Source organism: Lepisosteus platostomus, chromosome 3 (genome assembly GCF_059453375.1).
Source record: "Lepisosteus platostomus isolate fLepPlt1 chromosome 3, fLepPlt1.hap1, whole genome shotgun sequence".
Taxonomy (NCBI): domain Eukaryota; kingdom Metazoa; phylum Chordata; class Actinopteri; order Semionotiformes; family Lepisosteidae; genus Lepisosteus; species Lepisosteus platostomus.
Genome location: NC_142613.1, coordinates 74982458 through 75437395, shown reverse-complemented (window position 1 = coordinate 75437395; position 454938 = coordinate 74982458). Strand labels below are relative to the sequence as shown.

Here is a 454938-nt window from a genome sequence, read left to right as displayed (position 1 = left end):
AATGTTTTGAAAAAGACTGGGCTTTGGTCCTGTCCCTGATTGTTTTATACATCCAGTCATTTTGTGAATCTGAGTTTCTTAATGCAACAAGAATACTGTAAAAAGGCATAAGCAAATTCGAGCTCTTTGTTCGTTATCTGGCCGTTTTTGAATGTTTCTTCACTCTTTGTTACTTTGTCTTGTTACAATTTTCAAAACTAAACGAGTTGCTTAGATATAGAATGCTTTTGAAATCAAAAGGCTGCTGTGCAGAAATAGTAATTTCACTTAACTTTCCACATAAAATGTACAGTTTCTTTGTGTAGGGCTATTAAAGGTATTCTTCTGATATCTTATAGATTAATGCACTATGTCTCATCGATTATGACACCCATCAATTCTTTAACATGGGTGTAAGTTAAGGTAATTTGTGGTTAAAGGTTACCCAATGAACAAAGCCACTCAAAAGTTTTTCAAAGAGTTTTTTTCTTCCTTCTTGTATATCAGAAATTAACTTAACAATGTTTGATGTTTGAGTGAAGCTAATAGCATACTTGATCTCTGCGTGCTGAAATAAAAGTTTTCCAATAGAAAACTGTCAAATAAATTGAGCAAGCACAATGCAAGATTCAAGTTCGTTTCTCTAAAAAAAAATCAATTTGAAGACTTTATACATCCCCAAGGAGGAATATAAGAAGCTGAAGTCCATCCATCCCTTTTCTAACCCCTTCTTCCAGTTCAGGGGCACAGGGCAGCCTCTCCTGGCAAGCAATGGGAGCAAGACAGGATACACCCTGGACGGGACGCCAGTCCATCACAGGGCAGACACACAGAGACGCACACACCCTGGACGGGATGCCAGTCCATCACAGGGCAGACACACAGACAGACACTCTGGAAGGGATGCCAGTCCATCACAGGGCAGACACACAGACAGACACACCCTGGACGGGATGCCAGTCCATCACAGGGCAGACACACAGACAGACACACCCTGGACGGGACGCCAGTCCATCACAGGGCAGACACACAGACAGACACACTCTGGAAGGGATGCCAGTCCATCACAGGGCAGACACACAGACAGACACACTCTGGAAGGGATGCCAGTCCATCACAGGGCAGACACACAGACAGACACACCCTGGAAGGGATGCCAGTCCATCACAGGGCAGACACAAAGATACACACAGAGACACACAGACACACACACCCTGGATGGGATGCCAGTCCATCACAGGGGACACACAGACACACATTCACACACCCTGGACAGGACGCCAGTCCATTACAGGCCAGACGCACAGAGACACAGACAGACACACACAGACACTAAGAAGCCAGTTAGCACTGTTAGTTTGTACTGTGGGAGGAAACCCATGCAAATATGTGGAGAACATACAAACTCCACACAGATAGTACCCTACAAATTGAACCCGGTAGAGAAAGTACGATACATGACAAATAAGGACAGTGGAGGTGTGGAATTAAAAAATGACCGTGCCTGTTGCCTTTCGAGCCCTGGTCATGGTTTCTATAACCAATACAATAAAACTTCTACTCTGAAATAGCTGTACAAGTAAAGTCAGGGAAAATGGTTTGCTTAATGTCAGGTTCTGAGGTTCTGATGGGTTTACCTCTCACATTCTAGGGCAAAACATCAACAGGACATAAACTGCCCCCAATGTTTCCTATGGGTAATGGGAAACGTAGTGCCATTGTGTGAACAGCAGTGCTGCTCCCTTCCTATTGTGAATTCAGCTGTGCGCTTTTTTCTAAGAAAGATTTTTTCGGGGTATACAAAAAGGTGAAGGCTTTTTTTAGAGCGTGTGTGGGCGCAGGCAGAGTGTTCTCTGGGGAAAACAGCGTGGGCTCGCACTACTGACTTGATTATGAAGGAGGCTGTCTGCGGTAAGAAAAGCCTCACTTTTCGGTTACAAAAAGGATCAACACCTACAGATCTAACCGCTTGACAGTGTTTAAACAATGTGATGCAAAGACACGAGATGTGTGCTGGGGCCGGAGCAGCCTGAGGAAGCTTACCGCAATGAGTAGCTCACATTTAAGATATCCAACAAACAGGTCACAAGGAAGTAAATCCGATTGCCGGTTTCTGAGTTCAGGTTTTTGGTGATAAGCATAACAGCAATGAAATGCTTCAAAGTTTGGAGTTTGGACTATGTAACAGATTATTGAGGGAATTAAGAAATGCAAAACAAACTCAATTTAACACAAGAATTGCTATGAATTCTTAATCCTAACGATGCATCTTCTAATGATGCATCATAATCCTTAATCTTAAAAAAGCGTTTCTTAATATTAATTAAGAATGTCAAAACCTGAAGTTGATTCCTAAAATAAGCCTCTCAGCAGAGAAGTAAAATTGTTTATCAGGAAACAAGCTTCCACTCCAGGTCAGCTTCCGTAGATTTCACATGGCAGTTAAAACACCAGGAAAAACATGCCTTGGGTATGTTTTTTCATCTTGGACTTTGCTATCTGGGGTTCCCCTACACGCAGATTAACTCAATGGGCAGCACCGGTGAGACTAACAAGTTCGATTCTGGATCACACAAATCTTTATCTTCCTCTTCATAGGCACGTCAAACACCTGGTCAAAGCAGAGAATCTGGCTGAGCATGAAACAGGATGATCTTGGAATCTTTGTGTGTTCTTTGCATCTAAAAGGTGAAAAGCCCTGTCAGAAGCGCTAATTGATGCAGTGATCTCTCAGTTCTCAGTCTCCTTTGTATTCCGGTTGAGTTGCAGTGGTGTGGCAGCTGAAGTAGTAATTGAGTGTCTGATGTCAGTGGGTATAATTGCAATGAATGTCGATAATATGTAACATGAAGCAGAATCTGCTCTTTGCCATCACAATTCCATCCATGCATCTGTTTTCTAACCTCTTTATTCAATTCAAGGTCGGGGGTGAGCCCAGACAAGTAATGGGTGCAAAGCAAGATACACCCTGGACAGGACACCAGTCCATCGCAGGGCACACACAGACATTCAGGCCGAATTGCCCAGAAGTTAATTTAATTTCCAGTATGTCTTTGAGCTGTGGGAGAAACCCAGAGTTCCCAGCACAAACCCACACAAACACAGGGAGAACATGCAAACTCCACGCACACAGCACCCTAGGAATTGAACCCAGGGCCCCAGAGCAGTGAGGTAGCAGTGCTAACCACTGTCCCACCATACTCACTTCATTTTACTGTAATGAAATATTACCCACTTATATTCGATATTGTTTCAAAAATCCAATAAAATGCCAAATCAAGTGCCTTCTTGCAATTAACCTTTAACACAGACACTAATTGATAGAGCAGGTTTAAGAACAGAACATTTTATTTGAAGGTTCCTTCATTGGACGGCAGACTCGCTTTTCCACTCCACCCAGATTTTCCTCTGTTTTGGTATTCAATGACAATTCTAGATGGTTCCTTTGTGGTAAGTTGAACGAAGAGCTTGCAATGCAATGCAGGAAGCAAAAGGTTTCACAGACGTCAATCTGCCAGGTTGAAAGCTGTGTGGTTTGCTGTTAGCTCAATGTTTTTTTGCTTTTTTATCACATAACCTATTCAAATCAGAGGTTATAGTTTATTTTTATCTGGGGGGGGGGGGGGTTTAGTAGGTCTGGAACGCTTCTCCCTCCTGTCTGCGATGCACGAGCTCTGCACCACTTCGCTGATAGCAATCTGGTGCAAACTTCTGTGTGTTCAAGATGTATTCCCCATTACAATCAAAAAAGGGATGAAGAAGATGTTTTATTTCAGGAACACCTTAAACACCTTTATCCCTTACCGGGTCGGGGGGGCAGCCAGAGCCTATCCCAACAAGTAAGAAAGGTGGGATACATCCCGGATAGGATGCCAGTCCATCCCAGGACAGACACAGACATGCTCACATCTAGGGCCAATTTTCCCAATTCGTCAGTTAACCCTCCAGGATGTCTCTGGACTGCGGGAGGAAACCCCCGTGAACACAGTGGGAACATGCAGACTCCACACAGGCAGCACCCCCAGGTCAAGAATTGAACCTGGGGCCCCAGCACTGTGTGCCACCCAAATCGTCTTCGTGGTTTGTCTGAATAATGTTTAATTTTGCTAACTGTCAAAAGTACGTCAGTCTAAATCACATATTTGTGTGATTTTGGTGCCGACTGAGTTCAAAATTCAATTGAAACAAATAAAAAGAAGCTTTGTGGGCCTTTTTGGTTATAAACACAAGAGCCATTGAGTCCGAAAGAGAGTTCTGATTTAAGCACCATAAGCCTAAATGTGATAAAAATCATTGACCTGGGTATTCAAAGAATGTCCACTGCTCCAGTATGAATCCAAAGCTGCTATTTAAAATAAACCAGAAACCAGAAGATTTGGAGCATTGTTTCTTTTAATGCAAATATTCTAGTAGTGATTCACCACGCTATTGTACAGTTGTTGCTTCTAGAAGGAAACCAATTATTTTTTAATCCCTCATTAACTCTGCCTACATACAAAACCAGATCTTAAACCTCTTTTATTATATAATTGTTCACTTCCCTTCTTACAATGTCCGAACATTATTATGGAGTAACTTTGCTCTTTGAGTTTGGAGTGTCAATCAACTTTGCAATGTAACACTCTTGACTGACTGGTCTACAGTTTCTTCACAGTAGGACTGGAAAGGATGTATCATGATTAGAGTAAAAGTGATTATCAGGCAGAGTGCTTACACACCTAACATTATTTTAGAAGTGGATAGTCATACCTAACTGACTAGAATTCTTTGCAGACCAATTGATAATACTAAAACAAAGACACACAAAAAATAATTCAACAATTAAAAGATGCTGGTACCCAAAATGTCATATGTACTTTCATTCAGAAGTGGTTTACAAAAAGGAACAACTGTATTTAAGGGTGTATAGCCATGGATTGGGCACATGTAGGTATTGCTGCACCTCAGGGATCAATTCTTGTCCCATTGATCAATATCTGTGATTTTGTATCTGACATAGCTGTCTAATTCAGTTTTCAAGAGATAAAAATCAAACACAGAAATTCATTTCAGACAGAAAACAAGAAATATTTCTGTACACAGAGTGTCGAGTGCATCAGAAATCGACTCCCTACATATGAGGTTAAGACCGAAACTCTGGGCTGTCTCAAGGAATTTTAGATTAATTTAGCTACTAATCTGCCAAATGAACAACATGGGCTTCTTGTTTGCAATCTTCCTTGTTCTTATAAGATGTTCACAGCAGTATTACAGGTTTCATAATTAAATACTGATATGTATTGATACACCTATAGATGATTATAAAGTGTCTCGAAGAGATCAGCTACAGTGAGTAACAACTGGCAGTGTAAACATTTCGAGAATCACAGCAGAGGGGATGTTTGTTGAGATGCAGGGGGTCTGGATTTAGTGATCAAAGCAATTGTAAAGTTCACCTTGGTTTAGTTAAGTTCTGGGTAAATGATAAAGTGTCAATCAACAGTCCAGAAAGTCATCATATAAGATCAGATCAAGTCCGAGAAAGAGAACAGGGGGAAGGATAGACAACAAGAGAGAAGAGACCGCAGGAGAGAGGTCTTTGTTTGAAAGCATCCGAAAAAGACCTGATTGGAGCTAAGTATTTGAATCTTGCTAAGAGAGCTTTCAATTCTGTCGTTTTTAGGGAACGTGGGCGTCGTGAGTCGAGAATACCTCGGTTAAAAACAGCCTTTCCTGCCTGGGGGTGCACTTTCAGCCCAGGGAGATCCCACTTGTTTTGTGTCATCCGGGTTTACAGAGGGAGAGATTTAGCTGCAGATTGTGATCTATTCAGTTTAGAAAGCAGCTGATTTCTGATCCTGGCCTATGAAGGCATCGAGAAGTAGATACTTGGTAAGAGTCTGGGGTTTTCTGGGTGGACAGAACACCAGGCCTCTGGGACCCCTTGTCTGTACATGCTGTATACATGCAGAAACCTTTGTGTGGTATGTTTAGATTGTGTGCAGTGTTTGCATTGTCACCGTTAATAAATACCTGTTCAACCAAGTATGCCTGAATTATTACTTTTTTCACCAAAAAACTTTGCCAGAGAATAAAGAATTCATGTGCCTCTAATTATACCGACAGTTTGGGTACAGTTCTGGAGAAATCACTGAAAAGCAGGGGGTTATGATGATTTATTTTAGTTATGGACCAAGCCGCTCAGTCAGTTCCTGTTTTCACCATTGTCTTAACCCTCCCCCCTTGTCACAATATCCCACACCATCCCTACAGTTGTGGAGGTCCGGGTTTGTGATTTTAAATCCCACTCTTCCTGCTTCCAATCGGATGAGCACATTGGGCAATCAGGCTCATCTATTGCGCCGTGCCGTGATTGCTCTGCTCCGGTCCCTGACGTGCAGGAACCGTAGTGAAAGGCAAGCCGAGCTCCAAGCGCAGGGCCTCGCTGGGACACGGAGGAAGACACCTGCGGCTCAGGGGGCGAATCGATCAGGCGGAGAAGAGAGAATTCCCCGCCGACTGAGCGCTCCTGCAGCGATGAAATAAGGAAGAGAACCTGAGCATGAGCTCGGCGTCGGAGCGCTGAACAGGCAGGGAGTTCACCTTAAACAAGGAGCTCAGTTGGATGATCGGGGTGCGCCTGATTAATAACTTAACGAAGGCCGGGAGCAAATCTGCCCGGGGCTTACGCGGGGGGCCCGGGTCCCCGCGCGAACGCGTTGGTTGTCGGGGGCAACACCGGGACCCGAGCCGCTCCGAGCCCGGGTGTAACCGTGACAACGCGGCGAGAACGACACGTGACAGGGGAGCAAGCAACAGGTCTGTTCCCTGGTCTGAGAAAGCAAGCACAGCGTTTTTAACAGTAGGCACAGTACAGTAGGTCTCTCTCGATTTGCAGCTTCTTAAGAACGAGGAGAGGAGAGGCTTCAACGTGTCCAATTAAGACAATCATAAGTTCAGCCAGGTATTGAGTTGCTCAGGCGGAAGGAGAGCCATGAACCTTCGAGCCCACCTGGACTGCAGCTGTGCCCCCTGACATACCAGCTTTGCCACGAGTGCTTCAGTGTTTCTGTCATGTGCAGTGTCGACTGCCTTGATTATTTAAATTTCCTTCAGCCAAGTAGCGTCAGAGGTCAGGGCTGTTGAAGGGCTGCCCGACTATCACCACACTTCGAAAACAAATACACAGGCGCCTTTACTGCAAAACTCTGGAAACGCAGGCACATTACATCAGAGAGAGAGAGAGAGTAACGCTGAATATTTGCATAATGCTCTTCACCGAAGGGCCCCTAAACTCTCTACAGAAGGAAGGAGCCTCATTCATCCAGCACTGCAGTGCGGGACTCCCTTTGGTACGACTGCAGCCATTGTGCACCACAGCAGATCGGAGGGAGACCAGCTGCTGCCTGACGTGAGGAAAAGAGAGTGCACCACCTTAAGATTCTGTGCTTTTCCATATGGAGCGACATCGGACTTTCACATAGCCCTCACCAAGTCCTAAGAGCAGTTAAATCCAATTTCATGTCATCACACGGATGTTGTAGAATTGTACGGGATCCTATCCAATCGGATTAAGGTAGCACATTAGGAATGCCGGCCTTTACGCCCCTCCACTTAATGGCAATGGGAACTGTGTGTCACGACTATAGTCCCCCCTCCTTAAGGGTGCTCCAGCCCTTTCACTAAAGACTTCATTCTCTGCACCTGTTTCCCATTCCCAGCCCACCTTAAAAGCCAGGCGCTGACGCTCTTCCGGGCTCTGCATCTGATTTCCATATCGTGCGAGTCCGGGACCAGGAAGCGCCTGGTTCCGTTAAGGTTTTAACCTCCGTTCCCGTTCCTGTTCCCCGTCCGCCGGTTCCGACCCGGCCTTCGTGGTTTTTAATTCCGAGTTCTGATGGATCTCCTGGTTTTGGACTTACCTTCGTGTTTTGGATACTCTATGGATTACTCTTTGGGATTGTTCGCCTCGGCCACACCTCCCCCGTGCACCAGCGCACCTTGGACACGCCCCCTGTCTTCAGCCCTGTTTTCCTGCATGACGTTTCCCCAGTGTTCCCCCACTCCGTCGGATTGTGTCGTCCGCATAGGGTCCGGAAAGAACTGTTCGTTACACTGTGGTCCAGGGGGAAGACGGCTCCACCCACTTAATGGCAATGGGAACTGTGGTCCAGGGGGAAGACGGCTCCACCCACACCACTCGCAGTGCACACCTGGCTTCGCACAGACATCTCGCAGCCCAGCAGCGGCCAGACCCTGCGCAGCTTCTGAGAGCACAGGGCAGGTGGCCATGCTGCTGTCCCGGGAGTCTGTTTTACTCAGTTTGGTAAATGAATCAGATCCACATGGATCAGTTTGCTTCCTCGTCCTGTGGCGTTCTGTGAATGATCCTCCCATGCATGCCCAGAGACACCAATTCTTGCGTGTGAAAAGTGCACACTGAAGGGAAATGTCTTTCTGGATATGAAAAACAGGATGTTTATTTCAAACACTGTCTCGTGAAAATAGCTGCCATGCTATATATGGCTGTCTGACAAACATGCACATTTGAATCATTGCTGTCCATCTGTTCGTGATGTAGCTGTTTTTTCATTCAGATATGCATGACTACAAGCACTCTTTCATACCTTCAAAACTTGATAGACCGGTTCTGAGCACGAGAAAGCTCATTCATGCTACTCTCTTGCAAAAGACCAGTGGAACTCTATAACTTGTGAATTTGTGGGAGTATTGCAAGGTGATTATCAGTAGCAAAAACCACAATTTGCATATTCCAGCAGTATCGTGCTCGTTTTGGGTTTTCTGGAGATAAAACAATGACAGCAATTTGGAACATGAAAAGAAGTTGCCAGTAAGACATTCAGCATCACTCTTGGCTGATGATATCACTGAGCTAGATTGGTCTGAAGCCTGCAGAAATCAGTTTGCTTTAAAATACAGGAAAATATGAATGGAAAAGGAGTCAGGAGAGCTACTCCCATTACGATGGTGCTTTCAAATACACTGAAAGAACGCGTTGTTACATTTTGTGTTTATCGTGTTTTGTATTGTGTTATATTCACTTTCATTGGCTATTATTTGTCATGCTAGCTTAGTACATAATGAAACAGTGGCCCCTGAGAACACGTTCGACATTTGGATGGAATAAAGCAATACAGAGACGTACAGCTGCTTGGTTTTATTGTTTCCTCAGCTGAGCCACTTCCTCCATAAACCTCAAATCAATCACTACTGTATAAGAACAATAACAACAAAAACAGAACCAACAGGATAACATGGTAAACAAAATAATAATCAGAGGGACGCTGACTATTACAAAAATGATATATTTTTATTATGTGTTTAAGGTATACTGCATGTGTTGCTCCTTTAAAGTTAAGTAGCATCTGGCACTGGGGCAAATTCCCATAAACTTTTGTTGACATAGCAATAAAGTATTGAATCTTGAATTGTAATATTTTAAAAAATCAATCTTATCCAGAGACAGAATTTCTCTACCTTGGACTTAAACCACTAAAAGCACAACGACCATGCATGAAGGCTGTGTTATTGTGTTGTGTTATTGTGCGACTGCAGCCACTGAAGCCCCCAGGCCTGTTGAAACCGAACAAGGTGATTGGATGTGGGCTCTGCATTGAGCTTTGAGGTCTTTTGTAAAGGCTTGTTAACAGGAAAACCTGTCGGATCTTCAAAAGCTTAAATTTTTCATAATTTCTTTAGATTTTTGAGAGCGCAACAGCTTTCTAATAAATAAGGGATCTACAGTATGTAGTTTGAAAACCGTCTCCCTATACTTGTGGGGCTCTGTGCGCCATTTCAAAAGTGAGGACAAATCTCAGGACAATTTTTTTTTATTTATTTTTATAAAATAAACTTTATTCCGAAAAAAAAACACATCTCAAAAGGAAAACATCTCACACAATAAAACTCCACAAGTTAAAACAACGGCGGAACGGCGGTGATTGTCCGTTATCAATCCTTGCAAGGGTGGGCGGATTTGCGCTATTATGAGAGTCCCTCCAAACCCTACCGCTTGCTGTAAACCATTAATCCCTGTACAGGGTCCATAGGCCTTTCCAGCGCTCCTTTGCCGTGGGGAAACCCCATTTAGCAACGTCGCGCTTCATCCTCCTCCTGAGGTCCGCCAGGATCCTCTCTTCCAGCTCCCTCGCTCCCCACTTGTTGTTGTGCCGGATGAGATTGTTCCTTGCGTCCCACAGGCCTCAGGACAATTGCCTTACTTCCTGGCCTTGTCCCCACTAATTCTGCCTCTCAGGATCCCCACCACCCCTCATATTGGCGGAGGCTCTGTGGCTAAGGATCTGCACCTGTGGCTGGAAGGCTGCTGGTTCAAATCCCGCGGCTGGCAGAGGAATCCTACTCCTTTGGGCCCCTGAGCAAGGCCCTTCACCCCAACTGCTCCAGGGGCACTGTATAAATGGCTGACCCTGCGCTCTGACCCCCAGCTTCTCTCCCTGTCTGTGTGTCTCATGGAGAGCAGGCTGGGGTATGCAAAAAGACAAATTCCTAATACAAGAAATTGTATGTGGCTAATAAAGTGATCTGATCTGATCTTGTTTTTATGGGTAGGCTGTCCATCCCTCAGCCAAGCTTGTCAATGACCAAACAGACCAAATATCTCAGATTGATCTGTCACTGAAATTGTCAACACTCTAAGTAATTATCGTTATTATTATGTGTTTGGACGGCAGATACCCTCAACCAAGGTGGCTTGCAGGCACCGACAGTCAATGCAGTGGACTTTTTTAAATCAACAGTGAAACACGAACCAAAGGGCGTTTATGGAAACTAAGGGGAAGTGCCTGTAAATCTTAGCAAGGGAGGCACTTCTTTACACAAAGGGGTGCGAGGGTCTGCAACAAGATGGCAAACCATGTTGCCGATGCCGATACTCTGGCTTCTTTGATGAAGATGAGATTGTTGTATTAATTAGCAATTGAATAACAGAATCGGGTGGATTGGCTAAATGCAGTAATGAGACGTGCATGTAAGAACGAGACAAGGTTGCTGAAACCCCTAGGTTGGTCTGTGTTCTCGTTTATTTTAAATCTAGGACATCATTAGATCTGCATGACAGTCTTATTATATGAACATGACCTGATTAATTATCAGGTTGTTGCTGACCTGTTGCTGGAAATTTAAAAAAAAGTATTGCCATTGTTGTGACAGAATTGGAAATTGAAAATCAGTTCCAGAAAAGGTTTAGGGCCCTGGGGCTCTTGTCTTTCTTGGAATATTCTGTTGCTCGCAATGAGTAATGCTGTTTCCAGGCCTAAAAGATACTACGGCCGAACATGAAAGAGCCTGCTATTTAGCAATAGAAATGACTGTTCCGTTGTTGATGCTGTCTTTGAATGTGCTGATCACCATTTCGTCATCTTCGCTGTAACTGCAGCAAAAAAGCTGACGATTGGGAATTCAGTTCAAAAGGCTTCATTCATCCCCAGGGGAGCAACATAAGAGCAAAAGTCTAGAGGAGGGAACCAGACCGTCTCTTCCTGTGATCTCAGCAGGTAGCGCAGGTGGTCAGGTGAGGCTCGTCCCAGGAGAATCCGAGGTGCAGAGTTGTCAGACGCCGGGCCCTTCCTGTTGGTTCTGCTCCACAGGACCATGGACTGATTGCGGTTTCTCCCGCTCTGCTTGTCAGTGAGAGTTCAGCACTTCACATTTCGGGCGGCATCGAAAGAACAGCAGGAAGAGAGCCCTGGCACCTGCTTCACCACCCATCTCCCATCTCCCAGCCTTTATTCAGTCGCCACACAGCTGCTGCTGGGGCAAGCCCTTTAGAAGCGGGTCAGGACCCTCAGGGCAGCACTGTCGTGCTGTCCTGTGCCACTGACGGCAGGCCAGCATGTGCTAATATACACAGTAACCTGTGGGAAAGTTTTACGTAATGCACAGAAGGTAGATAAGATCATTAATTCTAACATTAAAAAAACGTGCAAACTAAAAGCTTACTAAATGTTTTCAAAGCCCTTGTCATGCCCGTGACTCTTCTGACAAGTCTGCCGCGCAGCACAATAACATTTTACCCGCCCCTCTTCATCCCAGACGGTTCCCTTCCACGTAGTGGTAGCTGAACCGGTTCTTGGACTAGGTCTGGATCACTGTGGGTTTGCTAGGACCCTCTTTTGATACATACTGTAACAAGTATTCCTGCCCAGAGCTCACAAACCACAAGAACACGGTGAGGGTTACAAACGATTTGGAATTTCCCCAGTTTCTAATAACTGGTAGAAATTACTAAGTGGCATAGTATGACTAATCTCTTCAGGAATCATGGGATTCTATACCATCTGGACCTGGTGACTGATTTGTTTAAGTTTTTTTGTACAATACCTCAGTTTATGCTATTTCCATGTTTTCAGCGCTCACTTCTGGACGTCATCTTCACAATCCGTTGTGGTCGTATTTGTGACATCGTTGTCAGTAAAGTTGGCAATGAACGAGTGAATTCCTTTTCATCACGCTCTTTTTTGCTGTCTTCTACTTGTTCCAATTTCTTTTTTCAAAGCCGATTCTGTTTCCTGTATTTTACTTGGTAACACTTCCTCACAGAGACGCCAAAACATAACTGGACTATATTTCTTAATTCTTTATTCTTTTTTAAATCACCTGGCTTTTACTTATGTATGTGTTACATAAGAAATAATTTAATTTAATGTAAAAGCCAGATGTATATTTACCCTTTTTATGCCTCGGCCTGGCCATTCCTAACAGTTTTCAGGGGTTCTTGAATTCTTTCTTCTTTCTTCTCTATTTTTCTTTGGCAGAATCTACTGCCTCCTTGAAATTCCTGTGTTATATTCCAGTTTCTGTCCCACAATTTTCTCTTCCCAGATTTGCCCTGTGTTTCTGAGTGTCTCTGCCCCCACAGAGGTGGAATCGGTGTAGGGCCGCAGAGATGGTGTCACGACTATAGTCCCCCCTCCTTAAGGGTGCTCCAGCCCTTTCACTAAAGACTTCATTCCATGCACCTGCGCCCTATTCCCTGCCCACCTTATAAGCCAGGCGCTGACGCTCTTCCGGGCTCTGCATCTGATTTCCATATCGTGCGAGTCCGGGACCAGGAAGCGCCTGGTCCCGTTAAGGTTTTAACCCCCCTGTTCCTGTTCCTTGTCCCTGTCTGCCGGTTCCGACCCGGCCTTCGTGGTTTTTAATTCCTTCGTCGGATGGATCTCCTGGTTTTGGACTTACCCTTGCGTTTTGGATACTCTATGGATTACTCTTGGATCGTTCGCCTCGGCCACACCTCCCCCGTGCACCAGCGCACCTTGGACACGCCCCCTGTCTTCTGCCCCGTTTTCCTGCATGACATTTCCCCAATGTTTCCCCACTCCGTCGGACTGTGTCGTCCGCATAGGGTCCGGAAAGAACTGTTCGTTACAGATGGCTCCCCTCGGACAGGTTCTCCAATCTCATGGAACTGGTGGGAGTATCGTCAGGGGGGGTCATGGGGTTCTCGGTCACGTCTCAGACTGAGGTCCTTCTTGCCCAGTTGCTCAGTTTGGGAGGATGGACTGCCCTTGCAGGAGTCTGGGTGATTCCAAATTCATCCAATTTCCTAATATAGGACCCTACTGTGATCCTGGGAACTTCCATCACCCTAGATATGTTTTTGTAGCCCTCCTCAGATCTGTGCCTCCTCACAATTCTATCACAGAGTCGTACGGGCAGCTCCTTGGTCTACATTGGAAGGTTTCTGCTCTGACACACGCTGTCTACTGAGGGACCTTATACAGACAGGTGTGTTTCTTCAGAAATCATGGCCACCATTTGACCTGACCACAGGGCCAGTCCATTCAGGTTTTAGTGTGGTCTGACAAGGAAATAAGACGTACCTGGGCTCAATTTGGAGTGTCATAGAAAACAGGGTGAATACTTCAACTACAAAAAATCGAATCAAAGTATTTCAGTGTTTTCTTTTAAATGACATGAGAAAAATGTCCGGATTTTGACATTATAGAGTCATTTTTGTGACAAAATATCCCTTATAAATATATTTTTATTTGAGTTTACAATTTAACAAATGAAGAAAAAATCTAACGGGGGTGAATTAAAATGACATTCAGTATGTTCTCAGTCTCTGACTTTCACTTCAACTCTCACATTTGTTTTCCCTGCTTATCTCTTCATCAGTTGTCTGGTCTCTCCACTACGTAAATGATCCTATCTGTTTTTTGGTGTGCTTCGTTGTTTGTAATATTTAGTTTCCATAGGATTTCCTTAGTTTTTGTAAATGTATAACATTCCCATACGTATTCAAACTTTCTAGTGCTCTGTATGTTCAATCTTTCTACCAGTCCTTTGTCATTGTTTTGTTGTGAGAGTACCTCAATTTCTACCCGCCTGGGTTTTAACTGGTGACATATCTACTGTGATTTCACTTTAACTTACTGCCTCCTGACTGTGAAAAGGCGCTTCTGAAAATAAAAGTTGCTGAAGTCAGAGTAACCCTGGCTCTGAAACCGGCAGGGACGCCGTGTGGCATGTGAGCAGGTCAGGATGAAAGACCAGCTCCCCCGACAGACAGCGTCTGGCAGCCACTAACATTCAAGCATGGATAAAACTGAGAAGTCCCTAAAAGAAGGGGTCAGGAAAATCAAAGACAGGAGGTTTGTTATTAAAAGCACATAATGCACAATGTTATCAACAGAAGATTGCATTGTTATGAACAGGACAATGCATCAGGCATTAAGTCATAATAGACTTCATGTATTAAATGCTTTGCATATGAATATCACGGCAGACCTAGAGAAGGAAAGCTAGTGTTAACTATCCTAGAAAGCTATCGCAGCATTACTGAGATAGTCAACTGAGAGCCTCACCAAACCTGCCCTTTTCTGAAGGGCCGAAAAGCCTCCACGTCCTCGTAAGAGAGTCAAATACTGGCAACAGAATCGGCCTCATTCATTGGGAATTTGGGATCTGTTCACAAATCTGATTTGAATCTGAATCCAGTTACATCATTCCATTCAAACGCTACACACGGAGTCATTTTTAAAATAACCTTTCATAAGTTTTCACCACTTTTCACATAATTTTTATTAAAAAAACAATACAAGGATAATTATTGTCAATATCTACATGCTAATTAAAAAATGCATAATATTTGTAAGCATTTCAGTGGCCTTCTACTGAGCAGCTGTCTGTTCTCAGTCTAACCCTGCGCCCTGTGCTCCTGTGACAGGCACCAGATTGTGGCAGATCTCTCCCTCTCCAGGACTCTGCACTGTATCACTCATGACATCACATACTGTACCATCACACTCACTCACACAAGTTAATAAGGCTGATTTCTTGAAAATCAGTAATGGTGCCATCCTTCTAAAAAAAACCTAAAAAACTGTGAGAATGTTTCTTATATTTGTGGCCAGATATATTTATATGAGTAACTCCTCCCACTGCATTCATAAATGGCTTGTGTTTAACTCATTAAAGTTGTTGAATTTATTAAGATAGACCCTGTGGATTAAAAATGCACAATGGTCAGCTTTCTCATATCATACTTAATAGATTCCAAAATTATTGTAGACACTGTCTCCACGTTCTCTGGAACATCTGGAATACCTGATTTACTGGAAACTGAAGCTGACTCCATTGCTTGTTTGTAATAGGTGCTTTAATAGAACCAGCATTGGCTATTTTTATTTGGTTCATATTGATGTGCGCTAGTTATACAAATATTTATAACGACATAGTCATTGAATGTTCTGCACTGCTCAGGCAATACAGGCCAATAACCTGGGTCAAACAATGTTGGCACACAGATGGCACACTTACTGAGTGAACTGACTATATGTACAGACCTATGCAGGTTGTGGAGCTCCATCTCAGTAAGACTAAGGGCCAATGTTTATAGAAATGTTGGCCATCAGATCTTTTAAGCTTAACCCACTTGTCTAGGTAGCCACCTGGCCACAGGAGGAGAATGAGGTTTCTCATGCAGAGTGAGCAGTTGATCCAGCGGTAGCTGCAAATTCAGAGACCGGATTAGAGGAGGCACGCAGATAGACAAGTCCAGGGAAGGAGACAGTATCCATAAAGTATTCATAGCTTTTCAGGAAGTGACATCATGGAGTACTGGACAAAATCATGGCCCTTGGTTTGAGCTGCCATCAACAAGCGCAAAGTGGTCCACACTGGTCATAGGAACATACACAGTCCATATCATACGGGCGCTTCTGAACTGCAGGATGGTCCATACTGAAGGGGGGACTGGCTGTTTATAGAGATTCTTCTGTGTCTTCATGAAGACAATGTGGGAAAGCAGAATGCTTGGGCACACAGCAAAAAGTGTCCGATTGAGATCCAGGGAGGCTGTGTTTAAATTCTAGTGCTAGTTCTAAAGGGCTAGTACTACCTCATCTAGACGATGTGGTTCAGGTTTGGTCACCGTACCACAGAAGAGTTAGAAAGTCTTAGAAAGAGTTAAAAGATGGACAACAAAAATAATTCCTGGTCTCAGGAGACTGTTGATCATGGACATGTTGAGGGAGCTAAATGTCTTCAGTCCACAACAGAGAACACGAAGGGGAGATTTGATCCTACAAATCTACGCTCCCAGATACTGTAACATATAACGGATCCGTGCTGTGGTTCATCCTTCCCCTGTGGGCGCTTTGACAGGAACAAAAAGCCGGAAGACTTCAGATGCTATAGATTGTATGAACACCCAAGTTTCTCGGTTTTTATATTATATTATATTATTACTGTTGGGAGTTTTTTAAATCCACATAACGGATGAAATTAATGTATCTTTTATTTATTTATGGTGAGGTAAAAATGTGTCTACACAATATTTATTTTTCCTTTAGCTGTGCAGTGTCACGAATAATTATGATTAGGCTTCTTCGGACAAAAAGGTGAATTTACCCGAGTCCTGAGCCAGTTCGGCAGATCGAGGGTAACATACTTCGTCTTGTCATACGCGTTCATCTCTATTTATTCTATATGGAAAAGGCGTTTGATCAAAAATCATTTTGCCTTCCAAAACCACGATTTTTGTAAAACTAAATTGAACATCTAATACACTCTATATTTCCAGCAAACAAATGCGTGGGATGGTGCATGCGAAATTGTCAATTGTAGCGGAAACTTTGCAGAACTCCGCTAATCATGCAACAGCTGAAAAGCTTGTCTGCGAAAAGGTTTCTCTATACATTTCATTTCCGTGGAGGTCATTAAGGAACTTTTTGAATGTGTTTTTTTGTTTAATTTAAAAAAAAATGTTACCAACAGGGCATATCTATATTTGTATCCGATTGTATCTGTAGCGCTAAATATCACGCCGCCGTTTGGAAAACGTGGAGGCGGGTCTCCCTTGTCTGCGCGCTGAGGCGGAGGTGCTCTGGTGGTTTTCTTGTCTATGGTAAGTGAGCGTGCGTGGGGAGGGGGGTTGCCAATTTAAGTGATTGTTTTTGGAAACTTGCAGTTATGGTTTGGGATCCCCCCTCACGCAAAACAATTGCTTCTTTTGTTCTTGGAATGTAGGAGGCGACGGAGCCGGGAAACCCTTACGCAAGGGCGTGCGCGGCGCTGGAGAAGGACGCTTTTACACAAGCGCCTTTGAAATAAACACATCGCTGATTTCCAATAAACCACTGCCTTATGTAGAAGTCCTACCTACCGTGCATCTGCAAATCATCATTTGTTTTTTTTTTTAAATATGCTCTCAGTGTCTACTATAATGTTTCTGAGGAAGTGAAAGTAAAGAAATGAATAATTCGCCTTTTGGTTTACATTTATATTCGTTTTTGGTTTACATTTATATTCTCATCAGCTGCTGGTGGAGGTTTACCGTAAAGGTACCCCTTGATTCGGAAACCAAATCAACCTGATCAGGTCAGGACAGGAACGTTCAGAAGCACGCCAGGCGAGAGCAGCGATCCCCTCGTTTTCTAGTACTGGCTGTGATCTGGATAGTAACAGCTGCAAAGGAACTAACTGATATGTCTGGTTTTCCAAGAATGAATGTTGTTACTTTATGCCAGTGATCATGTGTCTAAAGAGGTTAGTAATTTTTCATGGTGCCCCAGCTAACATAAGGAAAACAGTGATGACAAAGATACAGCAAAAATGACAAATAAACAGTCATAATATCATAAGGTGATCAAATTCACCAGACATGAGCTGCGATTTACACATGTGGATTGTCAATCAATCAATCAATAAATCAAAGCCCCAGGACTATAAAATAAGTGCAATACCACAGACTAAGGTTGGTGATGTCATTTACACAATTCGTAAGTGCTGTTGCCTCAGGGAAAGATCTACAAAAAGTATCAACCGCCGTTTGCCAATTCTACATATGCTCCAGAATAACAAGGTCAAATGGGTCTATGTTCATGTACATGATGTCTCATATGGTTGTTAGCTGAACAAGATCTAACTTTCTACAGCTGTGCCAAATTCAGACTACAGTCTGTAAGTGCAGAGAGACACAAACACTCACTCACTCCGGAACTAGAAGCCAGTTAACCTGCTAGGATGTCTTTGGCCTTTGAGAGGAGACCAGAGTGCCTAAAGGAAACCCACACTGACATGGGCAGAACCTACAAGCTCAACAGAGGATTGAACCTAAAAAATTGAAAAGGACTGACAAAACATTTGCCGCCACTTCTGTGAACCAGCGATGGAACTGTAGGGTTTGTGTGATGGTGGTTAACACTTTGCTGGTACGAAACGGAACTGGATGGAGACAGATATTCATTTTGAAGATTCCCTGGGTGGAGTGGTGGCACTGTGGCTAAGGATCCGTGCCTGTGGCTGGAAGGTTGCTGGTTCAAATCCTGTGGCCGGCAGAGGAATCCTACTCCGTTGGGCCCCTGAGCAAGGCCCTTAACCCCAGCTGCTCCAGGGGTGCTGTATAAATGGCTGACCCTGCACCCTGATCCCAAGCTTCTCTCCTGGTCTATGTGTCTCATGGAGCGCAAGCTGGGGTAGGCAAAAAGACAAATTCCTAATGCAAGAAATTGTATATGGCCAATGAAGTGATCTTATCTTATATTTTTTCTTGGCAGTGTATTCCAGGACAGCTGCACTTACAATTCCGTATTCCCTCTTCCTCACTTCCCGATCTCCGCCCTTAACCCATCGGAAAGCACAGAGTCACAGTACTGTAAACCTAGCCACCAATTGAACCAAAGAGCTCCACAAGAGCTCAAAACCACTTCAAACCGCTCCACTGAACAAAACACTAACGGGACCCAAGCTTACAGCAATACCAGCCAGTGTGCCTCCATGCCTCCAGATTCAGTTACTGGAAGTGTAATACAGATGTGGTCTTCACAGCCAGTGCCTTTGAACATACTGTGCACTCACTGTCACAGCTTTCTTTTCTAGCTAATCTAACCAAAGTCCACTATCCTGGAGCTCTGCTTCCATCTTCCCTACCAAAACCTTTCTCTGATTTTTTTTTTTAAAACAATCTGGTGTTTGCAAGTTATAATTGCAATGATGCAAACGTGCGTTACTGTGTCCTAGCAAGGTCTTTGGTTGTGTAGTTGTTTGGGGATTTTGAGGGTACTGGATTTTTTAATGGATTTTATTTTGTTGCGTATCTTTGCATATTTCCTGAGAACTTCCTTCTTCCTTCAGATGGCGAATAGTTGCTTTATTCAGGACTCTTTCTGTTTTGCAGGTGAAGGAAATTTCCTTTATTTCTTTTTCAGACTGCACTTGATTTCCTTGTGAGTATTTATACTGTGGTCACTTCCTTATTCAAGACTAACTGGGCCACATTTACATACAACACTTCTCAAACTGTGCCTGAAAGAAAATAATTTCATTTTTTAAATAGACGTTAATGTTTAACTACCATCAGGTATGTGCTATGCTTACTCTGTATTAATTAAAACTACAAGTTATTCGAAATATTTAACATTTCATGTTAACAATATTATGACCTGAGTTTCAGCACTTGTTAAAAATGCATCGCCTTTTTATTTTTAAGGAGCCATTAACTGATCCGGTGTTCAAACTGCCTGATCAGTAGGCTTTTCTGAAAGGAATAAATCACACTCAGTTCAGGTGACAGTTTCAGTTGAGATGTGACTGGGGAGCCCTTTCTGTCTCTAACATCATTGTGGAGGCTTGTTCCTGAATCTGTGAGGAGTTTTCTTGTTGATATATTTTCTCTAATGTACAGCTCCTTCCTAATTCAGCATTGCACATTCTACATCTTCTTGCTAGATTGTGCTTAGGGTTTGTGCGTGTATCATGTAGCTGATGTTTCAGTGGATGAGGGGTTGGGGTATCAATGTCCAAGATGTAATGAAAGACAAATCAATCCAAGCAGGATACACACCACAGGGCAGAGAGAGACACAAACACTCTCACACTCACATCAAGGCCCGGACACCGATTAACCCACTAGTATGTCTTTGCACTTCAAGAGGATACCAGAGCACCCAGAGGAAGCTGGGATCTAGCAGGTAGATGTAGAACAGGGGTGCCCAACCAGTCGATCGCAAGAATGTTTGGCAAAAAATAAATGGGCTATTTGACGATTTACTTTTTTCGATCGCCTAAAGATTCATTCAGATCTGTTTATGTAATGTCATACATTTAACTGCCCTTGTGTGTGTTTGACCCTTGTCGAACGGGTTGGAAAAGTCTCTTCCCTGATTGCTGGCTGACACTGGAAAAAAGGCTACAGGAGCTCCGTAAATGAAGTGTGTTGTGTGCGCTACCCAAGAATGGTCTCTTGGTTATTGCAGCACAAACCCCACATTCGCTACATTGCATAGTGGAGTGAAACAGACTGGCCATGACAAATTCACCAACAGTTTGATAAGTTTGCCTATTTCATCCATCATCCCAGAGTACCTTTAAAGTAAAGTTTACTCATCTGCATTATTTTTATTATCCTGTTCTGTTGTTGGGTGGCATGGTGGCTTAGTGGTCAGTATTGTAGCCTTTCAGCAATGAGGCCGTGGCTTGAATTCTGGATTTGGGGTGCTGTCTGTGTGGAGTTTGCATGTTCTGCCGGCGTTCATGTGGGTTTCCTACAGGTGCTCTGGGGTCCACAGTCCAAAGACATGCTGGTGGGTTAATTGGCTTCTGGGAAAATTGGCCCTGGTGTGCGTGTGTGTCTGCCCTGTGATGGACTGGTGTCCCATCCAGAGTGTACCCTCCCTTGTGTCTGTTACTTGCTGGGATAGGCTCTGGCTCCGCTGTGACCTTGAATTGGGTAAAGGTGATAGAAAAATGCATGGATCAAATAATGTCTTTTGTTCTTGTACCTTGTGTTCATTATGTCTTACATCTTCGTTATTGTTGTTGTGTATCCACAGTGATTTTCACGGCTGTGGTAGTTGCCTGCTGTTTAGCCATTCAGTGCTGTGGTGCGGACCCTGACTCATCTCTCTTTCTAATGAATCCTACCTGTCCATCAGGGTAAGCCATGGGCAGAGCTCAGAGTATTTGATCTGGTAGGCGGTTTTTGTTAGGACCCAATCATAAATTGAATCTATACTTGTAGGAGTACTCTTCCGAAACCTAAATTTTCTTAAAGGCCCTTATAGCTTTAGTTTTGGGCTCCTTTGCATTGTTTGTCTTCTCTTACTTTTGTGAATATGTCCTTAAATAAACGACCGCTCGTTTTGCACTTTATTCTGGTTTCCTGTGCAGTTACTGTTTGATTTCTGAGACTGCTCCTCCGCTTACAGCAAGAAGTGTTAGTCACACAGTCTGTCAGAGCTGAGCAGGACAGAGCTGGTAACTGGATAAACACCCTCACCCCTTCTGAAAAGTCAAATAGGATCTTTCACAGCCGCATAGCTGGGGACGAGGTGTAGCCTCTGACTTGAAGGATAGCTGGGTCCCAGATAATCCAATACTGGAGCATTAGATTGAGAATTCACCCACTCTTCTCCCACCACCATGTACTGTAGAGTAGCTACCTGGTTTTCCTTGGACATCTCCCAGCCCAGTACTGACCAGGCCCAGACATGCTCAGCTTCCGAGCAAACCAGGTAGCAAGGCAGTAATGCTACTGTCTGTACTATACTGCAAACCTTTTGACTTACATGTCAAGAAGCTCACTCCCCATAATTTTCTATCCTTTATTTCATTCTGTTGATGCATGTTTTTGCACATCTGATGTTGTTTTGCACACTGCCTGTTGTCTCTGTCTTTCTTTTATTATACAATTGTATTGTTGTTTTTTTTGTACTACGTATCGTCTGAGAGCCAGCTAAATAGCATTTCGTTATACCATATACCTGTATATGAGTATAATGACAATAAACTTGAATTTTAACTTGAATCCAGCGTATCAAAGACCAACCACTCATTCTATACAGTACAAACTGCATCCTTATTATATCCTTATTGGATACATGACTTTCCTTACTGAAAGTCACAAATGCAACAGTAAGCAAAGCTAAGCAGGTTAGATCAGCTAGCCTTCATATAGCCTGTACCTCAATGGTTCAGCACAAGCCACGTGCTAGCATTTTGCAATTCATGAAAGCACGAAGTAAAGAAGTCATTTTGTCTCTTTCATAGGATAGAAGTTTAAGGAAGGAAATGGTTAGTTTAATTTGAGTAATTAAGTAACATTATCACTGAGGCAAAACATCCCCTTAGGTAAAAGCCCCATTAAAATAAAACATATTCAATACTGTACTGTTCCTTCGAAAATTTCACAAAAGATGTTACTTTTTACTTTTACTTTCCTTACTGTTACTGTCAGATACAATTATGCTCAAGGACTGCTCTGCACTAATCCTCTGGAAACTCTGATACAGAAAATATGCCACAAAACTGAAATAATTAATATTCTGTATAAATTAACAGGTAAACCTTATGTAGTTAATACTGGAGCTTAATTGACATGTTAGCATTACAATATAACTTAATTGATTTTTTACATACATTTTTCATTGAAGCATGAAATGTGTTTTGAATCTGTTTATTTTTGTAATATCTCAGTTCTTTCACAACCAGACTGCCAGCTGTCTTATATTAATTACTGCTTGGGCCTCATTTCCACACAATCCTCCATAGCAACAGGTAACGCTGATGACGATTTCTTACATCTGATTTGAAGTAGAGAACATTGGGGGAAGAAAAAGTCAGGCGATATATTGATGGATGATACAGTAGATGTGTGGAATCTGAGTTTCCGTCCCAACTTAATAGGCTTACCATGGGCTTCATTAGACCAGTTTATCTCTTCAGGTGCGGCTGTTTTATAGAGACATGGAAGACCTGCAGAGGCCCAGGCCCTCCAGAACCACAGCTGAACTACTGTATTGCAATTCTGATCAAGTACGAAACCTTTCAGGAAATCCTCAGTGTTTCAAGTCACAGGTTCATTTCTTCTAGTTTGGGAGCACCTGTAATACACCTTTTTTTTTTGTCTCAGAGCCCTGTAGTTACAGGGTGTCAAACCTGTTACCTTAAATGCTTCATCCAGAACATGCCAGAAGGAAGAATAGAGAAAAGTCCATCATCGCCCTGGGAATGCTCTTCTTTCTGACAGAAGATTCAGGAGCAAAAAAGCCGGGACCTCTCAGTTCAAATAAAGCTTCTTTCCCATAGCCACAAGATTCCTAAACTCCACCTCTTAAATCCTCCCTTGCTGATGTGTGCCCTCGCTGCTCCACCCTGCAGCACCTGGGCGCGAACCCGGGTCTCCGGCATAACTTAACAGGGAGCCAGCCGAGCGAGCTAAAGGAGACCTCCCCCAGCCCAGGCGGCGGAGGTCCCTGCTACGCGCAGGGAGGGCGATGACGTCACCGTGCCCAGACGAGCTCCGCTACACTGACACCCCTCCGTTTTTGTACAGACCTCAAAATACTGCCACCACTTCAATTGTATATCTGAATGCTGCTTAAATCTATAGCTGCCACCCTGTTCCGGTCTCCAGGAATTGTGAGGTCATTTTTCTTTGACATCGTTGTGTCACTGCGTGTGAGGCAACACCCAAGTAAGCGCTTCGTCGTACACACTGTATGACAAGAGACTTGTACCTGACCTGACTGGAAAAGGGGGTGACATCATCTCGGAATATCCAGCTTGCCCCGGAACCAGGTGAATGACTGTGCTCTGCAGGACACACACGGCCCTTTCTTGCAGCTTTAGGTGTGAAATGTGTTGCTGTGTGAACTGTAAGCCTGGTGGATTCCAGGAAACCCCACCTGATGCAGGTAAGGTTTCTGAATGCCTGTGCTTGTAAAGCAGGCCAGAGGCAACCTGTTGTACTTCAACTCTGCTCATGGGCCGTGTTGCAAGGTGACAAGGTTTCTATTTGAAGCAGTAATGCAACGTGAGACGTGAAGATACTTGAGAAAGGATCTTTTTTTAAAAAAAAGAAAGAAAAGACCACTAGAAACTACAGAGTTGCAGCCTGTATGTTTTACATTTTGTGATTAAGATCAATTAATGAATCTATGATGATTCCAGGAGATGTAGTTAGTGGGTTTTTTTTCTGACTAATCCAAATATTGCCACAAGCATTTTGGTTGATTCAGAATATGTTTGAGCCTGTAGCTGAATGTTTATGGTGTGGAACTTCCGCCAGCATGAAGAAAATATTTTGTGATCCCTAGCTCTTCAGATGGGCTCATCACTTTTACCTTATCACTCAGCACCTCCCAGCTGCTCGTGTGTAACAGTCCAGGAAGTCAGTGCTGCCCAGAGTGTCACAGGAGGCCAGGCAGACTAGTAATAGCAGGGATTTAAGGAAGTGAAATTAACTACAATATGCACTGCTTGCTTCCTCAATTCCATGGCCTGAATAAATACTGTGCTGACTTCCTTATGTGACTAGGTGAAAAAAGAGCTGAAGTGTTCACAGCAAACAAAGAGGACAAGGCACCCAGCTGAGCAAGTTGCGCTTCCAGGATTTTCTACACTGTAAGTAAAAATACATTCATTTAGTAAACTCTTTTGCCAAGAAGAAGAATCAAATTCACCTACATTTCTGTTCTAATGTATTTCATTCTTGGTGTGAACTCAGAATGAAGGGAATTGAAGCTGTTTTTGAGAGACTGTGTGCTTTCAGTCCCTCTCTCGTTATTTTTTTGCTCAAGCTTATGAGTCGTGAAACATTTGTCTGCAACTTTTTGAAGTAGTTCTGAACCTATCAGCACAAATCAGTAGTGCCAGTGATAGTCTGTGACGACGTCAGGTGTGGGAGTACTCGCTGTGTATTTTCATCTGCTGGGGGAGATATTCCTCCTCCGTTAACAGGAGCCTGATAATAATGCAGAAGTAGAAAGATCTTTCAGACAAAGAGGGATTTAAAAAAATTACCTTAACCAAAAGCCTTGGTTACAGACACAGGATGTGGTGCAAAATTGTGAAGGATTTTCAATTCGATTACATACTTAAAACAATTTGATGAGCGCGCAGTGTTTATCAGGCTAACGAAAAGGAGAAGAGCTATGCAAAACTGGTTTTGTTCCATGTTTGTGCTGTAAAATGTCTGCATGGTTTTGTTTTAGTTTAAAATACTGTATATAGAGTTTTGTTAGTCACAGCATCAATATCGTATGTGCTTTACGTCTTTAAAAAAGGTTGCATTATTTTAGTAGTGTGTTCTATATGGAACTCTTGCATTTTTTCTCATTCCACAGGGGCTGTGTGTGTTAAACATACTTTTGAATGCCCACAGACTACTGGCTTCTACTTTATTTGGTGGTAAGACAAGTAATGTGTAGAATGCAGCACTCAGCTGCTTCAATTACTTGAAGCAGCTACATAACTCAATATGGTAAACAGGCTCTGTTGCTTTGAAAGAGAATCATATTTTGAAATGATGAAAGATTCATCCAACTTGGAAGATATTTAAAATTAGAACAGTCGGCCTGTCACGGACACAGTTGTTTGAGAAACTGGAAGGTTTCAAAAACATTCCAGAGTTACTGCATGGTTCCATCATGCCTCTTACTGAAATTAAGTCCTACCCTGAGACCACTTTGTGCTTATGTCTTGCTGCTATAAGTGTTTTTAAATACAGTGCCTTGCAGAAGTACTCAGGCCTTTGTATATTTTTAACATTTGGTTGTTTCAAATCGTGCTGTCATGACACATTGATGTAGCTATTCATATTTGTTATATACACTGCCACATGTTCAAAGGAAAAACAAAAGAAGTCATGATAGCACAGGTCTTCCAGACCCTTTGCTGTGGCAAACCTATATTAATTTGGATGCACAAAAATACCTAAACAAGCCTCATGATTAGTTGGGTGGTCCCTGCCTGTGTGCAATAATAATGAATAGCTGATTTCTGATTAAAACCACCTGTTTCTGTGAGATTCCTTGGGTTATGTAGTGAATTTCAAACAAGGACTCAAGCACACAGACTAAGGAGCTTTCAAAGCAGGCCAGGGATAAAGTCATCGAAACGCAGATCAAGAGCAGGGTATCGCTAACTCTGTGAGCACAGTCTACTCGATCATCAAGAAAGAGATGGTGTGTCGTACCATCCAGACACTGCCTAGACGAGGCTGTCCCTCCACACCGAGCAGCCAGGCGAGGAGGGGACGGGTGAGGGGGGCCACAGCGAGGCCAACGACTCTGGAAGAGCTACAGAGTTCAACGGCAGAGACAGGAGTAAGTGTGCATCCATCAGCAGTACCCCGGTCCTCAAAGCTGGCACGTATGGCAGGCAGTGAAAACCCATTTCCATGGTAGCAAGGAGTTCACAACAAAGCACCTGAGTGATTCCGCACAGATGTGGAAAAAGGTGTTGTGGACCAACTGTGAGACCAGACTGGAACGTTTTCTTGTCGCAAGGAAAGTCGTTCCACATGTTCTCCTCGTCAACGCTGTCCCTTCCAGTCCAGCGAGGTGGTGGCAGGGAGATGCGTCTCCTCAACGGGTACTGGAAACCTTGCTGGGACTGAAGGGACAAGGGACAGAGAACAGTACAGGCAAGTAGTGGAGGAAAATCTGTTTCAGTTGGCTCAAAACTTAAAACTCGTGTTTGCAGCGGGATAATGATCCGAAGCACAAGGTCAGAGCTACACTGTAGTGGCTTAAGGATAAGAAAGTGACTGTCCATGAGTGGCCCAGTCAAAGCCCTGAGTTGAATCCTTTTGGCAATCTGTGGAAAGATTAGGTAGGTAGGTGGAGAGACAAGACTTACCCAAGAAGACTTGTGTAATGTTTCATTTTTGTTAAGGGTGATTCTACCAGCTAAGGAGTTCATGGGTCTGAATACTTGTGCAATGAACATTCTTTCTTGTTTTCCTTAAGTTTTTTGCTGACTTTTACTGTGACATACAGTATCTTACCCCTAGAACTCTATAAGTTTGAACATTTAGGCTTGAATAAAACTTCAAGTTTAAAAAAATGTGTGCGCACGATTTTGTAATTTTACAAAATAAGAGACCAAAGACAAGGCCTGAAAAGTTTTGCAAGTCACTGTATGAATGATCAAATTTTTATTGCATTTCCTGTACTTCTTTCTTCAAATTCCATATATTGCTATGGATATGAAATATATACTGAGCATAAAAAGAAGACATCATTCATGTACCTGGCAGACGATGATAACAGGATATAGACAAGTACAGGGTGTCGCATGCAGGTACTACAAACACGAACTATAGATTCAAAAATGGGAAACAATGCTTTAGAAAGGGCTACACTTAAAAAAAGATGTCGGTGTTTATGCTGATACATTCGAACCTCTAGACAATGTGGGGAAGCAAAAAACAAATGGCAAAATATTTGGATTTGCACTGAAAGGTGTAGAGATCGAAGGGTGTTGTTAAAATCTCAAGCGTTTAGAGTACTGTGTCGAGTTTGATCGTCACTTTACAATGAAAGAAATTGCTGCTTTGGAAACAGTCCAGAGAAGAAGCCCAGTACATTCCCAGGCTTAAAGAAATGTCCTTGAACTGGGCTTTGGTCTTGAACAGAGAGCGCCACGAGGAGACCTGAAACAGGAGGAGACCTGAACATCCTCAAGGGCCCTGACAAAGACAATCCAGTGGACTTCTTCAGCATAGACAGTTTAACGCAGGGGAACAGAAAGGGCACATGGAAGAACGTCTTTACACATATTATAAAACAGGCTATACAGTATATAAAGTCGAAGCTGATGCCCTGCGCTCTTTCAGGAACTGGATGGATGACATGTCTGATCAATTTGCTACTAACTACCAAATGGGCCAGATGTTAGGTCATGACTAGATAACCAGAAGGCTGAGGACTTTCACCCGGCTTGCTCCTGTAAAATGCCTTGATGTATAAAAGGGTACAAATGTAATTTATTAGGATCTGGGCCTGTGGCTGGAAGGTTGCCGGTTCGTATCCTGCAGCCAACAGAGGAATCCTATTCCGTTGGTCCCCTGAGCAAGGCCTTTCACCCCAACTGCTCCAGGGGCGCCGTATGAACAACTGACCCTGCGCTCTGACCCCAAGTTGGGGTATGCGAAAAGACAAATTCCTAATACAAGAAATTAGATAAGGCCAATAAAGTGATCTCTCTAATACTGGACAGACATATTAGCCAGATGTGTTAATAAGAATAATTATTGTATATCCAGACTCCACAGTTGTCACAGTTCTTTAGTGTAGAAATTTAAGTTGTCACATATCAATAGTTTGAACAATGAAAAAACAGTTAAAGTTAAAAATTTGTTCTTTTTAACTTTTTTTAATCAAGGACAATGACCCAAAAACACCTCCTTTTGGGAAGAGCATGTCACACACATGCTATATATATATAAATTCATGTTAAAAGATTTTTGTTGGCATTTCTAAATATTGCAGAATGTTTCTGAATGTAAATTATGTCAGGGGGTGCTTATATACATCTTTCTGGGAAAAATATCATCCTTTCCCCGAGCCTGTCCAGTAGCCATTCTGAGCAGGAGAAGAAGTCACACTGTAAAAACAACATCTCTCGAAGTGCAGTAAAAACAGGGGTCCCCAATTCTAGCTGCTGAGGTCAGGCCAGCGTAGCTACAGGCTTTCAATCCTGTTGGGCTTTTAAAAACCTGAATGGGCTTGTTACTTGGGAAACTGGAAAAAAAATATTCTCCAGCTTCAAATTTACATGACCTTTTATCATTCTGAAATAATGGCCCGCATCCTGTTATTGTGTCACAGGTTAAGCTAGAGAAAGTTTGAAGGTGATTTGAATCCTTTTAAAGTGATGCCTCTTTTCCCCTCGTGACCTGCTGCTGAGGAGATCACTCTTAGGGGCTTTTCAGAGACATGACGTGAGAGTGATGCTGCAGCTGCAGAGCAAGAAGATTCTATCAAAGCTGCAAACCACAATTAAAGTGGCTAAAAACCCCTCTGACTTGATCTTCGACTTCCTGTGTTTACAGCGTGTGTCAGAGAATGCTTCGCTGCCTGCTCGCCCGTCGGTTGTCAGTTTTTCCAGAGCTGGGCCTGTTGCTGTGGAAACTCTGAAACCAGATGCAATAAAAAGGGCAGGAGGGAGGGTTCCCCGGCGGCAGACACCAGAGAGGAGCCCCGAGACCAAGAGAGCATGGACAGACACCAGAGGACCATCGAGCGCTTCCTCAAGCTGGGGTACTCCCGCAGGGACATCGTGCGGGTTCTGGAGAGCCTGCACTGGGACGCCCTGACGAATGACATCTTGGAGGAGCTGCTGAAGACCGGCAGCAGCGCCCAGCCAGCCGGTGCGCCGCCCAGGAGCCCCAGCCCGCAGCTCGTACCCCGGGGCTGCAGCCCCGCAGAGCTGGCGGAGGAGGAGCTCCCAGAGCCCGGCAGCGGCCTGAGACCAGTAGTCATCGATGGCAGCAACGTAGCCATGAGGTGAGTCTCTGTCACGGGCCAGGCCCCCCGGGGGCTGCTCTGGCAGACTAGAGCAGCCCTGCCTGGCAGAGGTTGCCACACAGGATCTGCTGGTTTACATCTCGAACGTAGGTTTTTTTTGTGTTGTGTAACTGAATTTGTTTATGCTAAAACTTTCCCACTATACCCCGGAGGTCTGGACGCAGGGAGTCAAACACAGAGACCTCTTCAGGTGGTGTGCTTGACAGGGAAGAAGACTGGAGTAGGACAGATACAACAGCTTTCTGTGTTCGCGTGATCAACTGCTTGAAACGCACTCAGGGGCTCTACAATAGTCCTTTGTGGATACTGGATCATTAAGGGTATTTTAGAAGCAGCAGTGTAGAGTTTTGTTCCCGATCTGCCTGCCGCTTGGGCCGAGGTGTCTTTTACAGCGCAATAGAAAAGCACAAGCGGAGGTCTGGGTGCCGGGGGTGCATGCTCGCTGAAGCGCAAGAAAGTCAAAGCTGCGGATTTTCTTAAATGCAAATAAAATAAAATAAAGTAAAATCTGAAGTCTTACAGTATGTCAGCTACAGCCTGGCACAGGAAAGTAGCCTGTTTTTTCAACAAAAACAAAACATATGAATGCAGCCTTGCTTCCTGGTGACCTGTTTTCATATAATAGCTCTGATTTGTTCAGATTTCACACTTCTGTTTCCCAGAGTGGTATCCACCAGGGTGACAGTGGGTATGTGCCTCCTTGTACGTCAGCTACTTCAGAGTGTTCTACCTGGTTCAGCTCCCCAGGTTAGGTGAGCACACAGGCACGGCTGCGATTTTTTAAGGCTAGGGGCTCAGAGTGGAGAAGATCCCCGTGTTTTTTGTAAGAGCTGCTGCCGCAAAGTCAAGGGCTCCAGCCACAGAGTGTCCCCACCGCAGGGCACAAGCCTTACAGCTCTGACCGCCTCAAATGAGCCTCAGATGCCAAGTCGATAAGTGCAGTACTAAGACGAAACCACGTGGAGTGGTGGAGGTGCCATCTGACTGTTGTTTCATTCGATTCTCTAGATTCATTCAGATTCATTTAGCTGAACAGCTTTAAAAGGCAAAGATCTAAAGTTTCGCTCGTTCTAAATGTCGCCCTCCACCATGTGAATAATTGTGCCTGGAAATGCTCCATGCAGAAACGGAACTGTGACTGTTGCAGATTTACACTGAAGCATTTGATAGTTTGAGAGTATGTCTGCATGTGGGAACAGTAATATAGCACATGAGCAGAGTGACATGAAGTATCTTCAGCTGTCACCAGCGTTAACACTGGGTCGGTTAACACTGTGTTGGTCTGAAGCTTGAAAGTTGATTTCCGTGTAAAAATTGACAGAAAACACGTCTGAAGGGAACATATTTAGATGCTGTAATTATCTGATCATGAAGAAGTTATGGGGAAAGAGGCAGTGGCAGTCTGTTTTAGTGCTGAATTCTTAAACCTTGCTCTGTCTATGAAAACGGAGGACGGCACAGTTCTCGACAAGACAAGTAAGAAGGACTTTCAAATGCCAAACCTGACACAAAATGTTCATGCAAAAGCGAAACCCGCATGCTCCCGGCTTCAGATAATTGCCACCTTTTAGAAGAAATTCATGATTGTTTTGTACAAGAGGGCTTGTGAGAGTAGATCTCAATCATGTGGTCGAAAAACATCTGAACTGCCGAGAAGCACAAAGTGGTGCAGATCAAAATAACTTCTGCAAGCTGGAAGACCAAAAGGGGCGCGATGGAACATTCAAATAGCTGATGTCATTGAAACCGAGAGAGTGACGTTTTTGATCAGCACAGGTCTTACAGTAACGTGGTCGATTTATTTAAATAGTTGTTCTGTTTCAGACGTATTCTGAACAACACTGCACAATGCATCATGGACAGCATAAGCCAGAGCCTAAGTGGTCACTAGTGTTGATTAACGCCGTTGGTTTGAATATTTCAACTGCCATTTGAAGCTTAAATGATATATTTTATCCTCCATACTAGTTGTGTACTAACTATTCATCTTAAATTATATATTTTAGCCTCCTTACTAGTTGTGTACTAATTATTCATCTTAAATTATATATTTTAGCCTCCTTACTAGTTGTGTACTAAGTATTCATCTGATTTCTACCATTTTTGTTCATAATGAGCGATAATGTATTGCCTCACATTTTGACAAGCATTAAAACAGGATGATATTAGATACACTAATTACTATAATAAGCATCAAAATAGCATATAAATGGTATGGATGTAACATATTAAGTTTATATGATGCAATGCAACAGATGTCTTGTCCGTTTTGCACATGGTGGGGTATTAAACGTGCTGTATGTTTTTAAAGAATTTTAGACACAGAGGCCTTATAATGTAACGTCCTGTTAAATTCGCCACTAATCCTTTGCTGCCATTATTTTAATTTTCCTTTGTGTCACAAAAAAAATAAAACAGTGAAGCAATTATTCTTTTTTGCTACATGCAAAATAACATGAGACTTCCTGTTCAGGGCTCAGTGAGAAGAAGGGAAATTACCTTCCTCGGGTTACCAGCTGTAGGCAAATGAGCTCCAGAACTCGTGTGTGAGATATCTTGAAAAGAAGCTGGTGTAAACGTGTGGTTCTAGTGTCAAAGGAGAAGCAGGAACTTTAGCCGGCCAGGAAGTACAGAACGTGCAGTGCTCATGGTGTGTGTTCGTACAGCAGGCTGGGCCTCTGCACTTGCTTTCCCAGTAGCAGACTGGCTCAGTGCCTCTTGTGAAATGCTGTGTGAATTAAGTCAGTGGTTTACTGTCTCAAAACTGTAACTTAAGCGTTGGAGGAGATGCAGCATTCTTTCTGCATGAAGGTGCCCTTAAACGCATCACAGTCGCACCTGTAAACCGACTGTCCACAGTAGGAGCTCTGACCTGCTGGTGTTGTTGCAGCCATGGCGACAAGCAAGTGTTCTCCTGTCGCGGGATCCAGCTGGCTGTGCAGTGGTTCTGGGACAGGGGCCATCATGACATCACGGTGTTTGTGCCCTTGTGGAGGAAGGAGCAGCCCAAGCCGGAAGCTCCCATTACACGTAAGTAGAGTCCACAGATGTCTGGGGCGACGGCTCTGTCTTTTCACTGCTTCAAAGCCTACGTTTCAAATCTAAAAACTTCCAAGAGCTAAAGGAAACGTGGCAGCTCGTGTGTCAGGCAGGCTGCATGATGTGGTTTGCAGTTTCTTTTTTTTTTTGTGAAGCTTCAAAAGTGAGAACTACTGTATGCCATAAATGAGTTAGAAGTAGACGCGGACTGTACTGCTTTGTTTGAGACTGCCTTTTTTCTCATTTCATTAAGCACAGGGCTACAAGATGAATGATATGAACAGAAGTACAGCATTTCAAGCAGGCCCAGCTCTGCTCCTGGAGAGCCCCGATTCAGCAGGTTTTGTAGGTCACCCTTACATCACCCCTTTCTCATGAGCTGGAATTTGTGATGAATGACGTCGTTGGTTTGTTAAATTCAGTAGCTAGAGAAAAGGTGGGACCAAGATGTACTGGTCAGCCCTCAGCGACCCGTAAATAAACAGAATGGTTAGTTCATTCATCAGCACCCTGCAGGCGTTCCAGCACTTTAGAAACAGGTGACCTGGAAGACTCAACAGAGGATGCTGTCGCCACGGCCTTTTGTTGATTACAGCTCAGCATTCAATACCATAGTGCCCTCAAAGCTTGTCATCAAGCTCCAGGACCTGGAACTGAACACCTCCCTCTGTAATTGGATCCTGGACTTCTTGACAGAACGTCCACAGGTGGTGAGGGTGGGCACCAACATATCCTCTACTGACACTAAACACTGGAGCCCCCCAAGGCTGTGTGCTTAGCCCTGTCCTCTACTGCTTATTTACACATGATTGTGTCGCCAGGCATAACTCAAACTCCATCATTAAGTTTGCGGATGATACAACTGTCATTGGCCTGATCACAGATGATGAAGAGCCTGCGTACAGGGAGGAGGTTGAAACCCTGGCAGCATGGTGCCAGAAGAACAACCTCTCTCTGAACATCAGTAAGATTAAGGAGATGATTATGGATTATACAAAACACTAGGGAGGAGATCACACACCTATCCACATCAATGGGACTGCAGTGGAGAGGGTCAGCAGTTTTAAGTTCCTGGGAGTTAACATCTCAGAGGACTTAACCTGGACCCACCACACCAACACCGTGGTCAGACCAGCACGGCAGCGCCTTTTCTTTCTCGGTAGGCTAAAGAGGTTTGGCATGCCATCACATATCCAGGCCAACTTCTACAGGTGCACCATTGAGAGCATCCTGACTGGCTGCATCACTGCCTGGTATGGGAACTGCTCCGCCCGGGATCGCAAAGTACTGCAGAGGGTGGTGAAGTCAGCGCAGCTCATTACCGGCTGTGAGCTACCAAACATCCAGGATATCTACTCCACTAGATGTCTGAAGAAGGCCAGGTCCATTCCCAGTCATCCCAGTCACAAACTGTTTTCCCTCCTACCGTCTGGTAAACGGTATCCACGCATTCAGTCAAAGTCCAACAGACTACGGAACAGCTTCTACCTCCAGGCAATAAGACTGCTAAACAGCCATGCTGTAGTCACCTTCAGCAACAACCCTAAGGGCCATTGTTAAATGGTCAGGTTACATGGACATACAGTTTTCATTGTATTTGGCATGCTGCACTATTTGGACCTAATGTATTGCAGACACCCTGGACACATAGTAGTTCTATTTATATTGAGTTGTATTTTATTTTATTCAATTGTTATTGCACTATTATGTAACTTTTAACTTTGTGATTTTTATTTTTATCTCCCCCCCGGTGAGCTCACAGAAAAGACATTTCATTGCCAGCAATTACTGCCGCACGTTGAACTGTTGTGCGTTTGATAAATCAACTTTGAATTGATTTGATAATGTGAAGGAGGCTCTCCAGGTTCAGAGGAGGAAACACCCGTTCTGAAGAAAATGTAGGGAGTGCCAAAAGCTTAAAAAAGTTTAACTACCAAGGGGAAGAATTGTCTTCAGAGCAAATATACGTACCTCATGAGACATGTTATGTACAAAACATTCAGTAATACTGACAAAATAATTCACGAGCTTCTAACTCAAAAGGCAAACCATCTCAATGCATTAAGCAGTCAAATGCTCTCGTCTCTGTGTGTGTGTCAAATCTTCCACCGTCCGGACGGCAGACAAGCTAGCGGTGAGTGTGGCTGTATGTGAAGCCTGTGCCATGTGTGCTTTCAGACCAGCACGTCCTCCACGAGCTGGAGAGGAGGAAAATCCTGGTGTACACCCCCTCCCGCTGCGTCAACGGGAAGAGAGTGGTGTGCTACGACGACCGCTTCATCGTCAAGCTGGCCTACAAGTCTGACGGGATCATCGTGTCCAACGACAACTACCGGGACCTGCAGCTGGAGAAACCGCACTGGAAGAAGTTCATAGAGGAGCGGCTCCTCATGTACACCTTCGCAAACGACACGTAGGTTTGTGGGAAACGCCGTCTGTGCGGGTCGTGGGTTTGTTCTGTGGATCATATCTAGGCGTCTTTCTACTACGTCTTCAAATGTCTATGCTACGGCAGGGAGGTACAGTCCATTAAAAAACCTAATCAAGCTTTCCTGGGAGGACTTGCGTGCCCTACAACACTCACGTCCCAAATTAAGGACTGAGACAATGCTCAGAAACACAATACGTGGTCACACGAACTCGGCGGCGCGGTGGTGCAGTGGTGAGCACTTCTACCTCGCAGCCCTGGGTTCAATTCCTGTGTTGAGTTTGTACGTTCTTCCCATGTTCATGGGGGTTTCCAGTTTCCTCCCACTGTCCAAAATTAAAGTAGTAGCTTAATTTTAAATATGGCACATAAAAACAGACGCATGGATACCATCCAGAGTTTCAACATCCCTGCGTGCTGCCATGAGGACTTAGACCCCCCCCCTGACATATTCTGATTATTCCGAGGTTATGTTACGATTCGGGAATATATGGGATAAGCAGGGCCAAGCCCAGGAAAGGCCCTCAGAGGCTCTTGCGACTATTTAGAACCATTTCAAGCAGTCGCTGGCACACAGAGATTCAAAATGAAAATGAAAGATGGAAGAAGGCGAGCTAAGCTGAGTGCTCACATCTCTGCACGATGTCCGTCTGCTGCAGGTTTATGCCACCAGATGATCCCCTGGGAAGAAACGGACCAACAATCGAAAACTTCCTTAGAAAAACACCTCAAGTGCCTGAGCACAGATGGCAGCACTGCCCCTACGGTAAGAATCTCTGCGGGCGGCGTTTCTCCTCCTTCCCTCGTTCACTGAAGTTACATCAATCCGGAGTTGGACAGAGGGTGTCTGGAACGAACATACGTTAACACGACCTCTTGTTTACAGATGTTTAGTCTATGGCTAAAAAAAAAACATTACTCCTGACTCAACATCCTTAAGATTTACTTTTCACTTGGATTAACAATACTCGAGAAGTATTGTAGCGCTCCGGGTTCACATGGGTATGCGTCCTCGCCGCTGCCGCCTCAGGTTGGCCCCCCACCACTGGGGACTCGAACCCAGGCCTCCGGCGTCACTCAACAGGGGCCCAGCCAGTTGAGCTAAAGGGAAATCTCCCCTCAACCCAGCAGCTGCGGACCCTGCTCTTCACAGGGAACGTCACCGCGCTGGTAAGCCGGCTCGCACAACCTGCAATGTCGGCCGTACACGACACAATACGTTCAGTCAATACAATTCAGCTTAACCCGCTTGGCCGAGGGCTGACCTCCTGGCCAGAGGACGAGGAGGCTGGGACTCCCTGCAGTGTGAGGGCTGACCCAGGGGCAGCTGCAGAGGGGGAGGAGGCAGGAAGAGAAAGGTCAAGAGAAGAGGGTCGAGTATGCCTGCTGTTTTAGGTGAGGAAATGACGTCAGGAGTGATTATGAATTACTGACAGCAGAGTCTGACTGAACTTGGCTGTTGTCGTCCCTCCTGAACCTTCACAAGAAACTCTGGCTAAGCTTTTCTGCTTTTCCGCATTGTTGCTCCGACCTGAACCGCCTGTGTATCTGTCTTTCAGGAAAGAAGTGCACGTACGGGATCAAGTGTAAGTTCTATCACCCAGAGAGGTCGAACCAGTCTCACTTGTCAGTCGCAGACGAACTTCGTGCAAAGACTAGATCCACGTCTCCCAAAGCTTTCCCGGACGCAAGGCAGCTTCCGAACAACGCGGCGACGTCCTCGAGTCGGGGGGCTCTGCCCGTTGCCCCAAACCCACCAGCGTTTTACGAACAGAGTCCCCAGACGGCCGTGTGCGATGGCCTTCAGCCCGCGGTGGCCTCGAGGCAGGACAGTGCTCGCAGTAGGCTGTCACCCAGCCGCCAGTTAGAAAGCTCCAGTCCCAGGCACAGCCCCTCCTCCCCATGGGATCCCCCAACTTTCCCGCGCCCCGCGAGCGCCGGAGGGCTCGATTCTCTGGAGGCCAGGATCTCGAACATGTACGTTCAGGGGAGGCCGTGCTGGAGCGGGAGCCCTCCCCCTCGGAGCAGCAGCCCGGGCAGGCCCTTACCTTCCCACAGCCACAACCACAGCATGAACTGCGCTCGCGCCTGCAGGGCCGGCCTCGGCAGCTCGCGCCCCAGCTGCTGCTTCTGGCACGGAAACGCGCCGCAGAGCAGGGCGCCCGGCCCCTCGCAGGCGTCAGGTGGCTCCGCTCAGAGCCCCAGCTTCTATGTTAGCCCCGGTCGAGGTGCCAGGACCGAAATCCCACGTGGACCCAAGCCTTGCGAGGTCGTACTGCCTCACGGCGACCCCACTCCTTACCAGGAACAAGAGCTGGAGCAGTACCACTACCCCGGCGTGCCACCCAAGTGCTCTGCTCTCCCGAGCTTCAGCTGGGGGGGGGGTCAGTTCGGGCTGCTGGTGGGCGGCCAGGCCTCTGAGCCGCTGCTGAGTGAGCAGAAGAGGACTGTGAGGAAACAGCTGTGCGCCCTCTTCCCTCAGGCCGCGGTGGACCAGGTGATGTGTTTGCACCCGAACGTCTTGGACACATCCAGTCTCATTTCAATCATCCATAAATTTCGAAGCAGCCACTATTGCTTCTAGGTGCCGCGTATTATAGTGGTAATGGAAGGAGGAGCATGTTAAACCAGTTTGCGTCCTGTTGTATTATTTTTATTATTAGGCAAACTGTAACCACTAAGTTTCTAAGTGCAAAGCACACTTCCTCCGAGAATCATATTACATTATTACACATTAAAGTGTACCTTGTAACTAAGTGCTGAAGAGAAGATCTCATATGCAGGCTGTTTGATATAAGTGATCCTGAAAGAGACATAATCTCTTTCTATAGGCTACGAGAACACCAACATTTAAATTTAAATTCATTCATTTAAATTCAGCATTAGGTGATTGGATTGTAAAACCTAAAGCAACAGATGTTGTTTTTACCCTGTAACCTCACAGTGAGGTGCTTAATACTGAGTAACTGAGAAACATGCTTGGACAGCAAGTGTGAACAAAACTGTCAAAGCTGCTTTTTATAACTTCTCTCATTTAAAGGAAAAGATACATTCAAAAGTCTTTCCTTTTTTACTGACTTGATATTACTGGAATTAACACGTTCTAATCAGAGCAACATACAGAAATTTCTGCTGTGAAAAGCTAATCAGGAGTAATGTTCAGAAAATTGAAAAATAAAAGGTTTTCTGCCGAATTCTATGCATCAACGCATGATTGATACATCTTGCTTCAGCTTGGATCCAAACCCTGTTAATGTCTGTTCACAATGTATAACAGGACTTCATAATGAAGGGGGGGTATGGTGGTTTCATTGGTTTCATTCATAAATACGTTTAAACATTTTATGTTTATAGATCGAGGTACAATACTTGATTACATAAGTGAATGTAGCAATTAAAAGTATTTGGGTGAATTGTACTAAATGCATGTGTAATGGTTGATGTAATGAATGTTTTTATGCATTATTAAACAAGCGCACTTTATATATAAAGTTACAAAATAAGGGACAGCTATAGAATTGCCTTTAACAGAATGTTTAATATCTCCTCATTCCTGCTCTTCTAAATGAAGAAATCAGTAGAGGCCATTGTCGTATGAGGTTTCCAAATGTGAAAGGCATGGATCCAAAGATAATTATGTGCCTTATTAAAGCGTATATAATCAAACTGTTTTTTGTCTTTACAATGTTAAATTCAGTCTGCTCCTTTTGGTGTTGCATCAGATACACTTTGAGGCAGCACGGACAGGCTTTGTGGTCTGTTCTAGTGCTGGACGTTTCTTCATTAAACGTGCATACGGTAGCTTTACAAATCGGTATCATCGCAGATGATGGCATCTGGACAACAGAATTACTCTGCTTGACTGGATTCAGAGTCTGCCTGAAGTCTTCAGTCCCTGCTCATCTGATTCTAGGGTTTTTAGACTACAGTGCATCATGTAGCACCTCAGATGATATTTTTCATATATAAAAACCTGAGCTTCACTTCATCCTGCACCCAAGCTCTTATTACTTTTTGATTCTGGTTTCATCCCACATCCCATCTGCATGTACAGTAGCTGTGCAGTATATCTGAACCCAAAGTGCTATGTTTCCAATAGTAAATACACACTACCAGCCAGGGATGCAGTTTCTCCATTATGGAGCTCAATACTGGAACAGCCAACAACAAACTAAATGGCAATTTCTTATACGTAGGCACATTAGAACACAACTTGGAGCATCAACCTACAGTTCCAACTGTGGGACTCAAGATTATATCCCTCCTAAAGCAGTAATCCAAGGGTTCCCAAGCTCTGTCCTGCAGGCCCACACACCTGCTGGTGTTCATTCCAGCTGAGCTTAATTACCCAATTGAAGCCTTAAGTGTATTAATAAGCTGCTTGATTGCAACATTTCGCAAGACCTTGTCTCAACTCAAGAGTTTGGGATTTGATTTTAATTAGAAAAAACAATAGTTTAAAAGGCTACCTGCTTCTCAAAATCTGAAAACCGCTAACACGATTGATTTAAACTACGTGACCAAGTCAATGACGAACCCGACGAGTTGTCTGATTGACAACTCGGCTGGAACAAAGCCCGACAGATCTGTGGGTCAACAGGAACACGAGTGGGGGGACCCCTGCGGTAATGAGTAACGCACCACAGCACACAACTTCAGACACACATGCAACTCTTGTGGCAACAGAACGAGTGGAAAAGGACGAGTGAGGAAGGACTTCTTTTAGTACCTTCATCTGTTTCAGTTCGAGTCCGCTTACATACAAAAGACCTGAAACGGGTTTTTCTGATGATCTTCGTATAGGAATTTGAATCTGCCACTGGGATTTCTTTAGTCAAGCACACATTACATTCATCTGGCCCTTTAGCACCTTGTGATGCAAACTGGAGTAATCTACAAGGCTGAAGTTTGACAAGACTTACCAAAAAAAAAAATAACAACGAAAATGAAGCAGCAGCATAATTGGGATTCTGCCAATTCGGTCTTTGGAAATGAAAGGGAGGGTGCACTTCTCTATTAAAAGGTGTTGCGAGATAAATAGGATGACATTTAAATACTTTTCAAACCTCCCTTTCATGTCCAAGGACCAAATTCGCAAAACTCTAATTATGCTTCTCGAGAATCTCTTACCAAGATGTGCCTTTAGTGCCCTCTGCTGTGAAAAGCTATGAACTGGACAAATTGTCCTCTTCTCAGGAGGAAGTGCTCTATGAACGCTGCCAACGGCCCCTCTGTAAAAACAGCACAATGACCGAGACCCTACCAAGGAAAAAAAGCACGAGGCAAAATTTCAGAATAGATTTTTTTTAATTTTTACAAATAACTTATCTGTTACAAAGACAGTTTTCCCAGCTAAAATCAAAAAACAACTTTAGATATCCAAATTAGGTTTTTATTAATAAAACATTAACAGACTCAATCTTCACACAGAACTGCAGATGAAGCTGAAAATTGGGTTGCTGTTTTTAAAAAAAAGTCTGATGTAAGTGCTTCAGAGATTAACTTCAGCCTTTTCCTACCAAAATTATCTCCATGATTTACACATTAAGCTTTTAGCGAAGACTTCACTGTTTTTGCATAATTTATAAAACAACCATTCTAACAGAAACGTGTGCCACAATACCGCACACTGCAGGACAAACTTTACAAATCTTTAAAAAAAATCCAAAGATAAAGGTCATGTCAACGCAAGTCGTCAAAACATAAGAGGACATTATCTGAAGGATTTTAAACTGGATTTGGAAAATGGTGATTGTCATCACTGCTGCTTAAGGCAACTTTACTGATAGAAATGAGGTTAAGAATATCTGGAAATTTAAAAGGGGGATTTTTTTAAATGAAAGTTTGCAAATAAGAACTTGTAATTCTCACTGCATTGATCCAGTCAGTTGTTGGAAGTCCTTAGCAAGGTAGCTTTTGGGTAAGACATGTCAACTGCCTTGAAATCCCCATCCCTCATTCCCATCTTGCATATCCTTTTAGCCTTGCCTGAATAGGCACTTTTATACAAGGTTTGACGTTTGCGTTAAAACTCTCGAGTCTCATTTTTAAACCCCCCAGACATATACAACTACATTCCAGCTGTTAGATTACGTGGTTGTTTTCATCCAAGAGATTCGGTCCGACATGAATGAAATCTCCAAAGCCCACAAAACCCTCGATCTCCATATGACATCTTAGCTGCATCTGCAGATCATCCGTGGAACATCAACATTTACAGGAGCAATGAACAGACTGAGCAGAGAAAGCTAAACTGTGCATAGTTTCATATTATTGCTCTTTTATTTAAGGCTTCACTTCTCACAGATACCAAGTAAAAAGCTTAAAGGGGCAACGTGCTTATTTGCTTTAAAGAAAAAAGTTAATCAAGTCTATTACGTTATACTTACAGGAAAGACAAGGAAATCAGCGTGAAGAAAGTCATTTAAAGCAGATTCTAAAACTATGTACAGTAAGAGAAACTAAGGGGGGGGTATTTTTATTACTGTGTACTGTACAAACAAAGCATGCAGTTTCACTTCCACTGTGTTTCACTGTGGCTTGTACAGATGCAGAGTGGAAAGGCAATCAAGGAAGGGGACACAGGGCAAGTAACGGAGCCAGTAACACTGCATGTTTCTTCCCAGTATCCTTGAAAACGGCAACCGATCACATGGTCCAAAGTAGTTTTCCCCCCTGCAGGTGTGGCGACAGCGCATACTTCCTCCCCGAGCCACCGAGAAACGTCCCCAGCGTGGCAGGCGGGAGAGGCAAAGTGCTCTCTGGCACCCCACCGGGTTGACCCCTACACGGAAGGGGGGCACTGATAATACTGCGCACGGAAGAAAGAGGCCCCTCGCGAAAACTTTAGGAAATTTACCTTTTTTTTAAAAAAAAAAAACAACGGACAGGTTTCCCCAAGTGCCGGCGACCCAAAGGTGAGGTATCATCAGCTATGTTGGCTTTTAAGTACGTAACCTGTAAACACTATCCAGTCAAGCCTTCGGTGGACAGCATTCTACTCAAAAGGCATTAACGATTAAGAGAAAAATAACCCTGTCCTTGTCCTCCTCTCGCCGGAGAAGCCCCCTCCTCTCCGTGTCTCTGCGCGTCGGTCTGCCAAGGCGCCGGCCCCGGGCGGTTCAGAAGCGCCTGGGGAACTCGCACTGCTCGCAGCGGAGGAGGGCCGGGTGGTTGAGGAAGGTGCAGGCGGTGCAGTTCCACTGAGCGCCCTCGTCCTCCTCCGCGTCGGCGACCGCCTTCGGGGTCTTGGCCAGGGAGCGCGGGTCTGGGGAGGGAGAGGGCACAGAAGCAGCACAAAGCGGGGTCACCCGGGGGCACTTCGTGACATGTTTGTCAAAGCGTCCGCTTCTAGCCTTCAGCCCAATCCAGGAAACAGCTGCCTGCCAAAGTCTGGTTATGAAAGGCTTTTTCAATTTAACCCACACGCAAAGAGTTTTAAGTTCAGACAGCTATTGTCGAGAGGGTGTTTCGCTTTTTTTCCTCTTAAAGCAAGACTCAACATTTAAAATGTCGACGGAGAGCTTCCATCATTTTCTCCAGTCGATCTGATCAAGTTCTGGATATTACATACTTGCTAGGATGCTCGTACACTGGACAGTGCTTATATTAATACCTTACACAAGTTCATACATAAAACCGAGTTTTCTTCTATCTGGAATAGGCTTTTTTGAATCAGTCATGCATTTCTCTACTCCTGCCGACAAAGGGGGACAGTGTGGTGCTTTCGTTTGATTGTCTGCTGCAATACAAGAGCCTTCAGGCTGAAGAACCACAAATGTCTCTACCTACTGTGGTTACCATATGTGGCGATAAATTGGCTGAGAGAAAAAAGAACGAGATGCTGAGACGACTGAGCTTCCCACCCTCCCAGGGTCTTCTGGGCTACAGCTGCAAAGACTCCAATGTGGTGTGGTAACAATACAATAAGCATTCAAACAACTGGTATGGGAAGCAAAGGCTGTATCATTATAAGACGTTTCTCAAAACGAAATCTTGTTTCAGTATCGCAGTGTCCTTTTAGATCATTCCCAGTGTCCACTGCCGGGCTCTTTTAGGACTCGATCCTGACTCAGTTTCGCTCTTACTGCAATGCATGACATGAATGCCATGTTCAGGGACTGAGGATGAATTAAATTCACCCAAAATGGCAGTGGATCCTAACCACAAAAACAATCACCTGGAATGTGAATAATTCACATTTACGATTACAAAACGTGGTCTAATTTATTTTACCCATGTTTCTGAAATACACACACGCTGGAAAATGAAGTAAAGCCCATGACCCAAAGATATAATTTGGAATACGTATACACATTTACCTTTATTAGTCTTAAAGGTTGATGTATTTCAAAAGAATATGCCAGGAAACCAAAAATATTTACTCAGGTGACCATTAGTTCCTAGGCTGCAAGACTAAAGCTCGGTGCTGGAGGCAAGTTTTAAAGCTCAAGAAGTGAGTCAGCGTGCACAGATGTAAACAAAGTAATTCAATAAAATACAGGGCACAAAAAAGTACTGATTTGAGTAACCAAGTTAATTTAAGAAGTGCCAGGGTTTTTTATGCCATTTGACAGTGATTAAAAACATTGACACCAGGCTTCTCTATAGCATGTCCTTATATTGTCACTGATGTCAATTCTGTAAACATGCCTTACCCAAGTGATGGAGCATGAGAGACCAAGTATAAAGCTATACAATTTTATCTTTAGATATATACAAATTTGTATAAAGATGAAGAAAATTAAAACCTACAGGTATGCTAAGAAAAGGTTTTCTTGATTCTCAGCAATATTACTACTTTTAGATATGGATATTCACACAATCTTATTTTCCATTTTTTATAACACCCATCACTGAACAAGATAAATGCTGTGAAATACTTTCAGAAACTTCGAGACAGGTAAGAAACTGGCTCCAAATTTTTTCAACATGTATTTTCTCCCGAATAATCATATACCTTTGGAAAAAGTTCACATCATCATCCTGTGCAGAAGAGGATACAGATTATAAATATAATTTAAGAAATTTAAGAAAAACATCCAAGAGTTCAACTTACCAACATTTGAAGTACCTTTGGGTTTGGGTGGAACTGGACCTAGGAATCCAATGTTGTCATAAAAGTTATGAATAGCACTTGGATTGAAGTGTGGTCCTGTAACAATGTAAAACAGGTTTCAAATCGTTTTCTTCACACCACTAGAACTTAAGTCCTCTATATTTTTTTAAAAAAAACACAGATTACAGATAAATGTGGCATTAGCATCAATCATCTGAGATTAAAATTAGTAAAACGTGCAGGATTAGCGCTAACTAGGATGTGTGAAACCAGTGTTTAAAAATAATGATGGAACAGAAAGATATACAGAGGGACATGCTTGAACAGGCACAATGCAGTAAAAAAAAATCTAGTAAAATCTGATCAAACAGAAAGGCAAAGCGATAACTTCACAGACACTAAAACGAGAATTTCACACTTCTTCCAGCGCCCAGAATGAACAGAAATGATTCCTACTATTGCTCTTAACGCACGTCAAGTGTCGTGTGCGCCACTGTTGGGTATTCCTGTGGGCCACTTGGCCAGGACACACAATGAAGTGTGCGCATGTGAAGTGCTGCCAACAGGACCATAAATCCCTTGCTACCAACCAACAGGATACAATTCAGGAAGCAACTGCTAGTTAACATTACAATAGAAGTACCTACAATACACAGAACTCTCATTTCAAACACTCACTATTCGAAATCATAAATGTTTAAAACGTACTTCTGTTTCCAACTAAACATGCTTGTTGAGGATCTTACTAATAGCCGAACATTAATTTCCATTTAACTCATCGTTACACAAAGAACTGAGGAAAAGAGAGCAAATACCGTTATTTCATAGAAGTTTAAAAAAAAACTAACCTCTTGTTTGAAGGAGATCAATTTCTTTGGTTAAGCAGTCTATATCAATTTGCAGCACCCTGTTCCTGCATCTTAACTGCTGCATTTCCTCAAGCTTAAAAGACAAAAAAAACAAAGTTAACCCCATTGCATAACAAAACACCATTCCATCTTTTACATTTTTCATACTTCAAAAACAGCATTTTTTAGGGATAAATGCTCAAATTGAGGTGATATAAGTACTGGAGTCTGTATTGGGATCATGACTCTATATGATTTATATCCATGATCCACATTGGATTAGATCTAACTAGTCAAGTTCACAAACAATAACCAAACTACGTGGTGCAGCAAAACTAAGGCCTGGAGAAATCTGGGCAGACGTCGTGTAGGAAGTGCAGGGCTTTGGGTAAATAAGATGGAAAACGCCAAGGCTGAAGAGGCTACGCAAGCAAATAACCCAACCCCTTCCTCGTGCGGGGAAGCATTAAAAGGGCAAAAAATGGGTGGAGACATTTACATTGTTAAAGTGCACAATTTTTAAATCAAGAATGTCATGTTACAAATGCACAAAAAAATGTCCAATATCTCCTTTAGAATACTGAGTATAATTATGGTCCGCAAAATATGGAAAAAGCAAGCCAGCCATGTTATTAAGCTGGTGCCCTGCGTCTTTTAGAAATGTCCCAAAGAGATCCTCGGATCCATTCGTTGCTATAAAAAATGTTCTAGATGGGCCAAATCCCCCCCCCCCCACCCACTTATTTGTAAATGTTCTTACATCATTAAATTCTTTTTAAAACCTTTAGATGCATGTTTTTTTCTCCACACAGCACATGGCTGGAGTGTACTGAACACACACCTTGTGTTCATGAAAATCCAGATTTTCACAGCTCGTCTCCCGCCTTTAACCACTGGCAAGTATTGCCCAAGTACGAAACGCTGCGGCACCCATGAACAGAAACACATACTGAGGCTTCGCACTTGAGCTGCTGGAAAGACGACTCCAGACAGAAGAACACAGCAGACCGAGGCCATCTGCGTACATGCTGTTTCAGAGGCTGGCGGACCGCGGTGATGCAGCAGAAAAATCTTTTGCGAGCGTCTTCCCACCCAACATCTGAACGTTCCTCATGAAACGACGCCGAGCGCGACACTTCCGCGGTCTCCCGACGGCGCAGATCTCTCCCGCCACACGTGCGGCGTGCCCAATCCCGGGCCTCCGGCGCCTGGGACTTACCGAGGGGACCTGACAGACGGAGTTGGATCTCTGCAGGCGCCGCCGGGTGAGGTCGTTCTCCATCTCGTTGACCTCCGCTTTTAGCGTCTCCAGCTGCTTCTTCTTCAGCTCCAGCTCGTGCCACAGCCGCTCCCTCCGGGCCTTCTGGTGTATCAACAGAGCTGCAGGGCAGGGCAGGGCAGGGGAAACGGTGAACGGAGGGGCTCACCCGTCCGCGACAAGAGAGGACTCCACCTGGCCTCCGAAGGGCTGCCGTTTAACAGTTCACACTTCTGCTCTTAACCTGATGCTACGTTTTTTTTTTTTTACACAGTTTCACCTCAGCACTCCGACAAGTGTTACTTAATAACTGGAGTGAAATCAACCCTAATCTTGCTTGACATGTGGGACTCTTACTTTACTGAGTGAGAACACCATGATCACTTTTGAGTTCCAAAACGGTTTAAAATGTACACGGCAGTTTATAATCGGAGTGCAAATGATAAGCAAATGCAATAGAAGTCAACTTATAATCCATGTATACACAGCAAATTATTGTTACTGCACTTAGAGGGTTACATGAATACAGCGCTCTATATCCAAGGGTTAAGGTTAGAAATTCCCACACGTGTTCCACCCAATGTCTAAAGGAACAGGCAACTTCATCTTTAAAACTAAATTTCACAATCCTTGTTTCAAAAATTATTAAAGCAAATGTTCAAATTATTCAAACACCTTAAGGTTAATTAACATTTTAATGTTTTGCATATACTGTGTATACAGAAATAAGTAACTCTCTCAGAATGAGTGTTCTTACAAAAACAAACTTTTCACTACTTTTGGAGTCTGTTTCTCCCATGAGGAAAGTAAAGCTACAGTCACAGCATATGAGTCAATATGCTATGAGTCAATGCACTTCACTTTCAACTGTAACCTTAACAGCCCCTTATAAAATAAATAAGGCCTACATTACTACACAGCCTGTGTGTTAATAATACATCTTTCAGCAATGACAGTCTTTCAAGCACAAGATCATTAAACTGGCTATTCATGAGGTGCACAAAGGTAGAACTAGTTTATCAAAGGATTATAGGTGTTTGAACTTTTCACACTGACAACTTAAGAGCTATTCAAGGAGATTTTAAGACACCGTATGAACAAAAGCACTTGCATAAGATTTGGATTTTTCCCCTGATTTCTGGTAGGTAACAACAGAAATACCCTTCTATGATGAAACAGAGACACATGCTATCCTTAGTAATGAGCTCCTCCAGGCTGCAGACAAACATTGGAAATTAAAGGGGAAAAAAAACCCGAGCTTGTAAATCTTTCCAGCTTTCTTTCTGGAGAGCTCTGCAGCTAGAGGGATTAACAGTGCTCTCCGCATGGAAGTGGAAACAACACGAAGCAGTTGTGCAGAAAGCAGCAACAAGCCCATTTCAGAGATAAGGGGACCATCTGGAAGGATTCAGTTTTGGATTTCCAACCTGCAGTGATTGGAAACGCCGCTGGCTCTCGTTGCAACGTGGGGCACTAGAATCAAGCTTCTTCCGAACATAAACGAAGGCTCGCAGAACGCCGAGCAACATGACTCGGCAGTGAGTGACTCCCTGTGCGAGCAGACATGGAAAGAGTGGGAGCTGGCATCGGAGCCCAACCACACAGCAGTCACCGCAGCAGGGACGAGACGGGGAGCTTGAATCACAAGTTATCCAGTCGAAACTCCAAAAAAGGAAGTGCTGTGCTCCTGCTCTTTTGACTCAGGCAACTGAGGAGAGGTCTGGTATCTTGTACGTTAATACATCGGTTTACCTCTCCGACATCACAGCACGTCCATGTACTTTATTAGTGGCGACTTGCAAACCACATTTCTAGCTGTAAACTTCGTGGATTATACTGGGAGATGCCAAGAAGCTGGTTTCTGAGGTGGGGGCCACCTGGTGGTGACCAGTGGGTGGCCTGTTAAGAGATTCTGAGCAATTAATATTCATCTTGTTTGCATTATTTAGAACAAAGCAAGGGGAACCTGACCAAGTGGCCTGTTTAGTTGAACCTAAAAATACAGCTTAAGCCTGTCTAAATCAAAGTTAACTCAACAAAATATAAAAGTACAAATTAAGGCACCTTCATGTAGACAGATGTGAAAGAAAACTGCTTTAAAACAACTGAATCTGTCAATGGGTGCTTCAGCTTAAATCAAGATGCAGAACTTACCAAAAGCCAAGCATGACGGAGACAAAACCCCAGATGCAAAAGACAGAAAACTGCAGAGGTAAAACTTCACAAACCGTTGAAAAGCCTGCAGCTCTGACAGAGCGAGCTACTGTAGTACTCCAGCTTGCCTTACAGACGGGTATAGGGATGATGTTTATTACCTACTGTGGGCCCACATTTCTTGATGTACTACTTGGATGTTTTTCCTCCTCAAACAGCTAAGGAAGACACTGACCCCGCATTTAAAATTCAAGTGAATTTGAAATATTCATGTTTTTCTTTAAGAGTTTTTAGAGCAAAAAGAAAAGAGAATAAAATGCTCTCGCTATTGCTGATATTGAAGTTCCCACATGAAATATCCCTGCAAGTGTATGATGATACCCGCAATCCGAAGCTCATTTTATCCATGATGCCACCGAACCGTTTTTACGACGGCCCTCATTAGAATGCCTGCAAAAAAAGCGCACTTCCATCTACATCACTGCGAACCGCCCATTACTTTCCTTACCCAGCTAAAACACGCAGAGCGCTTCCACCATCACTGCGAACCGCCCATTACTTTCCTTACCCAGCTAAAACACGCAGAGCGCTTCCACCATCACTGCGAACCGCCCATTACTTTCCTTACCCAGCTAAAACACGCAGAGCGCTTCCACCATCACTGCGAACCGCCCATTACTTTCCTTACCCGGCTAAAACAGGCAGAGCGCTTCCACCATCACTGCGAACCGCCCATTACTTTCCTTACCCAGCTAAAACACGCAGAGCGCTTCCACCATCACTGCGAACCGCCCATTACTTTCCTTACCCAGCTAAAACACGCAGAGCGCTTCCACCATCACTGCGAACCGCCCATTACTTTCCTTACCCGGCTAAAACACGCAGAGCGCTTCCACCATCACTGCGAACCGCCCATTACTTTCCTTACCCAGCTAAAACACGCAGAGCGCTTCCACCATCACTGCGAACCGCCCATTACTTTCCTTACCCAGCTAAAACACGCAGAGCGCTTCCACCATCACTGCGAACCGCCCATTACTTTCCTTACCCGGCTAAAACACGCAGAGCGCTTCCACCATCACTGCGAACCGCCCATTACTTTCCTTACCCGGCTAAAACACGCAGAGCGCTTCCACCGTCTTCATCTGATCGACCGGCGACTAATAAAGCTCAAGGCTGGTTTAGCACAAACACTAAATGCGCTTATTAAGTGCAAAGTGCGGCCCCCGCTCCCCCCACCCCAGCCCCGTGAGGCACGATGCCCCCAGACGTTGAGACCGGCGGACCGGCGGCTCCCACCTTGCGTGTAGGCTGCGTCATCCGAGCCCATGCTGAGCCGCCGGACCTCGCTGGGCCTGTCCCGGTGCGCGGACAGCGGGTCCGAGAGGTGGTGGGCCTCCGGCTCGGCGAAGTGATCCGACGGCAGGCTGAGGAGGTTGGTGGGCTCGAAGGTGGGAGACACGACCCCCGGGGAAACGGCCGGCGGCTTGTTGGGGGAGACGGTGATTTTGAAGGTGTACTTGGTGTTGGGCTGGGTGACCACCACGCGGGGGGAGGTGGCTGTGGCACAGCCGCCCACCGAGGCCCGGGACTTGGGGGGGTGGTGGTGGATGTAAGCGGGGCCCATGCTCACCTGGCCCGTCAAGGTCCTTGGCCCCGTGGGGCCCTGCAGCGGGGGGTTGGCTGAGATGTAGAGGGTGGGCGGGTTGCGGCCGCCGGGGTCGTCCCCCGCCGCGTTGGCCGAAATGTAGAACTTGGGCTGGGAGCGGGAGCCGGAGCAAGCCATCACGGCCTCGTCGGGGCCCGCCGTGGAGGCGGGCGGCGGGCTGGCGGCGATGTACACGGTGGGCTGGCTGCGACTCAGGGAGGGGCCGCAGATGGACAAGGGGGCCGTGACCGACGAGGAACCAGAGGCCGCCGAGCAAGAGGAAGGGGAGGGGGCGGCGGGGGAGGCCCGGGGCCCACAGCCCGCCCCCGGCCCCCCACCGGAGCGCAGCACGGCCGTGGTGGTGGTCGAGTTGCTCCGCTGGGGCGATTCAAGTTTGATCTCGATCTGGTTCTTGCGCGGCCCAGTGGAGATGTTCTGTATGTTGTACTGGCTGAAGGACGAAGGGCCCGGAGCGCAGGAAGAGGACGCGTTCGAGGAAGCGGAGGAGGAGGAGGAGGGCAGGCCTCCAGGGGGAGCCTGGAAGAAGGACGGTGCTTGAGGAGTCGTGGGTGAGCTGATGGGCATGTAGACGTGAGACGTCTGGTGGGCCTGCGACTGGTGCGGTGAGGTATGTGAGGAGCTGTACTGCGACGGGACAGTCCATGTGCCAGATAGCTGTGAAGGGTGGGAGATCTGGTAGACCTGTTGCTGCTGAGAACTGGGGCCATGCGGAGGCCAGCCTGCCTGCTGCTGCTGCGACTGGCGGCTTGTACCAGACTGAGTAACGTAAGGCCTAATATAGATAGAGTTACCCTGTGGGCTGTTCAGGCCAGGCTGCGGCCCGCCATGTATGTGCAAAGAGGTGGGAGTGTTCCGGCCAGTCTGAATATTGGGGGCCAGCGTCACGGTGATGGGGTTAAATCGGGGTGCCTGCTGAGAGCCCATGGAGTGTCCTTTGCCGCCCAGCTGGTACAGTCCGAGGTGCTGAGGCGGCTGCGGGTTCCGGGTCGTGTCCATGACGCCAAAGACGCTTAGGCCGGAGGGCACCTGCACGGGGGCCGACTGGGGCTCCTGCTGGAAAAACTCGCTGTTGGGCTGTCCTGCCTGAAGGGGCCCGTCGCTGAGGCTGTGGGCCAGAGTTCTGCTGCCATTCATTCTCGCCCCGTCCCGCAGCAAGGGCTGATGCGCATTCTGAGACGGCAGCCCCAGGTTCAGCTGTGTCATGTGATTGCGAAGTCCCGCGAGGCTGGAGTCGTCCGAGAAGTGCAGATTCCCCTCGCCGTACAGGTACGCCGTGCTCACCTGGGACAGGAACTCGCAACAGGCATCCAAATTGTTGTTGTTCTAGGGGAGGAGAGGAAATACGGCACACGTGTGAGAATCTTTGCCCTCAGCTTCCAATGGCATTAAAAAAAAAAAACTCACTGCAACTATGAGACTAGCACAACGGTGACAAAGCGCTCGCTCACCTGCAGTATACACTGGGACACGACACCCTCGGGTACTTCAGGGAACTTCTGGCGCAGGTCATGCAAAACCTGGATGTCAATCTGCTGGCTTGCCTGGGCCATTCGTGTATTGCCAGGTCAGGACCGATCGCTCTTTTCAGCGGTGTGAGGCCTCAGTGACGGCAGCACTCCTCCCAGCGCTCGGGCATCTTCTGTAAAACACAGCGCGAGTCAGGTCAAGGCCTGCTGCACAAACTTCCCCAGGTCCTGAAAAGCGAGGGGGGGCCCCCGATTTATGCCACAAATAATGCAAACAAGAAAAAAAAAAGGTCGTTTTAATTGCTTTCAAAGAAATGTTCACCTACAAAGCAATGAAAGGAACAATTTATCTCATCTAAATATCAACACCCTTCCTTCCGGTCTGCCACGGAGATGAGAAATCGGAGCTCACTCGGGGTCCATCGCCTCCATCCACAGGCGAGAAGTACAGTGCAGTCCGTAAGCATCGGGACAGTGACACAGTTTGTGTTGTTTTGGCTCTGTACTCCAGCACGTTGGATTTGCAATGAAACGAGGACTCTGAGGGTAAAGTGCAGAATGTCAGCTATAATTCGAGGGGATTTACGTCTATATTGGATGAACCATAAAGGAATCTGCCCTTTTTGTATATAGTCCCCCCATTTCAGGGGACCAAAAGTAAGTATAGGGGAGTACAGAGCCAAAACAAGAAAAATTGTGCCACTGTCCAAATGCTTATGGACTGCACTGTACATGTGCTTCTGGATGTTTACGACCAAGTTCGCAAAGTCAGTGTGGAATTTTAAAAATAGGTCTGTTACACATATAGGCGACCAAATTCAAAATGTACTCAACCTCTTTACCTCTTCACCTGATAAAGAAAGGATCATATTCTAAATGAAGCCACATCCACAGGGACACTCACTTCCACAAACCTAATTGAAAGATAAAGATCTTTTTATGGCTTCTGACTCACACACAGTACTTATAATTCACTTAATGTAATTAATATTGTTTAAAACTCTGGTATGCACATTATCTAACAATCTCAGTCTTTGAACTAGCTGGAAACAGTTTGCTCGGTACGATGTACACAGACAGTTAAGTTGGAGGCCTCTTTCCCGACTCAACCTCTTTATAGACTACTAGCATCAACAGTTCAGACTGGTCTCAACTTTATTCTCAAGTTTCAACAACATTTAATGTTTCATTCTAGTATTGCAAACACAACACAGTTAAGATGGTTGCAGTGTCAGTTTCACCATTTTTCTTTCTCACAGATCTGTTTCCTCGCTACACTGACCTTCAAAGGTCCTAAATATCTTTTTCTATTTTACAACTGTCCTTTTTTCAGGAAAGATAATTTATAGGAATGAAAAGTTTATTTTATGCAGATAATCCAAAGAGAAAAGTATTCACTTATCCTTTTCAGAAATCATGTTAAGCAATATTCAAAACCATGCCTATACATATATTAAGGTATTTTCCCATACTGAATAGAAAGGACATTCACACTACAGGACGGTTTTGGCCAAGGCACAGACTGATGATGCACTATCCCTGACAAACTTTATCAATTTCATTTGATAATAATATTGGATAATTCTCCGATGGTAAAGCAGAATTCGAATTTGATCAGACTTTCAACAAATTACAGTAGTTAATAACCTACAGCTACTTATAACATGACTGTACGATAATGTCAGTAAGCTGACATACTCCTCTACCTGTGAATGAGCCAAAGGAAACTGACTACCGGTTATTAAATCTTGGTAACGAAATACATTCATTGATGTCATTTTTTTTCTGTGACATTTCAAAATAAGCACAAACTTGTGAACTTTGTGAAAGTACTGTAATTCCACGTCTCAAACTCGCATTTGAGTTCCCACAAATCATGACGTGATGCAGCGTTCCTGCTCACTAGTCACTGGAATGACTAATGTAACGTCAGAATGAACAAGGACACGTTGTGCAGCAGACACTTCACGGCAGAAATGTTCCAACATGATCTGCATGTGGAGTCAAGTAGCATTTGCTGGCAAAGCCGTCTCGAAACCGAAAGCACTATTTCTCCGGGATTGAGAGAGATGTGTTCTCAAGCACGCTTGTTCACAAGGCAACAAGGCTTCAACACGTCAGGGGAAGCTTTGTGCAGCCATGTCCTGAACCGCTGAACTTGGAGCTGTGCATACCTGGAAACGTGACCCATTCCGTCACGTTAATAGGAGGTTTACACGTTACTGTGGACATTTTACTTTCACCGTGGTTTGACATGCACTCGACAATGCTCATTCCTTCTACTCCCAGAATATAAAAAATAGCGTTGCAGTTCCCCTGTAAACAAGATGTGAAGAACCGAGAAGCAGAACCGGACGGAGCCTCGCGAGGGCCAGCCAGGTGCCGGGCTGCACAGCAGGGAACCCGGCACAGTTCAAGAGGAGCCGCGACGCCACACGGCGCGGCCTGAGTGTCCACAGGGAGGACTCTCGCATGGGGGAGAGGACACAGATGACGTGCGGAGCGAATCTGGCAGGCCGCGGGGGCACAGCCAACAAGGGCAAAATCAAGGGGCCCTTCATCTCGTTTTGTTTCAGTCAATCACAGCTGGGAAGAGTCTCGGAAGTTTGTAAACATTTCGAGGGAACACATAAAACCCCCGTTATAATATTTCAAAAGTTCAAAAAGCAGAGAGCGATTATACAAATGGTAACGTGTGGACTGTCAGTTCCGCCCTGGTGAAGTTAAGGTATGGGTATATCAAGCACATGTGGAACTCCTTACTCAGTAACCCACTAAAACTTTGCACTGTATTTTGAGTGCAGCACTAAGTGGGGGGCAAACATGAAGTCATGTGGCAAAGTACAAATCCAGCTGTAAATTAATTTTTTAATTATCTTAAAAAAACAACTACTGCAACTGTGTACATCCCAAGTGTTTTTTGCTGACCTTTCATTCTGTCTAATCCTTTGGAAAAGGATAACTTTGTTCTCTTGGCACAAATAAAGACTGTAAACTACACAAGTTTTAGAAAGAAATGGTTTCACACTATCACCAGATGCATGCTATTCAAAACTTCCCTACAGAAAATACCAACAAAAACTTTAGTGCTATAAAACAAATTAATCAGTCTATGATAAAAAAAACTGCCCTAACTCAACATGCCACTCTCATCTTTAAGCCACAGTTCAAATGAGCATGCCTTCCTAGGCTCAACGAGGAATTCACTTCTGAATCAGCAGAAAGTCTTGTTATACAACTACAAAATGGCAAAAAAAAATGCGTTTCTGTGGTGTAGCCTACTTTCCTCCAGCTTTGGTTCACAGGACAACAGGCTGAAAAGCTCTATGGCTGTTTTTTAGTTTTTCCCTGGGGCTTTGTACAATGCACCAGTGTTACTATAACACACACACCTGATAGTCTCTATATGTCATGCAATTAATCAAATGAGTCTCACTGGAAAAAAAAAAAAGAAAACATTATAAATGAGAGCTCGATGCTGGACAGAAGACTTTTCAAACACGCAAGAGTTTCTTATTTTAACCCCCACTATTTTAAAGCTTCCTTCAGAGGAAGTCAAAAATAGAACACAACCTTCTGTCCAAGTTTACATTCTGGGTATAAACTTATCCATTCAGACATGGCAGAGTGATCCCTTTTTTCTGCTAAACATCTCAAACAGCTGTGTTTAAGACCCCAGATCTGTACGAGTAGGGGGACTGAGTTCTAGATATATGGTGTATGGTTACACTTATGACAAGAAAGTCACATTTTACTGTGGAGTCAGCTTTCTATTTTTTTGACAGTGTAAAGGTTGATCACTTATTAGTGATCAATAAGAGTGTAGATCTGTTATTTATCAGATACAGAAGCTGGGCTATAAGCACACCGCAAGTGCAACAGAACGCAGCAGAAAGATCTGTTCATGTGCAGTACCTGCAGTCTAATTTTCCCCAAGAGCAAAGACAGAAGCAGCTAATTTCATGTATGTACTGTATGAAGAAATGAACAGAACACTCATTCCTAAAAAAAACGGTTCAGCTATTTTCACAATGGAGTGCCAATCCTTAGTCTTCAAACTTCAAAAAGGTTTGACACAAATGCTAATGACTATGTAATGGTCTTCCTAATTGTATTTTAAAAAAAAAACATTAAAACAAAATGAAAACAAGAGGAAAGGCTTGGTAATATTGGTACTGCTTGTCAGCATCCTGCAGATCAGTATTCCAAACATCGTTTACTGTACAGAACCATTTTGAACGCTCCTATGTGTAACAAGATCATTTACCTCAAGAAAAATGCAGTATGTATATTTTTTTATATTTCATGCTTGAAGTTCACAATTACAATTTGCCACAATTACAACCAGCACTAATAACTATGATGCCCTTCCCACGGATATCCCTGTGGGAAATCTCAAAGTGCTATTGTCTAAAAGCAGATCATCATATCATTCAGGCAGAGCACTAACTCACTGTGAGCTTGAATATATGCAGATGATCATTATTTTAATAAAGACGAGGCTTTGCACTCGGAGACACTCAGAGACAGGGGCCAGACCTCACATTCCAAAGACACTGCAAGTACTCCTTTTGAAGTTCATCAAAAATAACCTTCAGCAGGAGAAATCTTACAGTGCTCAGCCCACTCTCCTCGGACAGATTAGAAGAGCTCACAAACCTCCTCAAAAAAACAAAATAAACACAAAAAAAGATACAGTAAGTAAAGAACCCACTGCAGTAAATTTATTTCCATAACAGAAGTGCTGACCCGCAACTCAAACTGCTATTGTCTAAAAGCAAATCAACACATCCAGGCAGAGACTAAACTCGCTGCAAGCTTGAATATACACTGGTGATCGTTATTTTAACACCCGAAGACAGCAATCTGAAAGCAGGTCTTCACTTGTGCCATCTTTCTTCTGAAGAGCTCACGAGGGGTCTGAAATCTGTTTCTGACATCTCTGGGTACAGCGGTTCGAAAATGCACAGGTTGTTTAGCAGGACTCTTGAGGGCAGCCTATCGAAGATGTGACAATACGTCAGTGCCTGTGAGATACTACGGAAATAAAAGAGCCTTGTTGAGTTAAATCCCACCCATCTAAAACCCTAGCTAGCCAGGTCAACCAAGTCCTTTGCGTCCGATACGTCTTCCTCTCGGACCCATAACAGCCTTTGACAAGCTGCAAAGTAATATCTGCAGCAAAGCGACGGACTTCCACATTTTTATCAAAATCTTTATCAAAATCTTGCTGTGCCGCATTAGGCAGAGGACAATAACAGGAATGTCGTATACTTCTGCTAACCGCCTTGTAGTCTGAAGACATTTAAACAAATAAAGGAACTAATTATTGGCAGGAGAAACCCTCAGGGCTGCTGGCGTTTTCCCCAGATATCCAGCAGGGCCTCACACACCACACTGAAGTTCAGAACTGCTCAGCCATGCTTCAACACCACAAACAGCTACTGGGTGAAAACTAAGACGACGTATTTTATCCTGGAAAAAAAAATCCTCCAAGAATATTTGCTTGATCCTTTTATTTGTCAATGAACTTTTCTGTCCTCCTTCACCTGGTCCTACAGATGGCCAGTTCAGACCACCATTACTGTACTGCAGGAGTGGTCTACCCCAGATTAGAGTCCTCTCGGAAAAGTTCAGCTACTCAGGCTCTAAAAATCAACTAATTTCTGTCACAAAGTAGAAATTTGGAAAACGTTAGACAGTTTAACAAACGCAAAGGGACAGTTTTTAACACAGAATCACAATAAAGCCCTCTCCAGGCTGTCACTGACAGAGCGCAGTTACTGAAATGCCAGAGGCAGTCTCAAGACTGAGAAGTGACTAACAGTAATCACTCTGTGAATCAGGTTTACCGACCGTCAATTTCTCCTCCCCATAAAAAGACCATTCAAAAACGCACACACCAACGGCATCTTCAGCATTATTTACACCCTTCAAACATCACGCTGGCACAGACCCAATTTCATTGGAACAATATTAATTGAAAAATGGCAATTGTTAAGATGCTTCAGAGGTACACATTCACATTGTGCTGAACAGCTGAACATACAGTGGCATGCAGATTTATTCATACCCCCGCCCAGGAAAGCATCATATACAGATTGGCTCAACAACCACAGGTTTGCCACCCATAAAACTTGTTCACATACCCAACCCTGTGGAACGTTTACTCAGACACGATCCTGCCCGCCAACGTATCTATAAAGCCTGTGGCTCCTGCACCAGTTCGTGGCTCTATGCAGTCTCGTGTGTCACCACCAAGCTAGACAATCAGATGCTCATTTCGCAAATTAGTTCAGGTGGGGAGCTGCGTCAGCAGGCGACGTCTGCAAAGGAGCAAGTAAAGGTTTATTCCCCGCTGGAAAGGGAAGAGAGAAAACACGTCTCGGCTGTGGAGCCTTCTTCGGGGATGAGAAACAGAGGAGAGTCCTCTCTTGGTGTGGGCATGTGAGGACTGTGCTCCTCACAGCGCTACCTGTTCAAGTCTTTTTTTTTTACCATTTGTGATGCGAGTTATTCACAACCATGGCCTCCCAGCACAAGACGAATGAGAAATGAGATGAGCTTGAACAGGAAAGGGTTAAACAGGCATCCATACGGACAATAAGCAGAGGTGTCAATCAGGGCCCGTGGTGCAAGCAGGCAGCTACGAATGAAAAAGTGTCAAGAGTCCTCAGGAGTGACATGTCAAACAAGCAGGAAAAACATTCAATATCTGAATCGAATCCCAGTGTTGGAAAAAAAGTGATGTAAGGTTCATTCATCATTCAGGAGAAATCCAGACACCTCAAACTGAGGCGAAGGGAGTGATTTGATATGTTAAACTATATTATTATTATTAATTGCTTATACTTACATAGCGCTTTTCTGGACACTACACTCAAAGGTCTTTACAGGTAATGAGGATCCCTTCCACCACCACCAGTGTGCAGCCCCACCTGGATGATGTGACAGCAGCCATAGTGCGCCAGAACGCTCACCACACACCAGCTCTCAGTGGGGAGGAGAGCTGAGTGATGAGATGGGGATTATTAGGAGGCCATGATTGGTAAGGGCCAATGGGACATTTGGCCAGGACGCTAGTGTAACACCGCTACTCTTTTTCGAGAAATGCCCTGGGATTTTTGGGACCTCTGTTTTACATCTCATCCGAAGGACAGCGCCTTTTTACAGTATAGTGTCCCTGTCACTATACTGGGGCATTAGGACCCACACAGACCGCAGGGTGAGCGCCCCCTACTGGCCCCACTAACACCTCTTCCAGCAGCAACCTTAGTCTTTCCCAGGAGGTCTCCCATCCAGCTACTGACCAGGCTCACACCTGCTGAGCTCCAGTGGGCTGCTAGTTGTGAGTTGCAGGGTGATATGGCTGCTGGCAAGAATGTATGTCACTATATTTGTAATTTTTAGGGGAGACGTATGCAAACACATATTAGGCACTGATGAGTACAGGCTGTGGGAACCCAACCCCCTGTTTTTAACATACTCAAACTGTTACCAACTGCGGCTGTGCGTACTGCAGGGTTTTTCACTAACCCTAATGGCTGGGAGGGAGAGGTACGTGTCTATAAAGATTAATGCACTGGATAGAGAGTCTGGATGACTTTCACACCTCTAAGGTTTCCTTTAAACAAATGCTAACAAAAATCTGGATTCGAATGCACAATGAATTCAGTGGAAGTGAAACAGAAGCCTCTAGAACTATATACAGGCCAGTGAAGGTCTTTACTATTGCCCCAGGGTATAAAATGCTGAAGACACATAGTATGGCTGAGTATCATGTCTAAGGTCAGAGATCTCTTTGATGACTGTAGGCGAATGGTCACCCACCACTACAAGCTGAAGGAGGACTATAAAAGAACTCACAGAAAAACAATTATCCAATTTCCACTGTAGCTTTCTGTACTTCTCTGGAGCTAGGAAACAAATGGTTTGGGAAAGAGCTGGAAAACCCGAAGGAGACATCCAAGACATCTCCCAACACATACTGGCATCTCCAGGGTACAAACGTTGAAAACCACCATTCACAGTCACCTGCAATAATGGGGCATTCATGTCCAGGTCAAGTCAATACAAGATTAGAACACGCATCAGGAGCTGCTAACCAGAACAGTATTACAACGCTGAAATCCATCACATTTTCAGTTACTCCTTTGTCCTTAGAGAGGGGTGTCAAATACCGCCTATGGGCCAGGCCCAGTCTGCCAAGTCCATTTGTTCACCCAGGGGCAGATGTGCTCAGAGCTATCAGCCTGGATTCCATCTGCGGCGATGATTTCGCTAGCCCACACATGAAGCAGGCACGCTTGATAATGTCACTGTAACAGCCTCACAGACAAGAGCTGCCTGTGGCTCTCAACCGCGATCTTATCATGGGTGGCTCAAGTGCGACAGGGGCATGTTTTAATTAAAAAAAGGGGGGGAGGGAAAAAAAATAACTCATTAAGAAACCTGTACACACCGTCCATGTAAACTACACAGTTTTGGGCAAGATCGGGGACTTAAACACCATTGAACTTACTGACCCGTATACCTAGTGGGATGTAAAATACACAGCACAATACATTTCTGAACACAGTAATAAGAGCTTTGCAATTCTGCTATTAAAGAAACAAAATAAAATAATGAGGTGGGGTTCAAGAAAAGTGGCACAACTTATTTTTTCACGGAAGCGAAAGGAAAGAAACTTGCTTGATTTTGTACAACAGGCAGCTGCTGCCAAAGGGCAACTGCAATAGTTGTGGAAGTGTCTACCTATAAAACAGCATTCTGCATTTTTGTTTTGTCAGACTGCATACCTTTTACCTTGTCTTTCGAAAGAAGGAAACAACCTTTTTTAAAACACTAGAACTGATAATTAGTGCAAAATGCTTTGCACTTATCACAAGTGCTGAATTTTTAGCATTTTGAGAGTCCCTGATAGCTCCTTATTCTGATCACGATCCCCAGTACTTTAACACGCATTTCAGTCCCACCGTTTACTACTGATACATTTATAAAGTCGTCTCTCTTTTTGAAGGTAACTCATTCCTTAAAAACTTTTCATAATGCAAAACTTTGCATAACAAATTAAATTAATAAATTGAGCATTCTTATAGCAAGGGGTGGGTAAATATATTCACAAAAATAAATGTGGAAGTTTTTGCATAAGTTGTCCCACACATATGGGACGTATGATTAAAAATAATCACTACTGAGATTAAATAATCATGAAGCATAATACTGAATAAAATTTCTTGGAGGATAATGAGCACATTTGGCATGTAGTGAAGATGCAATGATTGCTCTCCATTTTAAAGGAAGATATGATGTTGTAAAATAAACACTAAATAAGCAACACTACATAATGATTGTGTCCAATATCTCAACAGGTTATGGTATGTAGGGTCCCCCCGAAGCACATTAAATTAAATCTGGACAACTTATCCAGAAACAAGGTCCGACACCTTGCAGTCTTAGAGGGTCAACGTGACCCTAATCCATCACACAGACACACATATAAGGGAACAATTTAACTTTTAGACTGTGATGGAAAAAAATATTTTTAAAATAATTAAAACACCTGGAAAGCACAATACTTGAGTTTATGGTAAGGCTTTATACAACTCAGTTTTAAAATAAAGGAATACAAATCTTTGATCTTTTTCTCATGCCCACCTTGATGTGCCACACAACTCCACATCTGTTCTCATTAAGCTGGGAGTGTGTCTTGAAGTGCAGGCCAGCTACTTAGCAGTGGTTTGATTTATCTATTCCGTAGTGCGGTTCTGTTTTTGGTCTGTAAGAACCGATAAGAACACTGAAAACAGGAGAGTATAAAAAAGTTTTAACTACTTGATCGATACCGATTACTACATGCTGTAGCTTGTTTGCAAACATCCCAAGACAATTTTAGTTATTTTTCGGTGTACACAGATGACAAAGATCAAGTTTAAAGAACCATTCTGTTAAACAAAGCTGAAAGAAGTTCGTGACGCTTTTCATCACATTGAAACAAAAATGAATGCCATGAGGATTCCTAAAAGACACTGGAACACTCCACACATTCTCCTGTTCCATAAGCCTTATGCACACATACTTATTTAGATAAAGCAGAACTGTGTTCTTGCTGAAGAATAAAAAAATAAGCATTAGCAGGCCACATCTTGCTTCCTGGTTCAATTGAGGTCTTAGTTATTCAGCTTTTAATAATGTAAAAATAACTCTTCCCTCAAAACACAGTCAATGACTAAACACAATGTATTAAAAATTGGGTATTTAAGGGTTACTGCCAAAGGTTATGCCAAAACGGTTCCAAGGTATTACAAAAAAAAAATCAAGGAAGTTTTCATAATACCACACTCGCTTACCTTCAATCCAAGTAGCAAATTACTTAATGGTCTATTAGGGATTTTGTTCCAGCTCAATCTAGAATGGCACTGCTTTCTGAAAAGAAAAAAAAATCCCTTGGAAACAATCTTTTCCGGCCAGTCCAGGGCTCTATTTAAACGAGCCTTCGGCAGATCGAGACACTGGCCCCCATGAGCCTCAGACTCCAGCTGCAATACTGCAGAGATCTACACTTCCTATTCGTGGTAAAATAAAACAAAAACAGTACTTTCTTGAGGTGGACTGGAAGAGCAGAGGGCATAAAGCATGAAAAACAGCCTCAAGAAAAACAGCTTCTAAGCTAAATCTACATAAACGTTAACCGTGCAAAGCTTCACATTTCATGAAGCAGGCGAGATCAAACCTGCAAAGGGACTGCAAGCCTAACAGCTTTTGCTGGAGACCTAGTTTTGGGTTGCCCTCTTAGCTGAGGGGGCTGGGGGGACAGGAAATCAAAAATTCTTCACTGCTAACCGTGAAGCTGGCTGCTGATTAGAAGCAGGCAGGCACAAACTCCTGGAGACAGCCCGCCCCTCGAAGGGCACTCCGCAACACAAGGAGGTGTGACTTCCACAGACACGGCTCTGTGCGCTTTCAGAGCGGAAAGAAACCACCTTGTCCATCTGACAGCGTCATGTGGCTTTCCAGATCCCCGGCCGAATTTGAAGAACACACGTTTTTTGTGAGTTTCCCACATCTGTTTGTCTAGTCACTCCCAGCCGCTGCGAGAAAGGGGAAGGGCAGAGGGGTGAAGCTCGAAGAGCTGCTGAGCCAGGCTCTTCCTGCTCCTCCCCCCCTTCACCGGAGCAGGATTTCTGTGGGCGACAAAATGCTGAGTTCACCTTATCAGCCTCTTCGAAATGCGAGCGCCGCCGCATTCCTTCTGCAAAGATGACTGCGAGGTCTTCGAGGGAATACACACACGTCAGCCACTACCGACACCGCCCCGACTGCAAGAGCCCGTCAACATAACCGGGGGGACTGCGGCAGAAACCACTGCTGCTAGTACACGGCTTTCTTGCAGTCTTCCGTGTTTGAAAAAGACGGACTCTCGCACCCTGTCCTTCCGTTTGTAAAAGAAGAAAACGAGTGGAGGAGTGGCCAGGGCACGGGGCTTGTAACTGGTGGTCCGAGGACATCGATCCTACTCGGGCACTGCCACTGTATCCATGAGCATGCTACTGCACCCAGTAAATCGCCCAGTTATATAACTGGATAAAATCTAGGATGTCTTGGATGAAACCATAAGCAAACTGGCTGCTAATACAGTTCAGTTTATTTATCATATGCATGAGTGCAATGAAATGCTTCTACTGCATATAAAAATGAAATATCTTTCATGATTTCCATTGGTGGACAGGGGAGAAGGCTGAAATGTTACTGTGCTTGCTGTGGACATAAGACCATCACAAGCCACATCCCACGGCGAGATCCCCTGATTAAGGACATGGAGGTCAAGGGTTCACCCTACAGCTGTAAATGACTCAGTCTGAGAGGAGGATCCAAACAGAAACAGTGACTTGAGCCATCAGAGGAAAGGTTAGCCTCCCGGCCACAGTCCTCACAACGGGCCAATTCATCCGCAGCAGCAGCAGCATTCCTGAGAAAGTGCTTTCTCCACTGTGCTGTATGACAACTGTGACTACTTCACTGTATGACCAAGCAATCCTTCCACTCTTTGAAAAGTTTGAAAAAATACTGGGGCGGAGCGGTGGCTCTGTGGCTCAGGATCTGCGCCTGTGGCTGGAAGGTTACCGGTTCAAATCCCGCAGCCGGGCCCCTGAGCAAGGCCCTTCACCCCAGCTGCTCCAGGGGCGCTGTACGATGGCTGACCCTGTGCTCTGATCCCCAGCTTCTCTCCCTGTCTGTGTGTCTCATGGAGAGCCAGCTGGGGTATGTGAAAAGTTCCAAATGCAAGAAATTGTATAAGGCTAATAAAGTGATCTTATCTAAAAGTCACTTTCATCGACGTGTTGAAAAAAAGTACCTCCTGAGAGCGCTAGAAGTTCGACAAAAACAATGAAGGAAGGAACTATGAACATCAATATTCCACACACAGCAAAAATGTCATCACTTTTCAGGGCTTGAATTTCAACTGGTGCTCAGGAGGAGTTCACCCCTACTCGTTTGGATGTTCTGTGCAAAAGCAGCCTTGATTACTCCATAGTACTTTATTTACATAAATTATTTTATTTAAATAAAAAAATACACTTAAGAAAAACAACCTGCTCAAAACCATCCTTGTATATCATAATATCATACCTGGCAAGTTTGCTTGGGTAATCAAGCTTCAGAAGAGTAGTAACCTAGAGCCTGCTGGCATTTTCATTCCCAGTTTTGCTGGACAGCCAGCCAACTTCACTCCAGGCTGAATCGACAGGAAACAGACACTGTCTTCCTCCAGCCTGTCCTGCAGGAGACCGGGGATCGATTCCACGACAGCGAGATGCTATGTTTTTCTTAAATTACGTCCCAGGGGATGAATAAAGCAGGAACATCCACCCAATCTGGAGTAGTGTCATTGTGGAGTAGTGTAATTGTGGAGTAGTGTCACTCCAGTCTGGAGTAGTGTAATTGTGGAGTAGTGTCACTCCAGTCGAGAGTAGTGTAATTGTGGAGTAGTGTCGCTCCCGTCTGGAGTAGTGTAATTGTGGAGTAGTGTCACTCCAGTCTGGAGTAGTGTAATTGTGGAGTAGTGTCACTCCAGTCGAGAGTAGTGTAATTGTGGAGTAGTGTCGCTCCCGTCTGGAGTAGTGTAATTGTGGAGTAGTGTCGCTCCCGTCTGGAGTAGTGTAATTGTGGAGTAGTGTCACTCCAGTCTGGAGTAGTGTAATTGTGGAGTAGTGTCGCTCCCGTCTGGAGTAGTGTAATTGTGGAGTAGTGTCGCTCCCGTCTGGAGTAGTGTAATTGTGGAGTAGTGTCGCTCCCGTCTGGAGTAGTGTAATTGTGGAGTAGTGTCACTCCAGTCGGGAGTAGTGTAATTGTGGAGTAGTGTCACTCCAGTCGGGAGTAGTGTAATTGTGGAGTAGTGTCACTCCCGTCGGGAGTAGTGTAATTGTGGAGTAGTGTCACTCCCGTCGGGAGTAGTGTAATTGTGGAGTAGTGTCGCTCCCGTCTGGAGTAGTGTAATTGTGGAGTAGTGTCACTCCAGTCGGGAGTAGTGTAATTGTGGAGTAGTGTCACTCCTGTCGGGAGTAGTGTAATTGTGGAGTACTGTCGCTCCCGTCTGGAGTAGTGTCATTGTGGAGTAGTGTAATTGTGGAGTAGTGTCACTCCCGTCGGGAGTAGTGTAATTGTGGAGTAGTGTCACTCCCGTCGGGAGTAGTGTAATTGTGGAGTAGTGTCGCTCCCGTCTGGAGTAGTGTAATTGTGGAGTAGTGTCACTCCAGTCGGGAGTAGTGTAATTGTGGAGTAGTGTCACTCCTGTCGGGAGTAGTGTAATTGTGGAGTACTGTCGCTCCCGTCTGGAGTAGTGTCATTGTGGAGTAGTGTAATTGTGGAGTAGTGTCACTCCAGTCGGGAGTAGTGTAATTGTGGAGTAGTGTCACTCCTGTCGGGAGTAGTGTAATTGTGGAGTACTGTCGCTCCCGTCTGGAGTAGTGTAATTGTGTTTCTCACATCAGCTCCCACATACAAACCCCCTGACCGCGCGGTGGAGAATGAGGCCGACTCCTCTGAGCTGTGCACCTTGGAACCACTTGTCTGCTCACACATGGTGGGATACACAGCCCTGTAACAGACGTCCTGCACCAGCTGGAGGACAGGTGCATCCATCACCAAGCTCCTAGGAGGTGGCAGAGAGACCTGATGGCTTCGTCATCAATTAAAAGTCTCTTCAGGTCTGTATGCCTGTAATGGGTCATGAACCCTCTTGCGAAATGCAGTCCTTCACAGACTGCTTGTGTTCACATCTGAGTCAAAGCTTCCTTTAGAACTCATTAGAACTCCTGTGTGAACTAAGATGGCTGCCCGCCCATCATTATCACTGGGAAATAGCTTCAGACTTGATCCATACCAGTGCAGTTAGATTTAGTGACGGGTTATAGTACCAGCACCGGTGGGGCACCAACACACTGCTGCGATTGAATCATCTGGATCTCTTTGAGCCACAGCGCTACCGCGACCAGTGGTACCACTGTGGAGATCCCACTGGACATCTGGACCGATCTGTGCAGTTGGAGTAAAAAAGGTAACAAAAATGTTTCACTTGACATTATTTAGGGTTTTTCTTTTTGCTTAATAAAAAAAGCCACACAACTGATAAAGAAAAAGCTAAAGCACCAGATAAATTCAGACAAAAACAAAGCAACGTCAAATTTGTTTTTGGAAGTTAAATGTCTGCAACATTATTTCCTTCATTAATGAATACATGACTGAAAACATTTCCATTGATTTCGGATGTGCTGGGGGCTATGTAATGCTATTGCAAGAAACTATTTGTACACTAGCGCAGAAGGGTCTGGGAGTAATACAAGGCAGTGCAGGAAGAAAAACATCCCTGCAAATGGTTTTTGAACAAACAACAGAGCACCAGTGTGGACATCAAAATGTTAAAAACAGCAGCCAGACCCTTGTAGTACAATCATTTAGCAAAATCACAAACAATACACAAGATCCAGCAACCAGTGACACGTCACATGAACTGCATCACAAAAGGAACCACAACAAAAACCATGACAGGCAGAAGTCAAAGAACTGGACCTGAGGCTTGGTCTCTTGCTGCAGCCCAATGGACAAACATTCTTCCTTTTCTCTCTTCCCCAGGTTGACATCACAACTCAATCTCGCACACAACACTGCCTTTCCCTCTCACGTGCACACGCCCGAGCAAGAAATACACTCGCGCTTGAGCTCGACGGGCTTTAGCAGCACCACACAAGCGCTTTCCAAAATCAAACTGCAAAACGGTGAACCCCAGGTGCACCTGTCCAGGTGCTCTACAAAATCTAACTCCGGGTACACAGCAGCAAGTGTGACTCCAGAAAAAAGCACTGTAATGGCACAACACTTCACGTCAAAATGTCCAAAACTACTGAGATGTTCTACTGCGCAGTGGTTCTGAGCTCCAATATTAAATTGCAACTTTTAACTCTTTAATATAAAAACAGCAAAAGCTTAAGTATCTGGTCTTTTACCAACAGGAATGCTTTACCGACTGGAATTTTCTCCATAACACTATACTAAACCGTCCTTTACTACACAAGGACAATTTCTGGATCTCCCTGTCTTGCATCCTCCACCAAGACTCACACAAGGAGAACACATCCCACATAAGCTCACATCACAATTTATCATACTTGGCACGTGTGCTTAAAACGTACATTCACAATCACAACTGTCACTATTACAGTACCGTAAAGCAAACTTACAATAGTTACAAAATGACAGTAGAGTAGGGTTTCAACAGTTGCAAGGGCTTGGTGCAGAGTCATGAAAAGCCAGACTCCTATAAAGCTCAGTGCACCCCTATGAAGCTGTGCAACATGCTACAGTATCACGTTATGTATGATCAGAAGACACAAGTAACCCTCCCTGATATGATAATAAAATGACCGATACATTGGCTTAAAGGCCATTAAAGTAGCGAACAACAGTAATCACAATCTTACAGCAAACAGCAAACCTGCAGTGTCTGTTACAGCATAAACACAAGACCACGCCGTGTGTGGGTGCTGGGTAGTGACAGGCTCACTCACTGGGCTCATCTCATCATCCTGGCCTGTTGTGCAACTAATCTGAAACAACCTTCCGCTGGGTTTCCTCTTGCTCTGCTCTTCTTCCGTACCAGACCCAATCGCACATAAGCACGTCCCTGAACGTTAAATTTGCAGATGGCGACAGCCTACTGTATACAGTAATTAAAGCAAAGAGCATTGCAAAAACGTATACAACTGAATTTCACATACCTTAATGTAATACCATACATTCCTAGGGTTGGTTGGCTTTTCACATCGCTAGAATGATTTTCAGCCATGACTTTAAGGGTAACGCAAGAAACACACAGGGGAACTTACTCTTGACACACACAGAAGAGAGCCCATGATGCACAGAGGACGAGACTGAGGCCACACGCAACTCTTACATGAAGTGGGATTTACTGAAGTCAGGGAGTACCCACGTGATGACGCACTGAGACATACTTACCTCTTGCTTAGCCAGCCTATGTGACTATCCCACATCCCTCATGCCTCATGAAGGCCAGAGAGTAAATCCTTTACTGTATTAGGTGAAGATAAATGATAAACTATGTTTTAAAAGGCACCTTTCACTTGAATGAAACAGAAAGACCACACTGATGTAAAACGTGTTCAAAACTCACCACACACAGAGCGGTGCAAGCAAGAGGACACAAGCAGAGCACAGGAGATCCCTCGATGACCACTGACAGCCTAAAATGGAAATGACTGATCTTTTCCACGTGTAAATTCAATAGATATTTCAGAATCAAAGGTAGCACGAAGAAAACCGGTGCGTAAATATTTCTTCTAATTTTCGTGAAGCATCACAAATTAAAAAATCTAATACAATAATACTATTCTTCAGAATGATATCTGGTGGGACATCATCATTTTCAGCACTCTCATCACTGATAAAGATCAAGAGCTTCAGTCAAGACAGTATGGTACACCCAGTAATCCGATGAACAAAAGGATACATGTGGTAATGCAGCAGGCAGATACCCTGAAGTGGGAAGCCCACACCTATGAATACATCACGACACACGCATCTGACATCAATCAAGGTCACTGCCCCCGTCAGTCTAAAACCTCCACCCGTGTACGCGAGAGAGCTCCGCGGGCGAAACGCTGGGTCTCCTTACGGCTTGGGAGCAAGCCTGTACACTGCAGCCCTCTCTCCGTCTCCCACTGCCCGAGACCCCACCAAGGCGTTAGGCCTGTACGCTGAAACCACAAACTGCACTTAAAATAGAAACTCCAACAAGAAAAACATTAACCTAAACCACTAATCGTCGTGTGTTATTTCTGCCAAGAACTTGATGCTTACATTAAAAAAAAAAAAACTTCTGAAAAGAAAGCTATATTACTGATCGCCTTGAAAGGAAATACCACAAAATGCTTCTCTCGTGCTGGAAATGTGTCTTGCCAATCGACTAGACTTTGTGTTCAACAGTCTGAATGGCGCAATTTATTTAAAGTGCTTTCAACCAACGACACATTAATTTAAAGTGCAATATACCATCGCTTTTGCGAAGGATCAGTCTTTAAGGGCAGATTAAAACCTGTACGAGTTAGGCTGCCTAAGAACCATATTGACATTCATCACTATGATCTCCGTGCATAACCCGAGACAACACTGCAGCATATTTAAACAGAATAAAACAACGTCCTCAAGGTGAAAACTTATAGTAAACAAGACTGTTAAAAATTGCATGTGCTGGAGAACAGCTCAGTGGGGAGCCAGACTAGCTAAGCAGAGAGGATATAAAATTCAGCATGAGGGCATTCTACATCTGGGAACTTAACATCATGTCGGCTGGGTCTCCTGTGTGTGCAGCCGATACCACATGCGTGACATCAGGAGGCACCACGAAGGAAAGACAGTCACGTCAGCGCCCTCCAGGGAGCATTCGAGTCCCACGGACGCGCAGCAAGGCCCTTCTCGATACGTGCCCTGGGAAACCAGTACAGCAGGGGGCTCGCCACCTCCTGACAGGGTGGAAAGGGTCTCGACAAATTCTTTCATATAACATCCATCCACCAACAGAATTCTGCTCGTTCCGGTGAGAGATCATTCTCTCAAGATATGAGGAAAAGGTAAGATTATTAACTAGCCTTCATAAAAAAATAATTGTTGCATTTAAAATAAGGTCACAAAATTAATAATTCCGAAACACTAGCTCATACAGAGTAACAGATTTTATTTAAACATTCGCCAAAATGAATACATTTTCTGTAAAAACCGAAGACGTCTTGTCAAACAGTAATAAGATTTTGAAGAATTGTAAAGCAGACTGCCTCAAAACGTTAAGAAAACACCGGCTTATTATGATTGCTATCGATACGAAGTCAATCTTCAATCAGTTTCTGTGTGTTATACAGCCCATCACAACATACTGCCACAGAACGCTTAAGGATGTTCAACAGCTGCTTTCCACACAGGTACAACAGACCTCTGAGCACAAAGCGTCACAAAGGGAAAATTAAACTCAGGGGGTCCAAGCTCCTACATCTACATCCCATGGAGATTATTCTAAATTAAAAAAAGTAATAAATCTGAAATAAGAATTTTTTCATTTTAAAACGATCAGCCTTGTGGATAGGCTAAATGGGGTTTTCACATGAATTTCCTACTCTGGAGACTGGGCCTGAAAACAACCACTCATTTGTAATGGATCTTGGTAAATCTCCAGTCGCAGTGTTGCTTTAATCAGACCGAGATCTATTTATACAAATTACAGGCATCTTGGAAAAGGACAACTCTAGAAAAAATAAAACAATCAAAAAAATCGAAGAGTTCAGTAAAGCCAGCTTGCAGACCACTTCATAAAGCTAATAGCAGACCACAATGATCGTAATCCAACGTCACTGAGTCACCTCTTCTTTTAGGATCAGATGCGGTTCTGATCAGTGAGGAATGCAGCTTCTCTCTTCACTCTGAGTTAACCAGGACCAGGAGAAAACTCGGTCAACTCGTCTTCAGGCAGCGGGGTGAGGAAGACGACGGGAAGGGGAGGAGAACGGCCACGCCGCGTCGCGCCACGCTTGGAGCTGCGATCAGTGCAAGAGGCCACAGGGACGGCCATGTCACCTCATCCCCCACCCTCACTGCTGCGAGGGCCAGAGCCCGTACAGGCGGGGCCACGCTGCAGTCCGACGACGCCTACGCCTCACATCGAGAGACTTCCTGTAACAATTCCATTGTGCCGGTTACATATGACAATAAAGTTCAAGTTCAAGCCCGCCACCCATTTAGCCAAGCGTCTCCTGACGAAGGACCGGGCCAGAGCTCTGCTCCACCTCACCGCGGCTGTCTGACGCAGCGAACAGCTCTGCGGGACCTGCGGGAAACAGCGGCTGGCCAGCCCAGTCCTGGGAGGCAACACCCCAGCAGGTCGTATAGGCTCATTCCTCCACACTCGAAACAGTCGCCGCAGCAGACCGATGACTGAAGGGAGTTCTGAACAACCCGCTGCACTGCAGCTTTTCAAGACCAAGAAGCAGAAGCTCAGTTGCGATGACGCGTGTGATTTCTGCTGTACAGGCACTTTTGCAGAGCGCTGCTGGCGTCTAGAGGCACGCTGTGAGACAGTGCATGTCCCGGACTGGAACGTGCTCCTGTAATCCTGGGATACTTCTCTGTCTGGCAACCATCTTGGCTCAGACACCACGATGGCTGTCTGCTACCAAACAAATGTGAATAACACACCTGGGCAGTAAGGACTTTAAAAGGTCACAGAACAAAGAGATTCATGAAGAAGAAGGAAGGTCTCTCTTAAAAAGGAAGGGCATAATTCAAAAATGATCATTTATTATTTCCTTCATTGAACTCCAGATTCATAATGGTTATATTTGGAAAGATTGTAAGGCAAAACTCACTTTCTTAATGAAAATCCACACAGATACATCTGAAAAGAAAGCGCTGTGGAGTTCAAGACTGCATAACGATACACTGAGTCTACCTGTTCACCTGGAGTAAACTGCTGTTCTTTCAACAAAAAAATCATGAAGGCGCTAAAATGTCCAAGCCCTCCTGGCAACAGAGGTCTTGGATTTTAAAATCGGTGTATTGCAACCTCAGGATGACATGCCAGAGCGCCAGACACGGAGGTCAGGCTGCTCTGTCAGATCTCCACGCAGTGCTGTCTCCAGAGCAGCACAGAGACCGACCGGGGGCGGGAGAGACCCTGATTACCAGACCAGTAACTGGCGTCCACTTCCAACGCTTTTCAACAGCGCCGAGTCCAAAAACGCTTTCTCAGAGAAGGGGCTTTTTTTTTTTAATTTGTAACACAGAAAGCTTTAAAATGCCGAGGCTGTGGGAGGTGCAGTTGTGAGTTCAAGTCCTCTCGCAGGAGTCTGGCTGGGAGCAAAGCTTTCAGCTGCTCTGACTGGCGCGCCTTATCTGGGTCTCTGGAGGACAGCCATGCTCGCCCTAGCGCTGTTAAAACAGCCGCCACACGTCTGTAACCCACTTCTCAGCTCTGTTCCATCCAGCAAACTGAATCGGGGACAGAGCTCACGCTAAACAGCACATGGGTACCGGGCCACTTCCATGCTGATAAAGAACACATCTGCAGGAACAGGCGAAAAACTAACAAAAAAGGGCAGCCTGTTCTTTCACCCGATGAAAATCTCTGAAGATGAGGGATGGGAACAGCACGGCGCCTCAAAGCTTTCCACCGATTCGCACTAAAAAATGTTTTTTTTTTTCCCCAATGTAATGTAAAAGGTCTGCCCGGGAGAACAAGAAACGAGTAACGCGGAACGCCACACTGGAATACAACGCGTTCTTAACCCAGATTTTGCTAAAATCAAACTATTCTAATAGACCACAAATTATGCCATCTGTGGTGCAAGTTTGTGAAACAGTGACTTGACTCATTAATTTTTCTTGCTTTGTACATAATGAGAATATTATCGCTAAGCAAGTGTTACAAATGTAAAAAAAAAGTTACATTATATGCAGAGAAACCCGTCTAAGCACAACCAAGGAAAATTTAACACTACAACACGGCAACATCCACATAGATCATTTGCTAATGAGCGTAATTCAAGTACATTAAAGCGAGGTACTTTACACCTGCCTCTTTAAAAAGAATCCCTCGTCTGAGGAAATACTTCCAAGCCTAAACGGAGAAAGGAATATACGATCCAGTTTCTGCATGAAAACATGACCGGGGACTTCCCAGCCTTGAAACTGGATTACAAAGGGGAAAGTGGAAGCATCCAGGTGACATTATATCCTGGGTCAAACACTGTAAACCTGGTAAAGATCGGTTTTGAATTCTGTCCCCGAGATGTCTGCATGGCATGTAACCCCTGACCGCACTGGAAGCACGTCATATTTTCACTGAAAGTCACCGCTGGTACTGCACACCCACCCGGTTAGGAACAGGATCTTTCACTCCTCCTGTCACTCACAGCCACGCCGCCCACAGGGCACAGAGAGGAGCAGAAAGGACACCCACTGAGCTGCACAGAGCATCCCGATCTCGGAGGCAGAGCACAGCCTGGGAAACGGCAGCGAGCCGCCCAGTGACACCACGCAGGCTCAGACCACAGGGGAAACCCAGAGAAAACCAGGGGCCTTCAAGAAACGCCACTGCGAACTTTGAACCTGAACTTAATTGCCATATGTAACCGGTACATGTACTGATACAATGGAATTCTTACAGAAAGTCTCTCGACTGTAAAACAAGTGTAAAAACACAAAGTGCAGACAGTGCATCAAGACAATAGACAAACAAACAGCAGACAATGTACAAGTAAACAAGTAAACAGTTTGAATGCAAGCAATGCAGACGTGCAAACAATGACTGGAGATGTGCAATAAATAAATAAGAAATCATAATGAGGTAGATGGTGTAGGTGTGGTCCGAGGGGCATGGCCAAATGTGTTTCCCAATCTCACTGCTTGTGGGTAGACGCTATTGAGGAATCTGGTGGTCAGTGTCCGTATGCTCTTGTATCTCTTGCCTGAGGGCAGTGGGGTGAAGAGCTCATGCCCGGGGTGGTGACTGTCCTCTGTGATGGACAGAATTCTACCACGGCAGGGGTCCTCATAGAGCTGTTTAATCTCGGTGAGACCACAGCCGATGATCTTCTGGGCCATATTGACCATTCCCTGCAGTGCCTCTCTCTCAAGAAGAGTGTTGCTGTACCACACGGTGATCCCGTTGGTGAGGACGCTCACGATGGTGCAGCGGTAGAAGTTCACCAACACATGTATTGGCTTTATACTTCGTGTAATGAAGTAAAAAAAGGCAAGTGCCATCTATCCTACTACAAAAGGCACCAGGCATCCACATACACAATATTTTGGGTTTGTACTCTTCATAAATTAAATTTCTGACTCCGCAAGCACATGCTAATGTTTCAGTATTCCACACGCTAATCACATGGATGCACGCTGCTCTTTAAAAAGAACCGACTTCAACACTTAAGGAGTCTTCCAGGATGTTATAAATTCAATAAAAATAAACCAAAACTCTAGACTTCATAATTACTGTGAAAGTTCCTGTCATTTAACCAAGATGAAGAAAAACATTTCACGACATGAAGACTGATTGGGAGGGAATAAACTGGAGGGTGAATTTACAACATTTTTGAGACAGTTGGTTATAACATTTTCCAATCTGTCAGGGTTTTTCAAACCCACAGAACTTGACTGGTGTTCAGCCCAGAAACTAATTCCTACAGTACATGACACATAACAAAGCTTCAATTTATCTGTTGGCTCCAGTTCAATGGAAATAACGCCAGTAAAACTAAATGCAGGTCCGAGGGTGAACAATTTTCATATTACTGTGCTGTTTTGCAAGGACAAAACAGTTACTGTGCGATGGCAATTAAATATCAATGAACTAATCTTCACTTAAGCAGTGTAATCGCCCCTATATAACAGAAAACATTGAGAAAAGCCACATGGAAGTGTGAGAGCAAAACTATAAAACAAACGCGAAACCAAAGGTAGACTTAAGGCTCCAAAAGCCCAAAAAAAGTTTTTTCCCTCCCTAATTTCCAGCAGCCATATCACCCTGCAACTCACAACTGGCAACCCACTGAAGCTAAGCAGGTGTGAGCCTGGTCAGTACCTGGATGGGAGACCTCCTGGGAAAAACTAAGGTTGCTGCTGGAAGAGGTGTTAGTGGGGCCAGCGGGGGGCGCTCACCCTGCGGTCCATGTGGGTCCTAATGCCCCAGTATAGTGATGGGGACACTATACTGTAAGCAGGCGCCGTCCTTCGGATGAGACGTAAAACCGAGGTCCTGACTCTCTGTGGTCATTAAAAATCCCAGGGCGCTTCTCGAAAAGAGTAGGGGTGTAACCCCGGTGTCCTGGCCAAATTTCCAATTGGCCCTTACTAATCATGGCCTCCTAATAATCCCCCTCTATGAATTGGCTACATTACTCTGCTCTCCTCCCCACTGATAGCTGATGTGTGGTGAGCGTTCTGGCGCACTATGGCTGCCGTCGCATCATCCAGGTGGATGCTGCACATTGGTGGTGGTGGAGGGGAGTCCCCATTACCTGTAAAGCGCTTTGAGTGGAGTGTCCAGAAAAGCGCTATATAAGTGTAAGCAATTATTATTATTATTAATTAATTTACAGGTTTTCTCCCCCAACTTTTCTGGCTCCTGAAGCACTACACCAGCTTGCATTGTACTGCAAGCAACACCATATTCTTTTCCACAGCTAAATGAATATTTAACAGTGCAAAGCTGTTCGAGTCTCAAGCTAGAATTGTTTTCAAATGTTAAGGTGTGAAACCTGAGCGACTGTAAGCGAGCTGAACCTTCGCTGGCCAGCTGCAGGCAGGAGGACCACATGTAGGGCAAGCCCTGCCACCCCACAAGGGCAGCATCTGGACAAAGGTCTTCTGGTGGCCAGAGATCCTGCCACCTAGAGACACCCTGGGTGTCTGCAGGCGTTCTTATTTCAGCTGTCACGAAGCTGACGTTCAGGGTGTTATAAAGAAATGGAAATCCACAAGTGACCAAAACTAAAGATCCCCGTTCTATCATACCAGGCTGGTCATATTGGACACACACAACTTTAACTCAAGATGATGGTGATGCTTGGTGGATGCCACAGACCTCAAACTCGTTGTAAAAGCACAACAGAGAGATACGGATATCTCGCCCCTAATGCGCTGTCAGCAATTAAAATACCAGAGCTGACACTTTAAACTTATAGAAACAACTGGTCATCTTTACAAGAGAACATCGCATCTCTAATAAAGGAAATGCCTGATGGTCAGAGCGTTCTGGCTTATCCATTATTTGAAGAATGACTGGACAGAAGTGGGAGTTTCTTCAGCTGCAAGAAACTATTCCAAGACCCCAGTGTAGTATCGACTATGCGGTTTGTCCATTCCACAGGGACATCAGCAAATGTGAGTGCTAGCTCTGTACTGCAGAGTGGCCCACAGACATCCACTAATACACAAGAATGAGGAACAACTGCAGCAATTTCCCTAGTTCTAGACTCAGATGGGTGAGGAAGTGATAGGTCTCCTCCATACTAAGCAATCAGATCATTTCAGATCATTCATGTCTTTGGGGTGAACCAAAACAAATTCAGTATCACCTGCTTCTGCATCAACGAGGACACTTTGTCTGTGCTTCTGTGGCTTACAGGAGAAATTGTCTCATACTTTTCTACTGGTTAACACACAGGAACAGTGGCCTATGTTTAAGGTCCACCACAAAGTAAGAATTAGCAGAACAGCTAACAGTAAATAACCTGTTTCGGGACCAGGCCTATCCATTTTTAACAGCACATTCAATTTTCCAGATGAGTAACCCAACAGATTTCCGAATATTTTAAATTCCCTTTAATTTTAATTAGCATTGTTAAACACATTTTATGGAAGCTATAATGCACTTTAAATGTATGTCATGAATCTAGCCCCTCCACAACTGTTCTGCTTGTAGAATGTTAAGCTGATCTCAGCGACACATTGCCAAATTGTCACCTTTTAACACACTGACATTTTTCTTAGAAAGTCATCCTCATCTTTCACAGTAAGAATATACACATTCATACAAGGAAATTCTCTATACAGCTGCTACAGATATTCCCAACTGCAAGGCCACTGAAAACTCTTCAATGGTAATCAAGCTTGTCAAATTACAATTACAACATATAACAAAGTGGTAGTCGTGTTGCAGCAATACATGTTCCCCAATATAAATACTGAACATATGAGTCACTAATTCATAACTTTTGCAACACTATCATTATACAAAGCTTTTCGATAGAACAGCGCAGAGGAACCAGATTCATAAAGACCCATATGCTTTCAAAGCAGGCCTACTTGTTATTCAGAAGATCTGTTAACACAAACCTAGCAAGAGGTTTGAGTTCCAGCATTCAAAGCTGCTTTTTGGGTACTTGAAGCTTATACTTAAAGAGTGAATGAAACGAGCCGATTCCTGCCTGCTCTACGCAGAGAGCGCTTGCTGCTACTGTAAGAGCTCTGTACCAACTGGAATCCAGCAAAGGACTCGTCAGGGCAAACCGGGCCGATCTGAACACAACTGTTCAAAGATCAGAACTGGATGGGAGACTGTGACAACTCTGTACAGTAGCAAAACTGGGCAGGACCCCCCACTGCGCAGCAGACTGGCACTGACAGGTGGACAGGAGAAAGTGTGACCGACTGCCAAACTACCCTCACTCCGAACAAAGGGCTACCACACAGCGCCCATTCCGAAGGCGCCGCACTTGTGGCGCTCCGCTTTCTGGCGGAAGTTAATTTTCCGAAGCGCCGTTCATTTCATTCAGGGCGACTCCGAGACCCTGAAAGCGCCGCTTGGAGAGACTGCCGCAGTGAGGCCCCTCTCCATCTGCCCGCTCCGAAGGCAAGGCAAGGTTTCCACGGATCGGCGGCACGGAAACCGACACGGGGCCAGGAGTCCTCAAGAAGAACTCGGCGTTTCTCTTCCTCAATAGTGAAGTTACGGAAATGCAAGAAAAAACACCCCACCAGATGGCCGCCGAAACACTCTGAACAGTTTGAGGGCACAGCGGCCTTGCGATCTGTAGTCAAAGCGAACGTACTGTAGGTGAATGTACTACTGAGGTATGCAGAAAAAACAAATGAGAAAGTCAGCTAAAAATTATAGGTCTGGAACCATACACATCTGTTTGGTCAGGTAGTGGACAAAACAAATGGCAACACCTGCGCACACGAGGGACACGGTACACTGAAAGCGAGGGCCCGTTATGCATAAATTAAGCAAACATCCCAGCATGCTTGGGGACTAGCACGCCTGCAAGAAGAGACCTCAGTGCCTGTCAAACAGGGGCGACTGTTGGGGTGCTTAGCAGGAGCAGGAACATCCTAGATGTTACATGAGCAATATGCCTAAGGTGACGTCGGCACGAATCTTGGAGGGAAAGACACAGAAGCTCACACTCTAGGATCGTTATTACCCTGCATTCATTCAAACTGCAAGGCAAACCAGGTGACCAACAGCAGATCAGCTAACTGTCTACTTCAATCCGCTGAGAACTCCACAGAGCAGGGTATCTTAGGCGTGCTGAGGTCCCAGCCTGAGGCGGGCTGAGGCCCTTTCAGAGCTTTGCCGGGTGAGTCCTACCGAGTCCAGTAGTGCAAAGAACACAAGGAGCAGTATAAGTGCAGAGCAGTGTAAAAATGTGATACGAGCTGATAAATCATCCTTCCCCACCGCTCTCAACAAGCAGATGGATGCACCTGTAATGCCATCTTAAAGAACTGTACAGCCCTGAGTGCTTAATCCACAAGTGAAGTGGTCTGGAGGTCCCGTAATGGTGTGGGGCACATTCTCCCAGCAAGGTCTGGGTGCACTTATCCCCTCAGAAGGCAAAGTCAATGCTCAAGGCTACAAGGTGCTACTGAGGGATCAGCGTCACCCCCAACGTGCAGCATTGCTATCCTCCCAGGAGGGGCAGGGTCTTCCAGGAAGATAACCCCCCCCCCCCCCCCCCATTCGCAGATTATGTGTGGTTGCCCAAGGGCTGGGAATGTTTTGAAACGAGATCCAAGTCAACGATTTCGACCGCCAACAGCCAGATGGGAGCCGACTGACTTTCTCGTGGAAGAATCGCAGACCCCAGCAGACTCTTCCACGGTACCTACAGACAGGGGTCGGCATCCGGTGGCACGACTCAAGAGATTTCGCATGGCACACAAAAAGCAGCCAAAAAAAAGAGTTCAGATCAATAGAATTTGGAATTTGAGTTTTTTTATGGGAACTGATCTGCTGCTTACTTGATACTGAACCGGACAGAGGCTGTAAATCCCTCTGTCCCGTCCGGAAGAGGATCACGTCACGGCCGCAGACCGGACAGACCAGAGCTAGACTGGTCGGGTCTGCCGTGACGTAAACTGGTATACTGGCAGCCTCTGAGTAATATTCTGTAAAACACCCTACACATGTGTGTGTAAGCGTTATATGTACAGCCAAAATGCTTTCAGCTGAATGGCTGGTATTGCTGCAAGTTAACCCTTTCGGGGGAAAAAAAAAACATCGGAGCCAAAGACAGCTCAACTGCTTCAAAATGAAAGGAAGGAGAAGTCTGGTTTTGTGCCACAAGGAGAAAGGATGACCTGCACATCGTGTTTCGGAACTATCGGGTTTAGTCTTGTGTTTTGAGACGTTTTAACACAAAACAAAAATCGTCTTCACAGATAGATACTGCTGACGGAGCCGAACATATAAAAAAAGACGGCCTATGGAACTGTACAGAAAAGACAGAAAAGTTCCAGCAAGGCAAGTTACCCAGCGGCATGATGTTCTGCACAAAGAAACGCCATTAACAGACGGTGATTTTTTTTTTTAACAACAGCTTTTTATAATGTGCCGAGGATATGTTTGAGGACCTTGCCAACAAAAGTGATATTCTGGCTAAAATTAGATACTCTTTCAGCGGCGGACAAAGGACATTGCTGGCGACGTACCGTAAAGCCAGGTAAAAGATTAAAACTGGTTAATTAAGGGAGCGCTTGTGATCTACTGGGCTATTAAATACATTGTCAGAATCTCTTTAGACTGTAGTTATGTGAAATGATTAACCCTTGGTATCGGCTAATAGCACACACGTGACACTTGTCACGATCCTCAAATTTAACAGCGGAAGAAGAGTATGAATGTCATGGAAACTATTAATTTTTAAGGATCACTTACTGACGTCAGACAGCTGCCAATTCTCCAGACCCGTCTCTGGAAGGATAAAACAGTTTATCCTCCGAGGTTCGTCCAATTTGCTAAAATTGTCCGGGTCCGGATGGAGTTTCAGCAGCCGTTCGCGTTCAGGTTTGTGATCCCGGACGAGCCCCCAAACTGTCATGGAAATATAACTATCAAGGAAGCCACAAGAGAGAGTTCTCACCTGAGTAAGGTCTTTATTTCAATATTGCAATATTGGGAGTCTCTGGTTGCACTTTGCGAAGTGGCAGCAGGGCTCCCAATATTGCAATATTGAAATAAAGACCTTACTCAGGTGAGAACTCTCTCTTGTGGCTTCCTTGATAGTTATATTTCCATGACAATGAAACAGGCTGCCGACCCCGTTACAGACTGTACCGGCGCCATGTGGTGACCCTGCCTTTACACTGGAGTTTCTCATTTTCTACTACCTGCATATCTCGTTATATAAACATGTGCTACTTCTGCTTTTGAATACTATCGAATGTGCAAGCGATGGAATGGTGCTGTTCAACACTTCTGCGTGTACAAAACTAAAACCTGACCTGCTGTCTTCGTTTGGGCTCAGAACGCTTCCCTGATGGTGCAGACTTCCAAAAGTTCATAAAGTGTCATTTAAATTGACCACAGCCAGTTAAGGAATAGAAACGAGATAGGACAAGACTGCCCAGCTGCCAAAGGTACAGCCACTCCAAACCACAACAAACAAAAGCATTGACAAGAGGCCAGTTGTGTACTTTTCTGTTCGCCGCACGCATCCAGAAATGTCTGGCAAGACGGACGAGAGAAAGATGCTCATGAAAATGTTTCAGCATTTCAGGGAGAACAGAAAGGATCTGTGTGCAAACCTCACAAAAGTTCACGGGGAACTGCTGTCCCAGTGTCTCAGGCTGGTTATTAAATCTCGCTAACAAAAATAAAGTGACAGCACTGCAAAATTTCACAAAAGGGCATTTTGCAAAAAAAGCACAAAATTGTGAACTCTGTGAAAGTACTGGAGAGTCACCATGTTGTCACGAATCTCTGGTCTCACCACGGGCAAGAGAGTTCGCGCGCAAACTGCGATGTGAAGCGGCCCTTCCTGCTCACTAGTCACTGCAATGACCGATGTAATGCAATGTAAGAGCAAATAAGTAGAGGTCGGGCAGCAGACATTTTCCAGCGTGCACTCGGAGTTAAAAAGTTACTTTTGTTGGCAAAACCATCTTAAAATCGAAGGCAAGATTTTTATTGGATTAAAAAGATGCATTCACAAGCCTGCTTGCTTACAATGTCAAGGGGCCACTACATGTGACCAGACGTTTTGAGCCTCATTCTGAGCTACTGAATATGCTGGTGCATACACCTGGACATTTAAACTATTTTGTGATGGACATTTATTTTTACAGATTGCAGTGTACATTTTTTCTTTCATTGTGGTTCGAAACGCACTCATCGCCAATTCTAAAATAGTGCTGCAGTTCCCCTTCAAACAAAAAATATCAGTGAATGAAAAATCTGTCACAAACACTGCAATCTGCAAAACAATTAACCAGACCAACATACTACATCTACTATGTGGTTTTGGAGTGATCCACAGAAACAAGACATTTACCTTTCTAAACTGTTTATACACAAATGAAAAATAAAATAATCGTGCTGATGTTAACATTTTATGGCAAATGCCCCATTTGGTTTTTATAGTGAACACAGATATGAAGCGAAGTTTTTGAGATTTGCTTTTATCAGAAAAAGATCTCATACAGTTAAAAGCTTTGCGGTTATAAATTCATACACTACTTTCCAAGCTGTAATTACTTCAGGTTAAAATCTAATTTTCCAGCCTAAAACCCTGGAGTTAAATCCAAAAGAAAATTGAACTGAGGTTGAAACTAAGACTGAAAGCTTAGTCACCAGAAAAGAGCACGGGCAATTTGAAATGCACGCTACAGAAAGCCGTGAAAACAGGGGGCTACAGCTTTTTAGAGTAACAACACCTTGGACATGCTTTTCCACTAATTAAGGACAGCATACCACTGTCCGCGTGTTGACTATATGCCCTCCAAGGTATGGTAAAGGGTAACGCCACAATTTCATAAATTCAGAAATATCATGAAAAAAATGGCACAGTTCAGTTCTTCGGTTTCCACTTTCCATTTGTTTCCACTGCTTAGCATTCTTTTTCGAGGTCTGGACCACAGCCCATGTCAATAGCGCTGAAGTAAATAGTGCATCGTGACTTACTCCACATATAACAAACAGAAGCGCGCTGAAGCCTGTGTGCCCAGTTTCAGAAAAATGAGCCGTGTGGAAGAGCTTGTGTTGGTAGGAAAAGAAACAAAACGGAGTTATTAACCACAACCAGGTGCAACTGTTCTCAAAGCCATAATCTGTGCAAAGTTACATGGGTTAACGATGCTCACGGGAGTCTCGTGTGGGTTTCCACTGCCTATAGGTGAACATCTTCCTCTCCGGCGTTTGGTTGAGTCAATACTTACAGTTCTACTTTCATTCTCAGCTTGTCTCTATATTTCCTATGACCTGTGCAAACCCACATTCTTGAGCTAACCCCTGAAAGACTTTAACTTGAGAATCAACCTGTGGTTTTTAACAGATCAGCTGCTGAGCAAGAGCGAGGTCCTGCTCAACTTGAAAGTTAATCTGATGTCTTCTAATTCTCTGCAACGTGAAACGCAGTTGTATAATTTCAGAACTTCATTTATAATACATGCGACTTGCCCACCTAATAGAAAGGCTACTGCTGTCAAGTAAGAGAATGCTGGTATGTCTGATAAGCTCTAAACCTCCAGTAATGAAGAATGAGAAGAAAAGTAACTAAACATTTAAACAGTAACTCTGGCTCTTCCCCACAGAAGAAACCTGACCATGTTTACACATTCTTTTGTTTTCAGGTTTTTCAAAACTCTCATTTTATGATCACTGCTGGTTTATTTCGAATTTTGTTCAAAGAAGAATTGGAGCCTGCTACTCCAAGTAGTTCTTCTTTAATGCTTAAAAGTATCCTCCCGCAATTAACTGTGCTTTTACCCTTAAAAACATAAACAATTGGAAATGGCTGTGCATAAACAATTCCAGAAGCATAGATTGCGACATGAGGAACTGTTCTAAACCTATTAGTGGAAAAACTGAAACTAGCTTAATCAAACGTATTTGATTTTTTTATGTCATCCTTCCCAAAGCAATACGCATCAAAGCCTGTAAACACTTTGATAACGCTCATATCCTTGCTCAGTGACGAAAACAGGCCTGCCGAGACTGATCTGGCCCCAGAATGATCCTGTTTGAGCTGTGGAAGAAAAGGGGATCGCATATCATTCCAACACGTGTACAGACTGTGAAGCTTAATACAGACAGTAACTAAAAGGCTATTCCAAAAATTTGTGGAAGCAAAAAGCATTATATGTAGGAATCTGCCAGAGTCCCCAATGAGTCACAATTTACAGTATGTGCACAGTAGCACACAGCTGTGTGTACAAACACAATCCCTCCACAAAGATTTTGCCACCCAAGGACGAGTCTGAAGTTTATCAACAAAATTAATGACCATTCATCTTTTTTAGATTAAAAGAAAGTCCTCAAAAATATGTTTAATGTTACTGCAGGAGCAGAAAGAGATAACTACTAAAAGCTGACTCAGATGGGCTGGGCAAGCCTAATTTATGCAGGCATTCAAGATCATCTGTGAAGAAAGACAACACAGTATTACCACCTTTGCAGTGCCATAATGATATGTAATCATCTTTTTTAGGACTATGCAAACAAAAGCATCTGAACAATAAAGTCAGCTAAAATTGTCCATGTAAAAATACAATATATACTGATGGAAAGTGAGAATGAGAATGAGTTATAGCTTATGTACTTTGATAAAAAGTTGTCAATTTGTTTTAAGCCCCCTAACCAGCAATACAGCTTGTGCAGTGAGACATTGCAACTTGCCAATCACACGAGAGCTCGTTAGGTGCACTTTTACCCAACAAGGTCCAGGTGGAACAAAACACACTTGGTCAGTTTTCTGTGCATTCCATAATGCCACGAAAGTCACCAGAAGCAAGGGAGAGGGCCATTGGCATGCTGCAGGCAGGCCTGTCATGTGCCAGCGCTGCCAGACACTATGGAGTGAGCCGCTCCACTGTGTCCTGACTGCAGAGAAGGTTTCAGCAGACTGGCAGGACAGATGACCGTCCAAGATCCAGTGGCCCTCCAGTGACCACACCAGAGCAGGACCGACACATCAGACTGTCCATCTGAGAGATCGTTTCAGATCTGCCACCCGTACTGCAGCTGAACCTGCCAGCAGACACAATGCCTGCCTCAGTGACAGGACAGTGAGGCTCCATGCTGCTGGCCTCAGAGCAAGGCGACCTGTCAGAGGCCCTCTGCTCACACCTCCTAGACGTCACACCAGACTGGCTTGAGCCAGACAGAGGCTGCAATGGACTCGTCAGCAGTGGCATCAGGTCCTCTTCACAGATGAGTCACTCTTCAGCCTGTTCCATGCAGATGGGAGGGCCAGAGTGTGGAGGAGGAGATGTGTTTCTCTTTTTTCCCCATCAGTATATATATACAGATTTCTTCTGAATGTATTTTTCCTTTAGATAACTGTCACCTTCTATCAATGGGTTCTCTGGGAGCCGAGATCACAACATTTGTGATAAACAGGTCACAAAACCTACCCATGCCCGTAGCTTTTATACACAAGGGAAAGGTTTGGTTTAGACTGCCAAGCCTCTTGAAACAACAATGAAGTCCATCCACTGCATCCCAACGGTGCTGCCCGACGAGATCATCGTTCATACATCTGCTTCTGCCTGGGTTCATCCAAAGACACTCAAGATTCGTCGGCCACTACAAAACTCCAATTTTAAATGGCCGGAACCCAGTCTAGGTTTAAAATTAATAGTAATACAAAGATAGCAGCTGTACTTTCAAAATTACACGGCACCAGCAGCAGATCGGTGGAGTTTGCCATTGCTGATGTGAAAGGGCCGCCATATCAACCAATAAGTGACCAATTGCTGAAAATTAACCTTGAAGTCAAACAAAGCTCATCAGGCATAATCAATTAAAACAAACCCAAACTCAAGAACTATGTAGAAGAACTGAATGCCAATACTGAAACAAAGTCACTCACCTGGCAAACAGCCAACAGCTCAAACGGTTCAAAACCCCAGGGGGTGGGGAAACTGGCACACCTGCACCCCCATCTCCGCCGAGAGACTTTTATATACTGCAAGGTGTGCAGCGACACAGCTCAGAAGGTCCCCCGCACTCGGAAAATGTCAAGAAACCTTTTTTTTTCCCCTTCAGAGAACAGAAACAGTGAATACCACTGCTTAAAAGTTTCATTGCTCATTTTTACATTATATTATATACCAAAATTGACATCAAACAATATTGTAGCTTTATAAACAAGACTTCTACCCCCATAATTATTACAGCTCACAGACCCTGTGAACTCGCAACAACCATAAAAAGCCTAAACAATGTTTAAGGTCTTTCTTCTTTCTTCCAACGTTTTCCATAGGTATCTGAAAGTGGAGTCCCACGGTACCCACACAAAGCAAGATTAAAATGACAATGAAAGAAATGTCTAAAAATGCAAAACTACTGAAACTAGTATTTGTATTTAAAGGGTGAACACCGATATTATTAATAGTTTTAAGTCAATTTAACATAGGTGGGCAAACCTAATCTTACTAATCAATCCAAAGATGTCTATTACCACTGGGCTGTTACTGCCCAGGAGATGGAATCGAAGCTTCATCGATGGCGCACTCCAGCTGTCAATCTGACGCTTCTGCCAGCAGGAGACCCACTCTACTGCAGCTGGTTCCTGTAGGGTCAGGGCCCGCCAAAGACTGCCTACTGAACACGTGCATAGGGAAGCCAGCGCAGAAGGGACCGGGATAAAAACTCCGCTCCGCAGTGAGATCCGACCTGCGTCAGCCTTCAAATCCCTGTTGGCCCTCGAGAGATTACAAGAGGGGCGGATCTGGACTTTGGCAAACTGGGAAAGACAAGTGACAGGGAAAGAATGAAGGGACGTAAAAAAAATACACCACTCCTTCTACCGACTCATAGAAGTGTATTACTAGAGCAGGTAGACATCCCCACTCCTATGCCTTGAGCTTCTTTACTGTGCTACTCTGATGCTAGACAGCTCCCTCATACCTCCCACTGTGCCTGGACTGGTCTTGTTACTTACAAGTGACTTCTCTTGTAATTCCTTTCAAGCTGAAGAATGTGCAGCTAATGTGTTAGGTCCTGTACTATAAATTCAATTTAAGACATTCCTCTAAGCCTCAACAGACGTGCTGTCCTTTACAGCGGGAGGGAAAAAAAAAAGTTAAAAAGGATGTCTGCTTCCTGTGAAACCTGCATGCATGCTGTTTCTCGCGATCCAATTGTCAAATACAGAAAAGGCGCACAAAGTCTGAAAAACAAACTGTGCTGGTGTCTTTGAAGACCTTTGCTTCCCCCTGGCCTCTTCAATTATCCCTTGGCTATTCCACAAGCCACGCTGTTTTGAATTAATTTCAACGACACAGGCAGGGGGGCCCAACAAAGATCCTATTCTGTTTTCCTTAAATTGATAGCTTTGCTAGTATCATATTTTACAGCTGGAGCAAAAATTAAAAACCACTGCGTTTTAAGGGCTGCAAGTTTTTTTAATCCACTTTTCTGTTTCAGTGGTTCTCGAGTGGATGCTTGAAAAACATGATTTTAATTTTGATGGCTAGTGACGTATTCTTCCTTCAAATCACTATGCCACCGTTATCAAACAACCGGAAAAGACCACTAGAGATGGTATAACCACCTGCGTCTGTAATTCCCAGGAAACTAACTAAAAGTTGTCATAAATAGGAGAAATGATCATTTTTTTTGTTAAACACCTTGACTGCTTGATGACCCAACACATCAGCTGGCTCTAAAAATGAAAAAGCATCCTGAACCTCCTCTCTCGCTCCTCTCCTGTCAGTTTCTCGCACTTCCAGAGCTCATTCATTCTTCACAGGAATCAGAACGCCTCACAGCATGACTGAGGTTCACTAACTTACTCTGAACTGATGCTCTTCACCTGGAGAGCTGCAATTTATTGCACTTATTCAAGCTCAAGCTCATGTTTATCTGTCATTTCAGCCATACACAAGTACACAGTGGAACGAAATATCATTCCTCCTGGTCCACGGTGCAAAGACAAACAGGACAGACAGGATACACATAGTGCTAAGTGCAAATTACAAGGCAAATACATAATCCAATATACACAACACACTGGGGGGATTTAAACCCTGTCTCTGATATTGGGGTGGGTGTTGAGGAGCCTGACAGCCTGCGGGAAGAAGCTATTACAGTGTCTGGTGGAGCTGGCCCGTACACTGCGATATCTTCTCCCACATGGTAGGAGGGCAAAGAGTTTAAAATGGTAAACAGATTGTACTGGTTGGCATATCCTTTCAGCTTTTACTATTTTATTTTGTTTGCACAGCAAAGCACCCTTTCCAGTATTTGGCAGGTAAATTATTTATTTTACTTCTCGCACCTGCATAATTCAACATTCCTTATACATAAACCTTAATATTTCACATTTTAATTTTAAAAGCCGGTGCAAGTCACAAAATGTCCCAGGAATAACGAGGCCACAAAGTCACAGTAGTTTTAAAGTCCACAAACTCTTAACTCCTAATATCATTAATTTTTGTCCTATCACATGCATAGCCAACCTCCCTTGATGATATTTAGGTGAGATATGAGGATGTCCAAGGAAGAAACCTGTAATACGGAGCAATACGACGCCTGAAACCATGCATCCAAGATTTATCAACAAAATATTACAGGATCGGGCCACAGGATGTCCCAGCTACTAATCCTCAGAGTCAAGCTCTAGACCAGTCGAGCAGGACACTAACCATTGCCTACCTTTGTTGGGGCTTTTCATAAACCAAGCAAAACAGTTTTACAAGTGGATGTGGTGTGTGTGTGTATAGATATAAATGCATACCATACATATTGGACAGGGGTAACAACATAAAAATGACCGTAAGCACAGGCCAAAACACGCCATGACATTTAAAAAAAAACTTTAGACAGTTCGACCTAAGTCCCTCTCACCCAGCTTACCTATAAAGGGAAAAGGGAAGTGCAGATTGCAAATACCTTTCAAAGCAAGAAGCTGGTTCAATGCACCCCAATTTCCCAAAATCTCAGTAACGAAATTGATTAATTAACCGATTGTATCGCAAAATGTTACAAATTCGTGAACTTTTGTGAAAGTGTACTCGTCATGTTGTTGCAAAGTGCTGGTCTCGCCACCGGCGCGAGTTCACATGAATTGCTACGTGACGCAGCCCTTCCTGCTCACTAGTCACCGTAAAGTAACACGCTGAACGAGCGAATAAGTACAGGTTGTGCAGCAGACATTTCCCCGCAGAAATGTTCCAACATGATCCGCATGCAAAGTAGTAAGTAGTATTTGTCGGCAAAACCGGCTCAAAGCCGAGAGCAGTATTTCTATCGGATTAAAAGAGATGTATTCACAAGCCTGCTTGTTTACAATGCTACAGGGCTGCTTCACCTCACCAGAAGTTTGGTTACCTCTTTCTGAATCGCAGAATATGATGCTGCACACACCTGCAAATTTGGTCTATTTTGCAATGTAAATTGGAGATATGACATGTTACTGTGTACATTTTACCTTCATTGTGGTTTGAAATACACTCAGTGCCTATTCTTTACTAACCCTGAAATAGAAAACTAGCATTGCTGTTCCTCTTTAGGTCCCACACCATATCAACAAGTAAACAACACTATGATACAGTACAAGACTGTCACCGCATCCTTTAAGTGGCACCACCATTAGGATCGATATCCCCCATAAAGCAAACTTCTAAACCACCAGAAAAAAAAGCATTATAATTGTGATTAAAGCTACTCATTTCTGTGGGACTCTTGCAAATTTTTCACCTCCGTGTTCTTTAATTCCAGGCTGTGAAACAGAACATTTCAACACGTAAAACTAGTTAAATGTCATTTGGACATTCTTACACCCTTCCACAAACGCAGAAATAAAACAAAGACCAACCTGAAGGACTTACAAAAGACTGGCAAAGGAGGAATTTCAGAATACACACAAAAAATAATTATTCCAATCTTCATCACTGTGTAGATTTAGCACAAAAAATAAAAGATACTTTCTGTGCTTCAGCCAGACGCGCAGCTCGTCTCCTCATTATCATCGCGCTACCTTTCAGACCAGCACGTTTCAGACAGACACTTCGGTTTCATGCTTCGGAAAAGGAATGCACTAGCAGCACTGGGTTTTGCCTAAAACGGGTTTAGCAACTTTAGCAGTATGTTGTGCAATGTTGCCTAGCCACAAAGACATCGGCAGGGCTCAAAACTGTTCAAAACAAAACAGAGGATTTTCGGTTTAAATCCCACCCTGTAATCAGGAAAAAAACAAGTGTTTAATTTTGGAAAAATTGGGATCTTAAGCAGGCTTCTGAGCTTTAATAATTCAACTTTCACTGCACTCTCATCCTCTACTCTCTTCAGTCCTGCCTTGCACCAGAAACATCTTAATTCCACAACTCCCTGTTGATACAGCAGCCTTAACAGAGCATATTATTATGTTGCTGTGCAATGCATTTTGGAGTTTCCAAATAAACCAAGTAACAATGGTCTATTTTGCCAAATAAGCCATTTTGTTTACTGTTTGTCATTGAACTCAAGCTCAGCATTGCCTGACTTTGATCCTTCCTGTCCTTTGATGCCTAGAAGCTCATTTTGAGTTTTTTCAGATTGGACTGTTGCAGAATTTGTGGCAGAAACTCAGCTAATCCAATGTGAACCAAATCGAGGTCCCCCTTAACATATTACTCATAGTACAACTAGTTGCTAAAGTTGCTAAAGATTCAGAATATTAAAAAATAGGTTAAAACCGACTGCTGAAACTCTGACAAGTAGACACTACAAGGATTGAATTAAAACTGAGAACTGGAGACACTTTCCATGCGCTGGAACCATGTTGAACCAGTTACCGTGATTTCCTTCGAAGAACAGCTGAAGGAGATTCTCGGGTGCTATCTATGTGGAGTTTGGATGTTCTCCCTGGGTTTGCGTGGGTTTCCCCTCTGGGTGCTGCAAAGTCCTCCCGCAGTCCAAAGACATACTGGTAGGAAAAATGGCTTCTGGAAGAACTGGCCCCAATGGGAGTTTGTGTGTCTGTGTGCCTTGTGATGGACTGGCATCCTTGCTGGGATAGGCTCCCCTGCAACCCTATACTGGATAAATCCTCCTTATACTCTTGGAAGTATCCTCCTTATACTCTTGGCCCCTTGCTCTCTTTATAACCTGGTTAACACCTATTCCTCATCAAAGTACCTTCAGTACACTGACTCTAGATGTGTGAGAGACCCAGAAACACAGTGACATACTATGAGAAATAGTGCCTTCTTCAACTGTGAATCTAAGCTGTGAAACACTTCATGCATACACCCAATATGGATCTTAGTCTATTTAAAAAATCACACATCCTCATTTTCCGCTGCTTATGGTCGTGGGATTTGTAAATTTGCTCAAGTGTTCAACAATACATAAGGGTGATTTGGATGAAATGGGTTCACCATTTAAGCATCCGTTTTGAGGTCTATACTCCCATCTTAAGTCCAAAGCAGACATCTTTCGGAGCTCCGCGTCGCACATGCTGGTGGGAAGTCCAACATGGATTAAAAACCACTCTATAGAAAGAAATTATTCTCATGCAACATGTAGCACTACACACCGCTACAGGGCGGAGCGGTGGCTCTGTGGCTCAGGAGCTGCGCCTGTGGCTGGAAGGCTGTCGGTTTGAATCCCGCAGCCGGCAGAGGAATCCTACTGTTGGGCCCCTGAGCAAGGCCCTTAACCCCAGCTGCTCCAGGGGTGCCGTATAAATGTCTGACCCTGCGCTCTGACCCCCAGCTTCTCTCTCTGTCTGTGTGTCTCCTGGAGAGCAAGCTGGGGTACGCGCAAAGACAAATTCCTAATACAAGGAGTTGTAGATGGCCAAGAAATTCAGTGGCTCTGTGGCTAAGGAGCCAACCAGAGATCACAAGTGGAACCAATAGGAGCCCACGCCCAGCCAGACACAAACCTCCGCTCAGGACACTGTACAGGCGGCAGCACGGAGCTCGCTTGGGTCACTCCCACCCAATACCAAGGCATTCATTCTGTAGCGAGCACCAGATTCCCTGAACAATCTTGCCCACGCCCTCAAAAAACCAAGACTTAGCGCCTCATGTGTGCTCTCACTAAAGAACTGAAGGCACAAATGCATATTTAAAAAAATCTAAATATAACTTTTTTTCTGCCTATAATCTTACCAATAAGGGATCTTCAGAAGCCTATCCTGTGCATCAATCTATTCATATAACTGTCTGCCCAAGGATTATAAACTGAATGTTAAACGTGCACATTTGTTGCATATATGCGTGGATTCTTGGCTTTAAGGAATAAAATAAACCCAAAATTGACAACTGCCTGGCATCACTGGTCCCTGTACTGCACCCCACCTAACAACACCTTGACAACCAGGAAATGCTATCAGGCATGAAAAGAGTAAAGAACATCAGGTCACTTATAGACTTATCGGACACAATACAAGTAAATAAAATAGAGAAAGACAGCTTATCAAACTTACTGCATCAATATTCAATAGTTGGATAAAGAAGGGAAAAAAATATTTTCTATCCTATAAGACTAAAGCTGTAAAATTTCACTCGTACAGTCGTCATGAAAACACCTCTTCTGGACAGAAGCTTGGACGACATCTAAAGATATCAGGGTGTAAAGAGATTTCAGTGACTCCACTCTTCCCATGAGCTCATTGTCGTTTCTTATCATTATTTACAGCATCCCTGTAAAAGTTCTTATTGTAATTTCGTAAGACCACGCTATTCATACAGAACATTATATCAATAAAGATACAGTATCAAAATGCCCTTACTTCGAACCATCAGTGGGTTTGTAATGATTAACGAGCCGCTGCTACCTTCAATAAACCTGACATTACCACAATGCCTTGGGTCAACAATATGTACAGTCGAAAACCGCTTAACAGATGTCGGCATCGGTGCACTTCTGAGACGTGACAGAAGTGCAGGGCCCCTCCCGGGATGACCCCATGTACCGCCAACAGGACAGACGGATCAGGGGTCTCGAGGTATCGCCTTCAGACAGCAGCTTCAACAGGCAGAACACTGCCCGGCGCCTCAGTACTCCTCCTTCTGCAAACAGTCAGCAACAGGTTACACGAGCACAGCAGATGCAACTGACTGACTCTGTGGCTGGCGTTTGCACCCCCAGTGCGATGTTATAGGGACCAATGCTACATTCCTTGTAGACTTAATTATATCCTGCAAAGGAACAAGTAACTGGTTTATTCCCTGCTGAAAAGAGAAGAGAGAAAACACGTTTCCTCTGGGAAGCCTTCTTCAGGTGTGAGCTATAAAAAAAAAAAAAGGCTCACACCTGAAGAAGGCTTCACAGCCGAAACGTTGCTTTCTCTCTTCTCTTTTCAGCAGGGAATAAACCTGTAACTTGTTCCTTTGCAGCCTACGCATGCTGACGCAGCTACCCATCTGAATTAATTCTATCCTTGTCTATCTTATACCTCAAAACATGTTGTTCGATGCAGTTTCATTTTTCAGACAGCATATATTATGCAATAAAAAATACATATACTTTGAAATTCCTAACAGCTATAAAGGTTATCAGGGACCCTACACAATCAGCCATATAAATTCAAAAAATAGTTGAGCTTTTCAGGACAGAGAAAAGAGAAAATGTCTTTAGCAGTTTCTCTGGGAAGGATGCACTGCTTTTCACCCTTTTCCTCCAAAAAGGCAGATCCATTTCTGAAACAGGCTGGAGGATTTAACTCACTGAAGACAGACATTTGATGGTTCTCTCTGTGAACACATCTAATGGAAAAAAAGTCACGCCTAATGACACACTTCCAACCAGACATTTAAAAACCTCTATTTGAAAGGAAGTGATAGCTGGAGGTGAAAGAAAATGTAGATTCACCCCCCTTCTTCAAGAAAACAAATACTAAGGCCAACTTCTCAGAAAATATCACAATTTCATACTTGTTCATCTTGATGCCCCCTTGTCTTTCTGTCTACGACATGACATACGTTTTAAGTGAGATCCATTTTTAAGTGGACTCCGGCGGGTCGCTCACAGAACAGATTAATCATCTTGCTGCTGGCACAGGCACGACTACCTCAAGGTTAGGAAACGCAGGTTTTTGTTTTGATCAGCCATTTCACATCCCTACGTAAACTCACACCACTGACGGGGCAGGAACACGCACTGCGCGCTCACCGGGACAGCGGGAGAGCAACGGAGCCACGATCTGAAAGCTGACGAAAGTCGCTTGATTTCTGGGAACTAAGAAAGCCTTCAATAATGCCCCTCAGAGAAGAGCAAGAGCGGTTAGCCAAGACGACCGAGCGTGCGCGTGCTGCCCCGGACGTGCTGCCCTTCCGAAGTGTAATCATGACCGCAAGTCAGGACAGGCGCAGGCTGCCAGCGACTGGACCCGGGATTCACTTCCCACACGTCCGGCACCCACTGAGCACAGACTGGACACCGCCGGCCCAATACGTCCCAACAGACACAGCACACCGGCCAGTCCCACTGCGGACGCCAGCGCGGCTGCCCAGCGGTCACACCGTCGTTCAGCAGACGGCCCCCTGCCACGGACGTCACATCGGGAATTCGAAAGACAACACCCAAAACACCAGGAAGGCATGGATATAAAGGACATACCCACTGTGCTGGTTTGGATTCTTTGGTTTCCCAACACGTTCTGCACCAGGTGCCCCCGCTCTGAAACCAAAGGTGCACTTCACAGATAATTATTGGTTGGGAGAGCGGGGGAGGGGGCTGAAAACTCCCTGGGAATGAGATAACAGCGATAAGTCGTGCAACAGCCTCTGCTAGAAACTGCTGAGAAAGCTCAAAACCTGTTTAGACTTAGGTCTGCCACGGCCTCTAAATCACATATTGTCAGATACAGCACACTCACAAACGGCCTCAAGCCCACTGTGCTGGGGCGGCAGGAATAAAATCCTCCCTGCTCGGGCTTCGGGCTGCGATCCCCCGGTTCCCGAGACCCCCGAAGTACCTCTAGGATCAGGGCGTTCCACAATGATAAGCCTGAGAAAAACACAGGCGTAGCAGCGTTTTGAAACTGAAGCCGAACCAGGGGGTCAGAATACGCCTTCCCGTTCAGCAAACGGCCAGCACACTCATCGAGCACTGTCACTAGGCACAGGGAAGTGCGATGATAACACTAACGGCTCGCTAACCACAGGCGGTGAAGACGCAATCTTGCGCCGAGGTGGCCTATATCTGCAGAGCGACACGAGCCGGGCTTGTAAATACTGAGCCTGCGGCAGGATGGGTTTCAACAGAACTGGACCTCGAGAGGAAAAGGCAAGCCAGTCAGTCAGGTTACTGTGCTCAGACAGTGTTGCCAGAACCCAAACGCAGACCTGCAAAATATACAAGTTCCTGAAATGAAATAGTTCCACACTTAACTTCCAGACGGCATTTTTTGTGATGTGACAAAACAAGGGTTGCACAGGTGAAACAGGGGGTGGAGGGGGGGGGTATCTGATCATTAAATGTCTACTGATCAAGCACGGAGGCTTAGCTGAAGTGAACGAGGCCGCTCTCAAATGGTCATGCAGACAAGACGGAAAGAAAAGCTGACCCAGAGGTGCAAGAGTTAACCGTGCTGCTGATGAGGCAGAGACAAGCCGTGCCACAGGGCCGTTGCCAGTAAAGGGAAGAGAGGGGTTGCATTTGCTAAATATTCGTGCAACCCAGATTCACCGCTAGGTACAGTCCACGGGATGTCCCACACCGCCCCGGTCTCCTCGTTACGAGGCCTGCACTCCTCCGAGGGATGCGCACAGTCACAGGCTCGTTTCCCATTTCACTAACAACGCAGTCAAACACACCCCTGAAACCTCAACTATGCCTGACAGGACTGCTCAGCGCCAATAACGTGTGGCACCACAGAAACACCGTTCAGAAAACGAAAAGGCTGGGTTTTTTTTTTCCTTCTTCTTCGCTCGCTCCCAGCTCTGTCTCCCTTCTCTCTCTCTTTCTAGCTGGTGGTTTCCCCCCGGCAGCAACATGCGTGAAGCTCGCAAGCAAAAGGGAACCAGAGGGATATCTAAAAAAAAAAAGTGTGCGGCTCCGAGCCTGGTCGCCGCTGGCGGAGAGCAGGCAAGTCGGCTCCGGACTTTCCATTTTCACGGAAAGTGCAGGCAAAGCCCCGGGGTTGCTTTCAAGCTCCCGGGAGGCTTTTCTAGCGTGTGTACGAACCAAAAAAAAATGCATAACTAGTCACTTTCAAACCTTACACGCCATGAACACCCCCCCAAAAAAAACTAACTTTCTATAACAAACCGACCGCTTGACAGCAGCGTCAAGTCAATCTTGCAGTAGCGTAACCCAATCCACCGCGGCATTCCTAGGAATACTTAAAAGAGGGTGGGAAAAAAAAGAAAAGGGAATAAAAGCCGCCTGGAAGGTCTTAAAAAGTTTGGGTTTTCTTTTTTTTTTCCGCTCCCTCTTTTTGAGGTTTTGGACGGACCTCCGCGGCCAACGCCGAGCTCGCCAGTCAGTCAGCCAGTCAGGCGGACGGGACGGGACCGGACGGGACCGGACGGGCAGAAAATAAAACTCAGCAGCGAAGCAAAGCCAGGCTGACCGATCCCCCCCTCCCTCACTCCCTCCCAGCACACGGACACGCCAGGCCCCAGGCTCTCTCACCGTCTCCGCGGGCCACCTTCGCCACCCGAGACCCCGCCGCCGAGTCTCCGCAGGCCGGGGTGCTGTCAGACAAGCGGGGAGGAGAGAGCAGCACCCTGGCCTTGGGCTTGGAGGGTAGGAGGGAGCGGGGACACACCACGCCGCAGCCCCCCCCGCCGATCACCGTCTCGGGCGACTCGTCCCCCCCACGGCTCCTCTTCTCCTTTCCCCCCTCCTCCTCCTTCTCCTCCTTCTTCTTCTTCTTCTTCTTCCTCCTAACTTCCCTTTTTCACGACCCCCCCCCCGGGCTCCTCTCTCTTTTTTTTCTCTCCCCCCTTTCTCTCTTCCAACAACCGATACGAATCAAAATATTGTCACTCAATATGGCGGCCGCGTTAGCCAGCCCCTATCGCGAGATTGCGCTTTTTTTCCCCCTTCGTTCTCCCTGTGTGTGTGTGTCTGTCTCTCTCTCTCCCTCCTTCCTCACTTTTTTCCTCCGTCTCTGTTTAAGGTCCGAGGAGGGGGAGAGTATATCCAGGTTCGGGGTTGAGGAGGACAGAGGCGGGGGGGATAAAAAAAGGGGGGTTTGTTGTTGTTGCTCAAGTGGAAACTACTAGACACGTGGGAGGGAAACAGGTGGGAGGATTTTTTCCCTGTGTGTGTGTGTATTGATTTCTGGCCGGATCCTCGGCTTCAGACGGGGATGCAGCATCTCGGAAAAGTTTCTCAGGCTGACGTATCGCGATTGTCGGGGACAACAGCAGCGCCGCGGAGAGCGGTTTTGGTGCCTTTCCCGGCGTGTGCATTGCCTTCCACGTTGAATCCGTCTGAAAAGAAACGCGTCGATTTTCGTGTCCTGCCGACACAATCATTTTTCCCCCTTCATTTTAAAAGAAGAAAATCTGCTCTTTGGCTGTCTCATGCCCCCCCCCCCCATTTTAAAGACACGTACACGTTAAGTTGGAAAACCCATTAAGGACTCTTCACCTTTCAGGTTATGATCAATTTTTTAAATTCTCACGATAGCAAAAACTGAAATGGAGTACACGGATTGAGCACGTTGAAAACTGGTTCAATAAACATCCATTCAAATTAAAGAACAGTTCTTGTACAGTACAGATTGTCTTTGCCTTTACTTGTCGTTTTTTAAGTATGGAAAAATAAGTTCGTTCAAATCAAAATGTTACAGTCCGTCTTGCATACATTACCAACACTTGACAAAAACTGGACTTGCTGTGATTCTAGATAGTAAAGCTACAAACGCGGTACTTAGAAAAACAAAAAAAAGGAACACATCAGAAATCCAGTTGCCTTACAATTCTGTTTCCATGTCTACTCAAAACTGTGTACCAGTCGACCCCAAAATGGGTAGAAAATGTTGCACTTGAGACCCATTGCGTGTTCTCGTAATACATTGTGGTTTTAGCGTATGAAGTACAAGAAAAGAAATTAACTGCCCACCACACACACACCACATCCTCCTGCAACCATCCCCAGTGCACCCCTGCCTGAAAGAGGAGTTTGTGCCGGTCGGCCACTTGGGCAGAGCTGTGATACCTACAGGCGGTGCAAGCGTGCATGCCCACAGCTCAGCCAAAGCCATGCGAATCAACGCATGAGGCAGTTGTTCGCCTTGCAGACCTGCTTTGGGGGTCTTTGCCGTACAATGAGCTCAGGAAATGAATCACAGTCGAGTTCTGGTCTGCATTTGTGAGGACATTTGTCTGACATTTTTATCCAGAGCAACTTAAAGTTGTGACCTTTGCTACAAGGGTGTGTATTAATAAAGCAATGCGAGTGAAGTACTTCACTTCAGGGCTCAACTGAAGCTCAGCAGGTGTGAGCCTGGTCAGTACCGTGATGGGAGACCTCCTGGGAAAGTGAAGGTTGCTGCTGGAAGAGGTGTTGGTGGAGCCAGCAGGGGGCTCTCACCCTGTGGTCTGTGTGGGTCCTAATGCCCCAGTATAGTGACGGGGACACTATACTGAAAAAAGGTGCCGTCCTTCGGATGAGACGTAAAACCAAGGTCCTGACTGTGGTCATTAAAAATCCCAGGGCCTTTCACGAAAAGAGTAGGGGTGTAAGCCCAGTGTCCTGGCCCAATTTCCCATTGGCCCTTACCAATCATGGCCTCCTAATATTCCCCATCTCTGAACTGGCTTCATCACTCTGCTCTCCTCCCCACTGAGAGCTGGTGTGTGGGGAGCGTTCTGGCGCACTATGGCTGCTGTCGCATCATCCAGGTGGGGCTGATGGTGGTGGAGGGGATCCCCATTACCTGTAAAGCGCTTTGAGTGGAGTGGCCAGAAAAGCGCTATGTAAGTGTAAGCAATTATTATTACTAACTGTAGGGCTCCACCCAAGACTGAACCCACAAACCCCCTGCCAGGAATAAGGGAGTTCTAACTTAATTCTCGCCACTGTATCTGACACATTCAGAACTCAAGAAAGTTCATGCTATTTTCAGCTTGATGGTGCAGCAGTAGTCTACCGAGATGTGTTTAGTACTTGTACAGTTTACCTACAACGTATTGAGAGTGACAGCATGAAGGGAGAAGGCCATACTGCGCATACTGCGCAATCTTTTCTTGAAGATGAAAGTGAAAAGTACCCTTCACAGATACAAAATTCACGTTCTGTGTAAAACAGCTACGAACACCCAATGCATTGCATATATTATAATCATATAATCCAGTATGTTTTATATGGTCTGTCCTTTTCCTCTTGAAAAGTAACTGGACAAAATATCTATTTTTACTTGATGGTTCCACGTCCCTGCAATATCTGTATATGTTACAATGCTGTGTAAGTATTGTTGCTAGAACCTAAATGATTTGAATACTTTGGAATCTGACTTATCTCGAAAAGACAAATGGCAAAACCTCTGTTTCTATAACTTTGGTGTTTGCATCTTGGTTTATACCAGCAGTTGATTTCTATTTGCCTTTGCAAAGGTAAGTTACTTTTTAAACTCTAGATACTAGGGTGTTGGTCTGCAACACTAACCTGTTCTAACATGTTGAGCAATTAGCAGAAAGAACAGCTGGAGAAGAAAAAAAACAATGTAGTTTCCTTGTAGATTTACTATTTGCATTTGATTAAAAAAACAGGAACATCTGACAATATTCCAAAACAAGGACAGACAAATGCAAGTGACTAAAATGTATTTAAAAAGGCTAAAACAATTAAACAAAACGTTTAAATATGTTTCTGTGTATTCCACATTGCTTTACTCAGTGTCTCAGCCCAGTGAGTGAATGATGGCTGTGAACTGTTTCTGTGATATTTGGAAATTAGTCATCATCTGAAATAACCCTCCTTTAATTGCAGGGTAGACACACTCACACCAGAGCCGATTTTCCCAGGAGTCAATTAACCTACATAAACAGTTTGTTTTTGGACTGTAGGAGGAACCCACACAGGCATGAGGGGAACATGCAGACTCCATGCAGATAGAATCCCTGGAATTGAACCCTGGGCCCAGCACAATGAGATAGCAATGCTCATCACTGCACCAACATTCAGTCTACGTTTTATTTAACATGATTATATTTTTAATTATTACAGTATCTAGTTACATCACACATGGTATAAACCATTATGGCGTAATAAAACAACTATTTTACCTGCCTCACATATTTGGCACTAGTGTTCATTTTATATGGTTTTTCTTTGTGTTTAATACAAAGGGCATAATAACAGCAGTTTTATTTACAGAGACGTGTGATGAGGAAAGAAAAGTGGTCACATTGGAGTTATTTCATATTATTCAAAAGAACAGAAGACATTATTTTAACTAGAATTATAACCTTTACCTTTTTATTAAACAAGACATAGTGGCTTTTTAGTTTTCATCAACTGACCTTCAGGTGTGACTTCTTGGCCTTTAGACATTTTTTTCATTCAGTCTTATATAATATATTGAGTTTATGAAGGACAGCACTTAAGAACAGAAGGGCGAGCTTGAGGTAAGAAAGAGAAAAGGTAAGAGTCCAGATTAAGTCGGTTGAGCGTTTACGAGTGAAGAAGCATATTTACATTGTACAAGTCCCTTTTCTGTGTATGATTCAAACTCCGTCTTTACAAAGCAAGATAAATACCTGCTCTGCTCTCTGCTCCCAAACATTGTTTTGTTTGTTCTGAATAACATTAATGAGAATCTGCTTCTGTAATTCTTTCTGAGCAAATCACTTCATTTTACATTCTGTACGGTCTAAGCCTTATGAGGCGTGTGCATGATTCAGAATATGCTGTCGCTATAACTTGGACTTCAGCGTGCCAACCGAGAGTTAGCCCATGCAGCTGTGAGCACATGCAGGCTGCCACTGTTGGAGTCATCACATTGATCTTCTGTAATGAGAAGACGCTGCGTGTTGAGTTCCTGTGAATCACTTACTCATTCGTTTGTCATAACTCAATGGCAAATGACCTTTAGACTTCACCACAGCCCCGACTGTGGATATACCACTCTGATAAATATCCACACCACCGAGGCGACCACTGAGACGCACAATCAGTGCTTTTTTCTTTAATTTTGGAACATCCCACCATGCTTTTCAAGGATAATTGAACAGGTGATGATAATAAATATCTTCATTGATAATGAATAGTCATTATATACAGTATTTTGTAAGCATTCCAAGCATCCTATAGAATACAGTTACTTTCTGTGAGTTCAGTGGTTTTTCACACAGTGTTAAAAACTGAAGTTTGGAGTCTCAGCCACTGGTTTCCAGCTTGTGGTCCGAGGACCCCTGGTGATCGGCAAAGCTACTACAGGGGCCCTGCGGAAAAGAAAATCAATCTGCACTTAAGGCTCTATCTGTACCTGCCATCTTCTCTCCGAAGGGAGGGAAACACCACAAGCCTTCTCACTAAGGGGGTTTCTCAATATACACTGCCCTGCAAAAGTACTCCCCTCTTTCCAAAGACATCCCATTTTATTGAATTTACAAATTATATCTGTGCGTTTTTTAAAGTGAATGTTACTTAATCAGAACTTAAAAGCTTTTACATATCTTCACGCAAATTTACCACAATCCCTTGCGAATAAATTGATTGAGGTGATGATTAAGAATCACACATCATTTAAAATATGTGCATTACAAATATTGATCATTTCTTGGTCGTTGTGTTCGATTTCCATGTGTGTTGGAGAATAACCAACAGCCGCTACCAAATGGGGGTGTGTGAAATGTTTGGGAATTTCAAAGGAGTTTTTCAGGATTTTCAGTTACAGTGCTATAACTTGTATGCACAACAGATAAAAATTGCAAAAGCTACAGAAGCAAAGTATGGTCTAAATTCGCACTCTACTGCACAAAATCAGAAAATACACTGTATGTTTCAATGATTTTGGATGCTCCATAAGATTTATGGAAATTTTCTATGAATTCTAAGCAGGGAAACAAATTCTAGCTTATACTTTTAAGGTGGATGAACGTAGAAATAATGTATTTTATTCCTAAACTGTGTTAAGTCCATTGTTCATACCAAGAAATATCATGTATACAACTCATATATCACCCTGCAACTCACAACTGGCAACCCACTGGAGCCCAGCAGGTGTGAGCCTGGTCAGTACCTGGATGGGAGACCTCCTGGGAAAAACTAAGGCTGCTGCTGGAAGAGGTGTTAGTGGGGCCAGCAGGGGGCGCTCACCCTGCGGTCTGTGTGGGTCCTAATGCCCCAGTATAGAGACGGGGACACTATACTGTAAAAGGCGCCGTCCTTCAGATGAGACATAAAACCGAGGTCCTGACATGGTCATTAAAAATCCCAGGGTGTTTCTCAAAAAGAATAGGGGTCTCACTCCAGAATCCTGGCCAAATTTCCTTCTGACCTTTATCAATCATGACCTCCTAATACTCCCCATCTCTGAATTGGCTTCATTAATCTGCTCTCCTCCCCACTGAGAGCTGGTGTGTGGGGAGCGTACTGGTGCATCATCCAGGTGGGGCTGCACACTGGTCGGGGTGGAGGGGATCCCCATGATCTGTAAAGAGCTTTGAGTGGAGTGTCCTGAAAAGCGCTATATGAGAGCAAGGAAGTATTAATTATTATTATTATTATTATTCACAGGATGTCCGCCTCAGGCAAGTCCCTCTGACTCATTTCAGAGCTGTGGGTACACACCCATGGAGAGAGGAGTGGGAGGAGGTTAAAGTTTCTTGTAAGTACTTGTTGCCACCTAGGACTGAGGCATCGGTAGTAAATCATTTTTATTGTCTCTCCTCACAACGCATGAACCTGCTGTAATGTACGCGCCAAAATAATTGTGCACCAAAACTAATTGCATAACCTGCGAGTCGACAGTAGATAGCAGACAGAACTGTAGCCCTTCTAGTAATTGTGTTGTGTGCCTGTGATAATTGGGAAAGAGGTATGAATCATCTGTACATCTCTTTGAAGTGTAATGATACAGTTCACACAGTTCGTTGTGACACAGAGTAATATGCAGATGCCTTTTTAAACCAGCTTTTACAGCTGGCAGCCCAATGAAGCTCAGCAGGTGTGAGCCTGGTCAGTACCTGGAGGGGAGACTCCTGGGAAAGCTGAGGCTGCTGCTGGAAGAGGTGTTAGTGGGATCAGTAGGGGGCGCTCACCCTGTGGTCTGTGTGGGTCCTAATGCTGCAGTATAGTGACAAGGACACTATACTGTAAACAGGCGCCGTCCTTCAGATGACACGTAAAACCGAGGTCCTGACTCTCTGTGATCATTAAAACTCCCAGTGCATTTCTCGAAAAGATTTCACCCTGGTGTTTTGGCCAAATTTCCCCCTGGCCTTTACCAATCATGGGCTCCTAATAATCCCCATGTCTGAACTGGCTTCATCACTCTGTTCTCCCCACTCAGAGCTGGTGTGTGGGAGGGGTACTGGAGCACACTGGTTGCTGTCACATCATCCAGGTGGGGCTGCACACTGGTGGTGGTGGAGGGGATCCCCATTACCTGTATAGTGTTTTTAGTGGAGAAAAGCGCTATATAAGTGTATGGATTATTATTATTATTAGCTTTTCCATAACATTTCTATTTCTTAAATAACTTTTTAAAAATAGTAAATTTCTGAAGAGCTATTTTCCATTTTTATATTCAATGTGAGCGAATAGATGACAGTGATGTATCAAATTGCCAATTTGTTTAATCTTTGAGTGAGGTTATGTTCATGTTTAACAAGTATTGACAGCTACCATGAATTCAGCAAGTCATATCTTGTAACATAATTCTGGAAAGTTATTTTTAGCTGCTGATTCTGGAAACCTTAATGGTTCTACTTTGCTAGATATTAGTAATATTATCAGTAATGGGATTACTAATTACTACTGCTGTAGGTGAGAAAGCACAATGCTATTGCCCTATGTGGTATTTATAACCCACAAAATTCAAGTTTCAAATCCAGAACCCTAACCACTGCTCCACTAATACTACACTACTGTACTGATCCACTCTTACTGCTGCGCCAGTGACAAAGAGGGTTTGTTTTGTCACTTGGGTAAAATCCTCAATGTTCTACATTAATGCAGTTCACAAACGGTCAGATGGTTAAGCGATCACTATTTCATAAGACTCATATAGGGTGCACACGCAGGTGTACCTCTTAGCTGTATCATCACGAGGTTTTCAACTGGGCATAGCATGTCTCATAATACGTCCAAGTGGTAAAAGACGTAAACCAGTTCTGAACACACAAGAAGGAAGAAACCTGTCCACTTCTTCAATGTGAAAACCAGAGTGGCTATGGAGTCTGTTCAAGTAAGACTTTTACTAAAATCTGCGGTGTCCCGTTTGCTTAACAAGCCAGAGATGTTTAGAAGATATTCCAGTGAGCGTTTTCCTACTGGAGCACCTCTGACCAGCATGCGGCACGGTGTCGCCTCCTGTTCTGCCACTCCAGGCTCGCCGTGGATCACTGCGGCTCTAAAGCTCAGCCCTTCTTACGCTTGGACCATGTAGTGATTTTACAGGCCGTGGAAAATATTGCTGCGTCCCCTGTATAAAACAATCGATACAAATCATGAACACGTGATTTAAGATTTGCGCTCAGATACACATGGGATTAAGATTCGAGCTTAGATACAAAAAGAAAGCCTCGTCGTTCCTTACAGTTTCATCCTTTTCGGCTTTTACAGGGAGCAAGCCCGCTGTTACGCAACTGGTACTGGTGGAACAGAAAAAGGTGATGTTATTTCACAGGACGGCCCACACAAGCTCAACATGTCCAGCTCCTAGCGCCAGTCTATAGAAGAACCTGCAGCTTAGAAAGTGCAAAATGGGAGTAGTATTTTAACAGCTGGCCAGATCAATAAGACATACCGACTAACCCTCACAAAATTCGAAATTAGCACGTTCCTAGTGAGTCGTTGATTACAGATCCTGACGACGAGATTAGGAACTGGCTGACTTTCTGCAGTCGATGAGGAAGGGCCTGCCAATCAATTCCTTCTTCCTAATATTTTAAAAATTAACGTAAAAGCTAAGGCTCTCTGCCTTAGAAAGGCGCTAAAGACATTTATGCAATGTGGTCTTATACTCTATGTGTTGACTGGAGCTGTGTGCCCTGCATTTGAGGCAAAGATGTAGAACTGTGAGGTAGTGTTTGCAGCTGTGTGTCCTTTTCTAAGGTTGTGCCAGTGAAGGCAGCAGAGCTTCTAAACCTGCGGATCCAGCTGGCACACAGCTGCAGGCAGGGGATACTCTACTGCTTGTTTCTGTGAATGAAAGGCACCCCTGCGTTCCTCACACAGACATCTCGCCAGAGCTTCCAAAGTCGTATGGAAAAAATAAAAGTTTCAAAAAATGTAAGATAAGACGAGGCACTTGGCCAGTGAGAGACATTTGTCTTGATTATGAATCATTAATGGCTGAGACTTTCTTCAGCATACACAAATGCACAAAAAATACAAATTATGGCATTAAGAAAGCAGAAGGTTTAACAATATTTACTTTGTTTAAAATACTCAATATATCAAGGTCCAACGGTTTAAGAAACCTCCCCACATGTGCTGTTTTCTAATAAAAAACAAACTAAGCAGTTACCGTGTAGTAACTGGTGTAAGTAAGCTTTCATTCGTGTACTAGAACAGACATCAGACTTAGGTTCTAGCATATCCTCAAAGTCATTAAATCATAGTCCTACAGTATCAATGTTAGCAGGAAGCGGATCAGATTGAACCTTAATTAACATCACGCATAGCATTCCACAGAAAACAGTCCAGTTTGCTGAAAGCTAGGATGGATTCGTTTCCAAAAACCAAACAAGCTTGATTCTTGTTTTCAGCCTTTCTGATGGGGGAAAAAGAAAGAGCTCCGTTGCTCAGCGTAAGCGGCCTATAAGCCTGTTTGGGCATCTGGCTTGCAGAAGCGGCGCGGTGGCTCTCGTAGACAGAGGAATGGAAAAAGAGGGAAGCCGCAGGGAAAGGGAATCTTCTTCAGCAGGATCGCTCCTCCAAGTCCCAAGAGACTGGCCCTGCCACACACAATGGTGCAGCTGAAACGGAACCTCCCACTGCCAAGAAGTGGATGTTGAAGCTTCCTGGAATTACAGACATTTCAAGCGGCAGTTGTGTATATTGCACAGCGCTGACCACAAATGACTACACGGGCGGAGCAAGACATTGATCCTCAGACCACAGGTTCAGCACTCAGTGCATTCATTTCCCATGAAGCAAGGTTCTGTTGAGAAATCGGTAGGGGATGAATATTTACTCTCACCAGAAAAGGAAATCCGAGTGGCAGCTGAACAGAACTTCATCCCCCAGCCCCACAAACCATCTGCACGTTCAGTTTGTCAGAGCCTTTTCTGCAACACACTAACAGTCCTAACGGATCTGTGCGCTTTGACAGAAAACAGGCCCAGACCTACCCATGATCAACAGCCCATAATAACATGATGTAAACAGTACAAATGTTATCTTACACAATGATATTTCAACAGAGTTCAAGAGTGTTGCCTAACATTTACTATATAATGTTGAAAATATAATTCGTTATATGATCTCGTAACCTAATTTTTAAAGTAAAATCAGGTTTATGAACGCATCCATTAATGATGTCGCAACATTAGCTGATGAATTTCTTACATCATCATTCTTCTTTTCTTAATATTAAAAGCACCCAAGAGTCTTATGATAGTTCGGAGATTGAGAGTCGAAAATGTGATAGAATATATTTAAGGTTTCTCTTTTAGAGAATTTAAGGTTTCTCTTTTATCCAGGTTTATCCAACAGAATTAGGAAGGTACATTCTCAGTCAGGCTCCTTCACCAGGAGAGAGTCCTAATTCTTTCTGAATCTCTGTCCATGTACTCAGAAGGCAGCAGTGTCCACGCGGCCATTGTTAGGGTCCTGGACTAGTGACTGGAAGGTTGTGGGTTCAAATTCCAGGTGAGACACTGCTGTTGTACCCTTGAGCCAGGTACTCCACCTGAATTACTCCACTGAAATACCCTGCAGTATACCCTACCGTCAATGAAAGATTCAGCCAGGGAACTCGTAGACAAATGTTCAGTGCGGCTCCCTCTTGACACCGCCCGAGTGTGTACAGTGAAGAGTGAACGAGCTCTATAACTCATTCAGGGCACGAGGCTCTGAGGCAGCGTGGAGCTGTGGTGGCATCTGTGTCAATCCATTCTGCTGAGCTCTCCAACGTTCACATTTAACTCAGTGACGGGCTAGCACAGAAGTCCTTTTTATCATTTATTTTATGTGGATAAGTAAAATGAATGAGGATAGTGCTTCTTTTTCTTATTAGCCTGCTTTCCATGAGTTGCAAGGGACATACAGTACACAAATGTCTGGATTCCTGTGTTTGTGGACATGTTGACTCTCAAACTGTTTTTAATTTCAGTTACCAAACGTCAGGCAGATGAAATTCCACACAGTGTGAACACAGAACTCGAATATACTTTTAACTATTTAATGAAGACATTTTGTAAGATTGTGACCCTTCATGTACACACATGACCTGACAAATACAATCCTGACATCACTGTCTCTGCCTGGACAGACACAGAAACTGTTCTGGCAAAAATACTAAAAAGGCCACAGAGATACCTCAGCTGTGTCAAAGTGTCTCAACTCAGATATTTCTTGTCTTGTCTTTTGTGTAGTAATACTGTTTCCTAAAAAAAATATAGAAGGGCTGATATAGTAACAATGCTGAGAATCCTAACTGCTTAGGGCAAAGCTGAACAAATTCAGAACTTAATAATATGTCAACAAAACATGGGGACATGCAGTTTCATGTGCAGGTGGGAAGGGGAATCTTCCCAGTGTGGCGATCGCAGAGGAAGCGTTTCGCACGAGGAGCAGTTTACCTGAACTGAGCAATTAATCAGCTCGAGCTTTTACAGCATGTGTGATTGACAGGCAGGTTGACCATCAAGATCACAGGAGTTGACCATCCATCCATCATCCATGCCATATTTCATCCCATAGTCACTCTCCTCCCAAATTCAGTGCTCCGTGGTTTACATGGCTGTCTTGCAGTGCTGGGGCCCTGGGTTCAGCTCCAGCCCTGGGCTGCTGTCTGTGTGGAGTGTGTATGTTCTCCCTGTGTTCGCATGGGTTTCCTCCAGCTGCTCCAGTCTCCCCCTACAGCCCATGCTGGGAGGTTGATTGGCGTGTGGGGAAACTGGCTCTGGTGTGTGTGCTCCGTGATGGACTGGTGTCTCCTGCCTTGGGCCTGTTGCCTGCTGGGATAGACTCTAGCGCCCCCATGTCCCTGAACTGGAAAAAGCTGTGAGAAGATAGATGGGATTTCTCCCAACACACAAGCTGCTTGTTCTCTTACAAAGAAATCAATGTGGACATATCCATGCAGCATTTGTGCTTCAATTGGGCTCCGCAGGAATGATCAAAGCAAATTCTTAAGCTGTTTTGCAATGGAGAGCTTAGCCGAAGATGTCTCCTTCAAGGTTGGAGATTTAATACACACCGTATTGAACACTACTGCATGGGAACCCCTTTCACATTCACTAATTCAAGCCTGACCAAAGTTTGTTTAAATCTTTAAAATGCATTTTAACAGCCATCTTACATTCATCATGGCTTCGTGTGCTTGTTTGCAAACCATTATCAGTAATAATGGGATTTTGGGGGACAAAAGAATTAAATGCCTTACAAATTAAACTGGTAGAAAACAACCAAAAATGCAGCATGTTATTTTATTTCAGTTAAAGCTGCAAACAGTGAGGGAATTATCAAATAAAACAACCACAAAACATCACATCTGAAGCAAAAGAAATTTTATTACAATAGAGAATATAAAATAAATATACATGACTTTTTTCTCATTTAACAGTCATTTTTACAGTGAAATTAAGACAACTTTGCTAAAAGCAGCTGTACTAGTATTTTTTATTTTTCCTGCACTGTGCTATTCTCATATTGCCTTAGTTGAAAAAGCTATGGAATCACAGCAGATATTCTAAATAAGGTCCGAGTATAGACACACACAGAAAACAGATGTAAGGAAACAGGCACCCAGATCTGGAAAGAAAAGCCTTTTTTACACCTTTACCCAAATTTCTTTGCTTTATTTGCATTAAGTAGGCCATTTTGAGTCTTTGGGGGGGTGAAAGTTGATATGGATTTTTATTCTGAAGTGCTCTGGGGGTTAACACTTGGTGAAACCCAGACTTTGCGCAGGAAAGGCTTCTGCTTCTGAGACACAACTGAGGATTGGTCTTGTGTCTGGTTGACAGCATAGCCAGTTTCTTTCCTACATTCAAATTCAACATAAACACTGAAAGAAACTGAGACAACTAAGAAACAGAGCACAGGGCTGCCTAATGGCAGCAGACACTGTATTGTATCATGAGACAACGTGTATTCCTTCCAAACTTGGGCATCTATTTACTTATGTCCAGTCTCTGTGAATGTATTGGCATATATATACACATAACTGAATGAGTGACTTAAGTGCTGAAAGGTTTGGACTGAAAAAGACAAGCACATGCAACACACATTAACAAGGGGCAATGTGAACAGGTGCAGTTTTAGAAGTGCACTATTGTTTATATATACTATATAAAAAAACTCTCATACATGATTGTTAAAATGGACATTCTCTGTCCTTATTTCTTTTGTCATTTTTTAGTGTCTAAACAAGACATTAAAAAACAAAAACAAACAAAACATATTAAATAGTATTAATTTACCACTAAATAGTTCGGCAATAACAGTGCATTAAGGACAATTACCATAGCAAATACATTTTTCTATTCCATGATAATGAAGAACTCTTAAAATGTGGTCTTATGTACAATATTTCAAATTCATTTAAATGATGATAGTTAATATTCCTTAGAACAGAAAAGCATTTCATTCACTAAACCGTCTTTCCACAATATTCTGTTTAATGAGACAGAAATTCATTTAAGAGCACTCTATCTAGCGACCGTCACATTTTGCTGCAAATAAATCAAATTCGGCAAAGACACAAGCTGGGGAAATGGACAAACCTCTTCAAGAAGGCAAAACTGAGGTTAGAACTGGACTGTGACGCCGAGGTTAATACCCAGACTCCAAAAGGCACTGTCCACGTACTGAAGTGCATCACTTCAGTAAAAAAAAAAGAAAAACTGAAGAAGCCAGAACAAAACCGCTGAAGAGCTCCCTACCGACAACAGCTGTTTAAGAATAACACACGTGCACAGAAAATAACACTGCTGCACAGGAGGCATTACTACCCTAAAGCATTTAAACATCATCCCAAACAGAAGCACACCCTCCTCTTCATCATGTGTTTTCCTTTCACTCCAGTCAGAATCCAATCAGACCAGTTGCTGTAACTGGTTTCCAAAGCCTACAGTATGTATACCCCAGGCTCCATTCTGCTATTTGCTATATACAGTACTCCCTTCTGCAGAAGTGCGTCGTCACTGTAAGAGTAGCACGCCAGAATGCAGGGTGTTTCCCGTCACACATCAGTGGAAACGTAGGAACCTCCACTTACTTTTACAGTACAGCACAGGTCTTGTTTTGAATCCCGAAATTCAAAGGCCTCCGGTCGGGACCTTTCTAATTCAGTCTGGGATCCTCACTTGTGTTATGATACGGACGGGAGATTCTGACAAAAAGGCAAAGCAACCTCTGGAAAAGACAGTACTGATTCCGAAACTGCACTGCTGGAGACCAAAGCCAAAAACGGAAAGTAAAACATAAGATTTTCAAGGAGTAGCGGGAATCTAAAACAGTACTGACTAATTCTGCAAGTGAAATGACGATGATATTTCCAATCTGTTTCGGGTAGATATACATTTGCATAGGAACAACAGACTCGCATTAATGCCCTGCCATTGAAACAGAGGATGAGTACAGTTGCAACACACTTCTGAAAAATCAACACAATATCATGAGCTTTAGTATGGTATCTACTGCTTTAGAGTAGTACATTATGTGGCTACCACTAAGGTTTTCAGGAAACACCTTAACACTGTGTCAAAAAGGGTCATTTATACATCTTCCTTTAAGAAAAAAGCTGCTGCTGCTATGTGTTACATTGCATACCACAATTCTTGAAGTCTGTATATCACAACGGTCATACTCAGCAATTTTTGGGGGACTAAAACAAAAATTAAAACAGTTCCGTAAAAAAAACCCCCAACATGTAACCAATTTTTGTAAAAAAACAGATATACAAAAAGGCTGGATCAGTCCTAAGAAATGTGTTTAAAAAAGGAGCAGTGCCTTTTACACATCTGACTTTCACCTCATGGCACCCAGCAAGGAGGGCTGCCAAGTTCTGGGTTACAACAGCTCTTTTATCTGTCAGTCTATGGTGATTCACAGAAGGGAGAAAACTGGGAGAAAGGCAGTCGTTTCATCAGACGTCATGAAAATTGTTTTCAGGTGGTTCATGTTGTCAACGAACGGTCAACAACAAGGCTCCTGACTGTGGAGTTCCTGCAAAAATCCAAGTTTGTATTGCTACTTGACCATGACAAGGTCAGAAACTGTTTCCATGTACGAACGCTACAGACTCTCCAATGTCTGAGCAGCAGTGGCAGTACTGATAGTGTGTACAACTACGCCTTACCAGTAAGCTCCCTGATGCTGACAAGACAGGACTACATGATTTTTTTGGATCCTCACACAGTTATGTGGGTAAAAGAACAGAAGGGAAAAGAGATCAAAGGGACGACTGGTATCTGCTGCTTAAAAAAACACTCCGGGTCACTTTTCTTGGTGACACCACCACTCCAGGAGGTTTCACGAGATCTTAACGAGGTGTGGGAAAGGATCTCAATTCCCTCTCTGACCATTAGAGGGCGATGTGGCATCGCCTTATACCGGCCTCTGAGATTCAGACCCCATTCTTGGCAACTGGTGTTTCGGTGAGCATCATTATCCGCATCTTCACATTAGTCTCTGTTGGAGGCCAGCAATGTAGCTCCGGTCTCTTATTTTCACAGGACAGATACCACCAAAGTGAGTAACAACAACAACAACAATAATAAAACATTGTCTGGCATGCCGCTCAATGAAATACTCTGTGCTCCATCCATCTGGTGTGTGTAGGGCCACGCTATCTGGGTCTTCACCCAAGTGTTTTAGAATATCCCACTCTCTCTCTCTGTCCCTGAACCTTTCACAGGCCATGCTGACAACACCACTGCCAAACGGTACTTTTACAAAATTAATCAACATGAGGTAATGGTCTCGACAACAGACGCAACCAGCTTCCCCCGTTTCCTAATTCCCACTGCAAAGGGCTGCTGTTTCCACAAAATCCTAAATCATAACTCCAAGAATACCATCATGGGGCAGCTGAGCAACACAGCCTGACAGCTCTTAGTGTAAAAAAAGAAAAAGAGAGAGAGAACAGCCCATCAGTGACTGCTCTTTACAAAAATGTTCTTCACAAGAAGAAAAAAGAAAACAAGTGCTGCAAGATATAAAAACAATGCTTCATAAAAATCCCAAGTAAAAAATAAAAAGTCTCCTAGGTGAGTGCAGTGATAGGCTGAGGATCCTGAGGGTCACTCCCCCGTCTCAATGAATTCAGGGACCGAAATGTGCCATCTCTCTTCTAGCGCTGGTCTGGAAAGGACCCCTGTGTCGAGCTGTGTGGATGTCCAGGAAGCAGAGAGGAATCCCACCTGTAGCGGAACGGGAGCATCTTCTGCTTTATTGCCAAGCACGATCGTGCGACAGCAGTCTTCTCTGTTCACTCTCCTCAGAAGGCAGGAGGGAGGGGAGGATTCTGTCAGCATATCCAGTAGTGCACATTTGTATAAATACAGGCTGCCTGGCTCCATATTAAAAAAAACCCAAAACATTATGAGCATAAATGTATACATACTGTATATTTCGATATTCCCTGCAAGGACATGCAGGCTGCTCAGCTGCTGCTCCTCCTAAGCGAGCTAGGTTTTAAAAAGCTGACTGCAGCCGCAGCTGCTGAAGAAAGGTTTGTTCCTGTTCAGGACATCAAGATCCGAGATCAGAGTCTGTGGGGGGGGGCGTGGGGGGGATAAGGGCATTCTCCCGCGCGCTCATCCCCCCGGTCCTGTATATAAAAATATTTACAAAACAAGAGAGCTCGAAAGTAAACTTAAAACTCTACGGAGCAGCAAACAAAACGGGGCTCTTGTTAAAACACATAGAAAAGGTGCTGTATAGAAATTAACAGGTCTGCAATTCCTCTTCGAGAAGAACTGTTGTACTGTAAGCACTATGGTTCAACCCCAGCATCGTCTGTATGGCAGGGTTTAGACAGACAAGTCTATTTAATAGTATCAAAAAAAAGTCCTTGTTTTTTTTTCTTAGTTTGTTTGTACTGTAAAAAAAAAAGGCAAGGTAACATTGGGAACAAAATGAAACAATTCCTGGTGCTCTTCGTCACCAGAGGCCTAGAATAAACGGTCAGTCTTTTTGGTTCCTTTTTTTGTTTCCATTCTGCTTCTCTTCGTGGAAGCGCCTCAGTACCGGTGAGACTGGTGAGGGTACTGGGAGCTCTGCTGAGACGAGGAGGAGTATCCCATAGTGCCCTGCGACTGAGCAGAACCCTGGACGTTGCTTTGGTAACCCAGTCGTGAGCTGGAGTGCTGCAGGGAGAAGGAAGAAAGATCAACAGCAGCAGTGGGTAGCTCACCTTGCCACAAGTCCCTTACTGTATGTTAGCTGTCATCCCAAGCTCGAATTGTAAAGTTTAGTCATCTAAAGTTTCCGATTAACTGAGTTACAGCAGCTTTCATGCAAAGTGATTTTTAAAAAGCAAGACTTTCTTTTAAGAAGCAGGCAGTGGGTCAAATGACGTGAAAATTGCTGGCCAATCAATTTCTAAACATGAAAAACAATCTGGACTGAAAAACAGAAAAAGGAAACACATCTGCTGCACATGTGCACTTAGCGTGATGAGAAAAAGAGACAGGAAGCAAGTCATTCAATAAAAAAATAAAATATGTGTAGAAATGGCTTCAAGCCTCTTAATTCCATGCCGGTGAGCGACAGAGTGAAGAAATGGGAGTGTAACACAGGTGTCAGGGGCTGTGTTGATTTAAGTTTATATAGAACGGTCAGTGTCTCCCTAAGTGTCGACATTATTCTTCTTGTCCTTGGAGCTTCACATTGAAGGTCCTTGCGCAGATGATCGTTAATTACCACACGGCTCAGAGGGAGTGTGAGTCACATGACTCGAGAACAGGTTACGAATGCACAATAAATTGTGAGCCACTTGATGGCAATATTCTCTTCCAAATCCCTGCGATGTCATCACATGTAACACTGTGAGATCATTCATTATTATTATTGTCGTTGTTGAAAGCCCGGTGTTGACAAAGAAATCTCATCGTGGGATTGAAAAACGCTGGGCTGGAAGAACACATATGGGAATTCTACACACATGACCACACAGCGGACATTTTCAGAAGCTCCAGCGGTACCTGGTGTTCGGGACTGTTACAGATCAAGCTCCCCTCTGATTGACCTCAGTGAGAGTCAGTCCATCCCAAGGGAGAGCCAAGTAAAAGTCAAGCAGAGAAGGCATCGTCTGAAGACAAAAGCCTACAAGTGCGGGGCTACAATGCAGAGAGCTGGCGGGTCCGTACAGCCCTGTGCGGGCTCGCACACTGCGTGGATATTTATACCTCTGCTGAGCGGTGACTTGGATTGCCACAGCTGTCCATTTGCAGGCTCAGTCCTTTCTAAATATAGAGCTGTGTGCTGCAAGGTGACACATCTCAACCTCCTGAACGCTTTCTAAGCAGGTTCAGAAGAGATTAATCGTACTCTGGGAAATCCTGTCTAGGTGCTCCCCTGGTGATCGTGTCGTGCGTAATCTCCTCTGTTCTGTTAGGGCGAGTCTGTCAGGGCCAGAACACAGTGACAAAACTGACACTCTGCTCTGCAGCGCTGACCCCTGAGTACCACAGAGTGATATAATACTGTCACTGCTGTCTGTGTTTCCACAGGACACAATGAACACAGTCGGGTGCTTTATACACTACTGAAGAGGGAGACAAACTTCCATTTTCTTTATGCGCACCCCAGTCAATGCATTACTGTCACTACTGCAGGAACTACTGTTCTGTAGGAACCACCGAAATCGCACTTAACATATCTCCAGTGGAGGAAAAGCACAGTCTGCAGACCCCAGAGAGCTCTCGCAGGGCTATGAGCAGAGCCGTAGAAATATGTTCGACGCCCTTGAGACACAGGTGGAGCTCTGTAGTGAAAACACCTGAAAGATGACACTGCCTGTAGACAAGTACAAGGTATTGCATTAAGGAAGCAAAAACAAAGAGCAAGAATGAAAGGGGAAAGACGCGAGGGCTTCTGTTGACTGTGCACGGCGCTGGGCACCACGAGACAGAAAGGATTTGTCTGCTCTGGAATCCGGCCAGGCAAGAGCAAATAGGCACCTTCCAGCGCTCAAAGGAATGTCCTACACCGACAGGCTACAAGACTTAAATTGTTACAGCTTTGAACACAAACCAGAGAAGGAGAAGTGCATTGAAAAACACAGGACAGGAGGCACTAAGGTTTACAAAAAGTGGGATTCTGGAATAAGCTACCCAGCTACATATGTGACATTTCTTGCTAGAACACAGAATGGCCACATCTCATTTGCGAACAATGTTTCTTGTGTTTGTGCTGTTCCTAATCCAGAGGTTAAATCTTTTTTTGTTAAGACGCTTAAGTCGTGAACTCAATAAAAGAAACAGCCACAGTGGCTGTTGGCGAAATCTACAAAAAATAGCAGATTGTTTAGGACACAGCAGTTCCTCATGAGAGAAGGCGGTGTTGAAGACACAGTGATCTGGAATGTTCTCCAACAACAAATGCTTTGCTTTCATTTAAACAAACAGGACTTGAAAATTAACTAAAATAAAGTCAATGTGTCTTTAAGAACTCTTTTCCTCCTGGATTGTACTTCTCCTGTTACGAACAGAAAATGTAAATGTATACAAAGTACTTTTAGGGACAGTATGTACAAAACCAAACATATTGGCAATTCCAACTTATTAAATACACATTTACAATGTCAGGAGAAAACATTATTTGAACAACCTATATGTTTGTGACAGAAAAGATTACATTAAAGAAAATGGTTGGTTTGTCTTTGAGCAATTATTCCCGAGACGACTTTGCAAATTACATTCTTTTGAAATGCAATTCTTGGATTACGGCAAACATTCATTACATTAGAACATTAGAAAGTATATATCTCAATGAACAGCTGTTTAACAAAGCCCTTTTGTGGAAGGGAGAGAAAGCTTCAGGCAAAACGGGAATATTCTGAACTGTAGTGAAAGAGTCAGCTACTTTCCAAATTCAAAAGTCAGGTGATGAACCACTACTGAATAACTTGTTTAAACAGTACAGTACTCAATAGACGATGTTTTAAAAGTTTACATAAAAAAATGAAATCTACAAAGAAATGTTTTCCATTAGATGGAACTGTACAATGTTTAATGCATCATTAAGTAGAGCGAAAATAAATCCAACACATACAGTAAAGAACAGGACATTCCTGTTTCTGACTCGCTCGCATGACTTCAATGTAAAGACTGATATAGAGTTTTTGAAGAACTACAATCAACTGACAGGGCTGATGTGGAACATCACTGTTTATCTCTCACCAGGCGTAACAAACCCCCCCAAGGCAGGGTGACAGAAGTGAGCACTGTCACCAGACAGCGATAGGAATACTGGAAAAGAGGAACATGTAACAGGTCAACAGAGAACATGCAAAACAGCTGATCAAATGCCTCGCAGTTGTTTTAAGAGGTAGGATATGTGACAGCACTTCTAATCTCAACCTTCGTATTGTGTTCCATAAAGAAAATATATTCCTGTTGATACTGCCACTAATCCATTTGTCAACGAGCATTAATGCCCAAGAGGACGACGAATGTTTCTGAGCTGAAAGCCCTAGTTAATACTGAAATATTATTTCAGAACCTCAAAGAAGCAATACTTGGGGAGGATGTGATTTTCTCAGATGTGATAAACAAAATATTAGCATTAAGCAGATTGTGCCAAATCAGTAGTAGTTTTCTGACACTGGCCTACATTGACTAGTCTGCACAGAGCACACCTCATACTAGTGCCAAAAACCCTTTCTCCTCGCGCTGAGGGAGGTCTCATACTTCACCGGGACAAAATAACACAACTCCAGCCTGAACGACCGCATAGCAATCTGCTAAACTGAGTGGAATGCTGAATGGCCTCTTTTGCATATAATAATGTGCTTTAAAATCACGATTGAGCGGAAATACCACATTTGCGGTATCGAGCTTAAGAACACGCATTACACCATTTTCTAAACTGTATGACAGAACAGAAACAGAAAATCTGAGAAAAAAAGTTTTGAACAAATAAATTGAACGGAAGGTAATTACATTTCCAGTTTTAAAGCGTTCTTTTCTTAGTATTATTGTCATCGAACTGCTGAAAGAAGTTGGTACATAAGAACGTTTTGCAAACAAGAGGAGGCCAGGGATCTAATCTAGACATTTCTGGAAAGCAGTCAGGGTCTGGTAGTGCAGGACACTCCCTTAAGCCCCAGCACTGACCTTTCGGCACGTCTCTGGACTGACTTCAGAGCAGCAGCATCTCTTTTATAGTGTGGTGACTAAAACTGTACACAATGTGCTAAATCAGGCCTGACTAGTGCATCATACAGTTCTAACACAACATTATTCTATGCTTTTAACTAATTATCCTAGTATTTTGTTTGCCTTTTGCTGCTGGAACATGTCTACATTGGACCTAAATGTCTTTGAATTTCATTTGCCGCTTCCAAAAGTAGGAACTAATCTTCCTAATTGTCACCATCTGCAAAAGTGGGTAGTTTCCCAGCTAAACCACAGTCTAGATCATCGACACAGATTTAAAAAAGCAGTGGTCCTAGTACAGATCCCTTTGGTACCCCACTAATTCCATCACCCCAATATTGGCAGGGAAACATTAGGTGTCAAAAGAAAGAGACCTCGCTGTGATCTATATGATCACTTGTCCCGTGACAAACCCTATAATGGTCCAATCAAAGGGCACGTTAAAGAATTTCTGCGCACAGCAGCTCCATTAGGAGTCGGAATTGGACGTATCGCTCAGCCCCTCATATCAGTCAAGTGCAGCACACGACTGACACTGAAGAAGTCCACATCTCGAGGAGAGGGCCAAAGACCGCCTTGAGAAATAAGGAGAGAGAGCCATTCTGGGTTGCCTATTTCAACCCATTAAAACCGGATTCAATGACCACGGAATTAGTGTCGACACCTAACGAGCTGATTGATGTGAAAGGTGAAAAGCTGTGAGAACCAATTCTAAGAGGATATTTTATATCTGAGCATGAGTGTGTGCATTGGTGGTGTTTGCATACGTGTTGGTCTTGGTATATGAATCTCGAATGTAGTGTATATGATCAAGCGGGTCTGTTTATTCACCTAACAGCCCTTCTAATTTAAAACAAAGCCTAGGTCTCCTTTCGTGGGGAAGGTGGGTGGCTGGGCAGCCTTCCTATAGTCCAGTGGATCTCCAGGAAGCCCAACGTGTGTGAGCCGAGGGAGGCTGTCGTGCAGAACCGCTGACAGCAAGTGTATTAAGGAGTACGGAGCGGACGTCCAGCTGTCTCCGGGCTGCACCTCTGGGAGTTATGGGTGTGCATTCTGTCTTCTCTTTCCTTATGGATCTAGTTGCTGCAGTTTTGCAGGTTCTCCTGGCAGCTACAGTACACCTCTACTTCACTGGCTCCATTCTCTACCCCTCTGCTCCTACTTCGCTTACTACCACCATCCACGGTCTCCTCTGTGTTTTGGAATTGGGTTTTATGTTGTGTATTCTTTTTATTTATTGTTGTTGTTGTCGTTCTGTAAAGCGCTTTGAGAAGCCGCCCTTAAAGGCGCTATATAAAATAGAGTTTGTTATTATTACACACTAAGGAGAGGCCTGGGGATCTCACCTGGTACTCGGACTGCATGACGCCCGCGCCGGAGCTCACCCCAGACGGCCCGAGCCGCGGCTTCTTGTTGGGGGGTCCCTGGTCCTGGCTGTGCTGCAGCCCGCCGCCCCCGGCGCCCCCCCCGCCGGCCCCCGCCGTGCCGTTGGTCTGGGCGCCGCTCTGCTGTGAGGGGGCCTGCTGCTGCGGCACTGCCTGCTGCTGCTGGGGCTGAGGCTGGGCCTGAGGCTGGGGGCCCGTCTGCTGCTGCTGCTGCTGGTTCTGCACACAACACAGCCCTGTCACACTGCAGCCTGGACACACCACACAGCCCTGTCACACTGCAGCCTGAACACACCACACAGCCCCGTCACACTGCAGCCTGGACACACCACACAGCCCCGTCACACTGCAGCCTGGACACACAACACAGCCCCGTCACACTGCAGCCTGGACACACAACACAGCCCTGTCACACTGCAGCCTGAACACACCACACAGCCCCGTCACACTGCAGCCTGGACACACAACACAGCCCTGTCACACTGCAGCCTGAACACACCACACAGCCCCGTCACACTGCAGCCTGGACACACAACACAGCCCCGTCACACTGCAGCCTGGACACACAACACAGCCCCGTCACACTGCAGCCTGGACACACCACACAGCCCTGTCACACTGCAGCCTGGACACACCACACAGCCCTGTCACACTGCAGCCTGGACACACAACACAGCCCTGTCACACTGCAGCCTGGACACACCACACAGCCCTGTCACACTGCAGCCTGGACACACAACACAGCCCCGTCACACTGCAGCCTGGACACACAACACAGCCCCGTCACACTGCAGCCTGGACACACCACACAGCCCCGTCACACTGCAGCCTGGACACACAACACAGCCCCGTCACACTGCAGCCTGGACACACAACACAGCCCCGTCACACTGCAGCCTGGACACACCACACAGCCCTGTCACACTGCAGCCTGGACACACAACACAGCCCTGTCACACTGCAGCCTGGACACACCACACAGCCCTGTCACACTGCAGCCTGAACAACAACACAGCCCCGTCACACTGCAGCCTGGACACACAACACAGCCCCGTCACACTGCAGCCTGGACACACAACACAGCCCCGTCACACTGCAGCCTGGACACACAACACAGCCCCGTCACACTGCAGCCTGGACACACCACACAGCCCCGTCACACTGCAGCCTGGACACACCACACAGCCCCGTCACACTGCAGCCTGAACACACCACACAGCCCCGTCACACTGCAGCCTGGACACACAACACAGCCCCGTCACACTGCAGCCTGGACACACAACACAGCCCCGTCACACTGCAGCCTGAACACACCACACAGCCCCGTCACACTGCAGCCTGAACACACCACACAGCCCTGTCACACTGCAGCCTGAACACACCACACAGCCCCGTCACACTGCAGCCTGAACACACCACACAGCCCCGTCACACTGCAGCCTGAACACACCACACAGCCCCGTCACACTGCAGCCTGAACACACCACACAGCCCCGTCACACTGCAGCCTGAACAACAACACAGCCCCGTCACACTGCAGCCTGGACACACAACACAGCCCCGTCACACTGCAGCCTGAACACACCACACAGCCCCGTCACACTGCAGCCTGAACACACCACACAGCCCCGTCACACTGCAGCCTGGACACACAACACAGCCCCGTCACACTGCAGCCTGAACAACAACACAGCCCCGTCACACTGCAGCCTGGACACACCACACAGCCCCGTCACACTGCAGCCTGGACACACAACACAGCCCTGTCACACTGCAGCCTGAACACACCACACAGCCCCGTCACACTGCAGCCTGAACACACCACACAGCCCCGTCACACTGCAGCCTGGACACACAACACAGCCCCGTCACACTGCAGCCTGAACAACAACACAGCCCCGTCACACTGCAGCCTGGACACACCACACAGCCCCGTCACACTGCAGCCTGGACACACCACACAGCCCCGTCACACTGCAGCCTGGACACACAACACAGCCCCGTCACACTGCAGCCTGGACACACAACACAGCCCCGTCACACTGCAGCCTGGACACACCACACAGCCCCGTCACACTGCAGCCTGAACACACAACACAGCCCCGTCACACTGCAGCCTGAACACACCACACAGCCCCGTCACACTGCAGCCTGGACACACCACACAGCCCCGTCACACTGCAGCCTGGACACACCACACAGCCCCGTCACACTGCAGCCTGAACACACCACACAGCCCCGTCACACTGCAGCCTGGACACACAACACAGCCCCGTCACACTGCAGCCTGGACACACAACACAGCCCCGTCACACTGCAGCCTGGACACACCACACAGCCCCGTCACACTGCAGCCTGGACACACCACACAGCCCTGTCACACTGCAGCCTGGACACACAACACAGCCCCGTCACACTGCAGCCTGGACACACAACACAGCCCCGTCACACTGCAGCCTGGACACACCACACAGCCCTGTCACACTGCAGCCTGGACACACCACACAGCCCCGTCACACTGCAGCCTGGACACACAACACAGCCCCGTCACACTGCAGCCTGGACACACAACACAGCCCCGTCACACTGCAGCCTGGACACACAACACAGCCCCGTCACACTGCAGCCTGGACACACCACACAGCCCTGTCACACTGCAGCCTGGACACACAACACAGCCCTGTCACACTGCAGCCTGGACACACCACACAGCCCTGTCACACTGCAGCCTGAACAACAACACAGCCCCGTCACACTGCAGCCTGGACACACAACACAGCCCCGTCACACTGCAGCCTGGACACACAACACAGCCCCGTCACACTGCAGCCTGGACACACAACACAGCCCCGTCACACTGCAGCCTGGACACACCACACAGCCCCGTCACACTGCAGCCTGGACACACCACACAGCCCCGTCACACTGCAGCCTGAACACACCACACAGCCCCGTCACACTGCAGCCTGGACACACAACACAGCCCCGTCACACTGCAGCCTGGACACACAACACAGCCCCGTCACACTGCAGCCTGAACACACCACACAGCCCCGTCACACTGCAGCCTGAACACACCACACAGCCCTGTCACACTGCAGCCTGAACACACCACACAGCCCCGTCACACTGCAGCCTGAACACACCACACAGCCCCGTCACACTGCAGCCTGAACACACCACACAGCCCCATCACACTGCAGCCTGAACACACCACACAGCCCCGTCACACTGCAGCCTGAACAACAACACAGCCCCGTCACACTGCAGCCTGGACACACAACACAGCCCCGTCACACTGCAGCCTGAACACACCACACAGCCCCGTCACACTGCAGCCTGAACACACCACACAGCCCCGTCACACTGCAGCCTGGACACACCACACAGCCCTGTCACACTGCAGCCTGAACAACAACACAGCCCCGTCACACTGCAGCCTGGACACACCACACAGCCCCGTCACACTGCAGCCTGGACACACAACACAGCCCCGTCACACTGCAGCCTGAACACACCACACAGCCCCGTCACACTGCAGCCTGGACACACCACACAGCCCCGTCACACTGCAGCCTGAACACACCACACAGCCCTGTCACACTGCAGCCTGGACACACCACACAGCCCCGTCACACTGCAGCCTGAACACACCACACAGCCCTGTCACACTGCAGCCTGGACACACAACACAGCCCCGTCACACTGCAGCCTGAACACACCACACAGCCCCGTCACACTGCAGCCTGAACAACAACACAGCCCCGTCACACTGCAGCCTGGACACACAACACAGCCCCGTCACACTGCAGCCTGGACACACAACACAGCCCCGTCACACTGCAGCCTGAACACACAACACAGCCCCGTCACACTGCAGCCTGGACACACAACACAGCCCCGTCACACTGCAGCCTGGACACACCACACAGCCCCGTCACACTGCAGCCTGGACACACAACACAGCCCTGTCACACTGCAGCCTGGACACACCACACAGCCCCGTCACACTGCAGCCTGGACACACAACACAGCCCCGTCACACTGCAGCCTGGACACACAACACAGCCCCGTCACACTGCAGCCTGGACACACAACACAGCCCCGTCACACTGCAGCCTGGACACACAACACAGCCCCGTCACACTGCAGCCTGGACACACCACACAGCCCCGTCACACTGCAGCCTGGACACACAACACAGCCCCGTCACACTGCAGCCTGGACACACCACACAGCCCCGTCACACTGCAGCCTGGACACACAACACAGCCCTGTCACACTGCAGCCTGGACACACAACACAGCCCTGTCACACTGCAGCCTGAACACACCACACAGCCCTGTCACACTGCAGCCTGAACACACAACACAGCCCCGTCACACTGCAGCCTGGACACACAACACAGCCCTGTCACACTGCACCACACAGCCCCGTCACACTGCAGCCTGAACACACCACACAGCCCCGGACACACAACACAGCCCCGTCACACTGCAGCCTGGACACACAACACAGCCCCGTCACACTGCAGCCTGGACACACAACACAGCCCCGTCACACTGCAGCCTGGACACACAACACAGCCCCGTCACACTGCAGCCTGGACACACAACACAGCCCCGTCACACTGCAGCCTGGACACACAACACAGCCCCGTCACACTGCAGCCTGAACACACCACACAGCCCTGTCACACTGCAGCCTGAACACACCACACAGCCCCGTCACACTGCAGCCTGAACACACAACACAGCCCCGTCACACTGCAGCCTGGACACACAACACAGCCCTGTCACACTGCACCACACAGCCACGTCACACTGCAGCCTGAACACACCACACAGCCCCGTCACACTGCAGCCTGGACACACAACACAGCCCCGTCACACTGCAGCCTGGACACACAACACAGCCCCGTCACACTGCAGCCTGGACACACAACACAGCCCCGTCACACTGCAGCCAGGACACACAACACAGCCCCGTCACACTGCAGCCTGAACACACCACACAGCCCCGGACACACAACACAGCCCCGTCACACTGCAGCCTGGACACACAACACAGCCCCGTCACACTGCAGCCTGGACACACAACACAGCCCCGTCACACTGCAGCCTGGACACACCACACAGCCCTGTCACACTGCAGCCTGAACAACAACACAGCCCTGTCGCACTGCAGCCTGAACACACAACACAGCCCCGTCACAATGCAGCCTGGACACACAACACAGCCCTGTCACACTGCAGCCTGGACACACAACACAGCCCTGTCACACTGCAGCCTGAACACACAACACAGCCCCGTCACACTGCAGCCTGGACACACAACACAGCCCCGTCACACTGCAGCCTGAACAACAACACAGCCCCGTCACACTGCAGCCTGGACACACCACACAGCCCCGTCACACTGCAGCCTGGACACACAACACAGCCCCGTCACACTGCAGCCTGGACACACAACACAGCCCCGTCACACTGCAGCCTGGACACACAACACAGCCCTGTCACACTGCAGCCTGGACACACCACACAGCCCTGTCACACTGCAGCCTGGACACACCACACAGCCCTGTCACACTGCAGCCTGGACACACCACACAGCCCTGTCACACTGCAGCCTGGACACACAACACAGCCCCGTCACACTGCAGCCTGAACAACAACACAGCCCCGTCACACTGCAGCCTGAACACACAACACAGCCCCGTCACACTGCAGCCTGGACACACCACACAGCTCCGTCACACTGCAGCCTGGACACACCACACAGCCCCGTCACACTGCAGCCTGAACACACAACACAGCCCCGTCACACTGCAGCCTGGACACACCACACAGCCCTGTCACACTGCAGCCTGGACACACCACACAGCCCCGTCACACTGCAGCCTGGACACACCACACAGCCCTGTCACACTGCAGCCTGGACACACAACACAGCCCCGTCACACTGCAGCCTGAACACACCACACAGCCCCGTCACACTGCAGCCTGGACACACAACACAGCCCCGTCACACTGCAGCCTGAACACACAACACAGCCCTGTCACACTGCAGCCTGGACACACCACACAGCCCTGTCACACTGCAGCCTGGACACACAACACAGCCCCGTCACACTGCAGCCTGGACACACCACACAGCCCTGTCACACTGCAGCCTGGACACACAACACAGCCCCGTCACACTGCAGCCTGGACACACCACACAGCCCCGTCACACTGCAGCCTGAACACGTAACACAGCCCCGTCACACTGCAGCCTGGACACACAACACAGCCGGGCCATACAACACAGCCACTGTTACACTACAGCCTGGATGCGCAACACAGCCACTGGTACACTACAGACCTGGACCCACAACACAACCTCTGGTACACTACAGACCTGGAGAAACACACCCTGCCCTGCTGCTTCTGCACACAACACACCGCCTGTTACACTACAGCCTGGACACACAGCGTTGTCTGTGTGTTAAAGACATTTCATTCACAGACTAAAATGCCTCTTTTACGAGGGGCACATACCTCTTTGGGAGTATAAAAATTGTTTAAATTAAACACAAACACTTTGTTAAAGGGGAACTGGAGTCCCATTTTCCTAAATCTCGGTAACAAAATAAATTAATTGACGTCATAGAAACATTTTATAAATTTTGAATTAAGCACAAGATCGTGAAACTTTGTGAAAGTACTGCAAGTCGCCATGTCACAAACCCCTGGTCTCACCTCGGGCAAGAGCAAGAGTTTCCCCGAATTGCAATGTTAGGCAGCCCTTCCTGCTCACTAGTCACCATAATGACTGATGTAACCTGATGTACAATCAAACAAGTACAGGTTGTGCAGCAGACATTTCACAGCAGAAATGTTCCAATGTGACCTGCATGCAGAGTTAACAAGTAGTATGTTTCAGCAAAACCATCTTAATGTCAAAAGCAATCTTTTTATTGGATTAAAGGAGATGTATTCATACAGTAAGCCCACTTGTTTACAATGTATGAAGGCCTCTTCACATCACTGGAGTTTTTCTGCCTCGTTCTGAGTTACAGAACATGGCGCTGCACAAACCTGGAATACAGATCACATACAGTATCTATTTTGTGATCTAAATTGGAGATTTAACTTTCATTGTGGTTTGAAATGTGCTCATCAATGCCGATTCTAAACCTGGAATATAAAAATAGCATTGCAGTTCCCTTTTAAAATCTGAATTTTCTAGAAGGCAGGCAGATCAACACAAAATTACCAAAAACACTCCCTTAATGCAAGTCGCAAAATAACTAACTTATCCTTTAAACAAGTCATCGCTGTCTCAAAGCAAGAACAGGACAATTGAATAAGGTTGAAAACTAATGATGTACTATTAATGTCTTGCTGTTTGTTCTAGTAATTTCACCTGGTTCGCAAAACAGAATTTCTCTTTAATGTGTTAATTTGCTCCAGCTCTAATATTCTAACTGTTGCTTTTGTACAACTTTCCTTTTCTACATCTACCTCTCCAGACAGCGGCAGTGTTTCTGTGGGCCACGAGCAAGAACTCTTTTCTGCGGCTCCCAGAAAACCCTGCCGCTCTTCTTCCTGGAGCGCTGCTGAAATGCGAGAGTGACGCTCGGACCAGGTGAGGAACAGAGCCAGCCTCTCGCCCCCGGTGCAGACCTGTTGCCCTGCCCTGGAGTGGCCTGAGGCCCTCGTGCCCTGCTCTACCTGTGATTAAGATGTTCAAAAAAGCAGACACCTCGCTTCATGGCTCCAGGGCGGACAGTGCCTATCTCTTGCCCATCTTAGCTATGAAAGGCATTCAAAAGGTTTGCGTGTTTGCGTGTTTGCGTGTGAACAGCGACAACATAACATCTGCACTGCGCTTTTTGTCGGTGTAATCATCCCTCATGGGAACGCACTCAGCCAGCTACTTCCTGCAAATGAAAATCTCCCACTGACTGCATTCGCCCGGCCACTGCTCCGACTTCTTGTCAGAGGGCAGACTTCAAGGAACCTTCTTCTCAGAAGCGTTTGTCAAATAATACAGGCTTCACATGCCAGGACACATTCTGTAATAGTATCTCATTTAGGTCAGGGCTGCTGGGCGATTATTCAACGGTTCAAACCCACGCAGTGCAGCCCGGGCCTGGTGCACTGTAATGCAGAAGCACAACTCCATGAACTTGTGCATTGTCGCATGCTCACATTGTATCCCCCTCTCTTGAGTTTTACTCAGCCAGGTCAGCAAATCAGCATAATGCTGAAGACCGAATGCATTGATTTTTGTGGCCCTTGTCTACATCTGTACCTGAATTCGGAATTGTTAAGCTTTTGGTTTCCAGTCATGATTGAAGTCCCTCACTCATTGCATCACAGCGATTAGTTTCCTGCATTCCTCCACTTTCTCCTGTATTACATCTTCCCTGCATACACAACTGACCACAGTGTGTTTCTCAATCTCTGATTAGTCTGTTTTCCAAAGACCTTGCTATGAACAGAGCTGGATTAGTTTACTGCAAATGGTGATTCGAACATGAATATAAGCAGAAAATTTATAGATTTTTTAAACTGTATAACTGCATAAAAGCCACCATCTGAGTGGCAACCATTTTGGATGCTCCTTCAGGGCAGTAGGTTCAGCAAGATGGCAGATACTGTCTAAACCTCATCACCCAGAAAACAGTTTTTGTGACAATTATATGCCACACCAGAGGGAAGAAGGAACTCACCAACTGGCATATGGACATTGCATTGTAATCTTTTTGTTAAAAAATGTTGATGCTGGGAAGCAGTTTAGGCATGCAGCTCTTGACAGACCAGGGACCGCAGCAGAAGAAAAAGAGAGTGCAGATTGTGTGTCTGGTTTGGCTTGTGTTTTGACTGTAAGTGCTTTCTGTGTATCTGCTGCCCTTGACCTGCCTGTTTAAAAAGGACTCGCTGCCACACCACGCCCCTGGAGGCATCCCGAGGGGAGCTGCAACAGAAAGCCTTGAACGTCTTGGTGGTGACAAGACCAATGGCCACCAGTCAGATGGTTCTTCTGTCTGATAAACCATTATTTTTAGCATCACCTTTCAACAGTAAAACGTAATACCAGCCAAACTGCTTTGTTCAATAAGACCCAAGTCCGTTTGTGTTACTGTGATTTTCCAGTACCTATTGTCTTTTGCTTACAACTTTTTTTTCTGACATTCACCAAGGCTCTCTGCTGTGCACCTAAGAAGTCACAGAACACAACCATTGCAGTACAGCAGCACATCAGATCAGATACCGGTACTTTCCCTACAGCGATCTTACAATACTGACAGTTCACGTCCAGATATTGGATACAAAAACTTGCATTCAGCTCAGTGAAATAACACTTCACAGGATAAAAGCTGTTTAAATATATCATAGAGGCAAGAGGGCAAAACAACTCAGGATTAACAGGTCACACACATTGACAATATTAAAAAACATACTTCTTCCATATAGCATCTTTTGGAACACAGCAGGTGAGAAGGCAAGAGTGTGTGACAATGCAAAATATATTAATACTCCAGTTATTCTGAAATTTTAATCAGTAAATATTTATAAAGGCAGCACATAAAACTCCCAAAGAGCACACTACCCCAAGCAGGTGGGCTGTATTACCCTTGTTTTATGAACACAATCTTAATAATGTGCATTTCTGTTTTTACCTTATCAGCTTTTTCTTCGGGTTCGTCTTCAGTAAGAAATTCTCTTTTAGGGTATGGTATTTGACATCCAGCAAAAACACTGAAAGCGAAATAATGCAAAACTTTTATATAAAGCAATCGATTGAGCTCACTGGACACATTAACGTCAATCAGTCTTTTATCCAGGCTTTGATACCTGTCCAGCTGACTTCATTACTTGCCCACACCATCAGTGAGGACTTATTTTGCCAAGAAAAGTGACCCTGAAACCACCAGAGTGAAGGAAATTACAGAAGTGATTGAAGGTAATTACATAAAATATTATAATAACTTCTGAATGCATTTGATTTTTTTCCAGACTCCCCAGTTTTATGGCAAGACACATTTTGTATTTAGTATTTAGTGAGGAATATATATTAATGCTGTTGTCATAGAGAAATGCTACGTTTAGGAGTTTGTTATCACTTAGATGTGTCCAAAGCATTTGTTTTGCATTATAAATAGGACAATGCCTTAAGATAGCAATGCAGCAAAGTTTCACAAACTGCCAGTGTCCCAGCATTTGTCTTTTGTAAATTTCCCAATAAGACAGCACTAGAAACAGAAAACATTAGATGTCTAATAAGCAACTGAAGCTCCTGGCTTGTGTATAAATTAACACATATTTCAAAAACACAGAAAAAACAAAAACAAAGTGAGAAACATTTTAAGAAATGTTTCCAGCACATGATTATTAAACACCTCACATTAGGTGAATACGATCTCTAATGTAATTATAAGTGACACAAATAAAAATAGGAAGGAACAAACTGGTTAAGTAGGAAATCTTTCAGTTTTCACAATATTTCACAGTTCTGCATTTTAGGTAGTTTGGCTCTTTAAAGAAATGAGGAGCCCTTTAATCTTCTGTACTTTTTAACAAAGAAGCAGAAGGCCAAAAACAAGATAAAATCCTAGGACTGGCGTCAGAGACTTTGTTGGTTTTCTGTTAGCAGTAGATTATCCAGGACATTGGTAAAAACACAAATGCAGGACGGATGATATATCTTTTCTTCAAAGGTTGCAAAGCGTTCAAGCTCAAAAATGCCTGTGAGTACCTTTTAAATTAGCAACTAGATGCTGAAGAATCCATCTGATAATTAATACTGGACTTGCATGCCACTGATTGTGAGAGTTTCCATTCTTTCCCGGTCCACAGAAGTCGTGGACAGATAACATGCATCGCAGAGCAAGATAACACGCCCTCTCATCTAATCATGGTGTGCGAACAACCAGAAAGCAAATCAAGAAAAGGCCAGACAGCCCGTGTCTGATCACATCTATCTCATTTACAATATTTGTGTGTAAATATTACAAATATAATGCTCTTGAAATGGCAATATGCATGCTGATAAGCGAGTGAAAATCCGAACCCGAACCCTCCAGGTGGGATTTAGCTGCACAGAATACAGCTGTGGGAAGGAGAAGTGAGGTGCTGTACATACTCAGATGTAGGCAAGGGATCCTCGAGGAAATAAGGATCCTGCAGAGCCTGCTCTGAAGTGATCCTTTTCGTTGGATCCATAGTAAGGAGTTTCTGCAGCTGAAATAACAAATCATTGAAAATTAACATAAAGAAAACAGCTTCAGGCAATTCCAGGTTTCGTCCTAATTCATCCAGGACCTACACAGAAACCACATTTGAAAGGCAGAACTTAACGCCTAAAGGTGCACATTATGTGGCAGCACGGTTGCGTGACAGTCTCTGCTGTTGCCTCATAGCTCTGCGAACCTGGGTTCGATTACGGATACGGGCACCTTGTGTGTGGAGTTTGCATGTCGCTCCCCAGACAGATTCGCTGCTTTCCTCCCACCTCTCAAAGCCGTGCATGTGTCTCTAAAGCGTGTGTGCGTGTTCTGCGACGGCCTGGCATTCTGGCCAGGCTGAAGACGCTGCCTTGTGCTCCAAGCGCCCAGGACAAGCTCTGGGCTGCTGCCATATGTCCCAAAAGTAGCCTTCCACACTTTGCCCTTGTTCTGGACAGAACTGGCTAGTTATGCCTTACTTATATAGTTCCAGCGCCACAGGGCACAGAAATCAAAGCTTTTAGAGTGTATACTTCGGTACAGAGGTGTTTCCTTCTTCTGAAAAGCAGCAGCAAAGCCTTTTGAGGTTATTCAAGAGATACTTACCAGCAAGAAGACCTTGCTGTCGGGTTTCACTTTATGTTTTTCCATGTATTTGATAAGGCTGCTGTTTGCATACCTGAAAAAAGTCAAGATTAAAAAAGATCAAAAGAGGCAACAAAAAGGAGATATGAATTTCAAATGAATTTGAACTACCACTATGAAATGAAGAGTAAGCCGAACCAAACTGCCTACGCGAAGCAGAGGTCAAAGGGAGGCGCATCACTGAAAAATGCTGGATGCGAGACGTGCTGTATTTCTTTGACCCTACTCACGTTGTTCTCCTGAAGTCTTTCTGAAGTGTGGGGTATTCTGGCATTTTTCTAATATCTTCCCAATCTTTATCTATGGACGAAAAAAAGACAAACTAATACATTATATTTCAGTAAGAAGCGCCTTCTGAAACATAGTACACATGTAGAAATTAACCATATCCTTACAATTTTTATTTTTTGCTTAGCAAGTAACCTTACAAAGGTAGAAGAAATGCAATACAAATCAGTACAATAACTTCAAGCAGGCAGCTGCATCAGCATGCGTAGGCTGCAAAGGAACAAATAAAGGCTTATTCTCTGCTGGAAAGAGAAAACAGAAAACACAACGTTTTGTCTGTGGAGCCTTCTTCGGTTTACACCTTGAGTGTTATTTTCACTCGTGACCTGGAATGTTTCCTAACGCCTTCCTTACAGTGGTTACATGAGCTGAGGGGAGTAGACACTGCAAACACGACCTGAGAGAGGCAACACCGGCACCGTGAAAACGAACAGAAATCAGAGGTCATGTGTTCTGCCACGCGGTGCGTGTGTGTGTCCACCCTGCAGCACCGACCTGTACGGCGCTTTGAGTGGACTGGCGAGAAGAGAGCCGTGAAAAAAGTGTGCGGAATTATGATTGACTCTTCTCATTATTATTTTTACAACTAGTAATAACAACCACTGTCACCAGTTCTCAAATCTCTGTTAACGAGATTCCAGGTAAGGCCATGCGGCACATCTCTATTAAAAAATGAGGAATTAAACTCACACTTTAGTCAATAAAAATGGACTAACATCCGAGAATTTTCAGATTCTGAATGTTCGCCCCCTCTGCTGTGGGAGATCACCAAGGATGATTTAAGAGGTGCTACCATCCCATATTCAGCACCCGAAAAGCAACAACACACACCCTGAAAATATTAGAACTGTTTGCCCGGTCTCCCTCCATTGCCAATCACAAAAATAACTTTCAGGCAAGATCAGAACTTAATAACAGAATAACTGAGTGGGCGGGAGTTATGCTAACAACACGGAGACGAAGGACGTTTGAATTTGGCGATGAGATGGGACGATTACTTGCAAGTCCGTTAAAAACAAATCTGCTTCGCTTGTCATTAAGGGGATTTAGCAGGAAATCTGACACCAGATCCATAATAAATTGACGATATCACAGTGTGCACTGCTTCCCCTCCAGACATGTGGCAGGGTGATGCTCTGTGGTTAGAGTGGGCGACCCTGGAACTCGTTTCCCCAGTAACCCCAGTGTGTGTCCCCTCCCTGCAGCTCTGAGGAGGTCAGCCTGCGCTTTTGTTCTCAGGTGTCTGGGACCCCTGTAAACAGACAGGGGCATTAAAGCTCAGTCTCTCCACTAATTCTCTCAGGTCTTGAAAAATAACCTCGCGTTACAGTGTTTTCAAATCACTCTGCGCTGATTTGCACAAACCTGGACCTGAAACCAAACACGACAACACAAACTTTCTTCTTACCAACACAGTACTACCTAACCAAGCCAAATCTCAAGCATAAGACTGAGGTGGTTTTCAACGGTGAAAGAGTTACATTACCAGTGTTCACTAAGTAAAATGGGAAATAAAAAGGAACTGATGGCTACCAGGTAGAGGTAGAATTCTTTAAAGTATTTCTGGACAGGTACATCCCCAACATTGTTAAAACTGGCAGAACATGTCATTGCTTCTATGAATCTTCCTCATTCATAAAACTCTGCACTCATGTCAGTAACACTAAAACAAATTTAGATCCTTCACTTTGCTCCAGTTCCCACCTCTTATCTCTCCTTAATGTAAATATAAAGATAAGCAGCGGGAGACTCAGTTATTCCACTACTAGCTTATCCAGATCAAGGCAGCTTTGTGAGAGGCAGACACTGACCCAGAAACACTGGGCGCCTAGAATTCAGTTTGATTCATGTGCTGAAGAATACCAACACTCTCACAGGAGTGGTACACCACCTGTATGTGTCTCTGAGCATAAAGCAGCCAGCCTTCCACAGTCAGCTTCAGAGTCGCAAAGCTCTGGCATCCCAAAACCCGTAACCCTCTCCCTCCACCCTAAAGCCACACTCAACCATTCACAACCTTTGCCATTTAACCTTTACACTCAGCCTTACTGCTGATCCTGTCGGGCCAGGGACGCTAACCAGAATCCAAACCAGTGTCCCTGACACAACAGCAGTTAGGCCTGCTGTTCCCTGACCAGTGTGCTCCGTTGCCGATGGGAGAGGGCAAGACCAGAGCCTCCAGCCCTTGGAGTTAACCCACGCTCAGAGAGTTAATCCTCCCCTCCCAGTTTTCCCTTCGTTAACCACATGGAGCAAACCCGCTTCCCGGGTGGTGACTTGGGAGATATTCAAGGTATTCAAGCCAACCGTGCTTCTCCCTTCAACCACCTAACCTATCTAGCCATGTTTCAAACTAACCCTTCTGCCCTCACAACACAGGGCCAGCTGTTCAATCTCCTAACTGGGCGCACTAACCAGAGATTGATGTTACCAAGCGACTGCACTCCTCACCTCTCTCCAAAACCATCAAAAACCCTTACAACTCCAAAACTTCATCTTATTCCCGGAATACGATGTCCAACAAACAAATCAATCAATCAACTAATCAATCAATCAGGTACTGAGAGCCGAGCTGTTAATCTCCTAGCCGGGAGCTTTAGCCAGAGACCGCTGTTGCTGGTTGACTGCTTCTCTCTGTAGATCTCACAATTTCTCTATTTAACAAGACGGCACAGTGCTGTGCTTCTCCCACATGCAAATTTGGGCACTTAACCTGCATGTATCAGTCTCTTTAAAACCTTCAAAAACAACCATCAGATGTCAAAATGATTCTCCTAAAGCCCCAGCCTACCAAACCCCACAGTAACAGCAGTGCCCTAACAGTTCCAGGTCCCCATTTTAAGACCGATTACTGGCGATCTGCCCCGGTGGGTATACTCTCCTCTGTCACAGTGGTCCGAAAGAATTTTCACAATTAAACTTGTTTTTTTCTTCTGTGGCTGTCCTGAAAAGAAATGGCTTTATATCGCTTGACAAAAACCTCAAAATTATTTTATCTTTTATTAGAAAAATACAAATAACCCAGAATAAAAACAACAACTGTTCAACAGAGTAAAACCAGAGGGGGGACTTTCAGCACCAAAGCTCCTCAATTACTGTCTTTAAACCACCTGAAGTTAAACTACCTTTTGAGATGGAACCGAACCACCCAGAGCAGTGGCAAACCCATATTGGTTAGACAGAGAACACAGTTTGTATCTCACTTGACAAAACATAGCTATTTTAAAAACCCATGTGTACCAAGCGATTTAAAAAGCAGATGGGAAGCAATTAAACTCATCACGAGTAACTTATCAATGTGTTTGAGGTCTCCCATACGGCACAACCCAGACTTGACGGGAGACCCTCTGTGTTCAAAGCACGGTTACAAAGGGACATACTGTACGGTGCACTGAGGCAACGTGTTTCTCATCTGAAACATCGAAGGACCCGCAGGCCAGTGTGAGGCAGTGAGAGGAAGCTCCCTGTCAATTGGACAAGACTGCCTGCGGAATGGGGCAGCACTCAATTGACTGACCCATCAGCCCTCAGGGAGTGAAATTCCACGTGAAGGAAGTGCCACATGTCAGGATAGGCCCTGCCTGGAATTAGCTACTCCTCTGGGCTAATTAAGAGCCTAATATGAATCGCCACGAGGAAAACAGTGTCAGTCTGCGTCTGGGCTCCGGCCTGGAAGAAGGGAGAGTGAGAAATCCAGAGGGATGGGGGCGGGCGGAGCGGTGGCTCTGTGGCTGGAAGGCTGCCGGTTCGTGTCCCGCGGCCGGCAGAGGAATCCTACTCCGTTGGGCCCCTGAGCAAGGCCCTTCACCCCAGCTGCTCCAGGGGCGCCGTATAAATGTCTGACCCTGCGCTCTGACCCCCAGCTTCTCTCCCCCTGTCTGTGTGTCTCAGGGAGAGCAAGCTGGGGTCTGTGAAAAGACAAATTCCTAATACAAGAAATTGTAAAGGGTTAATAAAGTGATCTTATTAGTCACGGACTGGATTGGCTTGCAGGTGAATGAGGGATGCTTGAGAAAATACTGCTTAGGCTTTACCAAGGGACAGGCAGGGCTGCAGGGTCACTCAGTTGCCAGGCTCAGTGGGGCACCTGGAGGAGTGGGGTGTCTCTCGGCCAGGTGGCAAGCATAACTTCCCCCCAGATGGCACCGGCTGAGCCCCGGGGGGCAGGTGGGGGGGTCCCTGACTGCGAGAGCTGGAAAACAACAACCCGGGCTGCCGTTGTGTCCGAGATGCAGGTGCTGTTTGTTCCAGTTGGAACTGGAACAGCCTGGAAGGTGAGAGCTGGGAAAAAAGACCTGCGCTGAAGCGATTTGAGTGAACACAGCGATTTGGGTGAAAAGGAGTTACGTTAAGCTAATACTCTAGTGCCTGGTTGTGTTACAACAATACAGACTGACGAGGAGGTGAAAAGGACCGTGCTGTCTCCCCTTAGTGCGGAAAGAGCTCGGATCCCGGAAATGGGCTTAAAGATCAAGATGGACCATTTAAAACTTGAAAAAAAAAAGCTGACATGCTCGCAGTGCTGAGATTACTCCTGAGAACTGCTGCACACACATGATGAAGCTGTTGGAATGTGCTGATGAATGCTTGGAGGACATCCATACTTCAGAAGGACCCTCCAGAGGAATTCACTCATTCACAGAGAGAGGTGCCTCTGTCATGTCAAACAATGCTAACTAGAGGCGACAGTGTGTTTCCTGACATTTCCTAGGAGCTGAGAGTGTAAAAGGGGCCTCTCCCTTCGGGGGTCTGAAATCACCCTGGGATTCTGGGAGAAGTGCTTCAACAAGAGCAGTGATTCAGGAGAAGTTTTGTAATGAACTTGATGGCAGCAGACAGCCGAAAGATCCCTCTGTAATTCCCACAGATGGATTTATCTCCTTCGTGAAAAACTGTCACAACCGCAGCGTCCTTGAAGTCACACAGGATCACCTCCTCATTCCAGATCTATGATGAGGCCATGGAGATATAGCAGAAATTCCTGTACGCAGTGGCTTTTCAGCATTTGCATGACGGCTTTCATCACCCAGTTAATTGTTGTTCGGGTTCCGATTAGAGACAAGCTTAGACATTGTGGAACTGAAGGAACTGAATAAAACACTCGACAAAGGATCTGTGACTGAACAGATCTTCCCTGGGTTTTGACTGCTTTCCTTGATCAGGCCTCCACCTTCCTTAGGCCAGAAACGTACGGGTCTTTGGGCTCTCCTAAAGAGTTTTTAGTAGAAGACTGTAAGGAGGTTGAATTTCTTTTGACACTGTCCACTTAACACTTGACATCTGAGCCGTCTTTTTCAATTGCCATTAAAGTTGCATATAGTAGAAAAGATGCATACCTATGTTACATAATTTTATGAATATTCTAAGACTGGAAATATTATGAAAGTCATCTTCAGGTCTCAGATTACTTACCTGTCAAGACATTTTCATCAACAAGGCTGTGTAAATTAGTTGTATAAACTTTGACAAGGAGCTCCCTCATGACCAATATATCAGTGTTGTGAGATGAAGGTGTATTGACACACAAACACGACACAGAATCGAAGTGAGGTAAACACAGGATGTTTGTAAAGCTAAGAACCTGTAGGAATGCAGGTCACGTGTGAAAAACATGAAAGTCTTACTTCTTTAGAAGCTGATATGTAAATGTATTGTGTCTACCTGCAGGAAAGCCCATTACACTGAATATCCTGTCCAGCTGATCGTGGTGAAAGGGGTTGCTGGTCTTGATGTCCTCCTGACGACAGTGAAAGATCGGCTCCGATGTTAGAAGCTCGGCGAAGATGCAACCGATGGCCCAAATGTCTAGAAAAAGGGAAAGTGTTAAAAACAAATGTTCATCAAAGCAATTCGATAAAAGAATCAAAAGAGGCAATATATGTATAATTCTGAAGGGTACAAAAAAAGATTTGAGCGAAACTTATGAACCAAAATCTCTTCTGCATTTATACAGAACGGTGGGCAGCAGTGTGGTGCTGTGGTTTGGGCTCCAGACTCTTGATGAGGAACACAAGCTCAAATCCCAGGTGAGGACACTGTTGCTACAGCAGTGAGCAACATACTACTGTCTAGGCCGATCCAGTAAATACAGCTGTATAAATGGGCACCTGCATGTGTATGCAAATCACTCTAAATAAGAGCGGTAGTCAATATGAATATTATTAATAAAAACTATTCTATTAAGTACTTCATTATTTTTAAAGAATATGGCATTTGACTATTGTTCCAGGGCTCATATAATAAAAAAAGAATTTCAAGAGGTGTACAATTCGGAATTTTAATTATTGTATGTGACCAGGATGAATATCATTATGTTGACTCCACATTGTGGATTAAAATATGATATTTTTTAACAGGTTACAACAGAAATTAGATTTGGAAAAGCAAGCCCAGCAGGGTGGCCGACAAATGTGTTTTCTCCAGTGTGATAATTAAGAGATATACTCCACAGCTTCATCTGACTAGTCTTTCAACATAGGTGACATAAGATGAGTCAAAGTGTCCGATGACTTGCACAGCAAGCACTGATGAAAACAAGCCAACGAAAACTAAGAGACCAAGCCAATCATGACATTAGGGCTGTGGACCATAAGGCATCGTACTGAGACCTTGTTCCAGTGAGAGTAAGCACTGGAGCAAGTATCATTTTTCCTCAAAACAAAATACAAAATTAATAACAAAACCGCCTTCAGAAATAATTCTGTTAAGCACTAAAATGCTTATCTTTTCATATGGCATAATAAAAGCACAATTACATAGCATTAATTTGTTGTATAATTTGCACCTTGCAATGCCTTATGCACTTTAACTCAAAAAACCCATGTTTAAATTGAGAAGTAGTTTGTTTAAACACCTGAAACATTTGAGATGCATAACATATTTGTTAGCTGATGTCAGACTTGGTAGCCAGACAAAAATGTAGAAATGTGTTTCTGCAGTTTTTATTTTATAGGTTTTGATCATAGTTACAATGCTTATGGCTATGCGCCTTTGATCAGCTAATTTCAGGTCTGACTTGCTTTTCTTGTTTTTTATATTTTGGGAAATCCATAGCTAAAAGCTACTGAAGATGAATTGCTACCAGAATCCTGATTAAACAAAATGCTTAGTTCTGTGGTTATGTGTCTATACAGTATGTGTGAGGACATGTCATTTTCACTTGGGTATGTATCACAAGGCATGGTCAATTATGTCCTGGGGTTCCGTGGGTTGTTAACATCTCCATTTACGACTGAAAAACCTGGAATTTACTTAGGAATTTGTCCTCACAAAAATATTCACCCTTACCAATGATATCACATTTTCAGAAATTAAGAACATAAGAATAATTACAAACAACCGGACACCATGCAGCTCATGCAGACTACATGATATAAGTTAACTGACACAGATGAGCAGAAGTATGTGTTACTTGGGTGTTACACGCCGTATGTAGTGGGGCGGAGCGGTGGCTCTGTCGCTAAGGATCTGCGTCTGTGGCTGGAAGGTTACCGGTTCGTACCCCATGGCTGGCAGAGGAATCCTACTCCGTTGGGCCCCTGAGCAAGGCCCTTCACCCCAGCTGCTCCAGGGGTGCCGTATAAACGGCTGACCCTGCACTCTGACCCCCAGCTTCTCTCTCCCTGTCTGTCTGTCTCCTGGAGAGCAAGCTGGGGTATGTGAAAAGACAAATTCCTAATACAAGAAATTGTATAGGGCCAATAAAGTGATCTTATCTTATATGTTTCACACACACAAAAGAGCTGTGAAGATCTAGGCACGGTTGAGGTCTTTAACTTAAATTAGCCAACAAAACCCAACACGAAGACCAGAGATCTCACTATGACAGAAAAGAAGGCCATTTTCAAAATGAGAGGAAAGAAATGGACCATCAGAAAAATCAAGGCTCTTGGCATTACAAGATCAACAAGTCTGGAATGTTCTTCAGAAAAAACGAAAGAACTGGAGGAGTCAAGAACAGACTGAGAACAGGACAAAAAGACAAATAAAGTGAATGACTGAAAAATATATCTACTGTTAAGTGTTAAGAAAACCCCCCAAAATTTATTTTAGTGAAATCAAACGATCTCCAGAGTGTGGGGGTGCAAATCTGGAGTACCACAATCCAGAGAAGACTTCACTAAGAAAGCCTCAGAGGCTGAACTGCAAGGTGTCGGCCCCTCATCAGCAGCAGGAACAACAGAAGAGCTCGAGTGGCATTTGCAAAAATAAAAATACAGAGATGAGCCACAGCAGTTCTGGAATAAGGTCTTATGGACAGAAGAAACATCTATCAAAGTGATGGAAAGGCTAAGGAGTGGAGAACAACAGGAACGGCCAATAACCATAAGCACCCCACTTCTTCAGTAAACCATGCTGAAGGGAGTATCATGGCTTGGACATGTATGTCTGACTCCAGGACAGGCTCACTGGTCTTTACTGGCGACTTAACTGAAGATGAATTCAGGGATAAACAGATCTTGTAAGAAGGAATGGCAGAAGACTTATTGGGCGGCAGTTCATTATGCAGCAGGACAATGTGCCGAAACATACCGCACGGGACAGAAAAAGTGGGAACTTTTTAAACTGGCCAAGTCAATCACCAGATCTGAATCCAACTGAGCATGCTTTTCATTTGTTCAGAAGGAGACTGAAGACAGGAAGCCCCACCAACAAGCAGCAACTTAAAGAGGCTGCAGTTAAAGCCTGGCAAAACATCTGGCAAAATGAAGCAAACAGGTGTCTGGTGATGTCAATGACATTGTTCTGCAAATTTTAATGCCCGATTAGTATTTATTTGTATTTTTCAAAGGTGGGCTGCCAGCTGTGAGCTGCAGGGTGATATAGCTGCTGGCTTAGTACAGCATTCCTCACACACAAATGATCCGCCTGGGACAGCCGACAGAAGGAAACCTTTTCTACGACTCCATCACAAAGGTCAGCAAGACGACATTCAGAAACATACCTCAAAGCCAACCATGAGGTACTCAACAGGATGAAGGTTTTGGAATGGCCTGTATAGTCCCCAGACTTCAATATTACTGAAAATCTGCGGAGAGACCTCAAACATGCAAGACATGCAAGAAGACCTAAAAATATTTCTGAACTAGGCAAAAACCGAAAGACTTGCCTTCAGGAAGCATTTGGGAGCTGGCGTTACCACGTAATGATAAGAGTGCCCAAACTTTTGCACACATCATGTTCACTGTTTTACTAACCTGAATATCTACTAAACTGCAAATAGTAATTGTGCATTAAATTTAGACGGAAGATGTCAAGTTCAAGTTTGCACCACGCAGAGGAACTTTTTCTCTGCTTCTTTTCACTTGGATTCACAGAAACATACGATTTGACACCTACACAACTGTAGGTGCAAGAGGCAGAAATAACAGGAAGCAGAATCAGGAAAGGAGTCTCTTTGGTCTAGAACAGTGGTTCCCAACCCTGATCATGGGGAACTACTGTGTTTGCAGTTTTTGTTCCAGCTGAGCTCTGAGGTACTGGTGCTAACTGATACTTTGAATTGATCTGTTTGATGGTTCAGACAGTAACTTCAGGATAAAGAAGGTTATTCCACCTTTCCTTAGATTATTAAGAGCTGGCTCCCTTTCCTCTGTCAAACAGCTCTTATCAGGTGATCGATACAAGATAAACAGACACAGGTGGCAAAGACAATTTATCCGTCAAGCCCAAAAGTGTTTTCTTTCCTCATGGGAAGGTCCAGTTGGTTACATTTCTGCTAACACACCTGAATGAGGGCGATTCTGAAACGTCAGCACTGGTACAGGGTATATACCAATTTCAAACTCCACTGCAAAATACGATCCAAGTGCATTAAACGCAAAGGCATACACATTGGATTGACACAGAGGACATCTTTGGATTCTGTGTTTCAGGGACGTGTGATCACTGTGTAAACAATGTGATTGGAAATATTAATAAGGATCGGTTTGGGATGAAGAATAGGAAACTCTTCTTCACAAAATCAGTTGCAGTGTCTCAAACGTGCTTCTCATTCACATGGTTAAAGCCCAAGCTCGTTTTTCAGAAGCAGGAGAACAGACTTTTAAATACACATGCGTTATAAAACTACCAAATAAGTAGACCTTGGAGGTTTGCATGTTAACAATATAAGTTATTTGTTTAGTTATCTGGGAATAAAACAGAATGTTGTTTGTTTTGACATAGAGCTTTATGAAAGGATTTTTTTTGACATATAGATATTACCCTGTTAGAAGTTAACTTACAAAATGATCCATCCCCAGGGCACAGTTTTTATATTCTGTTGCTACCTGAGCTCATGCTCTTGTCACTTTCAAATAGTTCAGTTCAGTTTTTTCAGCAGATGCACACATGCAATGAAATGCTTATTTGCATGTATGCTCTGACACAAAGACATTAAGGAATCATCAAAACACAATACAAAGAACAGCAGCTGCAACAACCATAAATAACATACAACTTAAAAAACAGGTCAGACAAGCAGTATGAGAAGAGAAGAAAGAAGCATCAGTTCATCAAAACATCAAACAGGACTTTGTATATATAATTTTCAGTATCCACGTCCTCCAGCTGGTCTAACTGATAAAGCTAAAACTGCTGAACGTATGTAAAAATGTGAGTTTCGGGTGCAGAACTTTCCAAACCCTTTGCTACACCAACCCTAAACTAGCCCAGCTGAAAAAGAATCACCTGAATCTTCACTCTTCAATCATTCACTCTGATTGATTCAACCTCGGTGTTTAAACACAAGCAGACAGCACTCAGGCCAAGTCCCCGCTGAGAGATACAGAAGTCCACGACACAACTCGGAAACCCATAAGGTAAAGGAGCATCAGCAAACCAACCATGGAGACCAAGAAGCTTTTGAAGCAGGCCCAGGCAAAAGTGGCAGAGATGCCAAGATCAGAAAGTTATTTAGCCCTTAAAGTACGGTCCAGTGAAATCAATCATTAAGAAGTGGATTGTGGATCATACAACCCTGACACTATCTAAACCAAGCTGCCCATCTAAACTGAGTGGAGAGGCAGGTGGGAAAGTGGTTAGGGATTCCCCTGTGTAGCCCTCAGTAACTTTGACAGATCAGAAACAAACTAGGTCTTAGATGGGAGTTGCTCTGCATAGTAAAGTATCCTAGTGATGGGTACTCTGTACTGTAAAAAGGCGTTGCCCTTGGGGCAAGATGTAAATGGAGGTCCTAACTCCCTGCGGTCGTTGAAAATCCCAGAGCATTTCTTGGAAAGAGTAAGGGTGTTAACCCTGGTGTCCTGGCCTTTACCCATCATGGCCTCCTAATAATTCCTGTCTGCGAACCGGCTTCATCACTCTGCTCTCCTCCCCACTGAGAGCTGGTGTCTGGGGAGCGGACTGGCGCATCATCCAGGTAAGGCTGCACACTGGTGGGGGTGAAGGGAATCCCCATTACCTGTAAAGCACTTTGAGTGGGGTGTCCAGAAAAGCATCGTATACAGCAAGTGTAAGGAGAGTCATGTACGTTTTGGCAAGAAGGACGCCCTTATTGAAAAAGTTTCATCTTCAATCTCCTGTGCGAAACACTGTGGGCATGAGGCACAGGGCTTTACAGTCAGGCGAGAAAAACAGAACCTCCTGGTTTATATCCAAACAGCCGTGTCACGTCTGGTGCGAGCGGCACACTGTCAGCACCAGCCCAGCTCTCAGGCACGGGGACAACAGCAGCAGGTAACGAGGCAGCTGTCATCGGTGAGGGCTGAGTGGTGACACCGAGCGCAGCAGAGGCGAATTTGGGAGGGCGGATCACTGCGGGGGATTCTGCCAGGTACAGTAGGTGTAGCCTGCTTTGGTTTTTTTTAACGGGAAATTTCTACATTTTCTTCCTTTTTCTATGAAAAACTGTGCATTTAAGAAAGTTAGACACAGACAAAAAGGCCCGCTCTCATCTGTAAGCTTCGTTACAATGTTCCTAAAGAGAGAAATACCCTAAAAAAAAACTTTGGGAGGATCTGGCTAACTGTTGATCAGCGTGCTTGCTGCTATAATCCCTGCACGTGCACGGGTGTAACCAGGACTAGAGGACTCTGACTTCCACCCCTCTCGCCAATGACACAGAGCGCACTGACTGGAAGAGCAGAGTATCTCTCCCTGCAGACCAATCACAGATGTCACCGTTCTGGGGGAAAGTGAGGGTGCTCTGGCCGCCACCACCTCCAGCTCAACCTCATCACCATGCCAAGACTGACTGCAGACCTCCTGTGCCAGTCTGTGCCCTTCAGATAAATAATACTGACAAGCACAGGGCATGTCTGCTCTGACCTCAATGGAAGCTGTATACAGTGTATGTTGTCCTAGGAATGGGTGCCAGCAATAATATCAATAATAATAATAATAATAATAATAATAATAATAATAATAATAATAATAATAATAATAATAATAATATCACAGACAAATAAGTCTCTCTTTTGGCATGTATTTTAAGTATTGAAATTATTATTACTTCTGCTGGAGTTAATGTTGGTATTGACAACACCTGACCTGACCAGCACGTGACCCACAACACGCACGACCTCCTTTGCCGTTATTGGCAACGCGTCGGAAGCAGAACACGAGATGTTGTTTCGGACGAAACCGGGACAAATCTCATTCTGCCCCCTCTGATATTCCGTGGCGCGGCGAAGGAGTGTGTGGTTTCTGCGGGCCGCCCAGCCCTGCGCCGGGAGAGCGGGCCTGGCGCGCTCACCGATGGCCTTCGTGTAATGCCGCGCTCCCAGCAGGAGCTCGGGGGCTCTGTACCAGAACGTCACCACCACTGGGTCCAGGTCCGCCAGGGGCTTGAGCGGGGAGTTGAAAAGCCTTGCAAAGCCCATGTCAGCTGCACGCAGAAACAAGAACAAAGGAATCAGCCTTAGACCAAACGTACACAAGACATTTTAACGTAGATGCTGGTCATCAGCAGGGCATGGCAAAATTAAACTGTGCAAGTATAAAATAATCAAACACAGGGCTGTACACCTCTAAAACAATTTGACAACTCAAATCTATTTTGCCATTGCATGACATTTTGCTAAATCCCAGGTGACGTTTGTTTTAGTTAACATGATGTCTTGGTAATGTTAAAGACAGAAAAGAACAATTCATACAGATCAATGTGTAACAGCTATTGTTTATGCATTCGCTTTCACAACATTCCCTGGTTACTTCCACTGTCGGGTTTCTGTGTATTGTTTATAACCTCACTTCCAGGGGCAGTCCATTTACTTTCTGTGCCTTCACACACACACACACTCTCTCCCTGCCCTGAAAGCATGCCTTTCTACACTGTCAGGCCCCACGTCAGGCACAGAGCTCGGCTCACATCTCCATAGCGCCGTAAATCAAAACAAAGGCAGTAAAATAAACTCATAAACCAGACATCCAGCACAGCCAGGTCAGAACAAGCTGCACTGACCAGATTTTGAGGGCTTTTGCTGATAAAACAAAAATTAAAGATTAACTTTAAACCTGTTTGCTCTGGTGAAGATTTGTCTCCCCCCTGCCTTAAACATTTAAACAGGAATTCATTTTTCCAGAGTGAAAAAGGTTTGCTCCCTTAATCCTTCACGGGTACACAGTATCCACCAGCAGGGGTCTTGCACCATGGCACTTTTGTAAAAGTCGTGTTTTAAAACTTAATTAAAAATTAATTTGGGCAGTGACACCCAAAAAAACAAGGGTGTAACCTAACTCAGATAAGTAATGTGACCTTCAGTGTTGGCAACCTTTTGCAAAACACTGCTTCATAAGCACAAGAATGATTGAATATCTTCCACAGGATACTGCACACCATGAAACACTTACAAATTCCTAACCCATGTTCATCAAAAGCAATACGAGTGAAGAGGCTGTTTGACAATAAAATGGAAACTCTCTCAACATTATCTGAACTAGCATTCACGTCCTGTGCTGTAACTCGGCTCCAGGTCTTGATTGCAGATTCTTGGCAGGGCCTGGGGACAGGTTTGCCAGCTGGTTTAATACCTTCTAACTGCACAGTCACTGCCAGGAAGCCGCGATAATCTCGCTACTCTGACACGGTAAACATGGTATAAAAACTCACGCCGGAGCAGCGGAGTTAGTCAAGGACTGCAAGGTCACCTGAATGGTGTTAAGTGCGATGTTACACACGACACGGTCTAACCTCGGTCTAACAGCAGTGAGACCAGGAGGCCGCGAGGAATCTAAGGGGCAGTGGATGTGTCTGGTGCCAGGAGGTGCCTCTATACGTGCAGGTCTGCGAGAGTCCTGAACACGCTACCCGGGGACATGCTGAGACTGACTTCCTTCCAGAAAAGGCTGGAGACGATTCTCAGATCAGTTCCCACAACGAGCTTGATTGGCAAATGTCCTCAAAACGTTCTTCCCGAGGAGACCTGTAAGCCGGTTCCGAGCGACGTTGTGGCACAGTATCTGCTGGATTTTCATTAGCCACTTGTTTGTGCTTTGAGCGGAGGTTACACAGGGCAAAGGGGGAAACTCATCTTGCTTTACTTACCGATTTTCACTCTTCCTCTCTCTGGCCCCTCGCCCATTACCAGGATGTTGGCTGGCTTCTGAAAGGGAAAGGAGAAGGTGTCTTAGACACTGAGAGTTCCTCTCCCAGAAGCAGCCAGTCCCCCAGCTTGCCCACTGCGCAGCACGTTCCCGGCACACAGACACACTCCATTTACATCCGGAGGACAATTGTTTTTGCACTGCACACCGTGTGAGACACGGTGAGAGATTAACTTGTAGTTTAACATTCTTCCAAAGTCTGAATACAGTAAGCAGAGACAAAGAAGCGTGGATATTCCAAAAGGCAGGGGAAAAAAAATATTTTTTCTATTTATGAGAATGACAACCATTTGATTTCAGCTGAAGGACAAGAGGCCCCTAAAAATGAACACTTCGTCCACTTCCACACAGGCCTGTGTTACGGAGGCATGAACACAACATGTGCAGCCTGCTTTGGTCCAACATCTTGCAGAGCTGGCCGATGAGGAAAGGTCACATGCAGGTGACCCCAGGGCCACCAGCAGCCCAGAGTCGTTCGTGCTCACCCAGAAGCGGGAACATACTGTGCCAAGGGCTGACGCAGAACTTAATGGTGCAGCTCAACAAAGCACAGACATTTATACCGTATATTAAAATAGTAATTTATCATAATGGTTACTACAGAATGAGGGCAAATACTCTCTTTTCTTCTGCTGCTACACAGCCTCTCCCATTCTTGATGTTACAACAGAAGTGAACCACTGAATTGGATTACAGCTGAAGACAACACAAACATTTAGCCCGGGAATAAGACAGAAAACAGTCACTGATTTTTTTTAATGTAATCTCAGCCTGAAATGCCATCCTTTATGAACTGAAACCATCAAATGAGGTATAATGGCTCAAATAAACATTATATGCCAGATGTACAGATAATTACTAGATTATCTGTGTGTCAAATGTCTCATGTAGCAGTGATCTTAAAGTGACACTTCTTAAGAAGTGAGAAAAGCTATGGTGACAGAATGTCATGTAGGTGAGCACTGTCTCGCAGCTCTTGAGTGCTGGGTTCAATATTGGGAAACCTTCTGTATCGAGTTTGCATGTTCAACACGGGGTTTTCCCCTGGAGTTAGTTTCCTCCCAGTCAGATGACAAACTAAGAATGACAAAGTTTCCAGCTACACGAAGATTGATCCATTGTGTCAGATTGCTTTCTTATGAATTGGCCTATCTTTACATTAATAAGCTTCAGCCCTGTCTGGAATCAGACATATAATAGCAAGTTGTTAAGTCTGCCCTCTGTACGTTTTCTCTCCCTCTCTGCTGGCCCTTTCCTGGGAAAGACAGCCCTGCTCTGTTCAATTGGGTTGATATAATTATCCCTGTCTACAGCTGTACTCTGTTTCTGGGCTGTCAGTCACCATTCTGGCTCAGCGACTGACCACCCTGGTTTCCTGGCTGAGCCACAACAGGTCCTTCCTACAGACACCTCCCAGGGACATCGCAGGTGCATGACCACAGAGAGTCAGGACCTCGGTTTAACATCTTATCTGGAAGATGGAGCCTTTGTTTTTACAGTATAGTGTCCCCATCCACTATACTGGGGCATTAGGACACACACAGACTGCAGGGTGAGCACCCCCTGCTGGCCCCATTAACACCTCTTCCAGCAGCAGCCTTAGGTTTTCCCAGGAATCTCCGATCTAGGTACTGACCAGGCTCACACTGCGGAGCTTCAATGGGCAGCCAGCTGTCAGCTTCAGGGTGATATACTGTAGTTGTAGTCAATTTGTATACTGTCCAATGTGTAAAATAATCAATACAGCTCTGAAATTCAGAGAGAGAGAGACCCTAAGGCATATGGCAACAAATATTTAAAGAACATTTGGAAGGAGACTGTCAATGTAATCCTGGATTTATGGAACACTGTCCAGTGACAGTCAGGATGCACAAAAGATTTTTACCAAGGACATAAAAATTAGTTTCAGTCTATTTACGCTACATACCTTTCCCCCCCTACACACTGAGCACTGAGGATTAATAGTGCCACTCTGCACTGAAAAAACTCAACAATGCAAAATGTAGGAGACTCTGGCCTTCTTCCATTTCAGGACACTCCCTGTCAGACACCGTGTTCTGTCTGTGATCCCGCATGTCGCCTCCTACTCATCTTCCTCTCGGAGCAGGGACTGTTACTATGGGAACGGCCCTACTAACGAGCTGCATGATGCAAATGTATGAGGCACCAGGCTTTACTGCGCTTCAGAGAGTCTGCTCTTGCAGGTGGTGCAGCGCACACAAACGTGGTGCCCGAGCCTTTGTGAGCAGAGGAGTCTTTCATGGAAGAAAGGGGGGAGCCTACAGTCAGGAATGAAAGTTTTCCTTCGGGTGATTCATGGGATTTTCTCCCTAATTCAGTGTGATACAGAGGTGCTGTACATTGAACACCTGAATGGACATCAGGTTTTGTGCAGCTGAGGTTTTTAAGCCACGAGTATTAACACCCAACAGGCTGTCAGTAAGAAAGCCAAAGAACCAACAGGCGAACGCAGCTCACTCTTAATACAACAGCTTCGAGACTAAACCGGGTTACTGTGGGAATAGCCAGGAACTTTGCTGTTGGTGTCCTGAGCTCCTGCAAAATGAACTTCTCAGACAGTGAATTTCAGAAGTTAGACAAAAAATGCATTCTTCAGAGCTGAAACACTGACAATGAGTTTTAAAAAGCTTGCAATATTTTAGGAACTCCCACCCTCCTTGCTAGGAGACCTTAAATAGTGTATATATATAAAAAATTCAATGGATGGTTTGAATAAGAATAGAAACAATTGTGGTAAAATTGCACTATCACTTAATGCCACCTAATAACATCACTTCCCTTTTCCCTTTCCATGTTTCTAATGATGTCTTCCACATTGATACATCTATAGTTCACTTCAGTATTGTTGGAGAAATTTCATTTTCAAACATTATCCATTGCTTTTCTAAACTGGGGAAAATGCCTTTTACTAGCTAATGCCTGTCTGATGTCAGTAGAGCCAGTAATTGTGCACAAACTACGTGAAAAAGTTCTAACTTTTAATAATATTCCCCCCCCCCATTAACTTTAAAAAGTAATGCCTTATACATGTAACTTGCAGCTGTAATGGACTGCCTTTTAAAGTAACTTTCCCCGACACTGTCCGTTCTCGCACGCTGCCGGGCTGTGCCCTTCTGACAGACGATTCTGGATTCTGGTGGATGCTGCTGTGCTTCAGTCGGCTATAGCACTTCATAAAATCCGGGTTGGGCTGTGCCGTCACCCTGAGGTCATTCATGATGTGCCATGAGGTCTACCCCCCCCCCCCCCGAACGCCCTGCCTCAGCCCCCTCAAGAGGAGCACGTTCCCCGAGCATCATGTGAGCTTTCATCTGCTGTGAGCTCAGAGGAGCAGGCGAGTTACTACAGAGCACATGGGATGCCAAGGAGGTCGGGGTTTGTTACATAACAGCATCAGCGGACCCACAGGCCGCTTGGAACAGCGTGTGTAAGAGAAAACTGGTAAAACACTGACACGCCGATACCAGTGGCCGGCTCGGCTCTTTGTTGGCAAAATCGCCCACAATGACAGCGAGCCCAGAGGTGCTGGGGGCCGGCCCTCCCCCTCGCTCAACAGGCCGGCCTGCCAGAGCCGGTCGATGGCGTATCCCCCCACTCAGCACGGGCAGCCCGGGCCGCTGGCGCCGCTGGCACCCGCGCGCCAGTCACGTGCTCTCATCCCGCCCGGCCGCAGCGGCCGCGGCGCACAGAAGAGACGATCTACTTCCCCACGTTGACTGAAGGCCGCCGCTCCGCCTTCGCGCAGAACAATCAGTCCAGCCCTGCAGACATGACAAGCAGCACTGCGGCCTTCAGGCCGACACATCCGAAACAGCGCCGCACGCGAGAAAGAAACGACAGGACGTGTCACCGAGAACCAGCCGATGCTTCTGCCGATCAACTTTTAAGCAAAAATGATTCTTTCCAGGATTTAAAAGGAGCCGGTTTTTCTATCTGCGCTGTGTTTTGTGGAAAGATGGAAGATATTCCGTTTGGAGAGAACAACCCTCCTTAACCAACCTCTGTTCAGTGGCACTGAGAACGCCCTTGCAAAGCGTGTTCAAGTTTCAAGTTTCAAGTTTATTGTCATTACACTCATATACATGGTATATGGTATAACGAAATGCTATTTAGCTAGCTCTCGGACATAAGTAGTACAAAGAGAATATCTGATGTCTGATGAATATCTGATGTCCAGTCATGATTTTTCTCCAGCAGGGAGCAGGGACTCCTTATTCCTCTTATGACATATAAAAGATCCCCTCTGTGCCTGGATGAATGCAAGCTGTTTCCTCTTTAGTGAAATGGCCTATCCAGAGTGGCAACATATGTGATAATGATATTCGCAGGCATGCCTTCCTGTTCCAGACCTGCCCTAATTCACTTACACCTGACTGATCGACTTGCATGACACAGGAAGCCACAAGTGCACAGCTGGTTTTATGCAACAAAAGCACCGATAGGAATACTTTCAAATAATGAACCTGTGGTGGCAGTTGTTCAACATCCTACTTTTTTTTCCGCAATCCCCAGAATTGCACACACGACACCATAAGAAATACACAGACCGAACCTGTTGGGGAAGGTAATCACTTTGAACACAAGAAGAGAGAAAAAGAACACACACTCAGAAATCACAGTATAGAACAAAAACAGTATAGATAGCAGAACTGGCTCAATGCACACACTACACTCCAAAATAAATTATCAGCATTTTGGCAACAAACCTTCTTCAGGACAAGCTGATAAAGGCTTGTTTCCCCAAACGCGGAAAATTAATTACATTTATTTTGGAGTATAAAGTGCATGTTCAGCTGACCCTTCTAATTAAGTCACTTTGAATGACCTTCCAAACATAAAAGGCAAGCTTAAAAAGAGAAAGTACACATTTCAGAGGCCCTTTGACTTACATGTGAAACTCATACAGAGCCACAATCGCAGGAAGAGAAGGCAGAATGTTTACAATAAAGGAACCTTGATAAATGATCAGATCTGTTTAACAAAAATCAGGCCGGGTATTGAAAGGGCTATTCAAGGCAGGAAGGGAAAGGATTATGATAAGACATCACGGCAACCAGCTAAAAACAACAAATTACTTTGAGACGACGTTTTAAAAAGCACAATAAACTAATGTCCCAATGCTAAAAGCCTCCTTTCTTTTTGAGACCAATATTCCAAATAAAGTATGATTCTACTAGTCTAAAGAAGTTTTATGTGTTAGATAGCCTTTCATTAAAAACAATGTTTTGGGAGTTATTGAAATATTGCTGATATTAACGCATATTCAGATCACGAACAGGCAAAACATATTTTTAGGTAATATCCATTGTTTAAATGTGTAAGTGCACATTGTTCTGATTTCTTGGCGACCTCATGAAAGGTCTTTTCATTGACTACAGGTTGACACAAAATGTTCTGATCACATATCTATAGTATGTGTGCTTAAACTTTAAGACCTGACTTGCTCTGGAGGTGAAGCTTTGCTGGTTTTCTGCTCGGGACAGGGCATGAATCCCAGACTAAACTGGCAAGACAGTTCAAAGGCATCAGTGCCTTCCTCATCCTCTTTTTTCTCTGCAGGGGTCCCAGGCCCCTGCCTGCTGAAATTACTAATGACCCCAGAGGTCACCACAATCTGCTTTAATTGACAAGCATCTGTTTTACACTCCATCCATCCATTTCTCACTGCTTCATCCAATTCAGGGTCGTGGGGGAAGCCGGAGCCTATCCTGGCAAACAACGTGCACCAGGCAGGGTACACCGTGGACAGGACGCCAGTCCATCACAGGGCACACACACAGACACCAGGGACAGTTTCCCCAGAAGCCAATTAAACTACCTGCATATTTTTGGACTGTAGGAAGAAACTGGAGCACCTGGAGATAACCCATGGGAACACAGGAAGAACATGCAAACTCCACACAGACAGCACCCCCGGCCTGGAACTGAACCCGTCTTGACACTGCTTTTTCATATTTTTCATTCGTACCCTCAACCCTTCAAGACTTCAGAGCATGAGACTCACATCACCCGCATACCAGAAGAAATGTCAGCAGCATCTGCCAAAAGACTGTCTTCATAAATAATATTTTATGACGGTAGCTAAAGAACATTTACTGGTTAATTCAGATCACCAGTATTTATTTCTTCAAACATTGGTCACACATTTTGTCCACATTGGTCTCAAGAACATGCTTGTTCCTTTTCTGGCTTACAGAATGCAATGGGGTTTCTCTTGCTGGAATAGCCTATCACCAACAACCTGAGGCCTTGAAAACGCTAACACTTCTGAGTCAGCTGTCTGTGGGCCTCATCGCCTCATGGTCAGAGTGGCCGCCCTGAGTGGACAGATACCACACGGGTTGTGTAACAGGCCTCAGCCGACATCTGAAAGATCTCATGTATCAGCACCCATAATTATAACTCCAGTTGCATAACCTGAAAATGCATACCATGCACATTTGTTTCTTAATCTGGAAGATATTGTTACAAATATAGGGGCTAAGAAACTGAAATACTGGGTAGGATAATTAATAATTAAGATAATTAATCATGACACCCCAAATTGTACAAGACATGCCAAAATGTGCCAGAGTGACTGGTATAGTTAGAGGCACACCGGTTCTTTTTCTGTCACAACTCTGGCGATAGAGTAATACATGAGACAGACTGGGAGAAACAAATATTTATTAACAATGACAATGCCACAGACTAAGTAATGCACATCATACAACAAACAAAACGCTGGTTATCCTACTCACAAACAAGGCAACTAAGAGGCCTACTTTCCTGACTAACCAAAAAAAAACTCTTATAACCATGTCTAACCCACAAACAAGAGAGATAAAACTACATCTGAAATTGAACAGAATACACCCAAGAGCTAAATCTCTCTTACTATAAATGGATATAAGATAAGTGGACGCGCCAAAGTTTTTGGGGGACCCTATTTTGTGAAATGCATTACTAACCTGGAGAGGGTGTATTGAAAATGGCATTTCTAAAGAAAATCGGCGTGTCCTTAAATCACAGAAGGCGAGCGCTCTTAAACAAGGTTCCAGGGCTTAGCGAGAATCTGGTCTTTAAGGCCGATCTGATCACAGTCCTCTCACCCGGCACACACTTCTGTTTCTTCCTCACTCGTCCTGCCTCTTTTTGGCTGTCTGCTTCTGCCTACCTGTCTGTCTTTTTCCTGTGTTTCTGGACTGATGAGTCTGAATGATTTACCGAGGAGTTCCTTTACTAGGGTAAACCAGAAGATTACTTCTGATCAACGTCTCTCAGCAAACATCTCAGTCTCTCCACGGTTTCTGGATCCTGACACGCTGCCATAGCCGCAACACCACTGCAAAGATCTGTGACTTTTAAACCGCCGAACATACCCCCTTCTGACTGTTAATTAAGAAACTTTTTTGCGAGCCAAAAAGAAGCAGAAAACAAAAGTAAAGACTGACATGGAAAAAAAATCTCTACAGGGGCAGGACAGCCCACAGAAATATTAAATCTCAGTAGAATAACCTTTTAATTCTGTTAAATTTAATTACAGATACTTCACTCATTCCCCAGAGGGTGAATTTAAACAGCGAGCGATGCAAAACACAACACAGAACAGATACAACAACATTAGTATTTTATTAGTTATAAAAACAGCACTCAGACCATTAAAATGCTTGAGAGTGACAGGCTGTACTATTAAATAGTTACTATTTATAATATTAAATAGTTATATTATTACTATTACAGTATGTACACGCACATTTGTAGAGGGGGCTCTATGCAACAGACGTGATACTGATAAAACATCTTTATTTCATTGTTTGCAAACCTGATTGACTTGCGAAAATGTCTTCCTCAGGGCAAAGCTTCAAAATGCATTCAAACTATTATGATTATGCAAATATTAAAATTGCAGGGGAATGCTAGAGTGATTGGTACAAACAACCCCTTTTCAACTTTTTTCAACTGCATTTTTCAGTTCCAACTCCCTTTCTTATTTTGATTTAGATTTTTTCTCAAAAACGGATTTTCTTGAGGATTGATTGTCAAAAATGTATCTGTGCTTCTATATGCACTGTAACCATTCTCAAGCATGACCAGCGCCACAGGTTTTAATACAGGAACTCTTTCAGATATCTGTATGCTCAGACAGCACGAGCTGTTGATGCTTCTGCACGAAAAGAAACAACAAATGACAGGATCCGAAAACAAGAACGCTGAGAAGTAAGCAATGTGGCTCACTTTTTCACCTGAGGTGGTAATAAGGGCTTTAAGGGGAGGAACATTATTTGAAACTATGAAGGAAAACGGTGAAAGGTGTTTAACTCATGGCTTTTGTTTGTTAAGGCCCAAAATACTTTGGGCACTATTTTATCTCCTTCCTGTTGATAACTTCAGGGAGGATAACTTGACAGCGACACGGCAGCCGCTCTTCACCAGAGGGCTATCAATAAAGGCATTACCACGGTGACACTAATGTCACCTTTTTCAGATCCAAACTGACCAAAGGCAGCACAACTATAAAATCTAATCCTAATCCATAAACTGCTCCCACAGACTGTACGCATTTCATATACATGTATACTGATTGTACCCGTCTTCCACTTCCTGGCTTCCGCTGCCTAGGTCCCAGATTATCACACAAACAATATATTCACACTTCCCACCTGACTAAATTCACCATTCGTTTTTTCAGAAAATGATCACATTTCCCCAACCAAGAAGAAACGTCTAAGCTGGCTGTAAGGCTCGCATATAAATTAAGAGCCTGGAACATGTAACTGACACTTGACAGCTTTAGCGCTTGTTTTCTTTGCGGATAAAAGAAACAGGTGTTGATTTACTGTGGGGGTAAATAATTAATGCCCACGGCTGGCGGCACCGATAACAATTATTCAGATGCTGCTACTGTGCCTTCATGCCTTGCACTCATCCGCATTTCACCTGAATGTGCAGGAGGAAAAAAACAACAACGTCAGCTTAGCGTGCAATTCTAAAATCTGTTTTAAAAAAAAGGAAAGAGTAAGCTGCTGCTTGTTTCATGTCCTGTCCAGGGTGAGGGCAGTCTTGTGCCCTTGTTGGCACTTTGACCCCACCTGTCTGGACTAGGCTCCAGGCTGCAGCCGCCCTGACTGTGACAAGCGGCGCTCTTACAATAGGAAGCTTCTGCCATGATCGCTACATTTTCTTTTTTAATTTAGAGAACAAAACACAACCATTTTACATATGAACAACCATTATTCAGCCTTACATCACAGGCACAAATTCCTGTTTGTTCCCCTATTTTTTTACAATTATATAACTTTTTAACAAAACTATATCCATTCAAAAGAAGGAAGATGTATACGTTTATGAATATGAAAAGGGAGGAGACTATATAAATGTATCTTATTCAATTTCAGCTATTTTGTATCTCAACAAAATCTGACCTTAAAGGTTTAATGTACTGAACCCATCTAGACCAATATTTGACATTTTTTTTCATTTGTAATTTTAGTGAAAATGTTATTTTTTCCATTATATATGTTTTCTTTATTAATTCAATCCAATCATTCATTGTTGGTAGATCTGGGAGAAGCCACTTTCTTGTTATAGCTTTCTTCCCTGCTGATATAAGGATTCCAAACAAATATTCACCAACTCCCCTCCAATCAAAATCCAGTTTACCAAAATATAAAGCCTCAAATGTAAGGGGTACATTCCTTTCAAATATAGTTTCCAGGGCCTCATGTAATTCTTTCTAGAAAAGCCTTATTTTAGGGCAGTTCCAGAATATATGCCAATGATCAACTTGGTTTCCACACTGTCTCCAACACTTAGGAGTTTTCCTCCGTATGGTGCACCTTCTGACTCGGAGTAATGAAAAATCGAACAATGATAACTACATTTTAAAAAACAGAGCTCCAGTGGTTCAGCCGGTAGAGCCCTAGAGAAGCTGTCTGGTCATTGAACAGCCAGCTGAAGTCGGCGCTACATCCTCAGCCACTATGGCTGGGACTCCTCAAGCACCCCTGGCCAAGAGCTCCTGAAGCTGATAAACTGAGCAAACACCAGCACTTGTCAGAGCCGGGCTGAGAGGAGCAGCTTGGGGGGTGAAGTCATGTCTGTGTGTGCAAACAAGTACGAATCCCACATCTCCCAGCTCCACAATTCAGCACAAGCTGCAAATTGCATTGGATGAAGTCATCACTCGATTCAAATGAGTGATAACGCAAATACACATAAGGGCAGCTTATTCGTTTTTCATCTCCATGCAGACCATGGCGAAAGCACTCGGAGATCGGGGACACACACGAAGTGGAGGGTGAAGATGCACACACAAAGATAACTACATTTTTGTTACTTTCCAGTTGCTATGGTTGAGCACAAAGGCATTTCTGTGGTTGGAGATAAGAAAAGGCAGCACAGAGATTAAACTAGTTCGCTTACGATAAAGCTGGCAGGAGATTTTTAACCCATCTAATTTGTGTAATGCAAACAACAGGAAGCAGACATTTTAGCCCTGGCATACCACACAGACTCACAGACCACACACCACATCACACCACACACAGAAAGCAAAGGAAGAAGATGCCTTAAGATATCAGGTATGCATGATCATCTTTAGTTAGGAAAACATTTTCAATTGATATTTCAGTCTAAACAACATGGTGTTTGCTGCATGCAGTCACCTCTTCCCAGCCAAGAAAACTGTTTCAGTAATCCTGTGGATCGGATGCAGAGCGTACATGTCTCTAAGCCTCCAATCTACCCACTCTTTGGCGAGTGTGCAAACACATATTTTAAGGTCAGTGGGCTCCTGCCCGGCTCAGCCAGCTGAAGGGGGTGAGTTCCTGGGCCAGGCTACCTCACCAGCACTGTGCCTCCTGCAGCTTTCTGGGCGAATGTCCCAGATCCTCAGGCCTACCTCATTCTCATACAGGCGTGGCCATTGTGAGCTGAGACGCAGGAGCGATCGGTGCTTTTAAATAGGAAATTCCCTAAATGAAACATATGGCGCTGTCAAACAATGAGATATTAAGCGGAAAAGGGGGACATTTACACAATCTGAGCCCTCGCACTCTCACTCTGCGCTGAAAGGCAGATGTGACGACAGTGGAAAGGACAGAGCAGGTGAAAAACAGCTTTCCCCTGGAGAGCAGTGTGGGAAAATGAAAGGAAGGCCATCTCACGGGACTGTAACGGGAGGTGAGAGTGCTTCTCAAGGTCAAGACCAACAATGCAGTCTGAGCCTTGCACTGCCACTGAAGACAGGCAAAAAATGAACTTCTGTCTGACCAACACGTCCAGATCTGTCGCTGACACACCACAACAAAACCCCTGCGATTTTTCTGTTGTGTGTCTTTCCATTAACTACCACCATTTAGGTAGTGTCCCAGTAAATACAGACAGGAATGTTGGGGGAACTGTCTATAAGCGTGTATCATAGATTTAACATTTGGTGGTTTTGCAGAAGAATGCCTGTCAACAAAATTAAAGGGACTAATCCTTAGCCTTCCTGGAGTCCTGGAGGACGTGCACACCGGTACCCCTCGGCCCTGACAGGTGGTGAACGCCACCGTGAAGCGAAGGAAGCCCACGTGCAGTCCGTGCCACTCCTCACAGTGCGGGGGTGTACAGGTACGCCACACGACTGACGAAGCCCAGTTACTGGTTCTGGGAGTTCCTCACGAGAGCTGGGAAAGGCGCTACTTACGAGGTCTCTGTGAAGCACCCAGTTCGCGTGAAGATAATGAATCCCGTCGAGAATCTGATAAAGCAGTGATTTCACCATCCCCCTGGGCAACTGCATGGGCTTCTTATTGGCCTTGGAGGCGCGGTGAAACTTTATAATATGCTGCGAGGAAAGAAAGAGACATTAAAGACACTGCTTAAAGTTTCTGGATAAGGTACAGCTGTCCAACAGGAATACCCCATTATTTTTCATTTAAAATAAGGGACAATATTTATTTTTAGAATTCAGGAGACTTCAATCATTTCGACAAATTCTCCAAATGATAATGAAGTTGTCTAAGCTACAATTACGGCTTTTGCGGGTAATTAAGAACAGAAACCACAATTATTTCTATGCGTTGTGGGTAATTAAGAATTAAATCGTATACCGCAATTACAGATGACAAATATACGCACTCAGGTGCATACAGAGACATTAAAGTCCTTAAGTAATTAGATTATACGAGTGATTTATATAACTGTTTCTTCTTTTTTGTTTCAGAAACATCAAGGACTGGCAATATTTACTCATAAGGTGTGGTTAGCTAAGTCTCCTGAATGAGTGTTTAGATGACGTGGGTTTGTAGAAGAGTAGGTGTGTGTGCCAAATCACAACGTCTGAGCCCAGGCATGACTCGTGTGAAAATGCTCTGCTCTGTTCCCATATCGCATATTATTCAGAATGAACAGGGTGCCACACCTGGCTAACTTTTTCTGACATACCCACAAATCGTGCTCTGCATAGTCGAAGAGAAGCCAGACCTTCCTGTCGCTGTGAGACAGGAAGACCTTCTGCAGTGCGATCACATTAGGGTGCTTCAGCTCTCGGAGCAGCTGAAAAAGGGAAAGTGCCAACAGTGAGATCACGTCCTCCAAACAAGCAGGCGAACGTGAACTTCTCGCCATATGAAGCTTCACTACCTGCTTACAAGACTGCAAGAGAAAAACTGGGCTGTAAATAAATCAAACTGACTTTCTTTTACTATTTTTGGAATTAAGTATGAAATGAAGCACACCCCTTTACTAAGCAACACTGCCTTAAAGAAAACGTTATACAAGAAGACATTTAAACAGAAGAAGACACTTATTTTAATTAAACTACATATACGCAACAAGACAGAACTGGAAAAGACAATAAAATGTATGTTATTGCTCTGTTTCCCTATTGTACTTGACAGTAGATACAGAACATACTGTAAAAAATTATTCTACGCAATTTATTCTACAATTTACAAATTTCTTTATTCCACCATTCATTCTACAGCAACACATTTTTCATAGAGCTGCGACTACTAATAAATATGCAAAATTAACACCTGGTGAAATATATTATTTGTATGAAACATGTGCCATAAATTAAAAGACACGGCTTAAGCATGCACCTCAAAAACATACCTCCAAGGTGATTTGTGAAATTAAGATGTTGCAATCAAATCTTGTTTAACAGTACAGTCAGATTTTTTTTTTCTGGTAAGTATGGAACAGGGTACCAATGAGCTCATGTTTTGATGACAGGAGCATTTCCATCCATTGTCTAACAGCTTAAACTGATACAGCAGGGCAGCTGGAGCCTATCCCAGCAGGCAATGGGAACAAGGCCAATGTTCCCAGAAGCCAATTCACCTACCAGCATGTCTTTGGACTGTGTAGGGAGGGGGGAACTGGAGCGCCCAGGGGAAACCAAGCGAACCAGAGGAGAACATACAAACTCCACACAGACAGCAGCCCAGGAACTGAACCCAGGGCCTGATCGATGGGAGGAAGCCATGCTCACTAACCACTGTGCCACGGTCTGTAACTGTAGAACTTACCTTTCGGAAAAAGAAGCTGTATGTGATGCAGCTTTTGACCATTTATCATGACCAAATCTGATAGAGCATCTTTTCCCATAATATTTGATTTTTTTAAAAAAGTTTTGCTGCACTCTTCACACAATTACACACAGAAATAGTCAATCAATTTATTTCTGGATGCAAGATCAGAAAAAGCACCATGTTAAATAAATTGTCACAACATACCTTTGACAGCAACATTACTAGCCTGACTTGACGCAGGAACTCATACTCCAGCACACGAAACCACTTCAGTGCAAAGACGCATTCTCTTAACACAGGCAAACATTCAACTACTGTGTCGTTTTTTACTGCTCATGTCAAACAGGAGAAAAATACTCACACACTGCAAAAATAACAGAACTATCAACGGCACTAAACATTATGGATCCCCTCATTTTTTTAGAATGACTACTGAATTCTAATAAAGCAATAATAATATAATATAATAATAAAGGGTTATATCCTTAACATCAACAAGGTCATTCACAAAAGCAAGCTGCCACTGGAGAAGAGCAGTTTGATCGTTGTGAAACACTAAAGATCGTAAAGTGGTTTACAGTTGAATGAGAGAGGCTGCCTCATTCAGGTTAGTACTGTACATGCACAGTCTTCCGAACAATTTCATCTTCTGCAGTTCTTTTCAAAGGCTTTTGATTAATTCGGTGTGGAACGTAATTCTCCTTCTTGCTCTTTCAGCTTGAACAAGTGCTGGAAACAGGCCACTGCTCATTAGACAGGCCAGCAATTGTAAACAGCTCACTGGGGGGAACACATCCAAAAGAGGAGTGAGCAAAACAAGGAGCCACGCACAGCTCTCACAGGACTCTGCAGCGCTGAAACAAAGGGCTGCGCTAAACCCGAAAAACAACACGAGAGTAACAGAAAGGTTACAAACGAGAGAAAGCCAGCATGTCTGGCCCCTCTAACACGTTTGGTAGTCAGGTGCCAATGGCGTCTTTTTGGCCATTTCCTGAAAGAAGGCAGGGTATCGGCCTCAACAACGTGGCCTGACTGCTTGTTCCACCCACCCACAACCCTTAGCATAAAGAAGTGCCTCCTATTTAAACACTCAGTGTCCACTGGTGTCCTCCGGTTCGTGTTCCACTGTTGACTCTGAAGAAGTCCATCGGGTTGACTTGTGAAGGTCTTTGAGGATATATTTAGGAACATTAGGATCGGGTCCACTCTTAGTCTTCTCTGTCTCTAAGTGTCAGACACTCCTTTTTACCTAGTAATGTATCTGGCTGCTCTTCTCCGGACATTGCAGAGCTGCAATGTCTTTTCTATACTGTGGTGGCCACTGTACACAATATTCTTACTAGGGTGTCATATAATGTTATCATAACCTCTCTTGATTTATATTCTGTGCTTTTAATTGAACAGCCTAGCATTCGCCTATTTAATTGCTTCCCCGCACTGTCTGGAAGACAAACTTGTTGTGTCAACATAAACCCTCCAGTCTTTTTCACCAGCAGTCTCTTCTTGCACAATGTTTTCAATTCTGTATTTATAGTTTAATTTTGCTACCCGCACGCCAACGCCCGCTATCTGCACACAACACCGAAGAAGCACCAGCAGCTGAAGCCATCTCTTAGGCTGTGTCACAGGCTTGTTTTTGTAACGCTGTTATTCCATAGTTCATTCATTAAACCTTCCCTACTGAGGCATTAACGACCTTTCCCCTTCGAAGACAGATGCAGTCATTGGGTACGGTGTTGAAACAGGCGACAACGTGCATCTCGCTTTCTAATGTTGTTTTCTCGTTCTTTTCTGAGCACGTGGCTTGCTATTTATCAGACTATTTTCCTGTCCATGATCCATGACAGCATCATTAAAATCTAACGTCCCCAGGTCCCTTGAAGACAGGAGACAATCGTCAGGAGAACACAATGAGACGGAGGGGAGCTGATGATTCAGAATTTCTCTTTGATGGGATCCTGTAAAATGTGACCACTACACATAATGAGATTTTGTTGGTGCAAACAATACGAATGGATATTCATACCACAGGACTTCCCCAAGCTGATCAGCCAAGTGTCTCCAATACACAGAGTGGAAGAAGAACCAACAGGGATCATTTGGAGTTCTGACTGTGGGCATCCTGTAAAATTTAAACCACACTGGCCTTTGAAGTACCGAGATCTTTACTTGAACATAAGCACCACAACACTGAGCAGCAAAGGATGGCAAAAAGAAATCTGAACTGCATTTGCCTGATCTGCTGTACGTCGGCAATCTGGACAAGAGAAAAAACTGGCTGGTTGGTTCTCGCGCTGCACTGCAGAGATCCTGTGAAGGACATCTGCTTATGCTTTAATCGGGGGTTCAATTCATTATGTGAAAGAATCTTTTCAGAATGCTTCAGATCAGAAATACTCGTGCTGACTTCCCAGCACAATTCAGTGACCAGAGGCAGAGGTTCAGCACCAGATGTCTGAATACCACTGCGGTGTCTTTTCTGTGCGCGTGTGATCTTGTGATTAAGACCACGGCCAGTGACTGTCTTAATATATATGCCAGCCCTCTCTGGGACATTCAGCTCTGGACTTTTCTGCGACTGCTTTCTAAATCCTGCTGGAGTCTAAGCGGCAGGAGAATGATTCAATTTTACAAACTTACAGTAGGGTTTGAAAATTGGTCTAATCTCTTACGCACTTTCATTTTCTGTCTTTCTTCAACCGCAGGCAAACGGCGTGACCTGAGACAGCGGCGGATAGATTAGCGCAGGCAATTGGAATCGCCTTCTCACAAGAAGGTCCTGAAAAGCTGGTGGACAATTGCCGTAACACGGCAGGTTGTAAAAAAACCCTGAACGCTGAACATCGGAGGGGACACGCAGCCGTGTGGTCACCGACACTGGAACTGGCTTGAGGCATGGTGGATCTCCAGTAACCTTTAATGGTCATGTGTGATGACGAATGTTGCTCTGTTCAAGGGCTGAAGAGGAAACCGTAAAACCTCTGTCCTTCTGTGAACCTGCAGAAAACTGGCCTATCGCAGCTTCAGAGCCAGGGCAGGGGTGTGGACACTGTCTTGTTTCTTGTACACATATAGTGTAGAAATTAACAACCCAGGAGGACGATGTGACACTCGAACAAACTCTTCATTTGGTGTAGAAATGAACAACCCAGGACGACGATGTGACACTCGAACAAACTCCTTACTTTTTAACCTGTAACTCCAAATCTATTAGGTCCTACATGCACCATGGCCTGTCACCCTGAGCAACCGTTATTCCTGCTCAGCCCTCCACCAATCAACATGCAGTCTCACTGCTGACACACACAAATATTACAGACACTTGCACTGGTCAACGGGAGGCGGGCCGACCCGGGAGGCCTGGGTGGACTTGGTTACGGGTATCCAGCCCCGACGCCCACTTGGCAAACCCTTTTTTTTACCCTTTGGATTTCTGCAGAAATGTTGTTGTTGTTAGAAATATATTTAAAAAATCTGCGATGGCTCATGTTATGAAGTTTCAACTGAAATGACAACTCAAACATGCTCTCTTTCCTATAGATAGGGGACGTGAGTGATACTAATATTTCTAATGATGGTAAAACATCCATCCGTTTGTTAAACTCTTAGGTCAGCTCCTCGCAAGCTGGATAAAAACTGTTTATATCTTCTAAACACTGGAGAGCTACACTTTCAGAAACTAGTCTCAAAATGTGCTGCATGCTGTGCTACCTTGTAATCAAGACAAGAAAAGTTTCAGAGACATAACCTTGTATAATAATAAGAACTATAATGTTACCCTTAAAGTAGTAGAATAAGCCCTTTATAGTAGTTCAGGTGGGTAGCTGACACCCGAAGGCTCCACAGCCGAAACGTTGCGTTTTCTTTCTTCTCTTTTCAGCATGGAAGAAACCCGTTACTAAGTCTATTATAGACTAGTTGTGTGTAATAGATTATTTTAGTTTTAAAAACTCACTATCCAATTATCAGATGCCAGGTGTTTTCATGCTTCCTGTAAAAAAGGAAGGCTGGTTTTGTGAAAAGGTCTGTAGTTTCACTGCCACTCTGAGCAGCACAAGCTTAATGAACGAAGAGCACTGATAAGATGCGCCACGTAACTGTATTCTGCAGGCCCTGTCTTGCTACACACAGAACAGCACAGCTAATAAGCAGCAATTAGTTTATGCCCTCGTTATGCGGCCAGCGCCAGCTGCAGCCCCTGGTGCAGCTGGAATTAAAGGAAGAGTCAGGAGAACAATGCAGCACTTGATTCTCCATCCTGCAGCAGCGCCTCTGCGATTTAACCCTCAGAAGGGAAAACCAAGCGTGTGCTTTCCATTACAAACTCATCCCGTTTCATGACGCACTAGTGTACTAATAAGCTCCAAGATTACCAGTATATTCCTGCAAAGCAACAACGAGCACAACAAGGTGCAACTGGAAAGACAATATTGCACAAACATATGAAAGCTCAGGGCGGCATGATGGCGCAGTGGCGAGCATTGCTGCCTCACTGCTCTGGAGCCCTGGGTCCAATTCCTGGGGTGCTGTCTGGGTGGAGTTTATATGTTCTCCCTGTGCTCTCGTTGGTTTCCTCTGGGTGCTGCAGTTTCTTGGTTTCTGGGAAAAGAGACCCTGGTGTGTGTGTGTGTGTGTGTGTGTGTGTGCGCGTGCCCTGTGATGGACTGGCTTCCTGCCCAGGGTGTATCCTGCCATGTGCAGGTTCCTTGCCAGGATAGGCTCAGGCAGCCCTGTGAACCTGAATTGGATCAAGTGGTTAGAAAATGCATGGATATTAAAGCTGAATAATTGCTATTTAATTATCCTTCCACACACAATACTGTAGGAAACATTACATTTAATGCAAAACAAATCCCAAACTAAAAGCACAGTTCAAAGTTTCCTGTCAGTGTTTCAAAATATGTAATACTGAGCTGGTACCCAATGGGAGTAGTATGTTGGACCTAATACCTGGTACCAAACTTAATGTTCTGAACCTATTTTGTTCAGATCAACACCAAAAATCTGCTAGATCATAAGCTTCCATTATTTAGCTACAGTATAAGCCTTTTCACTTACTATACTAGAAGATCTGCATTTATACAACAAGTTCTGTATGTCACAATAACAACTGGATATTTTTGTTGATTTTGGTCGTGTTTTTCAGGATTTTCAGGTACAGTGCCATCACTTGTATGCACAACAAATAAAATTTGCAGAAGATACAGAAGCAAAGTATGCACTCTACTGTAAACATCCAGAAAATACACTGTATGTTTTAATGATTTTGGATGCTCCACACAGTTTATGGACATTTTCTATGAATGCTTAACTGAGTGAGGAAACAAATTCTAGCTCATACTTTTAAAGTGGATGAACTTAGAAATAATGTATTTTATTCCCAAACTGTGTTAAGTCCATTGTTCATGCCAAGAAATATCACATGCATTCATCACCCTGCAACACACAACTGGCAACACACTGAAGCTAAGCAGGTGTGAGCCTGGTCAGTACCTGGATGGTCTGTGTGGGTCCTAATGCCCCAGTATAGAGATGGGGACACTATACTGTAAAAAAAGGCAATGCCTTCCGGATGAGACATTAAATGGAGGTCCTAACTCTTCATGGTCATTAAAAATCCCAGGGCATCTCCCGAAAAGAGTAGGGGTGTTACCCTGGCGTCCTGGCCAAATTTCCCCCTGACCTTTACCAGTCATGGCCTCCTAATTATCCCCATCACTGAAATGGCTTCCTCACTTTGCTCTCCTCCCCACTGAGAGCTGGTGTGTGTTGAGTGTACTGGCACATCATCCAGGTGGGGCTGCACACTGGTGGTGGTGGAGAGGAGTCCCCATTACACTGTAAGCGACAGAATGATCTACAAGAACTCAAGCAACTTTAACGTCAATAATAAAGCAGAACTGTTTCGGTACACAGTTGACTGACTCAATGTAATTGCCCAAAACCACATGGCATTGAAAACATTTTGCCACGTAACGGTAAGATCTACACATGATTAATTTATTAATTGATCAATCATTGATTCAATACTGGAAAAGTGTAGATGGCTGTTAACAAAATATTTTCTCTGATATACCACTCCAGTTTCTGGTTTCAAACTGCTGGACACCAATGACAAATTTTAGCAGGACGGAGGACAGATGTTAAGTCTTTCACACCAGCGTTGCCGTGTTGATGAGCAGAGCACTCAGCCCTGGGCCCTGAGCGAGAGACAGTCACCCCAAAGGCGTTCTCTGCGCCTCAGAACAGGCTCTTCTTTGATGCAGCACCCAGCTGGAGTCAAGCGAAGGTCACATTTCCATGACAATGCCTGCAGTTCCACTAACCTGCCCACAGCAGCTGGATCGCTGGGACTTCTGCACAGCGAGGTTACCAATCCCGAGTGCTGGGAAACAGTGCCTGCCAAAATCCCCTTTCCCAGTCTGTGATAAAACCAGAACCTCCAGTTTTCTGTGCTTATTTTGAAGTATGAGACCTCCCTTCAACAGTAATTACCGCTTTTTCAGCAATCTCCATGTCCTACTTAGCAGAAAAGCATGCAACACCACCTGCAGTTCAGCAGCCATTAAAATTCCCAAAGCCACACATGGGCGTTTCAGACCACGTACAAGAACTTCGGATTTCTGGAGAAAATTCGGATATATGGAGGTTTTCTGACTTATTCTAGGTCAAGCTAAGGATTTTTTTATTTCATTAACTTGCAAAGGTTTTAAGTTCACTGAATGCAATGGGGATTCTCCTAGCAATGGTGCACAGTGTGGGAGAGAGTCAGCTGGCCTTAAGCCTTATTCCTGATGCACCGCACTCTCCCCTCAGGTTTTCAAGGTGAAGCTCCCTGGCTGGGCACTGAGGAGTCTGCAGAGATTCAAAGATTCCTCCTAAACGAGTAAAACTCTCAGGCAGAGCCCCAAGGAGCCCCCAGTCCGATCCAGCAGAACTCTCGTGCCGAGCCCCGAGGAGCCCCCAGTCCGATCCGGCGAAACTCTCTCGAGCGCCGAGGAGCCCGTGGCGTCAAACACGGTCACCTACAGCAGTGGGAAGCTGGCAAATGTCACATCTGTCGTTCCAGCTGAGGTCTAAATCGCCCTGCTAATCGAAGCCTTTAATTCATCTGTTAAGCCTGTTTGGACTTTTGGTTAATTTTGTTTCTACACTCAGTCCTAACTTTCAGTTTTCAAGCAAATTGTTTCCAATAGCTTCTGCATGCAAACCGTACAGAGCTTCTGCTCACTGGGCTTGGCTCGGTCTGATCAAACATCACATGATCGATTGATGAACAAGAAATAAAGTGGGAATGACGCAGTATCAGACAATGAGCGTTTTCTTCTTGCCTTTGCAGAAGAACTGGATTATTTCAACTATTTGTCTCATTCAAGGTTTTGCGAGATGAAGGTCAATTTTAAAATAATCTTGGTTGAAAGCCACAGACCTAGAGTGATATCAACTCTTCCAAAAGTTAAAAGAACCTAAGAAACGTTACAAACAAGAGGAAGATATTGGGTCCATCTTATCCGTTTGATAGTTACTTGCTAATTCATCGGAAGATTCCTTCCGCCAGTTTCCTGAAAGAAACCAGTGTATCAGCTTCAACATGGCTGGGTGGGTGGTTTCACAGAACGCCCTTCACAAACCTAAATGCCCTTGGCATCCTGTTTCACTGGGGTGACTTCATCAATGCCTTTGAGGATTTTGAATACTTTGTTTTGAAGTCAGCCCTGTACCCCTGTAAGATCTTCTGCAAGTGCTTTTTTGTTGAAAATCCTTTGTCCGTCAGGGTCAGTCCTGCTGTAGGTGACCGTCTTCCATGCTGCCTGTGTCTTTTCACTTGCATGGACATTGAATGAGTGGGAGTACTGAGCCTACAGGGAGGCCGGAAAAACTGAAGGGTGACCATCTTTACCTGGAATGTCTTTTTTAGGAGAGGAACACTGGGGTTTATGCATTCCCTCAATACACACTAACGCCGTGTCAAGTAATTCAATAAATGTCCTTATTGACAAGAAAAGTATATATTAAAAAAAAGTTAAACGATTTTAGGGTGACATAATGGCTCAGTGGAGAGCATTCCTTCTTTGCAGTACTGCTCCCCTGGGATCAATTCTGCACCCAGGGGTGCTGTCTGTGTGGAGTTTGTATGTTCTCCCCGTATTCGTGTGGGTCTCCTCCAGCCGCTCTGGTTTCCTCCCACAGTCCAAAGACATGCTGGTGGGTGAACTAGCTTCTGGGTAAAGTGGCCCTGGTGCAAGTGTGAGTGTCTGTCCTGCGATAGACTGGTGTCCTGTCCAGGGCCAATCTCGCCTTACACCCACTGCTTGCTAGGCTGGCAGCTAGGTTAGCTGGGTTCCACCCATGTCCCTGTACTGGATAAGCAGATTAGAACATGATAAGTAAATATCACTTTATTATAATACAATTTCTTGTATTAGGAATTTGTCTTTTCGCATACCCCAACTTGCTCTCATTGAGACACACAGACAGAGAAAAGCTGAGGGTCAGAGCGCAGGGTCAGCCATTTATATGGCACCCCAGGAGCAGTTGGGGTGAAGGGCCTTGCTCAGGGGCCCAACGCAGTAGGATTCCTCTGCCGGCCGTGGGGTACGAACCAGCAACCTTCCAGCCACAGACACAGATCCTGAGCCACAGAGCCACTGCATACATTATGTTAAATATTTGTTATGGATTGATATTAAGTATAGTTCTTAAAATGGTGGCTTAGTGAACAGATTGTACAGTGGTTTTTATATACTGGGTATCTATATCTTAACATCCTAACCTACCCTATGAAACTACAAGAGAAAATACTTTATAAAGAAGCAACTAATTATCTTGCAACACTGGTTCTGAAGAAGGCACATAAGAAAGACATTTTTAAAGAAATGCACAGAAAAGAAAAATAGTGATAAGATCGACAAGAAATATTTTAATATAATGAAGTTCTACCATTTTAAGTTGAAAAGGCATTTTAAACTATTACTTGTTCAACATACATTGAAAAGGTATATCAAAAATGTGTTTATTCATTCAAGGGCATTTTAAAGGCATCAGTCACAGGCAGCTCTGTTCTCAGGAAAGCCCCTAAACTCCCACTGCAAAATCAGCAATATTACTTTTTTTTTATCACAACAAGCTTCTTGAAATAAGCACTTTGTTTGCTAGAAACAATCCACTATTGTTAGACCAAAAGAGTTTTGAAGAAAAAAGGCACATCAGATCAACAGATTCCCAGCCTATTCTCTGTAGAAAAGAAAAATAAGGCAGCAGGAAACAAACAAGAATATATTGTCTGCAGTTTGGGGCTTTACTAACATGGAACAATTGATACCTAGAGGCCTGGGCAATGTGTGGAAGCCAGAAATTCAAGCCGTACAAGAGCCAACAGATCCCAACAAAACCCTGACTGTCAGTCTGTAGCGCAGAGGAACAGAAAAGCAATTTAATCTGCTTTTAATCTTGATTGTTAAACCTAGAAGCCCACCTGCAGGTGGAACTGCGTTGACCATCACAATGGGTGGAAATAACAGCCTGCACTTTCCTGGTGTGAAAATTAAAGCACCTGATCTCCCTTAACAAAGAACATGCATGTTCAGCTTCCTAAAACTCTTCAGTCATGCGTTTCTACACATCCACACCCACGGGGGGCAGCTGAGTGGTTCATAATATCCAAGGCGGAGTAGATAAAGGCGCGCTACAAGACCTGCCACCTCGAGCTGTAGAGGCCCAGACCCAAGGTTTGGATCGGTCACGCAAGCACAAAAACCAAAGGCTGCAGGTGGAACACATCACAGGTACTGGATAAATATCTTGTTTTTCCATTGATTTTTCATAACCATGTGCTTCGTCATGGGCAACACGGTGCAGGAGCAGTCACTGCTGATTCCTCCAATTTCTTGGGTTTGGCTCCAACCTGGAGCACCTTCTGTGTGGAGACTGCATGTTCTCGCTATGGCATTCCTGCACCAGGTGGAACGATCTCTTTCTGCAGTTCAAGCTCATGCTGTCTAGGTTGACTGGCGTCTCTCATTCCCCCCCCCCATGTGTACAAGTGTGTGTGCCCCCTGTGACAGATGGCCTTGTGCCACTTGTGGCTGAGACTGGACGGATGGACGCCCGCAGGCCCGCCGCTCGGTTCTCGCCCTCGCCAGTTTCCAGGATCGGCGAGTCGTCCTGCTTCGTTTCAGGTTCAGCTAATTGTCGGCCTTCTGCGTGAGCGCTTTAATCAAAGGAACGGACTCCGCGTCCATGGTAACGTAGACTGCTACAGTAGGTCTGCAAACACAGTTAAGGCAAGCACAGTTCTCCCTCCCCTCTGAGCCCCGAAGGGTCAGATCAGGGATCTGCAGATCGTGTGATGGCGCGTTGACCGGCTCCTGCTGCAGGAAAAGCTGCTCCACCCTCCGACAGTGCCGGCAACTTCACCAGGAAGCTCTTTACTAAAGGTACACAGGGCAGTAACTCTGCAACTGCAACTGCAACTGCAACTGCAACTGCAACTGCAACTGCAACTGCAACTGCAACTGCAACTGCAACTGCAACTGCAACTGCAACTGCAACTGCACAGGAGTGGGGAGCTACATGTACAGCCACCTGGTTTCTTACATTTGGTCATTTTACCAGCAAGAGCATTATGAGGGAACCTACAAGACATCCAAGCGCTTTACTAAGTGGAAAGCACTAGTGATTATCAGTAAGAACTAAACAGCACAGGAACATTTGCCTACAATCATTAACAGCAAAAACTAAACACTGTCAGCTCATTTCTTATGAGACATTCCCAACAGGAAGCACTTGATCCGCATTTGCCCCAAACAGTTCTGCTTGTTCTATATGTTTTTGTAACTTGTTATACAAGAAAGAATAGTCTTCAGGGTCTACCTTATTACCCCTGCTTCTCCAGTCCTGAGGAGTGAAGGGAGCTACTGGAATATAGATCCCTATTGTTCCTGCTGGTGTTCATATTCATTGGTATCAGGGAATTGGATATACATGACCATACCTGTTTACCCCACTGCAACAGGATATGTTCATCCGAGCAGCCAGTCCACTCCACGTGTGCTGAAACAACTTAGCAACACCTGCAGTCTTAAATAATTCATCTTTCAGACCAAGGAAACAAAGAAGAATATCGATTGTACTTTAAGTAGAAACCTATCCCCAAAATACCCTCTGTATGCGTAGCCTAAACAAAAGCCATTGTGTTAAAGAGAATTCAATGGAAAATTGGTGCAAAATGGGCATTGTGTCAAAAGGCCAGCGAGATTTAACAGGGTTTCTGTCCGATAGGAGAAAATACATCCGGTCACATTGTAGGAATCGCCAGAAAAACAAAAAAGACTGCAGATGTTTTGGAAGGCGTTTCACATTGAAAATGAACACACGCTAGGCTGTCGTTTTATGGGCTAAACTAGATGTTGGTTCAGTAGCTCACTCATGCAATAAACTGATCTCGATCTAAAATGAAAACCAAAGCTGAACAGCACAAAAATGAAAGGCTGTAATATAACCCATTACCACAAACACAGAGCCCGAGAACCCCTTCAAAAACACCTGGTATCTAAAGATGTGATTACTCTGCCACACCTTCACACCCACCTGGGTAACAGACAAGAGACCCGACAGCGGTCCACGTCAAAGCAGAAGGCGCTGCTTTAAAATGTCACCGAGCTCAGGATACACAGCGCATTATCGGTTAATAAGGAATAAAAGGACATTTTTAGGCTAAAGATTCTGAAACTCAAGAAAAACCTAGGGAGGCCAGTTAGCAAAGCTGCATGTGACAGCAATTTTAAAGATCTACAGAGGAAAATTTAAAGAATTTAGCTGCTCCCCAATTCTCAGAAGTCCCACGGGTATGTGATAAAAGTTACGCACCACTATAGTTATGTAACACTACAAAATGTAACCCTGCACCACTGCACTTGTGGAGCAGTGACCTTTGTTTGGTTTTTTATCTAAATTCACAGAAAAAGCAGAAAAACACATCCGGCGAGCCAGTTACCAGGCTGAGGCAATTTTTTTTTTTTTTTACAGACTGCAGAATTCAATACTTTAATATGTTGGACCTGCAAGACTGCTGGTTCAAAACGCTTCATTCCACTGACGATCTTTAAGGGCAAAGAAACAGTGAGGAAGGCCGCACCACTGTCTGGAAAAGGCATGTTAAGGAGGCCAATGTGGATCTGACCACCCACTCTACCGACTTCAAAGTTATGGGAGTTACAAATACTTACAAACTTTTTCATTTGCTAAAAATGACCCTTCAGGCACTCCTCCCATGTGTCACTCACATTTCCCTTACATCACCAGTCGATATATCGGGAGCACGCGGTCTGATGAACGGAGTTCCTCAGGGGCAAGCAAGGGCCGGCCAGCTTGAGGGGCCAGGACATCCGCCAGCCCAGGGGCACCATCGCCTCCGCTGGCTGCACCCCTGCCAGAAGCACGGACAGTATTCGGAAATAGACCGTCGCTGGGGCAGCCTGTTCTTGAGCCGACAAATTATCGGATTGGGTGGGGAGGTCTCTTATGTTCCAGCAGCCATGTTGCTGTATTAATCGTATTTACAATCTCGAATTTCAAACACTTTCAGCCATACTGTCTGGAATTACAGTCGTTCCTCAGCTCTGTGCCCCACCCTGCCCTCACGGATACACTGAAGCCTACTGAATGAGGAATGATTTATGACACTAAGGATTAAACACCACACCGCATTACCAAACGGATTGGCAAAGTGCAGAGCAAAGGCAAAGTTCAGGCAAAACCCAGGCCTTTATGAAAGTATATTCTATGCGGCAGCACATTTAATACTGTTAAAACAAGCAGGGCAGTGTTTGAACACATTCCTTGTTGCAGAATGCTCCAATTACGCTGTAGGAACATTTCTATTCCTTCCATTCCTACCACAAGTTTCAATGCCAAAATCACTTCTCTTTTTCACCGTCTCTGCAAGGACCGCTGGGTATTCAGAAGTCTGGCATCAGTCACTGAGCAAAGCGCCCCTAAGGCTCATTGCAGATGAACAGCTAATCCCTTCAAAACAGATTCTCCCAAACGAGCAGGGTTTTGATGGCCGACTTCAGGAAAACAATGGGGAAAAAACAAACGAGAACAGTTTAATTGGAAAATCTCAAAAGCATTTCTCACTATAACTTCTCCAAAGCAAGTTTAAACAAGGTGACAGGAAAAGGAAAGATGCGAGAGAAAACTGGCTCCGATGGAAACAAAAAACTGCTGATAAGACATACTGTACAGTATGGGCATTTCTTCATTAGCAGAGCTGGCAGAAAACATTTTTTACAAACTTCCAAAAAACAGGCTATTCTGACCCTACAATGAGACGATATCTCTTAAAACGCATCCGCTAGAATAACTGGGCTGCAGCCGAGGCGCGAGTCAGAAAAAAGTTTATCGAACTCTGATCGTTCTACACCTCAGCAGCCATGCGAGCAGCACAGCTCAAATCCCAGAGGCCCGGCAGCTGTCCGCATGTGGCGGCTGTATAGTACTGTACATAACCCAGCCAGTTTAATTCGGAGCTGCGGACCCATTTATCGAAATATAATCCTAAAACGCTACTGATGTTGTGCCAACTGCTTACACAACTCACTGCTGTTCCCAAGGACCCAGCCAGGAGACGCTCTTATTAGAACGCAGTGGCCAGGAATGCAGAAGATGGGGAAAATACCCTGGCTCACAAAGCACCGTGCTGTCTAGGGGTCCGGCGTGTCTGTTTTCGTCAATCTACCCTAGAAGAGCGCTAGAAAAGGACTCTCGGAGCACGACTGGGGCTGCATGACTCTCCCTGCAGCCTCTCTGAAAGACTGATGAGCACCTGCGGTTTTAAACACCTGGTCTTTCTCACCTTCGCCTTGAGCGGCTATTTCATGGACATATGGTCATCTTAAATCCTGAAATTCACTGATGGAGCAGCTGGGGTGAAGGGGCCCAACGGAGTAGGATTCCTCTGCTGGCCGCAGGATTTAAACCGGCAACCTTCCAGCCACAGGCGCAGATCCTGAGCCACAGAGCCACTGCTCCGCACCGCCATTTGTGGCCTCACGCGCCCTGCTCTACCAGACTGGACCCCGATAAATAGGGTACGCCCCGCCTGGAAGCCAGGAGGCACAGTGCTACACTTTCTTTGGGCTTTTCTGTTTATTTTTCACCTTTTTGAGTTATTCTTGGTCTCCACTAACCTCACACCAGCGCGTTGACTTTTTACCAGTGCTCCTCCAGCGCACTGCCACAGAGGGCACGCCATTGTGTGCTCAGACAGAACACCATCAGCTGTCATGAGGGGGCAGAACTAAAACTGCAACCAAGTTGACTTCCTGCCTTTAATAATAATAATAAACTTTATTTTATATAGCGCCTTTAAAGGTGGCTTCTCAAAGCGCTTTACAGGATGACTTTAGTTTGTTTCTGACCCGATTCTCACCTCTATTTAACGGAGATTACCTTCTCCACCTACATTGCTCTCTTTTAGGTTTGTCATTTTTATTTCTGTTCATGTACATTTTATTTAGAGCAAAGTGCTTTGCTCCAAAGAATAAAGATTACTATTCGTCTCAAAGTTGGCAAAGTCTTCTCTTCCTTGCTGCAGACCCCATGTTTTTGTGCCTGCCAACACACACGTAGTGAAATCCCTGCCCCCCCTCTCCTCCTCTTAACATTTCAGTTGCTCACGCTCTTTTGTTATGAGTGGGCAGATGGGCTGTGGACAGAAACAAAAATGCAGTTTAAGATCTCTAAAAAGCCTGCAAACACTTCCCGAGTGATTACGTACTGTAATGCAGTTTGCTGCTTTTTTCAAGCTCTTCACTTTGAGGTAGAAGCACCTCAATCACTCAAAGATGTTGATCAAACAATTTCAGCAGCAAACGCAAGCTTTGTCCCCGAGAGAGTAGTACTGAACTTAAACACCAGCACTGAGGTAAACCTCTCTATATAGGAACAGCATAGTTAACCATCTCATTCCAGTTCACATGTGGGAGATGCTGCACTTGCGAAGGGACTCTGCTCCCTCTGGATAATTGTATGCCTCTGCAGAAACGTCGGCGTTGCCAGGGACAAACTAGTCCAAAGGTCAGATGTGACGTTAGCATGAGGTACAATGAATAAACAAAAACACAGGGGGAAAAAAAACAAAGACAGGAATATCTTTAAACAGCAGGCAGGTATCCTTCACTGGCTTTGGCACTTAAATCACTGAAAACCAAGCAAAGCGCTTAGCTAAAACAAGCCAAGCGAGCAAGCATGACGATTGGGCCTAAGAAAGTTTGTTCATTTGGGTGACTGATCTCCTGAGGTCGTTTCTTGAAGCCAGAGTGGCTGCTTCAGTACAACAGCTGAGTAGTCTGCCTTAGACTTCCACAGCGTCTCACTGATACCGCAGCTTGAAACGCACTCCCTGCAGTTTCTACTTGAATGTGTCTTCTGGTTTTGTGAATTGCTGTTCATTTGGAAGAGGCTCATCGAACCTCTAGAAAGCACATGAATGGAGACATTTGAAACTCTTACTCTTCTTTTGAAAAGGACACAATTAGTGTGTGTGTGTGGTGGTAGAAGAATCTTTAAAATTTTTAGACTAAATGTTTTTACAATACAGCAGGAAGACTAAGTCGTATTATCTCCTAACTTAACACACAATCCAAGTGTGTCTAAACTGCTGAGAGAAAGTACCTCATATCTCCTATGAGAGGAGTTCCCAGCTGAGATCCCCAAGCAACACTGCCCGGGAGGTTTTAAAGATCTCTAAATCCCCATCTTAGGAACAAGGAAAGGGTATAAATTGTTTAATTAAGCAAACAGGGAGTTCAGAAAGGTAATTCCGGGCTCAGGTGGAGGGAAATCCAGAAATTCCAGGACTAGAGTTGTGTATCCCTGCTTATACAAATATCACAAACTCAAGAATGCAGAGAAATATCTGCAGTCTGCTTCATTGTTTTCTAAGCCACATCCCAGATCGGGGTCAGTGAAAACACTGCCCCTGTAAATGTCTGCCTGGAGAACTGAGTGACTGGAAGACTGGAAGAGACCGCCACCTCAGCTGATCACGTCAGAAAGGAGACGGGTACACGCAAGAAGGAGTCACGCATCCTGTAAACACGCAGTGCGAGCCCACGCCCTGAGACCTCGGGAGAGAAAGAACAGGTAAAGATGAACTAAGCCGAATGAAGGTTCTGGAAGGTTTCAGCTTCTGCGGAGAGATGGAGAGAATCCGATTCACACGGACAGGTCTGCATGGGTGTCCTGCAAAAAAGCGCAAGTCAAAATGACAAAGGAGTACACTCTCGCTGTGATTACGGCTGATACCACACCAGCTGGTGATCATGTACTCGGGACAGAACCCTGTTTTTCCCAGGCTAATTGACTCACCACAGATGCACAGAGGACTGTTTTAAGTGCACCTGTTTCTTGGCAGCATGACAAAGGATAACACACAAGACCTCGTGATTCAACAGCAGAGCTAAAACACCGCAAATTGTTCTTGTTGACTCAGAAGGCCTGTTTTGTCCTCTTGCCTGGTAGAAATCGAAGCCAGGTAACGAGACACTTTAATTAGCTGCAGTGCTCGACAGAACCCCTCTTCCAGAGCAAACACACTTTATCTGTCAAAGAGCTAAAGGCATGGAAGCACTGAATGAGTGAATCTGCTGACAGGCTTGTTCTAAAAATAGCCAGCTGCCTGTTTTTCAAAGCTTTTCCTGGAACCCTCTCTCCCGCCCTGGTGCGCATCGGGAGACAGACGGGGCTGCAGCAGGTCTCTCCTGCTGACATACAGTGCCTTGCGAAAGTATTCGGCCCCCTTGAACTTTTCAACCTTTTGCCACATTTCAGGCTTCAAACATAAAGATATCAATTTTTTATTTTATGTGAAGAATCACCAACAAGTGGGACACAATTGTGAAGTGGAACGAAATCTATTGGATTTTTGAAACTTTTTTAACTAATAAAAAAATGAAAAGTGGGGCGTGCAAAATTATTCGGCCCCCTTGCGTTAATACTTTGTAGAGCCACCTTTTGCTGCGATTACAGCTGCAAGTCGCTTGGGGTATGTCTCTATCAGTTTTGCACATCGAGAGACTGAAATTCTTGCCCATTCTTCCTTGCAAAACAGCTCGAGCTCAGTGAGGTTGGATGGAGAGCGTTTGTGAACAGCAGTTTTCAGCTCTTTCCACAGATTCTCGATTGGATTCAGGTCTGGACTTTGACTTGGCCATTCAAACACCTGGATACGTTTATTTGTGAACCATTCCTTTGTAGATTTTGCTGTATGTTTGGGATCATTGTCTTGTTGGAAGATAAATCTCCGTCCCAGTTTCAGGTCTTTTGCAGACTCCAACAGGTTTTCATCCAGAATGGTCCTGTATTTGGCTGCATCCATCTTCCCCTCAATTTTAACCATCTTCCCTGTCCCTGCTGAAGAAAAGCAGGCCCAAACCATGATGCTGCCACCACCATGTTTGACAGTGGGGATGGTGTGTTGAGGGTGATGAGCTGTGTTGCTTTTACGCCAAACATATCGTTTTGCATTGTGGCCAAAAAGTTCGATTTTGGTTTCATCTGACCAGAGCACCTTCTTCCACATGTTTGGGGTGTCTCCAAGGTGGCTTGTGGCAAACTTTAGACGAGACTTTTTATGGATATCTTTGAGAAATGGCTTTCTTCTTGCCACTCTTCCATAAAGGCCAGATTTGTGCAGTGTAAGACTGATTGTTGTCCTATGGACAGACTCTCCCACCTCAGCTGTAGTTCTCTGCAGTTCATCCAGAGTGATCATGGGCCTCTTGGCTGCATCTCTGATCAGTCTTCTCCTTGTCTGAGCTGAAAGTTTAGAGGGACGGCCAGGTCTTGATAGATTTGCAGTGGTCTGATACTCCTTCCATTTCAAGATGATCGCTTGCACAGTGCTCCTTGGGATGTTTGAAGCTTGGGAAATCTTTTTGTATCCAAATCCGGCTTTAAACTTCTCCACAACAGTATTACGGACCTGCCTGGTGTGTTCCTTGGTCTTCATGATGCTCTCTGCGCTTTCAACAGAACCTTGAGACTATCACAGAGCAGGTGCATTTATACAGAGACTTGATTACACACAGGTGGATTCTATTTATCACCATCAGTCATTTAGGACAACATTGGATCATTCAGAGATCCTCGCTGAACTTCTGGAGTGAGTTTGCTGCACTGAAAGTAAAGGGGCCGAATAATTTTGCACGCCCCACTTTTCATTTTTTTATTAGTTAAAAAAGTTTCAAAAATCCAATAGATTTCGTTCCACTTCACAATTGTGTCCCACTTGTTGGTGATTCTTCACATAAAATAAAAAATTGATATCTTTATGTTTGAAGCCTGAAATGTGGCAAAAGGTTGAAAAGTTCAAGGGGGCCGAATACTTTCGCAAGGCACTGTACATCACCGCCCAGCCTGGGCTGCTGTCAAAGCAGGGTGCACTGCCTCAAATTCAACTCTGACTTTATCCTTTCCCACATTTTACACAAACAACGACGGCACGGAATAGGAAATAATCTGTAGCTCTGTCTGTGTAAATAACTTTAGTACCGGAGACAGGAGACAGGAGTTCTAAAACTGACTGATCTGCCTGCGGAAGCGTGCTTTTGCGGCACATCCAACTTGAATTGTGTTTGCAGGCTTCAGGTTTCATTGTCAGCTCGAAGCCAATGAAACCTAAAAGCGCATAAACATCAACATAAGCTTTTCATGTAATTACCCTTGTACCAAGCTGAAACTAACAGGTGCTTGGGGCAGGCTCAGGCGAGTGCTGCCAGCAGAGCCTCACTCCGAAAGATCACTAGTGACGGGAACAGCAACAGACAACACACAACAGTGAGCCCAGGGTAAAGGCACCTTGTTCTTTAGAAACACTGAACTGCTTCCGAACACACCGTGTTGAAAACCTTTCACGTCTGTAAATAACACAATGAAGAAACTGCACACTATATCAGCCTTTCATAAACAAACTCTTTCACACGGATAACATTCAGTATCTATCCCCCTAGGAATGCTTGCTTTTAACCTATAAGCAGAACAAAGCTTCTCGTGAGGATCCAAAAACTCAGTACTGCTGCAATCAGCAGTATGCTACATCATTCAGAGACACAAAAAATAACATGTTTTCCGACAGTATTGTTTTGCGTTTTGCAATGAAGAGCCATGCAGCGTCAGTGTCATTCGAGCAGATCACACATTTCACTTTATCTAAGAAACAGTTCCCTCAGGTCCATCGGCCACAACATCCCTTTCCCCTGGAGTATTTAGCAAGGTCTCCAGAAATGAGATAAGCAGGACAGAGCCTTGTAGAACTACTGAGCACAAGATAGCTTCACTACTACAGACAGGGAGATTGATTTGGGTGTAAAAACTAGCGCCTGGATGAGAATTACCAGCCCTGTGTCTGCGGGAGCTGGTGCAGCTCCTAAGATAAATACCTGAGAGGGCTGTAAGCCCACTACACATGCGCGGCCTGTAAGCCACAGTCGACGATTTCGGTTCCTGATGATTACAAACAAGTCTGCAGTAAAACACCTTCTTCCTCATTTATGTCCAAACAAAGCTAGCCCGCAATCAGACGTGTGGGGGCAGCCCGTGTGCGCACGTCAAATAGATACTCCCTCCACCCACACAGCCACACTCCCAGCTCCCGCTTACAGTACGTCCTGCAGGGTCTTAGGTGTCCCAGCAGGGCAGACCGGCCCCTGTGCGTATGAGCAGCAAGAGGAGAGACATCACGCTGGTGTTCAGGTCATCTCGCCTTACAGTAGACCACTCTGTCTCAGCGAGCCCTTCTTCAACAAAGTGAACACCACCACCAGACAAATGGCACTGACAATACTTATGTACCATAATAACCTGAATACAAGGAGATAATCCCATCTGCTTCCACATTTCCCAGAAATGACAAAGATGAAACCGGTAAGTGAAGAATGACTGCGAGAGACCTCATCAGAGGTCACACAACAACCTTCTGCCACACAAGTGTCCTCCAGCAACAGGCGGAATCCCATATCGGGCTCCTGATAGCCTAAAGAGGGAATCCACTTACCGCGATCTCCCGGCAGGCGGACATTGATATTCCAGTACCTTCAATTTGTTTCAGTGCATATTCTTTTTCATCCTTCCTACAAGGGAAGAAACAAACAAAACCATTTAGCACGGCAGCGGCTGCTTTCTAAACACGTCCGCGGGACACGCCGAGCCCTTCCACACTAAAGCCAGCTGTCCTCACTCCTAGACAGCACGAGGAGGCTTCGTGTACAGAGCAGACAGACAGCAGCTTGGCCATGTGCATCACTCAAGGCCTGATACAGCCACTCATCCACAGGACTGCTACTTACACCACAGAGACAAGAGGGCACAGAAGGACGAGTGGACACCCTGTTCCTCTACATTCGGGTGTGTAACAGCCACCAGGATCAAACACGTAGGTGAGTAACATATGTCAGGGTTCTGTAACCTGGAGTCGCAGGGGAGCCCAGATCTGATCTTCAGGGGCTGCTCTCCATCAGAGAGGTCCCCTTCAATCTCCAGCTTCTTAAGGACTTGAAAGGACTTCTCCACGTTCAACTGAGATGGAGCAAATAACTACTTCATTTAGGTAATAAAGGGCTCAGGTGGGAGGAGAAACCAGAAACTGGGACTAGAGTTGTGCCCCCCTGCTCGTTAGGAAAATTAAACCATTTGAATCTGACACAGCGACAGATAAATTACCCAATCGCTCCATGTAACCTTTTCCCCACTGATGGCGCCTTGGACAAGATGGCCTCCACATGTCCAAAACAAGGGTAACTAACTGAACTAACAAACTCTGAATTCCTGAAAATCAGCCTTTTGGTCCAGAGTCCAAAAAGCACACTTTTTTTAGAAACGTGTGTAGATCTTTTAAAATTCCCAAAAAAGGCCTCTGAGATTGGACCCTGGCTTACCACACGCGGCCCCTTCTCCGGCGCCACCAGCTGTCGCCTGGGAGTGGGAGTAGCAGTAGGCGTGGGGTCAGGGGTCAGGGGTCAGGGGTCAGTCTGGTCACACTGCTGTGTAAAAGGCAGTGCCACCTCAGCCCTGGGCCTGCCAGCAGGCGCTATCTCAGGTGAAATACAGCCACACACTGCCACAACACAAGGAGTTATTTTTGCCTCACGTCATTTCTGCGCATCACTGCCAGAAGAGCTTTGTACTCATGACCAGGAAAATTATTTTACGCCTTTATGTGCCTATCTAATGCTGAAGTGCCGCCAAAAATATTTTCAAAACAACAACTAAAAGCTGAATACCAATAGCCACTTTGCCCAGGCGATGCTGCAGTCAGCATCAACCAGGTGGGGCTGCACACTGGTGGTGGTGGAGGGGAGTCCCCATTACCTGTAAAGGGCTTTGAGTTGAGTGTCCAGAAAAGTGCTATAGAAGTGTAAGGAATTATTATTATTAGTTACTTATAGATCTGTGCAGGAACATTCCATAAGTATCCTAAAACAATTAGATAGCAGTTATGAGGTGCAGATGCCCTAAAGTCATTGATTATTTATTTATAATAATAAAGCTGGCATGATAAAATCCACCCACTGAAGAGATGATAAAATATGAGAATTGTCCTTTTAAAGGTGGAGCAAACAAAAACATTGCTGGTGCTTTATTTCAGATCATTTACACATTTCAAACTCAAACTAGCTCTTTAGTTAAATGTCATCATGCTTGGAATAACAGATTACTACTGTAGTACGTGTTCACATTCAATCGGTGTCCCAAGACAAACTGTGATGGCTTGACCAGTCTTGACCATGGCTAAATGTTTTGTTTTGTTTCGCAAACTGCCTAAATTCTGAGACAAGGCTCAGGTCTGTCGGCATAAGCAAATGCAAAACCGCAACTCCCCTTAATTGCTTTCACCTTCTCCACTCCTGTTAGGTGCCTGCTGTGCTCTTTCAGCTGTCACAACTTAACATGTTTACATTTCCTGCATTGCTTGCTTCAAGCCCAGCCCTCCACTGAAAGCTTGCTCACGACAGATCACTGTAATCGCCAGGCTGGTGATTACATACCGTAGCTGCGACAGAATCGTGTTCGGCGCTAGTTTCACATTACATTGCTCAGGATTAAGAGAGGTGACAGATCAGAAGACATCACTCAGCCCATTTGAAAATGTGGATAAACATTACGAGTAATTAATAGATGCTGAACCCCTGTCTTGGGGCAGCACAGTAGTGCAGTGGTTAAAATTGCTGATTTGCAGCACTGGGGACCTGGGTTCAATTCCCAGGCTGCTATCTGCCTGTTGAGTCTATCCCAGCAAGCAACAGGCATAAGACAGGATACACCCTGGAAGGGACGCCAATCTTCTTCACTAAGTACAGGAATCGTACTTAGTTACAGTTCCTGCTGTCAAATATTTTACCCGTTCTCAATCATGGCAATGTAAAATTTACATTCAGATATATGCTAACTTCAGGATTTTTTTTTACTACAAATATGAAAAAAAAAGAAAAAGAAGCTTTATTCAACTCTAAAACCCTACAGCATTTTAACCATCATGGATTCATGTCTGCATTGTTTACATTCGAACTGTTTACTTGTCCATTGTCTGCTGTTTGTTTGTATATTGTCTTGATGCACTGTCTGCACTTTGTGTTTTTACACTTGTTTTAACAACCGAGAGACTTTCTGTAAGTAAGAATCCCATTGTATCAGTACAGGTACCGGTTGACACTAATACCTATGTAAGACATGCAACCAGTCTTAAACAAAGCTGCAGCAAGTATCTACCTCTATAAAATAGGAATCCTGGGAGAAAACACAGCAAGGTCAGTTTGCTCTCCGGTTCAACTCTCACTGCATTTTGCTCTCAACCCTGATACCTGGTTTTAGACTCCCCTGTGCTTCCTTACAGGAGACTAACTCACACCTCCTCAACAGACGCTTAAACAACACTCAGCGATGCCTCAGGCTTGGTACTGACCGACACTATACACCAACAGATACACTTCAGGCTTCTGCACTGGCGTATGCATCTAAAGAGTGCTTGGAAAATAAGGAGAAATTTAAACCACATCATTAATTCAAACCGTTCTCTTCCCTGAGCAAGCTGGTTGGGAAGAAAAAGAAACTAACTGTAAACATAATAAACGTTTCAGACACCAGAAGAAAATATTAGGCACACACATACAGGTGCGACAGCCTTTTGTTAAGGGCAACAGTCATTTAAGCTCATTTGACCTAAACAGACGTGCCTTTTAACACCTCCTAGTGTGAACTTGGACTGAGAAGTTAGTCACTAACTGGGCCTGCATGGTCTTGGGGTGATCTAGACCTCACTGACAGGAAAGACCCATTGAGTAAACAACTGATTCAAAAGAGGTCATGAAGAGTCCAGGGAGGAGGGCAAACCACTAGGAGGGGACAGCAGTGAAGCAGTAGGGGGTCTGATCTGTACGGACACTCTTTACATTTTCTCTTAAGACAATAAACCTTAAAACGAGAGGAATTCTGAAAAATAGCTTCCGACACGGTGCCGTGTACAAGGCAAACAGGCCGACGAAAGCTTCAACAATCGAGGTATCGGTTGAAACACAATAAGAAAAGAACCCCGAAAGAGACGGGAATAGTTCAGGAGCTAACCGGGGCCTCGACGTGTAACGTCCCAGTTATGCACTTGACCCAAACAGTGTTTCGTACCGTCTCTTTCCGGGCGGCCTGCAGACAAAGTGTCGAAGCGGCAAACCCGGATTCAGAAGACTGTGCACTGCCTGTGTCACGGTGCGGCGGCGGCAGAGTTTTGCTCACTTTCTGCTGCCCGAGACTTCACGGTGTTATTTATTCCCTCCCGTTTTTTTTTCGCCCAGCAAATGTTTATTTCGGTTATTCCAAGCAGAACCGGTACTTGATGACTGTGCATCCGTGAAACCAAATCGTGCTCCCGCTGCAACACAGTAACTCAAGTACCCGGTTGACCTCGATTTCCACGTGAATCTCAGACCGACTGAGCCAACCACTGAAATGTAACATTTACCCTGGGCTGACGAGCAACATCGCTGTGCCAAACCAACTTCCCAGTGAGGCTCCTTGATCACGTTTATTTCACATGTGTGCACCTATCGACTCGTGGGACCGCATTGAAATATGCAAGTTATGTGCCCGTCGCGCAGATAATTGCCTGACGACAGTGCTTTCAACATCAATCGCTAGCTTAGAGGATGCACACTTGAAAACGTGGGGGGGTTGAAGAAGACCATAACTTTCTAGTACATCTGTTTCCAGAAAAAAACAGCGTGACATTTCCAGCGCCGTGCACGCCTCAGCCTAACGCTACAATTCACTGATCGCCTGACCAGATTTCCAAGTTTTCAAGACGCCCCCGAGGACCTGCTCAGACCAAGGTGAAATGTTGTTCTGTAGGGGATAATTAAAGTGTGTTGTATGTCCATATTAAGCTACGTGCAATCCCCTTGACATGGAGTGACAGAAAATCAACATTTGGTGTGCATGTTACCGGGACAGGGTCCGAGCCGGAATGCATAACCCCCAGATCCAGTCGGAGAAGCCTGTGACTGTTTCAGCACCAGTCGGGGCAGCACATGCATGTAAAATGACCGGGTTTTAATCATCATAATGTCAGTTGTTTTTCTTACCCATCTTTGCGCTTGGCTTTATAAACATGCCCGTAGGTGCCTCGACCCACTTTGCAACCTTCATATTCAAACAGATCCTCCACTCTCTCCCTCTCGGCTGCAAGCTTCGTTTTGAAATCGTAATCCATTTTAACCCATAAATACTTCTTAATTTACAACAAAAATAAAATATTAATTATTAAATGTGTTAATTAAATAATCTAAGCGTTCAATTCCCCCATCATTTCCTTGTTTGGGATTTTGGTCTGCTCCGCTTAATGTTCACTGGCTCGTTGACGTTTCTGGGTGAGCGCGCTTTGCATTCTGGGGGTTGTGGTTTTCTTACCCACGGGGCCCGCGGACTACCCTAACGGAGCCCCCGCCGTCCCGAAACTACACTCCCCGCCAACCCCTTGCGGGCGGCGCGCCTGCGCAGTCGGGGTTTACAACCCCCCACAAAAATGCAGCAGCACGGGATCGGCGGCTAATGTTTCAATGTTTATCTCTACATATGTCCGTCTTCCGCGTCTAGTGGGCTTGGAATGGGCGCATACGCGTATTTTAAAGGGGGTGGGTCTTCTGTCAGTGCCGCTGTGTGGCCGGTACCGTGAAAGCCGTCCTGTTTTCCCAGGCTCAGAAATGCCCCGCGATTATCTAATCGCGTGCGGATGCCGCCCCCCCAGTTTGTTATAAAACACCGTGACTTGGTTACTTCTGCGGAGAGGTCACCCCAAGAGCAGAAATCGCAATTGTGGGTTTTTTTTTTTTAAAACGAGAAAGAAGTCGGTGCTCCCGTTTCTTAGCCGGGCGTATAATAGTCGTGTGCATTTCACGTTAGATGTGTGTTCTGAATGGGACCGGTGACCCTTTGCCTTTTAATTCTGTGCATGTGGTAGTCTGTCGTAACATTACTCACAGTAGTACCTGCCCAAGAGGCACCGCACATTTAATTGGTCCAGAGCGTTGCACGTTAACATCTTGTCGGTGAAACACGTGTACTTGCGGGGAAGCCTATGGATGCAAAGATCTCACATGTACTCAGAACTGAACACGCCCCCCGATCTCGAGTTTCCGCGCTGCAGCGCGGCGGACTGTCGTTATGGTTTTCAATCCTTTGCTGCTTGTTTTCTCGAACTGGGGTCTGGGCCGAGGGCGGAAGTTCCGATCGGCGTGTAGAGAGGCACTTTTGCTCGTGAAAGCATCAGTAACAGCCGATGTTTGAACTTACTGAGAACTGCTTGAAAACTTAAGGTCATGTTTTATAATTCAGCCGTTACACGTACAACGCGTATATTCCAGTAGTCCATGAATTTAATTAATAACTTGGCTGCAGGACGCAAATCATTGTAAATTATAGTTTTAATGTGTATGGAGAACATCTCTGTTACTGTTTTTTTCTTGAGTTTTTGAGTACAGGTCAAATTCCTACAAATGCACCGTCATTCAGTGGTACTTATATACAGCTTTTCTCGTTTTCTAAACATCTGACGCCGTTTCCCAGACTCTATTTTGTTTGAAAACAACTCAATCTCTCAGTAACGTGCAGTATATCGTATTTTGTGTCAACAGCACGCCATGGCTTATAAAATTATCTGATAACACCAATTCATGGCCGCTCATTTTCAACAAAACATTTGCATTATAAACTCCAAAGTAACTAGAGTTTCATTGTGCTCTTCTATGTAAAGTGGTTTATCAGAAGTTTTGCATATAACGTATAATATCCAACATATAATTTATAATGTCTCACCATATGGGATATAACATAACAGTGATTAAAAAGGTGCACGTGATGAGTCCAGTAGCTGGAACTACTGAAATAAATGCTGTTTTTACAATTCCTCGTATGTACGAACTGGAGATTTATAGTACAATCCATCCAGCAAATTCGAACGCTCTCCAGCGGCGTTTTCCAGAGAAAAGTTAATGGTCACAAAAAATAAGGCTGTGTTTCACACGTCGAATGAGATGTTATAGAACAAAACAAAACAGAGTGCAGACTTATGCGTGAAGACCAACTTGAAGATGAACCCCGCCAGACTTAATAACAATTTGAAAACAAAACCGCAACATACCTTTGCACCTACCTACCGAGGAAAAGGTTACTTTAATGGGCTAGGGTGCAATGCGTATCCCACCCGATTGCGTTGCATTCGCCCCAAGACCTAATAAGCAGATCTTGCACAAACCTTATGTCACTTTTGTGTCAAACGCTCGCAATAGGCCAGGCTTCCTCCTGAAAGCACACACTCAAACAGGCGGGGTATTAGGAACCTCTCAGCTGCCCCTCGCGTGTGCAAGGTAACTGTAGGCCGAGGCGGGTCCCTGTCGGGAGTTATTGGCACGGCGGGCAGCCAATGGGCGCGCCGCCCATGGGCTCGGAGGCGCCCGATTGGCCGCGGCCCGCTTGTGACGTCGCCAGGGAGGTAATAAAAGCACCGGGCGAGCGGCGCTCGCGGCTCTACACAGTATGGCCGGCGACATTAGCTAGCGCTCGCTAAACGGTATTCTCTGTCAAAGGGAAGACGGCAAAAAATCAAGCAAACGACACCTGGACTGCTTAAAAAAACAACACAAGACTGAATTAACCATTTCATTAAGTTATCCGAACCTCGCCAGGATTAACGCAAATCTGAAAAAATTACAGCCACCAACCCCCCCCACCACCACCACCCCGACGTGTAATTTGTAATTTCTGTTGTCGGTGTCTGTTGTCTCACGATGGAAGAGAACGGTGCACACTTCTTCGAGGGGACGGAGAAGCTGCTGGAGGTGTGGTTCTCCCGGCAGGACGAGAGCAAGGGGACAGGAGACCTCCGCAACATCCCCAGGTTGGTGCGGCCGGGCGGTCCCTCTCACGGCAGCCTTTGCCCTGCGCTCGGTTGTGCTCTTTTTAATCGCACCCCCCTCCTTGCAAAACGCGATCCCCTAAAAAAAAAAACCGGGGCCGATTGAGTCTTTTTTTTTTCATTTGTGGTGCGTGTGCGTATGTACGTGGGGAGACAGCGGGCGATCCGTTTTGCGTGGCGCCTTGAAGCCTCGCTGCCCCGGGTGCGTGTCGTGGGTCGGGTGTCGTGTCCGCGCCGCGGCGGCGGCCAGGGGAGAGCCGTGTGCTGCTGGCTCTGCACCGAGACCATCCCCCCTCCTCACCCCCCCCTCCTCCCACGGCCCGAGCCTGTCCCCCGCTCGTCCTGCGGGGCTCGGCCGCTGCGGGTCGCCCGGGCTCGCCTTCCCCGGGGGGGTGGAGCCGGGCTCCCTCGCAGGGAGAGAGCCGGCGAAGGGGTCTCCAGCGATGCGTGTGCGTGCATGCGTGGGGGATCGCGGGTGGGTTTTCTGTGCGCAGTCACCGGTGCCCGCTGGTGATTTACTGCCACTGCAGGCCCGCTGCTCCCTCCCTCCCTCCCTCCCCCAGTTGGAGGGGGGGGCGAGAGAGTGGTCTGGGCTGTGACAGACGGCGGTGCCACGGGAAAGAAAAGTGGCGAGTCAGGGGTGGGGGGAGAGAACACACGGGCTTCACACGTGGGGGCAGTCGAGTGAATGCAATTGGGCGCACGGGCAAAACGTGGCTCCCCCCACGGGCTGCGTGGAGCCGACTGTCGGCGGATCCATCCCTTGTCGGAGGGGGCCCGGGAATGCGGCCGGGCCGGTCCCCCCCCGTGGCGGAGCGGTGCTTGCGGCCGCGGTGACTTACCTCCCCGCTCCCGGGGGCAGTCCTGCGGGCGCGATCGGGCCGCCCCTCTCCGCTCCGCCGGGTGCGCCCTTCAATCATCGCGGGCGGCTCTGAAAGGCACACCCCACCCCACCCCCTCCGTGTGCAAGAGGGCGGGTCGCGACAGACGCTTCCACGCGAGGGGGCACATGGCTCGCCCCGAGCACGCTTCGGGGGGGGGCGAGAAAAGAGTTTGCTTTAGATTTGTGTGTTTTTTTTCTCTTCTCTCTGGTCTCCTCGCACTCTCGGCTAGTGGCGAGCAGCAGGTGGTTCTCGGACTGACAGTGTGTTATTTTATAGCGTATTTTGCAGAGGACTCTAAAGCACTTTGCATACAGGAGGGGCCCAGTCCAGCCACCCTCAGGGGATGGGTGTAGTAGAAGAGCCGTCTAAGGAAATCCAGTCTTTGATTTCAGGAGTGCAGCCTCCAGGCAGCGAAAGGGTGAGCGTTAATCCCATACCCAGCCCGCCAGGCTCTGCTCGGCGTTTCTGTGAGCACCAGGGGGGTTGCACAGGGGGTCGCCCGGACCCGTCGCCAGGCTGGGCACTGGCGCCTCACCAGCTGGTCTTCTCCCTTTCCAGTGTGTCTTCAGAGCCAGAAAAGGGCCTTTAAAGTAGGGTGCAAAACCCGAGTGTTTTTCTGCTTGCCTGTTGTGCAGTGCAGTGCAGGCCTCCTGTTTGTCATGAGTGTTTGTCACCGGCGCGCTGCGGCCCGAGCGATCCGCGACTGTGCCGGTCTGCAGCCGGCCTCCCCTGCTCATTGGCTCCTCCGGTTCCTGAAATGCCACCGTGTTATTTATAGCCTCTGTGGAGGCTGGAATGAGGAAACGGCCCGAGTGTCCCTGGCCTTTTTTAGCTCTCCGTGGTTTACCCTGCAGTGCTCTCAAGGAAGGCTAGTGGCGTAACATGCGCTAGTGTGCAGTCAGGGGCGAACGTGTACAGCACAGACCTGAACAAAGTTAGACAGCACAGTGGAAGGAGTTATAAGGGAGGTGAGTCTGCTTCCTCCCTTTTAACGCTGTATTGGAAGCTCTTCCATTACCGTTGAAACTGTTAACGTTTCTGCTGCACTGAGGAATTTAGACATTTGACCTTGTTGAACCCCAGTATAAGCTTGATTGGAATTGCACATATATTGTCTTGAGAACATCTGCCGCTGCTTCAGCATTTTTTCTCCTTCACACAAACTGAACAAATCCAGCTTTCTGGATGATGGATAGAAGTGTTTTTTTTCTTCAGAATAAAATAGGCATCCCCCTACAGTATAAAAAAAAATTGTGAACCCTTAGGACTTATGTGGATTTCTGCATGAATGGCTACTAAAATGTGATCTAATCTACATCTCAGTCAGAATGAATAAAGCCAGTCTTATTTGACAAACACACATTTTACATTGCCATCTCTTTATTGAACAAATGGTTTAAACAATCAAGGTCATTGATGGAAAAAGTATGTGAACCCTTATATTAAGTAATGAGGGGAACCTTCTTTATTGGCAGTAACCTCAACCCAACACTTTCTGTAGCTGCTGATCAGACCTGCACAGCGGTTGGGAGGTATTTTGGCTCCTTCCTCTACACAAAACTGTTCCACTTCATGTATATTTCCGCGATGAGTGCTTGAACGGCCTGCTTCAGATCACGCCACAGCAGCTCGGTGAGATTGAGGTCAGGACTCTGACTTGGCCTTTCTGAAATCCGGAACGTCTTCTGCTGGAGCCACTCTGTTGTTGATTTACTCCTGTGTTTTGGATCATTGCGATGTTGCATGACCCCACTTCTCTTGAGTTGTAGATCGCAGACAGACGCCCTGACATTGTGCGGTAGAATTTCCTGATACAACGTCATTGGTCCCTCAGTGATTGCAAGCCGTCCAGGCCCTGAGGCAGCAAAGCAGCCCCCCACCACTATACTCCCTCCACCGTGCCTCGCAGTTGGGATGAGGTTTTGGTGTTGGTGTGCAGTGTTTTGTTTTCTCCAGACATGACGCTGTGTACATATACCAAAAAGTTCAACTTTTGTCTCATCTGTCCACAGTACATTGTTCCAGTAGTGCTGTGGAACATCCAGGTGGTCTTTGGCAAACTTGAGATGGGCAGCAATGTTTTCTTTGGAGAGCAGTGGTTTCCTCTGTGGTAACCTCCCATGAACACCACTTTTGTTCAGTGTTTATCTCATGGTGGACTCATGAACACAGACGTTATCAAGTGCAAGAGATGCCTGCAGATCCCTAGCTGTCACCCTGGGGTTGTTTGTCACCTGTTTGAGGATTGTGCGGCGTGCCCTTGCACTGATCTGTGTAGGACGCCCAATCCTAGGGAGAGTAGCAGCAGTGCTGAATTTCTTCCACTTGTAAACCCTGCCTGACTGTGGACTGACGGAGGCCCAAGTCTTTAGAAATCCTTTTGTAACCTTTTCCAGTCTTATGAGCTTCAAAAACTCTCTTCTGAGGTCCTCTGAAATCTCTTTTGATTGGGCCATATTGCAATTCTGTTGTGAAGAGCAGGTAACCAAAACTGTGTGATTGTTTGATACGGCAGGGCAGATCAAGCCCACACCTAAATTGATTGGAACAGCTGACTCATTGATTGGAATACCTGACTCCAATCTCTTTTCAAGATGTCAATATCCTAGAGGTTCACATACGTTTTCCATCAATGATCTTGATTGTTTAAACCATTTGTTCAATAAAGATAAGACAATGTAAACGGTTGTGTGTTTGTTAAATAAGTCTTTATTTATTATTAGGACTTGGATCTGTGGTTCTCAAACTGTGGTGCTGTGGATGCCCCCAGGTGGTACGGCTGATGACCCTGGAAATTTGTTGTGTGCACTGAAAAATTGGGAATTAAAAATTATGTACATTTTTCATCTGGAATTTACTTAATCGGTTTCAGAAAGCTTGAGATGGGTTTTCATATTTTCTGTTGTAATAAAATTAGTTTCTTTCAAATACAGCCTATTTACTTAGCTACGTTGATACAGTGCGCGCTCATACTTGAGTGGTCATAGTCTTCTCGAGCTTTCAGAGACAGCTTAGCCACACATTCGCCAACAGAACAAATGATCGAAAGTGAACATGTCACAGAAATCAAGTACTATGTCATGGCTGAAAGGAGTAGACACCAAGAGTTCTGTCTCCAGCTCCGATAGATCCCGCACACCTGTTGAGAACGAGGAGGATTATACATCGGCCACCAACACTGGCTCTGCTGCTGAGCCCGACAGACAGCACTGCTAGTGTTGGCAAGCGTCCGAAAACGGCTACAAGGCGGTACGACCCAAGTGCTCAGTGCTCTTGTTATTGTGAGTGTGTGTGCGTGCTCATGTTGGTCATTGAGATTTTCTGGGGTTTCTATGTAGGTGGTACTTGGATGCTTTGGTTTGATCAGGGATGGTACTTGGTCCAAAGAGTTTGAGAACCACTGAAGATCACATTTTAGGAGCCATTCATGCAGAAATCCAGATAATTCCAAACTTTTTCTCGACTATAGTTGCAACTGAATTGCTCAGATGTTGTGTAGTTTCTCCATAAGATAAGGTAGGTCTTTTAGAAAGTGTTGCATTGAGTTCTGGTGCTGCAATTCTTTTGGCATTTTCACTTTAATATTTTTAGCACTTTCGCAACAAAGAAATTCATTGCATTTCTCTCCTGCCAGTACTAGTACTGTGCAGATGTTTCCTTTTGGGATAATTTCACCAAACAAGTCTTGTTAGTTTTACTTTTTGGGTATATGACTCATTGATAATGATTACTTACTACTGTGCGTGAATCTGAGATAAATTCTGAATCCGCAAGACAGTGTTTTGCAAAACAAAGCCTCCGGGAGCTGTCAGTTGTGGCTTCATTGATTAAATTGTACAAACCAAGTGGAGTGGCTGTTTGACGAAAAGATAGGCAAGAAGATATTCCTGTTTCTTTCAGTTTACACGCTATAAATATAGCTCTGCTACCAGCTTTATAGGTGCTGATAAAATGGTTAACAGTAGCCCAAAGACGGTTCCAGTGCCTTTTGGTTTGGAAAGGCTCTTTAGAGAGATGTTAATAATCCGTCAGGCACCTCAGGTTTTTCTTGTGCATTTTCTGTGAGTGTGTAGTTTTTCAGACTTGAGTGTGGTTTCGGTTCCAAACCATTTAGCTTAAGCAGCTTGTTGCTGGGAGGATGCCCTGTCACTTCACTCCATCCAATTCCAGATGAGGCGGGACTGGAAGTCTGTTTCGGTTGGGACTGTGCTATAGGGTGCGTGTTCCTCTTCACGGTAGACATAATCAATGTTGAAATGCCAGAGACGTGGGGGACTTGAAACCAGAAGTGTTTTGTATTTAAGGATGCCTGTTTCCTATTGTAGTGTCACAATCCTGGTCCTGCAGCCACAGAGGCTAAAGGAGCGCTCTCTTGGTTAAGCGTATTATGCTTTTAGTTTTTATGCTTTTAAGCAAACATTTTTTTCCTAGTTTACTTTTTTTGCAAAAGCAGTTCTTGGATGATAAGAGGGGACTAGAAATAAGCACTCCCCCTGTGCTAGTCGAAGGGTTACAGAATGACACCCATTTGGGTTTGCTTCATGGTGAGCTTTGAACAAGGCTGCACACCTGCAAGGATCTTTATAATCCGGGTTACTCAAGCGTCAGTTTAGATGGCTTTTTGGAAGGCAGTTGTAAACGAATCCTGAAGTAGAGATTGTAACATGTCTGTAGATAGTACTGGTCGGGTAGATTTCTCGAGCTGTTGGCAGTGCAGGGCAGGATTAAAGACCAGGTGGTTCAGGTGAGGGTTTGGTCGTTTTAGTAAAGACCGGAAGATCCAGGCGGTGTCCGGGACGGGCTTGTGCTCCCCGGCCAGACCTCCGCGCCCGCGAGTGTGAGGCTGGCGGGGGGTCCCCTGCTCCTGGGTTTCGAGAGGCGTGACGCCGCGCCCTGCGCGGTGCCGGCGGCCCGGTCCTGCCGAGAGAGAGCTCTGCAGGCGTCTCCTTGCGCGAGGGGAACAGGGCAGACTGCCGTGCTGGAGTTACGGTTACCAGCCCAGAGGGGCGCTGGGAGGCAGCCAGTGTCCGAATAAGCTCACGAGGCGAAGCTGGATTCGAGGAGCGGTTGCCCTTGAATAGGCTCCCTGCTGTAATGGTTGTGGGCTGAAGGTGGAGACGTCTGAATGGGTTTCAGAGCTGTGACGGATCCTGATCCCTTCTGCATTATACAGCTGCCGTGTGTGTGTTACACTTTAACTTGAGGTGTATCTAGTGGGTTTAAAGTGCGTGCGAGTGATTCTGAATGTCTGATTAATATTCCAGCCCAGTCTGCAGGTGCACTCTTGCATTCTGGTTATGCCACACTCGGCGCACAAATTGGACCTGATATTTCTCAATATCCTGAATAGTATTTCTCTAGATGGTTTTACTCAGTCCTTGGCTGTTACCTCAAGCCCGAACCCAAGTCAAGGAACAGAAGTAATCTGTTCTAGCATATGGTTCAAGCACCATTCTTTTAAAATGCCAAAAAAGGCATCATAAGCTTTAGCAACCTGTGATGTTGAGAATAAATGTTAAACAAGAAAAACAAATGGTAACTTTGACATTTCCTTTGCGTTTTAATGATATAATTTTGGCGGAAGTTGGGCCCCCAGTCCTGGAAAATGTCTGTTTTCCATGTCTGTGCAAATTGATGCAAAAGCAGGTTACAAGCACGAACAGCAGCAGCACTTGGGGGTCTCTCTGTCCCCAGTCAGAGCTCCTAGATATCACATTCTGACTAAGCTTAGGTGATGTGCTGAAGACTGCAAGCCTTACTGGATCAAGTGGATCAGATTGAACGGATCTGCTTAGTGCCTGGCCTTGGTCAGATGTGAATGTGTTTTTGTACTAAGTTCTCCTCTGGTTATTTTCCTTGGATGGATTTCTACCCTGTGTTGTTTGCATTACTGCTGTGAATAATTGGAGCAATGCAAATATATTTAACCATAGCAGTAATGGAGTGTGGTGTTAGAATGTTTACAACAGAATTGTTTGTAGAACTTTCATTTTTAGTACGTTATATACCTTTGTTTTACCTGTTCTAGTTTGAGAAATAGTTTGATCTGCCACTGTTCTGTTGGGTTTGGGATGAAAGGTCCTCCTCGCTTCTCAGTGTGTGACAAAGCGACGTGCTCTCAGCTGTTCACCAGTTCTCCACACCTAGCGCTTTGCTAAATTAACAGAACCCTGCAGGTTTTGCCATGTTACTAAGCTGTCTTTGGCTCAATGAAAAATGAGTCTGCCTGATGCTCTTTGTAAGTTCTGTTCATCGAGCAGATTTTCATTGGCTTGCCAGTCTGTGTGCGTGGAGGCTGTTGGGATCTGTATGCAGAGCCACAAGTTTGAAAGGTTGTGTGATGTGGTATTGAACAATAGAACAGAGCATCGTCACTGCTTACGTTTGTCTTTGCTTTTATTCTGCTTTGGAAGTCTCATACGTTAACTCAGATCAGCAGGATTCATCTGAAAAGTGTCCTAAATCCCCTTACTCTTTCAGCTTCACTGTCGCATCAGTATGTTGACTCATTGGGTTGTTTGTTTGAAACAGGTTTGTGGAATTTAGAATAATTAGGTTTCCCACTTAATGAAGGGATTTGAGTCCTGCCTTACAAAACTGAGAACTTATATATTTAAAACATTGGCTGCAGTCTGTCTTCTAAAAGAACAAGATGCAGGATGAAAGAGAAGGTATTTTATTTTATTTAAAAAAATAATTTTATTAAAGTTTTTAACACTTCCTACTGCATCTTTTTACTGTTGGCAGCTATTACACTGGAAAGCATTTTAAAAAATTAAAACAGATAAAGTCCTGTTGGGATTTGTATCGTTAATGCACTATGGCTCATTGCAAAAAATGTAGTCTTTCTTCACAGGCTGCAATGTGTCAGGTTCTTGTTTATCTAAGAGTTTCTGTGGTGTTTCTGGTGGGGAAAAAATCTTCCACTTTGCTGCACAGTCCTTAACTGATAGCACAAACCTAGCCACAGTCATTATGATAAAAGTGGGTCTGTTTCTCTTGACATACGCTGAGATGTTTTTCAAGTAAACAGTCAAATATTAATCTAAGTGTTCTGATTTTATCTTTAAATATTAACACATCTTTACATATAGCCCATTAAACAGCAGTTCCCATCTTGAATCTGCTCATCTGAAAATTGTGATTTGTAATGGATGTGCAGATATCTTACAAAAAGATATCATAGATAATTTGAGAAGGCATTTGATAAAGTTCTTCAAAAGATAAATCTCGAATTACGGGTGGTAGAAAGTCTGGGAAATGCTTGCATTTGGTTTGAATGTTGGTTAATAGAAAACTCTGCAGAGCATTGTATTTTTAATTGTAATTAGTGGGATACCGTAGGGATCTGCAATTCCTAATTTATATCAGTGATCTAGATTCTGGAATAGTTTAGCAATCTATTTTGCAGGTCTCAAATGAGGCGTGTTGGCAAACACTGCAGGCGCAGCAAATGAACATCAAAAAGCTGTAGATCAAATTCGAGAGTGGGCCAACACCTGGCAGACAATATGGTACAAGTGTGGGGTTTTGTTTCCAGGTAGCAAACTCCAAAATGAGGAACAGGCCGCTTGTGAAACACTGAGGTTTTTCGACACATTTGCTTCATCTTGACAGACAAGTGTAGCAAACAAAGTGCTAGAATATCTAGTTAAGTGTAAAGTTTAAATTAATCTCACTGTGGATCTTGAACACGATTTTGGTAATCACTTCGTAGGATAGATATTGCTGCTCTGAAATCAGTTTCTAAGGGAATAAAGGATAATCCAGGTTTTTAAGCATTTTCCCACTTTTTTGGGGAAAAATCTGCAATTTGGTATTTACACATCAACCTTGATAAGTGTGTATCTTTCTCTTGGGGTTCGTCTTGCACAGCAGGAGTTAAATTTAATTGATTGCAGTTCACTCGTGTACTCCTAGATAAGATATAAATACACCAGCGAGAGCCGAGAGCAGACCATTCAGAATGTTTTATTGGCATGAAGTCCATCTTGCCTGATTTTATTTTTATGAAGTGATGTGGGGCTTTTCCTTCAAGGCACACTGCCCTTTGCCTTTCTGTGTTGGTGTAGGGGCTGCACAGCAGTGTTGCAGGTCTAGACTGTAGTTAGACGCGTCTTTCCTGCCTCTGGAGTGTCGTTAACACATGACAATCACAGGGCTGTGTGTCAAGGCCTGCAGAAACATGGGTGATCAGTAACCCAGTGTAGCCATTATTTTTTCATTATAATTGCTGTGCAGAGATTAGTATAAAGAATGTTAAAGCGGACAACTGATGTAACTCTATATCGCTTATATATATAACTTATATAAACTATGTATCGTGGATAATATATAGTCTGAGAGGTACAGTGATGCTGATTTTTAATGTCTTTAGCCACTTGAATATTTTCCCCTCCCCTGTGTGTGTAACGGGCTAATCACTTTGTGTTTCTCTAGGTTTGAGTGGGACAAACTTCTGGAGAATGTGCACTGTTTGATCATAAGTGTGACAAAGACTGACAAGCAGGAAGCTTATATACTCAGGTGAGTTTCATCTCCTTCAGCTGTTCAGTTTTAATTACTCTGACCTTTTCTTTTCTGGAATGTGGAGCTGCAAGGGTGTGAGGAGGCAGATAACCCCATAGTTTACCTTTGGTTCTCGGGCGCGGGGGAAAGGCAGCAGTCTCTCCAAGGAGCACGCGTTTGGTGTTGAACTGGCTGTCGGCCGAGGGAAGTAGCGAGCCTTTTTAGAAACGAGGGAGACACTGCTCCCAGGGGCAAGGTCTTTGGCCTCCAAGGTGTGAAGTGGTTTGGATTCAGGAAGGAGCGATCTAAATACCTGTGACTTTACTTCTTTGGAAAGAGCAAATAATAATAATAATAATTGCTTACACTTATATAGCGCTTTTCTGGACACTCCACTCAAAGTGCTTTACAGGTAATGAGGATCCCCTCCACCACCACCAGTGTGCAGCCCCACCTGGATGATGTGACAGCAGCCATAGTGCACCAGAACGCTCCCCACACACCAGCTCTCAGTGGGGAGGAGAGCAGAGTGATGAAGCCAGTTCATAGATGGGGATTATTATGAGGCCATGATTGGTAAGGGCCAATGGGAAATTGGGCCAGGACACCGGGGTGACACCCCTACTCTTTTCGAGAAACACCCTGGGATTTTTAATGACCACAGAGAGTCAGGACCTCGGTTTTACGTCTCATCCGAAGGACGGCGCCTGTTTACAGTATAGTGTCTCAATCACTATACTGGGACATTAGGACCCACACAGACCACAGGATGAGCGCCCCCTGCTGGCCATACTAACACCTCCAGCAGCAGCCTTAGTTTTTCCCAGGAGGTCTCCCATCCAGGTACTGGCCAGGCTCACACCTGCTAGGCTTCAGTGGGCTGCCAGCTGTGAGTTGCAGGGTGATATGGCTGCTGGAATACCATTGCTGATAATTTAGGTTATTTAGAAGCCTTTTGCTCACAGTTTACAGGTTCATAAAGTGTAGGTGAAGAATTCTTCTGTCAATGTGTTGGAAGAGGAGCGGAGCAAGTTTTGCACGAGAGGATAGACTATTTTCTCATCTTTGTGTCTGGGTCTGACTCGTTTTAGTCTCGGTTTTCCTTCTCAGAATCAGGTTGTAAAGGCAGTGTGAAACAGACTGTCACCAGGGGAAGGCATTAAAGCCTTTTAAAGAGCTGGGAATGGCTTGCCGCGAGCTGCAGCGGTCCTGGTGGCACCCTGCTGTCAGCCGTCTGTCTGACAGGACGGGCTGTCCGGTGGCCCTGTGGGCGAGGTCAGGGGCTCCGAGAATAACAGCGGATTAGAGCGGGACGGCGCAAAGCTGATCAGTCAGTCCGGGAAGCTGACCTTGGGTAAGATCAGCCTGTCTTGCCAGTGCTTCAGGTGTGTCGGCCTGTGTTGCTAAGGCCAATCCCCCGAGTGCTGCTGGCAGTTTCCAGACAGGGAGCCCTGGGCTACACACACTGGCTGGCTTTCCGGGTGTGGTTATTTGGCCGTCTCTTTGTGGAACAGATGGGGGGGCGGTGCTGTGCGTGAGCTCTTGTCTGGACTCTGTGATCGGAAAGGTTTTCCAAATTTGAGATATTCATTGGCAGCTCTGCACGGTGGTTGGCTCTTCCTGGAAACAAAGTCCTTTCGACTGAGTCGTCCTTGGCTCGAGTCCTTTACCTTAAGATACAGATTTAATGCTCTTCTGGGAATCGGGATCAAGCAGAACAAAGAAACCCTGACAGGCTGCCAGATCTCATCGGCTCTCCAGCTTCCATCATACATCAGGGTCCAAGTTGCATGTGCCCATTAAACGTAAATCGCCTGTAGTCTTCCAAATTCCTGTTTTAATTTACCTGTGTCCAAACATGATCCTGCACCCTTACTGCATTTCCTTGGGCTATGATTATTTTCAGAAATCTGCCCACTTTCTTACCGATAGTGAATAATAAGGGGTTTGATGTGGGGTTTTTTTTTTGGATCACGTTACTACTTGGTGCGTTACCTGAAAAGGTGGTGCATCTGTACTCTCTAGTCCCGTTTTCCTGGGATGGCCATGGTCTGGTTTCAGTCTTATTTAATCAAGGCCTTCTAGGAGCGGAACAGGGAAATTCCACTGGTTCTAAGTGCCTGCACTTGGCCTGCGTGCTTTTCACCATGTAGCAACACTGTGGTCTAACTGTGCATTGTGGTATGCTGCATGTGAAATCTCTTTTGAGAAACATCGCAACGGCCATGCTTAGACAACCCTCCTCTTATCTTGGCTGGAGACGGTGAATTTCTCCTCAGCGTTTGGAACCAAGTGCTCCCGGCCCTGGTTATAGTAACAGAAGCATGTAATCGAGCAGTTGATCTCTTCACACATCTAGCTGATTAGTTGGCTTAACGTTCTTATTGAGGGTGACGTTTTGAGCTAAGAAGTGCTGGCGGGAGGCTTTGGGTAAAGTTTTGTTGCAATTTCTGCTTCCCACACTTCATAGCATCGCGTTCACCCAACCTGAGGGCATCCCCCGCAAGACGTGCTGCTCCACTTTCGAAGCCGCCTGGAGGGCTCGGCCTTGGCCTCCTTGTTAACGTCTTCCCTTTCTGTCCACAGTGAGAGTAGCATGTTTGTCTCCAAGAGACGTTTCATTTTGAAGACCTGCGGGACCACCCTCTTACTGCAAGCACTGGTTCCTCTGTTGGAGCTGGCGCGGGAGTACTGCGGCTTCGATGCCATCGAGGTACGGGCAAGAGGCGCCGGGCTCTCCCACCGTCCCTTCACTGAAAGGGTTTGACTGCGGCTTTGCATTCCCGCGACTGTGTATTCCACGGGTTTTTAGTGGCCCTTCTGTGAGATCAGAGATGCCTGGAAACCGCAGTAACATTACATTTCCAGCTGTAGGTGCATTTCACATCCCTGTACTGGGTGTTTGCACTTGTTTCGTGCAGTGGTTTAAAATAGCTTTGCTCCTCAGCGCGTTGGTGTTTATTCCATGTGGCTTTCGCCTTCCCCTGATTGTGATTTGTTCCCCAGAACTTCTTCTATTCCCGCAAGAACTTCATGAAGCCAGCCCATCAGGAGTTCCCTCACCGGAATTTCCAGGAGGAAGTCGAGTTTCTCAGCCAGATCTTTCCAAGTAAGCCCTCCGCTGAGCTCGCCGCGCAGGGCCCGTTCTAGTACCGCGGGAACGGCGGTCGCGTGCGGTGGGGTGGGCGCGGGAGCTGGGTCCCAGTGGATCAGATAGCCTTGCGTCTCTGGAGGTGACTGAAACAGCGCAATTAAAACCGAGGACCTTCTGTTTTCCAGATGGCGCGGCCTACTGCATGGGGCGTTTGAATTCTGATTGTTGGTAAGACTTTTCTGACTTGTTTGTAAAACCTCTGCTGATCCAGTTTTATTCCAGGAACGCATTCTAATGAAATTATGTTCAGATATTAAGTAGAATGTCTGAGGGGGGAATTTATGGCATAGGGACATAATTCATTTTGAGGTGTAACTTTTCTCCCTGGACAGTAAGCTCTTTAAAAGTACGCATCAGTGATCTGTAAGGTTATTTTGCCCTGAGAATTACTGTCATTGTATTTTCTCTATAGCTGCCAGCAAGTGCACATTGTAACTTAGTTATCGTGTTGAATGTAGCATTCACATCTGTGGAGCTGCTGGAGAGCTAAATGATTTACTTGTGTTTTTTATCAAAGATTAAGCAACAACTGCCTAGGATTGGAATATCACCATTTTTAACCTGTCATCTTTTTCAAACATAACCGTAGATGCTGCAAAGAGCCGATAAAGCAAAAGAAATTAAACCACGTGAGTGAAACCATCAGTACAAGCACAGATATCTGGCAAAAGTACTGGACACAGAAGGGAAGAGGACCGCCTTTCGTATCTCTTGTGATGTTTAATGCTAGGGCTGAACATTTTTAATGCTGGGTAATGAGGAACAGTCCTGACCCATTTCAAGGCTGGTACTGTTTGATAGCGGGAGAGGCAGGCCTCGTCAATGGATGGGAGGTTGATTTGATGAGATCCTTGTCTCCCAGGTACCTGTTTACTCTGGATCTGCCGGAGTTCTGGGAGAACAAGCAGGCGGATCAGACCCTGGAAGTTCTCATGAGTGAGCTTGACCCAACGGTTATGGACCAGTTCTACATGAAAGACGATGTTTCTGCAAATGATGTCACTCGTGTAAGGCTTCCCTCGCTACAGCATGTGTAAAGAGACTGAGGCTCTCTTTATGTCCCGTCTCGCGCACTGAGCTCTGGATGAGCTCTTCGTGTAATGAGTTTACCGTCTCACCACTACAGCTGCTCACATGGTCACTTTTAAGAATCCGCCCTTTTAGTAGGTTATGTACACTGAAGCACATTAATTTCATTATACGTTACATTAATACGGAATATTTCAGTTAAGTCTGCTTAACATCTTTTTCCGCATTGAAGTGTGTAACATTGAAGTGTGTAATTCAATAGTAATGCCTCTTCAGTCTGCAGTTACATAAAAATGTTTAATAAAGAAACCTGGAATTCTCTGTTACAGCAAATCACCCTCGTTTCACTTGTAAGCCCATCATATAATTCTTCTTTTTCTCTTTAGATGAGTGGAATACGTGACCTGATACCAGGTTCTGTGATTGATGCCACAATGTTCAATCCATGTGGCTATTCTATGAATGGAATGAAAACAGATGTAAGTAATTTTTAGAAACCTCATGAGGCCTGTCCATTGGTTAGCTCAGAGTGTGAATCTGACAACATCCCACTAACCAGTGCCCTTGGAATTAGCCTTGTTTAGGAAGGTGTGAATCTTGGCAGCACTCAGTCAGGCAGAAGCTCTTTAACTGGACTTGTGTTGAAATGTACCCCTTGTCTTCTGCAGGGAACTTACTGGACGATCCACATCACACCAGAGCCAGAGTTCTCCTATGTTAGCTTTGAAACCAATCTCTCCCAGTCCTCCTATGATGAGCTAATCAGAAAGGTGGTGGATGTCTTCAAGCCAGGAAAATTTGTGACTACACTTTTTGTGAATCAGGTTCGTACGGTTTTCCATTAGGCTTTTAATTTTCAGAAATACAGCTTTAACTTCAGCATGTGCCTTTGAAAGTGGACTGCAGTGACTGTGTAGACTTATCTCTTGTGCTTAATACCTCGCTGAAATCCTTAACTTGGAACACATAAGCATTGAAGTTAACATTCTGTAAACAGTATTTTGAAAGGATGCAAATGAGTAGGTTTATAATATCCTTATAAATGAGGTTTGTGAATGCATTAATGGGAATCCCAGGGTGCACAAATATCCTTCCTTTGTCTTTCATTCCAATTTCCAAAGTTTTAATTCCTGGCGTTTGTCGGGGGGGGGTTATTTTCCAGAGCTCTAAATGTCGCAGTGTCTTCTCGTCTGCCCAGAAGCTCGAAGGGTACAAGCGCCTTGACCGCCAGCTGGCCCAGTTCAACGACTACAACTTCGTTTTCACCAGTTACGCCAAGGGCGGCCGCCAGCAGAACCAGCAGAGCTGAGCCGCGGGGATGAGGAGGAAGCGGAAGCGGCGAGCCGGCGGCGGCCGGCCGGGCCTCCGCGCTGGTGCCGTGGGCCCCAGCTTAGCCTCCAGTGTGAATTGTATGCATTACTGTATCTACGACTTAGATATCTTGCATGAAAGCTCCTTTCTCTGTTTAGGTATTCTAGCTCACCCTTGCTGTGATCTTGAAGCGCATGTCGAGAGATTCCACGCCTGCCGCCGGAGGCTTGCCGCCACTCGCAGGGGCCGCGGCCCCTTCCTGCAGGTGTCCCCCCTGATCCCCCACAGACAGGGCTTTCGAGCCCACTAGGCCAGAGCCCTGGCACGCTCAGGTCGGGCGCCCGCACGCCCGCACGCACGCGCGGTGTGACTGTCACGTGTTCCACATTCAAAACGGGCCACATCCCCCTGATTTTTCTGAACCGTTTTCACAAGTGAAAGCTCAAACCGTTGAGGGAGGGTATCTCTGGGATCAGAAAAACCAAAGTGGAGCGAACCGTTTTTGTTCTCTTGTTCTTGGGTGTGAGTGTCTGGGGTTTTTTTTTTTTGTACTGCAGAGAAAAGTGTATGTTCTGTTTGTTTGGTTTTTTTTCGAATCTCACTGTCCCTGTCTGGTCGGGCTCAACTGAAATACTGCAGCACTTGGAATTAGTTCTGTTGGCTTTGTTCGTCCTGATGTCTTATCTCACGGACCTGGAACGAGCAGCTCAGTGCAGCCCAGCAGTGCGTGAGCTCTCTGTTAGAGTGCCGTGGAGACGGTTATTTCATTCCCTAAGCACTTAGGAAACAAGTCCACGGTAACCTTTGTAATGAAGGTTTCTGCTGTTTTCTTGTTGTGGTCGAACTTCTGAAACCCAGTCACAGTGCAGACCTGTAGGCAGTTTAACTCATATAGGTAAGGATTGCATTTTTAATCCCCAGTGTGCATTGCATATGTCTGGAAAAAAAAAACTTTTGTAGCTAATGGCTTGTCATTTAATACCCACTAATCAATTTTGTGAGCCGTTGTTTTTAAAAGCACTGACATTTTTCTCTGAATTCCAGGAAAGGAATGAAAGCCCCGTGTAAGTCAAAAGAACGGGTTTCCTCGCTCTTTGTCGGGTTAATTATAGAGAGACGGTTACTATTACACAAGAAACCAAGCCATGTGATGTATTTTTGCAGGTTTCTTAGCAGCTGTCAACACATTGTTTCGTAAGGTCATTGATGTTTTTGTCAATCCACGTTGATAAAAAGCCGATACAACTGCTTGACACGTCTGCATTGGAGCCAGAATAAAGATCTCTAACGAGGGAGTTTTAGTATCCTGCATCCTTAGTTATTTTGCCACCATGTCCCTGCAAATTGCTCACGTGTTCTGTCTACACATTCTGGCTTCCTTGCCAGTGCTCTGAACTCCTGCCCATCTCATAATACACGGCATAAAAGAATTCTTCTTCACTAAATAAAGGCTTTATTTTAGTTTCCTAAGGTTACAGCCGGCAGCTGCTTCACTAGTCTGTAGTACTGATCGCCAGCCTGACTTCGTCCTCGCTGTCGCCCTGACCCCTCCTCACTCTGCCCACGGATAGTGGATCCCGAAGGACTTACATGGATTGCTTTCTGGCATTAGTGGAAATATCCAGTGCAAAGTGTTTTGGTTTTTTTGCCCTCTGCAATAGAAAAGGTGTAAAGGGGTTTGCCTCAGAAGATTTAGGAAGCTTAAAATTGCTTCTGGGAGGGCCAGGTGTCACCTAATTTTTGTTCCAACCTTAGATGTGTAGTTAAGTCTATTTGTAGCCGATTTACTCAAAATGGTACCCTTGGAACTTCTTGGGTCCAGCTTGAAGTACTGATAGTTTAGACCCATGTGTGACTGAGAAACCAGGTTGTACAAAAACCATTAGACCATAGGACTGCAGTCGAGTTGGAGTTGCACAGGGTGATATGGCTAAGCAGCTACCACACACATGGGCCCTGATCATCACAGGTTTATAGTTCAGCTGTATATTTTTATGTCTACTTTTTTCTTTTTGTACCTGTAAGTCAATAGAGGATTTCGGCCTTTTTTGACTAATGGCGCTTTGGTGCCTAGGCACATTTGTCCTTTATCAGCTTCTTAACATTTAGTGCGTTACAGGATCTAAATCCCACGCTATTAAACAAAACACTGCCTCATGAAATCTGTAACAAGTGGTGATTTACTTCATCCCAGATCTGGATAGTTGTTTTGATTCATCCTAGAACTTAACCAGGTTGGCTTGTAGGGGATGCAGACGTGCCAAGGAAGTGTTATTCGAAGCTGATGCACTAACATGATCCAGACAGAGCTGGACAATACCTTGCTTGAATCATCCAGTGTGCCTCCCATTGTGTTACAGTAGGGATTTCTGGTCATAAGGCGAGACCGTCAGCTGATTGTGTGGCTCCCCCGACACTACCCTGCAGGACTGAATGAAAGTAATGATTCAGACTCTTTGCTTAATGAGTTGGTTGTCCAGCAATGCATTTTCTTTCTGAGAACAATATATCTACCTTTTCTGTACAGAAATTGGTAGCCAGACAATAGACGCGCACCAATCTGAGCGTGCCAGGGTCATCCCGGATTATTCTGCATATAACTGTTGCATAAACTGCCGTTTTATTAATTTTATTCTGAATGGACGTTCTGCAGTGAATTGGTCCAAAATGTGACTCCGTTGCAGTTTTTGGAGCAGCATCAATGCCCTTTGTTCAGTGACCGAAAGATCTGTGACACTGTGGTGTTTGTGACTACTCGTGCTGTGTTGTGAGCTGCATTCTGTTCCTCCTGTATGCGTTAACGTGCTAAATCTTCCTATTAATGTTTATATAGGCGGTGATTCTTCCTAAAGTTTATAGGGTGGGTCATCATGAAAATGGGTCAATTTTGAACTTTTACTTCTGTTCCTAGAAACTTGGAAGGTACTGTAATTCGCAGCTTGTGTATACTGTAGTGCTTAAAGCAAGTCATGGAACGCTAAAATTCTGGAATATAGGTGTAAAAGTGATTCAAAGAGCACACACAGTGCTCCTGTTCCTGCTGCCAGAGACACTGTCTGAACTCATTGACAGGTCTTAAGCCTCTCTAGAAATTCAGTTTTTACACTGAAGAACACATCCCAGCAGTATTTTCAGCATTTGCAGATGAATATAAGGTTTTTGAGTGTCTCGTTGGGATTGACTTGCAGGATCTCTGAAAACCCCTAAAAGCAATTCAAAATAAGGACAGAAAGTCCAGTGTTTTGTTGAGCATCTCCAAATTTTAAATAACTTATCCTCAATTTCAGTTCAAAGGACCACCTGTAGCTTAAGCAAGGACCAAGCACTGTTTCCACTGAAAGCCTCCGATCGTTGAGCAGTGCAGTTGGCTTGTATGTGGGGTTGCTATGTTAAAGGACCAGCATAGGGAGGTCCTTGCTGTGAGCTTTATCTCAAGTTTGTTTCCAGTAGCGGTCACTTTGGAACAGGAGCTCTGTGTGTAAACCAGAGGGATATAAGCGTGTGCACACTTCCACAAACGTGATCTGTTTGATTTGCTGAATGGTTAGGTAGATTTTGACTTCAGAACTTTATGCAGATTCAAAGTTGTTGTTTTTTTATATGAAAACCACTGAACCATTTTTCACTTCCAAGAGTTTTTTTTTTTTTTACTGGAAAAAAGGAAATGTGATGCCTGTTGGAAGGGGTGCGTTTTCAATGCGGACCAATTTTTTTTTCTTGTTCTGTAACTTTTTTTTTTACACTAAGGATTTCAAATGACCTGGGGAATGTTTAACGCAAAAATTGAGCGGTGGCGGTCAAGAATGCTCAAGGGTTCAGTTCTTTTTCCCCACAAGGAAAAAGAATCCATCGACGTGGTTCGGTAGTTTCTCGATGCCCTGTTGTGGCTTTTCAGGGGAAGGGAGTTTGACAGGCCTCTCGTGGCGAGCCGAGGACTGGGCGCTCATCTGGGAGAATCGGGATGTTCCGAAGGGAAGCTTTGGCGTTTTCTTTTCTTGCTCTTCTTTGGTTGGTCAGGATGTGCTCAAATATATCTGTACCATGAGCTTTATGCTTTAATAAACAAGATTGCTCTTTCCATGTGTGTTTTCTTTAAAGACGTTAAGAGGCCTCAAGTGTCGCAGTGTTTTCTCCAGCTGTTTAACTATCTGACAGACTTTCAACGGGATTTTGCTCTGAGTGCAGAGTAGAAGGGTGCAAGTGCAGCACAAATGTGGAGTTTACAAGTAATACACCTTTATGGAGTCGTTCAAGACCACTTCAAATGAATGCATAATGCAAACTGGGCTTTACTCTAATTCGTTATAGTGCAGCCGTTGCGCAGAAACAAAGCACTTTTCTAGATGAGTGGTACAGTAAACCCACATTAATGTGAAACTTATGATTTTGGATTGTATTAAGGGGGTGTTAGGTGTCTTTCATAAGATACAAATTCATATGTTCAGTCTGTGTTATTATTGTAAGATAAGTGGGTGTCATTAAGTCAGACAATTAACAGGTCATCTTGAATATTCGGAGATGATTTCCAGTAAGCCTGACTCACCTCTTTGAGTGGCAGATGTTGAGAGGAATGAGTGAAACCTTTTTTCACACTGTACTTAGTCACCGGCAGGTGAAGTTGGATGCATACCAGTTCAGACTAATTTGCATGACAGGTGAAGGGGTGCACTGATTATATTGAATGTAAGTGAATCATTATGACTTCCCTTGTCGGGTTCAAAATGCAGGGAATGAAGTAGCAAGTTCTCCTCAAGTTAATTTGTTAGGGAGGTAAGTCAGTCCACACACTGTTCAGGCAATGGGCTGTGGTCAGGAAGGGTGTATTATTACTGCTCTTTGTTCTGTCACTTAACCATTATTCAAGAGATTTTTCAGAGCTCAAAAGATGACCTTTGCATCTCTGGTTTACAATGTAGCTAGATCCTGACAGCATGCAACTACCACCCAGAAAGTATTTTGTACGTTTCAACAAAGAGAAAACATCCTGCATTATTTTAATGTTCCAACTAATACTCCCTTGTATAGCAATTATTTTGCCTACAGCTATACAGTATAGTTGCCTGCATTAAGAGCATCAACGTGTGTATTAACACCCACTGAATATCTCCTACATGTGTAGACTGGCGAGGAAACAAAATGGCTGGGGTATCATAGTGTTGATGCAGGTGTGTGTTCACGTAACCACATAAACTTTCTCCATTAACACTCTTTATTTTGCATCTGTAATGTAATCCCAGGTATAAACATAGTTACATGATCTCCCAGGTGCAAATTGCTCCAGTGCAGTTCTAATGATACAGATGTCTAAAGAAACTAGCCACTCCACATGTAACCTTTCGGCCAAATACAGTGATTGTATTCTGTCTTATTCTGAACTTGTTATACATTTGTCATTAATTACGTGAAAACTGCACTTTCTGGGGTTTTAGTACTACCAACAACTACTAAGAGAAGGTTTAGATACTCCCAAGAAGTATGTTACTTTATTGACACTTATGTGGTCAGGCAGTTTTTCTTTCCAGTGCAGGTTGTACAGTGAAGCCATGGTGAGAGAATTTGTGCATGAATGCCAGCATAAATGTACTGTACAGAAAGAATAGTTTTAATGCAAACTCCAGTATTGTGGTGTAAGGTAGTATTCTTGACCATGTGGCTTTGCCATGCAAAATGTCCCATTGTACTGGGAACGTGGAGTACATTTGAAGTCATTTCATAATGGCATTATGGTGTGGCTGGAAGGTTGCCAGTTCATATCCCGCGGCCGGCAGAGGAATCCTACTCCGCTGGGCCCCTGAGCAAGGCCCTTCACCCCAACTGCTCCAGGGGTGCTGTATAAATGGCTGACCCTGTGCTCTGACCCCCAGCTTCTCTCCCTGTCTGTGTGTCTCTCATTCATGCTTAAATACTAAAACAATGCCCGTGTTTTAGTATTTAAGCATTTCCCCATTACTGCAGGGAATGTTTATTTATTTATTCTACATACAACATTCACATTTAGCAGATTTTGTCCATTTAATCTGAAGCCCGTTAAAAAACGAGAGCTTACTGCACAGTACATAGTGTGTTTATTGGACAACCCTGATGTGGCAGTGTGAGGTCCCCAGCAGTTTATCCTTTTCACCAAAGAACTGAGATTCAACTGCTCACTCATATTCATGTGCCTGTCAGACAGGTGCTTAATTACTCAGTGGTGTGACTCACTCTGATTAATAGACAAAACATACTTGGGCATCGCAGGAATGCTGGTGACGTGTTGTAGCCATGGGATATTTCACTGTACTTCCAGGCTTGATTACTTCTCCGTAGCTCCTAGTTTCATAGCTGTCCTTACTTTTCCAGTTTTTTGGTACTCCAAAAAAAAAATAACTCACATTTTCACAAACATACCAGGGTACCCCAGCCACCCTCTGTGGGTGCCTGCCTTTTCAAGAGATAAAAGGTGAATTACCAACAGGTCCAGAAACACAAGAACTTCAAGCAAAAAAAGAAGAAATCAAAGTGACAACACCGATATTGTAAACTACGAATTTATAATCTGATCTTGAATTGTATTGCCATTTTGATTACTGGGCCACATCTTGTTCATATTGTGATTAATGACGCTTTTAATTAGGTAGACATTATGATGAGGGTAAGCTGGAGCTAGCCCAGTATCCCAATCTCCAGGAACAAAGGAGCAGCTGTTACTATAGATGTACACACATTATATACAGTGCCCTTCAAACGCATTGGCACGGCAAAGTGAAAACTTGTTTTTTTTTTTTTTTACAGGAATGTAATTAATATTTGCGATCATCCATTCTCAGCATTTTATTTTGGGGGTAAGTCCGTGCATTTTGTCTGATCATATTAGAACAGTTAAGAGCAAAAACCCACTCTGTGACCAGGCTTAGTGAACACTTGGAGCGCGCGAAAGCTAGTATCGAGTTGCAGGTGCCCTTTGAGGCAAAACTGCGTGACGTCTGCAACCCCGAGCTCAACCCGAGGTGTTCTGCTGCAGCTGCTTTGGAGTCCTTACCCATTCTTGGCTTGTTCTGACTTCCGCTTTGTTTTCCCTTTGACGTGGAAAATGCACACGCATTTGAATTTAAATCTGGAGATTCACTTTGTCAGGTCTTTAAGATTTTGCTCTTTTTCCACCTGATCGACTCTGGTGGTTGCACTGGCCTTCAGTCCTGGGTCACATTCATGCTGCCCGGATCGTTGCTTTCGACCTCATCAGACAAAATGGTTCCGCACAGCTAGGGGGTCATTTTCCTGCCGTCGTCATTCGTTTTATCACCGTTACTGGCGAGTGAGACAGTCCCGACAGCAGCTGTGCCCACTGCCCGTCGAGGAAGGGCTTGATCTAACACCGCTGCTGCTACATGGCCGTCACGATTCCCGGTAGACGCTGTGCGCCGAGCACTTCTGTCTGCTCCTCAGCTGAATGGCTCACTCTCCAGGGACAAAACCATTCCGCCCCTCCTGGTAGTCGAGCTCGCATTTTTATTCACACCCTCGGTACATCAACTGGGAGTTTACTAAGGCATAGAAAAGGCAGGTGCTCCATGAATGCCCCCCCGCACACACACACACAAAACGTAAAACATAACAAGGTTCTTTTTGAAACCAGCTCTCGTCCGTTTTTCCATTAGCCTTTAAGGACATCTAGTGGCAAGCTTGACAATTGTGTGTATTTGTTGCGCGGGCTTGCACAATTAGAAACAAAGGGATAGATAGATACTTTATTGATCCCGTGAGGGAAATTGCAGGGCAACAGCAGCTTAACACAGACAACACAGCCACAGTGTAACGAATGATATAATAATAGTACAATACATACAATACAATCAGTACAGTGAGGGGTGCACTAAAAGAGTTACTCACAGTCCGGACACACAAAGAACAAACTAGAACAACAGTACACAGAAAAATCGTATCACACATATGAATATAAATATAGATGTAAATATAGATATAGATATAAATATAGATATAAATGTATTGCACAGGTCCCTGGCATATATTGCACAAAAAACGGTTGTAAATGGGAAAAGAAAGAAAGAGAACAGATGTAGCAGTAGATGTGTAGATGCGTTCAGTCCAGAAACAGGTCACTGTCAATGTTGCCTCTGCCCAGATGCAAGGTGGATGCGTTGTATAGTCTTATGGCAGAAGGCAAGAATGACCTCCTGTAGCGTTACCTGTTGCACCGTGGATGAATCAGTCTATTGCTGAACGTACTCTTCATTTCTGCAAGCCTGTCATAGAGGGGATGGGAGATGTTGTCCATGATGGCCTCTAGTTTGGACACCATTCTCCTCTCAGCCACTACCTCCAAGGGGTCCAGGCCAGACCCAATGACAGAGCTTGCTCTCCTGATGAGCTTGTTCAGCCTTTTGGAATCTACTGCTCTAATCCCAGTGCCCCAGCACACCACTGCGTAGAAAATGGCACTCGCTACCACCGACTGATAAAACATGTGTAGCATCTTACTACACACATTGAAGGACCTGAGCCTCCTCAAGAAGTAAAGTCGACTCTGTCCCTTCTTATAGATGGCCTCGATGTTCTTAGACCATTCCAGTCTATCGTCGATGTGCACTCCCAGGTACTTGTACGAGTCCACCATCTCCACGCCACTCCCATGGATGTAGACAGGAGTAGGTTTGACCTTTTTCCTCCTGAAATCTACCACCAGTTCCTTTGTCTTTGTAACATTCAAGGGGTAAATGTACGGATATAAGGAAATACACAGAAACATGACCAGCGTATGAAAGATAGTTAGTTCAGTTGTGAAGTTTTCAAGCCCAATTTCAAACATATTGACACACGTCTGTCAGCCTGCATAGCTGATATTTCTAGAGGGAGGACGATAGAGCAAGGAGCAGCGTCGCTCCTGAAGAAGGCGCCACAGCCGAAACGTGGTGTTACTTTTCTTTACCTTTTGGCACGGAATGAACCGTCACCTGATCCTTATGATGGAGAACGTAGATCACAGTTTTTAATTCCGTAGCCTATCCGTCCATTCATTCATCTTCTGATCGCCTTAGCCATACAGGAGCTGAAGCCTATCCCAGCAAGCAACGGGCCCAAGGCCGGACACACCTGGGGCCTCACACCAGTCCATCACAGGGCAGACAGACACTCCCACCAGCGCCAGTTCTCCCAGAAGCCAAATAACCTCCCAGCATGTCTTAGGACTGGGGTGGGGGGGAAACCGGAGCCCCGGTGACACCCACGTGAACTTCTAGTACAAAATTGAGCCGAGGGTCACGGCCGTGCGCTCAGGCGATCAGATCCCTGTTAGGACACTCTCTTTCACCTCCATAACCTTCGAGCTGCCAGAGAGCAGGGCTCTGGAGACTTGCGCAAGCAGCATTTTCGGTTTTTGCCTTTTTTTCAAGGTATCTGCTGATAAATAACTCATTTTGTCTGTTAAAAAAAAAACTATTTTACCGTGTGAGTTCGCAATAAAAATACTGATTGGAAAAAAAGATGTGCAAGTGTCATTTGTAATCCAGAAACATTTGAAAGGGTCTTTGAATACTTCTGCAAGATACGATTTTTATTGTCCCCTGAGGGATTTGTTTTATGGACACCCAGCACTCATTTAAATCTATTTCTTTAAATAGAGTCCAAAAAAAGAGAAGAAAAGAAAAGAAAAACATCGCACATTATACTATTACAAAAAATAAGAAAAACACTGCACATCATTCTGTTGCACAGTAAAGTGTAACACATAACAACAACATGTAACATTTAATAATAATAATAATTGCTTACATTTATAGAGCACTTTTCTGGACACTCCACTCAAAGCGCTTTACAGGTAATGGGGATCCCCTCCACCACCACCAATGTGCAGCCCCACCTGGTGATGCGACAGCAGCCATAGTGCGCCAGAACGCTCCCCACACACCAGCTCTCAGTGCGGAGGAGAGCAGAGTAATGAAGCCAATTTATAGATGGGGATTATTATGAGGCCATGATTGATAAAGGCCGATGGGAAATTTGGCCAGGACGCCGGGGTGACACCCCTACTCTTTTCGAGACACACCCTGGGATTTTTAATGACCACAGAGAGTCAGGACCTCGGTTTTACGTCTCATCCGAAGGACGGCGCCTGTTTACAGTATAGTGTCCCCATCACTATACTGGGGCATTAGGACCCACACAGACCACAGGGTGAGCGCCCCCTGCTGCCCCCACTAACACCTCTTCCAGCAGCAGCCTTAGCTTTCCCAGGAGGTCTCCCATCCAGGTACTGACCAGGCTCACACCTGCTGGGATTCAGTGGGCTGCCAGTTGTGAGTTGCAGGGTGACATTTATAACACAAGGCACTGTATACTACTCATTCTACACGCCCTAATCTTACAGTCTACACATAACTTGCAGCTTTACAATAAGACTTTCTGCAGATAAAAGCCCAGGAATCTCTCTCAATCTCTCTCAATACTACACATCATGAGAACAGCCCTACTGGAAGACACAAGACAGAATATACCAAGGAACCCAGAGAAAACCCACACAAACTCATTATATGGGTGCAGCCATATCACCCTGCGGCTCACAACTGGCAGCCCACTGAAGCCCAGCAGGTGTGAGCCTGGTCAGTAGCTGGATGGGAGACCTCCTGGGAAAGACTAAGGTTGCTGCTGGAGGTGTTAGTATGGCCAGCAGGGGGCGCTCATCCTGTGGTCTGTGTGGGTCCTAATGCCCCAGTATAGTGATTGGGACACTATACTGTAAACAGGCGCCGTCCTTCGGATGAGACGTAAAACCGAGGTCCTGACTCTCTGTGGTCATTAAAAATCCCAGGGTGTTTCTCGAAAAGAGTAGGGGTGTAACCCTGGTGTCCTGGCCAAATTTCCCATTGGCCCTTACCAATCATGGCCTCCTAATAATCTCCATCTGTGAACTGGCTTTATTACTCTGCTCTCCTCCCCACTGAGAGCTGGTGTGTGGGGAGAGTACTGGTGCACTATGGCTGCCGTCGCATCATCCAGGTGGGGCTGCACACTGGTGGTGGTGGAGGGGATCCCCATTATCTGTAAAGCGCTTTGAGTGGAGTGTCCAGAAAAGCGCTATATAAGTGTAAGCAATTATTATTATTATTATTATTATTATTAATTAACTCCACACAGATCCCCAGTTCCCCAGGGCCCCAGCGCTGCGAGGTAGCGATGCTGAACACTGCGCCACTAAGCTGCCCAAGAGCCATAGCAAATAGTAATAAATGACCAACGAGCCACCCTCGCAGCTCCTCGTTTGAGTATACTAGTAGATAAGAAAGTGGAAGGGGAGAGTGTGTACGCTTTCACACGTGTTTATGCCATGAGAGGAAATTGCGTAACAAAGGGGGTGGGTCTAACTGAATACTGTTTCCTGTGTTAGATTCACGTGGAGAGACGGCGTTTTCCTCAAGCGTCTGTGAGTTTTATCGATTAAGGTCGTGAAAATGACACAGCTGGATGCCGTAGTGTAAGTTACCAAACATTTTACGATGATGTGTTTGTTTTAATATTATTAGAGAAGCAACCGCACGAGTATTTTTAGTTTAACACGTGGAAGCTTGTAGCGTATTTGGTGAAACGTGCATAGGAAACTGTAGTGAACTATGATCAGTGTTTGAGAATGTAGTTTTTCATTTTTGCGACAGTGCGTTAAAATATGGATTCATTACCTTGGAAAAATGAAATATTCCGATGAATGGTATTTGTGTTTGGTGGGTATGCAGGCGGTTAACCTATTCAGTCTATGTGTTAAGTCACACCTTCTTTAAGGTTTGATTAGATTCCAGTGAAATACCTGAAATTTGTATTGTAAATATAATAATGCAGGACCTAGTTCTTGTCAGGTTAACACTGGCGTATCTATACGGGGGGTTAAGTTATTGGTGAGTATTACTGTAAATCTTGGTAACGCCAAAGAGACAGTTCGTCCACACAAGGTGTTTTTCAGCATCTGGGCTGTTTAATTAAGGATCGATTCAGTAACTTATTGCATTGGTTCAAAGTCCTCTAATGGCATGAAATAGAAGTTCCAGGGTTGAATACGTTCGGTCTAAACATCTGGAAACAGCCCAGATGCACTTGGGTACTGTCCCCACAAAGTGAGTATTCTTGGGTGCATAGAGGCCGAGGTGCTGTTTTTCAGGCTTAACTTGAAGAATAAAATTGTTGTTTTTTTCCCATACTGCTATGATTTCTTTCACTCTAATCGTTTTTAGATATTCAGCTGCTAAAAACTTTGCAGTATCTCAGTGACTAAAACCAAAAAGTCCCCAATTAGAAGCATAGTTGTACAGATTATTAATGTATATTTGGTATTTTTAAAATCCTTGGAAGGACGTGTTTCTGAACGAACTCTTTAACTGCTGAATTCCTCTGTGATATTTGAATTTAGAGGCTCGAAGGGCCCTTTTTTTAAAAAAAATTTTATTCTACTCGCGGTGTTTTAGGTTTAACAAGGTAAATCCTAGTAAAACCACACCTTGTTTCCAATAATATGGGTGTGAGAAATAGCAAGGTGGCTGTCAGAGGAAGACCTGTAACTTGTTACAGAGGAAAACAGACAGAAAGGCCATGTGTGTAATTAAAATATAGGGCAGTACGGGATGTGGAGTTGCCTTTTTCGCAGAATACCAGCTACAGTAAGTTTTGGCTGGGTACGTTTCCACAAGCTTTTCACCTCCCCAATTAGAAGTGTCCTTTTCAGTGTTTGTAGCTCTTTGCATCTTGATCAATTCTCTTGCTTCACGAGCCTTTGTTTTGAATCTGCAGAAAACCCAAAACAAAGCGATCGAAGAGGTTTCTCCAGAGCCGGGAGCCCAAGCTCACTGAAAATGAGAAGAGTGCGATGCTCATCAAAGGGGGGAACACCAGTGAAACTGTCACCCAGGCTCTGAAGGACCTTGTGAGTGTCGTTTCTCTCCGATGATCCCTGTAAGCGGTTGCGTGTGTGTAGGATCCCAAGGCGCTTGACATACAGCAGGGGACACACTTCATCCACGGTAGACCTGCTGGAGAAGTGAGATCGTTATCGCCAGTTTATTTAGGGAGCAAGCCCAGAGTGACATTTAACCACAACACCAGGGTAACACTCAAACTCGTTTTTAAAAGTGCCATAGGGTCTTTTCCGAGCAAGTTACCAGAACCGTGGTTTGACATCTAATCCGAAGGAATGGATATTACAGCACAGCGTCCATGATCAATGATATGTCCTGCGTACTCTCTGCATCACCCCAACCCCCACCAGAAACGTGGTGTAGGATTTAAGATTCCTAAATATGAGTAGAGGAGTTTTTTTGCCATATTTACACCACGTACATTGGAATTCTTATTGGTGCGATCTCTCGGGATGTGCACAGTACAGCAGACAACACCACACAATGTAGACTGTACTTTACAAACTTAATAAGTAATACAACCAGAATGATAAATATGTTGTGGGATTGTAAATATGTAGTAGTGAGAGATAAAAAAAACATGGTCGACTATGCAAATAGTGCAGATGTGTATTGACTCTGAGGCACTGCAGATAGCTGTTGAGGATGTGCACTCAGTAGGGTAGAAGCTGTTCTTGAGTCTAGTGGCCTGTGCTTTAACAGTGTGGCACCGCTGGCCAGAGAGCAGGGATGGCTGGGATCCTGAAGGATGGATTTGGTGATTGGGCCTTATTGTGACAGTGGATGATGTGAATCTCACCGATTGATGGTAAATCACATCCTATGATCCTCTGTGCTGTTGCCACAGCCCTTTGTAGTGCATCTCTGTCATGAGTGGTAGTACAGCTGTACCATGAAAATAGAAGGGTATGGCATAAACTGGACACTTCTTTGTCCAAAAAACTGGATATAAAGCTGTTTTTTAAAACTCCCAGGACATAAACAGTGTGTATTTCTTTCAGTATTCAAATGTTTTATTATAAACCTTTTTCTGAAATTTGTCTGGAACTCGTTTAATCTGCAAATCATTTGTTAATGAGTCCACATTAGGATTTTTGAACATTTGAATAGCTTTTGCTTAAAAACGATCTGGGAGAGATGCCCGGAAGGATTTTTGCCGTGTGCTGATGCACAGTGGAAATGCATCGGTTCTAACGGATTCAATCAAATATTTTAAGCGTGCAAATAAAACAATCACAGCACTCGAGTGAAAACCCATCAAAATACATCTGTATGTTGCATCTTAACACAGTCCTGCCAGCACTGATTTTTGGCATACCATACCACTTTTGCTGTGCCTCTGCAGTCAGCTGGCAAAGCTGATCCAGAGGCCCGATTAGATTGAGCAACATAAGCACCCGCACACTGCTTGCCCAGGTCGCTGCACGAGCTGGGGGCCCTGAGCTTTGTCCAGGGCAGAACGGCATTCCTGAGTCATTCCACTGCAGCTCTGTTGCCTCCATCTCGCCTGCTCTTCAACCGCTGAAGGCAGGGATTTTGTCTCTCGCCTGTCGGCGTTTCTTCTGAACGTCAGCAGGCAGATCCTTTTTGTCCTGGCAGTTTATTACAGCTGTCCCGTTTATATGCAGGCTACTTTTCTCATGCTGCAGTCGGAGATCGTGACAGGACTGGTGAACCTTCCTGTCCTCGGGTCTGCCAGTTACACAGCCTGTTTGCTGCTTTCTCTGGACTGGACAGCTTAATTTCCCGACAGGACATCGGCACGTCATCTGGGCACTTTCTCACCACGAGACCACCCTCCCTTATTCCAATCCTAAATGAACCATAAGAAAGGTTTCAAAAGAGAGCAGGCCATTCCACCCATCAGGACTGTTTTGTATCTAGTAGTAAATGAATCAGAGGGGCCAGGGTGTAGACTCCACAACACGGCTGGGTAGTTTTTCCACACTGCCACAGGCAGACTCGGACATAGAATATGCATCAGGTTTGTTCTTGTACCAGTCGAAATGATTGATAGATAAGATTTTATTGATCCCGAAGGGAATTTGATGTTACAGCAGCCCAAGACGAGCAAAAAAGACAGACATCAGAATTGGCGAAACATTAGAATGTACAGTAATACAACATAAATATAAAATACAGTAAATTAAAATAAATACATAGGTGTGTGCAAAATATGATCATAGTCACTGTAAAAACAGTAAAATATGTGCAAAATGTGCATAGGTTTATACAGACTGATTGTCCCCAAAAAAAAGTACAATGGAGCAACATGCTGTCCATAGACGAGCAAATGAAGGGCTAACAGTCATAGACTAGGGCAGCGTTGTACACCCTGACAGCCACCGGGAGGAAAGACCTGCGGAAACGTTCCCTTGAACACCACAAAAACTGGGTAGTTTTTCCACACTGCCGCAAGCGTACTCAGACATAGAATAGAAATGCTGTGTGCACAAGGTCCTTAATCAGCTAATTTTGTCGATTTGTACCCCACATGGCTGCCAGTCACTGAGCGTCTGTCGTTCTTTATAAGATCACACCTTCACAAGGAGCAGCGCTGCTCAAAATGTTATCTGCTCAGTATTTCAAATGAAAGCATCTTGATGCCTGTGCCCCGTGAGCTGTTGAAGTGTTTAAACCATCGTGTTTTCATCGTGCATCAGTGTGTTAACACGAGAACGGCACCAGTTGGTCTGAAGTGTGAGCAGAGACCACATGGGGGACATTTCTACTTTCAGAGCAATGCATCTTTTTTAAAACCATAAAAAATGACTTGTGGTAATAAATCGTTCTTCTTTTTTTCAGTATTCCCTGAAGAAACCAAATGCTGTTACTTACAAAAAGTAAGTATAAGTAACATTTTCAAGAGCTGCATTGTTAAAAAAGAACTACTACTTTGCTTTCCGTGCTGGTAATTTTTAAATTGATGCATTTTATGTTTTAATTTCTCTTTTAATCGAATCTTTAATCTAGTTCTTGTACGCATTTAGTAAAGTTAAATCTTTCCAACAATGAGGAACCATGAAGAAATGTGTGTGTTTGTTTAAAATGGGACTCTTTCATTTTTCAGAAAGAATATAACCAGACCCTTCGAGGACCAAACATCCCTCGTAAGCAGCTCTCAGCTCTTTTGCTTCTTTTCACTCAGTGTAGCACTCTGTGCTCTAATGCAAACTTTTCCATCGAGGGCACAAGGCAAATCCATTGGACAAAACAATATTTCACTTTGAGATTAAACACGTGTTGCTCTGTAGAGGAAAAACACATCTACACACAGAGCTCTTGGGCACAGGACAGGGGGTGAGCTTGAGTGCCTTGAGGTTTACCATTTTCTCCATGTGTTTAATACCCAGGAGGGGGGTTCAGATCCTCTGCTGGACTCTTTCACAGGTCTGCCTCTTAGGTGTGACCCACCCGTTCCGGTGCTGTACATTTGCCTGCGATGGGATTGGGAAGTTTATACTGTCAGATGAGTTTAGAAGATACTCCATTCTTACTCAGGGACATGACTGTAAAAAAGAATTAACATGCACTTAAAATTAATTAAAAGCTTTTCTGCAGCATGGGGGCACTGCAATTCAGCGTTGCTGCATCATAGTGTTGGGGCTCTGGGTGCAGTTCCTGGGGTGCTGTCTGTACAGCATGTTCTCCCCATGTTTGCGGGGGTTTCCTTTGGGTGCTCCTGACTCATCCAGCAGCCCAAAGACATGCTGGTTGGTTAGCTGACATCTGGGGAAACTGTCCGTGATGTGAGTGTGTGTGTGTGCGCGCCCTGTGATCGACTGGCATCCCACCCAGGGTGTAACCCGCCTTGTGCCCGTTGCTTCCTGGGATAGGCTCTGACTGCCCTGTAATCCAGAGTTGAACGAAGTGGTTAGAAAATGGATTGATGGAATTAAGTATTTAACTCCCCCAAATTGCTTTTAAACTGGCTGTACTATTTGATTTGACCTTGCAGGAGTTCTTCTCAAAGAAGTCGGACTGCTCTTTGTTTGTATTTGGCTCCCACAATAAGAAACGGCCCCACAACCTCGTATTTGGTACGTATGCATCTTCCTACCACAGAAAGACCAAAACTGCAAGGCCAGAAGTGATCTGAAAAAGTGATTGTTCTTTACCAATTGCAGGGCGCATGTTCGATTTCCATGTGCTGGACATGATTGAGCTGGGAATTGAGAAGTTCGTGCCTTTGAAAGACTTCAAGGTAATGCGATCTTACAGGGCTAAAAGTAAATATTAAAGATGGAGCTTCTCTTGGGTGAAACCCAGCAACATGCAGCGTATTTCAAAATGCAGTAACAGCCAGACCCCCCCTTCCTCTGTCGCAGAAGTGGAAATTTTTTTTTTTGTATCAGTGTGTAACCATGGAGATAATGAGAGTTTAGTCTTGATAGATACAAGGAAACTAAAACAAGTCATGATTAAAAGAAAAAGGAAGTTGGATTCAACGGTCAATTATGGCCACTGCTTGTTGGTTTACTTTTCAGTAGCTCGTGTGTCAATTCCCAGTAATTTGAGTTGTACCCTCCAAGGTTGGAATGCCCCCCCCATAGTGTGTTTTTCATGTCTTGCCTCATGGCTGTTGTACCATGACCAATTACAGGGGAGAACGAGGCAGACAGACCCCTCCCCTCTGGCCACCTTTGAGCCAATGGTCTTCTCGGATATCGGAGGCCACTCCGCCTCCTGCGGGTGTTTCAGAGCTGATTGGTGGAGAGGCATGTCTGTCACTGACGTGCCTGCAAGCACCTGGGGTGCCACAGGGCTCACTGAGAGCCAAGACAGCCGTGGCCACCTAATCGCACTCCACCCCCAGCAGAGCTTGGACAATTGTGCGTCGCAGTTGCCGGGTGACAAGACCCAGGCTCGAACCCGTGATCGTGTAAATTAACCTATTGGAATCTGAGCCCCCCTGTTCTTGAGTGCCTCCGCATCTGAGTTTGCTCAATGATCTCCCTTGATTAGATTTGCTCGGCGAAATGTTTCGTTTCCTCCCCCTTACCAGACTCGAGATTTTAACGGAGATGGATTCCGCCTGTGTTTTTCCTTCAGTTATATATGGCGTCTTGGTATTTGCCTGTTTGGATCTTTTGTGTGTGCGTGTAACTAAATTGAAAAATGAAAACTTTACAGTGTTGAGTGTTTTCTCACCTACCACGAACGCCGAGGAAGGTCCGAAGAAAGGCAGGGGCTTTGCCTTCCTTTTTAAATGGCGGGATGAGGAAGGCCGGGGATGGGTCTTCATTTTTGTGTGCCGTGATGGTTCAGATCTCTGACCGTGCCTCTTGTCTTGAAACCTCAGAACAGTAAGTTCCCTGAAGGGACGAAGCCGCTGTTGGTCTTTGCCGGCGAAGCCTTTGACCTCAGTAATGAGCACAGACGTCTGAAGAGTCTTCTAACAGGTACGATGAACCTTCGCGATGAGCGAAGCGCGCTGTAGTTGTTTGCCCGGCAGGAAGGACTTCGGAATTACTGATGTTAGTGGCTCGTGTACTAGTTGGTTGTCGGAAACCTTGTTTTTCTCAATCTGAAATAGCCAGTTGTTGATGATCTGTGACCTTTGAACCTTTATTAGATTCCAAGCAGCAAGGCCAGGAGCAGAGCTACATTATAAGAGCTACACCCTGTGTCCTCTTTGTCACCCTGTGTACAAGCGTTAGAATGCATTCTCTGTGAACTGGGACACTCCTGCACTCACTTACCTATGTATGACATGTTTTGGATGATTGTTGGATGTGTTTTGTAAATGTCCTACGAATAACCTCTTGTTTCTTTATCTAGTGTTAAGAACGTGTAATGCTTAATATTGATCTCTTTTGCGCTAATGCATTGTAATCAAGAACTTTTACCCACCTAGGCCACATTCGCCAAAACAAGTTTTACCACCAGTGCATTTTCAAATTTGCTAGTTCTATACATTTTTTGTATTGTTTATGAGCACAGACGTCTAATGTTCTGCCACGTTCCCCACATTTAGAAGAGACAATAGCATGTGGGCCCCCTGCCTTTTGTGCTTTTGGAGGTAGGCCGCCTGCACAAGGTGGTGGTCCCAGTCCCAGCTTGAAGACGTTCAGGCAGGACGAGGTAACTTACTGTAGCAGGGCAGCTTCAGCGGCTCTTTCCTGGGACGGACAGAAAGATCTGCCCTACAGGGTTATCGTTGGCAAGCAGAGAGTTCAAGTTACAGTTCTCAATGTCTGAAGTCGTACTAGTGATCGAAGGTCTCCCTATCGCCTGTCCTTTATAGCAGACAATTCCATTACCGGTAAAAACATCTACAGGGAAGCCCCGTGGCCCGTAGGAGAGCAGTAGACGTCCCGTCAATATTCTTCATTCATCACTTACTTTCTGCTTCCACAGCTGTGTATAAAGAACGTCTGCCTCAGGGCACTGAAGCCGTTTTCTTTCAGGGCCATTCATTCTGTCCTTCTAGCTTGGCATTGAAGTGTGTCGGTAAAGGACCACCAGTGCGCAGGTGCAGGGAAGACGGAGGTGGGGGGCAGCGGGATGAACCGATCGAGTTTATCACTGGATGGGTGTAGGGCTTGAGAGATGCAGTTATCATTCTCCCCCCCCGAACGGTGTCTTGCTCAGATTTCTTCCGTGGGCCGACGGTGCCCTGTGTGCGCTTGGCGGGGCTGGAGCACGTCCTTCACTTCACGGCGCTGGATGGGAAGATCTTCCTGAGGAGCTACAAGTAAGGTCCCCGAGCTTGAAGACCTTCCGCAGGGCTCTCGCGCCGGGCCCAGTCATCGCGTACGCGCGTCTACCCCCCGGGCACCTTCGGCCTCAGTCATGCGGCCCTTGAGTGTGTTCTCCGCGGTCGGAGGACCGGCCTGAGAACTGACTGCTCTGTGTTAGGATTTCAGCTCGGAAGCGTACTGCTGTTCAGATGACTTGACAGAAAACGTGAATTGAGACACTTCACAGGAAATGTGAATTGATAAGTAATACTGGATTTTGTTTAACTTAAAACCTTAACTCTCTCAAATGAACGTTTAAGTTATTACTAATTATTTTTCCAGCCATGATTACTGATTAAACATTTTTCAGACATGGTCTGGCCTTAATCTGCCGCTTCGGGTGGAAGTCGGTGTAAATTGTTTAGGAATATTTCCAGTGAAATATGAATTCCACTGGGAAAATGTTCTGATGTCCTTTTCTATTTAGGTTATTGTGGGGCTTCATTATTTCCATTTTTTTCACCATCACATTTGCTGGCTTGGAATAACAGACTAGCTAAACAAATACGGGGGATTTTTGTTTTTCAGCTGGCTGTATAGTCCTCCACCTTCAGCCATAATAATGATTGGATTTTATCCTTACAATTACTGCTAAAAGAATAGAATTTTCTCTTCAGCGTTCTGTGAGAACCTTGGTATCTCTGTTTGACTGCAGTCTGTCCTTCTGGGATGCAGAAGGCTATTTTGAAATTTCTCCTGAACTCTTTGCTCTTTAGTTGAGGAAATTAGACTCCCAGCCCCAGAGCAATGTTAGCACCTTGTTCTTGTTCGGTGTAGGGTGCTGTTGAAGAAATCCGGGTGCCGGACTCCGAGGATAGAGCTGGAGGAGATAGGTCCCTCCTTTGACTTTGTGTTGCGGAGGACACATCTGGCGTCTGATGACCTCTACAAGACCGCACACAAACAGCCCAAGGCCCTGAAGGTACAAGCACAACAGTCTGTGTCTGTGACAGTTCTGCTACTTTGCCAATGCTTTGGTTGGTGTAAATCGAATGGTAGTTGGGGAATACCATGCGTAATTTAAAATATAGTAAATGTTTGTGGCTTAACACAAGCAGTCAAGAGATGTTGGTATTATACTGTCTACCCAAAGAAGATAGAATAAATTATTCATAACCATCCATCCACTTTCCAACCACTTCATCCTATTCAGGGTCACGTGAGACCCAGAGCCCATCTTGGCACACAGCGGGCGCTGGACACCAGTCCCTCACAGGGCACAGACAGACACGCACACTCACACCAGCGCCAGTTTATCTAGAAGCCAATTAACCCCCCACCACGTCTTTGGGCTGAGGGAGGAAACCCATGAGAACACGGGGAGAGCATGCAGACTCCACACAGACAGCCACAGGGGACTCGAACCCAGGGCCTCAACACTGCGAGACAGCAATGCTAATCACTGTCCCACCAAGCAGCACCATATCATTTACACAACTTGCTTTAAATATTTGACATTTTAGTTTTATTTCACTTTCTCCTGCTCCTAGGTTTTCTTTCTTGAGTTGTCTACCTTTCTGCCACTGTGTAGCTCTTCTATGCTCTTCTAAGTCAGTTTGCATCTGCTGGTTTAGCTGTATGGGAGAACTTCAGATGCATGTCAAGGCAGTGGGACAGCAAAGAGGTTCCAGATCTGGTCTAATACAGTTGCCGTTGGCGGTTCTCCCAGACTCGCCTTCCCACGGAGCTGGGATACTAATACTCCGGCTTTTTCCCGTTCCAGGCTAAGAAGAAGAAGAATATCTCCCATGATGCCTTTGGCACCAGGTTTGGCCGGCTGCACATGCAGAAGCAGGACCTGGGCAAGCTGCAGACCCGCAAGATGAAGGGCTTGAGGAAGAGGAGAGGAGGAGATGCGGAGCGGGGGCCCAGCGCTGCCAAAAAAGCCAGGACGCCTTAACTGAGGGTCCTTGGGCGCACAACTTCTCTGTGACTCGCTTGCACGTTTTACCCCTGGCGAACGCGATTGACCCAATCATTACGGGAAACTGAGATATTGATCCTGCTGATCAGCCCAGTGAGCAGCTGACTGTTTTGGTTCTTTTAGGTATTTATGAATCCAAATAGTGGATGACTGATTTGCTGAGTATCTTTTCCGACTATGGACCTGTTCTACATGAGCCAGATTCATACAGATTTACTTGGGTGTGTAGAAGGGTTTTACATGATGTTTAACAATCCCAGTTGCGAGACTCTGGATAGATGAAAGTGTACTCGGTGAGAGAGGCTGATGTCTTATTCGGGTTATTAAAATACTTCGGAGAAATCGCCTCTCCTTGTATTCGTTTTGATTACAATTTTTGTAACTGGTTTGTAACTGGCCTTTTTCCCTCCAGAAAGTGGTTTTATTATTCTAAGTCTATTGTAATAGTCACCTGAGGAGATCTTGTGCTGTACAACACCAGACATCTTTCCCACATGTTCTGCGTTTTCCACAACTTCTCTTCTCTGGCATCATTGATCAGCAACTGCACTCTTACAGTTAAATATTGCCTGCGCCGGGGTGAAGCTTTTGCCTCGGAGGATTCTTATGCCGTTCCTGTGTTGGAGGGGACGCAGTTACTGTAAGGGCAGCACCACCTGGGTGATACCAAGCCGGTTGCCCGACTACCAGACATAATTAGGAACAGAATTTAGACATTACTTCACCGGCTTGATTAACAGAGGACTTGAGCTAGCACCACTGAGCAAGACCAGGGTGGAATTTAGCCAGGTCGCCAGAGTTAACACCCGGTATCTGCTGCCACCATGTGGGACATTGCTGTGAAACGTCTGTGAGAACAGCGCCATCTTCTGGTCCAGCAGCAGCACTTCACAGCAGGTCTCCCATCCACCCTAGTGCTGTCCAGGTCCAGCCTTGCTTGGCTTATGACGTCTGCTGGCGTCGGCCTGAGGTGGTGGGGCTGTTCTCATTAAGTGCAGTCTTGAGCAGTCCCCGGGGACTGCAGATACTTTTCATTACCCAGATGGCATTATTAAATTACCCTTCTTAACGATCAGCATGGTAAGGAATGAGGTAAACGCTGATTAATTTCACATATGTTTGGAGTTTTATTATACTTGCAAATGAAAGTAGCATTCTCGAGGAAAATGTCAATATTACAATAACCAAAATCCAAACAAAAATCCACGTGCAGTAGTTTACAGTTGCTAAATATGGGCATATATAATAGGAAACAATTACACAAACAGTTCTGATATTTTATGGTAATTTCGCGGCTCAACCGGAAGAGGTCTTAGGTCTGTGATCCCGGGTTCGAGTCTGGGACACGTCACTAAGCGGCCGAGCCAAGCTGAGGGTGGGCTGGGTTCAGGCGCTGTGGTGCTGCCTGTGATATGCCATATGGAAAGGAGCAGGTACAGGTTTATTCCACAGCCGAAATGTTGTGTCTCTTTTCTTTTCCTTTCAGCCTGGAATAAACCTTTACTTAGTTCCAGTAGGGAGCTGCGTCAGCATGCGTAGGCTGCAGAGGAACGGGTAAAGGTTTATTCCCTGCTGAAAAGAGAAGACAAGAAACACAACGTTTCGGCTGCTGAGCCTTCTTAAACCTTTACTTGTGCCTTGGCAGCCTACGCACACTGACGCAGCTCCCTACTCGAACCTCTTCCAGTAGGAAAAGACCAGGGGTCTGGGTTTGGGCAGTCAGAGGTGTCGGCCTGCGCTTCCTCCTTCTCCTTGTTGCTGTGAGCTGAGGCGTGGTAAAACACGCAATGGGTGGGCCCGATCAGGTGGGTGTAATCATAATAATTTACTATTCTAATGTAAAGAAAACTAATGTGGCTCTGGCACAGGCATGGTAAAGAGTTTACAAATACTTCTTGTTCCGTAAACGGACTCTGCTTTGTGGTCTTTTTCCTGTCATAAACTAAAGGGCGCAGTAAATTCACGTCACCATTTCAGTATGGAAATATTTTTTAAAAGACACACAAACTGGGATACAACCTATCAGCCAGACAGTTCTTAATATTTCTGAATCTTTTCATTCAGAACTTCCCCTTCCGTTCCGCCGTGGGGAGAAGCCTGGCAGGGGAAATTCAGCGAGCTTGTTCGGTGCACTGTGGTGACAGAAACTGAACACAAACGTCTACAAAACTATTGCACGCTCATTGTCTTGGTTTAAATGACACTCTTTTTACATACCCACACATTGGTCATGTTTCTGCTTGAGGAGGCTATAATAGAAACTGCTTGAACACCCAGACTCTTTCCGCGCACGGCTTCACCCATGTCAGTCTTCCACCCTGGCCAGGAGAATCCAGTGGCTGATGGGTTTTGCTCCAGTCAGGTCCTTCATCACCAGTGCTACTTGGTGCCTGTAACTGATCTGCATACTGGTTTAGGCTGTGTTTCTCTACTCAGTCCTTGATTTAAAAAAATCCTACTGTGCCTTATTTCTATCAGTAACAGCACACAGAACATAATACACTCTTCACCTTGCTAATTAAGAACTTATACCAGTGGAAACAGCTCTCTCAGACAGCTCTCCCGGTGAAGCAGAGTTTCTACGTCTGCGTGAGTCTGACTGGTTATGTTCCAGCTCGCACACCTGAGTGAGAGGAGTCCTGAAACTCCTGAATTAGCATGCCAATCGCAAGTCTCCTTCGCTTTTTAAAGAGCTGAAAGCAAACTTATAAAAAGACCTCACACCTATCCCTTTTCTAACCACTTTATGCAGTACAGGGTTGCAGGGCAGCCGGAGCCTGACTGGACACAGTCCACTGCAGGACACAGACACTCACTCACTCACACCAGGGGCACTTTTCCCAGAAGCCAATTAACCCACCAGCACGTCTTCAGACTCCTGCAGCCCTGAATTGAAAGAAGCAGTCAGGAAATGGGTAGAGGGACAGATGTCTTTGGACTGTGACTGTGCTCAACCCCCACGAACACAGGGAGAACATACAGACTCCACACAGACAGCAACCAGGTCAAGAATTGAACCAGGGCCCCAGCACTGCTAACCAGTGTGTCACGGAGCTGCCCAATAGCCATGAGAAATTGACATAAATTAGCCTGTGAAAGAACAAATAACATTGCTGGAACAAACGCCAAAAGACAGAGTGGTTACTTAAGATCAGGACTGAGTCACACGGTCCCATATGAAAAAACCACAGTGTCCTGGGGCCACCCACACCTGCTGGTTCTCACTGCAGCAAAATCCTTAACTGGGTGGGACCTTTGCAAATGTTTTTGTTCTGCTCAGAGGTTGGAGATCTTAAATTACTTAGGAAATGCAGAGGAAAAAAGGCAACTGAACACAAAGAGTTCAAATTAAACCCATTATCGGGTCTTTTAAACTTTTAAATATTTAATTAGGTAGACCAAAATCCAGTGTTTAGGTCTCTAGGACAAGCAATGGGAATCCCTGTATTAGAGGTTTCTTAATATTTCTTTTCCGAGATTATCCTTTGACGCACAGTAATTACAAGTAGTTGTGTGTAAACTAACACTAGGTGTCGCTACAGATCAATTTACTGTTCGTCGTAAAAGGTGCCTTTCAGTGCCATTGGTGGTAGCGTTCCTGTGTTGCTCCGTATTAATATAAAACAATAATATAATAACTAGCGATATTTTACTCCTCGTTAATATGAAGCGTTCACCCACAGAAATTGAAGTATTAACGGCATTTAGTGTAGTCTCCAATTTTACCGGCGGCCGTGTTTCATGACGCAAAACTCATACGTATTCAAATACGCTTTGATTAAATATAATACTTTCAGTATAACCCGTAGAATGTTTAAATATGAGTTTATTCGGATCTATACAGCTCGACAGCTGTAGTAGGATTAAACGCTTTTTTGGTTTGCGGAATGAATGTGTTTGCGGTATGCGTAGCAAACACCTCCCCACGTTTTCAGAAACTGGCGGTCAGTAATGAAAAGTCACGCTCAAACCAGCTTACACGGGTCATGCTTGTTGTTCTGGTGATGGTTGTTTGGATGATTAATTTAGCTGGTTGCTGCTTTTGCCCAAAGCACCTTAGAATTGTGCCAGACTCTCCGGCTGGGCATTTGACTTGAGTGAATCACATTTCTCGAAGTAACAGTTTGTCCATACTGCAGTAAGCCACGACAGCTCAACAGCAAACGCGCTGGCTTCTGATTACAAGCTTGTTATAGCCCTAGAACAGGACAGAAAGGGTCAGAGTCACACGAAACACCACCTTTAAACTGGGGCAAAACATCCATTACTGGTGAGGGCCACACAAGCTAACTAACCTGTGCTTTTTGCAGAAAACCCCCTGCCCCTCAACCCACCAGCCTTATAAATGACACATATTATTCAGTATGGTGAATTTATACAGGGTGTATCAATTAAATAGAGTAGAAAATGCAGCAGGAAATATATCTTTTTTTAATTTTCCAAAGAATAACTTCGGTAATTTGTTGCTCAGAGTATAAAAATGATCAAGATTTTTATGATGACTTTTTACATTTATTTTGGAGTGCATCCCTGAATTTTCTGTTATATTGTCGTTGCCAGTTGTTTTCACGTTCAGGAGAATCGTGGCTGAGCTTGTTCACTTGATTCAAGACCGTACAGGAAGATAAAAAAAAAAAGTTGGGACTACCTCACAATATGAGTAGAGAAATTAAGATAAACAGGACAATAATAAATTGCAGTAAAGGAAACAAGGTAATGGAAACCAGTCCTTTCAGCAGTTTACAGTAATAACATTAAGCAAATCATATTAATGTTTCAGGGGGCAGAGTGCTGGCTCTGTGGCTCAGGATCTGCGCCTGTGGCTGGATGATGGCTGGTTCAAATCCCGCGGCTGGCAGAGGAATCCTACTCTGTTGGGCCCCTGAGCAAGGCCCTGAACCCCATCTGCTCCAGGGGTGCTGTATAAATGGCAGACCCTGTGATCCGACCCCAAGCTTCTCTCTCCCTGTCTGTGTGTCTCCTGGAGAGCGAGCTGGGGAATGCGAAAAGACAAATTCCTAATGCAAGAAATTGTATAGGGCCAATAAAGTGATGATATAATAATTCACCATATTACTGGAGTAGCCATATTTCATGTCGTGCTAATACATTTCAATACATAAAACATTTTGATTGCTGTTTATCGTGCATATCATGGTGATATAATTGCCCCTGATTTATCATACTTTTACCACGATTTCACTAATTGATTACTCCACGGCACCACCGTGCTTTGACACCACATGTTCCAAAGTACAAAACCCGAGTTTTCCTCAGTTAAGAGTTGTTCAACCAAAGAGCAGGGTGCCGGACAGAGTCAGTATTATTCCGGGGCGAGTTACGATGTAGACAAAGTGGAGTCACAAAGGGAAACAACAGATATGATGACACTCGGGGGCGGTAAAATGAATCAATAACATTACAAAAGGGCTGGCGCACAGCAATATTGGGAGTGAAACGCAAGTGTCACACAAAATGGACACGACGACAAAACGTGAAGTAGGAGCAGTAGGACTGAAAGTGGTGCTCACATCCTGCAGGTGAGGAGGCCAGGCCAGGGGCAGCTCTAGGCAATGAAGGGGTTCGGGGGGGGGGGCAGAAGAGGAGATGGGGGGGGTGGAGAGACGAGACTTGATGCGGGCAGGAACGACGGGGGGGAGACGGCTGTAGGCAAGTGGAAAAAAACTGGGGTTTGGATGGGAGGTGCAAGGCAACAGAGGCTCAGTGGAGGGGCTGGCGCTGGCAGCAATGGGTTGGGATGAGCACAACAAACGCAAAAAAGGGGTTCGAGCAGGAGGCCGGTGCTGTCGGGGACAGTAGACTAGACCCAGTCGGGCTCGGAGAGGGAGGGCAGAGGAGCGACGCCGTGGGGGTGGGGTGGGGAAATCCAGGAGAAAAGAGACCGGGAAGAGAAAAGGAGGAAAAGGAAGTGGGGACTATGAGGCACTAAACTGAAGATGGTGGCGGGGCACCAAGGAAGAGCCAGCAGTAGTAAAAAAAAAACAGAACGAAAGATTGGAAGATTTTCAGTCTGAACAGAGGAACATAAGAAGGAGGTGCAGTGGCTCTGTGGCTCAGGATCTGCGCCTGTGGCTGGAAGGTTTCTGGTTTGTATCCCGCAGCCGGCAGAGGAATCCTAGTCCTTTGGGCCCCTGAGCAAGGCCCTTCACCCCAACTGCTCCAGGGGCGCTGTACAATAGCTGACCCTGTGCTCTGACCCCCAACTTCTCTCCCTGTCTGTGTGTCTCATGGAGAGCAGGCTGGGGTATGGGGACTTCATCAATCCTTTGACTTGTATCAGGACTCCTCATCCTCTTCTCTGCTGAAGACTAGAAATGTTCAGTTCCTACAGCCTGTCAGTGTAGGACACTCCTTCCAGCCCAGGAATGTATCTGGTTTATAGTCTTCTCTAAGTGGATTCTAGAGCTGCAGTATCCTTTCTAGAACGTGGTGACCGAATTTATCCACAGTTTTCTGAATGAGACCTTAGTCCATAATACAGTTTTAACCTAACATCCCTTGAGTTAAGTTCTGCAGTTCTAACTAAATAATACTGATGTATTTTTAATTGCTACCCCACATTTTCTAGATGTACGGTAAACGATAAGTCAGCATAAACAGCCAACTCTTCTTCATCAGTTGCCCCTCCTGTCGTAGTGTTTCCCATTTTGTATTTATAGTTCATGTTTCTGCTACCTGCACGCAGAACCCTGCTCTTGTCTACTGTAAACGTCTTCCGCCAGGTGTCTAAACAGTCTTGAATCTTATCTAAATCTTTTTTTTGTAATTTCCTTTGTTGCTTCCACAACAAAGTGCTTGCCTGTGTGCACCGTCGAATTTCCTATCATCTGCAAACTTGCCTAGTTTACTAACTGAACTTGAACCTAGATCACTGGTATAAAATGGAAGACCAGTGGTCCCAGTACAGAGCTCTGTGGTACTCCACACTCGAAACAAACAAGAAAAGCTTTCAAGCTGTGGGCAGGGATGAGAGGACCTAGGACAGTGTCTGAAGAAGAGCAGAAGCTGTACTAGGAGACCTGCTTCATGTGTTTAGCAAGGCAGGAGGAAAGCAGAACTCAGACTTGTCAAAATATCCCAGGTTAGTGAATGTTGGCAGGAGACTAGAGAGTTTCACAGGGTCAAAAGCGGCAGGGAGATCAAAAATGAATTAAGACTGAGCAGGGGGAGACCAGACGAGTTTTGCAAAGAGAGTCAGTAATGGAGAAGACAACAGCTTCAGTCGAGCAGACTGGACAAAAGCCAGACTGCAGAGGATCAAGCAGCAAACTCGACAAGAGGAAAGCAGAGTGCTGACCGCGCGGCGTGTGCTCGAGGGCTTCAGACAGAAAGAGAAGGAGACGAGACAGTGGTTCTGAAGGAGTGTGGGCTCAATTGGAGGTGTGATGCATGCCTGTTTAAAATCAGGAAGGACACAGAGGTGTTAGTGGTGGGAGAGGAGAGAAAGGGATCGAACAGGCTGAGCACGGGGGTGGCTGGGTGAAGCCAGAGATGAAGTGGGGGGGTGTAATTCGGATAGAAGAGCGTCCTCAAGAGTTGCTTTTCTCGAGCGGTCTGATGGCCAGCAGGTCAGAAGCGCGGCGGCGGCAGACACGGGGACCCGTCAGGTCGGGGCCAGGCCGAGCTGACGTCCCTCAGCACAGGCAGCAGACCGAGATCAGACAGGTGGAGGGGTACTGTGTCCCTGCTGCCCGTACGAGTTACCCGCCCTGGCAGCTGCAGGTTTTAACAGTTGGCGCCTGTTGACCCACCCCCCCGGAGTAAAAAAAAAGAAACACTGCTAGAGAGAAGCAGAAAAAGTGCAGCGATTTGGAATCTAGTTCTAGTACAGGAGCAGAAGAAGAATAGAACTGTAGCTGCAGCGTTAAGTGGAGCACCGGATAAAACCAGAGCGCTATGCTGAGCTGTTCTGCTTTTTCTTTCTCATAAGGCTCTGCAATATTACTCTGCATTACTCTGCAGTGTAACAGACAGCATCGCGGATCCAATCGGAGAACACAAAACCTACCCCACACACACACACAAAAAAGGCGTGAGCTGTCCCTGCAATTGCCCCCGCCCCCGTCGCTGAAGTATCTATTTATACAATATTGCAACACTCGCTTCTGCTACTGCACAAGGCGAGCAGACCCGGGGTGGCGAGAGCTGCGAGCGCCCGTGGAATTCGGAGGAGCAGAGAGGCTCGAGAGCAAAAACCCTGCGTGGGTTTGTCCTTCGGCGTCAGGAAATGGTGAAGGCGGAGTAGGCAAAACCTTTACAGAGCGCCGTCTTCGCGGGCATCCAACCCTCTCCGAGAGCTTGTACCGGAGAGCGGCGCAGCAGCGGGACAGGCAGGGTCCGCTCTGCAAGGCAGACGCGGCGTGCAGCGAGACTGCTCCCCCTCCAGGACTCACCCCCAAAAGGGCTCGGGTGCATATGGTGTGTGGCCGCGGAGGTGCTCCGAGACCAGCGCCAAGATGACAGAGGGCACCGACCCCGAGCGCGCTGCCGCCGCAGGCACCAGCACCGCGCTGCCCGCGGAGGGGCCGGCGAGGAAAGCGGAAGACCAGCCTCTCGACGAGGACGGGAGTCGGGAGAACGGGGGGAGCCGGGGGACCCCGCCGGGCAGCGCCGGCGGGGCGGACGGGGCCGCCGAGCCGGAGTTCGTGCACCCCGAGGGCGGATGGGGCTGGGTCGTGATGCTGGCGGCCATGTGGTGTAACGGGTCGGTGTTCGGCATCCAGAACTCCTTCGGCATCCTGTTCGTCTCGCTGCTGGAGGAGTTCGGCACCGGGGCCGAGTCCGGAGCCTGCACGCCGCCATGCGTCTCCCAGGACGAGGACCTCAAGTTTAAGACATGTGAGTGTCCCGGCGGCCGGGGGGACTGGCGGGAGGGAGAGGTGGAGAGGGGGGCATGCAGCTCTCCAGGTGTTTCGCACAACAGCCGCTCAAAATGTCTGCATCTCGGCGCCCCCGGAGGTGAGCGGTTTCCCTCTCGGGAGAGCTCTGCCACCCCCGTTACAGTGGCGCTGCGCGAAGCTCCCACGCGTGTTACCGCCAGCGTGTGAGAAACTCGGGATGCGTGCTCCACGACAAGCAAGCACCCAGACAAAAGCACACGACGAAGCCCTCGACTGTGCAGTTACGTGGTTTAGTTCCTGCAGAGTAGGGGGCAGCGAATCCGTGTCCTGATGCTGTGGCATGAAGCCGGGATCAACTGGTGGAGGTACAGCCCCTTCATCCGGCCACCGACTGGGGAGAAAGGCATGTCTTTTAAATCCATTAGATAGACAGAACCTGTTTTGTAACGCGATGGTAATGTTAGCTTTAGAGGTACCGTGCCTTCGTATTTGAAGCCCGAGCAGGATGTGTAGGTTGTGTTTTTCCGTTGCTGTATTTAACGGGACAGTGTGCGGGTTGTCTGGACTGATCTGCGCTGAACCCATCACTGTGCGCCGGACAGTATGTGCAACACACGTTTTAAATGAAAAAAACGTGGGGAAATAAACATTACAATGACATGACCTCGAATGCAGATCGCCTCAATCTATTTTTATCTCTTTCCGTCGAGTCCGATTTTTTATTCTGAAGCTTTAAGAAGTTGAATATTCGTAGGATATTAGGATCAGATATTGGTAAATCTGTTAGTATCACAGCGTATATACTGGAACGTGGCTCTAACTGGTATAAGCTAAGAAACTAATACGATTAAAGCAGTCCTTGTTGTTTCTGAACTTTATTTGACATTTGCTTTTAAGCGCGATGCAGGCACAAAGTGATGTCATTTAAAATCTGCGTCGTTTAAAACGGTGCCAACGCACCTCAACGCAGGTTTTTACTGGCAAACGTACAGAAATTTAATTACTAGGCTTGTGCACAGTATATTACATCATTGGAGATCAAAAGGCAGTTAATCCAAAGCAATACTAATCCATGTAGTATGAGTAATACTTCTTAAATAAATTCTGATTGATATAATCTAAGATAAGCCTCGACTAATAAACAATTAGGGCCCTTTCCATGATGAAGTGCAGTCATCACCGACAGTGGCAGTGCTGGACCACAGGCCTGGGCCGAACTAGAAAAAACACACCAGTTCATTTGGATCCTGCCCCCTCGCTCAGCCCACCCTGCTTATCCGAGAAGCTGTGATGCGGTTTAGCCCGTTCCGTGCTTAGTCTCACCTGGCGGTTTGCCTACTGAGCTCTCCTGGGGTAGACCTTGGCCTAGCTCTCGAATTGGGCTTGTCTCCCGCATCCACCTCTTCCAGACACTGGGGCGAGAACCGCGAGCTGACAGCTGGGCTGCGGTCCGTCGGCGGACATTGACTTGCTGTTTGACTTTTCCTTCTTTTCCAACATTCCGCCTTCCGACGTGGCGCCTTGGTGAACGTACCCGCGGCCCCTCTTTCTCCGCGTGTGCTGGGGCCTCTCAGGTTGGCCGCGCTTGCTTGCGGTTTTGGCAGGACGGAGCTCTTGGCTGTCACGGGTGTGTGTGGCTCTGGGATCCAGCTCCGGCTCCGGCTCAGCTTTCTCCTTTTTAACGGAGACTCTCTCCAGCTCGACGTGGTCCCAGCGACGTCTTGCTCCGCTTGACCTGGGCTCCCTTGGAAACGTCGCGCTGAGTATTCCAGAGCGGCTCGGCCTCTGTCGGGGGTTCCTCGTGCCCCCTCTTGTCTCAGGCCCGCTGTGGCGTCACTGTGTCGCTGGTGGTGATTGCCAGCCGACACCTGAGATTCCTCCTGCTGCACCCAGTACAAGGGACGAGAAAGAGAAGCCAGTCTAGGACATCTGTTAAGACTCTCCATGGGGTCTTTAGAGTTTAGAGACAACATCCCTAGTCTGAGCGCCCTTGACCTCCAGCCAGCCTGAGACCTTCATGGCCTGAGCCTTGAGAAGTTCCTGGACCTCACCTGGAGATGTTGGGCCATTTTTGGTGTGTGGCCCTCTCGCCGAGCTCTCTTGGCTTGTTGAGTTCACCCACGGCTGAAGCCCCCGTCCGGTTGTGATGTCCGGCCCTCGGTCTGTGGCTGTGGCCCCTCGTCTTGCAGAGTGTGCAGCGTCGTCCTTGTGCACTTGGTTCCATCTAGAGGGCGCAGCACGAGGTCTGAGTCAGCTTGCTCACAGTGCTCGGGGCTCCGGGCGCCCTGCTGGGTTTCTGCTTGCCGTCACAAGAGTGTACTGTAGGTGCACTCAGCTCTCGTGGGCTCCCGTTCGGCTTGTTCCTGGGATCTTCCTGCGGTCTCGAGAGCCCAACGAGACTTCCAGACATGGCAGCTCCACACTTTGTGCAGCGGCCTTCCTGTTGGCCGTGACCCTTGCCTGCAGGGTGGGGAAGCTTCAGGCGCTCTTGGTCTGGGACTCCTCCCTCTGCATCGCACCCGAGCTGGTCTCTGGCCTTGCCGTGGGGTAATCCAGCCTTCCTGCCCAGGGAGCTCTGTGTTCTCCACACAGCACTCGTTTGACCGGCGGACTGCCCCTAGGTCATGTTTCGGGGTAGGAAGAGGCTCCACCCTCTCCCAGTGCACATTGTCCAATTGGCCCACTGGCTCCTGGGCTTTCACCACCACCCTGCGTGACCTTGACATCAGCCTCCTGTTTGCGACAGCTTGGGTAAACATCTCCGCCCTGGTCATGGCTCTGCTCTTCATGTGAAAGGGAGCACCAGGAGGTCTTCACCTGAACCCTGGGTCCCACAAGAGACAGGCAGAAGCTCCTCATCTGGACCAGCCCCTGCTGGCCTTGAGTTCGGGGTAGAAATTGACAGAGATTGGATTGGACTGATGTAGAAGCTTCACACTGGACTGTTCTGATTTTCTTGTTCAGCGGAGGAAAGTGATGTGTGGCGCTTTCCCCCTGAGAGGAGACAACACAGCGTTTCTTGGATGTATCCTGTCCTGGTGGTAATGGTTATATCATATTAGTGTTCTCTACAGTGGAAAACTGGGCTGCTGCTGCTCTCTTACCTAGTAACTCAGGAGATTTCTGTTTTGTCAGCCTCTTGTTTGGTAACCATGTAGGTTTTAGAACAAACAGAGAAGAACTGCTTTCAGCTGTTGCAGAGGAAGGGATGATTTTAGATCTCGGGCTGCTCTGTCCCTCAAGACTCAAAGTCATGGTTCCAGAGTCCTGGACGTTTCGTGCTGTTTGACTGACAGTGATGGACAATGTTGAGTGAAAGGCTCCTCCTTGATTTAAAGACCAGTGCTTGCTTTTAGGTCGTTTTGTGAGGTGGATGTAGAATAAAATGCCATCTTTAGTCCAAGCTGTAACAACATTAATTTCAGACACAACTGCTTTTGTCAACAAGTTTGTGAAAATGCGGAGCTTTTTGTTTTCTATGATATCTCCCTCTGGGGGTGCCATTTTCTGGATTGAATTATACGATTAGGGTGGTGCAGTGGTCAGTGTCCAGTGTCCAGTGTCCAGTGTCGATGGGCCCTGGGTTCAATTCCAGGGGTCCCATCATGCCTGTAACTTGCAGGGAGAAGCCCTTTGCAGGTGATTTAGAGCAGGATAATGAAGTCCAGGGAGGTGTTTTGAAATCTGGAGTGGAGGTTAAATGAAACTAGTGTAAGTTAATTTGCTGCAAAATGTCTCTTTGGTGTAATTGCAATGCTAGAAAGACATGTGTGAAACTGATCATTTCTCTGTTTACTGGGTAAATAACATCAGTCTTGTCAAAGACCTAAAGTATCGTTTTGATTTGGAATATTTGTTTTTAGAATTCACTTAAAATACAAACAGAGCTGTAATTGTTGTTTTCTGTAAATTATAGGAGTGGTATGTGCAGTGTATGATGTAGGTATTCCTATAATGATTGTTGTAGTAGAGTGAGTGTACTGCTACTTCAGACTGAAGCACCTTTAAAAGAATTGATGAGCTTTAAGTAGATATATTTTGAAAGTATGGTAAGATCTCTAGGTTACTTTCTGTTCACAGTTTGGTGAGGTATTAATGCTTCTGTTGGAAAGGGTTGCTTGAAGGTATAATTGGATTGCATTTTATGTATATCTTTCTTTCATGTTTTTCCCCCAGCTGTCCTTATTTTTCTTGACATCATTGATATTTTGAGGTCCGTCTGTCGTGTTTTTAGCCACCTGCTGCCAGGTGTCCCTTTCTTCACAGCGGAGTGGGTGTTTTTGATAGGAATAAGGTTACTGTAGGGCCACGACTCTCACACAGCTCTTAACCAATGAGACAGGCGTTATGTCAGCTCTTATCTGTGAGTGAAAGGCATAGCTTGGAAATATGGGTGTGGGAGTGCTTTAGTGCTGCTTGAGCAATGTGATGCCAGTGTGCATAAGTATGTGTGTGAGATGGGACTTGCGCTGCTCGGGCTCAGAGTGCACAGAGGTGGATGTGAAAGGAACGTGCTGGTGTCATTAATGTGAAACATGTTGGCGTGCTTCAGAGGGCTTCCTCAGGTTATGCAGCAGTCATGCGGTGCAGGAACCCCAGGCCGTCTCTTGGAAGAAGCACCACGTGAGACAGCTCTGTTCATACACATACTCAAAAACACCTCTGCGGTGAACAGACTTCGTCTCGAACACACCATTAGAGTACAGGTGCATTCCCTGGGATATTTGCAACACAAAACGCATCCAGTTTTTCTTTTGGGCAATGTTGGATTTCATCCATTCTGTATTATAATATTATTTTTGGACTGATGTCATTGAAAAGCCCTGTTTTTTAGTCAGTTTAAGTTACAGAGTTGCACATATGCACCGCACCAGAAGTTAATTAATTTGCAAGATAGGGACCAGCTGATCGCAGGCTCTGATCCTATTTTTCTGCGAACGCTCGGCTTCTTGCAGAGAGCTCGACCCAAAGGGCCGATGGCAGGGCCGGGGCCGTGCTGGAGTTACAGCAGTGAGATCGCCCGCTGGGCAGAGAGGCGCCTTGAGAGGAGCAGTGAGGGAGACTGGCACAGAAGTCCGAAAGCCCAGGTTTCCACAGAGTTGTATCTTAGCATCATCTGTGAATTTTCAGTAATAACAAAGCAAATTACACAGTGTGTGTGAGAGAAGCAGTGATATAAAGCAGATGGGTTTGCACTCAGCAGATCCATGGATGAACTTCAGAAACATAAAGTTGAAGCATGGCCAAAAGGTTTGAGGGAGACCTTAAGGAAAAAATCAGAAGTGAGAGAGAGAGAGAGACAGAGAGCTCTTCAAAGTGCCCAAAATTCAAAGAGTATGAAGTGTACATGGAGCTTCAGGCAGACCTGAAAACAAATGTCAGAGTTGTCAAGGAACAGGCAGTAAATCATATTGCACCAGAGGAAAAAAGTAAAACACTGCATTTAATTCAGTACTGCAACAATAAAGAACTGGCAAAGCTGAGGTATATAGCACGTTCTTCCATACATTCATTATTGGACAGCTGACTTGCAGTCTTCCTCATGCTGCCTTCTCTCAGAAAATGTCTTCTGTGCTCGCTTTATTGTCTCGGTTGTGTTTGAGTCATACAGTGTTGACATTGTCTTGGAAGGGCCATCCAGGGTGTCTCCCATTGCTCACTGGGATAGGCCCCACCTCCCCGAAAAAAAGTGCTAGTGTGTCTGAAATTAATGTCTGTTGTTACATTTTGGATAAATGGATGGAGTGATGACATTGTCTAGTCTTTGCTTAGAGAAGCCTCCATTCTGCCCTAAAGCATGGCAGTAAGACAGTAATATAATTTATTAAAGGACACAACCACGAATGCTTAAACCCTTCTTGTCTTTAACAGTGCTCAGTGCCTTAGTTCAGGAATGATGATGGCTCTGAACATTATTTATATAAAGGTATTGCCTTTTAAACAGAGGTAAGCAAAAAATATGGAAAATGGATGGAAAAGAGCACTATAAAACACTGATTAAATTTAATATAATTAAATATTATATTGAATAGTTCTTATTAAAGTACTTAAAATGTATAGTTATGGATATTGAACAACTAAGTTAGCAAGAAAGTTTCTGGTGAAGCTCCTTGCTTGTTTTGCTTTTGAACTCTAGCATTAAAAACACAGATGTGTCGAACACAAAATGACGCACTAAAAGATGGTTATCTTGCGCTGTGCTCTGCCAAGAGTTCTTTAAACTCTTACACACATGGAGCCTGATATCCTCATTTCCTGTGCTGGTGACATGGTCTTCCTGTGAGGGCGATCTGCTGCAAAGACAAATGTAAAGCCCAGACAGTAGTGCTCCAGTGGTCTCCTTATACCTGTAGCACAGGAAGCGACAACAACTACAGGAAACCCTCTGCTGCCAGGTTAGACTGGCATCGGGCTCCACAAACTCCAAATGAATTCCAGCATGTGAAAACGTGCTGTTCCGTTGAGCGATAAATATTGACGATTTTTCGTTTAGTTCTTGCTTCTATGGAAAGTGTATGCAGTAGTTATGTGTGTTTAGTGGCAGGTGGTGTTTGCCTTGACCTCTGCCTTGAAGGATCAGTTCTGTTCCAGGCAGTGAGAGCTCTGTGGCTGTCTCTCTGATGTCAGGAAGAGAGGAAGACACGTTCACTTCATTGTGGGGACAGCAGGAACGTGTTCGAGAAGGATAGCACCAGTTATACGCTCCATTAGTAACCCGAGCCAGAAGTATAGAGTTTCAACTCTTGGCGTTATCATATAGGAAAATCGTGTTCTTAATTATTTGGCACAAAGGTGTTTGTGCTATATGGAATTAACTGACTCACATTGTGTCACCTGGTGTCATTTCATTTCATTTGCAGGATGTGGTTGTTAACAGACTGATCAGGAAAATACATATGAGAAAGAAATCTGATTATGTGGGCACTTTGATTCAACATGTTTAATCAGGAGGCATTCCAAATTTAAAGTTGATCGTTCCTAATGTTTTCAGTAGTTATATTTTGCATTTTGTAATAAATGTGAAATCAAATTAAATTAAATTAAATGAGCCTTCCAAATCACAGATTTTTCATAAAACTACACTTCTTGCAATACTGAAACGCACTGTATTTCTAAATAAAACTAATGTACAAAATAAAGTGAAACCCTTGACGTGAGAGGAGACAGAGATGACTTATATCCCTGTGCTGAAAATCTAGGCGGGAGACAACACATATTACACGGTGGCTGACAAATTATGTCACAGCATTTAACATCTCCAGCGCTGTGGAAAGTGAAATGAAAATCCCCCAGAAGTACCACTTAATCCAATTAGCTTCACCCTCTCTTCGGGCTCGGCTGCAGCTCAGCTACAGCCAGCGCCAAAGCACTTTGATCCCCCATTCAGTCTGCCCACCGCAAGGGATGAAAAAATGATTACAGACTAATCTCTGGGTAATTGATCCCCCATCGGAACTGCAAAGCCAACCGGTTGCGACAGCACCACGCTATCTTGTCTGATCTCATTGCTCATGCTGGTTTAGTACCATGTAAATACTGTCAGTATCATGAGGAGGGACTGGGATGTGGCTGTGTTCGCTGGGCAGGTGTTTCGGTGTCTGGAGGAAGGAGGTTAAGTGCAGATCAGCGCTGGATGAGCGCTCTGAGGTTGGGCTGTGTCCCTTTCTGTGCCTCTCACGCCAAAGAGCACTCCATCCTAATGAGCAGTTTTTCAGGTTCAAAACACTGGGCTAGACACTGGCTTCGCAGAACAGCAGTGGCGTTCCAGAAGTGCCTCGCACCCAGTAGAAAAGCACTGATATTGATTCTAATCAAATCTTACACTGAATTCAAATGTATGGAAGCATGTTTGCAATGATATATTGTGTGTGTATGTGTTTTGTGTATCTTGAAGTCTACATTTTATGTTATACCGTAGCATTTATTGCAATACTGTATATATATATATTGAATACAAAAAGGACAGAAAACACTTTTTCCTTTCATTGTGCTAACTGAGACACTTGTCATGAGTTGAAATGCCATGCTTAAGATTATTTCCCCGTTTTTAATTTTCAGGTTGTAGCTGTGGGTGAGTCACGGTAGGGCAGTGGTCGGCCGTGGGTTCAATTTCGGACCTGGGGGTGCTGTCTGTGTGGAGTTTGTATGTTCTCCCGGGGTTCATGTGGGCTTCCTGCTGGTGCTCTGGTTTCTTCTCACAGTCCAAAGACATGCTGGTGGGTAAATTGGTTAATGGGAAAAGTGGCTCTGCTGCGAGCTTGTCTGTGTCTGCCTTGCGATGGACTGGCGTCCTGCCCAGAGTGTGCCCTGCCTTGCGCGCTTGCCAGGACAGGCTGCAGCTCCCTCTTGACGCTGAGCTGACCTCCTGTGAGTGCACGCTTCCAGGATCAAGTCGTGTGTAGACGTGTGGGGGTGGCGGTCCGAGGAAGGCGGTTGTGCTGCTGGGGGGGGTCTTGTGGGAGCCGTGGCGGCGGGAGGGGAGTGCCCAGGCCCGTGCTAGGCGTTGTGAAAGGGGCCGCTGTCAGCCGAGCCGGCGGTGGCAGTGGAGGAGGGCGGAGCCCGAGGTTCAGCGGCAGGGAAGAGCAAACAGCCCAGCCCCCGCGCGCTGGCTGCCTGGCCTTCACATCGGGTCACAACAACAGGCCTTTCTCTCTCTGTCCAGACCCGGTGGAAATGAACAGCCCGCTTTCTGAATATGGAAACATTTAAACCTGCCTAGGCTGACTTAGGCGACAGGGGAGAAAGCAAGCCTGTCATTTCAAAAAGAAAACGAGGAGGTAAGAGTCTGGGAACGCGTTGTCTGATTTTAGGCCCTGTGGCCTGCTCGGCTCGCCCAGGAAAACTGCAGCAAGTGGTGCTGGCGGACCAGTAGGTGGCGCTGTGCTCTCCGGCCCACAGACTTTCAAGACCAGTGTGCCGGGGTGGTGAACAGGGAGGGGGTACTGCGGTCAGTGTTAAGTGTTAAGTGTTAAATGTTAAGCTAGGGCGCTGTTTGTAGGAGTCAGGGTGTTAACTCTGCTGTTCCGGGGCACCCACACTCTGGTCTTGAACAGTCTGGTCTAGCTGAAGCTCCCCCTTCATCAGTTCCAGCCTGCTCTGCCCTCTCTGCCTGCTGTGCCCCGCAGGACCGGGGCCGCTGGCGCTCAGTGGCTGCCAGAGGCCTGAGCGCCTGGCTGTGCTTCAGCTGTGGTGAAGAGGCTCCTCTCCTCTATATACAGTGTTCTGGGTCGACAGGCACTGCACAGGTGGAAAGAATCGCTGGGTTACTGGCGTATCAGATTGGTCTTGCACAGGTTCAATCACTGGTGCCTATCCTGTTAACTCCTCACTTTGTCCAGTGAGATGCCACTGCAGTGCTGAAGAATATATCAGTATCGCACAGTCAAAGGTGTAGTGCCCAATGTTCTAGTACAGTAGATTCAAGATTCAAGATTTCTTTATGTGCTATATACAACAAGTGTGTTGGACAATAGACGTTATAATACAGCCAAGACAGGACATAGTGCAAACAGCGCAGCACCTCAAAGTGCAGGTGCTAATTTGTGCAGGTGCTGATTTGAGCTGTTTATGATGCGGACTGCCTGGGGGAAGAAACTGTTTTTGAATCTATTGGTCAGTGTTCTGATACTGCGATGCCTCCTGCCAGGACCCAGGGGTGAAAACAGGTCGTGGCCGGGGTGAACTGGGTCATAGCTGAATCGAGTATGGCTCGAGCCCGGTTGTGGCAGTAATAAGAATCTATTTGTCTTCTTGCAGTTAAGCCTAATAAATACTCCAGAACATGAATGTTCTGCTGTATTAAATGGGTACTGTGAGATGAATATCCTCGCTTTCTCGATTAAGCAGCAAGAACCAGCCTGTCTCTCCTCACAGTAACAGAGACGCTGTGTATCGAGATAAATCGCCTCTTCTGCCTTCTAGTGGCTGCAAATGGTAATACGGCTGGGATGGATGCTAACTGTTACAGTATTTCCTGGAGAAAAAAAAATGGACAAGATTACCATGCCGAGCCCAGTGATGCCCATCTCAGCTGGTCTTCCTGCGGCAGGGACAGAGCCCCCGCAGTGAGGAGGGTCTCTCTGTGACGGCGGGTGTATCATCTGTGGCTCCCTGGTCACATGACTAGCGTTTGGCGCAAGGGAGAGCAGGCTGGTACTCGGAAGTTCGGGGGTGTCAGGGGGTGTATCTCTACCTTCCCTAACCACACTCGGAAGATGCTGAAAAAAGCCCAAGGGTGCGTGACAGGGAAAGAGACCAGCACCCCAGCGCCAGCCCCCAGTCTCGCTGCGCTGAGAGACAAGACCAGCGCTTCACCAGGCCGGGCCCAGTCACCCCAGCGCCAGCCCCCAGTCCCGCTGCGCTGAGAGACGAGACCAGCGCTTCACCAGGCCGGGCCCAGTCACCCCAGCGCCAGCCCCCAGTCCCGCTGCGCTGAGAGACAAGACCAGCGCTTCACCAGGCCGGGCCCAGTCACCCCAGCGCCAGCCCCCAGTCCCGCTGCGCTGAGAGACAAGACCAGCGCTTCACCAGGCCGGGCCCAGTCACCCCAGCGCCAGCCCCCAGTCCCGCTGCGCTGAGAGACAAGACCAGCGCTTCACCAGGCCGGGCCCAGTCACCCCAGCGCCAGCCCCCAGTGCAGAGCGCACCCGTGTTAACAGATAAGAGCCCTCACGAAAGGAGCCCTCTTGTACAGTTTAGAAAACTACCTCTGTAAGTGCCTTAAGTCACTGGATTTTGAATTTTGCTCAGGGTGACTTAGGATTCCTTTCAATGTAAAACGAGCCTGAACGTAAACTCTTAATGTGTATTTAATCATATGGAGGCCAGATGTTTTCTGACGATTTCACAGTCATGGAAGTGTTGCAGACAGACTTGACTGGACTGGAAACGGGTTTTGTTTTGCATGTCTTTTAAATACGTATGGAAAAGATCATAACATGCAAAAATCGTCACTTCTCATTTAAACTGTGGAATGAAGCAGGTTTACGCCAGACTTGTGCAACACTACTTCTGACTGCACCCACTGCCTCCCACCTCCGAAATCCAAGTACAAGTACGTTCCATGCCGCAGTTGTCTGAGGTCTGGAGGTCAGTCAGATCACCTAAACTCTACTTACTTGAAACTCGAAATCTTGGGGTGGAGGAGTACAGGGTTTACACCAGTGGACGCCGATCAGTCACTGATTGCAGGCAGTTTTTAATAAGCACAAATTTCAGGTGCAAAGGAGACCAGATAAGACACATCCAGGCTGTACTTGAAGTTGGCCGGCAGTGTGCATGACTAAGTTAAAAAAAAACGTTCTTGTACAGCATGTACAGCTGAGTTTTGGTTAATGATTCACGGGGCTTTGATCCTTAGCTTTTTGATGTGAGCTTGACATTAGGGCAGGGTGAAGGTTGTTAAAAGAAGAGATAAGAAAAAGGTAAATACTGTTACAGACTCCTGGTGTCCAGTGCTTTTTTCCTGAGTATAGGGTCATTATAGTCAATATCACCCCATACTAGAAAGTGTCAGAAAAGATCATCATTATTAACAACTACAACACAGTAGGGAGAGCTAATCAGGAAGCATGTCTTTAAGTTGACATCATAAGTCTTGGCTTTAGGCAGTGACACATATAAGAAATACAGACTCACACAATTGAAAATATAGAGTTTCTGTGCTCAGTTGAATTTTCTTCCTCTTCTTAAACATTAAAACATATATATATATTCTAATTAATAATGATAATGTTTCTTTATTAGCCCTATACAATTTCTTGCATTAGGAATGTGTCTTGGAGTACACCAAGGATCAGCACTAAGTCCTTTCCTTTTCATAAACATTATTGACACACTGACAGAGGAGGTAAGAACAGAAGTGCCTTGGGAACTCATCTTTGCTGATGATGTGGCACTGATGGCAGACTCAGAAGTAGAACTACAGGAGAAAGTGTTCAAATGGCAGAGGAGTCTGGAAAAGGGTGGACTGAAAATGAATGCAGAAAAATCTGAAATAATGGTAATGGAGAGAAGAGGAGATACTATGACCAATGTTGAGGAGACAAATGGAGGAAAACTGAAACAAGTTGATGACTTTAAATACCTTGGATCAAAACTGGTAAAGGGAGGAGAAACACTGGAGGCAGTAAAACAAAGAGTGAAAGCTGGATGGAACAAGTGGAGAGAAATAACTGGAATAATCTGTGACAGGAAAATTCCCAGAAAGTTAAAGTGCAAAATGTACAAGACTGTGATTAGACCTGTATTACTATATGGAGCTGAATGCTTGGCAGTTGGAAAGAGGGAAGAGAACTTGATGAGAAGAACTGAAATGAGGATGTTGAGATGGATTCTGCAGATTTCAATGAAGGATAAGATCAGAAATGAAGAAATCCGTAGACGATGTAGGGTGGTGGATGTGGTTGAGAAGATGCGAGAAGCGAGGTTACGGTGGTATGGACATATCATGAGGAGGGACGTTGAGGAAGTAACAAAGAGGGTAATGGAATTTGAGGTGGAAGGTAACAGAGGAAGAGGCAGGCCTAGAAAGAGATGGATAGATTGTGTGAGAAAAGATATGGAGGTATGTGAAGTGAGTGAGGAAGATGTGCTCGACAGAGACAAATGGAGAAGAGCAACCAAAGCAGCTGACCCCAGGACAGTCTGGGACTAAGGCTGTGAAAAAGAAGAAGAAGAAGAAGGAATGTGTCTTTTCACATATCCCAGCTTTTCTCCATGGAGACACAGACACAGAGTTAGGGAGAGGGAGAGAAGCTTGGGGTCAGAGCACAGGGTCTGCCATTGTACAGTGCCCCTGGAGCAATTAGGGTTAAGGGCCTTGCTCAGGGGCCCAACAGAGTAGGATTCCTCTGCCAGCTGCAGGATTTGAACCAGCAACCTTCCAGTCACAGGTGCAGATCCTTAGCCACAGAGCCACCGCTCCGCCCTAAAGAGAGGGCTTCTTTTCAAACCAGTGACTGTAGTTGTGATTAATAAAGCAAGTTTGGATATATTTTGTAGTTGTTAGGAAGGCTGCTGCTGATTAAAGCCCTTTTGAATATTTTTAAAGACACCAGCCTGCAGCGATTTGTAAGTGCCTGTACCTTTCCGCTTCATCGGTACGGTGCTTTCTGTGTGTTTGTTGGAGGATCCTGAAAATGTCTGGTAAATAAGGATTCTGGGTGGGGAGGCTTTCGCAAAAGCATCCTCTCGGCTTCATTTCCAACAATTCCAGTTTACAAAGGCTCTCTTTATTAATCTACTCTTTCAGCACAGAACACCGCTCCTGGCTTCAGTGGGGCTGCGGTTAACACCTTCTGCTATCCGTTGCTTGATTTCAGGGTGCTAGTAACCTTTTGTTTTCCCACACCAACACTAAATGGGCCGGCACCTTTTGTTTTGCAGTGTGTTGCTAATTATCCAGGGTGCCGGGGGTAAGGGCTAGCAGCCTTGTCTGTGTGGTCTCTCACTTGGGCCCAAAAGCAGCAGACAGAAATACCTGTGTGCTGTGTGACGGTTATACATCAGTGTTTGCCCCTTGCCTGCTCCATTGTTGTGTCTTTGTCCCAGTCCAGGGTACTCAGAGACCTTGAACTGACCAAGCACACTACAAATTACAACAGATATTCCTTATATGCTATCCACGTTTGTTTTTAAGCATTATTATTTATGCACTGTTAGGCTTATTTTTACAAATAAAATACAAACAAAATGGCTGGAGTAGTAAAATGAGTTCAAAACGAGACAGTTGTATTTTTTAAAGGGTGTATTGAGTTTTTTGAGAACCTTCCCTTGACCCTCCAGTGGAAACCAGCAGCTTCATGTGAGACACGCTGCACACTCTGTGACTTGTGCTCCAAGGGTTATAGCACAAGTACAGGTCAGAAGCTGCCCTCAAGCATTTCCCCCTTAAAGTGCAGGAAACCCGGGTTTCCCGTGTTTGGCTTTAACAGACTCTGGAATTAACCAACGAAATCTGCACAGATTTCTACCCTGCGACACTGCGCATCCTTAACAGCTAACAGTGCAGTGCCTCCGAACTCAGCACTGCTGACGTGTCTACCTTGTGTTTATTGTTCTGTTTATTGAATTGTACATACCACCAGTGTTAATTACTGTTAATTCACTGTTGTGAATGGACTGTCTGCACCATGTTGTCTGCTGTACTGTGCATGTCCTGATGTACATCTGGCAAATAAACTCCTCTATCTGTATTTTCATTCCTTAGAATGACGGTACAACAGTAGTGTGTATGAACACTATTTGCACTAAGCTTACTGCAGATTGCTGCACATTGTATCCATTCCTCCATTTTCTAATTCATTTATCCAGCACAGGTCACAGGGGAGCCAGGGCCTATCCCAGCGTGCAACAGGTGCCAAGTAGTTTCCCCCCGGATGGGACCCCAGTCCATCGCAGGGCCCACACACACACAGAACACACGCACACACTCACGCCGCGGCCAGTGCTCCCAGAACTCAGTTAACCCACCAGCGTGTCTGTGGACTGTGGAAGGAAACTGGAGCACCTGGAGAAAAAATGAAGAGAATAATCAAACCCCACACAGACAGCCCCAGGAACTGAACCCAGGGCCCCGGAGGCCCTCCGAGCCACCAGCATGTCCCACTGCAAGTTTCAAAGTATTTCATATACCCATCTTATTAAAGACATTTGTTTTTCCTTCTTTGGTTTGGACATTGATTGCTGTAAATCCTTTTTAAAGTGATGGAGTGGGGGTTATGGCAAAGAAGGTAGCCCAGTATTGCTTTCTCGTTTTAGTCATGCGTTACTTTATAACAGTACATAATATGACACAGCTGAGAGCCTTCTTCACAGATTGGAGTTTCAGGTGAGATATATTTGAAAGGTTAAAGCTTTGTCAAGGAAAGATGTTGAGGAGGAGTCTCCAACAGGCCTCTGGCGCGAGCAGCTCCCTGTTGTGAACAATTAAAAAAACAACACTTGAGACGTGTACTATTTCACTGCCAGCTTTGAGTAAGGAAGCCTGCAGTGTTAATTACAGGATTCAGGCTGTTCTTCCATGCTTGATATGGCAGATGACCGGTATACAGTTGTCAGTTGTTTGTGCCAGTGAGCAAGCTGGCTCTTTCAATCCGATGTAACTGTGAATTCAGAATAAAACTCGATATTCAGACCAAAAATGCAAACTTGCTGTTTATTTGAACATAAGAAAGGTTACAAATACAGAGTGCACTTGATCCATTTCTAGAGGAAGTTAATAATTAATTAATTGATCCAGTGATCTGCTCCAGCTGTTTCTTGAATGAAGTCAGGCTACGGCTTCAACAACATGGCTGGGTAGCTTGTTTCAGACTCACACTACCCATGGGTGACGAAGTGCCTCCTGTTCTCGGTATTAAATTAGTTTCCACTTGTGTCTTATAATTCATTTTTCACTGTTGAATCTGAAGAAGTCTGCTGGGCTGACTGTTTGTCAAAACCCTTGAGCATCCAGAACACTTGGATGAGGTCCTGTAGTAGTCTTTTTTTGTACAGGATTAAACAGGTCGGGTCCTTCATCTGGTCGCTTTCTCTGGATTAAATCCAAAGTGGCAGTATCTTTTTTATAACTTGGCAACCAAAATTTTGCATAATAGTATGATCTTCCTAGTGCATTGTACAATTTTAGCATAATATCTCTTGCATTAAATTTCTGTGCTTTTAACTATGTATCCTAATAATTATTAATCCTAATAAGTTGTGTCAATAGTCTAAGGGAAACATACCTTGTAAACCTAAGCACCATTTATGGGATACCATCAGGCCCTGCAGATTTATTCATCTTGAGTCCTTTTAGTACCTGAAACACTTGTGCCTCTTCTGTGTTAATACTCTTAGATAAAGAAAAGAAAAAGTCTTTTCACTGCCTGGGGCACGTTGGCTTCTTCCTTAGTGAAAACCTGAGTGAAATACTCAAGTAGTACATCATTTCCCTTTTCCTTGTCTGGAAGTTTCCTCTGTGTCTTGGATACATTTCACCTCACTCTTCAGGTTTCTTATCGTGTTGTAGTACTGAGAGAACCTTTTCGTATTTGTTTTGGACTCCACTACAATGTTCCTTTCCATCTCCCTTGGACTTTCTGATGTCTCCTTTACTTGTGTTTGCCATTCATTGCTCTCCTTTTCTGTTAGTGAACCCCGCTGTCTTTAAATCCTTTTATAAAGCACGTCCCTTATGTTTGCCACAGTTGTCTAGTTGAACTGCTTTTCGTTAGCTCCTGTCCTATTTGCTCCAGTGGTGAATCTGCGCTGTGCTTCAAGCAGAGTCCGTTCAGGCTGCTTCAGCCCCGTCTGCTTCCCTGAACTGTAAACTTTGGATTGGGACTCTAGCTGTACAGGTTCAAATTGCGCTTCAGAGCATGTTGTATGATGACCACGGTTCCCTAATTCAAACTGAGGACTGTCTTAGGCGACTGTGAAAACCACTCTCCTACTGCAGACATCGTTTGATACTTTTAGACGCTGTATGTGAGTAAATGGAGTAGTTGGGAGTTTTATTGCATTTGAAAGGTAATGCTCTCACACAAGGAAGTCAGTTTGTGTTCCATAGTGTACTCATTGCTTTACATTGTGTTAGAATGTCAGGAACCGAGGACTAACAACACTTTCTTCAGCAGTTAAGTTGTGGACATCAAAAGCAGTATTCATACACTTCTATCTGAAGGTTTATTCAGTTTACCCATTTCACAACCTAAAGGGTCACAATTCTAAAGGGATCAGACTCGAGTTTGGGTGGGAGGGGTCCCGCTGACATCACATGAGGCCACCAGATGCAAACCCGATTTGATCGGTTATTAACCACTTCTGTAAAACAAAGTAAATGTTTAAAGAAGATATAGATTGGTTAAATATGGTATGATGAAATGTATACTATGCTGTAATATCTCTTAAATACATTTAGGCAGAGATTCAGAGTTATAGAAGGAAAATGATGCTTTTGGCGAGTCTTTGGAAAAAATGTGATTTATGTTTCACAAAGCCAATATTTAAACAATAAGGAGGGTTTATTACATCAAGTGTTATTAATATTTGTTTGAATGCAGATGTGGCAAAACGGAAGGCAGGGTCAACAGATTGTTCTGCGCTTCATTTTCCATGGTGGCTGCCTCAGCATTTCAACATCGATGTGATGGAATCAGATTGAGGATCCTCATTATGGTAGCAAATACTGTGTCTTTATATTTTTTAGAAGGCTTGAATGGAATAGAGGAAAAGACATGCTCAGATTTGAGGAAATGCATCCGAGTCTTTTCTGTTCACGATTCACACGTGATTCCTTACAGCGAATCAACACAAGCTTCTCTTTCTACAGTGTTTTTTCCTTCTGTGCTTATCCTTAACTTGAGTCAAAGGGTGTTTCCTGGGAGCTAACTCTACTCACTGTATTGTCGTTGATCAGCACAAAAAGTTTGATTTTTTCCCTCTCACTTTCTTAAGGGTATTGAAAGATTGGTTTTTAGTTGATCTAGTTTACCAGAGTTTATGCACATAGAAAGTTCACACGTGCTGTTATGTTTTAAATTGACACATGCTTATCTGCAGGTGAGATATTGCTGTTCGATCTGTGCTGTGTTGTTTCTGAGTTGCGGTGCTCTAGCAGGGCTGTCCAGGACTGGCTGTTGTCGGTGTGGCTCGGGCCAGTTGGCTCAGAGGGCCGTGAGCTTGAAGGGGCGCCCCCGTGAGGCGGGCCGGGGAACTGCTGCACACAGGGCGATGATGGGACTGGTGGAGGGTTGCCAAGCAGCGAATGCAGATTAAGATGTTTATATCTAACCTATATCTTGTGTTTATATCTAAGAAGAGCATAAGATTGATGGAGGTTGGACAATGTTCACTTATTCTCTTGAAGCTTGATTTGAAAATGCTTTCAAGATGTTTTGGTTTGTGAAATGGGTGTTCTGACAGTGACCTGAATTTCCTTTATACTGTGACTGTCTTTGCATGAGCAACCATGCATAGTTACTATTAATTAGTTAATTGTAATGCAAATCCAATTAAAACATTTGACTGTTGGCAGCGAACAGAGTGGCCCTGCTCCATTCTGCCGTCTCCCATGCTGTGCTGCGGGATGAATCTGTGCTTCCCTTCTGCTTTCTGCCCTCTGTGACCCCGAGCTGTCCTGAGATGACCTTTTCACCCCCCACTCTGAGTGTGCAGGCCAGAGGGGCGCTGCTAACAACAGGACACGCTTGGACAGGGGCCAGTTTGTCAGCACTGAGAGGCTTAACCTTGCAGATCAAACCACTGCTCTGGCAACATAAACATCTGAGCCTCTGGCAGGCCCGGGGTCTAAGACAAGTCCCCTGTAAAGCACAGTATGCATATGGCCGGGTAATTAAAGAATTTGCTGACTTCAAACAACTTTTTTAAAATTTTGCATTAGCTGATGAAATTTGAAATATGTGCATTCAGATTTACAGATCCTGTAGTGAAAGAAGTTATTCAGTCTAGACAATTCATATTTAGCTTTACAATGGTACTTTGATTGACCCTCGTTTTTTCTTGTTGCTAATTTAGTCCTGGCCTGATTTCCCTTTTAATCCCATTACTTAATCACTGTATTAACTGAAAAATGCTGTCCAGTGGCATAGCAACATCTGGAGCCACAGAACCAGAAGCAGAGGACATCATCAAGCATACTGTAACTTCACTTGCATCCTTCTTTAGATGTTCACAAAATCGTGCCACAGTCGTGATGCAGAATTTCTAGATACAACCAAAAAAGTATATATCAGTGTACAGTATTTGCAGCATATTAATCAGTACTTTATTTTCAGAAAACTAGTTCTATAAATGAAAGTGACTGATATTCTTTCTAAAGGAACTACCATCTTAAAGTGAGACAAGGCAGACATTGAAGAGAATGAGAGAAAAAAACAGTGATGACACAAAAATTAAGAGACTGAAAAAATCACAGTTGTGTATTTAAATTATGGCCATTTAAACACTCTACGTTAAGATGATTTAGCACCTATCTAACAAATCCGAGAGGTTTGCAGTGCTCTCTAGAAGACTTTTCTGCATATAACACCCACTGAAACCACAGAGGACAAGTCATAAATCTTCTGAAGAGGAGTGAAAAGAAACAAAGAAGGCTATGCAAACGTTCCTTACTAAAAAACCCGGCTTTAAAAAAAAAAAAAAAACAGCTCATGAACAGGAAGAAGCCCTAGAGCATATAATCTTCAAAACAATCAGCTTGAAAGGTTTTGTTTTTTCTTTGTGTGGCAAAACAAGCTTCAGTGTGATTGTTATAATACATTGCAGTTGACATAAGATAAATTGAAATCCTGGATGGGGTCCCGTAAGTCTTTAAACATGTTGGAATAACACGGTGATGTATGTTGGTTTTTGTAATTCGAATGCCAAGCTGTAGTACAGGCATCACCAGGATCAAGACTGTCCTAGAATTTGCAGATTCTGCCCCTTGTGGGTTTTTTTGAGTAGCATGTTTTACAGAGGGACGTGTGATCTGTGGTCGCAGATGATCTAGATCAGTGGTTCTCAAACTCTTTGGACCAAGTATCACCATTGATGAAAACAATGCATCCAAGTATCACCTACAAGTCATCTTCTCATAGGAACCACAGAAAACCACAGAAAATGACCAACATGAGCAAGCGTGTGCACACACACTCTCACACACACACGCACACACACAGACTTCAGGAGTCCGTCTCAGAAGTTAAAAGAAGTTTTTATGTAATGCGCATGGGAGCGAAACACAGAGAGACGCTCTGTGTATTTTTCTCAAATTAACCTAGAACAGTCCTTAAATATTTTTCCGTTATCTATCATGCTTTCCTGTGCTCACAAGATTGGCATTGTTCCAAAATCACACCCATTTTCCTACCTCCCTATTTGCTGAAGATAACTTTTTAAAAATACAATTGGCCACTTACATTCGTAGCACGCGTTCCTATAGAATGGTATATAATTACATAGTAGCTCTTGTGTCCTCTCAAGTATTAGCGCCTGCTGTATCATAGTACGTAGGCCGCGTATTTGACAAATAAACTCATTTGATTAAAATAGAAAATATTAAAACCTGTCCCAATTTGTCAGTGCATACAACAAATTTCCAGGTCATCTGGCGTACCACCTGGGGGTGCTCCATGACCCAGCAGTGGTACGCGTACCACAGTTTGAGAACCACGGATCTAGATAATGGTGTCTGGAAAACAAGAAGTGAAGTGAAGATCCCGTGCTCTTCCAGGAGAACCATTTAGTTTCCAAGTCTTGGAAAGAAACTATATTATGCTGGCCTACTCTGACAGCCATCTTTTGGCTTATGCATTGCGGAGAAATGCCATTTGTTATGTGGCGTAAGTGCTACCACCTGGCTGCAAGATCAGCGAATTCTGGGAACGTGAAATCATACGCATGCGTATGTTGTACAACTTGGGAGCTGTAGGTGAGAGATGCTTTCAGTAGCTTTATAGTTGTCCTATGGTGGCACAACGGGGACCTGTTTTGATGACAGTGCAAAGATGAAATGCAGCGCAAAGATTGTAGATGCCCTGTTGTGGAGTGCAAGGTTAACATTATATTACTCCCAATTAAGTTTTGCCTGGTGCTTTTCCTAAGGCTAGCTTTAGTATCAGGAGTCAGCAGACCATAGGGCATTTTTTTATCGCCATGCGATATGGCACTGCTTTATGCCACAGAAAAGATAAAACAAGCCAGGTGGAAAAAGGGAGAGACATATAACACTGAAAGCGTAAAGATCAATTGTTTTTTTTGTCATTGTTTTGGCTGTGTATGGTATAAATCAAGATGGTGCAACTGCAACCCCAGAGACCCAAGACTCTGCAAGCGTTCCTTTCAAATAAGCTCTTAATAAGCAAAATCAGCTTATAATCAGCTTAATTACACCAGCTTCTGAAAGAACAAGGACTTAATAAAAGCAGTTCCCTGTCCTAATAATCCAGAAGATTGGGCATCTGTCCCACATTGAATCTTAAATGGTTATTGAGCACTGCACAGAAAATGCGTATTGTGTATTCATTGAACGAGGAATTGATCAGATGATGTCATTCGGAACGTGCAGGGAAAGCAAACAAATAACTTAGGCTCTCCAGAATCGGAGTCATAGAGTCCTGCAATGTGAGTTAAAGGCTCAAATGATATAAATCTTAAGTACTAACGTTTTGCAGGCCAGAAAGTGAGACTGCCTCTGCTTAAAAAATTAAATGATTTATATTGACAGACCCTGAGAAACCTAGTAGACCACAGCTGGAAGAAAGAGAAGCAGAGAAGTCCTCAGAAACAGTACTGTATAAAGAGGAGTCTGTGAACTGGTTCAGGCAAAAAAACACTTGAAGTGGGAGTGAAAATAACCCAACCCACGATTGGCCAATTTTTGCCAACTCCCAGAGGAGGGCACAATTTCAAATGCATCTGACCGTTCGAGCCCTGCAATGGTGCAATCAGGACCTTATTACCTCCCATTGTCTGACAGCACATGTTTATTATATTAAAGTCGGTTTTAAATATGTGGATCTCTCAAGAGGTGCACTAGAATATTCTGCTCTGATGGTTAGTCATATATTCTCAGCATGTTATATTCTACTTCTCACTGCTGTGCTGTGGGTTTTATATGGCTCAGGTGGCAAGAGTACTCTCTCTCTCTCTCAGAGTGCATACTGAAGCAGATAGTCCAGCACTTTCATTTCTGAGTCTGGACTATGGGATAAGCCAGCTTTTCTTCAGTGCAGCTCTTCGGGTAGCAATGACAGTTGACATTCTGCGTCTCAGGCATGGGTGTCCACAGCTTGCCGTACAACAGTGCCCCCTGTGGCGGGTGAGGTGCCTGTCAGCCTGCAATCGCGGTGCTTACCTGGTGAAGCTGCTCCAGACTCCCATTCTAACCCCACTGGCGGCTTTCAGTGTGGGAAACAGCAGCTGTAGAGTTCTCATCCTTCCTGTGACTCTGCTGCCTGTTTCGTAGCGGGCAGAGCCGTGAGGTGAGCTGCCCGACAACTGTAAAATCTGGAAAAGAAACGCAAGTGACTGTTCCAGGTCATAAATGCAAATGCAAATGCTTCACTGTGTGGTCTTTCTGTCTACAGCTTGCATTGCATGGAATAGTGTTTGTGGTGAAATTAATACTACTTAATGACAGCGCATTACAGAGCAGGAATGCTTATTATTGCATGCCCTGCTCGTTAAATCTGACGACGTAACAGAGAGCTGCAGAAACCTGTCTTACAGGTGTTTAAAGGTATTGCTTCATCAGATTATACTAACCAAACTGTTATGTCTTATAAATAAAGAAATACACTTTATATAGTTTAAAAATAATAATCTCATAGCACTTATTCTGAGTGTAAGGTTTTAGACATTTCTGTAAGCAGCAGGTCTTCACAAAACTCAAATCCTTAAAAAAGCAAATATTTCTGGTTTGATTTTTTTTTTGCTTCTTTGAGGGAAATCAGGTTTGGACTTCTATCAGTTTCTGTCTGAGGTACAAGTTCTTATGCATTAATCATGTGATAATCATGTTGTAGCTCAAGCAGTGGGATAAAGATACATAAGGCCTTGAAAGAGTACGCTGAATTACTCAGGATTACAGAAGATCTGGATTTTGTGGAATAAATCATATGTTTATGTTATCCCAGTGTCACGAAGCGTTGTGGAGGGAGGCAGGAAAAAATGTAGCCTTGTTGATTAAATACATAAGAGATTTTGACATAATCATATCTGCAGTTCAGCGGGCGGCACGATGGTGCAGTGGAGCTTGTATTTCTCCATGTTCACGTGAGTCTCCTCCGGGTGCTCCTCTTTCCTGCCATAGTCCAGAGACTTGCTGCAGGTTAATTGGCTTCTGGGAAAATTGGCCCTGGTGTGAGTGTGTGCCCTGCCTGTCCAGGGGGTACCCTGTCTTGTGCCCCGTTGCTTGCTGGGATAGGCTCCAGCTCCCCCGCCACCCTGTATTGGACGAAGCCGTTAGAAGATGGATAGAATGATATGAGCAGTTACTGTAAATATGTCAAGGCAGAGCCATGAAATGCGCTGGGAATTTCGGTTTAAAGGAGTGCTCAGTATGATATTTAACAGTGTCTGTTATAGCACTAATTTTACACACTTGAACAGAATGTGAAATGAAGCATCTAGTCAAAATCGGTGTCTGCAGGCATTGCAGCTAATCTGTTGAGTTGCCCATGAGGCATTCCTGAATGCCTGATCCTCCCCATTGCTCTAGCTGGGCCCTAATGAGCTGTGCCATTTCCTCAGGAATGCCTGATTAGCTGAGTGAGCGTGGCAGGACAGGATTTCTGCCCACGCTGAGGGCTCTCAGGTGGACGAGGTGACCAATTACTGGCCCAGCGGGAGGGGGCTGAGGCCGGCTCCCGGTCGTCTGCCGGGCGGGATCGTCGGGAGCCTCATTTCCGACCCGAGCCCCCGCTGCCAGGAGCCGCGGGCTGTAATGAAAGAGGTACAGCGCGCGCCGGGCTTTGCTGGAGACTCTCAGGTGGAATATTTTATTGCAGAATATGAGTTTCATAAGCCTGAGCTGAACCTGAGGATGAGGGGCCATAGCGGAGTCAGAGGGGGGATTGAAACGCAAAGCCTCTCATGCAAGGGCAGCTGAGGCGAGACGTGAAGCATGTGTGGAGAGAGCACAGAGGAGACGAGCTTGTCCGCCACAGCAGGGGCTGGTCTCAGGTGGCGGATGAGTGGCGGAGGGGAAGGGGGGATTGTGGGGCCTGTGGAATGGTTATTTTTTATTGTATTTTATCACGTATGGGCAAATAAAACTAAAACTCTAGTCACCATAAATATGTAAGGCCAAGATGTCAACTAGTGCAGTGAACCTTTTGCCCAGGAAAAATAGATACATAATTGTAATTTTATGCAGTATTTTTTTCAGATGTGCTATACATGCAGCTAACATTTTCTGTAAATCTCAATTCCTAATATGTCAGTTTATAGAGCTTACAGAATTTGCTCCAGAATTTGCCGTTCAGTGCAGGGCACCCAGGCTTCGTGCTTGCAGACAGACTGCAGGCACCAGAAGACCTACGACACCCACAAAGCACAGCCAGCCACACTCGAAAGCAAGGGGCAGGGTTTGCACAGCGGACTGAGAGATTTAGGAACCTCATATCCCAGTGCTTACCTTCACCCCCACAATCAGTGGCCACACAGGAGGTATTAAGCTTCTTCATAGACAGGGGAGTACTCCTAGGAACAGGGCATAGTGCAGAACATATCATCACAATAATAAGCAACAATTATCGGTGTCAGTAATTCATTTCTTTACATCAAGTAAAAGTGTTCAGGGTTCCACATGTATTTCAGCCCTTGCAGATCAGCATAAAAGCTTAGCTCTGCAGAAGTCATTTTAATTTAATGTACTGTACTCATCGTGTTTCTCACTGAGCAGAAACCAAAAGCAAGAGTTCAAAAGAGAAGACCTGATATTGTTAAGTACTGTGCTTAACTGCTCTAGAGTGTACTTGTACATGCTGCCATTCCTTTACTGTGTCAATTTGAGGTTTAAGTGGCCAATATGGCCTTTTCATGCTATCGGTGTTTGAAAATATGTTGTTTTTACATCGACAGGAAATGGTAAAATAAATTAAGTTCCATTTAAAGACAGGATGAGCAGGAAGGCTTTTGAGACCCTTTGTCCCAACGACAGTCGGGTCTGTGGAAGGCCAGTTTTTCCTAAGCTGGTTAACATGGGTGGTTTGTAGAGCCTCCCTCTGTTTTGAGCCTGTTAGTAGCTTGTCTGACAGTGCTGCTGCCTTGGCAGGCTGGTGTCAAGAAGACTGAGGAGCAGGCCTCTGTCTATGTGGGCAGGGGAAATGCCAGCACTGGAGATTGGAGTGTCAGTGTTCTGTGGCTAAGGATCTGCACCTGTGACTGGAAGGTTGCTGGTTCAAATCCCACAGCCAGCAGAGGAATCCTACTCCGTTGGGCCCCTGAGCAAGGCCCTTAACCCTGACTGCTCCAGGGGTGCCGTACAATAGCAGACCCTGCGCTCTGACCCCAAGCTTCTCTCCCTGTCTGTGTCTCCATGGAGAAAAGCTGGAGTATGCAAAAAGACTAATTCCTAATGCAAGAAATTGTATAGGGCTAATAAAGAAACATTATTATTCTTGCATTAGGAATTTGTCTTTTCACATACCCCAGCTTGCTCTCCATGAGACACACAGACAGGGAGAGAAGCTGGGGATCAGAGCACAGGGTCAGCCATTTATACAGCACCCCTGAAGCAGCTGGGGTGAAGGGCCTTGCTCAGGGGCCCAACAGAGTAGGATTCCTCTGCTGGCCACAGGATTCGAACCAGCAACTTTCCAGCCTCAGTCGCAGGGTCTTATCATAGAGCCATTAAACCAAAACAGAGCAGTTAGCATCCCTACTCCAACGTGTGCTGTTCCCCCTGGGGCTCCCAAGGCACAGATATTTTTCAGGGAAAGTGTTGGATAAGGGCATGTGAGATCTTGTCAAAATCCGTTCTGCATTTGAATTCTCTGCATACTTTGTGTTTTGTGGGAGGACTGCTTAAACCCGAGAGCTTAGCTTAGAAAAAGAGTCTGAAACATTTACACTAATGTACTATGTAAGTGTGTATTGATGCATACAAGCTCTGGATTCTGTTAAGTGTTACAGTACATGTCAGGAGCTTGAAGCTGGACAGGAGTTTTCTTACTCTGCTTTTTTCAAATGAAAGGATATTATCAGACACTAGTGTGCCTTTTTTCGTTGTAGTTAATGTGTTTCCACTTCTATGCAGTTAGTTTCCAGCCTGCGGTACACTGATAGGCAGAGCTACACCGAGCTGGTAGCATTATCGCTAGAGTGCTACTTGATAAAACACTTCAAAAAGCATTGTTTAATTGCACCATTATGCTTCAAGTGCTAATAGGCCTATTAGATATTGTCTGGAAATTAAGGCTAATTAATTGTTTTGTTATTAAAGCTAAAGAAACAATGAAATATAGTTTGAAAGTGGGCTTTTTATTACTGTCTTTTAAGTGTTGAAGTCATACAGTATATTATGCCTTTTACTCTGTACATTTAAGAGTGTGCTTGGTGTGAAATTGAGTGCTATATACTGTACAGTGCTCTAGAAACATTCTTGTTTACAATACAATATGATATGGTATGCAATAATACTTTATTGTTTGATTTGTTAGAATTTTGTTTTGCATCCAGTAAGCTATGTTTTACACACACAGATGTACAAAAAACATAGAAACAGGACATATAAATACTACATTAAAAAGAAATAGCACATTACATAAAAGACATTGACCCATCCATATCACACACCACTCCTTCAGTATTCTGCACAGGAGGCTCTGGGTGTATGTTTCTGGTGATATTTATATATCTACTAGCAGATATATTAAAAATATTGTGGCCAAACGTCCATGGAAATCATGATTACACCAAGCAGCTACAGTAGTTACAGTGACTGTAGTATATTGTCATATTCTATTACTTCAGCTTCATGATCAAACTGTGTATTAATAATGGCTAATAATATACGCTTCACACAAAGAGTATTCTTACAAATCCTTGCGTTGTTGTAGCTGTTCAAAACTATGTGACATAGCTGTTCCCTGTTTGGGGGCCATGCTAGACTTCTGTCAATGTACAGCTGAATCTTGGATAAATGGAGGCAAATCTACTGTTTAAATGCTGTTTTTTGCTAGGACTTTTAATAAACAATTAATGTATTAATGAACAATGAGGAAAAGCGGATAACTTCAAAATAAAAGTAGGTTTAATGCTTAGGTTTTTAGACTTTTTTCTAAAATTAGTTTGGTTGTTATTCTAAACTAATATATTTTGTAGATTTTGAAGTTCAATATATATACAATCCTGTGTAAGAGTCTTAGATATCCATCCATCAGTTTTCTAAATGATTTATCAAATTCAGGGTCATAGGAGAAGCCGGAGTCTATCCCAGCAAGCAACGGGCACAAGGCAGGATACACCCTGGACAGGACGCCGGTCCATCACAGGGCACAGACACAAACACACACACTCACACCAGGGCCAATTTCCCCAGAAGGCAGTTAACCTAATAGTATGTCTTTAGACTGTGAGAAGAAACTAGGACACCTGGAGGAAACCCAGACAATATAAACTATTCCCGGACCACCACACCCCAGGAATTGAACCCAGGATCCCAAGGCCACAAGGCAGCCATCCTTGCCCCCTGTGCCCCTGTGCCACCTCACCTCCAAGTCTTAGACATCATGGACACGATCAGGACTCACGGTATCTGTAGGTTATGAGCATCAGAAGTACACTCAAAGCCTACACTATGGTTATATACTATTAAATAGTAGAATAGTAATTACAGTCACACAGTAACTTTGACTGTTTTTAATTCAGCTTATTTTGTGTGGACAGAACCCAAATCTGTTATCTGGCAATCTTTAATTCGCATCGAGAAGAATCTTAAAAAGCCACAGTTATACATGAGCACCCAATCCGAATTGTTGTAGAAGCTAATCCATCACGTTTGCCACTTGGAAGTTACAGTAGTTGTCCCATTTCCAAGTGTTCCTTATAATTAACATCTTCTGTTCCCGTCTGCACATCCATGAAGCTAGAAGGCTACGTTTTTCTCTCCTTACAGGAAAACAGATCAGTTATGTTCAGCTTAATCTTTAGAAGAAATGTACAGTACTGCGATTACCATTGGAGATCACCAGGGACCCGTGGCTCCAGCACGAAGAAGGAAAAGAGTCGAACAATCAACTGTGTTTTTTCTCTTTTTCTTTGATGTACCTCACTGATTAAAACCCAGGACTGGGTTAACGAAACAAGGCAGCTGTGATAGTTTGAAGTCACTTGTGGCTTTTTAAAAGAACCGTTTCTAACACACACAGACATGTAATAATTTATTAGTGGTAATATATAATAATTATTACAGAATTATAAAACATAACATTATGGCAGAATTCCTTTCAAAACATACAAAAATGTTTTCTTACAAAATAAATATGAGAAAAACGGGGCATGTTGTTAATCTTTCTGATCTTAATAATCTTTATTTCAAGACTGAAGAAACCACTGTTTAGGAACTGTTCCTGCTGCAGTACTTTGGTGTCTGATACTTCATTATGACAAGGAATGTGGTTACTTGACATCAAAGCACACACTTTGAAAGGTGGCCATAAAGAATGTTCTGTGCTTATTTATTGGCTACTCCTGGAACACAGGACAACATCTGTGCTGCATCTGTACTGAAAGCTCTCGGAGTGCTGGTTTGGTGGCTGGAGTTTAATCGCAGATTAACGTGACACAGGTGGCTTCCAGATGGTAGGCCATCCTCTGGTCCTGATTGCATCAGGCCAGGTTTTAATACTGAGGCTGTTGGTAAAGATGTGTTTGTGCCTGTATTTTATTCCTAACTTGTTCTTTGCATTTATGGAGTTAAAGGTTTTCATCTGAAGGCTGGATGCCATTAACCAGCCTTTTGAGAAATATCTTATAGATTCCTTTGAATAGACATACAGTATCATGCTTTGAATTGCACCCCGCATGATATTAAAAAGAAAGCAGGAAAAAACAAAACTAAATCTTTTCATCATAGTTACGGTGCAGAAATGCTTGTCTCAATATATTTCCTCGTCATGTCCTCGGGACCAGGAGTTTAGAATCTCAAGTCTTGTCTGGTGTGAATTCCAACAGCTGGGACATTTTGCAGTGAAAACGTCAGAGGGCAGCTGTTATTCAACAGAAAGGGAAGCAGAAAAGGGAGTGTGTATATATTAAACATACTGTATATAAAGGAGGAAACAAATTCAGCGGCCCGGAGCTTGTTACCGATGTGACGTCAGCCCTTGATCACCAGGGATGGCAGATGTGTCAGAAGCGCAGGGGGATTTTCTTTCGTCTGACTCTGGAGGGGCACCAGGCCTGCCCTGAGCCCAGGAGCGAGAGGGGCTGAATCCTGGCTAGAGCCGTCGCTCTTGTCCTGCCCAGCAAGTCGAAAAGAGAGTAGTCCGCACGGCGAAGGGGGTTGAAAAGGACCAGCGACGATGCTAATGTGCCAGTGAGCAGTCCCTGTGTGGCTCCAGGCCCTCTGCCTTGAGCAGCTTGTCACCGAAGAGCTGTAGCTGACATTCAGAGCCACAAAATCAAGCATCTCTGGCCTTCCACCATTCTCTGCTTGCGGAAAGCCCAGTTTGATAAACTGCTTAGCTAAATGTACCATTAAATTAGCCCCAGACAGTCAACGGGCACAGCTTTTCTCTTCAAGTACGGGTAATTAATCATTTCTGGAGCTTGTATCTGGGGGAGTAAAAAGTGTTATGTCACGGTTCCATTAGAAAGTAGCACACCTGATTAGTTTCAGTATGTACAGTTAATGCTTAAAAACACTCAGCAATGTAATTACTAACTTGCTGGATTCATTTGTATATGGAATTCCATGCAAAAGGACTTCAATGGCACTGAATGGTCTGTCTCCAGGTTATGTTACTTATTGCATGAGTAGTCAAACCTTTAGTCTTGAGATTTGCTCATTTGTCCTTCTCACACTGCTGAAGATCAGGGTCCATACACTGGGAGATTCCCAAAACTCATCAGAGCTGAAAGACCCGTCTTTCCACTGCAGAATTGAGCTATACCGGACCAGTGCTTTTCTCTTTTTTCTCTTGCGTTTCTTGTAAAGTATACTGTACGTGAACTTGTATTATAACAGCTGCTGGTAGATGAAATACATCCGAGAAGTGGGAAACACAGAGTACAAATCTGTTTTAATCACACAGAAGTGAGAGGGAGAGCGGTCACTGTGTGTGAAAAGCAGAGGTCGCCTGCACCCTGCCAAACAGACCTCCGTTGGGGAAGTAGTGTTGCTGTTTTGTTTAATTGCGTTACTGTGCCTGCATTAGAAATAACTGACCTCCCTCAGAGAGAATGAATGCCGTTGTATCAAGTCTTTCATTTTCCATTGTTAAGATTGCATCTTAATGAGAATGCAAAATATTTTACACTCCCTGCATAAGATAGCAATGCACAGGAACTTTTAATGCTCATGACAGGACTTGCTTGAAACGCCTTCCATGCATATATGCAGCATAGAAAAGAATGAATCATTTCTTTATTTATTATGTATGATTGAACTAAAGTTAGCTGATAATTGCACTGTTACTGTTGGTACCTTTTACAGTAAACGCCCCATAGAAAGTTCAGTACAGTACCGCATTTTCTCTGGGACACGATGCAACCTCTTTGTGGTTTAGGTGGGATTATTGAAAGCTTTTATTTTGTTACTGCAAGCTCTGAATACTAGGCTAAGATTATGGAATAAAAAACAGCAATTCCATTTGTTTATGAGAGGGGATTTGTGTTGAGAAAGGATTCATAATAACAGAATGGATAACCTAAACTAAACTGCAGAAGCTCCAGAAGAGAAGGTTTTAGATAAAACGCTGTCTGGCTGGGAAGCGGAAGAGAAGGGAGATTCTGTTGAAATCCCAGCTCAGACAGTAATTCACAGCCTGGCCTTTGGCTAAATGGGATTTTCAGTCCATGTCAGCTGGAAGTAAAGCATAAGTCATATTTATTGTAATTCCAGAGTTGTTAGTGCAACTTTCTTGTATCTCATCGTTGTTTTGTTTCACAATCCCTTGAGGTGGTTTAAACCAGGTCAACAAAAGAAAGAGACGTAACACTTTCTCTTAGTACTTCAAGTATACTGGATGTGTGTTTTCTTAGGGGTATGTTACTGGGTTCTCTGAAAAGAGATTTATTCATACGAAGATTGTGGACTAATGGCATTAGTTTTAAAAGCAACTAATGGAATCGGAGAGAGCTGGATTCTGGACTGATTCCAGTCATTATTTGTGCTGGAAAATTTCTTTTCCCATCCTAAAATGTCATGTTTTGTGTTGCCCACAGGGAATCGAACTGCACACTTAAATCTTCATAAAGTGCCGCCACAGCCTTTTCAAACCAGTGTCATTGTTTCTGTAAAATGCCTTCTGGGAATAACATAATTTCATTATCTGTTTCCAAGTGTTTTCAAGCTGTTTATCTTATCAGTATTGAAACACAGTGCTTAGATCTGAATGTTACAATAGGAGCATGTGTTTAAAGTTTAATTTAGTTTGTGTTTGGCAAGCACACAATTTCCTTTCTCTGATTAGTGTATTTACTGGTTTTATCTTTCCTTATTAAACACAATCATTAAGGCATCCTGTATGTACTGTACTGTACTGTATGTGTGCACAAACCTAAAAATGAAGATTAGGTGGACTGTTGAGTTAGAGTGACAGCTATAAGAATCAGTCCAAAGATGAGTGTGGTCTTCTATACTTCCTCAACACTAATTCAATTATTTAATTAGATTCAGGAATTGTGAATATACTTGCAGTGCCTTGCAAAAGTGTACAGACCCTTACATTGGTGTTCCCGTTTGTGAAATTGCAAAATTATTCATAGACATTTTTAAAATCTAAACATTTTATTCAAATCCCGATTGCTCAAGCTCAAGACTTCCAAGGGTAAGATAAGCTAGTGTCAAGGTCAGAAGAAGCATGAAGAAAAAAAACTGACATATGTTGATTGGATAAGTATTCAGACCTGTGAACTCAAAATTTGGCAGCTTGATACAGCTTTGCACACTGGCTTGGTGCAATTCCTGTTCTTGTTGGAGAATTATTAACGATTAATTCTGATCTCTCCCATGTTGCTTGGGGATCGCTAATGTATGGCAGTTTTACAGCAACACATTTTCAGTAGGAGTCAAGTCAGGACTTTGATCGGGCCACTCAAGAGCATTCACTTTCTTATTCATAAGTTACTCCATTGTAACTTTGGCCTCATGCTTACCTCACTGTCCTGCTGAGAGATGAATGTTTGTCCCAGTTTTAGGCCTGAAACAGGTTTTCCTCTAAGATTTAAGAGGATTTTGCTCTGTGTTTATATTGGTTCCTGTCGCCACGAACTTCCCAGTCTTTGCTGTCAAGAAGCAGAACTATGATCTGATGCTGTTGTTGCTTTCAGTTTTGTTAAAATAATTCACCAGTAATTGACACTTTTCTAGACGCAGTAGATACTGCATTTTCCTATGTCATTTTTACACCCAGTTTGACATTTGCTTTGAATTGATGCATTGCCTTCTTCAATGATTGCTGAGTAAGACTCTTCACCGTAATGGAGGTTACCTTGAAAAGACAAAATGTCACTATTCTTCTTCAGATAGTTGTGCACCAAAGCCTCATTAAATGATATAAGATCGATTCTGTAAAAATTGATTATGCCCAGTTGTTTCCACACAAAGTGCTACATTAACATCCTTCGAATTTTATGATCTATGAGCCGTATTGGTTAATGAAATTACAGTAACGTTTTTGTTGGGTACTAATACAAGACAATAGTATATTTTATACATTGCATTTAAGCTGAAGTTCCTTAAAACAGAAAGAATTTTCCAAGGATGTTGTAAGCAGTGCACATTAACATCTGGTATTCATTCAGAACTGCCCGGCTCTCTTTAGCTCCAGGGTATTTTTGGAATTTCGTAAAACTTACCTCTTTTCCAATGTTTTTTCCCACTGATCCTGCAAAACTGTGTGCACACACAGAAAAAAATGTGTTTTTTTAGTCTCCTGAAACAAGCTCACATGTCTCAGATGTTAGTTTTGCATCTCCCCTGAGAGTAGTCCCTTGCTCAAAATGAATTTGACTAAACCTTACATTTTGTTGCCTTATATAACCTACTTTCTCAGTTTCTAGTACTGAACTTGGTTCTTTCGAAGATATGGAAGTGTAACATCTTGAATACCAGCTAAATATTTTGCATTTGGTACAAAATATTTTTTATTCTGCCTTTTACTTTCTATAAACACAGTGCTTTGTGAATATAAAAAAAAGCTAGTAAACATTCTTTCAAATATTACTTTGCAATTTTATTTTTAGAAAACCAAACAAAGCGCACATTGTGTTAGTACACACACACAATTCTTGTAAATAGCATTTACACCTCTAACAAAACACATCAAACAGAACTTGGAAAAGTTTCAACAATATCATTTTTTGATAAAATCTTTCTACCAGAGTAGAGCCTAACAATGATTGCTACATTTTTTAAGCAAAAACAGAAACCCTTGTGATGTAAAAAATGTGTATAAACAAGCTGTCTACTGAAGAAAAAAGTAGACCTAGTAGATATACTTTTTTTCTTCAGTTGTTTCTTCTGTCAATTGCAATTGATTGCAGAACTTTTTAAAGAATTCCCAGCATCTGGTAGGTGAGACGAACTCCCATATTAGATTGGCATGCTTCCTTCAGTTCTACCGAACAGGAGACATGATGCTTTGTCTGTATTTACCTCATATCTGTCCATATCCTATCAATCGAGTTCTTGTCTGGTGACTGAGAAGGCTAATCAATCCTCTGTTCATTCTAAGACTGAGCTGTACATTGAGGGGGCTTGTCATGTTACAATATGGTGCTCTGGATGGAATCACTGTCTCTTTTTAGGCTGATATCTGTGTACACTGAAGTGATTTTCAATAGAGCATTCATGGCCAGGTTATACACAGTTAAATCATGACCATTTTACTATGGCATGCTGTGTCTTTTTGTGTGTGATGGAATATCAGGACGTACAGTAGGAGTGCCACTCAATTCAGCTTGCTTGCTAGGTCATTTTCCAGTTTTATTTCGTTCAAGCCTCTTTTTATTAAAAGGCTTTTCCTACCTTCCTCCTGAGCAAACTGAGAAAGTTGTCTACAGAAAAACGAAACATTCTGTCTTGGTTTTGTTGGACCCAAGAATATTGTTGTACAGAGTTTGTGATGGTTCTCTTTACCATCAAGTCAGAGACAAGTGCACATTTACAGTGGCCACCGGGAGAGTGCCCATTTAGAGAGAGTGTCAGTGGGGCTTTCACTGTAGGTGCCCTCCACATGAGGCTTGTCCACATTAAAGACGCCTGTACTGTACGTAAAGCAAGTGTGTCAGGAAGTGTAAACAGCCTGCCATTTGGAATTTTTGATATTGTAAACATTCAGTGTGGAAACATCAATTTGTTTGGATTTTTGTAGCTTGGGAAATTGTTTTGATGTCTTTCATCCTTACGCAAAATTTGCACTGGCCTTTGATTTCCGAGAACATACAGTTGGGTATTTTTAAACTGTATTTTATTACTGTAAACAGTGTTTTTAAACTGTTGAATGAACTTTGACTTTTGATATGCCAACTAGTGCTGACTAGCAGTCTTTTAAAAATGCTTAGAAATGTAAAACATTTTTCCTTTCTTTCCCAGCTTCTTCTTCCTCGCCTTTGCCTTCTTGTGCTTTTAGTATCATTGAATTTTTCACTATTCCTTGTTCACATGGATTTTCCAGTATTTTATTAGCTGAATGGCTGTTTCACAATTGGTTATTATTCCAAGTGCTTAATTGTCGAAGAAAACACCTACAGTACCAATCACATTTAATAAAATTATTTTTACCCTGAAAATGATAAATACTTAAAATGATAAAATAACATTTATAATAGTAAAAAAACTTTTGATTTTTTGGCTTGTATTTTATAAAGGGTGTGAATCATTTTTGCCGTGATTATATATTAAATATTGTATATAACTGACATCATTCATTCACAAGTAAGAGGGTGGGAAGGCAGAGATTGGATATTGAGAGTGAAAACAAGAATAGAAAAGGTTGTAAAATTCAGTTATTTTCAGGAAAAGATGTTTCTATAGTCAATAAAGATGGCTAGTGTGGCAGGTCAGGTGCACATTTCTTAAAAGCTCTCCTCAGCTTAGCAGTTTTAGCTCTTAAGCAAAATGTAGTTTTCCTGCTCTTTCTAAATTCACTTCCTTTCCAAGACAGGAGAAATTTGCCAGCGCAGCAGAATATTTCTCGACGTGACAGCTGAATATCGGCTCATGTGACGGTTTTACCAGCTGCTTGCATTTACTCAAGTTTTTTTTTCAGGGTTGAAGTTCACTTGACACTCTTACATAACAGCTGACTGTGTTGTTTCCCATCGGTGGCCAACAGAAAAATCTGCTGGGCTTTTGTTTTGTTCCCCCCCCAATGAAGTTTTTTTTTAATTTAAAAAGCCTCTGAAAACAATATGTAGTTTCACGTTTTTCTGTCAGTTAACATTTGAACCCCTCCTGTTTTGAAATGTGTAACTGTGCTGGTGGACTCGACAGAGACTTAGGAAAAACTCCCCCTGGATCCTCAGCGCTGGATCGTCAGACTGGAGCAGAATCAACATGGAGGCCCTTACACCTGTAAACACGGCCCTGAGAGCCATCCTTTTGGATTTGAAAAGAGGATTTGACCACTTTGGGGTTTATCTGTAGTCATGTCTGAGTTATCTGCTTTCCTAGCAGGTGTAAGGAATGACACATGCTTTTACTGCAGCTGTTCTAGTACTTGGTTAACTGGACCATCAGAAAGAAGGCTTGTGTTTTCTCTCTTCTCTCTTCAGCAGGGAATAAACCTGTTACTTGTTAGTCTAATAATAAATAAACCTGTTACTTGCAGCCTACGCATGCTGACGCAGCTCCCCACCTGAACTACATCAAAGAGAGTGTTGGGCTTTCCATGACCAAACCTTTTCTGCTTGGTGCTGGCTAACCGCTGACTTTAATTCATTTGCTGGCTTGTTTAGACTAATGGTTGAGTGGTTTCTGCACTTAGTCCTGTGTTTCGAAAGTACTGCCCTTAGAAGGTACAGTTCCCAACAGCTTTAGAGTCCTAATCTGCAGTATAAACAGCCTGTCCTCTACCTTGCTTACACTTACTTTTTACTAAACAGTGCAGCTCTGAACAACTAAACACCTACAGTTCTTAGTACAGCTCCCCTCTATCATGGGCATTTTTATAACACGTAGTTCAGGTGGGGAGCTGCGTCAGCATGCGTAGGCTGCAAAGGAACAAGTAATAGGTTTATTCCATGCTGAAAAAAAGAAGAAAGAAAACACAACGTTTCGGCCATGGAGCCTTCTTCAGGTGTGAGACTTCAGGTGTGATTTTTATAACACGTTGTCTCGGGAAGAGAATTACAGTGTATCAGATACTCCCAGAATTATTCATTTTTGTTATTCAGCAGAGATTCATTTGGTTATATCTCAGGAAACACACATTGGAAAGGACGGTTCTGAAACTGGTACAGGATTGATACCAGTTGTATATCATATTCAGTCTTTTAAGATCTGAAATGAAATTTCAAAATATGCTCTAAACAGAAAATAATAAATCAATTAGGCTGACAATACAGTTTCCCCCACGTACTAGACCAGGGTTGATAACTACATCTTTAATGAAAAAGACCTGACCATTTCTGCTAATCATGAGGTGAAAAGTTCACATTTCTTTCTTATAAGCCCTGGACAATTTCGGAGGAACTTTTTAAAGGTTTCCAGTTTTCAAACTGCTGAGATGCATAAGAAGTGGAATTATAGTTCTAGCAGCTCCAATAGATCAGTAACTAGTAAGGAAAGGATAAACTGACCTGTTTTATAATTTCACACTCATACTGTATTTCTGTCACAATGGTAGCATTATATCTATAGTAGTTCAGGTGGGTAGCTGTGTCAGCATGCGTAGTCTGCAAAGGAACAAGTAACAGGTTTATTCCATGCTGAAAAGAGAAGAGAGAAAACACAACGTTTCGGCTATGAAGCCTTCTTCAGGTGTGAGAAAGACAGGGCAGACAGCTGAGATTGAATAGCACAGGAGAACACAGGCTGGGAGAGGGGAGGGGGCAGGAGAGGCAGAGAGGCCACTCAGGAAGTGCAAAGTGGAGAGGGGTGAAGAGAGGGGTGAAGAAAAAACCTGCATGAGAATAGAGAAGATTACACGAAAATAAGTCTGTCATTGAGAAGGGGAAGATGTGAAACTGGTTTCAAGATGAGTTTCGTTTCTGTTGTGGGAGTTGAGAAACCCTTCTTTGAGAACAGAGATTGATCAGTGTGATCATGGCCGTCTGAGGTGAAATGAGAAACTGTGGGCTTGGAGAAGTCTTTAATCTCCACAGCCCGAACATGTTCTCTGAAGTGGTCTCCTAGTATCCTTCCAGTTTCCCCAACGTAGATGGCTGGGCATTTTGTTGCAGGGGATACAGTAAATAAGGTTGCTGGAGGTACAGGATGTCATCTGGGTAATCCAGAATTGACCTGTGTGGCCCTGAATGAGCGTGTTGTTAGATATGTATTTGTAGGTGATCCAGCGAGTTCTGTTGCAGGGGAAGGTGCCTGGTGGGGATGATTGCGGAGTGTGGTCAAGGGAGCTGTGAGCCATTTAGTAACAGCACAGTCTGTGAAAGGCTTTTAGTAGTTTTGGAATCTAGTCTTTTTTGTTAATGAAGATCCCAGATTTACACTGAGATATCAACATTTCAGAAACTTAATTTTTTCCAATTTGAGTATTTCCTGAGTATACTGATCTTATTTGTACAGCGCTTACGTGAGACTTTCACTGTCCAAGATGAACATTAAATACAGTACGATTACCGATTGACAGGCAGGTGTGTTTTTTTGCCATTAAGTCTTTGATATGCTGTATGTTTTGGCCTAGACTGCACAAAAATATATTTGACTTTTCACGGTCATCTCTTTTAATGTCATAGTTCCAAAGCTGCCATTATACTAAATTATTGCCCAGATGATTATTTTATATGACGTCTAATGCTATAAATATAAATGAAAGGCATTAGGTCTCAAAATAAAGGTATTTTTGACATTTCCTTAAACTCTCAATGAGTCCCGTCTGAATGATTTGGCCTCGAAGGTAGTTTACAGTATTCCTTCAGAATCACAGGTGCTGCTCAGAAACACCATTATTACATCTACTGTGGTCATAAACCCACAGCGCCATCTACAGGGGTGGAGGGCGAAGTCTTGGATAAATCTGTTGACAGCTCGATGATTCATATGATCCATATCAATGTCTTTCTCTCATCCGTAACATTTCTAAAATTCCTATGTGTAACATAAATGAGAAAACAACACCGGATTCAGATTTGAGTGGTAACTCCTATTCCTCTTGCTTTTTTGTTGTGATCTGTGGCCCTAATTCAACACCATCCGTCTGGCTATATGTGAATACGGTATGTGACATACTGTACCAGATAGAAGTGCTCCCTTCCCTTGCTGTCAGACAGCCTCAGAATTAATGCGGTTTTCAGTTTGGAAGACAGTGCTTTGCTAGGCTGTGGAATTAACAGTAACATGGAGTTACAGTATGAACATGTGCTGCCAATGTGCTAATATGAGCTAGAGTTGCAATTCAAATTAGGCAACAACTACAAGGTCAGACAAAGAGATGCCTCTGACCTGAAAACCTTTGCAGCATCACAATTTACAATAAAACTCCTTTTGGACAAAGTGGACAGGAGGATATTGGGCGACCGCTGGCAGAGCTGCAGATGATGAAACTTCGTGCATGGGGCAGATGGTTTCAGTCCTTTTGTAGATAGAAAGCCTAGATCCTGAAGGATTGTAAGTGGTAGGTCTGGTCATTAGCAGTGATGACAGAGTAGAGCACAAAATAGAGTTCAGAGTGTCTTGAGCACTATGGACTAATGCCATGTTACTTTAAACAGCATAAAAAGGACCTTTTTTCCTATCCTGTTCTTCTTTGGTGGTCTAGCACAGGTTGGTCGGCACTTCAGTATGAGAAAAGTGGCTCGGGCTCAGAGATGAGAGGTGCTGTCCTCTGAGACAGCTGCTGGGCTCAGCGCCTGATGTGGAAGGAGCGTGGTGATTTTCTCACTGCTCATAAAACCTGAAAAAAGGGTCAGTTTAATGAAAATGGTGTCGTTGTTTTCCCTAGTATTCACACAAACAGTGACTGCGCAGACATAATAAATCAGATCATGGTCACTGATTTTAAAATGATGTCAAGTTCATTGTAAATAACATGCACTTGTGCATCTTTCAGTGAGCATCATTTTTGATGTGCCATTGTAATGTCATTTCCCAAGGAAAGGATTCTGAAGAATTACCCAGTCTACCTCATCTGTAGGTGATATGACAGTAAATATGTGACAATGTATGAGTGACAAATCATCATTATAAAAGAATATACTAGACCACATCCACCCTTTTCTGTTCTGAACAAGCTGTAAATATCCCTAGTTATTGTGACATCTGAGTTCTGTTATGATTTGCAAAGACACTAAATTCAATGATTACTTTAAAAATAAAAATAAAAACTAAAAATACAAATTACTAAGAATTATTTGTACCTAATTTGGGATTAAAGATTTTAAAATAATTCTTAATAAAAATGTCTGAAGATTAATTTGCACCCCTCAGCTATTCTTTGATATCCATTTATTCCTCTTATGTAATGTTTTTTTAGTGATGCAATAAAAAAGGATTTCAAAATACCAAACAGCGGCACTTTGATCCACACAGACTGGGTAAATGCTGATGATGAAACTTCCGAAGTGCACGCGATGTACTAACTGACAGACTATAGCTCTACCCCTCCAGAAGCCTGTTTTTTTCACGAATACATTTTGTCAGCTAAGAGTTTAAGTCACAAACTTTAAAGCTAAAGGAAAAATTTGTCCGTGTCTGTTTGGAAAAGAGTAATATTGTCTCCCAACAGAAAGTAGCTACTTCCCCATTGGAGATGAATGCGCAAAACCCAAGTCTAGAGAAAGACATTACTCTTTAAACATTTTCACTGAATTAAATACCGATTACATGTGGGAGATATACTGTATGTTTCTTGTGTTGAAGGAGCAAAGTACTACAAAATGTCTCACAACTTTCTCCGAATCTCATTTCATTCTATGACCACGGTATCCCATTGTTCCAGTTCTTCCAGTTCCCAGTCATGTATTTTTAAAATAAATATACAGTGTATCTGATTTGAATAATTCTGCATCTTAATACTGAATTATTTAAATGATGTCAATTAGCTGTGTGTTTGACAAGGCAAAGGAACCTTTCTTAACAGAGCACTGGAGTTCCCATATCATTAACAGCAACAGCAGGCATATTCATTTCATTTATTTGGAGACGGCACGTGTTTACAATACATTTTATTGAGTGTTGGAGGACATCAGGTGTATCTATTAACTTCCATGTCAGAAATAACGGATAGGAGGGCCCGGATGAAAATAACGTCTCTGCTTGTGCAACAGCTGGGGGTCCTCTGCCTAGCTAGGTGTCAGGGATGGCGTTAGGAGCACCTGGCTGGACCCTATGCGGCGCTGAGACTGTACTGTAGGTAGTAGCTAGGGATTGGCATCCAAATCCCAAAGCTAAAGTGCAAAAGTTGAAGTCGAGGTAGAAGAACCAGGTCGGGTATCACAAGAGTCAGATCGAGAGTATCCAAATCCAAAACGAGAAGCGAGGTAGCCAAGGTCGGGTAGCCAGAAATCAGGTCGAGCGTAGTAGTGCGCACCAGAGAAAGCCCAGGGTAATTCTCACTAGCGAGCGGAGTGAGAGGGAATAAACAGGGAAGAGCGTGGGAATGCGGTTCGTGACACTAGGAGAGAGAAGATGTCTTGAAACATCATGATAATCTATACCTGTTCCCAGCTGAAGAATCTTCTTTACAAATTACGTCAGGAAACGAAGCCACGCGGAGTCATCAAAAGTAAACGGGGCTCGTCAGTGTGTGAACACACTCCCGTGTTTTCATGCAGTGGAAGGCCAGGCCACTAGACTGTGTTCGGCTACCTCGCCTCGCCTCGGTACTGACCTGACTTGTTGTGCTCTGACCGCAGCCTGGGTGGGCTCCCTGTCCATGGGAATGATCTTCTTCTGCTCGCCGGTCGTCAGTATTTTCACGGACCTGTTCGGCTGCCGGATAACTGCAGTGGCTGGGGCCGCGGTCGGCCTGGTGGGGCTGTTCGCCAGCTCCTTCGTCAGGTGAGCTCTCTGTCTCGCCGTCTTCCTCCTGTGTGCAGCCCTTACTGGGGGGGTCACATCTGAATGTACAGCACTGGATTATACCGTTCATTTTTAAATATACCACTCGCCTCTCGAATAGCTTACATGGGGTTCACGTGGAAGCTGGGAATTCAGAAATCAGTGTTTTGATGAAGCGTGCTCAGAACATGCGTGACTTTGTCAATGCACAACATTTAGAGGGAGGGCTCGTGGTTGAATAAACTTTTGAACGTGGCAGAAAAGCCAGACAGAATCGTTTTTAGTTGGCACTTTTGTTTTGTGTCCATTGTCCCCTTGGTTCACTTTCCTCTATCTTGATTTCCGCTTGAGGTAAGACTTCTGATTTACACAGCTGTACCTTGTAGACACATAATTATACTGTTAATTAAGACTAATTAACCTGTAAGGCATAGCCTATCTGTTCTCTTCTTTTTCACTAAACGTCTTACAGGCAATTCTTGTTTTTTCACATTAGAGTGACAGAGGAATTCACATTCTTACAGCTATTTATAATGAGGACTTGGACTCACGGCTTTTTTTTCCAGGCTCTTCTTTCTTTCTCTAATAATTACTTCATTTTGCAGAGCTATGGAGTCCCTGGGGTATGAAGTTATCTATAAGCCCAGTTGACAATCATTTTGACACCAGGGCTTCTTCTATTGACATGATTCTGTACTGGCTTCAGATAAACACTTAGTAGCAGTTACTAAGTTACTAAGGGAAAGGGCACCTGAATATTTTCCTGGGACAGTATTTGTATAGGTCTCCTGCTGTTTGTCCATTATTTTAAATTACACATGTTTTACTCTTGCTGGATGATGGCTCTATCCTGAGTCTCTCACAGCGGCAGAAAAAGATTTGACTGGCTGGTCCGACTGCATCTGAGATGTAGCTGGTTCTACGTGGGCAGTCATTTGTGACAAAAGTCTATAGCATCAGGTTTGAAACACTGTGTTTCAAATCACAATCACCCACATTTGGGCCCTTTCTAATTAAAAAAAAGTCATTATAATAATAATTAGTGGGGAGGAGAACAGAGTGATGAAGCCAGTTCAGATGGTGATTATTAGGAGGCCATGATTGGTAAATGTCAGGGGGAAATTTGCCCTGGACACCAGGGTTACACCCCTACACTTTTCAAGAAACACCCCAGGGTTTTTAATGACCACAGAGAGTCAGGACCTCGGTTTTACGTCTCATCCGAAGGACGGCGCCTTTTTACCCTATAGTGTCCCCATCACTATACTGGGGTATTAGGACCCACACAGGCTTCAGGGTGAGCGCCCCCTGCTGGCCCCACTAACACCTCTTCCAGCAGCAACCGTAGTTTTTCCCAGGAGGTCTCCCATCCAGGTACTGACCAGGCTCACAGCTGTTGGGCTTCAGGGGGCTGCCAGCTGTGAGCTGCAGGGTGATACAGCTGCTGGCGATGGGGCGCAATACCAGCCCCCGAGTCAATAAAGAACGATCTCGCCAGCGAGGCCTGGTTTCCTCTCTCTCCCCGCTTCTCCAGCTCCCTGGGCCCGATGTACTTCACGTACGGGATCGTGTTCGCCTGCGGCTGCTCCTTCGCGTACCAGCCCTCCCTCGTCATCCTCGGGCACTACTTCAAGAAGCGCCTGGGGCTGGTGAACGGCATGGTGACGGCGGGCAGCAGCGTGTTCACCATCGCCCTGCCCTTCCTGATGTCCCAGCTGCTGCAGCGGCTCGGCCTGCACCACACCCTGCGCGTGCTCTGCGTCTTCATGCTGCTGCTCCTGCTGGCCAGCCTCACCTACAAGCCCCTGCTGCCCCAGCCCGGGCGGAGCAAGTCCGGCGGGAGGTGTCCCCCCATGAGCAAAGTCTTCAACGTCAAAATCTGGAAGTCCCTCGGCTACCGGATCTGGGCCTTCGGGATCCCCGCTGCGCTTTACGGATACTTCGTGCCTTACGTCCACTTGGTGAGTCCACCATCCTGTCCTCGCTGATCGTATACGCCGGCCTCGTTTTCGTCACGTGGAGCTACGGTTTGGTTTTCCTCGCTTGTCCGTGTGCTGCTTCCTTTGCTGCCAGTGTTTTTTTTCCCCTAATTTCAGTTCGGTGCTGGGAGACATTGGAAACTAGGAAGGTAAGAGCGGTGAAAGACGATGTAACGAGAGCCGGTCCAGGCTCCCGCGAAGCGTAGTTCAGGACCCTGTGCAGACACATCATCTGGGAGTAAGTGGAGAAGGACAACAGGGAGGAGATGACGAGGATCAGGACGGGTTGACAGACGGGGGGGCGTGACGGCGGTGATCCGGTGCTCAGGGGGCGTGGCCAAGGCAGACAAGTCCATAGAGTCCAGGGGGGAATCCGAGGCGAAGGTCCAGGACCGGGTGATCCAACCAAGACGGCACAAAACAAGATTAAAACCTGGAACGGGATCCGGGACAGGGAATAAAAACCAGGGTGACGAGGCCAGGCGCTCCGAGCCCCGGTCTCAGACGTGATGAAGCCTACGCCGTTGGGTCTCTCCTGGACCCGCTGGTAGGTGGGCTTCCGGGTGTCCCATTGCTGAGCCCAGAACAGTGAGAGCTCCAGGCTGAAATAAGGAGGGGCAGAACAGGGGGCAGGTGCAGGGAATGAGCTAAAATACGAAAGAGCCGGAGCGCCCTTAAGAGGAGGGATGACGATCGTGACACACAAGAGGAGGCTGTTCAGCCCATCGAGGTCGTGTGGCAGCTCCAGCTGTTTCTGGAAGGAAGCCAGGGCATCGTCTTTGGAAATATAGCTGGGCAGCTTGTTCCACACTCCCACCGCCTACTTATAGTGACACAAAGAGAGGTCCGAGGCTTTTAGAGCATCTCACTACTACTCGACATTTTCTTGGTGACTCAAACCAATAATAGTAGTGATTTTGAAGTGATTTCAAACTTTTAATTGTATTGAAGTCTAAGGGATTTGCAGTAGATGGACTGTTCCACTGTTTGGGCAAGTGACAGTGTGTTTTTTTCATTCATATGCAGGTAGGTGGAGCAGGCTATGGACAAGTGAATGAGTTGACAGAAAATTCCTGCTGCACAAAGAAATCCTTCTAGCTAATGCATTGTGAGTCAGCAGTAACACTTAAAACCAGACTTGAATTTCACAGGAGGCTTGCAGTGTGCAGTTAAAGGTACAAAAATATGTATACGTAATTTAATGCAGGTTACGAGCCAAACAGCAGACGTGTAGATATTAGTCAAATACATCAGTTGAAAAATCAACAAAAAGAACTGCAGTAATATATCCAAGTGGAGACAGAGGCGTGCATTCATTCTTTTGACATCGGGAAATGTGAAGTGTGATCTTAGTTACGCACAGAGAGAAAGGACATAAAGACGCACTTTGTAACAGTAGCATGGGGACTACAAAAGGACAAAAGGCTGGGGGCCAGATTATTCTCTACTAGAGGTCAAATTTCTGACCTCTCAAATTACTTTCAAGGCCAGACTGGGAGGGGCAGGGTTAGCTCGCCTCTTGGGTTACTCCAATGGCTAGGCTTAACAGGACTGTCTTGTCCTAAGGTAGGATAGGAAGTGGAGTTCTCAGGCAAGAATAGTGCCTGTGGCTGCTAGGTTGGGTGGGAGAAATCCCTTCAGCATACCAAAAAGACCGGAGAAAGCAACAGCAAACCCGGCCGCTGCTGCTGTGCCAGTGGTGCCAGGGTTGGTAATGGAGATCCGTCGCTGAACAAACAGCATCAGCCAGGTAGGTTAGCGGTCATGATCGTCATCCTTCCTCTAGAGGGCGCTCCGACCCTTTTGTGTTAGGTTCATTATCACGTTCGCCTGCCCCCTGTTCCTCGTATATTATTTAAACCCGGTGCTCCGGAAGCTCGGCGCTCTGCACTGGAAGACGGACGCCCGGAGGGCCCGCCTAGCATCAGGTCACCCCACGTCCGCAGCTTGAGGGCACAGGCTTCCGAACGGCGTCCTGGCCAGCTGAGTCCGGGGCTCGGTGCGCCTGGCCTCGTCAGTCTGCTTAAACCTCCTGTTCTTGTTCCGGATTCCGCTCCAGATTTTAACCCTGTCTCGTCTTGGATGGAGCACCCGGCTTTGGATTGTGGACTGCCCCCGGATTTCCCCCTTGGACTGTTGTGGACTTGTTTGCCTGCGCTCCCCTCTTGCACCTGGATCACTGTCGGCACCGCCCCCTGTTCGCCATCCCTCTATTCCTTGCCGTGTTTTCCCTGTAGCCCTTCTCCAGCCACTTCCGGGTTATACCGTCTGCACAGGGTCCTAAACTAGGCACTTCAAGGGGAGTCAGGACCGGCTCCCGTGACATTAACTAAGTCAGGTTTCCCTCCTCCTGTAGTTTTAAGTAATGTCTTAAAATACAGTTTATCAGTAAATAAGTACGTGAAGAAGAAGAGAAAAGGTTGAGTCTTCTCTCTCCCGGAAGAGGTTTATGGTTCTGTGGTTTGTACAAATCCAGGAAGAGGGTTGGGCCCCATGTCTGGCTGTGAAGAGCAAATGCAGCCCTGTGGGCTAAGGCTGCCTCTTGTAATAGAGCCAGTTACAAGGGACCCTTGTGTGTGTGGTGTAAGACCTGTGGTCTGTGCTCCTGGGGAACCCTGCGGTAAAAATACTGTAGGCCGGGTTACAAGGAAGGCAGTAGCCCAGGTCGATCGTCTGGCTCGGGAGAAGAAGCCCTGTCTCTGTTCGTTTACTGACACGTTTCCTCTCGGAGGGGAGGGGGTTTCACAGAGATCAAACAGATGATGGTTTTGAAGAGAGCTCGTCTGGTTACGGCTTTAATTAGAGGCTGCGAGAACACGGCTCGCCCTAGTGAGTCTCGACCCTGCAGGGAGCGAGGCTCTGTACTTCAGCATAGAAGACTCTGAGTAGCATTTTCCCTGAGCAGAACCCCCCCCCGCCAGGAATGTAGAGAAGTAATCCGGTCTCGCGTCCTGTAAAACGGCCCTGTTCGAGCCGGGAGGCCGCGAGCTGTGGGCTGAGTGACAGGGGGAGGTTGCCTTGGCGCCCACGCTGGCGACGAGCAGGGACCCAGGTACGGAGGCCGATCGACCGCAGGCAGACCCTCCTTGCTCAGTTAAAACCTGTGATTCTCACATTTTTGTGTTATTTTATCATCTCAAGATGCTAATTTCAAGCTGCTTTAGTTTTAGACATCGTTTTAAAATGAATGTATCTTCTGATCTTCTGGGTTTAGACAACCTTAAAGAGAAAAATATAAATAAAATATATTTTAGAAATACTAATCTCTCAATATAAGTACTACAATAATTCTATGGCATCAATGTATTATTTTCTGGGATGGCGTGCGTGTGTGTGTGTGTGCGCCCTGAGATGGACTGGCGTGTCTGTGTTTGTGTCTGTATGTGCCCTGAGATGGACTGGCGTGTCTCAGAAAGTGATATTTTTTTTTCAATTTTTTAATTTAGAGAACAAAACAAACCATTTTACATATCATCACCATTACTCAGCCTTAGTAGTTCAGGTGGGGAGCTGCGTCAGCATGCGTAGGCTGCAAAGGAACGAGTAATAGGTTTATTCCCTGATGAAAAAAAAGAAGAAAGAAAACACAACGTTTCGGCCGCGGAGCCTTCTTCAGCCTTACTTTTACAGTACACTTTCAACTGTTCATCTCAAGCAAAAATGGTCTATTCCTATTTGTTCCCTTAGTATTTTACAATTACATAACTTTTAAACAAACTACTGTATACAGTATACATTCAGAATGAGGAAGATGTATACCTTTATGAATATGAAAAGGGTGGAGACTATATAAATGTACCTTATTAATTTCCAGTTATTTTGTATCTCAACAAATTCAGACCCTAAAGGTTTAATGTACTTCACCCATCTAGACCAATATTTGACAAATTTATTCATTTGTAATTTAAGTGAAAATGTTAATGTTTCCATTATATACATTTCATTTATTAATTCAATCCAATCATTGGGAGAAGCCACTTTCTCGTTATAGCTTTCTTCCCTGTTGATAAAAGGATTCCAAACAAATATAAAACCATATTTCAGTTGTATTTTGTGAACTGAGCAGACAAGCAAGTGACTTACACTTGGGGTAGACACAAAGCTTTTACTCTGTGTCCATTATTGATTTCCAGAACACAATCCAGGTGCTCCATAATGTGAATTGCGTGGGGGTGAGGTACAGTAGAACTTACAGGGAATATGAAAACGTGCTTCACAAGGCAGTGCTGCCAGTCATTAACAGCAAAAGGATTTTGATTCTTATTTCTTAGCCTTGCATTCCCCAATCTCATTTTCATGTTGGATAACTATCAGAAAGAGCTGATATGTTTTCAGTAAACAGTCTCTGAGTTCTGTTTCACTGACTTGGCTCAAGGTCAAGGTCAAAGTGTCAGAACATCCTGGACTGTTTGTCTCAGAGGCCGGGGCATTGTTTTGGAGCATTTTGAGGGAAAGATCCCCTGTATTGAGAACAGAAGGCAGCAGCCTGTCCCCATCCATCGCACTTCCTGAACTCTGCCCCATTAACAGCACTGGGAGAGGAGGGATCAATGTTGAAAAACAATTACAATTGTAAAGTGCAGGGATAATGAATTAAGTGAGAGTTCAGCTAGATCTCCGGGTCACCTAGTGGGCACAGAATGAATGTCTTTTTAAACGTCAACTGTGCAAAGGTGGAGGGAAGTTAAGTTGTTGTTGTTAAGTTGTTGTCCAGAATAGAGCATCTTGGGGATACATTTATAAAATGTTTAAAAACAAACTTTAGGGCATTCTTTATGCTTTCAGTTAAAATTCTGGCTTTTATGACTTCTGACCTGGTGCTCTTTTGATGTTGTCTTAATTTCTCCGCCTTGTGCCACAGTTGGGTCGATGCGAGCTGCCCCTCTACCTTTAAAACACTTGTACTTGTCTGAAAGACTGCATGTGTGGAACACCCAGAAAAGTGTTGCTCCACCTTCCAATCAGAACCTACAGCTTCTTCGTTTAACCATGAAAATTAATTCCTAGATCAATGTCATTTCCAAATATAACTGCTTTTAAACCCACTGCTGTTAGTATTATGCATGTACCTAAACCTGTACAAAAAGTTACATTTGCTCAAGAGTGGGCAGCATAATGAATTGAACACATAGCGAGTAAATGTGGGAAATTATTAAACAGCAGATTAATCGTTTATAGATATGTGCTGCATTCAGCTGGTTTTAACTGAAGAGAAATATTCGTAGTACAACTTCACTGATGCGAATATAATATAAGACTTACACTGGACACTTTATCCAAAGGAGGAGATATCTGTCTTGGTATTGAAACATTATTGGTCTTTCAGTGTAGTTAAAAAAGTAAGTGAAGGAAAGTGTTTTGAAGTGCAGTTAAGAACATGGATATAAAGGTTGAAAGCAGCAGAAAGCCACGTAGATCATCTTGCTTATTGGGTAGTTTAGTAGCATGTGCTTAAGTCAAAACAGCCTCTTCATCTGATTCAGAAGGAGCTGTGTGTCTCAGGCTAGTGTTTTGTCAGAGGGTTGGAAAGGGGCCTCCTTATGGGCCCTTCAGTATTTTTCACAGTGCAGATGGCAGATACTCCCCGAGATCAGCTCGGAGCAATTATCAGCACCCTGCCTGCCTAAGAGACTCCCTTATCTCCAAGACAGGCCAGGTCCAGGCCAGAGTGCACGCTGAAATATGAACAGCCTGTTAGGGCCAGGACACCAGATAGTGAGCCATGGGCACATGGATAAGATGTTCATTCAGGGGTCTCAAGTAGCGCAGTCAAGTAGCTAAGAGTAAAATGCAAGGCGACACATGGAGCAGGACTGAAGGTCCTGAGTGTGGGCTGCAGGTTCAGATCTCTCATGTGACACGTCTGGAGTAACAGTGTGCAAGGCACCTTGCTCTAATTGCTGAAGCAAATCGCCTGCTGTATAAATGTATAGAGTGTCGTTGTGGCTCATTATAGAAAGGAGAATTATAGACAAGACCTGACACTCTCTGGGCCACTGTCTGTATTTTCTTAATTGTATGCAGTTTTTAATGGTCTTTTATTGTTTGAAGTGTTATTTCACAGAGTTGTGTTATTACCAAGATTTCTACAAAGTTTAGAATTAAAAATGATGGAATGAAAAAAGAACTTGAGCTCAACATTTTCAGAAAAAAGTAACATACAGTACACCGCATTTACTAAAGGATAAGTTTAATGTCCTGGTTAATGTTTTCCCCTTTCATTACTGAAGGAAAATACGGAGAAGCTCAATTTATTATCTAGAGATGTGATGACTAGTTTCTGGTGATATAATTACCACAGCAATGGCAGAACCAGATGCCTTATTAAGCTTTATGTTAAATAAATTTCCCCAGCCTGAGAGTAGTTAAAATATATGTTCACATATATTTGCTCTTTCTATTTGCTTGAAAATTTTTTTATCTATATAATTCTGCAAATATATATTAAATGTATGTGTTGCAGGCCTCGTAGTCTGACTGATACATTGTAAGTCAAATGGGCACATGAAGTAAGAATGACGTTGCAGAACATGGAAGCCATATTGCTGAGTTTAGGTCCTTCATGTTAAGAAAGTTGGCAGATAAAAGCAGGCGGCATACCTGTTGCTTGACTCTGGTAATGACAAGTTTAGCCGACTGAAAGAATTTGTGACATTTCCAGACAAGCTGGACATGGGAATATGCGTTCTGTGATTGGTGTATCATGCGAAAATTGTCACACTAATTTCACACTGCAGTGTTCACACTGTGAATAATCCTAAACCATGACTGGCCATTCATCATTCTGTGTCTAAGTATGTGTTCTGTCCCGTTTCCTGTCTTGACATTTATGGTAACACAAGCAGTTGGCTGGGCCTGTGCTTGGATTATAAAAAGCTCTGGAAAATGATTGTAGTGGGGAGAGCAGAGTAGATGTTGCATTTATTCTGCTCTCCAGATTGCCGTGAAAATAGACTTTCACCTTCACAGCCGCAGTGATCTGCACTGTGACTGGACATGCCGAGGAATATTTGTTTGCTTTGTACTAATTTGTTTTATTAATTATTGTTTTAATTAGGTCAGCTATACCCAGAGAGTTCAGCTACGATGAAGGACTGCAGTTTAAGCTTAAACTCAAGATGTATTTATATTGTATTGTATAAGGACAGTGTGGCGTGGTGGCGCAGGGGTTAACATTGCTGAGAATACTGTATGTTCTTCCCGTGTTTGCCTGGGTTTCCTCTCACAGTCCAAAGACATGCTGGGGGGTTTATTGGCTTCTGGGAAGATCGGCCCTGATGTGAGTTTGTCTGTGTTGGAGTCTGTGTGTTCCCCACACACACAGTGGTGTACATCGCACCCATTGCTTGCTGGGATAGGCTCCGGCTCCCCTGTATTCCTGCGTTGGATGAATCAGTTAGCAAATGGATGGATGGGGATATAGGGACAAGAACGAACAGACCCTGCAGGTGGGGAAACAAAGAGGAGGAACAGGCAGACAGAGGCTGTGTGGGGGTACAAGGGGAGCCGAGGGACTGGACGTGAGCTGAGGGACGGTGTTTGAGACAGCGCTGCTTACAACAGTCACCCCTGTCAAATAGTTGTGTGCTCTTCATGGTATCTTTGAATGACTAGAAACAGCCGGAGAAGCTGTTTGTTTCTACTGATGCTTGTCACGGACATGAATCAGATAAGAATTACTGCTGTGGCCTCACAGTATCTGCTTACATGTATCACTCTCTTATCTTCTCACTAGGAGTTCTATGGCTATAAAATAATATCTCTTGTAAAGCTCAGCCTACTGGCTAATAGGGAGGAAAATGCTGAGCTATGCAGCAGTTTGAACAGGATTTAAATTCTTTCAGGTTTCTACTCCAGCAAACAGTCATGTTAAAATTCCAGGGACCTGCATTTCGTTAGTATTAGTGAGGACAGTCCCAGCCGAACTATAGTAAAAACAGAAAACTATTATTATTTCACAAAAAATCTTCTTAATAGTGATAGCTTATGATTTTCCATCATTTGATTATTAAATAGCCTGGATTATCCACAAAATATCTCTCAGTTCAAGTTTAAACAGCTGACTGCATGTAGGGTATTCTCAAACAAGTAGTACACTGTTAGGTCATAGGAACTTGTTCAAGGATAGCTGTTGGTTATAATACACAACTTAATCTCTCCAAGGCCTGCCACATAGTATTTCACAAGGACATATCATATTAAAGGGGTCATTTCTATCTGCTTTTTCCAGTTATTTTCTCTCTGTCTACCCTTTTGTGTGCTAATGATTACTTAAGTGATTCTGCAGCAATGATTCTTTCACACAGCGTGTTCCTGGGAAAAGATTCCCTTGAGGCTGAATGTGAAAAGGTGACGTGGACCTTTCTGCTTTTCTGCAGAAAGTTTCTGCGTTCATGTGCACTCCAGAACACTGTCATACCTGAGATCATAAATCCATATAATCACTGATAGAGTTCTTCTGTAATCCAACAGCACTAGCGGTGGCTCTGTGGCTAAGGAAGGTTGCCGGTTCAAATCCGACAGCCGGCAGAGGAATCCTACTCCGTTGGCCCCCTGAGCAAGGGCCTTCACCCCAACTGCTCCAGGGGCGCCGTATAAATGGCCCTGTACTCTGACCCCAAGTTACTCTCTCTGTCTGTGTGTCTCATAGAGAGCAAGTTGGGGTATGTGAAAAGAAGAATTCCTAATGCAAGAAATGGTATATGGCCAATAAAGTTATGTTATGTTATGACAACAAAAACAACCTTTAAAATTGCAGTTGGCCTTCCCTGCATCAAGTACAATTGAGTGGAACATCAAAGTCCAGTGAAGTGAAGCAGTTCCTCCTTGTTTTTCAGTCTCCTGGGACCCAACCTCATCCGATAACATATCTTTTTATGGTGGGGCTGCATGTGTGCTTTTGTGACAGCTTGATAAAAAGTCAGGCTAAGCCTGGAATTTGAAAGTAATGACTCTGACACTTTTCACTGTAGATAAAAGCAAACACAAGAAAGGCCATTTGAAGGAGCTGGGATATCAGCTTTGACTACATGGCCGCATAGATTGTTCCAGACTCCCACAACTCTTGTTGGCAGAAAAGTGACTCCTGTTTTTAGTTTTAGTTGCATTTCCACATAGTATATACTAGTATCCTTTGGTGTGTTTTTCTCTGTTAATTTAAAAGAAGTCCGAGGGGCTGAAACTTTGTCGGTGTGTTTGAGGATTCTGAATCCTTGAGGCAGATCTACGCACAGTCTTCTCGGAGCAAGACTAAGAAGTTGAGCCAGTAGTTACAGGAAATTTGTTTAAGCCCAGGAGAGTATCTGCAAGTATCTGCTTGCTTTATTCAGGTCTGAATCCAGAGGAGCAGCATCTTTTTCAAAATGTAGTGAAATCTGTGCTGAAGTTGTTCTCAGTATTCAAAAATTCGAAGTCATATTACTAATTTATACATTATTCTGATTACTTGATCTTATTAACTTAAGTCAAGAGATGTTACATTCGGCCCTTTTAACTGCATATATCAACATTTCATTTACTCTTTTTCATTTGTGTTCAAAACATTTTATTTGGTGTCACAATATGTGACTACCAACACTTGCCTGGGGTAAATTAAGATATGCTTAGTCCAAAACAATATGGTACACAGTTCATGTAAAAACATTTGATGTAACATAGTATATACAGTACAGTATGTAACCAAATGTAAATGTCTGTAGGTATTAGAACTTACTTTCTGGAATTTTATATTTATATATAAATTCTACACTGATTACATTACCAGCTTTGAACTATTTTTATAGTCAGTTTTTTAGTAATGGTCTTAACCTTCACTGAAAGGTTTTCTTGATTTCCCCAAAAGCACCTTTGGAAGCAGGACTCTCGACAACTTTATTGTGAAAACTCGCTGTTGTTTCTGTACCTTGTGTTTTCCATCGTTTCAAAGCTTACACCTGTGAAGCGTGCAGTGAAATCTGTCCTATAATGGCGTACGTTTTCACCTGATCGATTTCTTTTTACAAGCTTTTTAACGCATAGCAATTTGTTCTCATGAAATACAGAGAATTGCTTTAAATCTAAAAAACTATGCAATGTGCGTTTTAGGTTTATATACTCTGTTTGTTGCGAAAACATCACTGCCAAGTTAACTGCCCCTACCGTAATATATGTGATAGAGCGACACCAGATTTTCAATAGCAACATTTATCATGGTACCTGAGCAGTGATTGTGGATGCGCAGTTATAATAATAACAAACTTTATTTTATTTTAAAGGCGGCTTCTCAAAGGGCTTTACAGGATGACAACAACAATAAATAAAAATAATACACAAGATAAAACACAATTACAATATACAGAGGAGACATGGATGGTGGTAATAAGAAGAGCAGAGGGGTGAAGAATGGAACCAGTTAAGTAAAGGCTTTTCTAAAGAAAAGGGTTTTGAGTCTGGATTTGAAGGAGTTTAGAGAAGGTGACTCTCTGATATCCTTGGGGAGAGAGTTCCAGAGCTTGGGGGCATAGCAGGAGAAGGCCCTGTCACCCACAGAGTGTAGATGAGCTTGGGGGACAGTAAGGAGAGCAGAATTAGAAGAGCGAAGGTTGCGAGGTGAGGAGTAGGGCGATAATAGTTCAGACAGGTACTGAGGTGCAAAGCCATACAGAGCCTTATAGGTGAGCATAAGGAATTTAAAGTCTACATGGAATTTGACCAGAAGCCAGTGCAAGGACTCCAGGACAGGAGTAATATGATCACTTGCACTAGACCTGGTCAGGATTCTGGCTGCTGAATTTTGGACATACTGCAGTTTGTTCAAAGTAGGTTTAGATACCCCAGCGAGTAGAGCATTACAGTAGTCAATTCGAGAGAACACAAATGTGTTGATCATCTTTTCAGCCACAGTTAGTGATAGCATAGGGCGTAGTCTAGCGATATTTCTGAGGTGAAAATATGACAATATCCTGCACATGTGGGTCGAATGTTAAGCCAGAATCGAATATAACCCCAAGGTTTTTCAATTTAGATTGAACCTAGTACAGAACCATCTTCAGATAGGGTTACAGGACTGGCTTTACGAAGTTGATGGGGGGTGCCAATAAGCATGACTTCAGTCTTGTCGCAGTTAAGATGAAGGAAGTTTTGAGTTATCCAAATTTTTATGTCAAAGATGCAATTAGAATAGAGACAGCCGCATCAGTGTCAGGTTTGGTATGGATGTACATTTGAGTATCGTCAGCATAGAAATGAAAGCTGAGGCCATGTGATCTAAAAGCTGACAGCTGTAAAAAAATCAGATGGTGGCATTGGCAAAAACTGTGATCTAGAAAACAACAACGACAGTTCAGCAATAACATCCAAGTCCGTTCATAAATAGCTTCTTTAAGCTTTAGGTTGTTGCTCAGGTTTATGAAGTTGATATTTCTGCTGTCTTCGTGAAGACAACAAGTCTGCACATGTCTAAAATAATGTGTTTGCCCCCTTTCTAAGTTTTTGCCTAAATCCTTTTGAATTTTCGTTTGCCATTTCTACGGTGTTAATCCTCCTGCATTATAATCTCCAAACTTCACTAGTTCCCTGACAATACCAGGATCTAGATCCCTGGGATAAATGAGGAAATCCGAGCCAGGAGCTGTCGGCATGTGCAGACTGCGAAGGAACAGGTATACGTTTATTCCACCCTGAAAGGAGAAGAAAAGAGACGCAACAAGAAGGTTGCACAGCCAAAACTTTGTGTCTGTTTTCTTTTCCTTTCAGCGAGGAATAAACCTTTACCTTAATTGGGAAGTGCGGCGCATCTGTCAAATGAGTAGTGGAACCCAAAATAATAATAATAGTAATAATAATAATAATAATAATAATAATAATAATAATAATAATAATTTCTTACACTTATATAGCACTTTTAACCTGTCTCTATATACAGTATGAACAGAGACCCCAGTCTGTACACCCTGCCAATGAATTACTTCTCAGGTTTGCCTTATTATACCAATACCGATCATCTTGTTGGGACATGGGCTCTACAGACACATTATCAGGAAAGAGCTATTAATTATATTTTTTAAATAGCTTAAATTAAGGTTTAGTTTGCTGTATAAAAATGAAGTAAAATAAAGTGTATTCTAGATTTAGGAATGGATATAGACTAATTATTAGTGAGTGTCTAATTCAGTAGTGTATGATTTGGATTTATTCACAGGAGAAGCTTGCAATGCTATCTTGCAAGGTATAATGCTTTAATTCCCATTTCATAGTGTTATAATCCCAGTTTTGCACTTAAAGTCAGTCTTAAAGTCATCAAGAAAGTAATATTTTTTCAGTGAAAACCTGGGAAAAGTAACTTTTTTTCAAAGAAAAGATTCTATGCTTTGGTGTCTGTTACTGTATATTTAAACTAAGTCATTTTCTCTCTTGTGCTGTACATCACTCTGGTGTTTCTACAGCACAATGAGGGCTTTGCGGACCAGGGGTGACCAAAGGGCAGTCATCAAGGGCCGAAACACTTCTCCGGTGTCTTAAATCCATCCATCCATTTCCTTGCTGCTTTATCCAGCACAGGCTCACCGGCTCACCGATGGATTGGTGCACTGGGGACAGGACACCAATCCATCGCAGGGCACACACAGACTCAAACACACTGGGGACAGGACACCAATCCATCGCAGGGCACACACACAGACCCCAACACACTGGGGACAGGACACCAATCCATCGCAGGGCACACACAGACACCAACACACTGGGGACAGGACACCAATCCATCGCAGGGCACACACAGACTCAAACACACTGGGGACAGGACACCAATCCATCGCAGGGCACACACAGACACCAACACACTGGGGACAGGACACCAATCCATCGCAGGGCACACACAGACTCAAACACACTGGGGACAGGACACCAATCCATCGCAGGGCACACACACAGACCCCAACACACTGGGGACAGGACACCAATCCATCGCAGGGCACACACAGACTCAAACACACTGGGGACAGGACACCAATCCATCGCAGGGCACACACAGACACCAACACACTGGGGACAGGACACCAATCCATCGCAGGGCACACACAGACTCAAACACACTGGGGACAGGACACCAATCCATCGCAGGGCACACACACAGACCCCAACACACTGGGGACAGGACACCAATCCATCGCAGGGCACACACAGACTCAAACACACTGGGGACAGGACACCAATCCATCGCAGGGCACACACAGACACCAACACACTGGGGACAGGACACCAATCCATCGCAGGGCACACACAGACTCAAACACACTGGGGACAGGACACCAATCCATCGCAGGGCACACACACAGACCCCAACACACTGGGGACAGGACACCAATCCATCGCAGGGCACACACAGACTCAAACACACTGGGGACAGGACACCAATCCATCGCAGGGCACACACAGACACCAACACACTGGGGACAGGACACCAATCCATCGCAGGGCACACACAGACACCAACACACTGGGGACAGGACACCAATCCATCGCAGGGCACACACACAGACACCAACACACTGGGGACAGGACACCAATCCATCGCAGGGCACACACAGACTCAAACACACTGGGGACAGGACACCAATCCATCGCAGGGCACACACAGACTCAAACACACTGGGGACAGGACACCAATCCATCGCAGGGCACACACAGACTCAAACACACTGGGGACAGGACACCAATCCATCGCAGGGCACACACAGACTCAAACACACTGGGGACAGGACACCAATCCATCGCAGGGCACACACACAGACACCAACACACTGGGGACAGGACACCAATCCATCGCAGGGCACACACACAGACACCAACACACTGGGGACAGGACACCAATCCATCGCAGGGCACACACAGACTCAAACACACTGGGGACAGGACACCAATCCATCGCAGGCCACACACAGACTCAAACACACTGGGGACAGGACACCAATCCATCGCAGGGCACACACAGACACCAACACACTGGGGACAGGACACCAATCCATCGCAGGGCACACACAGACACCAACACACTGGGGACAGGACACCAATCCATCGCAGGGCACACACAGACACCAACACACTGGGGACAGGACACCAATCCATCGCAGGGCACACACAGACACCAACACACTGGGGACAGGACACCAATCCATCGCAGGGCACACACAGACACCAACACACTGGGGACAGGACACCAATCCATCGCAGGGCACACACAGACACCAACACACTGGGGACAGGACACCAATCCATCGCAGGGCACACACAGACACCAACACACTGGGGACAGGACACCAATCCATCGCAGGGCACACACAGACACCAACACACTGGGGACAGGACACCAATCCATCGCAGGGCACACACACAGACACCAACACACTGGGGACAGGACACCAATCCATCGCAGGGCACACACAGACTCAAACACACTGGGGACAGGACACCAATCCATCGCAGGGCACACACAGACACCAACACACTGGGGACAGGACACCAATCCATCGCAGGGCACACACAGACTCAAACACACTGGGGACAGGACACCAATCCATCGCAGGGCACACACACAGACACCAACACACTGGGGACAGGACACCAATCCATCGCAGGGCACACACAGACTCAAACACACTGGGGACAGGACACCAATCCATCGCAGGGCACACACAGACTCAAACACACTGGGGACAGGACACCAATCCATCGCAGGGCACACACAGACTCAAACACACTGGGGACAGGACACCAATCCATCGCAGGGCACACACAGACTCAAACACACTGGGGACAGGACACCAATCCATCGCAGGGCACACACACAGACACCAACACACTGGGGACAGGACACCAATCCATCGCAGGGCACACACACAGACACCAACACACTGGGGACAGGACACCAATCCATCGCAGGGCACACACAGACTCAAACACACTGGGGACAGGACACCAATCCATCGCAGGCCACACACAGACTCAAACACACTGGGGACAGGACACCAATCCATCGCAGGGCACACACAGACACCAACACACTGGGGACAGGACACCAATCCATCGCAGGGCACACACAGACACCAACACACTGGGGACAGGACACCAATCCATCGCAGGGCACACACAGACACCAACACACTGGGGACAGGACACCAATCCATCGCAGGGCACACACAGACACCAACACACTGGGGACAGGACACCAATCCATCGCAGGGCACACACAGACACCAACACACTGGGGACAGGACACCAATCCATCGCAGGGCACACACAGACACCAACACACTGGGGACAGGACACCAATCCATCGCAGGGCACACACACAGACACCAACACACTGGGGACAGGACACCAATCCATCGCAGGGCACACACAGACTCAAACACACTGGGGACAGGACACCAATCCATCGCAGGGCACACACAGACACCAACACACTGGGGACAGGACACCAATCCATCGCAGGGCACACAGACTCAAACACACTGGGGACAGGACACCAATCCATCGCAGGGCACACACAGACTCAAACACACTGGGGACAGGACACCAATCCATCGCAGGGCACACACAGACTCAAACACACTGGGGACAGGACACCAATCCATCGCAGGGCACACACAGACACCAACACACTGGGGACAGGACACCAATCCATCGCAGGGCACACACAGACACCAACACACTGGGGACAGGACACCAATCCATCGCAGGGCACACACAGACTCAAACACACTGGGGACAGGACACCAATCCATCGCAGGGCACACACAGACTCAAACACACTGGGGACAGGACACCAATCCATCGCAGGGCACACACAGACACCAACACACTGGGGACAGGACACCAATCCATCGCAGGGCACACACAGACACCAACACACTGGGGACAGGACACCAATCCATCGCAGGGCACACACAGACACCAACACACTGGGGACAGGACACCAATCCATCGCAGGGCACACACAGACACCAACACACTGGGGACAGGACACCAATCCATCGCAGGGCACACACAGACACCAACACACTGGGGACAGGACACCAATCCATCGCAGGGCACACACACAGACACCAACACACTGGGGACAGGACACCAATCCATCGCAGGGCACACACAGACTCAAACACACTGGGGACAGGACACCAATCCATCGCAGGGCACACACAGACACCAACACACTGGGGACAGGACACCAATCCATCGCAGGGCACACACAGACTCAAACACACTGGGGACAGGACACCAATCCATCGCAGGGCACACACAGACTCAAACACACTGGGGACAGGACACCAATCCATCGCAGGGCACACACAGACTCAAACACACTGGGGACAGGACACCAATCCATCGCAGGGCACACACAGACACCAACACACTGGGGACAGGACACCAATCCATCGCAGGGCACACACAGACACCAACACACTGGGGACAGGACACCAATCCATCGCAGGGCACACACACAGACACCAACACACTGGGGACAGGACACCAATCCATCGCAGGGCACACACAGACTCAAACACACTGGGGACAGGACACCAATCCATCGCAGGGCACACATAGACTCAAACACACTGGGGACAGGACACCAATCCATCGCAGGGCACACACAGACACCAACACACTGGGGACAGGACACCAATCCATCGCAGGGCACACACACAGACCCCAACACACTGGATCCGGGGCAAACGTGCAGGCTCCACACAGACAGCAGCCCAGGAATCGAACCCAGGGCCCCAGCGCTGTGAGGAAGCAATGCTCCCCGCTGTGCCACCGTGCCATCCCATAAATTTCCCAGAATCCAATTAACCTACTGTACCAGTATGCCTTTGGACTGTGGGAGCAGAGTCCAAATATTTGATTCTAATACTTATTTACCTAGTTGGTCACAACTACCCTGTTTACCAGATGCTGATGATACAGATGATACAAAGCCATCAGGAAGTGGCCCTCTTGGACTGGACCTTGAACACCCCTGCTTTCAAATAGTGTCTGCAAATCCCTAATGAGCTGTGACTGAATATCTCAGCAATCCCTCCTGAATATCAGGGGCAGCTCCTCTGAATCCTGAAGGCATTCCCGATGACCTTTCTGAAGATGTCATGAGTAGCCCTTCAAGTTCCCTACCTGGACTCAGCTTGGCCCTCAGTTGCTGTACCGATGCTGCTAATAAAATAATGAATGTGCATTGTGTGGATTGTAACGGATTGTATTGAAGTGGCTACCCATTTGATTACTCTGCTCTAATTCATAGTACAATCATTGAAATGGACACAATTGTCCAATATTTGAAAGTGTTGTTGTAACAGAAGGAATAAGGTTCTTGATCCCGAGATGAAGTAAAACAGATGAGTTTATTGCATGCAAGGAACAATAAAGCCGAAGTCTTGTTTCCCGCAAGAAACAACAAAACCGAAGTATTGTTCCATGTGCCGGTACAAACTTTTAGGTTATATAGTCCTTGCTTGCTGCTTCAGACGTCATTCGGTGTTATGGTAAGGGGGGGGTCATGGTATTTGGCCAGTTAAGAGACCCTGGCCAAATGGTCAGTTTAAGATTATGCCCCCAGGGGGTTCCTTGCTCGCATCTGGAATCCTTATCAGTTAACCCCCTTTCCTGCCATAAACCCCTGTTGCTTAGAAGTCTAATTTTCAGGCAGAACTGACTTAAGTTAACCCTTTTTACATCTTGTCTCTTTCTTCAGTGTTTACATAAGGTTTTTAATGTCTTCAATTGTTTTTACTTTGTCATTTGGTGCTAAAAAGCCATTTGAATTATACAGAGATTATAGGTAATTGTTCTGTGCTTAATTGTTTAATCCCTGATTGGCTGGTAACTGAACAGGTGTTACAAAGGGCTTTTTCTCTGCTGCTGTTCAAAAAAAGTATTTGCTATTTAAGATTTAAATAGATTTAATAAGATTGTTCTACCCTGTTTTATTTCTCTGTGCTTTTGTTCTGTTTCCAGATCTAGACAAATGCCTTTATATAAAAATAGAAACCAATTACAGCTAAAACAATACCCTTGCCTTCCCCCAGTAAGGTACCTGCACATTTGATGCCTTTTTGCAGACTTTTTTTTTACAGTCTTAACTGTTAGTAAAAGCCTTCAGATGAGACTGGGCGGCGCAAATTGTTAAGAGGGACCGACTTTGATTTTTTTCTGGACTCTCGCAACGCTAATTTAGGGCAGTAAATGCTGTAGCTATAATTTACACTGTCAGTCACTTTCCCTGCTGCTGTGAGTGTGGTGTGTTAAGTAATGAAGACTTTCCTGTGCAAATACTGTACAAAGAGAAGATCCTGATGTGGAAACGTCTGAAAGAGATACCAAAGACGTCCACTTGAACTTACTCATATAAGTCACGTTTTTCTGTTGTTCTTTTAATGAGTGTCCCTAAAGCTTATTGCTTAGAGATACAGAAATTGGACAAAAATTGGAAACACCTGGATAACTAAGGAGGGACACCAAGGTTGTTAAAAGCAAATAACATCCACACAGCAAATAAAATCCCAGCATGCCTTTGGGCATGTGTCAATATGCTGGACAGAACAGTGCTTGATGGTAGAATATATGGTTCTGAGTAAGAGCTGACCGAGCTTATTTAGGTCATTCAGTTGTTTTTCCTTTTTGATTTGCGATTAATGTAATTTTCTGTGTATTAAGAGAGGTTCTGACTCTTTGATTTAGGATGATTTACTGCTTCTGGAGCCCTGTGAAGCTCGGGGATGGAATTTGTTTCTGCATAATTAAGTTTGTTTTAGTATAATTAACGATAGTGACTAAATGATGTGCAAGGAGGCACAACTGTGCGGGTTTCCTCAAAAGGAAGAGTCAAAGAAGGGGTTAGTGCGTTAAGCAGGTTCGATTTTTCGGAAAGAATTGGGAATTAAGGTGGAAGATATACTGTCTGTCTTATTGCTTTGCCACAGGGCAAGGAGTGGGACGTCATTTTTTAGACGGTGAGCTGAATGTGAAAATGTTGTGCCGTGTATCTGTCGAGAGACATACAGTATTAGTCATTCCCTTTATATGACATCTGTATCACAGGACTAGGAACTCCAGTGCATTCCACTCATTTTACTGTTTTTTTCACTTTAGCGTAAGTTCCTGGAAAATAGATTGGAAATTTATAGAAAAACCACGGATAAAGGGCTCAGGGCAGCCTCTAGTAAGCAGATGATTAGTAATTATACAGCCCAGTACATCTGAGCCGCATTTCTGACTAATTCCTTCCAGATATTTTCCCTGAGGCACAAGGGGGGTCAGGCTGTTTTTTTCTCTTGAGTGATGCATGTCTACACAAACTGTTAAAAGTCTGTGCTTTGAATTGTAGTGTTTAATGGAGAAATAAGACTGTAGTTACTTCACTCAAAGCAGTGAATGTCTTTACAGTAAGTGGTAAGGAGCATTCGATCTGACCTCAGGGCAGGTTCAGTCTGTCTGTAAAACTTTGTTTTATTTGACTTGGCCTACTGTCCATCTAGTTTTTATACCTTCAAACTACCTTTCTTTGAAAACCCACCACACCTGCCAAGAGTCCTTCTCTGGTTTCAGCGTGTACAGCCGTCAGCTTCACTGGCGTCTGGGGTCACAGACTCGCGGACCCCTCAAGGGTTACAGGTACAGTCAGAAACTGACCCTGGAAGAAGAGGAATATGGACTGCACACCACCTGTTTTTAGTTCACTTGATAAAGCAGATAAGAAAGCAGCGATCCCCACTGTTTCCAGCAGTCTTCTGTTTGTGTGTCGGGCAGGACTGACATGAGCAGAAGTGATTGGCCACTTTCAAGGTGACCGGCTGGTTGTTGATTTATAGATCCTGGAAAGGAGAATAACGTGGCGTCACTTGTTTTCATAACCAAAAATGTGTTATCTGAAGAAAACCCACCCTAATGTGATTCATTTTGTAAGCTGTCTCCGTTAGATGCTAATTACGGAGATCATTAAATGGAACCACATGCTTTTAATTCTAAATCATAGTGTTCTCGTGAGGCTGAAAACTTTGCTATTTAGAGAACTATTGTCTTGTTATACTTGATAACCTGTTTGATGTTTATGTACTTTATCATATAACACATTGAGTAAACACTGTGCTGTATACCTGCTCATAACTCTGATGCTTTTAGCTTCAGTCTGTTAAAATGATAGGCTGTCAGTTTTTGAGAGTGCTTGAGATACACAATACTTGTGCCTCACATGGGAATTGGTCAATATATAGAATAACATAAGCACTACGAAAATTATATATACTAGGCCCAGAGCACTTGACATTGTTTAAAGCTGCAAGCTGAAAGGCTCTCTGAGCCACAAACCATATTCAGGTTGACTAGAAATGTGCTGTGAGCTTGTCCAACATATCCTCAGGCAGATTTCTCAGGAAGAACCAGAAAACTCCAGATTTTGACACTTTTGACACAAAGCCACGAAGCATTTAGTGGTACTCTGAGGGACATCTTGTAGAGATATTTTATAGCGTGTACAGTGACTGCTTGCCCATACCAGAGAAATGAACTGGTTTGTGACGACTATGAAAGGGACATTGCAGCCGGTGCAAGAAATGGCAGAGTTAAAATGTCGCAGAATATGAGAAAGTTTACAGAGGGAGCCATTAAGGATCTGGAGCTTTTATGAATTTTCCTATTTTTATGTCCTCTGCAAACTTAGTTTACAAACTGTACTAGAATCTATTTGAAAAAGGAAGATCAGTGGCCCTAATACAGGTCCCTGTGGCACGCCACTAATTACATCACCCCAGCTGGAGCATTCATGTCTCATCTGTACTCTGGTTATTGGCTTAGGTAGTCAGTAGGTGATTGATCCATGGATCTCATCCAGCTGTTTCTTGGAGGAAACCACTGTATCAGCTTCAGCAACATGGCTGGGTAGCTCGTTCCATTCTCCAACAACCCTTTGGGTATATAGTGCCTCCTATTCTCAGTTTCAGCCCACGTAATTTCTACTTCTGTCTTCTATGTGGTGTTTCACTGTTTGTTCTGAAATCCGCTGGGGTGACTTTGTCACTGCCCCTGAAGATTTGTAATGCAGGGATTCAATACTTGGATACATTACTGTGAAGGCATATTGCCTGAAGTCTGAGACTTCATCTTGCGTGAGGGGTGAGTAAATTCTGAAAGTCTGTATTCTCCGTCATTGTTGTTGCTGGTTTAAAGCATGTGACCAATTTAGCGAAGTAAAACCTAACATTCAGCATTATTGGACATTGAAGCAGTTGGTTGCTTTGTTTTTCTTCTGTGTTTATGGAAGTGACCTAACAAAAGGACACACAAAAAACTAATCCCAGTCCTTTTTGCAGATAAGTAATCTGAAATATTGCAAAGGTTTCAAGACCTGCATTGGCCTGAAAAAATGTTGAATATGTCCTGAAAATGCTCTGGTGTTGAACACTTTTTAGGATTTGGTGAAAAGCCAAATAATAAAAAAATATAAGATCACTAAATACTATTTAGATTCTCAGTCTTCTACACTGACAGGAAAATACAATAAGCACTTTCATGTCACAGTTTAAAATATGTGGGAAAATTATTATTACAAACTGAGCTGGTATTCACGTTGTGTTTCTGATCAGCAGTGCAGATACCACTAAACTCTTCTGTGATTTATGTGTGTGGTTGGAAATGCTTTTGAAGAGCACACGATTCATTAATAAGGCTGCATTTTATTGTGGTAAAATACAAATCTGTTGCTTTTCTGCATCCTGTTGTTTCTCATGAAATGAGCTGTGATTATGTAATCCATAGAAAACATAGTGTTTCAAAGGCACTATTTAGTGGAGCCTTCAAGATGTTGTTCTTTCACTGGGGACTGGTTTAAGCCACAAAACTCAGCCTGTAGATCAGTGTGTTTCTATAGATGTAACAAACAGTTCTTTCCGGACCCTATGCGGACGACACAATCCGACGGAGTGGGGAAACACTAGGGAAACGTCATGCAGGAAAACAGGGCTGAAGACAGGGGGCGTGTCCAAGGTGTGCTGGTGCACGGGGGAGGTGTGGCCGAGGCGAACAATCCGAGAGAGAAGTCCTTAGGGAATATCCAAAACACAAGGGTAAGTCCAAAACCAGGAGATCCATCAGAACAAAGAATTAAAAACCACGAAGGCCGGGTCGGAACCGGCGGACGGGGAACAGGAACGGGAACGGAGGTTAAAACCTTAACGGAACCAGGCGCTTCCAGGTCCCGGACTCGCACGATATGGAAATCAGACTGCAGAGCCCGGATGAGCGTCAGCGCCTGGCTTTTAAGGTGGGCTGGGAATAGGGAGCAGGTGCACAGAATAAAGTCTAAAGTGAAAGGGCTGGAGCACCCTTAAGGAGGGGGGACTAATATCGTGACGATAGAGAGGCTCTCTTCCTTGAGAGTTTTTCCTTGAGAAAACACCCTCTTGCCTCGCTGTCCGTAAACTACAACAAAGGCTCAGAGGGAATTGAAAGGGGCTACTGTCACGGGAGCCGGGTTGGTTTAGACCCTATGGGAGGCAGCGATTCTGGAAAAAGGACCAGAGACAGAGTTCAGAAAAGACACACGGGGTTTATTGGTGCTCACAGTGAAGCAGGGAGGTTCGTGCAGACGTGCAGGGAAAATCCGTAGGCAAACGTATCCAGGGAAGTCCAAAGGGAAGCCAGGAAGCAGTCCTTAAGTCCATGGCCGGGAGACCCATCAGGAGACGCGGACAAACAGGAACACCTACGAGACGAGAATCCAAGCCCCGGGCTCAGTGGGTCGAGGAGCATTAACAGGCCTGTGGCCACAGACGTGGGGCGACCTGGCACTAGGCCGGCCATTGAGCTACCGTGAACCAGAGCTGAGCGCCGAAGGCAGGAAGGAGTAAACTTAAATAGGGAAACTAAAACAAGGCACACCAGGAAATAATGCAGGTAATTAAGCGGACTCACGTGGGGAGGTTGGAGCGCCCTCTGAGGGAGAGGATGGTGACCGTGACAGCTACACTTATCCCCCAATACCTTTTGGTGAGGTTTTTGTAGAAGAACCCTAGGAACTGTCGTGTCTATGCATAGAAAATGTGTAGATGAGAGAATTTCAGCAGGAAACCCGTGTTTGTCAGGTGACTGTATGTTTTCTTAAAAGACAAGTGCGAGACAGATCCAATAAAACTGAGATAATATGATCATGCATACAGTAGTTACGCTACTTTGTGGATTGATTTTGCTATTATTGTGGCTTGTTTTATTTTTCCCATTCCAAGATGACTTTGAATTACTCATTAATTCAAAAAATGGTTTAATTTTAAAAAATGGATGAAGTTAGGTGGATGTTCTGCCTTTGCCATGGTACAGTGAGACCCTGATCTTCCGTCATCAAGAAACGTAAACAATTGCATTTGATGCCAGGTCATCACCTGAAGATGAGAAAGCGCTACAGTCGTCTGTCAGGCCTGTTCGACACACACGGATTTATTAAGTAGGTTTTTCCCACTGAGAGCTAGAAGAAAGCTACAACGGTGAATTCGCTGAAGAGCCTCAGGTGTGAGGGAGAAAGAGAGGAAGAATGCAGAGATTTCAAGCGGAGGAGATCGAAATTAAGACCATCTCAGAATGTAAGATCTGGTGAGCAAAGTCTTGGAGAAGTTGTGGAAAGTTAAGGTCTAAAAATCAGTGGAAGGAGGTAATTACTCTGTTACCGAGAGCTGCTAATATGTGTGATGTTGGATTTTGCTTGTTTTAGAATCCGAGCCGTGGCTTTCCTGTAAAAGGACAGAAAAGCCAGTGTAATCGTGGGGGGGAGAGGTAAAATGAGGGACACTCGGTTTGGAGAGACCTTTGATTCTTTGACCTAAATATAGCACGTACATGGTGTGCTTTTGGTTGTTGTTGAGGTGTTTAATGACTTGGGCTGGTTTTTAACGGAAAGTGGCATTCAGAGCTGAGCAATCAATGCAGAAACAGGACACCACCGGCATAAATAAAGATCTGAGATGCAGGCTGTGCACAGGTTTTATTTGGTCCTTTTTCATGTCAACCGAATGGTGGGTTCTTGATCTCCTGGAAAAAAAAAGTACAACTCGTTCAGTCGCGTCGAAGGGTGAGTTTGTGGGTGGACGTGACACACAACGTGATATTCTGGCCAAACACTGCGTTCATCATAAATAGTCCCTCTGACGCATTCCCTCTGACATTCTGTCGACACATGAGGGATTTTGTCATTTTTTATTTAAACATTTACATTTTTTAACCGTATGAACAAATGCAACACTAACCTTCTCTGATTTTATTAATAATAATATTTTAGTTTAAACCTCCTACTTCTAAAAAAACAAGCAATAAAAACCGGAAAATCAAGAAAAAACAAGAAAAAGTTTTTCAGAACAAAGAGATGTCGTATCTTAGGTGCTACTTTGTGCTCTGTGGAATAGTGACAAAAGGAGTTTTAATCCAAACAAGTATGATATTTTGCTTTGCTCTGTATTCCCTGTATTAGATCAATCATTTAGACAATATAAAAATGGTATAGGCATTAATATAAACTTTAAAAGGGTCTTGTATTTTTCTCCCCGGAGCCAAATATTCCTGGTTTAGATTAGTGAAGGAAAGTATTCTGAGTAAAAGCAGTCGCATTTTTATGAAGCACAGAACATGTTTCTAAGTCATTAATTATGAGTTTGAGGCCTGCTGAGTGTCGTGCAGAAAATTGTTAATGCCTTTTTTCTTGCAATACTAAAATAACATTAAAAAAAAACAGGGATTGTGCAACCTAACTATTTACATTAGAAGGTTTTCTTTCAGTTTTGCTTTTCAGGATTATTTTAGTTGTTTCAGTTAAAATGTGCTTTAATGTGACTTCACTGTAAAAAGCTTGATGGGCTGCATGCAGTTGCACTACAGAGCTCTTCTGAAACTTCACACAACCTGCATTGTGTGTAGCATGGAGGCCCTCTACATCTCTGATTGCAGATTGTTCATGGTTATTCTGAGATGTTAATGTCATTTTTCTTTTTGATTTTTCATTGAATGTTGTAGGGATCTTTATACAGTAGGTAGCAGTATGTTTTTCATTGCTTTGTTTGACCAGCTCAGTCAATGGAAGTATACAATGACAGCTTGGACTCCTTTGTCAGGATCAACAGCGACACACCTTGCTCAAGGGTACACCAGCAAGTTTACACTCAGAACAGATCCACAGCACTCTGGTCTGGAGTCCAGCGCCCGAACCACAGTTCCACACTGCTGCCTTATAGATCGCTATTTAGATCATTTGCTGCTGAAATGTAGTAAAATAGATCTCATTATGCCTGTTACACAGCTGTACAGTTAACGCCATTTCACCACTAGATGTGCCAGTGGCTCCTGTCACCTAAATACACGAGGAACTGAAAGGTTTGATTTCTCCCGGAGTGAATCTTTTTCCTGAGGCCTGACCCTTCTCTCTGAGACCCTCCCCCTTGTGCAATTCAATCCCTTGTATTGTTATCCTAAACCAGGTGCTTAGCTGGCCCCCAAAAGCTGTGTTGGCCACTCCACACTCATAAGAAAAAAAGCGCCGGGCGTGTTCGTAGACTACACACAAAACAAGTGTTTCAGTTAATGAGGATCACTAAACTTGGATTGATTGTGAGGTTGCCCTACAGGAACACGAGAGGCGACTTATTTCCTTTTTAAGCCCAGCGGAAGGGAACAGTTTTGGTCACTGCCTTGACGGCTGTTTCTCGTGTCCTTCGCCCCACAGATGAAGCATGTGGAGGAAAAGTTCGGCAAAGACGCCAATAAAGAGGTCCTGCTCATGTGCATTGGCATCACGTCAGGAGTGGGCCGCCTGATCTTTGGCAGGGTTGCTGACTACGTGCCTGGCGTCAATAAAGTTTACCTTCAGGTAGGTGCTGCCCAGGAATAACCTCGTACTCTGATAGACCTCATTTTACACGCCCTGAGGCTGAGCTCAGGCTGTTTGATCACTTGCACTGCTTTGCTAAATGCGCTGTCTTACTCATGATGAAGGACCAGAAAACCTCCCGAAAGTTCATTCCATGCTGGAATGCAGAAAGAAGGAGGAAAAAAGCAGGTTTTGTCTGTGAGGCACACCAGAAGAACATCCCGCAGACAAGACCTTGTGTGTTTCTCTTCTTTCTACTTTTCAGCATTTAATTACCTCTTCTTGCTTTCCCGCTGCTTGCACTGACTTGGCTTCGCGCTCGAACCTGCTGTAAGTGGACCACCTCCAAGTTGTGCAGTGAATCTGCTGGTGTCTCTTGCTTATGCCGAGCATGAACTTTGCTGTATCCGTATCTTTATTGCCCTACCTTGCCGAGATTTAAGCCTCTTTCACACAGTAAGCTTTTATAAGTAGACCTGAGAGACTCATGAGAAAAAATGGGCTCTACTATGTAAAGCTTGCTTTTTCTCTCCTTCATTAGTCTTCATATTAATTTTTTAAGGATTATTACAAGCATGAGTGTGTTGTGAAGCGCCCTTAAGATGAGTGAAAATCATACTGGTGACTGAAGGCAGGAAGGCCTTTCTGTATCAGCAGGCCTGTTGCTGGTGTAGCCGGCGCATTGCCCCAGGGACAAAGGCCTTTCTGAGTTAACCGAAGTGAGCTGGTGAGAACTAACCAGGCCTCCAGGCTCAGAAGTGAAAGCCCCTGTCCTTTTCCCCCTGGGGGTGTAGGTTTCCTCGTTTGTGGTGATCGGCTTGATGTCCATGATGATCCCCCTGTGTGACATCTTCGGGGGCCTGATCGCCGTCTGCCTGCTCATGGGTCTCTTCGATGGCTGCTTCATCTGCATAATGGCTCCCATCGCCTTCGAGCTGGTGGGCTCTCAGAACGTCTCCCAGGCCATCGGCTTCCTCCTGGGCATGATGTCTGTCCCCATGACTGTGGGACCCCCCATTGCAGGTGAGGCCAGGACCCCAGGCTTTTAAACAGCTGTGCAGAGAGACACAGAGCGGAGACAGCGCGGTGCAGTGGAGGTGGAAGAGATTCTTTTGTGAGTGTTTATACTGCCATCTGCTGGCACACAACGGTCCTGCTGAAGTTTTCCAGTCAATCTCGAGCAGGACATAATACCTCCCAGCGAACAGGTACAGGTTAATTCCCTGCTGAAAAGAGAAGAAAGGAAACACAACGTTTCAGCTGTAGAGCTCTCTTCGGGTGTGTTAGAAATGTGTTTCCTTTCTTCCCTTTCCAGCAGGGAATAAACCTTTACTTGTTCCTTTGCAGCCTACGCATGCTGACGCAGCTCCCCACCTGAACTACATAATACCTCCCAGATCACACAACATGAATATCTAACGTGTCACAGATTCAATGAAATCTACTCTTGTAAAGTACGAAATGCAAATAATAATAATAACAATACGTCTGTGTTCACTTTACGACTGGGCCATGTAATGTGAGCTCTTGTGAACAGAAACAAGCTTCAAGAAATGAAGACTCTGTTTATCATCCACAGAAATACTTTTTTCAGATTGGATATAAAGAATGAAAAAAGCTTTATAAACTGATTATCTTTAGTTACAAGCACAAGTACAAACATACTAGAAAGGCTAGGAACACTAGGAAATAAATATACGATGGACGCTAAACTAATGAAAATCAAGTATTAAGTCCTGAGACAGGTATTACAACAAAAACAGTAAAGGACAATAAACTCTCAGATAATAATGATGGGAAACCTTCAGATGTTGAAAGGGAAACAGACAACGTATTAAATTAATATTTCACTCATGTTTATCAGGGAAGAAGTGCTGAAAATGCCTCAGCTCCGATTCAGGTAATATTAGGATAGAAGAGGCAGGTACTACAAGTACAAATACTAGAGGCACTTCAGGTAAATCTCCAGGGCAGATGCTCTCCCACCAGTGGTATTTCAGGAAACACTGCAGCAGTCCCCCTTGACCGAAGAATTGCTCATCGAACACAAATCCTTAAAATGAGCTAGAATACTGATCCAGGAAAAACGACGTACAACTGGCCGGACTTCAGGCACACGTGTATTTATGGAAGCGATAATTAGAGCTCAACTAGATGATCATCTGTAGTCAGCAGGACTCTAGGAGGCGGCCAGGATTAAGAGGTCGTACTGTAGGCCTAGCAGGTATTGTAGGTCTTATCTGACTTGCCACGTGTTCAGAGAACTCCCACAGCTGCAATATTCTTACAGAGCATATTAATACAGTCTATTTCATGTTCAAGGGCTTTTTGGTAAGGTTCCACGTGAAAGATTCATTCCTAAATGGTAGGAGGTAAGCCTATAAAGTAAGGCGTATCTTTGGATTAAGAATTAGTTCATGGATTAAGAGAAGATAAGAGAAGAACGCACAGACCGGGGCGATGTTGGCACTGTACCACTGGGACCCAGGGTCTCCTGCAGCAAGAAGCTCAGGCCGGGTGGCGTCCTCCCACTGATGACATGAGGGGGCGTGTTAACGGTAATCTAGCTGTCTAAGAGCCCGATCACTGCTCCAGCTGCAGTCTCCTATTATTGTAACTAAACAACACTGTCCTTAACAAGACAGGTTTTTACTGTGGCTAGGGCACTGTGGTTTACTGAATAGGAGAAGAATGCTCTAAAGCTTATTTACAGTGCAGAATAATACCGTGTTAATGGGTTGTCTCTGTTCAACCATTTAATCATAAGAAAAGGTTTAAAGGAGAGCTGGCCATGTGTCCCATCTAGAGGATTTGGTAGTTAGACTTTTCTTGAGAAAGACGTCGGAGTATCAGCTTCAACAACATGGATGGGTTTCGTACAGTGCACTGTGCAAAGAAGGGGCCCACTTTCTTGGTTTTAAATGCACTTCTCATTAATTTTCTAATATAATGAGATAACCGATTCAGTTTTTCTCACTTGTCCTACATTCCTTACGCCTAGAGTAAAAAGCAGCAAAAAGTCCTAGTGCATCAGTGCCTCCAAGAGGAAAGTCAGTGTAGGTTTCCTTCTCCTTTATTCTCATCCAATCAGCTGTCTGTCAGTGGATGAAAATTTACTGCTGAATCACTCTGATGCTCCTACAATCCTAAACTGGATTTGTTCAGCTACAGTGAGATTTTATTTATTCCATGTAGCTGAGTTTAGGAAATTCTAGAAAGATTCTCTAAGGGTTTTAGAGATGAAAGAGCGCGCCGTAGCTTTCCTGCTGATATCGGGGGTTCTAAGACAAACAAAGGGAAGTCGTGTGAGAATATAATATAGGGTTCTTAATTAGAAACTCGGGGGGTGCTGGAGACCATTTAGATTCAATTCAATTCAAGGTGCTTTCTTAGCATGACCGATGGGTACAATCAGTGTTGCCAAAGCAAATAAAAATAATAAAATGAACACGAAACAAAGCAAAAATAAAAGTAAAATAAAATCTACAGACATATTACAGACATTTACAACAAACACATATCATAAAATTTTTACATATACTGTAGACAATTTAGAGGGCTGCCTTGGTGGCGGTAGGGCCCTCTAGTGGTGAACCGGGGAAGAAGCCTTCCTCTGTGACAGCTCCTAGACAAAGACATGGGGAAACACCAAAACATCAACACCAGCAATAACAAGGTAAATAGTACACAACTTCAAGAAAAGTCAGTTAAGCAGTGTGAGAGGAAAAATAAAAAAAACAGTCAGTTTAAGGGGTAGAGTTCAGTAATCTGACGGGAAGTAAATCTGTGGGAAGAGACTGTCTCTGAATCTGAAGGGTTGTGCCTCTATGCTCCTATGACGCTTCCCAGAGGGCAGGGGAGAGACAATTGAGAAACCGGGATGATTGTTATCCTCAGTAATACCCCCAGCCTTCCTGAGACAGCGTGTTATAAAAATGTCTGAAATAGAGGGGAGCTGTACCCCAGTGATGGACTGGGCTGACCTGATCACCCCCTGTAACGCCTTCCGCTCGGACAACGAGCTGCTGCCGAACCCCACTGTCACCCCACGCGTGAGCACACTCTCAGTAGCGCACCTGTGAAATGCGGTAAGGACGGTTGAAGATAGACCAAATGTTGTGCCTTCTCTGTAGCTCCAGTTACATGCTGGGACCGCGTTCAGTCATTAGTCATGAAGGGACCCAGGAACGTGAAGCTGCTCACCATCTCTGTAGCCGCCCCGCTGATGTGAAGAGGGAGGGATTATTGCCAAGGCACCACGCCAGCAGGGTCCAGTGTAACAGTGTGTGACTGTTAAAAGAAACAGGATCAGCAGTGCGGAGGCTCCCGCGGTGATGGAGGCGCTGGCGAAGTTAGCTGGATCCGCGTCATTCGTACGCTTCAGCCTGCGGCTCCTGATTCGGGCGGTGGCCGGGCGGGACCTGAAGAGACTGTGCCCAAATTGAACCGTCTTGCGGTGCTCTTTTTTTCTTGTGACCCTGAAGGCTTTTAGAAAAGTTTTTTTTTTGCGCCCGATGCCTGCTAACGCAGGTTGAAAAACAGGCTTCGGCGCTGCAACATTTGAACCATTTGCCTAGAGGCAGGGTCTTCACCGTGCGGGGGTGCGGTGAAACTCTCAGCCGGCAGGGCTCTGCCTGTGGGCCGACGGTCCGCCATCCCTGACAGATGCTGCACCCGTCCAGGCAGGCGAACGGAATTCAAAAACAAAAAGAAAAATCAGACCGCGGAATAAAAAGAGCCAACAAGGACTGTCGTTATCAGACGAAGGCGTAGAGCAGTGATTTCTAGTCCCGGTCCTGCTGCCCCACACCTCTGTGTGTTGGGCTTGTCTTGTATCTTGTGTATTGTAACGCAACGGGGGGCTCAGGCGGGTGCCCCTGCTGCATAAGGTCGGCCCCCCACCGTTGGGGGCTCAAACCCGGGACTCCCCCGTCTCTCTGCAGCGACCCAGCCCGGTGAGCCAAAGAGAGATCTCTCTACAGCCCAGTAGCTGTAGTCCTGCTATCACAGGGAAGGCCGGTGACGTCACCTGCTCTGGTACGCCGGCTCTTACACAGTGCCTGTCGGCCGTAAGCGTTACAATATTCTTTGTATTTATCGTTGTCGACATTCTCTAAAGCGCTTTGAGAAGCTACCTTTAAAGGCGCTATATCAAATAAAGTTTATTATTATTATTATTACTACCTGCAGGTTTTCATTCCAGCCCACCATCATTAGATGACTGAAGCCTTTGCTCGATCTGAGAAGGTGCTTCAATCGAGTATGTGCGTTCTGTTTCCAGTCACAAGTTCTGGGTATTACCTCACGTACAAAATACAGCAGTGAAAGCCCCCACATGTCCAGGCCGGGAGCTGACATCCCTCTGCCTATCCTTAAGGCCAGGAAGGGTGGGACTATGCAGCTGAGCACTAGCCAGCAGGGGCGAGGTGTGATGTAGCCGGCGCGCTTGGCTGCGATGGTCTCCCCGCCCTGATTCCCGTCGTCTCCCGGCAGGCTTCCTCCGCGACCGGCTGGGCTCCTACGACGTGGCCTTCTACCTGGCGGGCATCCCCCCGCTCATCGGGGGCGCGGTGCTGTGCTTCATCCCCTGGGCGGAGCGCAGGAAGAGGAGGCAGCAGCAAGAGGCGGCGGGAGACACGGCGGAGAAAATGCTGGGCGCCAAGCCCAACGGCGCCTTCCCGGTCGAGGGCGCCGGGGGAGAGAAGACGGACCACGAGTCGGCCGTGTGAGACACGCACACGCCTGGACACACACAGAGACGCATTGGAATTAAGTGCTAAATATGTTTATAATATGCATATATATATACCTATATATTTCTACAGAAGCCTATATATATACAATATCTTTTTAAAACTGCTTTGTAGGAAAACCTGGGGAAACTTTTGAAGGAATGGTGCATATCCGTGAAACGCCACACAAGAGGAATTGACAATCTCTGTAATGTTCTCGTTAAAAGTATCCGTTGCAGTGTCCTTTTGGTTCAGCATGCTTCTGGCTCCGCAGTTTCGGCGCGCGTAGCCGAGGGCGGTGTCCTTTGACGAAACCAGCCTCTTTGAAGTGTTGCGGCTGAGGTCTGAACGAGGGAATGCGTGCTTTTGGAAAAAAGGTGCTCAATGCTCAAAGCTTCAAGCAGCTAACCGCCTGTGGAAGAAGCCACGGGCTTAGGAACAGCAGAGGTGGATTTGGGAAAATTTTAAGAAATAGTGCATTTGTTTTTCGAAAGTGCGAGTCTCGTTTCTGCTGCTCGCAGTCAAGAACCAAATATTACACAAAACACTTTGATGCGACCAAAGACATGATACTTGTTTGTACCTAGCTGTAAGTGATGCTGACCTGGAATTCTTTGAATGTAAGCGTACAAGTGGGCAGCAGAAAGTGACATCATTTCGACAGTGTCGTTATTTCAAAACTGCCAGAAAGCACTTAGTACCATTCACGCGTACACTAAGAAAAACATCCCAATGATCGTTGTGACTGCTCTCCTCTTTTGAGCCACTTCCTCATCTGCCTTTCATTCCAAATCACTTATTGTATGACGTGATCTCCTGAGGTGTCGAAATCACCACTATTTTCAAGGCGTTTGCACATTATGGTAGTTATCTGGAAACTCGACTTAAGTGGCATTTCAGGACCAAGAGTATGGTGACTTCAACGTCTGCTAGTGGGAATAATTTTTAAAAAGTCCTTGCAGAAGGAATGAAGATGTTTTTCGCTTAATTTGAGCACTTGATTTTCGCCATCCGTCCTTCTTTAGTAATGTCAGGTCTTATCGCTAGACCCATTTCCTTCTTGCCATGCAGCAGGAGCGTGTAGGAGCACAGCGTAAAAAAGCACACCAGGGGGAGAGGGATCTGGAGAATTATTTTTATAATAGAATGAAAAACAGTTTTGTAGCGAAAAGTCTGAGAAAGTGCTGGGACACCTTATACACCATATAAGAGATCTTAAGCACAAGAATTCCAGCCGGTCAACATACGCTGCATGGGCCACTTTAAGTGCTGTTAAATGCAAAGATGGACACCAGATCCAAGAACTCAGTCTTCTTCATACTTGTCGGATTGTTTGCTGCTTGATGCTTTTCATAAACTGCTTCTGAGGGCAAATTTACAAGGGAGAGGCGTTAGAATCTATATCGTAACAACCGGTGACTGAGAGTCGTGCTGAGTGTTAAATAATTACTGCGAAGAAAATCTTGTATATATTTCTCTGCAGTAGGCCGACGTTCAGTCTGCTTTTCTATGCAATGTAAATGCAGGTTGGCTCTGTGATTACAGTTGATCACCTTACAAAAGCTGTAATCAATCGAGGTTGTACAACAGAATATGCTTAGCAAGCATGTCTTACAATCAGTTCCAGTAATCGTTGTACACAGAGGATCAATACAGGCACTGTATTATAAGCAATAGTTCTGTAAACACGGCACTGAGATAAAAACACTGAGAACTCGACTGCCGACTACTGCTGGGGAAAAAAGGTTGTTTTGTATTGGGTTTAATATTAACACACATTTGCACAAGCCTCGGCTGTTCCTATAAAGGAAGTCATCTTTGTACTACAAATTCTGAAGAAAGAACCACCCCTAAAAATCTTCAAAATTACATTTGTGTTTTTTTTTTCTTTAATGGTTTTGTAAACACAAAGATTCATTGAAAAGCAGTTGATCCTGGTCCAACTTAAGAACAGCCTCACTTATTTACATAATTTCAGTTACTTAGCAAATTAATGTTGTATAATCCTATAACCATGTCTGTCATGTGTGGTTGTTGGCCAGATTATTTCTTTGTGGGGCATTTCAGTTCAGTGCATGTATCCATGGTCCGAGCACACTGTCCTCTACTTTTAGGTCTTACCATCGTCATGGAAATTGGCTAAGGGACAACTTTTAACATGTACAGTAATTGAAAATGTGTGTTCTGAAATACTTCCTTAGTGAAGAAAGTATTTTTAACACACCAAGTTGTATCGACTTTTTCTTTATTCTTTTTGATGAGCATTTATATGCTCTTAAAAGCAGAAGGCAAGCATTACTGAAATTGACCCGAACAATACATTGGGGAGTGCCAAACTGATCGTTAACTTCAAACCAGCCAAGCTGTTTTTTAACCAATGACATTTCAGAGGCAGCGTTTGCTGTTTGATCCTAAATGGATCCCATAATCCTTCCTGAGACTGAGGCAATATGAAATTGCTTATTTTCTATACTAGAAATGCATAAGGTTAGAACATTGAATTGCAGTACCTATATAAATGTTATCGTCTGAAAAATGATAATATGCAGTGAGTTTCGTGTGACGAATTACCTTCATGTGTTCATTGCCTGAAAGATCTTTTAGAATGTACATTTGAGACATATTTCTAGTGTCCATCTTTGAAGTACTGTTAAAGAGATAAATGAATCTACTTGTTTAATGTAAATGAAGTCAATGTTCTGACATCAGTTCTGTGAGATTTTTTTGTGTAAACGTAACAATCGAAAGGGAGTTTTTCTGTCCTCACAGACTAGACAAAAATGATTTGCTCATTTCTGTTGTTTTTTTTACATAGGATTTTAAAAGGAAGTGAGAAGTATGTGATTTGTGAGTGGGTAAAACAAACATATACAAAAGTAATTCATCATTTCATTCTAAAAATACATACAAAAAAACGACAGCATTCATGTCTGTGCTGGCAAGTTACAGTCTTCAGGTACCTGAACACTTGTCTGGCACTTGTCAACCACACATGCACAAGAAAGTCATAGAGTGCTGTCGCTTTTGAAGAAGTAATAATTCTCAGTGGAACCATGTCATGATGGCTGAAGGCCTGCAAATCAAACACTGCCACAGAAATGAATTCTTGAGTTTTCTCTGCTGGAGAGCCCTCAATCCTCAATACTGCCTTGGGCTGAGGCATTACAATCTTGAGGATTGTAACCTCGAGTCCTAAATTATGCATGCAAAACAACTGATTCCTAATTTATGTGAATGTGTGTGATCACAGCTCATTTTCTCATCTGTTAAAACTTTACTTGCGTGACGAAAACGTATTCTGAACCTCGCCTTGTTAATGCTGCTGTCGTTTACAGTTGTTTTGTTTTCGTGACAGAGTTCTCATTACCTCACTTAACGTGCAATTCTGTTTATACTTTCAATTCAAGGTCGTGTCATTTCCAGAGAGCTCCCTGACAGTCCTTCAGGAACTGAAGGGATTGTACTGGAAAGAAACTGCCATTTCTTTAAAATAAAGGATGTCCCAAGAATTCTGAAGTGCAAATACACTTGTGAAAGAGTGTTTTATACCACAGGTGGACCGCTTGAAAGAATGCGAATTGTCATGATTTAAAAATAGTTCAAACAGAATCCTCGAAGGCATCCTGGGTGTCACTGGAAAGTATTGTATTAAATTTATCTTACAGAGCTCTGCGATACACTGAGATGCCAAGAGATCAGTTTCTTTGCCTTTCCATGTGGAAATAACTACAGCCAAGCCAACCCAAAGAGGTGGGGTGACATTTTCACCTCGCCCATAGACCTATAATGCGTATGTCTTAATTGTGCTGTTTTCTGAACAGAAGAGTGTGTTTACACCTATATTATTTAAAGATGTGGCTAAATACCTAATTAGTCAGCATGTTGTTGACAAACAATATAGGATATTTTAATTTTTACATTGAGTCCTTTTTCATTTTTCCATTAATGCAACCGGAATAAACTCCATTTGCATTTATCACAACTGTGCAGAAGTAAATGTCTAAACCAGGCGTCCTGTTAAGCATGCTTTTGTGTTAAAAAAGGTGTACAAAAACTGGAAAAATGAATCTATATCAGAATGTTATTATTGCCTTTCATGCTTTATTTCAAGTAGTTGCGCTAGTTTGCTGTGTCTGCCATCATTGCGTCCTGTGATTTAACTAAGAGGAAGAAAGATTAAGTATTAGCTGCTTCCATCTTTGAAGTGATCTTGTGTTTATTCTTTTTCTTTGTACTCTGTTCTCAAAACCTTATTATTGGTTAAGTATGTATGTTAAGATTTTATAGTGTTAATTGTTTTAATCATTCACTTAAACCATTGTATTTTGGGGAGTTTTGTTCTGTGTTCCATAAGTGCATGTTTTACTATTGATTTAAAGATATGCAATCTACCAAACAGACTGAAAAATGTATGATTAGACCTTTTGAACGAAGTAAAGATATTTTTAACTTTTTGTTTGGAATTTTTGTATTGATTTGGTGTGAGATTACTGGACACAGTAAATCTTTGCCTGTAACTACACTGTCGTGTAGTCAGACCACATGTTTAAATTCCCCCTAGTACACATTAAAAAAAACTTCAGGACAGGAGCCCACATTTCTGTAGGACTGGGAGAGGCAGTGTGGCAGTCGCAGCACGTCCATGGAGGCAGGGTGATGCAGGGGGAGTCCAGTCCCAAGACCAGGGAGCAGTCCGGTCCGGTCCGGTCCGGTCCGGTCCAGGAATCTGCCACGCTTCACGGACAGTGTTCTTCCAGATGTGCTCTGGAAACAGGTTATCCCACTGTCTGCTGTATCAGCTCCACTTCATCCAGGAGCCACCTGCGGTCCTGCAGGGGCTGCTGTACCTCAGTGCTCGGGTAGCCCATCACGGAGCGAGAGAGACAGGGACACTGAGACTGAGTGAGAGAGAGACAGGGACACTCAGACTGAGTGAGAGAGAGAGAGAGAGAGACACTGAGACTGAGTGAGAGAGAGAGAGACAAAGACACTGAGACTGAGTGAGAGAGAGAGAGACAGGGACACTGAGACTGAGTGAGAGAGAGAGACAGGGACACTGAGACTGAGTGAGAGAGAGAGAGAGACAGGGTTTTGACCTGGCAGTGAAGGCACTGAGGGAGAAGGCACTCAGGGCTTTCTACGCAATAAGAAGGAGGCTCTTCAACATCAACCCACCAACAAGAATCTGGCTCCAAATATTTGAAAGTGTAATCCAACCCATTGCCCTATACGGCAGTGAAGTGTGGGGTCCCCTCACAGACCAGGATTACACCCAATGGGACAAACACCCCACAGAAACTCTGCACATGGAGATCTGTAGAATCATACTCCGTGTGCAGAGAAAAACTCCTAACAACGGGTGCAGGGCCGAATTAGGCCAGTACCCACTATTGATAAACATACAGAAAAGAGTATTAAAGTATTGGCTACACCTAAAAAACAGCGACCAAAATTCCTACCACCACAAAGCCCTGCTGAGCCAAGAGCTGAGCCCAAAACAGAGCCCCCTGAGCCAGCTGGTCCTGAGGCTCACCGACCTGAGCCACACCAACACTAACCAGCCTCAGGACAGCACTGCTAGAGCACCACAACCCAGACTCAACCACATCACAGCACAGATCAAACAGCAATATCTCACACACTGGGATAAACACACACAAACACAACATGAACTGGAATGCTACAGAACCTTAAACAGACAATACACACTAGCTGAATATTTGACCAAAATAAAAAATAACAAACAGAAACAGACCCTGACGAAGTACAGGCTCAGTGACCACAACCTGGCCATAGAAACTGGGCGACACAGGCAGACCTGGCTGCCCAGAGAGGACAGGCTGTGCTCCCACTGCCAGCGGGGAGAAATAGAGACAGAGGTGCACTTCCTACTGCACTGTGACAGATACTCTGGGATTAGAGAAACATTCTTCCCGAAATTCAGAAACCTAATCCCAGAGTTCCCACACCTGCCAAAACCACAACAGGTCCCAATCCTACTGGGAGAGGGAGGAGGGAACTCAGTTGATCTGGCAGCCCAGTATGTGATCTCCTGTCACAGCCTGAGGAACAGTGAGTCCGTCTCCCAATAATGCTCCAGCCGCCTACAGTATATGTCAGTATTTTATAATATGTCTTTGTTGTAAATGTCTGTAACGTCTGTAGATTTTATTTTACTTCTATTTTTGTTTTGTTCTATGTTAATTTTATTATTTTTATTTGCTTTGGCAACACTGATTGTACCCATCGGTCATGCTAATAAAGCACCTTGAATTGAATTGAGAGACAGGGACACTGAGACTGAGTGAGAGAGAGACAGGGACACTGAGACTGAGAGAGAGAGAGAGAGACACTGAGACTGAGTGAGAGAGAGAGAGAGACAGGGACACTGAGACTGAGAGAGAGAGAGAGACAGGGACGCTGAGACTGAGTGAGAGAGAGAGAGACAGGGACACTGAGACTGAGAGAGAGAGAGACAGGGACACTGAGACTGAGTGAGAGAGAGAGACAGGGACACTGAGACTGAGTGAGAGAGAGAGACAGGGACACTGAGACTGAGAGAGAGACAGGGACACTGAGACTGAGAGAGAGAGACAGGGACACTGAGACTGAGTGAGAGAGAGAGACAGGGACGCTGAGACTGAGTGAGTGTGAGAGAGACAGGGGAGACTGTGACAGTGTGAGAGACAAGCACTTCCTACTGCACTGTGACAGATACTGTAGGATTAGAGAAACATTCTTCCCTAAATTCAGAAATCTAATCCCAGAGTTCCCACACCTGCCAGAATCACAACAGGTCCCAATCCTACTGGGAGAGGGAGGAAGGAACTCAGTTGAACTGGTAGCCCAGTATGTGATCTGTCACAGCCTGAGGAACAGTGAGTCTGTCTCCCAATAATGCTCAATATGTTTACAGTATATGTAAATATTTTATAATATGTCTTTGTTGTAAATGTCCGTCTGTGTTCTCAAAGAACACAGTTTTCCGAATTTATACATCAGAATGACTAAAGAAACCAAAATTATCCTGCAGCTAGGATCACACCTTCCCCCTTCTCTTAACGACAGACTACTTTTCTCCATTTGTTGTAGGTTTCATCTCACACCTCTCTACACCTATTCTGACTTCACACCTCCTGATTGGCCTCTCTGTCTGTCCCCTGCTCCCGCCTCTCGCTCCTCCTCTCTCCCAGCTTTTGTTCTCCTGCTACATTACCTTTGCCTACTGCCCTGTCTCTCTCACACCTGAAGAAGGCTCCACGGCTGAAACGTTGTGTTTTCTTTCTTCTTTTTTTCAGCATGGAATAAACCTATTACTTGTTCCTTTGCAGCCTACGCATGCTGACGCAGCTCCCCACCTGTATACTACAACCAATTGTAGCTGCTCAGCCAGGCTGCCCCCATACTAACCTGGTTGAGAGCAGAGCTGGGAAGGATATGATACAATACAACTCTACTTTATTGTTCAACTCCTCAGAAACGTAATTCCTCATAAAAAAAACCTGTTACACCCTGACTCTCTATCCTCTTGTACTAAGCTTACGGGTCCACCTGTGTCCATGTCAAACACCCCTTATTTTTTTTTGCTATTGACGTGATTGCTGTTCTGAAAGTTTTTTTTCCAAATTTTTAAGAACAAATAATACAAAATAGAACAGGTATCCAGAAATACAGATTTTTCCATCCATCGATTTTGTTTTTGGGGTTTTTTTCTTTGTTATTTTCCAGGTTCTTAATGAGCAATACTGCATTTCCGTCTTGGAGACATTAAAGGGGCGCAGTGTTAGATCATTTTGTTTGGTTTTGTGACTAAGACATCGACCCAGTGGGTCAATTGCAACGAACTGAAAGCAGCGTACTAACAGGAGTCCAGCCGGGAAGTCCGTTGCAATTGACCCAGTATGATTAATAAGAGTAATCGTAAACATCTGGAGAGTCGGTAAGTCACCAGAGGGTCCTATCGCGGAAACCGGCGGGCGGGAGTGAGCGAGTGGAAACAGACCCTAATAATAATAATAATTGCTTACGCTTATATAGCGCTTTTCTGGACACTCCACTCAAAGCGCTTTACAGATAATGGGGATCCCCTCCACCACCACCAGTGTGCAGCCCCACCTGGATGATGTGACAGCAGCCATAGTGCGCCAGAACGCTCCCTACACACCAGCTCTCAGTGGGGAGGAGAGCAGAGTGATGAAACCAGTTCATAGATGGACATTATTAATGGGAAATTTGGCCAGGACACCAGGGTTATAGAGAGTCAGGACCTTGGTTTTACGTCTCATCCGAAGGACAGTGCCTGTTTACAGTATAGTGTCATTAGGACATTAGGGCATTAGGACCCACATGGACCGCAGGGTGAGCGCCCCCTGCTGGCTCCACTAACACCTCTTCCAGCAGCAACCTTAGTTTTCCCCAGACGAAGTACAGGCTCAGTGACCACAGCCTGGTCATAGAAACTGGGTGACACAGGCAGACCTGGCTGCCCAGAGAGGACAGGCTGTGCTCCCACTGCCAGCGGGGAAAAATAGAGACAGAGGTGCACTTCCTACTGCACTGTGACAGATACTCTGGGATTAGAGAAACATTCTACCCTAAATTCAGAAATCTAATCCCAGAGTTCCCACACCTGCCAGAATCACAACGGGCCCAGTCCTACTGGGAGAGGGAGGAGGGAACTCAGTGGAACTGGCAGCCCAGTATGTGATCTCCTGTCCCAGCCTGAGGAACAGTGAGTCTGTCTCCCAATGATGCTCCATCTGTCTACAGTATATGTAAATATTTTATGATATGTCTTTGTTGTAAATGTCTGTAGATTTTATTTTACTTTTATTTTTTGTCTTGGTTCATGTGGATTTCGTTATTTTTATTTGCTTTGGCAACACTGATCGTCACCATCGGTCATGCTAATAAAGCACCTTGAATTGAACTGAATTGAGTGGGCTAGATTACTGCCTGCCAGGTCTCTGTCTGCACTGGATCTGCTCGCACGGCAGCTCCGTCTCTTCCACGCAACCCTCCTCCTCCGTCATGTGACACCTTCGCACTTCCGTCCCTGTGCCGAGCCGAGCTGCCCTGTCGGTTCGCCCCGGTACCTGACCCACCCCCTCCCCCCGGGAGCCAGGCGAGCCGTCAGGCGGATCCGCAGCGCCTCGGAAGCCACCTCGGGGGAGAACCACGGCCCTCACAGACGGGGGGGGGACGAAACAAAAAAAGAAAAGGACCGAAGCCTTTAGCGGCGCGTCCAGCGGCGCCACGGGCTTTGCGTGGGTTAGCTCCCAAGTCTGAAGGGAGGGGATCTCTCCAGGGGCCCCCGCTACCCCTACCCCTCCTGCGGCCGCGATGTCCGCCGCGGCCCCCAAGAAGCAGGTCCGCTTCGCCAGGACGGAGCAGAGCGACGGCGACGGCGACAACAACGACGATCAGGAGGAGGACACGCTGTTCGACAAGCGGCAGGACGCGCAGCGGGGCTCCCCGGGCCTCCGGACGGGGGCCAGGAGGCGAGACGAGCTGGGCTCCGAGGAGGTGGCGGTGCGGGGCAGCAGGACGGGCGGCCAGGCGGGTGTCAGCCGGTGGCCCGTCACCGCCGTCCTCTGTGCCTCCTTCCTCGGCCTGGTGAGTAAGGTCCCACCTCGCTTCCTGATGGCGTTTGTGATGCCCGTGTACTCGGTGGACACCTGCCGGAGCCGGCCGGTCTGGGACACTGGGGCGGGGACTTCACTCGCACGGTGTCATGAATGTGCCCCGGTGTCGGTAGTGCCCGCAGTCCAGAGGCGGTTCTCGGGGCTGCTCTTGGGAGTGTGCAGTTAGTGCGGGTCAATGACCGCAAACCTGTCTGCCCCGGCTGCCGGCCTGTGTTCCCGTGAGTCCGATGTGTATAGTCCTTTAGGATTAACCACCCGACGTGTGTGAGGGGGTCTGACGTCTCTGAGCCGGAGACCAGAGTCCCAGGAGGCTGAAGTTCTGGTTTCGGTGTCTCTCGGCGATGTGGTCCCAGGTGCCTGCTGGTGACGCAGGGGAGAGGGTGCCGAGGAGCGGACAGATGGGTGACGAGCGCTCAATTCAATTCAGCTTTATTTGTCATTATACTTACACGGGTGCATAGTATAGCGAAAGGTGTTTCTCACGAGTCTCTCATCTGCAGTATATAAATAGAACAGCAGACAGGACAATAGACAGTAATACAACAACAGTAACAATGTAAACAACAGTATGGTGCCAGTACAGAATTGTCAGAAACTGTGCAAATACACAAGCAGAGAAAAGTATACAAACAGGACAGAAACAGTGCAAAAGTAATACGTTGATTAATAAATAGTACAACTAGTATAGTTTTAAGTACAATTTGGGTGCAACCCAGGAAAACTTCGCTGGGTTTGGGTAACAGTATCTGGGTACTGTATTCTGCAGAATACATTAGTGATAATAAGCCAGCTTTGCATTTACCCTCCAGGTGGAATGAAGTGCTTTTGACCGCTTCTAAGGGTCAGGGGTCACAGGTGAGGTCACGGTGCAGTGTCCCTGTCTGCACTCTCTAAGCAGCTGGAAGCTAGAATGGGGTTTGCCCTGAAGGTCATGGTCCAGAGCTGCCCAGCTGTAGACATGACCTCTGACAGGCCTTCCCTGCCCGAGGAAGAGGTCGGAGTGTACGTTCGTCTGCCACAGCGGAACCGTGCAGCATATGGAAATCCAGAGCTGCTGCGTATGGAAATATATACAAATTGATCACAACTGAAGTTGTACTGGCGCCTGGCTCTCATGTTTCTTCTGTAGTTTTTCCCCCCAAAATAGCCTGTCTAAGGTTGTGTGCACAAAGCCTGGCTTTGTTCCACCTGACAGTTTCAGTGCAGGTGTTTGAGTACTGTTGACAAATCCGATAAGGCCTTGTGACCAATTCAGTTTTCTCAAGTGGCACATTGGGGCCCTGGGTTCAGTTCCTGGGGTGCTGTCTGTGTGGAGTTTGCATGTTTTGCCTGGGTTCATGTGGGTTTCCTCTGTGTGCTCTGGTTTTCTCCCACAGCCCAGAGACATTTAGTCAGGAAAACTGGCCCTGGTGTGAGTGTGTCTGTGTGTGTGCCCTGCAGTGGACTGGTGTCCCATCCAGGGTGTACCCTGCCTTGCTCCCGTTGCTTGCTGGGATAGGCTGTAGCTCCTCTGCGGCCCTGTATTGGGTAGGGGTTAGGAAACAGATGGGGATATCAATCCTGGGGGAAAGATTAGGCCGGGGTTCCATATCTCTGTTGTGAGTGATTTCAGATAAAGAGGTCTGTAACAGATCTCTAAAACCCTTGTAAAAGACAACTTTGCCTCCAAGTCATGTGACCTCAGTCTCATTTTCACTTGGCCGCAGTTTCCCAGGAGCGTCTCAACACACTGTGGAATTTCAGACGCGTCCGCGGAACGCGATGGGTTTTACCACCAAGAATGGCATTAAAGATAGTGATCTGGACATAAATAATACTAACAATAGTGTCCCGCTACATCTTTCTTGCTTGGCCTCCTAATTACATGGAATATGGATAGTTAGTAAAATTGCTTGGTGTTCATGTAAATCACCTAAAGGGGAATATTTTCTATTAAACGAAAAGATTCTCAGATATTTCATTGACTAAACAGTAGGCTATTGCCAAAAAATAAATACGCTGTGGAGAGTGTGCTTTAGGTAGTACTAAAGGAGAGGATTGTGTACACCTTCCGTTGCAAAACCCCAAGTTAACAGCATATTAAAGTCAAGAGGAAGGTGAAACTGCAGCCTTGTGGATCTGTCAAGGGGAGAAAGTGACTTTGCAATTATGTTAAACTAAAGTTCTTAAGTTCTTACAATGAACAAAGCTCCTAAAACGATACCGTGAAGCAGAAAGTTTTCAGTTCACACAGTCTGTAGGTGGTCCGGGTCCTCCGGTCTGGTCTGTTGCTCTGTATCTGATCACACTATTTTGGCAACTTCCTCTGCTGAAATGGTTGATGAAAAGGCTGATAATGTGCAGTGAACAGAAGAATGGAGGCAAAATAGGAACTGTAACAATCCTGTGTCCATACTGCGCAGTTTCACTGTAGCAACAAATAACAGCACTGTCTTGAGCTTCCACGTTTGATAAGAAAGTGCAGCATTGTGTCGTGATGATTTGGCTGCCAGTGTTATACAGGAAATAAGAACGAAAGGCAAACAGTAAGAGTGTTAGGATCTGCAGTGAAATGACAGATCCTGGGTTTTGGAAGAGCTGTTCAATTAAAAAAAAAACAGTTCAGTTTTTGGACGGCAGAAGCCAGTAGTGGATAAAACCAAGCTCTTTCCCTAATCACAATTTGAACAGATGTGAAACACTGGGCGAAAACCCTTCAGAATGAGAATGCCTCTTGTACAGAGTGGGGTGATCTCAGATACGTTGTGGTTTTGAATTGTTGGTCACACACACACACAGCTTTTCAGTAATTGCCGATCGTGTGACCGGTGCACAGCTGAGTTCACTGTGACCACAGTGTCCTAACTCACTCACTGCTGAAGAGAACACTTTATATGGTAACTGAGCAGAGCTAGTGACACTTGGTTGTATGTCAGTATTCTTCTGCCATCCAAGGATCCTGTTCTGGTTCTGATGTGGCTTTGAGATTGAAGAGTACTGGCTGATACCTGCTCTATAGCCAGAAGGATCTAAACAGCGGTTGGAAATGAGACTTGACCTCGGCCTGTCCTCTGGTGGTGTGTTGTAGGGGATGAGCATTGCAGTGCTTGGCCCCACCCTTGAAGACCTGGCCATCAATGTGAACAAGAACATAAGCAACATCTCCTACATCTTCGTGGGCCGAGCCCTGGGCTACATCGGGGGCTCTGTGGTGGCGGGGGTCCTCTTCGACTGCGTGAACCACTACCTGCTGCTAGGTAAGCCCGCAGCCCCCTCTTGCCTGCCCCTGTCCTCCGGCCACGGCCTGGCGCCCCGCGGGCGGTGTGGGAGCGGGCAGGGCGGGCAGGGTCCAGCTCGGGGCATGAGCTGCCATGCCCGCGCCAGCAGAGTCAGGCCCCTTTAGCCAAGCTGCCATCTGCGCTCTCGGGGTGAGGCGCTTCCTTGTGCCCCTGGGCCTGCTGGGAGAGGTGAGTATCCCCACTGTGCAGGAGCTCTTCCTGCTCGCACGCATGCACACTCACTCACGCACTCACTGACACTCACACACACACACACAGAGACTTACACACTCACTGACACAGGCACACACACACACTCACTGACACACACACACAGAGACTTACACACTCTCACACAGGCACACACACACACTCACTGACACTCACACACACACACAGAGACTTACACACTCTCACACAGACACACACACACACAGAGACTTACACACTCTCACACAGACACACACACACTCACTGACACACACACACACACACACAGAGACTTACACACTCTCACACAGGCACACACACACACTCACTGACACTCACACACACACACAGAGACTTACACACTCTCACACAGACACACACACACAGAGACTTACACACTCTCACACAGACACACACACACTCACTGTCACACACACACACAGAGACTTACACACTCTCACACAGACACACACACTCACTGACACTCACACACACACACAGAGACTTACACACTCTCACACAGACACACACACACACTCACTGACACACACACACACAGAGACTTACACATTCTCACACAGACACACACACACACTCACACTCTCACACAGGCACACACACACACACTCACTGACACACACACACACAGAGACTTACACACTCTCACACAGGCACACACACACACTCACTGACACTCACACACACACACACAGACTTACACACTCTCACACAGACACACACACACACACTCACTCTCACATTCTCACACACTCACTGACACTCACACACACACACAGAGACTTACACACTCTCACACAGAGACACACACACACTCACGCTCACATTCTCACGCACTCACTGACACTCACACACACACACAGAGACTTACACACTCTCACACAGACACACACACTCACACTCTCACTCTCTCACGCACTGACTGACACTCACACACACACACAGAGACTTACACACTCACTGACACAGGCACACACACACACTCACTGACACACACACACAGAGACTTACACACTCTCACACAGACACACACACACACTCACGCTCACATTCTCACGCACTCACTGACACTCACACACACACAGACTTACACACTCTCACACAGGCACACACACACTCTCACACAGGCACACACACACACTCACACTCACATTCTCACGCACTCACTGACACACACACACAGAGACTTACACACTCTCACACAGGCACACACACACACTCACTGACACACACACACACAGAGACTTACACACTCTCACACAGACACACACTCACTGACACTCACACACACACACAGAGACTTACACACTCTCACACAGACACACACACACACTCACACACACACACAGAGACTTACACACTCTCACACAGGCACACACTCACACTCTCACACTCACACACACACACAGAGACTTACACACTCTCACACAGGCACACACACACACTCACACTCTCACTCTCACACACACACACACGCTCACATTCTCACACTCACACTCTCACACAATTCAGTTCAGTTAGATTCAATTCAATTCAAGGTGCTTTATTAGCATGACCGATGGGTACAATCAGTGTTGCCAAAGCAAATAAAAATTATAAAATTCACATGAAACAAGACAAAAAATAAAAGTAAAATAAAATCTACAGACGTATTACAGACATTTACAACAAAGACATATCATAAAATATTGACATATACTGTAGACAGATGGAGCATCATTGGGAGACAGACTCACTGTTCCTCAGGCTGGGACAGGAGATCACATACTGGACTGCCAGTTCAACTGAGTTCCCCCCTCCCTCTCCCAGTAGGATTGGGCCCATTGTGGTTCTGGCAGGTGTGGGAACTCTGGGATTAGATTTCTGAATTTGGGGAAGAATGTTTCTCTAATCCCAGAGTATCTGTCACAGTGCAGTAGGAAGTGCACCTCTGTCTCTATTTTTCCCTGCTGGCAGTGGGAGCACAGCCTGTCCTCTCTGGGCAGCCAGGTCTGCCTGTGTCCGGTGTGTGTGTCCAGTCTGTGGTCACTGAGCCTGTCCTCTCTGGGCAGCCAGGTCTGCCTGTGTCACCAGTTTCTATGACTGTAGAAGTGGTCACTGAGCCTGTACTTCGTCAGGGTCTGTTTCTTTTTGTTGTTTCTTACCTTGGTCAAATATTCAGCTAGTGTGTATTGTCTGTTTAGGGTCCTGTAGCATTCCAGTTTGTTGTGTTTGTGTGTGTGTCCCAGTGTGTGAGATATTGCTCTCTCAAACGCGCGCACACACACACGCACACACTCTTTTTATCTCTCTCTCGCACACAGAGACACTCACACTCTCTCTCTCACACACCCACACACTCTTGCACACACTCTCCCTCACACACACACACACACACACACACTGCTTGTGTAGTGAGGCTGAAGTTATCGTACTGTAAGCTGCCTCCACCGTACTGTCACAGTTCATTGGAAGGGGTACTTTCAGCTAAGACAGTTCAACATGTCGGCTCTGCCTTCTGCTGAGGAAACAGATATAATTCCTCTAGCTACTAGGGACTCCAGTTGCACCCTGTAAAGAAATGTAGCCGGTACCATGACAACGTCATGTAGTGTAGTCGTTCCTTTTTTGAGGAGAGTAAGAGTTCGTATTGGATGCTGTCTTTCATCCATAAGACTCGGAACTAAAGCAGGGCCTAGCCGGACCGGGTTATAATTCAGGAACTTCTTCATTGCATGCATGATGAGGAAAAGGTGTTCATATGTACCGTAGTATCGTACCCCAGTAATAGAAAGCGGAACGGGGACGTCTCTGCTCCAGACACAGAAGGACACTCTCATTTTTCCCCTTCAGGGTTCTCAATGCTGGCCACTGCCTTTGGGATGTTCGCAGTCCCTTTCTGCAAAAAGCCATTGCTGCTGACGGCTTTGATGTGCAGTGTGGGAGTCTCCATGGGCTTCCTAGATACAGGTGGGTGGCCGTTTGCTTCCCGGACTTCGCTTTCGAATGGATATCGTTCGGTCTGAAGTGAAATGTAATACTGTCCTGAGGCGAGCTTTAAATGAAGATACTTGATTCAGTTTTATTCATTGTCCAAAGTTTTTAGTGAACAAGGAAGTAATTCAGTTTCGAGTGTACTGTACAGAAAGTACAGTTTTATTGAAGAGAAAGCTCTGTATTCTACAAAGTGGATGAGACATTTTCTTGACTTTTTTAGAATTCATTATTAGTTTTAGAAGTGGCCTGTTCGTTGTGTCACCTGCCAGAACTGTTATTCTGTGGCATTTGAGGTTAATCAGGTGTAAGAGGTTGACGTGATTAGAATTTTCTAGGCAGTGCTTTTATTAAGGGAGAAGCATTAAAAAGCCAGAAGAGAGGCAGACGGCACAGGCGCCACCCAGTTAAGGGCTAGGAGTTCCCCCGCTGGCTGTAGAATTGGGTCTTGCTGTACAAGGACAGCCGGGGAGCAAGCCAAGGCTGGTAACATGAGCAGGACATCGAAAGTGTCGGAAACACCCGGTGGCTGTTTGCAGTCTTCAGCCCCACTGTCCCTTGACACCTGGTCAGGGTAAGGTCCTGTTTCCAGTTCAGCCCCGAACGAACTGTTGTTTTCTGTAGCCGGTGAGCCTGTGTGGGGAGGACGGACTTCTAACGCCAGCGTTTTCTCCGCCAGGCGGCAACGTCCTGATCCTCAGCACCTGGGGCGCCCAGTCCGGGCCTCACATGCAGGCCCTGCACTTCAGCTTTGCCGCGGGCGCCGTCGTCTCCCCGGTGCTGGCCAAGCTGCTGCTGGGCGCGGCGCCCCCCGCGGGGAGGAACGTGAGCGCGGGCGCGGCCCCCCACGCCGCCGGCCACGTTTCCAAGGCGCTGAGCCCGCCTCTCGGGTTCGCTCAAGGCCGGGGCGGCTCCCTCAAGTCCACGTGGGCCTACACGGTGATCGGCATCTTTGTCCTGCTGGTCTCCCTCTTCTTCCTCATCCTGTACTCCAGGAGCAGCCCCTCCCGCGAGAGAGCCAAGGCGTCCTCGGAGACGCGGGTCGTGTCCAGGCATCACAACGCCCTTATCCTGCTGCTGTTCTTCTTCTTCTTCTGCTACGTGGGGGCCGAGGTGGCCTACGGCTCGTTCATCTTCACCTACGCCAAGGACTTTGTCGGCATGGATAAGAGCGAAGCTGCCGGCCTCAACTCCGTCTTCTGGGCCACCTTCGCCGCCGTCCGCGGCCTGGCCATCTTCTTCGCGGCCTGCCTGCCCCCGGGCGCCATGATCCTGCTGAGCCTGGTGGGCTGCACGGTCTCCTCCCTCTTTCTCACCCTCTTCAGCAGGAGCAGGGCCGCCCTGTGGGCTGGCAGCGCCGTGTACGGCGCCTCCATGGCCACCACGTTCCCCAGCGGCATCTCGTGGGTGGAGCAGTACACCACGGTGACGGGCCGCTCGGCGGCGGTCTTCGTCGTGGGGGCGGCCCTCGGGGAGATGGTCATCCCGGCGGTGGTGGGCTTCCTGCTGGGGCAGACGCGGGAGCTCCCGGTGCTGATGTACACCGCCCTGGGCACCTCCACCATGACGGCCATCATCTTCCCGGTGATGTACAAGCTGGCCACCTCCCAGGCCGCGGTGGGCCGGAAGCCGCGGGAGGGGGGCCGCGCCGGGGACGACGGCGAAGACCGGAAGGCCCTGCTGGACTCGGGAGCCAACGAGGAGGAAGACGAGGACGGGGAGGAGGAGGGGGACGAGGCCGAGCAGTGGAACGATGCCGACTTTGAGGTGATCGAGATGGACGACGCCGGCCTCGTGGGCTCGCCCCCGCCTGCGTCTGCGGGAGCCGGCGGCGCCGCCGCCGCCCCCCCAGCTTCTCCCTCTCACCCCGCCGGCCGCGGGTCGCCCTCGCCGGCCTTCCCGGCGGGATCGCCCAGACGGAAACTGCTGCTCAGCCTGGACCGCGAAAAGAAGGACTGAGCGCCCTTCCCCCTGCTGCCCCGCGGGACGGAAACCCGGCGCTAGTCAGCCGTGCCAGCTGGGAACGGGCGGGGGCTGGCTGGCTCCCGTGAGCCGTGCTCGTTGTCCATGCTGCATGCATTCAAGCTCCAGATGTTCCCCGGGATGTCTCGCCGACGGTCGGGCTGTTTTCCTTTTTTCGGTTGCGAAGGATGAGAAGCGTGTCACAAGACTGCTGTTTTTTTTGAGTGCCTAATCCATCCGAGGGCAGGAAGCCAGTTGCTCAGGGTGGGGCTGGAGCCTGTCTTGGAAGCCCAGGGCGTGAGGCGAACCACACTTCACATTACACACATCAGTCCACAGCCGGGCACAGGGGCCATTCAGGGAGACCATGCTCTAGACTGGCAGGAAGCCATGAAGGAAGAACATGCACACTCCACACGGAAGGCACCCCAGCCCAGAATCCAAGAGCTGTGAGGCAGTGATCACCACCATGCCAGAGAGCTGCAATTGTGGGGTCAATGCCTTTTTGTGACTTTTAAAATGAGTGATATTCATTATGATTTTCATTGCCATGATTATGAGCCCGTAGTTGTGTAGCGGAGACCATCAGTGGTGTAGTGAAGCAAGACATTATAGCACTTTCTGAGCCCCTGTTCACATACATCTTTCCCATTTCTTGCTTTTCGAGGTGATACATTTCCTTCAGTCCTTCATCTTGAAAGGGTATCATCACTCCAACTCCACTCCATCCCTCCAGGAAAATGCTCATCAATACCAGCGTCAGCATTTGGTGGACGTAGCAAAAACAGCATTCACAACACATTCACGGTGGTGGATTAAACCGCAGTGATTTTCTTGGCATTGTTGGTCAGGTCAGATCGACAAGGGAGTCTGACTTTTACAGTAAGACAGATTTTAATGTGCGTCTGGTTTACAAATTACACAGCTGTAAAACGGTACTCTGAAATCAGCAGGTATTCATCAACTAATGCTTTCATGTGCTGATGCTACGTCTAAGCATTCCCATATCAGTAGCAGAGCACTGAAAGATTAACGGTGAGATCTGCAATGTATTGTCTGCCAGCACTAATTGAACCATTCAAGACATGCACTTTTAGGAAGAAATTCCTTCTGCTGAGAAGGTTGTGGCAGGAGCTAGATTGAGTGACAGTTGAGGACTACAGAGTGGAAGATGCAGAAATAAAAGGTTTGAGAACGGTCCGGCCTTTCTCTGTAAACAAGTGCGGACCATTTTGATTGATTCCAGTGTTGCTAGGTGAAAGATAATCAGCTTGGATACTACTGTGGACATACCTTTCTAAAAAAAAACTTCACTTTCTTTACTCTTCTGGACGGTACATTGGCTTGGCAGGCAGGTGAGAGAATGTGCACAATACTTATCCTATAACAGCATGCTATTCTGACTGGCTGGGCTAATGAAGGACTCAGCTGGGGGGGGTGCAATTGTGTTGCTGGACAGGTCTCTGATAGACAAGAAGTAAGATAAAAGTTGGTTTTGGGTGGTGGCAATTCCCATTTTTAAACAGATGTATTGTATTGTTAATCTGTCCTAAGGTTAGTGGCATCACAAAAGTGCCAAAGGTTTTTGTGTGTTAACTGTTTCAACAACATCCTGTTTCATAGAAATTAATTTCATCTGAGTGACGGGGAAAGGCAAAAATCAGTAAAAATGACTGCATATAACAGGCGAAACTGCAGTTATGAAACGGGCCTTTCTCCGTTAAATCAGAATTCAAGAAAATTTTGGAATGTCGTGAAATCCTTTTAGAGGTTTCTGTTAATGTGGTGTGTTGTGCTACTTAAAAAAAATGCAGACGACTCAAGGATAGCTGTGGTATCTTTGTTAACAATGGAAAATGGCATTTTCCCCATACAGAACCACCTGTATGAAACTAGGGTAGCGAAGAGTTCCTGTTTAATGTAGAAGTACCACAAATCAAGACCTGTTTTAGATTCTAAAATGCTCTTTTAGCCCTTTGCCTTGTTACCGAGATCTAGTGATGTTCAAGCCAAGAGGGTCAGAAGGCAAAAGTGGCCATATAAGAGAATGATTTTGTTTCAACATTTAAAAGTGTGTAATTCCTTTCAATTTTTACTGTCTTGATGAGGACAGTAGATGATGACATCTCAGATTGTTTATGTAATAAACCTATTTCTAAAACCCCGGTCTCAGTCCATCCATCCATCCATCTTCACTCTGCTTCTCCCAGTGAGGGTCGTGGCTGCAGCAGGCCGAGTGGATCAGCCCAGACTCTCCTGTCCCCAGCACCAGATTCCAGCTCCTCCTGGGAGATCCCCAGGTGGTCCCAGGCCAGCCCAGAGATACTGTCCATCCCTCCGGCGTGTCCTGGGTCTGCCACAGGGTCTCCGCCCCGTGGGACGAGCCCAGAACAGCTCCCGCGGAAGCCGACTGGGGAAGCATCCCAGTGAGATGCCCAAAACACCTCAGCTGGCTCCTCTCGCTCTCGAAGAGCAGCATCTCTGCTCCGAGGCTCTCCCGCATTGCTGAGCTCCTCACCCCGGCCCGCAGAGTCAGCCCAGCAGCCCTGCGGAGAAACCTCATTTCCGCCGCTTGTATCCGTGATCTCGTTCCGTCGGTCGATACCCACAGCTCACGGTCGGAGGTGGGGACGGGGACGTAGATCGACCGGTAAACCAAGAGCTTCGTCTTCAAACGCGGCTCCTGCTTCACCACCGCAGACCAGTACGGTGCCCGCTGACCCGCAGACGCTGCCCTGCTCCGCATTTCGATCTCCAAGAATCGCGTATAAAAGACAAGATCCCTCCACTTGTGTCCTGGGCAGTGCCGTGATCACCAAACTGCATCATTCCAGGGCTTTATTACAACCCAGACATCCTGAATCGTACCAGGTGATTAGAAGCACATTTCAGAGGCATCTGAACATTGAAAACCTTGTATCACGTCTTCGTCTGGAGCTCCAGTGAAGCAACGCAGGTACCCGGCAAAGTGCTATGGGCATGCCAAAGGGACAAAAAATAAAGATCAATGAAAACAATATTTCATACATTGAGTTTTATTAAATTGTCTGATGATTTACACCTCCACCCACAGTAATATCAATTTTTAAAAAAACTGAGTCACAGTTCCTTCATTTTTTATACAGTTATACAAATACACATTGTGTGTACAATTGTTTGGCAAATTGTATAATCAGTCTTTACATAGGTAGGGAACACTTACTGTTGAGCATATAGAAAGCATTAGAAATGTGTGTACAAAACAAATATGCACAAAGAAATAATATATACTCTTGCCATAAATTATCAAAATACAGTATTGCAACAGTCCCAGAAGCTTTTGAAAACTTAGACACTTGCTCTTCTGCCCACTATCCCATAGGCGTGCCATGGGATTCAGAGAGTTTGAGGACTATTTTTGCAGAAATACATAAATAAAACAATCCTTTTCAGGCAGAAAAAAATGAATGAAGACACATACACATTGCACCCGGAAACAGAGATAAAAAAAATCTTTTTTTTTTCTTTAGTCTGGTGCACATGAATTCATCAGCCACTTTACAAGGAAAGGATTTCTTATTTACAAAAGTTTCGCATTTCTATAAAAAGAAATTGTTTTTAAACAGTGGTTAATTTGTCTGCCTTGGGTTAGAAGGTGCTCAATAGAGGTTTTGCATTTACAAATGCTACAGCGCATAAAAAACAACATGGCGAAGACCAACATGTCCCCTTCTGTTTCGACAGTGACTACGATGCCTTCGGAAGACGACATGAAGCGTCTTCGTATTGGCTTGGAAAAGGCTAGCCGTTTACTTACAGTAATTAGCAGCTGGTTACATGGTCAGTTTATCAGAACAAGGGCAGCTTACGCCTCCAGAGCTCCTTCGAAGTTTCTTTCCAGTGGCCAGCCCCAAGCTAGTGCCTACGAGAGGTGGCGGAGACATTACGATCGAGTCCTAGTCATAACCACAGCGACGACAAAATACTTAACCCAATGGGGTTAAACCAGAGCACCATGGAGAACGTGTGGAGGGCGTCGGAGACCGAGGAGGTTTAGCACCAACGGGGGGCGGGGTGGCTCAGAACTGGTCGAGCAGCCGCCGCAGGTACGGCGCCTTGGACAGCTGGCGGCTCACCCTGGACAGCTTGTACAGGACGGGGCAGTCGAGAGAGACGCACTGCAGCTGCCGCTCCGCCCCGCCCGTGCAGGACCTGCAGATCTGAAATGAGAAGGTCGGTCAGCCGCCTCCTGTACCACCCCCCCCCCCCCCACCGGGTTCGAGTCCGGGGGGGTCCGAAGGCGGAGGGCCCGCGTGACGGAACGCTTTCGTCTTCCCATCTCTAGATCCTTGCAATGTTTATTGTGTCGGTCTGTTCATGTCACAGAGCTACTTCTGAAGCCCCGGGCTCAATCCATTCCGTTGGACTGCGCCTCCAGAGCGCCCTGAATCTCCCTACACGGCTTCCAAGGACCTGAAGCCAGTGACCCTGACCCTACCCTGTTTCCTGGCGGCACAGTCCTGCACACAACTGGCGTTTATAACAGCACAGGACAGGAAGGGGAGGTTATTTCTCTCCAGCCGAGGCTACGACTTTGGGCTCAGCGGTCTGTCAAGAGAACGCGCATCGTAAGGATGGAGGACTTATTCTGGGTTCCGGATACACTGTCTGAGGCACCGTCTCGAACAGACTCTTAAGAACGTAGATCAGGTTCTTCAGCGGCAACGGAAGGGTGTTGCAACTCCCTGTACCACAAGCAAGTGATAATGGCAGCACTCTTTTGTTAATCAGGATGGCACAGGACCTACTGTTGTTAAAACGAGTGCTCTCGCCGAAGAACAATGTCACTATCACTAATACAGGCCAGGCAGGTGGGAACCTGAGACCTGGATGGGGGAACATGGGACAGTGACACGGGTACACTCGCACAACATGTACACGTCCTTCCCCCCAAGCCCGAGGAGTTAACGGTGTCCCTATATATTTCCCAGCTACCCCAGACGGGTTCCCATCTATCCCAGCATGCACTCCTGGGGCTGACATCACCCGCCCTGTTGCTCGTCCTCTCAGCGCCCCATCTCTGCCTGGTTACATACCGGTAACGGGGTAGTAATGATGAGAGACAGCAGAGAGGGGATCCCAGTGCAGCCGTGCGCGCAGAGCGACACGGGGCGGCGGCGGCAGGTTGCCATGGCGACCCTGACCTTGAGCAGCTGCTCCTGCTGGCGCTCCCAGTGACGCACGTCCTGGCTCAGCGTGACGGCCACGCGCTGGGGCTCGGCCCGGCAGCGGCTGCACACCCCCAGCTGCGTCAGCTCGTCGCACACGGGGCAGTGCAGCGTGGTGAAGTACTGCGAGATGGTGCCCTTGCGCCCGGCCTCCTCGCCGCCCGCCGCCGAGCCTGCCTTCTGCACCTGCGGGGCGGAGCACCGGCGGAGGGTGAGGCGCGGGCGGGGCACAGGCCGCGAGAGCAACACGCAGGGCGCCGCACCCCCCCCTCCTCACTGCTGCTGCCAGTCGGGACACGGAGGCAGAACCGTGGGCTTCTGAATGAATTATGATCCTGCCCCCGCTGGAGCCCCGAATGGGCTTCCGGATGAATTATGAGTTAAAAACGCCGACCAGCTCTCGCAAACTCGGGGACGCTTCTCTGAGCAGTGTGGTCGCTATCTCGCTGTTGTGACGGGAGCGGGTTCTTTTTTTACAGCGCTTTGCTCTCAGCGCAGTTTTCCTGCTTGATGTCAGATTAGAAATCTTCCTAAATAAAGTAGTAATACAGCAGGAAATGCATTTTAGTGAAATATGCTGCATTGGTTAACAGCTAAAAACACTAAAATGGACAATTAATCAATGACAAAAGTACTAAATATTAAGTTAATTAACTAAAGAGTGAGAGCCCACCATGTATTTCAGTAAGATTACAAGATCAAAGTAATTCATCTTTAAAAAGGCTATCAAATGGTTTGATTAAGTAAAATCAAAGCGGAATGTTACACAGCAAATGGTACGTGAATACTTTCATTCGTGTATTGAAATGGATTGGGCGATATAAGTTTTATTACAAACTGCACATTTTTAAAATGGTCATTTTCTTTTAATCCATAAGAATCTCCTACCTTGTCTTCGCAGTCACACCCTTCAGACTCCAGACAGGCCACGGTGTGGAAGAACTACGAGTACTCATGTAAACGAGTGCAATACTGTGACACATACGGCCTGCTCGCTAATTATGTTCAATAATACCCCTGGGTGACACCCCTACTCTTTTCGAGAAACGCCCTGGGATTGTTAATGACCACAGAGAGTCGGGATCTTCGATTTTACTGTGCCTTTTATGACCGTATAGTGTCCCCGTCACTATATATTAAGACCCACACAGACCGCAGGGTGAGCGCCCCCTACTGGTCCCACTAACACCTCTTCCAGCAGCAGCCTCAGCTTTCCCAGGAGGTCTCCATCCAGGTATTGACCAGGCTCACACCTGCTGAGCTCCAGTGGGCTGCCAGCTGTGAGCTGCAGGGTGCTGTTCTTGAGTCAAAGCCAACATTTAATAGCTATTCCTGCCGGTCACTGACCGATCTCACAATCCTGTCGACCAAGCTGTCCAGTCATTCTGATGCTAAAGATCCAGATTCATTCCGATAAGGATCAGAAAGGGGCTTTAAACAGGGAACAACCGAGAGCAGCTAAGTATTTCATGTCACACTGCCACCTGGTGGCCTAATGAGCAATAACAGACACCGTGTCCGGTTGCAAAGCAGCAGTGCAGCACTCCCTACGCAGAAATCACCAGCTGGAAAGTGTGCTTTTAAGAGGTCCCCTCCCTTAGCCACATCTTCAACGTGAACTATGACGTGTTTTTACAGCCCCGGTAAGAGGCAAGAGAGCTGCCCGTCTGCCCGACGGGCCGGGGCGGAGAGGCTGGCTCACCCTGGGCAGCTCCTGGTACCAGCTGAAGACGTCCACGCCGATCAGCGCGAAGACGCGCTCCAGCGGGGGCAGGATCTGCTTGCTGATGTAGTAGGTGGCGTTGAGCCGCAGGCCGGGGTCCTGCAGCACCTCGACGGGCCGGCGCACCAGCTGGATGAGGGGCACCCCGGGGAGCCCGTACACCACCACGTAGGGCACGCGCTCCCCCACCCGCGGCTCCAGCCGCCGGTCGTAGGCCAGCATGCGCCTGCAGCGGAGGAGAGAGACGGGGGCGCCGCGTCAGCGGGCGACAGACACGCTCTACCACACTGGACACCTGACAGGTGGGCAGGGCTGGGGCCCCGGGTTCAATTCTGGACCTGGGGGGGTGCTGTCTGCCTGTCCTCCCTGTGTTTGTGTGGGTTTCCTCTGGGAGCCCCTGTTTCCTCCCACAGTCCCAAAGCATGCTGGCGGGTTCGCTGACTACTGGGAAAACCGGCCCCGGTGGGAGTGTGTGTGCTTGTGTGCCCTGCGATGGACTGGGGTCCAGGCTGCCAGGCTGCCTTGTGCCCATTGCTTGCTGGGATAGGCCCTGGGCCACCCTGACCCCGGAGAGGCGGTAACTGAAAGTGATGTGATGTGAAGATTAATTCAGCCATGCTTGCTCAGTTGGTTGCCTGGCAACTACCTTTAATTGTACACCATACGCATATACAGTATACCGTACATCTATATTTTCTAATCTAATTTGTCATTTTTGTGAACCAATTTGTCTTCATGTGAGTGTTCAAAAATGGAATGAAAGCAGAACGATTCAACCTCTCAACGCTGACCCCACCCCCCAGCATCGTCGGCAGCCCCCCCAGCAGCCCAGCATTCCCAGCAATCCCAGCACTGCGAATCCCAGCATTCCCAGCAATCCCAGCCCGAGCTAAACCACGTCAAGTCAGGCCCGGGGCCAGCGATGACAGGAGGGGCCACGTGGAGGCTGAGCTTACAGTGCCTTGCAAAAGTATTCACCCCCCTTGGACTTTTTCACATTATATTGTGTTACAGCATGGAACCATGATGTATTTAACTGAGAGTTTCTGCCACTCATCAATGCAAAGTACTCTATAATGTCAGAGTGAAAACACAAAAAATCCAGACATTTTACTAAACTGATTAAAAATTAAAAATTAAATAATTGAATGCATAGGTATCCCCCCCCCAGAGTAAATACTTGGTAGGACCACCTTTGGCAGCAATTACAAGGGGGGTGAATACTTTTGCAAGGCACTGTTGTTACCTGGGCTCTTCTAAAACATAAAAGGGTGCCCACAGTGCCTCAGGAAGAGGGCGCACACACACAGGACTAGAGACCAGCTTCACAAAATCATATCAATCAGGATCCTGTGAAGAAAGCTTAAAACAGGTCTTCTGAATTCTAGGATTGGTGAAAACCAAATTTACATTCCAAATCCTGTTCGAGCAAAGGTCTTTGTATTCAAATCCACGTTTCACACTGTGACAGCTGAGAACGGTTTGTGTGAAGCCTCACACAGAGGAAGAAAAGGGCCTGTTTTCTGCCCCCGACATCCAGCGGATTATGCAGTGGGTGCAGAGACCACCTTGCCCCACAGGGGGGCGCTGCAGGCACGCAGTGCATACTGGAGGGGTTATATGAAACTAGACCAAGAAGCCAGAAAAGCTCGAATTGAGATCTTGCAGACGAGGGGAAGCACAGCATCTTCATTAAATTATCTGCTAGAACATCAAAGCCTTTACTTCTCCACAGTGACAAGGCTAAAGAGGAATCTCACGTAATGAGTTGGTAATTACAGAAAGCAGGAGAATGGGCATGTCATATCCTTGGAGGGCTCATGAAGATTTCTAACTACTGCCAGATTAGAAGCTCAAAGTACGAGCTGCCTTGCTTCAGGGGAACACAAGTATGAATTTACACTTGAAGGCTACACAGAAAGACCAGTCTCTCTTCAAAACGTCTGCTGCGCTGCCCGGATACAGCAGTATCAGGATTAAACCAGTCGGACAGTGCTCATAAAGCAAAGAAGCAGAAAGAAAATGTAAAATCTCGGCAAAGCTAAACCTGCAGCTCTCTCGCACTGCGGAGTGGAGAATTGAATGTGCAGTCCCATTCCTCTCCAAATGGATCTAGAAATCCGAGGACGCGGTCTCTCCACGCTTCCTGGAGGGGCAGAATGAGGACTAACAGAACTACAGTCACGCGAGCGAGGAAGCGCGCGCCGACACCTTCGTTCTGGAGAGCACGGGGAAAGGGCTCAGCCAGCTCGGACCTGAACAAAACCTTATTGAACTGTTGCTAAAACGAGACGTCGCGACGAGTAAATAATACCAAGGTGTCGTTGGTGGTGATCAGATGGCGGAAAGCGCATTTCTCTCATTTCACCTAACTAGCGTTTCACACCTCCTCGTACCATTGCTGAAGGGTGGCGTATCATCATTGAATCATTTAACCATATTATTGAATGCTGGAGATGGATCATATGATCTAGTACAGCCCACACTATACATATCCCCAAGCAGGCCGGCCAAAACTCTGTGTGATGATAGACCCACACAGGGGGAGGCGATGTCTGAGGCCATGTGTATAATGTAGAGAAGGTAACCAACATTATGAGGCGTAAGATGCCTGTCCCTAAAAGCTCTAGCTGGTGTGATAACACCTTAGCAGACACCATGGCCTCAGAGTTAATCAAAGAGAGATCATGAGACACTGCAGCTCGCACAAAGTGCAGGATCTTTGTCTGTTTCCAGAAATACCAATTTATTGGCCGCATTACCGAATCCCTCTACAGCTAAACCTTTCTGGGCGGCAGCGTGTGTGATTTCAAGCGCAGAGGTACCTAACTGAGGCCAAAAGGTCAGAATATATTCAGAAAGGCTGCCAGGGGAGTTACAGTCTTACACCTCCTTCTCTTCTGCGATACAAGGGATTCTATCCTGGAGGAGTGACGTCACTCAACCCTCCTAAAAAGGTCTCAGGATAGCCAATTCGTCTGTGCTGTTTTCAGCGATATTATGCTTTATTTTACATGGGGAGTCACCCAGACCCCCCCCCCCCCCGCAGTGCAGGAGAAGCCAACTGGACTCAATTGTTTGTGCAATGTCTGTGCCATTCAAACCAGGCCTTGTGCGTCTTCAGTTTATGTGATATGAGGCAGACAGGCTGCTAAAACCTTTGTTTTCTCATCGTAATTTAGGATAGTTTCCCATGACTTTAGCATTATACAACCTTCAAATTTGGGTAAAGCTGGATTTAAGTTTGTTCTGATGTCTTGATGTCTTCAAATTTCAAATTTTTTGTGAAAAAAAATGTAGGATGTTTTGCGTTTCACAGTTGTTTCACAGATGTGTGCTTCAATGCAGTAGTCAGCCGTACTGTGCTGTGAGGTGGACATTATATACAGTATATAGGACAGCGCTATGATAAGGTATGTATCCTCACTCCGCATAAATTTACTTCATTTCACGATTGAGTGATCGACAAGGTCTAATAGAGTAGGAACCAAATAGCACTGGCGTTTGCACAATATGGCCAAGCATTCTGTGATGAAAAGTGTAGATGCAAGCACTGCAAAACTGTCAAGATAACACAGCATCAAGATTCATAACAAGCACACGTACAAATACAACATAAACTAACTAAATACATAGCAGCTGTAACAAACACAACGTTCTCATTAACAACCGATTTACCCTTTAATGGTTACGGTAAAATAATTCATTATTCAAAGACCTTTTGGAAGCCATTCTCTACAAAATGTTAGTTAAGAGTTTATGGTGGCTGTTGCCAGGGAAATATTATCGTCTACATTTGGGAGGTGGTAGACTTTACAAAGTTGTTTTGCTGACTTGGATTAAAATACAGTCAACTCAGCACATAGTAGTGCCTGTTCAAGGACAGGCATGTATTTCAATAGCCTGGTACTTTACAACGTGTATGAGCGGTGCACAAAACGCCAACAAAACACTGATTACTTAGTCTAAGGAATGACATTCATTTCCCCAATTTCAACCCTTAAATATGCAATTGCAAACAGAATTTGAAGCTGTTCTTCACCTTTTAGAACTGCTCACAGGTACATTAATAATTGCTCTCAAGTTAAAAACATTTTTTTCAGAAAATGCAAGCCACCTTAATTCCACCTTCTGTTTTGAAAAGGATGAGATGATGGATTTTTTCCCAAGGTTGTAAATTAAGGGATTAAGGGAGTTAAGGGAAAATCGACAGCTGCCACTTGCAAGGGAGAAGACCTGTTACCCCTGGGCAGACCAAGGAAGATGTGAGCAGGTATCGTCTCAATTCCCTTTCAACATTCATCTTCTGTTCTGGTACTTTGTGGGAAGCAAAACTATAAAAGTGAAAAGATTTCTCACGGTATAGCAAGAAATAAAAAAAGTAAATGGATAAAAAAATCACTATATCCGCACAAATTACTCAAGCGGTTATGAGTAATTCTACAAATCCTTGCTTTGTTAACAGAGGTTTGGATACACTGTGGGAAGAACATTCCCAAAATCGTGACATTACTCTGTTAAAAAATGAATCTCTAATATTTTAGAAACGTCAGAAGCACAAATGCTGAAAACAAAGCGATTTTGAAACCCCTGCAGTCTTTAGTCCCTCCACAGAACTCCTCATTACAGTGCAGAAATTCTCCACAGTTTTTCCCCCCCAGAGATTTGCCTCTTGCAGTGCCAGGGGAATCGCTATAAATGTGGGCGACCCCCTCCGTACACACACCCGTCGTCTCGCACAGCTCCAGCCACGACTCCGCGGTTAACCAGAGCGGACGAGAGCCGCCGCAGGTCTGGGGAGGGCCGTCTCTGTAACGCACAGCCGTACAACGAGCGGAGGTTCTCCACCTCATTAACCTTCCACTTCACAAGCCCTTTGTGTTCTCCTTGTTCACTGGAGTCCAAGCCCAGTATCAAGATCACTTGGTGAATAGCTGCAGTCTGGGCACGTAGGTCTGTAACTATCACAGCGATTTGCAAACTCGCCACCATCAGTCAGCTATGATTGCCTTTCTTATACGTGTTCCAGCAGATTGACTATTTTAGCTCTGCTGTAAGAATGATATTCTTTCATCTTCTTCCTAATAGCGGATATTATTATCACAAAGAAGACTGATGAGGGGGTTTAATAAAAGAAGCCAAACGGGGCCAGATGGCAACAGGAAGTCTAATCTCTGGGAACCACACCAACATACTGGTCATTGTCCAGTTGCAAATCTATGCATCCATCACCAGACAGACGAACAGTCATAGTAGGGGTCACAGTATCTCCAAAACTTCGCACATGCAAGGTGCAGATGCAACGTAGATGAGATACCAGTCCAGCACAGGGCCAGTTTACACACACTTATATCCGAACCCCCATGACTTTGGGAGGTGAGAAGAAACTGAGGCACCCTAAGAAAACTAACTGGGTGCAAATATAAACCCAACAAAGAAGACCCTCTACTACTGTTACGCCAACCATCACCTAACGATACTCTAACAGTCTGACTACTGCTATGCATCCAAACTGTTAGATGCTACGGACCATTTTACCTAAAGGTGCATCAGCCGTAACGTTTAATCAATCGTGCTGTTTGATAACCAGGTTTAATAGCCATCGTCCCAGTGGACAATGTGCGTGAGACAACGCACTTGTGATGTGCATATCTGAGCCGCCACAGCTCGTCGAGTCTGGTCTTATTCCTGGTTTTCATGGCGCTAAGCAGACGAGAGAATGAAACCAGACAACCCCCAGCTATGCTGGTCCCCACAGACACAACTGGGCGGACTGTAGCTACTGGGGTACAGCACCTCCCCCAAGGCACAACAGTAGTGCCTGCAGCGGGGTCTCGAACCCACAACCTGTCAGGCGCGAGTCCAAAGTCTTCCCCCTACACTCGCTGATCTATTGAACAATAGCCTCATGACATTCGGGACACTTTCTCTATATGCTGAAGATCCCTGCAGGTGGAATCGTGACTCGGGACCTTTGCTCTTGAAACACACTCCAAATCGGACAGTCCAGGAGGTGCTCTTTACAGACCAATAAAACGTGAAGAAAACAGCCCGGTGAAACTACTCCTGCTTCTTCCTCCACCTTAACGTTACCTTAATGAGAGACACAAACAGCAAACTCCATGTGATAAATCCCCGCTGTCCATTCGATTAATTAGTGATGTACCTGGTGTCATGGCAGTCCCACCTGAGCTATTCACTCTTTGAGCCTGTCTCCCAAGTGGACTCGAGAGGCAGGCCCCAACTCTCAATCTTTTCTGCGAGAAACGTGCCACGTGGAATCAAGTTAACAGTAAGGTTATAAGGGATTGCACACATTTCGTTCATCTGCATGCGTCGCAAATGACATTTGTGTGGTCCATCTATTCGCTTCAATTTTGTTCAAATTGCGCTTCTCGGATGAAATTCCATTTTCCCCCCAAGGCAGTGTTGCCTAGCAACGCCCAAGTAAATACAAGACGGCGGTCCTGCCTGCAGATGAGGAGATGAGCAGGCTGCACAGAGAGATTCTGGGGACGAGAAGATCCTGTACAAACCTGCGCCAGCATAAAAGCCTTGTGAGCGTCTCAGCTCAGCCCCCAGCTAGGACCGCATATAGAAATCCAGAAAGGAATAAATGGCCTGAAACATCTATCTTTAGAAGCGCCTGCACTGCCTGCGTGATTTGGTTTCTTTACGAACATGCTATGTGAAGAAAGCCCGCCGCTTCAGGACACCAGGGACAAGTCACCCTGCGAAGAACTGTCCCCAGTCATCCCGAAAGCGGCAGCTCGTGCAGCCGCCACTCAAACCCTCGGCGCCACGCGGGCGGCCGTACCTGGTAAGCTCCAGGGCGGGGACGCAGGCGCCAGGCCGGTACGAGCCGCTGCCCCGGTACTCCTTGGCGAAGGTCAGGTCCTGCATGCTGGCCTTCCCCTCCAGGATCTTCACGCACTGCCTCTGCACGTACTGCTTCACCTGGCTCACGTCGCGCGTGTCGAACAGCAGCCGGATGGAGCGCTCCAGTATCTGGGGGGCAGCAAGCAAGAGCTATGGAGGCAGACATGTACGTACTGGCAGGGAGCAACGCTTCCCAGCGAGAGCTCTCTTCTCGACTGCATTTAGCTGCGCCCCCAAGTTACCAGGCGGAGTGGTGGCACTGTGGCTCAGGATCTGCTCCTGTGGCTGGAAGGTTGCTGGTTCAAATCCCTCGGCCGGCAGAGGAATCCTACTCCACTGGGCCCCTGAGCAAGGCCCTTCACCCCAACTGCTCCAGGGGTGCTGTATAAATGGATGACCCTGCGCTCTGACCCCCAGCTTCTCTCCCTGTCTGTGTGTCTCATGGAGAGCAGGCTGGGGTATGCGAAAAGACAAATCCCTAATGCAAGAAATTGTATGTGGCCAATAAAGTGATCTGATCTTACGCTCGGAAGCAAAGTAAGGAAGAACGCAGTACACTTTAGCAGCGCACTCCGTGAATGGATCACCCTTCTCAATGTTTTAGCAAAGCTGTGCCCCCATTCAGATTTACATGAATGGGAGGTGGTGTTTTTTTTTAAACTGGCATACTTCTGATTCTGCAAGCGATCGCCAGCTTTCACAGGGTGGACCGAAACGGTTTCTAATCCGTCGCAATACCGCTACCTTGGAGACGGCAGGACAGCCATCTCTGCGCACCGTCTCGATGCCCTTGGCGTCAAAGGCCGGGTCCTTCTGGTCCAGGCTTTCGTACATGTAGCCCACATACCTCTTCTTCGTTTGCAGCACACATGGCAAATACACCTGAACAGGACAAGCACAGGCATCAGCCGACAGTTTCACAGAGCTGGGCTCAGCTGCACTTTCAGCACTCCCGAATTTCCTTTTCCCTGGGCAAAATAAAACCGGTCAAGCAGGGAGCTGCGCCAGCAGGGGTGGGCCGCAAAGGAACGGGAAAAGGTTTATTCCCTGCTGGAAAGAGAAGAGAGGTTTGGCTGTGGAGCCCTCCTCTGGTGTGGCGATGACATCGGTAGAGGAATTAGGAGGTGGTCAGAAAGTCTGGTCTTGGAACAGATCGCTGTGGAGAGGTGGAGAGAGGAGGAGGAGGGGAGCCCAGGGAGGAGGGGGAGAAGGACAGACGAAGAGATCTAGAAAAAAGATTTAGCGGAAGGCATAGTGGGGCACAGCAGAAGTGGGCTGTAGAAGGTGGGAGCTGCATCAGCATGCGTGGCCTACAAAGGAACAGGTGAAGGTCCATTCCACGCTGAAAGGAAATGAAAAGAAACAACGTTTTGGCTGTGTTTGGCATTCAGTCTCATCACAGCGATCTGTTCCAGGACTAGACTTTCGATCCACCTCCTATTCCTCTACCGATGTCATCGTGAAGCCTTCTTCGGCTGTCAAATAAAACTGACCTCAAGGATAAGCGAAATCGTAAAAAACATATCTTGCTTTTCTTACGGAACTCCTCAGGAATAAAAGCACCAAACCAGACTCCAACAGCTTTTCAAAATCTTAAAATTATTTAAGGTTTAAGACTCTACAGACCACCTAAATCTGTACTGTTCATCATCCACTGAGTCTTCAAGTGCTCATAGCCTGTAAGCTGAGGCCTGTGAGGAAGCACCTGGTTACTATCACTGGCAACAGTTTCCTGCTGTTTTAGTGTACAGGCTATGGGCTCTGGTACCTTCTCAAACTTCAGCTTGACTGGCTTGGGGTTGGTCGCGGTCACAGCCTCGGCAATCTCGTTCCCGATCTTGAACGCCTGCTCTTTGGTAGCTCCTTTCAACAGCACGAACATGCTGGAGGAAGAAGACCACGGATGAAGGCAACAGGTTCTCCACAGGGGAACAGAGCGGCGAAGGATCTTAGTACAAAAGTGCCATTCGGATTGCATAACTTTAACCTAAAACCGTGGCAAAATGAAAACGGCCCAAGGGGATTAGAATCGCTTAAGCCCAAAACTACAGTATACAAGCACACGTCTTTAGACGGGAAAGCTGCCGATTCTTTAGATGTGAAAACACCCAAGGCCGAGGGGGGTGGTTTTGTGTGTAGCTGGACAACCAATGGGGCTGCTACTGGTGTAGATCACAACCCCTCACTGGGCCGACTGGTCCCGCAGACTGCATGCGCAAAGTCCGCTCTCACCTGTCCGTATCGCCGTACACCACCTGAGCCCCCCACTTCTTAGTGTCGTTCACCAGCTTGATGGCTCTCTCCAGGGTCTCCCTGGCCTTGTGCACGATGCTGTCGCCCACCTAGACGCGGAAGAAAAAGGAGACGCCAGGTCACCCACTTCTCGCGTTGGGCACGACAGAAACATGCGAGCGCGCCCAGGGGTGCCCCTGTGACTCACCTCCACGCTCGGCATTCTCCCAGAGAAGTTTGCAGCAGTGTAGCCGTAGGTGACGTTGGCAATCAGCTTGAGCCCCAGCTGGCGGGCATCCAGCATGCGGGTGATGGCTTTGTCGTGCTTGTAGGCCTTCATCGACTGCTTCACCATGATCCGCGTCCTCAGGATCTCCTCCAGCATGCTCGGCAGCACCCCCTTCCTCACCGAGGCCTTGACGTTACAGAGCGCACGCAAGGGGAAAAAACAGCGTCAGCATCCAGTCGAGAACAAGTGGAAAGGCCTGCTGGGGTACGCATGGCCTTCCACTCTGCTCCAAACAGCAGTCCCTGAGCACTACTCACATGACGGGTACAGCTCTCTCCACACACCACTGGGTTCGACAGGAGGAGTGGGAAAGTGTCACACTGAAAACCCCACAAAACGGCAGGTCTCCATGACAACCCTACCCTGGACAACAGTTCTTTCTGGGGCGCTCACCCTGCGGTCTCTGTGGGTCCTACCACCCCAGTATTGTGACAGGGACACTATGCTTTAAAAAGGCACGGCCCTTTGGGTGAGACGCAAAACCAAGGTCCTGACTCTCTGTGGTCATTAAAAATCCCAGGATGTTTCTCGAAAAGAGTAGGGGTGTAACCCCGTGTCCTGGCCAAATTTCCCCCTGGCCTTTAATAATAATAATAATTGCTTACACTTAATATACTTAATATACATGGCCTCCTAATAATCTCCATCTGTGAACTGGCTTCATTACTCTGCTCTCCTCCCCACTGAGAGCTGGTGTGTGGTGAGCGTTCTGGCGCACTATGGCTGCTGTCACATCATCCAGGTGGGGCTGCACACTGGTGGTGGTGGAGGGGATCCCCATTACCGGTAAAGCGCTTTGTTGGAGTGTCCAGAAAAGTGCTGTGTAAGTGTAAGCAATTATTAGGAAAATTATAATTATACATTTAATTTCTTATTTTCCCCGTTGAATACTACACTGCAATGGATTTCAGTCCTGGTGTTGGGGGGAATCCGTGTGCCTTGTTTTTTTCTCCGCCTGACCTATTTAACTGCAGGCTATTGGAGCATTCAAGAATCATATTTATTAGAAAAAAGCACTCACTCATCAAAAATGGGAGAGTCTGATATGTTGTCATTCCCACCTGTGTCTTAAACTGGTTACCAGTTCAGAGCTCTGTAGTCAGAAACTCCCAAGTCTTTATTTGCAAGTTGATAAGGGAATGCATGAAGTTCTGTATGCTATTCATTTTGTTATAAATCAGATACTTCAGGGTATTTTTAAAATCTAGGACTAAAGGCAGAAAAAAAGCCTAAACAAGCAAGCAGATCAGTCACAGACATTAATTAGTCCTGCAGGACCAGGACTGTGAGCCACTGCTTTATTGACTCTACTCAGTTGAGAGGCAAATTCTGTGGAATTAGAGAATAAAACAGGAAGGCAATGTTATCTCCTGACAGAATGACAGGAGTTGTACATGAGGCAAGCTGAACACCAGAAAAACAAAATGTCAGCTACAAATGGATGTGGCATTCACGTCTCAGACTCTTAATTGGGAAACAGAATACACATTTTATATCTTCCCACTACCAGTTTTTCAAAATAAAAGACGATACAAAGCTATAGAGAACCATCTTCCACCAGAACTGCTTCCAAATGGTTTTCTATTCTGTTTCTCTGGTTGTAGGTTATCGTAACCCATGCACGCTTACTGAAAGTTACCCTATACTCCTCTTCAGATTTCCAAAGCTACCCACATAGGTGCCCCCTAGTGTTATTTCTCTAATCACCTTCACAAAGGCCACCCCATTGGGTGACACTGTAATGTCGTTCCGAAGGAGGTACAGCAGGTCTGGAGGAACTCGCAGAGACGTGCAGCCAAACCTGAACTCATCATGCCTGAAACACATCAGAAAGAGGGGGGAGCTCATCACTTTTTTTCATTGCACCACATCTTAAAAGCAAGCATGAGCACAAAATCGGCAAAAGCATCTCCTTGAAATTTACTTAAGACTTGGCAGAATCCAAATCGATGAGCCTGATGTTTCTACGGATAACAAAAAACGTGCACACTCGGAAAAAACTCTCCTCTACATCATGGGCATCATGATGCACTGTGCAAGTCAAACACAGAAATATTTTTCCTGCTTTAGGTGTTGACATGGGTAAAAGAGTTTTACTGCCAAGATTCCAACAAAAGGCAGCGAAGAAGTACAAGAGATGGGGAAGAGATGTGGGATGCTGGGATGCTGGGAAGCTGGAGACGAGGGCGTACACATTTCTGACAGAGTCTCAGAGACAGTCTGAATAGCTTCGAGGCCAGGCTTAGCCCGATACCACTAGTATACAAAACCACGCAAGAGGAGGAAGGGCTGTGTAGAGTCTTAGAACATGTATACAGACTCTGGTTAAACTTGGAGTGCAATTAACCACTCATGACTGCCTGCGATGCACTTGAGGGACTTTAGCACCAGCCCACCTCATTAGCGTGAGAGCTGCCTGTTACAGGAGCTGGAACGTGTTGGATGTCAAGCCAGGTGAAAATCAATAAAGAAAGCTACAGAAAGGAATCGCCCTGTCCCGCTTAGCCAGACAACAACACTTTCATGCCTCCGGCATGTCAGACGATGTCGGCGCACTGGCAGGAACTGAAGTCAGACAGGCCGCTGTCTGGGAGACCATCACTTATAGCACCCCGTCGAAACCGACATCATCGCACTCCGTCTTTCGTACTGTCAGCTCCACTGCATCAGGATCTTGGATCACAACAGCTTGCGGATAAACACCACAACATCCACCCATTCAGTGGTCAGCAGCTGAAGGCCAAGACGACACCTCAGGGTCTTACACAGTGTGTTAAAGTGTCTAACTTCTCTACACTCCATCAGTAATGACTGGTGACAGCCTGACAACAGCACTGCTTTGATCAAGCAGTGGGACCTCACAGGCTGCCCTTCGTGCGGGCTCGTTTTACTGCACAAGATTCCTGCACGTTTCCAGCCGCCCATGTGACAGCCGTTTTCTTGACAGATGAGAATGCTTGACAATATTTTTTGCGAGGAGCTCAGAGACCAGTGAACAGGCACTTGCCTGTCCGGTCTCTGCAACAACAGTGGGCTAGAATCCAACAGGACAGCATCTGCAAACCGGTCCAGAGCGTGCGTCACAGATACACAGCTCGTGCCGCTTCTGAAAGCCGCCAAAAGTACAACAACCCTGCAACTCTCACAGGACAGCCGCGTCAGCTCAGCGAGATACCAGAGCACCCGTCACAAAACAGACCGTCAATTTCGAGATCACATCTTAGTGAATTAGATGCAGGACTACAGTAAGTGAAAGGTTTCCTTTGATGCTTCATGTACAGTATAAGATTTGCATTTATAACACTTAACTATAACTACGCTTTTTAACTGGATTTAAAATCAAACGAGTTCTCTTTAAGAGTTCGCAGGCGAACGGCCCGCGTGCGGACAGGGAGCCAGAGCCGGAGGAAGTTTCCTTACGTGCCCAGGTTCTCAACGTGGCCGAGGCAGGTGGAGAAGCAGTAGTTGTAGGCGATGACGATGGAGGGGTAGAGGGACTGGAAGTCCAGCACGAGCACCGAGTTGCTGTAGAAGCGCGACTCGGGCTCCATCACCAGGGGGATGCACTGAGGCGCCCTCATCTGGGCCCTCTGCTGTGTGCTGGGGGTGACCGCGATGTAGTTCATGGGCTTGGCAATCCGGAGCATCATGGACTCCACCCGGTACTGCAAGACAAGCGAGGCCCGAGACAGACTTCAGTCTGGTTCCCCTGACAAGGCTGAATCCGTCAGCTTTCCTACCGACAGCTCCCCTTTCTTCCACACCGAGAACTGAGCTGTTTTTTTGTGAGCACATCAGCATTTGTCACACATACGGCTTTAACCGGCTGCCTCCTAACTGCGAGTTGGCAAAAACATCCACGCGTCATCAGGCGAGAAAAAGGAGGAGCCCGATTCCTGTTGGTAGGTCATCACGCCAGCGCTGCCAACTGAGTCAGGAGCCGGGGGACATCTGGTTAGCATTCTCAAAAGAAAAATTCCAACAACCCCAAATCACGGACCACCGCGGGCCTGATACTCTTCCAGTTGCGTCAATGTGGTATTTAATGACGCCGCCGCCGGCTGCTTAACGACGGCATGACGTGCTGCCCCAGACCGCCAAGGGGCAGCGGGAGCCTGACCTGGGAGCCGCGGGTCAGCACGTGGAAGAACTGGATGCCGAACAGCCTGGCCAGCTCGCTGGTCCTGCCAATCAGGTCGTGCTGCTCCAGCAGCTGCAGGGTCCCGCGGGCCCGGCCGACGTAGTGATCCACCACCTTCCACCTGCAAGGAGACTCAGCTGCTCAGCGGAGGGGAGGGCGCGGGGGAGGGGGGCACCCCTCCCAGCACCCCTTCGCTCCCCCCAGCGTCCTCTGACACGTGTCTCCCGGCCAGAAGGCAGATCCCACCCATGACTTTCACTAACGCCATTTAAAACACGCAGCCCTCGACTGACCCATGAGTGACGCCGCATGCAAGAACACGCGCAAAAAGCCAAGCTCTGTGCAAAAACAAACAGAATACAACATTACTACAAGGACAGCAGGGAAGAAGTCGGAATGCGAAACCACATCGAGATGTTTTGTATCAAGGAGCAAAAAAATGTCCTGGCAAAAGCCGACAAATTTTGCGTCTCGCTCACAGGTCCACGAACGGATACGATTTTGTTTGCATCCGCTTAATATTAACACTGCTGGTCTTCCGTTTGTGAGGCAGCTGACGAGGAATGAGCTCTTACGCTCATCAAGTTGATTCATGGGTCCTATGTTATGTACATAACGGGTAATGGTGCCCCAAAAACAGTACCCCAAAACAGCCAAATAAATGGGGTTTGGAAATCTGTGGCACTTGTGAAGGGTTAGACATTAGGAACCAATCCCCAGAAGTTATATAACTCTCGTATGTATCTGATGAGAGTTAACGCCATCGACGATCGACGAGCGTGTTTTTTAGAAGTCGGATTACAGCCTGCATAACATTTCTTTTTCTCGGGTTTGTTTAGGATATTTTCACACTATCTTCTTTCTAGAAGCTTGTCTGCGCCCCATCGCTGTTGATAAAGTTGCGCGGGGGACGCGACGTTTCACGTTTCTCGTTGAATAGACTCCTCCCTCTTTTCTCTTTCTCTTTAGCATTTTTTTTTTGGGGGGGGGGGGAGGCCCAAACGCCCGTCACATACATTGCACGTCTCCGGAAGGAGAACACGGGTCGGTTTCGCTCTGCGCCCTGGCTCCCGTGTTTCCTCCCCCTGCAGGGTGGGGGTTTCCATGAAGAAAAATAAGAATCGGAGAGGGGGGGCGCCTCCCACTCGGACAGGGCCTCCCACTCGGACAGCGCCCTCACCTGTACAGGTGCGTCCGGTGGTCAAACCATTCCGAGAGGGTGCGAGGAGAAAAGAGAGGAAACCGCTGGTGGAGCACGTGGAACGCCACGTTTTCAAAGCTGTAGTTGTTCAGAGTCACCTGAGGAAACACAACCGCACAGCACACTGCGACTTTACCACCGCTTCACAAAGACCGCTGTCCAGGCAGCACTGAGCTAGAGGCACCTCAATGTGCAGGTCCTGGATGTCGCACGTATTATATGGGGGGTGAATCTGAACAGAAGTGGAACAGATCTTTGATTGACTGAATAAAAGAGTTACATGGGTTTTGTCGTTTATGTTGTTTTTATCTGAGCTGCAACGGGGCCAATTCCAATCCACTTTGTTTTGAAATGGCAACAAAGACATAAATCGCATTGAATCAGTTTAACAATTGCCAACTTAATACGGTTAAAATGAAAAACGCCATCATGCTGAATTTGTTTCTAAAAAGATAAAAGTCATTTTTCAAGGCCTGCGCACTGTGTTTTGTGATAAATGCTTCCTACAAACCTAAGAAAAAAGCAGTCAAGTGAACTAATAGATATTATAACATGATGTTTTAAAGTTATCAAGATACCATTGTTCGTACACAAAAGGTGTTTGTAAGGATGTCATCTGTACAACTACCCCTTTCAGAGCAGAACAGGACTTTGTGCTGCATCTAACATTGTTTAGAAAATTCTATGTGGTTGTTTTCTGCTACTGAGGTATTTTTTCCTGTACCTCAGTTTTCATCATTCTCCAGACATTGAGAGTAATGCGTCCGATGATGTTGATCTCGGTCATGGTGTCGGCTCCATACTCATCACTCTCTGCAGAAAAACGGTTCTCTTTTGCGTCACCTACAAAGAACAAACAAGCTAAATTACTGGTGCGGAAATCTCACCGCTGAAAGTCAGAATCACAATAGGGAGTACAAGATTTGGTGCTGATGATGCCGAGGCCTGAAAAATACTGGCCGCTTGCTCAAAGGGTTAAAGGATTGAGCAAAAGCAATTTATTCAAGTACATTAAGAACTTAAAAGTTTATACATTGTATTTTTTTACCAATATGAAAATGTCGTGATGTAATCGCAGATTACACATATATTTATAAACACCTCAATTTGTGGAGGCTTAAGGCTGTGTCCAGGCTTCTTTCACATACCCTAATCAGCCTCAGTCCTAAACGAGCATACCTAAATTAACTTTATTGATGATACGTTTTGCACTGGCCGTGTGAAAGGAGCCCTCAGTGTCTAACGTGACTGACCTTCTCAATTTATTGACTGCCTGAGTCACTATCAGGTAAGATGTGAAGCACAGCTCTTGACAACTTAACCTTACAGTTCAGAATTAAGGCAGCGGGAAAGAAAAGCTGACTCACTGTAACTAACTACTTAAGAAATAGGTACTACAAAGACATAGGTACAAACCCCTTCAGAACAAACAGCAGGAACAAAAAACCGAAAGTTTTACAGCCCACCACAACTGAGATTGCATGTTTAAACTTGGATGACGGTACCATCTGTCTGTTGTTCATCTTCATCATAACTCAACTGTTAACAGTATTTCAGTCAGCCCTGGTGCTGTAATGACAGAATAATCCTCCAGACATAACAGGTGGGGGAGCAGAGGAAAAGAGCAACATCTTGTAACAGTGTGTTACAAGCCTTCGGTTACTCCTGACAAGCCACATGCAGAGCTAATCAAAGTGCCAAAAATCCAGCCATCAGCATGATGCTGTTGGGGGTAAAAACCACAGGACTCATTCCATCACCTCAGGCCAACACGAAGGTGAATTAAACTACCAGATGTTCAAGGTAATATTCAGCATGCTCTGACACATAAGGAAACTAGCTGAAACTCTTAAAGCAAGCATCGTTCACTGGTTACAAGTTGTTTTTTTTGTATGAGGTCCAGAAACCACAAGCTGATTTCTGGCAACGTAAAAATGTTATTGGCTCAGTGGCTCACTTTGGATCACAAAGCACATGAGACTAGGATTGCGGGAACTGGCACTCTATGTTTCCCTTTGGGCAATCAGTTCCCAATACTTATTGGTCAGCTCCATAAATGAAAAATATCACAGCAGGGTCCAGGAAGATCCTCCACAACATGCAGGAGCTGTTGTGGAACAGCGGTTGTGGCCGAGCACAAGCGTTCTTTTATAAGGTGAAAAGTCGTAACGCGTTTCAGATCCCCAGTAAGAAGTCTTTTAAATAAAGCTCTGCGTCACTGGAGACAGAATGTACATCTGTACATTCCTTAAGCAGTAATTTCTGTTTATAGTGAATGTTATGCGATCTTGCACAGAGTGATTTAAATGACCCATCCAGAAAGCAAGTTCTATCGTGTGAAAAGGCAGAGGTTTTTTTTTTACAATTGACAATTGTTTAACTCAATGAGTTACTCGATTGGTAGCATTCGGTAATCGGGGAATTGCTCTGTGCAAATCAACGAGGTCTGTGCTGTGCGCTAATGTGCAACAGGTGTGGCAGTGGCCATAAGCAGTGTGAGGAATGTGTGCTGGGGAGCAGACCTGTGTGGGAATCTACTACCGTACTGCAAGCTAGACTGGTTAATAAGCAGTGTCTATAATTTCTTTTTCTTCCTTGCTTTGCTTGACCTGTGAAGCATTACGAAAGGAACCGAGTTAAAACGTGTTTTCTGTGTTCGAGGACCCAGTCAAGACTGGAGATCTCTGCACGGCCCTGATTCGCTCACTTTCCCAGGAGTCAAGACCCAGATGTTAATAATATTGTCCCCTGAAGCGGCTTCGCTCCCTGCCAAGCCACTGCCGGCCTGGTCCGCCCCCCTCCTCAGTCCAGGCCTGTGAAGCTCATCCCAGCCCCACCTGGTACGCGAGACAGCTGCTGGCACAAGTCCACGCCCAGCGCAGAGGCCCGCTGCAGGAGGTAACCCCAGGAGCGCATCTGAACCTCGTAGCCCAGGAGGATGTCAGGGTCGTATCTGCTAGGCAAGAGATTTGATGAGCGAACAGCCTCAAGTGCATTTACTGGATATTAACATTTTACTGGGTCCGGGCACTAAGAATTCAGATACTTAATGTGGAGATTAATCTAAAAATGGAGGACTGACTCCTATAATCATTGCTAAGGAGCACATGACAACAAAGGACTTTGCTTACTGTAGTCTTAGCTACATATGTGAACACTTTCAACAGATCAAACACAGAATTTGCACTGCGGCGGCTCGGCATTTCTGATTGCAATCATTTAATTACTGTAATCAAATAATAGCTGTTCTTTCCTTTCAAATTAGAAAGAGAAACGTTACAGCCAGAACCTCAGTTGGCAGCTATTCTTCTGTAAGACGAGAGCTAGACCATCCTGAATTTTCATTTTACTAGGTCTATTATTTCCTCGCCCGTGGCTGCAAAATCATGGATTGTCAGAGACCGATCATAGGACTTAAACAAGTCCAGGAATCAAATATATTCCTTCATTACCATATAGGTAAGACAGTTTTAAGAATACCTTCGGATTGTATCAATCACTGCTTGAAAGAGTTCTTTCTCGTCAGTAGTGTAAGTGACCTGTAGACCTGTAATCCCTGATCTGACCAGTAGGGGTGCTGTGCTCCCGGAACCTGAAAACACAGAATTCCAGTCAAAACTCCACGTGAACATACTTACTTTTGTCCCTAAGGGCAGACGTTTTGTAACAGTATTTATGAAAAAAAAAAGAATATTTCAATCTGATGAGTATGAATGTACAATCATCATCATCATCACATCACTTTCAATAACGGCTTATCCAATTTAGGGTTGTGGTGGCCTGGATCCTATCCCAGCAAGCAACAGCTGCAAGGCAGGGTACACCCTGGATCGGACGCCAGTCCATCACATGGCACACACGGACAGAGACACACACACACACAAGATACATGCGCACACTCACACCAGGACCAGTTTTCCCAGAAGCCGATTCATTTATCAGTCTTTGGAGTGCGAGAGGAAACTGGAGCACACAAGGCAAACCCACACAAACACGGGAGAACATACAAACTCCATGCAGACAGCAGCGCGGGAACTGAACTCGGGGCCCCAGTGCTACAAAGCAGCCATGCTGACCCCTGCGCCATCATAACGCCTATCTTCAGTATCCTCTTGGGAAAAAATCAAAATGAGAAACTTGCCATGAAACAACCTGTGCCCTCCAGATTTACTCACACCCTGCCGTGAAACTGGACCAAACACATCATACAGCAGATCGCGGTATGGACTAGAAAAGTATGTCAATTAAAAAAAAAAAACTTACATCATGCTGTACTGTAATCATAATAGCACGGCAAAAGACAATGTAATATTCTTCTATTTGTATGAATGGTGCTCTATAAATAAAGTTTATTATTATATTATTTAGTTATAACTATACTTATAATTCACTGAATCCCAGAAAACAAAGTCATTTTTGTATTATTTAAAATAAAATTCAACAAAAACAATTAGATAGTTATGGTCCGCTCTTTGGAGGTGCAAAGAAGTCTTGAGCTACAGGTAGTCACGTAGTACGTGACTTACAGTACGTCTACAAGAACACAGCAACCACAGTAAGAAAAATATACACGAGTCGCATGTAATCGTTTATGTATTGTACGTAACTCAACACGACATACTCTGGAGTAGAGTAGCTAAGAAGTGAAAGAAGTGAAAAGACCCTCGTCCTGTGTTTTAACCAGCTGTGTGTGTGGAGCTCACAGAGCTGATTTTTTCGAGCCACGGGCAGTACGAGCAAATCTGATGTGAGAAGCGACACTGGCGCAGGGAGAGAGCAGGGTAAAGCGACTGCGCTGGAAACACAAGAGGACGTGTGAAACAGGTATCGGAAGAACCAAAGACTGCGCTGAGCTCGGGCAGGCGTTATTCACGCTGAACACGTTGTGAAATTGTGGAACGACAGAGACTGGCTAGTGGAACACGCCAAGAGGCATCGGCCTCTATGAAATCACCTATTACACTACTCTAGTATACCACTATAATCACCTACTATAACTAAGCAGAGAGGAAATGTTAGGGAAGAACAGGAAAAACCTTTAATTTTGTGGATAACAGATCAAAGACAGGCACGCCTCTAAGCACTGCCTTTCTTCAATTTAGGTATGTACTGTGAAACATTGAGTTCACTCTGAGACTGTATTTTGTTTAATCAGTTCTCTTTTTCTCTTTTTGTTTAATAATGTACAATAATGGCATACAGTATATACACAGATTAGAATTTTACGTACAAATTCATTAGATCATGTCGTCCCTGTAATTCTTAGCTTTGTTGCAGGTGTAAGGGTCTTTACAAACACAGTGTTTCAAGCCGGGTTATTCCTATACAAATAAAAACCTCACTTTGTGAAAACTTTTCTGAACTCAGTCTTCAGTAGAACTAGTGCGAAACAGGTAGGACTGTGAAAAACACACTTATACAAGGGATCTCGGAATTAAGATACCTTGAACAGCAATTAAAAAGGACTCTCAACTTGATGCTGTCTGCATGGTGAAAAAGCTTTAAATGAAGGCAGGTCACCTGGTCCACAGCTGCTGTAGTCTTTGTCCACCACTATAGCGCCTGTGAGCTCCGTCTTGTCTGTACCAGGCAGAAGTGCATCAGAGGTGATGCAGTAAAATAAGGCACATATCGGATCAAACTCCGGGTCAGGCTCCAAGTCCCGCCTGGTCCGAGCATGCAGCTCCAGGCTCATTAATGTCAAATACTGCACCTGCAAGAAAAACGGAGATTAAGACTACAGTGCAGTTAAGACAGATCTCCAGTTACACTTTTACCTTCAAGGCAACCTGTTTTAGCAGTCTATCATCTTATTAGTTGTTTTTACAAGAGAGACTATTTTCAATTTTGTGGGATAGTTACATAGTATTTTTGAGAAACAGAAATGAGGCTGAAGAAAGTCTAGATCAAAAAAAAAGCTTTCTCCCCCAAGACTACATATTTACACATACCTTTTTAAAAACAAAGACCAAATTATAATACATACACACAATACACAAACAAGTGTTATAAATAAAGTACAAAATTAAACGAGAGGTATTAAACATGACTCCCCTGGTTTCTATCAGAATTGTGCATTTCAATTGACAAAATTTCAAACCCTCCTTAAACTGACATGTCGAACAGTGTTTCCCTGAGCTCATCTACAAACACCATACAGTTACGATCTTGGATGCAGTTTAGGCAAAGCTAACAAAAAACGGTTCAATGATTCAGAGAATAATTAACAAGAGTGTGTGAGGCTTAAGAGGCTGTCTAGTGTTCTATAAGCACAAGAGTGCAAGACAGACCCGGATCAATACTCCTGAAAGCTCTCCAAGGAGGCGAGCTGGAAACTAATGGTCCAATGTAAAACAGCTCCGTGAGAAACGATCATCTGTTAAGATTGTCTCCAAAAATGCACAAGAATGCTGATATTCACATTTCATAGCACCCAACAAGGTCAAACCCTCTAGGAAAAACACCCATATATTCAGCTGTGAAATGCTTGAAATGCTCCGGTCTATCAGTGCGGATCTCCGAGAGGATAAACTAGACAGCGGGATCCAACAGGTGCGCCTTAGCAAAGCAGACCACCCACAGATTCTTCTTTCCTGGGTGGTATTATCATACAGCGCACACAAAGCCTGCTCGAGAGACTGGGAACACGTTGAGCTTTTCTGAACACTTATAATCACAACAGGGCTGGGTTTGCAATGATGTGCCTTTCCTGATGACTAACTGCAAGGTCAGACTATTTCACTTCTGGCCATCTTTAATTTATCCTTGATAGCTGGCAGCCGGACGCTCAAGACTCTTGCGATGGCCTCACATTAAGTTCCACGAAGCTTTTCAAGCACCCGAAGAATGACATCTGGAATCTTGCTGCTGAAACGTTCCCGATCGGACAGGTGTTACCTCATGCAGTGCTTTAGCCTCCTGCAGGTTCTGCATGCTGACTTTAAAGCCATACGAATTGTTGAGGGACGGACCTTCAATCTGGGAGTTGTCTTTCTTTGGAACATTTAAAGCGGCAAACTGATTCTGCGAACAAGAATGAAGCAGGTTTTCACAGAGACAAAATCACAACCGATAAAAAAGGAAAAAAAAGACTAAATGAGAAACCGCTTCGGCTAATTTAAAATGCGTGGTTTGGGATAGATAAAAAACAGTTTCGCACAAAGATACAAACTCCTGTGATGCTGTGCAATTCAGCACAAAAAGGACATCCTGTAAAACAAAGCACTGAATAAAAAAGGAATAAAAAATGATCAATGTTCTGTTTCAAGTGCCTGATGTTGCTTCAGTCTAAGAAAATGTTAATTATGCTGACGGGTTAAATTTTATATTAAACAACTGTTGGACCTCTAAACATGCACCTGACAAAGAAGGACACCCTGGACTGGTTTAGTTTCTATTACTAATGTCATGTCATTTGCCAAACCGCCTTATACCATACAGTGTCGCGGGACGCTGGAAACTACCCAGCAAGCAACGAGCGCTAGGCAGGGTACACCCTGGACGGGACACCAGTCCATCGCAGGGCCAGTGCAAGCCAGTCATACATGGGGACAATTTGGAGGCCACAGTAAAGGCCGAGGGGGAAAATTTGGCCCTGACACCGGGATACCCCTACTCTTATCGAGAAATGCCCAAGGATCTTCAATGACCACTGAGATTCCGGACCTTGGTTTAACGTCTCATCCGATAGACGGTTCTATTACTAATGCTTAAAGAGAATTAAAAATCATATTTATCAGTCCATGTTCACACTAGTTTCAGTTCAAACAGACTTGGTTTATTAGATTAGGAACTATGTCAGTTTACATACAAACATACTGTTCACACTTATCAACCAGTTGTTAACCAGTAGTAACTGGACAGCAACTGAAGTTGAAGTTTTTGAGTTATGGTTTGGGGATATACCATGAATCAGGGCTGTTTTGTAGCCTTTTACCTTGCTGTATTTGTAATTAAAAAAAACATCCAACCACAATGGGGTGTTATTTACCTTGACAGTTCTAATTAAATCTTTTACAACCATTTTGGAATATTCGTATAATTAAATATGGTTCACAGAGACCCATTCTGTCAAATGAAATTTCTGTTGTAGGTAAAGCAATTGTTAAGATTATAAAAAAAGATTAGGAAAATTAAAACATTTCAGTTTACTTTTACTGACACTAAACCAATCTTTGGCAATTGCTTAATTCTGAAAGAGTTTCGTTCTTTCTGTAGTACAGTTAACCTTTTTTACAGCAAAATGGTACCTGCAAGTACAACAGGGAGAAAGAAGACAGCCAAAAATATTATTACCAAATGAATGAATAAAATTAAATTAAAAAACACACATTCCATCTATCAAATTACCTTCATTTGTGTGGTTAAGAGCACTCTCCTTAGTGGGTCAGCATGTCTGCCTCTTCTCTGGCCCAGCTTCTGAGATTTTGTTTCCACATCTAGAAAAAGCCCAGGTACAACAACCCTTACACTTCATGAGAAAAGACCATTTTCTTATACGTGTAAAAAGCAGTCCTACTAATTTCCATGACAATTTAACATTTACAGTCACCGGGTTAAACGGCTGATTACACAGACTAAAGGTCTGAAATTTACTACAAAAGTATTTTTTTTAAGCACCTGCACAAGAATTACTCGGAGGTGACATAACAGAAACTAAAGCCATACCTGAAGTGATGGGAGAAGTGCCAATTAGTTCAGAAACCTCCCCGCTTCTCCTCCTCTTATTGACTGGAGTACTGTGGAGCTGGATGAAATTACAATTCCCAGCAGCCTTCGTGGGATGAGACAAGGGGGAGGGGCACAAGGGGGAGGGGCAGGCTGGGAGAAGCAGCAGGTCGTCAGGTTCAGGAAGCCTGGGAGACGCCAATTCAGTTCTTTTCTCCTCTCCCTCCTCCAATCCGGCCTGGGAAGAGCAGGGAGAGGCGGCTTGCTGCCAGGGTGGCAGGACCGGGGAATCAGGAGAGCTGTAGCTTTTATAGTAATCCTCTTCTTCCTCTCCCTGCTCGACAACGACAGCCAGGGCCTGGCGTCTTTGGCTCTCCGAGGACCCTGCCGGTAAGGGCTGGGAGGACCGCTCGGCTCCTTTCGCCCCTGCCTCCTGCGAAGCTGCAGTCTTGTGGGACTCATCGTTGTTCAGCTTGTCCGCGGGAGCCACCAAGCTCCTCTTTGCCGTGTCCTTTTCGTCTTCCTCGTGCACATCACCTCTTCCGGTGCCCGCTGTCTCCTTCTTTTCCCTCTGACACTGCTCAAACTCCCTCTTCGCCTGGAGCCAGAGCTGCACCCTGTCCCGACTGGGCGCATTCTTGCAGGGGACAACGACCACCTTCCGACTGTTCGCAGACGCGGGGCTGTTGTCCGGGCGGCTCCGGGCGCTGTCCAGAGTTCCTGCCCCGTGCGCCGTGGGGGATCCGGGCCGAGTCATCATGGCGAACGCGGTCTTCCAAAGCTGCAGTCCTTCCGAGGAAAAATCCCCATCAAACTCTGCCAACTCCTTGGCGAGTCTGGTCTCCACCGTCAGCACGCGCCCACCAACTTCCCTAAGGAAATGAATCAATTTTCCAAAAAAAAAAACTTCCTACAGTTATCACAAGTCATCAGATGCAATCAACAAACTGTTACACTTCAGCACTGCAATATTGTTACAGCTACTGAGGCGTCTCTATATACAGACAATCATCAACATCTAGAGTCAAAACGCACAGTTTTCCGGGGGTTCAAAGTGATTAAAACTAACAGAAGACGTGCTGTTGGGAGATGAGGTGCTGGCAAAAGGAATAAACCCCAGATTGTACTCTGCTTTATTGAGAAGGCAGGTTTGACCCTCGCTGGCCTGTTTAGGCGTTGTAGAGGATTTCTTAAAAATCCCGGAAACACGTGGTGAAATACAGTAACTTGTATATTGTACATTGTGTTGTACGTTGTTTTTGTTAAGTGTCATTAACAAATGTTTGTTGATCCCAGTGTGTATGATCTATTGGTCGTTAGTCAAAGCCTTGCCAGAGGACAGAGATCTAAGGTGCCTCTAACTATACCAATCACTGAGGTAAATTCATGGTATATTTTTTACAATTGGGGACAACATGATGGTTTAATGATCCAGATTTTGACAGTCTTTTATTATTAATTACCGAAGCAAATCTCAGTTCTTTTATTATTAATTACCGAAGGGAAATACGGACTAAATTTCTAAATTTCCTAGCTTCATGCTCAAACTGACAGGGGAAACAGTAAATGCCTTTCCCATTTTGAAAACAAAACCAATGCAAACATATTTGAACTTAAGTTCTAAATGGCGGCAACAAAGCACAGGATTAAAACAAAGTTAAAGGAAAGAAAAATCAAAACGTTAGTTAAGAACACAGTTTACCTCGGCTTTCCTGGAGCGTCAGAAGGGTTGCTGCAGAAGGGCTCTTGATAAGTAGCCTCTGACAGATCTAGATCCAGCAAGGTGGACACAATCTCATCTCGGTTTGGGGGTGACATGAGGGGCTTTAGGATGTGAGCTCCCCCTGTACCCCGAAGTGGGTGGCTGCCGTTTTTCAGCTGAGACAGCGAGCTGACTGACCTCGGGGAGCTGCTCGGCGTCGTTGTCAAGACATCATTTCCTTCCATGAAATCACCGGTCGGGGAACCCAGGAGATCCACAAAAGATGTGGAATTCAACGGCAGTGGCAGAAAGGGGTCAAACGAAGATAATGCGTACCTTCCTTCATCAAGGAAGCCTCTTTTACAAGGCTGAAGGTGGCTGATACCATTTACTTTGCTGAGGGAAGCCGTACTTTCCTTGTTTCTCGTAACCCTTGCGGCTGCCAGCTCCCTCCCACTGTCAGAATCCAGCAAAGACGCAGCCAGCTGCGTGGCAAGGCCTTCTTTGTTTTCCGAAGACGACTTATCGAAGAGGTCGGGGCTATTCGGGTGAGCCTTATGCCATTCGGAGCTGGGCTGGAGCTCCTCCCCAGCGCCAGGTAACCCGTCGGACACGTTCTCCACAGTCACAGGAGGGGCAGGGATAGGATCCTGGACCACATCGCTGAGGAACTTCTGGGGGAGATTCTTGTCGGCCAGCACAAACTGGCTGCCCATGTAGAGGCTGCAAAACTCCGTCTGACCTATGGCATTGATGTCAAAGTTGTAGTTGTGCGGGAGCTCCGGGGATAAGCTGTCCTCGAAGGAGTAGCAGCTCTCGAAGCCAGGGTCAGAATGAAAGATGGGGCTGCCGTCTGACGCGGGAGGATCAGGCTGAACAGGTTCCTGTGTTTTTGCGTTCTTGCCTTTCCTGCTCCTCGGCTTCTTCTCCTTAGGGGCTTGAGGCTTGGGCTTCCTGGGTTTTCTGGGAGTTGATGAGGGAGCTCTTTTCGCCTTAGTGGGCTTACTGACAGGGATGGGGGGACAGCTGCCAGGCTCTGTTGCACCGGGAGCACATTCAGAGGCTGTCCCTTCCAGCACCTTCTGTTGCCTCTTCTGAAGGAGCTCCTTCAAAACAGCAATGCCCGAGGGTGCCTCGGCAACCGCAGGCCACCCTTCTCCATTCTTGTAGTTGAACTGCAGTGGACAGTGGCTGGCCACTCCATCAGCATCTCCAGAACTAGACTTGGACTTCGGTTTTATTTTAATAGGGGTAAACTGAGCTCCTCCAAGACCTTCTCCCTTTTCTTTCTTTTTGTAAGGACGTCTTTTTGGTTTTGCTGGGGTCCTGCCATCAGAAGACTGCGTGGAGCTTCTGCAGTCTTCAGAGCTCAAAAGCAGGGGAGAAGGCACTTCTGCCTTGAATTCAGCCGGTGTCACTGTGAGGGGTGCTTGCTGTGAAGCCAGGAAAACATTTTGACAAGGGGTCTCCGAGGTGGTTCTATTACAAATAACCACGGGAGGAGAACAGGGAAGGCTTGTCCCACTGGTCTGCTCAAAAGACAGAGGGCAACTGCTCTGAGAACTGACCAGATCAGGTACTTGCGATGCTCCCAAAACAATCTGTGAACCAGACTGTGAACCTGCCGAAGCCTGTGTAGGCTCATTGTTACCACACAAGTGAACACTTTGGTTTTGGGAGGGCTGTACTCTCACTGGACCAGACTTATCACAAACAACTTGACTCATTTTGGAATCGGAACATTTAGGGGCCTCAGACTTCTGTTCATTTTCCGGTAATAAAGACTGATTTGTCGAATTGGCAGCGCTTGGTGCACTAGACAGATCTCCACTTCCTTTGTCCGACATTGGTAGCTGTGAGGCAGGGAGATCGGCAGCTGAACATTCCTTGGGAGGGAGATCTTCTCCAGGAAAGAGAACTTGGGAACTATTGCAACCTCCACTGGAGGGGGGGTCGCTATTTTCTTCAGACTGCTTCTTTTTGCGAGGCTTTCTGATTTTTTTTATTTTGGTCGTGCCTTCCTCTTGGCTCCTATCTGGCATTGCGTCGGACTTCTTCTTCCGCCTCCTCTGAACTCCCGCGCCCGTTTTCCTTTTTGGCATTTCCTTTCTGGCAGATTCGTCTTCCGACTCCTTCCGGGGACCCTTACCCCGTCTCCTTTTCGGGCTGGAAGAAGCCACCTTCCTGGGTCGGCCGAGGCGACCCCTGCGAACCCCTCTTCCCGACAACTCCTCCCCAGGCTTCAGACACGAAGAGCCGGACGACGGTTCACGCAAAGGGAAAGGGCTGAACGGCAGCTCTGTGGAAGTGGACTCTGTGTGTGGATCGCTGGGTGACCAGCACCGAGGCGGGGAGGCGTCTGTAGGGCTCGGCACTCTATCCGACAGATACCCTAACTTGGACATGACATCGACATACTCTGTGGAAAAGTCATTGGTCTCTTCATTATAGACGGGCAGGGGCGGGGGGAGTGTAGCCAAGGTCAGACGTTTCTTAGCAGACTTAGTCCTTCTTATCGTCCTAATTTGTCCACCCCTGGCTTTTGGGGAAATGGCGACTTTTTTCTTGGACGCCGAATTAATCTTCGCTTTCCTTTTCTGTGACCTTTTTGGCTTTGCTGGATAAATGGGATACTTCACCGCAGTGGACTCTGGAACCCTGGGCCAGAAATTCTTGAGCGGAGCCAGCTTTTCATACTGCTGTAGCCTTTCAGGGGTCAGTACAACCTGATCCTCCTCGGCGCTCACTTTGGCCATCTTAACAAGCATGTTCTTCTGCCCTTTAAATCTGTTAATAATGATATACTTGATGATAATCGGGGGCTCTCTCTTGGACATTTTTCGCCGCTTCTGATATTTGTACTCATGACAACTGAGAACGCAACTATCCTTCAGACTGTCTCTCGGGGCAAAAGCAGACTTGACTGGCTGATTGCTACTTGTACTGGACGGTTCCCCGTCCTCACTCTCATAGCTCACCTTCCGTTTTGCCCTCAGGGTGTACTTGCTGCCAGGTAAACCCAAGGGCTTGGCAGGTACTAGCTGAGCGTGACACTCTGGGAAATTCGACAGGTCGAGCCTGTTTTCTTCGCTCGGGGATTCTGCACAGCCCGCGACGCTAGGAATGGCCCTCATGGGATCCGCAGGGCTGTTCTCTGACGTCCCCTCCACCTCCCCACTCTTTCGGCAAGTGGCCTTCAACGACGTGAAGGCGGCTGCATCCTGACCATCGGCTCCTGGGCTTTCGACAGCGTGAACCCTGGACTTCTGACAAGACACACCAACTTTCTTTTTGCCTAACTTTAGCCTTGATCGGCGGTCGTCTTGGTCAAGTCTGCCAGTGCCTGGCTTGGTAAGACACTTGATAGATGGCCTGTTGAGGCAGTTAGAGAGGATTACACTGGGGAAAAACTTGTAGTGAGCCTCCTGCTGAGTCATGATTGTCGTCTCAGTCTTGTTTTCTTGATAGTCTTCATATCTAATCTTCAGCTCCCCCATGTCGACCTCCCTGCTAGCTTTGCCTATTTCTCCCTCCTGTGGAGCCACGGGACCATCTCCGTCTGCCGGGTTTGGGATTGGAATTGGATTGACCTTTTTAAGTAAAGCACTATTTGGACTGATGTCATGTTCGGCTTTGGCAGGAGTGCTCCTCAATTCGGAGTAGCAGAGGGCAAATTTCCGGTGATTCTGAAGCACTGGGATATGACCCTTTTCCGAACTTTTAATGCTCATATATTTCTTCCTGTTCTTGCCATTTTCAAACGGGATGCCCTCTGGGTCAGGTTTGTTAAGGGTCATGCCCTTCTTTTCATAGGAGAAGATGGAAGGTATATCAATTTTATCGGCGTCTATCTGGAAGATTTCATTTTTGTTTGAGTTGTTTGAGCAGGGAACGGGATATTTGATGGTATACGTGCTTTCCTTGTTTATCTTATACACCGGTGAGTCAGTTTTATTTTCCAGGATGGCGGAGCTTTTCGAAACAAAGTGCTTCTCTTTTGATTCTTCTGCGTCTAGGGACAGGGCCTGGTGATGCTCTGGATGTTTGCACTCCAGCAGGATTTTAGCCGAGGAAGGAGGTTCTAGGGTGACAGTTTCATTCGGAAACGGGTTCCTCTTTCCAAGAATCTTGTCAGTGGCAGTCAAAGATGAATGTGTCCTGGAGCCTTTGTCATTTAATGACGTATCTGAAAAAAATGCCCCCAAAAAGACTATTATTTCCTAAAACAAAAGAAAATGCTGTATGTTTTACAGAATATTTGACAATGCCTCATTTTTTTAAACTTTTTTATCTCTGCTTCATTAACATGTAAGACAATGCCAGAAAAAACAGTCAAGTACTAAAAACACTATTTTAAAAACGCTAGCAGCCATATCACCCTGCAACTCACAACTGGCAACCCACTGAAGCTCAGCAGGTGTGAGCCTGGTCAGTACCTGGATGGGAGACCTCCTGGAAACAACTAAGGTTGCTGCTGGAAGAGGTGTTTGTGGGGCCAGCAGGGGGCGCTCACCCTGCGGTCCATGTGGGTCCTAATGCCTCAGTATAGTGAGGGGGACACTTTACTGTAAACAGGCGCCGTACTTTGGATGAGACGCAAAACCGAGGTCCTGACTCTCTGTGGTCATTAAAATCCCAGGGTGTTTCTCGAAAAGAGTAGGGGTGTAACCCTGGCGCCCTGGCCAAATTTCCCATTGGCCCTTACCAATCATGGCCTCCTAATAATCCCCTCTAAGAATTGGTGTCATTACTCTGCTCTCCTCCCCACTGATAGCTGATGTGTGGTGAGAGTACTGGTGCACTATGGCTGCCGTCGCATCATCCAGGTGGTGGTGGAGGGGAGTCCCCATTACCTGTAAAGCGCTTTGAGTGGAGTGTCCAGAAAAGCGCTATATAAGTGTAAGCAATTATTAATTAGTTCTTAGAAATTCCCTCCATCTTAAAATTTCAATACTTTATCTTTGTTTCTTACACTTGTTATTCTCTGTAATCTTGAGGTGATTTCTTTTTTTTCATGTGAAGTTTCACATTATGGTATTACGTTGCTCAAGACTATTTCTGGTCTCTTAAAGTGGTCTCTCTACAGCCTCATAATAACCACAGTGCTTTACAGTGCAGTTCTGTCTCTTTTAATAGACTATTCTTTTGTATTTGTTAATTTTTCTAAACAATTAACACCTCAGTATTTTGAAATGTTCTGTGTGCATTGTGTGAGAGCTTTGTGTGTGATATTAATTAATTAATAACATTAATTAATGTTACAACTGCAGTGGATATGATATTAAAATGTTATAAATGTTGCATTTGCGATACAATCTCATGCTTTTGACCTAAAAATAAGTTTGGCAAAATGAGGACGTGTACCGTATATCAATATGCTGTATACAACAGTTCCGAATCCTGACAGTGCTGTAATGTATAACAATATGGTCCGAGAACAAACTTGCTGATGTTGTTTGAACAACTTGGAATACATGTAAATGCATTTGAGTAACATTACAAACAGATTTTCTGTGTATAAAAATGTTTCAGTCGGAATATTCATCATGACAACACTGTGCTTTCTATAAAAGTATGTTTTATAACTCTATTTGTGCCTCTAGAACAAACCTCACAGCTGTACTAGAGTGTAGCACAAGCATTACAAAGGCTGGAAGCGCATTCTATATCAGAGAGAATATGGTAACAAAAACTGAGAGAACCCATTTTTAACCTCGTCATTTTCCTTCAAAAACCGTACAGTCTACTGAAACTTTGGCAGTGACCCATTGTAAAAAAAGAGAGAGGCCTTAAGCACTATCCATTTCCTAAAGGCAAAATCTGTAGTGTAAAACCTGCCGCATCCCCTGCTCTGATAGTGTCCCTATGACTGTCACATGGCTTTTCTCATTTAGGAAGCCAGCGTGGCAGAAACACAATTCTTATTTCAATGGTACTACTCTGGAGCTGGGGATTAATCACTAACAATGCAGTGCTACAGGAGGGGAACTTTAAATCAGAAGAAGAAAACTATTTTTTTTTACAAAACAAAACTTAAGTTTTACAGTGCAAGGGTTTCACAAAAAGCAGCTTTCCTTCCTCGTGTAATTTTTGTCAAAATAATCTCGTGTGTCCCAACTACAATTCCTGAACGCTAAGCCGGTTCGTAAAATATCTCTGAGGGCCAGAAGAGGAAAGCCCTGGAAATCAATTTAACTGATGAACACTGTCAGATATACTGGAAAGTATTATATGGGCCACAGTGATGTACTGAACACACCTCTGAAAATGCCTTAAAACCCACATCAACAACTCAGAAGCACGGTACAATTCGCTTCATCCGCCTTTCTTCACTGAGAAGTGCACTTTCACTGTGGCTGCTCATGTCACTGCTTTTTCCAGTCTCTCACGTGACACATTTAAAGAAAAAAGAGCAGAAAAGAGGCACAGCCTAGCAAGCCCGAACCCTACACAGTCATAAAAGGTTGCGACTATCTGGCGGGTATGTCCAGTTGTCACAGCTCAGACGGACGCAGGGGACCAGGCCAAACGGCGGCTGTAGCTTCTGCTCAACATGCTTCCAGAAACAGCTGGCGCTGGCCCGCGGGAGTGCCTCGCCGCGGATACCGCCGCTCCTCACAGAATGTTACAGAGGAGGAGGAGGCCGGCGAACCCCGCGGTCACTTCACTGGGAACCTCTGCATCACTCCTTGGCCCTGGGGGACCCTGGCTTCGTTTCGGCCGCGCTTTGCGGGATGGAGAAAATGTATTGTACCGCTCGTTGGCCATGTTTCACGCATACGGGGCTGGAGCTTTTTCACTGAAAACAGCCTTGGCGAAACGGAGAGCCCGGCAGGCGTTTATCTTTTTCCGGAGCAGTCTCGGAATAGTTGGGAAAATAAAATAGCACAGCTGGGTTTTCAGATTCAAGGAATTCACAATTCATCAGCCAGAGGTGAATCCAAGAATCCCGAGTGGACCTTCTCAGAAGGTAAGATAAGATCACTTTACGGGTCGTATACAATTTCTTGCATTAGGAATTTGTCTTTTTGCATACCCCAGCCTGCTCTCCTGAGACACACAGAGAGGGTTAGAGTGCAGGGTCAGCTATTTATATGGTGCCCCTGGAGCAGTTGGGGTTCAGGGCCTTGCTCAGGGGCCCAACGGAGTGGGATTCCTCTGCCGGCCGCGGGATTTGAACTGGCAACCTTCCAGCCACAGGCGCAGATCCTGAGCCACAGAGCCACCGCTCCGCTCCGCCACCCCCCCCCCCTTTTATTAAGATAATAAAGGCCAGATGTCCCCCTGTTTGTAACCTTTCTCATGTTGTTACCTTCTGCTTGACAACGGGCGAGCTGAGCCTCCACACGGGCTCTCGGGACTCTTTCACGGCCTGCTCTGCTCACTCACCACTGTTTTCATCGGCAGCCCCGTCCAGCTGAGGGATGGACAGGCTGGCGAAGAGAGGGCTGTTCCCACTCCAGTCCATCTCCTCCTCTGAGGACTCCTGCTCCTCCTCGCTCGAGCTGTCGCCCCCAGGCTTCCCGGAGAGTCTGAGACGCGCCAGGGAACAGACAAAATCACGTGACGTTACACCGAGCAGCGCCAGCACCCCCGACCGCAGGAACAGTGAACCCGGTCCCAGCAGGTCGCTGGTGTGTCCACGCTGCTCTCTGTGCACAGGGCAAGGAGGGCGTAAAACACAGCTGCTGGGATGCCAAACACAGTCCTGAGAAACCAAACAATGAGGTGTTATCATGCCATAAACTGGGCACCAGTGAATTTCGGGATGACAGCTAGCTGCATTTCCGAGGGAGATGCCTCAGTGTGAAATAAACACCAAGAACGTGTGAGATGTTGCAAACAAATAATACTATATAACGGCTATGTCTAATATTTTGCTGATTTACGGGGGTGCAAGTTCTCCCTGATTTAATCGAATCTGATGTGCAACAGTAATGAGTTTGATACCAGCGATCTAGACTGCTGGAAATATAAAGCCTATCCTCAAGCGTAGAGTTTCAACAGCCTGGGATATTCCCTGGTTTTCTTACCATTGTGGACAACTGTATAAGCAAACAGAAATGGTCAATAGTGAATGCACTATTGTAGGCATCTTTCATCGTGGCTGCATTAACAGAAACACGCTTTGGCTGTGCAGAATATTTTCATCCTCTGTATGAAAACATTACTTAAAGACAGAATATACAGCAGTTAATATGCCGCTTCACAGGTAGAATGGACGAATTGTTAATTGTAAACATTTTTATGCTCTATGCTGATTAATGACGCAGCTCTCAGAGGCAGATGCTGAGCTTTTATCACCCAATCCCATGGTGTAAAAGGCACGAACATGTGCTAAAACCTTGCTACTTCAGAACACAATTGTGTATGTTCAACAGATTATGAGAAATTGAGACATTCAGCAATGTTATTTGAAGACCTATTTGCTTCTTTGTGTACAATAACAAAGGTACTGTACATATGACAGGATAGATTTAAAATGACATTATACAGTAAGAGCGAAAAGCTAGATTCAACTACTCACTAAAACTGGTACTCGTATTCATCCAAGTTTAATGGAAGCAACAGTCAGTCACCTTTAAAAAACACTCATCACTATTAGCTACCCCTGAAATGAAATCAAAGCTTACCAATATACAATTAAAATATTTTCTTCCACTCAAGTGGCGAAAACAGGGCAAAACAAGAAAGAAAACAAGAAAAAACAAAAAAGATGGGAGCTGTGTAAGAAGGTGTTACTCATGACAGAGTGTCCCTTTAAAGAGTTTTTTGGTTGATTTCAGAAGCATTAATTTTGCTTAAAATTCTGAACTGTTCTCAAGCATATTCACGGCTGAGTTCACAGTTTCAACAGACCAAAACTCCCCTTCCTGCAGGACCACAAAGAAGTAAGACATTAAAAATGTAAAAGCCAACACAGGTTTTAGCATTTATAAGACTTGCAGGATCTGCGTCTGCGTCAGTAGTACATCTCGTGATTCAGATTTGGGTCACTGGCAGTTGTGAGAAAGGGTCTGATAAGCAATGTGTAAGTCCAAGATTAGTGTTGAAAAAGCATTCTTTAAAAATACTATTTCTTGTTAGTATCAAGTCTACTAACAAATGTTGTATTTACTTTTTAAGATATGCTGTAGATTCATTTGGATTAAGGATGAGAGGTAATAACACTTTACACTTCAAAATATGATCATTTTAGATGTTTCAAGTAACCTTTTTGGTAACACTAATTCAAACATTCCCCAAAACCATAATTTCTTTCTAGAAGTCAAAGTGGGTACTGTACAATCCCAAAGTGATTTGGTCCAGAATCCTAAATTCAAAGTGGATCTATAGCAGTCAGGTGTATCTGAAACAAAAGGAACACTATGCAAACAGTGTAGCTAGAATTATTCTGGCATCAAGTGAAATGGGAAGATGGTTTAGAGAGATGTGAGATTTCTAAGGAAGATTTTCACTGGCTGGCCTCAGACACTGGTAAGTTGGATCTGACTACAATGCTGGTATATACTGTACAGTATATATTTATGGGAACAGTGCAGTACCTGTGTTTGGAGCTGTGCTCCGGAATGTCGCTGTCCCATCTCTGTGACATCACCAGACTGAGCTCCGCCTCCTCCCTGGCCAGCTCAGGCCCCGCCTCCTCCTCATCGCTATTGTAGTAGTGGCCGCGGCTCCCCGAGAGCTGCTGCTGGGAGGACTTCCTCGGCCTCTCCGCCTCGTGCCCGTCCTCCTCCAGGCCGGCCAGCAGGTCCACCAGCGCCAGGTCCTGACTGCTGTCTGCGGCACAAACGAAGCAGCGGGAGACGTGGAGCAGGGGCAAGGCTTTCCCGAAACGTCTCTGGTTAAAGCTAAAGGTCATTACTGGTGACGAAGACGGACGGTGTTGATTATATAGCCGGGGCCGCCATTATTCTGGCGTAGCGATGCCTATCGGAAATCACTGCAGCCGAGAAAAACAATATTAAGGCAGGAAAACGCCACCCGTCGCCATATCAGGAGAAATCCAGCTTAAACTTTAGGAGGAAAGCTAAACATTTCTTAAAGAAATAAATAAATGCCGAAACATTTCAAGAGACTTGAAGGGAGATTTAACCAACCTTTTAACAGCTCACAAACGTCTGGAGGCAGATGCTGTTAAAAAGAAATCCAGCCTGACTGTATTCAAATGCCATGGGGCCAGTGCACGAGGAGAGAGACACTCGGTGCCCCCAGGTGCTTAGCTGGCTGTCAATTACAGAGGTAGAGATGCAACAGTTTGAACAAGCACTACGATCAGCGCAAACCGTAAGGTCCAAGAGAGAGCCTCCCTCCTGCAGCATCACACTCCCGAGACAGAACATTCTCATACCTAGAATGGGGGACTGAATAAGTCTCTGAGACGACGACTGGAAAGCCTGACTGCTCTCCAGCAGGCTGAGAATGGCTTCCTCATCCACAATAGCGACTTCACTTTCACTAGCTGGGATTTTCTTGGGACCTGAAAGCAAGCACGATTGGGAGACAAAACAGTGTCGTTTACTTCAACTAGAGGATGACCCATATGGAAATGGGCCACAGGGAATGGTCAGCATGGATTAAGAGAAGGTAGATGCCTCACTAACTTGTTAGAGAACTTTCATCACAACCGGCATGGACATACACACAGAGCATACAATATGGTTTATTTAGCTTTTATGAAGGATTTTTATAAAGTAACTCATAAGATCAATTGTCAAATTATATGAAGCAGGAATTAGGGGCATTTGTGTATTTTTATTGATAAATAGTTAACAGAAAGTACAGATAAAGTGGAAAACGCTCAAATTGGGACGATGTAATTAGTGGGGTACCACAGGGATCTGTACTAGGAACACTGCTCTTCCCAATTTATACGATCAAGGTTCTGATATTAGCAAACTAGTCAAGTTTATAGATTATATTAAAATAGCAGCAACATAGGTGCAGCAAAACTGAAAAAGATTTAAATAAAATTCAAGCCTGGGCATACACTTGGTAGATGTTTAATGCAGTTAAGTGCAAAATATTAAATGCAGGTAGCAAAACCAAATTAAATACAAAACACAAAATGCTGATCTTGAAGAGGCCACTTGAGTGCTTATGTTGGCACGTCACTTATCCTCCAGAGAAAGTAAAGATTCTAGAGAATGCAAGGAAGCATGTAAAAGGCAAAATGTTAGAATGTATAGTTAAAAGCATACAATTTAAAGAAAGGGATGTTATGTTACAATTGAACAACACCAAAGTAAGACTCCATTTTGATAACTCGGCACATTTCTGGTCATGTCACAAGAAATATACAAAGAAAAGCAACCAGATATATCCCAGGGTTTAAAGGGATTTCCTACACTGACAGGCCAAAAGAGCTAAACCCTTTTAGCAGCATTTCTGTCCAACAGTGTTCGTCTTGAATCGAGAAGACGACAAGGTGACTTGACATGAATATTCAAAATCCTCAAGGGCTCTGACAAAGCCAACCCCCAGAACAACTTCAGTAACAGCAGCAAATTACGAGCAAGTGGCCCATAAGTGGAAACTACATGGAAGTACATTTAAATCTGACAACAGGAGGCACCAGTTTGCTTCAAAGACTAGAGGGAAAAGGGCAGGAGCGGCGATTTGTTCCATACTCCCAAAACCTATCTGATTCAATCACACGTTTAAACATCAAGTTTAATGGGTTCGCCCTACATATAAAGATTTAAAAACAAGTAAATAATACAGAACAATAAAGCAGAAGAAGTGTGCATGTCTACCTGTATTGCTCTAACGATAATGCTATAATGGCTAATGTACTGCAGGGGAAAGGCAAAGCAATCAGGAATTCCAATGGCAGATGCCTTAGTCTTAAACTGCATATATACCAACATTGCACTAGCTAATCTAATTTCAGGTTACCCAGTCACACTTTTGCACTGAAGGCCAGTTTTGAAGAACACCAGGCTCACAAGACAAAAAAATCCATTACCCACCTGGCTGACTGTCTTTGTGAACTTCCACGAGGTTTGCTGGTGTGCACTGAAGGGCTTCAGGTGTCAAGAAATCTGAGTGCAGTGAAAGTTCAACAGGAAACATTTCAGGTTCCTCAGCGTCATCCAGAGACTCTGAGAAAGACCTAGTCACACAGAGGCAAACGCGCCAAATTATACACTGTCGCCCGGCGGATCGCGGAGGTCATCGGCAAAGTAGGAGCGCTGCCCAGAAAGAGCGGCTCGCACAGTCGTGTTTTCAGAGCGTGGCTCTGCTAGAGAATCAGGCAGAAGCAGTTGCCGTGTGTGCAGTGTGCGCGCTCAGGAAGGATGAATGAAAGTCTGGAAGCCAGCCAGGACAATCTGGTCTCCTTCCAACTGCGCCTCTGCTGCTGAGTGACTATCAGCCAGGGTGACAAGCACGGCGGCTCTTTCTGCCTCAGCATCCTTGTCGTAATGCTATCCTTGCCCAGCGTCGCCTTGGAAAACATGAAAAGGTGTTTTATACTGACTAGCACTGAGCCCAGACAGGGCATCCTGCTTCTGGAGGGATTTGTCTGCTCCTTGGTGTTCTAGTTCCAGTACAACTACACCATTAATCCCATGGCTCTCCTCCTGAATTTTCATTCATCCTTCTTGCCAATCAGAAAACAGTCCCAACATCCCTCTCATCCATGTTTTCCCGCAAGAGAACTATCAAATTCTGAGTAAAAAGGGAAGAATGAAAGGTTTTCTAAAATGTTTCTGTATTTTATTCTAAAACAATGGAACCTAGCAGAGCACATTATGCATGTATATGCATTCCTCTTCATTTTTATTCCAAATGCCATAAGGTGTAGGATTCCCATGTCAATCTTTCAGCTAAGGTTTTCTTAATTAAAGCTTACAAGACATATAGATTATTAAATAATGCCTGAAGTCCCCTCATTCTGAAATCAAATCTGTAGTGTCAATACAATGTGCTGAGAGGAAATGCCAGTCAGCATCACTTGGTTTTCCAATTCGTATTTCTAGAAACATTTGTGCCAGAAGAACATTTAACTGTGGGTTTTGTTTATAGATCATTTACTGAGCGCACACCCACAAAGCATAACGTAATTATGGGTTTAACCATGAGGAAAAAAAGAGACACCAAAAACAGAGATTATAAAGGACACAGCAGTTGCTTAAAAAATAAATCTTTTGCATTAAAATGTTGTCACAAGATTTCTTCTTTTCGTGATTTAAAGGCTAATTGTGTTCTATTTTGAAATGCAGTTGAAGAACATGTTCGTAACAAGTGGAGTGACACCTGTCTTGTTCAGTAAGATATAGCATACGGAAGAAGAAAGATACTTCTGCTAGCTATTTTCATTGTAGTTCATAGGAAATAAAACAATGTAATTTTAAAGAGAATCCGGGTTTATTCTCTCTCCAGCATGGAAACACATAAGTGAAATTGCAGGGATAATCACTATGTAGAGCTGAGTTTTAGCTTTTCAGCAAGTGTCACAGCGCCACTGACAGTAAAACACCGCCAAGTCACAGTGGCTCCACTGCGATGCTGCAGCAATGAACCAGAAAATATTGGATTAAACTCACACAAAAAACTGCTTACTAAAAGGAACGCCAATTAATCTTCTAGGGAAACAGCAATGTGAGATTTAAGAAAGCAAAACTGGGTCAACAGCTGAAGGGGAAAGAATCCTGGACAAAGCAAAGATTAGGCACTTGCCTAAATACAGGCCTGCAGTATTCTCCTGTGGACAGAACATCTGACAAACTGGAATTTGAGTTTGGGAATCTGTAACAGCTTAATTTTCCAGCACTTAGAGCCGGGAATTACCATAATTCACGCATGAAAGTTAACAGACAGCCCTTAGGTGACAATAGGTCAGTGTCCAAAACTGCTGAAGTCTAATAAAAATCTACAAAAGCAAAGGGAATCTGGTACAGCATTATCGGCAGTCCAACAGAAGCCAACTTTTTAGTACAGGGTGAAGATGGCAAAAGGCTTCAAAATGACATCGCCTCTCTTGTGACAATCTGTTCAGACAGAGAACCATGCTTTTAGCTTATGGTGCATTACAAGATTCCTCATCAGCTATTCTTGTGTATTTTTCCAGTCAAGTGCGGGGGAGACGTAAGTGTTTCAACATTGTGTGAAAGGTGTAGTGAAACACAGCTGCTGGAACTGGCACGTGACAAGATGGGCCTCCTTCGATACCCGCATGTTACTACAGCCAAGGATTTTCCAGGGTTCAAATCGCAAAAAGACGCCACTGGGAACAGCTGTCTAGAGAAAATGTCCGTATACAGGTGGAATGAGCTCAGAGCTTTAACGTTCTGCTGTGCCCAGACTATTGGAAGCAATAAAGATGATCAGACACGCATCATTATGCGAAAACAAATTCAACAGTTTTCTACACTTCATCAGTACTGGTTTGACCGGAAACAAAAACGAGGAAAAAGACCAATAAGCAGCTGCATGTGAGGAGGTTGTTGTGAAGGGCTATACGTGACAGTCTGCAAAGCAATAACGGTAATGAAGGGTTTGTCTTCATTCTGGAGAACAGACTCATTTACTTGACATCCTGGAGGTCTACCGTGTCATGACGCTTCTGCTTTTCTTCTTCACAGACTTTACAAATTAAAGTGTTTTGTTTTGTTTTTTTTAAATATGGCAGTACTTACGCAGAGAAATCGTTTTGCTTCAAGATCTCCTTCAGTCTCTTCAAAAAAATTCTTTCGCTTTCTGCAGTTGCAACAAATCCCCGATCTGGAACACCATCAGACACGAAATAAATGTCATTAAAAATGTATGACAGACTGCATATAGGATAGTACAGACAGATATTTTCCTCATTGGTAATCCTAGAGAAGCCAGAGATATTTATTTTGATTAAGCGTGTGACTACTGATGTGCTCAGGGCTCTCTGCTCACTAGATAAACAATTGAGACTCGATGCTGCAAGATGAAATATTCAGGGCTGTATTCAAATGTGCATTTTTACACACGAAGAAAAAGAAAATTGTGAAATGAGACTGAAGATTGCAAGATTAGTAGTGTGAGCAGAGCTCGTGTATAACTCTTTCTACTGCCACACTGTGCATAGGAGGGTTGACCAAAACACTTCAATGTAGATTTGAAATGAATATCACATGAAAATGCAGAACAAGTCTGAAAATGGACAACTCCTTTAACCTCTGGTATATAGTAGAGCATCACTTATATTGGAGTCAAAAAGCACCACGAATTCTCCAAGAACCATTTCATATCCATTTTTTGGATTGGTCTGACATGATGGTAACAGTCCCTTACCATTCGTTCCAAAGAATAAGAACATTCAGTAGATCTCATCTAAATTGCAAAAACAAATTCAACGAAGTTGATAGTTATAAGAGAGCTTTAAAAAGGGAAATAAAATGTGCCCAGCCTGATTTTTTTTTGCTAGGTCATTTCGTACAGCAACCAAGCCTGTAAGTCTGAGTGACTGCTTGGCTGCACTTCTAAAAGGACACAGGAGGTGGCAGCGATCAGATGTTCGCTAACATAATGTACAAAACACAACACCAGAGCTGGCAGAGAGCAGATGCCTTTTCACTCTCAAATTGTTACCTCCGGTTTCACATTTTATTCATCCTGTACCCTGGAGAGTGAAAACACCCTCCTTATCAAAAATAAAGCAAATTGCACATATTAGTACAGTTGGCAGCAATCTCAGACATCATGAACACGAAGAAAGATGCACCCAGGTTTTCTTAGTCTGCAATACATAACGCGCCAGGTGTGTCCACAGACACACATGAAGTGAAATAAGGAGGGAGCTGGCCCTGTCTCCATTCTGCGGCTAACCTTGGGAATCTGCAGGCTCTATCTGAGTGGATTCGTTCTTCTCCCTGCGTCGCTGTTTCTCGTCCTCCCAGATGGCTTGTAAGCCAGGATTCCTCCCGATCTGAGCTGGAAAACCCCAACACCAAAACCAGCGTTAGCTTTTACACAGTTTGTGCATTTATACGTTCACGATAATCGACGTCTGGACATACAGCACTCCTCGGAAATAAAACCACCCAATTAAAAAACACACTGAAGATGTTGCTCTCTTCTTCTCAACAGAGATGAACAGAGGTACCATTTTCACTGCTTCCTTTCAACATCATCTACTGTCTGTAATGAAGAAGCTCGTCTGCCCTCTCTTTGTTATTATCGTGGTTTGCTCTGCCTGACAGAATTCCTCTGATCAAGTCTGTTTCCTTTATGTTGAAAAAAAATCACTTTTGCTTGTTTTGCTCAACACCCTGATTCTTTCTTGCAAACTAACTGCACAGAACTGCAGAAACAGTGTGCGACACACCTTTTATTTGTTCCTGGAGATATTTATACTTCTTGCATCAACTTCAGCTTGTGTACAGTTATACAATTGTGCTCAATGGGGGACCAGACCCATTGGACTGTTCCAAGTCCAAGTTTCTACAGATGTTTCATGGCAAGAATGCCACTGTGAGAGTGTTTTCTACCATTATTCATTTTATATCACGGGGGAGACCAATTAAAGACCATTTGCTTGCTATAAACGACCATCATTTACTATTTTCTAATAAAGGTTACAAACTCTTTTATGGTACCAAACAGTTCAGCTCTGCCCGTGAAAGCTAGCCACCGAAAATATTGAATTTGTTCTCCCCTCACCCCAGAGCAGGACAAGTGTGAAACAGCACCTGAGAAGCACAGAATACTAAATACAATGCAGCCAATGGCAGGCTGGTTTTCAGCTGGCCAAGTGGTAAGGTAATTCCCGACCGAAACATGACAAAATGCCAACAGTCAATCAAGTTCTTCAAGGATTTTCCCAAGCCTAAGGTGACAGAGCTGAAGCATTCCATTTAGGTCATAAAAAAAAGACTTGACGTTTGTAATAAAACGTTTTTATCGCTTTACGCATTCTTGTTTTGTGGTAAGAATCTAAAGCAGTGGCAGTGTGATTCCTGATCAAGACGACGACCACGACTGCCGCGTGGCCGATCGGAACAGGGGCACGCCGCCTTACTCTCGATCTCCAGGCGGTTCAGGACGTCGGCAGCCACCGCGTCCACCTCCAGCTCGCACGTGCTCTGCTTCTCCACGCCCTCCAGGACCAGAGAGCTGCAACACAAACAAGCGCCGGCCATCAGCACAGCAGCCCGAGCGGAGACCGCCGGCTCGGCCGGGATCCCTTCCGTCACCGACCTGAGCCTCCCCTGGCAGCGGCTCGCAGGACACGGCCCGGTGCTAGTCAGACAACGAAGAAGCAGGGACCCACGAGCAGGACGTGCCGCAGCTCTAACCGAAGCGCATCAGAAACGCCACAGATGTTACTGGGTCCAGTATTCACTTGTGGGGCTTTCGATGCATCTCTAAAACTGACGGGCAGATCGACCGCTGCCTCATGTTAGTACAAGCGCGCTTTCTCGGACTCATGACGCCAGTGTTGACCGTCACTGCGTGCCTGCTGCCAGGTGCGATGGGCTCAGGGGTGATGGCACGAGTCGGGGGCCACCAAGATGGGGACAACTCCCAGTGGGTTTCGGACATACAGTGGTGTAAAAGTTGTGTGGCGCCGGGGGCAGACGGAACATTTCCCCAAGTGCATGTCAAATCTCTAGCTCACAGCCTTGCTACAGCCGTTTGTAGCTCCTCCGGTTTCAGCACTGGCATACTCTGACTTCAGTCCAACATTTGGAAAAAACACACAAGCTTGAAAACGGTTTCTGGTTTGGCAAGTTACATATTTTCCTATTTTTTGTGAAAAAAATGCACAAAAAGGTTTGTTACATGCATTTTTAGACGTTTCAGAAGTACTTGTAACAAGGTTTTTCTTACTATGATAAAAACAATTAACTATAATTGATTTTGGATTTTAAAATATTACTAGAGAATGTTACTTCTGACAAAGTAGTTATTAAGACTGGTCAGTATATGGTATATTGATTGAATAGGTTATATGAATAATATGATTCCTACACCACCTTTGCTTAAGAATTCTCTTAATAAAGTCCTTTTACTTATAATACATTAAAATAATAGGATATGAAAGAGGCAAAATGTGATGTTGATAAATAAGTAATATCACAAGTCACAGTACATAGGAAAAACTGATTAAACTGATTTATGGCAAGGCACCACAAGGAGAATAATCCACCTAAAAATTATTTTTCCAAATTCTTCACCCAACAATTCCTCCAATATGACAACAATGAGATAGGAACAGATTTAGATTTCAACACAATGCTCCTCCCATGTGTTCAGGATCGGCCAATCACAACACATTTACACAATGCTCCTCCTACTTTTCAGGTTTAGCCGATTCACTTGTTGCTAATTTAAACCTGAAGCAACAAGAGATCTGTAATGCCAACGACACAAGACACACAGACGGTCCTGATCAGACCGCAAAACACAACAATTCCAATATTTATCAACCTGCCAGCGATGGGACGACGCGGGATTTGGTTTTCTGGTGACTTCGTGCATGTCTGTCTGGGTCAGAATGTCCCCGTGATTCCTTTGTCGCGCAAGATTTTGATACCAGTCCTTATGCCAATCTAGAGTTTCATGGACAACACACATCAGACAGCCTGCCTTCTGCAGCAGGTCAAGCATGGTTCTCCGCCCGCTCTCACCTCGGTATGGCCTCCTCCTCCCAGCGCACGAACGTCCCTCCCAGCGAGGGGCTGGACAGCTGGACCTTGGAGGTGCAAGGACTCCTCCACAGACTGCTGTTGGCCCTGCTGCCCGGACCGGTGCCTCCATCCTTAGGGCATCCTCGCTCCTCCTCTGCAAGCAGATGGCAGCTGTTAGAGGCAGGGAGCAACACTCTGTCGCGCCACACACTCCTGTCTTTGAGCCGGACATGTCCTTTCTTTGTTGTTACCCAGGGAAGAGAAGCCATCTGGGAAAATAACCAAAATGCACCTTCCATCTAATGTTAAAAACGAGGCTCGTGGCTTTCAAAACGTTACGTTTAGCTTCAAGTTTGAAGTCGAATTTACTTCTAGCCAAGTCACATTAGTACCAGATCTTTTTCAGATCCCGGAGGAGAAGCAGGACTGAGCTTTGTCAGGACTGGGATGATGGGTACTGTACTTGCTCGACCAGTGTATCTGAATATCCAAACCGCCATGGAGATGGGGACACCCTGTAGGAGGGGGCGTCCTTCAGACGATAGCAAGCGTTTGGCTACTTTGTCATTAAAGATCCCCCAGCCCCATTTGTAAAAAGCATTAAACCTCGGTGACCTGGCTGAATTCCACGAAGGGCCTCCGACGTCCCGACATTTTCACCTTAATTCAACTGGTGAGGACAAATTTCAGTTCTCCGTCTCATATGCTGCGTCAAGAGAAAGCCGATGCATAGCAGTTGCTAAAAATCAGTGAGGTCAGTGCCTCACTTCGGTCATGGAAAAAGTGGATTCCTTCCTATATGAGAAGCATATTGGTGTCCTCGGGGCTGGAAAGCTCTATACAAATGGTAACTGCTATTATTGAAGTTATTTTTAATCGAAAAGTTAATGCCTGGAACTACAATACTGTACAGGTTTAAGTGCATAACGCTTCAGCAATGTACTTGAGAACAGCAAGATTCCTAAATGTTTCCCATTTAGGCTCCTGCACATCTCTGTGTTTTGCAACAGAGACAGTTAGCGGAGAACAAGCAGAAATAACCAGGACAAGATAAAGGAAGATGACAGTGAAGAATATAAAGCAATCTGAGACCTGATCTTTTTATATTGGTTAACAGGACCCTTTCATGTCCCTTGCAATCATTTGCATAGCAGCACTATGAACATCCGGTGATATATAATGAGAATTTATTCAACCCACATTGAGAAATATATGATAACAGCCCTCTATTCTGAAGCTTTGCAATTTCAAAGGAACAATATATCGTGCCAGAACTGCCAGCCTTGAGCTGGAACTCTTCATTTTCCTTTCCATCCAGTTTCACAGACGGGTGTTGTTTTCATGTCGATATGTTCCCCTGTAAAGCACCGAGGACGTGGTCAAGGCCCCTGGGCCAGTGAGTTAGTAGCTGTTGATATGCATGTGATTTTTCCTTTAAAGTTTCTTCCCCGAGTTCACTCCACACTGCTGGAAGCCGTCCAGAGCCTTCTCTGGTTTCAGCCAAACGCGCTGGATCTGAAAGAGTGATTATCTTCTCCCCTGACCCAGCCCACCAATGAGGAGGCACTGCAGGCTGCCAGACACACAAAGCACGGAGTTAACGCAATTATTCAGCCTTTTTCTCTCTCTCTTTCTCTCCAGCGAAAGGGAAGAGGGCGAGGTAGATGGCGTGTGAGGTACAACTGTCCTTATCTGAACCTGAGCTGCAGAAGCAGGAAAGTGGCTTCTGGCTGCTCGTGGGAGGGGGGAATTGAGGTGCAGCGCACGGCTGGCGTGCTGGCAGATCAATGCATCACGCTCTGCCTCACAGCGCTGACCCTCTGCTCCCTGCCTGCGAGGGGCCTGTTGAGAGGCTGTGGAGGACTGCAGGGGTCCTGGCAGGGCAGGCCTGGAGGAAAGCAGCCGTCCTCCTTGCCCACTTCCAGACTGGGGATGAACAGGATGGAGTGCCAGGCCTGCAGGGTCAGTAACTGGCGCACCAGTAACGAAGGCCCGCGCGTGAACTCGGGTCGCCAGGCAGAGCACGTTCCCAGCATCCCGCGTCCTGGGCCTGCCCTGCAACACGGGAGAGGCCCGAGCTACAGGCGACTGCCACTCTGAAACCTAGAACTGCGAAGAACCCAAAATATGAAGATAAACTGGGCGTATATTCAACTCAAAAGAATAAATTAATCTTCCAGAATTCCATACTTCCAGAATAAGGCCACAATTCCATAAATAGGATATGGTACAACCTGATTAAGCTTAAGAAATGAAAGAATCAGAAAAGTTATACACTAGGAAAAGTTAATTGTGGCTAATTTTGTCAATTTAAAGTTTTTACATTGCTTTTGAGCAAGGAGGAGCATTCAGATCAAACATCATATCTACAGTTTTCCACTGTGTTAGAAAGCCTCTGGTGTGGCCGACACGCTGGTCGTCAACTCCTCAGACCCTCGTGAAACCAAGAGGGGTTCTGTACGGATCCGCAGAGCACATATTTGAGTTTGGTCATTTGGCTAGAGCTACCAATCCAAGACACCCAGGATTGATTTACTTAAAAGAGTTAATCCTGCAGGGGCAAACACTAACACTGGTGAAAGTTCCCCTGCATTTACACCAGCTTCATTATTTTCACAAGAACTGATTCCAAAAGAAGTTCGCATATAAAAAAGGGTACACTTCTACATTCATCATCTTGGAAAATCAGATTATTGATTAAACCATGCAGAAATGAGGCTCTGTAACATTGGCAATAACAAAAAATGCACTTTTTAGTTAAACATAATAAGACCTTAAACTAGATACTGTGCCGAATGTGCTCAAATTTTTAGAACAGTGCAGGCTGAAGGAAATGTGCTTCCTATAAATGGATTGTTCCCACACAGATACTCCATAACAATAGTGAACAAATGCACTAGTTGCACTAGATGTAGGTCTACTTTAAATCTGTGAACTGGTGAAAAAAAAAGGAAAAGAAAAAAGCAGACAGCCCTGTATCAGATTCTGAGATAAGATCTTCTCCTGCTGTTAGAGCAGCTCAGCTTTTAGAAGCTTCCTGGCTTCTCCTCCGCCTCTCTTGCGACATGCTGTATCCCGGCGACTCGCCGGCTCTGCGCGGACCGGTCTCGACAAGGGGCCCCGCTGCAGCAGCTGTGCAGGGCCGAGCTCCGCCAGCGCTCGGAGGAAACCTGGCCTCTCCTCACAGACTCGGAAGAGCAGCAACGGCAGGAAGAATCGATCACTGTCGTGCCGGGCGGATGTGGCTATCGAGCCCAAACTAACAGGAACCTTAAAAGATGTGGTGTTTACTCACGCAGACAGAGAGGCAACACCGAGCTCTTAAAGTCACAGCACGCACAAGGCCAACAAAAACACAACTCTGAACAAGGCTCAGGCAAGTACAAAGTCTCCGTTAAGCTCAGTCTGAAATGGCGATCGACTGCTAGTACTCTAACTTCCAGATGACAATGTGTTTTAATCAAATAAACGTTTCAGAATAACAGCAGTACTTTGGAAGAACTGACCCTTCTGTGCTACATTTTATAGACTCTTCTCCGGAACAAATGCAGCACCATTTTTATAATCTTCACAGTTGCGATTTTCCACATTCGCAATTGAACAAGGGAAGTGGAGGGGGAGCTTGTTTCATAGCGAACAAAAACCCATAGATTGAAAAAAAAAACAACCCGTTTCGTGCCGAACAGTCGCTTAAATTGATATTTTGGTAGTTAAAATGCCCGGTTTATCTCCCTCAACACAAAATATGTCACAATAACCAACACTTCTATCAAAAGCACAAGGAATGGCAGCACGCCAGTGAAGGAGAGCTCCATTAACACACTGAAGTGCCCTTGTATCTCTCTCCAAACACTACCATTTCAATGTGAACCTGCCGCACTTTAATAAAGACGAAAATGTCGCAGAAAGACGAGAATTCTCGCACTTCTGTTCCCTTCAACATTCACTGAGCTAAACATACACTTCCAGCAGCCCCTGTTCAAATACGGACCAAGGCTGGATTTATGTTCCTGGGTTGTCCTGGAGGAACGGCGGTGGGAAAAGGAGCCACAGAGCCACACGCCAGTCGCACCTTTCCTGCGGCTCTTCCTGAACTTGACAGCTCCCAGGTTGATGAGGTTCATGCCATACAGGTTGTAGTCGATGAAGAGCTGCAGCAGGTAGGGGATGTGAGCTTCGTGGGGCTGGTAGGTCTTGTTCATGACGGCTCCGCCTTGCAGCAGCTCACAGACCCTGGAACACAACCGCGAGCGCAGAGAGGGGGCGTAAAGGCACTGGCGCTGAACGGTCCGCAGTGGTGCAAGTTATTTTCAAGCACCTGTAAAACTGCCTTTTCTCTCTAAATAGGCAGGAAAGGAAGTATGATCACAGTAGAGCTGCATGAATATGAATGAATACAAGATGAATTATACATAATAGCAGAGAATGCAAGTTACAGCCGACAGAAAATTACAGGGGCCTTTCCTCATAACTTTCTTTTCTGCTCTGTCCTGTCCTGTCGTGCACGTTGAGTTGAGTGCAGTTGTGCTCATTTTTTGTTTTAAAGACAGAACAGGGGGCACGATGCATCTGAGCTGACAGGTAAAATGCAGAATCGATCCTGGCACAACAAAATCAATCTCGCACAATTAAACTAGTTTCATTGAATATTTTAGATCTTTGTTCAAGCATTTATATTCAATTTAGTTCTGAGAAGAGTTCACGGTTTCTGAAACGTATCCCCATGATGCTTTTCTCCAACCCAACTACTGAATCTCAGTAACAGGCACTGATACTCAGCGTTTCTTCCAGGAGCACTTTCAGAATCTGCAACAGAGAGGTTCTGTCTTGCTTTCATACCTTCAAGTGTCCCTCAGCACACAAGCCATAAAACCAGGGACAAGATATGGATGTGGTTGAACACACCCGATTAAAAAAAAAAGTGTATTTTTAAGAACTCTAGCATCACCAGCATTTGATACAATTAAACTTCAAAGGTTACAAAAATAAATAGCTTACTTTTTGACCATCAGGGGATTGTACAAATAGATCTTCATGAACTGCCTCTCCTTCGCATGGTATCCATAGAAAGGCCTAAAGACAGAAGACACCTGTCATTCAGGTCGATATCCCACACCAGGTTTCCACTGGCTTGGGAAGAAGCAGGTTTCAAGAATCACCAGTAGAGCTGGACAATTTCATAGGCTGTACAACCATGTTCCACACCTTCTGAACGTCTATATTTGCCTCAGAGCTGCACTGGACCAAGGGTAGGCAACCCCACTCCTGGAGCACCATGTCCGTTTCTGGTTTTCTTTCCAACCTCAGAGCTACACTGGACCAAGGGTAGGCAACCCCACTCCTGGAGCACTATGTCCGTTTCTGGTTTTCATTCCAACCCAGCCCTTGAAGTCATTCATTTTTCCAGGAGCCCAGCACTCATGAAAGATCAAGGTTGCCTACACCGGTTTTAGAGTATTCGGAGGAACTTGAGAGCTTGTAAAGCTTTATGCTAAATCAAACTTCAGAGCTAATTATAAGCAGTAATGCACTGCGTTCTTTCATGTTTTTTTGTGAAAAATTGAAGCTTTCAAACATAAACGAAGGTACTTCCATGATGCAATGCATTATTTGAAATTGATTTTCACTGTTGTTTTTTTTTTTTTAAGTTGCCATAGCGGTTTAAGCCACTAACACCCCTGCCACTCTGTATGCTGTACAGTCAGAAATCCCTCAGGTGGTGGCTGCTTCTAAAGGCAGTGCTTTAACCTCTCAAGGTGTGCTCCATTCACAGAGAATCCCGAAGAATTCTTAGGAGTATGGTACACAGCCCAAAAGAGCTCAGCAAGGGTCATTCAGTCAGAGGAAGACAACCTATTCCAAACTGGGGTAAGAAATCTAATGAAGCCCAACCTGACTTCTATGGATGCACAGAAGGATTTTACCTACCACATGAAAGTGATATATTAAAATAAGTCCAGCCAAATGAATATTTTCACACATAAGATCACTTTAATGGCCATCTACAATTTCTTGTATTGGGAATTCTTCTTTTCACATACCCCAGCCTGCTCTCCATGAGACAGGGAGAAGCTGGGGGTCAGAGCGCAGGGTCAGCCATTGTACAGCGCCCCTGGAGCGGTTGGGGTTAAGGGCCTTGCTCAGGGGCCCAAAGGCCTAGGATTCCTCTGCCGGCCGCGGGATTCAAACCAACAACCTTCCAACCACAGGCGCAGATCCTGAGCCACAGAGCCACTGCACCACACATAAGACGGTATTTAAATAATAATAATAATAATAATAATAATAATAATAATAATAATACAGCACTTCTCTGGACACTCCACTCAAAGCACTTTACAGATAATGAGGACTCCCCTCCACCACCACCAGTGTGCAGCCCCACCTGGATTATGCGACAGCAGCCATAGTGCGCCAGAACACTCACCACACACCAGCTCTCAGTGGGGAGGAGAGCAGAGTGATGAAGCCAGTTCAGAGATGGGGATTATTAGCAGGCCGTGATTGTAATGGCCAATGGGAAATTTGGCCAGGATGCCGGGATAACACTCCTACTTTTTCCGAGAAACGCCCTGGGATTTTTAATGACCACACAGAGTCAGGACCACGGTCTTACATCTCATCCGAAGGAAGGCGCCTTTTTACAGTAAAGTGCCCCCGACACTATACTGGCGACTGCAGGGTGAGCGCCCCCTACTGGCCCCACTAACACCTCTTCCAGCAGCAACCTCGGCTCTCCCAGGAGCCTCCCCTCCAGGTACTGACCAGGCCCACACTGCTGAGCTCCAGTGGGCTGCCAGCTCTGAGCTGCAGGGTGATATAGCTGCTCGCTATATAGACCCTCTGCTGGCCCTTACACATGCTTGGAAATGGAGAGCAATGGTGGGACTTACATTCCAGAGACCAGCGCCACCTTGAACACATGCTGAGTGCTGGAGGAAGGGTTCCCCATGGACACATTGATCGCTCTGTCGATGCTGAAAGCCACCTGCCGCAGGTACCTCTCTGGCTGCTGTCCGTAGCCATCGTATGGGACGTATATATAGGGAAAGATGCCATGGAGATGAAGGCAGGTTTTCTGGCCTTAAAGACAGAGAGAAAAGCACAAATGAGCTGGAGTCTGGCAATATTCACCCGAGCGCACTAGCAGTGTTCACTATTCTGTGAACTCCATATCAAAGCAGTCTACCGTCTGTAGAGTTTTACTCCGGTTTTCTCATGTTCAAATAACCAGACGTTATCATACTTGCAGGTTCTCATCATGGTGAAAAGAAGCCCAATGTGGAATCCCATCACTGATGTACTGAGTCAGTCTCAGCAGGGAAGGGACACAATCTACACATCCTGGGTGTACAATTTATTTTTTTAAGGAAATAAAATGTTAAAACGAGGAGTAAGTACAAACATATTCAATATTAGTAGTTAACTAATAGTTACATAGGAAAAGCAAGTGTATTACGTACCAAGAAATAAGTAGATTTATAAAAGCATTTCAGATATTGCTACAATGTGTTTTAAAAGCCATGTGAAATTGAGCTCCTGCTTTATTTACTGACTTATTTACACTTAATCCAAGTGGGTACTTCAATGAGAAGAGAAATTTGTTTACACAGTAATTATATTCAAACTGGACACCAAGTCTTGTTTTTGTTCACTGCAGACATCTTTAAAAAAGCCAACACTCTATGTAATGCCTTTTATGGTCATCAAACTAGATTGTAAGAAAACTGAGAGTTGAATAGAAAAAGACTGTGTTGCAAGGGCTAATTGGAACATTTTGTGGTTTACACCTCGCCAACAGACTCTTTTTCTAACCTTCATAAAAACAAAAAAGGCCTTTGTCTTCTAATATCTTTTCCACTAAGCCTCAACACGTGAGAAAAAACTCCGTTATATGCATGTGTTATTAAAGACAAAAGAATAATAGGTTAGAAAACAACACAAGGAACTGACATTTGGGTACAAAGAGTAACATGTTGCTGTACATTCTGTGACAAGACTGTTCTGTACTTCCAGACCGTACTGCTGTATTATCACGGCACTAGGATTAGAAGAAAGCACTGTAAACAAAACAATTAGGCCTGCAAGCCCATCATTTATTTTTATCACCTTCAGCTGGACAGCTGAAGTCCATCTCTAAATGGGAAGTCCCATTCATTCAGACCTAAAGAAACCCTCCGTGGGCAGGAGTGCATCAATCCAGCCTCCTAATCGATCAAAGCCGGCCCTGGCCAAGAGTAAACGCACTCTAGTCAACAGGTGGTGATGTGGATGGCTTATGTTAATTAATTCTGCTTTGAACATAGTGCATTGTTAGTGCGATGCGATTTACACGGTGCAGCACTTTAGATCTTGTAATGACATACTATATTTGACTAAAAGGGACCTATGTCGATTGCAATGAATGTGTTTCAGTCTTGTACCGAAGTTCAACTTGTTACACAAATGTCATTGTTATCATTGCCAGTATGCTTACATGACCTCAAAGGCATGTGGCTACATTAACATTCTACTACTAGATTCTTGTTAATCATCAGAATAGCAGAGCATGTAAATGAATCAATAAAACAGGGATATGGAATACAGTGATGGGAGGGGACGCAAGGTTCAGGCAAGATGGTAGCTCCGGCATGGACTACATTTTCCAGAAATCTGTGGGGGGGGGGGGGGACATCCTGCCACCCGCAGTCAGCTGACCAACCGGGGGAAGGACAATTGGTCAGGTGATGAACCAAAACAGGAAGCTAAGGCTTCCAGGTAAGAGAATACAGGAGGGGGGTGAACAAAAGGAGACAGAGAGGGGACCTACTGTTCGTGTGATGCAAGTTTTTAAGAGTAGGAGTTTTGAGAGAAGAGCTTTAGTTGTAGAGAGACTATTTAGAATGCCCTAGTGTTCTACCTTACTGCTGTGTTTGTAAGGTAGGAAAGAGACCTATTAAAAGATCACTTGCTATATCACCCCAAGCCCCAGGTGTGTCACAGTGTATTATAACTTTTGTCTTTGGATTCATTGTGCTCTTCAGAACGAAGGAATGAAGGTCCAAACGAAGCAATGATCCTGCTTTACTTATCACTGATGCTGAGGGGCTCAGCTACGTTAGTTTATCAGTCACCCAACTGTATTTTTCAGACCTAAACTGAGAGCGAGAATACATCAAAACTGAATGGAAGAAAAGGAAAAAAAAAACGTCGGCATATTTTCACCGCGTGTTCAAAATTTAATTACAGAGGCCCGGCAGCAGAGTCGGCTGTGAAGAGGACTTCCTGCCATGAGAAGCTGTAAAAATCTCGGTTGGGAGAAAGGTCTTCCCTGGGAATGCAACTATTTTTATCCAAAATATTCCAAATGCATCACAAAGGTCACACACTCCCTCAGAAGTCCCGGAAACCCAGACACCCCTTGATTAAGCCAATACACCGTCCTGTAAAGCTTTTGTACAGCATCTCAAAGGAAAAAAAACTGCTTGGCGTGGACTGCGAAGTCGCTGATCGAGACTTCTCTCATGATCTGCGCGCTGCAAATGAAACACACGCTCCAATTCAAACAATGGCACAACGTGGATCCCAGCAGAATGTGCTAAATATAGATGTGCCCTTGCCATTTAACATTTCCCCAGGACATTACAAACCCCTGAGAGTAAATTACAGAGGTTCAGTGAACTCATTATTTCCAAAAAAGGATTACGACCATAACCGTAATCTACAGTAGATAAAGAGGCTTTACAGTTATCCAGAACACAAATGCTTTTTGATTAAAATGAATCGCCAAAGGCAAAGGACTTTTTACCATTTTAATCACAATTTTTACACATAACAAAAATAGGGAGTGGTCATTCCATGTCAAAAGCACCGAAATGCAGTGAAAATCTCACCATAAGCATCACAACTGGGAGGCACTGGACACAACACTGGTAATAAGCAACTGTATAGAAAATGCGAGCAGTTAGCTCCAAATCGTTCCTGACAGCTTATAATGTTTGAAATTTTGACAATACAACCACCAAAATGCAAATACTGATAGACATTTAGTCATACAATCTAAGTTACCTCCATTAAAATGGATAATTCTGAAGGTTAAAGACAGGATTTGTGGGTGAAGAAAGATTTTGTTTTTACCAGTGTCAGATGGGTCACACTTCACAAACAAGATAATCATAATGTTAAATGAGGAAAAAAATACATCTTTCTCTATTCCTAAGATTTAAGCACTAATATGGAAAAGAGCTTTCTGACAGGCAGAATTGTATTTCCAAGATGTATTCTATTCCAATTAGGATAAAAAAGAAAATTATTGATAAAAGTGCAAATAAACCTTTTGGTTGTTTATGTTGTTTATGTGCAATGGCCATGTTAAAAAACTACACAAGTGTTGCAGAGCTACTGTAGGTCTCTCACATTCATCCTAATCCAAATACTTCAAATACTTTCTGCTGCATTTCTTTAGCTGTGCTGCAAAAACATCCTCCTGTTCTTTGGTATGATTTTGGGGGGAAAAAATCAACAGAAAACTGCTTTTCGCATTCTTCTTAAAGCGCACATTGCCCACACTCAGGTACTGAAACCGTACATTTTCTCAGCCCAGATATTTCCTATGGAAAAAGGTGTAAAAATGTCACCAGCAGATAATGTTTCTTTGAATATCTTTCCACAGTCAGCTGCAGTAGGAATGCGTCATACATCATGGGTGGCCAGCCCAGGTCCTGGTGAGCCTCTATCCAGCAGGTGTTATAAATAATTAAAACATCAATTTCCAGACTCATTTAACAAGACTGCCGCTATTAAGCATGCAGAGCTGATCACTGGCAAAGTTCATTTACTAACACAAACCCTCCAGTGTTATGTCATGTCATGCACAACCGAGGCAGAGCACAACCATGAATACATGTCAGGAAAAAAGAAAAAGATATTGCTGTTCTGGAATCGGTTCAGAAGAGCAGATACATTCCAGGGCTTAAAGGAAGATCCTATTCTGACAGACTAAAGAAACCGAAGCTTTTAGTCAGGAACAGAGAAGACTTTTAGGGCACCTACTTCAAGTATTCAAAATCCTCAAAGGGAACTGTGAAAGCCAGCCTAACACAAATGCAAACAGAAAATACACGTATAAACTGCGGGGAAGGGGATTTAAAACCGAGATCAGCAGGCAACGTTTTTTTTTTTGTTACGCAAGGGGCCATGGGGCCCAGGAGCTGAACCTGATACCCTGGCTTCTATCAAGAAAACGCTGGATGGGATCCTGGGATCAATACAACCTGCACAGCCTCCCCTTGTCTGTGCACCTCTCTTTGGTTTCAATTTACACCTCAGGAACAGAAAAGGCTCCGGATGCGCACCGGCACCCTTGTGTGCAAATTAGCCCGGTACCCCTACCTGGGCCGCTTCTTTAACACCCATTTAACTCTTTCGAAAAATAATTCCTGATGCCCCAATAAACATGAAAATTACGCTTGGGATTTTTAGATCCTGAGATGGGTAAGACAATAGGCGGGTGTGGCGTTTCGAGGCTTTCGTAACTTTTGAAACGTGTCCTAACATTTAAAACGCGCGGTAAGTTTTAGGAATTGAAAAGGTGTAGGTGCCACCCTCGTATAAACAATCATAGGAGTCTGTTGTATGTGAATAACTAGCCTCACAGTGCTGGGGCCCTGGGTTCAATTACAGACCTGGGGTACCATCTGTGTGGAGTTTGTATGTTCTCTCTGTGTTGAAATGGGTTTCCTCCAGGTGCTCCTTTTTGCTCCCACACTCCATAGATAGACAGGTATGTTAACTGGCTTGTGGGAAACCTGGCCCTGGTGTGAGTGTGTGTGTGTTTGTGTCTGGGTGCGCCCTGTGATGGACTGACGTCCCATCCAGGGTGTGACCTGCCTCATGCCCATCGCTTGCGGGGATAAGCTCTGGCTTCCCCAATGACCCTGTACTGGATGAAGTGGTGAGGAAAAGGAGGGATGAACAGACCGCGTCCACCGATCCATTTGGAATTGGCCGCTGGCTAAGACTGGGCTTGCGGCTCTGGCTCCTGTACCTCACAGATGAGCGAGAACCCACAGGCCAGCTCTTCCAACGCGCCCACCTGCCACTGCGCGCTTCCTGACCAGCCCCCCGACTCGCTGCACCTGTGAGAGCCGAGGGAACCCCGCGACCTGCGTCCTGCCAGGCACAGTCGGGTACAGAAGCCCGGCTCATGCCCACCGCATCTCTGCCACCACCGCTCAACGGCCCCGGTACGCAGGACTTCAAAGAAAGACGTGTAATCGATAAACACTAATAAGCAATATTTTCTAGCACCCCAGATATGAAAAGCACTCAGCTTCTTCTCAACAGGCACATCTTTATCTTTAAGAGTACCAACAGATAGCTGTGCCTCATGGAAAGTCCTGTGCCCAGACCCTGTAAAAAGCACCCATTTCTTCGACAACCACACCAACGGCAAAATAAATCTATTACTTGTCAAAACATATTCCTATATCACCTTCCACACAACGACCAGTGACTAATTCCCTGTCTGCTATCGGCTCACAGTACAGTTTCACTCCAAATACAGCGGTGCAAGCTGTAAACGCATGAAAACAGCGTCACAAAAATAACAATGCTGGCTACTCCAGCTACACCTCCTCTAACTGTGACACTGGTATCGACACCACAATATCACCCAGAGGGTTTCCACAGAGAACAAAACCCATCTGTCTACAAGCGCTTTGAGACTGCTTCACCCCCTCGACACTCCTCACAGTTTGTAAGGGAGAGAGAGCGCTCTTCTTCCCCCAGCATGACAGCTGTCATGCAACACGGCCTTTTCGCTTCTTTTGAGCTCGCCTGCCGAGTCTAGAGGCACACATTCTGCATGGCAAACCTCCGGCAGCAGCCGCAGCAGGAAGAAGATCCGCTAGAACAAATTAAATACAATGACTTGAACAACCAGCACTGGAACGGGCGTTGCTGTAGAGTATACGGCAATATATACAAAACCCCTCTACAGGCTCCTCCCGTCCACGATCCTCGTTACACAGCAACATGAAACCAGCAGACCGAAGACCACGGTGGAGCCCACCACCTAGTCTGCAGTTTCCCCTCTGAAGCTAAGCTGGTGTGTAATGCGGCAGAGGGCTTATTCAAACAAAGGACCTGGAGTAAACACGAGGCCCCCGGATTAATCGTGACGCACCGAGGGAAGCCGATACTTCACACGGCCGAGGCAGACAGCGCCCTCCTCCTCCTCCTCCTCATGCGAGAGGAAGGCCAGGCTGGAACCTTCTGGAGACTCGTGGATTTGTGCAGAGGTGAGCTCTTCCTTGCCGCGACCAGAGGCACTGAGCCCTGTCTAGACACAGCCCTGCCTGGGAAACTCCTTGCTTGGTTTCCTCCCAGTCCCATGACCACAGCACCGCAGGCTCCCTCAGTGATGGGGCTCCTGCTATCTCCCACCCCCAGCAAGAAACAGTTTCACATCAACCACACCAAATGTATTCGTTTTCTCCAATGTAAATCCTTAGAATTCCTTTTCTGTCCACATACAATAACAAAAACAAACAAGTGACAAGTTCAGCCCTACCCAACGATGTGGGCCTACTCCTAGGAACACATAAAAACAAAACAAATGAGCTCACGTAAAAAGCAGGAATAGAGTATAATACCCTCATAATGCTGAATGAAGCAATAGAAGTAATTCCCTACTTCTGCATTACGAGTAAAAGCACAGCTTCATTGCACTATTAGATTCCGCGGAGAATAAAAAAAATACCCACATCTGCTCCCCTTGGTTCAAAAACCTTATTTTTTTATGGACTCTTTAAGGGGCTTCACACGTTCACCAGACAACCAATTCTTATAAAAACCCTGAGGAAGGGATTGCAACGGTAAAATCTTAGGGGGGAAAAAATGATGAATCTTTCAAAAAGAGGGGAAAAAAAACAAAAACACCTACTTTCTTAATAAGTACGACGAATAACACAAAAAAAAACAACAACAACACTGGAGGGGAGAATTCTCACTGTTGTGGCTCAACTCTGTTTAAGCGGGCGCCATGTACGAGCAGCTCCTGTTGCTAAGCAACCTCCTTCGCGAGCAGAAACCCTGGATAGACAGAGGAACGATGTAAACAACCGGTTTTTCACACACCAGCAGATGAAGTCCTGTGCGATGTCTGACCGTGGCCCTGAACTATTAGCATACGTTGGGGGAGGCGTGGCGGGAGTTCACCCCCGCATTTTGTGAATGAGTCAATACCCAGAGGCGCGCCGGCTGCAGGGCCTTATTTGGCGTGTAATGCGATACGGCGATATGGTGTTTCCTGACAGGTCAGCCCCTTCCAAAGCGTGTCTCTGCGATTCAGCAAAACACAAGAACACCGGGCACATCCCCCAGGGTGGACCGCTGTAAGCACGGATCCTGATGTACCCCCTCTGAAATCATTTCAAACACATCCGCTAGGCACTACACCGACTCGAAGCTTGCTCAGCTCAACAGAAGGGATTAAACAGAGACTGCAGAGACATTGTTTCCAAATAAACCTTTAAAGAGCTAGGTGGCACCTTGACATAGATATTATTATTGCCTTAATCTGCTTTTCTAGAAATCGTGTGCAGCGAAAACAAATGCTATTGATTTTTAAACAAATAAATGAATGCGTCTCGATCACTTCGGCAGAATTTGTTTTGATACAAAGCCCCGGAGATACAATATTCTTGATACGGGAAGCAATGGTAAACAGCACAATATCTTCACATTTTGTCACGGTTTTATATACTCTGCTCTTGTACCAAAGGGGTACAACTATAATTACATATTTTTTGCAAATTGGTCAATGTATATAAAACATGAAATTAGATATAAAGACTCCTATTAATTTATATTAAATGGCAGCCTGACTGACCCTCAACATATGAAACAAATACGGCATAATATATGCCAAATATCACAAGGGGAAAAAAATGTATAATGTCTTGTACATGTGCAAGATACTTTGCATTAGTATTTGAATGTCAGGGTTTAGGAGCACAGAACTGGGACAGTGTCCAAGCCTCAATTCTGAGTGGGCAGGAAACTTACTTTTAATTTTTTTTTGTAAATTTGCTTTAATTGAAAGGACCAGTAGAAGACTGCAGATTTAATAAACGTAGCCGCTCTTAAGGTAGATTCAAGTAATAGAGTCAGGTAAGCATATGCAGTAAATGTCACCGTGCTCCTGCAATTCCAAACACACACCTCTTCAAAACGGATTTATTACCTGGCTTTCTGTGGATCATTTTGAAGTAGCGCGTTGGTATTTTAAAATCAGACACCCCTAAAAATAGTACACCCCCGAAGCAGAAAAATCAAATGTATTAATGCCTAAGTTGCATTATTATTAACGCACAGGCACAAAAAACTTTTCCCGTTAAAAAAAAAAAAGGTCTTTGGCTCTGGTGCAACGTTTTTGATCCGGCTGTTTCCATAGCACTGGAAAAGGCCGCAGATAAGGCTGAGGTCAGGCAGCCAATCCCATCAGGCCCTGTGACTCACAGCACTGCACAGCACAGAGAAGGGGCTTCGCTGTGCTCTGGCAAACCTTCACGAGTCACTGTGTCCAGATAGCCGGGTCACATCACTCCCTTTCGAACTTGGCAGCCCCCAAAACAAGCTGAGGGTCTGAACATCCCCAATTTTAGAAGCTCCAAGCAGACCCTCTGATTTGATCTCCTCCGGGGCTCGACGGCGCTGACCCATGACTGCTCAGAATTAAAGCAGAGAGCCACTTAGAGGGAATGCAATTAGATTTGCCAGCATAATGGAGGTGGTTCAGCAGTTTAAAACCAGGATGGATGAAAGGCTTAGCTCTGTAGAATCGCTGTTGAGTAGCTGCCTGCAGTGAGTCACACAGCAGAATTACAAACGCACATACTGTACGGCACAAACCAGCACAACTATTTAGGCTGTATCTGTATTTCTGTATCTGCGGTGCTTTCATTATGAATCAGAGAGACTATAATTTTCAAAACATTTAATTGCGGAACATGTGATCTGCGCCTTCACACACTGGCAAGTTTCATAAGACAGGCGCTTTGTAAATGTTCCATTTTTAATTGAGACATAAAACTTAAGAGTCTGCAGTAGAGTATTATAATGCTTCAGGCTTTTCTTTTCCCATGCATTTTAGCAGTCATGCATGAACAAGTCTTCAAATATCACAGAAAAGGAACATGCAAAAAAGGACTTACATTAAGAACAAAATCATTATTGAGGAAATGAGTTTTAAACCATTGAAAAGTTTCATGCATTCCCAAAATGTTTAAAAAAGGGTGAATTTTGGTAAAGCAGAAAAGTTGGCTGCTTCTTCATAAACAAGTGCAATATTAAACAGGTGAAGTAATGAGACTTCAGGTTAGATCAAGCTGTCGTAACCATCCTGTCAGCGACGAGAGTAGAGTCACAGACTACAAGTCCCTTTCAAACATTTCAATGCCAATAATGCACATCACTTTGATTTCATTTCACACGTATAACGGACAGGGTCACTTTCATTCTCCACCGGTAAACAACCAAAAATTGACCAGTTGTATACAGAAAAATTATAACACAGCAGGGAAGAAAACACTAAACCCTGGTCAAAGTATTCTGTACCCTTCTAAATCACAGTCCCACTCACAGGTTTATTGCGATTGTTTGCGGCCGGGACTCATTTATGACCCCGAACATGAGCAATGGCTGTCCTAAAACGAGAGACGGATCCGCTGATTTATAAACTAATTAACCACGATCCTACACTTCTACATCTACGCGCAGTCTGCAGCGTAAAGCACTTAAAGGTGAGATTATTGAAATCCTGCCAGGGTTGCAATTTATGAATTTCTTCCCCGCGAGAAGGTGCCTGAACTCTGTACATCAACAAGCACCGCTGTCGCTCGGGGAAAAGGCTCGTCTCTTCTCTTTTTTTAGGCCTGTCGGAAAGCCGAGCGCTCCGTGCCGGCGCGCTGGCCCAGATGCTCGGTCTGCGGTGCTATTTTTGGCAGCAGCAGCTTCTCGTCTGCTGACCCGCTTACTCCTTGAAGGAAACGGGGAGCCCCGGCGCTCAGCGTGGACACCAGGCGCAGGCATTTCACAGGTCCCTGGAGACGCTGCTGCTGGGAGCCTCACGCTAAACGCGCACCACGAAAACGTTGCAGAGAGAAGTGTTTAGCTTGCCTGGGTGTTCACCGCCAGCTCTTATGTTTTGCATCAGGTTTGCTTCCCCACAGAATCTCCCCCTTCCTTAAACTCTCCTCCCTCAGGTTGTATTTATACTCGATATCACACGAGACCTTACAAACCTAGCAGCCCTGCATCGTGCAGAGCCTCCTTTATACGGTGACAGTATAAATCAGACCGTCAATTCTAGAAAAGACACTTTTGTTTAAAAATAAATCAATCTGACCGTAAACATGCTGTGCAAAAAAAAAAACACCCAAGGATCTGTAACGGGAAAGAAACCGAAACATTTTATCAGACAAAACAAACGCCGCAACTAAACTGAAATGTAAGTGGACAACGAGCACTTTTCTTTTAAAGACAAATCCAAATCAAGCAGCTGTACTTCAGAATTGTTGTACAAGAAGAAAACCACGACAGCACGGTTATCAAGTCTGCTTCGCTTACATCTGTTCTCATGCGCCCCACAGGCCTTGTCTGCACTTGACCCGTACCCTCCAAAACTAGCAGGAAAGCAATCAAGTGAAAACGTACTGTTTTACAGCAAAGCAACTTATATTTGCGATGATCAGATCAATGTAAGTAAAACATTTTTGAGGGGAATGTACATTTAAACACAGAACATAAATAACCCGGCAATTTCAGGTGACTAAGTATGGAAACGCGTTCAGGTTCAGTAAATTTCAGAGTGTGAGAGCTGGTATGTGATTGCACATCCCTTTGAGGCAATGACTGCATGAAGTCTGCGACTCGCTGAGCTCACCATATTCCTTGTGGAAACATCCGAGATGCTGCGCTGATCCACTCTTGAGTTCTCAGCTACTCTTGGGGAGACTGGGCTTCATTTCTTCCTCACATACCACGCATGCACAACTGGCCTGAGAAGGTCCATTTGTTTCTCCTGGTGAAGGACTGCCCGTTAAGCATGGACGCATTTGGTCCCACGTAAGCAGACGACCCGTGTCTGTAGAGGTCAGAACCCTCTCTGCGGCTGCCGTCGCCCGTCCCAGGATCAGCAGAGGCCAGTGAGCCGTTCCAGAGGGCCAGGCCTGGCTTCACGTGGACCACCTGCAGTTCCTTTTTGAATTTCCCCGCCACCCTTGAGCGTTTCCCTCACTCCGGCAGAGGCTCGCCTGACCGCGCGTGGCTGTCCTCGACGCCCAGCGTCTTCGATTAACACAGGGGACGTGCCACAGTGCCCTGCAAACGCACTCATGCCCGTAAAGACACAGGAACCATAAATGGAGGGATCTGCCGATCGGATAACGTTTTCCCGTTTGAAAGATTTTAAAACTGTTACAACACTAATCTTGATGGCACTGAGCAGACAATATCATTAGGTTTTCTAAGTACTACCACTAAGCCAAGATGATGAATGCTACTTCTGAAGGTTCTGCCTTGTGTCTACTATCTTCTACCATGTGTTGCCTCCTTTTATACCCCCAGGGAAACGGGAAACCCTCAAAAGCCTCTAAATAGTTCCACTTCCACTGCACTTCCAAAAAGCAGAATATCCTAAATACAAATTTAGATCTATTTGCTGAATACTTTGAGGTGTGAATAAGTCAAGTAATTATCACACATATGACTTCGCTCTTTGCAATGCCACTAAGATCATAGTATAATATTCGAATTTCTAAAGCAAGGCATTGGTCCCGTTCATAACTCATTTTGCTATATTGATGCCTATTACATCAGGCTACTGTGCATACAATTCTGCAGGGCACTGTTTTTATCGTCTGACACTTTTTAAAATCTCAAAGCAAAAAAGATCCGAGAAAAGCCTAGAACACTACAGCTGGAATGTCAAACCACTGCAGCTCAGTACCTCAAAAAGCTTATTCATACTGCACATTCAATTTCCATTCTACCTTTAAACTGTGAGGACCGTCTCAATCTATTTATAACCTGATCAGATCATGGGGCACTGCTACAATGATGCCAGGACAAGCAGAGTTGACCAAAATTCAAATGGGGCAGCCTCCCGCAATTTGTAAAATCCAGGGAAGGCATCTGTACTCATTACAGCTTGCTGTTCTGTTGACCCCATCCAGACAGCTCTTGTCAGATCTCATCACATCGGCATTTATAACCGGAGATGGCAATCTGACCCTTACATCCACACACTGGTGTATTCTAACAATTTCCTCACCACTTTTAGTCCATCAAGAGAAAGCATAGAGAGCTATAATGAAAGGTAAGGATATCAGAAGGTTTTTTTCTGCTAGTCATGAATTTAAAAGGTATTTTTAAATACCTTTAAATGCTAACTGTTAGGCCGTCTTAGAACAGCAGATGCAGCAGAAGACATTCCATCGTAATTTCACTGGGCAAAAACAAATCAGAATTAACCCTGCACATGCAGTTGAACATTACTGCATAGGATGGGTGTAATATGGAAACATTCTGTCTGGGCTGTTCCTCACCTGTTTACGTCAGAAACAAATGTATCTGCTCTACCGGTATTATGATCTCCCACCCGTCTACAAGTTTGAAAAGCAGGCTATTAGTCCTATTACTTAACTAGTTTCACATGGCTATGCAACCTGTTACTCAGTTAGGCTGCTAACCAAGGAAAGGCAATAAAATCACAAATACAGGACATGAGTTGTATGGCAGGATGCTAATCTTTCCTTTGTCCTTCCCCTTTCCCAGCTGTCTCCTGGGTCAACATTTTGATTTCTTTTTGTGATCGAAAGGAGATAAAAGGCAGAGGGTGTGTGGGCACAAGGAAAAAGTTCCTGATCTCCTGCTTCTTTCCCAGCTATGAGAAAGCAGTCAGCAAGCGATCCTCCTGGACTGCTGGGACAGCACACACAGCTTGTGAAAAGTGAGCTGGCAGAGGCTATTTTAATGGGTGAATCTACACCATACGCCTCTCAACTGCATAAGCCTCGTCTTCGGAAAATTACTGAAATGGAAAACCAAGTTGGCTTTTATTGAGCATGTTCAAAAACTCATCTTTCCTGAGGCTAGCACACTGGAAATCGAGCTTGGAAGAAAGAAAAAATTAATCGACTGCTTGGAGATTGTGACAAATGTCTTCTACAGAGATCAAGGCAGGTTCATTCTTTTAATGGCAGCTGACCCAGTCACGTACGAGCTTTGAGACTCTACAGCGATGAACGTTTTGCAGATTTTACTACAGTTAGAGCGGCACAGCGGGTATTATTGGCACACCCTCTGTAGATCCTCTCCACTTTTTTCCTATTGTCATATAAACTGTACAGTTCAGCCATCGAGTTTTATCAGGAAACAAATCTAAGGTTTATCTTATTTCTCCATTTGCCTAGTCTCTCCTATAGAGGCAACTGTAGTGGAGGTGTCTATATCCCTGTTTGAGATAAAGGAGGAGGTTAAGGATGGGACAAAAAGGAAATCTTTGGTGCCATCCCTCCTGAAACTGAGCTGACCTTTCGGCCTTTCATTTTTACCTTGCTTATCCCATATGTAAGCTATCTGAAATTCCTTCAGCTCTCCACGAGGTTACAAAATTAACAGCCAAAGGCAGCAGGACCGTCTTTAAATTCTGCGACACACAAAGCAGGACAAGTAACTGCACCGCTAACCTTTTGCTCCTGATCCCTTCGCAATGAGATGCACGCCTCCTTACACGCTGTCACAGTAAAGACCTTTATGATCACACAGGCAGACGCTGGCTTGCAGAACTGAGCCCAGCGCCGGTGTGAACAAGGCTGTGCGCCTGTAATACAGACGGGCCCAGGCCTCCAGAGTGGTTCGGCTGCTGAGAGCGCTGGCCCAGGTGATCACGGGTTCAAGCCTGCGTTCCGTCACCGGCCAGCTGTGACTGGGACCACCCTGCCGTCTCCCGGGGGCGCGCAGTACTGAAGAAACGAACGCCCTGTAGGTGGCGAGGCTCAGACCTGCGAACTGGACCGTGATCAGCGCAGAACTGCCGGCCTCGAGCCCGATCTCTCCACGCAGACTTCAAGACATCCTGACACTGCGTTCTGGTCCCAGAAGTAAACACGAGCAGGCCTATGCAAGATCTGACATTTACCAGAAGCTGTATAATCACTGGAGACATGACGTGCCCAACCTCCCATTGCCCGTAATCATAAACTCCAAACAGGTAACTCTCCTTTTTCTCCTTCGTTGTGGAGTAGCGAAGAGATCCACATTTTCGCGAGTTTTTAATTGGGATTATTCCACGGTTCGCAATCACAGCTCAGGCTTTCCAGCTCCCCAGTCTTTTTGCACTCCTGGCTCCCCTTCTGCAATTCCTGCCTATGGCACAGGACGACAGATAAATAGTGAACAGAAAGAAGCCCAGTACAGTTAAGCTAAAAATCAGTCGATATAATTTAGTTGTTGAGCTGATTTTTAAAAGAAACTCTTAAAAGCAGATTAGAAAGGATGGGAAACTCATATGGTCTGACGTGGGGAAATTCCACAGTTCAGGCACAAGTGAAGAAGACCCTGTAGCATGACATACAGCTGGGAAGCTCTCAGATGTGACTGCACATTTCTGAGGTAGCAAGCAGCAAGATTAGTGAAATTTGGAGAAGGATTTTAACCTCAATCCTTATCTCTACAGAGGAGGAGTAACATGCAAACAGCCCCAATAGCATCGCCTCCGTCTTGACACTTTTAAGCTTTAAGAAAAGTCCACACAATAATATGCTATCAAAACTATTATCTAAATATTGTCCGACAAAGAGTTTGTAATAACAGACACCTAGGTCAGTGTCACCCCTGGTTTTCAAATAAATCTCTGCGTCCCCAGCGGAGCAGTGGAATTCAATGCGGTAATAACGCTTGATGTGGCCAAGCGGCAGAACTGAGCCTTCTGCGACACCGGAAGTCACTAATCGGATGTCAGAGGTTGTATGTCCTATTGTCACTAATTTCTTTTAATTAGAAAGACGGGAAACATACCCAAATAACACCAGTCCCAGAGACAGCAAATTAAAGTCTCTAATCAATTCTGGTTGATTGCATTAACAGTGTCAAAGACAGCACTCAGGTCCAATAAAGCAGAGATAATGTGTTGGAGTCTAAACCCACAAGGAGATCACGATTCACCTTTACCAGAGCAGTTCCAGCACAATTAAATCATCTGAATCTTGACAGAGCACAAAGGGCTGATTTCTCATTACATGGTTTTGCAGGTGGCATGTTATCACACGGGGTGGCACAGCGGTGGGCCCTGTTGGCAAGCAGCGCTGTGGCCCCGGGTTCAATTCTGGACCTCGGGTGCCGTCTGTGTGGAGCTCGTATGTTTCCTCCGGGTGCTCCGGTCTCCTCCCTTAGTCCAGACTCATTAGGATAGCTGGCTTTCGGGAACACTGGCCCTGTTGTGAGGATGTGTGTTTGACCGTGTGTACCCCATGAAGGACTGGCGTCCTGTCCGGGGTGTACCCTGCCTTGTGCCCATTGCTTGCTGGGATAGGCTCCTGCTCCCCAGTGACTCACAATAAATCCCTTTTATTTTCGTGAGTGGGTCTAGAACCGTCTTCAATGCCATCTGAGCTTCGGTCTGTCGGTTAAAACACAGTGCAGGCAAAGCCGGTCCCAACACCTTCCACCTCCAGCACTGTTACTCCATCAGCTCTTACATTTAGCAAAGTATTTTAACAACATGCGAATTTCATCATCTCTCTTCTGCTGTAACATTCATACACACCAAGGAGAAATTAAAAAATGTTAATTTATTGACTATTTTGGGAGATCCGGTATAAATCACACATTTCTACAATTCCATGCAATCCTTGTAATGGATTCCTTTTATATACTAAATATCAACCTTTTAAGTACTAGCATACAATTACTGTATATTGAGCATCAAAAGAAACACTGCTATTTATGCATGCTGTAAGAACACAGAAATGCATGAATTTAGCATATTTAGATCATTTTTGGCTTCATTTTGATTAATACATCATTTGTGACTAATTATGATGCATGATTGAGTGACTCTGTTGCATGAGCATTAAATCACCTCACCAGTGAGGGAGGTCATTTAACCTATCGGACATCAATCTTGGGAAAAGTCAATAAAGACGAACACAAAAAGGAACCGATACGTGCCTCTTATCAAGAGAAAAACTCCTTTGTGCCACCCATGTACTAGAGACTCAACGACGTCTGCGCGCTGTCATGCCATCTCTCCCCGATCTCAGGGGAGGCTGTAGTGAGACAGCCGCGGCAGACAGCACTAGGAGCTACACACCTCCCACTGCTGGTGACCGATGGCAGCCCGCGAGTCTCCACACTGATCACGTCCTGGGAACTCGCTGCCCTCCCCACACACACACGGCTCGGGTAAAAACCGCTTCCTCGCAAGAAAGTGCCAGTCTCGATGTGGCGGCCCTGCTGAGCTTTGTGAAATGAGCTGGGAAGACGGGCAGCATCAAGGGCTGTGAGACTAGTGAACAGACACATGCTGCTCCAGCCCCTACAACACGGCGGCATACCTGGGGGATGCCAGAACCTGTGTTGGTGAACTTCTACCGCTGCACCATCGAGAGCGTCCTCACCAACGGGATCACTGTGTGGTACAGCAACACTCTTCTTGAGAGAGAGGCACTGCAGGAAATGGTCAATATGGCCCAGAAGATCATCGGCTGTGGTCTCACCGAGATGAAACAGCTCTATGAGGACCCCTGCCGTGGTAGAATTCTGTCCATCACAGAGGACAGTCACCACCCCGGGCATGAGCTCTTCACCCCACTGCCCTCAGGCAAGGGATACAAGAGCATACGGACACTTACCACCAGATTCTTCAATAGCTTCTATCCACAAGCCGTGAGATGGGTGAACACATTTAGCCATGCCCCTCGGACCACACCTACACCATCTACCTCATTATGATTTCTTATTTATTGCACATCTCCAGTCATTGTTTACATGTCTATATTGTTTACAATCAAACTGGTTACTTGTTTACTTGTCCATTGTCTGCTGTTTGTTTGTATATTGTCTTGATGCACTGTCTGCACTTTGTGTTTTTACACTTGTTTTAACAATCGAGAGACTTTCTGGAAGTAAGAATCCCATTGTACCTGTACAGGTACCGGTCACATATGGCAATAAAGTTCAAGCTCAAGAACAGTACTACCAGCCTGTCACTCTCATGGTACATACCCCTGAAGATCTACATTAATCAGCATAACAAACTGATCTATGTGGTATGTTTGGGATAATGGGTAGTAAGACTGTCATTGACCTGATGATTTGCAAATGTGTTGCGGTTATGAGTGGTAATATTTGATGCTCAGCATGTATAAGAATAACTCACATGAAGTATGCAGAATGGAAAAGCAGCCTCACTGACACAGAACAGTGAAACACAGACCTGCAGTTCCACCAGATAAGGGGAGCTTCACGTTGGTAAAAATTGGTTAATATAAATTTTTTTTGCAAACCTTCTCCTTCATTTTCATCAAAAACAATCTAATCTTCCTTTGTTTTATGAGGAACTCAAGATGACCCCTCTATTTTTGGTGCCTTCAGTTGCTAATTGGAAGCCCAACACTCTATTAAAGGGGAACTGCAGTGCCAATTTCCCAAACCGGTTATTAAATCTTGGTAACAAAATAAATTTCTTGATGCTCTAAAACAATTTCACAAGTGTCGAACTGAGCAGAAAATCGTGAACTTTGTGAAAGTTCCCGTGTTGTTACAAGCCCCTGGTCTCGCCACGGGCAATAGAGAAAGTTCACGAGGGCTGTGACGGGATGCAGCCCTTCCTGATCACTAGTCACTGTCGTGACTGACGTGATGTACGAGTGAATTAGTACAGATTGTGCAGCAGATATTTCACTGCAGAAATGCTCCAACGTGACCTGCATGCAGAGTTACCAAGTTCCATTTATCAGCAAAACCGTCTTGAAGTCAAGAGCAGTATTTCTATTGGATTAAAAGAAATGTATTCACAAGCCTGCTTGTTTGCTATAGGGCTGCTATATGCTATAGGGCCGCTTCTCCTCACCAGAAGTTTGGTTACCTCTTTCAGAATCACAGAATACGACGCTGCACATACCTGCAATTTTCTTCTGTTCTGCGATGTAAATGGGAGGTTTTACGAGTTACTGCGTAATTTTACTTTTGTGGTTTGAAATGCATCATCAATGCCGATTCTTTCTAACCCCTAAATATAAAAATAGTTACATTTCCCCTTTAAGAACAAAACAGAAATCTCACCAGCCAACCTGCTAAAAAGTGCTAGTTTTTTTTACTTATTTGCTAAAAGACAGACCCTCCAGTAGAGCAGAAAGGTGGGACCGCGGTCTATGCGTCAGTCCAGATACTGGGGTGCTGATGCTGGCTGAGTCAGGTTAGAAATCTGATGACTAGCCCCATTTTCAACAGAAGGTTTAATTCCTTACAATTCTATCAAAACGTAGCCTTTACTCATTCACCGCAAGCAAAAAACAAAAAGTCATGCATGGCCCCTACCCCAGTGAGGTAGAGAACAGTTCCTTGACTTGACCACAAAGAGTACTGCGCTGTACTGCAGAGCACACCACTTTATCGCGACAGAAGATCCTCGGATGTGACCTGCTGCTAGATACACTCAGTCTCTTCCGAAAGGTTATGTTGGTGTGCGCACTGCATTTACTGGAGACCGGCTCCCAGCAGTAACACTGTTCTGGCGCAGAGCCCAAAGACAGCGCATCCAGAATGGAACAACCTCTGTGATGTGACTTCAGACTGTATCGATTCCCAACTCGGCACGGGCATCCTGCAGGCGGTGCCGAGATCGTCCGAGTTCCTCTGGGGCGCTGAGGGAATTAATCATGACGGAAACGGACACCGACCCCACGGCACTAATCCTTTACACTCACAAGGATGGATGAGACGTGGAAAGTTTTAGGATTTCTATAGCCAGATGCTCTGTTTTATGCCATAAATGGGACTCCCTCTGCTGAAGAAAAGGCTTTGCTCTGGAAAATTAGTCAATAAATCCGGACTCTAAACTGCACTGCTGCCAGATGTCTAAACACACGGCAAGCAACAGTGGCTCGGCCGCAGAGCTTTCAAGCTTTGGGGGGTAGCTTGGCAGAGGCCCAGTGTCCTTGTCCAACCAGCTGATGCAAGAGTTCAAAATTAAAACATGCTTTGTTCCATAAAAGCCCCGTACTTCACAGCCAGCAGTTCTGGATTTATAAAACGCCTTTAACTATGGACTCGCTTTACTCAATAAGACCATCGTGTGTGAAATACTTCTCTTGAAAGGGCCACTGTGTTGCAGTTTTGAAAACAGTCTTGCTTAAAAACTATACAACATTTAAAAATTACTACTACACACAGTAAATGGTTTTAAACCAACACATCGGAGTAAATTCACATTGTCAGATCTCCTGCACACACCTCATCACTGACATTATGATTGGTACTGTGAGACCTCTGAAGAGCACCTGAAGTGTTTCTGGGACTCGAAGACGCTCCAGCCTGAAGCACATCCCATGCCCGATTATGGAAAGTGCAGAACAGAGACACGTTCTTGTTCAATTCTTTGCTCATGCGTTTATCTCCCTACAACAGCTACCAGACATTCCCCATTAATAAACTGGGTTTAAACTTTGCATGAGCGACGCAAGGAGAATTCGTAACATCGTAGTGAAGTGCTTTCCTTTAGCACTAGTTTCATTTGTGCCTGGCTGCCACACACAAGCACACCGAATCATAAAGAGTAAGACGACAACGTCTCAAAGCAGACGGCACGGTGGTCTCACAGCACTGGGGCGCTGTTCTGTGTTCACGTGGGTTTCCTCTGGCAGCTCCGGTTTCCTCCCACAGTCCAAAGACATACTGGGAGGTCCACTGGTTTCTGGGAAAACTGGCCCCGTTGCGAGTGTGTGCCTGTGCTAGTGTTTCTGTGTGCCCTGCGATGGACTGGAGTCCCGCCCGGGCCGAATCCTGACTTGCACCCACTGCTCGCTCCACCTGCCCTGCGACCCTGAAACGGACAAAGTGGTAAGAAAATGGGTGGAAGGGTGTTTTAAGGGTGGAAGGGGGCATATTTGTTTCTTTATCCGCATTATTTCAAATGTTTTGTACCAGTTCGTGATTTCCATTTGCGTTGCAATTATAATCCACACCGTGTGGAGCAATGCAGCTGAGAGACCTTTAGGACGCATATTTACAGCACACTACAGGATTAACCTGACACCTGCATCGGTATGTATGAATTCATTTCTGTTAGAGGGCTTCATGACCTTTTCCATACTCCTTCCATCCGTCTTGGGCGCAAAATATGACTTGGCTGACAAGCTTCAGTTAATACATCAATTCCCCCGAAAATGCCATTAACGATTCCTTTCAGTGATTGCCCATTAGAAACGAAAGTACACTCAAGGAAATGTATCGGGGAAACTGAGCTGAAACGGAGTCCAGAAAGACACTGAAATGATCAAAGAATTCTATCCTGTTTCATTGAAGATAAGCACAGGCACAAATGCCATGATAAGCCACTGGTATCAAGACACAGAGGCCTCTATTCGCAACTCTCCGGCACTGCACACTGCAGATTTGATTTTAGGAGTCTATGCACTTCAAGACTATGAGATTGAGTCTGAGGAGGATACCCTGGAAACAAAAAGGTTAGGCCTACCACTTTGCGCAAAAAAACTGGGAGTTCATCAAATTTAATAAGAGCCACACAGAAATCAAAGAACGAGATAAGACCACAGAGCCAGATAAGTAAGACGCATCTCTTTGCTAATGTGGACTGAAGGATGGCTCAGAACGCACAGCGGAGGAATTATTCATGAACGCGGCCCTGGGAGATTTCCAGCACCAGTGGGCCTTCTGCCCAGCCTCTTCGAGAGAGAGGGAGAACAAACAGGTGATGGGAAACTGGGCCGCTAGAGACCGCGGGAGAAATTATTTGTTTAATAATTTGTTTCTTTGAAACAGGGTTTTACTCTGGACGACGACGGACCTGAGGAATGATCTGAAATCATTAGGCTCCTGGGCGGCTCCGCTCGCTCCTTTGTTTAAAGCGCTGGCGTTGTTCTCCGCTCCGACGTGGACAACACGTGAACCCTAACCCCATCCCAACCCTCGGGACACGGCGACGGGTGAAGAAAGAAACGCGCGGGTCTGAAGGACGGCCGTCGAGATTCATCCAGTACGCTCAACCAGCTATTATTCCACCTTCACAGATCATCCACTAGGTCTTTTCTTCAGTTGATTGGGCTTCATTTACCGGCAGCTGCCTTTACCGCTGAGCCTCATCTGAATACAGGAGGCGAGTGTCAGGCCCAGACACCGGCGCTGCCGTCTACCAGACAAACTCTCACGCCGAGCGGCGCCTGACTGACCGCTAATCGATGAAAGCGTCCGTCAAGACGGTCACCGCTCGGGGGATATCCAAACACTCAGCAGGTGCTGGTGCTGTTTGCGCTCCCACAGAAGGACCATTCACACTGAGAAAATTAATGAATCAGGAGGTGATTTTTTTTTCCTAACAGAGCTTCTTAAAATCACAGAGGGAAACTGCACAGAGAATTCTACAGTTAATAACAATATAGTTCTCTATACTTTCCTCTCACTCTAGTCTCTTTTTATTGTCCACAACAACCACGGTGGCTCTGTGGCTGGAAGGTTTCTGGTTTGTATCCCGCGGCTGGCAGAGGAATCCTAGTCCTTCGGGCCCCTGAGCAAGGCCCTTAACCCCAGCTCCTCCAGGGGCGCTGTACAATGGCTGACCCTGTGCTCCGACCCTCAGCTTCTCTCCCTGTCAATGTGTCTCATGGAGAGCATGTTGGGCTAATTCCTAATACAAGAAATTAGATAAGGCCAATAAAGTGATCTTAGTACTCTTACAATTCCTGAGATAAGAAGGCATTCCATTTAACAAGGTGGTTTATAAAATACATAAACACCCCAAACGCTGCAGATACCTGCCCTAAATACTCCAACCACTTACAGCCATACACAAAATGTGCTATTTTTTTATCTTTAAACTGGAATCCATTATTCATTCATTACCTGTTCACGCAAAACACAGAGGATTGCAAAAATGTAACCGACAATTGCTATAACAGAGCCAACAGATAGTACCCGCATTGCCCACTAATAGTTTTCCCTGACAGAAGACGCATAATGCCAGCATCAAAGGCCTGTTCTCAGATCAATTGGAGAGAAAAATAGACCTACAAACAAGACCAATAAAACTGTGATGCTTTACAAGTCATGCTCTGCTTTTCTCAATCCTAGTACTGCATTAAGATTCTCCTAGATGATAAACCATACCAGCCATTTTGAGAGGCAGAGTGCACAGAATTATCAGAATAAATACAACACAAGTCGGGAAATCAAGTACTTAAACCAAAGGGGCAAATCAGCAGTGAAAGAGAAAGAAAATCAAGTCAACATGTATATCAATGAAGTGGTGTGACTTATTTACAACTTTTATTTACCAGGTGTGTCAGAAAACAAAAGCACTGTAAATGACTTACAGTAGAAAAGACACAAGAAACAGTTTATCTGACTCGCATGATGACAAACGCAGTTTTTTTCTGCAGGATGCCTGCAATGTTATGCTTCCGACTCCATCCAGTTTTGCAGTGTTGAAAGGCAAAAAACAGTTGAGCATTTATGATTTTGCTTTGACTCCCTTAGAAAGGTGACAGTTCTGTGTGGCTAGAGACCTTGTTATAATCCCGCAGCCTTGCAGATAGACGCTAATTACCCATTTCAATGGCAAAGCCAGTCCGGTCCTGTTGTTTTATCGCCACATTCTCCAGACACACAGGGCGCTGTCTGTTTGACCAGATCAAAGTTCAGGATGGGAAGAATGAGCTCTTGGGTAATATTGCCTTACTGGGTGGGTTATGCAGGGGGAGGAAGACTCTTAATGGATGAGGGACAGTTTACCTGCTGCAATCAGAGAGTCCTCAATCAGTGGTGCATATAAAAGAGATGCAACAGTGCAAAATAAAATAATAATAAAGCCAGTTCAGAGATGGGGATTATTAGGAGGCCATGACTGGTAAAGCCCAGGGGGGAAATTTGGCCAGGACACTGGGATAACACTGCTATTTAAAAAAAACACCCTGGGATTTTTAATGACAACAGGGAGTTGGGATCTCAGTTTTATGTCTCATCTCAAGAGCAGCACCTTATTTTTCAGTATGGTGTCCCCCATCACTATTACTGGGACATCAAGGCAGCACACAGCGTTAAGGCCCCACTAACACCTCTTCCAGCAGCAGCCTTAGTCTTTCCCAGGAGTCTCCCCTCCAGCTACTGACCAGGCCCACACTGCTGAGCTTCAGTGGGCTGCCGGTTGTGAGTTACAAGTTTATATAGCTGCTGTTTAAGAAAACCTTTTTACAACTGAATCAACAGGAAAGATGTAGCTTAACGTTAAAGAATTTCTGTGCTAAAGCTACGGCACTTAAGATTCAGTTTGACTTCACGCAAAGTTCAGGAGAGGCCAGGAGTGCCTGAAGACTGATTATGTCGCATTGTTGCTGCATGAAAGGCAAAATATTAAAGCTTAAAACAAGGCCAAAAAACAAGCTGAATAATATTCCATTTTGAGAAAACTCGCTAAGAACAAATTAAAAAATGTGTGGCCCTAATTTAATCATGAAAAAAAACACTATGGCATTTTGGTTCCATCATCGGCTACCAATGGAGCAGTGGACCAAGCCTTCAGAAGAACATGTGAAAACGTCCAAATCACAGAAATCAGCCCTGGGAACCACACATGCTTTAGACTGCAAGATCTGGAAGGACAACTGGAGACTCTTTTTGGAGTATGTGGCTAATACACGCACAAACCTTACTAGGGTAAGGTTAATCTAGCACAGTTTACGGCCTCGCATACTGCAATGGGAATCGCTGGTCTGAATCTGAGGTCTTACAGTAGGCATCTGCACCTAGGCTCCGTCACTGCGAACCCAGGGACGGGACAGGATTTCTGGGGTAGCTTGTTGTAGGGGTGTAACTCTGTTGTGCTGGCCAAATTTCCCCCTGGCCCTCTAATAATCCCCATCTCTGAACCGGCTTCATTACTGTGCTCTCCTCCCCACTGAGAGCTGCTGTGTTGGGAGCGTACTGGAACATCATCCAGGTGGGGCTGCACACTGGTGGTGGTGGAGGGGATCCCCATTATCTGTAAAGTAAAGCGCTTTGAGTGGAGTGTCCAGAAAAGCGCTATATAAGTGTAAGGATTAGTATTATTGTGTAGCTGGTCAGGGTAACCCAAACCTTCTGCTCAGCAGTGAGCACTGCCACCTGCACAGTATCAGTGGCCCCGGGGTGTTATCAGCTGCTGTCCTTCCTCTGGTACCTTACACTTCCTGCTGGCGCTGCGGGCTCCAGCGCAAGACGCAGCGAACGCACAGACGCTGAATGTTTCAGAGGATGCGCCCGCGCTGTCGCCTGCTCCCCGATACTGGCGTCGTGCGGCCTGGGGTGGTACACTTTGCCAAGGGTCGGGGGGAAAAACAGAGTACCAGTGAGAAATGTAAAAAGCACCTCTGCATGAAAGAGTGTTAACTTGAATGTAACCAGCAGTGTTGTACACGTGTGTTGTAGTCCACAATTCATTGTTAAGGAGGATAATTTACGCGCCTTTAAGGCCATGAACCTCTTTATCTAGTCTTCCTTCGTCGACTGACGTATAACAGAATATGTTCAGTAGTGTAGGGCTCATTCTTTAATTTACTGCAATTACGTGAAGTAAGGGCTTTCACATTCACTAAAACAGAGCTCGACTGATGGGGGAAAAAAAATCATCACATTTCCCTTTTCGGGAATCAATTCGAAATCACTGAAGGAAGCGGGTAGGGGCACCGAGTCGCTCCATGTACATCTGGCCTCGGCTGTACAACAGATGAGTCTCCATATCGACGGTGTATTTCTGAGCCCGCTACACATTTAACAGACACTCCATTACCTCAGAAAACAAGGACACTATTAGAACCCGCTGTGAGACTGTAGGCAGAGGAACAGGACCTCGTTGTACAGCGCAATTGTGAAATCTAACAACGCCAAAATACCTACACCAAGAGAAATGGACACAGACAACAGAATAATTTTTCTGAACATGTCTGCCTTTTTTTCCGCCTGTCTAAATTTGATATTCATGGCATGCCTTTCTGACACACTTCAGAACACGCAGGAGAAGCGGGATTGGTGCATTATGAAGCAGAGAAATATGCATAGGCTGTTCTCAGAGACATTCTGCTATAGAACAACACAAGGGGAGGGGGGCAACCATCCCTTTCCAGACACATTTATTGACCACCGTTCACCTATAGGGGTGTTATTGTTAATGCAGACACAGAAATTCGCAACAGTCACAGAAAAGACAATCTGTGCGCATTTTGTGCTCTTTAACGTTGACAGATTAGTGCCTATTTAACATGCTTTCGATAACACACAGCAATCCTGTTACAATAAAGCTTGTCTGCATTTAAAAAGGGCATTCCATTCCTGTACTAAGGCCTCCAGAGTGCACAATCTGTGCTGCACAGGCTTTTGTTTTTACTGCAACCTACAAGGATTTGTGTATTGCCACATCTCCAGAGTACAATTTCTGCATCTACCACAATGAACAGAATCAGGTCTGTATTGTGAAAATCGCGCGGTACAATTAATAACATGTGTAAGGGAAGGGAAAATAAAAACGGTTTTGTCTGAACACAGAACATGGCCATTTTGATACGTTCTCATCTGGAGACGCCGGGCAGGGCAAACGGAGATTAAATTCCTCCAGAAGAGGAAATACGAACATGAACTAATTAGTTAAAAACAGAATACAAGTGGTTGCTTTAAAGGTTGTGCAAATGGTGACAGAAAATGCGAAAACTACTTTGAAAGACACCCAGATTCCAATGATGAAGGCTGAAATACTATAGGCAAAATGATTTTTGTGCCTCCCCCCCGCCCCATTCGGCTGTTGGGTTACAAATAATGAATAGAATTCCAGAAAACGAACAAAAAAACGAAATCCAGAAACCCGGAGTAATTCCCACTAAAGCACAACTTGCCAAGTCGGGAACTTTCACTGCCATTTTCATGTAAAACCTTGGCTCCCAACAGGTCTGAATATACGAGCGGTCCCGGCTGAGAAACCACAAACGACTCCCCCCTGCATCGCGCGTCGCCGAAAGCGAGGCGATGCGCCGCACAGCTAAACACAGACCAACTGTTGACAATTACACGACTGCTGTTCCCAGAGCGAAACAAAGCTGTGTGTGTGTGTAAGTGTGTGTGTGTGTGTGGACACCCGCCCCCCTGCTGCGCCTCACCCGGGCCTCTCGCCTCTCGGTGCGCCTTTGCGCGCCGGAGGTCTCCACTCTGCTTGAGGTCAGGCGTGTCGCCGCACCGCGTTCCCCCTCGCCCCCTTTCACACACCAGCTCTGCGCCCGGGACACAACCAGACCCGGAGCCGAGGGCGAAACCCGTTTGAAATGCCCAGAAAAACATCACGGCGGCTCCTATGATCCGCTGGCGCCGCTTTTTACTTTTCACACACAGGGAAAACAGCTATTTATTTAGAGAAAGTGCCTCTCTGTGTTTTCTCTCTGTGAAGGGGAATTTAAACATGTATATATCTGAAAGAACAGGATGGGGTTATGTGACACAGAGGCCATAAATGATTAAAAAGTCCATTCGTTTCAGAGCAACGTCCTTCATCAGCTGTTTTGAAAGATATACTTCATTTATATTTCATTTCTTTCCTATAAATTGAAGACGACCTTCTGTCTGAAAAGAAGGACTTTTTCATCTTTTCAAGCTTGTGTGCCACATTATAACTTCCTTCTTAATTATTTTCTTTCTTGATTGTATACTGCAGTTCAACTGATTCTCTATACATACACAGCGACTTGTGGGTTAGCAACACATGGCAGGATTTTAGCACCATAAAATACTTTTTCAGATTTACTCACAAGTGAAACGTATTAAACGCAGAAGGTTGTAAAACCTTTGAAGTTCATCTGTACCTGGATAATACACATCTATTTATGTCATTATGCAAGCAAAAGAGAGAAACTGACGGATCTGAAAGACTCCATTCCGGGCACACATGGGGAGTTTTCTGCTTCAGGCTGCTGCTGGAGTTGTGGCCAGAGGTCTGCCGTGACAGCGAGGCGCGGTGATTTGTAGCAGCCGACTGCAGACATATTGACCACTGAACATCTCCTCATCCAGCAGATCACAACGTGTAACAGCCAAGCATGTGTCCCACATTGATCAGTGCTTTAAACTGTCAGCTCCCAATTACACAGCACAACAACATCTCCACTTCCAACAGACTTTCGCCAGGAGCTGTGCTCTGCATTATAAAAACAAACAGCCTACGTAAAACAAAACGGACTCACTTTTACAAAGCCAAGGCACATAAAACCTCTTGCAACATTTTATCAGGCACGTTTAAGGTCTTACGACAGAGCCATGCCATTTGAAACTGATGACCCTTGACACAGAGGTTAGCCTACATCTGAAATACAGCGCAAGAAAACCCACAACAATGGAACAGACCAAAACATGCTACGGAACCAAAGACTAGTCTTCTATCAGTGCCCTCGAGATGTATTTATTCTCCCGATGAAATGGCAATAAAATCAAAACATCAAATAGCAGCACAAGTTAAGATCGGGATAAGGTCTTAAAATTCTGATAATGTTTTACTGTAGTCATAATAACATTGCACAGAGCAAAGTCATATTTGCCAAAAATAATTCATTGAGTTCCAGCAAACAAAACCTTCAAATTTGTTCACAGCTTTTGTTGAAAGTTTTTCTTTCAACAAAATCCAACAGAAACAGATCTATGGTAACATTCTGCTCTTGGGAAGTGAAATGGAACTATATTGAGGACTCTGAAAGTTATCCCTTTCCCTTGCATATAAAAGGAAGCAACAGACTGGAGAGTTTTAGGAGTATCGTGCATCATCACGATTGAGAGAGCTCCCTGAGGTCTGCGAACAAATCGTCAATGACCTCCACATGTTGAGGGGGCTGGGAAAGAATCCACAAAGAGCTGAACTGAACACTTTCCCCCATGGTGTCCATGACTGAGAAATTAAAGGCTACTCATATACTCTGCCAGGAAAAGGACGCAAGTGTGTTTTGGAACAAGTAAAGGTGTCTTCCACACTGAAAAGAGAAGAATAGGAACACAACATTTCGTCTGTGGAGCCTTCTTCCCAAGTGTGTTTTGCCAAGTCAGGCTGTGAAAGAAGTGGTCTGGGAGGCCGCTGAACATCCTAACCCAACATGTATTCACATCATGTTAAGCTCTCCAAAACAATCTGGCATCTTCAACATACTCAATATACGAGATCCATTAATCGCATCTTCCAGTACAGGCTGCAGGGGAGCTGGAACCTATCCCAGCCAGCAAGGCGGGGTACACTCTGGACTGGATGCCAGTCTATCACAGAGCGCACACACACACACACACACACACACACACACACACACACACACACACACACACAGTTTCCACAGATGCCAATTAACCTCCCAGCACGTCTGTGGACTGCGAGACGAAACCGGAGCACCCGGAGGAGACTCACGTGAACACAGGGAGAACATGCACACTCCACACAGACAGCACCCCAGGTCCAGATTTGAACCCAGGGCCCCAGCGCTGCAAGGCAACACTAACCCTTGCGCCAATGTGCCGCCCCCACATTGGGGGGGCTAAAGAAACAGTGATCTGAGGGCAACTCGAATTAGTCCGACTTAATATGAGTGAGCACTGGAACCACTTTTGAAATGAAAACGAGTTTTGTGGGCACGCTCATCAATGTTACATCGATAAAGGAAAGCTCACGTTGAGAAAACATTCAGGCCCACTGTGAAACAGGCCAGGGGGTCTCCTGGATTTTGGGGTTGTTTTGCATCTGTGGGTCCTGAGTCTATTGTTGAGCTAGAGCTCATGATTCCCCCCGACACTTACCGGGACACTCGGGTTAAACAGCCTGTCCCCTCTTCAGAGAAGCTCAACGGTGGCCCAAAGTGAAGAGCTTGGCAGAGAAACAAACTGACAGACAGTTAACTGACCATCTCCACTCAAGAAAGCAGTTCGCAAACCCAGCTCAAAGGGTCTGAAGGACTTGAGGAATACTGCCAGGAGAAATGGTCCCAAATCCACCGTCTGAAATACCAGAAGCTCTGAGCACATGACAGGAGGTACCTGCTCAGTGCTATCCCTGTTAGAGAAGGAGTTACAAAATACTGCTACAGGGGTGGGAAGAAATGTGTCCCTTGGGTTTTCTGGTCTTAAATTACAATGCTCTGTGCAATGCCATTAGGATTACTGTATAAGATTTGGATTTTTTAAGCACGAAACACTAGGCAGCTGATAAATCTTCCTTACACTGGATGTTTATTGTCCCCATTTCATCAGGGGTATTAATACATTTGGAGGGCACGAAACATGGGGCAGTGCCTGACACAGGTGCTCTTTCTGGAAGTGCTGTGGGAAACGCAGACTGTGTGCATCAACGATTACGTGAAGATCAGAAAACAAAAGGATCAGAAGGAAGTGCCATTACAAGTCACAATATACCGTACTTTAATGTGTCTTAACCACACCTCTAAGGAACACTAAACTGAGGCCTTAGCATGAACTGCACACAGGCACGACAAAAGCACTATTGAACAACTGAGAGAAGTCTTCTTCAGAGATGAATCCCCAAATGCAGTGGTGTCTTTGTTCTCTAGTCTCACTTAATGCTTTACCCACCACAGTAACAACACCTTATACATTAGATTTATGTGACAGAGAATATATAAAAAACCAATTGATTGAGCTGAACAAAGAATTTTGTAAAGGCACTGGTAAAACAGAGCCGAAGAGCCGGAACAGAGTTACAGGGACTCCAGTCTTTCTTTCCAACGGGTCGAGTGAATTATGGCACACGGAGGGCTAAAACTTTTCTCGTATTCCTTTTCGCCCAGCCGAGAAGTCCAATGCAGAGGGCAGCTCATAGGAATACAATTGCACCGCGTCAGCAAGCAGACAAATGTCTAGACAAGGGAAAAAACCGAAAGGCAGCTCCATCCATACCATGGGCACGCCGTCCACAATCAATGTGGGCTGATTGTTTCTGGAGAAGCACGCAGCTCCATTAACCTTGAGGAATGTTTAGGTGATTGCTACTGTATGTGCTGAGCCACACAGCTGATACTCTGTTGAGAAAATGCTACAGCAAAGCAAAATATACAGTGAGCTTGATTAATGGGGCGATGAGGGAACTAAGCTTTTCTGTACTCCGCGAAATACTTCTACATTTTTAACTGCATTTACTATGGCATTTGAGAAAATATATATAAAAGCAAGAATGAACCTAGAGAAAGCATCAGATAGTGATGCTTTCAGACAAACTTAATGGTCGCATGAAACATTTCACTAATGAACCCTGTGAAAGGAAGAAAAGGGCAGGCAAACTATTCACCGTTCAGAACTCTTCCCTGCTGCTACTAATCCCATAAGAAACTGAAGCTTCAGGTCTAAATGGCGTGTTATTTCAATCCCTCCAACAACCAAATCAAGTAAATAATTTCAACACAACTAAAAATATTCACACACCGTACGGGGGATCTGTGCCGAGGGGATTCAATCCCGCGTATTAATTCCAGGCTGTCAGCTGGCAAATCTACGTCTTGGTACAAGCCGTTCCGTGGAATATAGGGGAAAGGCTGTAATGAATCAACTGAATCAGAAGGGACTTTCTGCGCACACACACACACACACACACACAGCCTCCCAATATTCCAGTGCTCCATTTCTGATCCTGCAGCATTCAAATCCCTTTTGTTGCACCAGGAAGGAGCTATTAAACACATCAATCAGAGGAAATGTGGTGCCGTGGCAGGAGTGTTTCTATACCGTTAGCGTAAGATCGGAGCAGGGAAAACGCAAGAAGGATTTGATAGATGCCAGCCCCCCGCAGAGATGGGAATGAGGAAACCGTAGAATAATCAAACTTCCCAAAAAAAAAAGAGAGAGAGAGAGAGACAGCAGTCAGAAAGTGCACATGCACTCAGTGGAGACGCGCTCTGGAATGGCGTGAAAGACGAGACGATCCGAGTCCAGCGCCCGCGGTGTGTCAAAGGCCTGTACTGGAGGGGTCGCTCTGGGCCAGACCCGGGCCCAGCTCTGGATGGGCGAGAGAGCGTGGCACCAGGTCCAGGTCCAGGTCAGATCGCACCTAAGCAAAGCCACCACACCCACACACCACCCATGGGGGGAACAGGAGCACCAGGCAGCAAACAGAAGTGGCCAAAGAGGTGGCCTTCACACCAGGAAGAACGGACATAATTCACCCAAGTTACCACAGGACTTCATAACAACTGCACACCACACACAGCTTGCACTCCTCCCTGTAACAATGATACACACTACACAAGGCCCTACTCCTCAGTCACAATAACGCTACACTGTGTTCTGCCAAACTCTCCCCAATATCCTTCATTACTCTGAAGACATACTAAGTTATACTAACACAACCATTAAAAACACTAGCCAAAGTTCCAGCAAGCATAAACAGATGCCAATATCAGTGGAGGAGGCGGGAATACTTTTCCATTCTTCATTCCTGCTTCCGCACGCTGCAGGGCGGCTCTCAGATCTCTGGAGTCGTGGGCCGTACCGAGAGGCAGCCGGTACGTTCCAGAGTTTGCCTTGTGCGACACGCGCGGTATCTGCCGCCAGTCCCGAGACCTCCGGAGCGGAGTGACGTAGCACAGGCAGGCCCCTGCTACCCAGCCCCCTCGAGCCCCCCGTCAGCCCTGCAGGGGTCACTGTGGTGCTCACCCCCCCCCCCCCAGGAGGTCTGCATCTGAGCCTCCTAGAAGACCTACAGCCTGTTCACACTCGCCGGAAAATACACCGCGAAGCCGTCTACATCCAGGACAAGACGAGGACGCCATTCTGCACGAAACTCTTCAAATCTGATGTGAACAAAAACCACCCCTAGCCGCTAGCGCGGTTAAGGAGCCCTTAAAAAGGCGGAGGGATCTCAGGCATGGCCTTTCTGAGAAAACGCATTCAAGCTTCAGCGTGTCACAAAAGCCCCAGTCATAACTACTTATCACGGCCTGCAGACACGGTGCTGGAAGTAACCAGGCCGTCTCCAAGCGCTAATGACCTTTACGCTGTAAATACTGAGGCATTTCCTTGTAAACAGGAAGTAGCCTGTAGCTTAAGACATCCATACCCGCAATCTACCTGCAGTTCCAAGCACACTCTACTGCACTTTCACACTCACCGCCCAGAGAAAGACTGCATGCGCTGCAGGTTTCGTTAGATCATCGAAAACTTCTCATTTAGGAATTGAGAGGTGAAATGTTAGGCATGCAGGAGATTGGGCAACAAGTGTAGAGCAAACCCAAGAACGGTAACACGTTTAGGAGGAAACAAACATAAGATTTTAAAATTGATAGGGCCTTTCTAATTAACGAAGCATCAGATCTCTTAATCCCCGCTCTGATGTTCACGGCACTCAGAGGAATTCAGTCAGAAGGTATTTAAGCCCTCCCTGGGTGCAAGCGCAGACCCTTATTCATCCCTCTCAGCAGCTGACTGCCTGACCCTTTCTTCAGGTCAATGGGTCATGCAGGTTTCTCAACGTCCAAACAGCAGAGGAATAAACAGATTCCCAGCTTCCTCAAGCCAGGAGTGAAAAACTGCAAGGCCATCGCCGTGCACTAGCTATAAAACGACAAGTCGCTCCAGTGCTGACCAGTTTCAGCTCCTCTCGCGGGGACACCGCTTCAGCTGGTCCTCGCCCCAGTTTAAACTCTGCCCGTTCCGTCGCCATGCTCCCAGGGTGCTGCGGTGTAGAACTCTGCTGCGTTAACATGAGCTACGCCCGGGGGGGGAGACCCTGAACGGAACACAATGAGAGGGCCGAAGTGCTTAAGTGGGCCCCCCAGAATAAAATGTTTCTGTGCAGATAAGGAATTCAAGCCGGATCTAGCCGAACCAATTAGGAGCCTGGGCTGACGCTGACAAAAGAAGCAGGAAGCAGGGTGTCAAGTGACAAAGAAAGCAAGTGGAGCTGGGAGCTTGTGCAGGTCAAAGGAGGATACAGCTGGTTCACGAAGCACATGGTCTTGATTTAATGGTTGCCAGTGGAGAAGTTTTTTTTGAAAAATACACAAAAAAAACATCTTATTAAGGAACTAAAAAAGGGACTATTTTAAAGACTTAAATTTGTCTCTGCCCCATATTGGAAATAAATTTAGTTCCACTCAGTTAGATGTTTCAACATTTACAGAAAGCTGGTGCTTTTTTGTTACACAACTTTAAGCTAACATTTTTAGGTGAACATTTTCATAAACATTTTAATACAACGGCTTTGGCCTCAACCAGGGTGTTAAGCAAGTTTTATTAGACGTTTTCTCATATTGCATGAAGTAAGTAATTTTAAAGGAGATGTTGCATTAGAATCAGTTTAAAAGCAAAACACTAACGTGGAAGAAGCAGCTCTTCAATTTCCTCCCACCACCAGAAACATTACTGGATTTGGTGAAAACAATACACCATTTCATCACATCACCCCTCTAGACAGAGGGCATGTGGCAGAACCCAGTCTACTGCACAGGTGAACTCTGAACTTGGCATGGTTTCCCAACTCCTTCCCCAGTGCAACAAGCATTTCCTGAAAAAGCACCCTCCAACGAAGAACTTTCCTCCAGAAAGCCAGGTGTTTTGTCTCTTCCCTGGTCGTGCTCTTGATGCACTGATTCCTGCTGTTGTGAAAGGGCTGCTGTGGAACATCACGGTGCCCTTAATCCAGCACCGAGCTGTGCAGATTCCCTGCGGTCCATCCCATCGCACACGGACTGAAGCAGTGCACCACGAGGCTCACACAGGCGGCAGGAGCAGCCTTGCTATTAAATGACATGACTGCTAACACGTTTATAACCAGACAGCCTGCTGCCTCTCACAGTCGGCGCAGGAGCCCCTGGGCTATGGGAAAGCAACACTTTATTTTTCCCCACTAGGAGTTACAAAGCACCAACACACTTTTCATCAGGACTAGATGAGCACAAACACAGCTTGGGACAATAAAGCAAATGGCGTACAAACTAAACTGGGGGGTACAGCACCCTGATATCGGTTTCAGGAAGTTGGATTCTTTGATATATGTACACTGAAAATCGAAAGAGACTGATCACATATCACAGCAACAAATTCACAAACATTTTATTGGGGGAAACTATACTTTTTGCCAGCCAGGATGCAGGGACGCTTATTAAGCTGATTAACACTCGTCATCGATAGGGGGTTACTGCGACAGTGGTGGGCTTGCAGCATGGGTGGCCACTGCTGGAAGCAAAAAAAAAAGCTGTACCTCTGCAGCAGCAAAAGCTTTGCAGATGCCTTCCATGTGGGATTCTGTCCCATTCCTCTCGTAGAGCCAGGAAGAAGCATGTAACTGTTCACTGGCCTCTGAGCCCTGGAGGACACCTGTTCTCTCAGGTCATCTCACAGATGCTCTCCAGGACTCAGGTCTGGCAAGTAGGGCATCCATAGCATCTTCATGATGTGCACGAGCAGCATGGGGAGCTGGGCTGTCTCATCTCTTATAGCATCTTCATGAGGTGCACGAGCAGCATGAGGAGCTGGGCTGTCTCATCTCTTATAGCATCTTCATGAGGTGCACGAGCAGCATGAGGAGCTGGGCTCTTATCTCATCTCTTATAGCATCTTCATGAGGTGCACGAGCAGCATGAGGAGCTGGGCTGTCTCATCTCTTATAGCATCTTCATGATGTGCACGAGCAGCTGAGCTGTCTTATCTCATCTCTTATAGCATCTTCATCAAGTGCACGAGCAGCAGGAGGAGGTGGGCTGTCTTATCTCTTATAGCATCTACATGATGTGCACGAGCAGCACGAGTACCTGGGCTGTCTTATCTCATCTTCACGAGGTGCACGAGCAGCACGAGGAGCTGGGCTGTCTTATCTCATCTCGTATAGCATCTTCACGAGGTGCACGAGCAGCACGAGGAGCTGGGCTGTCTTATCTCATCTTCACGAGGTGCACGAGCAGCACGAGGAGCTGGGCTGTCTTATCTCATCTCGTATAGCATCTTCACGAGGTGCACGAGCAGCATGAGGAGCTGGGCTGTCTTATCTCATCTCGTATAGCATCTTCACGAGGTGCACGAGCAGCATGAGGAGCTGGGCTGTCTCATCTCTTATAGCATCTACATGAGGTGCACGAGCAGCATGAGGAGCTGGGCTGTCTCATCTCTTATAGCATCTTCATGAGGTGCACGAGCAACATGAGGAGCTGGGCTGTCTCATCGCTTATAGCATCTTCATGAGGTGCACGAGCAGCTGAGCTGTCTTATCTCATCTCTTATAGCATCTTCATGAGGTGCACGAGCAGCATGAGGAGCTGGGCTCTCTTATCTCATCTCTTATAGCATCTTCATCAAGTGCACGAGCAGCAGGGTGAGGTGGGCTATCTTATCTCATCTCTTATAGCATCTACATGAGGTGCACGAGCAGCACGAGGAGCTGGGCTGTCTCATCTCTTATAGCATCTTCATGAGGTGCACAAGCAGCAGGAGGAGGTGGGCTGTCTTATCTCATCTCGTATAGCATCTTCATGATGTGCACGAGCAGCATGAGGAGCTGGGCTGTCTTATCTCAGCTCTTATAGCATCTTCATGATGTGCACGAGCAGCATGGGGAGCTGGGCTGTCTTATCTCAGCTCTTATAGCATCTTCATGAGGTGCACGAGCAACATGAGGAGCTGGGCTGTCTCATCTCTTATAGCATCTTCATGAGGCGCACGAGCAGCACAAGGAGCTGGGCTGTCTTATCTCATCTCTTATATCATCTACATGAGGTGCACGAGCAGCACAAGGAGGTGGGCTGTCTTATCTCATCTCTTATAGCAACTTAACTAGGGTCACGTCCAGCCTCATACAGACTGCTAGCACAAAGGCATCAACTCTGGACAAGCAGGACACACTGACTGCTTTCCAGTTTCTTCCTTGACATTTTCCGGGCTTAGAATTCAGCAAACTGAAATGCATCATCCCTTGGGGCCAGTTACCTGTCTCACCGATGAGATAGTTACGTGCTAATTTGATAGATAAGCAGTGCTGCCTGGGTTAAATTCTGGACCTGGGTGCGATCTGTGTGGAGTTTGCATTTTCTCCCCCATGTTCAGACGGGATTCCAAACATTATTCCACTGATTAGTCCAAAGACATACTGGTAGGTTAACTGGCTGACTGGCGTCCCATCCAGGGTGTACCCTGCCTTACGCCTCTTGCTTGCTGGGACAGACTCCGGCTCCCCTGAACTGGACATGGTGATGGTTGTCCGTTGTGTCCAACGATGACGGTTGTACTTTGTGCAGCTCATCTGTTCGGAAGATGAGCTGCATGGAGAAACCTGTGCAGGAGAGCTTTATGAAGAGGGAAACTCATTATACTGGGGCAGTCCCACTCGCTCGACCTCAGAAGCCTGGGAACAGTGGTACGAGTAGTTGTCACGACTGGAGACTTCCTTGGTTGAAGTGGATGGCCATGACGCCTTTCTGTGCCTTGTCATGCCCTTCGCTTTCCATGGAGCGTTACGACACTATAGCGTCCCCCATCACTATACTGGGGCATTAGGACCCACACAGACCACAGGGTGAGCGCCCCCTGCTGGCCCCACTAATACCTCTTCCAGCAGCAACCTCAGCTTTCCCAGGAGTCTCCCCTCCAGGTGCTGACCAGGCCCACACTGCTGAGCTCCAGTGGGCTGCCTGGTGTGAGGTGCAGGGTGATATGGCTGCTGGCTGACCTGGACAAGCAGTTAGCGAACGTGATGTGCGATGAAGAAACCAACGATAATCAAGAGTATAACAGTCAATCAGGAATGACTAAATAACCAAAATACATCAAAATACCTTTGACCTCCTGGACATCAAATATATTTCATCAGTACCCAAAATTCACTTGATTCATCCAACAACAAACGCAGAAAACGAGTGATACATTTCTTTTTATCCACAGCACAAACATACACAAGTGTTTTGCAGAGGACTTGACAAATAAAGCACAAGAAGCTTTGGTTTAAAGATCAAGCACGGAAATGGGTGTTGTGTTGCAAACATTTAACTTCCTGACACTTTGTTTCATAAAGTGCTATGCTCCTATACAACAAGAAAGCCCTTGTGTGCTGCCTGAATAACGGACTATTAATTAAACAGCACATGTTCAAGATGCCATGAGTATCGGCAGCATAGCCTGCCACCTGCAACCCTCCAGACCTGCCATTGATCACCTCTTGCATGTCTGAAAGGCAACAGAATGACATGCAATGGCAAACACACCCTCCTGTTTAAACACTGGCACGTAGCTTATAAAACTACCAAAGGAAAAGCAAGAACTGTTTGCAAGCAAACCCAATATATATGGGCCTATTTTACTTTTAAATACATGATATTAGCGTCCGATCGTTTCTTTCTGAAGGAATAAAACGGATTGCCCGTCTGTACATTTCAGAAGGTCTCGGGACACAAAGGCCCTAACTAACGCCCAGTGTTGCCACAGCGCGGTACAAAACACTGGTCTCAGACGCAGCACAATCAATGTCTGCTGACTGGCGCAAGAGAGTACAGCATGAAAACAGTCCGAGGCAATGGAAGGAAAATGAGCACGTCCCCTGCATGTCTTGACAGATAATTTTCGGAGCCAAATGAAGGAAACGTTCTGCTCTGCGCTCCCTGGTGGTTCATTTTCTCGTGTACGGAATTACATGGGAGGTGGCAGACGCAATGAAAGTCAGGAATACAGATGACAGATGCAGAGCATTCAGATCAGCTAGTCCTGTTACTGTACCTGCGCAGCACCTTTCATTCGTCTCCCTCCCCTGTCTCATCAGAGCTCTCCCACACCCCCACCTCACACAGGCCACACACACTGCTGCGCAGGATTTCAACACCACCCCTACCCTGACAACACACACCAAACAACCGACTGCGCTCGTGTTTTCTCCTTCTGAATGGAAAATGAAAATGCAGAAATACCACACATCTTGAAATGAAGACGAAAAGCCCTACACCTGGAAAGATGACAAAAAATCCCATCTTTGATCTAAGAAGCAATGTACACACCACCTTTGCAATCAGGCTCTGTGTTTTCACTTTACCTACCAAGATCTCAAGATCCCTACAACACATTCAAGTGGGTAAAATTACAGTGGACGAGTAATACATTAGGTGCAATTATATGTGAGACAGCTTTTCATTTGTTCTTGGATCAAGCAGATGATTCACAGGCTGACTCCCTTGGTGTCAAGCTGGCCTGTTCTTTGAAAAGAGAGCTTCACATAAAAGAGCAACTCCTTTCAAGGTATGGAACCACAAAACGAGCTTCCCTCACCTACATAAGAAACGGAATACGGTCTACAGAAATGTCAAGTTAAATGGGTTAGAGGGAATCTCAAACGTTTCGACTAGTAAAGATTCTAAAACCAGCGCAGGCTGAGCTCCATGGCTCAGGCACTGTGGGATCAAACCCGGGTCATGGCAGTCGCCAAGTAAGAGTGCCACTACTGCCACTGAGGATCGGGCGGGATTAATCCCTAAAGCTCTCTGGGCTCCTGGAGAGACACGGCAGCCCCTGTGGCCTCCTGGACAGCCAGGCCTGTGGTGCTGGCAGTGCGAGACGTGCCTCTGCTCCAATCAGTGCCTGTTTTCCGGCACGCATGGGGGTCTGTGAAGAGTCAGGTCAGGAGGGGTATACCCACACCTCCTCATTCCCAGAGCGGTGGCTCTGTGGCTCAGGATCTGCGCCTGTGGCTGGAAGGCTGCCGGTTCAAATCCCGCAGCCGGCAGAGGAATCCTACTCCTTTGGGCCCCTGAGCAAGGCCCTGAACCCCAGCTGCTCCAGGGGCGCCGTATTAATGGCTGACCCTGCACTCTGACCCCCAGCTTCTCTCCCTGTCTGTGTGTCTCACGGAGAGCAAGCTGGGGTCTGCGAAAAGACAAATTCCTAATGCAAGAAAATGTATATGGCCAATAAAGTGATCTTATCTTATTCTCCCCTGTGTGCGGCTGCAGGATCTCTCCTGTGAACCTCTAGTGAAAACGAGGACTGGGCAGTTATATAACAAAGCAGAAGGAACAAGGCTGACAGAGACTGTGTGGATCGCAGAGCTGCTGCTGCCTAGACGAGTTACTGACCTGAGGCCAATAACAGCAAGTCTACACCAGCCGCATGCGAGATACCCACAAAGTTCAAAGCACCTGGAAATATCCTGCTTGAATGCCATTTTCCTGGAAGAAACAGATTAATGACTACAGCAGCTTTCGGGGCCAACTGAAAGGGCTGACCTCAGGTGATGCCATTACAGAGATCCCATTTCGTGTTACTGACTGCAGCTTGGACAGCAGTGTCACCACTTTCTGGGTTTACCTTGTCAGCTCTCCAAGGAAAAACAGGTTGTTGCCGTTAGTGGTGGTGGTGGACCAGAATTTCCAAACCTGTGCCCTCGTATGGCAGTCAGGGTCTAATGTCCCAGGCTAAATTTTACTCTGGGCTTGAACTGGCCTCCCTTAACTTCCCCCTGAATTCAACTGGCGGAGCGATTTCTGGCTTCTCCACCTGGCCTGCTGTGTGGTGGGGCTGTGGGTATTTAACGGACTCCCACGGTTCACCCGAGTGGGCTCTGCACTTCAGTGCTGGATGTAGTGGGTGAAGGGCTTCAGAATCCTTTGTGATAAAACCTGCTGCATATATGTGCAGAATTACTGTCAAACATTAATTGCAGGGCCCAAGCCTCAGAAGCTCAGAAAATGGCTTCAGTGTTTTAAAAGGGTTGTGTGTTTGAAAATCAACACAGGACTGCCTGGCACAAGCAGGGAAAGCAAGGGCTGGAGATTTCTGCACCAGTACACTATCCCGTGGAAGCCCAGCCTGGCAGACACGCTAGCAGTCAGCTTTTTGGCATAAAAAACATATATTTAAAGAGTACCTTTCAACTGCTTGACATGCAGATCGCACAGCAGATTTTCAAAAAACCTTGCCAAATCCATGACTACCAGTCACATTCTTGATTCTGAATGCCAGGAAAAAATTACCATGTCACCCAGATGTATTATAGCCTGCATGTACTACACACAAGCGCACGGCTGGAGAAGGATACACACCCTTGGAGATCCCTTAGTAATAACCAATTTCCACAGCAACAGAAAAATACTGGGGAACTTGAGAACGTACAGATGCCAAGTGCACTTGAGACGAGGTAAAATGTTTACGTTGCTACACAGAACCACCAAACAAAACGAGGCAGGCAAACATTTGCCTGGTAGAAAAAAAAAAGAACCGAAAATGACAATTTCGTGCATCACCCCTGAACAGCTCTCCAGCGAAAACAGAGCGCTTTCGGTATGTGGCGTGGTTTGCGTTTTTTTTTACAAATACAGAAGAGAACGCAAACCAGACACAGGATCCGAGTCCGAGCCTGTGGTCAACACATCCACAACGCAGGGACGGGATGTGCACTCAAGACAGAAAGCTTGAAAACTCAGGCTCGCTCACGGCCTTCGGGCACCAGGCGTTCGGTCCCACCTGGGACCAGGACTTAAGAAAACTTAAGAGCGAAGTACTCTCCTCGGCACCGAGGTGGTAATTGAAGAATTGAAGAGAAACAAGACAATCTTGTGTGCCGGCCTTTTGATTTTTGATTTGGACAGCGGAATGCTTGTGAGTCTGAAGCGGAGTCAAACCGTACCTCTGGACGTGCGTGTGTGTGTGAGGGGGGTATGGGGGTAAAACGTTTTTTTTTCCCCGATTTCTCGTTAGCGGGTGTTTGAATCGGTCTCGCCCAACTGGCGCCTTTCCAACTCTGCAGCCTACAGGGGCGAACAGGCGAGCGGCTACGGGGGTTAACCCAGAGTTACGACTAGTTTGCCCGAGCGTGCCAGCCCGCAAAGGCCACGAACTCGGCTGCCCCCGGGGGCGTCGCACCTGGGGTGCCGGGTCTGTGCCGTGTCCCCTCACGAAAAACAAAACTGCGGCACTTACCTGCGGGTGTCGCCCCGAAGATCCGGACCACGGGCACCCTCTTGACTTCGCTCTCTCTGAATTCAGAGCGACAAACGTCCAAGTCTTTCAGAGGACTGGCCATGTAGTAATCTGCCGTGACGATGCGGACTGCGAACATGATTGCTAACGATTAGGAATTGCCGAGCACGACAATAGAGACGCCGGGGTTACATTCAGATAAAGAGAGAGAGAGAAAGGAAAAAAATAACGAGACGGGCTTCTTTGTTTCCAATAAACAGCTTTTAGATGGGCTCTATTTGTCTCATTTGCAAAAAAAAAAACAGCACGAACTATTTTCTAGACGTTCCGAGAGACCGGGCACACAACACGGTTTCTCCTCGTACTGACAGAAACATGATTTCTAAGAAGTACAAGGGTAATCCGAGCTGCAGCTGTTAAAACCATGATGGTGGTGCTGTCTGCCGCTATGCCTCTCTGAAATCAGTGTACGAGTTTTTCAGCATCAGAGCTGCACGCAGTCTCTTCCTAACCGAGACAATAAAAGTGTTTTCGCCGAGCCCTGCCTAGCACATAAGCAGCCAGGCTTCGGCCATCACAGGATAAAAATCACTTTTCTTTTTACTCTCGATGTCTCCCCCTTCCTCGGTTGCCGCTAATCCATTATCTAACATTTTTCTATTTGCTTCACCTTGGGGATCATTTCCTAAAAATCTCTACAACAACAACAACAGTAGCAGCAGCAAAAAAAAAGCGTCAGACTGAGCAAAGGAAGAAAAAAAACTCAAAATGTATCCAATGTGGCAGTCCGTTCAGTTTCTGGCTATGTGCTTCCAATGTGCCATTACAGACATTGTTCCCCCCTTCTCTGTAATATGATCACAGTACTCCTCTGTAACCCTAATCAACACCATTCCTCACTGACAGACCCTCCTCTCTCTCTCTCCGCCTTCTCTACTGGCTCCCGAAACACTGCAGCATTTTCCACAACACCATTGCAGGTCACAGGGCCTCTCCACCGGAAGTCCCGCCCTTGACGTCAACTATTGGCGCTTATCCGGGCACCTACATTCCGAGGGACGGGAGTTCTAACCAATGAAAGGAAAGAAACCGTGTTTACTTTCCGCTTGTCTTGTTTTTCTGATCGCTGATTGGACGGAATGCTTACTGTTGTGCGACATGATTGGTTGCGGGGCTCGTTATCATAGACACGGGCATATATTGCTAGAATGCACGCCAGCTTGCTTTTCGTGGTCAAGAGCTGCCGGCTTCCGGTTGTGGCAGAAGTGTGAGGTTCTGCCCTGCACTGTGCTCGTTTTGTGATAATCTTATATAATCATCGTTAAATTCTGCTGTGCTGTTTACTGGGTTTATCGGAACACACCAGAAAACTCAGCACAAGGAACAACGTCTCACCTGTTATTAATGAGAACACTTGTAAAAACGAATGTGTAAAAGTGTGGGTTTTAAAGGAGGTTTCTTTAGAATATTGTATACAAGTTTGATCACCACGATAGAAATATTGTTCTGAGGGGGAATTTCTGAAGAAAATGCATTTTTACCTGCGATGTTTTAAGAAAATATAAAACAATGACAGTTTAGTATTTAACCAGTGTACACCTTCATATTTCAGCAGTGTACTAAATATTACTGTCTTCAGATTCTATTGGGGATTTTGCTGCATGTATCAGTGTGACCTCTGGAAAATTGTTTCAGCTCTCTGTAAAAAAGCGCCGTCCTTCGCATGAGATGTAAAACCGAGGTCCTGACTCTCTGTGGTCGTTAAAAATGCCAGGGTGTTTCTTGAAAAGAGTAAGGGTGTTACCCTGGCGTCCTGGCCAAATTTCCCACTGGCCTTTACCAATCATGGCCTCCTAATAATCCCCATCTCTGAACTGGCTTCATCACTCTGTTCTCCTCCCCACTGAGAGCTGGTGTGTGGGGAGTGTACTGGTACAACATGGCTGCTGTTGCATCATCTAGATGGTTCTGCACACTGGTGGTGGTGGGGGGGAGTCTTCGTTGCCTGTAAAGAGCTTTGAGTGGAGTGTCCAGAAACGCACTATATCAGTTTATGCTATTTATACTGTTATTACAGAAGATCAGAGAGAGAAAGCACTCCATAGGACATCTTTGTTCAATGTGATATTATGAATATATGCCATAGAATACGTTTGTGTGCTTTTTCTTCTCATTAATTTGTTTTTGTTTGGGGTTTAGTTTTTTAATTGATTGCAATTTCTACCGAACATTTGTATTACTCCTCCACTCCTCCTGAAATTGATCTCACAAGGCTGAAGGTGTGAGAAACCAGGGTGGTCTGCCAGACATCAGATCACCCCGTCTCAGAAGCAGGGTGCCGTGCCAGTGTCTCTCCCTGCCACACTTCCCCTCAAGTCAGCTTTGGAAAGGTGTTTACAGATGGCATGTTTAGTTGGCAAAGCACACAGTGTAGAAATCACATCAGAGAATTATAAGAACATGGAAAATATTCTGGAAAAGAGCTTTCAAATGACAGAAGGCCATCTGACTGGTTTGGTGGCTCGTAGCTAATTGATCCGAGGACCTCATCCAAACATTTCATGTGATATAGAATGTGCTTCCACAAGGATGGTGGGTTACTTGTTGCAGACTCCCACAGGACAGTCCACCGTCCACATTCTTAATCAGTTTTCTGATCCATGTTTCTCTGTTATTCCGCAACTGTGCAAAAAAAAATCCTCATATTCTGGAATAAAATAGAAAATGACAACTTGGGAGGATGTTCAAGCAGGCAGCTGCGTCATCAAGTGTCGGCTGCAAAGGAACAGGTAAAGGTTTAATCCCTGCTGGAAAGAGAAGAAAAACACAGTTTCGGCTGAGGAGCCTGACACCTTGATACCTGAAGAAGGCTCCAAGGCCGAAATGCTGTGTTCCTTTTCTTTTCAGCAGGGAATAAACCTGTACTTGTTCCAGCTCAGAGGATGCAAAGCACTCTCCGTTTGATAATGGCGTGAAGAATGAAGGCCCGAGAATGTTACCGCTGGAGATGTAGTCTTGCTACAGCCTTACACTGCAGCCCTTTAGGATCACAAATATAGTTATATTCCCAAAGTAGACTAACAGAATATAAGAATTTCTTTCTTGCATTTCAGTGGAATTTTCTGACAGTAGGCCATGAGACAGTGACAGTGTCAGAAAGCACAGGTCTTTTTTTTGTTGAGAATCTCGAAAACCCTGTAAAAACCCTTTCACAGCGCTCCTGTCTAATTAGCTTTCCACCTAATTAAGGGGTTTTCCTGGCTAACCACAAATATCCCTGTTCACTCCACCAGTAGAAGCACATACAGTAAGAAAGTTCACAGGCGAGAGGATTCAGCCCATTTGGTAATTGGTAGTTAAGCAATCCAAGCCGGCTCTTTCAGACAAGGTATCAGCTTCAACAGCTTGGTGAGTAGCTTGCTCCACACTCCTACAGCCCTTTGGGTAAAGGGGTGCTCCTGTTAATGCACTTTCCACTTGTGCCCTCTGATTCGTGTTTCACGGTTCATTCTGAAGAAATCCACTGGGCGGAGGTTGAAGGCTGTGAGGACCTGCATCAGTGCGTTATCGATCACGGCTCACGCAGCGGTGTGTTATAGCCATTTCACACTCCGAGTGCTGCCTCCAACTCACACGCCAACGTTTTTAAGAGTGGAACCACTAGCCCAGCTTTCCCTCTTACCTGAATGAGAGAAATAGCAATAGCTTAGGGGCAAGTGTTTCTGGTGCCGGTTATGCTTGAAGAGGTTATTGGAACATGATCTTTGCAGGTCCAATGTAATGATTCACACCTGAAGAAGGCTCCACAGCCGAAATGTTGATTTCTTCTCTTTCCAGCAGGGAATAAACCTTTACTTGCTCCTTTGCAGCCTACGCATGCTGACGCAGCTCCCCACCTGAACAATGTAATGATTTTACCTGCACCACAGAACTGTATAAGGAGAGTTTTTTTTTTTTAGGAGCACACAAGCCATAGAGCCAGAGTTTATCTGCATGCTGTCCTTATGTGTACTACAATAAATGGGACACATGCCAAAGGCATTAATGTAAACCTGCCTTTAACGGGCTATAAAAGAAATAAATAGGTATGCCTTCTGCTGTTCTGTGCAGGCGTGTGGCCTTGGATATGACATTTTCTGTCTCGTGAACCGGTGTATGCATCCATTTTCAGTAACGCCTTTGTTCAGTATGGGGTTGTGGTGAGCTGGCAGACAATGGGTGCAAAGCAGGACACTGCAGTTCATCACAGGGCACGCACGCACGCACGGGTCGAATCAGAGATTCCAGTTAACCTAAACAGCATGTCTTTGGACTATCAGATGAAGGCAAAGCAGTCTGAAAAAACCCATGCCCCACATGCACAAACATGCATACTCCACACAGAAGGTGTCAATCAAACCCAGGGGCTGTGCAGCAGCAGTACTGCATTAACCTTCCCAGCACTGGTGCCACCCATCCTAGTTTGTGTCATGAAAATTACTGTTCTTATGACTTTTTTTGTTCTATTTATGCTAGATTACAGCTGTCAGTCTGTAGTAAAAGAAAACCCTTTTCATTCCAGAGTTTAAAAATCAAAAGGAATAGAATGTTTTTACCAGGTCAGGTTTTCTCGTATTTTCTTTTGTTGCCGATAGGAAAATAAAGTTCCCGTAGGGGCAAAAAGCAATGCAGGCAGCCACAGTCAAGAAAATATATCTTTGTCAGCTTATTAGTACTTCTTCATATTGTTTTGAAAGAAATCAGAACTTAAAAATCTGACTGCTATTTAACCTTCTAAATGTGTATATTTCCAACACTTAACAAACCATATCTTTGCGGGGTCAGGGTTTTTAAAAATGCACAAAGGGTATCATTCTTTTTTATGGACAAAAATGATTTCATTGTGGATGGGCGTCCCATCCAGGGTGCACCCTGCCTTGTGCCTGTTGCTTGCCGGGATGGGCTCTGGCTCGGGCTCCCTCGTGACCCTGTATTGGAAGAAGGGGTTATAAAACTGGATGGATGATTTCATTGTTCTTGATTAACCTGATTACAATATTCAATTTTCTTAATGTTTTTAATTCTTAGGCATGTTTGGTGAACAAGAGCATAGGAATGGTTATAGCTACCATTCACACAATTATTGTATATCTCAAAATGCATGGAATGTTGTTTCTGTAGAAGCTCTGAATTCTTTTGTACTATAAAAAAGCTTATCCGGACAGCAAACGGCAACCTGTAAAATTTCTCAATACACATACTGTACCTGTAGGTTGTTTAATTGTTTTTCTGAATGAGAATACAGAATAAGCTTTCTCATAACTCGGAGATGGGTGGCCTGAGTTGATCCCTCCAAGCAGTTTCACTGTTAATGGAGAACTCTTCTCTCTGTGCACTGGACTGTGAATTGAAACATTTCTTAGAGGCTAAACAAAGCGCAAATTAAAAAAAACCAAGGGTACACACTGTCAGAATTGCACTAATGGCCTGTAGTTTAAGGATCATTCTTTAAAGAAAGTCATTCTGTTGAAATCAGATATAGTGCAGCTTTTGTGGCTTATCAGCTGGAACAGTTCAGTTTCCTGGGTCGATCCATCACCTTCAAGTTCCAGATAAGATGACAGGTTATATTTTGAAATACAGCCTACTTCAAGACTTTCTTCCCCTCTGTTATTGCTTGCCTGAGTTACAAGTCCTCTTGCCTCTGACCACCTAGATAAAAATGTGGTGTCATGTTTGAGCTCTGTTCAAATCCTGCGGAGAACAAATTTATGAGTGCAGGAAACTGCAAAATTTATGTCAGCTGCCAATGGGTAATAATTGGAACTTCTGCAGCATGCGATAGCAAAACATTATAAGAGGGCAATTCTGGATGTACCATTTTGAATATTTCAACCTGAGAGATTAGATTAAATGCCGAAGAACAAAAATGAAACTTACGATACTTGCAATGCTCTCCTTCAAAGAGTGCTATGGGAAAACATTCTGAGGAATTCTTAGAAATGTATAAATTATGTTATAAGAATTTGGTACTGTTGTAAATTTATAAAAGCATTGCATAGTTCAGCAATTATGAAATGAAAATAAATTCAAAATGTTTGCGTCTACATTTTAGCAAATGATCATTGCACTATTTTCTAGCCCCATGACTGAACAGTTCAAGCTAATCAAAGCCAACCTGTCTCTGACATATAAAGTAGAACCCGGATTCTTTTTTCCTTTTGTTTCTTCGTACTGGTTAGGAGAAAACACTGCTATTTATATGAATGATGATTGATGATGCCATTGACAAGACTCTCCACTATGCAAGGGAAATGCAAATAGCAGCCTTTTCATCACCAGTTTTGACACCTAAAAACACATACATCTGCTATACAGACCTACTGCCTCAGTGCATCAGTGCCCCCATTTAAATATATTTATTGGATATTAATGTATCACAGGAAGCAGGCAATAATATCCTGGTCCGTTTTAAGGGTTAGGGTGAGGGTTACAGATACAGAATTGCACAAAGAGCTGGCTCCGATGGGACCGCTGCAGAAGGGCCTGAAACATGAGTCAGGTAATGCTGCTGTCCATAATGATGTTGTCCAGCCCACTGGACTCCTGTAGGCAGCTGCTACTTTCAAAACTAAGCCTCTTCAATGGCTTGCAGGAGTCAGAGGCTTTCCATCAGATCTAGTGGTGCATTCTGTACTGTGCTGCCAACCGTTTTGCATTTGCTACCAGAGGAATGTAATGTACCCTCATGAGTCATGTGAAATTGAACTTAATATTGTGAAAATAACACCTGAAATCTTAAAGCAACTGAGGCAGCCAGTAGATTTACTTTTTCGTGAAAATGTGCAGAAATCCATCCAATTAAGGGTTCCTTGGGAGCCGGAGTCTATCGCAGTCAGCAGCAGGCACAGGGCGGGGTACACCCTGGGCGAGACACCCACTCATCACAGAGCACACACGGACACAAAACACGGCCACACTCACTCACGCCGGGGCCAGTTTTCCCTGAAGCCAGTGAACCTCCCAGTACGTCTTTCAGCTCTGGGAGGACACAGGAGTACCCAGCTTTTACAGGGTACCGATGCTTCTCTCTGCGCCACCGTGCCGCCAACCTGCAGAAATATCTCTTTTCAGAGTGCATGATGTAATGCTAGATGAGAACTGGGAAGTTAAGACATCCGTCATTGTCTCCACCAGCAGTTGTCATGCCCTTTTTTGTGTTTGGGGCAATCTGGAGTTCCATATACTATATATACACTAAATAAACGGAACAAGGAGGCATGTAAATATCTCTGGGATAACTGGACAAATATGCTCCGTTTCAGTTTTCTTTCAGCATACCGTTTTATTCAGTACAACACCCTTTATAACCTTCCAGGCATTTTCTCTATTTATGAATACCTTATACTTCCACACATGATGTTCATTTGGGCTCTAAACTGGAACCATGTTTTTCCGGGTGATTACAATCTGGTGACCCCAGCGAAGCACAAGGAAAGCTGAACACTACCACATGCTCCATTCTGCAAGTATTATATTCCTCCTCTTGCACGCTGTACCTAGATGAGTAACACGGCAGTTCAGGAATGCTGTGTTTTAGAATATCTCTGTAGGGAGATAGAGATCCAGCTTTTAGGAAAGGAAATATCATATAAAGCTTAGTCCCAGGCTCACTGGGCAAGAGAAGTTTAGAAATGTTAGTGTGTATCAGTTCTGTGCGTTTTGTGTGTTTATGTTCTTGCGTATACTTTTCTATGTGTGCGTGCATTTATAAATTTGATTCCGAGCCTGACGTAAAAATGAAGTGGCAGTTCTGTGTTTCTGGATTGCTGATGGAATGGTTTGGTTTAGTGCACTGCAGTATAACGGCGGCAAAGGCAACACTGCCATCTTGTGGTCAGAGTGAGTCCACCCACTTATCTGAAAGCTTCTGCAATCTGCGGTCCATCCAGGAAGCATATGGCACAAGGTGGAACTACTCCCTGGACAGGACATCAGCCCGTCACAGGGCACGCACCACCAAGCACACAGGAACAATTAGAGACATTAATTAGTGTCACCAGCGGCAAAGGCTGCAGTATCACCTTCCTTGTGTTCTTGTTTCAACAGTTTGGTCAAACTCTAATGCAACAAAGTTGATAGTGTGTTTAAAGTCAATCTGACATCACTCATGTGGCTGAGGAAAGGGCAACCTGATGGTAAGGACAAAGCCGACAGGACCCGCCTTGTATCCTGAGGAATGAGCCAGGGAGCCGCAACAAGGGTGAAGACGTGTGAGGAAAGATGCACAAAGGGCTGCTCAGAAGGTGAGATATTTATATGTAGAGGTTCAGAAGAGATTGAGGTTAAAGCTTGACCTTCTCCTTAACCCCTGGGAATCTGTACAAATCTATACAAATAGTAAACTGAGACCACTAAGAATCTGAATGTTTCTCCAATTTTATTTAACAGGTGGCAAGATGTGTGTACAGCCACTTAAACGTTTCTATTTATGACCTTACACTGTAGACATTATGAATTTATCAGTCAGAATAAATGCTAACTCAGGCAAACAATATGCCATTGAATGGCTAAAGAGCGTTTTATAGTGTACAAGGAATAATATAATGTATTTACATATTATTTTAAGATTATTTGTTATTGTGTTTATAGAAGGAGACCCGCGTTCAAGAAACTACTGAGCTGTAGACCGTAATGATATAAAAGTATCAATGTATCAAGTGGTGTAAAACAAAGTTTAGAGTTCAACATAACACTAAAAAATGATCTGCAACAAGCAAAACATTACAGTGTCTAAAAGTGACACCTGGAGAGGAGACTTAAGAAGGTACAGGAAGGTGGTGAAAGATCTAGTCCCAGTGTCCCAGAGTGTTCAGGTACAGGAAGGTGGTTAGAGATCTAGTCCCAGTGCCCCAGAGTGTTCAGGTACAGGAAGGTGGTGAAAGATCTAGTCCCAGTGTCCCAGAGTGTTCAGGTACAGGAAGGGGGTTAAAGATCAGGCCCCAGTGTCGCACATTGTTCAGGTACAGGAAGGTGGTTGAAGATCAGGCCCCAGTGCACTGTCCCAGGGTGTTCAGGTACAGGAAGGTGGTTAAAGCTCAGGCCCCAGTGCAGTGTCCCAGGGTGTCTGGTTCCACCACAGCCAAGTTAAGTAACAAGTATGAGAGGAACTTGAGAGGAGAAGCTACTCAGTCAGCAGTAGATGACCACAGACGAGTCATCATCCTCAAAATCATCTCATGTTATTTTGTTCTTCTCTCTTTTCATCTTTGAATATTTCAGCTTCGGCGGTGCTAGCCAATAGGACGTTCTGAGTTTGGAGGGCCGGGCGAGGGATCAGTCCGTGAACTGTCAGGGTGGTTTGATCAGCTGATTGGGGCCCACAGGCCGGATGTGGAGAGTGAGCTCTTTGCCCAGGGGCGGGGAGATGTACTTCTCCTCCCTCAGCAGTCGCAGGAGCAGGTCTTCAGTCTCCGAGGGCCATCTGTAAATGCGGGTGTTCTGGAGCCACCCAGGAACATGTCTCTGCAAAGACAAGTACTGTCAAATTCCACAAACTCTGAAGGCTTACACCGAACATAATAAACACACTGTATGAAAGCAAAGCTTGGAATGTTTTGTAGTGTGCCAGGAATACAGGCACTATAATGTCTTTTTCTCTTGCTAAAGGACTGTCTTTAAAATTCACCGCAGCAAGAGGACCAATATGAAGGAGCCGACACACTCCTAAAATCCTGCATTTTCAAGTAGGATGCAGTTTTATTGCAAGTCAATAGAGCACAAAAGGATATGGAGGAACTAAGCAACGATGAAAGAAATCTGCAGTCATTATTAATGTGTCTTTTCCAACCTGTCCTTACTAGAGTGCCATAAGATATGGATAAATGAACAACGGGCTAGGTGAAGGGCAGGCTTTTGCTTTCTCAGTTGCAGGGATGACATTGAGTACTACTGACCTTGGTGGCATTTGGGAAGAGCACAGGTATAAATCTGAAATTCAGGCTTCCTTGCTGAATGAACTCGTTCTGCATCTGCAAGGCCACATGCAAACAAATTAAAAAAGCTGCATATGCACTAAATATTCTGGTTGTGTGCATAAACATATCATTCTCATACCATATCAACAAAATGAATAGCATTAGAAATACAAATATCTAATCAGCAAAGGTTTTGGACACTGATATCAAACTTTCTTCCACATAACTAATCAATAATAACACCACATGATGACTTGGACATTTAAAAACAATATAAAACATTTACAAGTTTTTTGCAAAAATTGTAATAGGCCCACATTGTTTCTTTAGTTTTTAGTACAGTAGCTAATTAATCTAGAGATTTCAACACTGTGCAGTTTTTTCCAGATTCCCTCAACCCCAATTTGCAGAAATGGCTTCCTATTACTTTCCAAATTCTGAGATAGTGGACTTTGAAAAGCCTGCAGGCTCATGAATAAATCGCTAATGTTCCATTCTAGTCCAGACAGCTGTACATTCAACTTCAGGAACTCAACAGTGGGTGGGCATGCATCCCAGCCCTTGACCATTGTTAAGCCTTCTCTATTCTTACAGTTGATCGCTTGGAAAGCAATATATATATAATTTTGATTTCAAAACATGATTACAGAAACATTAGGTTCCCTGTTTATAACCCTTTAAGAAATTCCTTTAGTACACAATGGCCTACTGTAGGCACCTTGTTTGTGTGAATGGTAGTGACATGTCGAGTGTGATTTATTCCCAGCATGAAGAGGGGGCAGAAACTGTGCAGCTGGATTGTGACACACAGCTGTGATTCCTTGGCCCTGTTGTGCTGAATACTCCCCTCTCGAAGGCAGAGATTTCACAGGCTAGCATCAGCAAATACCAGTGTCTCAGCACAGCCTGTGAGCTGCCTTTCAGAGTTTCAGAGGCTTTGTGATTGATATAACATGAAGACACCACGAGGGAGCAGCAGTAGAAACACTCTAGAATGTAAAAACAATCATTCTTGCCATGGATAAAGTGTGTATTCACAGCTGGCTGAAGTCTATCCTGGAAACACAGGCAGGACAGAGTCCCTCTGGATGGAATGTGAGTCATTTGCAGGGCCAATGTAAAAGGGATCAATTAAAGCAGCTGATCAGATGTAACCAGCATGTTTTTGAAAATTAGAAGCAAACCAGAACAACTGGGAACACCCACAGGGAAAATGTGCAAAATCTCCATGTGGACAGACACCCGAGGAAGAGCTAACTCACGCCAGCATGAAAAAGATCTCCCTTCATGGTTGATTACTGTATATTCTTTTCCTGAAACAGCAGTGGGAGTACATTTGGTTTGGGGCTGCTGTGCTGTCCCAGGGCCCTGAGAGCTTGCCATCCTGACAGAACAATGGATTTAGTGTTGTACAGCATCAGCAGATTCTGGGGAATAACAGGGCGTCCAATCACCAGCTGCAGCTGAGCCATACGTGGGTCATCCAGCAAGACGATGACCCTGAACATGCAGGCAGATCTACAGTGAGGTCTACGCAGAAAGTCACTGGGACCGAGCTACCCTCCATCAACCAGATATATCGACCGCTGCCACAACCGGGCTCGAGCTGTACTTCGGGACCCAATTCACCCTGCCCACAACCTGTTTTCACCCCTGGGTTCTGGCAGGAGGCATCGCAGTATCAGAACACTGACCAATAGATTCAAAACCAGTTTCTTCCCCCAAGCAGTCCGCATCATAAACAGCTCAAATCAGCACCTGCACAAATTAGCACCTGCACTTTGAGGTGCTGCGCCGTTTGCACTGTCCTGTCTTGGCTGTATTATAACGTCTATAGTCTGAATTTATTGTCCATGTCTGTTTGTCATTTCTGGCTATTATTTTTCTCCACTGTTACTGGGTACAGCTGAACGAGTAAACATTCCAATACACTTGTTGTATATGGCCAATAAAAAATCTTGAATCTTGAAGAAGGAGACATTTCATATTTTGGACTGGTCAAGTTACAGTCTGGAAAGTCTGGTGAGCTGTTCATACAAGACAACCCCAAATGTCACTGACATGAAGAGATTTTATGTGGAACAATGGGCCAAAATTCCTAAAAAACAATGTGAAATCATCAAAGCTCCAGACGGTGTCACTAGTCATTGAATTGAAGGATTCACAAACTTATTCACAAGAGGATATTTACTGTTGGAACATTTTGTTGATTAAAGAATTCAAATACATCTGTTGTCTATGTGTTGTGCATTTAATCAGGTCACCTTTATCTTTTTTTGAGACTTGAAGATCTAGATCTTGAAGAATTAGATGAAGATCTAATTGTGCTTTAGTTCTAAAATATAAGAGAATACGGACCAAGCAAGAGGATTCACAAATGTTTTTTAACTATAACACCATGAGTGCTAAAACTCAGATTCCCTGATGAGCAGTGCAGGCATTTTAAGATTTCCTTGCCAGTTCCCTCATGCCACATTGAATTTTTTACACACTAGAACCTAATTTACATTGATGTTAACTCCCAGACAAGATCTTGGTCTGGTAATGTACAGAAGACAATGTCGCTGTGCTAAGGAAGAGCGAGACTTCTGCACGGTCACTTACCATGGTATGAATATACTTTGTGTGTAATCCATGCTCATCCAAGCCTGTTCCCTCAATGTCCTCTTTGTACTTGGGACTCACAACTACAATTATGAGTACTGATTTCTGCAATAGAAGGATTGGCAGTAATTAAATAATCAAATCAAACGGCACTGCTTTAAAACACCAATGTGGTGTGCAATTTCTGCAGCCTTAACTTGTGTCAGCTAGCAGACTACAGCTATTTACACAAGGATATAGGCGAAGACACATCTCAACAAGATTTTAGTTCAGGGAACGTCAGATGAATTCAGCGCTCATCATTTATAGGCATGTCACACAAATACTGTGGCTATTGAAAAAAGTGCTGTAGACCTTAAGTCTGCCTGTTGTTGCTTACTTATTTAGCTTGTGTTGTTGCTTAAAAACCAATGCCACAACAATACCAATACATATATTTTTTTCTTTTAATTGTATTTTTTAATTGCCCGTGATTTTTTCCCTTCTTTAGTCAGTCATGATGTTTCTTGCACTTTCATTCACAATATGGCTATAAGGGCTCTGTAAGGCCGAAGTGGAGAGGTCAGTTTGGAGTTCCAACACAGCACTTCTTTTGGCCTCTCCTGTACGTCATGTAAAGTGATCTTTACTGTAGCTGTGGTTTGTTTCAAATGCGTTTGTAAGGTTTTGCTGTCATACTGAATTTGCACAGCACTTCGTAGCGGATTAATCCCCTGAAACATATTGATTATGCCTTCAAAACTCCAATAACCAGATGATAGTGTGTGGGAAATGAAAAAAAGGAAAGGAAATACAATATTTTGGGGGTGAATTAGCAGTTGGAAAAATACAGTACTGTGACATCCATGAACATATACCCCCTTGAAAAGCATATATAACATTACACATTCCTGAAAGCAACATACTGTATGTGAATGTTAAAATGTACAAACTAAGAACTGACTGTAATTGCAATTGTAATTGTTCTTACACTCCTTTTTTTATGCTTACGTCTTTTAAATAACTGTCCATCCACTTATTGATGTCCATACGCCTTATTGGGTTGTCAAATATATCAATCTGGAACAAAGGAAGAGATGCGACCAATGATCTTTAAATCAACAGTCTCTGAACTGAAGTAGATCAAGTCCAGCTCAAGACACAAATACAAAGCACACTTATTGTAATGGCTAAGTAAAACCTAAGTAAAACAGGTAATACAACAACACTGAAGAAGAACAGCATTTTAATGCTTACTATAGACGTATCCTGTTGCAGACTGTATAATAAAAAGTTTTTAAAATGCCTTTATACTTGTTCACATAGAAAATTGTGGATGAGTACAGTAACGTCTCTCATAAAGAAATACCACTGGGGTGTGAGCTGCAAAGTGTGTAACCAAACGAACAAAGTAGCAGATGAGAGGGAGACTTGACTTTCTGTCCCTACTTACCGCTGGCCGAAAGCCTTGTTTTGTCAGAAATTCCACAAAGGTTAGTATCTCACGAGCTGCGTCCACTGAATACGTAACAAATAAATTCCCTGAAAACAAATTCAGAATGTGGACTTTTAATATGTCACTTTCTACTAGATATGAAACTTTGGGGGTTACTGCTAACATTCCTTTAAATAAACTTTCATATTCATTTCAGAACAGCCAGTGAGAATTAAGAACACTTTATGGAAAGCAAAAATGTTATTCATTAAACAACTGACTTTATATTGAATAAAGAATTTAATTAAAGAATGTTTATTTTCTTTTAGTGCTTGCCTTTTCTCCACTTGTAAAGTGCCCCAAATCCGGTTGATGTACATGGGTACTGAAACAAATCCTCCCTGTTATATTCTTGCCAAGAAACTCATCCAACTGTGGCATGTGACATGAAGCACATCAATATGAAAGTGGTATTAATACGCCTCAGAATCCTGCCTTATGAAGCATTTTTTTTTTCTGAAAAGGTGCTGTACTGCAAACCTTTTTTATATTTCACTCACGGCATTCATCTGGCAGGTTGATGGTTTTCAACATTCCCGGTTCCTCTGTCCCGCCGACAGCAGGCTGGTGGTACGGAGGAGGCAGAGGTGGAGAAGGTACGATGTCAATCTGAGACATCACCCCCACAGAGGGGGCGGCACAGCCCGGTGTACTGTGAAGACCGCGGTGGAGGCCGTAGGCAGAGGAGTGACTGTCTCTCACACCGAATCGAAAATGAGGCCGATTCCTACAAAACAACGCCATCACTGCGATTAACACGGCGCTTTCCACTTCTTTTGTTACAGCACCATTGCAGAAAAAGGACAAAATAACTCAAAATAACAGCGTTCCTCAAACATGAAACCTACACGTATGCTCCCGTAAATCACTACAAGTAGGGGGACGGTCCTACATGTTTAACTTGTAACAGAAGCCCTGAGAGATGTCAGGTCTGGGTCATTCAGTGTCAGGGTTCTGTCGTATCACCATTTGTGAGCGCGATCTGATTAAACTTTCCAGATGAACACATGTTGCTGAGTTCTGTCAGAATTAGGGACATAAAGATGGATTTGAAGATCCACTGATCACCCGTTAACTGATACACTCAATTTTAAAATTCTCCACTAGACCTACTGTAAACCTCCATTCTTCCGTTCAGAACAACAAGAGCACAGATTTGTTCTCATGATGATTTGAATGTGGGAGAAAATAATCTAATTTTGCAAACATTAAGCCAGATTTTCAAACAGTAGATGGACCCTCCAATAACAAACATCCTTACTGTGTTTCAGAGGAGTGCTGTTGCACACACAGTATAATTATCTGAGTTCCTCCTGACTTACAGGTCTAGTATATAGACCATGAAAGTATTGGTAAGGGTTCAAAAGAAAAAGTTAAAATTAAAAAAATAAAATAACTATGTTTTGAAAGCAGTAATAAAGATATTTTCATTTGTCCCCCTTATTTATTTAAATGGTACAGTACTGTACCTAAACACCTCCTTCAGAGAATGATTATAATGCATACAGTAATTGTCAAAAAAAGTCTATTAATTGAAAATATGTGATTAATGCTAAAACTCTGCCTTTGAGAAAGTGAGTGAATTCTAATATAACACGTTATGCACTAAAGCACTGTATGTATTAAAGCATATGCTGTTCTTTGGTTTTAAACCTATTTTTCTTTTACTTCCAGTTTGTTACAGCAGTAGAATTTCCTCTTAATATCACAAGGAAAAATGTTTTCTGACAGAAATGTGTACAATAACAGTATTGGTACTGGTAATTAATGTAAATATCCCACAGTGTTTATACAGTAAATGAGAAAATATTTACCTTATTTACCAAAGCTAAACATACCACGTGTAACACATTGTCTCATCTATAAATAGGCTTAATCTGACACACTCCTGTGTTTAGATTCAAAAAGAACTTTTTTTTGTCAAATTGTCAAAGAATCTTTAGAAGACTGAATGAAGCAGAACATCTACGCTGTCGACTTGTTTGCTAGCTCATCTGTTTGGAAGAACATGTCCTGATGACGTAATATAGTTGTGTATGAAAGTTGAAAGTGAATCAACTGAAGTGTTTTGTCAGCAATTGCATAGTGTCAGTATCATAAATTGTTATAGAAATCTCATGGCTTAGCTGAGCTAAGTTAATGTGCAGCATGTCACAATGCTTGAAATATTGAAAAGAGTTTATTGAAATGATTTAATATCATTGTTACTATTAGTGTGTTCGCATACTGCTGAGGCTCAATTCATTCCCTGGATGGGTAGGAATTTCGGGAAGTGTCCAATTTAGTCAAGATTGAGAGAAGTAACAGATGTACAGTATATCCTCAGGTGTGTTATCTTCCTTTTGCAAAAGACATGAGGGAAGAGTAGACGTGCATGTACTTTTTTAAAGAAAACACATTTTTGCCATTCCTTTCACACGTCCTGCATTGTTGTTTAATTTCACGGGGTTTTATTTGAGGGCTGTAGTAAACGGATCTCTTCCTGGCTCCCGTCCTGAGCCACTCCTGCTGGTTCTTCTCGCGCGTTCAGCCTTGCCCTTTCAGGAGTGGCCAGGGGCAAAGCGGGGAATTCCCAGAGAAAACGCCAACAAGACGCGCTGTGCTTACCAGCCCTCTGGTCCGGGCCAATGCCTGACTTCCTGCTGGGGCTCTGGAACACAGCGCCCGTGGGTGCAGCCAGTCAGCTGCTGCTGTGCACACACCCTGGGATCCTGTCTCTGATAGGAGGGGGAATGTGACCAGCAGGCGTGCCCACAATCCACAGCCGCAAATCCTGTGGAGAGGTAAGGCAAAAATATACGAGACTTTGTAAGGATGTCATTAGATTTAACAACTGGTTTAATCCATGTACGTACAGTTCCACCAGTCTTTGCATGCACAGTATGGGTAACACTTTAAGGCTGAATGGGGAAATGGCCTTTTCTACAAATCTTTTCTGATTAATTTCACAATTGCACCGTTGTGTAGGGGATAGCATTGCTATCTTGCAGCGGGGTTCAATTCCTGGGGTGCGGTGTGTGTGTGTGTGCGTGTGTGTGTGCGTGTGCGTGTGTCTGTGTGTGTGTGTCTGTCTGCCCTCTGATGGACTGGTGTGCCCTGCAGAGTGTAACCTGCCTCGCACCTGTTGCATGATGGGATAGACTCCAGCTTGCCTGCGACCCTCTATCGGCCAGGTGAGGAGAGGTCAGATTGGATGAGGTCAGGTGAGGAGAGGTCGGATTGGATGAGGTCAAGTGAGAAGAGGTCAGGTGAGGAGAGGTCAGATTGGATGAGGTCAGGTGAGGAGAGGTCGGATTGGATGAGGTCAAGTGAGAAGAGGTCAGGTGAGGAGAGGTCGGATTGGATGAGGTCAGGTGAGAAGAGGTCAGGTGAGGAGAGGTCAGATTGGATGAGGTCAGGTGAGGAGAGGTCGGATTGGATGAGGTCAGGTGAGAAGAGGTCAGGTGAGGAGAGGTCAGATTGGATGAGGTCAGGTGAGGAGAGGTCGGATTGGATGAGGTCAGGTGAGGAGAGGTCAGGTGAGGAGAGGTCAGATTGGATGAGGTCAGGTGAGGAGAGGTCGGATTGGATGAGGTCAAGTGAGAAGAGGTCAGGTGAGGAGAGGTCGGATTGGATGAGGTCAGGTGAGGAGAGGTCAGATTGGATGAGGTCAGGTGAGGAGAGGTCAGATTGGATGAGGTCAGGTGAGGAGAGGTCAGGTGAGGAGAGGTCGGATTGGATGAGGTCAGGTGAGGAGAGGTCGGATTGGATGAGGTCAAGTGAGAAGAGGTCAGGTGAGGAGAGGTCAGATTGGATGAGGTCAGGTGAGGAGAGGTCGGATTGGATGAGGTCAAGTGAGAAGAGGTCAGGTGAGGAGAGGTCAGATTGGATGAGGTCAGGTGAGGAGAGGTCGGATTGGATGAGGTCAAGTGAGAAGAGGTCAGGTGAGGAGAGGTCGGACTGGATGAGGTCAGGTGAGGAGTGGTCAGGTGAGGAGAGGTCGGATTGGATGAGGTCAGGTGAGGAGAGGTCAGGTGAGGAGAGGTCGGACTGGATGAGGTCAGGTGAGGAGAGGTCAGGTGAGGAGAGGTCAGATTGGATGAGGTCAGGTGAGGAGAGGTCGGATTGGATGAGGTCAGGTGAGGAGAGGTCAGATTGGATGAGGTCAGGTGAGGAGAGGTCAGGTGAGGAGAGGTCGGATTGGATGAGGTCAGGTGAGGAGAGGTCAGGTGAGGAGAGGTCAGATTGGATGAGGTCAGGTGAGGAGAGGTCGGATTGGATGAGGTCAGGTGAGGAGAGGTCAGATTGGATGAGGTCAGGTGAGGAGAGGTCAGATTGGATGAGGTCAGGTGAGGAGAGGTCAGGTGAGGAGAGGTCGGATTGGATGAGGTCAGGTGAGGAGAGGTCGGATTGGATGAGGTCAAGTGAGAAGAGGTCAGGTGAGGAGAGGTCAGATTGGATGAGGTCAGGTGAGGAGAGGTCGGATTGGATGAGGTCAAGTGAGAAGAGGTCAGGTGAGGAGAGGTCAGATTGGATGAGGTCAGGTGAGGAGAGGTCGGATTGGATGAGGTCAAGTGAGAAGAGGTCAGGTGAGGAGAGGTCGGACTGGATGAGGTCAGGTGAGGAGTGGTCAGGTGAGGAGAGGTCGGATTGGATGAGGTCAGGTGAGGAGAGGTCAGGTGAGGAGAAGTCGGACTGGATGAGGTCAGGTGAGGAGAGGTCAGGTGAGGAGAGGTCAGATTGGATGAGGTCAGGTGAGGAGAGGTCGGATTGGATGAGGTCAGATTGGATGAGGTCAGGTGAGGAGAGGTCAGGTGAGGAGAGGTCGGATTGGATGAGGTCAGGTGAGGAGAGGTCAGGTGAGGAGAGGTCAGATTGGATGAGGTCAGGTGAGGAGAGGTCGGATTGGATGAGGTCAGGTGAGGAGAGGTCAGATTGGATGAGGTCAGGTGAGGAGAGGTCAGATTGGATGAGGTCAGGTGAGGAGAGGTCAGGTGAGGAGAGGTCGGATTGGATGAGGTCAGGTGAGGAGAGGTCGGATTGGATGAGGTCAAGTGAGAAGAGGTCAGGTGAGGAGAGGTCAGATTGGATGAGGTCAGGTGAGGAGAGGTCGGATTGGATGAGGTCAAGTGAGAAGAGGTCAGGTGAGGAGAGGTCAGATTGGATGAGGTCAGGTGAGGAGAGGTCAGATTGGATGAGGTCAAGTGAGAAGAGGTCAGGTGAGGAGAGGTCAGATTGGATGAGGTCAGGTGAGGCAAGCTCAGGTGAGGCGAGGTCAGGTGAGGTGAGTGCAGGCTGGGTGAGGTCAGATCAAATGAGTTCAGGTCAGGTGAGGCGAAGTCAGGTCAAGTCAGGTCAGGTCAGGTCAAGTCAGGTCAAGATCAGGTCAAGATCAGGTCAAGATCAGGTCAAGATCAGGTCAAGATCAGAAGTATCCAAGATCTAACTTACGCTGAGGAGCTGGGTAATGGTTGTGCTGCTGTGGATTGTTGTGGGCTGTGGGCCAGAGCCCAGATCCTTCACCCCTGTTTATCACAACCCCGGGGCCTACAGGGCAGCCCAGGTCTGACCGCAGAGACAGCGGGGGGTCCTGCAGCTGGACATCCATGTCCTTCCGAGGCTGGGACCCGTAGCCGGTGTCTTCACTGGGGAGGTCCAGCTGTCTGCTCAGCAGAGACGGCCTGGCACTCTCTCTGGAGTCAGAACCGACTTCGCTCTCGAAGTCCTTTTCTGTGGGCAGCTGGCGTCTCTTGACGGCGGGGCAGAGCCCGACTTCTGAAGAGCCCGGCTGCTGTAAACAGGTATTGGTTGGCTTTGCGGGTCCTCTTGGCACCTGTGTAATTTCGAACCGGCGCATTTCTGGGGACGAATCGGCCCAGCTGCCTGCTGGGAAGGGACTTTTTCTAGGACTCTGCCCTGTATCCTCCTCAGAAGCGCCCGTTTGGGGTTTCTTCTCCTGGAAATAGTTTCTGCCACTTAAGCTGTCTTGTACACCGGACCTGCACAGTGCCACTTCCTTCACCGTCACCTCCGGCTGTCCGGAGCAGACTCCCGCTGTCCCACAGGGCTGGTCTTTACACTTCGCCAGCACGTCCAAGAATACCATGGACTCGTCTGTCTCCACGGGAATGCTTCTGAGAGGACGAAAGTCTTCGGATAAAGACAACAAAACAATTAGGGTCTGACCCCCGAGAAAGAAATCCTTCAAAGCAAAAAAACAATTTGTCTTACAGTGTACTCTCCCCCTACTTATCCCAGTGTCACTTATCTGTTGACATTTATGCTCTGTTTTCAGACACAAGGAAGACAGAGTGTTAAAAGAGTTCTAGCAGGGAGCTGCGTCAGCAGGCGTAGGCTGGAAGGGAACAGGTAAAGGTTTGTTCCCTGCAGAATAGAGAAGAAAGGAATTTCCCGAAGAAGGCTCCACAGCGAAACGTTGTGTTTCCTTTCTTCTCTTTTCGGTATGGAATGAACCTTTTGTTTGCTTCTTTGCAGGACGTTAACATTATCACCGGAACGTGCTCCTTTCCTGTTTCTCAAACAAGCTAATACTTCTACAGGTCTATTCGGAGAGCTAATCTAGTTTCTTTTCAAGACAAATTCTGACTCTATATCTAAGTGTCAGAACTGATGATTAAATCATATTAGACTAGAGTAGAACATATAACAATTCCATGATTATAATGATGCAGAAATCACAGAACCACACGATTCTCGTTGAGTAATATCACCGGCATTGTTTTATTAAATGAACTTGCTAGTTCACTTTTTTTAATGTAAAGCCTTGTGTCAAATACGTTTGGATCTTACCTATGAATGACTCCATTGTCCTTGTAACCAGCTGAAATTTCTTACATAACGTCTTGTGCTGAGAAGATAAACGATGAAGAGAAGAATGTATTGCACACGATTCGAACAAGAAAATAAATGAACGAGCCTACTACAGCTGTCAATTGAACAAAAATTAAAACTAGTTACTATGGCATCATATTTACAGCAGGCTAAGGGGATACATATGTACAGTATAAGTTGGTGAAGAGTGTACATCTTGAAAGAGTGTCTCCAGCACTGAGAGAGAGACATCAGGCAAGATGGCTACAACACATTCATGTTACTGAGGCGAAAAGAACACAGAGAAATACAGTGACCTGCATCAGAGAGAGCTGAGAGATCATCACAGAACTTTTTTTCCAACCCTTGTGTGCGGTAGTGCAAGCAAGCCCCCATTTTGGCTCAGGGCTACGCCAAAGGGCCTGGGTTTTGAGCCAAGATGGAGACTTCCTCGAAAAGCCACTTGTCACACTATGCTTTTGCGCAAACCGAAGACTTTCCAGCCTACGTGGGCAAAGGGTAGACACCAGTGACACAAACGGACCTGTTGGATCACAGTTCATATATAGACAGTAACAGTTCACACTCCACTGGAGGAACAAATGTTTTTGTGTCTCAGTAAAACATAAGCACCCGAAAAGCAGCGAGTAATAGTACAATTTAGGCAATAGCGATCTGAATTTAGATGATCAGATTTCGGGGTTGCAATGCCGTGCAACACCGTGCATCTTTACCAGCAGCTGAGCCACCCTGCCATATATTTTGATATAATAAACAATATCTTATTTGTATGGTCAATCCAAATAATTGAGAAAAAAGGACAAACGTTTTTAAAAGAATAGGCGAAGGTACGTCTACGTGACAGTGTTTTGAAACTAGTTTATTTCATTATTTGTATTACTGAACAGATGTTTTTTTTTTAAAGAAAGCAAACCATCTAAAAAAGTCAAAGGGATCTACACCCTCATGTACATACATGTACAGTAGGCATGAGTGCAGGGAACTTGGCGATCATCTTGAAATTAACACCAAACACTGACTCATGTACGGTACCAATGTTTAACACCGGTCCAGTTCGTCATTAACCACCTTACCACCTCATTCAGCGACGAGCTGGCTAATTTAAGTGATTAAACACTATTTGCAAAAAAAAAAAAGTTTAACGGTAAACACTACCACAAAGTTGAACATGTATATTAAACTGAGTTAAAAAAAATCAGCTTTTTGATTTACTGTTGATGACTGGACTTTTCCGAATTTCCTTGTCTTTTTTCATCCTGATCTGACAAGAAGGCTTTCAAAGTCAAAATGAACATATATTCCCACGTTCAGCTTAATCGCACTAACTGCACCGGTTCGCCTTTTCTTTTACACAACAGGTTTCGGTCTGAATGCTTAAAATAATCAATACAGAAAAGTGTTTTGTATTAAAAGCATCCGGAGATCAATATTCCTACCTCCCCAACAGCGGCGGCAGAGGACTGACTGTGGGCGTAGAAGGAAACGCGCAGGTAGCCGTCCTGCTGGGAACCCGCGGCTCTTTCTTCACAAGGAAGAAATTTTAAATGCAAATCAGGGAGAACAATAACTCCGAATATGCAAATTCTTCACAAAAAGTTTAAAAGGTAGAGTCCACCCATCGGAAAAAAAAGTTTCAGCAGCGGAAGGAATTTCGCTCCGAAGTCGGGAAGCGTACAAAGGCAGGCGAGAGGTGTTAACGTTTCTGCAGGTTAAAAAAAAATAATCGGAGCTTTGTTTTGTTAAAAGTTTAATGACAAAGTTCGTCTGTAAGAAAAATGGCATCACTCTGGAAGAATCGTCAGTAGTGAGACTAAAAATGCGGAACACCTGCAATTCACCTGGCTTTCTTAAAGACTGACGATTAGTCTGGGAGTTTTAAAAGCAGTAAACCTTTCGCTTTTGCAATGTCGTTTTCTAAAAGAGATTAGGCCATTAAAAAAAAACTATTCACTAAGGAAATGATTAAGTTGTTAGTGGCATCAGAATACTATCTTTACTCTTTCAAAATGCTGTATTAAGGAATGTGAAAGAAGAGTATTCCTAATAACATTTTGCAGTGAACACATTTTCAAGACGTATTGTATCATGAATGAAAAACGAATGCCTCTGTGTTCTCATCTCTCCAGAGAAAAGTAATTACATTTAAATCAGTAAATAAGGCACATACTGTAGATGGACCACCAGTCGATATCACTGAGGCTCACAGAGTAAAAAAGAGGCTGAACTCTGACAAGTACACATGATGGAGGAGGACATATTTGTCTCTGTGTTCTTCCCATTCCCAGTCCTGTGGCTCCAGTGGTAAACTGGATTGATTTTGGAATGGACTAATCCAAACTGAGTGTGCATGGACAGGGAAAAAAAAGATTTTCAAAAGAAAACCATGACAGAAAATTAAAATCTTTCAACGTTTTTGGCTTTACTGACTGCATTCTGCGTCAGGACTGTGTCTGGAGCGCAACACAGGCAATAATCCCTGTGCATGTGTGTGCTGGGCTGTTGGGGTGTAGCTACCTAGGCCTGACCTCAAAGGGGGGCCTCACCTCAAGGTGCGAGGTCCCCCACTTCAACCCTTTGGCTGTGTTTCTCCACTCGAGTCCGATTAGGAACTTTTACCACATGCTGTGATTCTCGCCTAAAGTCCACGGCTGTGAAAAAAACATCCCCCTTTCAGTGCTGAATCTACCCTTCTTCAGGAGTGCCAAAATGCCCGCCTTAATCCTCCCATCATACTATTCTGTACATTCCAATATTTTTCCCCCCTCTTCCCAAACCATGAGGGGGCCCCACAGCGTGACCTGGCCCGGGCCTCATCTGATGTCATGGGAGTGTGGGAGGAACCCCAGGTGAAGACGGGGGGAGCACACAAGCGTCACACAGACGGCAGCCCGGGTGCAGGACTGAGCCCAGGGCCCCAGCACCGAGTGCTCTCCCACCACCGCGAACGGGACGATGCGGTTCGGGAATGGGTGGAAAGATGGATGGATTACAGAGTGTGTGCTGTCGTGCCGTTGTGCCGTCGTGCTGTGTACCTCTCGCACAAACAGAGCTCCAGAACTGTGCGCACATTCAGCACTTGGGGAGAAAGAGTACTGTATGCCATTTGTAATTTACTTTGAAATCTCCATCACTTCTTTTGAAAGGCAAGTTAAAACAAGTACAAGAATGCAGACATCTCTTAGAAAAATCTCAGTTTCACAAATATTGAAAGCTTTTACAAGACGCTGTCAATGAACTACTGAGTTTGCTTAGGTTTTGTGAGAACCACGTTCACCACCCTTGCATTGTGGGCTGGACGATCCATGACAGAAAACACTTTCATGGTTGTCTGGGCGGTGAGGGACCCAAGTTCCCTTGCTCTGCTCCTGTGAGCCAGCAAGCCGAGCAGCTCCTGCCTGAACCTCCTGCTCACCATGCAGTACAAGAGGAAGTTGGTGGAGGAGTTTAGATTCTGCAGCATGTTGGCCAGGTCACTGATGACATTGATGGGCAGGCTGTAGTCATCTCTGTTGAAGCCTTGGTAGTTGTAGGTGGTTCTTAAGATGCAATATGTCACAAACCGCGGGAGACTCAAGACTACAAAGGTGATGGACACTGTGCAGAGCAGTAAGATGGTTCTTCTGACCATGCTCTTGGCGCTGGCCCCTTTGATGGCTCGCCTCTCCTCCTTGGTGAACATCTTGCTGGCCCTCCGGAGGTGGTGTCCTATCAGAGTGTTAAAGACGATGACGAGGAGAATGGGGATTCCCCCAGAGAGGAAGGTGGTGATCCAGACCAGCACCGTGGAATACTCCGTGTTGTTATATCCGCACCTGGGCAAGGTGACGTTCTCGCCGTCCCTGGTGAGGTTCGTCGGCTTGACGTCGTTGATCCAGTACACTGGGACCGATGCGACGTGGGAGAAGACGACGATCATCAGGGCGACGCAGGCCGTGACCCTGCACCGAGAAAGGCGCCTCTTGAGGCTGGTGATCCTGAGCGCAAGGTAGCGCTCTACGGTGAAGCCCACCACGATCCACGAGGAGCTGTACAGGGAGCCGTGCTGCAGGTAGGTCAGGATCCTGCACCAGGGCTGGGCGTGCCAGAAGGGCTGCGCCTGCGCGAAGGTCAAGGTCAGGTCCAGCAGGATCACCCACACCAGGTAGCAGGAGTCCACGACGGCCAGCGAGCTCAGGTAGATGGCGGCCGTCTCGGACATGCCACACTTGCGAAACCTAATCACGTAGAAGGTGAAGAGGTTGGCTGTAGAGTAAAAAGCAGACATTTTGCTCAGCACTTGGTGAGTTAGGTGGGAGCTCCTGTTTTTTTTTTTTCACGTGGTATCGTTCCCTGCTAGATAAATGCTACAGTTATGCTGTAAATGTAGATGACAAAATGCATTTCTTTAGGTGAGTTATAGGATTTGTCCACTTTTGGCAGCATTTTTTTATATTCTGAAGAAGAGTAAAGGACTTTTTTTTTTGGCTAAATAAGGTTTGGGGACAAAGGATTTATTAAAATGCTTCTTAGTCCTGCTTTCCATGAAGCAGAGGCTTACAAGGTGAGAAGTGTGAAGAAAATTCCACATTTAATAATATTAATTATGAATTCCTTACGCTTATATAGCGCTTTTTTGGACACTCCACTCAAAGCGCTTTACAGGTAATGGGGATCCCCTCCACCCCCACCAGTGTGCAGCCCCACCTGGATGATGGGACGGCAGCCATAGTGCACCAGAACGCTCACCACACACCAGCTCTCAGTGGGGAGGAGAGGAGAGTAATGAGATGGGGGTTATTAGGAGGCCATGATGGGTAAAGGCCAATGGAAAATTTGGCCAGGACACCGGGGTAACACCCCTACTCTTTTCGAGAAACGCCCTGGGATTTTTAATGACCACAGAGAGTCAGGACCTCGGTTTTACGTCTCATCCGAAGGATGGCGCCTGTTTACAGTATAGTGTCCCCGTCACTATACTGGGGCATTAGGACCCACACAGACCCACACCTACACCCTTTTTTTTAGTGTGGTGTCCCCCATCACTATTACTGTGGCATCAAGGCAGCACACAGCGTTAAGGTGAGCGCCCCTACTGGTCCCACTAACACCACTTCCAACAGCAGCCTTAGCTTTCCCAGGAGTCTCCCCTCCAGGTACTGACCAGGCTCACACCTGCTGGGATTCAGTGGGCTGCCAGCTGTGAGGTGCAGGGTGATTTAACTGCTGGCAATAACAACAATTAACAACAGTACCATGTTTTTATAATATCATTACATTCCCAGGGTCTGTTTTCATACTGCCATCTGCCACCTGCGTGGCCAAAAACAACAATCACACAACAAACGAAAACGCCAACAAACCTGGTAATCCAACTGAAAACAGTAACGGGTAATAGACCCTTTGAATGGCAATCAAGATATTTGTACCCCCCATCCTTCGCAATCTTCATCAGCATCAGGCAATAGCAGCTGTTGATACCTAAAATGTAAACATTGATCACAGGAGATGTTTTAGGCAGGGTGGTGTGGTGGCACTGTGTCTGGTACTGTCATTTCACAGCTTTTGGATTCAAATCTGGTTCTTTCTGCTTGGGGGTTTCATAACTGCATATTCTTATAGTTGTTTTTCTCCTCTGGGTACTCAAGTCTCCACAGCTCAAATACATCCTATACAGTTTAGGTTGCTCAGGTTTCCTCCCACAGTTCAAAAACATAGTGCTAGGTTAATTGGCTTCTGGGAAAACTGGCGTGTGTGTGTGTGTCCTGTGATGGACTTGTGCCTGTTGTTTACCGCCAGAGCAGTTAGAAAATGAATGAGCATTAATACGTGTGTGTCCTGTAAGGGATTGGCGTCTGGTGTGATCCAGGTATACACATACTGTACCTCTTTCATCATCTAACCATACTCTCTGTTGGGTTTCTATCATCGGCTTATCTGACAATCATCAAAATCCTCATATCATACCGAATCATCATACAGTTCACAAGGCATCGGTTTCAGGAGAGTTTTAATTAAAAATAAAACATGAGCATTTAAACTTTTTCTTTCTTGTGAATGTAAAACTTCTAAAAGACGTAACCGCATGGTATTGAGTTAAAATAATGTACAAACGGTTAAAAAAACGTTTTAATGAAGAAATACAGAGTTCTCATCAGTCTCCTCTAGAGGCAGGTTTGGGCAAAGTGATGGTGACAAAGTGCGGAGCAGCGATCCACTGAACGCAGGCAAAAAACGAAGATCTTAGCCTTTACAAGGAAACTGACAACCCAAAGGCAACTGAAAGTTATTACAGTTTCAAACGAAAGGTTTCTTGAAATCAAACATTAAGAATGAATATTCTTTGTCTAGCGGATTCTTTAAAAATTACGTTTTGCAATTAAATCTCTAGTCTAATTGATAGTCATATGCATACGTTTAACTGCGTGGAAGGCGAAAAACAAAACGTCTGTGTTCAAGGCAGCAAAGCATTCGTTTTGAAATTTAAGTTAAATAACATACAGTACAGCGGGGGTCTCGGTTATTTCAGTCTGGGAGTTTTTATGATTTTATTTTTGCCTTACACCATGGCTTTGCTTTAAAAGTCGTGTTGGTTTTTATTTTATTTTATTGATAAACAAACAAAAACGTACTTGGAAAGATACGGAGTCTCAATCCCTGAAATGTGTCATAGGGATGTATATTTTTCCCATTTATTCCACAGCCAGTGAAACGTGTCCTGTTGTCAGCTGTGTACCTCGCATAGTTTGAGCAAATATTGACGCAAGAACGTTTCAGTCCTCTCAGCCGGACACTTAGCGAAGACTTGACCATCTGTTCCTAGTGTCTGCTTAACGGTGGAGAGGCGAAACTGTATCTGTAATTGACTTATTACATAAAAAACAACAGATCCTTATCTCCTGTCAGTGGACGATTCCCACTCTCGCAATGATGAACACGACAGCAGGCGTACACTTGTACGCACATAGATTTCGGTTTTCCGACCTCCTAAATCTCTAACATTTTTACCTGCATAAAGTTTCATTTTTTCCCTCCCTTTTGTAGCGTTAGTCTTCAATGGTAACGTTAAGAAAGAGTCAAAAGATTTCTGTCAGCATTGGTGTGTGAACTAAGGTGAACAGGAACAGGTACAGTACTCGCACTCACGAACTCCCGCGTCAAGCGTTGTCTGTTAAGAGATTCATGACGAAACGCACTTTCACTCCTAAAGTGCTATAACTGACTTACATTAAGTATTTTCCTAACTGAAAATAGTAACCTTAATGAAAAGGAAAATAATAAGACACCGAATAACGAGACGAGAAAGTTAAACTGGTATAAAATTCAGGTTTATTAGAATCTAGTATTGACAGGTTACACTAGCAGTTTAGATATTTCTAAGCTTTAAATAGTCATCAGCTATATTGCTCTATACGCAGCTATATTGTAATAGTAATGCTTTCTTCTCGAATCCAGCCGACACAATTCAAGAATTGATTTTTACCAGATACCTGCTTTTCTTGTCTGCGACTTCATACACATATGTTCAAACTTACCGCTGCAAATATTTGAAAACAAGGTGTCACCAAAAAGTTGAGGCATTCCTAAAACACAACTCAGAAGTGGACTTTGTGAAACGCTGGCGGCACCATTTTAAAAGGTTTTGCGATGCCAGTTACTGCAGAATTTAATATTTTATATATAATTAGTACTGTTCTTTATCTTACATCAATACATCACTTACTTTCATTACTTGAAACTTCATTACTCCGGCCTTTGAGAATGTCCACAAGAGTGACAGCGGAACTTCTCTAAAGCTGAAACTTGAAACACGAAGGGAAAACTGTCGTACTTACCTTCTGGAGTTATTACTGCAAAATCCAGCCAGTCTGGCAACCTGCAAGGTTTCTCAGACCGTCCATGTGTAATAAGTGGTTCGAGCAGTCAGTTGCTCATAAACAAGATATGACTCTGAAAGTGTCCGTGTTTGAATAAACGTGTACAGATCCATAATGAGGCACAACTCGGGCAGGACTGAGTAATCAGGCAGATGACAGGTCGATAGTGCACAGGCAGGAGTAAAGATTTATCATCTGGTTTATGCTCTGGAATCGATTGCTGTGATGTTTTAGATGTTGTTGAACAAAATTGATTGTAGTTTTCTGTTATGTTTTCCATGGCAACCAAATCTCAACAATTTTTTTCAGAACATTTTAGTTTTATTACCCTTTACGCTTTGAGTGCAAAAGAAGCACTCACCTTGGGATGATGGGGCAAATGAAAAAGAACCGATGAAAAAGGCACCTTCTCTATATAAATTTACAAAAACACCAATGCAATGCTGTGAGTGGGGGATGATAGGGAATGATGCGTACAGGACAAGTGCCTGTTCCCTTGTTATAAAAGAGTTAAAATTGTTTCAAATGAGCTTTTAATTCAGAAAAAAAAACACGTCCACGATCATCCATCCGCCCCTTTTCGAACCACTTGATCACAGGGGAGCTGGAGTCTATCCCAGCAAGCAACGGGGGCGAGACAGGCAACGCCCTGGACAGGACGCCAGTCCAGCACAGGACTGACACACTCACACCAGAGCCAATGTACCCAGAAGCTGAGTAACTTACCAGTATATTTGTGAACTGTGTGATGAAACCACAGCACCTAGAGGAAACCGGGGAGCCAGCAGCCATATCACCCTGAGATTCATAACTGAAGCTCAGCCTGGCCAGTACTTAGAGGGGAGACTCCTGGGAAAGCTGAGGCTGCTGCTGGGAGAGGTGTGAGTGGGGCCAGCAGGGGGCGCTCTCACCCAGCTCACAGCCCACTGGAGCTCAGCAGGGGGAGCCTGGCTAGTACCTGGAGGGGAGACACCTGGGAAAGCTGAGGCTGCTGCTGGGGCCAGTAGGGGGCGCTCACCCTGCAATCTGCGTGGGTCCTAATGCCCCAGTATAGTGACGGGGACGCTATACTGTAAATAGACGCTGTCCTTCGGATGAGACGTAAAACCGAGGTCCCGACTCTCTGCGGTCATTAAAAATCCCAGGGTGTTTCTCGGAAAGAGTAGGGGTGTAACCCTGGTGTCTTGGCCAAATTTCCCCCTGGCCTTTACCAATCATGGCCTCCTAATAATCACATCTCTGAATTGGCTTAATCACTCTGCTCTCCTCCCCACTGAGAGCTGGTGTGTGGTGAGCGTTCTGGCGCACTATGGCTGCTGTTGTATCACCAGGTGGGGCTGCACACTGGTGGTGGTGGAGGGGATCCCCATTACTTGTAAAGCGCTTTGAGTGGAGTGTCCAGAATATATAAGTGTAAGGAATTGCTATATATATATCTCCTTAGCAAATCACCTGTAATGGCTACATGGACACACAATTCTCACTATATTCAGCATAACTGCACTACATGTATATATTGCATACACCATGGACACATAACAGCTCTACTCACATTGAGTTTTATTCAATTTAAAAAATTTAACCTCAATTTTGTGATTTTTGTGTATTTGTGAATTTTTGTGATTTTTGTGATTCTTGTAATTTTTGTGAGCTCGCAGAAAAAGACATTTCATTGCCAGCAACTACTGCTGCACGCCGTATTGTTGTGCATTTGATAAATAAACTTTGATTTGATTTTGATATGTAGTGTTATATAACTGTAAGGAATTGAATTGAAACCTACATGAACAAGAGCAGAATGTACAAACTTCACACAGACAGCACCCCAGGAATTGAACCCAGGGCTCCAGCACTGCAAAGGTGAAAACAAACCACTGAGCCATCATGATCATGTGTTTTTATTAACCTTCCATGATTCATTCAGTTGTTTTTTAGTCTTGATTAAAACAGACTGAAATATCCCTTTTTATTGAACAAAGGCTGAGGGACCCTCTAGTGGCCACAGTTAGTTACTGCGCTTCATAATACACAGTAATGTGATAATGAGGATAGCATTTCAATGTTTTTATAAACAGAATTAATTACTTTAATTACAAGGTTGTATTCGAAGACACACTGTTTTCTCACTGAATAATTACAGTATGGAGTCTGATATTTTTTTAAAAGTAATTTTTAATTCGTTGACTATTAACCCATCCAGTAAACAGGTGACAAAACCAAACCGAGTAATTATAGAGCGATACTTGAATTCCTGGCAAGGCCATGGAAATGATGATCAGACAGACGGGATAATCCGCATGGAAGAAGGATCCTTTGGGATACTCAACAAAGCCTCGCTTCACTAACTTGTTGGACACTCACAGAGCACATGATATAGTTAAAGGTTTGGGAGTCTTTTGATCAAGTTCCCCATAAAAGATTAATTCTCAGACTGGTGGTATTAGTCATTCCAGGAACTAGCCTATTTGGATTGAGAAAAGCCGACTGAATGCACACCAGAAAGCACAGATAAGCAGTAAATGCTCAGTTTTCGTGTGATGTGATTAGCAGGATTATACAAGTATATGTATACAGTATATATGTATAAGGCCACTGCTCTTCCTAATTCATATCCATGTTTGTCTGTGTGGGCAGCACAGTAGCATTCCGAGCAGTTGACCTGGGTGTGATTCCTGGCCAGTACTTCACTGTAATTCAACAGCATTTTCTTTTTTTCAGGACAGCAGCATGTGGGTACTCTGGACCACAAGGTTGGGATGTGGGCTTGTTTCTGTTGTACCACTGAGCAAAGAACTTCACTTATATTAATCCAGAAAACGTCTTGCTGGGAAAAAAATGGGTCACAAGGTTGTCATATTAAATTACAGGAACTGTAAATGAGAAGTTAATTGGCTTACCTGGTAAAATACATGAATTACAATTAACAGTGATCTAGATGCTGGTATTTAGTAAACTGTCAAGTCTGTAGACAACATCAAAGAAGGAGAAATAGCAAATGCAGTAGAAAGTATACAGGAAATTCAAAGGAAAATTCAAAGATTTAAATAGAATGAAAGGCTGTTAAGACATCTGGCAGACAATATTTAATGTTGACAGGAAAAGAGTGCTACATGTAGGAAGCAGAAACTATAAATATAAGTGGGAACCTGAGCTTTAAGGAACCAATTAAGAAAGACTGAGATATCTATTGCATGTGGGCATCGATTTTTGTCTTCTACAGAATGTGAAAAGGACAAGAAATAGTAAGTGTGGAATCAAGAATATAAGTGATATTGTATTTAATATTCTGCTAGTGGATTATAAGGCCATTCATCATCCTCCCAGATATCAATTTAATAAATGTTAAGAAAACGTTTGAAACAATTAATACTTCAGTGATTACACCATACAAGGTGTAAGATGATTCACAATACATAAGCTAGCAGATCAGACTCAAATGATCCAGGTAACAGATTAATTAATGGTTAATCACAGTATATTACAAAACAAATCAAGCTCCAATATCAGTACGGGGTTAGTGTTTTTACTTCTTTCAGATTCCTCTGTACACAGCCACTGCATGCTGTTTTAGGCTTGACGTATCCAAGAAAAAGAGCTTAAGGGGCTCACTGAACCAAGGAAAGCAATTTTAGTTCGTAACAGAATTCAGTTTTATGTAGCCCTGAGCATACTGCGAAAACAGCCTTAAGTATCATCACGACAATGGGGACACTCCATCTAGCACAAAACAATTACGTGTCTCGTAGAACCTCTGTGATTGTACTAG

At 45.3% G+C, this 454938-nt stretch overlaps 10 protein-coding genes and 4 long non-coding RNA genes across 19 annotated transcripts; 7 read left to right on the top strand and 7 right to left on the bottom strand.

Annotated features, from left to right (window-relative positions):
* Window positions 1–16880: 16880 nt before the first annotated feature.
* Window positions 16881–21592, top strand: LOC148675477 (uncharacterized). Its single transcript, XR_015935537.1, has 2 exons — window positions 16881–17350; window positions 17473–21592. It is a non-coding gene; the product is annotated as an uncharacterized LOC148675477 (long non-coding RNA).
* Window positions 21593–24622: 3030 nt separating this feature from the next.
* LOC148675476 (endoribonuclease ZC3H12A-like) lies at window positions 24623–38889 on the top strand. The gene is made up of 6 exons (XM_088626836.1): window positions 24623–24846; window positions 29282–29735; window positions 32647–32786; window positions 34974–35208; window positions 35883–35989; window positions 36783–38889. Exons 2-6 carry the CDS (start codon window positions 29446–29448, stop codon window positions 37805–37807), a joined length of 1797 nt encoding a protein of 598 aa, XP_088482962.1. The 5' UTR covers window positions 24623–24846; window positions 29282–29445; the 3' UTR covers window positions 37808–38889.
* A 1622-nt stretch (window positions 38890–40511) lies between these two features.
* On the bottom strand, window positions 40512–96312 carry tab2 (TGF-beta activated kinase 1 (MAP3K7) binding protein 2). Of its 3 annotated transcripts, XM_088626834.1 has the most exons (8): window positions 95757–96312; window positions 62026–62101; window positions 51659–51849; window positions 49841–51533; window positions 46349–46509; window positions 45130–45223; window positions 44282–44377; window positions 40512–42490 (listed from the first exon to the last, which is right to left on the bottom strand). In XM_088626834.1, exons 3-8 carry the CDS (start codon window positions 51758–51760, stop codon window positions 42345–42347), a joined length of 2292 nt encoding a protein of 763 aa, XP_088482960.1. In that variant the 5' UTR covers window positions 51761–51849; window positions 62026–62101; window positions 95757–96312; the 3' UTR covers window positions 40512–42344. The 3 variants fall into 3 exon arrangements, with proteins under 3 accessions (XP_088482960.1, XP_088482959.1, XP_088482961.1); XM_088626833.1 differs by lacking the exon at window positions 62026–62101 and having other exon boundaries at window positions 95757–96311; XM_088626835.1 differs by lacking the exons at window positions 62026–62101; window positions 95757–96312 and adding an exon at window positions 93738–93865.
* Window positions 96313–107965: 11653 nt separating this feature from the next.
* cdk19 (cyclin dependent kinase 19) lies at window positions 107966–185338 on the bottom strand. Of its 3 annotated transcripts, none has more exons than XM_088626830.1 (13): window positions 185204–185338; window positions 178463–178538; window positions 157313–157423; window positions 156573–156713; window positions 144822–144879; window positions 143031–143162; window positions 135995–136138; window positions 130276–130345; window positions 130007–130079; window positions 129319–129416; window positions 127856–127934; window positions 118147–118404; window positions 107966–112786 (listed from the first exon to the last, which is right to left on the bottom strand). In XM_088626830.1, the coding sequence occupies exons 2-13, from the start codon at window positions 178484–178486 to the stop codon at window positions 112661–112663; spliced, it is 1314 nt and encodes a 437-aa protein (XP_088482956.1). In that variant the 5' UTR covers window positions 178487–178538; window positions 185204–185338; the 3' UTR covers window positions 107966–112660. The 3 variants fall into 3 exon arrangements, with proteins under 3 accessions (XP_088482956.1, XP_088482955.1, XP_088482957.1); XM_088626829.1 differs by lacking the exon at window positions 185204–185338 and adding an exon at window positions 183036–183429; XM_088626831.1 differs by lacking the exon at window positions 185204–185338 and adding an exon at window positions 182083–182412.
* A 375-nt stretch (window positions 185339–185713) lies between these two features.
* amd1 (adenosylmethionine decarboxylase 1) lies at window positions 185714–200888 on the top strand. Its single transcript, XM_088626832.1, has 9 exons — window positions 185714–185845; window positions 195187–195273; window positions 197842–197968; window positions 198262–198364; window positions 198535–198577; window positions 199272–199416; window positions 199825–199917; window positions 200107–200262; window positions 200601–200888. The coding sequence occupies exons 1-9, from the start codon at window positions 185736–185738 to the stop codon at window positions 200745–200747; spliced, it is 1011 nt and encodes a 336-aa protein (XP_088482958.1). The 5' UTR covers window positions 185714–185735; the 3' UTR covers window positions 200748–200888.
* An 11186-nt stretch (window positions 200889–212074) lies between these two features.
* Window positions 212075–222651, top strand: rpf2 (ribosome production factor 2 homolog). Its single transcript, XM_088626828.1, has 10 exons — window positions 212075–212216; window positions 213518–213650; window positions 216448–216485; window positions 216713–216752; window positions 217601–217682; window positions 217770–217846; window positions 218945–219044; window positions 220237–220339; window positions 221163–221307; window positions 222109–222651. The coding sequence occupies exons 1-10, from the start codon at window positions 212194–212196 to the stop codon at window positions 222283–222285; spliced, it is 918 nt and encodes a 305-aa protein (XP_088482954.1). The 5' UTR covers window positions 212075–212193; the 3' UTR covers window positions 222286–222651.
* Window positions 222652–230416: 7765 nt separating this feature from the next.
* slc16a10 (solute carrier family 16 member 10) lies at window positions 230417–310042 on the top strand. Its single transcript, XM_088626826.1, has 6 exons — window positions 230417–231168; window positions 271863–272007; window positions 273542–273968; window positions 299713–299856; window positions 300651–300879; window positions 305350–310042. Exons 1-6 carry the CDS (start codon window positions 230787–230789, stop codon window positions 305583–305585), a joined length of 1563 nt encoding a protein of 520 aa, XP_088482952.1. The 5' UTR covers window positions 230417–230786; the 3' UTR covers window positions 305586–310042.
* Window positions 303222–304853, bottom strand: LOC148675471 (uncharacterized). The gene is made up of 2 exons (XR_015935535.1): window positions 304046–304853; window positions 303222–303469 (listed from the first exon to the last, which is right to left on the bottom strand). It is a non-coding gene; the product is annotated as an uncharacterized LOC148675471 (long non-coding RNA).
* On the bottom strand, window positions 308381–314615 carry LOC148675469 (uncharacterized). The gene is made up of 2 exons (XR_015935534.1): window positions 314507–314615; window positions 308381–310486 (listed from the first exon to the last, which is right to left on the bottom strand). It is a non-coding gene; the product is annotated as an uncharacterized LOC148675469 (long non-coding RNA).
* A 34-nt stretch (window positions 314616–314649) lies between these two features.
* On the top strand, window positions 314650–325813 carry slc60a2b (solute carrier family 60 member 2b). The gene is made up of 4 exons (XM_088626825.1): window positions 314650–315203; window positions 318300–318468; window positions 321550–321666; window positions 322370–325813. The coding sequence occupies exons 1-4, from the start codon at window positions 314931–314933 to the stop codon at window positions 323647–323649; spliced, it is 1839 nt and encodes a 612-aa protein (XP_088482951.1). The 5' UTR covers window positions 314650–314930; the 3' UTR covers window positions 323650–325813.
* Window positions 325814–326671: 858 nt separating this feature from the next.
* Window positions 326672–423445, bottom strand: rev3l (REV3 like, DNA directed polymerase zeta catalytic subunit). Of its 2 annotated transcripts, XM_088626823.1 has the most exons (32): window positions 422455–423444; window positions 381195–381384; window positions 379300–379374; window positions 378374–378534; window positions 374302–374455; window positions 372690–372784; window positions 371498–371602; window positions 370336–370420; window positions 367666–367808; window positions 366045–366173; window positions 365239–365473; window positions 363083–363225; window positions 355694–359879; window positions 353992–354863; window positions 353674–353762; window positions 352222–352347; window positions 350845–351037; window positions 348805–348916; window positions 348162–348277; window positions 346049–346167; window positions 345304–345422; window positions 344103–344244; window positions 343403–343647; window positions 341690–341798; window positions 339902–340108; window positions 339694–339803; window positions 339230–339344; window positions 338206–338343; window positions 337400–337590; window positions 330562–330808; window positions 328836–329045; window positions 326672–327851 (listed from the first exon to the last, which is right to left on the bottom strand). In XM_088626823.1, the coding sequence occupies exons 1-32, from the start codon at window positions 422591–422593 to the stop codon at window positions 327711–327713; spliced, it is 9441 nt and encodes a 3146-aa protein (XP_088482949.1). In that variant the 5' UTR covers window positions 422594–423444; the 3' UTR covers window positions 326672–327710. The 2 variants fall into 2 exon arrangements, with proteins under 2 accessions (XP_088482949.1, XP_088482950.1); XM_088626824.1 differs by lacking the exons at window positions 326672–327851; window positions 328836–329045; window positions 330562–330808; ... (2 more) ...; window positions 339230–339344; window positions 339694–339803 and having other exon boundaries at window positions 339972–340108; window positions 343407–343647; window positions 422455–423445.
* On the top strand, window positions 377331–381931 carry LOC148675467 (uncharacterized). The gene is made up of 2 exons (XR_015935536.1): window positions 377331–377681; window positions 378852–381931. It is a non-coding gene; the product is annotated as an uncharacterized LOC148675467 (long non-coding RNA).
* Window positions 423446–430856: 7411 nt separating the features above from the next.
* On the bottom strand, window positions 430857–444888 carry traf3ip2a (TRAF3 interacting protein 2a). The gene is made up of 10 exons (XM_088626821.1): window positions 444756–444888; window positions 443278–443335; window positions 441919–442617; window positions 439096–439261; window positions 436989–437215; window positions 436447–436535; window positions 436005–436073; window positions 435015–435119; window positions 432390–432464; window positions 430857–431958 (listed from the first exon to the last, which is right to left on the bottom strand). Exons 2-10 carry the CDS (start codon window positions 443291–443293, stop codon window positions 431785–431787), a joined length of 1620 nt encoding a protein of 539 aa, XP_088482947.1. The 5' UTR covers window positions 443294–443335; window positions 444756–444888; the 3' UTR covers window positions 430857–431784.
* Window positions 444889–445050: 162 nt separating this feature from the next.
* Window positions 445051–451357, bottom strand: LOC148675464 (putative G protein-coupled receptor 139). Its single transcript, XM_088626822.1, has 3 exons — window positions 451131–451357; window positions 448659–448776; window positions 445051–447561 (listed from the first exon to the last, which is right to left on the bottom strand). The coding sequence occupies exons 2-3, from the start codon at window positions 448729–448731 to the stop codon at window positions 446555–446557; spliced, it is 1080 nt and encodes a 359-aa protein (XP_088482948.1). The 5' UTR covers window positions 448732–448776; window positions 451131–451357; the 3' UTR covers window positions 445051–446554.
* Between the last annotated feature and the right edge of the window lie 3581 nt (window positions 451358–454938).

Bases quoted from the DNA above. Each gene is read 5' to 3' on its own strand.
- LOC148675476 (XM_088626836.1), top strand. From the start codon at position 29,446: ATGGACAGACACCAGAGGACCATCGAGCGCTTCCTCAAGCTGGGGTAC. The intron at 32,787-34,973 runs GTAAGTAGAGTC...GTGTGCTTTCAG, and splicing joins GCCGGAAGCTCCCATTACAC to ACCAGCACGTCCTCCACGAG. The intron at 35,990-36,782 runs GTAAGAATCTCT...TCTGTCTTTCAG, and splicing joins ATGGCAGCACTGCCCCTACG to GAAAGAAGTGCACGTACGGG.
- tab2 (XM_088626834.1), bottom strand. From the start codon at position 51,760: ATGGCCCAGGCAAGCCAGCAGATTGACATCCAGGTTTTGCATGACCTG. The intron at 51,534-51,658 runs GTGAGCGAGCGC...CTCCTCCCCTAG, and splicing joins TGTCCCAGTGTATACTGCAG to AACAACAACAATTTGGATGC. The intron at 46,510-49,840 runs GTGGGAGCCGCC...CCTGCCCTGCAG, and splicing joins TGACGCAGCCTACACGCAAG to CTCTGTTGATACACCAGAAG.
- cdk19 (XM_088626829.1), bottom strand. From the start codon at position 183,163: ATGGATTACGATTTCAAAACGAAGCTTGCAGCCGAGAGGGAGAGAGTG. The intron at 129,417-130,006 runs GTAAGTATCTCT...TTGTTATTTCAG, and splicing joins ACAGCAAGGTCTTCTTGCTG to CTGCAGAAACTCCTTACTAT. The intron at 118,405-127,855 runs GTAAAAACAGAA...TGTTGTGTGCAG, and splicing joins CCGAAGAAAAAGCTGATAAG to AACCAGCAGCAGCAGCAGCA.
- amd1 (XM_088626832.1), top strand. From the start codon at position 185,736: ATGGAAGAGAACGGTGCACACTTCTTCGAGGGGACGGAGAAGCTGCTG. The intron at 185,846-195,186 runs GTTGGTGCGGCC...GTGTTTCTCTAG, and splicing joins GACCTCCGCAACATCCCCAG to GTTTGAGTGGGACAAACTTC. The intron at 199,918-200,106 runs GTAAGTAATTTT...TGTCTTCTGCAG, and splicing joins TGAATGGAATGAAAACAGAT to GGAACTTACTGGACGATCCA.
- rpf2 (XM_088626828.1), top strand. From the start codon at position 212,194: ATGACACAGCTGGATGCCGTAGT. The intron at 217,847-218,944 runs GTAATGCGATCT...TTGAAACCTCAG, and splicing joins TGCCTTTGAAAGACTTCAAG to AACAGTAAGTTCCCTGAAGG. The intron at 219,045-220,236 runs GTACGATGAACC...TGTCTTGCTCAG, and splicing joins TCTGAAGAGTCTTCTAACAG to ATTTCTTCCGTGGGCCGACG.
- slc16a10 (XM_088626826.1), top strand. From the start codon at position 230,787: ATGACAGAGGGCACCGACCCCGAGCGCGCTGCCGCCGCAGGCACCAGC. The intron at 273,969-299,712 runs GTGAGTCCACCA...TTCGCCCCACAG, and splicing joins TCGTGCCTTACGTCCACTTG to ATGAAGCATGTGGAGGAAAA. The intron at 299,857-300,650 runs GTAGGTGCTGCC...CTGGGGGTGTAG, and splicing joins TCAATAAAGTTTACCTTCAG to GTTTCCTCGTTTGTGGTGAT.
- slc60a2b (XM_088626825.1), top strand. From the start codon at position 314,931: ATGTCCGCCGCGGCCCCCAAGAAGCAGGTCCGCTTCGCCAGGACGGAG. The intron at 315,204-318,299 runs GTGAGTAAGGTC...GGTGTGTTGTAG, and splicing joins GTGCCTCCTTCCTCGGCCTG to GGGATGAGCATTGCAGTGCT. The intron at 318,469-321,549 runs GTAAGCCCGCAG...TTTCCCCTTCAG, and splicing joins GAACCACTACCTGCTGCTAG to GGTTCTCAATGCTGGCCACT.
- rev3l (XM_088626823.1), bottom strand. From the start codon at position 422,593: ATGTTCGCAGTCCGCATCGTCACGGCAGATTACTACATGGCCAGTCCT. The intron at 371,603-372,689 runs GTAAGGCGGCGT...GGGGTTTTCCAG, and splicing joins GAACCGCCTGGAGATCGAGA to CTCAGATCGGGAGGAATCCT. The intron at 359,880-363,082 runs GTGAGTGAGCAG...CATTTTTTTCAG, and splicing joins GGCTGCCGATGAAAACAGTG to ATACGTCATTAAATGACAAA.
- traf3ip2a (XM_088626821.1), bottom strand. The intron at 436,536-436,988 runs GTGAGTGAAATA...ATTTGTTTTCAG, and splicing joins CAACCTGCCAGATGAATGCC to GGAATTTATTTGTTACGTAT. The intron at 436,074-436,446 runs GTAAGTAGGGAC...CCTTTGTTCCAG, and splicing joins AACAAGGCTTTCGGCCAGCG to ATTGATATATTTGACAACCC.
- LOC148675464 (XM_088626822.1), bottom strand. From the start codon at position 448,731: ATGGGGGGTACAAATATCTTGATTGCCATTCAAAGGGTCTATTACCCG. The intron at 447,562-448,658 runs GTTTGTTGGCGT...TTTACTCTACAG, and splicing joins GTTTTCAGTTGGATTACCAG to CCAACCTCTTCACCTTCTAC.